Consider the following 481,903-nt stretch of genomic DNA (forward strand, 5'->3'; position numbering starts at 1 on the left):
AAATTGATTAATCAAACTTCTTTTTTGACTATTCCTGAAATGCTAAAGAATATTTTTTACCGAATGGAACGTTGGTCCATAGAGGATTCAGGTTTATCCAATCAAAATTTTCATTGATCCATAAGCTTTATTGAAAAAAAATTTTCATTATATTCTTTTTGCGACAAGTTGATCATATTATGTCGCGAAGAGAGCTCTTAAAGAATAAAACGTGTAACCTCACTTCATTTCATGTGTTTTTAATAAATTGTGTGCTTCACTTTCACACTTCTCGCTTAAAAGCTCCAATATGTTCTACCTTTTTCCTGGGTTACTGGGTTCAGTTAAAAATTCGTCAAGACCGAACGGTTGCACCTAGATCGATGAAATTCTCAGATTTATTACTAGAAGAGTTGCTCTTTCGGAATATGTATCACATTTCCATCTACGGTTACTTTTATTGAGAGATAATCGACTCGAAAGCTGACCTTCGAAAAACCCTGAAAAAGATGGGTTCAGTTAAAAATTCACATAGGTATAACGGAAAGTAGAAGGTAGAAGGCGTATACATCTTGTTCGAATAATCACTGAGTATGCTCAACCCATGGGGTATCAAATTCTTTGAAAAAAGTTTCCCCTTGAAATACTACCCCATAGTAGTATTGGTGCATGTGTATAGAAATGAAGTGGGTCCTAGGGTCCTTCCAAGTGAACCGTAAATATTATTCTGCGGTGGATGTTCAAAGGTCATGTTGAAAAACTACCAGAAGATTTTTCAAGGATCACAGGACCGAAATCCAAACATCACAACGCAGTTCACATTAATCAAGCCTTGGAATACATAGGCGGACGTAAAAGAAAAACACAGGGGTGCATCCTTGTGTTAAGCGAGAGTGAAGTATGTGGATTAGCTAATCTTTTCTTCCGACAGATTTTATTTCTAGACAGGTTCGAGGGTCCGATGTTCATAATGGGAATGACATGGATATATAAATCCCGTTTAGGTATTATCGACAGGAGTTATGATTAGGTACTTCGCTTCACTCAAATGTTTATAAACGATGTATTAAGTATTAATTTTTTATTTTTACGTATTACTAGTAAGTTATAAATTGTTATCCATACCAGTGCGGAATTTAATGTACGTTGTCTTAGAGATGTGAAAAATGAAACTAGATAGATTAGATATACATCTAATGTCTAATACGCTAAGCAATCGAATGTCTTAAACAAGAAAAATTCATGTAATTCATACTGTAGGGAACAGCTTTATACGAAACCACGGAACTTATTCAGAATAAACTAAGGTTTCCATTGAAAAAATTACATGTATCTTTTTTACATGGAATTTCCTGATACAATTTTCCATCTCATTTTCACGCATACAACTCTCAAGGAGAATATACGAGGATGTATTGATATCTAGTTAGCATAGACCAGTTCATGCATAAGAAAAATATTGCGTTACCATAGCACATTGGCGCACCAAGGGGGGGGGGGTGGTACGGGGGCACGTGCACCCCCCAAGCGTCGAAAAGATAACTGATTTTGCTATGGTAAAACCGTAAAAAACTACTTTCATCAAGTTTGCAGCTAGGCGTGCCCCCCCCATAATATTATTCTGGGTGCGCCACTGCCATAGCAACGAACAATTACTCATTCATTTTCTCAGGAGTGATATATTTATTTCTTTAATTATTTATTTATTCATTCATTCATTGATTTATTTATTTATATACGAGGATGTATTGATATCTAGTTAGCCTAGACCAGTTCATGCATAAAAGGAATTTTGACTCATTAGACCAGAGTTACGAAATAAATTCAAAGAAATAAGATGTCCACCGAAATTGTGAAAATCGAAAAAATACCTGTATTTAAAAGGGTTAAGAGGTAAGCAGATTTACGAAGATATGCTTAATACTTTTGGTGATCAATGTCCTTCGTATGCGACCGTGAAAAATAGGACTGCAAGCTTCAAAAGAGGTAAACTTTCCATTGAAGATGATGACCGATAGGGAAGGCCAGTTTCTGTGTCATTCCTTGGAAATGTCGAAGCAGTTCATGACATGATTTTATCAGACCTTCGATTTGGGCTAAAACGGATATCTGAAGCACTGAATATTTCATACGAACGCGTTCATTATATAGTGCACGTCAACTTGGACATGAGAAAAATTGCTTCAAAATGGATCCCCAAATGTTTGAATGTTGACTACAAGCGTGCAAGGATAGAAGCATCGCGTTCGATCTGTGCTCGATTTGAAAACGATGCAAACTTCTTAAACCGAATTGTTACTATGGATGCGACTTGGGTACATTTCTACCATCCAGAAACAAAGCAACAATCGATGGAATGGCGACACTTTGGTTCTCCAAGACCTAAGAAATTTCGTGTCAAAACATCTGCTGGAAAAGTTCTTGCTTCAGTTTTTTGGGATGGCCTTGGAGTAATCATGATTGATTTTTTGGATAAGGGTAGAACAATATCCGGAGATTGCTATTCGACATTACTGACCACTCTACGGGAAAAAATTTAAGAGAAAAGACGTGGAAAGCTATCCAGAGGTGTTTTGTGTTCTGCAGAACAACGCCCCTGCACACAAATCACATGTTGCCATGCAAAAAATTCGTGATTTAGGGTTTGAATTACAAGAACACCCCCTTTATTCACCAGATTTGGCTCAATCCGACTATCATCTCTTTCCTCAACTGAAAAAAAGTTTAAAAGGTCGTAAATGTTCTTCTAACGAGAGGGTAATAAAGGCTGTGGAGGTCTGGTTTGCAGAGCAAGAAGAAACATTTTTTTTTGTAAGGTCTAGAGAAGTTTCAGGTTTGCTGTGATGAATGTATCCAATTAAGAGGAGAATATGTTGAGTAATAAAATATTTTGACATTGAAATTTTGTTTGGTTCTATAGTAGGTTAAGAATTTTTCAAAATATCCTCGTATGGTCGAAATAATGAGTTATTATGAGTAATTCCTTGTGATTCTGAATACAGGACGAATTCAGGCATTCATCATTCCGAGGATAATCTTCTGCACAATTCAGATATGCACATATACTTAATCCAAAAAATTTTTCCCCTTCTAGAGAATTTTCTATGGATTACAACGACCGTTCTTTCTCATTTTACCCGCGTCGATTTGGTGGCTATTGCAAGGGTGGAAGCCACTTAAGCTTATTGGTTCCATTGTGATTTGGCATGTACTGGATGCTTGTCCATATTGAATCTGATCCCGATGCATTCGCGACTGTTTGTTCTGGATTCATGACACTTAATTTGCATGTAGAACCCGTTATTTGATTAACGATAATTCAGAATTTTCTCTTAAGCAAAGGAACAACCGCGATAATTTCACATATCAATATGGCGGTATTGATGACGAAGTATTAGTCGATAGAGATTAAATAAATCAGGAAACAGGTCTTTTCTACCATACGCAAATAATCCTTGATGATTATAGTTATTTATGTACCAAGGACGAAAAACTGTCTATTATAGTCGAGCCTGTAAGGTAGGGGAGATAATATAGACAGTTTTTTGCCGAGAAGCATATACCATTTTTGTAGAGCTCACATGTCTTTGTGAAATTCCCTCAGCTCTGGAGTTGTGTTAGTGATATCTATATTCGTACCTAATTCACTCGTAAAATCTAGCAGATTTCGTAAAGAATTAATTCGACAACAGAAAATGACAGTTATTGCCAGGGGCACTAATGTTTTCATCAAATTCTGCATTCCCAAAATTGATTCAATCGCCCTTATATGTATTGGTTACCTAATGACGAATCGCCAGATGAAAAATTTGTGTGCGGACGAAAAGTGTATGCGGACGAAAACTACTTAGCTTCAAAAATCGACTTTTCGTTCGGAAATCAGTACGTGAAATGTCATTTCTTGTTTAGGTCAACGATAAAAGCATTAAAGGCGAAATTCATATTCAAATAAGATAATATAGGTTATGTTTGATACTAGATACAGTGCAACAATATTTGTATTTCGTCTCATTCAGTTCTACCATTGAGCATTAATACACAATGGGCCTACCTACCAATAAGACAGAAAACGTCAGTTCATAAAGGATTTAGTCGAACCCCCAGTGTTGTTTACATCGTAAAATAGTAAAATGTTGAAAAGAGTACCTGTTCGTTACTACACTTACAGTAATGTCCCGTTGAACAATAGTATTGACTCGTAAAGGTGTGAGAACTTTACCTCAAGATGTTTCCCAAATGGTCAAATTCAAATGAGACACGGGGGCTGATTGTAGGTGCAATTACTTCCAGATGTGTCAGGGTAGAATTTTCGGAATGCGAATTGTCGGCAAAAACTCTGGGATTCCCACGGTTGGCAGAATAGATCCGCATTTTTTCTTGGAGAATTTCGACAAGTGAAAGCAACTCTTTTGTCGAAGGCAGAAATTTGAAAAGATGGAAGTGTATTCGGAATTCTGGACAGTCTTCAAGTGGATACAAACAAAGATATTCCAATGATGGAAGAAATGCTGCAATATATGTTATCAGGAATTATTTAATGAGTTCAATAAATTTAAACTGAGATATACCTTTAAGTTGATTCTGAAATAAATATTCATTAAAAAATATTTCGGGAAAGGCACATGCATTTTTCTCAGAAGTTTTCTGTCCCAACATCAGAAATACAAGAATTCTACAATTTAATTTCTTGCATTTTGAATGTTAAGAAAAATATAAAGAATAAGAACAATTCTTAGAGAGTTGAATTATGTACCGGCTATATCCATTTAAAAATCATAAAAAAAACCAGAAAATGACTGAAATATGCATTCTTCTTGACACTTGGTTTTTTCTCACAGCTCCCAATATCTGAACTCCAACAAGTTTTTATTTTTATTCCTTGTATTTTAGATGTTGGGAAAAAGTAATCCATAAAAATTTCAACTTCTAAGATAAGTTGCATCGGACATATACACCTTATCGTGAAATACCATATACATATTGCTCTTTCTTTGTTTAATAAGACTAATGGTATATGTTCAACACAATACTAGGCGATGGAAGGATTTTATTGTCGTGGAAATGATCAAAAGAAAGAAAAATCTCTCTTACTAATTTTTGTCACTTTCAACACTTTTCAATGTAAGATTTAAAATTTTTGTATATCTTTTAATCTTTTCTTGTTGCAGTCACCCAAAAATTGTTATCTTGATATTTTAGGTTGTTCTGATGATGTTTATAAATATATCGAAACGTCTGTCATTTCTCCAACAATCAATTCCCGCTAAATAAACTGATCGAGATGAAATTTTGATCAGGTGGAAAAAATTATTGAAGATATTTACTCTAGGTCCAGTTATGAGGCACGTTACTTCGTCCAGAATATTTTCGATTGTCTGCTCGCATACATTGAGTGGATTAAGGCTTGCATTCTGCTAGAATGAAACTTGTGATTTATTACTGTTTTATTCATTGTTTTTGAGCATTGTTGGATAAGCATGTGCTGTTGCTTGTGTACTCACAATTTTATAAGGGTAAAAACGAGAACTATTCAATCGTATGCAAATGTTGCTTGTTCGAAGAATAGAAGGGTGGTGGTAAACATATAGATATAAGTCTTTGTCTCTAAAATGCAGATTTGGATGATACGTTTTTTTTGGATTCAAATGTATTCCTCTTTTCTCTTCGAAACAGATATTTCTAATGCATAAACAGCTTCCTAGATGTTATAATATGATGTTACTCTACTACGACTGATTTCTGATGAAATATTCAATCAAGTCTTTCAAAAAGTAAGGAATATAAACATTTTTTTAGTTGTGTCGTAGAAAAATTTCATGCTTGTATTTTTTCACGATGAAGTTTATGAGATTCTGAAAAAAGCAGAGCAATGATTTTCGAAATATGGTCCATGTTTGTTCCTTTAGAAAGTTCCAGAAAAAAATATTTTGCCCTTGACTCATAATTATTTCGATTTTCCTGTACACTTTCGTTATTCGAAGTTATTCGAAAGTGATTCTGTGAATGGGCAATACGTTGACAAAATTGCCATTTGTCATCACGAAATAATTCAGAGCATGAAACGAACTTTTCATTGAATGTGGAAGATTTTAAAATTAATAACTACCAATTCTTTGGAATAATTATTGGGAGAAATTAGAAATTTTTTGTTAAAAGTTCATTATAACAAAAGGTATTGACAATATTTGACAATAGTACAGTGACCATTATGTCTGATAGTTCAATCATTATCGGAAAGGAATTTTGATATGTTGTCCAGATCGAACTACAAAAACAGAAGTGTATGAACTTTATGAAGGTATACAAATAACATAAAAACTTTGCTCCCAAAGTGTTCATTCAGTTAGAAAATGAAGCTAGGTATCACCATCAATGTAAAAAAATTTGCATGAACATGAGAAATTTTAAAATTACAAGGTACATTACTGGAACCTCCGCATTCACCATTTTGCAACCATAACATCCATTGAGTAGGAATAAGGAGGATAAGTTTTCCGGGAAAAGCTTATAAAGTATCTTGTCATATCCTTTTGTGTTTATATCACTTTTTTTTTGATACAGTACCTACTGCTAATGGTTTATCGCACAACAAATATTTCAATGAAGTCAAAAAAAATGTATTCGGTCAAATGCTTTCGTAAATTTTAGCCAAATATTCAATTATTGCATGAAGCATTGAAATTTAATAAAGAATATGAAGTGATTGTTTCATATTTCTTTACGAATGTTCCCTTTTCGAGTAGAATCTAATAAATGGAAGAAAATTCAGCGAATCAAGTTTTAACAATTATCTGAAAAAATCCAGATATACTTAGATTGCCAATGAAAACTGATGGCCTACTATATATATAGCTCGTTAGGTGTTTTACTTACTTTCCTTTTGATAAAAGAATCAAGAAATAACTATATTCTCTTGTTTCCTAGCAAATTTCAAAAGTCATTGAAACATGAGTTCTTCATCGACTTCATCCAAGAACAAAGAATTCATAATCAGTGATGCATATGCACAACATCGTCCCACCTTTAGGTGGATTCTTTGTAGTTAGTTGCATATATGCACCATCTCCATGAATTCGAGGGGTCTTATATTGTTTTCCTATTACGTATGTGGAAGTTAATTATTAGGGGCAATTTAACCCTTTGTGGGATTTCTTTGTTAGATGACGAGGAGACATGACTATGCATCAGAAGTATGCAGTAATTTAGGTCCACAAAGATGCCCATAGGTTTTTAATGAATTACTTGGATGTTTTGGGAAATTCTTAGCCTACTACAAGAGTAATAAATATTTGTAAGTAAAAATACTTCATTACTCAACATTCAGTTTTAATTGGATAAGTAAAAAAAATACCGTTGAGAACTTGCAAATCATCCTTGCAACTCTGCAATTGATCTGATCCAGCCTTTAACAGAGGTTCCATCTCATTTCTGATGAAAAAAAATGTACTACCTTCAAAAAAGTTTCGTACAGAAGTTTAATGAATCAAAATGAATATTATAGCAGGCTAAAAACATACAGTCAAGAAAACCATAGATTGAGATAGTTACTTTCAATGTAAGTAAGATAACAAAAACGGTTTCCCTATTTATTTTTTTGTATTTCATATTATATTTGTCCACTGGGAAAAAGGAAACACTCAGAATATAAAATATACCACAATGTCAGTACCATTAGTTGAATTAGTTTGAAGTAAAAATAGGATGCAGTTCATTGTTTCCTAATTTCTTTACCCTTCAAAGACCTCTGATATTCTGAAAATTTCAACAAGTTTTTCTGTGGATCAGATGGGGTGAAATTATTGTTCCTTCATTGCTGGGAAACAGCAGGTGTAGTATTAGTTTCCTAGGAATGTGCAGTTGCGAGCGTTTGTTCAATATGGCTTCTCCTGTTACCAAAAAACAATAAGTTGTTAGTGTCGGGTTGCGTTAAAGGGGGTAATGATGGGAGTAAGCACCTGATTGAATGCAAACATCCACAGGCCCGCATTATTTATATTGATTAGCTACTACAGATTCTGTATTTGGTAGCTACCTAATATAATAGCTATTTATGTAACAAGTACATAAATTAGGTCTTTATGGACGAGTCCAAAAGTTTATGGCAGAGCGAGCAAAGCCAACGAGGCCAATAACTTGGGCAAGTTGTACCGAAAAGTACTAAAATATGTGTTGCCACCACAATATTGGGCCAGGAAGTAGTTGATTCTAGCATCAAGAGTATTGCAGATCGAAAACTGTGCTTCTACTTCGAGCTAGACTTCCTCAGGCATGCATTTTTATAATAACAAAGAATGTGTTTTTAATATTCACTACCAAACTAATGTTTAGAATAGTAATTCATGATTTTATTTTTAGGTCGAAGTTCAATTCTTCTTCCTTGAATAAAGTGTTGTTTGCATCTAGTATATTTACTTGACACAATAATAGTGACAGTTGAGTCCAATAAAGTGGTGTCCAATAAAGTAGTCAATTATGGACTCTAAACGAATTCATAAATAAAGTGTTTATGATGCAGTCGAACATAAAATAATTTTTCTTTATTACTTAAGACCAATATTCACTAGAATAATTTTTTTCTTTCTTTCTCAATCGATACCCTAGATGAACTTTCGATTTAGAACCACATGGAATTGCTTAGGCACTTTTCGAGAAAAATACATGTCATATCACATGCCTATTTAGAGTGTGTACGCCTCAAAATCAAAATTTTGGGCTATAAAATGGAATATCCATTATAAATCTACTTGGTGGAGTTTATTATTATTATTATTATTCAATTGTTTTTCAACTGCGCCTCCTCCATGAATGAACCTGTTGAAATTATGAAATTTTCCTATATGCATATTGATTTTTCACGAAATATGCAACAAATGCTGAAACTGTACACTATTGTAACCAGTCCGGCCCTTGCGGTCGGACCTTTCGAGAAACAGAGCGGTCGAGAAATTCCAGAATAACCGCGAATCTACCTGAATGTTTCCGGCGCCTATATAAGCCCAGCGGAGGAGCAGGTAGGAAGTACAAGTACAGTAACAGTGCAAGCGACTAGTGCAAATAAACAAGAGTGGAAATAAATAGTAGTGTGATAGTTAGTTTGTGAGTTTTAAGTGTGTATTAAGTGTAAATAAATAATTTTAATAAGTTGGACGTTTTAATTAAGGGAAGAAAACGTTACATTGGTGTCAAGTGTGCGGTTCAACATCGCTCGAATTAAATAAATAATTTTGGATATTTGGAGTTCATGCCAGTGACCACAAGACTACAGAACGCGATGGAGACTCAAGCGGTAATGGACTTTTTGAGTAAGATGAACGAAAGAATGGAAGAAAATTCTCGAAAATTGAATGAGAAAATGGACGAGAACTCTTGTAAAATGAATGAGAAAATGGACGAGAACTCTTGTAAGTTGAATGAACAAATGGAAGAAAATTCTCGGAAATTGAATGAGAAAATGGACCAGATTAAGGAAAATTGTAATGATGTGGTGAGTCAACTTACAGATAAATTGGACAAGAAACTGGAAACCATAAATGAAAAAAATTGAAAAAGTAGACGAGAAGTTTGATATAGTGAACGAGAAATTTTACGAAGTTTATGAAAGTGTTCATGGAAAGTTTGACAAAGTTTATGAAAGAGTTGACGAAAAGTTTGACAAAGTTTATGACGACGTTAATGGAAAATTGGAGGAAATGGCAGGAATAATTGAACATCATTCCAAATTGATAGATTCCTTGAAAAGAATGTCAAACAGAACAGATATTCTGGCTTCAACACCCTACAGCACAGCGAAAGCGGAAAATGACGGCGAAGGTAGTAGAATGAAGATCAAGCCTCCAACTTTTGATGGAAAAATACCCTGGTCAACTTACCAAAAACAGTTTGAAGCTGCTGCGCTGGCAAACAATTGGAACGATAACGAAAAAGCCACGGCATTAATAATAGCTCTACGAGGAGAGGCACTCAACATTCTGCAAACGATTCCGGAGAGCCAACAAGCCTGTTACGAAGTTCTTACATCGAAACTTCAGATGAGATATGGTGATGCTCATCTACAACAAGTATACCATGCACAAATAAAGAATCGAGTTCAGAAAACAGGGGAAAATCTCCAAGAGTTTGAAGCTGATGTGGCGAGATTAGTCAGGCTGGCTTATCCATCTGCTCCAGATAGCTTCCTGGAACAGCTATCAATCCAGACATTCGTGGACGGGATAAAGGATAGCGAAATACAACAAGCCCTGAGACTAGCACGCCCTAGAACCGTAGATGATGCCTTAGCCCAGGCTTTGGAAATCGAAGCAGCGAAGCAAGCGTCGCATAGGGGAGACCTTCGTGTAAGACAAGAGCAAGAAACAGATCGATCTGTTGAGGAGATTGTCAGAGAAAAAGTCCGCAGAATATTGCTTGCTGGGAAAAAGGATGCTGTGTGCTGGAACTTCAACAAAAGGAGGCATTTCAAGCAAAATCGTCCAGAATTTGAAAGGGCTACAGCTGGGAAAATAAAAGGAGTCGCTGTGGTAGACAATGGCTCGACCAAAACCATTGAGTGTCCCCAGAATTCCAGCCATTGTTCGCGCCTGGAAGAAAAGATCGATTTAAGGCGGACCACCGTAATCGAAGACGACTGGTTACCTGAAGAAATTCAAAGAGCACAAGAGGAAGATAACGACTTGAAAATAATCCTGAGTTGGAAGAAGAGCGGTAGACGACCTACTTGGGAAGAAGTATCCAGACTGAGCCAGAATATAAAGTCGTATTGGGCACAATGGGAAACGCTGAAGATTGATGGAGGTCTTCTGAAACGTTGTTGGGAAAATGAAGATGGAACTGAGCAGAGACTTCAGTTGATTGTGCCGAAGAGCCGTGTGACAGACATTCTGACCAGACTACATAACGGAACTTCAGGAGGACATTTCGGGATAACCAAGACATTGGAAAAAGTCAGGCAGCGATTCTATTGGCCAAATTGTAAGAGGGACGTTAAAGATTGGTGTAGAAGATGCAAGGTTTGCGCTGCTGCTAACGGACCTTATGGTAGAGGAAAAGCACCAATGAAGCAATATAACGTCGGATCTCCCATGGAACGAGTAGCTATCGACATCGCTGGCCCCTTTCCCGAAACAGACCATGGAAACAAGTACATTTTGGTAGCGATGGACTATTTCACGAAATGGGTGGAAGCCTACGGTATTCCTAATCAAGAGGCAAGTACGGTAGCTGATAAATTGGTCAGAGAATTCTTCTGCAGATTTGGAATACCTCTGGAGCTGCATTGTGATCAAGGCCGAAATTTTGAGTCGAAGTTATTCCAAGAAGTATGCAGCAAATTGGGGATTCATAAAACAAGGACTACACCTCTTCATCCACAATCAGACGGCATGGTCGAACGAATGAATCGGACCATGGGAAAACATCTGGCCAAAGTAGTTTCTGATCACCAGCGGGATTGGGATGAATATTTACATCTATTCACCATGGCATACAGATCTTCGGTTCAAGAATCAACCAAGGAAACCCCATCCAGTATAATGTTCGGCCGAGAAATAAGGCTGCCTTGCGACTTAGAGTTTGGATGTAAGCCTGGAGAAGACGTAGCTGGGGAGGACTACGTTAGTAAATTAAGGAACAAGCTGGATTACATTCATGACAAGGTACGCAATCAAATGCAGCAAGCAAGTGACCGAATGAAAATGCGCTACGACATCAAGGCTATTGAAGGTGGATTCACCACTGGGGATCTGGTGTGGCTACATAATCCACAAAGGAGGAAAGGTTTTTCACCAAAGCTGCAGAGGCAGTGGGAGGGACCGTATGAAGTAATCAAGAGGATAAATGATGTAGTTTACCGGATACGGAAGCTCCCCAGAGGAAAACCAAAGGTTGTCCATTTCAACCGATTAGCCCCGTACGCGCAGGACGAAGAAGAAGTACGTCTTGTGGAAGCCCCGATGCAAGGTAGCAGCGATTACCAGAAGTTTATGGATTGTTATGGTGAGACACGCGTTGCACGGTTCAGCGTTACACAGGAAGTACATCAAGATCTCTTTACCGTGTCTGAGGAATACTCTCTCGCTCATTGCGTAGCGGAGGACCTTCGTATGAGCAAAGGAATAGCAAGAGTATTCAGAAATAAATTTGGACGTCAGGAACAACTATTGCGACAGCAGCCAAGAATCGGGAAAGTTCTGAAATTGAAGGCTGAAGGTCGGTTCATTTATTATCTAGTCACCAAGCAACATTCCTACCAGAAGCCAACCTATCAGAATCTATGGGCGGCACTGCATAGCTTGAAAGAAGACCTTCAACGCTTTGGAGTCAGGAAATTAGCTGTTCCCAAGCTCGGTTGTGGATTGGACCAGCTGAATTGGCGAGTTGTGCGAAGCATGCTGGAGGTGGTATTTCAGGGGACTGGTATACGGATCCTGGTGTGCAGTTTCAACCCAAAGCAGGCCGGAAAAACTGTGGAGTGCTACTTCCATCAGAATGGCTACTGTAGGAATGGTGATGGGTGCAAGTTTCGCCACGGTCCCCAGAGAAATTCACTAAATCTGTTCTGGGACAGAACAGGCTTAAGGAGGGGACAGTGTAACCAGTCCGGCCCTTGCGGTCGGACCTTTCGAGAAACAGAGCGGTCGAGAAATTCCAGAATAACCGCGAATCTACCTGAATGTTTCCGGCGCCTATATAAGCCCAGCGGAGGAGCAGGTAGGAAGTACAAGTACAGTAACAGTGCAAGCGACTAGTGCAAATAAACAAGAGTGGAAATAAATAGTAGTGTGATAGTTAGTTTGTGAGTTTTAAGTGTGTATTAAGTGTAAATAAATAATTTTAATAAGTTGGACGTTTTAATTAAGGGAAGAAAACGTTACACTATTCATGCATACATGGATCTGCAATAATCTTCCAACCCTAAATACGCATCATATGCATCGTAATCCAAATGTATCCTCTTTAGACCAATTATTTGGAAAGGACTCAATGAAATTTCTATCGAAGCACGTTCAGGAATCCTCAGAATCCTAGTTTATCGAACTAAATCACATTTTCAGTGATATCAAATCTCCTATGTGGACAAATACATATAACGTTTCCCGATGTTCATTCGATATCTACTCTTCAAACAACTCCTTGTTATTGTATTGATTTCCATTAGTTTTCTCCTTTATTCCAACTAGACTTACTAGACTATAGGTAGTGGGTAGTAATAGTAGTAGAGTGTAGTAAGTATATTGAAAATATCATCATTCTATATTGACAACAATTGAAAAAATTATTTTTTCTACTTATTCACGTGTTAATTGAATGATTCGATTAAAATTTATCTTCTTAATCCGCCTTTTTCAAATTGTATGTCAATTCCACAAACGAAATGAATTTATGTTATCACAAATGTTGTGGCCTTTTTGAAAATAATGTTGTATTATTAATTAATAATTATAGCGTTGACGAAAGCATATTTATCACGCTTCAGGACTTCCCATATTATATCCTTGATAAAACCAACGCTTAATTGACTGGTGTATACACCAGTCAATTAAGATCTATAGATATGTATACATATAGATCTGTTTTTGAAAAAAAAGTAAGTGCCCGAGATTCAAATTTCGTGCGTTACTTTTCAGATTTTACTCACTTTGTATGTTTATGTTGATCTAATGATTTCAAATTGCTATTCCTTCGATGTATGTGGTTCGATTCTGGGAACTGAATGAATCGTTGATCGAGCAATCAAACTATTGTGAAACCCCTAGTGTAAAATGCAAATCATAATCGATTTCAAGCGAATAACCTGGTCATCATTGGTAATTACCAACAATGACCAACTGCATTCAAGCGATTTTGGTCATTATTGGTTATAACATCGTGACGTCATGAACTAGCCCTTCAACGTCATCATTTTGGTCCACAGATAACCGGAGATAACCATACCTACTCTAGAGCTGGGTTAAATTTCTGGTTATTGAAGTGAAGTTAGAAGTTGTGAAGGGACATAACCAAGGGCAAAACCAGCAATAACCGCGGTTATTTACGGGGAATGAGATAATGTAATTTCGCTCAAATCTGTTTTTTTTCCGTACTTTTTCATCTCATTTAACACCCTAGTACCAGTTTTCAAATGTTTTAAATGTTGGAAAAGTTATTTTTTTCAGAGTCAAGCAGGGTTGAGCTATGCTTCATCCCTATCGTGAGCGATTCGTCTTGACGAAACAGAATTAGCGCCATTTCTACAGAAAAAAACGACATAAAAATCAAAGCCTCAAGATCGTAACAGCAACCAGTATAATGGAGCTCCCATTTAATTGGTTTAGTTTACTTGATTACAAGTTCGGGGGTGATTTGAACCGTAAGGGTGCATTATACTAACAATGCGTAGGACCATTAGGGGGCTCCTGCAGTGTGAATGCGTTATTCCAATTGTCAGCCTACAATCAATCCGAAAAATGGCACGTGATCGTAGCGGACGTAAAAAATAGGTTAAAAAAATTACTCCCAACCCAACAATAGTGAAAGTCACCTCACTCATTGTTTTTCGTATCGTTGTTCATTGCGTCCAGGTTTTTTCTCATGGACCTCTACTTATGAGATGACATCTTGACATCGACAGATTTGGAGGAATGAAATTTATGAAATATTTCGAAGAATGAAATTGAGGTAAATGAATTCAAGAAAATACATAATGTCGGAAGAGGAGATAGGAGATACTCACAAAATCCGAACTATGGATAGTATAAGCTATAATATGAAGGAAGAGCTTCCTTTTCCGTATACATACAGGGTGTTTTCAAAGGTGAGGCATTTTTTCGACAGAAGGTAGAACTCATCAAAATAAGTCGTTTAACCAAAAGTTATCTATATAAAATATCCAAGATATCTGAGATACAACCCCTAGTTGTTCGACAAAATGTCATTGAATTTCAATGTGGCAGGTGACTCCGGCGTCGCTACAACGAAACAAAACATAAACAAATGGCTGGGCAATGAATGGTTCAGTACCAATTTCATTGGATTAGATGTATCAGGTCACTTTTGAGAGAATCATGATTGTTGTATCGTGCAATTTAGGGTGAAAAAAAATTTAGAAAATCGGGGCATTTTCTTGAAAGCCCTTATATTAGTTATGTTGAAAAAAAGAATGTTCGAACAAGAAGATTGTGATGCCCATTGTGAAAAAATTCGTGAATAATTCAGACGAATTTTATTGGTGAGATATTGAAGTATTATTCTATTTTTCACACTTGTGTCCTAAGTATCTTCTGTCAATTGGTATCGAAATTAGCCATTTGATAAAATCGTGTAACTTACTTAAAAATAATGAGAACAATTCGGCAATCCCAAGTTTCTATTTTTATTACCAAGTGAATATCGAACGAGCCAATATCCTAAACGAAACCACATGGTCGAATTGGGAGATAAGTTTTTTCCCACTGCTTTGCGATAATTCAAACGATCTAGGGTCGTATTAGGATCTATTTCAGCAATCATTTTCAATTTTAAAAGTTTTGTATAGGTGATTTTTGGTGAAACGCTTCATTTTGACCAATTCTACCTTTTGCTGAAAAAAAAATCTCACCTTCAAATACACCCTGTATATATTTGGTGAAGAAACATCAAATATGCTATGCACCGCACCCCTTCTGAGATATGGGGTTTCACAAATGGAAACATTTCTCACGTTTTCTTCGATAAAATTTAAACTGATATTAGTCCTTTGCCTTCTCTGTTTGCTTAAGTGGTGTTTTTAGAGGTTACAATCCCACCATAACTTCTCGCCAGATATAAATATACACACTATAACCACATTCTTCGCAACCTTGAGGTTTTTGTCCGAAAATGTATTTTTGTTCTCATGTTCTGAGCCTAGCCAAAATACGTCGTGAAGGAGTAGAAACCACGCATTTTCCTACGTTTTCATGATATTTTTTTAGTCTTATTGTGGCACGCTGACAACAGTAGGCGAATGGCCTTTTTTGTTCAGAATGAAAATATATTATTATATGTCTGAAATTTCAACGAAATATTTCTTTCCATTTGAATTTTATCAACAAAAACGTGACACAACTTTTTGACACCTCCTATTTCAGAAGGGTTGTTGTATATTTGACGCACTATGTTTCTTCATGAAATATTGATATTGAATCGCCTGCTTTATTTGTGCCGTATCTTTAGTAAACACCCAGTACCTGAATTGATTTTTTTTGAGCTTTGTACCAAGATGCATTTCCAGTTAAATCGTAGTGTTTTCTTAGCTCAGTGCTTAGAACATCGTCTGACAACGTGGCATATTTAGAATCGAGATATTTTTGGGTCAAAAATTTCCAAAGGGCGATTTCAAATGGTGAAAGAAGTAGTACAGGACTGTCTTCGCATCCATGCTCATCGGAATTTAAGTTACAGTATAGTCGATTTTTAGTTTGGGTATTTTAATAACTTTCATTTCTTCAAATATTCAAATTAATTCCTCCATCTTCCAAAGCTCAAGTTTTCAAATAACATATGTGGATCAGCTAGCTAGGTTTTCCACTCTGCTTGAAATGATTTATCAACTGGCTGATATCATTGAGTATAAACACAATGCTGATACTCAATACTTAATTCGATGAGTTCCATGCACTACAATGTTTACTCAAAAATCTTGGTCATGCATCGACAGAAGTTCTTTCCCTATAGCTCCACTGGGTATAAGTGAATATTGCAAAGAAATTTTAAGGGTTATTTCTTGTCAAAAAATTGTGGGTCATACAATTGCTTTCGCTTGCTTTTTCTGTTCCATCTTTGGGAAATGCTGAGCCCAAACATGTGCTGTTCAAAAAAAAATTTAAATGAAAGATCCACACCTTTTTTTTACAACTATTCATTTACCTCCTGTTTAATAATCTAGATTATTATAATATCTAGAAAATGAATAATTAGTACATCATATGAAACAAATACTTCTCCGAATTCCTCGGACATACAAGTCTCGCATATTCCAAATGATTTTGAATGGAATAAGTGACTGAAAATTGACGAATAAAAAAGGTCTAGTCAGCAGGAATGCAGGGTGGTATTGTTCGGCTGATTGCCGCTAATAGAGGAGGTTTGGTGAAGGGTCCTCCAGTGTGCGCTTCACGTAGGAGCGCTCAGGCGGACCGTTGCGAAATTGCTATCAAATCTTTATACAAACATATCAGATGGAGTCTACGCTCTGGGCGACGAGAATGTGCCGTCGCCTTGGAAACCAGGACATCCTCCCATCGAATCATCATTATCGAGTGTTTTACTTTTTTCTCCCCTCCCCATTTTCGTCATATTTTCCCCACCACTTTCACCCCCTCGACATAAACCGTCCAGATACAAATCATGTTCCAGAAATAAAGTGTTCGAAAGAAAAGGGATATTAGGAGAAAGATACCTCCAGCAATTTTGGGCTGATAATTTTTTTGATATACATACAGGGTGGGCTTTTTAAAACGAAACAGACGAGATAACGGGCAGAATAAATTTATTTCGAAACTAGGACACGTCGATTTTTGTTTCGAGGGGGACAACATTTAAGGTCAAATTCACAACTACATCGTTTCAACCCTTAGTGTTAGAACAACAACCCCTAAATTTTCAATGAGGAAGATGGGGTAAATTTCACCTCATTTAGAAGGTCTTCTCATCCTGAGTTCAGCATATTGGTTTTTTCTTCATTTGATTCATTGATTCTTGAAATATTGACATTTGAATTTGAAACAACTATGGTATTGTCGTCAATCAAGCTGTCTGAATCAAGCGAATTTGTTCATTCATTTTCAAGATTTGATGAAACTCCATAACTGGCATACACCAGACATCAAAATAATGTTCATTTCTCTCATCAACAATGAAAAATAAAGAAATAATTTCAATTCTTTCTGCCAAAGAATAAACCATTTTCACCTTAATTGTTGAAGAAAGTAAGAACCAATAATAATTATTTCGTTGTCTAATGTTGACAATTAACGGTTACCATCGTAACCACAGAATGAATTAGTCAAATAATTGATGATTTCACATAGCGGAATGACTGGTACTGTACGAAATTCAAAATAGAATATCTCGAAAACGAATGAATTAAATGAGAAAAAAATTAATACGCTGAATTCAGCATAAAAAGGCCTTTCAAATGAGGTATCACTCACCATGGGCGTAGCCAGGGTTGAGTTTCGGGGGGGGTTTTAAATGAAATTTTTCTAATTTTGACATATAAAGTGAGACTTTTTGAAAATGATATTATGTATACCTATATCATTTCGGGGGGGGTTTGAACCCCCAAAACCCCCCCCCTGGCTACGCCCGTGTCACTCACCCTATCTTTCCTATTCAAAATTTAGGGGTTGGTGTTCTAACACTAAGGGTTGAAGCGATATAGTTGTGAATTTGTGTTTTAAAGTGGTCCCCCTCGAAACAAAAATCGATGTGTCCGAGCATTTTTTTGAAATCAATTTATTCCGCCCGTTATCTCGTCTGTTTCGTTTTAAAAAGCCCACCCTGTATACTAATATCGGCTATGACCTTGTTGAAGACACCATCTTGCAGTTTTGAACACATGCAAGGACGCAATCCCCATTTGGAATCATACACCGTACTATATATAAGTATATATATAGTGTGTGGTAATGAATCTAGACCAAATGTTTGAAATAAGGGAAATCAGTTTCTAGTAAAGAAAATTCTTTCAGACTCACGTGCTCTTATGTTTACAGCATTGTCAAAAATGCGCTGAATTCCAGTAGAGAATAGTGAAAATAGGTGTCACATCATTATCAACAAATTTATCGCTGATGAACAATAGATAGAGTTATTCATCATTTTTCTTTATAGAATATGAGTTATCTACTGTAATCTTTTCATTTCGATTTCACGATACAATTCCTCGGATCATAGGAATTGAATTATCCCACCGTGATAAAATGAGAAGTTTCACAATTATTTATAGAGACGTATTGATTGTGTGCAAGAACTGAGAATGTTCGTAAGTTAACCTTCTTTCTTATTAATTAAAACATTTCATTTCATTGAATTCGTTAACAGAGAATAAATATATAACCTGAATTTTCTCAATATTGTTTTAATATCGATATTCAATACTACACTCCTTTTATCTTAATCCTGTCATTTCCTCTTACTGCTCTTACTTATTGTCCATATTAGAAGGCTTCCTCAAGAGCTTTTAAAAGCAGAGGACACAGCATCTGAATTCTCGATTTCAGCACTAGCTTCATAGTCGAGAACCACATCTCTCATCCTCAGACAATAAATGCTTTCGTATTTGGAAATGGAACAAAAAAATTAGCCTACTTCTTTTTTGATCCATTCCAAATACATACTAGAAAAAACATATGTTTCGTCCGAATATCTATAGGGTGAGTCTTTGACCCGTACAAATATTTCAAAAGTAGATTCTTGAGGTAGAAAGAAACACTTTATTCCCATACCATTTTTTTCGATTCAGCCCTGATAAAAAGATATAGCCATTAGCCATTTTAAATTTTCTTAATGATCTGTGCCACCCCTGGAAAAAATGACCTTCAGAATAACTACCTAAATCTGTGACACTTTACATTTGTGGATCTTCAAAACAGAGTTGTATTCAAATTTCCCAGATACTTTTAAATTTTTGAACATCAAACTACTCGAAAACGAGAAAATATAAAGCAACTTATTTACAAAACGTTCAAATAGATATTCATTAGATAGCGTCCAACTTAGTTTCAATATTTTTATGGTACCTACGTAATGGTCCTAATGAGAAAGCTGGAAGACGTGGGTGATATCTTGTGTTCGAATCAAATAAATGAAAAACTATATTCCGAAATTCACTTCATTCGATAAAACCGTTTGCCTGATAAAACTAAAAATTACTTTTTTATGGTTTTTCAACAGCCAGTATCTTTTAAACCGAGCCGATTCGGAAAAAATGGTAAAGGAAGAAAGAATATCCTGTTTAAATTTGTACTAGTCAAAGACTCATCCTGTAAATGCTCTCAGCTACTCAGTTCCCTACTCTGTATGCTGATATAAGATAAAAATATAATTTATTCAAAACAGAGAAATAATAAAATTTCACCACAATATAAAAACGAAATTAGAATAATATTAAAAAAAGTGTCTTTTGACCTCAAGAGTCTAAAGTTCAAATATTTGTACCTACAATACTTAAGACACTTATTTTTTGGACGGATACAAAAATTTTGAGCATTCATGAAATTTTCATATTCATATTTTCGAAAACGCTTTCTTTCAAAAACTAAAGGAGATAACTGGATGAAATTTGTGAGTAGATATTTGATCTTTTCGCCAATTTCAGTGGGATGATTGGGAATCTAGAGACATCCAAGTGTATGGAATATTCGTGGCACTAGGAATTTTCTTCTTATGGAATACTATTTTGACAATAAACCTTATTTCTCTAAGACGAAAATGTATATCAGTGAATACGGCTTCTGGAGATATAACAACTACAAGGTAAGAAATGAATTTCGCTAAGGAATCAGTTTGAAAAATTCTTCCTTCAACCAATTAATTTTTAAACAATTCTTATAATTTGATCATTCAATTTCAAGGAATTCAATCCAGACTCCAGACCATGAAATACGTAGATGAATGTATAGATTTGAGACCTTTGTTATTAGATTCTTCAGTTGAGTGACAGGAAAAAGGTCAGGTTTATAGAACAAAAACCACTACTTAAAACAATGCCGACTAGTTTCGATTTTATTCTAAAATCATCCCCAGGGCTAGTTTTAAATGGTCTGAGTTATGTAATCAAAAAAAATACACCTCACAAAAGTTGTTTTCCATCCGTCTTCTCTCGATGTTTTGTGGGGTGTATTTGTTTCAATTTGTTGATTACATGACTCAGACTATTTGAAACTAGCCCTAAGGATGATCGAAACAAGTCGGCATTGTTTTAAGGAGTGGTTTTTGTTCTATAAACCTGAGCTTTTTTCTGCCAATCAACTGAAGAACGTAGATGATGTTTATTGAACATCTAGTATCTAATAACTACTGAAAACAGCCTTTGACATAATATTTAAATGGAACAGATAGATCTGTTTGTAATAATAAGATGTATTTTCGATATTTTCACAGAAATACTGGAACAAGTCATTTTTTATTTAAAATTGCGCATCTGCCGATATACCTTTATTCTAAATTTGAGGTTTTTTTCATACTCCCTCTCTACGACATATGAAATAAGTTGAGTTTCTTTAAATGGAAACCCTTACTTTTTGTTCCAGTATAGATGAACCTTTTGTTGCTTTAGGATAGATATATGTATGTTCATTGATGGATGAGTCTTTCAACCCTTTTTTATTATAAGGATGAAATTGTTGAACTTGTTCATTTTTCTTCAATGAAAAAATTTTCCTATTTTTTTCCCGTTAGACGAATAAAAATATTTCTGACTTTCCGAGATGACGAACTGATTGTATTGAATTATAATGGAAACCCCATATAAATTAGTGGTTTCTGATGATACAAATCCCTTTTGGCTCATTGAACTGACCGCTGAAACGGTGAAGACCCCTTTTTTAACTCCCAATAATTGTTTCAGGATAGCAACATCTCCCGTGTGGAATCAGATTTACGTTCCAAAAATTCCTAGATTACAGAAAGTGAAGAGTAGTAATCCTACTAGTATTTCTTCCATTCCACAGACTCCTTCGGATTGGTAAATATTTTTTTCCCAATTGACCTTTCATGAAAAAGAATTATTTCCAGGTTCGGCGATGGTCCAGCTCAGATGGATAATAATATATTTTTTTGAATGAAATTATAAATTTTTTCAATCTGTTGAATATGCTTCCGAACTTTCGAATTTAATAAAAAATCAAGGGAAATATTGCAAACACTGGAATATACTTCAAATAATTTATATGGCAGTTTTATACAATTTGTATAAAAGTTTATTTAAACTTCTTACATGTAATAAATACAAAACAAAGGCATAGAAACTTTGTATAAATGTTCAATATAAATAACATATGTACAATTTTATTGGTTATTTGACCAGAAATACTCATGGAAAACACAGACAAACATAAATATACAATATATTTTAATCTACAATATTCCCTAGTTGTGATTTCAGAAGTCATTATATGTTCAAAATCCATAACAAACATTATGATGAATGAAACAAAAATGAGACGTGAATTTTAAGCACTTTTTTATAGTCATAATTTGTATATTACTTGTAATATTATATTACAGAAATAATTATTTCAGGAATTTCACTATATCTACTAGTATTTTTGAAGAAATAAATTTTTACCATTATATATTCCTATTTTGGTTTAGTTATCACTTCTCACGAAATGCAAGAAACGTCATCACTCAACATGATATAAGAATCTATCGAACGTTATATTGGTAGTTATTTTGAAGGACTGATAATCGATCTCAGTAGAAAATATTATATTAAAAAATATGGCTTTTGAGCATTGCAGTGAAAAGTATAACAAACTGAATGTGACAATTGCCCCACATGCAGAAAATTTTTAGTAGAGATGTAATGTTAATGAAATTTCGAACTAAAATGCTAGTGAAAAAAAATTTCAGGTGCATGGAGAAAATTATTCAGAGAAATATTCTTAACATGGACAGGATCGTTATTATTGTGTCTCATACAAAACCTCTAGAAAATTTCATATATAAAAATATCTTTTGGCAAACAATACCAGTAAAAGCTTTATTATTTCGAGAATTTTCCTTCAAATATGGTTGAGTAGACAAACCTTCATCTAGGAATCCAGTATGAAAAATTGAAAAATGAGCATCGATCTACGATACGATTGGCTGAAAGATAATTCTAACTTTTTGTCATTTCTATTAAACACTCTGAATGCAATAAAAGAACATCCTTATGAATTTTTCACCAGAATTGAGATTCCTGAAAGGATTGACTGAAGCAACCTCGAAGAGAAAACGATTGCTTGATTGTACCTTAATCAGTGTCTTTTCAAGAAACACTTTCAGTTCCAAGAGTGCTTCCATGAGCTAAATTGGAGTCTAAGCTATTACAGTCGGAATCATTTGAGTGAGGGCTAGCATAATTCGCAGCCTCCTGCAACCTCATGAGCATATTTAACAGGGGATCTCCCTCATTATCGGTCTGAGTCGTAGGATCGGACTCTAGACCGACGTCTTTGGCTGTTATTGTCGTCAAGCCTTGGGGCGACGCACCTGGCCAAGGGTACGTGTCCAAAATGAATTGGCAAGGGTCAGACCAGGCAGCTCTTCTACCGTAGAGTTGGAGGCCTTCCCGTGCCGCCTCACGAAGGTATGGTGCCAGTGAATAATTCCATACATCGGCGAACCAGGCACGCGATGAGTCCAGTTCTAGTGGACAGCCTGTAAGGAAAAGCGTTGGTTTATTTCCTTCGGTAATGAAAGATTTATTTTGGAAATCTATTGAAAATAATCGAATATCTACTCACTCAAAAATAATCTGGGACCTATGGCAACATCGCCGGAACTATGCGTTTCCAAGAAAGCATTCAAATGTTGCCAAACTCTTGGTAACCATCCCAGTATAGCCGCCAGTTCTGGTTGATGTCCTTGCTCCAATTCTAGCGTCGCCAGTCTTCTCCTCAACACTCTTCCTAGAAGACCCCTAGCTGGTTCCATGTGGGGTGCCACCAAGACCCATCTGAACCCGTGTTGTAGCTGTAGACTTGTGGCAGAACAAGCAGACTGAGCCATCGTTCCTAACAAACATGGTAAATTTCTTGGCAGGGAACCTAAGGCATCCGCTAATGGTCCAGCTTTGTGGAGGTTATCAAGTACTACTACGCAGGGTAGGACACTATTGTCACCAGCAGCCGCCTGCTCACTTAGATGAGATATGTACTGGCGGAGCTCTTTACCTGATTTGTTGTCCACACTGAAGAAACAGAATTACATTAGTCGTTATTGAATATCAACACAAAAGAAGTTAAAATTACTACTACGAAGAATATCCGAATAAGAACAACAAATAAAAGTAATTGTAATTATAAATGCTCCTCATTCACAAGATATAAAACATAATGTTAAAAAAACAGACGAATGAAATTATACGAAAGAAGGCTAAGTACCTACTTGAAATTACAAGATTGTTAAATAATAATTCTAATAAGTGCGGTAAAATTTGATCGTAAATATCTTGAACACGGTTAAGAATTATGATTGAGTAATGCACACGTCTGAAAGCACATGGAACTTTGGGGAAAAAAAAGAATTATGAAATTGAGCAAGAATACAAATTCTGCCAAAAAATTCTATTCTTTTGGTTTTTTTTTATTTAGCATTGTTTCCTCTACATGAGCTACACTGACACGAGTTACATAATCCGATTTCCCACCTCAAAATGCCGCGGTTGTCAATAACTTACTTGAAAGTAGCAACAGCTTCTGCAGGATCTCTTCCTAGCGACTGTGCGTGGAACTCTGCTAATCTCGTTGCTAAGTGCGTTTTACCGGTACCCGGTGCCCCGCAAAGAACAAGCCGTCTGTGTTCAGCTAACAGTGAAACAAGCCGTTGGGCTACTCCTTTTGGAATGAGAGCTTCAAAAGCTAAGGCAGCTACTGGTTGTAGGACTACGTGGACTGTGTTCACTCTTCCTATTGCGTATCCGACTGGTAAAAGATCAGGTGGACCAGCGTCTGGTTTCCTTTCTGCCTCGCCGAGTTTGTAGCTGGCTATCGAATCACTTCCTGCAAAGGAAAATTTGTCATTGAAGTGGTGAGAATAACACTTGGTGAGGTCTAACTCTTGTCCATACTAATGATCTTTGATTTCAATTTTCTGGTTCATATACGGTTTTTTGTTTTCAGTGCAAGTTGTTTTTCATATTTTACAATTTATTATTATTAGTCGAATATTGATTTAGTCTTCTGTTCATGCTATATTTAGAGAGTTTTATACATTCAACGAATCAATAACCTCTCGTAAGGTTTGTATATGTGTACAGAAATCAACGAATAATAATCAGTAGCCAACGGTCTCAGCAGTCGATGTCACTATTCAAGGAAAAACACTGGATCAAGATCGTCATCGGTGTAAATATGCTAGGATGCACGATGGAACCAGATGTGCTATTCAAAACAATATTCGTGAATGTCTACGTTATGATAAAAGAACTATTGAAAACCTTGGCGATACAACAAACATAGAAAACTTGAAAGAGGTGATCTACTTATAATTCCACATTGTTAATCAGATGGAAGAATATCTTTGTTATTTACACTAATCAGTAGAGCCATATGATCTATTGTTCTATATAAAAATTCTGCTAATGAGTAGCCTGAAGGTTACTATAAAAATGTTTTATTGATGACTGATTCATATACTTCTTTAGGTTGAATCAATTCTATTGATTTATAAAAGAAAAAATCTTTTACACACACATAAGGTCTAATAAGATTGCATAAATCTGAATATCAATCTGAGAATAGGAATTTTCTAGAATATGTATTATGGACTTATTTTGCTTAGCTGGGAAGGTCCCAGATCGACACAAAAGCTTTGAGTTCGAACTCGTCAAATAATGTAGAAATAGGTAGAAATATTTTCTAGAGTCTCGACCAAAATGTTGAGAGAGTACAGTTGAAAAATGATCAAGACTTGATCAAAAATTAATAAAATTATGGATAAAAAGATGCCTCATTTCCAGCACGTACACAGTCATGAAGTATGATTCTCTCCACCTATAAATTAACAACTCACCAAGTCCCAATCCACCTCCAGGGTCTAATCTAGCAACATGCTGCTTGAACGCCCGACGTACAGCATTATCTAGCTGTGCCCATGAGGTAGAAGCTCCTATCGTTGTCTGAGCAATAGCGATTTCATTTGTAGCGTTATCACTGGTCCCGTCATAACTGTAGTGTTCTGTATAATACCTGAAAATGTGGTAAAATTGTTTTAATTATAAGACTATTCGTTGGCGAAACAATAAATTTAATTAAAATTAAAAGATCTTACCTTTCGAATGTTTGTGGTTGTCCTAGGTACACCGAAATCGATATTCTTTTTCCATCTTGCTCTACATCTGGTTGAGTTTCATCAGGAGGAATGATATCGCTTAAGGCATCTATGCTCGAGGCGCTTCTGGTGTCTATCAAATCTGATGGTAGATTTGCACTCCCAGTAACCATACGTTGAAGTCTCTCGTTGTTCTGCTTGAGGCTCAACATCTCACTCTGAAATGAGAGTTACACTTAAATAGAGTAGGAATGTGTATTGCGTATGTGCTTCATGATTATCAAAAATAATTTTTACTATGAAAGGAAATTGAGCTACAATCTATATATTTCAACAGCAGCATGATGACAGGATAGGAAGATTGATGTTGTTAACTGTATCCACTAAACTCAATTTTTTGAGTTTCTGTTGACAATTATCTGCTAGGTGGCCAATGTTTAACTCTGATTGTGCGTGAAAACTTTACTTTATCTCTTGAACGGCACCTAGAGGGAAGAAATGTTTGGACTTACGATGAACAAACGATACTGAATCGGAAGTACTCGGATGTTGCCACAAGCTACGTCACTCTAAAGCTGCATTCACAATTCACTTCGCGGGCCGAAGTGCACTTCGGCACGGAAGTTAAGCAGATGGCGTTCTCTGTTACCATTCCTAATGAAATTTAAGTCCAGTTACGAATGGTAACAGAGAACGCCATCTGCTTAACTTCCGTGCCGAAGTGCTTTTCGGCCCTTGAAGTGAATTGTGAATACAGCTTAACGCACGTTGGCATAGTTATGTCAACGTTATTATAAAATAAGGCTTGACCTTGCTACCCAATACGTCATCACCCTTTCAATCAGCTCTTAACTGAACTGCCCCTTCTTTCTATATCTTGTTGCGATAAATGATACTTTTACCCCATACATACACGAGTTTTCCTTCCAAATGATATACCAAGTGCTAAATTATTCGAATACTTTATCACGATATGGGTGGTTTTACCATGATGTCCCTTCCTTTGGGCTACGAAATATCAATAAGATAATTTAGGCAGTATTTAAACGATTTGACAGTCCGGTAATGTTTTTCTTCAGATCGCTGACGTCACACTATTGCTAAAATAAATAGACTATGACTGTATAGCAGAGAAATAAAGATACTAACTCTCATCTTCATCACAGTGTCCTTCAGACTTTCTAGCTGATGAGCTGAGCTCAGAGCTTCCAATCTGATATCAGTCAGTACTAGATCTTTTTCCCTGAGTTGTTTCTGTAGTTCAGCAACCTCTTGTCCCGGATCAGTCGGTGCAGGCGGAGGTGGACTGTTTTGTCTTTCGTTCTCTATTTCGTTCTGGCAAGGTACTTTGGTAACTTTAGCATTTCTCGAAAAAGCTTTGGTGAAGGAACTCCTCAGCTGGAAATAAATAGTTCGTCAGTGAATTGTTTAACTACCCGAACATCAAAGTTCTCGTTGTAGGTCAAATTCACACTCACCCATCCTTTTTTCTTTTTCTTGTCTTGTTTATCCAGACTGCAGGCCGATGATAAGCTTGACACACTATCCGAAGATGGTTGTCTGGCTAAACCATTCGATATCCCGCCCTGAATTGCAGAAGTTCGTAGATTTTCCATCGCGGTCCTGAGCTCTGCTAGTTCTGAATCCTATAGAAAATAAATACATAACACCTAGTGTAAAACTTACAATGATTCTCAGCTATTTTTATTTACATACTACGGTAATTTAGGAAATAAGCTCATTTTAGTCTGATTTATGGTAAAATGTTTACAAATATCAATCAAGCTACAGAATCATGTTGAAACTTTGGGCTTATTATTTATGAGGGTTACCATTTTTGTCTTTCTCTACTTTTCCTCGGTAAAGAAATGTAGCGGATTATCAAGAAATGTGAAACAATTCTAGATAATAACTTCATCAGGAAATTCAGATTCTGAACATAAATAGCAGAAGGGTGTTAAATGAGAATAGTTTAAATGAGAGGCCATTTTTTACTGACATCAATGTCAATTGTGCTTCTTGATCAACACATTTATCTACACAAAAACTGGACATTTGGCAACGGTTTCACCATTTACCACTTCCTTGATAAGAATATTAGATTTTCATCTTTTGCTAGCTTATTTGTTAGTGTGGTACGTTTTCTTCGTTTTGGTACTACTATGTGCTTTTAATATTTTTATGAAAGTATATCTAGTGCTACTAATATTTGAAAATTATCGATGAACTGAGTGATTGTTTTCACTATAATAAATTATTAAATTGAAAATAAACTGATGAGATGTAAAACAGAACACCTTTCTTCGCCTTCAATTTAAATTCAATTGATGTTGCCCTTTGTTTTTCAGTTCAATTACATCATTGTATATTAACTTGAGAACTCAATGATTATATTGAATATGTGGATGCAGTTGTTCGCTTCATATTAAATTGTTTTTAATATTTCAATAACGAAATCATTACTGAAACATTTTATAGCTAGATTGAAGTAATGGAACCAATGAAACTTTCAGGTTGTATCTATGTAACTATGTAACCTCAACATTGTATACTTAGGTTTAGAGAACATCTCAAACTCATAAAGTGGATACTCCTCTGAAGTATTCTCAAATAATTTTCACGTTGAATTGTGATATTCGAATGGGATATGATTCATAATTAGGCGAACAGATAAATAGATTAAAAATGAACGCTCCAATAGGTCCATTGTTTACCTTTTTTTCAGCCGTTGCTGTCAGATGCTGCAATCGTTGAGTCATCGATGATAAGCTCTGCTCGAAAGCAGCCACGACATGAGCCTGAAAAAAAGATACTTTTATTTTTCATCATACGAAGATGCACCTAAAAAAAAGCGTTGACTGACGTTATTATAATGCCAAATAAAAATATTGTCCTCTACATTTTCTAATAAGCCGCAACAAATGATTGTTAAATATGGAAATGAAATGTGAAAAAAAAATTTTTTTTGCATGGTATGGCTTGTTTTATTTAATATGGAGAAACTTGGTGTATACTTTGACCATGACCATACAACACTACACGGTTGTACTAATAATACAATAATACCCCTTGGGGAATGAAACATATTTTGAATCATATTTTCTCATACAAAAACTAATCCAGAAGTAAAACATAGGTTGCATGGAGTTTTAAACTGTTCAACAATGTTTTATATGTATAGGTACCGCCATGCTTTAAGAAATATGGTATGTCTTGATGTCTGTTATTCCGAATCGATTGGCATAACTAACCATCTGGAGTGTTGTAATGCATAAGGAGAAATATCTTGGCTGTCTCGATAATAATTCTATGCTATTAAATTTATTAGGGAGTAATAATGTTATGTCAAGGTCGCATATGGCTCTCAATTGGTACAATGATGTGTTACTGTTATTGAATCGCCCACACTTGTTTTTCTGACGAACCCTTGAAGGATGAGGATTCATATTTCAGAAATAACCTTTATCATGAGTAATTAAGCCGCACTATAGTCGTGATTGATTCATAAATGAAAGACACATCAGGAATATGCCAATGACAGTATTCTAAAGGAATGATACATAATAATATGATTAAAGTTACAGATTGAGATATCACTTATTTCTATTCAAATTTTTTCATCACTTGAAACTTATAGAATTATTTTCTTTTGTTTGTGTCTTTAATTGTTTAGTATGTTATATGTCCTGTTTCGAGATTCACTTAGCTAATAGATATTAGTTTCAATATCCAATAATCAATTTTATTACTACAAATGTTATGAAATGTAACTAGCAGTGTTTCCTTATGCTTATCAGAAATCAGGGTACCTTATTCCATACGAAATGATAAAATGAAACCAACTTATTCAAAAATAGTTTTTAAGTTGCAGTTGTAGATGAAACAATAAGTATAGTGTGGCAGAATTTATGAATTACGTATACTAAGCAAAGTTTTTTTGTATTTTTTTCGCATTATTTCCCATTCGGAGTATAGCAGATGGACCACTTGTGATTTTAGTTCAATTTTAATTTTTTTAGTAATATAAAAACAACAATATTTATGTCCCGTACAAGATGTCAGCCGAATCTATTTCTGGAGTATATCTCACTTGAGGTGGTTAGATGATCTAAGAAGGCGTCTGCAAATCAAATGTTAGGACCGTTGACCCTTGCTTTTATAAATTTAAACCAATTATCCACTTGAATCGTTCATGATATCTCATATTTTGGGCGATATTAAGTGTTATCTTCATGAGTGGCTTATATTTATTACTAGATATTCTTAGATTTATTGCTTTGAAGAAACAACTCCAGTTCCTGTCAAGCTGTTGGATTTATATACCCGATTAATCTAACTCATTGAACAGACTTATTCACTCATCAGTCAAAGATTTTACCCGCTTGAAAATTCGGACTAATATAGATTCACATCGCAAATTATTGCGCACATCATTGATGAACAACACAATAAACTTGACAATATCGGAGACACTGATACAATGAAAGAAGGACAGAATGAAACTTGTGAAAAGGAATCATCAAAAAGTTTTTGAGAGAAGTTTTTTCTTATTCTGGCATTTGAATCGATTGGCTTTTTGCATACCTAGAAAATTAAATACAACAATAAATTGTTCATAAAAAAATAGTTTGGTTAAAGACAATAAAAGAGTATTAATCAAAACAATTACAAATTGAGATGATAAAATGAAGAAATATTGTGATAAAGTTTGAAAGTATAATTACGAAAAATCTTTCAGTGTGCCTCGTGATTTCTAATAGAGGAATTCATAAACTTCATACAACTTTAAAAAATTCTTGAATGCGTTTTACATTCATAGGCAACATTCTAATTTAACTTATCTGTCGGATATCCCTTGAGAAAAATAACCCCTATTAATGAAATATGACTAAAGGGCAGTGTTCTTTCATTAATTTATTGATCGAGCAATTAGTTAATTCGGAAACTAACCAACACCCTCGAATAAATGGACACCGCACCTAGATTAGTCATAAAATCAACCCTCTGTTAGGGTGTACGTATTCAATCAACATAAAAATATTCACGCAAGTTATGGGTTGATAAGGGATATTTCAATAAGACTAGGAGTTGACTTTTTGCTTGACGAATAAAAATGATAATAATCAAAAATAAATTATGTCACCAAAACATAAACAAATAAAAGTGGGTTCATGAAAGATGTGGCAACATATGAGACAGATATTCTCGTCTGTCAACGATTCACTCCACAAGCTGTTCTGAATGAAAGCTCACTTTTAATTATTTTTGTTCGCCTCTGAATATAACAAGAAAAGAAGTACCTAACTGAAGGCAGTTATCAGGATAAAAATTGAAAAAAAAAATCGCACAAAGGAAATTAACTACGAACTTTCGTAGAAATTTTGTCCGTTCACCTCATTTTGCCGTTGTGTATTTTGAACATTGTTTCCTTTCGCTTTTAATGAGATACCCAATAGGCGAATGACCTCGGAAAATAGTCTCTTCAACGTTCATCCTGTATTTTTTCATAAGGTAGGTATTTCTTCATTCACTTATGTCGTGCCCGGTCCATCATCAGTTTTTTATTTGACGTGATAGTTCAGGAGGATCACCAAAAGCGAGCCTGTATAATTTGAAAACAAAAAATGATTTATATCATCTAATAGCGCCCGGGAGCTGTTGAATCCTTCCAAATTACACACTACGCTATCGGGTACCATGAATCTAATTTTTATACACACAAAAGCTCCAGGTCGAACACTGCCAGCTATCGCGATGGAAGATCAGAGAAAAACGACTCTATCATATTGAAGCAATCTAAAACGTACTGAAGATTATATTTGATGTTAGTTTTTCTTGACTTGCACCACTTCTGCAGTGACTAGTATTTATATTCGAATTTGCATATTGCTGCATTCGTATTTTTTCATCCTAGTAATTTCTTCTTAATATTCATTAAATAGAATTTGTTACTTTCTCAAAGAAGAGATAATATTTTCAAAATAACCTGTTCATTTGATGCAGAGAATTGTTTAATGATAACCGTGGTACTCCATTCACATCTCCTTCTGAGCAAGAAACTGCGAAAGAAGAAAAGAGAAAATCGAGGATGAATTAATTTGTAAGAAAATGCATTAAATCATTGATCGGATACCTATACACGTCACACTCAATTAATTGGTTAATCAAACATCATTGCTAATGAAAATATCAATGAAGTTAACAACTTATTCAGAAACTAATTGATGCTTGTTACATTTAATCACGCATATGAAATGTTTTGGAGGAGTATCTTAATAATGTAAAATGTTGAATTCAAATGAGGCTTCTCGTTTTATTCAGTTCCGATCGAATATTGAATTTTGAATTGAATGCTTAAGAGGTGTGAAACATCTGTAATATTCTGTAGAAGGAGAAGGATATTCCTCCACTGAAACTATAAATTTAAAAGTAGCCCGAAAGAAGTCATTTCAAGACTGCTTCAATGATAATTCGTGAAAACCCATGTATTATAAAGACAGACCCATAGAAAGTTCTTAAATAATATTATAATCTTGAAAATTCTTCGTTCTAAATGATGCAACATCACTGAGAGTTTGGCATTTTCATTCGATACATTTCATTAATATATTTCGAGTTTAGTTATTTCAATAATCTAAGTTATTTATTCCAATAATCTAATGGTTTCATTAAAAAAACTGAGATGAGGATTCCGATTTATAGAAAAATTGTATATTTCATCCCGATCGATAGGTAATGTTTCAAAAAAAGAACCAAAACAAACTTATACGATAAATAAAATAGATGTGATGTAATGGATGGAACTTTTGACGGAAATTTCATAGTGTAAGGTGTACCCTTAATCGATTTTTTAGAAGACAGTATATAAGGTGATACCTCATTTGAAATGCTAGCAAAACATGTTGATAAATTATGAAATTGTGGTATGGAATGAATTGAGCTTGGAAGTGTTCTGATTTCTAAATTAAGACTAGGAATTAATTATTCTCCATTTTTTTCATGAAAATTCATCAATGTGACTATATTTCTAACCGTCCAGTGAAAACAAGACAGCAAGAAATATTTGCATTGTTATGCTTTCATCTATATCTTGGACAGAACAGGATAAATGTTAAGAACATAAAGAGGGAGTTCAGAGCAGGTCACTTGAAAGGAAACCTAACTTTATATCCGGTAGAATTGTCACGAGAATGAAAGGAGAAGGTATTATAATTAATTTTTTCCTGTCTTTACATTAATCTGATATACGATGATGTGAAGAACAAGAACATTTGATGTTTCGATATTTTCTCATTCTGTTGCAATTTGCAATATTGAATATTGTAGATTATTTCTATGGGTTTCAGCGAGTTTATTTTGGAAACCGAGCAACTGCTGTCAAATCGTTGACCGAGCAATCAGAGTTTTGTGAAACCCACTGTTAAATCAATATATTAAGTTCGATGAGGAAACTTCTATTCCAGTCTCTTAATTTTTAGAATACGATATAAGTACATGTTAATATGCCACAATGATGAATGAATGACTTTGCTTATATCAGGAGTAGAAGAACTAACATATTTTTCACTCAGTTAGCGGGTAAGATATTCAAGTCTCACTACAAAATCTAGAAAAAACCCAACATATAACATCAGCCCACACGAAGTGAAATATGTAGTACATGAAAATAATAAATCCTCCAGTGTGATGAACGTCTAACGGCACTATCTTATCAGCAGACCCATTTTTACGATGTAGTCTGCTACACCGGAAAATGATACCTAGTAGTAATCAGGACTGCATTTCAAGACACACAACATGCAACATTGGATATTTTAGAAGTAGGTATGATGATTATCTCTGAAGTGATACCAGACGCCAGAACTCAAGAGCAAACAGAACTTGAATATATACATAAATGAAGAAATATTGAGTTCTTGCGGCCATAGGGATTTTTGAAATTGGGTTATCTGCATCCAAGACGGATGCATGAAATCATGAAGTGCTTTGAATGAAATATAGAAAAAAGATATTTCCCTAGTAGAAATCTCTTTTTCTTCCTTAATTGAAATATCGGCCACATTACGTTGCTTTAGATAAAAATAAATTTAATATGTTGGTAATTTTGTTGTGTACTTTATCTATCGTTTAACATAAATTTCAAGTGCCAGACCTTTTCGAGGGAAAATATGCAAATGCACATCAGAGCCTTATTTATAAAATAGAAATATTTGCGCGATAATTTGTATTGATACCATGCATAATCAAAGTATGCGTAGCATACCAAGTAGTGAATGTCTGGAGTAGTTTGTAGCCTATAAGCTCAATTTTCACTGGAAGTAATGACGATGAAGTATAAATTTCCTGTTAACTTCAATGAAAGCAATAATAAATATTCAAACAACGTTTTACAAAAAAAATCTCCAATCGCCAGATTCAATCACCATCCTAAGAGATAAATCGAATGATTAAAACGAACTGTAACGTTTATTCAACGAACTGGAAATAAAACTAATTCCGAGTCATTTAGAGGCAATAATGTTCAGTCACTCCTTACATATGTAACCCATTATTTAAATGGGTTAAATTTCAACATTACGAACAAGTGGTATCATTGTTACTCCAGCCTTGTCTTCACCAGTTAGGACCAATCGGACGGAATTGCATGATGTCATTTGTTTTATTGTAGTCAGAATCTGGGTTGGAGTGATAAATATTAATAGAGATATTAGGAATAGATGGAAAAGGTACAAAACATACAGGTTATGTGTTATCATTATTGAAATGGCTTTACGCTCTTTTTGAACCTATACGGTGTAGGTATACAATGGAAAACAGTCGATAATTACGTTTCGGAAAGTGTGCGTTCAAAAAAGGATTAAGGCTAAGGTCAGTCCACTTCAGCATCCTGAGAATGGCGTCCCACACGTCGAGAAATCTGTTTCTTTGAATTCATTAACCTTAAATATATTCACGATTCCTATTGTATCGATTTGAACGCCAAATTGAATGAATACCAATCTGATTCGAGCGTAATAATATATAAAAACAATTATCATCTGAATACCAACGTTCTTAGTTTCTTTAACTCCTGAAAAAAAATTAAAAAATCATAACTTATCGTGTTCAAGTTCATGCAACAACAAAGTTGCAACTGCGAATTGCTCGAAAAACTATGAATGGAGGCAAAAAAACATTGATTTCAGCAAGCTTATACCCTAACCAAAAGACGACAAATGACTTGTTCTACTACCGATCGGTGCATTTTTACTGAGAAAATCAGAGAAAACCGTTCCCAGTAGAAAATTCCGCAAAAATTTATAGGACAAATAATAACATATAGATACCCCCGGGTTTCATGAAGCTTCATTGAGGAATCAACGCTTGATTGACGAATAGACGTGAACACTCGGCACAGGCTTGATCGGAATTCAGAATTAATTGAACATCTCCTTTCCTACCCGCGCCTGGGGGGCGGAAACGGAATATCTAAGATGCTGAAAATCTGTAAAAGCTATAATTTTAAATATATACCCTTTTATTGGGATGCGGCTTACATTCTGAAAATCGGAAAAATGCGTTTTGGTGTGTATTATCTATATTAAACTTAATCTTTGCAGAGATAAAAAGTTAAAGTCCTTTAGGGCATAATTTTTCATGAAGCTTGATCGGGGAATCAACGCTTGATTGACGAATAGAAGTCAATTTGTTTTCAATCCATAATTCAGTCATGATCATTCAGAATATCATTGTGGCATCAAACTATGATGTTCATACGTCCATTCAATTATTCTGAATTTCTACTACTTCAATATATTGAGGAATGAGAAGGTTTCAGTGATTTCGTTTCAGAAAAAGAGTGACTGTCAAATATGGTTTCAGCCTGTGTGTGTAGGTTTTCGACAGTCGCTTTTTACAGTTGAGAGTCGAGTGACTATTCAACTACTAAAACGTACTTTCAAGAGTATGGAGCAACAATAATTGTAATTTCTTTCAGAACTCACAGTTTTTTGAAAGGAGTTACATATATTATAGATAAATATTAGATTTTAACCCCGGGTTTCATAAAGCTTGATCAGGGAATCAACGCTTGATTGACGAATAATAGATGTCAATTTGTTTTCAATCGATGATCATTCAGAATTTCATTTTCGCATCAAATTATGATGTTCATACATCCCTCCAATTATTCTCGATTGCTACTCTTTCAATATATCCAGAAATGAAAAGGTTTCAGTGATTTCATTTTAGAAATCGAGTGACTATCAAATCGTTGATCGGACAATCGAAGTTTTATGAAACCCGAAATCAGTCTTCAATTAAGTGGGAAGTAACCTGTATTGCTTTTTCGATCTATTTCGAATAACCCTTCAACATATTGAGTATAATCGGATGAAAATAACAGTGCTTCTTTACGCAGATAATGAGATAATACCCTAATTAAAACAAAATACACACTTGTATCTCCAGAGAAGGGCATGACCTGTAGCGGCTTTTCCTCGTCGCCAGCTCCCACCAAGGTATCGTAGGGTTTCCTACAGGCGATGGCAGATTGTCCCTCATAAAGGGCGATGGATTTTCTGGAACGCTCGCCAGTGACGGCGGCCTTGGAGGGTGCCTGGGGCCAACCCGTGGCCTTCTTATAGTGGCAAAACCGTCGTATACCGTTGAACACGGCATCGTACTACACATTTATCACGTCACAAACACAAAATGAGAACATTTTTTTATGTTCAAAAACACTGTAAAATGTCATTTTGGGTATGGATATTCCATCGTCTCATGGCCTGGACTTATATACAATAAGAATCGCTAAATTTTAACATATGAATGGAAAATAGACTTCCTTCAATTCTTTCTGAAAGTTCATATACATATTGTAATTTAACATTGACAATCATTGAAATAAGAGTATAATTCTATACAGATTTTCTAGATGGAATCTGTTCAAAATATCCAGCGCTTAAATATACAGGGTGTCTGTAAACAAATGCAAAGGATTTAGGGAGATGATTCCTCGATGAAAATAAGCAGGGGTAGTTCCTATAATTTTTTTTCGAAATCGACCTCCCTTCCAAGATACAGCCTGTGGAAGGCGATGACGATTTGACAGTTTACAATTTTTTTAGGGGTTCTAAAAAACACTGAGTCATAACACTATACATAATATGAAGCACTAAGGAGATGTTTCTCACACAATTTTTTTTAGATTTCATAACTTTGTTATTAGGGGTTGAAAATAACAACCTCTTATGATTTTCCTTCAAAAATTGTTTTCGTGGAATAAATTTTCCGAAAAATTCTCTCTGGAGAAAAAAGTCTCTTGCAAAATTTCGATACAGTCGATACTTTTCTCGGAATAAATAAAAACTTACAAGCAGTATACGATGGTCTATGAGGAAGAGAGTTGATGCATGTATTTTAGCGGAAGGTAGTCATTCTATGGAACACTTATACGATGAAATGGAATGAACAGTGATTCGAACTGCTTGTAAGTTTTTATTTATTCCCAGAAAAGTATCGACTATTTCGAAATTTTGCAAGAGACTTCTTTTCCCCAGAATTGAATGGGTAACCATAAGAGAATTTTATTTTTCGGAAATATTTCACGAAAACACATTTTGAAGGAAAGTCATAAGGGGTTATTATTTTCAACCCCTAATAATAAAGTTATGAGATTCTAAAAAATTGTGTGAGTAACATCTACTTAGTGCTTCATATTATGTATAGTTTTTGGAACTCTTAAAAAAAATTGACCCGTCATCGCCTTTCAAAGGCTGTATCTTGGAAGGGAGGTCTATATCGAAAAAAATTTGTAGGAACTACCTCTGCTTATTTTCATCGAGGAATCATCTCCGTAAGTCCTTTGCATTTGGTTACAGACACCCTGTATATGTTTCGTCATGCTCATACGCTCTCATTGGTTAACAGTGGAAGTAACCTCAGCTGCCATAGTCAGTTTAAAATGTCTTCTGCTGACTCCTAATCAGAGAACTAGATAATTTTTTCCTCTACGGTTTCCTGCAGAATACGTTTTGTAAGTTTGTAGGAAGTAATTTCAGAAATTTTTTTACCGATAGAAAGGTACATTCCTTCTGCGTGAGGTAGGCTATATATACGATCATAATCAATTATATTTCTCGAAATGAAATATCAATATTCGTGAAGCTATTTCTTGAAAACTGAATATAGACAATAATTAAATAAGATAATTTTATGATTTTCTAATAATATTTTCCTCATTTGAATATTCCTGAAGACATGTTACATCTGCAAGGTTTTATTTTTATGATGGGTTGCAAATAAAATAATATTGACTTAATAAAATGTAGTAGAGTTCTTTTAATATGCTCATAATGAATAAAAGTAATATGAAATTTAATTATAATCGATTGTGAATTGTTATAAATTTTTTATCAAAAGCTTGTAATGGGTATAAGATTGCTTAACACATCAACGAAAAATTTAAATTCAAATTGTTCTTGGAATCTACAAAACTTTACGTTAACTGTGAAAATTTCATATCTTCGTGATCATTCAAAAAACTTGATGAGCGTATCCGAATAAAGAACCTCATCGAAAAGTTATCTGCGCTATAGATTGGTAAGATTTATATTGATCTGTCTTAAGCTTTCATCTAGATAGTATAATAAACAAGCATTATCTAGAATTGTCAATGGATACAACTTCATTAAGCAAATGCAAGACCTGGAAAGAACAGGTCCTATTACGACAGTTCCTAATTTATCAGAACATGATAACCAGATCGATCATAATCAAGTCGTGAAATCGGAGTAGAAAAAAAGAAGAATTTCTCACGGGCGCTTTTTCACGGACCTGACACACATGATTTATCTCTACGTAATCTCAATTCCTCATCAAAGATCTACAAAGTATAGAGACGGTTCTCTTCATGTGGCGTAGTAGATGACCATCGTTTATGTCACTTCTAATAATACACCCGTTTAGTATTACCATGTTAATCTCGTAATAATTTTTATTATGGAATCACAAATGTCCAATAAGGATATACCATGATATCATAATTTAAAACCGAATATAATGGAGCCTTAACGATAATAGCGCTAATAATTGTAGGCTTTAAACCTGTTCCAAACGTAAACTCAGATTGAAAGAAAATGCATATTTCGATTTTTGTCGTTATCTGACAGTCGAAAGATTACAACAATGACATTATTTAATATGAATTAAGGAAATGCCTACGCGGACAAAACACTTTTCATGTTTCATGTTGAGAGGCAACGTGGGTTTCTTATAAAGAATATATAAAATATTGAATCCTTCCCGAAGAAGTTTCGACTATAGGATGAATCTGGTAGTGATGAAATTTTAGAATGGACGAATCAATATGAAATTCAACCATCATTGCCTTTTTTTTTGTTTAACTAGGCGAAACTCGATGAAATGTGATACAAATTTCGAGTAGGTACACCATTCTACTCTTGGTTTTGATAGACTCATTCAAAGGGCTGAGAAATGAAAAATTAAACATTTAACCCTTAATCTGGAACTTCAAGTTAATGGTAACTTAAATTTTGTTGCTGATTGATTTTAAATAGAATAATTCGGAAGAAATGGAAATTATGAATATTCTTCTCAATAATTTTGTAATATTCGACAAGGTTTACTAGACAGCCTGATATCTGTTTATTTATAATTAACAAGACCATGTGTTATTATAACATTTCCGATAAGAATTACGTATTCGAAGTCAAAAACTTGATAATACATGCTCAATTTGTCAAATAAATTCGTTGATTTCTTCTTATGTCGAACAATACTTATCAGCTTTCAATTTTATTTTCTTCCTCAAAAAAGTAACTTCTTTATGTTGGATGAATAAAAATTTTTTTCCACTTTCTCCAATTCTGCATGGTGACTAGCCGTAGTTATAAATTAAAGGTTCTGTCAGCCGAACTGGGGTTGTTTGTAGGGGAAACCAAATATCTCATTTTCACTTCGCTACACTGAGAAAAATGATATGGTTTACATTTAATAAATATTTATTTGATCCGAATTTATTTACTATAAATTTAATAAGCCAATAATAAATAAACGTGATTTTCCACAAAGAAATTAAGAAATTTCAGTTATTTATAGTTAATGAGAAATTTATTAAAGCTATAATTTATTTGGTCCAAATATTGTTTATTTGATAGAAATTAATATCGTTTTGTTATCTTAGTCTAAACCTTTATTTCCCAGAAATATATAGTTTATAAATAATCAATTTATTTTTGTTAACATCAAAAAAAATTTATTTGCCAGCTATGAAATCATTCTCGACTTGTCGACCAATAGATGGCAAGCGTCTCTATTGGTCAAGCAAAGCGTCGGTTCTAGTATTCAGTCTACTATTGAAATTTGATGCAATACAGGGAGATTTCCAGATTAATCTGAATATTATAGATCCCTGATTTTTTTTTTCTTGTGGCTTGAGAGTTTGAACAAGCTTACTAAAGCGGTTTCTACAAATAATTTCTTGTCTATGGTGTTAGAAAGAGTGAGTGGAGACAGTGGATTGAAGTGAAGTGGGTTCAGTGAGTGTTTTTAATTTTGTGGAGAACATTCTAGAGGAGGAAGGATTACCCCATTCGAAAAAGGTCAATTTTTTGAGGATTCAATAAGACGCAGGAGAAGGTTGGTTATTTTTTATGGTGCTGATGATATGTCTATGACTTATTTTGTGTATTTTTGTTATTTTTTTCAAATTGAGTGATAATGATATTATACATGCCAAGCTTTTTCGAATTTGTCATCTTAAATAATAAATTAAAAATAAATGTACATATTTTCATTGGAGAGTTTTGATTATCCTTTTATTAATGGACTGAATTCAATAGGTTCATCTCTCAAGAAACCTGATAATAACTATTAAGAAAGTTCATTTTTACTAATAACGAAGCTTATTATATATTAACGAAAAACTCAATTCATTAGTAATAAACATATTTCAATATATTAATAAATAAGAAATATTTATTTAAGGATATCCAATAAAGCATTTATTTCTGAGAAATAAAGATTCATTACGCCATATTCGAATAAAGCCCATATTACGTATTAATAAATATGCATTACAGTTAATAAATTGTTTTCTCAGTGTAAATTCCCATATGTTTGAATAGAGAAGTTGACTTCTTTCAGAAGCGTCCGACGAGGGGTTTTGTACCTATTATTTATTTGTATTATTCACAAGAATTGTGCGTTCAGTCATTAAACCGTCACAATTCTTTTCTTTACGAATTGTTTGTGGGATTAAATATTTTAGGAGTGACGTTAGATTTTATTCGTGAATTTGTTCTTCAGCCTGTTAAACACGAAATGTTTTTCAGAGAAAAAAACAGGTATATTGCGAAGTTTATTTTTCTGCTTTTCAACGAATTAATTCAGTTTGAAATTTTGAATACTTTGGAATATTTGTTTAGAAAAAATTGCATTAATTTCCTCCCTAATATTTGAGAAATTCTTCAACGAATCTCAACCCTTGCAAGCTTCAAGAAATAATTCTTCATCAATGAGAATACATTTCACAAAGCACTTCTGTGGATATGAATATTAGATTTGTATTATTCGACTGAATGATTCTGATAATTAAAACCTTTTACTGAAAAATTAGCTAAAACGGAGACAACAGATTTTGTCTACTTTACTGACATATTATTGCTTAATAATAATGGTGTAAGTTGAAAAAAATTTTGAGTGAGAGATGTTCTGAGTGAATGATTGACAAACCAAGGGGCAAAAATTGATAAAATCACGGAAAAGCAAACGTTCTAGAGAAAAATTTCCAATTATTCGAAATTTTGGAGAATTTCATACTCAAGATTAAAAAAAAATTGATGTCGAAGATATGGATATAAATTGTAATTTTTAAGATTATTTTGTATTGACAGATGTAAGCAGTTATCTCTAATTCAATTTTCGAAAAAAAAATAGTTACAGAAAGAGCTATAAATCGAAGGAAGTCTATTATTTTTTCCCATTAAAATAATTGTAGTCCTCTTTTCATTCCTATCGAAACTTACGAAGTAAACAATCACTACAAACAATTCATTCATAACCTTCTGCACGTGTTTATCCGACCTACAAACAATTTTTTTATCACCATATCACTCAAGTTCATTTTCTGTTACGTTATACGTAAAGATAAGGATATCACGTATTCCATTAGTTCGTATTCAAGATTACCGCCAAACAAATTTTGACAGATATCTGCGCACGAACGCGGACCAAACTCTATTTCGTTGTGTGGAAGTCAGTCAACTGACAATAGCGAGAACTCAATAGCGGATAGAAGCTGACAGTTGGCTGAGGAAGAACAAATGCGCATCTCTATAACATAACAGCTTATCAGTAGAAACAAGTTCTAGTAGCGCTGTTCCTTGTGGAGAAATGGAACCGAGCAAAGTAAGGATCATGGACAAGGGTTATTGGGTTGTGTAGGAGACACACTTTACAGATTTTCCGTAATGCGGAAGCTACATATACGGGTAACCTGCATCTTTCATTGTATGATGTTTATGTGGGATAAGTGGTTTTGGGTTACGAATCTGAGGTATTTGTTTACTGGAGCGGATGATGAAAAACGCGGATACTTCGTTACGGGTTCAGATATCTTGTGGGAAAACTGCGATACCTTTAGCCCAAAGAAAGAACAAACATACAGAATTATCCTTTTTCTGTTACAACTTTCAAATACATTGCTTCAAGAGCATTATGGCTCTTTCCCAGTTAACGTAAAACCATTGAAGGTCTGTGTTGTAAATTTACTTATTTATATACAGGGTGTAATTGAAGGTGAGGCTTTTTTTTTCAACAGAAGGTAGAACTGTTCCAAATGAAGCGTTTCACCAAAAATCACCTATACAAAGCTTTCAAAATGACATTTTGAATGACAAGTTTAAAAAAATTTGAAAATGATTACTGAAAAAGATTCTAATACGACCCTAGACCGTTTGTTAGTTGAATTATCGCAAAGATGTGGGAAAAAACTCATCTCCTGGTTCAACCATGTGGTTTCGTTTAGAATATTGGCTGGTTCGATATTTACCTACGTGGTAATGAAAATGGAAACTTAGGATTGCCGAATTGTTCTCATTATTTTCTAGTAACTTACACGATTTTATGAAATGGCTCATGTCATTCCAACGGACAGAAGAGACACAAGTGTAAAAAATAGAATAATGCTTCAAAATCTTACCAATAAAATTCATCTAAATTATTCACGATTTTTTTCACAATGGGCATCACCATCTTCTTGTTCGATCATTCCAACAATCGTCGGAAAAATGGGATGAAATGGGGACACATCATAGCACATTTTCAACATAACTAACATAAGCACTTTCAAGAAACTGACACGATTTTCTACATTTTTTTTTCACCCTAAATTGCACAAAACAACAATTATCATTCTCTCAAAAGTGAGGATGCATCTAATCCGATGAATTTGGTACACAACCATTCATTAGCCTTATGTTTTGTTTCGTTTTTGCGATACCGGATTCATCTTCCACACTCCCGTACTTGAAATTCAATGAAATTTTGTCGAACTTCTATCTCAGCCCCCTTAGATATTTCATATAGACAATTTTTGGTTAAACGACTTATTTTGACGAGTTCTACCTTCTGCCAAAAAAAGCCTCAGCTTTGAAAACACCCTGTATATTTTCTTTGAAAGAAAACTATGTCGGTTTTTTCAATGGTGGAAAGTTGCCATCTTTTTCAGCAAAATGATCACAATTTTTGTAGTAGATTTCAAATTTCGATTGATTGTTGAAGCGCATATCCTCTTCTTATTAATGGCATAGTTTTTGGTTGACATCCATCAAATGACAACTCTTGATATTTGAAATGAAATCCCCAATTGGAAAACCATTTACAAAAAGTGTTTTTTTTAATAAAAGGTAGAACTAGTCAAAAAAGTCCAAGAATTACCAGTGAAAAACCTGCGATATACAGGGTGAGTCTTTGACTCGTACAAATATTTCAAGAGTAGATTCTTGAGGTCAAAAGAAGCACTTTTTTCCTATACCATTTTTTCCGATTCGAACCTGATAAAAATTTATAGCCATTTTAAATTTTCATAATGAGCTGCGTCACCCCTGGAAAAACAAAATAACCTTCAGAATAACAAGCTAAATCTGTGACACTATACATCTGTGGATCTTTTAAACAGAGTTGTATTCAGCCAGAGTACCCAATTTATCAAATTTTACAGATTATTTTCAATTTTTGAAAATCAAATTACACGAAAACGGCTCATTATACGAGAAAAAATGAGGAATACTTTTTTTTTACTAAACGTTCAAATATTCATTAAATAGCGTCCCAATCAGTTTCAAGAGTTAGGTTCTTTGAATTTTTGGTATTTTTATGGTGCGTAATAGTCATATTGAGAAAACTGGAAGACGTGGGTGATATCTTGTGTTGTGAAAAAGATTCATCAAATAAATGAAAAACTATATTCCGAAATTCATTCAATTCGATAAAACCGTTTGTGAGATAGAACTAAAAATAACATTTTGTTGTGGTTTTTCAAGAGCCTGTATCATTTAAACCGAGCCGATTTGGAAAAAAATGTTTCTTTTGAGCTCAAGAACTTCTATTGAAATATTTGAAAAAGTAGAATACTCAACCTGTATACGACAAATCGTCTGTGATCTGCAGTGATTTATTTTGACGGGTTCTATCTTCTTCAAGAATAAGATTCACCTTTGGAAACACCCTGTGAATGAGATATAAAAGAAGGAATTGCAAATTGCATAAAATTACAAGGGCTAAGGGCTATTACAAATAAGCAGTAGTATAGCCTTCTCAATACATATTTTGAGTACAGAAATTTGTAAAATTTCCGAAACAAATAATAATCTTCATCGGATTTGCATAGTGGTACTGGGCCTCATGTAACTCTTTAATTTTACAACTAATCATTAGAATCTTCTACCATATAACTTCACATTTCTGCGAATTAGCCATAACAACATAAAAATTTAAAAAAACCTCTCGACGATCATCAAGGAAAAATGTCTTAAGACTTAAGTGGTATCATAAACAACAATGAAGGTTATAATGTGATCTCTTCAGTTTTTCACTTGTGCTAACTGACTTCTAAGAAAGGAACTATTTACTTCTTCAGCTTGTGTTGGATGATGTAAAGCCCGTTTCCGTTACGCTTGGCGAAGGACTCGAATAACAGGTGTGTTCCATTATTTTTTGTTCCACCTGTTGGACACTCCAACTCTCATTAAAGTCATCAGAAACAATGCACCCTTCAGTTTGAACGTTTCATTATGCAGGTCTCTGTTCGCGAAAAAGAGAACTGTTTAGTTTTTGTACGATCTTCCTGTAACGGTTTTTCGCTAGGTTGGAATCCGATTAATTTGTAAACTAACATACAGGATGTAGTGATTTTCAATACGCAGGTGGATACAGAGAATACCTAAAGACTATTATTAATTTGTGATATTCTTAGTATAACCAAAAACCTTTCATTACCAAATGAAGCAGACCTGCACATGTGGTTTTCTGGGTTCTCATGTTTACTCTAGGAATAGCCATCTGTTTCTAAGTCTAATAGGTCACACATTAAAAAATGTCTACTGAAATATAGAAGTGTGCTTTCAGACTGTCGTGAACCTTGACGAAGGTCACTTACAAACACATGTTTTACTTCTTATCTGGTTCTGGCATGGGTGTAGATAGGTAGAGGCCAGAGTGTGCACGGCCCCCTTCAGAGGCCCCCCTATCCCAGGTACTGAAATCGACAAAATTTTCGAGCAAGCAAGCAAGCATGAAACTACTTTGAGCTTCCCAACCCCTTCCCTCAAAAAATCCTAACTACGGAAATGGGTTCTGGCTGTGGTAATGCTAGATTATAATAATAATAATAATAATAAAAATAATTATTTTATTTTGATTCTGTAGTGAACTTACAATTGTATAACCTCCAAACATTACTTTTAATAGTAAATAAGAAGAAAAATTATTATTTACTTTTGAATTTGCGCCAAAGGATATTTCGAAAGTCGAATAAAATGATTTATTCATCTGCCATCCAAGTATCGATTTATTGGAGTATAAGTAAATGGTGAAAATTGACTGTTTGGTGTAGGTTCTACATCTTAAGCTACACCACCCACTTTTAACTTTTGAAGTAATTGTGTGTATTACATAATACAAAGTGTTGTGACTCTTCAGCAGTAGGCAGATTGGTTTTTGGTATTTCGAATTAATTCCTTCAAATGAGGTATCATTTGCCCCATCTTCCCTATTAAAAATTTAGGGGTTGGGAGTGTTACACTTAGGGTAGAAGCGACATAGTTGCGAATGTGATCGTAAAAGTTGTACCCTTCGAATCAACAATCGAAGTGTCCCAGTATTTTGTTAAATAAATTCAATTTGTCTGCTATCTCATTTGTTTTCGGTTTTAAAAACCCGCATATTTTTAGAAAGATTAGAGGGTTCATTTCCAAATTCCTCTGAAAACAAGATTGTTAAAAGAAGAGAAATTTACATTTTGTGGAAGAGAACATTTTATTTGTAGGTATATTTTGCTTCACCAAGTATATATTGACATTCCGGCATACGCAGTTGAAACAAATATTTCATAAAAACTTCAAATTGTTTCCTAGGATAAGGTGAAAGAAAATGCAGGTACTTGCGTTCAGTAAATGGTAGGTCATTATAATATAAGCATGTTGAATTAGCGTATCTACTTGAAGAAACTAAACCTGACTCCGATGAAAAGGCATACATGTGATAAATAAGTGCGGAAGTAATAGATAGTTAGTTTAACTCATCCCCTTGCTCTCCTTTACCATAATTTTCATCAGTAACGAGCACGATTCTATTCAAATAGACGTTTGCATTCAATCAAGATAACCTTATGAAAACTGCAGGCAGTTTAAATTGAGTCACGTCAGAAGAGAGCTCTTGACGTTCAAATGCATCAGAAGTAAGGAGGAATTCTGGTATACGTTTCTGAGAAATTATAACAGGACAACAAGAGTTGATGAATTATTGTCCTGATAGAAATGATACCAGGGTAATTTAGCACTTGATGATAAAATCTGGTCCTTCAAGTTGTTTTGACGTGGAAGCATGTGCGGAAAGATTTCGAATAACAATAACTTCGTCAAAAATAGTAACACTGAGTGCTGAGCGACACAAAGTTTTCTCACATTATTTTCACTGATAAGAAAGTAAGCAGTAATTCGTCATTTGAATTGAAATAGCATTTGAATACAATTTCAATTCGGCTTTGAAAATTGGGAATAATGGCGTAATCGGATCACATCGTTATCAAAGAATCTTTTAATATTCTCTATACTGAAACAAAAAACAGAAAAGAACTTTATTGGCAAAAATTTCGGAGAACATACAATGTTTTTAAATTCTATTTCAATTGAAATTATTTTTGCCCACTTTAGAAGAATGCACCTATATTACATTACATATAAATGAAATTGTAGAGTTACATTGATTTAGTATCTATTTATTTAAATGATGAAATTTTTATATATCATTTTAACGATGAAGGAACGTCAAGGTAAACTGCATGTAAAAAATACGTCCTCCCCACATTCAAGCTTCTCTGGATATATAATGCCATTTTCTCAGCTCAAATATTTTGGGGTCTTATAATCGAAGAATAAAACATAAAAAATTATATTCATACAGCTGTATTGATGAATCAGTGGATGTGTTGCCTCCAAGTATAAAAACCCGATGATTTCTAGACAATGAACCCCATTATGGCTCAAAATTCTAAAATTACAGAAATTTGAGACATTTGTGTGGAATGATAACGCTTTTGCTTCTAGTGTACCTGTAATATAACCACTGAACGTAATTTCTTCATAAGGAAAGAAGAAGCGCCACCATCTGATCCTTGATCTTGACACACCTCAGTAAGGTATGAATACAATCGACTTGTAAATCCGCTAGAAAAAAAATTCGCACTAAAAACCCGTCTTAGATGACCATCGACTGCGAACGCCCAACCCAAGGAGGATGTACTGCTTCTCCTGTATCCCATTTGAAAATTATACAATGAACACACTGTATAAGGCGAATAAACAGCGCTGCTCGTACTAATTGAACGGCCGATTCATTGATGAAATATTTACGTTCGGCGTATAGAGGATTATAGAGGATAACGATCGCAATTCATAGTTGGGATTCTTCTCCGGGTCGGAGAAATGCGGCTTGAGTTTTCCAGGAAACCAGCAACCCGTTCCTTGATGAGCAAATCTATCATATATAATGCAGATAAATAAAAGTGTTCGGGTGAGGTATTTATGATTTGGTTGCTGAGAAAAATAGTATATTATTCAATGAATATATTATGGCTATTATTCAAGGGGATGACGTTTAAAAAAAAAAAATTCGAGTTTGCTGAATCTAAAAAAAATCGCTGTATCAGAAATTATTAGCGAGAATAATTTAGTGAGATACTTAAAGAAGTTTTTTTAGAGCCAAGTAGCTAATACTTTTCAACTTGATTGGATCTAAGATTTTTTTGAATACTCATAGCCTATGTCATTTTGGCTTTTTCGATCTGTTCAACTTTAACTCGCTATCATTATCAACAAGCTTTGTGTTGTAATACCATTGCCAGCATATGACTAAATAATTATTCTACTTTAGTTATACCCTTCCATTTTACTTCGAATATATCTGAGAGATTTTGGTATATTTTATTTACGTCTAGTGAACACTTGAAATAGAAAAGATAAAAATGTAAAACTGCTTCTAAAATAACTTCAATCAGAAAGAATACTCGACAATTTTTTTTGGTATTTGAAAAAAGATAAATCGAGAGTGATAGAAATAATTATTCCACAATATACACTGCGCGAAAAAATTAACGCACATTATGGAAATCTCAAATTTATTCTACAACTGAAGGTGTTCTCAATGATAATTATTTTTATCAGAATTATGCATGCATATGTTATCCACTTTCAACGGTTTTCTTCAATACAGATGTTTTTTTCCCAGCAGGAATAAAAAAAAAGATATTATCAGATTTTGAATGTATTGGCTCCATTCTAAAATCAGTTGTTCTCGATCAATTCTAGTGATCAATAGTTTTTCTTTCGTTTGATTTTTTACACTCGATCGCTATGCAACGCGAAACGCGCAATTTGACCCAAGAGGAATGTGCCCAAGCGGTAGTTTTGCGAGAAGAAGGGTGGACATACACAAGAATTGCAGAAAGGTTTGGAGTTTCCCATACAAGTGTGTCCAGAATGTTGCAGCGATTCAGGGAGACAGGTATGAATGTCCGAAGACCAGGACAGGGTAGATCACGGGTAACAACTGCCATTGAAGAATGTTACTTGAGAGTTTCTTTGTTGAGACAACGGTTTGCAACCGCTCGCCTCCTTCAAATTCAGCTTGAGCAAACTCATGAGGTGCAAATTAGCACTCAGACAATAAGAAATCGCCTCAGAGAATATGATTTAAGGCCTCGTGTCACGGCAAGAGGTCCAGCTTTTACCCCAGCCCATCGAAGGGCGCGTTTGGATTTTGCGAGAGAGCATATCCATTGGGAAGAGGCCGATTGGGAAAGAGTTCTCTTCACAGATGTGTCTAGATTCTGCCTCTACCATTGTGATCGACGTTCCCTTGTATACAGACGTCCACATGAAAGATATGCTCAGTGCAATTTCCTGAATACTACTGGTTTCGGGGGAGGATCGATTATGGTATGGGGTGGAATATCTTTGACTGCTCGCACAGACCTAGTGGTCGTTGATAATGGAGCTTTGAATGCTGATAAGTATATAAGGAACATTCTTGAAGAGCATGTAGTGCCATTTGCCCCATACATTGGTGAAAATTCCATTTTTATGGACGATAATGCCAGACCCCATCGTGCGCGCATCGTTCAGGAGTACCTTGAAGAGGTTGAAGTCTCTCGAATGGAATGGCCAAGTCCAGATCTCAATCCGATTGAGCAGGTTTGGGACAACCTCAATAGAAGGCTGAGAAGTTCAGAAAATCATCCAGAGACTCTTAATGACTTAGGAATCCAACTCGGAGAAATCTGGGAAGGATTAGATCAGAACATTTTAAGATCACTCATTTTGAGTATGAACCGTCGCTGCCGAGCTGTAATTAACGCAAGGGGTGGAAATACCAAGTATTAAATCACTTATCAGCATTTCAGTATTTTGAAAATTGTTCATTTCTCTTCTTTCACATAAGATTCGGTGAAATCCTGAATTTTTCTTTCATTTAATGTGTCTTGTTTCGTTCAAAACCTTCCAGAGAGAACATAAAAAATAAGTTATAAAGTCAATGTAGAGTTAACTTTCATTAAAAATGAGATTTTCAGAATGTGCGTTAATTTTTTTGCGCAGTGTATTATGGGAAGAAACTATGAATATTATTATTGCGTCTCCCTTACAGTAAAGTGTATGTACGGTTGGTCAATTTTGTAGCTACCAGCAGTGGCGGTTCATGGAATGATTTTGGAGAGGGTGCATAATTTTATATTTGAAATCCTGTAAGGTTCTTTGTTGATATGAAATAGGTATATCTTAATAATTGTAATATAAGCTATATGTTGAAAAATCATCATAATTCTAAATGTGATACATATACAGGGTGTTTTCAAAGGTGAGGCTTTTTTTCGACAGAAGGTAGAACCCATCAAAATAAGTCGTTTAACCAAAAATTGTCTATATAAAATATCCAAGATGGCTGAGATACAACCCCTAGAAGTTCGACAAAATTTCATTGAATATCAAGTACGGGACTGTGGAAGGTGGTTCCGGCATCGCAAAAACGAAACAAAACCTAAACACATGGCTGCACAATCATACTTGTTGTATCGTGCAATTTAGGGTGAAAAAAATATAGAAAATCGAGGCAATTTCCTGAGAGTGCTTATGTTAGTTATGTTGAAAGAGTGCTATAATGTTTCCCCATTTCATCCCATTTTTACGACGATTGTGGAATTTTCGAACAAGAAGATTGTGATGCCCATTGTGAAAAAATTCGTGAATAATTTAGACGAATTTTATTTCATAAAATCGTGTGAGTTACTTTACTGAAAAACAATGAGAACAATTCGGCAATCTTAAGTTTCCATTTTTATTACCACGTAAATATCGAACGAGCCAATATTCTAAACGAAACCACATGGTCGAATCAGAAGATAAGTTTTCTCCCACTGCTTTGTGATAATTCAGCTAACAAACGGTCTAGGGTTGTATTAGGATCTATTTCAGTAATCCTTTTCAATCTTCTTTCAACTTTGTCATTTTGAAAGTTTTGTAAGGTGATTTTTGGTGAAACGCTTCATTTTGACCAGTTCTACCTTCTGTTGAAAAAAAAAAAGCCTCAGCTTCAAGGACCCTCTGTATATAAAGCAAGTCTTCTAGAAATTAATCTCGAATTCTCATCAACTTTGGTGCAACCTTTCGGACTAACTGACCTCATTGTTTTCGGAATAGCCAAGCGCTAGGCCGAATGCCCGAGCCACGACTGAGGCGAACCTTGAGGGCCGAAGCAAGGCCGTCTAAAGACGTAAGGGGGTTTAGAAGGCCGTGGCCGAAGGCTCGAGCTATGTCTGAGGCGAACCGCGAGGGCTGAAGGCCCGCGTTACGGACGAAGCGAATCAGTCCGAAAAGGTGAACCCATACCAAAAGAAGGGAATCTACGAGATTACTAGTCAAGACGAACAGCGAGGGCCGAATCCCTAAGACACTGCCAAGGCGAATTAGACCGAAAAGGTGAACCTACCTAGAAAGTGAATAGGTATATATTTGGAGAAGGGAAGAAGAATCTTTTATTTGTTTGATACATCAATTTTCTTATTCAGGAAGCTCAATCATTCCTCTAGTCTTCAACGGACTGAAACCTAGAAACAATTTTACCATAGCAAAACCGCAACTCTCAATGGGACCTAGAAGCATCGATTCCAAGGATTCTAAAGTATAATTAACGGAATCTAATTGCATTCCACACATATGTGAAAATGAGAGTAAAACAAATTATAGAGGCAGGATATGTCTGAATCACTTCTCCACCGAATCGTGTAAAGGATTCATCGCCGCATCAATAGGTAATTGGCGAAATTGTCCATTAAGAAAATTGGCTATTACTCCTAATTTTAGTAATTATGCTGGGAAACCATTCTCATTCCTTCTTTAGGAATTCCGGTTTGAATACGAGTTGATTTAACAGAACCTGATCACCAAAGGAAAGTCGTAAAATATTTCATGTTCAATAAAATCGATTTTTGATACATAATACATATGATGTTCATGAGGTCACATGATTTCCATCCAATAACTAACCGTTAGTGGAATTCATGTATTTTAGTTATTAACTCAACCCACCTGAAGAAGCTATTGCGATACCGAAACGGTGGTAAACCCATTTAGCGGACACTCATCAAAGCTTTTGTATTCACCAACCTTTATAGGATACTAAATCCCAAACTGCTATCCTTACTGATTCAAGAACGAACAAAGAAAAATTACGCAGAGGTATTCTTTCACCCGAAAATTCTCAAGAATATTTCAGGAGTTTAATGGAAGGCATTTCGTCTCAAATCTATTTTATTGAGGCATAAGGAAAATTGTGCAATATCACAAAACTGCCAAAAAGTCGATTACCGCTGACGTATTTCATACTTTCATACCCATAATATGAATGTCATGAATGAGCTGATCGGACATGCAGAAAAAGATATTATAATTATAATTGCGTTTGAACTGGAAATTATAGATAATTTCCAATTATGTAAAAATTGAAGCGCCTATAAGCCTATAACTCCTGTCTAATCAGAGAGACGTACAAATGTAATACTACATACAATTTCTTTGTGAATGAATACAATTAAACAGATTGAGGTCGAAATATGGACGTTTTGACAACGTGCTGTTTTTCATGCCATCACAGATTGCAACTTTTTCTATATATGTATGTAAATAGTTGTAAAAAAACTGAAAGATTATTTTTGCTCGTCTCCTCACTATCTCACCATCATATGTATTATGTATCAAAAATTGATTTTAGTTTAGTTCTGGCTTTCCATGGAATATCGGCCCCATCAATTCAGTATTTCAACAATAAGTCCATATATGACATATTAAAATATTAGTGATGGCGGATGCGATATCGGACTGTTCTCCGGGGAGAATATGTAGTAGTTTATCCACCTTCAGTACATACATTTCAAGGAAATACAAATAAAGAAAATTGGTGACTAAAAATTTTTAAATTTTAAAAGTGAAAAACATGATTTTCACTAACATGAGTTATTAGCTACTTCACCTGTTTCGCTATCACAGTAGCATCTTCAGGTGAGTGGAGGCAAACACAATAAATTGTGCAATTAGCAGCAATGAACTCTACTTCTAATTATCTAGAAGGTTTCCAGAACATTCAATTACCTATACAATCAGGTACAAATTGAAGGGCCTGTCGACACATAAGGAGAAGAAGACTGGGTATTTAAGCGTAATCAAATATATAGAGGGTGGAGAATAACGGTCATAGGAACATCTATACATTTATTATTCTGCCAGCGACGTTTCGGCTAATATGTAGCCTTTATCAAGCTGAAATCACACCACATCGATTTGGTTGTGTGTGAGTATAGGTTATATAAAATATGATGTTCAACAAATTAATACGTGTAATGACGGGCTAAGCCATCAAAAACATCAATAATACAGATCATCACATGCGAAAAAAGACAAATAATCTGGGTCCATCCGCTATAATTGAAAAGGGTGTTACTGAATATGTACTTACGTTTGTACTTAGCTGCGAAGTTAAGGTGTTCACTTTTTCCTGTGCGTCTATCAGTTCTTTCCTTAATTTACGGATTTCGTGGGCTTGCTTCTCCTCAGCCGAAGAATATAAACTGGACGCAGTGGAAACCAAACTTATCGAAGATCCGTGTACTGAAATGAAAATTCATAGTTCAAATTCTTATAAGCATACTTAAGGTGGAAATAAGAAATGCTTCAAATCGGGTCGACAATCAAAATAATAATATGTATACAGTGTTCCATTCAAAAAAAAATATATAACTATTAATAATCAATACTTTAAATATTTTATTCTATTAGTGAACTATGTGTTTCATTATAAATTATGAAGGAGCAATAAAACAGTTTCGAAACGTCGCTTAAAGGAATGAAAAACTGTCTTAGTCCCAACGTATTAAAATCCCACGAACAATCTGATGTTATAATAACTATCAATATCCACAATTTTGAGGGCGACCCTGTATAGTTCAATTCATCAAATATAATATACCTATCTAGATTTTTAACAGGTTTATGCGAGACATTTTTTATACCCCTGTACCTATATATTGAAATAATCAACCGTTTCGGTAATTTTACTTAGCCCTGTATACAAATGAGCTTAAGTTCGATAAGTGCGCACTTTAAGGTACGATATGACAAAAAGATGCATTAGTTTAAGCTCGTAGCCAATTTGAAGGATAGCGCAAGCTCCAAATGAGTTCAGGGCAAATATAGAACGACAACGCATGCCCCTAATGAGTTCGAGTCATTCAAAAAAACATTAATAATGTTGTACATACCATCGTCATTCTTAGGTATGCTGTGTCTTGCTGTTGAGGAATGCGTCGGCGATAATGGAAAAGTTCTGGCGTTTCCTGGTGCTGGACTTGTTGGTTGTGACCAGTGACTGATTGCACCAATTGGCAAACAATAATATGGCTCAGTCTCCGGTTCTGCATTTCTGTGTAACATCGAGGGGTATAATTTTTCAGACTTAGTGGACCTGTAACAATTAGTAATTATAATATCAAATTTACTTCTGTCAAAAAAATATTCAGAGAAATTGTCGCCAAACTATTATGTTACAACTCTTATTGTTCAAGTAATACCCAATAAAGATGTGAATTGGTCAAATCAGATTGTAGATGACATTATACACATACGTAACGGGCGTTCATGAGAATTCATCGTCAAGAAGGCTATGTATAGTAAGACCATTTTTTTAAAATTTGAGACTAAATGGACGAATTATTGTTGAAGGTTTATGCCGCTGAAAGAGCTTCATCATAAGTGAAACAAGATTTTGAAGTTTCAGAGAGCGATTGCAGCATAAAACAAGATGAAAAGAAAACTAATAACGAAAAGTTATATATAGAGCGATTGGCAAGTAATGCACAAAATTCATATACGACCTATATATCAATCGTTTTAGTTGGTGGAGGTACGAAAATCACCTAATTTCGTTTCTATGATCTATCTGTAGATAGTTTTTAGAATGGTTTTCTCTAGCGTCAGTAACTGAAAAGATGGATATATAAGTTACTGAAAACCGCCGTTTATCGGTAGGCATTGACTATAACGAAGAAAAATGCTCCAATAGGTTAATTTTCATTTCAAGTTCCGCAACTTTTCATGTACATATATATAATTGCTGCACCCTGCACGAGGATTGCTGGGTAGTTTAGATTAAGCAGCCCTAACTATTCTAACTTTAAACTCATTTTTTTTGAACCTACCCCGAGAAGAAGAGGTGTTTTCCATAATACTTCAGAAGAATGTATTACCTCAAAATACATAAAAAAGGGTTGATGAAAAACCCTGTTAACTGCCAAATCATCCTTTTTAATGAAAGTTCTATCAAGTTCTATCCTTCAAAGAGGATGTATTGCAAACTACTCAATTGAGTATTTGATTGATGGACTTAGAAATATCGGTATCAGCAAAACAAAGAACTCCTCATATTCAAAAACATGTGGAATTTTATTGTTTTGTCAACATAAAAATAAAATAATATCTGAAACATCAGATGAATTACTCAGAGTTCAATTAATCAGCATATGAGGTACACTAAGCACCCAAATAATAATTATAATTCAGTTTTTTCCAATATGAGTAATCGAATTGCATCAATTTAAGGGTAGGTACACTAGCAGCCACAGAATGAAAATTACAATTATTAAGATGAACATAAAATGTAATAGTGGAAATCGAGGTAAATCTTTCATGATATCCAATCGCTTGGTGAAATACGTGTCGTTTCACACAAAAATGGCCATAAATATGAAATACACATATTCAAAATTGAAAGATTACACTTAAAGCGGACAAAACAGTGAGCGAAGCAGATGGGCTTGCTTGAAGATCGATACAAAACAAAATCACCACCTCAAAACAACCTTCAAGTCTCATCAATATTCAAGCAAGCCTGGTCAGAATGAATGAGTGAACTAAATAATTTGTTGATCCGCTCTCAATACCTTGGAAATGTCCTTTCTCTTAGATAGCTATAGTTGAGTACAAAGATAATTATTATGATTGAGTTTTTCCTTTTATATTCAATTGAAAGGATGTGGGGACGAAAAGTTGTATTACCTTATACTATTACTCCTACTCAGCCTGGAAGGTGAATCTCGGAGAAGTCTGGTGTGGGTGAGACTGCTTCGATGACCTGGAAGGCTCGTCAAACTCTCCATGCTATCAGTTTCAGACAGGCGAGGTGCTACTGAGTAGGTATTGCTGAAAACAGGATAATTAGGATAACTTGTACAGTCTTCATATGTGCATTGTTATGTTTATCATTGTTTTATGTCGAAGTGCCGCCAGAATCAGTGAAGGATCGAGTAAACGCAGTAATCTTTTTTTGACAATGTCTAAGATGATATGGTCTCTGTAGAGTGTAAAACAGGAAAATATAGAGGGCTGAGGCGACAAATCAAACTTGATCGTCTTAGAATTGAGGCAACATAATTCTGGCTAATTCTGTGATTGTGCACTATCTTGTTGGAAAAGTTTAGGGCAGTCTGTCTCATCCAAATCCTTAGGAGGTCGTGAAATTTCTAAATACCTCAGGATTAGAAAGTAGGGTTGGGTTAGTAGGACAGGAGATTCAAATAGTCATAGTTTTTTTTCAATGGAATAATAACCATTTAAAGTAATTTATTGGCAATGAAATATAAAAATCTCAAATTTCATTCGAGTTCTGAATTTTCCAGCATTGGTTCGGAAAACTATCGGATTTCCTCGGTAATTGTATCTGGGGATAAGCTTACATGTACAAAATTGATCTTCAGAATTACATAACACTATTGTTCGGAAGTTGAAAATTGGATAATGAATTCAGGAAAAGCAATATCATTTACCTGTGTCGCAGCCAAGGTGCATAGGGACTGACATTTTCGATCGCTTGAGTGTCGGATAGTGATCCATCACTGACTTTTGGACGTCCTTGTCGCAGGATTAAACCGTAATCCTGTCCAGCTCCTTTCGGTAGACTTTGCGACCCCATCATCAGTCTCTCCCTGACAGATTGGCTTAGTTGGGTCGCAGTATTGCCAGTTAATGAATAACTTTTGAATTGCGGTGGGCTGGCTTCTGGAAATTAATCAAAAGGATTAAAACGGCACCTAAACGAGCTGCTCTGGGATATAACATAAAATGTAGCAAGCAATAAAAGTGACACTATTTTTGTTTTAGGCTCAGATAAAGTTAATCAAGGGATCTGTGGGACTATAAAACTTATATTGGAAATAATAAATCAAAGAGTGACGTTTCAAACATTTTCTCTGCGTTAGTACTGGATATCAGTGCCTATCCTTTTTCCTTACTCTCTTCAGTATCTCATTGTTTCTGTTGATTTTCAATAAAACTCCATCATTTGTGAGTTGTCTTTTTTCTTTGTCATTTACGCATTTCTAATTCAGCAAATCATCATTCAAAATTTATTCAATCATTTTCTCAATTTTTCAGGTTGACCCATGATATAAACAAAAGTACAAAGTTCCTCGGAATGAAATACGAATAGCAATGCAAAGGTGGTGAGTTCGCGAGAATTATGTCGGAACTCAGTAGGGGTAGGGTTTGAGCAAGACCGCACAGAAATACGGCGGTTCACCTCTGAGTTTCTGCTCCCCCCGGGTTTCCACACCAGCAGATTTTCGAACTAACAGTAGAGGTGGACACTGGCGAGTTAGGAAAAAGAGGAACGGCGGTTCAGAACTGAAAAAGGGATAAAAACGATTCGGAATGTTTCGAATGATGTCGGAATCTTGAATTAAAATTAAAATAATGCCAATTAAAAATCAAAACGAGAAAATTATTCCAAAATAAGGGGGCATATTTGTAAATAAATATAAAATTAATTGAAACTTATATTTAATTGGTTTATGCAAATTTAAAATTTGCATCGTTCCTGTTGATGTTTTCCAGATTTCAATAGGCGCATAATTCGAAAAAGATTTGATCACATTTTTTTGTACTTACTATGAACTTGCTGTAGATCGCTTGAACATGTTTGGGTCCCACCGGAAACCTTCACTTTTGTCCTAGGAACCGCTGAGACGGCAGCTGTTTTACCACTCTGTCCTTGTTGAAGCACTGCAATTCAAATAAGATTCAATATTACAACTGAAATCAGAATGAAGGATGGAAAAATTTGAATCAAAGGTTCATTGTCACTATGTTTACGCTTACTTTTATGCCCGAAGCCTTAGCTGTTCCACGAATTCGAATATAATTTGAATGTGAATGCGATGGAAAATCGAGTCGATATTGATATTGATTGTTCGGCCATTCGAATTACACTGTTTACGAAATAATGAGATTAATTCATGAAACTGTAATGATGAAGCATGCTTGTTCGGAATTCGTTACAATATACTAAATATCATTTCAATATGAGTGAGCGCCATTCTTTGTACGCCAGCATTTGTATATCTACAGGGTGTTTATTAAAGGGAGACAAAAATAGTGAACATACCTCAATTATGAGATATTAGGTGACAAATTGGTCCAAGAAAAGAACCGATAACTTATTGCAGATACTCGACAATAGATGTTCAGTCAAAAAATATTAATATTAATGTATCAAGAATAATTTTTTTCCTCTTTCAGATCATTTTTTCAAACGGGTTAAGAATATTGAGCGGTGGTAACCCCGAAAATATCACTATTAACATATCGGTAATTTCAACGAAATAAACAGGGTGTAAGTGAAAAATGGCGGAAAAAATCAAGTGAGTCCTTGTCAAAAAGAAGAGTGTTTCATTCATTTTTCTTGAGCAGCCCCTGCTTAGATACAGATCCCAAAGATGGTTGCTGGAAAGCAATTTTTAATTTTCTTCTGAGAAACCAGAAAACTGACTGAAATGAAAGTGAGCAAATATTCTATTGGAGGAGGGGTAGAAAAAGCCAAAAGTTTCGCAAGAAACTTTTTTCCTCAATGTTATCATTGAAAATTAGTATTTAATAGCTTGATCCCTTCTGAAGAAATAAAGTCTCTTGTAATTTCGTGCTGAATCACTGTTTTTGAGAAATGAAAACAGGTACGTAGCATGAGTTGTATAGGCTGGAATTATCTGGGAATTCAAATTTACCTAGTAGGCGAATATCATCAATTTTTTTTTATCTAGCTTCCATAGAATGGCTGCGCAATTTCATTTCTGTAATTTTTCAGGCATCACTTTTACGGGGCTTCAACTAAGCAGGGGCTGCTCAAAGAAAACAAATTGTTTTTCGACAAGGATTAATCCCTTAATTTTTTTCGCAACTAGTCATTTGAATCATTTCAAATCTCGAGAAAAATTTCTATTTCTGACACCTATATATCCCAACAGAAGTGCATATTCGACCCCCTTCAAGGAGTCAAAATGTTTTCAGAGAAAAAATCACTTGGGTATTTTTGCCACATCATTGTGAAGCCCCTGGATATTATTAATTGCCGTATTTTTTTCAGTCCTTATTTCGAGTAGTTTGATCTTTTCCAAATTATAATTGTAGAAGGCTGTATTATCTCGTTGGTAGATGCTGTTTTCATTTTTTTTTTCACTCAACTAAAAGGTTGAATGACAACTCAATGACATAAAGAATTGGTACGTGTTATACACAAAGAGACTAATCTTATATCTTATACATATGTGATCTTATATCTTACACATATGTGATATCGGGTTTGCTGTTAAGAATCGTGTATCTATAAAGGACTATAGGAGTAAGAGTAATGACTCAAGAGGCTATTGCCTTTGGTGACTGATCCCTACTTATGTCCATTCGATGTATGTTAATGATACTGCACAAATCACTTTACTGCCTTATCTGGATGGCTGTTTTCAGCAAGACAAAACGCATGTCTCAGTATTGCTTTTACAAGAACTGGGCATTAAATAGCAGTCAGGCTGTGGAGCGGATATGAATACCAACGAGCATCTACATATATTTTATCCATTTTTGATGTAAGGCTTCTATAGTGCCAAAATAATCACTCCATTTCGGTGTAAAAACTGAGCATGTAACTATGAAGTCTGTGGCTGAAGATTGCAGGAAACGTATTCGTTGAAAACTTCATAGAAGTAGAATATACACGATATAGGCACAAGGACCGAATGATCCAACATATAGAGGTCTTTGTTGATATGGAATTGCGGTACAATGATTCCATTCAGACACAAAACGGAAATTTAGTTTGATCATTGTGTGACACAGTCATGATAATATCTTATGGTATGGGATAGGGATAGACGAAATATTGTATATTATTCGACAAGCAAAAAATTTTGAACGTGGAAATGTTCGCCAAAATGTTGTACACCACAAAAAAAAATGATAAAGTAGAAACTTAAAACTCTAGAAGCTCGACAGTTGAGTCACCTGGATATTGCTTTTTGAAGCAAATTGGCACCATTGGAAACTGGGGCATCAGAGTATGCCGTGCTCTGTTCTATCAGATAGTTCTCCAGAATTGTTTGGATAACCGGTACAGAATTCAGTACAGAGATGGGCTATGACCTCTGGTAGTAAACAAATAAAAACATTCATTGAAGGTTTTGTAATTGAGATGACTGGCTCCATTTTGCTCAACGTAAACATTCCGTCTTATTTACGGAAAGAAAGGAGATCTTTAATAACCACAGCGTCTTGTATGAATGTAAGTCTCCTATACACATCCCTTCAAGTGCTAGTCGAGAAACATAAGTTTCAAGATTTCCGCTTCCTTGATGACTGTTTCCGCAACTCGGAAAGGCCGTATTCAGCAACAGCGATGTAGAAAGGTTCGAGAGCAGCCTGCGAACGTGCAATTTCAGACGACATTCCTAATGGAATGGCAGGATGAAAGAATCCCTCATTCAAGTTGATACGAAGCATCAGTCGCAGGTGATTATAAATTCCGTTCTTTCATATTTCTGCCCCGTTCTGAATCCGGGTTTGCATTAATTAAAATGGATTTCGAGGACCGAAGAAGGTATTAAATTCACGGAGTGGTATGTCGGAGCCAGAAATGTTTTCAAGATGAAAGGAGGTACCTATTGGAGTGTTGAACTTTTTCCCTTCATATGGTAATGACTCGTCGATAACGAGGGTGAACGAGCGACTTTGATTTTGCACTTAGGGTAGGTTGAGCTGCTTGACAACATGTGAAATCATTTGATATTCGGCGAACAATCACATGTTGCCTAGAAACATGTCGTTACTACTACGACGGTGAAAATCTGGATGAATAGGTATTATGGAATATGCTTTTTATATTTCCAACGAAGAAGTCGTTTTGATTCAGTGGAAATAATTCTAATTCTTTCTTTCATAGTTTCCTAAGCAATCGAAAGCAACTGAAATGTTGACATCAAGAAGCCATCGTTATCTATATGATTGCAAGTAGACTCATAGAGCAATAAGATGAAATGCAGGCTCAAGCTGATGGTTAAAGGCCCCAAAGCAGAGTGAAGCAGTTAGATCTCAACATAGACAATAGAAGATAGATAGTAGCCGCTGGTTCTACGAGAAAAAACGTCTAAAACGTGTGTAAATTAATTGCAATAAATTGTACACTCGCTTTAAGAATTACATACTGACAACGAAGCAGGCTCTGAAAATCCAGACGCAGCTTAATAATATCTCGTTGAAAAAGATCACCAATAATTTCCGTCGTTTCAATCTTAAAAATGAAATATATACACGAAAGAAACCTAGATAAGTAATCGAACTGAAGAAGGACTGAAGCAGAGCATTAAAAATTGATACAATTATCTTCTCAATTTGTTATATGGAACCATGAGCATGAAACAATAAAAAATTCAAAATATCTTCGGTCAGTACATAGACTTTGGTGTATGTGTCAGTGAACTTTTAGTTTATCTTCGCCCACCTGAAGATGCTATTGTGATAGCGAAACAAGTGTGGTGGTTTGATAACTTATTCTTGTGACACTCATTTAATCTGTTTTGAGTTTAATTATGGATTTTCATCAAGTATCGGCCACATCAATCCAATACTATATTCCCAGTGAAACCCTGAATTCCACGACTCAAAATCTTTCTGACCACGACTCAAAATCTTACTGACCACAACATATTTTTGATTTTACACAGCCGCCTGGGATGTTGATGATTCTTGAAGAGAGTGTACATATAACTGAAGTATAATTATCGTTTAATTGAGAAGGCAGCGTTCCAAGTAGCTTTAACTTATTATTTTTGCAAGCACAGATGCAACAAAAAGGCGATCAAAAGACCTTTTAGTGAAAAATCTAGGTATCTTCGTGAATCATTCCAAGGAAGAATCAAAGATCAGCATTCATGGACTACAGTGTCCTGGTATCTCGAGGATTGTTTCAAACGCAAAGATCTCTATTCATAGGGATCTTACAGGTTTACCAGAATCAACCAACAGCCTATATTAGGGTCTACGTTCACGAACTTCTAACCCAAACAATCTGCATATTTTTTAAATTTGTAGTACCTAAGATTTCAAGGTGAAATTTTGCCTACTATGCTAAACTTCTTGAGGGAATCTAGACAAATGTTATTGATCTTAGTAATTGGGGAGAAGCAACAACTGATGTGTGTGTCTGAGCACTCTGGATTTAAAGACAACAACACTCGGATGACTTAAAGCTGTGACAATTAAGAACACCTTAATTTGAAACCATTCTAACTCGATGTTGATGGATTATTCAGCACCAATTCATTCGCCAGATCTTCCAAAAGAGACAAGGCTCCTGTGACCTCTTTTCAAAAGGCCTGATAGGTGAATATAGCCTAATAAAGTCATCCTACTACCGTCTATATCAGCGGCTCAGAGTACATGTTGAACTAAGAATTGTCGATGAAGACCAGTAGAGATACTCTGCATACAAGAAAACGAATAACCTTAACACAATCTGTCCCGTACGGTAGCCACAAGGCCAGGCTTCATTCATATGGTATGTTCAAGAGGTTCTAGAGGACCTACGAAGGTGTTGGATCTTTCCTTCTCGAAAATAATGGAGAATTCAACCCAGATTGGAGCTAATTTGACAGTTCCAATAGGCCACGTTGATCGCATCGGTTGTTTGGACCATTCAGGCTTCAAATTAGTAGTCTGGGTACAAAGTGTGTAATTATTTATTTTCTGTAGGAGTCTCGAACATCTCTAAGCCACAAACCACAAGATTAATCGCAAGAATATCAGTATATAAACTGACCAAACTCACCTTGAACCTGGTTCGCATTTCCGTTCATCGGGGTACCATTAGTGGTACCGTTCTGCGAGGCTCCTCTCTTGACGTAACCGAAACTCTGCGGCACCCCCCTCACTTTGTTGCTCTTCTCCTTGGAACCATGCGGACTCCCTCGACGTTCTCTCCTTGAACTCGTCGGACTCGAAGGTGCTGGACCTGGAGGTGGCGGCGGACTTCCAACGCCCGGCGAATCCTGGTACCTTTTCCATTGTCCGTGCTTGCTCTCCTGCATCTGTACCCCATTTCGAGATCTGGAATTGTTGCGTGGTCCTGGAGCGGGAGGGGGTTCCTCTAAGCGCCCCCTTCTCGCCGATTGTTCCGTCAACACCGTGAGGCCGGATCTACACGTGCTGAAAATAGGTATTTGGTATCATTCAAATATGAAATTCAAGGAGCAAGCTGCAATGAATTAAAAAAGTATCCCTTTCAACTAATTTTTTATCAAACCCCAAATGAGTGGTATCAAAAATGAACAGAACAATGGTTTTTGACAATAACTATGAATTAACAAAAAAAATAAAAAAATATTTTGAGGAAAACGAAAGAGTTATAAGTGTTATAACTTTTCATAGTCAACATGGATTACTGAGGGGAGCGGGTTGTGAGTAACACTTTTTTTGTATGCAATCAGGGAGAACCTAAATACAGGGGAATAGTTGCGAGAAAATTTAAGAAGTGTGGTTCTTAGCCATAGGCGCCCGCAGGGGGCCTTATGTCATTTTTCAGAACAACATAGACACTTAAAAGAGAAAGTATTGGATCATTCTCCACGCCTAAAAACAACCACCTACCCCTGTTCCGGAACTTTCACCGAGTTCTTTTCATTTATATTAATCCACTTATAATTTATACCAAATTTTCTGGCCAACCACATACTGCTTCGATTTTTTCTCTCTATTATGTTTGGCCTTGGACTATTGTTGGTTGAGCATCGTATTCATCGAAATCGGTTTTTATTCCAAATTTTTCGAATTAAATGCTATAGGAATTTTGTAAGCGTAACAGAAGACTGGTCATTACTTTAGAATGAAATATTTCCAATCTGTGGTGTTACATATGGTATATGTTAATTTGTATTTATTCCGTTATTTCTAGTGGATTTTTCTTCATCTATTGGCAATTACTCGATATTTCTTATAATTATTTTGTTGATCTCGTTTCATGGAAAACCTTGTTTTGTTAGATTTATTTCGAAAAAATATTTTTTTCATCACTTCATGTTGCTGACATTCTAAAAATGAATGTTGAAATGGAAAACATAATTTTTATTTTGCTCCCCCCTGAGAAAAATTTTTCCACTGCCCATGGCCGCTGTTAGATATATAGCTCTCTAAAGATGGCATCTAAAAAGCAATTTTAAATTCTCTCTTAGAAACCAGAAAACTGGAAGAAATTAAATTCAGTAGATATTATATGGCAGGGAGTAGGTCATAACAAAAAATTATTGGTAATGTTCCTTTTAGATTAATCAATTTATTGGGAAGCAGCATTAGGACACATTTACTGTGTGGAGAGAGAAAAACCACAGTAAATGTGTCTTGATTCTGCTTTCAAATAAATTGATTAATCTAAAAGGAACATTACCAATAATTTTTTGTTATGACCTACTCCCTGCCATATAATATCTACTGAATACCTACAATTTCTTTTATATGTTTGAATTCAGTTACTAGGTACAAGTTTTAAAATACTAACATCTAATAGATATATGAATGCTTAAGTCATACTATATGTACATATATCAGTAATCTGCCTTGCTTACAAGAAAGGTCCTATCTGCAAAATGCGATGAATATAATATAACATAATCAAAAATCTACTGACCGGAAAGAGATAAAACAAAATTATATTTTGCAATCAAGTTCTGATGAGTATTTTAGAGGATAGGGCATTGATATTACATATAAAATACCCATAGGAGAAAGAATGAACCGTAAATATGACGATAATATCTATGCTAATGCAAGAAAAATTCAGATTAATATGTCAGAATTTAACCAATTATTACCAGTCAAAAAATCAATTTGAAATGTCAAAAGCTATAAAAAACCCTTGGAAAAGCTGAAGGAATAACTTCCAAAACCCATGTACTTTCAGTTTGTATCCTCTGGTCGATGACACTATGACGCATTGTTCAAGGTTAGGATCTTTTGGGGGATAATAACCCTAACAGAATTTTCGCTTGGGACTGAATGTGATTTCTTCTTTTTCCTGAATTTGATATCACCTTTTTATGGATATAGAACTGTTACATAAATATAAAACAATGAAAATAAAGCGAGGAATTGGGAGCACTAATTTATATAACAGCTCTGTCAACATTTGAACTTTGAACTCACTCTCGACAGAAACTCCTCCGGAGTGCAACGCCACAATCATCAATATCACTAAACTGCTCATCACCTGGACAGAAAAATTCACAAACGGTTTTATTCGAATGACTTTCAACGATAACAATATTTCCAGTTGTGCCCAGTGACCATGTCTGGCGGGCGTCTGCGACTTGAGATCGATTGGGGTGCGCATGTTTGCTGGGCATATCAACCCCTGTACGTTGCACCACGGTCGGATGCCGAACATGTGATCCTCCCCCATATCCTGGAGAAATAAGATAACGCAACAGGAGCGCAATCAGGAGTTACCCTTTGTAGCCTTATTGACGGAGGCGTGGATCGCTACCTGAGGCTGATTCGATTAGAAAACGGTTTGGCATTAATTTGCAGATAGAGGAAACAAGGTGACTCAATTAATTTCCTGTTAGGGAAGATCTTGTTTGGCATATTCTATTGGCATTATTCCAAGAAGCATTGATTGAATGGACCCATAGCTTGGAGCCAGAAGTGAAATAAAAAAGGAGTTGATTGATGTCTATAGATAGCAATTTCAGGACAACTCTGTTACAAAAGGGAATAAATAACAAAATTATGAATTCGATATTTGAAGTTGCATCCTATTTGCTTCTAAAAATTGTCAACTTTGATAGTTGTAGAGTTCGAAGACACACGAAGTTATTTCAAAGTAGTTGGAATCCAATTAACGCTTTTGAATTTTCCCAACTTATCTGGAAATTCAAGTTCTCTCTTAATTGAAAGGGAATTTCCAAACGGAGTTCACAGTATTCTCCAATGGTGAATTGAGACTTTTGTAGTAAGGGTAATTCAACAATGTTGTACTGGGGTTTGGTATTTGTGTTCTTGAAATAAGGTTTATTTGCCTAGGAAGCACTTCTTTCTTTATTCTCAATAATGCTGATAGATTTACTTTGGCCCAAATAAAAGGGAGTTGCAGGCTATTTTATGCTCATCTACCATCACTCATCTGCTCCACAATTCCTTCAAATGGTGTAAGATATTCTGAAGTGTATTTTGTGGCATGTTCGTGACTTTTCCGAACCTTTTCCTTCTTTCGAGGCTCACGTGATTAATGGAGGAAATGCAATTTCAGTTTGTCTTTCCTTTCACCCCGAGATAGCAATTTTGGAAAAAGGAATACACCTCTGATGTATTGAAAGTAAAGCTTATGCTTACAGAGTCCAACCAACTGATCCCAAGTTTTAAATAATAATATCTCTTTCACATATTTAAATGAAGAAAGCGCTGATGTTCAAATTGATAACCAATTTTTGCTATTGATGAACTATCGTGAAAATTTAAAGTTCCCAACTGTTTTTGTTCACAAGAAAGGACAGAATTGAGCTTGAACACAAATTCTTCATCAATTCAAGTCCAACACAACACAACACAACTTTTGAATATAGCAAATGGTAAAAAAGCAACCGAAACGAAACATTTAAACTTTAAATAACCAAAAAAAAAGAAGAGAATATCATTTTCATTATTACAACTCCAAGAACTTTTGTTACAGTCATATTGGAGGGATTGATATCCAAGAAGCTTGTGCTTGTGCTAAATATGGACAGCATCCTACAAATTTGGTTAGTTCAATCGACGAAAAGTTATCGCAAACATTTCCCTTAATCCCCATCTCTCCAAGAATTCTTAAAGACTCAAAATAAAGAATTGAAGGAAACGAAGGATATTGTTCAGAATCCTGCATAATAAACATATCCGTTATTTTCCTGCGGTTCTTCATGACAATTTAATTTAATTTAATTTATTTCGGTAAGGAGAGTATGTCAGAAATATATTATTTTGTACTTAGCTATCATGTTCTCATTTCTTCTGAATTTGTCGTAATTCAACCTAGCATCCAGATAGTTGGTAAAACTCATTGGAAATCAAAGGAAACTATTCTTGTGACTTTATTATATCATCATATGTTAATTGAGAGTTGGGACAACTTAACGTCCACTTCAAAGGACGAAGTATTCAAGTTCATACGAGTCGGTGAGCTCTAACCACTTATTTATAAACCCGCCTTTAGTCATCAACAAATCGCTCAGTCGAGGAATAAAGTCTTTATACTAGCATTTTCGAATACAGAAACATATCCAATCAAATTGGAATATGTGAATGAAATTGGACAAATTTTACTGTTGTTTTTAGTAGATAATTCCTAAGTGGATATCCACTCCTGTGAGATATGAGTGAAGATTTTTTAACTTGTGTAACATTTGAAAATACAGAAGGGAATTCCTTGCGAATTGAATATTCGCAATTTACCCCTACAAATTTCTGATTCAGATGAAATTGCATTAGCCAAATATTTTCTCAAGTAATTGCGAATATTTATAATTGGACAATGATACGATGGGTCTTCTCTCATGAAAGAGAGTTTCAAAGATGTGCAGGCAGGATTTGTGAGTTACATCCAAGAGTTTTATTTCTTCATTGTAGCTCACATTCAAAATGAACAAGAAATTACACATTTTCATATGATTGAAAAGCTTGTGCTAAGAAGTCGCACCTATAAATGCAGGTAGTCGTTTTATATAAGGAAGTTCACTCAGAAAAAACTCGTGGCTAGCTTCTTTTATCCTATAAAATTTCATAACAGAATAATTATTTTGATTTTATCTTGTTGTATCAAAATGAACTACATATTTCCCAATAATTTATTCTTCTCCGTCCGTCGATAGAAGGAAACGCTTGGCAACGTATAACCGCCCCTCTATTTAACCGACAACTGCTCAGAGGTGCAATAGGTTGAAACAGCGACTGGGTGCTTGACTTAACACGATAAAAAAATAAACAATGAGACATTTACCTCGTATCGGTCGGATGAATCATTCTGAAGCGAACGTGAAACGCGTGGCCAACTCAACAAAGAACAGCTGGCGGCATGAAATCGGAGCTTGCTCATTACACCACGGTCGAAGGATTCAATGTTCAATGTTACCCTATACTGCTGCATGGATGACCCTAACCCATAACCTAACCTTCTCTCTGATACTTTTTTTGAGATCTCATATTAGAAGACTACTGCAAAAAAATTCTTCTCATATCTGAACAGGTAGGTGAATATGAAATGTCGGAAAATCATTGTGAATTTGTGAATTGTTCCGGTTCAGCTTGGGAATACAATCTCAGTACTGTAGATTCGGGTGCCTTGGGACGATTGTTGAATTCAACTTGTCATATTTTCAAAACGGTGACCTATTTTTATCTGAAAAAGGGGTTCGAATATGCCTAATGACTCAGACTATTGATTAGGATATATGCCATGCTTCAGAATTCGGATATAAATTAAAAAAAAAAAAATTTACTTGTACCAAGTCACCCACCGATTTGGGAGGTTTGGCCATTTGGGACACAAGTTAAAATCTACTGATTTCTCAACTCTCCAATGAAATAGGTGATTGGGTCGGTGTATAGTTTTGAAAAATTAGAATTTGTGATTATACAGTTGAAATCGGTAAGGAAATTAAATAATAATCCCCTATTACAGCGAAAGTAAATATATTGGAACACAAATATAAAAAACTAAGCAACACAAGGGAACTTTGATTTCTTTCATTCTTTGGTGATTTCTTTGTGGAAATAACGTAAATAATAATATCTTGCGAAATATCGGTATATTTCCTGCTGCCAATGCGTCGCTTGTATCTATTCGGCATTGTCCCAAGTCACCCTATGCAACAACAAAATAAATGAATGAGATCCGTGTTGCAGTTTGATTTGTAAACAACCTTGTGTCATAACATATCTAATATCCCAATATCCCACGTATCCAGAAAAAAATTACACATGCACAAAGTGAAACACATGAACACTAGAAAGTAAAAGCGCTTTTTACTCTCCTGAATTCTTTAATTTTTCCTGTCAATTCAAACGCTCTGGTCACGGCAAACTCAACAGGAATTGATTGTTAAACTAACCGAACGCTACACAATCTTATAAGTTTGTCCCTTCACTTATAAATGGTAAGAAACAAAGAAATCTGCAAGGGGGGTAATTGTCCCAAGTTACAGGACTGTCCCAAGTCACCCGAATCTACCGGTATTCAAAAGTATCACTCATCATATTTCATAATCGAATCCATGTTCTTCCACAACTGAATTGATGTACAGTACAAATATTACATAATACCGGGTGTTGTGTCCATTCAGCAGCAGGTGGTATTTCTGAAACATTCTCTCCTAGCACGAAGACTTTCTTTTTGATCGTTTCCAATGATCTGATTGTTGAATAATAGACATTTTCCTCAAATTAGTCAAAAGCTTTACAAAGAATTGAATTCAAGAAGCCAAGCGATTAGTTGAGTAGGATACAGGATACTGGACATCTTCTTGAAGACAGGCTGTATCGAGATAAACATGCTGAAAAATTTTTCCATTTTTCATTTTTTTTTCAAGCATAAGTGAATTTTTGTTTTGGGTATTAACGCCGTCAAGAGAAGTTGCAACAGATGAGTGATCTCCTTCCATCAATATCACGAAAGGAGAAGCTATCCTCCCTCTGAATGAAGCAGCTCTGTTGAATAAAGCTCACTGAATCGGAATAAATTGGGATGATGCCGTGAAACACTTTCCCCAGCCACAATGTTATGTTGACTACAGCGCGGGCGATAATGGACCACTACGTAATCAACATGACTGATGAAACAGTTTACACTGCACTTCGTTATGAATGGGTCCAGGAATAAAACCCACGCTTTAATAAATATTGAAGATTTTCCTACCTCAGTATCGGATTCAGGCTGAAAATAATTCCTCACATGTGTTAATGTAACAAAGCCATAAAAATCGTGCAATCACAACAGATCTATGGATTTCTCAACAATTTATTGAATATTGGATTGCTGTGGCCGATACTGATGGAAATTCATAATGGGAAATTCTCCTCAATTCGGGTTATCACAGCACATGCAAGTTTAAACTGAATAATTATGAGTTTCATTCATGAATTTTGCAAATGCACCGAGGAAACTATTCAAAATCATTCTTCAAATATGAGGTTTTAAAATTTAAATCGCTTCGTTTCTAGTTTACGATTTGGCAACAGCGCCTACCCGAAAATAAAAAGAACAATGGCTTGTTTATGAAATAACATCTGTTGATTTGCAGCCATCATAAGGCGAGCCTCAACAGCAACCGGCCATAAAGATCCCATGAAATTTAACGACCTTCCTCGTTCGATGCAGACTTCATAGACAGCCATCTTTGTCTATCTCATCAAGATAGTGTATTTGTCGTCCTTTATTATCAACGCATATTTCAGTCGATGTTGCCAACTTGTGCAATAGAAACGAAACGCTTTGAATTTTAAATACCCATTTTCATTTTTAATAAATTAAAATTTTTTTTTGGGAAACGGATGAAATGGTTTCTTTAAAATGTGACGTTCCAAAGACATTCCATAAAAAATACATCATTTTCGTCAGGAGTATTCCCTATTGAACTTAAAAAAGATTACATATGATTTTCACAAAAAATGAGTTTTCAAACACAATAGTTTAAAAACTAATTTTTGTAAAATCATATGACCTGTTTTAAGTTCAATTTATTAAAGTTGAGTTTATATAGCAAATAAAATGAAATAAGAAAAGTCATAAATTAAACGAGAAATGATTGATGTAATGTTTGGTTGATACAAATAAGTAAACACAAATAGAAACTTATCATTCTCACCATGACCATGAGTTTCCCAACGAGTTGGATACTAACTGTGCTTAATTCCGAAATGAATCAATCATGATCATGAACAATACCACCCAAATTAACTTTAAAGTCTAGGATTACGAAACGTCAAAATATGACGGATTATTGTAGAATACGGAAGTTCTACACTGAAGGGGACATAATCAAATTGAAACCATTATAAACAATGGCTTGAATCTAGGGGAGCTGAATCTCGTATAGCAGAACAGCGCCTACCATGATCAATGAAACGAGGGTGTGCATAATGGATTAGGTATACAATTTGCCACAATCAAAATGCATTCTCGTCATCACGATTTCCATAATTCAATAAATCCAAGCCGATCCAAGCTATTTATTATGAATTTTCCTTACGATTTGAATATTGAAAGGAATATTTCAATATTCCACTAGGTTTTTACTCCTTATTACAGAAAAAAAAGGAGCTTGGTAGAAATATTATTTAGATTTTCCGTTTGAAATTGAAAAATGGATAAAATAATAAATTGAAATGAGCATTCACCTAATTTAGTATCAGAATGGAGATGTCTAATTTTAATGATTCATCTATAAAAAAAAATCGCCTTGATAATGATGCCCACATCTATCCTCCGATTACATAATAGAAAACGCTTTATTCTTCCCTCACAACCCAAACAAAAAAACCCTCTTGTTATTTCCTCTGAAAGAAGAATTACTGACGAATCCATCCAGCTATTTGAGGCGTAAGCAAAGGGATTTTCTGAAGAGCTTTCGGTATTTCATGGATGGAGGTGGATGGATGTGCTTCATAGTGAAAGAAAACTCGCTATTTCCGAGGCTTAGCCGTCAGTTATCATGGAAATCAACTTGAAGGTTCAGTTAATCGGATTAATGGATGAAATTTCCTGATTCCTGCTTTCTATTCTATATCCGTGGTATTGATTCAATGGTTTCCATTCTTGGTAAGGTTATTTTTGCTTAGATTATTCACCCATACAATTCATTACATTATTACACTCCCAAGGTTTATTCTTGAGAATTTCATAACTGCAATAAAGGATGCGTATAAACAATATTGCGTGTAATGATACTCATGAGAATGAAATTTGTGGATTATACGACTGATTATTAAGACATATGCGATCAGATTTTAATAGTTTTTTCGGGACATTAAAGAGTGTTCGCCAATCCACACTTTCCAAATGCAATAATACCTATGTATTGCTAGTTTTCAAATTTTCATAATTTCAAAGGTTAGTTTCATATCTTCCAACAATCCAATTCGGAATTCAAAGTATTAAATGTTTATTGAAAATATGACAATTTTTATCTCGGTGTTGCAGACGTGCCCATATATCTGACACTAATCAGGAGGGGCTTCCTTAATCTGACATTTCCAAGATCATAACAAGGCGTTTTGTTAAATATCTTCCTTCCTGTACCTCTAATCGTTTCTCTAGTCATTATGGAAGTTGTATATAATAAAAATCTATACAACTCTTGTCTGAAGAAATTTTACATACTCTTTACCATTTTAGAGTAAGAGGGCGATAAGGACGTGGAGCTTAGCCACATATGCGAAAGGCCAAGGTCAATGTGGAATCCCACTCTAATGTACATTCATTTCCGTATATCTCAAAAACGTTCAAACGTAGAAAAAATTGCCTCGGACAAAATTTGTAGAACATTTTATGCTCTTCAACTTTCATAATAAATGCAAAAACAATTTGATGCCTAGGAGAGGAGATAATTTAAAAAAAATTATTTTGTGACCTTTATGGCCAATTTTCATTGTTTCGGCTTGCCGAAACTGTCAGATTTTGTTTTTTCCGTTATTCTTGAATCATAAGCTTCAAAATAATGAAAAAAGCCACCGCGCTCGAGAATGTACACGTGACGTATTTTTTTTTAATTTGGCGCCCTCCCACACATTTTCGTGACACTTAAATTGTCGGATTAAGGGAATATATACTTTTCAACATATAACTAACCACATTATATCTCAATCTGACATGCTCGAGTATGTACGATGACCTTTTTTTTTACTATTCTGACAGGCTGTCCTAAACAATTCCCCTATATAGATACAGGTCTATTTTTTGGTAGAGGTACTCTACAGGGTCCAAGGTACTTCCCCTTATATTAATCTGACACTCTCGAGTAAATACCGAATTTACCTCTTGGACTCCCCAACTAGTTAGTAGTCGTAGGAATGACTGTTCAGCATTACTGGGGGCCATAGATATAACCCCAAAAAATGAACGGGTCTCTTGGGTTTAGTCTATGCTAAGGATCTAAGAGTCCTATGGTGAGTTAATACAGAGTTACTAAGAAATAATACCAAATATGTACCTAAGAAAGAGACCAATTTCATAGGCAGATGGCAAACACGGGCACAACTGCCAATTATTATATTAATTATTGTATTAATTTTCAGTAACTCTGCATATACCCTCCATAAGAGGCCTTAATTCTTAGGAGGGCTGCATGATAGCATACATATCCATATCCTATCTATCCATTGTTTCAGTTACTGAAAATAGAAAAACCATCTGATTTCGTTTCTATGATCTATCTGTAGATATATTTTGGAATGGTTTTCTTTATCTCAGTAAGCGAAACGATGGATAGATAGGTTTATTTAAAACGGCTGTTAGTGGTTTCGGAAACTATCTTGGATTTGAGGATAGATATTGTTTGAGTACCTATAACAACTTTTAAGTGTGCATTTACAATAGCCAGAGACCGATAACTACATAATTATAGATTCGCTTTCGTTTTGTGGCAATGTCCTCTCATCATTCTCGAAAATAAAAAGGAGAGACGACTATTCACACAAGAGAAATACCGTCACAACCGAGCCGCGAACAGGAGGAAAAAACGAGCAATTCTTCACACAGGAAAAACATCGCATATTGACGGATGACAGATTGCATGATGTATTGGATGTCCATAAGCGGGAATTGCACACAGCTGCAAAGCAGACAAGACAGACGCCACGTGAAATTATCTCGTCGCACCGTTTGACCTCTAGCCCGATAGCGAGTTGGTTCCTCGATCGTGGAGTGCAGCGTCCCACGCCCGCCCGTTTGAATCGGGTTACAAAAAAGGCACTGATCAACGTAATAACCACTGTTTAAGGGGCTTTTATCTTCGCGTTGGTTTTTTTTCTGTGAGGCACGGTCGTGAACACTCCTCCCACGCGATTTTGGGGGTGAGATAGCGATCGATTCAGAGTATTGTGTTGGTGCCCACGTGTACTGGGTATATCTCCAGGAGTTGACGCGATCTACACACAACTGTTTGTACTCATATATATGGAATTGCCTGGTATTCCGAAGGAACATTTTTCCATTGAAATAATTCACTCCTGTACAAGGTGGGCAAAATTCGTTGTCTACTGAGGGGATCTCAAGAACTTTAGCAGCTACCAGCTACAAGAAAACGAGGATAACATCTACTCTAGCTCTTTTTTTCTGAGTAAACTAAATCTGAAAACAGAACCGTCCTGTCATTTCTAGATTTGGAGTTATGAACAAAAATGTCATTTTCAATAATGTTGAAGCTGAAGAAGAACTATTTAATTAAATCATGTATGAATTTCTCATAAAACAGTGCCTGAAGAATGTCATAATGAATTTCGAGTACGAGTTATAACAATCTAATTATTTTTCATTATTGAAAATGACAATTTCTCAATTCTTGTTCATATCTAAAAATGATAAGCCGATTATGTTTTCAGATTTGGATTAGTCAGGAAAAAAGATATCGAGAATGTGTCATCCGTTTTCTGCTAGTTCTTAGAGTTCTCGATTCTCGAGATCCCCTCAGTAGACAACGAATTTTGCCCACCCTGTATATCCCAGATTAGCATGGACGCTCGTATATCATATATGATTATATGGGGAGTCCGGGAGAATTAAACACCTTTTTACTATGAAGCCACTTAAGTTGTATCTGTAAATGGTAGCAATTCATTTTATTGCTTGAAGATATCATTCCCAAATAGGTAACGATAGGTAATAGTAGAGGGATGATGAGATGAACATTTTGAGTAGAGCATTTCTTTTTTTAGGAACCGAAAATTGGCCCATGGGAGAGTTGTACAGGGGGCGAGAGAGACTTGACCATAAGTTTGTTAATCAGGAAAAACATTGAAAGAAAACAATTTCCAATGACTCACGATTGTCTCTGTCAAAGTTTTCATCATCAGATGTATCAGCCTATGAAATACATTTTTTCTACTTCAGTCACTCTCACTTATTTCCGGGATATTTTCTACCTTTGTATATTTTTTATATTTATTTCTATTATTCAATTTTCTTTTTTGAAGTACCTACTATTACTATTATCTAAGCTTAGTGCAGTAAACTTGGACCACTGATTATGTCTCCCGACCAAAGCATGGGTCAAGTCTCTCGCCCTTCCTTTTAGTCTATTCAACAGATGTTTTCTTGAAACTTTTACAATTATTATAAAAAAGGTTCATCGTTTGTGAAACAATATTGATCAATGAAAGCAATAAAACTAAATAACACCTATTAAACTTTTCAGACAGTGTAACAAACAAAAATTATTCAATTCCTCACTTCCTAACAACAAAATCACGTTCAACCCTCTCACTCCCAAACTGTTCTGATGGCGGCCAAACTGCATAGATGTATAATACTAACTCTGGTATAATAGGTCCATGCCAAAATGGAGCCGCCACTAGTGGTGCCTTGTTACGAGTATGTCTCAAGCTATTTACGATACCGGTAGCGCGAAATTTAAATTGAAATAATTGAGGTGGTCCAAGTCTCCTACCTGACCAAGTCCCTCGGAATCGTTCTGTACTGCTCCACAAAGGGAAATTGTGAGACTGTTTCAAAAGTTTTTTTTCTACCAAATTATCAAATATGAGGAAGTTCAATTTTTGGGAGTGACTACAACCTATTCCACGCGTTATGAACACAAGGTAGTTTTGGAGGGTAAGTAAGAAGTTACTGTTATTATGTAATATTTTTGTCATTTCGAATTACTTGCTTATTCGAATGAATTATTTCAAAATTTGTTTCATAGACTTCCAAATTGACACCGAAAAGTCTAACGTAATAACCCTCACTTACCCTGGAAAACTACCCTGTATTCGTAAGGAGTAAGTGGTTGCCTACATAAAATCAATTACTCCTAAAATTTAATTCCGCCATAGGTTTTCAATTCATCGCTTCAAATGGAGGTACCGTTAGTACCGTATATTCGGGTGACTTGGGATGATTTTGAAATCAACTTGTCATATTTCAAAAACGGTGACCTATTTTCATGTGAGAAAAAGGTTCAAATATGCTACTTAAATGATTCAGACTATTGATTAGGATATAGGTATACCATGCTTCAGAATTCGGATATAAATTTAAAAAAAATTAAATATACTTGTCCCAAGTCACCGAGCGAGTTGGGAGGCTTGGGACACAAGTTGAAATCTATTGATTTCTCAACTCTCAAATGAAATAGGTGACTTGGGACGGTGTATACTTTTGAAAAATTAGAATTTGTGATTATATAGTTGAAATTCGTTAAGGAAATTAAATGATAAATCCCTATTACAGCGAAAGTAAATATATTGCAACTCAAATGTAAAAAAACCTAATCAAAACAAGGTAACTTTGATTTCTTTCATTCTTTGGTGTTTTATTTGTGGAAATAACGTAAAAAATAATATCCTGCGAAAAATTGGCATATTTCCTGCTGCCCATGCGCCGCTTGTATCTACTCGGCATTGTCCCAAGACACACTATGAAACAACAAAATAAATGGATGAGATCCGTGTTGCCGTTTGATTTGTAAACAACCTTGTTTCATGACATATCTTATTAGATATGTGGGATATTTCCCACGTATCCAGAAAAAAATTACACATGCACAAAGTGAAACACATGTACAGGACACTAGAAAGTATAAGGGCCATAAAAAAATGCGCTTTTACTCTCCTGAATTCGTTAATTCTTCTGTCAATTCAAACGCTCTAGTCACGGCAAACTCAACAGGAATTAATTGTTAAACCTACCAAAAAGAAACTACACAATCTTATAAGTTTGTCACTTCACTCATAAATGGTATAAAACAAAGAAATCTGCAAGGGGGGTAATTGTCCCAAGTTACAGGACTGTTCCAAGTCCCCCGAATCTACCGGTACCTTCCTTATTACAGTTTGAAAAAAAAATACACAAACAGGTACTGTTCTTTGTAGAAGTAGGTACTATATCAGCTCTAGAAATTAATGAGCACATTTCTGTTGTCCTTGTACTCCTTGCAGATTTCTGTTCCAAAAAATTTAATATTGCCTTTTCCCTGGGCTCGCTTTCTTCGGAAATTCGTCCCAGATTTATGGCTCTCTCAGTCACACCGAAGAAAAAATGTGCTTATATTTCATTCCGAGCAAATCTCATTTAAGTGTCTGCCCGAATGCCTCTTTTATTACAGAACGACATGCACCTTCGAACGTGAATCCCGGGCATTATTAAACACCCCCGATGTAGTACAAGAGGAGTGTAGATAAAAGGGGCGAATCTGAATCCCTCCTAGGCACGTACCGTAGGGCTCTCATCAAATTTTACGATTATAAAACCGTCTCGGATATCTGATGAGAAAAGATGAGAACGGTATACTCGTAATGAACGAGGGGAGATAAAACTCTGGTAAATGATTACTTCATGCGTGGTCGCTGATTTCGTTCTGCAGTTGTGTGGCCGTAACAGATAATGAGAAGCACTTTCTGATAATGAACATTTAGCGGAACGCAGCTTTCCTGGCACGAGAGTTCATAGGGTCACTTGTTGATACGGAATTTTCAGGGAATGTGTTAATTCTTTGCTGTGGAACGTGAAGGGTTAGATGGGTCAACTGCGATATTATCTATACTGAATAAAACGTTTTTCGGATGCAAAATATGTGGGAAGAAGAAAAAATTAATGTGTACCTAACATGAAACATGACGTGTTCCTGAAACTTTTTTGTCTGAAGCACAAGGAATAACGAATAATGTAAATGGGGAATTATCCTCAGTTTGTGGTATTATATAGCGAATGCAAGTTTAAACTTAATGTTTCATTCATGACTTCTCCAAATAACTCATTAGAAGTGTCAGTGTGAAGTTTGAGGTCAAAAAAGTAAGCCAGAGTTACGCAATAGATTGAAAGAAAGATGTCCATCAAAATTGTGAAAATCGAAAAATTGGAGCCATCATCAAGTACCTGTATTTAAAAGGGTTAAGAGGTAAGCAGATTCACGAAGATGAGCCAGTTTCTGTGTCAGTCCCCGAAAATACCGATGCAGTTCATGGCATGATTTTATCAGACCGTCGAATTGGGCTAAAATGGATATCTGAAGTACTGAATATTTCTTACGAACGTGTTCATCATATTCATAGTTCACGTCAATTTGGACATGAGAAAAATTGCTGCAAAATGAATTGAATGTTGACCAAAAGCGTGCAAGGGTAGAAGCATTGCGTTCGATCTGTGCTCGATTTGAAAACGATGTTGACTTCTTAAACCGAATTGCCACTATGGGTGAGAACTGGGTACATTTCCACGATCCAGAAACAAAGCAATAATCGATGGAATGGCGACACTCTGGTTCTCCAAGACCTAAGAAGTGTCCAAAAATCTGCTGGAAAAGTTCTTGCTTCAGTTTTTTGGGATTGCCATGGAGTAATCATGATTGATTTTTTGGATAAGGGTAGAACAATAACCGGAGATTACTATTCGACATTACTGACCACTCTACGAGAAAAAATTAAAGAGAAATGACCCGGAAAGCTATCCAAAGGTGTTTTGTTTTTGCAGGACAACGCCCATGCACACAAATCTCATGTTGCCATGCAAAAATTCGTGATTTAGGGTTTGAGTTACTAGAACAGTCCCTTTATTCACCAGATTTGGCTCCATCCGACTATCATCTCTTTCCTCAACTGAAAAAAAGTTAAAAAGGTCGTAAATTTTCTTCCAACGAGGAGGTTATAAAAGCTGTGGAGGTCTGGTTTGCAGATCAAGAAGAAACATATATTTTGAAAGGTCTAGAGACGTTGCAGGTTCGCTGTAGTAGGCTAAGAATTTTTCAATATACCTCGTAGCTTCGTTTCTCGTGCAAAAAATGGCAACATTTTCCCTTAAGCTGACTTATCTTCATAGAAAGTGGTCTTGAGACTGAGAGGATTGTCTCCTGCATCAGATGGAACGACTGTGGTCACTTACAACTGTCAAAGAGTGAGGTTATGTCAGCTGTTGTCGTTGATTTTCAAGAGGCCAACTTTGTTCATCTAATCAATGTTACCAATCTGTTTTCCTTTATTATTCTTTATCATCATGTTTGGGGTCGAATGTAGGTGTAGTGATTGGAGATAAATAAGAAAAATATTGAGAATAGATAAGAATGTGACCAAATAAACAGCTACTGTGACAAAACCGAGGACAAAACAATGCTTATTCACAATAATATATTCATTTATAATTTTTCAAAGTAATTTCCCATACAGTTAATACATTTTTGCATCTGTTGATAGTTTCGTCAATCTTCCCAGTGTTACAGTAGAAGCATGAGCCGTAATTATAAAGAAAAATGGAGACTGTTTCTATGTGTCGGCCTCGGTTTAGGCTTTTTCCACGAATAACTTTGGTTTACTTATCACCAACCCCGTCACCAACTCATTCTTAAAGAGGCAGAGTAACCTTAGTTCCATTTTTGGCGTGAAGACGTGCCAAGTGAGAATGAACTTTAATTTTGCTAGTTTGAAAGTTGAAGAGAAATAAACTGACAAAATCTGAAAATTAAAACTATAGTAGAAACTAATTTAGTCCAGTCATATAATAATGCATCCGCCACCCATATCAGTAGGTATGAGAACCCTTATCTCTGCCATATTTATCTGCCGATACGCTGATACGTTTTGAACGACAAGAGGTTCATATCCAAGTTTATAGCCTTCCTATCTATTTCTAAAGCGTAAGCGATAATTCCTATTTTAGACGCGAAAATGTCTGTAGGAGGATTTGGAAAATTGGTAACAAACCGTTATAAGTACTTTCCAGCTTGCAGAAAAGAAAAAATTTTCAAAAAATCACAGTGATCTTGGGCTAAAGTGGGATTCAAGGTAGAAAAACAGATAAATCCTAAGACGAAAATATTGTTACATTCCTGTTACTCACCCATTCGGTATATGCGCTGGCATAGTCTGTAACCTCCTGGCGTATAACACCGATCCTCCTTCAGACATATAACCATCTGTCACCTCGCGTGGGGAATTCCTCAACACCTCACCATCCGACATGTAACCATTAGCCAATCCAATCTCGCAGTAGTCACCCATCCCTTCAGGTTGCATCATCTGATATGTAGGTCTGTGTCTTGAAGGCAGGGTGAGGGTACTGCAGTATCCACGAAACAAAGGCCTCATAGGTTCGATGCTCACCGAAGATTCTTCTTCTGCCGGTGCGGCATCTTTGGCACTGATACCATTCTGTTCGACCGGATGATTTCCCAGTTTGTTCTGGTTTTCCGATTCCTTTGGGGAGTTTTGATTCGACCGTATATTTTGTTGTTTGGTTGTTGGAGACATTGCTTGCTGATTAGGAACTTGATTTTTCTGATGATTTGGCTGGTTCTGTTGTTCTGATTTCTGTTGTTGTTGTTGTGGTGGTGGTGGCACTTGTTGCTGTTGCATTGGTCGATGATTGAGTTGTGTTTCTGATATTAACTTGGACGGTTCTTTTTTAGTGTACACTAGATTAGAATTTTCGGAACTACTCTCGCTAGACGGTTTGTAAATAATACTGCTGTTACTACTATTTGGACCTGTTGTGGAAGTGCTGTGACTGCTTTCTGATAATGGTTGGTCCCTTTCGTTCTTCATAGGTGATATCATGGCGATTACTGGTTTGTTTGTTGATGATATGTTGACCTGAAGATAAAAACACAGATAAATCTCAAATATAGAGTTGCTAACACTAACAATGCATTGTGTTCATAAAATTCACCGTGGAAGTATTGAAATGTAGACTATTGTAGAATGATTATTTATCGAGCACAATAAGTTCTGACCTGCTCAAAATGTTTAACTACATGCGTTACAAGTGTCTTGATGGTGGAAGCATTGTATGTGGGCAGGCAAATTTGAATATAGGGACTTAATATCTACTTTATTATTTTGTCAGAAATAAAAAAAATTAAACTGAAGTACTGAAAAAGTGGCAACAAGGGAATAGGTACTTTGTTACTTATTAAACAAATATTGCCTTAACTTTGTTTTCATTTTATTAACTTTGACTCGAACTTTGATGACATTATAGAAGGCATTCAGAAATTCTTCTGAATATGGACAAAACTCGAGACAAAAAGATTATGCATGCCTTGGAGTTGGTCAGAAATCGTTAGTGAGTAAATAAAAATGTTTACTCCTTACGAATAATCCAAGAAAAGAAGTAGTTTCGAGTGGTCAAGTAGGCTGACGCCCTGACACTGTTTACGACACAAATGAATAGCTGAATAACTTAACTGGGACTACGAATTAGTTCAGTCGTTTCAAAAATTGGCTCTACACTTATTAATGCCCCATGGCTTATTATGGTGTTTTCAGAGAGGTAAGACATTAGTCCATTCAGATTATATCGCTTTGATTTTAATACAAAAAGCCTGTTTTCTACACTGTTGAATATTTTAGATTATGCAATGAGCATTGGAGGGGGCTTTTTGGTTTCTGCTTCAATTAGAAGGAAACTGCAATTGAAATGCATCGAATGCTTGTGGAACTTTGTGATAAGTCATGTAGGGAACGTTTTCAAGGATTCAAGAATGGTGATTTCAGCGTTGAAGACCAGCCTTTCTCTGTACAGCCAGCAATTTTCAATTAAAAAACTCGAATGAAACTTGATTTTTGTACAAAATTTTGTCGGCTCTCTCTAGCAGTTTTTGATGAAAGGTATATACATATTTCGGGTAAAGTTTGTTGGAGTTATTTGGTGTTCAATCGAGTGTTCAATGTCATTGTTGTAATTTAAACTGCCTTCAGATGTTTCTGAACAAATCCTCACCTGTGAGCTTTCTCTCGACATCCCAGTAGTAGGTGATTTAACTACAGATTGGACACTTTTTTCCTCCCGCGTTATTTTGCTGGTACCCTTGATAGCAGCCGTGGGCTTAGGAATACTGGTACTATGCGGGATCTGTGTATTCTGCACTGGCAAATTACTATTCGCCTTATTCGACACATCCAATTTACTAGAGGACACTTTCACTTTAGGTTCCGTCAACTTGGAAGCCGAAAGGCTAGCCACCTTGTTGGCGTGCTTCTCCACCTCCGTCTTGGTCGTTTTGGAAACTACCACTTCTTTTTTGTTCGCGTTAGGGCTATTCTTCGACGACGAGGAGGCTTTCGCGGGCCTTGCAGCCTTGATTCGCGACGCATTCCGCACAGGCTTCACATCGGCACTGGGCTCCAAGCTAACACTGCTGTCACTTCTTTCACTTCTCGCAGACGACACACCACTGGAACTGCTAGTCCGTTTGCCATTGCTCACCGGTGCAGCCTTATCGTTCGATTTGAACAACTTGAGCTTATCTAGCATCGAGTTCTTCTGTTGCTGCGGATTTTGCTGATAAGGGCTCGCTATCTGGGTAGCGGGTGGTCCCCTGGGAATCATCGACAGGGCCGGACTGGTGGCCCTGGAGGACCCCGCCATGGGACGTACCTTGTCCGGCGGACATCTTCGGGAGGGCAGAGCGGAGCCGGGAAGAGGGATGCTGCTACCTCCTTTATGCGGTATCGCCGACGATCTGAAACGAAACAGGATAAATAAACACAAGGAAAACTTTCAATACCATGCATTCATCGGTTTGTTGTTTTAACGGTTGTATTTAATACGAGCTATTTAGAGAAATCTCGCTGAAGGGCGACTAGTTCGACTTTTCATCCGTCAGCGCAGTAAAATGGGCTATAAAATGAAATGCCTTATCTCCAACGGATCTCGGGAAACATTTATTACCCAGTGTTCCAGATTAGATCCAAGTTCACTCCTTAATTTTCATGCATTCACTTTATGCCCACATGCTTAATAAGAAATGGCTTAATTAGAGTCAACGGTATTCAGGAATAAATGTCAGTTGCACACGAACAGATATTCGAATTAACCGTTTTGTATTGAAATTACTGGCTGTTTATATTTCGCTTAATCAACATAATGAAATCGTGTTCAGTTCATGGACGCAACCGGAAGTTTTTTTGTGAATTTATGTGCGAGTGTATATGGGTGCTGAATTTGCAATGAGATGAATTATATTAAAATATTTGTTTTATACAACTTTATCTCTACTCAATTATCTATGTACTCTAGGAAATATAAATGCTGTATATGGGTAATTTAAAAGGTTGTACCGAAAAAGTTACACTCTATCGGTTGAATAATATTATTTTTATTCCTTTTCTCTTAAACCTAATTCAAAGCTGATTGTTTCAGAAAGCGATACTCATTTCGAAGTTTAGCACCGTGACTTGTCATACTGGTATTCTACTCGAGAATGAATCACATTTTTTTGAGCTTTTCTTAGAAGAATTTGAAGGAGAAAATATAACCCACATCGGTATATTCTATATTTTTTCGGACAGAATTTTGGCACAAAAACTTGACTCGATACAATTTTCCCCTAAAAATTATAAGCTTTTTTTTCATTTATAGGGAATAATATTTTGATGATTTTCATATTAAGTTCCAGATAAAGAACAGAGAACAAAGAATAGTCGGAGATTCTTGAGCGAAAACGAATCAATTTCCATAAAAGATGGTGAAACAACAACAATCTCAATTAAAACAAAAAAACCTATTAGTATCAAATAAATTATTGTGAAAATTGAAAAAAAAACTGTTATTCCACCAAATCTTAGCTCAAATCTAACGATTAAAGTATCCGATCATGAAACCAGTACCTCAGTCAGTGAGGTGCAGAGTGCAGACAGGTTAATCTTATGGACTTTTAGTTATTTCGAAAAATGAGAAAGAATATTAAGAACTGCAGTTTTTCACATAACCGTCTTCAGTTAGCGATAAAAGGCGCTCTGAAAGTTCCGAAAAAAATCATCCTGTATGGTATTACCATAAGCCTATCACCAATAGGAAAATCAGAAATCTACAAATCTTCTTCAAATTTGAAGAGTTCGAAAGAAGAATAGCAGTAGTTCTTTTACATTTATAATAGATTTCTCCTATACCAGAACGATTAGAAGCAATACATTGAGAAATATAAAAAGTTTCTGCACAATAATAATTCTTCCATGTGCCGATTGCACTCGATATGTACGAGTTGAAATAGGGTAGAATATTAGGGGAGGTTCTTCAAAGGGGAGTCTGTTAGTCTAACTAACAATGAGCAAACAATGTATGCGTTCGCGCTAATGCAAACATTTCGTTTAGATATCCATTTATAATATTTTGTATTCGAAAATAAATCTAAGCATTCACTATGTTCGATCATCTATGGGGACTTCATATTCAATTGCACTGAATCATTCCCAATGTGTTTTCTTTGATTTACTTTGATCAGAATAGTGAACTCTCAAAAAAGTTCATTTTAATGAACAAAAACAAAGAAATAATGTTTGGTAGGCTCCTTCTTCAAGCTTGTCCTAATGAAACAAATGGTCCTTCGACTCCCTTATGTCATGCTTATCTAAGTTGCCGAAAGCATGCCGGTCAAAATCCAAACAAAACAAACAGAAACATGTGCACGAACCTTCGTGTTTCTGGGGATGTGGGCAAGCTTGTCGCTTTGCGAACGTTGCTACCAGAATGTGTGTTCCCCATGGCGAAGTTGACGGAAAAGGAAACGACGCACCATGAGAAGAACGCGCGCCACAGAACTTTATAACACAGCCTGATTTTCGATGCCGCTTGTGTCACGTGCCCAACAGCCACCCCAACAATGTGCAAGAAAACGAGAATGCATCTGGTGTACTCATCACGTGCAACTGCCAAAGCGTGTGCTGTAAGTGAGGATCTATTCCAAAACTATCGGATTTATTGGGCAAATAGGCCAAAGTACAACCGAATTGTTATGATATAGAGACAGATCAACATGTGGCGATTCATGTATGTATAATCGTAAACCAATGGTTGATAATGCTCGGATTTGTCATATCTTGCATACTTTTCATTGAGTTGTTCAATGAATAGTATGCAAGATGTTAAATTTGAATGTATGCCGCAAAAGAGTTGTTCGGGAAGACTAGAATCACATGTCTAAGGGACCTTTCTAGGTCACACAATTGGTTGAGAAGAGTTATATCTGGTTTATTCTCTTTTCGAAGAGTTAAAGTGTGTGCTCAGCAGGAAGAACATCAAATGGGGGTGTTTTCTACCTTCTGCCAGTTCAGTAAAAGAAAGAAAGACTGCTGACAGAAGTATTGAGAATTGTAGGCCGTACCTACAGTAGTCAGCCTGATCGTGGTAGTAGTAGTACCTGAACATTTCATCGTCTTAGTGCACTGAGGCATAGCTGACTTGAGATCTCAGCTTTTCGAAGGATGTGGATAGAATCAGATGAACAAGAGTCTGCTACTTTTCTTCAATGTTCTAGTGAGTGTAGAATGTAGTAATGTTGATCATTCGTAACGGCTGAACAGCCATCCAGTCGTACTACTCTGCTTTGAATTGGCTCCAAAAGTTGAAGATAATGGTTTGAATATTTCCTCCAAAAACGAGGCCATTGTATAAAGAGTACTACAGTCTTTAAGACCCCAAAAAAGTGACGTGAGGTTAGGAGCTTATTTTTATTCATAACCAAACACTAGACCATCCAGATACTGAACTCACTCAATCATGTTTTGAGCTCCAAAAAAGCACGACCAAAAAGAAATTCAGTTGTCCCGAAATAAAATATAGGATTCAATGGCTTGAGCAAACTAATTCTTGGTACTTTCTGATATTTCTATCCAAATACTCACATAGCTAAGCGTTTTCCAATAGCTCAGACATACTGATTAAAATCCTAGCAAACGTACGTCTGGCATTTATGTTAATAACGACGGAACTTGTGCATTCTTAAATTTTAAACCTATACCGGGATTTTTTAAAAGTGAACTTTTTCCACGGAAGAACTCATCGAAATAAATCATTTCACAAAAATCGACCATAATTATAAAACATTCAAGATGGTAAAGCAATCCTCCCTCAAAGTGAAATGCGATTTCGTGAATCTATATCCCCAAGATATTCTAGTTCCTCTATCTATAAGCATTATCTTTTCTGAACCACAATATATATTATTTTCTTCTGCTTCGTAATTTCCTTCAATTGTTCATCAAAGCTAATTTCAACTGTGGAAATTATATTCATAATCAAATTGAAAGTGAATAAATTTATTCTATTCAGTTATTCACTGGGAAAAATGCCTGGTATATTATTTTCCACCGATGAAATAAACAAACAACTTGCAACGTTGATTTTCATCAGTCTGAATACAATATTAGATTTTAGATATAAGTGCGTTAAATAGATATAATTACCATAATATTTCATGAAGCTTGATAAGAATAAAGCACACGGAAGTAACGATCGGTTTCGTTAACTGACCTAACTTCAACTTCACTGGATTAAAAATAACTGATTAACATTAATATCACAACATTTCCTTAATTGACCTACAGATAGTGGAAAATTGTCATTAGTGATACGTATTGATTTCCTGCATCGGATTGAAATATGATATGATGGTCAGAGTGATAATAATAGAACTGATACAGTATTAACCTGGCTCCTTGTTGGATTGAATATTCCTTCAAATATCGAATTGATGTGACCGATTCTTGATGAAAATCCATAATTGAATTACAAACTGAATCCCATTATTTTCAAAAGGATGATACACTACACGTGTATCGCTATCAACAATAGTATTTTCAAGTGGTTGAAGGTATATTTGTTACCGTTATACTGTTAAATAACTAATCCTATTAGTACAAATCATCAATGTTTCCGATAGAACGCTGATAATCTGGAATAAATGGAAAAAATAAAATTTTCTCATAATTTATTCTACATTTTTATCTCGATGATCGTTTAAAGTTTATAGCAAACAGTCTTCAATGATTTACAACACGATTCAGCTACTGATTCGCCTGCTGACCAAATGAAATTAAAAATTTCGACCTCAATTTCACACATTTCATAGATAATCTTAACATACCCCCTTCTCTTGAACTCAGACAACGTAATCAGTTTTTTTCGCAAATATCTTTTCACAAGTTAAAAAGAGGAAAGAGCCAGAAGTTGTTTGTTTTGTGACTCAAATTGGTACAATCAAAGGGATGTTGCTTTTCGGATAGGAATTATGCCTTATGCCAGGAGGGTTACCGAGAGACAGACACTTTTTTGTGATTTTCAATTCATTCAAAGAAAAGAGAATTAATTTCTTGAAAAGTTCAAGTAAGTATTGAAATTAGGCTTGGGCTGACTTATATATCAAATTATTTGAATCACCTGATTGTGTTAGATTAAAATCATAATATAAATAAAACTTTGAATCTCTTATTCTCTTATATAAATCAATATAGCGACATACTCTTGAAGAAATAACACTATATAGCGTGTTTGCTAATGGTGGTGTGTTATATATTTTTTATATTAGTCTCCAATCATTATAGCTTTCTTGCCCCTTTGATTTCGTTGTTTCATTCCATTTGTGTAATTCTGTTGTGTTATTTAATTTTGTTTCATCCAATGTTGCGCTTTTTCTTCTGTTGTTAAGTGTTTTTGTGTTTTCTCAATGATTTTCTCGTTTTCAGCTTCACTTGTTTGATATGCTCCTAATGATGAGCTGTATCAGCTCGAAACATGTTTAGTACTAATTAAATCATCAGTATGTAAGAACTGCCCAGATATCAGGACATTCAATTGTAATCTTAAGAAATACTTGAAGCTACAATTCTTTTTCTTTAAATGTGCTGTACAACCATTTCTCTTCAAGTTACAGCGTGTTGAAAATCATCAATATTCGTTGTTTTTTTGTGTTTCACTAGTGTTAAATTGGGATTCATAATTATTCCATTCCCGAGTGTCACGTTCAGATCATGAATTTTAACCAGAATAAAAAATGAAAGTAAATAAGCCAAGGGCGTCGCCAGCCGTTGGGCTAAGGGAGCAGTGGGCAAAACAACCTTCCGTTGGGCTGATAGGACAAAACGTGAGCGCCTTGTAATTTTCGGGATTTATGAAAAATTTTTAAAAGAGCCAAACCTCAAGGGGGGCAGCTGACCATGAATGCCCTCCTGGGGACGTCCCTGGAATAAGCTGAATTATGAACCTATATGTGCTGAATTTGCACCATTTTCACATTTTCAAACGCGAAGCCATCTGGTGTGATCGCGCGTTACAGTTCCCTGCGGCCAGATGCATCACATTCGGGGCCCCCTTCTGTCATAACAGCACTCCCGCGACCCCGACCCTGAGAGCCAATTTGCATCAGAATGGACCGTTTCACGGGCGTACGGCCGCCCGTCCAACCGGCAGTTTATTGAACGAAGGTGATTGCAGCCGTTTTATCTGCAAAGTTTAGATCTGGAAATCCGAAATACGGCGAAACTTTGGGGAACGCATCCGGGCTAAACGATATTCTGTTCACAATCTGAAACCGATATATTCACGTTGTCCCATAAAGAATGCGCGATTTATTTCGGAATAATTCAAATTCGACGGCGGTTAAAAACAAAAAGAAGTGGAGTTTGCTGGTCGTGGGCGAGCAAGAGAGGTGTGAGACGTGGGAAAGTTTATGCTGAAATTATACAGTACTAGAGTCCTTCGAAAGTAATAAATATCCAACTCGATAAAGAAACTCGATTAGGAGAACCAGATAAGACATTTCTGCGTGAGAGGAAAAATTTTATGTTCCTTGTTGAAAGATGAAATGTACCCAAGTGTCCATATTACAAAAAAGCTATATGGAGCAGAAATAATCGTGTGTTCCTTCTTGCAATCCTGCCACATGCAAATATGTCACAATAAGGGCGCAAATAGAGAACAGCTATCAGACATCTCGATTAGGAGAACCAGATAAGATATTTCTGCGTAAGAGGAAAAATTTTGTGTTCCTTGTTGAAAGATAAAATGCACCCAAGTGTCCATATTACAAAACAGCTATATGGAGCAGAAATAATTGTGTGTTCCTTTCTGCAATCCTGCCATATGCATATATGTCACAATAAGGGCGCAAATAGAGAACTATGTAGCAGATATGTAGATGATACATATTGAGGTAAAAATTAACGAATTTCATCATGATGATCACACTGAGGCGGGAAAACATTATGTAAGTAAAAAGAAATGATTCTTCGATTCTATTTTCCAGTTTTTAGGTTACCGGACTCCAACGATTAAATAAATAACTTTGTAAATGAAGGATTTAATTTGTTTTTCATTAGTGATATGGTCGTCAAGTATCTTTCATTCAGCTGTTCCAAAAAAGAGTAGATAATGAATACCTAAGGCTAGGTTTAGTTTAAATTTTGGCCCTTCCTCTTCCTTGCATTCATAGTGATGTCCATTCCAAGGCCAGATAAATATTTTACGATATCGATAGTAAATATTGAATTGAAGTGGCCGATACTTGATGAAAATCCATAATTGAACTTCTGATTTGTGGATCAGAAACATTATCAGAATAATGTCAATTATTGATGGTAATTAAAGCACCAGTGTGCTTTCATTTTTTTTTGACGAAGATGTTTCTTTGAAGCACCGTCTCTGATCAGATCATCTCCAAAGACAGTTAGTACCAACACATCCCAACTTCAACCGAAACTCCTACATAGTCTAGGGCCGACTGATTTGGTATATATTTCATTTTCGAGGTTCCCCCTACACAAACGCTTCATTGTGGATATTCCGATATGTGATATCTGAAGAAAAAGGATAGCCAAGCCAGCCGTCTGCAGTTATTTTTTATTAGGTGTAAACGACGTGGGTTTTAAGCCGTTCGAGACATTTTGAACTCTTTATTGACGAAGAAATGAATTGAAATTCTAAATTTAATCGAACTCGCACTACTTCCAAAGCGATGTAGTTAGTTTTCTGAGAAGCTTAGCTCGATGGAATCGATAAGTCGTGACTCCAACAATCATTCAAATCGTTGTCGTGAGATAGATTTTTCGAAGTCTGGTTTTATCAGATGTTGTTCGAAATGTTTGACAATGAATATTAGCTACATAGGAATATTTATTGGTGCATGCTGTTTCAACTTGAAAACGCTACCCTATTTATAACTAGACCTACAAATGGGTTTTCTAGATCTTTCGTATCATTAATTTTTGTCGAAGGTAGCCCTTTAAGTTTTAATAATGATTGTAGGTTTGGCTTTCCCTTCAATTTCAGTTACTCTAAACAAAATTTGTTAAATACCTAAAAACTTTCCAACCATTTTCTTCGAACCTTTGAGTGTTCGTGTAATATAAGCATCATCTGAACTGAAATAAAATCCTAACAAACATTTAATGAATAAGGGTAATCGAATACGCCATTCATCAAAGTTACGATTTACCCGCTTGGTAATCAGAAATTTAATGTTATCGTAGTAAACATTGAATTTATGTTCCTAATAATGTTCCTAACATCCTTTGCATTTATTGTACTTGTACGTGCAGTAAACTTGATGGTTTGCTACGAACGGTATAAAAAGTGTTTAAAATTTTAGTTGACAGTGTTAACTTTTCATGATTTTATAACGACTGATGTTGTGAAATTTGTTCTTTATGACGTATAAACCATTTATTGCTTTTCTATTGATTCGTCCTACTTGAGTGAAGATTTTCTCCAAAGTAGCTTTTCATGAGCCTTTAATTAGTTTCTTTATTGTAATAGAAATCGAACGATTCATAACATTAAAATTGTGTGTCGAAATGGCAATAAGGAATATTTATTAAGTAGGTATCTGATAGATCAATAACGAAGGTTCATAACACCGTAGATTGAATTATGTACATGATTTTGATTGAAATTTCAAATTCATTTCATTTATTGGTTGGAATATCAGAAAAATGTTGCTGTTGTTCTTTCAGGTGAACAATTTTTCTGAGACCTTATTATCATAAATTATCTTTAACTTTAACGACCTTTATATTTTTCCACAGAAATAGTTTTTCAAGGCATATTTGGTCCTTTCGTCATATTTCGATTCTCAGTGTACTTATATCCCAATAGTTATAACTCAAGAAGGTCCCATCTAAGTTTAACCCCGGGATTCATAAACCTTGATCGGGGAATCAACGCTTGATTGATGCATTGACGTCAATTTGTTTTCAATCGATAGTTCAGTTATGATCATTCAGAATATCATTCTAGTATCAAAGTATAATGCTCATACGTACATTTAATTATTCTCAATTGCTACTTCTCCAATTTATTCAGAAATTTCGATTTCGTTTTAGTTTGTCAAATCGTTGATCGGACAATCAAAGTTTTATGAAATAAACCCGCTGTAAGAGTATTATTATTTGTTTAGTCTACAGCTACATAATTTAACGATCTATTGAGTTTTTCAAAGGGAACCCATATTCAAGAAACACATCACAGACCACCTGTTCGTTTAGATAAACATAATCTGTAAAAGTTTTTATCAAGTATGTCAAGGAGATTTATTATAGTGAAGTCCAAGGAAGAATTTGTGCTCTCGATCATTCTGATTTTCGACAAACATAAAATACATAAGAAAATTCAAAATATTCGAATAATTTATTAAAACATAGAGATGGGTAGGTATCCCTGAACGAATCGAAATCAATAAGGTGTTAATTTCTAATCAAACTTAATTGGATTAAAAACTTCATCCCTCCTTTTCGGCGACCTAAGTATCTTAGGGCTTCGACCAATAAATGCAGCATTGTGTCCATATTTTCTCCAAATTATCTCGAACTGTCGACAGTTGACGAAAGAAATATAAGACGAGATTGTAATTACACAGATGACAAATATGATACGGATTTCACACTTTGAGTTGTTGAAACATACAGAGCTCATATACCTTCTCTTCAGGACGCGTTGAATCCCTTCATTAAAATCTTTGTAATTACTTTGTCTCTAGAAAGAAATGATGTGTAACACACGAGTCACACTTTCTATTTCTATTTATGTCCTTGTAGAGTTTTGCCATGACAGTTTTATAACCCTGCTCAATTTACCACCTTTCTCATTGCCGTTTGTTAGTTAAAGTAGACCACACAGCTTTGGACAAAGGTTCCTCGAAATAAACTGTCGATGAAAAAGCGAAACTAATCAACTTAACATCGTAGAAACCATGTGAACTTATTATTTTTGATCAAGACTAAGACTGCCTTGATTTCATCCCAAACATTAAGGGAGTTTATACTCAGATTCCATACACAAAGGATAAAAAGTTATGCTATGTTTTCGAACTCGTTAAAATCCAAATTTTTGCTAATAAGTGGAAAACAAAGGATCCCAGGAGGTTAAGGTTCTCACAATTCATCGTATCTTGGAAAAGACAAAAGTGTGTTTTGTTCTAGGTCTTCTATAGTTTCGTTAGATCTTCTCCCTCGAAATCGAATTTGGGTCAGTGGACATCCTGTATATATTATTTCTCCTTGATAACTTGAAACTGATAAATTCGGAATTTGAAGAACAAAAATGATCTTATAAATGAAGAATATATAGAGAAATTCAATAATTCTTTATCTGAAAGTATAAAAAAACACACACCCATGTTCTCGCGACATCCATTCATTCACGAACTTCCTCCATATATCATTAGAATGATCAAATATAAAAGAAAAATGTACAGGGAATATCGAAAAAGTGGAGACCCTATTTTCAAAAAAAATCTGAATGATTACAACAGAAACATTCACAAAATGATACAACAATATAAGGAACATAACTGGATAACTGTTTGTAATAAGATCAACGATTCCAAAGGTAAAATATTTTTCCAAGAAGTTAACAAACTGTCCAGATACAAACAGTCACGCCAAATTCCCACATTAGAAGATAATGTGAAAGAATATCAGACTGATAAGGAAAAATGTGAATTATTTGCAAATCATTATCAAAATAGTTTCAAACTGAATGAAGATGCCAACTTTGATAAGAATCATTTTGACAGGGTGAATGCATGGTATGATAATCATTTTAACAAGACCGGAAACACAAATAATGAGATAATTGAAATTAATGAGGAAGATTACTATGAAATTCTTCATAAATCTAAAAACACCACACCTGGAGCAGACAACATCCCATGGTCTATTGTCAAAGTCCTGAATGAGAGCATCCACAAGAAACTGATAGAAATATAATTATATATATATAATATATATAAAATAGGTACCATAATAAACATACATAAACCAAATACAGATAGTAGAAGAGTCGAAAATTACCGACCTATCACCCTGCTTCCAGTTCTAGGGAAATTTTATGAAAAATTAATAAAGAAATTGCTGGATCTACATATGTACAGATATATACCAAATTTTCAGTTCGGATTCACGGAAAAAAACTCAACAAACCACCCACTGTCAATTCTTATATCTAATGTTCAGAATGCGACGTTAGGAAAAGATAAGTCTGCTGCGTTATGCTTGGATATCACAAAAGCTTTTGACAGTATGTGGCACAGAGGACTTTTATATAAGCTGAATGAAACTAATTGCCCATACTACCTAATTAAGCTATGTCAGCAATTTCTAGAAAACAGAAAACTAACAGTTAAAGTAAATAATGCTGTTTCTAATCACTTCAGTCCAGAGCAGGGCACGGCTCAAGGATCTCCGCTATCAACATCAATATATAAATTTTACTGTTATGATATGTCCATCAACCCATCTAGGAAACAATATGTACTACAATTTGCTGACGACACAACACTGATAGTACATGAAAAATCATTGCAAAGTTGCATACAAAGCCTGCAAGAACAAGTAAATACCGTCACACTATGGTTCCACAAATGGAGGTTGAAACCAAATCCAACTAAGTCTCAGTTTATCATCTTTGATCACATAATCAACCCAAATTCACCAACTATTAATATCAATGGACATAACATAAGACCTTCGCCGACTATAAAATATTTGGGTGTTCAAATAGACAATAGATACAATTTTAATGCCCACACAAAGATGATAAAGAAAAAGACTATCTCCAGAGCCACATATTTTGCTAAATTGACATATAAGAAGCAAGGAATCAACATCTACAATGCAGCAAAAATATATAAGACCATTTGTAGGCCATTGATTGAATATGCTCACCCAATATACGCAAACTGCAAATCCAGAGCAATAAAAAATCTGCAAGTAGCAGAGACAACAGCCCTAAGAAAGATAACACGAATGCGACACCCAAACAATGTTCTCCATAATCCACCGAATCAACTCTTAAACGAAAAGACAGGAATTGAACCAATAAATGAAAGAATCAAGAGACTCAATATGAAGTTTCATTCTAAACTGATAGAACTGCATGATATAATTATACAATACCACGATGATGGAACGAATAGGACTAAACGAAAACATCCCACACAGACTCTTCTGAAAATGTTGAATACCAACTAAATAATTATTGTATTGTATTTTATATAAAAAAAAAATGATAAATAAAACTGTAAATTTAAAAGGCTGAAGGACCCTAGGTCGATGGCCATTTGTTTAAAGACAATAAAGAACTGTTATATAAGAACAATGGTAACAGCAGATTTCCATGAATGTTCCTATATATGATTCAGATTTCGACAGTATATTTGAAGAATGTCAATTTACGTGATGCATTTGAAAGTGGGATTTGAGGCTGAATTTATATGATCAGCATATCCTCCGTATGAAAACATCCTGCAATGCCTGGAGTCGTATCCCTCACGTACATATTTTTCTGAATTATGTTCCTTTTGGGGGAAAACTTTTCCTACGCAGCGGAGGGTTTTTCCCAGAACTTTTTCATATCGATACTGACACGTCTGTTCATAACACTTTTATTGAAAGGGGAAAAGCCTGGGGGAACTTCTGGAGGTGAATACGAAGGATTGTGGAGAACGATGTGTGGAAACAACGAAGAAGTGGTTTTCCATTCCGAATATTTCGAGATCTTGGTCATTTTGTGGCAGAAAAAATTATGTGTTGATTTCCCCCACAAAAACTTGACATAAACCAAATTTATGTTGGTTTTTGTTTTCTCGTTCCCATAGAATGGGTCAGTGTTCTGATTTCTCAGTTGTCATCTTCACACTAATATATGTGAGCAGAGGCTGCTAAAAAAGACCCTCACCATTTTTTGACAAGGAATCAATCATTTTTTTCCAACTATTCATTCATACCCTGGATATAAAAATGAAGAACAAATAATGAGAGAAAAAGAAGATGGCCATTACTGTCAATAGGTCTATACTCTATGTTGTCAACTTCAATTCTTTCATCGAATTGTTAAAGAGTTAATGGAATTATAATGGAATTTCAATCTTAACATCAATGTAGCACTTCGTTGTTGAAGGAATAAGGCCAGATGCAAAATTGTGCGATTTATAAATTTCCTGATTCAGTAATTCTCGTTGAACATAACGACAATATTCATTCGTAGGATACATATTATATCTTAATGGCTCGGAAATTGCGGCAAACAGGGTGAAATCCTTTCATTTCGCATTATTGTTCACGCAAGCATTACGTGTTTCCATAGAAGGGAACTAGATTACACACTGAGTGCTTTTCATTCGGACTTTCCCCCGATGGTAATGGGGCGGCATCTGAGACGAACAAAAGAGTAGTATCGTGCTTCAATATTGAATTCAATTTGAATCCTTCCTGTTCCGAACAACTTAACTTATTCCCACGAGAGGCTTTGAGAGATTGATATTTGAATTCCACGACGGATCTTTTCGATCCTTTAATTCATTGAATCCTTCGAATAACTCGGTTTTCACCCTACTCTAGGGTGTAAGCGCCATCTTTTTAGAAGGAAGTAGTTGTAGGGATGACAAATTTCAGTGTTACATCGGTATACAGGGGGGCATACTGATCTCAAATAGATATCTAAGATTTAAACACCTCGTATTATGGGCCGCTGTCAATACAAAAAATATATACATACTTTATAGAAATGTCATTTTCTCGAATAACAATTTTTTTCCAAACTAAAACTAAGGTAGATGCGGGTAATGAGGCCTAGCTAAGGATGATTTGGAATTACTTAAAAACCATGAACTCTTGCCAACAAATTTTATTGTTAATTAAACTTAAGCAACAAATACTCTCAAATAAAAATAAAAATGATATACATACGTTAATTTGAATATTAAATGAAATTGCTTGAAAATATACAGGGTGTTTCCAAATTAGACGTGAACCTTGGAGGAGGTGTTAGTATCACTCATTTGCTGTCGTTTGTGCCATACTTATTGATAACCAAAAATCAACAGTTTTCGAGATATTTGAGTTCTTGTGTTTTTCAAAAAATTTCTCACCTTTCTCAGTTTCCGTCAATTTTTTTCTACGTTGACCAAGTTTGATTATAATTTTTGGATTTTGGATTGGAGAGTAAATTTCAGGCGAAAAGTAACAACTGAAGAAATTAGAAAGAGGCCACGTGCTTGTATAAGGAATGGTGGAGGTCATAATTTATGAATACATTTTCTAATGAAATTTTGAGTTTGATTGCAATAAAAAAATATTCGATCCATTACTTTTCTTTTTTTGCTTCCATCCCCTTTCAAATCAGAATCTTCCGAAACGAAACTATAGTGCTTGCATTCTAAAGAAAACTTTTTTAGGAAGTAAAGGAGGAATAAGGCAAGTTTTTAAAATAATTTTTTCATATATAAATTTTGGAATTTGAAAGTTGCAGGCAAATTGATATTAGAAATTGCTTTTTCTTTTCTTCATATACCAACTTTCAAATCATACTAATTCTTTTTCATCATCTAATACAGGATAGTTTTGCTTTTTTCATACGTGTCATTTCTTTTTTTGATGAAAATAATCCAAAATTATAATCAAACTTGGTCAACGTAGAAAAAATTGACGAAAAATGAAGTAAGGTGAGAAATTTTTTGAAAAACACAAGAACTCAAATATCTCGGAAACTGTTGATTTTTGGTTATCAATAAAAATGGCTCAAACGACAGCAAATGAGTGCTACTAACACCTCCTCCAAGGTTCAGGTCTAATTTGGAAACACCCTGTATATAACTACCGGAAGTTGAAATTATACCTCTAGGGTGTCTTTGACTCGTACAAATATTTGGACAGTAGATTCTTGACGTCAAAAGAAACATTTTTTTTCCGAATCGGCTCAGTTTAAGAGCTACAGGCTGTTGAAAAACCATAAAAAAATGTTATTTTCATTTCTATCTCACAAACGGTTTTATCGAATGAAATGAATTTCGAAATATAGTTTTTCATTCATTTGACGAATCTTTTTCGAACACAAGATATCACCCTCGTCTTTCAGTTTTCTCATTATGACCACTACGTACCATAAAAATACCAAAAATTCAAAGAACCCGACTCTTGAAACTAAGTTGGACGCTATCTAATGAATATTTGAACGTTTTGTAAAATTAAAGTATTCTTCATATTAATCGTGATAATAGTTTAGTGTCTGAATTATAATAATATTATGAAAATTTCTAACGGCATGCAGACAGGAATTGAATTCTTTGGTACTTTTTTCAGAATTCAATTCCTGTCTGCATGCCGTTAGAAATTTTCATAAATGTTTTTACCGATTAGGCCCTGATAAAAAGATAGGTATAGCCCTTGTTAATTTTCATAATGAGCTATGCTACCCCTGGAGAAACAAAATTCACTTCAGAATAATAAGCTAAATTTATGACGCTACACCTCTGTGAATTTTTTTAAACAGTTGTCCATTCAGGCAACATAAAATTACTCTAAAAGGGAGCATTAAACGAGAAAATATGAAGTATATTATGAAAATTTCTAACGGCATGCAGACAGGAATTGAATTCTTTGGTACTTTTTTCAGAATTCAATTCCTGTCTGCATGCCGTTAGAAATTTTCATAATATACTTCATATTTTCTCGTTTAATGCTCCCTTTTAGAGTAATTTTATGTTGCCTGAATGGACAACTGTTTAAAAAAATTCACAGAGGTGTAGCGTCATAAATTTAGCTTATTATTCTGAAGTGAATTTTGTTTCTCCAGGGGTAGCATAGCTCATTATGAAAATTAACAAGGGCTATACCTATCTTTTTATCAGGGCCTAATCGGTAAAAATGGTATAGGAAAAATTAGTTTCTTTTGACCTGAATAATGTACTTTGAAATATTTGTACGAGTCAAAGTCTCACCGCTCACCCTGTTTACAAAAAATTCTTCATACGGATTTTTTGACTTATTAATCAAACACATTAAAAGAACCACTTGTTGGGCAAATGTGCTATCGAGTAAACTATAGAACATGGTCATGAAAAGTCTAGTATTGTACTATTTTGAGAAATCCTTATAATACAAGAGTCCTGCATGAATTCAATGTTTGAAATAGAACAAGCCTAAGTGGTAAGGTGTTATATTGTGTTTGTGATGACAAGAATCGTTCATTTTGCTTTTTATGGCGAGAATCAACCCTTACTGTCAACTCTGTCAAGTCAACGCCTGACAACTCTTATCACAAAAAAACCTGAACTCCAAGATGCAATTATCGATAAGAAATTACTTAACCCTCTTCAACCATTAATTAAAAAAATTGTGACCCTCCCAGTTAAATTTGCAATGCTTTCCCCGGGACAAATTTACATTTTATTACAGGACAGGATTCTAAAGAACGATTGAACCAATTTTCATTGACTTGCGCGGAGCTCAAACCGCTTGCTCCAAGGTCTGACAAAGTGAACGGGTTTTCCTTCGCAAAAATTTGTTCCTGTTCCAACGAATTGGCCCGAAAGATCATAATTCATGCCAGATGTTGCCCGAATGTCAACGATTTTGTTTCTTTGGTGCCTAAAATTACACCCGGTTAACGGTTTCTGCTCTCCTGCATTAAATTTCGATATTATAAATTGCCGTCGTTATGATTTACTGCCTCGAGTGTGAAACGAAATAAGTTGACTCATATTGTGGATACAGGTGTAGCTCCTGCCTATGTGTTTTGTGTCGTTTCATGTGTAATGATTCATGTCACGGTTTCAAATGGAGAAAAAAATATTTGTCCTGGAATTGCCCGTGCCACAAATTCTATGATGTCTTAAGCTATTTCAGCTCTTGACTTTGAACAATATTCAATTTTCTTCTAGAATGTATCGATAGCTCGAAGAAGGCAAAAAGCCTCGTAAAAATCCAATTCGCTGTTTTTAACAGTTCAACTGTAGACTTGAACATGTCATTTGAGTATTTGAGATATGATTTATATTTCAAGGCGACTCTTGAGCAGTTGAAATATTCATTGAAGATCTCAAATACCTACATCTGGTTTAGAAAAACACCAGGTCTCAATTTTTTGGAAAAATGATAGGAAAATCTCTTTTGGGACAGAACGATGTCGTTGTATTTGTTGAAGCTACCATGAAAAAGCTACTGATCGCAATTTTGGGTCTATCAAGTCTAAATATAATGCTTCATCAATCGTGAAGAGTAAACCACGCTCATCAACAAAATTTTTTGAAAGGGAATCATCTCTTAAATTTTTTCGCAACTATTCATTCACATCCTGTATAAGTATACATTTCGAAAAAAGTTGTTGAAAGCAGATATTTACATGAATGGGCATCGAGATGTGGAATGTGATAAATACACGTCAAAAAATAAGTGAAAATAATGATCTGGAAATACTTCCACAAAAAGCGCTCATAACACAATGCAAAAATATAAAATATAGATTTATTCGTACTTTTACAACAATTTTGTTTACACACTCCCAAATGTAAGTATAGAAAGAAATAAAAAGTTTAAAAAAGGGCACAGAGTATTTCTAAGGCTTCATCAAACATTTGAAATTCTTTAATCGAGGAATAGAAATGGAATTTGGCATTAAAATTAGCGGGCTTAAAAAAATGTTGCGCATGTCCAAAAGAAGAAATATGAAATAACAAATAAATATTATCTTTCAGTAGGTAAATACTTAATGACATTATGTAAGAAAAATCCGAAAGAAGTCATTCAACAAAATCCACACACAAATAATAAAAATCTTTAATGGAATAAGAAAAAAGAATTATTTTAACAGCAATTTCGAATCGCTCTTACGACTTACTACTGAGCCATCTGATATCCTATAAAAGAGTTATAAAGCACTATAATGATAGAAGATTTCTGTCTACAATATTTTCTACTTATTGGGTTGTTTGGTATTCTATACTGATTAAGAAGCTTTACTTTTATACCCCTAATATTACTAAACAGTTAAACAAACATATTTCCTCATTTTTAACTCACGAATACTTTCACCTAAATGAAGAAAACATTTGAAAAAAAGAGTAAAAGACTTTTAGAGAAAAGTTTTTGATTGTTTCTAATTAGGTTTTTAGATTTTTTATAATCTAGACGGTTGCGAAGCAAATGCTTCAAGAATTCACACCACGAGAAAATAAACCAGGAAAATTATCATGCATTCCCTTAATTGAACAGAGTACTCCCGGATCCTGTACGTAAATGGCTGAACATATTTATTTATCCCGAGGGAACACAATTCGTAATTACGTACACCCGAAGTTTTGCGTTTAATGCCCTTGAGTTTCCAGGGACACCCTACAAACTTGGAAGATAAATGATATATACCACTTCGTAGAGACACATTCCGGATATTTGACGCTGTTTTTGTTTAAATATTCATTACAATCGACTTTTATCGAGATTTATAATTCTTCAGCTTAGTCCAAACGAGCCTACTTGATTTATTCCAATCGGTTTTGAAAAATATGTTGCTGAATGCTAAAATAGACACTGATTAGATACACCTATCTATATATGTAGCTATGATTGAATAACAGTGACAGACTTTTTCTGTCAATTCCTCATTCCTAAAACTCCTAACGTCCAGATTAATAATCAAATTTAAAGTCACTTTAAGCTTAAAGCTTCCTTTACTGTCATTTTTACGTCCAGTTTCATAATCAAATTTTAAGTCACTTTAAGCTTAAATCTTACTTTAGTGTCATTTTTAGTAGGGTTAAAGGAAGCTTTAAAATTAAAGCGACTTTAGGTTTGATTATGAAACCGGCCGTAAATGTGCAATTTCGTAATGACGTTAGTCAAAATAATAAAATGAAGTGATTCGAATTTTCTGAACCATTGCGTGAGAAAAACTGATCAGAAAAGCTACCCAATGATAAGTATAGGTAGATATTTATTTCGATCAAATAGAAGTAGGGAAACAGTGTCACTCTGTAGCTATTTAAAAGTTTTTGAAACCTTATTTACAATAAAATCAACTTAATCAACTAGAATGTTTTGGTAACACCAAGAAGTACCAATTTTTTGGAATGTATAAAAAATTGAAGACATATTCAATCAAATATTTAGTAATTCATCAAACCAATATGGAGTTATCGATATCATCATTATCATCGAGGTTTAACACTCAATGCTATACCTACTGAATATCCGGGAGGTAGGTTACGAGTTTGAAATACCCTCGTTTCGTAATGCCCGCGACTGGGAATACTGCATCGAAGAACAGCCGTGTATTACTGGTTGCCTGCATTTCAGGCGCTATTTTCATCCGTATCGTGAATGTAGAGTGATAGCAGTAAAGAAGTTTCGGTAAATTGCTCATCTCCAGGAAGCTTTCGTAGGTATCTTGAATTTTTATGGATAATGTAGGCTCAAATGTTATTTATTCGCACAACTATCCTTTTTTACTAGAGAGGTTCTTAATTTAATGATAATAAACATATCTGCTGATTCTGATGCACTATGAGCTACTTCTAATGCGTATATATGATTCATATAATATGACCAATAGGAATTAGGAGTTATATGATTATGATTCATCAAGAAATTAAGCGTTCGATTGAAAGATCTAGGTATATAAATTCGTTTATAATCGATAGTTCTGTATTTAAACGTCCAGAATATAATTGTTACCACAAATTTCCATAATCAATTGAGTGATTATAATCTATGTCCGATTTTAAATAATTCAAAATTTTTCAGCTATTTTATTTTTGACAACGAATGATCCACCATGGTTTCTGGAAGTCTGATCAAATGTTAGTTCAATAGACAGAAGGTTTAACTTGACAGCGATGTCAAATCAATTTGGGTTTCTGAAATGTTGTTTCAACTTTTCTGATCTATGATCATTTTCTTTATTTATTTTATTTTATTATTATTTTATTTATTATTTAAATCATCTCTGGAAGCTTTCACTTTTTTTTTTTTTGAATAGACTAGATTAGAGTTTTTAAGTATGGAATCCTTTTACAAAGGTTTAAAAGTGTTTTTTTTTCTGATTCAGTATAAAATGGGGCAACTTCAATAAATATTTAAATTGCAAAAAAAAATATTTCTGATGCTACACACTTCTTTTAAGATACTGGATGCCTGGTTAAGTTTTCCAGTGATGATTTTCTGTAAAGCCTGTTGAAGTGCTACGCATGAAAGAAAAGGAAGTTCTTGAAAATTATGCGAACGTAGGTATCCGGAAGCCACTCGGTAAATAAAGCAAACCAGTAATTTTCCCCGTCGGAATTCCGAATTTATGATGAAACGTATCGGTGTGAACACTCAGCTATCGCCCGCGTATCGGAAATGCAAAATAACTAGCACACCCTATAAATTATAATCCCCGAGGTTAATTTTCAGCATGATTTACTTCCCTGCGCCTAAACGTACTGAATTATAAATTAAGCCAGGGGTTAATTTTCAATTTTATGGAGTTTGTGATGAATTAGAACCTCTTCGTTTGAACGATTTCCCGGAACCATTTCGGCATCAATAACCGGTAGAATTAGGAAGGAAGGAATTACTCTCGCCCTCACAGGATTTGAAATTTCAAAACTCAACATGAGAGACTGGGTCGACTGGAACAAAGGAAATGAAATGTCAATGATTCATGGAAAATTCATGACAAAAAGATCCTAAAATAATTATAATGCAATAATAATATACAAGGTACGAATGAAAAGTTCCGAAAAATATGAGGGGTGATTCCTAGTTGAAAAATATATATATATATATATATTATCAAAATCTCATCTACCATACAATGGTGTAAGATATCCTAGTTGAAAAATACTGTGCCTTTTTTTCGACACGCGTATCTCACAGAAAAATCATCTTAGAGTAAAAAAAGGTACATATTTGGAAAAACAACTCTTCTAGCAATCAAAAAAGCTTGAGATTTCATCGAGCTCAGTTAAGTCGTTCGGTCTAGACGAATTTTTGACTAACTCCTTCTTTTTCGGAACTTTTAGAAGGTCAACTTCTCCATACTCGTATCTCCCAAAAAAATCATCGTGGAGGTATACTAGAGGCGATACATATTTTGAAACAGCAACTCATTCAGTAATTAATCCTGAAATTTTAAAGACCTCATTACAACTGTTTGGTCTTGACGAATTTTTAAGTGAACCCATATTATAGGAATTTTTTTGAAGTCAACTTCGTATTCTGAAAGAGCAACTATTTTAGTGATAAATTTGGAAACTTCATCGACCTCGATGCAAACGTTCGGTCTTGAACTTCCTTTAAGTAATCTCATCTTTTTCGGAATTTTTCGGAGATCAACCTTCGACCGGCGTATCTGTTAGAAAAATCATTGTAAAGCTGGAATTCATACATATTCTGACAGAATAACTCTTCTTGTGAGAACTCTCGTAATTTCATTTACCTCAGTGCAGCTTCCTAGAGATGGCCCACGAAGAACAATTTTCAAATTTTTTTCTCAGAAATCAGAAAACTAACAAGAACCAATAGGGAATCCTCCTCAATTTGGGTTATCATTGCATATGGAAGTTTAAACTGAATAATTATGAGTTTCATTCATGAATTTTTCAAATGCACCGCATAAACTATTCAAAATCATTCATCAAATATGAGGTTTTAAATTTAAATCGCTTGGTTTCAAGTTTACGATTTGGCAACAGCCAACAGCGCCTACTAGAAAATGAAAAGAACAATGTCCGATCAGCTTATTTATAAAAAAACAATTGTTGATTTACAGGCGCGTACTTACTGGCGAGCCTCAACGGCCATAAAAATCCCATAAAATTTTCCGATCTTCATCGTTCATCGCAGACTTCATAGACAGCCATCTTTGTCTATCTCATCAAGATAATATATTTGTTGTCCTTTATTATCAAGGCATATTTCAGTCGATGTTGCCAACTTGTGCAATTGAAATGAAACGGTTTAAATTTCAAATACCCATTTTTATTTTTCATTTTAAGTGCCTAAAATAATTTTTTTTGGGAAAGGGTTAAAATGGTTATTTCGAAATGTGACGTTTCAAAGATATTTCATAAAAAATACAGCATTTTCGTCAGAAAGAATATTCCCTATCGAGTAAACATTCTATGGGAGCGAGAAGGTAATGAAAAAAATGTATGGTGGTGTTCACCCATAATTGCTAGAGGTATAAATGAAGGCATTTATGTAAGTATTAATTTTTCAATATTGGAGTGATCTTAAAGATAAATTCGAAAATATTAAGTCAATTGAGAAAAATCATTAAGTTCAGAATCTTTGTGGCTATGAATTATGGTTTTACTAATACAAGGAGCAAACTTTGACAATAAGCAATAGGCATCCGAATTAAAATACGTATTACACAATTACCTGTATCTGAGAGGAATAGTGGTTATAGAACGGTAGTTTTCAACTCATAAGTAGAAATATTCTGAATTATGGAAGACACAATTTTCATACATCCAGAATATAGTTCACAATCTTTTGAAAATCGCTTTAAATATTTTAACGATTATAAGTCCTTGAACTCTAGAATTTAATTCAAGATCAAATAATTCAATTAATCCTGGAGAAATGTAATTGATAATTGTGATGATAGTTTAATGTCTGAAATATAATTGATAATTCAAACGAGAAAAGTGGCATAAGGTGATTAAACATTTTCGACTTTTAGTCCAAGTACTTATATGAAGAAAAGGTTTCGGAAAATGTTAACCCAATATCCTGAAAAAGGCGCATCAGGAAGAATTGAATATTCGGAATGGAATCGATTAGAATTTCCTTAATCCTCCGGTATCGAATGCCGCATTCACCACCCCCACGATTTCGTTTCGCATTCTCGATTCCATTTTCGCCAGAGGAAACTTATTACAATGAATTCGTTCACTCGATTATATAATTCCGGAAAATTTAACTGATACACTCGAACGGAATGAATTGTTATCGATTTCCTCGGGAAATACCACGAAATGGTCAACGGACAGTTGAATAGTGCGAATTGCAGACATTTTCCTTCAGTTAAATGAACTGATGTTTATGTTTTGGCATTAGTGAGGATATTTGGAACGATATAAGACATTATGGAAACTAGTGTAGAAGACATCATATTATTGAATTGATATGGACGATAATGAATGATAGAAACTGAATTACCTGATTCCACTATAATATTAGTAGTTCCTCTTCACTCACCTGTAGATGCTACTGTATTGATGATGTTTTATTGATTGAATAACTCTTTCTAGTCAAAATCGGGTAATTCAGTTTCTACAAAGGCGAGTCTTTGATTCGTAAAAGTATTTCAACAGTAGATTCTTGAGCTCAAAAGAAACACTTTTTTCCTATACCATTTTTTCCGATTCTGCCCTGATAAAAAGATATAGCGATTTTGAGTTTTCATAATGAGCTGTGCCACCCCTGGAAAAATAAAATTACCTTCAGAACAACTAGCTAAATCTGTGACACTACACATCTGTGGATCTTTTAAACACAGTTGTATTCAGCCAAAGTACCCAATTTTTTTAACTTCCCATATAGTTTTTAATTTTTGAACATCAAATTACTCGAAAACGGCACATTATACGAGAAAATATGAAGAATACTTTTATTTTACAGAACGTTCAAATATTCATTAGATAGAGTCCAACCTAGTTTCAAGAATTGGGTTCTTTGAAGTTTTGGTATTTTTATGGTCATAATGAGAAAACTGGAAGACGTGGGTGATTTCTCGTGTTCGAAAAAGATTAATCAAATAAATGAAAAACTATATTCCGAAATTCATTTCATTCGATGAAACCGTTTGTGAGATAAAATTAAAAATAACATTTTTTTTTGGTTTTTCAACAGCCTGTATCTTTTAAACCGAGCCGATTCGGAAAAATAGTGAGGGAAAAAGTGTTTCTTTTGACCTCAAGAATCTACTGTTAAAATATTTGTACGAGTCTTAAAGACTCGTATAGTAGGTAGGTAGAGTCATTCGGGGTAACTGAGCGCAGAGGGTAAGTGTGCGCAGTGCGTATATATCTCGACTATGCAATGTATGAAAGAGGGGTTCATTTGGGTGAAGCAAGGGTGCAGAATCCAGAAATTAGTTTATCATAGGAGTGCGCCGTGCGACGTTTCCTCAACTTTTTATTTGCAATCAATCAAATTCCCTAATTTTCTTGTTAATTTTTAGCATCTCTGCAAATTCTGCCAAGTCCAAGTTCCGAGTTCGACAGTGTTAAACAATATTTTATTCGATCATGGGCATATTGATCTAAATATATAATAAAAAATTTTAGGTTCTCTTAGCTGCTCCACTCTATAAGAACGTCAATTCAAATTTTGGCTTACTGGGGAAAGTGTGCGAGGGTAAGTGTGCGCATAGATTCATTATATGGGCATTAGTTCAGTGAGGAATAAATTATGACATTGCTGATTTGCTTGGTTCAGACTCGATCAATATTGTCCTATTTGTTCGGAAAAATATGAAGACCCACCAACAAGGGAATGTATCAAGTGTTGTGTTCACCAGGAATTGTGGCACGAACAATAATGCACTGCTTGTAAAAAGGCGCTTCTGTATTGACAATAAACAGCATTTCTCTAGTATTGTAACATTTTGATAACATTATTTTGTAATTTGTTTTGATTGTGTGGTTCACTAAGCACTGCGTTCTCTTACCCCGTGAGGGTGCGCACACTTACCCGCAATACGGGGCATGTGAACGCACTCTGACTTTCACTATTAAATTTTTTTTGCGGAAAAAAAACGTTTTTGTTTGTTTGCTTTTTGATGTTTTTTTATAGATTAGAAAATTCTCTATCTTATGAATATGTTTTAATTTTCCTAGCTTCAACATTTGAAACAGGGTATGGCTTGAAAGGCAAAAGTGGGCACAGTTGCCCCGAATGACTCTATAGTAGATTTGTCTTCCTAGTTTTGATATCAATTTGTCTCTTATTTTGAAGTATATTGGCATATATCAATATCACCCCATATATGATCAGATGAGATGAGTTCATTACCTGTTCGGAGTCATCTCTGTAAGCTGTTGTTGTTGAACCTGCTGCGCCCTTTGCTTAGCAGCCTGCTTATGTCGCGAGAGGGCAAAAAACAAGGCCAAAATGGCCTTCAACTTCCCATCCCTCAGTTCTTGTGCAGACACCGATTCCACTCCGGACACATGCTGGGCCTTCAGCAGATTCAGACATAGGTTGATATTTTCTAGCTGAAAAAAAAATTTACTGTGAGCACATTGAAGAAAAGAGCTTAAAGCGCATTGGGTTGGCTAGACAATGTGATATACATTTCGTAGATGTAGACAGAAAGATGAAAACTTGGCACTATCTGTTAATCATATGTTGTTTCATTTTCAAAAATTTATTGCTTTTTTATAATAACTTTCCATTCCTATGTTCGATAGTTTTTCAGATAGCTCGTTAAAAGTACTATTATATTGATGGCTCAATTTCTTAATTATGCTCTTAGATGTTGAAAACCTTTGAAGAGGACAATTCTTACTATGTCAACAAAATCGATTAGGTATTTCTTTTTTGCAGCTTCAAGAAGAAGAAGAGTTATGTAAACCACGAGTTGATGAATCAATCAAACTGACATGACGAATAGAATATCACATTTTCATGTTCAAATCATCAAACATTTCAGTATTCACCAATCATCATTCATTCATAACTGACCCCTAAGATGATATTCGACTGGAATCCAAGTTGAAATATACCAGGAAAAATGGCGAATTACGAGAGGAATGCTAGTATGGTTATGAGTACGTTCCCCATATTTTATTATGTGGGGTTACTACCAAGACCCTTGTGCAAATTAGTGCTATTCCTGATCTTTGTTAAGAAAGTTATAAGGGATATGAAGAGAACTGAGCATATAACAACTCCACAGTTTTTATTATCTGTCTCAGTCGGCGGGATTTACGAGGCTATGATGGTGAGTTCATTCTCTTTTCCTCTCAATCCATAATGAAAAATTTTTAGTGGAAGTCAAATTCACCATATTTTCAACATAGAATATGTACAATGCAATATAGAGTGATCTACATGCTTTCTTATATTAAAACTTTCTTTTTCTCCACATCTACTATTCGAATTATTCATAATAGAATTAAAACTCTTATTGCTCTTTCTTAACTTTCATGTTCGCCCACTTTTTCTTAGAAACCAGGGGATTATCATTTTTTCTGAATTGGATAAACTGCATGATTTACATTCATATTCATGAACCACCACGTGTATTTCGTTATCATAATACTTCGCTTGTGAATTAAGGATTTTCTTCAAGTATAGGCCACATATTGAATTCAACTGCTGATGAAACATCGAAAAGAAAAACGCCTCTTCATACGTATATATAATATAACATGTCTTCAAAAAATTCTTTGTCAAGTAGGCTATGAAATTTTGACACTATTCTTATCTTCTGCTGTACCATTCTCCAGGTGTAAAGTTCTGGTTGTTGTTTTAATAAAATTATATAGAAAGCTAGTAGAAATATTCTATTGATAAATTTTTCACCAACTTCAGTATTTACTATGTGGCTGTAGATGATCAATCTTTCCAAAATCAGAGGCGAAATGTAATACCTATTTTGTTATGAAACTTCAACAGCAAAATGTTAAAAAGAAGAAATGATCATGACTTCTATAGCTGAATCGAATTCTTATGAATGGTCCAATAATCCAATCCATCCAATCTTACAAGATAATACCAGAGCCAGAGCACACACAGCTGCAGATATCTTAGACCCAAAAAAAAAAAAATGTTTTCCAGGATCGAATTATTCTAATCCGTGAATTTCCCACAGACTTATTACATTTAATTTGTCTATGGACATGGAATTTCCTCCAAGATCGTGCATGTGGTAGTACACCATATAATTTTTTTCCTACAGCCTCATTTTCTGATTGGACCAACTGAACGATAGAATCATTGAAAAATTCATCAAATTATCGATGATCTTTTTATTTTAAATGGGTAACGTTTTTGAATCTGTCAGAATAAGTTGTGAGAAGTGTTTGAAGCAAAGAAGTGGATCAACACCACATATCAAGTTGACTAGGAAATATCGACATTAATGTTTTACGGACAACAGTTTTGTACAATAATTTCGGGCCACTTGTATAAAAAGGAGATACGCATTTTCTCGACAACATGAAAAAAAAAGAATTCAGTGTATGAATGATGTAGCACAGAATGGAACTGACATCAATCAAACTGAGTCAAACTTTTGAACCAAACACTAAATTCTTAGTGAAATCGAGCATGAAACATCAGTTTCACCATACAGTTGAAAAATGACCAAAACTAAGAAACATATCACTCTCGATTACAAATTATGTACCCTTATGAAGCTGTACTAAGTGCATTTCCTATATTATACTACATTGGAGTATTACCGAAAGCATGCTGTCGATTCATACTCTTTCTGATTATGGTTAGAAAAGTCTTTCGTGATGTTCAACGGTGTCAGATGTGTAGCAGACAATTATTGTTGGCTTCATCAATGGGCGGTATCACTGAAGCCCTTCTAGTGAGTATTACCGGTTACTCGCTATTTAATTGAAAAACTGAAAATATCTTTATCATCCACAACCTATCCATTATTACTGAAGGTTTAGCTTAAATTTTAGAGCCACGTCTAAATATCTAAGTTAAAGCAAAAATTAATCACATGTAGACAGTGGCGGTGCCTGTGATTTTGGACTGGGAGCAATAATTTTATTATGGAAATAAAGCGTAAACTGGCATCTGATGATGCTACTGTGATAGCGAAACACGTGTCGTGGTTTAAAAACTCATTTTGTGAAAATTGAATAATCTGTTTTCAGTTCAATTATGGATTTTCATCAAGAATCGGCTACATCAATTCAATATTTGAGAGTAGTAGTTGGGCAGCCGAAGAGGGCAGGCAATTCGGGATTTACTCGAGCGTGTCAGATTAATATAAGGGGACATACCTCGGACCCTGTAGAGTACCTCTACCAAAATTTAGACCTGTATATAGAGGGAATTGTCTAGGACAGCCTGTCAGAATATTAAAAAAAAAACAAAAAAACGATCATTGTACATACTCGAGCGTGTCAGATTGAGATATATGTGATTAATAACCTGTTGAAAAGTATATATTCTCTTAATCTGACAATTTAAGTGTGTCGAAAATGTGTAGGAGGGCGCCAAAGTTGCAAAAAAAAACGTCACATGCACATTCTCTTGCGCGGTGGCGTTTTTTCTTATTTTGAAGCAATTGATTCAAGAATGACGGAAAAAATATAATCCAACAGTTTTAGCGAGCCGAAACAATAAAAATTGGCCATAAAGGTCACAAAAATCGGTAACGGTTTGTTTTTTACATTTTCAAAAGAACGCTGTAACCTTGCATCACGTTCAAATTGTCAGTCTTTTGAAAAGTTGCTTCTGTTGGGTCCAATTAACATATCCTAAAAAAATCTTACACGCTGGAATTTTTTTTTACCATTTCCAACTCTTCCGTACGGCATTATCAGAGACACGTAGGGCATATACAGTATCTTAATCTGACACGTGCGGGTATGTACACCTGACTGTTTTTTTTACATGTTCGAGACCCTGCACAAGCTTTCCCCACCGCTGAAAGTGCATACATCATAGAAAATTTTTTTCTCTCTCTACCATCTAATCTTCAAAATCCACTAGGTCTCCACGACGCTTGAGTAAATCCCGATTTAGCATCGTAGGCTCCCCAACTATAGGTATCATTTTTAAATTTCAAAACTCGAAGCCTATTCGAATAGCTCATCTAGTAACATAATTGATTACTTCGAAATTTAATGTTGTCTGAATTATTTTTCATTAAGAATTCATTTATTCTCTAATTATCACTTATCGTACACGGAAGCTGAAAACAATAGCCGATACGAAAAAAATCAGATATCTCGTATTAAGATCTACAAACATATAACAAACATCGACTGGAGTCAAGCACGAAGCAACACGATATCACTTCCATTAGGCATTTTTCCTTGTATAGTATGGAGTCGTAATTTTCAATGCGATGTCGTGAGGAAAACTTATTAAGAACCGTGTTTTTATGTTTATTCGGAAACAATTATGTCTCGTGAAGCATTAAGCATAAGTAAGTCGACGAGTAATTTCTCTCTTTTGGAATATTCATTATAGAATAACTTTCAGAAAGTTCTTGCGGAATATGCTAATAATGTATTAGGTAATATTTCCAAATTTTTCCAAAAGGTAATGGAGAAATTGTGGACTTAAAGTGTCGAATAGTTATCACCACCATATTCTTTATAAGTGGATATGGATCGATACAAAAATGAAATTATGAACCATGAGTTCGGGCCGTTTGATATTTTTTTTGTTTCTACATATTATCATCATAAACAGAGAAATTTCCCATCATCTGACTATCATCAAATAAACACTACACTTTTAAGAGGTGTATATACTACGGGACTTTCTAGCCACCAGTATAAGACGTAAAGGAGGAGAGACCCCCAGAATGTAGGGTGTTGTCAGAACACTTGAACGATAAGTAGAAGTTACGAATATTACAATAGTTTCCACTTTCGTCGAGAAGATGGCAGCACTTTACGAACGTCTTTTGTCAATTTCACCAGGATACGAATTGTAATCAATGGCGAGACTTTTCGAAGAATTTTTTCATGTGGAAATTCATAGAAGAGATAATTTCACCTCGGAAAGTTAATAACATAAATGACTATTTGTTTTTCAAAGAAAAATTTTTTTAATTTTTTTTCCGTTTGACGAATACAAAATTTTCTGACTTGGGGTGACGAACTGATTGAATTGAGTTATAATGAAAACCTCATATAAATTAGTGATTTCTGACGTAAGATATTCATTTTCTCTTTTTGAACTGACCACTAAAACGTTGTAGACCCCTCTTAAGACAACAATATTTTTTGATCACTTAGTGTTGATTATTTTTATGGTTACATCACTATCCTCTTGAGATAATGTTACACATACATCAATAGGGTTTGGATCAATTGTACCTTGATATTTTCAAAAATGAACTGACTGTATCATTTTTTTTTTCAGTTTCCCATACTGTGGTTCATGGAATATTTGCCAGATCAAGCAAGATATATATTAGCCGGATGTCTCTTTATGAAACTGATTGGAGACGTTTGGGCATACCAGAAGAAGCAAAGACGTCGTTGAATATTTATATCAAATGATATACAGGAAATGAACTGTGTCATATTCAGGGGATACATATGCATATTGTTTCACATAAAATAAAAGACATATATTCACTCAGTTTGTAATATTCCAATGAAATTGGATACACTCAATAATGAAATCCATATTTCGATCATCATGATACAATATCACGTTCCTACAGGTTTTGATCACTTGGCACTCTCTTCCTTTCTTAGCTGCCTTTGGCCCTGCATTCTCCAACCAGTGCTACCATTCTCACCATTCCGAAAATTTGGATGAATCTCAGTGTCCGAGATGACTTCAAGTTGATGGTGGGTATTCCTTCACCTCTTTCAATTTAAGGACCCAAGCATCCTTTACATCAGTTTCCCATAACATTGCATTCTATAAATGGGTGTTTTTGAGTTTTTTCCACCTCCACATAGTATAAAAAGGAAGTAAATAAGCGTCTCGAGAGAAAACTTCGAATATTGTTCAGAATAGTTAATTAAAATAGTTTTTCAGGGTTGTTTTAATTTCTTTCGATAACTAGTTAATTTGCGTCGATAATTTAAGTATTATTATTATTCATTAAAAATATTTCAACGAACTCTGATAACTACCCTGAGTAGTTCAATTAATCTTCCAATAATTATTCTGATTTGGAATTTTTACAGGACAAGTTGAAAAGAAATGATTGGTGTATAGAAGAATTTGGTTTCACACAAAAATAAAAGATAATTCTGATGTATTCATTATTATAACATAATGAAATGAGTGAAAACTCAAGAATTTTTGCTAGCTGAATATAACCGAATGATAAATTCTGGTCGAAGTGTGTTATTTTATTCAGGAGTTGGTTTGAGGGGCGGAATCATGAAAATAAAATTTGGTTCATTTGAATAATTCGCTGCATTAAATCAAATGCAATTGAATGAGGAAACTTTCGACAGAACTCGTGAAAATACTCGGGCAGAAGACTGCTCTAATCTTTTAATTTATTTACATTGCGCTTGAAAGTTCCTGGAGGAAAAACTTGACGATTATATTCTGACTGTTGGAAGGGCGACATTCATTTTCTTACCGAAATGGGCTTTCCTTATTTCATCTCTTTTTTGATAGCGTAAGTTGGTGAATTTTTCTGGCCAGGTTAAGCTATTGAATTATATTAATTGAAATATAAACGAAATTAATTCAAATACATTATTCTGCTAATACTCAGAATATTATAGAAAGACCGTCGAGGAAGAGGAGATGCTGACCATGGTTTGGGTCTCATTCGACCTCGTCAGGGTAACACATTTCTCACCACGACGAAAATGGAACGAATTCATACCTATATAAATAATATTGGTGAATTATAAATGTATTGCTGAGATATTTCGAATAATATCTGTTCAATTCAACATTACATTTCATTATGAGTTCAGCATGATTAGACCAAGTTTTTTCTGATTTTTTATGCACAAGGAACTGGGATCCAGTGTTAAATGTGATTCAATTACAAATATATCTCAAGGATAGTTGCCCCATTAAGTTAGTTTATATTTCAATGTTTATGGTCACCGAAGCATACCTAATTCTGTTTAACAAAGTTTATACAAATTTATCTCGGACATTTTCATTTCGCATTCAATGAATTGCATTGAGCCAGATAAAATCTGATATGGGCTGAAATAGGATAGCACGATAAAGAAATGTGACCTGAAAGTTGGTATGTAATTCAAACGTATATATATTAAAACAAAGCGCTTGAATATTATAATCAGCAGAGCCTGAGAATCGAGTAATTAAACTCTCAAAAATCCTGTACCTTTATGCAATTTCTTATCAATTTAGTTGGTTATTTCCAATTCTGGACCTTTGGAGTCGAGCACCACAAATAAAATTGTTATTTATAAACCAAGGAGCGGGCATTTTCCCGGAGATCAGTTGTGCTGATTCGATAAAATTTACTGTGAAATAGAGGTGTTGGCTATACTGATTCGTGCAAAATTTGAGCAGCATCTTGAGAATATAAGTATGTTTTTCTAGTTACTACAATGTAATTTTGACCATTAACCTGCCATGAAAGTCTTAAGTCTGCATTTGTTTTCCTTCGGAAGTTTGAGTGTTTACGGCAAGAAGAAGACACAAAATTGAACTTCACCATAAATTCTTCAGTAATACTTCCCACCAAATCGTTTGAAATCATTTTGGACTTGAAACTCGTAAAAACAGTACTTCCTTTCTAGAAACGAACGAGCAAAAATTGAAAACATCAATATTTTATACATCCGGTATCCAGTACCTATTATAGAATTTGGCACATTTTTTGAAATTCCATAGCTATGAAATCGTGTGAGTTTTACTCGAACATCGATTGGTATAGAAGGTACTACTACAACCCACTATTAATATGACTCATAACTTTGGGGACACCCTCTTGATACCAAATAATTTGATTATCTAATCGAAATACTATTAGCGCCGGAAATTGTAGATATTTTCGGGGCAGAGCAGAGATGGCGTAGCTTGATTCTGAACAATCCTCTTTTATCGTACTTTTGTCACAAATTTTGTGACCCATACCTATTTTCCGAGTTTCGAAAGTGAAGTTGGGACTTGAAGCTGACAGTTTTCAAGAAAGTTACCATGTACAGGGTAGGCAAATTTCGATGTTGTAGCACTACAGTTTTTAAACCAGAGGAGATACACAAAATCTGATACTCCATTCTCGTTCTCTTTTTCTGAGAAACTAACAATTGTAGTAGTCATTTTTGGCCATTTTCTTTTGTTTTCGAGTTATAAGCAAAAATTGGAAACTTTTTACGTAGAATCCAGTGGCGTGCTCGCCTTTTTAGCAGGATTTTTAATTACGAAGCTATTACGCAAAGTTATGTTTTTTTAAATGGGAACACTAGTTTTCTGTGCAATTTTTTGAAAGCTTAGTTTTTACTGATTTCAAAAATATATAATATCATATGGTTTGTATCAATATAAATGATAGAAAATGGTCAAAAACCTTTTTTCTCAATATTTCTATGGTTTCAACTTTTGATGAGCACAGAAACATATAGCATCGTATGATTACCACTGTCTCCTTCTATAAGTCTTTTAATTATTATGAAAATTTATTAAATATATCTTTATCCAAAATTTGTGAAAATTGGTGAAAAGCATAGAAAGAATGACATTGCCGGAAGGAGACTGCTTCTGTTATAGAAAACTCAATTTTTCTGTGCTCGTCAAAATTTGAAACCATAGAAAAATTGAGAAAAAAGGTTTTTGACCATTTTCTATTATTTATATTGATACAAACCATATGATGTTATATATTTTTGAAAGATTAATTTTTACTGATTTCACACAAAACTGGTGTTCCCTTTCAAAAAAGCATAACTTTGGGTAATAGCTTCGTAATTAAAAATCCTGCTAAAAAGGCGAGCACGCCACTGGATTCTACGTAAAAAAGTGCCTGTATAATGTTTCAATTTCAGAGCTCTATCATCAGTATTAGCGGAGATATAAATTTATTTCGATATCGCCATTTTTCCAATTTTTGCTTATAACTCGAAAACAAAAGAAAGTGGCCAAAAATCACTAATACTATTGTAAGTTTCTCAGAAAAAGAGAACGAGAATGGGGTATCAGATTTTGTCTATCTCCTCTGGTTTAAAAGCTGTAGTGCTAAAACATCTAAATTTGCCCACCCTGTACACATTCATGAATAGATACTTCTCCGTCTCCATACAATAATGAAACAATTCATGTTCATCCAATTCCATTTATACTTCTCGAGAATCTTTTTTCGAAACTCTTTATAGTTGATCTAACATGGCTGATGGTGATTCTAACTACAATTTGGAAAAAAAAATTGGAAAAACCACAGGAAACTTTGGCATAACTGAGCATTCAATAGTTTCAATCAATTAAAAATAGTCAAAGAATCAATTATTTGTGAGTATTCCAGGAAATATGAAAAAGCAAAGATTAAATTCAACTGCTTCTTCACTTAAAATGATATTCGTTGAGAATTTAGTATCAGTAAATTTGGGAAACATTTCCTTCGAAATACCATCGATTCTATCTCAACGCTCGTAGCAAAAACGACTATTTTAGCTGACACAGACGTCAGAAAGTGTTGGAAATTGGGGGTCCTGCATGTGATGTCAGAATTCAATATTTATATGTATAAGGAAGTATTGAATAAGTTTCTAGAATTTTACGTTTTCGACCCTTTGATTTCTTACTATTTATAATTATTTCATCACCTCAGCTTGATGAGATGAAATATTTTGTTAAAGATGATGTTCGCCTTGAATAATAAAAGCAGCCAGCCAAATGAAATTGAAATTTCCGTTGACGAGGTGCTTTTCGAAAAATGTTGATAATTCCTGTTCAATATGAATACCTATTGGGTATTCTGTTCACAGTGTTCACTCAGAAATGTATAATCATGATTCTTGAATGTAGATTGTAGAGCGCTATAATATTTGTATGTTTGTATGACACAGGTTAAGTGTAAGAATAGCCTTAGGCTAAACTTCGTCTGTGTTATATTGAAAATGTGAATAAAAGACGCTTATTATTATTATTATTATTTGTGCTCTACAGCAAAAATACTTGAGCTGGACGTAATTTGTAGTTATTGCAAATAACCAACTGAATTAATGACATGAGACCATAATTTTACTGGGGTGAAATTTCGATCTTTATTTGTATTCTGCGGCAACAGTCTATCATCAGTTCCAAGATACACCCTGTGTATGTTCACATTCGATAGCGAGTAGCGAGTATAATTCACCCAAATCCAACATAATCGAGATCGAAGCTCCCTGCTAGCCCGAATAGCATCCTGCTGATTTAGGACGTTTATTCTGCACCGTTATCCAGCCGTTATTCCTCTACAGCAGTCCTGACGTTCTTGCCTACTAAAGATCCTTCTAATTGAAGTTTATGGTCGAAGACCACGCGACCATACAATATAAAGTGTCTCCTTCGAGGACTTGACACAGGAAACATAGTGCTCAAATAGTAAATAATGTGGTCGTGACCGTTAATATTCGATATTATGGGAGCTCGTTCCATATGATTTAAATCCGTTTAGGAAAATGCAAATATTGTAAGGCGGTTATTGGGTTGACGAAACTGCGATGAATATGACTTGAGTTTATGACGATCGACATTGAATGGTGCCATGAGATAATATTAATTTTCACTTTTATACCCCACTAAAGATGATAAGTTCATATTCAATCTGTTCAATATACAGGATGTTCACTGAAGATGTGGAAAAATTTACTTTTTTGCTACTATTTATAGGTCTGCATACAATGATATATTGAAAAATTCTTAGCCTACCATAGAACCCAACAAAATTTCAATGTCAAAATATTTTATTACTCAACATATTCTCCTCTTAATTGGATACATTTATTACAGCGAACCTACAACGTCTCTAGACCTTTAAAAAAATGTTTCTTCCCAACAGCTTTTATGACCTCATCAACGGAAGAAAATTTACGACCTTTTAAACTTTTTTTCTTTTGAGGAAAGAGATGATAGTTGGATGGAGCCAAATCTGGTGAATAAGGGGGTTGTTCTAGTAATTCAAACCCTAAATCACGAATTTTTATGCATGGTAACATGAGATTTGTATGCAGGTACGTTGTCCTGCAAAAACAAAACAACTTTAGATAGCTTTCCGCATCTTTTCGCTTTAATTTTTTCCTGTAGAGTGGTTAGTAATGTCGAATAGTAATCTCCGGTTATTGTTCTACCCTAATCCAAAAAATCAATCATGATTACTCCATGGCAATCCTAAAAACTGGAACAAGAACATTTCCAGCAGATTTTTGGACACGAAAATCCTCATGTCTTGGAGAACCAGAGTGTCGCCATTGCATCGATTGTTGCTTTGTTTCTTCATCGTAGAAATATATAGTCTCATCCATAGTAACAATTCGGTTTAAGAAGTCTACATCGTTTTCAAATCAAGCACAGATCGATCGCGATGCTTCTACCCTTGCACGCTTTTGGTCAAACATTTGGGGATCCATTTGCAGCAATTTTTCTCAGGTCCAAATTGACGTGCACTGTATGATGAACGCATTCGTATGAAATATTCAGTGCTTCAGATATCCCTTTCAGCCCAATTCGACCGTCTGATAAAATCGTGTCATGAACTGCATCGATATTTTCGGGGACTGACACAGAAACTGGCCTTTCCGATCGGACATCATCTTCAATGGAAAATTTATCTCTTTTGAAGCTTGCAGTCAAATTTTTCACGGTCGCATACGAAGGACATTGATCACCAAGAGTATTAAGCATATCTTTTAAATACAGGTGATGAGGGCTCGATACTACCAAGTTTTCGATTTTCACAATTTCTGTGGACATCTTCTTTCTTTTTATTTATTGCGTACCTAACTCTGGTTTACTTTTTTGACCTCAAACTTCACACTGACACTTCTAATGAGTTATTGTTCGTTGCTAAGGCAACACAATATTTTTTTTATGCATGGAACTGGTCTAGGCTAACTAGATATCAATACATCTCGTATATGATTCGTGAATGTCATGAAAAATGTTATATGACCAACGCTTGCAGAAATCCCATATTTGACACCCAATATTTCAGATGTTAGGCATATTTGACCCTGTTCCTCAATTCCCTATAAATGTTGTCAGTTGGACTTTAGACTTCTCCAGTAAACACTCTGTATGCATGAGTATTATTTTATTACAGTAAGCCTACGAACAGTTAATATCATTCTTTTTTCCATTGATGTAAACACACGCAAGATTCTATAAATCTCTCATGCTAATGTTGGGATTTGTGGATAGTTAAGATTTTTTACTAGGAAAATCGAGTCATGTGTGATTTACATCCAAAAAACCCTCAAGGGATCACACATCATTTTACCAAAAATAAAAATTTCTCTTTGAACTCATAAGAATTGTTCGTGAAAAAATACATAAGTCATTATTTTCTGTAATGTTCAAAAATGAAAAATATCAATGAAATTCAAAAAATTGAGAACTTTCTCTTTTTAAGAGATCCACAGATTCAGCTAGTTATTCTGAAGGTTACATTATTCATCCAGGGGTGGCACAGCTCATTATGAAAATTTAAAATCTTTTTATCAGGACCGAATCGGAAAAAAATGGTATAGAAAAAAGTGCTTTTTTGACCTCAAGAATCTGCTGTTAAAAAATTTTTACGAGTCAAAGACTCAGCCTGTATATATTGAGTGAGTATTCGGGAAAATTATCTTTACTATGTCAAAGTTATTTATTGGCGTACAAAATAATAATTGAACTGTTAAGTTCAGAGATTCTCCTCTTCAATTTTTTATGCAGATTAACGCACAGCACACGAGAAGAATATGTTCAGATATTTTCATCTGGAATCTGGAAGAGAGCTGCTTTTATAAATATAAATATTTTTCAAGGATTTACCAAAATCGCCGAGTTCTTCAACCAGGAAGGGGATGAAACGGCTGAAATAAGTTCGATATTCCATTTGAAACCAATTTCTCCACTCATTATGCGTACGAAACACTAGATATAGCGTGATTCTACTCAGTTTATTCAGTTATTTTATTGCCTGAGATGATCTTTTGCCAGACTGCCTGGCTTATTTGAATATCTCCAAGTTTATCGTATCTCGATTGAACTCCAACAACGTTTGTGCTCGAGTTTCAAATGCATACTTGAAATTTTATACTTGACATTCGAACACGAATGTTCTGCTCAACATGTGCCTCTCCTGCTGAAGGATCAATATTGCCTCAGATCAACGGAGCTCATTCAACGTAAATAAAAGTAACTCTGATACTGATTTTCATCAGTTAGAAAGGGAAATTTGATGGATTTTATAAGATGGTTAAATTATCCATCTTTAAATTGCACAAGCTTTTGTAGACAATTTTGATGAGAGTGTTTATTGTATATTAGTCGATGATTCCTTATCAGTTCAAAATCAAATTGTCTTATACAGGGTGCGGCCGTGGTGGGGGTAGGTATATAGGTGCGAAAGGACTCTTTGTGTTCCTTAGGGAACCTCAACCGTCATAGTCAAGTTCTGAAAAATGCCCTGAAAGATCTAAGAACAAGCAGGTGGAACAAAAGGCTTCAAGAACTGAATACAATTGATTATTCTGCATGGAGAATGCAAAAAAGCCTACGAGGAGAAAAAAACGAAAATTCCACCCCTATACACGGAGGGGAATGGCGTAGGTATACCAATACTGATAAGGTAGATGCATTGGCGGACTCGATCGAGAATAAATTACAGGATAGACGACGATAATGAAGATTTGGAAGAACTGGTTGAAGAAAATGATGAAGAAATGGATGAATTACCAGCGACTGCTGAAATAGGCAAGCCAACATCGCCAAATGAAATCAGGGAAATAATTAGAAGTTTGAAGAAGAGGAAAGCTCCCGGAAGCGATAAAATAACGAATGTTATGTTAAAGAAATTATCTAGAAAAGGTACAGCTGCTGTGAACAAATATCGCGAATGGAATTATGAGGACAGAACACTACCAGGAAAAATGGAAAACAGTGGAAGTCATAGTGTTTAATAAACCACTCAAACAGAAGAAGTTTTCACAAAACCACAGACCGATAAGTCTACTGTCGGCGTTAGAAAAGTAGTAGAAAGAATTATAGCCACGAGGCTAAATGAGGAAACCGAAAATCTGAAACTAATACCACCAGAACAGTTCGGATTCAGAAGAGAGCATTCAACAGAGCAAAAAATATTAAGGCTCACAGAATACATTACAGAGGGATTCCAAAATAAACAAGCTACAGGTCTTGTTTCACTAGACGTCGCCAGAGCATTCGAGTATGGCATGAAGGATTAATATATAAGATGAGATTTGCTGGATATTCGATCAGAATATGCAAGTTGATCAGGAATTATCTCAAAAATAGAAGATTTTACGTGAAAGTGGAAGGAGAATGCCCCACAACAAGAGATATAGAGGCTGGAGTACCTCAAGGGTCAGTACTTGGGCCACTTCTGTACAACATATACATTTACGATATTCCGAAGAATCCAAGAACCATGCTAAAAATATATGCTGACGACACAGGCATAGCAACTCGACACCGCAACCCAGAAGTTCTACAAGAAACGATTGACGAAACAAATGAATCATGCGAGCTCAATGGACAAAAGAGCCAAGCAATATTACTACAGAAGAGAAAACTGCAACCCACAACGAATCTAGAAGTTGACGGCGATTGGAAAAATGAAGCTAAATATTTAGGAATAACGCTTGACAAAGGACTTACTTGGAAAAGTCATATCAAACAAGCAATCGACAAAACGAAAGCAGCGATGAATTGACTCTACCCTCTGATAGGAAGAAGAAGCCACATGTCAAATGAGACAGAATTGAAGATTATTAAAGCCGTTGCTAGGCCTCAACTGACTCATGGATCAGTCGCCTGGGGTTTCGCGGCAAAGAGCTTTATCAAAAGAATTCAGGCCACTGAAAACAAGCTGCTACGATGTGCAATAGATGCAACTTGGTTTGTCAGGAATAGACAGATTTATAGGGACCTAAAACGGGAAACCATAACGGAATTCATAATTAGAAAAGCAGAGAAATTATTCGAAACAGCAAAAAACCATCCGAATCCAGAACTCAGGAGACTAGTGGACTACGACCCAGAGGAAGACAAAAGGAGATCAATTAAAAAGAGATTAAAATAAGAAAAGAAACTTATTGAAAAATCCAATAAAGTGTTATCCAATAGAGGATAAACACATAAATCCCAGCACGATAGTGTGCGAGAAGAAAACCGACTAAGAGATGAACAGTTTATAGGCAAATGCCCGGAACCAATATTCAAGACGTTGAGGGTTTTTAGTGAGTCTGGAAGTCTCGAAGTCTCGAGCGCAGGAGAGTCAGAATCCCCACACTTGTTACCCCTCAGGAGAGGGTGGTTCGTCTTACTTGCAGATTTTTCCCCTGCTACACCAAAAAAAAGTGTTCCTTAGAGTCTGTCGTTTTTAGTCGGCACCTAGATTTGGAAATGCATACGGGCTTAGGCGTTTGGATGTATTAGTATATATAAGTCTATAAAATGTTAGATCAAAGTATTGTTGAATTTAGCTTCCGAAATACTAGAACATACTGTTTCTCAAATCAACGTACTCTACCACATACCGTTTATATACCATATTCGTGTAATGTAGGGGAGACTAGGGAGCATTGATACATGGGGAGGCTTGATACAGGCTTATATCCGCGATCTGTAGCCGTTTTCAAAAGTATTATACTAGTGAACACTATTCTTTGGCAGAGGGCATTGCGTGACGTTAATCTGTAAGGCTAACAGTAGTTTGTTTGTGAAATATTCAACGAAGAGTGTTTCGAGGTGAGAAATTGTAAGTTTTTACTCAAGTTACCTAAGGGTTTTATGATCATGCATTAATTCTTCGGCATAAACAAACATTTCACCGGGAAATATGCATAAAACTACTCAATTTACAGTTTTATTCGCTTTTCAAAATATATGAGTATAAGATGAAAACATAAATCACGTTAAAAATTGCTTTCAGGGAGGTTTGAGACATTTGTCGTGGGGAGGCCTGATACATGTATCATCTTCAAAAAATATTCCGTAGCTAGTTGGATAGGCCTACATGAAGGCGTCTCCACCATCCAACATATCAAAGGGATTTTTAAAAACCGTACAATCCCCATGTATTTAACGAGGCCGACTTTTCTTGTGTGGAAGTGACTAACTGACAATTTCCTGATTTTTCTACACCTATGGGACCAAAGCAAGCCAGTATCATTGCTGACCTACCTATTGAGCTGAATAATCCTCTCGATTACTCTCCCAGTACATCGTATCAATCCTCCCATATGTGGGGAGGCTTGAGACAGTTTGCATGTTTTTGTGTTCAACGTTCTGTACAGAATAAGATGTTTATGTTTTGCGACTTCTATATTTATTTTGTTGAACGATTAATTGAAGAATTATATAATATAAGAAAAGTCCTGCTTCTTCATATAATTCAGTTTCCAGAATAAAAATTCCAAAAAACGTATCAACCCTCCCCAGTCTCCCCTACAATAAAAATGTATCTATGTTTCTACTTAGTAGTAAGGGTGACAGAAACTACTTTGTAAGGAGTTACTTTTTACAGTAAAAATGAAATGAGGAAAATGCCTCATTGTGAGGAATACTTACATAGGTGTTTGTTTCGGTGTTATTGGAGCCTTACTCTCCCTCATTCGGCCATATGGATACCATTTGTTCCCCAATGATTGACTCTTGTTTTCCGCAATTTCGAACCGAACCAAATAAAAAAAAAAAGTTTGAACCGACCGACCGAAAGCCCCACACTTTAACCCACGTAATGACCCTTTCCGGCGATCGCTTTCCTCTCGTTATTTATTGCGATGTTTGAAATCAACAAACATTTCATACGTACATTGTAAACCGTCAGTTTTGCAGTCCCAACGGTCCCAGGCTCGTTCGGTCTGTCGGATGTTCATTAACCGAAACAGTTTGGAAAACTGCTCGTAAATCCCCGTCTGTCTAATATGAAATCGATCCTTTTTTGGTCAAAATAAAGGCAGAATCACGGCCCGGTTGTTTCGGCTCTTATGCAATTTCGATTGCGTCGCATGTCCGACCATTTGCATACAATAATAATGAAATATGCGACAGTTTGGTGAAATGAACCCACTTCGACGAGATTACGGAGACAGCTAACCTTTTGCCGAGCCGATTTCACGGGAATTACCGCTTCGAATGTGGCGAATTCGGATTTGTTGATGCAGCAGTGCGACTCCATTCTCTTTTTCGCGTTCTGGTGTTGATTTCGAGTCCGGCGAATTCCACGAAAATGTTGTAAATGAGAATAACGATTCTAATGCCTGAAGTTCATCTTATACCAAGGCCTTTTTCATCTACAGCAATCGTCCTACTTTTGAAACACGTTTATAATTTTACAATAACAACTCTAACATCTCTAGGAAATGTCTTACAAGCAGAAATAGCTGGAGTAATTCGATGTAAATCGATGATAATGATTAAAATTACACCTGAGTGTTATAGCAACAAACTTTTTTTTTGGGTAGCAGGGGGAAAATCTGCAGTCAGACGAACCACCCTCTCCTGAGGGGAAACAAGTGTGGGGATTCTCACTCTCCCGAGCTCGAGACCCACTAAAAACCCTCAACTGCTTCTTGAATATTGGTTCCGGGCATTTGAATATAAACCGTTCATCTCTTAGTTGGTTTTCTTCTTGCACACTATCGTGCTGGGATTGATGTGTTTATCCTCTATTGGATAACACTTCATTGGAGTTTTCAATAAGTTTCTGTTCTTATTTCAATCTCCTTTCAATTGATCTCTTGGTCTCCTTCGGTAAATTCGCATTCTCCTTTTGTCTTCCTCTGGGTCGTAGTCCACTAGTCTCCTGAGTTCTTGATTCGGATGGTTTTTCGCTGTTTCGAATAATTTCTCTTCTTTTCTGTTCATGAATTCCGTTATAGTTTCCCATTTTAGGTCCCTTTAAATCTGTCTATTCCTGACAAACCAAGGTGCATCTATTGCACATCGTAGAAGCTTGTTTTCAGTGGCCTGAATTCTTTTGATATGGCTCTTTGCCGCGAAACCCCAGGAAACTGATCCATAAGTCAGTTAAGGCCTAGCAACGGCTTTAACAATCTTCAATTTTATCTCTTTCGACATGTGGCTTCTTCTTCGTATCAGAGGGTACAGTCTATTAATCAATTCATCGCTGCTTTCGTTTTGTCGATGGCTTGTTTGATATGACTTTTCCAAGTAAGTCCTTTGTCAAGCGTTATTCCTAAATATTTGGTTTCATTTTTACAATAGATTTCTTGGCCGTCAACTTCTAGATTCGTTGTGGGCTGCAGTCTTCTCTTCTGTAGTAATATTGCTTGGCTCTTTTTTCCATTGAGCTTGATTTTCCACTTTATGCACCAGCCATTTGTTTCTCAATCGTTTCTTGTAGAACTCGTTCCATTACTTCTGGGTTGTGATGTCGAATTGCTATGCCTGTATCGGAAAAAACACACCCGCACTTTATTTTATGAAATAGGTATATTAGACGTGAAACAGAAATTTGCATGAAATAAAGGAACCGAAACAAGGCATTATGAGAAAGTCATCGAGAATGAAGATTTACGTCTCTAAGTCTTCGAAGAACTGTTTCAATCGAAACCAAAACACCAGACACCGCTGTTGCATGATTCTACAAGTACTCAAAAGCTCTACGGGTAGACACAGAGAGAGAAACCGATCTTGTGCAGCAGTGGTAGATCTTGAGCGTCCACTTCTCGCTCTTTCGGCCACCAGTTTCTCGATATCGATGGACGAGCCGGGAACCTACCAACTTGAAAATTATTCGCAACATCTCCCTGATTACTCCTGGATCATACCAAAAAAGTCTGATCGATTTGAGGCACCCCGTTCTGTGATCGCTTCCAAGATCACGTCAAACGTCAACGTCAAAACTGACGTTAGCTTATAAATCACGAACTGACATTGTTGAGCAAGTTCCATAGACATAGAGACATGGATTGAGCAATGTCAGCATGAAATTGTCTTTTTTATAGAAATAGAGAAATGATCGTCGGCCATTTACCTGTCTCTTTTTTGTTCATATAGAGGTTAGTGTTGACCAATCAAAATTCTAGAAAAAGACAACTGCATGCCCGACGTGCGTTTCTCTCTGTCACTTTTTTTGACCGTATTTCATGCATAGATAGAAAGGGAAGGCACAGTCCATGTCTTTATGTATATGGCAAGTTCATCAAATTTTCTCTGATCATCGATAGGAAATGATTTAATTTTGTGAAATGTCACTCGATTTTTCGTAGACGTCAAAATTTTCTTCCGTTTTGGGACACTTCTGGACGGGGTAAAAATACGATCTCGGCCTCTACGGAAAGCTTGACTCTTCCTTTAGATTTCTATATTCCGCTTGCTGAGAAACAAGCAAACCACTTACCCCATTATTAGGATTGAATTAATTTTTTTCGAACAGAAATTATGCTACACTTGCCAATGCCTAGATACTTTTTATTTTAGTTTCAATCACATACCTCTGGAACCTTTTCGAAGAAGTTCTGTTTCCTTATAAAGATACACCGAAGGAACAATGGAGTTGAATGAACTTGATACAGATTCAGTTCTTTCAACTTCCAAGACTTTTGTTCCATGAAACTTTCGGAATGAATTTGTAAGTGGACTTGGGACATCCATTTTGTTCAAGGAATAAGGAGCTGCTACTTCTCAGATGAAATCTATCTTCTCTGGAGTTTTGAATTGAATAATTAATGGTCTTTTTGCGAATTGATTCGTAGTTATTCTGTATTCTGTGCTTTTGTCAGGATTTGACGTGCATAATTCAAGGATTAGTGATGGAGTTACTCAGTATAAGTGAATCGGAAGAATTGGTTTCGATCCTAACTCATTATATCGTGCAAAGATGAGAATATAACGATTTTTTTCAAATTTAATCCTCAAGGCTGTGTGTACAATGAACCAGACATAAACTGATTTACAGCGTGAGTAATCAAACTAATTTTTTTTCCGGCTCCAGATAAAAATAGTCATTTGATACGCACCAAATCTGCGGTTTCGACAATGAATAATGGAAAATGAACATATCCGACGGACTCCCTAATTGCCATTCTAGGAATTTTTATATGCGAATATCGAGGAGGCAAAATAGTGACATCAACATCATCAGCTCCGGCCTTGGAGTCGGAATTGACCGTTGAATAATCACAGTACTCAATGTTCTCCATTATAATTTTCGCTGCACGTGACCCTGTGATTGATTCGAAATGAATTGGGGAATTGTTCTATCCGAAACGTGCTATGGATCAGATTTAAATAATTGAGATGGAATTTCTGACAGTGATGTAGGTCGGACTAATAGATTTATCATTGAAGAGTGATCGATCAGGTAAAAAAACAACAAACAACAAATTTAAGAATCGATAATAAATTATTCATTCGCTAATTTTCAAAATCATGTTTTACTTTGAACTCTTCCGTCTTGAAATATCAGAAATTTCAGAGAAGAACGAAGATATGTTAGGTTAGTGTAAACTGTAAAACTATCAATACCAACAAAGAAAATGGAACTGAAATTTTTCCATCGGCCTATACAGGTTGGGCAAATTTCGTTGTCTACTGTGGGGATCTCGAGAACTATAAGAGCTAGAAGAAAACGGATGAGACATTTCTCAGCTCTTTTTCAGAGAAACAAAGAATGGTGAAAACCATAGCCTCCTACGATTCTTCGTTTGTGAGTTATTAGCAAAAAATGAGATTTTGACGATTTCTGAAAGTTCTCATAACTTTTTTGTCTTTGAAGTTACATATCTGAACTTGAACCTTCCTTAGGCACTTTTATACGTAGAATCTACTGATAAAATATTTCACAATGAAAGTTAAGTTAATGATTCGAACTGAGAAAATATTTTGAGCTTGACATTGGATTCTACGTAAAAAAGTTCCTGTAGAAGGTTCAAGTTTTAGAGCAGTTACTTCAAAGACAAAAAACTTATGAGAACTTTTCGGAATCTTCAAAATCACATTTTCTGCTAATAACTCAAAAACGAAAAATCGTAGAAGGCTACGGATTTCACCATTCTTTGTTTCTCTGAAAAATGGCTCGGAAATGTGTCATCCGTTTCCTTCTAGCTCTAAATTATAAGAGCTCGACAATTATGTCGTGATCCCTTCAGTAGACAACGAATTTTGCACACCCTGTTGACCCTGTACATATCAGTGATGACATCAAGCTTGTGGTGATCTTTCTGGGACTCGTCTAAGCTTCCATCAGAGAAATCACTGAAAATATACTTATATATAAAAAAAAATTATTGTCATTATTGACAATGATCGTCGTCAAGTGACAAGTCGTTGTTTCTTATTGAAAACAATTATTATGATAGCGGATATTTTAGAAATCTATATAAATCCAATAAATTTGCAACAAAGATGCGTTTTGGACTGTAAATTTGAACAGGGTAGGGATGAAGTAGGTATGCAACCAAATAAAAAAATTTCAAACAGAAGAGCGATATTAAGTAGGTACAAAGCATCATAACTGAGCTGATGGCATATTTATTGTAATTATTCTACGGGTGAAACGAAATTCTTCCTGAAAATTTCAATTTAAATCGGCACCTTGTATATTTCCACACAGTGCAGTGTGAATAATTTGAAAAACGAGAAATGAACCCTTTCACAATTCCCTTCAGAACTTTTATCATGGTTTATTGCCAAATTGTAGAAGTTTGAGGTGATTCCTTTAAATAAATTGCTACATTTTGTCTTTGATAACTTCATTCTTTGCAGTCCGAGATATGCCAGTTTTTGACCAATTCCCAGTTGCATTGAAACAGAATAAAGTTCAGGCAACTGTTCAACGTGATATGGAATTTCTTCCATTATGCAAATCATTTGAAAAATTTCAAACTTCCTCGTGATTTTCAACATTTTCATTTCTGTCAATATGCTTGGCAACAGTTATACTAGATAGTATTTTTTTATTTCTTACTACATTGTATTCATACAGAAAATCATCTTTTAATTCACATTTTTATTCTCATTAGTATGAAGTGGATGAACTTTTCTATTCTTTAACTGTGAAGTAATTTTTATATTTCTTTCAAATTATTTCTATTAAACATAGCATGTATACATATACAAATTCGAACTAACAAGTTCTTTCAAACTCTGCAGAAGTACATAGGGTGTTAAATTAAAGAAGTTCATTACAACCTTGAATACATTGCACGAATTGTTATAGGGTTTTTTTGGGTTACCTAACTTGAAAGTCGTTCAGTATATATGATGCACAGGAGTGTAAAAAAAAGAATGATAGAAATATCGAAACATCTTTGTGTCAAAAGGTAGGCTTCATAATGCGAAAGAAATTTTTCGAGTTCATTTTGATTGACAGAAATAATTTGATCTTGATCCCAGCGGCAGAATGTACAGGGTGGGGAAAATTCGTTGTCAGTAAAGAGGATCTCAAGAACTATTGCAGCTAGAAGAAAACGGATGACACATTTCCGAGCTTATTTTCGGAGAAACGAAGAATGGTGAAAACCGCAGCATCCTACGATACTTCGTTTTTGAGTTTGACAATTTCGTAAAGTTCTCATAACTTTTTTGTCTTTGAAGTTACAAATCTGAAACTTGAACCTTCTACAGGCACTTTTTTACATAGAATTCACTGATGAGCTCAAAATATTTTTCATTATGAATCATTAGGCGAACTTTCATTTTTTTAAATGCAAACTTTTATTGAAAAATCTTTTGTCAGTAGATTCTACGTATGAAAGTGCCTAAGAAGGTTCAAGTTTCAGATCTGTGACTTCAAAGACCAAAAAGTTATGAGAACTTTTCGGAATCGTCAAAATCAATCAATTTTTGTTCATAACTAGCAATCTAAAAATGATAGGCCAATTCTGTTTTCAGATTTGGATTAGTCATGAAAAAAGAGCTAGAGTATGTGTCATCCGTTTTCTTCTAGCTGCTATAGTTCTCGAGATCCCCTCAGTAGACAATGAATTTTGCCCAGCCTGTACATATTTTTATGTTGTCGGTGGAAATATCAGCTCTCATCAGAAATATGGCCAATAGTGCTTGCGAAGAATACGATCTTGATGAACAAATTTCATTAATTCCTTATGCCTTCATATTCGCAAGCATACCGCAAGTTTAATCTGATTTAATAAGAACTACCAAGCTGATACAGGAGATACAGGCGTATACAACGACGAAGTTAGCCTGAAACTGTGTAATTTTTATGTGTTCATTACGGATAACTGGAAAAAATTGCATTTATATAATGTTTCACCGGCAATTTTGCAATTTCCAAGAATGAGATATAATCATAATAATGGTATATGAGGTGAGTTTATCATAACCTTCATTTGTTCTCTGGTTGGGAATTAATTTCTCGAACCTAGTAATCACGAACAATTATCTGATACAGAGGAGCAGCATTTAAGAGGTGTCTTGACCATAAAAAAATTCTTAATACTTGTTTATGTCACAGAAATTGTTTCTATCGGTAGCTGTTTTTCAGAGGAAATAAGTAGGTGGCGACAATAAAATGATATATCTGGGGCATTTTTCACAAAGAAATTATATCACATCAATTAATCTTTCCTTGATGAAGAAATATAAGAACGTGGCAAATCCATATTAATAAATAGTCGACTGAAATACATATATGTCTTCAATAAAGTTATAAAATTTTTCATTTCAATACCCCAGAGATTTTGACAAGAATTTATATGAGCAACATTCACCGCAAAAATATGTGTTCTCTCAAAGACCATGAGCGATGGTCGTGACACCAAATATGTAATACTATATATTCAAAAGGACAAAAAGCAACAAAAAAAAACTGATTTTAAGAGTAGAATAACAGACTTTTCACTATTGCATATCACTTCATCATTCATACAGGAAATAAAATGAAATCAATTTTTTCAACTGATTGTTTGTATGTGGGTCTTTCGAATTTTTTTCTCTAGCAGGGCCTGCTTAGATAGAAAAAGCCCTAAAGATGACACCTGAGTACAAATTTCTAGTTTTTTTCTTAGAAACCAGAAGACTGACAGAAATTAAATCGATCAGACATTCTAGTGGAAGAAGGCAGTCAACAAAATTTTGGTATTGTTTTCTAGTAATGTCAGTATGATATCGGTCTACTAGGTTAATTTATGTTCGAGGAGAATGGGGAATTCTCCTCAATTTGGGTTATCACTGCATATGCAAGTTTAATCTGAATAATTATGAGTTTCATTCATGATTTTTTCGAATGCACCACGGAAACTATTCGAAATCATTCTTCAAATATGGGGTTTAAATCGCTTGGTTTCAAGTTTACGATTTGGCAACAGCGACTACTAGAAAATAAAAAAAACAATGCCCAATCAGATTGTTTATAAAATAACAGATGTTGATTTAAAGGCGCGTACTTACTGGCGAGCCTCAACTGCAACCGGCCATAAAAATCCCATAAAATTTTACGACCTTCCTCGTTCGTCGCAGACTTCATAGACAGCCATCTCTGTCTATCTTATCAAGATAATGTATTTGTTGTCCTTTATTATCAAGGCATACTTCAGTCGATGTTGCCAACTTGTGCAATTGAAATGAAACGCTTTAAATTTTAAATACCCATTTTTATTTTTCATTAAGTGCTTAAAATAATGTTTTTGTGGGAAACGGTTAAAGTGGTTATTTCAAAATGTGACATTTCAAAGATATTTCATAAAAAATACTTCATTTTCGTCAGAAGGAGTATTCCCTATTTCAGTCTACACGACTCATGCTATAAGTACCATATTTTTTCTCAAGAACCATTACTTTCAGCTAGAAATTTCAAGAAAGCTTATCTCCGGAATGAATTAAGATATCAAAAATTAATTTGATTAATTTTTCAATGGAATATATGAATAGAAAAAAAAATAAATGTTAGGATTGCTTCTTTCACCCTTTTCAAATATAGGAAGGAGAACATAAGCCAAGCAAGATTGATTGCTTTCAGGCCCGGATCTACGATTTTTTCTGACCGGGGCAAGTATTCATGATGGCGCCCCCCCCTACCCCTTCTAAGGTTAGTAGGAAAAATATAATTGCATATTCGTCATCGCTTTCAACCCGAGTTATTTTTTTCACTAGTTCGAGGTCGTATAGATTATGCAATTAGATTTTTCCTAAGATGAGTACTTTGGAAAAAAAATCACTCTTATTTTTTTCCCATTGTTCCATCAAAAAATATTTTTTCTCATTATTCCTTTGAAAGTTATTCTTTTCCCAAAATACTTCCAAAAATTGCATATTGGTAATCTACGACCTCGAATTAGTAAAAAAAATGACTCGGGTTGCAATCGTTCGAAAAATAAAAAGTTTGTATTTACAAGAATGTCGTTTGCAGCCCGCCCTCGTCTATCGTTTTTACCCGCGCTTCATGAACGAAATTATTCCGAAAAAAAATTTATTTTTTTAGCTACATATATCGACCCGGATCATTTCACATATTAATTCAAGGTCGTAGATCACGAATATGTAATTATATTTTTGGAGGATCAGTATTTTGAGGAATAAATCACTTTTAGTGTAAAATTTCGGAAATATTGGTCAACTTTGAGGAGCTGTAGCAGCTAGAAAAAAGGCACTAGTCATATGCTGTTTTTTTGGTGATGAATTGGTTCTTTGCAAATATAAAAAACCACACTTCATTCATCTATCACGAACAGTTCAGATTTTATGAATTTTTCCGCGAAGGTCCAAAATTTCCGATTTTCCATCAACCATAACTTGAAAAATGATTTTTTTTTAAATATCTGTTGGCATATTCGTGTTCTACGCCCTCGAATTAGTGTACAGAATGAATTCGGTTTTGGTCGGAGACCAAAAATATTCTTCAAAAAATCGCCCACTCTGTATATATTTCATTTTGTGAAAACATTTTAAAACACTCAATTTCGTGAAACTTTTGTATAAAACATTTTTTTGTACCTCTCTTAGTAACAAAGTTAAAGGGGGGCTCAAATTATGGTGAAAAACTCGGTACATCTATGGAAAATTTGAAAAAATTTCAATCTTACCGATTTCCACCAAAATTGGTGTTTTTACTAAGGCATAGATTACGAATATGCAAACAGAATTATGCTGAAAGGATTAGTTTTTAAGTTATGGTCTATAGAAAATCGGAAATTTTGGCCCTTAGTTCCAGATGAGTCGGCAGGCAAAGAAATTACTGCTTGCGACGCAGTGTGAACATATCAGATCTTTCAACCTATTTTATGGATGGGCAAGAGTGAAAAAAATATCGATATATATTGTATCGATATTTCTCAATAGTATCGATATATATTGAGGAAAAAATATCGATATTTCGATATATCGGTAGATTCACGAAACTTGTGATTACACGTGAGTTTTATCAAAGTATTCGGAATGAACTGAATGAAGTACGTACGTGGTTGTACAACCACATGCAATTCAACTACATTCAACTAACTGCCAACTTGTAATTGACTAAAATCGAAATCGCTGATTCACTGTAATCCCGAGTAAGCAGAAAGCATGAAAAGGTCCAATTTTAGATTGTGTATGGGTACACACTCATATTTTTTCGTTTGACCAGATTGGCCTTTAGATTCATAGTGAAACTCAATTACACAACTCGCCGCCATTATACACACAATACACATCAGATCAACGTCCTCCACACAAAAATATCGAATTTGATACTCTGGAAAAATATCGATAGTCGATAGTATCGGAATTTAAAATATCGACGATATTTATCGATAATTTTCTGAAAAAATATCGATATTTCGATATATCGATATTTTCCGCCCATCCCTAACCTATTTCACCCAAGTGTGACGGTCATTCGTAGATGACTGAATAATATGCAGTTAATTGATCCCTCATTGATTTTAAAGATTTTAGGCTTAGTGATGGTTTATCATGTTTCCATTCTACACTTTCCATTTTAGCACTAGGAAATTAATTTTTTCCGAGAAAATCAAAAGTAAAAAAATTTTAACCTCTGGTTGATTTTGGCGCCCCCTTGAGCTGGCGCCCGAGGCAAGAGCCCCGCTTGCCCCCCCCTAGATCCGGGCCTGATTGCTTTCTTGTTTTCCTAGAATGTCTACACAATTTCATTTCTGTTATTTTCCCTGTTTCCAAGAAAATATTAAGAATTGCTTTTCAGGTTCTGCTGACAATAACAATATGATATGAAAGACCCACACTAATTTTGACAAAGAATCATCTCTTTAATTATTCCGTCACTATTCATTTACACCTGTGTATATTTGGATTAGCCAGTGATCTTCTAATGCAAAGCTATACAATCAAATAACTAAATACTGTTCAATACCCTTTCTCATCAACGCATATTCTTCAACTTAATTATCATTGGTAATACTGTGTACCTACTAATAAAATGATATTGTCAGCTCAATAAATAATAAGCGAATGAGGACAACACGAATAATGTGCATTGTGCACCGTTATGACTCATCAAACATTAACTTCCACCTAAGACGATCACCGGAAAAAATCAACCTGCCTTAGAACGCCAACGGCTTCAATGCCTTTTCGTTCACAAATTAAACATAGTCAGTGTGGGAAACTGCGGAATATTCTTGTAGTGGTTGACATAAGTTGGTACTTAAATTGGTTCTCCAGAGGAAGAAGCTGCGGGCAATATATTCGAATAGATTATCTGTGTCGATAAATTGTGAGTTACCGTACTAATGGATTTAAACGACAGGGAAATGAGTCTGATAAACCAATAGCTACTACAAATTTTTATATTTTTTTTTCCAACCTATGGGATTTTCTTTTTTCGCCGTACTGTGCTTGTTGATTGAAAAATGTCACTGAATAATTGGAACTCACATATTTTTATGATGATTTAGTGCTTGCTTCTGTGTGGAATTACATTCTTTTTTACAACTTTTTTTAGAAGAAATATGAAACGATAACAAGATTCGATCAAGTTGAAAGTTTCAATAATTGCTGTTCATACCAAGTGGAGAGGCGTATGTTTACGTATTATACACTCACAAAATATGGTCCTCATAAGATTTGAGTTATTAATTGAAATAATTACATGAAACTCATTTCTTGTAGGTGAATGACATTTTTCTTTTTCATATGTGCGCAGTATTTATCTGGTGCAGTATCAATTGTGGGCCAATCCTCACAATACAAGTGTTGAACTGCGTTCAGAAGCCATCCAATATGTACAGGGTGGGCAAAATTGGTGATACCTGAATTACAACTTTTTCAACCCAACGAGATAAAGGAAAATGCATGGCACATAACGGCCTTCTTTTTTCGAGAAACTAATAATGCCATCAACTGCATTACTCTATCTTCTTTTGTTTTCGAGTTATTGGTCAAAATTAAAATTTCAACTTTGGTCATTATCTCCGTTTCTGTTTAAGCTACGATGTTGAAATGGAAACATTATACAGACACTTTTTTGATAGCAATCCAGTGTCGCACTATGATTTTTTCCAACAGGTATTTTTTCTTATGAAAACAGTAGTTTAAAATGACTTAGAAAGATTGAGGGTGATGTATAATATATTTCTGTAACGGTAAAAAAATGGCTATTCTTTCCAAGTCATTTTAAACTACTGTTTTCATAAGAAAAAACACAACTTTATAGCTCAGAAAATAAACCTGTAGGAAAAAATCATAGTACGCCATTGAATTGCTTTCAAAAATGTGTCAGTATTGTGTCGTCATTTCAACATCCTAGCACAAACAGAAACAGTGATGATGACCAAAGTTAAATCATCCAAATTTGAATTTTGGCCTATAAGTCAAAAACAGAAGAAGATAGAGGAATGCAATTGATGCCATTATTAGTTTCTCGAAAAAAGACGACATGAATGGTATATTTATTTTTCTCTGCCTAGTTGGGTTAAGAAGTTGTAGTTCAGATATTATCACCAATTTTGCCAACCCTGTACAATTAGTGTGTTAGAAGGCTTAACTCAACTTGAAGTTCTAGTAGTTAGAAGAACGTGGAATCGCTATGAATCGCTATAGCACTAGTGGAAGTCCTGCATATACTCATGAGGGTGAAAGAGCAAGAGCTTCAACAGTCGCACAAAATCGGCAAATACAGTGAAGTGCATCCTTTCATTCCGATAGGACTGTTTTTGGTCCAGCATGCTATGAAATAGGTTGCATACCTTCAATTCAAGGGCAAGAAGATCCACCAGGCAGAAATGAAAATTTCATGGCAAACATTTCAGGCAAGAAGTGAGTTAATTGCGAGCACTGAAGATGGTGAGGTGACATTACCCATATTGTGATGATTTTTATGAGTGCATACTATTTTTTTGTTTTTATAAAAAGTTTTCATTTTGTAATTTGCAGCCACTATAGGATATGACCTGAGCAGAGTAGAACTAAAACTCAAACTACTTAACTGCCTAAAACTTAAACTTGCAGTAGTACTCAGTACTCTGGCACAAGTTGTTATAGTTTCAAATATGCCAATGCTGCTTGCAACTTCTATATTGCTCATTAAATTTTTATTATTATTCTTGTCTTCGGTATAATTCCCAATAGCACTCAACATTTCTGCAACAATTTGCGGTAACTCAGATAGTGATAACCAGTCGGTTGAAGTAGGAGTGTTTCAGCGAGCACAACCATATAATTTATTTGTTGTTTTTAACCCATCTATGGAACGAAACAGATCGCCTGGGGCTTTGAGTCATTCAAGATAACTCTATTCGGAATGAAACCGACCGTGGGATTTCGAAGAGAATTGTTTCAAATGTGTATATTTAATCCTCTACAATGACTTGAAATTACTCATATATGCACATACGTTGCAGCATCTATTTCCTTTGAGTTTTGGGTGTGACAGCAAACAATGATGAATTCGATATCAACAACCATTCAATATCCGGTTGCTACCACAATGGGATTTTTTTCGTTCAAAATAAAGCAGCAGTTATGTTGTGGATACTGTATGAAAGAGAAGTATTCATCAATGAAGCAAAATTTACCAGCGATTTCCAACACAAAGCTGCTTTAAATGGAGCGATTTACTACCTCAAAATATTCGGTTGGAAAACTTAGACGTTGTCACACTGTTAGGTGAGAGAACAATGAGCAGGTAATTCATAGGGATTCTTGCTATTTGGCTCTAAAATAATATTTTGAAGGTTCATTCGAAAGAACAGTGGTATTTGGCTGAAAAATAGTTTTTAGATTTAATCATTTTCTGAGATACGTTTGAACAAAACTGTCTTTATTTTAAACTTGTTATGAGTTTTCTTTCCCAAGATCTGATATGATAAAATTGTTCGTAAAAAATGGTTCAGAAATAATGCACTCTTTTAGTTGTTAGGCAACATTGCTTTGAGAAAAGTACATCTGAGAAATACGGCAGGACCACAAAGACAATCTCAAGAACGACACCAAGAACACTTCTGTTATGATGGGTGGAAAATCATGAATAACATATTCTGATGGTTGAGTAGTGTTATTTCAGTGTGAAATCAACTAGTCACATCTATTGAATATTCTGTAGGGGGCGTAGGTGTCAACCCCCGTGAAAAATTAATGGTGTTACATCAGTGTGCTCTCAGATTTGATGTATACAGATGAGTTCATCATTAGCATCCATTTATTCCTTGAATTCACTGCCCACCACAAAACAACGAACGGATGTAGACAAATAAATAAAGCATGTAGTTTTTACACACCGTAAAATTAGTTAATTAGCCTATAAAAGTTGGAAACCAAAAATAGAACTAAGACAAGTCAATGACATGTGCACTGATTCCACATTTCCAAAGTATTTAAGCCTTGTCAGTAATGTAAGAAACACACAAATATTGAAATATAACTTTTCAAGCAGTGAGGATGAAAAAAATCACACGATGGAATGTAACCAATCAATTCGCAAATTATCAGAAAATTCATGTGACACAAATATCGAGAATAAAAGTGAAATTGAAGACAGTTGAATAAGAACACCCAGTGACTATTGAGTTTTTGGTTTTTCGGCTACTATTAGAGCCAACTCTCTACAAGTCGGCAAGTGTTTCGGCTTTTTCAAGTTTCGTGTAATAGTTGGGGAGCCGACGATGCTAAATCGGGTTTTACTCGAGCATCGTGGAGACCTAGTGGATTTTGAAGATTAGATGGTTGAAAGAAAAAAAGTTCTATGATTTATGCACTTTAAGCGGTGGGGAAAGCTTCTGCAGGGTCTCAAAGATGTAAAAAAAAATAGTCAAGTGTACATACCCGCACGTGTCAGATTAAGACACTGTATTTTTCCTACGTGTCTCTGATAATAAATTCATGATAATTTGACATTTGTCGTGGTGCTGGTAAAATTTTTCGAGCGTGCCAGATTTTTAGATATGTTAATTGGACCCCAAAGAAGCTACTTTTCAATGGAATGACGATTTCGGACGTGACGCAAGGTCACAGCGGTCATTTGAAAATGTAAGAAAAATCGTTACTTGTACAAACTCGAGAGCGTTAGATTTTCATACAGATGGTTAATCTCGGTGTTGCAGACGTGTTGACCCATTAATCTGGCAATAATTGGGGGGGATTTTCTTTATCTGACAGTTTGAAGATGATATCAAGGCATTTTTTCAAGATATTTCCCTTCCTGTACCTCTGATCGTTTCTGTATTGACTATGAAAGTTGTAGATAATAAAATTCTATGCAAGTTTTGTCTGAAGCAATTTTTTTAACCCCCAACCGTTTTTGGGCTAGAAGGTGATAATGGCGAGGAGCTTAGCCACACATGCGAAAGGCCAAGGTCAATGTAGAAACACATTAATCGTCATATATCTCAGAAACGTTCAAAGGTAGAAAATATTGCTTCTGACAAAATTTGTAGAAAAAGTTATGCTCTACAACTTTTATAATGAATGCCAAAACAATTTGAAGCCCAGGAGAGGGGATAATTCAAAAAAAACTGATTTTTGTGGCCAATTTTTATTGTTTCGGCTTGCTGAAACTGCCAGATTATACTTTTTCCTTCATTCCTGAATCATTAGCTTCAAATTGAAAAAAGCTACCGCGCTCGAGAATGTACATGTGACGTTTTTTTTTTGCTAGTTTGGCGCCCTCCCACACATTTTCGTCACGCTTAAATTGTCAGATTAGGAGAATGTATATTTTTCAACATGTAATTAACCACATATATCTTAATCTGACACATATATCACAATTCTGACAGGCTGTCCTAGACAATTTCCACATACAGGTCTAATTTTTTGTAGAGGTACTCTACAGGGTCCAAGGTATCCCCCCTTATATTAATGTGACACGCTCGAGTAAATCCCGAATTTTCATCTTGGGCTCCCCAACTATACGTAATTCAGTTTGCTCAGTGCAGATTCTGTGGGGAAGTGAATAAATTTTCACTCGCAACGAGAATGCACAAATGACACAACTCGAAAGGTGGAGGAAATCGACAAACTGCAAACAACCGAACGCTATCTGAGCAGTAATGAAACCCTTGAAAATAATTTCCGGGTAACTGAGGATTAATCTTTCATCCGCTAATTAAAAAACGAACTTACTGGATCGACAGAGGGGTTCTGTCGCTCAACTGTACTTGACGAAACACTGACCCATTAAGCCCGATGTTCATGTTGTTGATATGGCTTTTTCCTCCTCATAGCGTGAGACTACGAATATAGGTAAGCCGTTTACCATTTATGGATTGGCTGAACAAGTCGGTCAAATTTACGAGCCATTCAATACTTGGACACTTTGTGAACAGTTTTATTGAAATAGATATGCTAGTGGAATTATACAACGGCAAGGTGAGAATCATGATGGCGTGAAATTTATGGAATTTTCCGCCGAGAATTGTTGTTCAGGTGATGAAAAACGTTTTGTCGAATTAGTCGAAACGTTGAGATGAAATGAAGGCAATTAATTTTTTCCGTTCCAGCGGCGTGAAGAAATCCAGACCAGAGATAATAAATGTTGGTGTGAAATTGTTTATAATAGTTACTATTCGCTTCTATACCCAGATGAATAAGTTTCTTCCTAGTGAAACTTTATTCGTGGAAACTATGATGTTTTCGGCAATGAAAATTGATGATAGAGTATGTAACAAAACAACAAAATTAGTGATGATTGTTTCATGGTAATTACACTTGAAAACTTTCATTTTATTATTTCGCCATTTCTAGTAAAAATTACCCAGCTCCGTTCGGAAAAATTGCAATAGTAACGTTTCACTTTAATTCTAGCATACTTGAATGCCAAAAAAATATTACATAACACAATAACAATCCAGTTATTCATACTGAGAATAACAATATCATTTTATACCTAATTATTGTTTTGTAGAAGTCTTACTACGCGATCCTCTCTTTAGAAAATTTGACGAAACCTTCAAGTAATTATATGTAGACTTTTCTGAATAGGATTTTTCCATTTTTCAATGCATTCGCTGATTCCATTATTAATATGAGAAATTTCCATGGACATTTCACGAATATGTTAAATTTGAGGAATTTACATCTAATAGAAGCATGCATCAAATATCCTGACAATGGCACTTTTCAATGACGCATTACGTGTGGCATTGTCATATGAAGAACAGGAAGTGCACTTTGAAACAAATAGAAATTAACAGTTATATAGATTAGGCTGCATTTTGTATTCTAAAAAGAACATCTTCATTTACTTTTCCATTAAACACAGTTTTCAAATGTGAAGCTTTTTTTTCGACAGAAGATAGAACCCATCAAAATAAGTCGTTTAACCAAAAATTGTCTATATAAAATATCCAAGATGGCTGAGATACAACCCCTAGAGGTTCGACAAAATTTCATTGAATTGCAAGTACGGGACTGTGGAAGGTGACTCCGGCATCGCAAAAACGAAACAAAACATAAACATATGGCTGGACAATGAATGGTTCAGTACCAAGTTCATCGGATTAGATGCATCAGGTCACTTTTGGGAGAATCATAATTGTTGCATCGTGCAATTTAGGTGCTATGATGTTTTCCCATTTCATCCCATTTTTACGACTATTGTTGGAATGTTCGAACAAGAAGATTGTGATGCCCATTGTGAAAAAATTTGTGAATAATTTAGAGGAATTCTAGTGGTGAGATTTTGAAGTAGTATTCTATTTATTACACTTGTGTCCTAAGTCTCTTCTGTCAGTTGGTATCGAAATGAGCCATTTCATAAAATCGTGTTACTAAAAATAATGAGAACAATTCGGCAATCCTAAGTTTTCATTTTCATTACCACGTGAATATCGAACGAGCTAATATCCTAAACGAAACCACATGGTCGAATCAGAGGAAAAAGTTTTTTCCCATTGCGATAATTCAGCTAACAAACGGTCTAAGGTCGTATTAGGATCTATTTCAGTAATCATTTTCAATTTTTTTTTTCAAATTTGTCATTTTGAAAGTTTTGTATAGGTGATTTTTGGTGAAACGCATCCTTTTGACCTTCTGTTGAAAAATAAAGCCTCACCTTCAAATACACCCTGTATATTAAAATAATACAAAATAAGTGTATAATGCGGTATTTGAAATAAAATCATGTCTTAGCCTCTCCACCCCATCGCACAAAACACTTTTCAGATCAGCTGTGAGCAAACTAAGTGAGGATGAAAAAAAAAGATCAATTCCCGATCTGGGATTATATGAGAAGATTAAGAACACAACCTTACTTTTCGCCTTTTCTTTTCTCCATGATCAGAAATGATTGAATCAATAAAAAGGCGAAACTGGGAGAAACCTCATTCAAACATCAATACTTCTCCTGATTAATTGAAATTAAAAGCTTCGAATGAAAACAGAGTTTATCAAACAATCTGTTCCTTTATTTATTTCCTGAACTCATTTTATCACGACAAAATTCAGTAGCTAGTCTAAGATTTATAGAAACCACTTGAAAACATTGAGTAGTCTGAATAAAAACGTTGAGGCTACAAATTTAACGATCTACCGGTAGATTTGGGTGACTTGGGACAGTCAGTTTGTTTCTTACTATTTATGAGTGAAGGGACAGACTTATAAGATTGTGTAGCGCATCCTAGGTTGGTTTAACAAATAATTCCTGTTGAGTTTGCCGAGACCAGAGCGTTTGAATTGACAGGAAAAATTTACGAATTCAGGAGAGTAAAAGCGCGTTTTTTTATGGCCCTTATACTTTCTAGTGTCCTGTACATGTGTTTCACTATGTGCATGTGTAATTTTTTTCTGGATACGTGGGATATTAGGATATTAGATATGTCATGAAACAAGATTGTTTACAAATCAAACGGCAACACGGATCTCATTCATTTATTTTGTTGTTTCATAGGGTGACTTGGGAAAATGCCGAATAGATACAAGCGGCGCATTGGTAGCAGGAAATATGCCGATTTTTCGCAAGATATTATGTATTATTTACGTTATTTCCACAAAGAAATCAAGGTTCCCTTGTTTTGTTCAATTTTTTTACTTGAGTTGCAATATATTGAGTGGCAATATATTTACTTTCGCTGTAATAGGGGTTTATCATTCTTTACCAAATTTCAACTATATAATCACGAAGTATAATTTTTTTAAACTATACACTGTCCCAAGTCACCTATTTTATTTGAGAGTTCAGAAATCAATTTAACTTCTGTCCCAAGCCTCCCAAATCTGTGGGTGACTTCGGACAAGTATATTTAATTTTTTTCAAAATTTATATCCGAATTCTGACCCATGATATATATTCTAATCGATAGTCCTGAGTCATACAGCAAATTCAAACTTCTCTTTTAGATCAGTGTTTTCAAAATATGACACAATCGTCCCAAGTCACCCAAATCTACTTCGAATTGTTTATTCGAGTCACAATTGAAAAAAAGCCTACTCTTCTAACCAAAAATTTGATGAGTGAAATTTGGAATTTTCAACTTTACCTATCCTTGAAACGACAAATTGATTCGGCCCTGAACTGGACTAACACTCTTTATGTGCAGCATCTATACAATTACAATTCTATTACGTCTCTAGCCGACACTGTCTTTTTTTAACCCAACAAGTCTTCAATTCAGTTATTACTTCATTTGTCCAATCTTACAATCTTTTCCGATGGAAGTATCAAAGGCTAGACACCTTCTTCTGTAGAATACAAGAAAATTTTCGAACGGCCGGTTTCATAATCAAATCTAAAGTACCTTTAATTATAAAGCTTCCTTTAACCCTACTAAAAATGACGGTAAAGGAAGCTTTAAGCCTAAAGTGACTTTAAATTTGATTATGAAACTGGACGTAAGACGGCTAGCGACAGCTTTCAAAGGAGCTTTCATATAACGAGTTTTCAAAATGATCACCAGCACACCTTTCAATTCTGTGAATTCATTTGGGTCGAATCTATAGTCAAAATATTGAAAAAATAGACTTGCTGGGGCTATTGTTTCATCGTCGAACAATTCAAATGAAATGACAAAGATCTCTGTAAGCTTTCAATTTCCATATAATTCAGTAATGTTAACATCATTACTACTCGTATATCATAACAAGTATTCACTATTAGGTAACCGTGATCCAGAGTTTATTCTGGAGGCTGGAGGCCAAGATATAACATTAGTGTAATAATGTTCACGCGAACTTAAATTATATAGCACCAGAATGGAATTCCTTCATTACATTATAACGAGTTTTGTTTTCGTACAAAACATCCTTCAAACTCAGTAACTGAAATTTTCGACATCATATGAAAAAAAATTTACAGTAAATCATGAATCCCATATTTTTTCAGAATGCTTTTATAGTATAGTACCAAAGCATTTGAAGAAGAGGGAAAAATGGTAAATAGTTTATTTTAAGAGTGTAGTCATTACACTTTTTCATTTTCCAACTGTTACTGTGTTCAGTAATATTTTTTGATAGCCAACATCAAGATTATCGCATATTCCCTAAGATAATTTTGGCTATGGAAAATAAGAAAATATAATTTAAATTGTCAGGTAATTTCAGGGGGAAATTTCAAAGAAACTACATTTGTTGAAAATGAGTCAAGCTATCGAAAATTGTTTTTCATCTATAGAGAGCTGTAATTAAGTAGGGGTTGCTCAAAAAAGTTGAATGAAAGACCAACACTATTTTGGAACATGTAATAACTACTCAAATTTGTGTGCATTTATGTAATATTTTTTTTTAGTAGAATATTCAGGGTTAGCCACCATAAATGCAGTATCGTCAAAAAATTATACTGCTTTTGTTGTGCGAATGCGAATAATGTACCTGGCAATCATCCATCAATGTATTGTATGAGAGAATTGTGCTGGCCATTAGAAAAATCAATCTGGAACAATATCCAGCGAAGATATTAATTCAGGTTTCACCTACCGCTGATCACGTCGTAATCTGGAAATATATCAGGAAATGAAATCACGTAATGGATAAGGAAGTCTTCGCATTAGCAATGGAAATAACGTCGTCGGTCTTTTCAAGTTTAGAAAGAACATAGAGAGAAGTTATAACCGGGAACTTGGGGATATAACTTATTCACTCCTCGTTATTTATTCATAACGTTTTACGTCTTTCAGAGTGGCTATACGGTGTTTTTGGTCGCTCCCGTTCCAAATGCAAAAAGAATAAAAAGTATTGTTGGGTAGGATGTTATCGAAGATCGTAACGCACCGTCTTATTTCGAAGGATGAAATAAATTTCCTCTGAATCACAGACAATTTTGCGTTCGTAAGTCGGTTCGATTGCAAACTTTAGGAAAAACATATTGAACAGGATCGAGAATTGATCATTTTTTTTGCATCCTCACTTAGTTTGCTCACAGCTGATCTGAAAAGTGTTTTGTGCGATGCGGTGGAGAGACTAAGGCATGATTTTATTTCAAATACCGCATTATACACTTATTTTGTATTATTTCAATATACAGGGTGTATTTGAAGGTGAGGCTTTATTTTTCAACAGAAGGTCAAAAGGAAGCGTTTCACCAAAAATCACCTTGATGACAAAGTCATCAAGTGGAACTTTGATTTCTTTGTGGAAAAAACGTAAATAATACATAATATCCTGCGAAAAATCGGCATATTTCCTTCTACCAATGCGCCGCTTGTATCTATTCGGCATTTTCCCAAGTCACCCTATGAAACAACAAAATAAATGAATGAGATCCGTGTTGCCGTTTGATTTGTAAACAATCTTGTTTCATGACAATCTAATATCCTAATATCCCACGTATCCAGAAAAAAATTACACATGCACATAGTGAAACACATGTACAGGACACTAGAAACTATAAGGGCCATAAAAAAACGCGCTTTTACTCTCCTGAATTCGTAAATTTTTCCCGTCAATTCAAACGCTGTGGTCTAGGCAAACTCAACAGGAATTATTTGTTAAACTAACCGAGGATGCGCTACACAATCTTATAAGTCTGTCCCTCCACTCATAAATGATAAGTAACAAACTGACTGTCCTAAGTCACCCAAATCTACCGGTAGATCGTTGAATTTGTAGCCTCAACGTTTTTATTCAGACTACTCAATGTTTTCCAGTGGTTTCTATAAATCTTAGACTAGCTACTGAATTTTGTCGTGATAAAGTGAGTTCAGGAAATAAATAAAGGGACAAATTGTTTGATAGACTCTGTTTTCATTCGAAGCTTTTAATTTCAATTAATCAGGAGAAGTATTGATGTTTGAATGAGGTTTCTCCCAGTTTCGCCTATTTATTGATTCAATCATTTCTGATCATGGAGAAAAGAAAAGGCGAAAAGTAAGGTTCTGTTCTTAATCTTTTCATATCATCATTGCCACCAAACCAGCTTTTCTGAGACTGAAGTATTTGCTTCTTAAAAATCGAAGATTGCTTATTGAATTACACAGATAACAGGAACCCTCATCTGCTTCCGTTTCTTCACCAAGTGTCCCACCACCCCATCTCAACATACCTCCTAATCAAGATCCAAATATCCAGAACTGCACAATCGAACCAACAAATAGAGCATAACAGTATTTCGATGTGAAACGATCGAATAGTTCGGCCGATCACGATTTCGACAGGAACTTAGCGGAACGCGCGCCTTATCAGCGGTCCTCGAGTCCGTCGAGGTAGCCCACCAGGTCGCAGACTGACCAAGAGCACGCGGCGAATACGCTGTTGAGATGGTCGTGCCCTGGTGCACGTGTTGCTGTCATCTCGTGCCGGTTCCACGAAGGATATGGGTATCGGGGTCCCCACCAAGTCGAGATATGAGTGATAAAGCGTGGGTACGCATAACAATTGTTCTTGTAGGTGCACGTCGCCGTGAGCTTCTTGCAGATGATTCGGCACAATTAGATCGTGGAGGACGCATTTTCCGGAAAAAGCCAACATGAGTAATCTGGCTTCCCGAGAAACACTATCCTAGAGGGTTCGAAGAACGCAGGATTCGATGTATACTAAGTGATATATATGAAAAAACAGAACACCCAGTATCAATGAATTTATTAGAAAAAAGTTTGCAGAGATATTTTTCGAATAGAGGTGTAGTTAATGCCTTCTAGCTTAGAGGGGTGAAATCGACAACCCTTTTTGACATTCTACAATAACTTTTCACAGGCCACAGGCTTCAAATATCAACAAAAATTATGCATTGAAAAAATAATTTTTATTGTTTTTACCGTACGAATGATAGTATTTCCGTAAGGATAAATATATCCTAGGCTTTGTTTTGAACAACCAAAAGCCAAAAGCCGCCATTATCTTCAGAATAGTATTAAAGATTTAGTTTGTTGTGTAGTTCATTTGGCACAAATTATGCCAAAAAATTTTCCAATGAGGAATAGGCTGATGTGATGTTCAAAAACAGACCAAAGGATCTAATTTATTCTTTTACGAGGGCAGTTAAAAGGCAATGAAGTTTCCAGAAAAAAATGGTAATTTCAGTACCTACATATTTTTCGATGAGTCTGAATGAAAAGTTATGGTGGAAGATAAAAATGGTTGCCGATTTCATCCCTATGCGGCTATGGAAAATCAGTGAAAAATTAGTTCAAGGCGCATCTCTAACTGAAAATACCATTGCAAAATTTAATTTGTTTATCTCTGTCCCTCTGATAAATTGAATAAATCCATAGGATCTTCTCGTCTTATTTTGAGGTACTGAACCTAAATCCGAATATATTCCCAATAAACCTGGGACACCCTGTACATTTGTTCAAGTCAGGATAATAAACAATAGGTTTATAAACATATCTATTATAGAGTCATTCGGGGTAACTGAGCGCAGTGGGTAAATGTGCGCAGTGCGTATATCTCGACTATGCAATGTATGAAAGAGGGGTTCATTTGGGTAAAGCAAGGGCGCAGAATCGCCATATTAGTTTTTCATAGGAGTGCACCGTGCCACGTTTCTTTAACTTTTTATTTGCAATCAATCAAATTCACTAGTTTTCTTGTTAATTTTTAGCATCTCTGCACATTCTGCCAGGTCCAAGTTCCGAGTCCCTCAGTGTTAAACAATATTTTATTTCTATCATGGGCATATTAACCTAAATATATAATAAAAAATTTTAGGTTCTCTTAGCTGCTCAACCCTATAAGAACGTCAATTATTCAAATTTTGGCTTACTGGGGAAAGTGTGCGCGGGTAAGTGTGCGCATAGATTCATTATATGGACATTAGTTCAGTGAGGAATAAATTATGACATTGTTTATTTTCTTGGTTAAGACTCGATCAATATTGTCCTATTTGTTCAGAAAAATATGAAGAGCCACCAACAGGGGAATGTATCAAGTGTTGTGTTCACCAAGAATTGTGGCACGAACAATAATGCACTGCTTGTAAAAAAGGGCTTCTGTATTGACAATAAACAGCATTTCTCTAATATTGTAACTTTTTGATGACATTATTTTGTAATTTGTTTTGATTGTGTGGTTCACTAAGCACTGCGTTCACTTACCCCGTGAGGGTGCGCACACTTACCCGCAATACGGGGCATGTGAACGCACTCCGACTTTCTCTATTAAATTCTTTTTTGCGGAAAGAAAACGTTTTCGTTTGTTTGCTTTCTGATGTTTTCTTATAGATTAGAAAATTCTCTATCTTATGAATATGTTTTAATTTTCCTAGCTTCAAATTTGAAACAGGGTATGGCTTGAAAGGCAAAAGTGCGCACAGTTGCCCCGAATGACTCTACTCCATTCAGTTGGCCGTGCAATAATTTTTCTAACTAACTTAGAACAGAGTAAGGTTGGCATCCTTGAAATGTCGTTAATGTCCAAACGACGTTGCCACAACCCTAAGATTATAGAGTTGGGAAGATTGGAAAAGAAGTGACTAAATGTGCATGAGCGTCATCTGGTGGTTCAAATGTGTCACTAGGAATGATTAGTGAGATTTCAGATCGCCATTTTGATTCTCGCACCGTTTTTTGTGTATTTTCTTGGTTAAAATCTCAAAACGTGGTTCGAAAATTATTGCATGGTGAAGAACTGTGAATCAAATGAAAAGGATTTTCGTATATCAAGTTTTTTACTTCACTAAAGAAAATGAAAATATAAATATTAAAACTCGTACCATTCATTGATTTTCATTTTGAATACTCCCAAGTGGATAGAATTTTCAGGGTGTAAAGACAATGACTTGAACAAACACTACACCATGTGCAATAAACATTTCACTGCAAATCAGTTGAGAACTACTTGGACCTCTACGTAAGTTGTTATATGCAGGATGCATCCCTTGCATGAAGGGCTTATTTAGGTAAAATTATGATCTTTATAGTCTATTCAATGATTCTCAATTGTTACTTCTAAAATATATACAGAAATGAAAAATTTTTACTAATTTCGTTTTGGTAATCGAATAACTGTCAAATCGTTGATCGAGCGTCAAAGTTTTGTGAAACCTGCTCTGAGTCTTTTGTTCATTCATTAATGAATTTGTATATTGTGTTATAAAGAAACCATATCATAAAAAAAAATCATAAAAAAAAAATAAAGATAAAGAAACTCTACAGGTTCTGCATACTTCTGTCGGGTTCCTTTTTTAAATTGTGAATCTCAAAAGTCTGTAACTAATATGTGAAGAACTGAAATGTGTATGCTATGATGATATTATATAATACATATATTGAAATTTGGTTCATATTAATTTCTGATATAAATAGTAAAGATTCAACTAATTTAATCATTTCGAAACAATGAATTGCACCGAAATAACACCTTTGACGTATAACAGATAACAGATGACAGATGACCACAAGCTTTTGTTTCCTATATTCAAACTCCTATTCGTTGTCCATAATCTTCAATTCCTATCATAGCTCTTTATGAATTTCAAATGAAAAATATAGCAAACACAACAGCGTATTTCATTGATATCAATTGATTCTAAATTCCAAACAATGTTCAGATGAAAAATAACACCCTGATCACAAAACAAAACCCTACTTTGGTTTGTCGCTCAGGATGATTTATTTATGGTCTCGATATTTTCTAGATCGAACATATTCGATGTAAGTAAATTAAAATTATGTTTCATATGAATCTGAACGACTTATATTTTAGCTACATGTTTCTACAACCAGGAAGATAGTGAGTGAAGGGAATAACAAGGAATTCCGTTCTATTGGGAAATTTAATTTAATTTTCAAAATTCAAAAATCTATTGATTTTATAAAAACAAAGCATGATATTGCAGACAGAATTATTTTCCTGCTAAAATTTTTACAATATAAACGTTCAGATAATACAGATTTGTGTTCCTAGATCAAACAAATGTAAAGTCTTCAACTATTAGTCCAAAAAGATAACCAACTAACTATTCCCGAGCATCTGCATGTTATTTGTCAACAATTTAATTTTCTTTGACACCAAAAATAAATATACTTGAACAAAGATCTCTTGTACTTTCCATGTATATAGAACAACTAGATAATAAAAAAAAAACAAATATTCCTGAGACTTGAATTTTTCCATGCTCTATGTCTATGGTTTAATCAGGTGAGTAGAGTCAAGATTCCCGATGACTTACCCATTTTTAAACTCTCTGTGACCATTTGCAGGAATTCCATTGATGGGACACCAATTTATTAACCCAATTCCTCATTGATACACCCGACTATACCAAATCCAGTTTCTATATTGGGCCGTTATAATTGAGTATCGGGATAATTAAATATATTACTGAAAAGAGATCATCTGACGAACAAAAAAAAATCGATCAGATGGGTCCTCAGTAAACGTTAATAATCAGGTAGCTAACAAAACAGCGGTATCTTCGGTATACACACAAAACGTTATTCGGTAACAGGTTCCCAGCTAACTTGCCTCACCTAAGGCGATGGCATAACATTTCGTTATCCATTATTGTACTAAGAGGTGTAGAGAATTTATTGTGTAATTTTTTCATCCTGCCTGCTATTAAGCTCTAATTCGTTCCAGAATGAGTTACAGTTCTGATGGCACAAAAAACCTTTCAAAGAACGTTAGAATTTTACAACACCGTCATCAAAACTTCGATATTTAACTTTTTCTTAGTATTCAGAAAATGAATGGCATTAAAGAAAACCAATGGAATACAGCTATACAGTTCACCAATCAAAAATATAAATACGAGCCAAATCCATACCTATATATTGAAACTTACTTGTTTTTTGACAATTTATGAACAGGGATTTTACAGTTTTTTTCAGCTGAAACTTAACCAAATTTCGAATTTGTTTGTTTGGTAAACCTTCATATGAGAACCTGTACTAAAATTATAAACCCAGACAAAGATGTTCAGGATTCATCTGCAAAATAGATAAATGGCTTGATATATTTGAAAGGAATCGAAAAATTCTTTCAGTGTTGCCATTATTTCCAAAATTGCAACTCGAAAAAAACAGTTTATGCATTGAAAAAAAGATACCTCTAGTAAAATCAAGTTGACAGATTTGACAGATATTCCTATTCTCCCTTCGAATAAGCAATTGAAATATCTTCCAAAAGCATTAATCACGAACGTTAATGCCAAGAGAATTTCACGAAATTATATTTTGCATCTGACCCGATAAAGCCACATTAAGGAGAGTAATTGACTAATTGACACTTATGAAGTCATTTCCGAGATTAGATACACCAAATGCCAGTCTCATTGCGATATTAATTCGAATATTTCGCTACATTAATTCATCAAATTGAGAAGCTATGCAGATAAGTGAAATATCAGACTAATATTAAGGAGAATATGGTCGACAGATATAACTCATTTGGTTCGCGAAAACAATTATTGCCAATTTGTCAGCAGAGGACTTCATAGTGCATAGTAGGATGGAATATTTGTTTTTATTCATTCTGTGGATAGCTACTGAATTCGAAAAAAATATACAAGTCGACAATGATTTCCCTCAACTGAAATTTCAAGAGATTTCACTGAAGACTCTTTTCGAATTTCTAAATGAGAATATTCATGGTGAGATAAGTCAGTTCATAAGTCTATTTATTACAGATCAATTTTTCTCAGGCCTACTAGCCGGTGGGTTCCGGGGGACATAAATTTAAATCCTTACATGGCACCGAACACCCACGTTTAGTTTTGTCGGTTTCGATGTAGCTTCGTTAATCTGGTTTTAAACAGTCCTTATTTAAATATTCTCAGATGTTCCCATGTCTTTGATATACGTGGAAGTTATGGCATTGACGGGAAATGTAATATGTTGATTAAGGGTGGTCCTTTCGTATCGGAGAATGCTGTTCTCAGGGGATTAGTCACTTTTTTGTCGGTCGGTATAAACGTAAACAAGGAAATGATAGAAGAATTAAGACATCAATATTTTACTATTTAATTCAAATGTCAAAATATCCCTAGCAATGAATTCTATACAAAGTGAGTAGAAGGTAAAGCAGAAAATTCATCTTCACTATGTACCTACTATTGTGTAGATAAAAATGCTGTCAAATTTTACTTCATATTACAAAACATTCCATGTAAAATTGAGTAGTTTATCATGAACTTATGGTGCAGTCGAGTTTTTCAAATAGCAAATTTTTGTGACAGAATCACCTGAAATGAAATCACAATTGAAGAAATAAATGTAATTGATACCTTTTTTCATCTTCACTTTGAAATCAACAATGAACTTAAGTCGTTGATATTAGAATTCGACTTCCTTCCGTTCAACCATTCATTCCTATGATAAAACAGTTGTGGTAAAAACCTCATCAATGACAAACACAAAAAGTTAGGGTTGCAATTTTAAAACTAACCCTCCACCCCTTGTAGAAGTTACCTACTCGGCAAAATCCACAATTCTACATGAAAAGTAGAGTAATTCGAAAAAAAACTGATCTTGTTCAATCATTTTCTGTAAATATCGAAAATACGAATTTTGTGCCTTATTTTGTAATAAATTTGTATAAATTAGCAAGAGATGACATAAAAGTGATCATCTTTTCATGCGTTTCTGCAGTTTTTCAAATGTGTTTTATTCTGTTCAGTATACCTGAACCTTGAAGCGAAATTAATCGTTCATACTGATACCTTTGTGGGTGCGAAATTAACAATGAACGAGTTTTTTTTATGAATCTGGTATTCTTGTCGTATTTAGGTACTTACCATTTGAGCTGGTGTTTTTGGCTTCCTATTGATGTCGGGGATTTTTTGGCACACTGTAAAAAAAATATATTTTTTTAAAAATACTTAACTCCTCCTTAGGGTGGCTATTCTCAGCCACCTCTACGATAATTTGAACAGGGAACATATGCTGAATGCATCATTGCAAATCTTAATAGGTCCTTATCAAAGACATATTGTAACATTCTAGTTTTTCATTATACAGTCTGTCTAAATAGCTTATCGTCGAAACGATTGGGAATCTTCATCATGTTTTGCAAAGTCAAAAAAATTAACGTCAATCGTCAACTTCGCTAAGGATATTACATTTACCTATCACACTCTCGGCAACCCCTACGAAAAGGAATTGCCTCCCCTACGCATTTTGAATTGAATTTCTTACAGTAATGTAATTTGATGTCTGTATACTTGTCATTCAGAGTGAATAAGGAGAAATTCAATGCGTAGGATCAACGAGACACACAATGAAGTCCATCACTGTAAACAACTGATTTAATTTCATATTTCTTCATCCCGCTTTCATGAGTTAGAGGTGGGTATCTCTTCGTAGATTCAGATACAACTGCTGATATTAAATCAACAAATGTTACGATCTAAACCGAACTAATACACTACCATCACTCAAAGTATCAACAGAAATCCCATCTCATCGAGAAAAAGTAAATGATGACCATGGTTTCGGTTTCATTTGACCTCGTCAAAGCAACACAACTCATACCTCGACGAAATTGAATTAAAATGGCCTCTTTATTCTTTATTCGATGTCAGTAGCGGATATGATGTAAGAATCAGTGAACTCAATAAAGTTATTGAGTTCAGTTAAATGGGCCTTTTTGAAGGAAAAGTTTTTTGACTTTATAAAAGGAGGTAAAAATTTCCAATTGTTTGGAAGCTAAGCGATTTTGAGAGCCTCTATATAGTGAAAAAACAGAAATATTTCTTGACAAATGTCTGAGATAGGAATATGTTAAGCCTTAAAATGATGTGTCACTCACCATATGTTCCTTATTCGAATTATCGTGGAGCTACTACTTCTAAGGGATTGAACCCACAAGATAGCGAAAAACAATCAAATATGTCTCCCTCAATTCTGATATTGACATGTCACATTTTCCGTTTTCTAGTCATTGGACAATTGGTCATAAATCCATTCTCTAAATTCTAAATATCCTTTCTTCGAGTATGTGCTCTCAGAACAAAATAAACTACTGCTAGATTCCCTCTAGGCGTGGATAAAATGGAAAACTAAATACTGAAAACATCTAGATATTGAAATAACGATAATCAAGATATTGAATCTGAGTGGATGCGACTCTGTTATCTACGTAGTGACTATTCGTGGGAGTACTTCCAAGTGGCGACTCCAATTTTCATGTAATTTGAATATTTATTTCATGTTCCATTTGCATTGTAATAACCACAATGTGTATTCCTACACAGGTCCCGGAATATTATGAAAGTCTTCTCTGTTGGCGCCGTTGAACCAGCCATACCCGATGTTAGGGGTGTAGCAAAAAGAATCACAATACAGCGAAAGAATATTATTACTTATGTATCTTTGTTGAGTCACTGGGATAGAACATTGGTGTATGGGTAGGTTTAGGTATAAATTATGGTGCAACGCTCATAAGTGAAATTTCAGTTCAAGTTTTTGGATTTCTATTGTCGCAAAAAATCACTGATGAAGACTTAAACGCATTCAACAAATTTTGAAACAATAAATTGTTATATCCGATATTGAATTTGAACAAGTTCAAACTAGCAGCAGATTGTATTCTTCAAGCTTACTTCGCTGAATTTGTTGTTCATTTTCCTGAAGATGAAGATTCAAGTTATATCACGATTTATTAACCTCAACTTGAATATGGAAAAATTATCATTCTCAGCCTAGCTGTTGTGAGGAAATATTTAGAAGCTTCATGTGACAAGCTACAATAGGTGAATATTTTACAACATCAATGATTTTTCAAGCTGTGTGGGTTGAAAGAAACTCATATCGAATTATCGAAACTACTTACTGACTGACTCGATGACTTCAGCAAGAAGTACTCCGTCACTACAATCAGAAGCTAATGAATTAACTCGCTTCTTACTTCTCGCCTTCTCCAGATAATGATTGGCCCAATCAGTGTATATCTGAAAACAGAAGAAAAAAGTTTTTGAGTATATTAATTATGAATAGGGAGGTTTTTTCTTTAATAGAGGGGATGATATTCATTTCATACTTGAGAAAACTTCAAACTTTCGTTACCAAAAAAAAGTTGAAGATGAAACCTGTCGAAAATAGATTTCGACCGAGGAAATTTTAGAGAAAACATTTTTCTAGAAAAGTGCTCCCACAAGCCCATTCTTTTAATTACGTAAATTTTCATGAACAATTATGGAGTTTGCTATACACCATATAGTTGGAGCTTTGAGCTATAGTTGCTTTTTACGTCGGGTAGGCAGCTAACCTTGCCTGACAACCTTCCTCCTTTCTCATCCTGGACTTAGGACCAGGCAATGGACCAAATAATACACCGCGTCAAGAATTCTGGAGTGGGATACAGACTCAGCACAGGAGCTATAAAAATTATCTGCTACGCCGATGACGCAGCGATTGTGGCTGAAGACGAAGATGACCTGCAGAGACTGCTATATTCATTCTTTTTAGAAGCATGCAAATACAACATGCAAATATCAACAACAAAAACAAAGTCATTAGTCATAAGCAAAGAACCCAAAAGATGCAAACTTGTCGTCGCAGACCAACCAATAGAACAGGTGATGACATTTAGCTATCTCGGCGTACAGATATCTTCGAACCAAGATAGAACATACGAAGTTCGTGAGCAGGCAAGTAAAGCATGTAGAATGGCAGGTGCACTCCGCGACGTCATATTCAACAACAAATATATGAGTAAACAGTCAAAAACCAGGATCTACAAAACTTGTGTCCGACCTATCATGGCATACGCCATAGAAACCAGAGCAGACAACAAAAGAACTAAGTCCATCCTCAGAACAACTGAAATGAAGATACTAAGAACCATATCTGGATATACACTGAGGGACAGGAAGAGGAACACAGCCATTTTGGAAGAATGCCAAGTCCAAGACATTGTCAAATGGGGAAGAGCGCGACGACGTTACTGGAACAACCATGTCAGCAGAATGAACGCGGAGAGAATAGCTAAGATCGCCCGAGACGGAATCCCAAATACCAGAAGACCCATAGGCAGACCTCCCAAACGTTGGAAAGACTCCTGGGTGTCTACATCCATAGAGGATTAGAGTGGAATTTACAAGCCTCAGGCTTAACATAAGAAGAAGAAGAAGAAGAAGAAGCTATACACCATCTTCAAGGAATAAAGGTTAGTTGAGTTTTTTAAAACGCAACCCAAACTTTTTGTGCTAGAAATGGATCGACTTTTTGCTGAGGATGATCAAGTCATAGATGGAGGCATTGCATAAAGACTACTGTTGTCTTTATACAATGATGATGAGGGTTTGTTTATTCACCATTTTTTATTATAAGAATCAAACATGGTTTTTGAATTCAAACTTTTACTTTTTTACGTATTTTGAGGTGAATGATATAATTTCAAGAGTGATTGATGTTTTTAAAAGTGTTATATCGAAAACATATCTTTTTCATCATGTTGCTATTGATTTAATAAGAATTTCTCAACAAATAGCATTTGTTATAAAATAAGTCTTTTTTTGTTAAAAAAAAAATTAGGGATGCAGGATAGTTGTCACCAAAACTGATAACAATTTATTGTAGAAATGTCTTCTGCTAAAAAGAAATCAGGGAACATGGGCTTCACTCAAGAATACTCAAGATGGGAGAATGCAAGATAGTTGTCATCAAAACTGATTACAATGAATTGTAGAAATGTTCATATGGATTTGAACTACCATACTTTGTTATACCTAAGCTTCTTCGTTTACATGATCGCTATTATTCCTCTATTCTTTCAGAAAATTTGTAGAATACTATGGAAAAGAATTCAAGATCATCCAATTCTCAAATAACCAATAATTGACACTGCAGTAATAAGCTAATTTGAAACTGAAATTTTTCAGAAAATAAGTTCGACAAATGAAAGAAACAGAGAAAACGTTCAACAAAATTTTAATTATAATCTAATATTAATATATTGAATTATAATTTGATAATAATCTCAAATTAGTTGAATGAAGGGGAAAAGCCGATATAAATAGGAGAGAAGTTCAATAAGAATTTTCCAATGCATATAACCTAATAATATGACATATTTTGCTGGACCACACCGGTTTTCGTTTGACAGTTTTTCTACTCTGTTTCTCTGGAACTTCGAGAATAATTTTTTTCCTGTTCGCTCTCAAGTGATACTTATTGTCGTTCAAGTAGGCGATTTCGCTGAGTGCTTCTTTCATTTTTGCCCATTCACAAGGTTTTTCTTCATTCAATAATTCGTAAATAGCCATTTTCTCCAGAGGCTGTAATTTCAGTAGACTTCTTATTCGGTCTTGAAGCTGTGTGGCTGATTCTTCAATCATGATTTCTTCTTTATGGATGTTTAACTGCTGAGATGCAACACAAGATACTCTTTCGTGTACCTCTCCAGTTGCTTGACATTCGTTAATGGGGCTTTCCATATTATAGTTACTTTTCAATGTATATGAATCAATTATATTAGGTAATTTACTGGATAATACAGGCTTTCGTTTGATGGTCTTTGCAGTTTCTTTCACTGGGATTTTGAAATTCACTTTCTTCCAGCTCGGTCTCAAGTAATACTTATTGTCACTCAAGTAGGCGACTTCGCTGAGCGCTTTTTTCATTTCTGTCCATTCGCACGGTTCTTCTTCATTCAATAATTCGTATATCGCCATTCTTTCTAGAGGTTGTATTTCCAGTAGGCTTATTATTCGATCTTGAATCGAATTGGCCGATCCTTCACTGATGATTTCTTGGATGTTAAACTGTTGAGACCCAACACATACTAGTTTATCGTCTACTTCTTCTGTTGTGTGAATAGGCTCTTCCAAATTATAGTTCTTTTCCAATCCACATGAATCAGTTATATCGTGTACTTTTCTTATTGTTTGACATTCGTGAATAGGGTTTTCTGAATTATGGTTATTCTCTAATGTATATGAATCAATTATATTAGGTATTCTACTGGATAATACAGGCTTTCGTTTGATGGTCTTTGCAGTTTGTTTCACTGGGATTTTGAAATTCACTTTCTTCCAGCTCGGTCTCAAGTAATACTTATTGTCACTCAAGTAGGCGACTTCGCTGAGCGCTTTTTTCATTTCTGTCCATTCGCACGGTTCTTCTTCATTCAATAATTCGTATATCGCCATTCTTTCTAGAGGTTGTATTTCCAGTAGGCTTATTATTCGATCTTGAATCGAATTGGCCGATCCTTCACCGATGATTTCTTGGATGTTAAACTGTTGAGACTCAACACATACGAGTTTATCATCTACTTCTTCTGTTGTGTGAATAGGCTCTTCCAAATTATAGTTCTTCTCCAATGCACATGAATCAGTTATATCGTGTACTCTTCTTATTGTTTGATATTCGCGAACAGGGTTTTTCACATTATAGTTATTCTCCAATGAATATGAATCAATGATATCGTGTACCCTTCCTATTATTTGACATTCGTGAATAGGGTTTTCTGAATTATAGTTATTCTCCAATGCATAGGAATCAATAATATCGTGTATTTTTTTTGTTTTCTGATATTGGTGAATAGAGTTTTCCATATTATAGGTCAAGCTAGATTCATCATAGAAAGTTGGAATATAGTTCAGGTGTGAAACTTCTTCTGACCAATTCATGGTGTGTTCATGGGTATGGAAATTGTCCAGTATTCTTCCTTTTAGGTAATATTGGTTTCCTTTTAAGGACGCTACCTCATTGAGTGTGTTTTCCAAATCTTCTTGATTAAACCCGTCGAATATCAAATTGCTCAGAATTTCCCATTTTTCCATAGGTCCATGTGAAAGGTAACGTATTATGTTTTTTTCCAAAAATTTATTCGTATGAGATCTGTGTTGTTCTTCGGAATTGCACGAATTTCCTTCGGCTGTTCTGCGTTCTGCGAGTTCAAAGTTTGTATTCTCCTGATAATGCCCTGCATTATTCGCTAAATCATTAATTACATTCACCAAGTAACGGAATGTTGGATCACTGAACTCAGACCTACGAAATTTTTCATTTTCTAGAAACACGTCTCCATGCTGATCATTCATACCGTGGAAAATATGCTGGTTGGTGCACTGAAATTCTGACTCCTCGACAGTCCTGCTACAATCAATACTGCTCGGATCATATTGAAAAGATTTTGATGTTGAACCCTGATCACTACGAATTGTATGGGAATCAGAAGAATATGAACTATAATAATTATATTCTGATATTCCACGGATATTTTCGCTTGGATCATTATCAAGATGCGAGTTGCTATTGAGAGAATATATCCCTCTGTTATTTTTTTTATTTGTAGTATTGTACATAATATATTCATTGAATCTTGATCTTTTGTAAACTGAAATATCGTATGTTCGACATAATTTCTCTTCGAGAATACGGGTATGGAAAATGTAAATAAACAAGTCATTGGACAGTTCACCTTATCAATTAAAATTTAACCTTAACTCATTCATCATGTTATCGTTTCTTTTCTTCTTTTTCGTTATCCTTATTTTCTTTACATTGTGAAAATTTTTATTCGGGATAATATACAATGCAAAATTCATTTAATGATGGCAAATTTGTGAAGTCAAGTTTATATCTTTGGAATTGTTAGAGATATCGATCGATATTTCGAAACAGCAATCCAAAAGCATGTATGTATCATCTTTTACTAAGTATGTATTATTGTTTTAAATAAATGCAGGGTTGGCATAGGTATGGAATAAAATTAATATTTCTACATCAATAACTCGAAATGAAAAAGCTGAAAGCCGTCAATTGTTTTCGAGTTGCGTTTGCGTCCTAACCCAAATAAAACCGAGGTTTCGTGTTTCCATTTGAATAATCATCAAAAACATAGAAAATTGGGTGTAGTTTTCGGTAATTCTTTCTTGGAACATACTTCAACCAGAAATATCTAGGAGTTAAGCTGATTCCTCGCTAAGTTTCAAAGCCCATTTGGAAAATTTGCGTCTGAAGTTGAAAACTAGGAATAATATCCTTCATAAACTAGCTGGTACTTCATGGGGTGCTGATGCAGCTACTCTTCGAACGGCAGCCCTAGCTTTGGTTTTGGACCTTTGGCAGTCTGAATGGAATAGGTGCACTATTTTCAACAAAAAATTAGTTACTGATCCCTCGAATAGAGTTCCTGGTTTTGATCTTCCCAGGAAAGTAGGTATGGTATATTCTGAATAGTATAAGAACAGGTCACGGACGTTGCAATAGTATGCTTTTCAGGTGGTATTCAGTTGAAAGCCCTAGTTGTGAATGCGGGGAACCAGAAGAAACCATAAATCATCTGGTTAATCATTGTCCGATTTATAAATTTCAGGATGGTTTTAGAGCTATACAAGCAGTTTCCGAATCTTCTTTGAATTGGGTTGTCAATTTTAGGTCAATCTAACATATTGCATCTAATTTTATCATTTTACCTTTTTCTGTTTTTGTTTTCTCTCAATTTCAGATGAAAGTTTCTGGTATCTTGGAGAAAACTTTCTGGATTTTCCTTTTTGTTGGAGAAAGAATCAATTTTTGCTGTGCGAGATGCCCTTCAATATGGAATATTTCAGCTTATTTCGTGAACAATTACAATCTACTACACTCACGGGGAGAAAGAGTTTTTTTACTGAGGTTTTTCCCTAAGCTCGTGCATCATACCCCAATTTGTATGGCACCCCGTTCACGCTAACCTATGCTAAAACTGCATCTCATACACATACTATAATTATTGTTTGCTGTTAAAGATTGTAATGCTCTATATCAAAAGAATATATATAATAAGCCTTATTTTCTAGCAATAAAATTGAGTGTTTTTCTTCAATCCGAGCTTCAACCCCTTGGCAATCTTAGTTGCTTGGAACTTTTGTACTTTTATATTGATGACAAGTGAGTTTTTTGTGATATTATATTTGAAATGTTTTTCATTAAATATCTTGATATCCCACAATACTACAGATGATGCTTATATATGAGACCAAATATACAGAAAAGATATTGTAAAAAGGAAATATGTGAGTACAATATTGTTAATCATATTATGTAAATTATTGTTTTGATATTGTACGGAGTATGAAAACATACTCATTGTATCACAATATAGTACAATTTTCTTGTGGAATTATCTCGTCTATCCGTTCTTCTTAGTGAAGTTTCCATATTCTACTTTTCCGAAATGAGAGAAATCAAAATTAGTTCTCATTAAAAGTAAACGTCTTTACTTTCACCATTTACACGTGTCCCAAATCGGAGAACAAAACGTTTTCATTAAACTTGCATTAATTCGCCAGAATGGATTATTCGCATTAAATAGGACGAGATGTGGCAAGATTTCTCATTTCGTGGCTGAGCTAAGCCATTTAGTGACTAGCGCACCCCGAAATATGCAATGTAGATAGGGGAAGATTCTCATTATACGGCTCTCGGCCTGAACTTTAGTGGAAATATCTTGGTGAAGTGTGGGACTGTTTCCTTTGTGAAATGACTATGCATGACTATACTACGAAACCATACGAAGTTCATATGGGATTAGAGTGTCCTACATCGTAGATTTTCATCAATCATTAATGCACTCCCACGATAAGGTGTCCTAGACTGTATTATACTATCCAATCTTTCGAAATAATGAATTAGATTGTAATGAACAGTCCTAATATCTGAGGAATCCATAATAGGTGAACAACAGATCAATGCTCATATGATATATTAATTCAAATCACCAAGTTTCTCTCTCCAGGTCATCTTCAGTTGTATAATCATTTACTTAGTAATAGAAGCTGGAAGCAAACAAAAACATCCATACATACAACAACAAACATAAAGAAGGAAGATAAACATACAGATAAAAAAGTACATATAAATGAGTGAAAACATAAAAATACAAAAAATATACTATGAGATATTAGGCCTTATTGAGATATTATTATTGAAACAAAATGATAAGAGTAAAGGTTAACATATAAATTCAAAATTGGAATATGAAATGGAACTGAGAACGTTCTTAAAGAAGATAATAAAATGAGACAAATTACAATAACATGAACAGAAAAAGGCAAAATGTCACCAATAATGAATTGGATTGAGAAGAACAGTCCTAATATCTGAGGAATCCATGATATGTGAACAACTCATAACAGATCAATGTTCATATGATATATTAATTCAAATCAGCAAGTTTCGATCTCTCCAGGTCATCTTCAGTTGTATAATAATTTACTTAGCAATAGAAGCTGGAAGCAAACAAAAACATCCATACATACAACAACAAACATAAAGAAGGAAGATAAATATACAGATAAAAAAAGTACAAATAACATTGAATGAGTGAAAACATAAAAATATAAAAAATATACTATGAGATATTAGGCCTTATTGAGATATTATTATTAAAACAAAATGATAAGAGCAAAGGTTAACATATAAACTCAAAATTAAAATATAAAATGGAACTGAGAACGTTCTTAAAGAAGATAATAAAATAAGACAAATTAAAATAAGATGAACAGAAAAAGGAAAATGTCAGCAAGTGTATGATACAATGTTCTGGAATATCGAGGTTTTGCCAGATCACTATCAATACTAGTATAATTTTTGACACCATTATGGTATAGATGGTAAAGCTTACAACCTTTCAGATAGTTGAATGTTCAAACCAATTTCACGCAGAGTGTATAATAATATAACTTTGTTCAGCGAATCTGTTGCGGAATGTGTTGTAGTAACAAGTCTACATTCCTTCCTTTTGAAAGGCATTCCTGATAGAAAAAAGGCCACCTTCTCGTATGCCTCGGATTAGAACGATTTAGTTTCTATCAGGCGTGAAAATTAAACAAGAAGAACTTCACCCAACTTCATAATTATAACCTCGAGGAACGAGAGAGCTATTAAATCTAATTGGACAGTGGATCCTATTGAGTTCGCGTTCGCTGTTGAATTTCAAAGTCAGTCCCATCCCCGATGAACCGAACAGGGCATCTGAACTGAATTGGTTAATCAAATCAGATGCCGAAGTATTTGTGGGCACAATTCAATTAGGGCGTTATTGTGTAGGGCTATGCAGACAGGTGATAATGAACCGACCTGTAATACACTCATATTTACGCGCACGAGATGAGGTTCAGGGGAGATTTGTCCGAGCGAGACATTCCAGTGAGTCTGGAATTCTCCAATACAAGAAAAAAGTTGTACAGAACACTAGTGATCTAGAATTTTCAGTATCACACATCCCAAATTGCAGGGATTCAAAGTATACAAAAAAATTAAATGAAAAAAGAAAACATTAGTAAAAACCAAACAGAACAAATGAAACTAACTATCGAGCTGTTGCATTATTTTCTTTGTTTGATGAAATACAAGTTGAGAATTCCTTTCTTCTCTCGGTTCTTCTCTTCAAAATAAAAAAAAGAGATAATAATTTCACGTAATGATCGATAAGAATAGACCATACTTAGCTAAACTCACCCTTAAAAAAAACCTGTATACAGGATAAGTCTCTGACTTATTCATACAGGGTGAGTCTTACACGTACAAATATTTTAACAGTAGATTCTTGAGGTAAAAAAAAAACACTTTTTTCCCTTATCTCATCATTCTTTCCGAATCGGTTCTGTTTAGAAGATACAGGCGGTTGAAAATCCATAAAAAAACGTTATTTTTAGTTCTATCTCACAAACGGTTTTATCGAATAAAATGAATTTCGGAATATAGTTTTTCATTTATTTGATAAATCTTTTTCGAACACAAGATATCATCCACGTCTTCCAGTTTTCCCATTATGACCATTACGTACCATAAAAATAGAAAAAATTCAAAGAACCCTATTCTTGGAACTATGTTGGACGCTATGTCATGAATATTTGAACGTTTTCTAAAATGAAAGTATCTGTGAAATTTGAAAAATTTTGTACTTTGGCTGAATACAACTATGCTTGAAAGATCCACAGATGTGTAGTGTCACAGATTTAGCTAATTATTCTAAAGGTAATTTTGTTTTTCTAGGGGTGGCACAGCTCACTATGAAAATTCAAAATGGCTATATCTTTTTATCAGGGTCCAATCGGAAAAAATGGTATAGAATAAAAGTTTTTCTTTTGACCTTAAAAATCTACTGTCAAAATAAACTGCTCCACATGAGTTAGGGATATCGACTTAAATTGCAAAAAATATAGTTAAAATAAGATTTTTGTGATGAAAATTCATATTAAAATGATTTCAAGTTGCAAATTAATTTAAGCTTGTAGGTCTGTTATTAAGAAAAATCGAGTAAAATAACGAAATTTTATTCCCAGAGAATTCAAGCATTTTATCTATACATTTTATCTATCAATACAATGTATGGCCTCCACGGGAATCAATAACAGCTTGACATCTTCTTTGTATACTACACACGAGGTTGTTGAACATTTGTTGAGGAATTTGGTTCCATAAACATGGCAGAAGCTCTCTCAGATCATTTAAAGATTCTGGGGTAGGTTGACGATCTAATCTTCTTTGGAGCATATCCCATCCATGTTCTATGCAATTCAAATCTGGTGAGTGCGAAGTTATTGGTAAATGTGGAATACCAAGCTCCTCGCGCACATTCTCAACTATGGCTGCACGGTGCGGTATAGCGTTATCGTCTAGAAATTGAAAAGTTTCACCAATAGCAGCGTGAAAATTTGGCACAACATTGTCAATGACATGCTCCCTATAGTGTAAGGCGGTCATATTCCCAGGACAAATGTATAGATCTGTGCGCCCGTTGAAACATATCCCGGCCCATACCATCACACTACCCCCTCGGAATGGATGGACTTCTTGGACATAGCGACGATTACGGGGTATGCGTGGGATTGTCCATACTCTTATTCTTCGAGAATCTGAAAATCGTCCATATCTGGATTCATCCACTACATTACGCCATTTATCGTTGATCGTTTCAATTGATATGTTGCCTTGCCCATTTCAGTATTTGATGCTTATGGTCACGTGTTAATGGAACTCCTCTTAATGGATGTCTAGAACCTAGATTCACCTCTCTCAAACGTCGTCCGATGGTTTCGATGGAAACTTGGACCCCATCTGCATTTTGAAGTGTATTCCGTAGCATTCTACACGTAGATGTAGGGTTTCTTCTCGCCGAAACGGTGATGAAACGATCCTGAGCAGGTGTTGTTTTTCGTCGCCCACCAAGCCTTGGTCTTTCCAACACGGAATCTGTCTCCCTGAACCTATTCCAAAATCGAGATATCACACTTTGGCTGACTTGGAGCCTTTCCGCCACAACAACCTGAGTTAGGCCACCCTGTAGCATTCCGATAGCTCTATTAGCCTAGGCGTTTGTTAATTTACGTCTTGGCACTTTATTTCAAAATAATAATAATAACATTCATGAAGCATATTGAAAGAACCAAACCTCAGAAAAAAGCCGACCAGATTGACGAAATGTCTCATACTGATTTTTATTGGATCGATTCAAGTTGTTATTGGGTTTTAAATGATTTTACACCGATTTTCTCGAAGATTACATACTTTTAAAAACGATTGAATAAGATATCCCTAACTCTTGTGGAGCAGATTATTTGTACGAGTCAAAGAATCACTCAGTATATTTTAACCGTGTATTCTTGAGGTAAAAAAGCACCTTACGATTTCTTTCGATTCGGCCCAGATAAAAATATATAGATATTGTTTTCATGATGATCTATGCCACCCTTGCAGAACAAAACTTCCCTCAGAATAACAAGCTATATCTATGAACTACATTTCTGTGGATCTTTTAAACAGAGTTGCATTCATCAATATAGTACCCAATTTTTTCAAATTTCACAGATATTTTCCATTTTCAACTATCAAATTACTTGAAACGGCGTATTATAAAAGAACATATGATAATTACTCTTATTTCCCAAAATGGAATCAATAAACTATTGACCATTCACAAGAAAAAATTGAGGCTAATAAAATGAGGAGGAGAAATACGTCATTTCTTTGTATTCATGGAAAAAGATGAGATCCAAGCGAAAACTCATCTCATAAAATCAAAATCATGCTACTTTAAATTCACGTCTACCCGGAACTCGAGAATAAGTGGAATGGGGTAAGCAGACCTTAACGTCAGTTGATCGAATTTTGATGAGCGCTATATCGATCGAGATGCGAAGAAAAACAGACCTGCATCCTCCATTTAGGGTGAGGTATTCCCATTATTCGATGACAAGCTGATAAAATTCTAAAATTGGAGTTGTGTTGTTGGCTGCTTGTCATGGGGCTTCCAGTTTCGTTACTTCGTCAACAACCGACGACAGGGGTATGTAGGGATGGGCAAAACAAGAGCGATACTTTTGGATCCTCGATGTGTCGATTTTCATGTTCAATAAAATATGTACAATAGTATGTGGTGGAATTCAAAAGATCAATGCTAACTCATCTAAAAGTCAAACTGGCGAGTAATTTTTCATCTTATCAGAATTTTGAACATTCATTCTTTCGAACCCAAATGTGAGCATTGAGTTACTTTATCACTCAATATTATTACGTCCTCGTCGACTTTCATTTCTGAAGACATTCGTTGTTATGATACAAATTAATCATCTTTGCTCAAACTTTTTCATCCAGTTGATGAACTGGATGAAAAAGATATGACGAGCGAGTATTCATGATGATGAATACTCGCTCGTCATATCTTGTCAACAATATCAGTTATACGAGTATATTTATAATATTAACTGAACAGCGTAGAACTTATGGTAATGGTTATAGATTATAAATTTAAAATTGAAAAATTCCAACTGTTCTCTAAATTTTGCTTGAGTATCTACTAAAATAACCAATAAAATTTATCTGCGAGTTTTTCCTGTGAGTAGAAAATAGTTTTTGAGACTTTGGATAAACGGCAATTCAATCTTTTGAAGAACGATCAAAATAATGAATATAATTAGGCTATTTTTATTCATTTATGAATCTGAATGGATATGGTTGGTTTCACTGATTCATTTTGGAAAATTTGGAATATCGATGTCTAACATCAATCTCATATCCCTAGTAAGCAGTCAGGGATGTAGCAGGGGGATGATATATGAACCGACAACGAACAGCCACCGTTATAATTCACCATGATTTATCTCATCTTCATATACGTGGTGTGAATTTTGACACTGTGGTTGGTTCAGGGGGCTTTGAGTTTTTATTATTTGTTGGAATATAAAACCATAATATTTTCAAACAGACTTTTATTCATTGTTCAAATAATCTCGCTCGGTTAGGAGAAGGGTAAGAACAAATCATTGCCCTTTGAAAGAATATATTCCTCACCTATTTTACACACTAATGAGTGTGATAAATCATATTCGTAGTGAAAGGGGCAATGTGGAATAATTTCTCTAGAGAATATCATTCATATCCGACACGTTTCAAAGGTATTCAGTAGTGATGTTGTTAATTTTTTGTCCAAAAAAGTGGACGGACCATGATGACCATGAACTGAATGAGGATGATCCCACTATTGTGAAGTGGTCAGTGAAATGATTAACGGTAATCCAAAATACATGTGTGATATCTGTTTTTCGGGTGTTACTTTAACGGCATTGAAAACCGGCATAACTATCGGAATTGGTCAGATGAAAATACAAGATTATTTTGTGAGCCCTCGTGAAAGTATTGGAGAATTTAGAAGACCATAAAGCGATCATTTTCCAACAAGATGGCGCACCACCTCATTTCGTTCAACCGGTGCGTCAATTCTCTTGAGCAGCCACCCAGATCACCTGATCTGACTCCATTGAATTTTTTTCTATAGGGTCACCTGAAATCAAGGCTGCGTGTTAGCGCCTTTACTGTTCAATATTTTCGTCATAGCTGTCTCGATAATTGCTGACATGAGTATGCCTGTAAGAGGTGTTGGAATAAGATTCAGATTTCATGGACTTCTATTTAACCTGAAGCGCCTCAGAGCAAAAACCCGTACAAAGTTCATTACGGAACTTCAATATGCAGACGACTGCGCACTTATCGCTAGCAGCTCAGAGGATCTACAGATAATGTTGGACATCTATATACGAAGCTTAGGGTACGTTCATACCGAAGATGCATGGATGAGCGCGGTGGAGGTCGCGATCGCGGTCGAGGTTTACATCGATGTCTGGCAGTTCCTTTCAGTCAAAGCTCACAAACGAACTGAAAAATAAATACGTTACCCTGGTGAATTTCACGTGATTTGAAGAGCGCCAATAAGCGTGCAAGGTACCTCGCGGCAACAGCTCGATCGCTTATAAAATCAAACTATTTTGTTCTGCGATTGACATCGCTGTAAACCGCGATGATAAGCGGCGAGGGTGAACGGGTGAAACATCCTTGGTATGTACGGTCTCATTAGAATATGAAGGTTTGTTTTGACATCGATGTAAAAATCGCGACCGCGACCTCCACCGCGCTCATCCAGGCATCTTCGGTATGAACGTACCCTAAGACTCAATATCGACAAAACCAAAGTCCTGGTAAGTCCGCCAGAATGCATTCAAACAGATATCAGCCTGGAGAACGAAACTCTCGAACAGGTCGAGCAGTTCAAATACTTGGGAAGCTTCATAAATACTTGGGCTAACCTAGACACGGAAATACACAACCGAATCAATTCGGCATCACGGGCATTCTAGAAGCTAAAGGACAGAGTGTTTCAACATCACGAAATCAATCTGAAGACCAAGACAGCTCTTTACAAAGCAGTGGTCCTCCAAACGCTTCTTTACGGATGCTTAAGCTGGACATCCTACATATTAATCAGTTTGAACAAACGCAACAACGTCATCCAGGACAAATAATGCACATCAGATGGTTCCACAAAATTTTGAATGCAGAAGTCTTGCAACGCGCGAGTTGTACAACAATTGAGACTCAAGTAACGAGGGCCCGACTCAGATGGAGCGGCCACATCCTGAGGATTACAGTGACTCTATACAATATATCTCTATGCATATATCTTGTGTAGAGTCACTGTACTGAGGATGCAAGACACAAGACTCCTCAAAATAGCTCTGTATGGTGAATTCACAGAGGGAGCCAGGAAACCAGGAGGCCAGTATAAGGTTTAAGGATATATTTATTTATTTATTATTTATTTATTTATTTATTCATTTAAAGAGTACAATGTTCTACAGGTCAAACCCAACTACATAACAAGGTAAACAAGAAAAAAAAAACTCATTCAAATATACAAAATAAGACAAGTAAGACAAAGTCAGACAAAAAAGTATGACTTGATATCTGAGATGCTACAATAAAAAATATCCAAGTCAGGACATATATACTGCATCAATCCCTAAAATCAGTTAATGCCAATCATAACTGGGAACAACTAGCGTTAGGCAAGTCACAGTGGACTAGTGGAGGTCTTTGGTCCACATTTGTAATGGAGACTCGAGAAGAATACAGTGGCGGCCAGATCTGGTTGGTGACTATCCATGCCCGGAGTGTGGAAGGATCTGTAGGTCACGGTTGGGTCTCTTCAGTCACAGGAGGGCACACAGTCGCAATTAGCACTAAGAAATTACAGATTTGAGCGCACCGATAGTTTTGTTTTTGAGTTTTTCTGTAGATTTATTCTCGGTAACGGATACAGCAATGAATGAATGAGTGGTAGATCTCAGATCTCAGAGTAACGCTTAGGTAGGCTTTCCTCTGACATTTTGTCATAATGGTGCTGTCACAATTTATGATAACTTTACTTAGCACCTCTCATCACTAAGAGAAATATGTAGATATTTTCAAAAAATCAAGAAATATTTTTCATGACACTTTTTATTGCAACACGAAAATCTTCTCCGATTCTCGATATAAACAACCCACTCACAACTAAATATCTAGTTGAATTGGTTGCAATTCCCAGTGACTTTAGAATTTTTTTTTCATCTTCAAGGCCTCGACTATACGGTCAATATAATGCGATAAGACGATCCTGGATCATCCCGAAAAGCGGCACAATTCCCAGCAGAAGGCCGTTCCAGGAGTAGGTTCCCCTCCGTCCCCATTCAGTGCTATTCCTGACTCAAATACGACAAGTCTACGTGAGCTGCATTATTTACACCACCTTTATCACCGTCTCAGCCCAAAATCTATACTACGGCGAGGGGTTTCCCGAAAGAAAACGCGAAAAAGGCACATCGAATCGACCGGTCCTGCAGCGAAAACATTAGCCATCAGTCTTATCCGTCGAGGGATAATGCCGATGTTAAGTTCGTGTTAAATTCCAATTCAGAAAGAGGTTTATTGTGGAAGAGGGCGGAATACCCGATGTGGCAGATGGTTTATGGAATGGTGTCGCCTGCAGCTACGCCACTGTTGGTATTGCGGAAATTTCGGGTAGAAATGAATCTATAAATTTCTGAGTTTCGGTTGTATTTTAGGCTGTTCTGCTTCCCAGTTCGGATTGGGGTAGTGGAGCCATTGCCATTGACTCAGGAACCCCTACAAATCCAGTAACCCGCTTCAATCAAATGGGCTAGCAACATTGTTCTATAGCCCAACTTTGAACAGGTTATTTGCTTAAAATTAAAATTTAATCGATTCAAACAGACCAATCTCGTTATCATAACATATTCACCAAGCTAAAAGTTTCATGGAACATGAACAAGTGAATCAATAAATACATTTGCGTTTGGTAATAGTAAAAAAAGGTCTCCAATTTCTGAAGCTTTTTTTTCTCATTTCTGACCTGACACCCAGGTGAAGAGATTTGATGCTCATGCTCCGGTTATTCGTCTTTCGTTGGATATTTTTCGCGGCCATCCAGATGAAGGGTTCACTCACAGATAGCGATTTCCCAACCCTCTAAGCTGATTTTCCCCTATCACCTCTAATATTTTAAATTGCAGTTGTCATAATACAAAAATTAAATAGAATTGGTACCTACTCCTCAAATCATGTAAGCTGTGGAATCAGCAAAATCTACCTAACAATTTCATGATTCTCTGGATGCTTCTGAATCGTAAATTTCGCACAATTTACAGTGAATCTGATGGATTGTTCCAATGATGTGCATCTCTGTAAGGTCCTAGGATCCGAATCCTCCATTACAGAGTGGGTCTTTGAGTCGTACAAATATTTTAACAGTAGATTCTTAACGTCAAGATAAACACTTTTTTCCTCTACAATTTTTTCCGAATCGGCTTAAAAGGCTTAAATCGGTTTAAAAGATACAGGCTGTTGAAAAACCATAAGAAAAATTATTTTTAGTTCTATCTGACAAACGGTTCCACAGAAGGAAATGAATTTCTGAATATAGTTTTTCATTTATTTGATTAATCTTTTTCGAACACAGGATATCACCCACATCTTCCAGTTTTCTCATTATGACCATTACCATACCATAAAAATACCAAAAATTCGAAGAACGCAACTCTTGAAATTGAGTTGGACGATATCTAATGGATATTTGAACGTTTTGTAAAATAAAAGTATTCTTCATATTTTCTCTCATAATGCCCGTTTTCGAGTAATTTGATGTTCGAAAGTTGAAAAATATCTGTGAAATTTAAAAAAATGCGTACATTGGCTGAAAACTCTGTTTGAAAGATCCACAAATGTGTAGTGTCACAGATCAAGCTAGTTATTCTGAAGGTAATGTTCTTTTCAAGGGGTGGCACAGCTCATTATGGAAACTTAAGAGGGCTATATCATTTAATCAGGGCCGAATCGGAAAAAATTGTATATTCGAAACTTAGTCTCACCTGAAGGGGGAAATAGAATAATTTTTCGATATTCGAAAAAAATTCCTGCCGAGTCCTCAAAGAGCAACTCTTCTAGTAACAAATCTCGAAATTTCATCGAAGGTCAACTTTCGACACGCGTATCTGTCAGAAAAATGATCGTAGATCCAAATGTTATACATATTCTAAAAGAGCCACTCTTTTAGTAATAAATCTCGAAATTTTATCGACCTCGGTGCAACCGTTCGTTCTTGACGAATCTTTTTTAACTTCTTCGGTTTAAAAGAAAATTGTGGAGTTGGACCATCCAGATTGATTCAATTTCTGCTTGTTTGCGCAACTTGAATATGAATCAATACAATTATTTATTAATCAAATTGATTTACACGATATTGAGTAATAGAGATTAATTCAATAATCCTCATGTTGGTAGCTAAATTGATATTGACGGTAATAGGGTTAGTGGTTGTCATTCACGGAATCAATCTCGTGATTGTTGCAGCTTCAGATATGTTCTATAGGAAATATTGATTGTAATCATTTGATCACTTGACGTTAACAACGATCCGATTTTACAGACAGTGATTCACTGAAACATATGAATTTGGATTTCTTTTTGTTCTTGTGTTATCATAAGCCTCAAATCAAGCTGGGACAGAAATAATGCTATTGCTGTGTTTGCAATGTGTCGCCAAAGCCCTCTGAGCAACTTTAGGGCGTTATTCCAATAATAGTAATACGATCGACTGAGTATCATATCTTCTCTTCTTGCTGTTGGCAAATGATTTGCCTGTGTCCTTGTCCTGTTTACTTTTTACTATTTTTGCTGACGTTTTCTGTTGTTATTTCTGCCGGCAGCATTGAAGAACTTCAAAGGGCCTGTGAGTGCATTTTTGGGAATTTGTGAACTGAAAAACCTTCTTTTAAAGAAAGGTTTTTAATCAAGAATATTTGGGTGATTCGTTAGTGGCTTAGTATACTTAGACTTAGTTAGTGCTACTTGGCTGTATACCTACTTGCGGAAGGTTTATGCAAAATTTGACTGCCATCTGGCGGACAGTTTGTAATACACAGAACCTTTTAAAAAATGTCGTTTCTTTAATTTCTAGTGAAACAATCTCCTGAGATTGTAACTGAGTTTCAATTCTATTAGATACCTAGGTATTTTCTGAAATACTAAAAAAAAAAAAACAGATGCCGATTAGAAGAGTGATGACGTATTGGGTGGCAAGGTCAAGCTCAATTGACTTGGTCCGTTAGCAGAGTCGTAGCATAGAGAATGGATAAATTTATGAAGAAGACGATTTGAAATAACTTTAAATAAAAATTAAAGTAACAATTTTTGTGCCGAAACGTTGCTAATCTAATGAACCAGTTGTTCGTGTCAGTAAATAAATATTTTATTATTTAAATTTATTGCATTGCACCACCTAGTTTTATGACAACTACTTCAATGCTTCCTAGAGTAAGGCAATACCCAAGTAGACCCCAGTACTTCTCCCATCTCATATTGCGTCAGCTTTCTATATCTTCTTGTGTTCAACTCAATGGTTTGGGATGTCTTTTTGCTCAAAAATTTCGAAAGTAACGCGCGTATGTGGAGGAAATGATAACGATCTCATTCCTAGTCCTAGTCCATAACAAGTCAAATGCACACAGGCGATTTAGTTGTTTTATTATATGAATAGTCATTTATTTATCTGATGGTATGTTACATTCGGTTGAATGGTACTGTGGGGAACTATACAATCATCTATTCAAATCTATGTTCTGCTGTCAATTGAACGCACGGAAAATAAAGCCTTTCCTCGGAGACTGGACTATAATAATGTGTCCAAATAAATATTTCCACAACAAATTATTTCGATCCCCTGTTATTATATGTCGGAGAGGGTTTGTTTATGGGTTGTAGTAGTGAATTTTGCGCCAGCTTTCGAGGGGATGAAATTCAACCCCCTATATTGAGCTGGTTAGTTTCCGAGTCATTACCCTAGATATAGTGGAAAATTGTGGCAATATTCTCACGCTTCGCTGCAGGCGTACGGCTTCTATTTCTCTTTTCATGGACATTTTCGACGATGGATAATATTCAGGTGAAAATGCGTTTTGTCGGAACTGATTGCAGCGAGTGAATTTTCCCAATAAAATATACAGGGTGTTCCAGGATCAATGGGAATAAGGTTCAGTACCTCAGAATAAGAAGAAAAGTTCCCATGGAGTCATGCACGGAAACTATCCGTTATAGAGTAACGTTGCTTCAAATATGACGACTTGATTAGTGGAGTTTTTCAAATAGAGATGCACCTACTCAATTTTTAAACGATTACCCATAGCAATGAAACTTCTAGTTGCCAAAATTGAGAATAAGCAGAAATTAGGTCGGTATCGTGGCAATATATTTATTGTTCAATTGTTACAACTTGCTACAGTTCCGAAGAATAGTTCTCCTCTTCTTCAGGCTAAAAAACAAAGAACATACAGACTTCATCGAGTAACAAGGCAACCTACCAATATGTACCTACTGAAATTGAGAAAAATAACATCGGTAGTATAACGAGAACTGATTTAACAGTTCAAAACCCTTAAAAAAAATTAACAGGTTCGCGAAGAAGCATATGGACATGACTCTGCTCTAACCTAAAAAACGGTGTAGAATTCTTATGTCTCATGGACGACCATAAAAAATCTTATTATCAACATGTGCTGAAAACAAGAAAAATGTCATTGATAATGTGATGAAACAGATTTACAACTTAAAACTATAAAAACTTACAGTTCGTGGACGAGCATATGGATGTGATCCTACTTAACCTAAAAAACGGCGTAGAGATCTTGTGGCCTGGACGGCCACAAAAATGCCACAAACAACAGTCGCAGGATGAAAAAAGAGAAACATACATTAGACAACACTATGTTCATCAACCACTATATTCCCCTCGATGTCTGTATCTTCTTTGTTTTTTAGCCTGAAGAAGAGGAGAACTATTCCTCGAAACTGTAGCAAGTTGTAACAATTGAACAATAAATATATTGCCACGATACCGACTTAATTTCTGCTTAATTACCCATAGCTACAGAGGGGTGAAATCAGCAATCCTCTTTCATTTTCCACCATAACTTTTCAATCAGTGTCATAAAAAATAGTCGCTGTAGCGAGTTAGATAAGTATTCACTTCAAATTGAATTAATTCTAATGGACTAATTGCTTTAGTTTTGGTAATTTATATCATCTACTCGACTTTTTCATCTGGAATATTATTCAGGTCTTTGATAATATTTCCGAATAATGTCAGCTGCATATTTTGCATACTAGGTTTTCAACATCAATTTTTCATCCTTATCGGTTTCATGCCCAACTTCATTATTCAAATGAAGTGAGTTATTAATATTTCATTACAGCCGTTTACATCGCGATCTATGTTTACTTTTCAATTAATTCGTCGTTACATTGCGCTGAATCGGAGTCCGACGGGTCTATTGTTACGAAAGTGCATGTCTGGCCTGTAAAGAATTGAAACATAAACAAGAAAGGCGCCAGCAGGTTCTTACACATTCAATAATTCCCATTGTGAAAGAACGACCTAATTCTATGGAGCACCCGCACCCCTTTCTCTTATGTTTATTCCTGGAGTGAAACGAAAATATTGATTACCATGATGGTGATCAATTCCTTATGTCCAATCGTCTTTCCCCACCTTGTTCAGTATTGGAACTAATGATAAAATGAAATACAAGCAAATTATCACATGAATACTTCTACTCAAATGAATCATTGGGGAATACTGTCCCTTGAACTTGATTCAAACCACTTGGCAAAACTCCCTAATCCAAAGCCAACAACATATACGGATTTATTTTCTGTACTTTTTTAATTCTACTCAATTCTACCTCATTACGTGAAATTTCTTTCATTCGTACTTGATTACTGGAAAAAGTAAGCGAAATATTTTCTCATTGTTTTGAACATTCTATACCTACCATAAATTCTCTAATAATAATTATGATATGATTTTTAACAAAATTAGCAAAAACTTGATGATCATCTTGTAAAACCCACGAAGGAATCCTCTCGGGAATCCATATTATCTTAAATATATTTCACTTTGTAAAATTTTTCTGCAACTTATAAGTGGAAATATGCTAATAGCTGGCCATACTTTGGCATAACTTAACATAACATGGAACTGTTTTAATTTCCTTTTTTAGCCTCCGAAAATGAACTGAAATTTGGTCCTTCACTTTGTGGAACTCTGTTCCTATTGCATTACAGTTTTATCTGATCTCTATCCCTAGAAAATTTGGATATGTATACTGCCCCTTCCTCATGCTCTGCATAAAAATTCATGGTTATTAATCATCTGCAATTTTGAAATGCACTATGTGGAACGAAAAATGATCCCCATCTAGACTCTAACATATACACTGCCTATAATTCTCTAGTAGTGCTCACAGCAGGGACGTGAGTTATGCACACGAACGATCTGCTGAATTTTAATCAAGATAAAAGCTTGTTATATATATTTATGATAGCCTATATCGAGAAATTTGCTTACGGTGTGCAGAAGCTCATTTGCGAGATTGTCTTGCACGTTGCCAACTACCTGGAGAAAATTTGTTAATTTTCTAGTAGGTATTTGATAGCTTGATATATATTTTCCAACAACGATGATTTTGAAATTGAATGAAATATAAAATATTCTCGAAAATACCTTATGCTCGAAATCGCTTGGGGGTACCACAACCCTTAGAAAGAGCCTATTGACAAATCGGCTTTTATTTCCTTTTCTTAACCAAGAAAACTACTGATCAATCATCAGCTCATTTGGACAAACAACTGGATAACATTCGATATATCATTACCTACTTTTTCTTCAGAAAGAGCTTCAAAGAATTCAATTTTTATAAGTAGGTATTACCTATTACCTATACAAAAAATATGCCGAGAAAAGGGATATTGACTTATTTAAAACAACCTTTTCGAATCCACAGGAAGGAAGAAGCAAAAGCGCATTTCAGAGACTTCTACTACCTAATACCATGTGACATGTGAAGGCAATAAGCTACCTTTATCGAAAGTTATATAGCAAAAACCGATTATCTTTAGGTTAGGTTGTAGCGTCCCTAATGAGCGACTTCGTATATGTAAGTCATTAGATAAAGGACAAAGGGCAATATTTCTTTCCCAGAAATATTGCTCGACAATGCTTATTCATATTTTATAATCTCTATACCTCATATAAAATGATGTGAAGTCCTGTGTGCGAGTGTACCAAAGATATTACACATGTGTAACCTTAACGATTAAGTGTAATACTCCATTCCCTTTCATTTTAGCACTCGGTTGGCCATGAAATAATTTTCTCAGGTTTTTCTAATTAGAACGAAGTAAGGTTGGCACTCATGAAATGTCGTTAATTTTATAAAGCCGTTGCCACAACTAATATCAATTAATATTACAAAAATGCCGAAAGTGATTGAAAAAGAGAGAAGCCTGTCAGGAAGTGCTATTCAGAACTCAGGTCCGCTCATTCAAATAGTAGGTAACCCTGATATTCATTATCTACAATATATCAGACGGTAGCGAACATATTCGATGTAAGTGAATTTATATGATGTTTCATATGAATCAAAACTACTTATATTTTAGCTGAATGTTTCCACAATCAGAAATATTTTGAATGAAGAGGATGACAAGAATTTCCTTCAATTGGGAGACCCGAAAAAGTGATGGCATTTGAGAATTTCATTTTAGGGTGAACGAATGCGAAAAGTTACTACAGGATTTTCGACTAATATCATCGTAGAATAAGTTCCAGAAAATTGATTTTCCTATTTTTCATTTTGACTTGTCCTATACATTGTAAATGTCTTAAGGGATCAATAAATATATAATTATTATAATTATATCAAAGAATTGAAAATAAACAGTCATAAATACGAAAAAGTTAGCCAGGTAATTGTTAATTCATGTGAAATTTTTGTTTAAAGGTGAAGTTTGCCTTGAAACTTCCTTTAATTCTTTTGACTTCCATTGATGCAAGATGATTTTTGTTGTGACATTTTCGTACTATACAGAGTGGAATGTGTCAAATTTCTATGGCCAACTGAGTGCTAAAATAAATGTGAATGGAGTATAAATGTGTGAATTGATCAATATCTCCCTATCCAAATATAGCAGTATTCTATCTTTGTCAACCATTAATGTACAACGTGATAAATGTCCATAGACGTGAATACTGATGTGATGATAGATCTCACGTGCACATAAATATTATAGACAAATTGCAGCACAACCAGGAGATAGTGGAAACATAATTTATAAGCTATTGCTGAATTATGGGTACGGAAATCACCCAATAACCGCACCAGTGCTGGAAAATACATTGCCGAAAATACGAAATTACCTACTTGGGAGCCCACCGTATATTAAACTCGACAAAATGCAAAGTAATCAATCAATATTATGCACCCCTCGGTGACTGTGGGCTTTGGGGCGAAAAATAAATAAACGGAAGTGTTACTTCGACTTTCCAAGCAGTGGGTTCCATACGAACTCGTTCATTTTTCTTTGAGCATTACTGTACTGTGTAAACTAGGGGAGTTCTTATTAATTTTCAGTCCAAGATAAAGAAAATCCCCCAGGATGAAAAGCAAGGAAAGCCCAGAATATACTCGTTATTCTGGAAAGTTTCAATGCTTCCCTTTCCTCTCCATCTGATATTTTTTCTCATTTTGAATTTTTTTTTTCGGTTATTTCAGTGTGAAAAATCTGATGAATACTGTGAACATGTTACTTTTTATACTATTTTTATTTCTCATGATTATTTCATAAGACACGAAGGCTCGTTGTGTTATTATGTAAGTATAGTTATAGGACTTTTGAGTATAAATAAATAAATGAACTTTATTAATCCTACAAGGCATCAGAGAAAATGTGTAGGACAAAAATGAAGAAAAGAAAAATAAAATAAACATCGTATTTAGCAAACTGAATATCGAAATAATAGGCAAATACAGCAGAGAGGTATATTTCTCGGCATTATGGTAGGAACCCTAGATCAACAATGTTTTTACCTCATATTTGAATTTTTTGACATTCATCGATCTGAGATTATTTGTCCAAAAGGTCTTGAAGCTTGATTCCGATAAAACTGGGTGTTGACACGTACTTAACAACATCTTTACATAGGCATAAGTTGTTGCCATGCCTTGTTTCATAATTGTGATAATCAAAATATATTTTTTTAAAGATGCCTATTCTGATGAATGAAAAAGAGGCAGTTTTAAATAAAAATACAAGGAAATATGAAATAATGGACGACAGGAATCAAGAGGTCTCAGACCGACTATGAGTCTTAAAATCTTTTTTGGGAATCCATTCTATTGGCGACAATGTTTGTATTAGGTACCTACTATCGCTGACGTCAAGTTAATGCTAAAATAAATACTCTTATAGGTATAACACCAACAAAAACTTTATAGATTCAATGCAAATAAACTGCTCCACATGAGTTAGGGATATTGACTTAAATTGCAAAAAAATATGGTTAAAATAAGATTTTTGTGATGAAAATTCATATCAATATGTTGTTGCAAATTAATTTTAGCCTGTCGGTCTGCAGCGTATACAGGGTGGTTAAGAAAAATCGAGTGAAATAACGAAATTTTATTCCCAGAGAATTCAAGCATTTCAAGACTATCAATACAATGTAGCCAATACAATAACAGCTTGACATCTTCTTTGCAAACTACACACGAGGTTGTGGAACATTTCTTGAAGAATTAGGTTCCGTAAACGGGGCAGAAGCTCTCTCACATCATTTAAGGATTCTGGAGTGGGTTGATGATTATCTAATCTTCTTTGCAGCATATCCTCCACTCTTATTGTAGTGTAATAATAATAATAATAATAATAATAATAATATCCCATGCATGTTCTATGCAATTCAAATCTGGTGAGTGCGAAGGTATTGGTAAATGTGAAATACCAAGCTCCTCGCGCGCTTCCTCAACTATGGCTGCACGGTGCGGTCTAGCGTTATCGTCTAGAAATTGAAAAGTTTCACCAATAGCAGCGTGAAAATTTTTCACAACATTGTCAATGACATGCTCCCTATAGTGTAAGGCGGTCATATTCCCAGGACAAATGTGTAGATCTGTGCGCCCGTTGAAACATATTCCGGCCCATACCATAGCACTACCCCCTCGGAATGGATGGACTTCTTGGACATAGCGACGATTAGATACGGGTTATGCGTGGGATTGTCCTTACCCTTATTTTTCGAGAATCTGAAAATCGTCCATATCTGGATTCATCAGTGAAAAGGACACTACGCCATTGATCGTACCAAATGATATGTTGCCTTGCCCATTTCAGTCATTGACGCTTATCACGTGTTAATGGAACTCCTTTTAATAGACGTCTAGAACCTAGATTCACCTCTCTCAAACGTCGTCTGATGGTTTCGATGGAAACTTGGACCCCATCTGCATTTTGAAGAGTATTCCGTAGCATTCTACACGTAGATGTAGAGTTTCTTCTCGCCGAAACTGTCATGAACCGATCCTGAGCAGGTGCTGTTTTTCGTCGCCCACCAAGCCTTGGTCTTTACAACAAGGAACCTATCTCCCTGAACCTATTCCAAAGTCGAGATATCACACTTTGGCTGGCTTGGAGCCTTTCCGCTACAACAACCTGAGTTAGGCCAACCTGTAGCATTCCGATAGCCGTATTAGCCTCAGCGTTTGTTAATTTACGTCTTGGCATTTTCAGAAAACTCGTTTCAAATCGAAGCCGTTGATAAACTGACTTCATTTCAAAATAAGAACATTCATGAAGCATATGCAAAGAACCAAACTTCAGAAAAAAGGCGACCAGATTGACGATGTCTCATACTGATTTTTATTGGATCGATTCAAGTTTTTATTGAGTTTTAAATGATTTTACAGCAATTTTCTCGAAGATTACATACTTTTAAAAACGATTGAATGCGATATCCCTAACTCTTGTGGAGCAGTTCAATTTCATTCAGTTAAACTATAATATCCTACTTCCTCAATAAAAAAAGAACAATCTCGAAAGTCAAATTATGATACAACACAGACATGCAAAATAATGCAGACGTTAGCTCTTCACCAACAAATGTAAACTTGGAGCTACATTATGACATAATGCATCACGAAACGGATCCAGATGTCCGAGTTGGAGTGAATCTTCTGATCTATTCTGGGATCAATTAGTTACTCAATTGTATCTGGGCTAAGGCAACAGGAACATTTAGTAAAATGGCAATTCAGAAAGATTTTTCATGCTCCATTTGAATATTCTTTCGGGTGTTACTTTTTGTGTAATAAGTTTCAACTGTGGAGTTTTATGGATTGGGATTTGAGCTCTTTCATTCATTCATCGAATTCAATGAGCCAAGATTCATTATTTATGGGATTTTTTGAGTCTGCTGAGTGATGTTTCATTAAATGGTCTTACCTGGACAATTGACTTCGTTTGCTTCGTGATATCGTCGGTTGAACCATGGGTCGATCTCGGCCCTCTGATACATCCGGGAAACATCGCGTCACTGTTTTTTCACTAATCGAATGTCGTTTGCTCATTGGCACAGTAGCACCCTAACCCATTGCGAAATCCTGGTTTTAGTCGTAGAGCCAGTTTCACCAAGGATAAACTAAATCAGTGAGAATTAGGGTAGTAGTCGGAAAATATTTATATTTGGGAAACTTTGAATCTGAAAATTATTGTCTGGATTTGGTTCACGGAAATATTTCCGAATGGGTAGAAGTATCTGAATTTTTTTTTTCTGATTTCACTATAACCCTTTGTTAATAAATTCTTCTTCGATGTTTATGGCCCTTATATTATATTTATGTTATGAGTGTGAGTTGATTTCAATTTAAATGTTTCTTAATCAAGCTCGTTGACCAATTTGAAGAAACACTATCGTGAAGTAAGAAGGTTTTTTATTTTTTAGGGATGAAATAGTTATAATTGGAATTGAAAGTTTGGATTTTGAGGTCAATGACATACACTTTGGGAGGAAAGGATGCTTTTGAAGTGTTATCGAAAATATACTTTTTTCTTAGGATAGTGAATGATTTGGATTGAAATTGCAATTACCGAAGCAATCAGATATACAGGGTGTGTAAAAAAATGCGAAGGATTTAGGGAGATGATTCCTGGATGAAAATAAGCAGGGGTAGTACCTATAAATTTTTTTCGGAACCGACCCCCCTTCCAAGATATAGCCTTTAGAAGGCGATGACGATTTGAGAGTTTTTAATTTTTTTTACGGGTTCTAGAAAACACTGCATCATAAAACTATATATAATATGATGCACTTAATAGATGTTACTCACAAAATTTTTTTAGATGTCAGAACATAATTATTAGGGGTTGAAAATAACAACCCCTTATGATTTTCCATCAAAAATTGTTTTTCTGGGATAGATTTTCGAAAAATAAAATTCTCTTATGGTTTTCCATTTAATTATGGAGAAAAAAAGTCTCTTTCGATACAGTCAATACTTTTCTAGGAATAAATAAAAACTTACAAGCAGTATACGAAGGTCTATGAGGTAGAGAGTTGATGCATGTATTTTATGGGGTGGTAGTTATTCAATGAAACACTCATAGGATTGAATGGGATGAATAGTGATCAGAACTGCTCGTAAGTTTTTATTTATTCCGAGAAAAGTATCGACTGTATCGAAATTTTGCAAGATACTTTTTTTCTCCAGAATTGAATGGGAAACCATAAGAGTATTTTATTTTTCGAAAATCTATCCCACGAAAACAATTTTTGAAGGAAAATCATAAAGGGTTGTTCGTTGTTATTTTCAACCCCTAATGATAAAGTTATGAGATCTAAAACAATTGTATAAGTTACATCTACTTAGTGCTTCGTGCTTCATGTTATGTATGTATAGTATAATGACTCAGTGTTTTTCAGAAACAGTAAAAAAAATTAAAAACTGTCAACTCGTCATCGCCTTCCAAAGGCTGTATCTTGGAAGGGTGGTCGATTTTGAAAAAATTTTATAGGAACTACGCCTGTTTATTTCTATCGATGAATCATCTCCCTAGGTCCTTCGAATTGACACCCTGAATGAATGACCTGTAATTGATACATTCTTTCGTTAATTAACACCCTACAAAAAAGGCATGTATTCGATATAAAAAAAAGAAATCACTCCTGAAGTGTATGTCATTGACCTCAAATCACACATAAAGATGAACATTTGAATTCATGAAGTTTAGCAATTTCATACCTCTACTGTCCTGTACAAAATAAGAAAAGGTAGATAAAAACCACATCAATAACCAAAGAATACATGCGTTTTGTGCGTTACTTGTGAGTCAACCTGTACATAAATTCCTTGAAAACCTTCAAGACGTTTTTCATTCATATGCATATATACCTACTACATTTTAACCATCCCTTATTTATGAAGCGTCCAGTGCTCAAATTTTTGACTAGGAAATGTGGGGTGGAAAAAACAACTGTATTTCCAACAAACCGAAATAGACGAGTTCGAGTTGAGGGAGAAGAAGGTAAAAACAAACTGAGAAAATCCAATCAACATGCCAACTTCATTCGGCGCTTTGAAAGGTTAAAGTGAAATTATATTATTCAACTTTCTTCCTCCCATGCAATACAAAGTCGGCAATGTGTTCACCCTTCAGTCATTGACGTGGGAATTTCATTCCAGAGATGCGGAAAAGGCACTCTCGTTTCGCAAATAAACTGGAAGAGGAAAATGGACACCCTATTTGAATGGGTGATCAACGGGAATGAATGTGAAAGATAAGGATGCGTTCTGAAATTTCCTAATTCTTAACTCTCGGCTTAACTGTAGCCTTATATGCATATATAAAATGTAGTGTATCTAGTTCTGGGGGATGTTTTGAAAACTTTTAAACCTTCACCAAATGAGGGTTCAACATACATTTTTTTAACTGCCAAAAGATTTTTTGTACACAGCGTTTCCCAGGCATTACTTCAGTAGATGATGATATTTCAGCTGGGTAGATGGTAATAAGGTATGGCGTTGGATGGGACTGAAATGTTCAGTGCGAAAAAAAGATTAATGCATTATCGACTAAAGGTTGACAAATTCCATTAGTAAACTACAGATAAACTTCTTCACAGGGAAATACAAATTATAAAAATTTCTGAAATTTTCTATTTCTAAGTTTCATAATACTAAATAAGTATCGGTTAACTTAATGAGCAAAAGATTGAGTAATTCATAGGGAAGTTCACATTTTAACGATAAAGTTTGAAAGTGAAGTCCATATTCCCCTCTTAATGGCCATAAAGTGACCCTCCTAAATCGTAGTCTCCCTAGACCATCAGAAATTCCGTTTATAGGGCCAAAGTAAATTTTCCCTCAGTTGCCGTTACTGTAGAGAACTATAATGAGTATTGAGATAATATACAACGCATTTGATCCAAACTAAATCTGAAACAGCAGAACAGTTGAAAAATTCCTGAATGTTTGACATGAAAGTTCGAGACACAGCGCTTAGCTGCCAGTCATCAATAAGACGAAACAAATGCGAAATGGAGGAGGTGGTGGATGGACCAATAAACGGACCCAAATTCAATGGGGATCACGGAGATAATTAAAAACTTGAGAGGCTCTTGGCGGAGAGAAAATATACTCAAAAATGCCACAAAAAGGACTACAGATCCGAACATCAACCCAGTAGGAGAAAAATTGCTGAAGTCATATTGTTTGATAGAGTTGGAAAAGAATAATTTCCCACAAGACTACAGACCGATGAGTCTACCGTCGGCTCTTGGAAAAGTAGACTAACAGACCAAATAATAGGATACATGACTGCAACAAAACAAGCAACGCAACGTGCCTTGTATTATAAGACTTTGCCAGAGCATTTTACAGGGTATCGGAAAGTACTGATATTCACAATTTTCTTTTTGCTAGAAAATAGTAATAACAGTTAGTCTACGGCTTACTGCATAAAACTATGTCAATGCTTCATTAACGCAGTCCACAAGAATTGGGCATTCACGAACTTCTTCACGCTGACAATGCATATATTAACATAAGTAAGAAATCTGAATTATACGTGGAGAGAAGCCATAGTTCCAAACTTCATTAAGACCGCAAGATGGAACATTGTTCATTTCATCACGAACACGTTCCTTATTCATTAACAATTCCAGGACTTCATTCAGTCCTACACGAATGCCTTCAAAAATTGAATGGCAGAAAGAAAAAAGAAAAAATAGTGGAACATAATTCGAACAAAGCGTAATAATGGTATGTCGGAACCTGATGAAATGTGACAGGCTGGATAAACAAAGGCATAAATATATGTGGAAAGGCGAAGAGTAGCTCATTTGGTTGCACTGAATACTCACGCTTATTTATTCATAATGTGTAAAAGTGTTGACTTTTTTGTCAATATTTCTACTTGGATTCTTTCCTAGAAATGAGGACAAAACATCGCTCTCGTTCTTTCAGCGTTTAAACAATTCGTTCTTGCTATAGCAGTGTGTACAGAGTGGGCAAATTTCGATGTTTTAGCACTACAATTTTTGAACCAGAGGAGATACACAAAATCTGATACCCCATTCTCGTTCTCTTTTTCTGAGAAACTAACAATAGTAGTATTCATTTTTGGCCACTTTCTTTTGTTTTTGAGTTATAAGGAAAAATTGGAAAAATGGGTATATCGAAATAAATTTATATCTCCGCTAATACTGATGATAGAGCTCTGAAATTGAAACATTATACAGGCACTTTTTTACGTAGAATCCAGTGGCGTGCTCGCCTTTTCAGCAGGATTTTTAATTACGAAGCTATGACCCAAAGTTATGTTTTTTTAAATGGTAACACTAGTTTTCTGTGCAATTTTTTGAAAGCTTAATTTTTACTGATTTCAAAAATATATAACATCATATGGTTCGTATCAATATAAATAATAGAAAATGGTCAAAAACCTTTTTTCTCAATATTTCTATGGTTTCAACTTTTGATGAGCATAGAAAAATATAGCATAGTATGATTACCACTGTCTCCTTCTATATGTGTCCTTTCATTATTATGAAAATTTATGAAATATATCTTGATTCAAATTTTGTGAAAATTGGTAAAAAGCATAGAAAGAATAACATTGCCGGAAGGAGACTGCTTTTGTTATAAGAAACTCTATTTTTCTGTGCTCGTCAAAAGTTGAAACCATAGAAATATTGGGAATAAGTGTTTTTGACCATTTTATATTATTTATATTGATATAAACCATATGATGTTATATATTTTTGAAATCAGTAAAAATTGAGCTTTCAAAACATTTCACAGAAATCTAATGTTCCCATTTAAAAAAACATAACTTTGGGTCATAGCTTCGTAATTAAAAATCCTGCTAAAAAGGCGGGCACGCCACTAGATTCTACGTAAGAAAGTGCCTGTATAATGTTTCAATTTCAGAGCTCTATCATCAGTATTAGCGGAGATATAAATTTATTTCGATATCGATTTTTCCAATTTTTGCTTATAACTCCAAAACAAAAGAAAGTGGCCAAAAATCACTACTACTATTGTAAGTTTCTTAGAAAAAGAGAACGAGAATGGGGTATCAGATTTTGTCTATCTCCTCTAGTTTGAAAGCTGTAGTGCTAAAACATCGAAATTTGCCCATCCTGTACAACATACATTACAACTTGACTGATACAGGATTATTAACTAGCGATGTTTTAGGACCCAATTCAAGGGATATTAGATACTGAATATCTCAGAAATTCTTTGATTCGATGTTTATTCAGAAACTGGGAATAATATTTCTCAAAATTCAGTGGGTTCGTCTTGTGTTACTGATGCCAACACTCTTCGCATGGCAGCTTTCACCTGAATAATTGTTGTTCTGTCAACGCTTGAGTTGTGCGTGCCGAAAGTTGATCTTAAAAAAATTCAGAAGAACGCCCCATCGAAAGAGAGTAGATGGTTTCGGTCTCATTTCACCCCGTCAGAGCAACACAACTCTCACTTCGATGGGAGTGTGATTTTTATACCGAATATTGTGAGAAGGAAAAAATTCCGTTTTTTAATGAAAAAATATCCTTCAATAGAAAAATAGCTAATTGATCATTTATACCGAGAGACAGAGTTTCTTTACTGAGATTTTATCTACGTTGGTCAGTTCGTATATTACAAACATTTCCTTGGATTCCTCTGTAATGTCCCCCCCTAAATCCGTTAGTATTTTTCTGTCAATCGAATTCTACCTTTTTTCCAAAGAAATTTTGAAGACTGAAATTTTGGCTGAATACTGCCAAGTAGGTAGAGAGACCTCATAAAAAATATGAAAAAGAGGTGAACAGTGTAGGCAAATTAGATACCACATTGAAGAAGTTTCTTTCTTGAGCAGAATTATATAGCTGTCCCATGTAGATAACATAATATTGGCGACAAGACTTTAAACGCATCGAATTAATGGTTTGTTGAGACTTAAATGTTTTTGATATTTCTTCACACTGATCTTTTTCGAGATTTATTTTTGTGTCAACCCTCGACTCCTCGACAAAATAAAGCTTAGATAAAATAATTCCGAAAAAGATAAGTACACTTAAAAATTCTCGTAAAAATTCCTCTAGACCGAACAGTTGCACTGAGGTCGAAGAAAATTCGAAATTTATTACTGAAAGAGCTGCTCTTTCACTTTTAGCTCTGCGATGATTTTTCTGTAGCATAAGCATGTCGAATTAATGGTTTGTTGGGACTATAATGGTTTTGATATTTTTTCATACTGGTATTTCCCAAGATGAGTCTATTTTCGTATCAACCCTTGACACAATAAGGGTCAATTAGTTTGAAGCCATGGCCTGCAGATTACAATTCTGTATTTCTATGAGTCGTCTAATGTACGTTTAATTATTGATCCTCATGTACCCACGCTCTTTAAAAAAAGAGTCGAATTTATTGCAGCAGTTTTTTTTTGGAATCCTAGGGATAATCTGAATGCACAATCTCCATTAAAGAAAGACAAACTGTTCCAATTTCATTTCCGGCCTTAATTGACTGCGATTAATTATTTGGGAGCAGTTTATTCCAAACTTTCAGCCCTTACCTTCTCAGCAAGATAGATCGCCGCCTGCATAACGGGAATTTGTAAGAGCATCCCGATGGAATTTGAACCTTTTCTCTTTCACAAAGAATACGCTCGTGAACCTTTCAGCAAACTCTTCCTAAGCCCCAGTCATGGAATCAATTGAACGGTTAATCAATATCGCTGACAGAAAACCAATTAATTAAGTTCTCGACAAATTGCGGAAAGCACTCATTTGCGCTCGTAATCCTGGCGTCGCCATTGTTGAAAAATGGTCGCTGTTTCTTGATTAATCGACTCTCAATATTTGGATCCAACGTTGTCATAAAGTGCTGTAGACTTGTCGAGAAGTAAAAATTATGCGTTCCATGGCTAAAAATGGCCATGCTCCATTCTCGGTTTGGAATATTCAGCGCTACACTGTACTGATGAGGGACAATGATCCCAGTTGCGTTTCGATGTTTTGATTTCTCTGGGATTTCCTAAGTCCGTTCATGACTAGCTCGCATTATTGGAACAACAATTCTACAAAATTGTTGTTTCCAGTTTGATAAGCCCTACGCGTAGTTTTTTTTTGGGAGACAATTATTATCATTTCTTGATCGCTGAAATGAAGAGATTGTTTGTGGAGCTTCAACGAAAATTAGGATTTTTTCTCGAACTCTTTACATTCCGATTTTGGGAAAAACATTTTTAGCAGCTGTCAAAGGAAGCCTGACTAACCAAGTAGGCGCGTGTCAAAGAAACAATTGTTATTGTTCAATGAAGTCTTCATCATTTATAGAGAAAAAAGAGTAACATATAAAAAGCAATATAGTCTGAATTTGTTTTTCCAAGTCAATTTTTTTATTTGAAGGTGTTGAAGCACCATTTCTAATCCAGAATATTGTAGAAGTTTATATTTCCACCCTTTAATATTTCGGAACCATAGAAAATGTGAATGAGACTTTTAGAAAAAGTAACATATAGAGGAAATTTAATAAAAACTTCAAAAGGTAGTTAGCTGGCATGGAAATAGAAATTATATAGAGAACCCTGTCGATTTTAGTTGATGCACCATTTCCTCCAAGTAAAAAGAGAATATATTTGTGAGAACCCAAGACATGACATGACAACTGTTAGCCCCGTTGATGCGAAACATTCTAGAGTATATATGGCTTATCTCATCTCCTAGAGAATTTTCCGAAGAATGCCTACTTATTGCTGGTTTACTCTGAGACTAACATGCAAAAGCAAGTGCAAAAGTTTTTGAGAATATAAGATATTTAAATGGTCCTTGAATAATCCGAAACCAAAACTGTTGTGGGATATGTTAATTGTTAGTCGAGTTGTCAGTTGACCATCTGACATAATTACTAAAATGCACGATAAATGTAGGTTCAAACGGATTTGAATAATAGAAGATGATTGGATAATTCAAAATATATCAAAACAAATTGCTTCTAAAAACTGACATATCCTTTGATGTGAATAAAGAACCAACTGAGAAAATACTAAGTGATTAATTCGATTAGATATGGACGATCAGCTTTGAAGGACTTCGATCCACTAATAGCATAAGGAGATAGAAGCCTAGCGCTCACTTCAATTTTAGATCCAGCTGCTCGAATGTTTCGAAACGGAATAAGCAGAAAGCAAATCATACGGAAATTCCAGTGGGAGTCTTCCAAGAAAGTGTAATTGATACAAAAAACGTGCAGCAATCGGCGAGTCTTGGATGGAAACAGAAAGCACATGGTAATTTTTATAGCCACTTTTGCATTAAGCACAGCTTCTATACTCTACTCGACGGACGTGTTCTCGGAATGGGCATAGAGTGGTTCAGACTTGCAGAATAATGCCGAAAGCAAAACATTTACGAGTATATATACACTGAGATAAAAATCGCATCCAATTGGTGGAATTTTCCTCGGAATTTTCTGAACAAACTTGAAGGCACATATAGGTAACTACTAATAGAAAGGATTGAAATATCTTTTATATGAATTGGTTTGTAATGGCCTTGAGATTAATAATGCTCTGTTTTCATCCTTATTCAGCAGTATAAGGTCAGGTCTATTTTGAGTTATTTTCTGATCTGTGAGCAACGGTAGAGCTTGTGATGATGATTTTCCAATACAAAATCTGGATGGTAAGTTTATTCACCGTGTCCCTCGGTGATGTATTAGATGGTTTCATCTGTCCCACAGCCACAACGAGAGCTATCATTCGCCAGTGAGGTAACTTTGGCAACATTCTTCATATAGTTCCTTGTAGGAACCACTTGATCCTGGGTGGCAAGCATTGATGATGACTCGGATGATGATAAAACCCTCTGTCTAAGAAAACAACTTTCCGGAAGTGAAAGAATAGTTGTGTAATCATAGATGTCTCTGCATTTTGCTTTCTGCTAAGTCTTCGAAGATTATAAAATGGTGTTGTTGCAGATTAAATGCAGTTGAACTATCACTTATCAGCATCACAAACTACTCGATGAAATTCTAATGAAACGTCTTTCTTCGGAAAATATTCTCCAAGCCCTTCAATTTCTTTAAACATACAAAAAATCAGGAATTTTTCAACCCACAAGATGTCATGGCAGCTCTGTTCGTTTTATTGTGCTTTAAGGGGGATGTAAATGATGTTTCTTCAGCATTCTTCCTGTTTTTCTCTGTAGGACTACTAAATCGGTGGTGGTCAAAGAGATGATACCGAATGAGTAGCTCAGCGTAGGTATTAATAGCTTTGACAAGACAGTGAACTCCTCTGTCAATTCTCTCTTCATCTGGCTTTGATAGATAGATATATACTTCTACATATTTCCTTTCTCTAATGCTTCGGTTTCTGCACCTCTTTTGAGTCTTCTATTTTGCCGCCCATTATATTGGGAAGACGACCTTTTTCAGTTCAAACCTCATTTTGATATCCTATGATTAATATTATATTCAATCCCTTGATTATTAACTTGAACTGGTTGTTCTTATTATTCATTATAATTGGGACTTTCTCGTCACTCTAAATTTACCTTCATTTTTGAAACTCAAACTTCTCCTTAGGGTGGGTCTACCCATGTCACCGGTATTATACCTTTTTATAGATTCTTCAAACCAAATGTGTACAATCCACAACTGATGAATTTCATATGGATTCTGACAAAATAACAAACATTTATCGAATGATTATTTATGTTTGTCGATGTTTCCCACATCATCAAACCCGCAGATCCCTAAATCAAGCGCATATGTTCGAATTTTTTCTATTGCACGATCATAATTTACCCGCTTGCACCCCCGAGTTCATCGATTCGGATTATTTTCACGATATCACATGACTTTTGGTGGGTGAATTATGAGAAACGCCAGTCTTGTCGAAGGGTCCTCGACTTGTATAACGAGGAACTCGACAGGTATGAATTTTATGGAAATAATTCACGTGAGCATTCGCCACTCTTTTGGAGTGTCCCATTTATAAAAACTTCTTCCCCCTGGTTCCAGATGTTGAGGGCGTTTGGAAGAATAAGGAGGCAGTTTTGCTCCTCCTTGCTGTGAATACTTGCGCCATCGGGATAGAAACTCTGAACATATCTTGGTGTGACGCTGTTAGAACATTATGTTTCTTTAGGTTAGATTGCCTCTCTAATAGTGAAGATTTTATTTTGATTCATAGTACAATAATTATTTTAGCGATGTTTTCATTTCATTATTGGGATTACAGATTGAATGAACAGATCTTTCGAAGTATTATTGGCTACAAGATCTACCCCTTCTACACAAGATCGGTTTCTGGTTGGGTTTCTGACTGTGTTTACACGTAGAGCCTTTGAGTACCTACTTATCGAATTATGCAACAACGGCTTTTTAACGCTTCTTTGATTCCGATTGAAAGAGTTCATCGAAGTCTTCAAGATGATAATCTACATCAGGGGTGCTCAAACTGTCGATCGCGTGAGATTTTTGAGTCGATCTCGTAGAAAATAAGCCGATTCTGATCTACAGGGTGAATCTTTGACTTGTACGAATATTTTAACGGTAACGTTGAGGTCAAAAGAAACACTTTTTTCCCTTACCATTTTTTCCGAATCGGCTCGGTTCAAAAGATACAGGATGATGAAGAACTATAAAAAAATGTTACTTTTCTCTCGTATAATGCGCCGTTTTAGAGTAATTTGATGTTCAAAAATTAAAAAGTATCTGTGAAATTTGAAAATTGGGTACTTTGGCTGAAGACAACTCTTAAAAGATCCACAGATGTGTAGAGTCACAGATTGAGCTAGTTATTCTGATAAATAATTTCCTACATTACATATACTTGCAGTTTCCCAAAGTAAATCGATAAGAGTCTCATAATATTGAAGAAGATCGCACGCGATTCAAGTCTAAACACCCCTGGTCTGATCTACATTCTTGACGACTTTTGAGAAGGTTTTCACGTGAATTGAAGCGGTAAATGGAGGTCTGTATTGTTCACAGATGAGTTGAGATATGGACGGTTTTGGGTTGGTTGTCGTGTTCGGGTATGGACCCATCCTCTGTTGTCCAGAAATCGTAGAGCAGTTCAGGAGTTCATTCGTTCAGAGGTGGTGCAGTTACTGTTTGGTAGGGCATTTTTTCTTCAAGGGACTTAAATAATTGTTGGTGCTTGATGGTACCATGAATGCCCACACAGCAAGTCCGACAATATTATTATTTAGCTTCATGCTGCAGTTGGGTCAAATTTCTAATTTTCGGACCCATCATCTCGCCCATCATGAGAGAATTTTCGATGAAGCTCTGGGAATTTATGGTATACCGGATTTCTTCCTACTCCTCGATGGCCAGAATGCCAGGCCCCAATCCCATTGAACACGCTTCGGATCAGCAGAGCTTTGGATTCTCATCAACCACCTCCACATACGCTTCAACAACTCAGACTTTTACCCAAGTTTTTACCGCAACTTTGGAGAGAACTTGATCAAGGGTACTTTAAAAATCTGATCGAAAGTACGCAAAAGGCGTTGTCCGCCTGTACTTGATTTAAGAGGGCTCCACACTCTTTACTGATCTTTATTTTTAAAATTTTTTGAGTGGACTTATTTTTTCACAACAAATACTAAAAATAAAGCTTCAACTGGAAGTGTGAAACTTATATAGAAAGAGGCAAGAGAATGAGTTAGATAGGTGAATTAACATTTAGATTCCTCATATCTGAAAAATTGGTGGAAATTATGGAATCTTTTGAATCAGTCTCAAAATTCCTGAGCTACTGAGCTTCCTTAACTATTGTGAAGCAGTATCGAGAAATACCTTGAAATCTCTGTACCCAACCCAACCCATTATCAGAATAATAACACCTAAACTCCGAACCAAATAAAATAATTGCAGATGAACGTGAAATCCCCAAGACACTCCATGAATCATTCGTACTCGTGAAATACTATTTCTAGAATGACCCAACTTGTTTATTTTCGAAGACGCAACTCCTAGTTAGTGAACCAGATCCACTTAAAACCATTGGCATTCCGCTTTCATAACACGACGATAATTTTCAGTTTCATTTTTCCCAAGCAAATCCAACAAATTACCATTTATCAGGGTAATCCTCCCCAACATTTCATAATCGTCATTTAAGAACCAAAACGTCACGGCGTTAATCCCTGAAGACGGCACCTTTGTCGCGAAACTTGCGCGCACACGTGAACACCGCGAAACACGGGCAGCCGTCACAACAAACTTTTTCGAAAGTCACCGATCACTCCCGAGCCTTTCGGTCTTTCCGATCCCCCGACGCTTCCGGCTGAGGCGTCTGGAATGCATCGTTCAGAAGACGGCGGACGGGACGTTACTATTCCGGCGGTTCCACGGCACGGCGCCAAGCACGCGCACGCACGCGCAGCCCCGACACTTGTGACAGCAGCGTCGCGGCGATCTTGTGTGTGATTGCTCCTTCCGCCTCACCTGGAGATAATGGGGCACGACTTCCCCTTGCATCGAGGAATTTTGATCATTTCCAACTGCGGTTAGTTTATACTTCGAACATGCATTTTCTACATGACGTGGGGAAAGAAGTTGGGCCTTGGTTGGACTAAAATAGATATGTGGAATTCTGTGAAGATTACTGTTAATTGATCAATATTCGGAAATTAGTTTCCTTAGAATCTCTTTCGGTTGTATTCGAAGGAAGAAAAGCTATCTACATATTTTTTCCTTCAACGACGACTGAATCTGAATCTGAAATATTCCTATGTTTAAAATACGAGAATGTATTATATCTAGTTAGCCTGACCATTTCCATGCATAAAAAAATATTGCATTACCATAGCAACGAAAAATAACTCATTAAGTGACAGTGTGAAGTTTGAGTTCAAAAAAGTAAACCAGAGTTACGCAATAAATTGAAAGAAAGAAGATGTCCACCGAAATTGTGAAAATCGAAGCCATCGTTAAGTATTTAAAAGGGTTAAGAGGTAAGCAGATTCACGAAGATAGATCCTTGGTGATCAATGTCCTTCGTATGCGACCGTGAAAAATTGGACTGCAAGCTTCAAAAGAGGTAAATTTTCCATTGAAGATGATGACCGATCGGAAAGACCAGTTTTTGTGTCAGTCCCCGAAAATATCGATGCAGTTGATGACATGATTTTATCAGACCGTCGAATTGGGCTTAAACGGATATCAGAAGCACTGAATATTTCATACGAACGCTTTCTTCATATAGTTCACGTCAATTTGGATATGAGAAAAATTGCTGCAAAATAGATCCCCAAATGTTTGAATGTTGACCAAAAGCGTGCAAGGGTAGAAGCATCGCGTTCGATCTGTGCTCGATTTGAAAACGATGCGTAGACTTCTTAAACCGAATTGTTACTATGGATGAGACTTGGGTACATTTCCACGATCCAGAAACAAAGCAACAATCGATTAAATGGCGACACTCTGGTTCTCCAAGACCTAAGAAGTGTCCAAAAATCTGCTGGAAAAGTTCTTGCTTCAGTTTTTTGGTATTGCCATGGAGTAATCATGATTGATTTTTTGGATAAGGGTAAAACAATATCCGGAGATTACTATCCGACATTACTGACCACTCTAAGGGAAGAAATCAAAGAGAAAAGACGCGGAAAGCTGTGTGCAGCGCCCCTGCACACAAATCTCATGTTGCCATGCAAAAAATTCGTGGTTTTGGGTTTGAATTACTGGAATACCCCCCTCATTCACCAGATTTGATGGCTCCATCCGACTATCATCTCTTTACTCAATTAAATAAAGTTTAACAGGTCGTATTTTTTCCAACGAGGAGGTAATAAAATCTGTGGAGGTCTGGTTTGCAGAGCAAGAAGAAAAATTTGTTGAAAGGTCTAGAAACGTTGCAGATTCGATGTAATAAATGTATCCAATTGAGAGGAGAATACGTTGAGTAATAAAATATTTTGACATTGAAATTTTGTTTGGTTCTATAACTACAGCTAAGAATTTTTTAATATGTCCTCGTAGTTCAGCAACTCACCATGTATACTGCTCCACAAAAGTGGAGAAAGTTCAGGAATTCTGAGACCGTTTCAAAAATTTCCTTTTTTATCACTAATTCTTCAAATATGAGGAATCTGAATGTTTATTAACTTATTTAACTAATCCTTTTTCCCATTTCTCCATATATCTATGGGAGATGATTCCCCATATAAGCTGCTGGTGCCTTATATTGGTCTTTACTGAGCCCACAGAAAGGCTCAAGTCCAGCAGGTGTTGACCTTGATGTTTTTTTTGCAAGTTCATTGGCTTTTTCAATTCCTTCAATACCACAATATCCTGGTAACCATACTCATACCATTCCATAGTCATTTTATTGCCTCTGGCCAGTTGCTTTATGGTAATACGGCACTCCCATGTCAGCAGAGATATCTGGCAGTGTGATTCCAGGGACCTCAGCCTGGAGCGATGGAAGAGCCGGGAAACTGCGCTTTCACTAACTTGAAGAAATTCTCAACATCTCATTACCTCCATCATACCAGTAGCCTCGATCATACCAAGAGCCTTCATCCGCACTATATTTATGTCTAGGCATTATTGTAAACCAAATTATGAATCGAAGTTGATTGTGAAAACGTTAAACTATAACTGATCCAAAAGTCTCAGAAACGCAGACGATAAGAACTTGCCTGAATCTGAAAATTTGATCAAACAGGGAGCAAAAAAACATTCAGATATAAGAAAGTAAACATTTGTTTTTTCAAGAAATGTCATGAGTGAATATTTGGTGCACAAGAATCTGCAACTTCTCTGAATTTCTCATATTTTTTATTATAATAAAAGATCATCCACAACCAACATGATAAAAGGTTTTGATGGGGCGTATAACAACAATACAACTACTAACTACTACCTTTGAGTATTCATTAATATTCAAGGCTACTACTTTTTGTTTCCTAAGAATATTTACTGATACCAGATAATTAGTAAATTTCCTTATGATCGTGGTGGTGATGAATGATGAAGAGCAGAAATTTTAACTCCTTTATGCTTTAACACGTCTTTGGATGTTCCGAAACTAGTTTCTAAACGAAACGCCCAAAGGACTGATTTATTGCCAGTTGAGTTCCACTCCTTAATTCAATTTACGGTACAATTTTTCTGTCACTGAACCAAAACAAGGGAGATTTACTTCGAAACAACATTTGTCAACAAAACATCCGGCGTCTGAATTTTGAGGGCTATTTTAAGAACACAAACTTGTCGATCCCCCAGCCCATTCCTAGTATGATTTAAATTACAGATCTCTTCAAGCATCACCTTCGGATCTATAAATACAATATTTCTAGCTACAGATAATGTTGCATTTCATATTAAGAATACCCTGACCGACAGGTAGAGCAAACAAAACGATAGTTATGGTTAGCTCGTCAAGGAATGATAAATATAGTTTATCTGAGTCAACAAAAATTCTGGAAATATAGCAGGAAATACGTGTATATAAACTAAATAGAATACAGTTAGATCATTTCGATGGTGCATCATTTGAATTCAGTAGGGAAAATAATTCAAGATATTTTGTAAATATAATTTCTTCGACCAAATTTTGGACCGCAATTATAAGTAGTGCTTTATTAGAATAGAATATTTTTTATTTCACAAATCATCGACATACATTCACGTATTATGAAGCAAAGGAGAGGAAAACAAGTCAAAATAAGAACAAAATGAACATAACAACTAAAAAGAATAATATATATTCATTATACATTTCATCTTCGCTGCATCATATAACCTGAGAAATACAAGAACAATATACATTCATTCTACAACTGACTACGATCATTTCGAAATTCGAGTATTGAATATTTATGTTTCCCAATTGACGATAATTGTAAAATTTGTTTTATGTCCAAAACCGTTCTATAAGTAACCCCCAACCAAAGAAGTCTTTTTACCATTTTTTTCATTGATTATATTTTTCATAGCTTTCTCTTGATAGAAGAGGTTCTTGATGTATCCTCTATGAATGAACTGTTAAAACCTAAACAAAAGACTACTACTGAGATAACCTCGCTTCGCTCTATGGAGGGTAGAGACCATACCCTCCATAGAAGAGAAATACGGTCATTACGAAAAATAATGCTTTTCCCCAATGGTTGCAAAAATAACTATTAAAACATCCTCGATAGTGTTGAACGAAAATGTCAACTATGGATATACCTTGTGTGAATTTATGCAGCTCTAAATAACAAATGACAATAATCAGGTCACGAAACTTGACCAAAACTTCTGTCAAAACAAATAACAAGACGAACGATACTATGTGTATGTTCTGTTTCACTCATTCATCTTTGATTCAGTTATTTATAATTATAACAGAGGTTTATATAGAAAAGATAGTTGATTTATTATTATGTTATCATTTATGCAGACGAAATTAACAATTAACTTGACTTACCTATGTTCATGATAAATCAATTATCTTTACTATTCATTCATCATTTTCATTCATTCTGTTATCCGATCTTCGATTAATAAGATGTGAACTGAACAGAATAAGAGGGTTGGTTTCGTTTCATACAATAGGTTTATTATTGAAAATACCCAAGGAGCCCATCTCTACCTTCGCATTTCACGGAAACGACACGACACAAAAATCTATATAAAAACTATAGGAAGTCTGATGGAGAACGTCATCTTGACGGGTTTCCGAAAGCCATCGCGAATGCCTTCCTGATAGGAACACCACGGAACATGTTTCTAACAAGGTAATTAATGTCTTCCTGCGGAATAACGTTACTTGGGCTGCTTTCATTTAAGCCACCGGAGCTATTAGGGAGGTGTGAATTGACTTATTATACTTTAGCTTATGTTTTTTTCATATTTAGCAAGGGGATTTGACATTCAAACGTCAAGTACTTAAATGAACTTCCAAATCTGGGAACAGACATATACTCTAACATAATCGTTTCTGCAGTTGAAATAGGACAATAAGACAAAAACATTTAAAGTGAAAATTTGTCTGCAACTCTTGAAAACTATGCAATTAGGCGCTAATTGTGTTGAATATTAAATTAAGCTACGTTTAATTGAGAACAAAAATAGTTTTTACACAATTTTGCTAAAGTGGTTCTATACCCACATGTTCTTTAAAAGTATCCTGTGAAAAATTGCTCCCAGAAAGATAAATCGAAATTTTTCCAAATAATCTGTAAATTTACTACTTTCAGAGCCCCTGCAACTATAGAAGTGTTTATTTTTGCAAGATTATGTATGAAACCAATTTAATGTAGATCATTTCATGAAAAAACATGCGCTAAACCTCATAGTTTCGCAGTGTTAAAGTGCATACTTGCTCCCTTATATACCTTCTGGGCTGGTTTGAATTCGATGCAGTGTTGATGATTGAAACGTTCTAATCTGTAGATATCACCACCTGCATAAATGACTAGGTAATTGGAGATTTCCATGGAACGTGATGCTACGCTGCTAGAAGGGCTTCCTAGATTCTAATTACTCGACAGTAATCTAAAAATCGGTACTCACTTTGAATTTATACACATAAGAAGGGAATCTTATAGACTATGCAGGGTGATTTCTGATCAAGCACTACGTGAGGAGTCAGAAAGAGGCACTCAAACCCATCTTATGCTTGCTGTGTTTCCTTAAAAACACAGATTTTGAAGATATTTTGCAAGCTTTTTGACTTTGAGAGACTCAAGGGAATCTAAAAGCTACAATCAAGAAGAAACAGGACCGTACTTGATCATTGATTCTTTACGTCAGGGTGAAACGTCCCAGTTTCGTGAAGATAATAATAAAAATGCTGAAGAAATCAAAATCGCAGGAATTTTCTGTATGGAATAGAGCCATCTGAAACTCGAAATATCTCGATTTTGACATTAGAAATCGAACAAATCTCTATAATATTCTCGAAATAATAGACTGATTTCAATGAAATTCAAAACTGTCATCATGAATAAGGTGTTAGAAAATAATTTCGAGGTAGGGGAGCATTTGTGAGCCCATCATGAATAGTTTTACTGCGGAAAAACCACTTGAATTTTTTTTTCTAGAAATTCGACTTGTTTTTAGAACATTTCTTTCTCTATTTAAATTTATAGTTTTCTCGAAAAGTGCAAAATATTTGTCGCATAACATACTCAGACAAATTTTTTTTAAAGTGTATTGTACAGGAAAAACTACAGGAATCTGGACATCGTATCTAGAAAACCAATATTTCTCAGCGTTATTTTTATTTCAGGACTCACGAGGGGACAACCCCAGTTCCCTGCCTGTAAGGAAAAACTTACCCCAAAATATAGTTGCATAAGAACGCCCACCGGATAAAGGCGTTGCAGCTGTCAGTAATTATCACCTATCCTATTTACGTTTTCTGGGTATATTCCATGTTTCTTCGTCAAGCCACAAAACATTTAATGAACATATAGATCTCAAGAGGGTTTCTTCAGGCATCCTGAAAAACTTATTGACGAACTGAGTTTAACAGGACAAAATTACCAATGGACATTTCAAGTAAAATAAAATGTAAAATGCGTACCTACATACGAACAAGAAAGGAAAATTATTGTCAAAAGATGATTTACAATAATTCAGAAAAAAAATAACGAAATATTATGTATAACTATGAATGAAGAGATATTATAATAAAAAATTAGCCTTACACTTTTTATGAGTATAAGTTAAAAATAGTCCGAATTTCACTTTATTTTTTTTTCTGGTTTCTAAGAAAAAAATTAAAAATTGATTTCCAGGTGCCATCTTTAGGGAGCTGTATTCAAGCAGGGGCTGTTAAAAAAATTAATATGAAAGGCCAACAATATTTGACAAGAAACCACTCTTCAAATTTATTCGCAACTATATTAATTAACAACCTGTTTGTTTTTGAGCTTTTCGAAATTTCGAATTTTCTAATTTTGAATTATGCAAATAGTAGATATTCATAAAATATTACTATGAATTATTACAATGCTCTTTGATTTTATGGATAATCCTAGCTGAGACGTAGAAATGATTGAAGATCAAATAATTTGAACATATGAAACCGCATATCAAATATCTATTGAAAAGAAATGAATGATGTCTATAGGGCAGCCATTTCATCATGGTACAAGCAATATTGAGTCTTTTATAAGCAATAACTTTTATGACCGCTGAAGAAGGCGCCTACCCAATTAGAGTTATATGTTATATGGGCACCTATTTCCATTAAATTACTTTGTATATAATCCCTTGGAATAGAGAAAAAATTAGAGGATATTGGACTTATGATTTCAGCAAATTACTGGGCAAAATCTGTTTCGCATTTGAGGAAAAATAATTCAGAATACATTCACCATGTGACGATTCAGTAGATAAACATTTGAGTACGAATTTATTTCAATCGAAATTGAGCTAAGTGTTACACTACACATCTGTGGATTTTTGCATTCGGTCGAAGTACCCAATTTTTCGAATTTCACAGATATTTTTTATTCCTGAACATCAAATTAATCGAAAACGCTGGATTATACGAGAAAATATGAAAAATAATTTTATTTTACAAAGCTTTCAAATATTCATGACATAGCGTCCAATTTAGTTTCAAGAGTTGGATTCTTTGAATTTTTGGTATTTTTATGGTACGTAATGGTCATAATGAGAAAACTGGAATACGTTGGCGATATCTTGTGTTAGAAACAGATTCATCAAATAAATGAAAAACTACATTCCGAAATTCATTTCATTCGATAAAACAGTCTGAGACTAAACATAAAATTTTTTTATGGTTTTTCATTAGTCTGTGTCTCTATGTCTGTATATTTTAAACCGAGCCGATTCGGAAAAAATGGTGAAAGAAAAAAGTGTTTTTTTCTTCACCTCAAGAATCTACTCTTAAAATATTTGTACTTTTTCTACTAGTCAAAAACTCACCCTCTATAGGGCTACCTTTTTGGGTGTTGGAAGTTCTTAAGACACTTTTCACTGAAACCACCAAACATCAACCGCGTGTCTGAATTCACCTAGTATTTTTTTACCGTTGAAAAGCCCATTCAATTGGATAACATTCTTGTCTTGTGCAATTTTTCCTTGAAATGCAAAATTTTTGAGAAAAATCTAAAGTTGTGAAAGCAGTTCGAGATTCATTTGGAATTGTACTTGTGGCTGAAGTTCACAATAATGAAATGGATTAATTTTTTGACAGTTCATTATAATGATTTTCATTTGAATAGGATTTCTAACGGTTTAAAAATTTTCAAGAAATTCAAATACGCGGTTATTGTTTAGTGGTTCCAAAGACATTGTGACCCAGTAAAAGGGGTACATCGCCAAATGCACTATGGGATTTCGCAGATCAGAAAACTTGCTCATATCAAATTCAGTGTTGTTGTAAAATTCCAGGAAACCTAGCTGGAAGTATCAACACGTACTCGTTTAACAATGAAACATTTCCATATTGATGAGATGATGCAGGAAGACCCTGTCAAATAAGAACGTCAAAAATGTCGACGTGATGAATTCACTCAGCCACCCTATCGGAAGATAATGACAAGAAATGTTGACAAACCTATTCCGAACACATACTGGGAAAATGAACTTATCTGCCTTCGTTTTTCCGAACCCCTGCGATATTATGGGGTGTGAAGAAGAGGGTTGCCCCACCCGGGAAATTCAGCCCGTAATTACTTGTAAATTGACTTCATAAGCAATGACACTCGAGTAAGAATCATAGGAGCACTGCTCTAAGATTGCCTCCACTTTGAAGGGGTGCAAAAATTCGAACGCAATCTTGACGGGGCTTCATGGCCGTAAGCACTACATTCATGTCAGGGGTTTGTGTTAACTTGGCTAAGGACATACGATAAGAAAGTCATGACAGCATTCTGCAGCAAATTGCTGTTTTACGAGGACTGTAACTTGAAGAAAACGAGGTTCGATCAAGGTTGGGAATTTCATCAGCTTCCGCAAGAAGAATTTTCAAATTGCTAGGCAATTCTTGATTCTGAGCCTACCTCACCTATATGCAACAATTTTGGCACGTGCTTGAATACAATTAAAACCACCTGACATAGATTTTGCCTTCACTAAATTGACTAAGTCGAAACTGTGTCCAGGATATAATTTTCAAAAGGATCGAATATACAATCAACCCTCTTTTGGTGTCTGGAGGCAGTTATGAAGTAAAACATTTTTGGCGGACGTATTTTAATAGAGACAACAAACCAAATTATGATCAGTTGAGCATTCACCGATTTTCCACTTTGGTCATTCAAACATTCCCATTAGAAAGCAATAATTAAACATAAATAAAAAAAATTTCCGTCTTTGTCTTTGCGTTTCTTGTTTTATTTGAATTTGCAGCTATAATTAGTAGAAAGTATCACTTCTGCTGAACATATATTGAGAAAAAAAAATTTTTTTGGGCAATTCGAATCGAAATGATTATATGATTAAGTTTTATGGTATACTGACTGAGTTGATATCCTCATCATCAATCATTATTCACGAAATAATCCAGAGAAAATATTGGATAAGATTCATTTGCTTTTAATAAAACAGACTATAAAATTGAAAAAAAATCTTTCGAATTATGTCAGCTTCTTTTCATGTCCAATTAACATTTCCTGTATAGTGTTAGTTGCGTGTGAAACGAAATGGTATCAAGGTACAAATTCTAATTCGTGCATGAAATATGTGGGGTTAGTTTAAACAAGTGACAGACGTCCTGATGATAATAAGGATCCGATTAAACGAATGCCTGTTTGATTAATTACATTTTTCGTAGCTGAATGAAAATGCCTCAAAATGTAATGTGATATTACAATGGAAAATGGAAAAATCCAAAATGATTTCATTTTTAATTGATTTTGTTTCAGAGATTGGGAGTGAAAACCCTAAAAAGTTTATGAAGAGATGATGAATATAGTTCAATCATACAATAAATTTTCAGCAACAATGTTACCAGCATCGAAAACTGCATGAATGATTTAAACGGAGAATTCGTTATTTAGGAATAATTGTTAGCGAAAAAGGGCATGAAATAGACATGTGGAAATTCATAAAGATGTAGTTTAGTTTACTACAAAATGTTCCACATGATGAGACGACACTGCTTCTAGATCTAGAGTTTAGACATGATTTTCCTAAATAATGAAAGATAATGCTAACTATTGACAGTATTGACTAACTTTATATTTATGTAATCGAAATTCCATGAAAATTCACCGATACTATTGATTGTATTATTTTCAGACTTATAACTTATAAGAATTTAATATCTAAGAATATTGCTCATGTTTTCAAGAGATTGCAAACTTTTTCAGGCATAACTTCGAGTTCAAGGACCAAGGTTAATTTCTAAGTAATCCTTATTTAATTATTTTAAATATTCTTTTTCCTCCATACAGGATCTTGCCCAGGAAACAGGAGTAGAAGGGATTTTTGAAAATTCAATTAGTAGATTATATTTAGTAGAATAAAATTTACAATAACTGTTCGGTCTAAGAAAGAGAGACCTTTCAATGGCTTGGTTGATTTTAATAGGTTTCAGCGAATTCATCATCAAGCATGCATTCTCTTCTTATTCTTATATTCAAACCTAATCTAGGACTTGATAGACTTTAATATGCAACGTGCATTCAATAAAATTCGTCGTCAAGTGGGCTATGTAGTTCTGACAGCATCAGACACAGAATATCAACGTCATAAATTCCGAAGCCTACTTGATATCACATTTTTTGTTATGTTTCATTATAATATAAGCAGGATATTTTTTATAATTCTTTCATGTTCGAGTGAACCATAATTGGTTATTAATTGTGTTCCTGATTTTTGTTATTTCTCGAGTTTATTTTATAATAAAATATTAAACATTCAAATAATCTCATTATCCTCCTTTCAGTTTCAGGTCATCGAATTATTGTATTGTAGAAACTCTGACATAATTCTTCACTGCTCCCACAAACCAAATTAAGCCCACAGTGATTTTATCCGACCAAGTTTCCATAACTAATTTGCGAGATGTCCTGGACGCTTCCTTTCCTTAAAATATTCATCCGCTCCATCAAAGCCCCCCTAATTTGGAGGTGACACGGCATTCACAATTCGGGACAGATAAAGATGGCTTTCTTGACGAGGGTGAATCATCAACACGGAAACCTCAACAAGCCACTTCAGATCCCATAACAAAATTGGTATTTTCGCCCTTCTCCGAGCCCTGGATCACTGTCGGCTCCAATTCCTCCTTTCTTAAATGGCCCACGAGAGCTCTATTGTAATCACCTATTCCGTGGTGTATTGCAGAAGGTTGCGGGGTTTGTTAAACCATGATTTATTGCTTTTTAATTCGATTCCCGGTTGATTCGACAGGGATCAGTAAATAGAATGGACTGATTCTGGGGAGGTTCAAAGGACTTCGCTGTAGATTTCAATATTGGGTAGATTGGGTAACCGTCAAATAACTGACTATTACTATGAACCAAAAACCTGCACCGTTAACGTATTGAAAAATACTGTGTGGTTTGACAAAATGAAAAATCTCGAATGAACCTGTTCACCGGAATAAACTAATATCATTTTATGATGCTCAAAGCTAGCAGCAAAATGAAACATTACTGCTTCGACAAAAAATACAATATGGCTTTCGCAAATATCGGTCAAGAAGTCACCTACTCAGCTAAGTGGCGTTTGATAAAATTTCAAAATACACTGATTATTTACGTATTGTTGAAGGCATAAGTTATGTGTATACTCCATTCACTTTTATTTTAGCACTCGGTGGGCTATGGAAATTTGACACATTCCACTCTGTATAGTATAGTACGAAAATGTGGGTTTATGATGCTTGTCGAAACATTTTTGGGTTAGTTGTATGGAAAATACAAGAGATTAGTATAATATCATAATATGCACTAGCTTGAGGAAAGTTAATGTTCGTTATATTTTTTGGCTAAAGTTTGAATACGTTACATCAGTTATAGATTTCAAAAATATTAACCCGAAGATGAAATGCATATGATGCAGTGGTTGGGAATGGGCATCTCCCGAAGGAATTAACACATAATTACAAGAATGTTAAATTCCTCAACAAAAATCATCTTGCATCAATATAAGTAAAAGAAATTAAAGAAAGTCAAGATGAACTTCACCTTTGAACAAAAATTTCACATGAATAAACAATTAACAGGACAACTGGCACGTATTTGTGGCTGTTCATCTTAATACATACATTTATATAATAATAATTATTATTGGAAGGATTCTCGGAAGACATCAAAATGAAGTTTGGACTAGAAAAATGTGGACTGCTGAACATAACGAGAGGGAAAATAGAAGATGGTACGTTCAAACTCAAAGAAGGTGCAGAAATTGAAGCATTAGAGGAAGGACTAACGGAAGAGTTCACCCGAAGATTGAGAAGGATAATGAGAACTGACCTTAACAGCAAGAATCTGATAAAAGCTATCAATACCTACGCTTACTCGGCGCTGAGCTACTCATTCAGTATCATCTCTTGGACCATCACCGATTTAGCAGCCTTACAGAGAAAAATAAAGACGATGCTGACTAAACACAATAAACATCACCCCAAAAGCTCAATAGAACGGACCGAGCTGCCACGACATCTTGGGGGTAGAGGAATTGTTGATTTGTCCAACCGTATGACCTAGGAAATTGAGGGACTTCGAAAATATTTTCTGAGCAAGGCTACTTCATCAGAACTCCATCAAGTAGTTTGTGTTGCTGATACTTCTACACCGTTAAAGCTACAGGAGGACCACTTGGAAACCGTCGAACACTCTGCAGAAAGTAAAATGCAGAAACTGATTGGCAAACCTTTGCATGGGAGGCACCAGAACGAGGTCAACCATGATTACGTCGACATATCTGCTTCGAATTACTGGTTGACTTCCGGAAGGTTGTTTCCTGAGACAGAGGGCTTCATGCTCGCCATCCAGGATCAGGTGATTCCAACAAGGAACTACATGAAATATATCGCCAAGGATGCCTCAGTGGCGGATGATAGCTGTCGTTATGGCTGTGCGACACATGAAACTGTCCAGCACATCACCGGGGGATGTCAGAAGTTCGCGGGCGCGGAGTACAAAAATAGACATGATGCTGTTGCCAAGATTCTTCACCAAGAATTGGCACTTAAACACCAACTTCTAAGTTCAAAAAAGGTTCCTTATTACAATTACCATCCGGATGCTGTATTGGAAAATGAACATCACATGCTATACTGGGATCGCACGGTTCTCACAGACCGGAAAATAACCCACAATAGACCAGACCTCATATTGCTCAATAAGGATGAGGACAGAGCACTATTAATCGATGTGGCGATTCCAAATAATAACAATCTTCTAGATAGGCACACTGAAAAAATTTCAAAGTACAGAGATCTCGAGGAGCAAACCAGGAGACAGTGGAAGCTGAAAGATGTCAAGACCATCCCTATTGTCATATCATCTACAGGCCTGATACCGAAGAAACTACTAGAGAACTTGAGGAAACTTCAGCTGGACGAAAATATCTATAGAGTCAGAGTCATGCAGAGGGCGGTGCTGCTGGGAACGGCGAGAATTGTACGCAAGTATTTGAGGAACACCGTCTGCTCCGACAGGAAGTGCGGGTGGAGCAGGAATCCTACCTACAGCAGGGAGCCGAGGAGCGACCCGAACCCGACCACCACCACGAGCCCGAAAACCTGGAAAGGGCTCCAACAGAGCTTAATCCTTTTGATATCTGAGATATCTGGGATATGTGAATTTTCCTCTGGAGAGGAGTGTGAAAGCCGCAAGGCTAAAGTCATTAGGTATTTATTGGTACCTTGAGACATTTACAATGTATAGGACAAGTCAAATGAAAAATAGAAAAATCAATTTTCGGGAACTTATTCTACGATGACATTCATCGAAAATCCTGTAGTAAACTTTTCTCATTAATTCACTCATACATAAAATTCTCAAATTGCACAACTTTTTTTGCTTTCAAAAAGCAACTGAATTAGCAATGGAAAATATGTAGTTGCATTGAAATCAAAGGAAACACGATAAAATTGTTTGCGTGCAAAAAAACTGCTATGAATTTTTCTCCCATGAGGGGTAACCGCTCTTGTTCCCAAATTACATCTCTTTGAACCCGAATAATCAAGTCTATTTCCATGCAAATTCTACGGTAGGAGGGGTTCAGCACAGATCTCGAATACAGATATGTCAAAGCTATCCCCATATTATCTCTTCATTCATTAAAATTCGTTCGGTGCATTCTGACTAACAGCCATACAACTGTGCATGTTTCGCGTCAGGGTAGGGATGGATCATAGCAACGGAATTTGATTAATTTTGGAAAACTGTAATGGAATTCCGCCACTCGGAGGACTTCATTAGTTTATTCATCCAACAATTCCAGATATTTATTTGTATTATTATAAAATTATTGCTAACGTGTGCTGCATCAATATCTCTACACAAGCATCAATGTTTGGACAACACAATAATATTCAGATTATGCTTTTACTGTTATGATATAAAAATATTATTGTTCCCTGAACTGAATGTTCTTTAATTTAGGCGCCCCACGTGTTACAATGCATGAGCCATTCAGTTCTGTACAAACCGTACATTTTCCACACACACAGCCTTGTCTCAGAAAGACATTTCACTATGCTCAGGGAAAAAAGAAAATCCCACATAATTAGTAAAGATGTTATTAGTTATCACATTTCCATGTACGGTTAGTTCTATTGAAAGAAAAATTACTCTTACGGTGACTATCGAAAAATTTCCAAAAAGATGAAATCATTTAAATGATCGTCAAGACCTAACGGCTGCATCGAGCTCCATAAAATCTTCAGATTTTTAACTAGACGAGTTGCTCTTTCAAAACATGTATCATATTTCCATCTACGGTTAGTTTTATCGAGAGAAAAACTACTCTAACCGTGACTATCGAAAAATTTTCTGAAAGATGGAATTAAATGATCTTCAAGACCGAACGGCTGCATCGAGCTCCATAAAATCTTCAGAATTTCAACTAGAGAAGTTGCTCTTTCAGAATAAGTATCACATTTCCATCTACGGTCAGTTTCTTTGAAAAAAAAATTTATCTAACGGCGACTATCGACAATTTTCCAAAAAGATGGAATCAATTAAATGATCGTCAAGACCGAACGGCTGCATCGAGCTCCATAAAATCTTCAGATTTTTAATAAGAGAAGTTGCTCTTTCAGAATATGTAAAACATTTTCATCTACGGTTATTTTTTTTGAGAGAAAAACTACTCTAACGGTGACTATCGAAAAATTTCCAAAAAGGTGGAATCAATTAAATGATCGTCAAGACCGAACGGCTGCATTGAGCTCCATAAAATCTTCAGATTTTTAACTAAAGAAGTTGCTCTTTCAGAATATGTATCACATTTCCATCTACGGTTAGTTTTATCGAGAGAAAAACTACTCTAACCGTGACTATCGAAAAATTTCCAGAAAGATGAAATCGATTAAATGATCGTCAAGATCGAACGGCTGAATCGAGCTCCATAAAATCTTCAGATTTTTAACTAGAGAAGTTGCTCTTTCAGAATATGTATCACATTTCCATCTACGTTCAGTTTTATTGAAAGAAAAATTTCTCTAACGTGACTATCGATAAATTTCCAAAAAGATGGAATCAATTAAATGATCGTCAAGACCGAACGGCTGCATCGAGCTAAATAAAATCTTCAGATTTTCAACTAGAGAAGTTGCTCTTTCAGAATATGTACTTACACAGCTAAAATAATAACAATTCCTTCCTCCCAATCTGTCATAATATGAACATCGTCGACATCACCATGGCAAAACGTCATATCCCAATAGGTTTCCTGACATATTATTTCTCAACCCTTCGGGGACATTGCAATAGATGAGGGCGACTTCAATTACCTCATGGTTCACCGGTCAATCTGATTTCTCTCAAGGCGCGCGTCCGCAAGAGGGGTGCTGGTTGTTCTTTTCCTCAGCATTGTCGCCCCCTACGTGGTTCCCCATTCAACCTATATCGTATTAACATCCCTCTTCTACCGTCCTTTTCGGAGAACAAATATTGACTTTCGTATCACAATCAGCCAGGGATATTTCAGTTTTCTTCGCAGGTTCGAATTGTGTTTATTATGCCTGGTGGGTTTAGATTGAAATGTTTGGATTGCCGTTGCATTCAGCTTTTTCCACACAATTTTTTATTTCATATAGATCCCATACGTCCTTGAGGAAAGAGAAAGACTTTCAATTGAGAAATCTTTCCCAGTGAGAATTACATCTTTCAAAATTGAATAAAATACGAAATCTTCGAGATAAAAGCAATTTTTTCTTATTCTTATCGGCAATTATTTTTCGAATTTAAGCAACACATTATTCAAATAACAGGATCGAATTCAATGAAACACATTTTCGATTTCTTTGTGCAATAAATCAGGTGGTATTTTATTGATGCATGTTTCATGTTTGATTTTATTGCTTCTTCAGCTCGAGGTTTGTTGGCATATACTAGACTTCAAATATCGATATTTATCAACATTTGTATGAGATTTCGAGTTTGGCTAAATCATCATATTATTATAATTACATGTATAGTCTCCAGTTTCATGCAATCCCTTTCATTTTGTATCATTCTATACCATATAACACACCTGGAAGGTGTGTCTTTGACTTATACTTTAGAATAAAAATCTTTTTTCATCAACAACAATTTTCCTAAGTCTTATTCAGCTCAGTTAATTTCTGCACTCTTTTCATTCAAAATGAAAGTAGTTTCATGAGGGAACTCGATAAACCCCCACACATAACTTTTTAGATCCTAGATTTCCCTGCCAAATTTATCTCTCCTACTTATTTTATACTGGAGCATTACCTTTATTCACCTGAAGAAGTTAAGATATAGATATTGATATTGATAGCGAAGCCATGTATAGTGGTCAAAAAATCATCGTTACTGGAAATCATGTAATTAATTTCATTGGTTCAAACAACATTAAGGATTGGTGTGCACGACATTAGCACACCAATCCTGAGATGGAACAAAAACAATAGCTTTAATCACGTATCTTGTTATTTGTTTGGTTCACAACACCATCACACTGATGATCAATGGACATGAATTCTCGCTCATAAAAAAGAATCCTACAAGTAAAAACAAAAAATGAACGCAAAATTAATGGAATAATGGGCAGTGAAAATGACGAATCTTGCTTTTTTTACGTGTTTCGACGATTCGTAGAAATTGTACACTGCTCAATCAGAATGATAATTTCTCACTCGTATGATCTACACGCCATAACCATGAAGAAGGAATATCATTGCTAGTTGAAATAAACTTAACTGTTCCTTTCTCTCCCTATAACAAACAAGTGTAAATTTATAGGGTTCTGTTCGAACTACTTATATTATATATACTTGCTCTATCTCAAATGAGAGTCAATAATTTCCTTTATCTCCAAATATCCCTACGTCCAAAATTTTTTCTGGTTGTTCCATGTCGCATATGGTCCAATTACTCCTCGTTATTCGAAAAGATAAAGTTAAAAGGTTTCCATTATCTTTAATGAAGAAGAGAAATGGATAATTATGTTGATATTTTCGAAATTTGGGTAATTAAAGGCGATCATTAAAAATTCTGGAACGAACTGGTACATGCAAATTAATTTTATTCCAGCACCTAAAGGAAATGCCGTACCTACTTGTATCGAAAGAAATTTAATTTTTTTTTTATTTGGTCACCCCGACAGCATATCTCTAATGGCTTTGAGTATTCAACTCAATACTCAATGCTACTAATGTTAGTGGAAATCAAATTGCTCTTGAGTGTTTCTTCTGAATATTGATCGAATGTTTTGAGATGACATATGGTCATGTGGAATAATTCATCTTCAGTTTGGTATAGCTTCATAACGTTATACAGATAGAAAACCTCAAAAATTTGTTAATGTAAATACAGGGTGTATTTGACCGTGAAGCTTTTTTCTTCAACAGAAGTTAGAACTGGTCAAAATGAAGCGTTTCACCAAAAATCACCTATATAAAACTTTCAAAATGACAAAGTTAAAAAAAAATTGAAAATGATTAATGAAATAGATCCTCATACCACCCTAGATCGTTTGTTAGCTTTTCCACTCAAAGCCGTGGGAAAAAAACTTATCTCCTGATTCGACCATGTGGTTTCGTTTAGGATATTGGATATTTTATATAGACAATTTTTTGGTTAAACGACTTATTTTGATGAGTTCTACCTTCTGTCCAAAAAAAGCCTCTCCTCTGTAAACACCCTTTATACGTATACCTAATCATAGGTATCGAAATACTTGGCCAAATATGAACAGAAAAGAATTTGGAGAGTAGCTATAACTGTATAAAATTTGACTACAATTGCATGCCCCCCACATGTTTTAAAGTAAATCTGACATATTTGTCAAAAGCAACTTATCAAAAATCACGCTTTTGTATTGAAAGTATCGAAATGAATTCCTCAAAATGCATCTAAATCTATGCTGCAGCATTGATTTGGTTCTTATGGATCCAACAACTTAAATAGAGCTAGGAACTAGAGGTAGATTAGGGACTGACTGTGCCAGACAAAAATGGGCAGATTTCGGACAATGGCAAAAAATTTGATCCAATCTTTTTTTAATTTAATACTAATATATTTGTTGTCGAGACTTTTGTGTTTATAATGATAATTACAAAAATAAAAAAACAAATGGAGGAAAATTAAAATTCTACCCCAGACGTTCTAAGTTGCTCTACTCGAAATACCTAAGTTTCTGTTAACTATACCAGGTCATTTGGAAGACAATCGTCCAGCTCATAAAATTCTATTTATGATAAGGAATTTTGTGGACATATAGGCAATGAAAAAAATTGTTCAAAAGGAATAGGTAGTTGTCTGCTTTTATTTTTCTTGCTTTCTTTCACTTTGTTAATTTTGTTAAGTCTTTGTTAAAAGCTCCAATCGGTTAACAAATGTTTATATGAATGATGGGAACATTGTAATAGAATAAGCCAGTTCAAGACTGTTGGTTGCTTTTCTTCTACATATTAAAGCCAAAATCTCAGCTTTTATTTCGCCACTTTGACGAAACAGCGTTAATATCATGAGATCGAATAAAAATATATCAGAGAACCGGGGCAATGTACGTACGTACTATTCGACGCATACCATCTCTATTCGATCTGAAGTTACGAAATAGAGCCGATTCACTAAAAGCTTCAGGATAAGATACCAATAATTACATAAAATGAGTAAAATGACATATAATCTTTCGATTCTTTTTATAGCCGTTTAACCTTCGGAAATAATTGCAAAAATTTTGTATATATATAACGCTCATGCTTCTAACAATCGAGACTTGTGATCCCTTCTGCAGAAATGAAGTATTTTTTGCTACTTGTAGTTTTCATTTCGATCTACTGCATCCAGGAAGGCAAGAATATCATTTATTACATCATGAATATATATTTTTCATTGGGTTAAATGGCTGTAGAGGTTGTAGTTTTATATTTTTTTTCCTAATTCTTTAGTTACAGAGGTATGCCACAAATGAAGTCTTGTGATCAGAACTACTCAAATTTTTCGAAAAATTCGTAATGTGCGAAATTGAATGTTACTCATTCCAAATATTCTGAAGTCAATAATGGCCCTTATATGAGAAAGATTTTTTTTTACTTAACCACGATGGTCAAAAGATTATTTTCTCAGATTTCAATATTGCTGTATAGTGTAGGTACAGCTATATCTCTAAATTACGGGTCTCTGACTATGGTTTCGATCAAAAAATTTGATAGATCAGTGAATAATGGCTGTGAACAATTGACGAATTGTACAATCTTAAGGGGAAGTAATAACTTAAGAATCTCCATCCAAAAACGGCATTCACTAGTTCTTAATTTTTAGTTTTTAATTTTTAACGCAAAGCATTGATTTTTTTTAATTGAAGTTGAAGGACATCTAGATGTCACACCGTCACTTTTTTCCATTTTAGTTGATTTTTTATCATAAAAAAAATTGAACTTCAGTTTCTCATCATCATTTTTCGACGGTTTTTCAACATATTTCGATAAAAATAGCGTCGGGGCACATTTTATTAAATTTTTTACATGTATTCTAGGAATTACACAAGACTCTAATGAATGAAATTTATATCTAATATTTTTTCAGGTTACACGGATGATGATGACGATGATGATGATGAGCTGACATGTTTCAAATGTAAATCACCCAGTTATTATGAATGCAGGGTTGCGGACGATGCAGGCCCGACATGTTTTGGAAAATACTGCATGGCTTACATATACCCGGAAAAAATCAAGGGTTTCGCTGGAGGACAAGGGAAGAAAGACTGGTATATCAGAGGTTGCACTGATGATAAAGATTTTTGTAAAGGGGAATCACATAAGGCTTGTACTCTTTGCACCGAACATGAATGCAATGTAAAGACACTCCCTGAACACTCTTGAAAGGGGAACTTATAATGGCAGAAATAAATAAATGATGGAACTTAAATAAATTCATACCAATTCATTTCATGTCTTGACATTTACAATTAAGTTGAATTACGGCAACTTCTGAATGAAGAACAAATTTTTTTTTCTGGTATGGAAAATAATTTTCAAATTGTGGTTACCCTCCAGGTGCTGAACTCACCGAGTGCTGCTTAGATTCCACACAAAAAATCCAATATTTAAAAAAATAGAAAGCTGGTTGAAAATAGTTTTTGGAGTCAAAATTTGAAGGTGTTCATGCAAAATGCGAGCTCCATCTGGCGGTTAGTTTATAAGATGCAGAATTATTGTTCTGATAATAGTTATAAGAAAATTGCATAGGTGTTCACATAATCACTACACTGATATTCTGAGAAGCCTTCTACTTTAAAAATTCAATATTCAAAACTGAATTGAATCGAATTGATTCAACTCAGTGTTTAGTTGAAAGGCATTAAGAGAAATGAATACTCAATCACCTCAACTTTCCATGGGTTGTTTCAAAGTTTTGGGTGACTCCTTCTTCAGGTTACCAAATTCGAAAAAACTGGTTCTTTGATTTTGGTATTTTATGGTACGTAATGGTCATAATGGGAAAAGTGGAAGACGTGGTAATATCTTGTTTTCGAAAAAGATTCATCAAATGAATGAAAAACTATATTCCGAAATTCATTTCGTCCGATAAAACCGTTTGTGAGGTAAAAATAAAAATAACATTTTTTTATGGTTTTTCGATAGCCTGGCCTCAAGAATCAACTGTTGAAATATTTGTACGAGTCAAAGACCCTGTATAAGCAGCGACGAGTCAGTTCAGTACCTGGATGATTGGCCGCCCTACTTAATAATTTGAGCAAGAGCAGAAATGATACCATACTAAAATGGTTTTTATCTCATTCTCTCTGGGCGCTTATTTATTGAGAATTATCTAAAATAATGAATTTATGTTCAGAAACTAGATGTATGGAGTGCGCAAGTTACTTCCCGCCATATTTGACAGTGATTCTATTAGTTATATTAGTATGGTATGAGTAAACTATTATTCTTATTATCATTAACTGTATTCGAATTAAAACACAGAGAGAAAGTGATGAACTATTCAGGGTAGGTACTAATTAACTACAGTAATAAGAAGAGAAATTAGTTCTCTAAAGTCAGTGAGCGATCCAACACCTAGTAACGCAAAAAGATAGAACCTGGATATGGCTTGGGACCCTTAAAATTTCAATTCCTACGCTGAAGAGAAATGGCCTCACAAGTGTTTTTATCACAAATCGTAAAGTTCTCCTCGAAATTTAGTAGCAGCTACTTCTACATTTGATGAATTTGTTGTAAAGCTTGTCATAAACTAAAACTTAATAGAATCAGTGGACCGTTGAGTTTTTTCGATCTCCTAGTAGTTTTGAAATAATCCTTTGAATTCTCAAACTCTCAATATGGCTCCAATAATAAAAAAAAACATTATTCAACATCATATTCGAATTTTGATTGAAATACTGTTGCAAATTCTGTTTAAAGGTAAGCGTCCACAAATCCGCATCGTACGCAACGCACGGATCGCAATAAAAGGATCAAGCGATGCATCCTGGCAGTAAGATACTTGTCAGTGGACGCACTTATATGACTTCTTATTATAGTATAGAGCATTCCAATATACTTCCGATGCGATCCGTGCGTTGCGTACGATGCGGAACTGTGGACGCTTATCTTAAATGAGAATCGCCTCAACGAACGTAGAAAATGAAGCAGAAGATACCTACTGAAAAGCTATTGTTCTTTCGTTTGTTGCACTCTGCACTGATATCATGAATTGGTGACCTAGTATTTGCCAAATGTACCAGTTTTTTTTGAAGATTTGAAGCACGAAAAAACAAAAACAAAACTGATCAGTATGAACAACTATGGAGTATTAATTAGATACGAGAGCCACTGGAGGAAAAAAATTAAAACATCCTTAAAAATCCGAAGAGTCATCAAGAATGATAACACAATAATACACTTTTACACAATTTCTTGAGAAAACTCAACATATAGGTAGCTATACCACAAATAAAGTGAACAACAACACAAAATCAGAGACTGGTATATATTTCGATCATAAGTTTATGTTTTTTTTATTAATGTGTTGTTTCTGTCCTCTTCATAAACTTTTTAGGGTTTTCACTCCCAATCTCTGAAACAAAATCAATTAAAAATGAAATCAACGATTTGAGTTCATTGTCAGGCAACAATTTTTAGTTAATTTGCTCCTGACAAATTAGTGCAAGAATTTACGCAGGAGCAAATCGTTGATTTCATTTTTAATTGATTTTGTTTCAGAGATTGGGAGTGAAAACCCTGAAAAGTTTATGAAGAGATGCAGAATCCTCCCAGAATTAATTTCAATCGATATCTTGTTTCTGTCCGTTTCATAATTCATAAAATTACCTTCTTGATTTTATCAGGTGCCACTTTGCTTTTTCAATTTTTGGCAGATTTGATGTTCAATTTGAAAACACATTAGTTGTTTATGGAGAACGGATCATGATCTATCTGACTAAAATATTTTCATTGTTGAGACGTTGTCTCTTATACGAAAAAATACTGCAAATGGGACACTATATTTATCATAACTTTTTTCACTTCTTTATCCTCGTATAGTCACCTTATTCTTGTGTTCAGGAAGATTGCCTAAAAAATACTCATTATTGCTTTGGCCGTAGTTATCACTATATGAAATAACGTCTAATGTTCCATTTAATTTGATTTTTATCGGTTGTTTTTTCGAATTGGTGAATTTTAGGTAGGTACATATAAAAACATATACATATAAATACATAGAATTCCTATTTTGAGAAACCAATCCAATATTTAGCCAAAATAAAGTACTTATTGACTTTCACGACTTTGATTGGTCTTTACGCTTCAAACGAAGGTAAGGTTTCAGACTTTTACATGATTTCAAGAAATTATTAAAATTGTTAGTTACTCGTTATTTGGAAAATTGAAAACCTCATCCATATAGGTTATAACCACTTATGATTAGTACCGATCTTCTTCTTCTGATGAAGCTTCTAATGAAGCCAGGCAAATACAAATCTTATTTTCACTGCAGGTGCAATTATGAAATGTGTGAAATGTACAAAAATTATGGCGATCGCCAAAATGGTGAAGCTTCAGGCACATGTGAAGGGAAATACTGCGAGTTTTCTTTCGAGAATGGTGGTTTTTCAATGAATTTATGTAGTTTTGATTCAATACTACTGTTATGTATTTATGTTCACCCTATTTTTCCTCTACTATAACATGATAAGCTTATTGCGGATTCAATATTCAATGAATGCAATTAATGCATAAAAAATTGAATATTCCGAAAAACATAGTGTAGAGTTATTTGAATATTTTATAATAGTGTTTCTGCATTTCTGAATGGTAACGAGGCAACAGTTTTTTCTTTCAAAACACGCCACAAACAAAAGTAATAAATTTTTGATGTAAATGGCTCAGCAGACGTTCTGTTTATTGAAGAGTCAATGTCACTTATGGTAAAATAAGACTGCTCCTGTGATAATCACAAGTAGGTATAGGATGATTTTGCAATTCAGTTGAAATTGGAAGGGTGATTACGTAGAAGGTGGCTAAGTTAAGTTCAATTGACAGAACTGGGTACGTTAGCAGTGGCGTATCGATAAATAGTAGTAATAGGTTAAGTTAAAAAGGAGATAATTTGAAATATCTTCAGTTTTGTGACAAAACGTTGTTATTATTTAAATTACACTGCCTGGTTATATGATAGCTCTTATATGACGTGGCGTGTGGAGATACCAAAGGGAGTGGAGTATTTTCGAACGCCTATTGAACCTTCTTTCTATATTTCTTGGTATTAATATCCTCATTTTACTAAACGGGGTAAAGAGTGCAACTGCTTGACGTCATTTTGAGTTTGTCAGAAAACAATATTCAAAGCCTGGTCTGATCTGAGCCTTGTGAAATAGTAGAATCAAATCTGATCTGCCGAGAAATGTTTCCTAGCCATAAGCAGATACCCGAGCTTATTTTTAGCGCACATCATAGTGTTGGCAAAATTTTCCACTCAAAAGACATTGAAGAGTTGGCAGTTACGCCAAGGAGATGCATAAACTCCGTTAGCTGAAGCACCCCTGACCCTCCATCACCAAGTCAGAATTCACGAATTGGGTGAAATGAATTTCTCGAGATTCCTTTGTCCCCAATCGTCTATCCTTATTCTTAGCATCCAAAGGGGGTGCTCAAAGATGTATCACTGGTGAATGATGCCATCAGCATCTTTCGTGCAGTTGAAGATGTGGACAGTGGTTCTCGGCTGAACTGGTTAGATCATATATAGAGATTTGGAAGAAGTTGGGTAACAAAACTAAGCCTTGCATTGCAGCACACCAGCATTCAGATTGAACCCAACCGAAATGATACCTTCCACGATCTCATAAATGCTCTTGTTTGTAAGAAAGCTCTTCCTTCACTCTCTAGTCCCACAGAAAAGGTTATTCAAAAGAATATTACAGCAACTTCGCATTAGAAAATACATTATCAAATACGATGAGAACGAATTTTCCTCGAAATTCGTTTTGAAAAACTTCTCTTAGAATAAGATAACAAAAGCAACAAATAAAATAGTGCAGAAAAATTTCAAGACTTCCGTAAAGAAAAGACCTTAATATGCAAACATTAGTATAAATATTCAGCGATTTTTAGCACTTTTTGAATTGATATTGTCCCTACATACAGTAGGGAAGTTGGTTTTATCAACCAAGTTAGTCTGAGTAACTGAACGAAAAAAAGTTACCTCAAATATACGTATATTAGTATAAAATTGTTATGAAACTGTTCACCATAGCCGAATCTGTTCCATTTCATTTTTTTACTACATTCAATTGAATACCTAAATACTTCCGATAGAGAGAGATTTTTTTTCTACTTATTCATTACTTACGATCGCTTCAGTTCAGCTAAAAATAGGAAAAGCTTATAAGTAGCAATTTTCATGTAATTGTTTTAGATTACTTTTAATGCATGTACCAATTCATTTTATCCTTATCGTTTTTCCTTCGTCAGTTGTTAATTTTTCAGGTTGGTATATATACCTATATAGCAATGGATGCTCCAGCACTTTCTACATACTTCTTGTGTGCCCATAATTCCTTCACCTAAAATGAAGTTTTTTACCCTTGTAGTTTTGATTGCCCTCTACTGTGTCAACGAAGGTGAAAATCATGTATTCATTTCATTATATAATAGGAGAATTTTAGTGTAGGTTAGGTACTTGCTGGGTAAGAAGAGGAATCAGGTCGATGAATATATGTATTTGATTCAAAACTAGTGCTGGGGGAAGGAATTTTTTCGTTTGTACCTTTTACTAAATTCAAAATCAGTTTCAATTCTGAATGGGGAAAATCATAGACATTTTCGGTATAAGTTTTGCATCAGAAAATTTTCAATAGTAGACAAAGATCTCTGAAACTCAGTGACTGAACTGTACTTCACATATTTCAACGGTGTTTTCAATTGTTAACCTATGATTTTATCACGATTTGTTGTATAGAAACAGTTTTTCATACAATTTTCATTTCTATCCATCAATTTCGTTTATGCTATTATATGGACTATTGAATAATCGGATATATTCGATGTTCGCTCGAATATTCGATGGCCAATGTACCTAATGTACTCTAGAATCTAATTTTCGAGCGACCATGGGGAGAAAGCTTGGGTGGTTGTACGCCAGGTGTCGCATCGATTTATTTATATTCTATGTTCTTTTTCAATTTTCAATATCAATGCCCTCTGCTTTATTTGTGATCATCGTTGGTTGAGTTATTCGATACTGATGAGTTTTAATAAAAGCGAAACCGCTTCTCTCTTCCGATGGTAGAACGTTCACTATGGTTAACTTCTGATTTACATTTCTAGTAGTCGGATTTCTATATTCATAGCTACTCTGATCTACCATTCAGACAAATACGTACACATCGAAGGTAGATCTCCTTATCCGCCTGTTATTGAATCGGCGCTTGCAAAATGGAACTATCAGACATTTTAATAATACAAAACCTTTTTTTTTCATTTCATTTAGGTGAAGCGGCGAAGAAGTATGTATGTATGAAATGCAAATCGAGCTCATCGAGTAGCGATTGCCAAAAAGGCACGGCAACGGACACTTGTGAAGGAAAAATCTGCTATGCGTACGTATACCTAGAAAATATTAGTACTTTCTTAGGAGGAACCAATAAGAAACGCTGGTGGATAAGAGGATGCACAGAAGACAAGGAGTTCTGTGATACTGGCTCACACGTTGGTTGTACCATTTGCAAAGGAAAGGATAAATGCAATAGTAAACCACTTACTAAATATATGAGTAAAAATTAGGCTGAAATAAACGAAGATATGGCTGATAATTTCTTAATAAATCAATGCGTTATCATGAAATGATCTTTTATTATTCGAATATCTTATGAGGTAATTCCCGAAAAAAAAAATTATCAAGATAATTTCTTGTTAACAAACACCATCTCCTGCGGACCTTAGAGGCACATGTTTTACGTCCCTCAGATTTATTAAAAAAAATAAAAAAAAATTATCAAGAAATCCGTTTAGAAGTACGTTGATATAGAGAATCCGTAAAAAATTTGTTTGGGTACAAAGCTTTGTTGCGGAAACGTTGTGGGCTAGGTCAGCTTGATTCTTGAAACCTACCGTAAAACCCAAAAAAGTGGTGGCATTTGAGAATTTTATTTTAGGGTGAACGAATGCGAAAAGTTACGATCTACAGGGTTTTCGATTAATGTCATCGTAGAATAAGTTCCAGAAAATTAATTTTCTATTTTTCATTTGACTTGTCTTATACATTGTAAATGTTTTAAACGATCAATAGATATAACTATTATTATTATATCGAAGTATTAAAAATAAACAGCCAGTGGTCCTATTAATTGTTAATTCATGTGAAATTTTTGTTTAAAGGTGAAGTTCCCCTTGCCTTGAAATTTTCTTTGATTCTTTTGACTTCCATTGATGCAAGATGATTTTTGTTGAAGAATTAAACATACTTGTAATTATACCTTATTCTTTTCGACAGATACCTATTCCTAACCACTGCATCATATATATGCGTTTCATCTTCGGGTTGATTTTTTTGAAAACTGATGTATCATATTCAACCTTTAGCCAAAGAAGATAACCAACATTAACTCTCCTCAAGCTACCTACTGCAAATTATGTGTTAATAATTCAATTTTTTTCTATAGCAAAAATGAATATATTTAAAACTGATTTCTTGTATTTTCCATGCAAATAACTAGATTCAGTATGCCTTTAATCAGTTTGTAAAAACGTCAATTATGTTCGTCACATATTTTCGACTTCATATTTTCCGAAGTGATTGGACATTGTGATGATACGTAATTACTGAGACTTTTACGTTGAACGGACAACATAGCGCTAATTTAAAGCCCAAAAATGTTTTGACAAGCGTCATAACCCCATATTTTCGTACTATACAGATAAGAGTGTAATGTGTCAAATTTCCATGGCCAATCGAATGCTTGAATAAAAGTGAATGGATTATATATTATATATATATTCGTCTGCTTTTTCTCCCCTTCTGTTTGAGCAAATACAAGTGGTGGCGTGTAGAATTTTATGCAATAAAGTCTGTACCTTCCTTTGTCCTCATATATTCTCAAAGGAAAACTAGATAATCCAATGTTCCATCATATTCCAAAATGATCAGAGTAGACCGTGTTACGGTTTGTGTTTTTCTGTTGGCGAATATTTCGTGAATACAGAGTCATTCGAAAAGTGTAAACTTTTCAGTTGTTTTTAATGAATGTTTTGATTGAGTTTTTGTTGATAATTAATAAATTAATTCGGCACTAGTTAAGCAGCAACACCAAAAATTATAGAGTTAACTCTATTACCTTTGGGCAACACCTTCCATTCAAAAACAAGGCATATGCCACATCCTTACAATTTAAGAGTTACCTAACTCTTCTGAACTTGTGAGGAGATAAATTCCTTATGGTAGTCTAATTTCATGCACTCTAAATAAACAAACTCGTGTGAATCCCAATATCCACGCAAATTTTCGGTAGTGGTTAATAAGGAAGGTTACGAATTGCTTAATGAAAAGTTGATGATGTCTTTGGGAATGAAAAGTATCACCAATGTATGTGTTTACAGAATACACTTTTGTAATAAGCGTGAGAAGCCATACCGACCGAGACCTTCAACAGATATAAAACTCCAGTCCATTGTGGTTTCTTATAAGAAATCATCTCATCTCATTTTTTTCCGCCCATTTAATTCTGGAGTTCCTAGCGAAATATTGGAAATTGAGGCTTATCCCATCTGTCCTAGGTCAACATGGTTCTTAATATTGATATTCAGATGGAAAAGAAATATTTTGCATAAAAAGTGTCTGTGGAATGTAAGTTTTGATATCAGTTAAACTTCATGAAATAGAGGAACCAATTCAATGGTTTTCAGTTGTAACTTGAAAACAAAAGATGATAGAGGTATGCTGTTTTGCCCATTGCCCATTTTTTTCTTGAATAGAGGACCGAAAGGGGCCATTCATTTGTTCCTAGCTCTCACGGTTACGCATAGCTGCTATTCAATTCCATCGAATTTTGTCCAACATTAGTTTTAGTTTCAGAGAAATAGGGTGATCTACGAACAAATTCTCAAAGTATAAGGTATAGATTTTATGATTGGCTGAAAACTGAACATTTCAAAATATTTTTTATAATTACAAATATTAAATATATCTCTTAATAATTTCACACCTCCGATTATTTCATATCGGTGTCCTTAATGAGGAAAATACATATTGCTTTGGGACTAATTATGCATATTATTATATGAAATGAAGATTATTCCCCAACTTGTCAGCTTCTTTTGAAATTCATATCTTTTCAGGTGTATATAAATTGAATAGGCAGTTGAACGAGCATCCAATGTAACATCAGCATCAGACATGAAGTACTTCTTTACTCTTACAATTTTGGTCAGTCTTTACTGTATCGCAGAAGGTGAGGATATCATCATTCGAACTGATAATAAATGTTCATTTATCAACGTAAAACAACCCAAATTTTAAAGCGCTGATAGAAAAACAAATATAGTCAAAATCTTATTTGTTTATACTATAATTCAATTTTTATGGCGCTGTTTACTTTCTTAAAGGATTTTGAATGTATCTGAATCCATATTATCAATGATACAATATAAATAAAAATAATGTTCTTTTTATTTAGGTGCTAATAAGACATGTATGGCATGCAAATCGAGCTCATCGAGTAGCGATTGCCAAAAAGGAACAGCTACAGACACTTGTCAAGGAAAATATTGCTATGCATACGTATACCTGGAAAAATACAAAACTTTCTTAGGATCAACTAACACGAAACGCTTTTGGATCAGAGGTTGCACAGCAGACAGGGAGTTCTGTGATACGGGCTCACACATTGGTTGTGTCCTTTGCAAAGGGAAGGATAAATGCAATAGCAAACCACTTACTAAATATGCAACTAACACTTAGGCTCAGGAAAACGAAGATATGGCTGATGATTTTTCAATAAATTAATGCGTTATCATGAAATGGTCTTTTATTTGACTCTCAGTTTTGCCAAAAAAAAATTTCATTTTCGAAACAACCTCAGTTGATTTATAAAAATTTCATTTATCACTTTCCTTTATGCAGGGTGTTTCCTAATTGAATGTCAATATTTATGGGGGTGATTTTTGGGCCCATTTTAAGAAAAAAACTTCATATGAACATATGTCCTAAACGTCTTACCTTTTGAGATATAGAACAGAAAAATTTGCCATATTAACGAAAATATGGAAACTCATATTTTTAGCATTTTCGTGTCTCTGAAACCAATATCGTTATGGAAAATCCTCATTGAATTTGGGATCCTCTATCTCCACTAAGCCTTTGTTACATCACCAGTCACCCAGTATTTAATTTTTTCGACTATATAGAAGTTTATTAAACAAAGTATGAGTGGCTATGTTTTCGTGGACAAATAAATTTCCGTGAAATAGAGAATTCTACTATGAATATATTAAATATATTGATTGCCACTTCTCTTCCATGCAGTTTTCAACCGAGTGATCAACATCTCAACGTTTTAATTACTCCATATCAATGTCCTTAATGAGAGAAATACACTTGGCTTTTGGACTAATTAATGCATACCTATTATTGTATGAAATAAAGATTATCCTCCAATTTATTTTGTCTTTATCTTGGCTTCCTTGGAAAATTGGAATAGAGTACTTTTTTACTCTTGCAATTTTGATCAGTCTTTACCAATACAATTGAGTAATAAACCCCAATGATGATACGAAATATTCAATTAAATTCAGAATTGATTATGTTCGTTTCTTAACGAAATTGCCAAATTCAATTGTGCTGATGGAATAATAAATTGAGTCAAAATTTTATTTTACTGTTATGAAATTTTTACGAAGCCGTTTATTTTCTTGATATTTTCATATCATCAATGATTTCTAGAATTGAGTACTTTATGCTTATGATGGTTTTACTTAGAAATCATATCTTGAAAACCTTTGGAGATATATGTATGATTTTGACTGTTCACTTATCGCTAGCAGCTCGGAGGATTTACAGATAATGTTGGACACCTATAAACATATATACGAAGCTTTAGGTCTTAGACTCAATATCGACAAAACCAAAATCCTGGTTAGTCCGCCAGAAAGCCTTCCAACAGATATCAGCCTGGAGAATGAAACTCTAGAACAGATCGAGCAGTTCAAATACTTGGGAAGCTTCATAAATACTAGGGCTAACCTTGACACGGAAATACAAAACCGTATCAATTCGGCATCACGGGCATTCTGGAAGCTAAAGGATAGAGTTTTTCAAAATCACGACCTCAGTCTGAAGACCAAGACAGCTGTTTACAAGGCAGTGGTCCTCCCAACGCTTCTTTACGGAAGCGAAAGCTGGACGCCCTACAGGCGACATATTAAACAGCTTGAACAAACGCAACAACGTCATTTAAGACAGATAATGCACATCAGATGGTTCCACAAAGTTTCGAATGCAGAAGTCTTGCAGCGCGCTTGTACAACAGTTGAGACTCAAGTAGCGAGGGCCCGACTCAGATGGAGCGGCCACATTCTGAGGATGCAGGACACAAGACTCCCCAAAATAGCTCTATATGGCGAATTCACTGAGAGAGCCCGGAAACCAGGAGGCCAGTACAAGCGGTTTAAGGGTACACTACATCAATCCCTAAAATCAGTTAATGCCAATCATAACTGGGAACAACTAGCATTAGACAGGTCACAGTGGAGGTCTTTGGTACACAGTTATAATGGGGACTCGAGAAGGATACAGCGGCGGCCGGATCTGGTTGGTGACTATCCATGCCTGGAGTGTGGTAGGATATGTAGGTCACGGTTGGGACTCTACAGTCACTGAAGAGCACACAGTCGCAATTAGCCATGTTCGCACCTTTTTTTTCCTTTCTTTTTCTTTTCTTCTTGTTTTTTTCCCTTTTTTCGTCTTTTTGTAGATTCATTCCCGGCAACGGGATACAGCAATGAAATGAAATGATTTCGAATATTTTCAAAGAGTTCTTAAGTCTTTTGCAGTTTTTCGGGTTATTCTTATTACGAAAGATACTGCGATTTTAAGGTACACGATGATTAAGTGTTAATTTCTCAGTTAATTTCTTCAAAGGGCATGCTCTTGACGTTTTTTTAATTCTTGGATACTCTAGAGGGTAGTCTTATTTTTCATGGAAATATTTTGGACCTAAAAAGAATAGTTTTTTAATTCATTTCGGGCCTAAAGAACGTTTGTAACAGCCGAAAATTCTCTGGTGAATTCTCTACAAAATTTTGGCAAGAATATATAAATGATACTATGCCGAAGAAAACACATAATATTTGCCAACATCAAATAAATCTGCTGAATAAATCAAGGATATACTGATAACTGATATTCTACACAACACAGGTTGAAAGACCGAACAAGCCGATTGAAAGAATGAAATGAAAATGTTTTCATACACAAAAACCTTTACTTTTAGTAAGAGATTACAAGTTTCAATTGTTCAAAATGAATCAAGCTATCAAAAATCAATTTTTCAATTGCAAAATATAAATAAGAAGGAAGGGCCAATTTTAGGGGTGGCTTTCTCAACCCCTTGCAATTATAAGAACAAAACTTTTTTATTGTTTCTTGGTTTCCATAGAATGTCCGCATCTTAAAAAAAACTTGTCCTTCAGGTGCCACCTTTAAGAAGCTGTATTCAAGTAGGGGCTGTACAAAAAATGTTTGAAAGACCCGCACTCTTTTTCGACGACAATGAATTACCCCTATATCCTTTTCGTAATTATTCACTTAAACCCTGAAGATTATTATAAAAATGTTTGAAATAGTTCACCACTTTTCTCCCGAATTTCGAATGTAATTTCCTTATGTTCAGTCCGTAGGATTATTTTCTTTTTCCAAATAAAGAAAAATAGCTTGGTGGTATGAAGGATAAAATTGTTTTGGAGACTCAACGGCTCTTACTTAAGAAGCGTTATTCAATTCATGGAAAAATTCAGTTTAATTTAATATCAAAATATCCTTCCTAGAGAGGGAGATTTATTAATTTTTCTATTTTATTATTTGTTACTCAACTTACTTCTGCTTCAGTGATGCTAAACATATACTAAAAGCCTATAATTAGTAATTTTCATATAATTGTTTGAAATTACATTAAATGCATGTACCATTTCATTTTATCCTTATCATATTTCTTTCGTCAGTTGTTAATTTTTCAGATAGGTCTATATATATGCATAAGCAATGGATGCTTACATACAGTGCTTCTTAGGTACTCATAACTCCTTCATTGAAAATGAGGTATTTTCTGGCGCTTGTAGCACTTGTTGCTCTTTATTGTGTCATCGAAGGTAAGAATCACGAGAATTCGTATCTATATGTTATATTGTATCTTAGGAGCTTTTCAGTGTAGGTATTTGCTGGGTGCAGAGAGGCATTAGATCGGTGAATAGATTTGATTTAAAACGAGAACTGGTAGAAGGAATTTTTTGTTTGTAATTTTCAGTAAAAGTGAAATTTTATTTCAAGATAATTTTTGTCAAATTGAGAGTTTTTCATCAAAAATTTTTCAATGTTTCGAAGAAATGTTGAAATTTTTCATATGTAGAGGCTATTCAATAATAGGTCGAATATAGGGTGGCCAATGTGCATCTTCTGATTCATAACTTGTGTTCCTTTTTTTTCATTCCATTTAGGTGAAGCGGCGAAGAAGTATGTATGTATGAAATGCAAATCGAGCTCATCAAGTAGCGATTGCCAAAAAGGCACGGCAACGGACACTTGTGAAGGAAAAATCTGCTATGCGTACGTATACCTGGAAAATATTAGTACTTTCTTAGGAGGAACCAATAAGAAACGCTGGTGGATAAGAGGATGCACAGAAGACAAGGAGTTCTGTGATACTGGCTCACACGTTGGTTGTACCATTTGCAAAGGAAAGGATAAATGCAATAGTAAACCACTCACTAAATATATGAGCAAAAATTAGGCTGAAATAAACGAAGATATGGCTGATAATCTCTCAATAAATTAATGCGTTATCATTATATGGTCTTTCATTATTCGAAGACTATGTTGTTAATATCTGATTAGATAATGTCCGATTTTGTTTCGATTGCCCTGATCCGAAATATTTTGTCGGACTCAATACTGCCTACTCGTATACCTTCGTGTTGAGATAAAAAAATTTCGTTAAGACCCTTCACAAACTCCGATGATTCATATAGGCATGAGTTCATTACCGAAGAATAATTCTAAAATTCGTTTAATAGAAAACCTCCCTGATTATCCTATAGCCCTAATATAAAAAAATATTAAAATATAAGGAAGGTGCCCATTATCAGTGGTACCCATAGAGAAAGGTCTCTGGTGGTACTATTGAGTATTAAACCTTTGAGTATTCAATGAATACTCAAGGATTAAACTCAATGTTTGATACTTCAATGTAACAGAGCTCCAGAGCTGTGACTATCACCATTGAGTGTTTTAAATGAAATGAAGTGCTTCAAGCATAAAGCCCTGGCAAAAAGTGCTGCGGAGTATCGAGGCTCCGATTTTTCAGAGGCTCGAGATTACTAAGGACTTTATGAAAGTAATTCTATTTTCCGAACACCTTTTTCAAAAACTGTTCAAAATGGGTTTTTCTGACATAAAAGCTGCGCTCAATCGAAAAAAACATACCTCGTATATTTAGGACGATTTATTATTAGAAAAGAAACAGAAAATAAACTGATTGAGACACAATAAAAGAACCGACGAAGTAGGTAGTACTATTATATCGTATTGGGTACGAAATATCTTCGTACATTTTCGCTGAACTAATATTGGTGTCATTCAATAGTATTTGGTCTACTCTATCGTGGTGTGACGTTTGATTCAATAGTTTTAGTACACCCTGTATATCGTGAATGACATTGATTCAATTGAAGTACAAATGTATCAAAGATGCATTTGTACAAAATGTACGGGAAGTCAGGGAGAGTTGAACCCCTTTTCACACTGAAGTCACTTAAGTTGTATCTGTAAATGGAAGTAACTCATTCTTTTGCGTGAAGATATCATGTTCGAAGAGGTAACGATAGATAATACATACATTCATTCATTCATTGCTGTATCCCGTTACCGGGAATAAATCTACAAAAAGAAGATTAAAAAATCCGAACAGACTTGTAATTTCTTAGGGCTAGTTGCGACTGTGTGCCCCCCTGTGACTAAAGAGACCCAACCGTGACCTGAAGATCCTTCCACACTCAGGGCATGGATAGTCACCAACCAGGAAACTTGGACCACTGATTATATTTCCCAAACATAGCATGGGTCAAGTCTCCTGCACTCCCTTTAAGTCTATTCAACAGATGTTTTCTTGAAACTTTTACAAGAATTATTAAAAAGGCTCATCGGTTGTAAAACAATATTAATCAATGAAAGCAATAAAACTAAATAACACCACGCACCTATTAAGCTTTTCAAACAGTGTAACAAACAAAAATTATTCGATTTCTTACTTCCTAACAACAAAATCACGTTCAACCCTCTCACTCCCGAACTGTTCTGATGGCGGCTAAAATGGAGCCGCCACTAGTTGTGTATATCGCAAGCTATTTACGATACCGGTAGCGCGAAATTTGAATTGAAATATTTGAGGTGGTTCAAGTCTCCTACCTGAGCAAGTCTCCCGGACTCCCCCTACATTGGGCAATATTATTTATATTGTATTTCTATACAATAATCGTTCCACTTTACAAGCACTTATTCAATAACAAATGGTTAACTGGAAATCGACGTGGAATAACGTAAAATGTAGATCAAAGGACCCATATACCTTGTGCACACGCTATAACCCGGAGGATTCACAAGAGCTACCGAAATTCAAAGACACTCGAATAATAAACACCATATACTGGCCTATACATATGACTGAATATTTTTTTGATGCCCCAAAACTGCACCCAATAGTTTCATGAAGCATATTTTTGTATTTTTGTGATTCATGCGTTAACACGTCTGCAACACCAAGATTAAGGCTCAGTTGCTCTAGATTAATTTTGACATTTCGGTCCAATTCTGTCAGGTTAATCTAGGATCAACTTTAATCTCGGTTCAGGTACGACGCGTACCTATACAGGGTTGCAACGCAGTTTTTGTAGCTCAGCGTGTACAATTTCAACATTGGTCGGCATGGAACTGCTCCAAGCACAAAAATCCTATGGAATTAGGTTCGATCATTGCGAGCAACAGGAAACATAGCTGCTAAAACCCTCCGGGGCATTAACGAACAGTGAGAACACTGGAAAATTCTGGGACAGTTCGGCCAGCTGTACTCCATAAATAGTAGGTAGGTACTAAGCAGCAAAGATCTGAGACAACTTCATGAAGTATCTTTGCATTCTGAAAACAGCTACTCAGCGTGAAGTGCAGCAAATTGAAGAAAGAAGGTGAAAGTTAAATATGAGGTAATATTAGATATGAACAACCTAATTTGATAATAAAAGATCTTCTCATTATAACGCATACATTTATTGGGAAATCATCAGCCATATCTTCGTTTATCTCAACCTAAGTATTAGTTTGCATATTTAGTAAGTGGTTTGCTATTGCATTTATCCTTTCCTTTGCAAAGGGTACAACCAATGTGTGAGCCCGTATCACAGAATTCCCTGTCGTCTGTGCATCCTCTAATCCACCATCGTTTCTGATTGGTTGTTCCTAAGAAAGTACTAATATTTTCCAGGTATACATACGCATAGCAGATTTTTCCTTCACATGTGCCAGTAGCTGTTCCTTTTTGGCAATCGCTGCTTGATGAGCTCGATTTGCACGCCATGCATGTCCTTTTGGCACCTAAATAAGAAGAACATTATTTATATTGTATTTCTATACATTAATCGTTCCACTTTACATAGCACTCATTCATGCAGATGGTTTTAATGCCTGAAAACTGCACCCTATAATTTCTTGGAGTGTACAATTTGGAAGTCAGTTTGTTTCTTACTTTGTTAGTCTGTTTGTTTGTATATTTGTTCCTTTGTCAGTTTGCTTGTTTGCATGTAGTTTGTTTGTTTTTGTATGTTTGATGTTTGTCTTTCTATATCACTGGAACCAGATGTATGATTTTGATGGAAATTCCACAATAGTTTAGAGAATTTATCAGAGTTGGTTTTAGTATAAAATTCATTAAGAGATATAATAAAATGATCAAGTACAATTTTGTAGAGCTCATAAAGTTAGAAAGTCCGCGAAAGGCATACATCTAACTTTAGAGGATAACACAAGATAACCAATTTTAACATTTTCAATTCAATCCAAAATAATTGGCAAGAAATGAATATGTAAATAAATGCCACCCACATCTGTGGTATTTATTTCTGATGAAAAATGCTTTCACAGCATAGTTTTCCAAAGCATATTTCGCGAGATGTGACAACTTGAAGAAGTACGAATTTAGACAAGACAAGAAATCTACGTGATGGCTACATTGGTCGAAATAGAAATGAATAGTATATATAAAAAATTCAACATTTACAACTCGGAATCAGGATATATTCTGGTTCTATTTAACAGTTTGGGATAAACAATTGAGTATATGATGATATCCTCACCTTCTGCGATACAGTAAAGACTGATCAAAATTGTAAGAGTAAAGAAGTACTTCATGTCTCTTGGTTGAGTTACGTTTGATGCTCGTTCAACTGTCCATTCAATATATACCTTAAAAGATATAAATTTTGAAGAATGCTACGATAAAGACAAAATTAATAGGAGAATAATCTTTATTTCGTATAATAATATGCATAGTTAGTACCATGTATTTTTCGCATTAAGAACTCTGATATGGGGTAATTTTAAACGCAGAGAAACGTTGAAAACTGCATGTGAAAGAGGTGAGAAAAAATTAGAAGATATATTTTACATTAGTAATAATGAATGAAATTTTCTATCCCATTGAATTTAATTATTCAACATCAAAGGAAATAGTCCCTAATCTTGGTATTCGGAAAAAGTGATAGTACAAGGGGATGGAGTACCTCGAACTGACTGAAGATTGGGGGTTTGAATGGATAATTAAATATGAAAAAATGCGTTGAATTTGATTATGAAACTGGCCGTTAATAACGAAGGTAACATCCATATATTTAATTATTTAATTAGTTCAGACAAATACCTTAGAGAATTTTAAATATACTTTTTGCCCCTTCCCCAGCATCACTACTGAAACCAACACTGCACTGAGCTCGAAGAAATTTCAAAATTTATTATAAGAAGAGTTGCTCTTTTATATGAGTCACATTTAGATTTGCAATGATTTTTTGCGAGATACGCGGGTCGAACTTTGTCACTAGAAAAATTTCCGTTTTAGATAATGTTTCACATTCGCATCTGCGATGATTTTTCTGGAATAGACTGGTTTCCAAAGTTACCGAAAAAGATGGGGTTCGTTAAACATTCGTCAAGACCGAACGGTTGCACCGAGGTCGATGAAATTTCGAGATTTTTCTCTAGAGGAGATGCTATTTTAGAATATGTATCACATTTAGACCTCCGATGAATTTTCTGCGAGATACGCGTGCTGAAAGATGACCTTCGAAAAATTCCGTAAAAGATGGGGTAACCCAAAAATTCGTCAGTCAAGACCAAACGGTTCAAGTAGGATATATGAAGAGTCCAGATTCATTACTAGAAGAGTTCCTTTTCTAGAATATGTAACACATTGAACTCTACGTTCATATTTCTACTCCTATTTACACATACTATTTTGTAATCGAAATCACTAGGAAGTTTCGTCGAAAATATACCATTTTATTTCATCATCAGAAGTAATTCAAGTATAATTTGAAGTAATACGTAAAATGTGATTACTTAAGCGAGAGTTATACCTCTGTTTCGATTTTGATGGCAATCAGAAATAAATGCTTAAATTATAACCAAAAAACAACTTTGATCTTTTTTACAGCAATTGGCCTCTTTTCCATTAACATAAAAATTTCTTTATCCTCTCCTCATCTCAAATCAAATCAAATTATGTCTGAAACAAAAAACCAGAGCAAAAAACGAGAAATAAAAAGTAAATAATACAGCCGTCATTAAACTGATTCGAAGATTTGATGATAACTAAGGAAAATTTCATTAGTGATAGGTACCTAACTGGTTTTCCAATTGCAACATCATCTCTGCGTCGAAGATTCTCTATTGATTTTGGTGAAGGATCACTCTCGTCGTCAGAAATCCCTTCAATATTGAAATTAATAGTATTCCGAATCTTGTTGTTGACCGGGAGGGTCTTTCGATCAGGTTCGGTCTTCCAAGTGATGATTCTTCTGTTCTCCAATTGTTCGAGGAACGCTACAGGACCCTTATGTTGGGGAATCATCTCCCACAGATATATCAGTGGTTATTCAGTAGAAAATAGAAACGAGAAAGAAATTCAACAAATTTCTGACAGTTCATTGACAAGGAGTATTAAAAAAATTATAGTAGATACCATAACGACCCCATTATATGAAATTACTGTAAAATGGTCCACTCTATTTTATCTTTATTGTTTTTTCTTCGATTCTTGAAAATTCTCATTTAGTATATATATATATATATATATATATATATATATATAATCTATTGATTGTTCATATATCTATTCAGGTCGTCACCGAAAATGAAGTATCTATTGACGCTTACAGTTCTTATTACTCTTTATTGTACCAATGAAGGTAAGATAATGGGTTACGATTATTTACGTAGATATCCATTAATTTCTTTCATATTGGATATATTTCATCTCGTATTTCATTCATTAATTTTTTTCTTCTGCCAGTCGTTTTATTAAATGAAACTTCTAAAAAACTTACATTCCATTTTTTTTCAAATAAACTCTGTATGGAAACAATAATAATATCAGCAAATCGAAGTTCAAAAATATGAAATTGAAAAATATCTAATAAAAATTATTTCATCATCGGTGTAAAAGTAAGTATTGCGTTATGTTTTTGTGCGATATAAAAACAGACTGAACCGCAATTACAGCTTGTGTCCTTCACCAAAGTATTGATTGTTTTTTATTTATTTGATGTCGATCTCGGAAATCGTTTACCAAACAAAATTTTTCAAATTCATTCTTGTAGAAAATATCACTCCTCACATTTTAGTTTGGGATCAGTATAGTAGTTCTTGAATGAAATAATTAAAAACTTCAGTGTTTTCTCTATAATTTTCATGGAAGTTTGAAAATGGCGAGTGCAGAAAACCCTTGTTGAACAAATTATCCATAAAGAACATGAAAAAATATTTTTGTTTGAAATATCATGTGATAATCTAAGGCATATACATAACTTTTTTTGGGTTTCGTGTTTCTACATTCTCGAATAAATTGTGCAGACTTGAATTTTACAAAAACAAATTTGTCCAATGACAATGAGAAAACCGTAGAAACATCTGTTGTAGTTCCTCCATGATATCATAACTAATATATTAATTTACAACATCTCTAAAAAAATGAATGAATGAAAAACTATATTAATTATTATTCGCTTCAGCTGATGCTAAAATGAAATGTATGGCTTGTAAATCAAGCTCCTCAAGTAGCGATTGTCAGAGTGGAAAAGCTACTGGAACATGTGAAGGAAAATACTGCTATCAATACATTTATATAGAAGTCATCAAGAAGTTTATAGGCTATGAGGAGAAACCCTGGTGGATCAGAGGTTGCACAAGTGATGTGGAATACTGTGATGAAGGCTCCCATACAGATTGTATGATTTGCAATACGAAAAATATGTGCAATACTAAAAAGCTTCGTAAATCTATCACAAAGCCGGGATATTAGTGAATTTTCTCAATAAACTAAGTGTTTTATTGAATCAATAAAAGTCATTTTTCTTTTTCCTGGTAACGTAAACTCTGAAGGAAAAAATAATTTTGAAATTTCACGGAAGAAAAGAAATTGATTTCGATAAATACTTCGATTCGTAATTTTCGATGTAAAAAAACAAAATAACTGAACATTATCAGACTAAACGTGATATAATGAACAGCCCAGTAGAATAAGCATTAAATTATGAAAAAATTGAAACCACAGTAGAAAGTAAATCAAGTTCGAAGTCGGAATTTAGCAAAAAAATTTTTGAAAATATTAGATGTTCTTCCTTGGAATCTCTTGATTTATTCAATTTTATAAGAAGGTTTTCTTAGAAAAATAAATGTTCCTATATCTATAACGTATGTTCGTATGTATAAACCTTTGAGGATGTTTTTTAGCTAAAAATATACAAAGAATAGATTGTTTAGTGGTTCTATATAGCTCGTTTATAATGGCATCATAAGTATGTAATGGGTAATCACTTTGTTTCGTATTTGTTGCCATGCCATTTGTTATCAATTATTGATAATATCGTATTTCCTATTATACAGGGTGTTTTCAAAGGTTAGGCTTTTTTTTGACAGAAGGTAGAACTCATCAAAATAAGTCGTTCAACCAAAAATTGTCTATATAAAATATCCAAGATGGCGGAGATACAACCCCTAGAGGGTCGACGAAATTTCATTGAATTTCAAGTACGGGATGTAGAAGGTGACTCCGGCATCGCAAAAACGGAACACAACATAAACATATGGCTGGACAATGAATGGTTCAGTACCAAGTTCATCGGATTAGATGCATCAGGTCACTTTTGAGAGAATCATAACTGTTGTATCGTGCAATTTAGGGCGAAAAAAAATGTAGAAAATCAAGGCAGTTTCCTGAGTGCTTGTGTTAGTTATGCTGAAAAAGTGCTATTATGTTTCCCCATTTCATCCCATTTTTACGACGATTGTTGGAATATTCGAACAAGAAGATTGTGATGCCCATTGTGAAAAAATTCGTGAATAATTTTGACGAATTTTATTGGTGCGTTTTTGAAGTATTATTCTATTTTTCACACTTGTGTCCTAAGTCTCTTCTCTCAGTTGGTATCGAAATGAGCCTTTTCATAAAATCGTGTTACTAAAAATAATGAGAACAACTCGGCAATCCTAAGTTTCCATTTTCATTACCACGTAAATATCGAACGATTAAATATCCTAAACGAAACCACATGATCGAATCAGGAGATAAGTTTTTCCCACTACTTTGCTACAATTCAGCAAACAGGGTCGTATTAGGATCTATTTCAGTAATCATTTTAGATTTTTTTTCAACTTTATCATTTTGAAAGTTTTGTATAGGTCATTTTTGGTGATTCGCTTCATTTTGACCAGTTATACCTTCTGTTGAAAAAAGTGCCTCAGCTTGAAATACACCCTGTATACAGAATCTGCATTCTCCGGAGGAAGAATCATCAATCAATTGGTGATCTCATACAGCTGAAACCTTCTGTAGAGGAAAACACTTACCTTTGAAAACTCCCTCATTCCAAATGAATCTACGACTAAAAAACTGCGTTGAAAAAATAGGGTGTTCCATTAAAAAAACAGATTTTGATCTGTTACGAGTATCACATGAAAAATAAAATAACTGAGAAAAAAGTTTTGGAATGTTACGAATATCCAGAACATAAACCAAGATATAGCGATATATTTGAAAGAGTCAACTTTCAGAAACGTCCACTAACTTGAGAAGAATCAATATATCTATGATCTGCTTTTTGATATCTAATTATTTCGAAAAATCCTTTAAGTCTTATATTTCCCGAGATGCTCTCAGTGGGACACCCTGTACATTATGGCTATAAGCTCCAATGTAGCGATTGCAATGAAATAAATAAACCACTAAACCAGAATTTCTTCAAGGCATAAGTTGTACTGGAATTGCAAAGATTCTTACCTGTAGCTGTTGGTATGCGTGCAAGCCCACATCCGCTCCTATCTTTTCGCTCCTGTCGCCCTTCCAATATTCCTTATCCTTATCAGCGTATCCCAGGAAACCGCACACAGAGGATGGAGAGAGAGGAGAGGCGATACCTGAGTCGGAATCAGAAACTCCGATTTTCTGAGGGTCATCTTTGGAGTGGAGAAAAAAGTGTAACATTAAGATTGGCATCAGTGAAAATGCATAATGTTGTAGATAAAATACAGGCAATTCAGGTTTATCTACCTGTTTGGCCAATTTTCATCAGAAGAAAAGCACATAATCTAGATTTGATTTATGTTCGATTTTCGAAATTTTTTCTAGAATCCCACAGAAAATTTAACATTTGCGGATTTTGTTTTTGTGGGAGATGTTGCGAGGCATCATCAGAGCATGATCGTAGTGAATTTCCTGTTAGATCCTATTGGATAAAGATGGAGTTTATCCATGAAACGTCAGCCAGAAACTGTCAGATGAAATCTTACAATTGAAGAGAAAGTGCTATGTTCACATAATCCAATTTCGGATAAAATTGAGATGTTTTATATCATACACCACCTTTACACGCCACTGCTTTCGGTCATTGTCATTACAGAATGATTTCATGAAGCGGCCATATTTCCATAGCGACGCATGATACGCAGAAAGTGGTAAAGACATCCCGAGGCGTTGACCTAACAATCTAACTAGCATAAAAAAATCTGTTACGCCTATTCCCAAATTCTTTGCCAAAATCTGGAAATTTTTTGACTTTGGTCTAAAGCCCGTTTGTAACAGCCGAGAATTCTCTACCAAATTTTGGTGAGAAAACGGCAGAGATTATTTTGTATGCAACTGAACAGAGAATTCTACCGAAAGTGCGTATGTAACGGTACATAATTCACGACGCATGAATTCTCGAGTAAATTTTCTAGAGATTCTCGGCTGTTGCAAACGGGCTTTACACTCTGACAAAAAAGTATCCGGAAATTCTCATTTAAGTTGCCTGCGTTGAGAATTTTTAAGTATTTGAAGTTTCTGTATATTGGTAGGACTCTCCGTAATTACTATGGCAAACATGAGCGCGGTCTGTCAACTATAGTTTGTTTACGACAGCTATTGAAACCAGTCGACCTCAGTGGTAGTCTGCGAATTTTACAATGGAAAAAATATTGAACAAAAAGTTTGTCTCAAATTTTGTGTTTCGAACGAAATTTCGTGTGCTTACTCGTTGCAAATGCTAGAAAAGGCTTATGGACACTCTGTTTTATCGAAAACCCAAGTGTACGAATGGTACAAAGTCTTCAAAAGCGGTCAGAAGATCGTCGAAGATTTGCCTCGTTCAGAACGACCGTCGACCTCTTCAACCAACGATAACGTCGAAAAAATCAAGAAAATTGTGTCAAACGGTCAATAAAAACTTCTATTTAACTGTTTGAGACGTTTGCCTGAAAATGTTCGCCGTAAACGGCCGGATTTTGAATGACGATAACCCACCATTTCATCGAGACACGATTATTAACGATTTTAAGACCAAACACTCGATAAATACCATCGACCAGCCACCTTATTCGCCTGATCTAGCTCCGTGTGACTTTTTTCTTTTCTTCAGACTGAAATTACCGCTCCCGGGAACCAGATTTGACTCCATAGACTCCATAAAAGAAAATTCGCAGAAGGAGCTGAAGGCCAGCCCTGAAAGCGCCTATAAAAAATGTTTCCATGATTGGAAAAAACTTTGGCACATGTGTATCGCTTCAAATAGAGCATAATTTGAAGGAGATTCAATAAAAATTTAAGAAGTTTAATATTTGTGCGTTTTATTTAAAATTTCCGTATACTTTTTTGTCAGATTTGTACATTCACAAACCAAGAAAATATTTGAAAAATTCCTTATGCCAGTGGCATACAGACGAAGGATAATGTTTTATATCTCGGCGTGAAAATCCAATATCACCAAAGTAAAGTCGAAGTTGTAGTTAAACTTGGGGAATTTTTCAGCTGTCTCACTTCATTTGAAGTTTATATTGCGGTTCTAAGTATTATCTATTAAAGTCTAAGAATAAACCCCAAAAAACTGGAAACATAAGGGTTGCCTAGTTTTACCTCTACCCAAAACAGGGGTTGCCGGTTTCAAACAGCCACGTAAACGTTGTAAATATACCCTCATCAGTTATTAAATAGAAATAAATATCAAATGAAAGGTTATTTAATTCTGAATGCAACCTCATTGGGTTGCCTTTAAAAACGTTGGTTAAATCCATGGTTGCCTAGATTTTACTAAAAGGTTTGTTGCGAGCGCAGAGAATTATATTAGAGGGGCCATGCGACGAAAAAAGATGTAGAGAGCCATGTTAATTTTTCAATTTTTCAGGAAAAGGCATTCTTTTTTGAGTCAAAAAATATTTTTCAATATTTGAAACCAAAGCTAGAAAAAATAGTACCGAGCGAGTTTCGAAACCAAACGATACGTAACAGAACAGATTATTTTGATTCTTTTCCAGTTTCGACTATAGATAAAAGTTACTATACTTCATTCAACTTTATTTTAGCAGTCGGTTGGCCATGAAAATTTGACACATTTCACTCTGTATAGTACGAAAATGTGGGGTTATGAAGCTTGTCAAAACATTTTTGGGTTTTAAATCAACGCTATGTTGCCCGTACTACGTAAAAGTTTCTGTTATTACGTATTTTATCACAATGTCGAATCTCTTCGGAAAATATGTGACGAACATAATTGAAGTTTATACAAACTGATTGAAGGCATACCAAATCCAGTTATTTGCATGGAAAATACAAGAGATCAGTATAATATCATAATATGCACTAGCTTGAGGAGAGTTGATGTTCGTTATCTTCTTTGGCTTACATCATTTGTAGATTTCAAAAATATTAACCCGAAGATGAAATGCATATGTTGCAGTGGTTGGCAATGGGTATCTCCCGAAGGAATTTACAGATAATTACAAGAATGTTAAATTTTTCAACAAAAAACATCTTGCATCAAAAAAGGAGTTGAAGGAAGTTTCAAGTTAAGATGCAACTTCACTGTTGAACAAAAATTTCACATGAATAAACAAGTAACAGGGCAACTTGCGCCGCTTGCGCGTATTTGTGGCTATTCATCTTAATACATTGATGTAATTATAATAATTAGGTATTTATTAGTACCTTAAGACATTTACATTGTATAGGACAAGTCAAATGAAAAACAAAAAAATCCATTTTAGGGAACTTATTCTCCGATGACATTTATCGAAAATCCTGTAGTAAACTTTTCGCATTAATTCACTCAAACATAAAATTCCCAAATGCCACCACTTTTTTGGGTCTCCCAATAGAAGGAAATTCTTTGTCATACTCTTCATTCACAATCTTTCTGATTGTGGAAATTTTCAGCTGAAATATAAGTCGTTTAGATTCAGATGAAACATTATATAAATTCTCTTACATTGAATATGTTCGCTATCGTCTGACGTATTGTGGATTTTAGAATATCAGGGTATAACTATTTGAATGAGCGGACCTGAATTCTAAATAGCACTTCCTGAAACCCTGTCTCTTTTTTCAATCACTTTCGGCATTTTCGAATTTTCGTAATAAAAATTGATATTAGTTGTGGCAACGGCGTTATGACATTAACGACATTTCATGAGTGCCAACCTAACTTCGTTCTAGTTACAAAAACTTGAGAAAATTATTTCATGGCCAACCGACTGCTAAAATAAATTTGAATGAAGTATAGTGCTTCAAAGTTTCTAGATTCGTCACTCTATTCAGCGAATAAAATTTATCGTAATGTATAAATATCATGGTTCCATCAATTCGAAACCTAAACTTTCGACATCTGGAATGCACGCAAAAACTAAAGCTGACATGAGAAGGTCTGAATCGGTTATAGTTCAATCCTCAATTCCGTTCGTCGGATAACTTTGATCCGCATAAAATCTCCGCCAAACGTACCATAGCCAAAAGTTCCGGATCGTCTGCCAAATCCATCCACATCCAGGAAAGTTGCGTTTTCCATTTCAACTTCGACCCCTTCCTGATACGGATGGCCCTGCCATTCATCCTCGTTCCACCTTTCCGCCCCTTGGGTATATCTGAAAAGAAAGTTTGAAAAATATTACAGTTTCAATTGGTGGTGACGATGGTGTTTCTGTGTAATAAAATAAAAATTTCTCTATGATAATAGTAGTTCTTGGAATACGCGGGATAAGAATATTTCATATTGAGAATATCTAAACCCTCATATCCTTATGAGTGTGTCCTTATTGTGAAAACTAAGGAGCTAGAAGAAAAAGTTGAATACAAAACTTGTCTGTAATCGATTGAACCTTTATTTTTTATAACCCACCTTAATACTGGGTACTCCGTTTTTTCCCCGTTGGTATCAACTTTCTTATTTTTAATGGAACACTCTGTATATTATCATATTTCTGCATTCCTTGTTAAATTTTAAGGTAACTTTAGTATGACAACCATGGTCCTATATAGCAGCGATTCTGAGATATTCGACTTTGTCCTAAAACTTTGACAGCTGTAGGTGCTCACTAAAATAGCTGATATTAGTTTTCTAATGAATATATCGAAACCAAATTTTGCCCAGCTCTTGTCAACATATTGGATCATACGTTACATCTCTATTTTTAGCAATCTGATATACAGGGTCTTCAAAAATTAAGTTTAAAATTCAAATAGAAGTTCAATCAAAACCTAATTTTTTCAAATGACAACCTATATTTTTTTGTTCATCATGTAGGGCAGGTTAAAATGGGCAAAAAATGTATTCAAACTTCTACTGTAAATTGAATATTTTCAGAAATATGGACGAAAAAGTGCATTCTCTCCAGAACCAACGATAATTATTAATTAGTGTTGCTGCAATATAGTTGGCTTCGATTTTTTTGATAAATTCAATTAACTAGATTGACTAATGAGAGACAAAAAGACTCTTTTACTCAGTATTCGCTCCCAATAAATTTAAATTATTTCAATTTTAAAGGAAGACTCAACTAACAGATACATTTTTCTCAAAATAATCAAGTAGTTGTTTCACAACACAAAAGTAAACTGAAAAATACACAATTAGATAAGTGCTAGTTTCCTTAGTTACCATATTCTATCAGCTTAATTCATTAATTATCGTTGGTCTTACGGGAAAATGCACTTTTTCGTCCATATTTCTGAAACTATTCAATTTACAGAAAAAGTTTAATTACATAAATATAGGTTGCTATTTGAAAAAATTAAGTTTTTTTTCGACTTTAATTTTTAAAGACCCTGTATATCAGATTTCCAAAAATAGAGATGTAACGGATGATAAGAGCTGGGCAAAATTTGGTTTTGATACATTCATAAGAAAACTAGTATCAGATATTTCAGTGAGCACCTACAGCTGTAAAAATTTTAGGGAAAAGTCGAATATCTCAGAATCGCTGCTATATAGGACCATGGTTGTCAAACGAAAGTCACCTTAAAATTTGACAAGGAACTCAAAAATGCAATAATATACAGGGTGCTCCATTTAAAATAAGAAAGTTGATACCAACAGGGAAAAAACGGAACACCCTGTATTGAGGTGGATTATAAAAAATAAAAGTACAATCGATTACAGACAAGTTTTGTATTCAACTTTTACTTCTAGCTCCTTTAGTTTCCACAATAAGGTATAGGGACACTTTAACTCGGACACCCTGTACAATATTCTACAAAGTGTTAAGCTTCATAACTTAATAATTGGTTGAGCTACTTTTATACGATAAGGTTCCATTATCGTCATACATATTCAATATTCATGAGTACAGCTTCACCATTTTCTTATATATTTTTTCAAGAAAAATATGTTTGAAAAGCTGTTAGCGTACTTATCGAAAAGAATTCAAATTTTATGTTTGAAATTCAGTGTTTTCAAGCATAAAAAAACCACCTTAACAGAACATGCGGAACGCCATAAAAAAACCTCTACTCTCTTGCAGACATTCGGACGAAAATAAAATAATATTGACAATTTCTGCAAGTTCTGCTCGGATAATAGCATCTTGTTGTCGTGACCCAGGGAGAATCAACTTACAAATTCACGAGTAACATTTCGAAATCTCCCAACTATAGTCTTTAAACCTCCGAACAATTTTCGGTTGAATAACCACCCCACAGATATTTCTATATGCTTGTTCAGTTTACCTTAAAACTTGCTGATATCTGCTAGAATCTCCTTCTTGAAGAGATAAACGTGGATTGCCTCCTTGAGTGGAATTATTGTGAGGGGTCTTCGAGTGAGGAATGAAGGTTGGCAACTTTGAACGCTTGTTGTCTGAAAAAGATTTAAAACATATCAGGCTGAATTCCACTGAAAATTTCATCAGATATTGAGAAAGAATGCTGGAAAACTTGTCCCCCCTACATAAGAGTTTCGTCATGGTTTCTGTAGGAAATATTGAATTCAATTTCCCAATATTCATTCAATTTAAATTAGATTTAAATTTCATTGAAGAAGTAGGGTAGTTAGTCAAAAAATCCTAGTGACCACATTTCTGAAAAGCTAATAATCCAAGCAGTAACAAAATTTGGGCTGAATACTGGAAATATATCATATCTACGCTTCCCTGTGGCATTGATGATTATTTTGCAAGGTGTTCATTTAAATTTTCCATGAAATACTGGGTTGGGCAAAAATGTGGAATAAAATTAATATTTCTTCAACCAATAATTCAAAATATAACCATCAGCTCAATTTACGTTTAGCCACAGTTTACGTCAAAGATTATAGAGTAGTTCTCTATAATCTTTGGTTGACGTGTTATTGTACAAATTGGCGAATTCACTGGTACCAATTCTCAGTAATAAACGAAACAAATTTGGAAGGTTTTTCGATGTGCAGAAAAAGGAAGAAGGAACAATAAGAGAACATACTTCATTATTTAACGACATAATGGAAAAAATGGTAAGCAAATCGTTGCCAAATTTGACGCTACTGGTTCAGTCGGAAACAAAAAGGAGGGTGCATGAAAGAGACGAAGCGAGGGACGTGGGTGTCTTAGGTCATGTAGCAATAGCTGCGACCTTTTGTGATAAGGAATTGTCCGATGTATCTTATGTTTCACGAACAACAATCATGAGAATCCTTAAATAACATAAATTCCATCCTTATCTACGATTGGTTCAGGAACTGAATGAGGATGATCCCGATCGCTGACTCTAGTTCTGTGAAGTAGTCAGTGAAATGATTAACGGTAATCAAAACTATATGTTCTATATCTTTTTGTCGGACGAGTGTTCATTTTATTTATTATTTCGTGAGTTAGGCATATCTCAGCTTCCCTAAAAATTAAATGTTTGGGCGGGTATTTATGGAAATCACCTAATTCTTGCTTTGCGAGTAGTTGTTCTTCCAGGAAAATTAGCGTAGATCTAAATGTGATACATATTCTGAAAGAGCAACTCTTCTTGTCATAAATCTGAGAACTTTATCCAATTCGGCGCAACCGTTCGGTCTTAAGGAATTTTTAACTGACCCCATCTTTTTGGGAATTTTTCGAAGGTCAACTTTATACCCTTTTATACCAGACTGGGCAAATTTATTTAGATCTATTGGAGAACGCTGTTTATCCAGCCCTCGTGCAAGTATTGCAGAAGACCATCATACGATCATTTTCCAACAAGATGCCGCACCACCTATTTTTCGTTCAACCGATTGTCTGATGAATATTTTCCTTTCAAATTCCTTTCAAATTACATCAGAAATCTTGAGTTATAGTACGTGAACGTTATCAGCCAAACTAATTTTACTCCATGGAAGTGAATGGTGCCCATTTCCAGCATTCTAGCATTCAATAAACTAATCACAACAGTAAGTACTCTTCTACCTTTACACTATTTTACCTATTACCTATCATTTCTTTATCGAAAGAAATTTTGAAGCAAAATTTCAGGATCAGAGAGTTCTCAATAAGATCTTCAACATGAGGTATCGCAACACCCCTTATCCCTATTCAAAATCAAGGAGTTGTGCTGACCCCGTTAGAGGGTGGCTATTACGATGATGCAAAGAGCGGAAAAGTTGTTCCCGCTCGAATCAGACATTGACGGGTCTGAGCAATTTTCCACATTTTCATTCAAGAGCCGGAAAAACGAGGTACCTAATCCGATAACATGTCTTCTGAAATTTTCCACTGATATAAGATCTGAAGAATCTCGAAGCATTTGAATCAAAACTGTGGACGGACAGCTTAGCTTAGCACATAATAATAATAATAATAATAAAAGAGCCGAGGAGCGACCCGGACCCGACCACCACCATGAGCCCGAAAACCTGGAAATGGCTCCAACAGAGCTTAATCCTTTTGATATCTGAGATATCTGGGATAAGTGAATTTTCCTCTGGAGAGGAGTATGAAAGCAGCAAGGCTAAAGTCATAACACAATTCTACACCGTTAAAGCTACAACAGGACCATTTGGAAACAGTCGAATAGTGCAGAAATTAAAATGCAGAAACTGATTGTCAAACCTTCGCATGGAAGGCACCAGAACGAGGTCAACCATGATTACGTCGACATATCTGCGTCGAACTACTGGTTGACTTCTGGAAGGTTGTCAGAGACAGAGGGCCTCATGCTCGCCATCCAGGATCCGGTGATTCCGACAAGGAACTACATGAAATATATCGCCAAGGATGCCTCAGTGGCGAACGATAGCTGTTGTTATGGCTGTGCAATACATGAGACTATGCAGCACATCACCGTAGGATGTCAGAAATTCGCGGGCACGGAATACGAAAATAGACATGCTGATGTTGCCAAGATTCTTCACCAAGATTTGGCACTACAACACCAACTTCTTAGTTCAAAAAAAGTTCCTTATTACAATTACTATCCGGATGCTGTATTGGAAAATTAACATCACAAGCTCTACTGGGATCGCACGGTTCTCACAGACCGGAAAATAACCCACAATAGACCAGACCTCCTATTGCTCAATAAGGATGAGGACACAGCACTATTCATCGACGTGGCAATTCCAGATAATAACAATCTTCTAGATAGGCACACTGAAAAAAATTCAAAATACAGAGATCTCGAGGAACAAACCAGAAGACAGTGGAAGCTGAAAGATATCAAGACCATCCCTATTGTCATTTCATCTACAGGCCTGATACCGAAGAAACTACTAGAGAACTTGAGGAAACTTCAGTTGGACGAAAATATTTATAAAGTTATGCAAAAGGCGCTACTGCTGGGAACGGCGAGAACTGTACGCAAGTACATGGGGAATGCAGATGAACACCGTCTGCTCCGACAGGAAGTGCGGGTGGACCAGGAATCCAACCGACGGCAGGGAGACGAGGAGCGATCCGAACCCGACCACCACCACGAGCCCGAAAACCTGGAAAGGGCACCAGCAGAGCTTAATCCTTTTGATATCTGAGATATCTGGGATAAGTGAATTTTCTTCTCTAGAGGAGTGTGAAAGCCGCGAGGCTGAAGTCATATTAATAATATGTTTATTGATCCTCTAAGACATATAACATACATATGTAGGACAGTTCATAATCGAGAGTATCGAATACCTTGACAAAATATAAGCGTATTGTGAATTTTCCCTCATCAAACGACCAAGTCGAGATCAAGTCTCAAGTTGATACAGAAACTGATATCAAATTATGTTACATTAATTGAAATATTATAATTCATTACTCACTTTTGAATTTTCCTCTTCCTTCTCCCATCCTGACTGAGGCGTGATAAATCTCTTTCTCAGCTTTCGAATCTACAGGGAATTTATCTAAGGTGTCATTCGCCTCCAGAAGACTATCTCCGGAAATTGGCCTCCTTTTCACGGTCCCGGTGAGCGTGGAGGGGGAATCCCAGTCCAAAGATTTTTCCTCTTCGTTCGACGACTGACGTTTCAAATGCGGCATTGTTCATTTTTCACTGTATCCATTCGATAGCATAAGCTCGAACGATAAGACGAAAAACACATTTCGATCAGGAGGTTTGCACATTTTTTCGCCCCATTTTATTATAGATTTCGACACCGAAGTAATTCATGGTTGTGAAAGTCGACTGCGGATCGTTTCGATATCTCGTGATGGACTCTAAGCATTATAAATTTGATTTCATTTATTTGGTTAAGAATATACAGGGTGTTTTCAAAGGTGATGCTCTTTTTTGACAGAAGGTAGAACTCATCCAAAAGAGTCGTTTAACCAAGAATTGTCTATATAAAATATCTAAGATGGCTGAGATACAACCCCTAGAAGTTCGACAAAATTTCATTGAATTCCAAGTACGGACTGTGGAAGGTGACTCCGTTATCGCAAAAACGGAACAAAACATAAACAATGAATGGTTCAGTACCAAGTTCATCGGATTAGATGCATCAGGTCACTTTTGAGAGTATCATAATTGTTGTGTCGTGCAATTTAGGGTGAAAAGAAAATGTAGAAAATCGAGGCAGTTTCTTGAAAGTGCTCATGTTAGTTATGTTGAAAAAGAGCTCCCCATTTCATCCCATTTTTACGACGAATGTTGGAATGTTCGAACAAGAAGATTGTGATGCACATTGTGAAAAAATTCGTGAATAATTTAGACGAATTTTATTGGTGATATTTTGATGTATTATGCTATTTTGCACACTTGTGTCCTAATTCTCTTCTGTCCATTGGTATCGAAATGAGCCATTTCGTAAAATCATGTAAGTTACTGAAAAATAATGCGAGAACAATTCGGCAATCCTAAGTTTCCACTTTCATTACCACGTAAATATCGAACGAGCCAATATCCTTAACGAAACCACATGGTCGAATCAGGAAATAAGTTTTTTCCACTGCTTTGCTATAATTCAGATAACAAACGGTCTAGGGTCGTATTAGTATCTATTTCAGTAATCATTTTCAATTTTTCCTTCAAATTTGTCATTTTGAAAGTTTTGTATAGGGGATTTTTGGTGAAACGCATTTTGACCAGTTTAACCTTCTGTTGAAAAAAACCTCACCTTCAAACACACCCTGTGTAACTAAAAATAATATCAAGCAATTTATGAAACAGAGACTTAATGCCTTTCCTTCTTTCGAAGATCTGTTATATATCATGAAAGTGCTGAGAGGACATGCAGAAAAAATATTATTGCCTGTATGAACTGGCAGTTATATATTATTGCCAGTTCAAACAGACAAATATACATAATTGCCAGTTATATAAAAAATTTGCCAGTTCAAATGACAATTATCCATGATTTCCATGTAAACTGGCAATTAAATAAGTACTTATTTTACGTATGTCTGTTAGAACACGCAGTAATGCATAATTTTCAGTTCAAACTGGCAATTATAGAAAAAAATTTCCAGTTCAAATGACAATCGTACATGATTTCTATGTAAACTGGCAATTACTTATTTTATGTATATGTATATATAATTTTCAGTTTGAACTTGCAATTATGCATAGTTGTCAGTTCAAACTGATCATTAAGTATAATTTCCAGTTAAATCTGGCAATTACATATATGTAATTGTCAGTTCAAACTGTCAGTACCTAATAATAAGCATAATTGCCATAACTAGTTCAAACTGAAAATTATGTATAATTACTGGTCAAAATTGGCAATTATAATATTTTACTGCATATCCGATCAGCACTTTCCAATACTCTGATTTATAAAGATTAAATTTTCTATGAAACTACATATTGCTCAATAAAAACAACGACTGTTTAACACAATACTACAAAATAGATCACACCCAAATTTGCTATTAAAAACGTGTTATTAATGGAGAATTGTGTCCTTTCATCGTTTTGTGTACTTTTACTTGAAATGTTTTATTCTTTTGTCACACAATTCCTACAAATGCCATTATTTGTGTGGTTGGTGCTTACTTTACAATAAATCAAGTTGAAAGGAGCCGACTAAAGGTTTGCTAGACTTTTTACATGATTTTCACGTTTGCCCATTTGTTGCCATGCGTTGAATTTTTTTATTCATGTTAATTTCATAGCCTCTAGTGGCCAAATACATTAAAGTTTTGTGTTGGCGGACCCACATGAATTCATCTTTTTAATCTATGGCAATTTTCAAATATACAACTATTTAAAATTTACTTTTTTAAAGGTTTTCATATAAAAATTGATTCTTTGTAGCATCAAACTGCTACTGGTTTTTTGATTAAGCAGTAAAAAAGTTGGGTCAACCAGGTAATTCTGAAAAACTCAACGAAAAAAGGTATCTTCAACCAAAGTGGTCTTAAAAAATAATATCTTGGCAAACGAAATTTTCGCCTTAAAATTTATCTGTCTACCCATGAAAAAATTATCACAAATACTCATATTAATACGAGTTCATGCTTGAACTGAGTGTCTAAAAAACTCTAGACAATATCGGTTTAAATATTTCGAAAAGTTTCGCTAGGTTTACGCAACTACATAAACTTCTTTTTATAATTGCCTTCAATAATTAGTTTTAAAAAAATGTGAATAAATATATAATTATTTTTCAGTTCTTTTTTTGGGAAAATCTATCGAAACGATCCAACCAAATCAGAATTTCGTGAAACTGAATTATGTATATCCACAGATTGGCCGTCATCCAATTACACCTCAACCGATCGCACATCCCTCAGCACTGCTTATTAACAACACTAATCACCAAAAAGCCGGAAAATCGGATCAGTCAACACAAAAACGCCGACAATGGGCAGCCCGCATTGTAATATCGGGTTGCATTTACAGTCTTCAACAATCCACGGCCAACTGAGGGGGTGGCATAGACATGGGAGGGTTGCATTGCTTTGCACTGTCGCCCGATTGTAACCAATCTCACGCTTCAAGTTATTACCTTAATCAAACACCGACAGGGTGGATGGACCCAGGGACGAACTAGAATGAATTGAAATGGAACTTCGATCTGATACATATTTACGAAGGTTTATCACCTCACACTTCACACATCATCCCCCATTGAAGCTGCATTCTCGGTGCCTGCAAATTCTAGTCAACCACATCCTACATTCAGCTCATTGCATATGCAAATTCATTTTCAGTCTTCTTCAGGACCACTGAACTATTCTAGTCGTCATGTTTCCATGTTTGTTCTCAAATTAGTCAACAACAATCTAGAGTGCATATCTCAAATCCCCAATATAAATTTTAAAGCACGTTAGGAGATTTACGCACAGTTGCAAGAATGTCAATTTCAATTTAATGATCCTTTACAATTTTAAACGTCCATTAATATGCACTGTTCAATGTTCTATCTTATTTTGCTGACGAGGGGCCAATCAACTTCGAATTTATGCCGACATGGAAAGAAATGGCTTCTTAGGAAAAACTGCAATTGAATTTTAAAATTCATTTGGATTTGGAAAGTTTACATTTGAAATTAAAATCGAGGAAGAATATACTTCACAAATTAGCTGGTATTTCATGTGGTTTTCATCACACTTGGTACGGTAGCTTTGGCCTCAGTTTTTCTGCTTCTGAGTACTGTTGCTCTGTTTGGTTCAACAGTGCTCACGTCAATAAAATCGATACCGTACTCAATGATTCTATGAAGATTGTTACTGGAATTATCATATCTACACCTCTTACAATGGTTACTCGTTCTTTCAAACATCGTACTACCTCATGTTCGCCGACAGGTGACAGTCTCGAAGTCTTGGAATAAATTCCATTCCTTCCCAAATTAATTCCTAATTTAATCATATACACCAGATTCTAGAAGTACCAGATTGAAATCTCGTGAGCCTTTATGAACTAATGATTTTCTATATTCATATAAGAGTCACAAAAAATTTTGGCAATCAGAATGGAATTCTTGTAATCTCCTTAATAAAGGTTTGATTATTGATCCTTCAAAAAAGGCCCTGGATTTGATCTTCCTAGAAAAATTTGATGTACGCTAAGCCGACTGGCCATGGTAAGTGTAATAGCTTGCTCTTAAGATGGAATGCTGTTGATAGTCCGAGATGTCAGTCTGGCGCAGAAGTAGAGACTATAGACCACATAGGCACATAGGGTGTGTTCATAAACTTACTCCGAGAGTAGAGTATGAGTATGGTCATGCTCAGAGAGCATACTCTGAGGAACTAAAAGTACGTTTGTGAACGCTTCGGGTAATCAGAGCTTACTCAGAGCTTGCTCTGAGTAAGTTTGTGAACGCAACCTTAGTAAAGATTTGCAGAAAATATAAATTTCAGGGTGGTTTCGAAGGAACCACGAACCACGAAGGAATTCGTTATCCGATTCTTTTTTGAGATGGTTACAAATTTCAAAATTATTTAATGCGAAATATAAAATTCAATAGCTCTCCTGTATTTTCATTCTTTTTTGTTTTCAGATTATTCTCACTTCGTCAACCATCATGGTAGAAAGAATAGGTTTTTGGATTTGTCCTATGAAGAAGATGTCCTTCAATATAACAATTTCAGCTTATTCTTTGCACAAATTCATCATCATTACACTTATACGGGCAGACAGAGAGTTTTTTCCGAGGATTTTATCTCTGTTTTTATATATCATACGAAGATATGTATCTATGGCACCTCGTTGATAATAGAGTGAGAAGACGAAAAAATTTTCAAAAGCTCGACGAGTTTGATAGGGTGCGAATAATGGGCTTAATTAAGGCTGGTAACTTATTGGAGCATTAAAAGAACTTGTGAGGTTGTTGATAGCTGTTGGAAATTTTCTCGTCTTCTCACTCTATAGGCATGATAACACAAAAACTTGCTCGAAAAACTTATCGTTTCTTATCCTGGCTTAAACAGATATATTCGTATAGATAGTCTCAAATGAATTTTTTCATATATTCCATAATCATTACCTACTTCTCTACTGTCGATATATTGAGACTTCTATCTTTCAGTCAAAAGAAAACAATCTAGAAATCTTGTTCCATTGAAGCATGACCAAATTGTCGAGTCTGTCTTTCACAACTAGAGGGGCCTCTTACAAGATCGATTTTACAACGAAAGATCTCCACTGAATGATTGTAGCTCCAGGCAGAATGCCTCAAGGCGCTGTTACGGCCCTGTCGCTTCCCTCCTCGTCGCATCGCAGAATCAAGCTGGCTGTTCCGTTCGGAGAATCCCCCGTAATTCCCTTCGCTATTTGGCGGATGACTCATCGGTCCAGTAAGGGAATCCAATTGGAATCCCCCGTAAGGACAACTTGTATTTAATTCTTCGCATTTGGCACGTGCTACTCACTCACTCTGTTGCATCCTGGCTCCCGGATTGTGGGTAGTCATCGGTTTATTGCACCACGATGGCTGATTCATAAAAATGCATATGGTGCAATTTATATTGTAAATGATGTTGGGGGTGATGTTATCGTTTTCTTAATTTTCCGGTGGCTCCAAAGCAATGCACCCTTGAATATCGTCCGAAATATGTTGACGTACCTATGTGAGATGGGGAGAAATAATGACTAAAATTATTCGAAATATTTTCAATCCCTTGTTCACCTAATCGGAAATTTTGAAGAGAATTCACGTCTTCTCAATTATTCGAATCATTTCAACATTCACTTTGGAATTAAAAAAATATCAGGTCATCCCAGAATAAATAAATGATCCTGAAACACCTCATAGAAAAGCTATTGGTTTCATTGAAAAAGAATGATCCGAAATATGTTGAAACATACCCTATGTGAGATGGGGAGAAATAATGACTTATTCGAAATTATTCGAAAAATCTTTAATCCTCAATTCTCAATTAATCGTTTTCAACTTTCACTTTGCAATAAAAAAATGGTTATCCCAGAATAAATAGATGATCCTGAAGCACCTCATAAAAAAGCAATTGGTTTCGTTGAAAAAAAGTCTATTTCCTGTAGAAATGTTTTTTTGTCTTATTTTGACTTTCTGAACCTATGTATATCCAAATTTATTTCCATAAATACTGGATAGAATCCCTGCATAGAAGGCGGAAATTAGACTGCAATGACTGCATTCATAAGGGTTTCTACATATCTGTTCGTATATTCCATGAAAGATATTTGATTTCTTTGTGGTACACAGAAATGCAACTGTCGATATATTGAGACTTCTATCTTTCAGTCATAGGGAAGAAGCAAGAAATCTTGTTCCATTGAAGCATGACCAAATTCAAGCCAAGTCTGTCTTTCACAACAAGAGGGGCCTCTTACAAGATCGATTTTACAACTAAAGGCGGAAATTCGACTGCATTCTTGAGGGTTTCTACATATCTGTTCGTATATTCCATGAAAAATCGTTGATTCATTTGTGGTACACAGAGATGCAACGTGGTGAAGTAGAAATCATTAATTTGAACAAAAAGGCATTACCAGAGGGAATAGTTTTTTGTTTGTTTTTTTTTTTCAGAGCGTCTAATAGCTCCTCTATGAGGTTTCATCTATTCTGGGATATCCTTTATATACAGGGTGGGCCATCCATAACTTTCCACCCCGAATTTTGAGCTTTGGGATGGAATAACGAAAAAACGCTCAGACAGGTCAAATTTTGTTGAAAGGGGAACAAGTAAGGGTGTTCAAATGAGTTTGATATCACTACCCCTCTAGCCGCAACCCCTAACAGCTCTCATTTTTGAATAGGGAAAAGGGGTCGAGCAGCACCTTGTTAGAAAAGCAATTCAATTTTCTACATGAGTGTTTTTTGTTTGATCGCTTTATTAAAATAATGTAAATTTATACTGTGTAATTTTCTATCGAAAAACGTTGCATAAACTCTGTCGTAGGTACCTATATAATATTTCATTGTAAGAAAACATGAAGATAACTTGATATCACATTTTGTATATGGAGAAATTATAGTACCCACCTTTCCTCCAAACTCAAAAATGTATGGAGCTGAATAATCTCTAGGTAAACTTGTTGAAGTAAATCTATACCTAATCGAGATTTGCAAAGAAATGTTTTAAACTCATTCTTTCCTATCGGAATGAAAGCCTATAGATTATGTAGAATACTCTCAAATGCTCTTACAAGAGAAACATACAGAGTTTTTACACATTCTTGAAATTTTTAGTGATCCAATAATAATTCCATAAACATCAATTATTATAATCCAAAATACTGCATCGCTCGAATCGAAAGAGAGGGAAAATATCTCTCGTCTCGAAGTCTGGTCTTCCTAGTGCACTGAACCAAGATAATCATCTTAGTGTTGCACAAATCCTGCGGGATTCAACATCAGACCAACTTTAAATTTACAAGCAACATTTCGAGAGTTCTCGACTATAAATTTCAAATGTCCGGACAATGTACTGCTGAACAACCACCCCACAGACATTTCCATGTATAAGAATACTTGTTTAGTTTGACTTAGGACTTGCTGATATATGCCAGAAACCTTCGTAAGAGATTGGTTCGCAATATCTCCAAGAATAAAAAGTTTTTGGGAATGAAGATTGTCAACTTTTAAAGCTTATTTCCTGATGAAAAAATTGAACACCGATTAGGTCAAATTCTTGTTAGAATCTAACAGGAGTCTATAGAATGAGGAAAGCCTAACATTATCAACTGAACAAAAATATTATAGCACTCCCATCTCTGTATTAAAAACAACAATGCACTGCTTATATAATTGCTAATTAGAAGAACTTAATAATGCAGATATTCCAACGTAATTAATCTGAGACGACAAGAAAAAAGTCCTAGAGGAATTATGTTTCCGTTAGAATTCTCCTTCTCAAATTAGGTGCAGATATCCATTTAACACGCAATTAAATATCAAGAGGGATTCAGCTTGCTTCTTTCCCTCTCCAGTTGGCAGTATTACAATTTTCCCTTGTGATTTTGGGATCATTCACTCTGTCAATTTAGAAAGGTAGCATATTCAATATCTCGGCCATGCAAAATCAGAAAAAATGTAAAAAGAAGTAAACTTTGGGTCATAGAGGGACATTTTATACGTTTGGTTCCAATCAATTTGCATCAACACTATCAACCCTGTAAGCCTGATAACAGCAACCCCTAAAGTCTTAAATGGGAAGAGGGTTGAGTGACACTTGTTGTCGTTCTCAAAAATGCCATACACTCGACCTTTTTTATTAGTACATTCACTACTTTCAAGAGAGTGGAATAGTAGATAACGATAGCAAGAGTTGCTATAAAATATGAAAATAATGAAAAATTATTCACTATAAAAGATTTTGAAAAAGTACTTAAACAACAATTTCAAACTCTGCCATTACGTTTTTGAAAACTTCAACTTGAATTTTTCGGCATGCTGTGCGTATTCTTCTCTAAATTCTTCTACATCACGGGTGTTTTATACACAACCGGAACCGACTTTAATTGTTTCCAGAGGAAAAAATATAATATAATTAAAATTCAGTGTCTTTTTTATATGTTCATGATTTTATACAATTTCTAATGAATATTGGTGTCATTTCCAAGAAATCGAATCATATGAATTAACTGAGAGGAGTCACCATTGCCATTACAAAGTTCTCATCTCCCTTTTTCATCCTTGCTGACATGCAATAAATCTTTTCTCAGCTTTCGAATCGGTAGGGAATTTATCTGAGGTGTTATCTCCAGAAGGAACTCCGGAAATTGGCCTACTTTTCACCTTCCTGATTAGTTTGGAGGGGTAAGTCGAATTCAAAGACGGTCGATTCAAATGAAACATCGTTAAATAGGTATAATAAGTTGGTAATTATTGTATCCCATATTTTAGTTTATTTAACTTTTGTATCTACACTCTCATGCTTGTTGAGTTGAGAGCGAAGGAACTTCTATCGAAATTTATGGTTTGATTAATAGTTCTACTGTAAAATACAGTTCATAGCGAATAAATGAAATAAATTAAATTTTTCAAATGCGCACACATCTATAAATATTTTTAATCTGAACATTGCAAGACATTAATTGAAAAATATTTCCACAATATATAGCTATAGGAACGAACTGAATATCATCAGTTCCAGAACACAAATCACTCATTTTAATATATATCGCCAGCGGAACCCCCTTTATTACTATAGCCATATTCGGCTTGAAATTAGCTGCGAATGAATATTGTAACAGCATTTTAATCAGTGGAAGCCCTTTGTTGCTCCAAGCTATTTCAGCCTCTGTTTCGCTAGCTAGAATAACAATCATTTCGGTAACATTAATTATATAGGTACACACATTTTTCAGGTTAGTGTATCATTATACGGGATGAATGATATTCATTAATTATGTTTATCTACAATCAAAAATTGTATATTGCGCACTCAAGTAGCGGTGTTATGTGTAATGACTGTATGACTGTAATGTTAGATGAAACTTATGCTACGTAGTATAATATGTAGCATAGTAAGTTGTATTGCTATTAGAGGTGTAGGAACTTTTTGAATCATTCTTATGAAAAATGTTACACTAAAGTGCCTATTTATCTTACACATGCTCGCAGATGTTTTCTGAGTACAGAACACAACTTCAGGAGTTTATGCTGCCTCTAAAATATATATGTTACGGCTAAAGATAGGTGTGCACATAAACTCAAGATTAGCCGGCTAAACTTAGGTTTAGCTTCGGCTATTTGCTAATGTTAGTTTCTTCTATCTTTAGTCGGCTAACTTAAGTGTAACCACATCCCATCGGCTAAAAATGTAGAAGCTAATTGAAGAGAAGAAAATTATTGTGGCAAGGCTTGAGTTGCGCCAATTTTAGGCAATTAAAAAAATGTGAAAATATAGTAATATAATCAAACTATTAATGCAATGGCATTCTTTGTATGAATTTTACATATTTTTAATAGCAGAAAAGCATTCTGTTAAGCAGTTGAGAAATTGAGAAAGAAGATATATTTGTTTCTACTGTGTCTCAACGTAATCTTATTAGCGAATCTAAAAATCTAAACGCCTCATGACAAAATTCGAGATGAACGTTGTATTTTGAGTGTGGGGGAAAACTAGGGTTAATGGTTAGGTTTCTTTCATTTTGTTATTATTCATAATTTACAAGGGATTTGAATGAGCAAAAGGAGAGAATGATGAAGACTTCTTCATCAAAATATAAAAATAAGTAGCAGTACCCAATCTTCTTTGTAGCTAACAGGACTATTTGGCTAATTGGCTGATAAACTGACGCACTTGAATCCTCCACGATGTTTCATTAAGGGTGGCGACAGGCCGTATTTCGGAATCCGTCTGTTCAATGAAATTTTCAACAAAATCAGCTAGAAAAAGTGTTTTAACTGTTTTCATATTCATGTTTTTTTTTGTTCTTTTTTGCAAAACTATTGGTTGGAGAGAAAATTTTTCCATAAACCCAATTATTGAATGGTAGGCAAAATATACTTCTGTTCACCGAAAAAATTCTCTATGTCTAATATCTTAATTTCATTTCCTTGTGAGGTCATATTCTGGTTTTTCACAGGACAATTGACTATCCATGTTCCTATTGCCCTGTGGAAAACTGTATATCTAACTAACTAACTGTATGGAAACTGATTTAAATAAATTTAGGCTCGATTTGAAGACCATTAATCTACTTAACAGATGAAAATAACTCATTGAATGTTAAATTGCAAATCCATGGGCGTTATGTAACAAAAACTCATTACAATAGCATTCGATGCTATTTTGCATATTTCAATTATAAAAGACACACCACCTCTCCGCGTGTCCATCGAATACATTTTTAGCCGTTTTAGATTAGATTCCCTGACGCAAATGAATATTTTATCGAACTTTAGCCGGTCCTCGAATATAAACCTAAGTCTAGCCGGCTAATCTTAAGTTTATGCTCACACCTATCTTTAGCCGTAACATATATACTAGATACCTACTCTTTGTGTTATTGAGGAATCGAAAGGCATAAAAGTTTCAACGCTGATGTATGCCAAAAATGATAATTTGGATAAAAAGGTGGTTGTTTCGATTTTCTTGTAGAAGAGTAAATACTGGTTTTAGTAGTTTTTCGAGTGAAAAGATAAAAAGCGTTGTAGTGGTTGTTGAACTGGCAGTGCACTACAAAATTTTCAAAGATTTTTCATTATTTGACGAGAAGTAATTTTGATGCGGAGCAAGATATATGTGAGAAATATTTCATAAGCTTTTCAGAAGGGATATACACTAAAATCCAGGCCCGGATCTAGGGGGGGCAAGCGGGGCGCTTGCCCCGGGCGTCAGCTTAAGGGGGCGCCAAAATCAGCCACAGGTTGAAATTTTTTTTTTAGTTTCTCGGAAAAAATTAATTTCCTAGAGCTAAAATTGAAACTGTAGAATGGAAACATGATAAACCATCACTATGCCAAACATCTTCAAAATCAATGAGGGATCAATTGACTGTATATGTATTATTCAGTTATCTAGGAATGACCGGGCCACTTGGGTGAAATAGCTTAAAAGATGGGATATGTCTACAATGTGTCGCAAACATAGAGCCAGTATTTTCTTTGCCTGGGGAATTACCGACTCATCCCCATTTCAACTGGAACTAAGGGCCAAAATTTCCGATTTTTCATGGACCATAATTTAAAAACTAATCCTTTCAGCAAAATTCTGTTCGCATATTCATAATCTACGCCCTCAATTTAGTAAATACAACAATATTGGTGGAAATCGTAGAGATCGAAAATTTTTCAAATTTTCCATACTGTATGGATTTTTTGAGAAATATTTTTGGTCTCCGACCGATCAAAACCAAATTCGTACTGTACACTAATACGAGGGCGTAGAACACGAATATGCAAACAGATATTTTTTTAAAATTAAGTTTTCAAGTTATGGTCGATGGAAAATCGGAAATTTTTGACCTTCGCGAAAAAAATTATAAAATCTAAACTGGTAGCGGTAGATGAATGAACTCTGGTTTTTTCTATTCGCAAAGAACCAATCTATCACAAAAAAATCAGCATATGACTAGTGCTTTTTTCTGGCTGCTACACCTCCTCAAAGTTGACCAATTTCTTCGAAATTTTGCACTTAAAGTGATTTATTTCTCAAAATACCGATCCTACAAAAAATCAAATTGCATATTCGTGATCTACGACCTCGAATTAATACCTAAGTAAAATGACCCGAGTCGATATATGTCGCTGAAAAAATTAATTTTCGTTCGGAATAATTTCGTTCGTAAAGCGCGGGTAAAAACGATAGGTGAGCGAGGGTTGCAAACGACATTCTTGTAAAAACAAACTTTTTTATTTTTCGAACGATTTCAACCCGAGTCATTTTTTCTACTGATTCGTGGTCGAAGATTACGAATAAGCAATTAGATTTTCCCTAAGATGAGTACTTTGGGAAAAAAAATAACTTTTAATGGAACAACGGGAAAAAATAAGAGTTATTTTTTTCCTAAAGTACTCATTTTAGGAAAAATCTAATTGCATATTCGTAATCAACGACCTCGAATTAGTGAAAATAATATCTCGGGTTGAAATCGCGATAACGAATATGCAATTATATTTCCTGAGAAACTTAGAGGGGGGGGCGCCATCATGAATTTTTGCCCCGGTCAGAAAAAATCGTAGATCCGGGCCTGCTAAAATCTAAATAGTTCTTCGTAGTTATTATTCACCAGAAATATTGAAGAAATCGTGCAGTTGCAGTAAAATTGCAGTGAAACATTTTCAATCTATGCTGAATATTTCAAAAATGTTCCAAGAATATTCAGTTCTGATAAGGTACCCGTCAGGTATATAGCCCTCCTCAATCTACACTAAGAATGTGATGACATCCTACTAAAAACTCTAAGATTGTAGGGTATATGAAATTAATGCTACATTGAACAGATGTAACATAAACAGGGGAAACAGAAATCCAATTACAGAAAATATCGGCCTCCTTGTCGTTGAAATTCAGTCAGCATTTAACAGCACAATTTTCTCTCTTTGTACCAAGACTGTCGAGCCTAAAGGCAGATCGGTGCATGTAATTAAATGAGATCCGCCTGGAGGAAACTGCAGAGCAGAGAAGCTCAGAAAGTGAGCCGACCTTTGGGGTTTATCTCCTGAGTTATGAGTACGCCTCCTCTATATCCTACGCTTTCATGGAAATACGGCTTAATGCTTTTACGGGAGGAAGAGTAAAATAATATGTCATTTCGATATTAGGTAGGTTCAGATTGTACAGGGTGGGCAAAATTGGTGATACTTGAATTACAACTTTTTCAACCCAACGAGATAGAGGAAAATGCATGGCACATTACGGTAGTCTTTTTTCGAGAAACTGATAATGCCATCAACTGCATTACTCTATCTTCTTTTGTTTTCGAGTTATAGGTCAAAATTAAAATTTCGACTTTGGTCATTATCCCCGTTTCTGTTGGAGCTACGATGTTGAAATGAAAACATTATAGAGACACTTTTTTGATAGAATTTCAGTGGCGTACAATGTTTTCAACAGGTATATTTGCTGAGCTATAACATAAAGATGTATTTTTTTATGAAAACAGTAGATTAAAATTACTTAGGGCGATGTATGATATATTTCTGAAACGGTAAAAAAAATGGCTATTCTTTTAAGTCAGTTTAAGCTACTGATGTTTTCATAAGAAAAAACACAACTTTATGTTATAGCTCAGCAAATATACCTGTAGGAGAAAATCATAGTACGCCATTGGATTGCTATCAAAAAAGTGTCTCTATAATGTCTTCATTTCAACATCCTAGCACAAACAGAAACGGGGATAATGACCAAAGTTGAAATCGCCCAAATTTAAATTTTGGCTTATAACTCAAAAACAAAAGAAGATAGAGGCATGCAGTTGATGGCATTATTAGTTTCTCAAAAAAAGACGACATGAATCGTACATTCATTTTCCTCTATCTCGTTGGGTTAAAAAGTTGTAGTTTCAAGTATCACCAAAATTTTGCCCACCCTGTACACAGAGGATATGGTTTTTTTCTCTGAGAGGCATTGTACAAAATGTTCAATTCAATTCGTTAAGCCATTGGGTTTACCGTTTATCTACATTTGAAATAATGATTTCTTTTCTGAAAATATTTCACTCATCCAGTCAATTCAGAAAAAATATGTTTTTTGAGTTGATTTAGATTTAGATTTCAAATATACCTTGGTGAAAAAAGCGACAGACTATCGTGGATATTGCATGACACAAGGTGTTAAGCTTACAAAACCTATCAAGTCTGAAAAAAAATTTTTTTTAGTATTCTTTTCCCTTTGTTTCCAATGATTTTCCTCTAATAAAAACGGTTATAACGTACTGGGTTGAAATATGCCGACTGTTTTTTTTTTGTTATAACATGAAAAGAACGAAAAAGAGGGGATGTCCCGACATACAGTCTGCAATATCGTAGCAGGCGGCGCGGCGGCTACAAACATCTGAAACTCGAAACACGTGCGATTGACGCACGCGCATCCGTCACGTTAAATCTAATGGCAAATCCATACTGAGAAGTCCTCTGAGGATTCTTTGAATTTCGCGGAATCCAGCTATCGTTGTCGGCATCTGCTTCACTGAGTAACCAACCACTTGCACTTTTGCATTTGAATAGCCTGTGTAATTGAGGAGCTGAAGTGGTTTTTCAGATAATACCGGAGTTTCCGGGAAAGAGGAAACATATCTGTGTTGAATTGATAAATATTCTGTCGCATTTCATTGTAAGGGAGTGATTCAAAATCACAAGAGTCATTTTTATGAATACCGGATGAAAAAATCGATTTATCATAAACTAATATACAGGGTGTGGCGTAATGAATGGATAATATGTTACCTGCGGGTAGAGGACTTTATGGCGGTTCAGAATAAGTTTTATGTTCAGTAAAAGTCTCTCGGTTTTCGAAATATTCGATATTTTCGAAAATTCAAAACAATTATACCCTTTTTGGCAGCAAGACTCCATATGAAAGAATTTTCTCAATCTGTCTTTTGGATAATCTTCCTGGATAGATGCACTATCGAATGTTATTCATGGGGGCACATGCATAGTTTTTTTCTTAAACAAAGATCTATCTCAAATAGGTATTTTGTTGTGCATATTTTTTTCCAAGTTCAACCTTACGTGGTGATGAGAAAAATATAGTTACCTGACCTGGTATAAGTCACTGTATTTATAGCATTTAATATAAAACAAATTTCTATTGAAATGAATCAAGGCCTAGTTCAATCTGAACCTTGTTTTTAAAATTTTCAGCAACTGAAAAAATTAGATATGCAAGCAGAATAAAACCATATAATTCATTCATTATAGAAGCTATAGAGCTCATAGTTGCCAATAAAACGTTATTTTAAAACTGTTATTTTATCTCATTTTCTTTCATTATACTAGGTATGAAATCAATAAATAAACTTTAGCTCTTTTGTAATAAATAAAGAAATCTAAAAATGAATTCCTATCACAAATGATTCAAGCTTTTTCTTTATTGCAAAAGTGCTCAAATTCACTTCAATACTTTGCAATGCCTTTTTGCCTCGTAGTTCTCGAGCGTCAGCCACTCTTTATAGGGGAAATAGCAAACCTACCCTTGTGGATTCTAGTCGAAGACAAGATTCTCTGATATTAAGGGTGTTGGCGATAACTATTGAAGGTCAAAATCTGAGTTAACAAATTTATTCAGTATCTCAAACCAGGCAACACCATTGACAATCTCACAATCCTAAATTTAAATGAAAGCACTAGAGGGAAACAGCTGTTTTATATTTCCCAGCCTATGTGTACAACAACCTAGGCCAGGGTTTCTTAACCAGTGGTCCATGGACCCCTAAGGGGTCCATTTAACAAAAGTCGGGGGTCCATGACCATTCTGTCTCAACATTAAGTTTGAAACTGATGTATATTAACTACAATCGTAAATAATAAAATCTGGCAAAATCCAAATCTCGTTCTTTTTAGTTTTTCAGTAAGGGTCCGTGAGCTCTGCGAAATATTGAAAGGGGTCCATAGCTAGAAAAAGGTTAAGAAACCCTGACCTAGGCTGTTATACACATCAGTTAAACGATCCCTTGGAAAATATCTAAGGAAAGCAGTCTGAGAAATGGTTATTGTGTGAATAGTGAAGAGGGTAAAATAAACTAGGTCGGGGCGATGTTAGTTAACCGTTCCCTTTTGTCTTTCCAGGGGCTCTCGCACCACCAGTCAGAGAACTTACGATGCCGTGAGATCTCTGACAAAAGAGGTGAGAATCAAATTTAACAATACAGGGGGCGTCCTACCAATAAAACCTCAGCACTGATTACTATTAAGTCTAATGAAGTTCTTCGGAATCGTTTTCAGACTTTCGCACCAATGAAAATAACGGCCCTCGTCAATAGAGGCGATGGGTACACTAGGTATCACTTGTTAAGGCTATCCGCATCAACTCTGGCAAGAAAACTCAAAATGCTGAAGCAGCTCAACACTAAGTTAGTAATCAATTCTCTGGTCAGGGGAAGATCTTTTATATCCCACCTGAGGGGACAGGAAAATAAATATCTCCTTAGTGCTGAAAATGTTTTAATTCGCGCTGGTGATATTTCTTTGCTCTTGATTATCGGCTCTAAAGAACAAAAACTAGGTTATATCCAAGTTCATGTTTATACACAGTGCTGCATTGTTTTTTGAAATAATTTAGAGAAAGGATGAAAACGGTCTGAAATTTTTACGGTTTTCTACACCTTCACAACGTGAGAAAGATGATTATTTCCAAAATGAAAACATTTTTTGAACAAAAATATAACTCCATTACGACTTTTTTGAGAATGTTCCGAGAGGAATTGGTGTTCAATAAAGGTTAGAATAATAAAACTAGAAGCATTTATTTACAATTCAATATTGAAAATTGAATATAGTACATATAAAATATAAAAATAAAACACGTAAAATGAACAGTGATGTCCTTAAGCATAAATAAATAATCATTAAACTAATATCATTACATAATAAATACAAATACGAAATTATCAATATTCGATAAAAATTCATCACAAACGTTCATTCAACATTGCAATAACTTGCCACCGAGGCAATTAAAAAAAAATTCACTTTTGTATTATATAATAAAAAAAATATAACTCCAAACAACTTTGAATGATTGGTTGAAATTGTAAATATTTTTGGAATTAACCTAAAAAAAACTTTGGTTCTAAATATGATATGCAATGTTATCATTCTTACTATTCACTTCATGAAAAGCTAATGAAAACGAAAATGTTTTAAAATGGTACCAAATCAATGTAGCAAATTCAGTTTCTTTGAGACTTAATGTTAGGATGTTATTAGTGAATACATTTTTCATAAACTATATCAGTCTTTATTGGAAACGAGATTTTTATTAATATTACAAAAAAATTTCCTGAGGGTAAACTGAATTCCTACAAAATTGAAAATCTACAACCCTTTTTTGATTTATATCGTTATAAAGATTTATTCAATTTTTCCACCTAATTCGAATTGATATTTCTTTGTATGAAGGTATCAAACTCTTGAAGAACTTTTGAACATAAGATTCTGGAGTTTCAAATATTGTTGATAATCAGTATGAAAAAAATGAAATAACCAAAAAGACTTTCAGCCACAAACAAAAAATGAATCACTTCCTAATCAGCCAACTGGCTCAATTCAAGACTTAACTTCTCTTGTACGTAAAAGTTGTTCTTTCTGTATTATTTGAGGAATTCATTAAACATTTAACTTTGAGCTAATTGAAAAAATATATAGGATGGAATATATTTCGTATTAAATAACAAAGTATTTGACAATATTGCTTTATGTGACGTGAATTGAGTACAACTATCCAATGTTACAAACCACTTTCCAGTTCTTCACCTCGGTATTTTTTTAAAAAATAACACAGATTCGAAAATATTATTCGGCATAAAGGGATCCTACAAAAAATATTTCGAAATCAGTAAAACTAAATACCAACAAAAAATGAACCTCGAAGAAATTGTAGAAAGCGTCATAACGTGTTTCACTGTACCATATACTAACTTAGACAGGTTGAAAAAAAAATCGTGATGAGTCAGTCTAGGTCATTCAGAGTGAACATACAAATCTGTTTTTAAAGTCAGTATTCAATTCTGGATGAACTGAATAGAATTGGTCACAATATTTGGTTCCCATATTTAAAAAAAAAATATTTTTTGAAAATTGAATGAAGATGTACATTGTTTAGTATACATATATATATAATATATGTATATATAAAACTGGACATTGACAGGAATTTGAAACATTCATAATGTAGTTAGATAAAGTCGTCAAATTTTAGTTGAGATCAAAAATCCCACTCAGTCAAATTTTGAAATTTTTCAAAACGGAAAAACTAGAGCAATTGGTTCTTCTTCATCATTAACATAAATTGAAATGAAAACAGCATGTATAAATGAATGAGCAAATAAGCATATCATTTCATATTAATTTTTATCACACTATCTTGAAATAGTTTTCCTTGTACTTCAAGATTCTAAAATAAAATTTGGGCGATTGTATTTTGAAAAAGAGAAAAGCTACAATAAACCTCAAATTCTTACAAAATGAAGCATAATGAAGGCAAACGTAAATTCGATATATTCTTAATTTTCAATAACTATCTTCAATTAAACCTCAAAATTGAATTGAAAATACATCTTTATGAGATTCTGAAAAATAATTGGTTGAATATTTTAAGGGCTAACGGTTATGTCTTGTATAAAGGAATAATTTTTAAACATATTTACCATATTCCTACAAAGCATACTTTAATGCTGGGGTGCTTCAAAATATGTACTACATAATTCACATAGTGAAATTGCACAAGAATAGAAATAAATTCATATTGATTTCAAAATGATTTCACATTGTAAATCTTTTGATATCCCATTGCTGGCTTCCACTTAACGAGTGGAAAATAAATGCAACAGAATCAATTATTGATGAAAGTGATGACCTTAGTATGAAAAATGAACATAATACTTTTATACTTAATATGCTTCTTGTACATATGTACACATCTGCAGATAAATGTTAGGATGATACCTGTGCAAGTTGAAGCCATGGATGATCAAGCACGTCTTCTGCTGAAAATCTTATTTCAGGAGCTAGTTGTAGCATATTTTGAATGAGCTCCTTGGCCAATCCTGAGACTTCTCCCCAGTACTCATCGGGAAAATCATACTGACCTGAGAGTATGCAATCAAATAGTTTTTCTTGATCATTGTCTTGACTAACAAATGGTGGATAGCCGCACAGCAAAATATACAAAATAACGCCTGCTGCCCAAACATCGATCTATAAACAATTGAATTTTTAAATATTAGCTTTGCACTTTGGATTCAATTCCATTTATGTACATTTCATCCTTACCTTCAATCCATAACCTGATTCTGCTAAAATTTCAGGAGCTACATAGGTTGGTGTTCCACAAACTGTATAAAGTGGTTTTGTTACTTCACACGCTAGGCCAAAATCAGCTAATTTTAATGTTCTTATTCTGTTATTTTCAAACTCGACCTAGTGAAAAAATCAATCAGATGCTGTCTAGTACATCAATGAATTGCAATAAAGATGAATCTCCCAATACTCACCAATAAATTTTCTGGTTTGACATCCCGATGAACAATATTCAAGTTATGCAAATATGCTAAGGCCAAAACTAGATGGTTAATCAAGAGGGCAGCTTGCTCTTCTGAAAACTTTTGAGCTAGAGCAATAGCATCAAAAAGATCTCCTCCTAAAAATAAACACTAATTTGAGACAAACGTTTTGAATCAATAAAAAAATAACACACCTTGGACATATTCGCAAACTAAGAACAACAAGTTCTTAGTATCTTGATCACTTATTAATGACATAATATTTGGATGACTTATCTTTCTTAGGATTTTGACTTCATTTTCGATCATATCCTCCTGCAGAAAAAAATTCAAATCATTATCCATTTGAGCATCCCAGACTCATAAACCAATGAGTTTTTTTGCAGATTTTTCTAAATCTCTCGCATAACCTTAACCGTCTTAGCAATAAGGGAAAATATAGCTATATCAGTATCTTGAATCTGTAGGAATCGGATCCTATAGGAGCATGATCCCATGGTTTGGCGGATAGAATTGGAAGCAATTCCTCTGAAACTTTTGGGTAGATTGGGTTGATTCGTTTTTTGGCCCGGTTCGGGCCTTTAGCCCTAACAGTTTGCCTTCCGACCAAGCTCGGGCCTGCGGCCTTCGACCGGGGTTGAGCCACAGCCGTCTATAGTCTTTTAGAAGGCGATAGTGCCACCTTTTTGGTAGATTCCCGTTTTGGGTAGATCCACCTTTAGGGGTTTATTCGTTTTTCGGCCCTGCTCGGGCCTACGGCCCCCTTATTTCACCCGTACCAAAAATAAATCCATGATCTGTGATTTTTTACTATTTCAGTATACAGATTGCGAAAAATTTTATTGAAAGTAATAAACTGAATCAGTTCCGACTACGCTTTGTTCTTAAAGTGGGGACTGCAAATTCGTGACCGGTAAGCGCACTTCACTTAAAAATAAGAGGAGCAAATCAAAAATGAAATGGTCCAGTTGAATATTGAATAATTCATCACCCGTTATAAAAGTGTGCTTGCATTGGGCGATTGCATTCTTACAATACCCTTTTTCTGGGTAGATCCATCTTCAGAGGTTTATTCGTTTTTTGGCCCTGCTCGGACCTACGACCCTGACAGTTCGCCCTCCGAATAGACTCGGGCCTACGGCCCTCGCTGTTCGCCCTTTGACCTGGTTCAGGCTTGCGGCGTTTGTGGTTCGCCCTTCGACCATGCTCAGGCCTTTTTTTGATCCAGCTCGGGCCTGAAGCCTTTCGACCGGAGTGGGCTTACAGCTCTCAAGGTACACTTCGACAGGGCTCGGGCCTACGGCCCTCTCAATTTAGCCATACCAGAAATAAATCCATGACACTATGACATCTTAATATTTCAATATATAATTTGACTAACTTTTGCGTAGAATCACCATTAGGGGTTAAATTACTTTTTTTTCGGCCCTGCTCGCGATTCGCCCTTTGACTGGGTTCGGGCCTACGGCCCTTGCGTCCATGCTCAGACTTTTTTTTGACCCAGTTCGGGCCTACGGCCCCTCGACCGGAGTTGACCTACAGGCCTCGAGGTATGGAATTGCGCTTGCTTTGTACAGTTCACAACTGTTGTGAACCACTCTACGAACAAACCCAATACATAAATTGAAATTGAAAATATTTCTACCTTTTTGGTAGATTCACCTTTTGGGTAGATCCACCATTAGGGGTTAATTAGTTTCTTAATTAGTTTTTTGGTTTTTCCGATGAGTTCCAGGAAAGAGCTATAGTTAACTGCGAAGGAAATTTCTTCGAGATCGCTGTACCCCGCTCGCTCTTTTTTGCGATTTTGTCGAAATGGAAAGCGCGTTTCTTCGTCTACGCGAGCTCGGTTCCTCAAAGTTCGATGGACACGCCTACGTCGCCTCAAAAAGCATTTCGTGACACATTTCCTTCTTACCAAAAATGACACTATGCACTATGATCAAATATTTCAATATATAATATATCATTTGATTTGATTATTTTACTATATACGAAATTAGTATATACCGATAATTATTTTGAAATACTTTTATCCTGCTTGGAACGACAGAAAGGGAGTCGAAAGAAAACTCGTTTATCAAACTTGAAACATGCAAGGGTGTAAAAAGTAATGGAATTGAAAACATTCATTTACCTTTCCTTTGCATTTGGACTTGTCTATAATTTTCAAAGCATATTCCTTATTGTCACTGTTATCTTTGCATAATCGTACTACAGCAAAATTACCTATAATAAAGAAAATTCATGCCCAATTCAACAAAGCTACATCAGGGAATCAACACTTGGTTGATGGATCAACATCAATTTGTTTTCAATCGATAATTCAGTGATGAGCATTCCGTATATAAGTCCATTCAATGATAATCGATTGTTGATGTTCAAATTTGAACAGTATATATCCAGGAATAAAAATGTTTAATTGATTTCATTCTGGAAATCAATTGACTATCAAATTGTTGATCGGGCAACCATAGTTTTGTGAACCCCGCTGTTCGATAAATAAAGAATATTTAATGATATTACCATCTCCGATAGATCTGCCAACAGTATACTTCTTCTTCAATTGGGCAGGTAGGCAAGAGTTTATATTTTCATTCAATTTTTCTAAAATACTTTCTTCAGAAACATAAGTACGATTCAATGACTTTTTTGGCATTTTTGGTTTGGGACCATTTCTGAAATGAAAAGCAATTTGAAGTAGCTGCAAGTATAGCTATTGAGTTTCGGAAAAGTATGGTTTCTACATATTAATTTTTCACACAAATTTTTTATAACAAATTGTTAGTGAGACTAGCATTTCACAAGCATTTAATGGAATATTGAGGAGTGATAGTAATAAGGCATAAAAGTTTAAACAATTGGCTTCAATACTGACAAGTGGTTGAACTCTTTCTCCAGGAGTAAAGAAAAAGTAAGTATGTATAAAATAAAATATAGAAATAACTAAGTTAAAACATACCCATTTTTGAGACCAGGCGTTTTCTTGTACTGTTGTATTGCTTTACTCTCTTCAAAATCGAGTTCAAAATGTTCTTGACTACATCGCTCATTCCCACAAACAAAAAATACATCTTCTTCAGAGAAAAACTGTGATAGATCTGTAACAGTCTGACCTGCTAGGGTGAATACTTTTCGTACTGCTCCTGAATCCAAGTTAGCAACTTCCGTTAATGCACCAAGTACTTGATCCATACTTGATGAATTCCGTTTATTCAACAATAAACGTAAGACCTGCGAAAAAATATTGAATTAATATTTTATGGATGACATGTACAAAAATCACAAGAGCAACTTTGTCACTGTTAAATGTTATTTCGAGATAACATTTTGTATGAAGTCAATGCAATCAAAGTCAGTGCAAACAAATCAATTTTTTCTTCGAATTTCCTGATTCAACCGAAATGTTAATTTTCTTCTCTAATGGTAACCCTAGACTTATCAATACAAGGAGAAAATGTTTTTAAACTCACCTTTCTAGGTTTGATTCCATTTCGAATAAGTGTAACTATTCGAGGACGTATACAATTTGGAGGAACAACTTTTGGTAAAGAAGTATTACTCGGTTGTTTGTTACCAGTTTTCCTTTTATTAGAACGTAATGTATCCGTTTTGGAGTATTCAGCCTTTTTAAAAATTTCTCCTTTACCAGCACATATATACTCTTTCCCATCTTCGAATTCATCTATGCTAGTTATCTGGAATAGATATATTAAATCGACTGCTATAAATATGCTTCTTATTTATGAATGCAAAAGAATAGACTTGCACAATTTATTTTACTCTCTTCATCTCACCTTTTTACCATCCATGGAGTAAATATGTCGCACCCCACTAGGTAATGTAACATTTTTAGTGAGTAAATTAGTCAATTCAGTCGTCAAACTATCAAAAGACCTGTAACGATCACTATTCACTGGTACTACAACACCAGGAAAGAATTTGTTTCCGTTATGATAAAATCTAATTCTTTTAGCTTTCTGAGTTTTTGAAGCAGATAATGATGTTTTCGAGCTTCTAGAAACTGATAATTCCTCTATTCCATTTTCAATTTTTTCTACAATTTCGAATTCTGAAGCAGTACTGTTGCAGCTGTTAGATGAGAAGCTTCGTGACCCATCTAAATTGTTTCTAGACATGATTTTGAGAATACTAGAAGATTTATCATTCATTTAAAATTCATTATTTATATAACTCCAGTTTACGACCGACAAGTTAGAAATTGGAAGGCTTCGCTGATCAACACAGCAACCGTTTGCTTGTTAGGTATCGCTTATCTCTGTCATTAATAAAAATTCTACTAACAAAACAATATTGCAGTTATATCTGAAAAGATGAACCTCAATTATGGTAAACTGAAATTGCTACTGCTTCCATTGATCACATATAATAAATAATTGCAAAAGTAACTGTTTCCAGTTTTTATGATAGGGAATTAACCTCTTTTCGGCAAGTAGGAGGGACCGAGGAACGGGTAGAAACGTCAAAAATAAAATGTCGTGATGATTCATTTTTCAAGTGAAGCCCCGTTCACATGAAATGAATGATGGAAATGTCAAAATGAACGTAGACGACAGGTGACAGCTTACGTAGACGTAAGTGATCTGTGGTTCTGCGTAATTTCATAGAATTGGAGAACGGGCTACTCTGTTATCTGTGGACACTACTGTAAGAGTAAGATAATTATTTTACTCTTTGATTAATTCTCTCTGTGACATAACGTCATAACCAGAGACTCTATGCTCTCTATGGTCATAACCTAATATTGTCATAACCTCACCTAGGTTTTCAGGTTTTACTGTTTTCAATTTTCACATTCTTCAATCTGTGGAGATTTTAATTGTTGCTGTATCTATACCGATTTTGAGACGAAATGGTCCGTAAATTGAAATATCATGAAAAGAAGCTTCTGAAGAAGGTTGATTTCATCGATTGGTCAGTAGATAACAATTTACACGAAGTCAAGATATTAAAGAGATATCATATCCAGAAACGGGAAGACTATACGACGTGAGTGTATTAAATGAAAATATTGAATAGAATATTTTAAATAGTTTCCATGAATGTTCTAACCGAGTCATTGTGTTTTCAGGTATAACAAGTTGGCTAGAAACATTCGGGACTTGGCAAGGAAGATCAAGGAAATGGATCCAAAAAGTCCATTGCGTACAGAATGGAGCGCCAGCTTAATTGAAAAATTGTACGTTTATTATACATGAATTTCATATTTTCACTTTAAATTTTTCGTTTTGTCCAACAGATATGTTATGGGACTCATTCCAACCAGATGGGATTTAAGCTTGGCAGATAAAGTTACAGCATCTTGTTTTTGTCGGAGAAGGTTACCAGTTGTGATGGTGAGAAGTAAGTCCAGTTTAATCAATTTATAGTGTTTTTCACAAATTCTTCTTTTTTATGCTGTTATTTATGAAACTGAACCAAACATTTGTGAGCCAGATTTCAGCCCCTTGCAGAGCAAAACCTGTGTTTTTATTTCATTCGAAAAATTACTTTATAGGTAAAATGGCAGAGTCAATAAAGGGGGCAGTAAAATTGATTGAACAGGGACATGTTAGAATAGGACCAGAACTAGTAAAAGATCCAGCTCTCTTAGTTACGAGAACACTAGAGGACTTCATTACTTGGGTTGATGAATCGAAGATCAAAAAGCATATTGAGGAGTACAATGGATTGGTAAATTTCAAGAGTTTTTATATTTATCAATTGAATCTGCTAAAATCTGTACAAATTCTCTAATAACTTAATTTTTCAGAGAGATGACTTCGTTTTGTGAATTCCCTGATATTGGAGATATCTGCAAGTATACAACAAGTATAATTCATCAGAGAAGAAATACTTATATTGAGGCTGTAAATATATGTACATTAGTTAGGTTTACTCTTTTTATAACAATAAATGAATTCTGATGAAGATAATTGTTTTGCTCTGTTATTATTACATATAGATAGTTCTGAATCAACCCTTTATTATTATTAATTCCATAATTTGTTTACATCTAATAATCACTGCATATTGACGATTCTACGCCAAAACAACATAAAGGCCGTTAGGTAAATTTTACAGGAGACAAAAAAACAATTTTCTCTGAAATGCTGCTAGCATTTAAATGGACATTTTTGCCAGTTATTTCTTTTTATTTTGAGAAATTAATGAAAATTTTTCACACTTTTTATTTGTCCGTTATGTTGCCAGTTGATCAATTAAGATTTTGAAGATGAAAACAAACAGAATATTGCAAAGATATTGAATATCCGAAAAAAAGGTGTATTCTTCTACTTATATTTCTAATATTTCACTAGGTGAACCTGCCGTGCTCTCCTTATGAGAGTTCACATGGAACTGGGTACTGGCGGTTTATACTGTTTATGCAAAAAACATCTAAATATCTATTCACTAAATTTTTTGCTGCTTATACTCTTTTCACCAGAGTACATGCGCTTGAAATTCTCTTTCAAGTGATACCAATATCCAATACGAATTTATGTCGTTTTGGCGTGAATCCGTCGAATTATATGCTCAGTAGTTTGTGTGTAAAAGATTTTCATCATAACCATCCTGAGCCTAAAACACTTCATATCTCACATTTATTTTATGGCAAAAACAAAAGGGGCAAGATTTTTCTATATTCTTTTATAAAGAATAAGATTCTGCAAAAAATCTACAAGACCTTTAAATCTATCTCCAATAAGGTCAGATTAAGATTAAATTTCTGCATTCGATAAGGCCCCTGAAGACTAAGAAACTTTCACATGAAACATATTTTGATACAGACTCCAGACTCTTCCTAAGGAATTGCTTCTGTGGATCTTTTAAAGTGAGTCATATCCTGTATAACTGAATAATCTAAAGAGGTGATTCAGAAAAGAACTCGAATATTTGTCTGCATTCCAAGAGAGGAACTCGATTGAAATTATAAGAGCTCAATAAAATAAAAATAAAAAATTTGATGCTCTTTCTTTTTGAGGAAAACTGGAAAAATAGTAAAGATAATGAATGGTGAGCTTGTAATTGACTTTACGCACCTTTTAAGTGGTGCTGATATGTGAATCCCAAGATAAAGCGGTGATTTGCCATCTATATACATTCCGCTTTACCCCCGAGTCTTCCTAACCGGATACCGGGGGGCTCATTACCATATTCGCAGAAAAGATTATAATCTCTGATTCTTGACTTATGTTGGTGGAGGTGGAGATCAGTTCGAATTGTGGATGCATTGCAAATGTGTATCACCCATTGAATCTTATTTATTCAATGGTATCACCATATTTCGGATTGTTGGTGGAGTTATCTTTTTGGTTACCGGTTTTGAACTCTCGACAAAATGGATCTACTACCCCCTGAAGAGATTATATGGAGGTATTTGTATGATAAAATTAAGAGATCGAAAGGCAAAACATCCACGACAAGGTAAGTTTTTTGAACAACTCATATCGGAAAAATTTGTCGATAGGTTTAAATGGATTATTTATATCCAAAATAAATAGTAAAACTGATTATTCTGATAATTTAATGTTTTAAATGTGGGATAAAATTTTTGTTAAAATAGCCTATAAGTGAATGTCTCTTATCATATTAACGCCAATAATGGAACTACTGGAATCGAGTATAAAGAAAAATTATAACCCTCCTGAAGCTTTCGTGTTGAAACATGTCTGATTTTCACCTCTACTTTAGGGTAAAAATTAAGCAGCATTTATTTTATGCCCAACCCTGTAGATAACTATGGCGTTGGTAGTCCAGATAAGATAAAGTGACCACCAATAAACAATGTATAATACTCTAGCTACCTGCACACCTCCACGCCCGACAGATTACATAAAATTAAGCGGATATCTTCTTTTCACTTAACCGAAACAATACTGCCATGTAACGGAAATGCCCCCTCTAGTACGTTTTCGATATCAACAAAGCGAACTAGACGGAGGATTCACAGAAAAACAGTGCTTTTTTCGGTTTTGACCTTCTAAGACCTCCAGAATCTGAGTTCGTAAAGTGAATCCCCTTTTTCAAGATGCATCAAACCGAAAATAAAATCGGACATGCGGGAATAAACCGCAACACGACTCCGGACGTCTCCCTTCTTATCAAAAGGATAAATTTGCGACAAACTTACAAAGCGGAAGATTGTGACAAGTGCAATTTTCGGAGATCGTACGCTTTTCGGAGAAAAACGCGGCCTTCGTTTCAGGCAACACGGAAAAGGGCTAAAGTTGCCAGAAAGAATTTCGAAGAGTGCATCGAGCGGTGTGGAATTGTGGAAATCGATAACAAGACCAATAGGTATCTATTTGGTTCAATTTTTTTTCTGACATTCTTCTTTTTATAGTCTAGAAAATAGGGGTAGAATAAACCCATATTTCAAATTAACGATACTTTTCCTATCACCTACCGTATCAAAAATTGGAATAAAGGTTTTTTTTCATGGAACCGATCAACACTTTGCAGCTGGATTTTTCGATATCTTTGTGTAGTTTAGTCTGACGTAAAAATGGATTAGAATACGGTAGCAATAACATATAACTTTGATCACGAACATTTTACAATCACTTTCAATAGTGTGTCTCAAATCTTCTACACTGTTCACCTCTTTCAAGAGTTTTTTCAAATGATCCCCAAATAATATTGGTTGATTCTTGGCTTTTTCTAGAATTTGCAACTCGCTTTTTGCCTTTCGAAATGTCTTTGGAAAATTATAGGAACTACCCCTGCTTATTTTCATCGAGGAATCATCTCCCCCTTATTCCTTCGCTTTTGTTTACAGACACTCTGTATACATACGCGATTCTTGGTCCTTGTTTTTGAAGAATATTTTTACTCTACTTAGTCTACTTATAAAATTATGCTAGTCCCTTCTAGGCGCTTCTAATAAAAAATATGTCCAACACATAATACGTTCATATCCAAAAATAGCCCATTAGAATTCAAAGCCTAACAAAGTTCCCGGAATTCGATCCATACACACAAACCCCCTCAACCTTATCGCGATCGTTAATTCTTTAGCTACGGCCACATCAGTTTTCCACTCACAACAAAACAGAAAAAAACAATTTCACGAAATTGAATACAGTTTGTTCAAGAAGGATGCTGTGTAGTATGATGAGATATTTGATCGAAAAAATTACAAAGCAGTTCAGCAATCTCCGAAAATTAATGTAATTTTCCATTCCTCCAAGCATTTGTTTGTATTATATCGTTTTCTCTGATCTTGAGGCCGAAATCTTTGGAGTGTGTCGAAGACAGGAAGGCATCTCTGAAATCAGACATGTGGAAAGAACTAATTATGAATAAATACTGGTGGTATCGGTATTGCCCAATTCATGGATTATTGTTATTGCAGCGAGGACAAACGGGACAAAAATTACAAGAAAATGAAAAGGAAGAAAATAAGGGACATGTTCATTGCCTCGCTGTCCCATCAACAGAAAGTGTTTCCTTGGTTAGTCAAGTGGAAAAACAAAAAAGTTCATCCGGCAAGGAGGTGAGTGTTAACATGTAGTGAATTTTTTGAAATATAGAGGAGATTTGAATATTTTTATTATTGTATGAGAACATTATGTTTTATTTGGAGATGCCTGCCTGTTATTTCATTTATTACTTAATGTTCGAATCAGTTGATGTTTAAAAGATCTCGTTAACGACGAGGTAAAAGAGTTCGTTGTTTGGTAGCAGATTAAATTAAAACGTTGCACTTCGAAGGGACACGTAAAATATGAAGATTATGAGAAATGCCCTAAACACAGTCGTTTTGATGAGTGTATACCTATATACAGAGGGTGAGTCTTCGACTCGTACAAATATTTTAACAGTAGATTATTGACGTCAAGAGATATTCTTTTTCCCTTACCATTTTTTCCGAATCAGCTCGGTTTATAAGATACAGGCTGGGGAAAAATCATAAAAAAATGGTATTTTACTTCTATCTTAAGAACGGTTTTATAGAATGAAATGATTATCGGAATATACTTTTTCATTTATTTGATTAATCTTTTTCGAACGCAAAATATCACCCATACGATTTCCAGCTTTCTCATTAGGACCATTTATGTACCATAAAAATTTCCAAAGTTCAAAGAATCCAACTCGTGAAAATAAGTTGAACGCTATCTAATGAATATTTGAACATTTTGCAAAATAATAGTATTCTTCATGTTTTCTCGTATATTGCCCCGCTTTCGAGTAATTTGATCTTAAAGAAATATAAAATATAAATAAAAGATATTCAGAAAATTGGGTACAATGGCTGAATGCAACCCTGCTTAAAAGATCCTCAGATGTGTAGTGTCATAGATTGCTATTTTGTTGTTCTGCTTATTATTCTGAAGGGAATTTTTTTTATCCAGGGGTGGTATAGTTCATTATGAAAACTTAAAATGGCTATTGCTTTTTATCAGGGCCGAATCGAAAAAAATGGTATACGAAAAAAGTGTTTCTTTTGACTTCAAGAATCTAGTGTTAAAATATTTGTATGAGTCAAAGACTCTCGCTGCATAATATACGCGTTTTTGGATATTTTTCAACGCTAGATATGAATAATTCGTATTTTAGTTCATCGTTGCAATGGAGGATGGCTGCATGGTACTCAACTTGGATGGAAAAACCGTTGTTGTTTACGTTTTTTCCAGAAATACACCTGTCCAAGCATTTTTTGGAAATAATTGTACACGGAAATTTTACTACACAGTCTTCACTCACACTGTATAAGAAAAAAGTCACTTCTGACGTTAATGTAATTCTCTTTGCTCTTTGAATACATTCGGCGTGAGTCATCAAAGTAGCGCGTTCCGTGCGAGCGATTTTCCCGGTTCAAAATCGGCGGAAATGATGCCTAGGGCTTTATACACAGCTGAAGAGTTACCATTGTTAGGGCCGTTCGAAACATCGTGAATGAATTGATGTAATTGCTCAATTCTTGGTGAATACCACTTTCCATCAGATTATATGAAGTACATTTTGTATTTTTTGTGAATTCACATACTACCTATGGATCATTCATTATCTAGATATACTTATTCATTAGTCACATCACTGGAAAGAATTCTGTTACATGGCTTCTACCTTCTTTGTGGTTAAGAACGGAAATTGTTCTGGATCACTTTCGGTTTATATCACATCTAATATACAATTTTTTATTAATCAATTCTGCATCTCAACTAAATTATTTAAATATTTATTGTCTGTCCGCAAATGTGTCTGTTTCAGGCTTATACTTACTGTTTTTTGAACTCGAACTTTTTTATAACTGTGGTGTATTTGTTTGGAACTAGCCAACTTCAGATCTTTCGAAAAATTCCGGAATTTTTACTACCTTACTACCTTACATCTTCCTTCAGTTCCTGTCATCTACCTGCCTCTCAGTCGGTCTGAAACCCTGGTACAATATTTTGGGAGTTCCAAAGATCAAATAAATTTTCCTCACTTACCTTTTAACTCATAGCGTTATGTAATACTAAAAAGACTATCACTGTAGGAAAAATTCCTTATTATTTCAGAGAGTATTATTATCCTCTCATCCCATTATTATAATGTATAAAATAATATAAATATGTATGATTGCTTCATCTCGAATATCGCTAAAGTTTGCGAAGAAACACGAAGGTATTTTGTAGAAAACTTCATAACTTCACGAAAAACTATTTTATTATCGTAAGAAATAAAGAAGCGATGAGAAAAATTTTGGTGATTTCTATGACTGAATTTGATATTCGGTATGGATATGTAAATCGAAACACCCTTTAAGAATACTAATAAAGAATGAGGATTGTCATTTAAGAAATGATCGATGACGTCATTTATCTTTTTTGGGACACGCTCTATATTTTCTCACATCTGGAAGAGCGCAATTTGATATACTAATCAATCTGTCGGAGCATATTAAAGAAAAACTGTTTTTGGTTAACTCGATTCATTAAGCTAAGTTGAAAACGTTTTGTTTTATGGTTATGGATATTACGAATTTGACATCTTTCTCATATTTGCTTGTATTGAGGCCTTGTTTGTCTATGCTTTGCGAGTATGGACCGGAAATCTTGATAAAACGGGGATACGGGGAACTCCCTATCTTGACTCAACTGCAGCGATTAGCGATCGAGGTCGTATGAAATTTCATAGAGGCATAAGATAAGATGTGCAGATATGAGAATTTTTTATCAATAGGAACGACGAAATTTAATGTGATTAGGTATAAGTTTTTTTTTTGGTCGAGCCCTTGATCATAACGTTTGGTGAAATCAAAAATTTCTCATGAAGAAATTGGGAAATAAGTAAACATAAAACTATAGGGGCCATATTTTTTGGATTTTATTAACTGTTGTAGTTGGATGAAGGTGAAAATTAACTGCGTGCTATAAGTAGGGTTTTTACTCTTGTTGTGATCAAAATACTTCAGGAGGAACCAACATAAAGCGTTTTGAATAACAACTCACTTGTAATTATTTATAGAATTTTTCGTTTCATGAAGACTATTGCACCAACTTATTAGTTCATGAATGATAAGTTAAAAGCTAGCTGACCCTGCTGACCTGATTTTCAAATACTCCAATTTGTTCTTTTTTGTGTTCATCATTTTAACTGTACTCTCAAGTACATGGAGAGGTGCTTTCATTTGTCAAATTCAATAGGTATTGTTCACTAAAGCTCGGCTGAGAATTCCTAATGATTAAGATATATACGTGTTGTCTTCAATTCGAAGTGAAATTCATACTTCATACAAATAGTTCTTTTCTTGATTATCACTATTAAAAAACGGTTAATCGAAGTGATTTCGGAACTCGAAATATTTATTTTTAAAATATATATCGATTAATTATTATCTTCCATCGTGGTTAAATCTATACTGAATAGAACAAAAAAAGGAAATAATATCTACAAAAGGTTGTATCCCATAAGAGAACGAATTTTCGATCCATAGGTAATCTTGAGATTACTTCTCAAGATTACTACTCAAGATTACTTCTCAAGATTAGGGTAATCCTTAAAATATTTCCCAGTAGTAGATTTCAGCAGAATTTGTTGGATATTTTGGAAAAGCTATTAATAGCTCAACATTGATATCACTATAATAATGAAATGGCAGGATAACATCTTAGCAAAGATAAGACCAGGTGAAATTCTGTTGAACTTACTCATCTCCAGTTGAACAATCATTTTATGATCTCTTGTCATGGTATAGTATAAAATAGAGCTAATTAAACTACATATTTTGCGATACCACAATATACACTTCCACATAACCTTTGTGTTTCTTCCAGAGAAGTGTTTGTGAATACATAAGTATACATATATGAGAAATATTATTTTATTTTTTGAAAGAACTTTCAATAACAGAAACAAAGTGTTGCTATGAAAATTCTCTCGAGGTGAGTATCTCAGTAGCTTGTAGTTTTTTCCATTGGTTTCTGAATATGAATTATTGAAGATGCGATAAAAAATACGAAGAATCCATTAGATTGGTCGTTAAGTAGAGTAATATCAATTCTCGTTCATCTTGTTTTTGATTTGATTTGAATTCCGTTATCAAGTGATGTTTAGTTCATTAGTCCTTTGTCATATTTTCAAATGGCAAATATAAAATAAGAATGCTTCCATAATACCTATATTCAATGTCCATCTTTGAAATGATCCCAGAAATATAATCACATGCAAGGAAGAATTACTCATATCTATCTTTATTGGGCTTTTCACCAGAAGTTATTTCTTCTTTCTTTGGGTGAAGTGGGAAACACCTTCTAACATTCTGAATATAATCCATATAAACCGTGTGAACTAGTGGTGTGGCCATCAATCAATTCAGTGACAAGGATAAAATATTGATATATCTCGTGAAAACTATATGTCGAGCAGCATTCACCAAGTACCTTATATCGTTTTCATTCACAAAGTGCTTAGTAGAATTCTAGAATATGTGGAAAATTGTGACTTCAAAATATTAGATATAAGTTCAACTGATAATCAAAAGGTAACCGAATTATTTTTGAAGATCGGCATAAGATAACGACCTTGCTAAAACTATAATTATTCCATTATTTGCTTGCAGATTTTAGTTTACAGATTGATTCAAAAGTTAGTTAGTAAAAAGTAAGTAATGCGTCCTTTTTTTAAACCTCCAAAATAAATATTGAATGAGGAAATCCATTCTGAATAATTATCAGAAACTGCCAAGATTTAGCTAAAATTTAACATTAAAAACAATGTAGGTATGTTATAATTCAATAGGGATTAAGAATGGAGTGCCAATCAGCAAATCTCAGCTAATGCCAACGTTTTACAAGTATATTTTTGCTTCTTTAGGACAAAGCTAAACTATGCTTTCTACGATGTGTTCAAAAATTGCTCAAAAACACCTCATAGCTCATGTTGGCTTGGCTCTGAAGAAGATGAAATATATTTGCGAAACGTTGGCATTAGCTGAGATTTGCTGATTCTCACCTTCCTAATTCTCATTAACTTATACCAACCGTACAGTAAGTTGAGAGGAAGAGACTTTTTGAGTTTTGATATTAAGAACAATCATCCGTTTTTTTCCATAACTGGACTTTAATTCTGTTTCAACGACTACCAAATATCTGACGTAAAGGATTCTGAAACTAGGACACTGCGGGGCGTATACACGAATAGATGAGCAGGACATCGAAGCTTCAGTTCTAGTTCGGAAAGTTTGCTGTCAATGTGCAGGACTTAACCGATTATGAAACAGTGGTTACATTAGATTTTCGTGAAGTGAGAGAATTTCACTCATTTATGCTTTGAATAGAAATTTCATAATTTTCGATTTTTAATTTAAATAAAGGGTGTGAGTCTTTGACTTGTACAAATATTTTAACAATAGATTCTTGAGGTCAAAAGACACTCTTTTTTTCTAAACCGTTTTTTCCGATTTGGCCCTGATAAAAAGATATAGCCATTTATAGTTTTCATAATGAGCTGCGCCATCCCTGGAAAACAAAATTACCCTCAGAATAACTATAGCTAAATCTATGACATTACACATCTGTGGATCATTTAAACAGAGTTGCATTCAGCCAAAGTACCCAATTTTACGAATGTCACAGTTATGACACAGTTATGAATATCAAATTATTCAAATTATGGGAGAAAATATGAAGAATACTTTCATTTCACAAAACGTTCAAATATTCATTAGATAGTGTCCAACTTGGTTTCAAAACTTGGGTTCTTTGAAGTTTTGGTAATTTTATGGTACTTAATGGTCATAATGAGAAAACTGGAAGACGTGGGTGATATATTGTGTTCGAAAAAGCTCCATAAAATAAATGAAAAACTATATCCCGAAATTCATTTCAGTCGATAAAACCGTTTGTGAGATAGAACTAAAAATAAATATTTTTTATGGTTTTTCAACAGCTTGTATCTTTTAAACCGAGCAAATTCGGAAAAAAAGGTAAAGGAAGAAAGTGTTTCTTTTGACCTCAAGAATCTACTGTTAAAATATATTTACGAGTCAAAGACTCAACCCTGTATATTTCCTAGATCAAATTTATGAAAATTATCAAGTAAACCAACAAACTTCTGTTAGATATCTCATTGAATAGTATATTCTTTTTTTAGATCTGGGAGCCTGAAAATTTTATACTGAATATTCATTGAAAAGTTCTACAAGTGCCTAAGTACCTACTTAGTAGTCATTCTGAAGCTTGTAGCTTTTCGAGTAAAGGCTTTAATTTCTGACAAGGATCTACCTAAAAACTTTGTCAATTATTCGATAATATTCCCAGATAAAATATAACTTTACTCATTTTTCAGAGGATAAAAACGAGTCTCAAGAAATCATTTATCATTTATCCGATACTTTTTTCAACTGGGATTAATGCTGATCCAATTTATGGAAGAACAAATCTGAAAAGAACATTTGCGGTGGTATATAGATACACTTTTCAAGAATACTCCTAAAAGTTAGGATTGCCGTTAAAAAAATTATATCGATGACAGCATTTTGGACCCTCTCTATAACATATTCTTACATCAGAAAGATCGCAATTTAAAATCGATCAACCCGAGCGAAAAAACTGCCTTTGATTTACTGAATACATTCCAGGTTGAACTGGCATTGTATGATAATAATAATGGCTATTTTAATAATTGAAAAACCTAGTTATGGATGAACGCAGAGTGATCATGGCAAAATTTAACTGGTTTAGAATATGTTATATGGACTAGAATTATTAACGGATGGTCAAACAGCGAAATTATTATTTTTATTATAATTTCGATTCCGAAGACCTTGAGGTAGTATATAATATATAACTGCAAGACCTGATGAGTTGATTCAGGAAAAGATAACCTCGAATATTTGTCTGCATTCCCAGAGAAGAACTCGATTGGAATAAACTCACAAGAGCTCGATAAAAACGACAAATTTGAAGCTAGTTCTTCGTGAAGAATCCTCAAAATAGTGAAGATTTGATGCGAAAGACGCACTTAACAAATAGTGAGCTTATAAATAGATTTATTCGGAACAGGTTCCCTATTGCGTGATACTGATAATATGTAAATCCCAAGAAAGCGGTGTTTTCCCATCTACACCTTCCTCTCGGGTCTTCCTAACCGGCTCATATGGATAATATTCGCGGTTTATGTCGTTATCATTTGTTGGTGAAGATCAGTTCGAACTGTGGATGCACTCCAAATGCATCACCATATTTTGGAGTGTTGGTGAAGTTATCTTTTTGGATAGTGCTTTTGAATCTACAAAATGGATCTACCCCCTGAAGAGATTATATGGAGGCAGTTGTACGAAAAAATTAAGAGATCGAAAGGCAAAACATCCACGAAAAAGTGAGTTTTTTTGATCAGGTGAAATCAGGAAAACATCTCAATATTTTAGAATCAATTTGTGTCAATTAAAATAGTGAAACTGATTTTAGGTACTAATAATTCAAAATTCATCATCGAATCAACATTTATTGAGACGGGTATCTATTTTACGATACCATGCACCTTTGTCTATGCCATGCACTGTGAATTCCCTACTCCCTTTATAAATAAGTTTATCAGTTCCTTTAGTGAAATCTAGTATGAAAAAAATATAGCACTCATAGAGCTTTCAGTTTGAATATTGATGAATAAAAACTCTTGAAATTCTTGAGCAGAAATTGTTAAAATATATATACTCCTTAATACTTACAAGCGCATGAGACTAGCTCAAATAGTTTTCAAGTAATATAATTCATAATTTTGTGTGACGTTAAGTATATCACACTCTTTTTGCTCTTGGGCCTTTTCTGGAAAGTAACGTTAAAAAAATTAGGCAGAATAACACCAGTTATAACATCTTTTTCGAATTTTTTTCATCTCTAATAAACTCTTCATTTTGAATTTCTTCAACCGTTGGCGGTCACATTGTTATTAAGTATCATTCATAGATAGAAACAGGCAAATAAGTGTTTCATTGTTTCAAGTTCTGCAGGGTTTATCGAAAGTTGACTTGAAAGTTATTATATTTCATATTAATTAATTTTCAGTTCTCTAAAACTGGATAAAAAGTAGAGATGGTTCTTGAGATGATTATTGAAATAGCCATCCATTATCCATTTATTATATTTAATTATTATAAATTTTCAAGAATATATGAATTTATTTTCAGACATAAAATTCAAATCTGATTTTTTTTTCATTAATTTCGATACCCTGCTGTATCGAGGACAAATCTGAATACAAAGTTAATCTATGTGATTCTGAATATTTTCGGCTATTTTTATACTATATCTCCTTTGTTTTCTCAAATTTCAGTGCCTATTAACTTTCGCATAAACCGATAGTCACTGGTATTCGTGTCCTGACTTTTTAAATAATCAACTATGTAGTGGCAAAGAGGACAGGGGAAATAAAAATCCTTAATGAGATGCCGACGTTTCGACCTTTACTTCTGGTCTTTTTCAAGGATATTCATATGGATTATCCCTCATAATATTCTGAGGTGGACATAAAACTGTGTCGTCAATTCTTTTAAAAACTCAATATAAAGGTCCATTTGTCAATAGATAAAATAAAGTAAAAATAAAATAGAGAAAATCTTTCATATGTACAGGGTGGGCAAATTTCGATGTTTTAGCACTACAGCTTTTAAACCAGAGGAGATAGACAAAATCTGATACCCCATTCTCGTTCTCTTTTTCTGAGGATCTTACAATAGTAGTAGTCATTTTTGGACACTTTCTTTTGTTTTCGAGTTATAAGCAAAAATTGGAAAAATGGCGATATCGAAATAAATTTATATCTCCGCTAATACTGATGATAGAGCTCTGAAATTGAAGCATTATACAGGCACTTTTTTACGTAGAATCCAGTGGCGTGCTCGCCTTTTTAGCAGGATTTTTAATTACGGAGCTATGACCCAAAGTTATGTTTTTTTAAATGGGAACAATAGTTTTATGTGCAATTTTTTGAAAGCCTAATTTTTAATGATTCCAAAAATATATAACAGCATATGGTTTGTATCAATATAAATAATAGAAAATGGTCAAAAACATTTTTTCCCAATATTTCTATGGTTTCAACTTTAGACGACCACAGAAAAATAGAGTTTCCTATAACAAAAGCAGTCTCCTTCCGGCAATGTCATTCTTTCTATGCTTTTTCCCAATTTCCACAAAATTTGAATCCAGATATATTTAATAAATTTTCATAATAAAGAAAGGACTTATAGAAGGAGACACTGGTAATCATACGATGCTTCATTTTTCTATGCTCATCAAAAATTGAAACCATAGAAATATTGAGAAAAAGGTTTTTGACCATTTTATATTATTTATAATGATACAAACCCTATGATGTTATATATTTTTGAAATCAGTAAAAATTAAGCTTTCAAAAAACTGCACAGAAACCTAGTGTTCCCATTTAAAAAAACATAACTTTGTGTCATAGCTTCGTAATTAAAAATCCTGCTAAAAAGGCGAGCACGCCACTGAATTCTACGTAAAAAAGTGCCTGTGTAATGTTTCAATTTCAGAGCTCTATCATCAGTATTGGCGGAGATATAAATTTATTTCGATATCGCCATTTTTCCAATTTTTGCTTATAACTCGAAAACAAAAGAAAGTGGCCAAAAATGACTACTACTATTGTTAGTTTCTCAGAAAAAGGGAACGAGAATGGGGTATCAGATTTTGTGTATCTCCTCTGGTTTAAAAACTGTAGTGCTAAAACATCGAAATTTGCCCACCCTGTACATATGTCAGATAATACGGAATCTGGTTCAGTTGTTTGTTGTAGGAAATGAAAGATTTTCTCTATTTTATTTTTACTTTATTTTATCTATTGACAAATGGACCTTTATATTGAGTTTTTAAAAGAATTGACGACACAGTTTTATGTCCACCTCAGAATATTATGAGGGATAATCCATATGAATAGCCTTGAAAAAGACCAGAAATAAAGGTCGAAACGTCGGCATCTCATTAAAGATTTTTATTTCCCCTGTCCTCTTTGCCACTACATAGTTGATTATTTATAAGCCGATAGTGTTGAAAATGATGACCCAAATTTTAATGTCAAGTTTCTCTAGCAATACCTATCAATACCTAGGATGGTACTATGAACACAATTATTTTATCAACAAAGAATAAAATAAAAATGAACAATAGTGTATATAGGTATAAAAAAGAAATGCTTTTAAGAAAATGATTAGAACAAACTTTCACATATTGTACAACATTATCGAAACCTCTATCACAATCTATATGGGATATAAAATATAAACTATTAAATTTTCCTCGTTTTCCTTGGGATTTCATATTCCTAGAAATGCCAAAGGAATGAAATTCATGTAGACAGCTAAGTAGAAATTGCTTTTAATGATACAGTAATCTCAATTGATTATTGTTTATTCTTCTTATGGCCTTCATAATAAACTTTTGTATTAGTTTCAATTATTCTGAGAACAATTGATTCTGAGATTCATTGATTATAAAAATGAACTTCTTTGTAGCTTTATAAACACCCTAATTGCTCAACAGACTATTGTAGGTGTGTACTTGAAAAACGTTCGAAATCAGAATATTGTATTGAAAGTATTTTCTTGATTGACTGGCAACTTCAAAGTCGAAAGAATTGACTAGTTGATGAGGAAATTCAGATGACAAGGCTTCTGAGTTTTTTCGTGCGTGAATGAGAAAAACATCTCGAGAAAACTAATTTACCTTCGAATATTTGATGATTTGATTGATTCTTTTAATAAGAGACCAAAAAATCTTACTTCAAGATTGCACTGAGATTGTAAGAGAAGAGATTATGCTCTTAAAAATTGCTTATTAAATTTTGTATCATAGGTACGGTTTGCTTGATAAGTATCAGTGACATCAACCTTTATGGTAATTTTTCAGTTTCAAAATGGATTTTTCTTCTGATAGGTATATATGTCACTTGAAAACCAAGTAGAAATTTTGATATGGATCGCTTTCTAAAGAAGAAAGAAGCTTATGCTAGTGAAATTGTTTGTTCTTCCATTTCCAGTTACATTATTCATTCAAATTCAATCGCGAATTTATATTTATTAATTCACAATAATGTCAAAAGAAGTTGGGCAAGTATATGAATGGAAGAAAGTAGGTAAGAGTAATTAGATTTTACTTCTTTACAATGTAAAAAACTGTTAAAGATTTTCACGTCTTCATTCCAAACACTCTGCATGTAATTACACAACATTTATGATATTATTGATCACAGCGAGGGTATTTTCATTTGAACAGAGTAGAAATACGACTAATCTTTTCTTAATCACTCTCATTTTTTCAAATTCTTATCGTGAATTTGACATTACTTGTGGATGAATATTACTCAAAGTTCGGTGTATTCGCTTCATCAAATATTAGCTTTACAAACGCAATATAAGCATGATAGCAATTATCATCATTATCATGATTAGTTCTACGAGAATATAATCTGCATATAAGTATAAATTTATCATTGTTTGCATACATAGGTTTATATGTGCCATCATTATTGTAGGTACAGTGATTTTTAGCATTATGAATCTAATGGGAAGAGTATCTATTATGCGTTTTCTCTGTATTGTTATGTCACTCATTTTGTGAAATATGTAATACATATCTCCTATCTCCCATAAACAGCGATATGTATATAACTGTGGAAAATTTCAACAAAATAGGAAAGGAAAACGCTAACGAAAATCCTGCTTTATTATGGAAGATCACCTAATGCAAATATGTTTTCATTTATATTATATTTACTCTATATTGAATATGCAGTCATTCCAGTTACACACTATGACATTTTCAATGGTATTGTCTGTAAGAGCATGCACGCCTTCTTACACGGTGGTACAACTCGATTTTCCGACTTTAAAATGAAAATGTGGAAAAGTGCTCGGACCCGTCAATTTCTGATTCCACTTTTTTTCAACCCCTTGATTTTGAATAGGGATGGGGGGTGTTGCGATAACTTATTTTGAAGATACCTACCTTAGTCTATGGTGAATTTTTAAGAACGTTACAAGTGTGTCAAAGCTATTATAGTAGTAGTATTGAAATAGTGTATTCCGTAGAAGAAAGAGGGTAGAAATGATAAAATTATTTTTTAGAAATAACGACTCTGCGCGAGAAACAGCGGCTTTATTCAACGAATGACATTATGGAAAAAATGTATCCGCTGCTTACCTTATACTGACGGTTCAGTAGGAAACAAAAAGAGGGTGTATGAAGAGACGAAAAAAGGGACGTGGCTCCCTTAGGTTATGTAGCAATGGGTCTTACCTTTAGTACTAGGAAATTGTCCGATTTTTCTAGTGTTTCACGTACCTAACAATCATGAGAATCCTTAAACAACATAAATCCATCCTTATAAGATACGATTGGATCAGGAACTGAATGAGAATGATTCCGATCGCCGACTCCAGTTCTGTGAAATGGTCAGTGAAATGATTAACGGTAATCAAAACTACATGTTCGATATCTGTTTGTCGGACGAGTGTTCATTTAACCTCAACGGCATTGTAAATCGGCATAACTGTCGGTATTGGTCAGATGAAAATCCAAGATTATTTCTTGAGGGGCATGGTGGATATTCAGCTTGCCCAAAAAATAAAATCTTTGGGCGGGTATTTTAGGAAATTCACCTAATCAGCGCACCACCTCATTTTGTTCAACAATAAGGATGGATTCAGATGCATACCACCCGCTGATATGAATATCAACAAGTGTTACGATCTTAATTGAACTAGCCAATTTGCCATCGTCAAGGCCCCAAATGGAGTAGGTACGCCCCATCGAAGAAAAGCAGATGCTGACCATTACTCAGTAGCGCTTGCCAGTATTGAATAAGGGTCCATCAATTCCAAACGTTCTCCATCGGAGAAAAGAGCTATGTTGCTCTGATGAGGTCAAATGAGACCGAAACCATGGTCAGCATCTGCTTTTCTTCGATGGGGCGTACTCCATTTGGGGCCTTGACGATGGCAAATTGGCTAGTTCAATTCAGATCGTAACACTTGTTGATATTCATATCAGCGGGTGGTATGCATCTGAATTTATCCTTATTATTGTATTCATTGCCTCACCGTTTAGGCGTGATCCTTCTTATTATCATTTTGTTCAACGTTGCGTCAAGATGAAAATTTTCCTCACGCCTAGATTGGAGGAAGGGGACATATAGAGTGGCCACCCAGATCACCTCATCTGGCTCTACTGGACTATTTTCTATGGGGTCACCTGAAATCCAAGATTTACGCTTCCCAGCCTGAGTCACTGGATGATTTGCGAACTCGGATCTCGGATCATTAATGAATATCGTCAAATTACACCAGAAATCAGTAATGTACGATAACTTTTCAGGCAAACTTATAAATACTGCATGGAAGTGAATGGTGCCCATTTCCAGCATTCAATAAACTAATCACAAAACTTAGTAGGTACTCTTCCACTATTTTACCTGTCATTTCGTTATCGATGGAAATTTTGAAGCGAAATCTTCAACATGAGGTACCACAACACCCTCATCCCTATTAAAAACCAAGGGATTGTGCTCACCCCCGTTAGGGAGTTGCAGTTACGGGAGTGCAAAGAGCAGAAAAGTTGTTCCCAGTCGAATCAGAAATTGACGGGTCTGAGCGATTTTCCACATTTTCATTTCAAAGCCGGAAAATCGAGATTTTAAGTTTTCCTTGGACCACACTGTATAATCGATTTTTGTCATGTATGTAGAAAGTAAGTTCTAAATCCGTTCTCACAAAAGCACTGTTTATTATGTTGCGAGTGACAATGCAAATCACAATGATTAAGCCTTCGTTAACCCTGCCTTATCCGTTGATGCAAACGAGCATTAAGAATTTGTTTTTCCTTTGCGGAAATTCAACCGTTGCAAGGTTGAACACCTAGCGCATATTAGTGAATAAAATTGCGGTGCGGCTACACACTAACCTAAGCGAAATGATCTAAACTTGACCACGATATGAAGCGAAATCAAAACATCTTTCACCTTGGACGGAACATGAACTCGGCAACGAAATGTTTTACTATTCGCAATAACATTATACGAAACTTTTAATAAGCAACGGTTTGAGAGTGATTACTTCATGTTCTCATTATAGCACAACTTGGACAACAATAGTCTTCTTGAATCAGATGATTATTATCATTCATACTTGTTTGAAGTATCTAACATAATCATAATGTGTAGAAATAAGTCTATCGAACCATTTATACTTACCTATATCGACAAGATGAGTGAAATGCGAAAGAAGCTGTAGTATTGTGGGTTTACCGGTTGGGTAGGTGGTGTTACTTTATATCCGATTTCAGTTCACAAGGTCGAAGTGTGTGTCATAGTTGTGAAAAAGCCCTCATCTCATAGACAAGAGAGGTTGTGACTCCTCATCCGTGTATTTACCCGTAAGTAGGAAAATCTAATTCATAGTGCAAATAAGTTCAGTGTTTGGTAATCGTTCGTGTGATCCGCCAGAGCCTGAGACAATCTCTATTTTCGTTCGGTTTTAAATTTAGACCATCAGTTCACCACCCATTCTGAAAGATGGATATGGAGACAGAGGACCTCATGTGGAAACAAATCTACAACAAGTTGATGGAAACGAAAAAGTCTGAGGAGGAGAAAACGGAACATGAAATCAGGTATGCGACAAATTCGGTGAAAAACCATACATTTATTCGCTCAGTTCAAACCGTTGGGTATAAGAATAAACGTCCACACCAAACAACCTATATATTTCTGTGAAATTTCATTAGTACCCGTGTATTTTTCAGTCTTCAGACTAAAGAACCTTCGAAATTGGATATAAATTTTTAGTGAATAGGTATGCTATGAATGATCATCAACACACAGACTGTTTAGTACATGTTCATTGCCTTATCCGTTCGTCTAGCCATATAAGACATTCTAGAAGTTTTTTACTGAATATATTGAATTCTAGAAGACATAGAGAGGTTCTACCAAAAACAAACCGAAAAATTCAATTGAATGAATTTTTTGTAAAAATTATAATTGAAAAACCCTATCAATAAAAAGGTAGGAATGAAAGGATCAAAAAAGCCGTTGAACGTGCATCAGTCAATATCAATCAAACATGCGTCATTTCTATTTTTACAATGCATTTTCTTCGATCTAAGTCACAATAGCACAAATAGGGGGCCCTTCACACCATCATTTTTTATTCTTAAAATATATTTTGTGCTTGTATATAATCTGATCAGAATATTATCTAGGAAACTAACTAATTAAGGTAGTATAACGTATAACCTAAGGAATCAAAACATTTATAAACTGAGTCAACAATCAAAATAAGTGATGATATACAGCATGTTCAATTCAAAAAACAACCTGTATATTTCAATTTATCACAGATATGTAGATTTTTAACAGCCGTGTACAGCTTTTATACACTTAAGGTATTTTTTTAAAGCCTGTATTTTTTTGAAATAATAATAGACCGTTCTGGTAATCTTTTTTTTACAAGCGTGCGCGTTCAACCCTTTTCCGTACTCATTGCAAGCCGCAAAGATTCACTTTTCCAACCGGTGCGGGAAAAACCCCTGCTATTTCTGAATAGATAACTTCTTCGGTTGAGAATGAGAGAATCCCTGAAAACGGCTGGCGAATGCTCGCCGAAACGTTGAATGAAAGTGTAGGAAGTACCCTAAAATTATTTTTTTCAACAAGCGTGCGCGTTCAACCCTTACCTTCCCATGCAGACGCATTTCAAGTCGCAAAAAGTCAATTTTTCGCACTCAAATATTATAGAGTAAATTGAATTCTGCCACAATATTAAAATTCAAGGAGCGTTTAGAGCGTTTTATATATTTATCATTCTTCAACTGACTGTTTGAATTTAGGTCTAAGTCTAGATGAAATAACTACCTCGCAATATCCGAATATAAGACTTATACCAAAATATTCAAGAAAAATTTCGATTTATATCAATTCAGTAGAACTGGAATAAATCATATACATATTTCAACCAAGCTAATTACGATGAGAAAGAAGTTTTCTATTCAATAATTTGTAACAACTCTTTGATTGAATTTACATCATACAGATATACTTCCTCCCTAAATTATGCGAAATAAAATTTTCAGTGGTTATATAATTACAAAGAATAACCTCCTTCGGTAATAAATTAGAGACCGAAGATGTTTAAAATCAAAGAACTTGGATTTTTTGTAATTATTTTTGAATTGAATCATTTGAAATATCCAATATCTAGAACATCCAAAATTGTAATTGTCCTCTGCTCACATAACAGATTACATCATACAGATATACTTCCTCCCTAAATTATGCGAAATAAAATTTTCAGTGGTTAATTACAAAGAATAACCTCCTTCGGTAATAAATTAGAGACCGAAGATGTTTAAAATCAAAGAACTTGGATTTTTTGTAATTATTTTTGAATTGAATCATTTGAAATATCCAATATCTAGAACATCCAAAATTGTAATTGTCCTCTGCTCACATAACAGAGTAGTTCCTCTGCTGAACTAATAATCGATTTGGCAACATTGCTGGCCTTAGAGCTAAGGCGCAAACTCAATGAAGACACCGAACAAATCGATTTCTTCGATGGTCGGAGTTCATAACCTTACATTTTTGCAAGGTCATGATAAATGACATCTGACATCTTATTTATTCAATTATTATTGTGTCAAATTGATGAAATGGATTAATAGGGAATTTTATTGATCATAATGACCAGCCATTCATGTTATTGATACTCAGTCAGTTCCATCGTGCTCGGCAATCATTGTATTGAAGAAAAAATGCTTCCCAGGGTTCTGAAAACATACAATCGTTGTTCAATCAATAATAGGAACATCATGGATATTATGTATCCAATTAGAAATTTATCACAGTTACCTCTAATAAAACAGCGAGCGTATATTGATGGAGAGTGGGTTTGTGCCGCAGACGAAAGAATATTCACTGTATCGAATCCAGCTAATGGTGAAATTATTTCTAAAGTTCCAGATATGGACGAGAGGGATGTTGAATTAGCTATCAAAGCAGCTTCATCCGCTTTTGTAGAATGGAAAAATACAACTGCTTATGAACGTTCCAGAGTGATGAAAAAATGGTATGATCTCATGGTAAAACATAAGGAAACAATAGCTCAAATTATAACTCTAGAATGTGGTAAACCTTTTGCTGAATCAAAAGCGGAAGTAAATTATGGAAATTCTTACATTGAGTATTATGCTGAAGAAGCAAGACGAATAAATGGTGAAATTCTTCAAAGCACTTATCCAACGAAAAAGTATTTTGTTGAAAAACAACCTATCGGAGTTGTTGGATTGATAAGTGCTTATAATTTCCCATTAGCTATGATTACAAGAAAATTAGCTGCAGCTTTAGCTGCAGGTTGTACTTGTGTTGTCAAACCTGCGACTGATACACCCTTAACAGCTCTTGCAATGGCAGAACTGGGGCATGAGGCTGGAATTCCAAAAGGTGTAGTGAATGTTATCACAAGTTCTCATGCTTCAAATCCACCTGTAGTTGATTTTATGTGTAAAAGCCCAGATATAAGGGGAATATCTTTTACTGGCTCAGTTCAGGTTGGTAAAATTATTAATGAAAAATGTGCTCCCTATGTGAAACGGGTTAGCTTAGAACTTGGAGGAAATGCACCCTTTATTGTGTTTAATTCAGCTGATGTAGATGTTGCTGTGCAAGCTGCAATTGCCTCAAAATTCAGAAATTCTGGCCAAACCTGTGTAGCACCTAATAGATTTTTGGTACAGGATGGAATTTATGATTGTTTTGTGGATAACCTCATTGTTGAGATGAGAAAATTGAAAATGGGTGATGGTTCTCAGGGTGATGTTAAAATTGGCCCAATGATAAATGCAGCACAGTTAGAAAAAGTCCGTCAGCTGGTAGATGATGCCATTTCCAAAGGAGCTAATTGCATTCTTGGCGGAAAGAGGGCGCCACTTGTGGGAGATTTATATTATGAACCTACAGTTTTGACTGATGTGCGGGAAACTATGAAGCTTTACATGGAAGAAATTTTTGGACCTGTTGTTAGCATTGTGAAATTCAGAACAGAAGAAGAAAGTTTATTCATTGCTAATCAACCCGATGTTGGACTTGCTGGATATATTTTTTCCAGCGATATTAGTCAAATTTTCAGAGTAAGCAAGAATTTGGAAGTCGGAATGGTTGGTGTCAATGAAGGGATCATATCTGCTGCTGAAGTTCCATTTGGGGGAGTCAAAAAGTCTGGTATTGGGCGAGAAGGTGGCCATAATGGTATAGAAGATTATATCGATTATAAATATGTTTGCATAGGAAATTTAAGATTTTAATAAATCAGCAAAGAGCTTGTTATTTTTGAAGTAAGCAGTATTACCTAATGAAGCTATCTCTAACAACATCTTCTGCTTCATAATTTTTTGTTTTTTAGGTAGTCTTGAAATTGTATTGAGTATTTTGGAAAATTTAATATTTATTAACCGATTTGAATGATGAAAAATGTCATGAATTTTCGATTGATCTAGTCAAAATCATTATCCACATAGTGAAATGACAAAATTATTACAGTGGACATGATTAGCAATTGACTCATCTGAAATTATAACATATATTTACATCATATGTATGTACATATATACTATATCAATACATTTTTGCCATAACATCGTGAGCCTCAATTACTTGCCAGTGCCTTACGATATTTTGGCAAAAATGTGTCGAGATAATGTATTGGTCTTCCATGGTCTGAAGTATCAAAAATAATGTCTTCCATTTATGTGATATGTGTGGTACAACTACAATAAACCAAAGACCCCTCGTCTATATTTGAATTCTGAAACTAGTATATTTGATAGCGGATTCGACCGTGCTTAGTGACTCCATTGTAATATGTGATGTTTATGATTAAATACACCAATCATATATGATAGTTTGTTGTTTTTCTCATTTCACCTTTGATGAATGCTGATCATTTATTGTAAGCTCAGGAACAGAGAAAGGTTATTTACTGAAATTACGTTTTTTGAATTTAGATTAATCCTAAAATTTGTTGCTTCTAACGGTTGTTGCAAAGATTTTTCATAATTCTTCACGAAGCGCAACTTCCCCACCCCCTCAAGGAAGCCACTCGATCTATTCAAGTTTTTTTAAATGGAATAAAGGGTTTCGATTCTTGCTTATTTCCCGAAATTTCGATTTGAGAATTTTTTTTTTTTGTAGCACTCCGATACAAATAAAAAGTCAGTTTTTAGCAAAGATATTACACATTATGTGTAATATCTTTAGTTTTTAGCGACCCTATACGTAACCACTTCGTGTCATGCGCATTGAAAAATGTAACCTTGAAAAAAATGCGATGTCGCCAGGTGCATACTAAATGCCAATGTTTCAGGTAATAGCTGAACTTCAAAGAATTTCCCTTTTTGTGAAATCATGTGCATAAATTTATTATGTGACTGAAGGCGATAAGACGAGTTCAACACCGTATTGGTTTTGTTTGACAAAATCTAACTTGTAAGGGGTATGGTGAATGAAAATATAAAATAAACATTGATGTTGTGGACGATACTTGATGAAAATTCATAATTTGTTATCTCAATCGTCACATAACTCTCGGATAATTACTTAAATATTTACAGTCTAACCATCTGGCGAGATTTCCTGTAGGTACTAGCATAGATTACAAAGATATTTTCGAATCTAAAATCCTTTAGTACCTATATGAAGACTTCCAAAACTTGCGGGGTACGTGCCTTCATCTTGTTTATAACAAACATGAGCATAATTTCTACAGAAAGATGATTCAGAGTGAGAAAACAAAAACATATAGGTATCATAGTTGAGGTATTCACCAAACAAAAAGAAAAAGTTTAAGAGATAAAGAATATAAATCTAAAAAAAAGGTATAGGTAATAGAAGTATTATTTTCGTGTTATTCTGATACTTATTCATGAATAAATTAGTTTCAAGTTACTCAAACCCAATTTGAGTTTGTTTTCATTTCACTGATGATTTATCGTTTTAGTCAGTTAATTTGTATATATTTGTTTTTATTGCAAATAATAAATACTTTATTTTCCATTTTCGATGAGGTTTATATTCATATATACCTATATATTTTTATTGTGTAAGTTCAGGAGTATAGAAGCAGGTGCCCTAATTTATTCTGTCTCCGGGTCTATGTTTTGAAGTTACGCCAATATCGAAAAAAATTTCTTTATAGAAAGTCTCGCTTTTTTGAAGTATATTTACTGACGCCAGCTCTCGGGGTCACCAAAAGATGAAGAGATCTGTTGTCAAAAAACATGATACCGTTCAAGAACTTAACTCAATATAGAACTCGATGCGATTGATTTTTTATCTGATAACTCTGCTGTACCTAATAGTTTACATATTTGCTTCCAATCATCATGCGCTTCATTTTAAAATGGAGCAGCTTATGTGGGGTTTTTCACACGTGTTCGAACTGGAAATACGCGGTCAAAGTTTGAAATGATGTAACTTCATTTTTGTGGATTGCTCTGTTTGAGTGAGCTGACTCAGCTAGCACTAGCATGAACATAAAAAATGGAAAATAATTAATAGTCAATAGGATGATGGGATAACGAAATAACTCAGTTTGACCGATAATATTATCTTATTTGCATTACTAATAATTATATGTGATTCGATGACCAGGGAAAGAAATTCCTTTGTACCCTTATCAAGAAAAAATTTATCACTTCCAGTGAGGCGGGACTATATTGCACATTTATCAGGTGAATGTAAATATCCTGTATAGGTCGCTTTAATTTCGGAAATTTCATTTTAATTATCAAATGCAGTCAATATTTTTTTCCAATATGTATCAATTTTCATTCAACTTATATCAAATTTAACTTAGAAAAATGCCTATCATAGTAGTACTAATAGTTGTTTGTTATATTCAACCCAGGATTCAAGAAATCGACGGTGGATTCTTCGAAAAGTTTGGCTCCTTATTCAGAGAAAACGCTGAATTGGCAATATCCCGAGAAGAAGAAGAGAAGGAAGATGTAGCTAATGCAGCTGCTCTAGCAACTTCTGCTGAGGAAAGTGATGTTCTTCCTGCAGACACTGAAATAGAAGCCGATAGAATATCTTCCTCGTCAGATTCGGAATCTAATGAGACTAGCGATAAGACTGAAATTATATCTACAGCCCTTAATGTGAGTATTGACCTATGTTTTTGAAGAATTATTTCAATGATCTGCATTGAACATTTCAGTAAATGTCCTACATATTAGTTTTTTCATATGAAATGCCAAACATAGAGAATATAGTAAATGGTTTGTCTTGAAAGTTACATTCCGTAATCATATTGATAGAAATTATGATAGTCCTAATATGTTCACAATAAAAATGTGAAAAAATAATCAAATTGAAAAGTTCTTTCAAATGGTGGTAATTTGGGGAATTGTGAGAGAATAATGCTGGGTGTGCTAATATTGTATCAAAACTAGTCTACAAAAATTTATTGGAAAGTTTTAGGAAGCATTGACCACTGCGTTTTCTCAAACATGCAAAAAAGTAGATGATGTGTAGGTAATGGTACCTACTATATTGAAATATCTTATTGAATTGTCATGTGAAATTACGATGCAATCTCATGTAGTTTTTTGAAGTGAGTAGGTACCTTAAACTCCATAAGAAGTGTTTTGAATCCGTTATTGCGTTTTGAGTCCGGTGTTATCGTTAAGTTAGAAATGCTCTATAAATGAGGGTAAAATTAGAATTCTAATTGAAAACCTAGCGTTCACACGATAACATTTCGAGTGGATGAAATTATAGGGATTGCGAATTCAATATCTGCTGAAAGCTGATTGACGTAATGATCACCTAAGTTCTAATTATATCTTGAACGAATGATTGATACACGTTTGAATCAGTTGAGTCATAATATCTAAGCGTAATGTCCAGCACTTTGATTCCATTGGCATTCCTTAAATGCCTGTGCGGTGTGGGGGTTGTCAAATTTGCATTTCCATATGATTTTTTAATGAACAGGTAACTTCCAGGTTAATAATCTATAAAAGTCTGATGGCATGAGTGGAAATGTAAATTTTTGAAATTAATTTGCTTCCACAAAGTTTGATACCACATTGTACGAAGAATTATCTCTGAAAACACTTGTTTGAGTCATAAGTCTGAATTTCCTTATAGTTGGGGAATGCAGGCCCGGATCTACGATTTTTTCTGACCGGGGCAAAAATTCATGATGGCGCCCCCCCCCCCCTTCTAAGGTTCGTAGGAAAAATCTAATTGCATATTCGTCATCGCTTTCAACCCGAGTTATTTTTTTCACTAGTTCGAGGTCGTATAGATTATGCAATTCGATTTTTCCTAAGATGAGTACTTTGGGAAAAAAATCACTCTTATTTTTTTCCCATTGTTCCATCAGAAGATATTTTTTCTCATTATTCCTTTAAAAGTTATTCTTTTCCCAAAATACTCCCAAAAATTGCATATTCGTAATCTACGACCTCGAATTAGTAAAAAAAATGACTCGGGTTGCCATCGTTCGAAAAATAAAAAAGTTTGTATTTACAAGAATGTCGTTTGCAACCCGCCCTCGTCTATCGTTTTTACCCGCGCTTCATGAACGAAATTATTCCGAACAAAAATTTATTTTTTTAGCTATATATGTCGACCCGGATCATTTTACATATTAATTCAAGGTCGAAGATCACGAATATGCAATTAGATTTTTGGAGGATCTGTATTTTGAGAAATAAATCACTTTTAGTGCAAAATTTCGGAAATATTGGTCAACTTTGAGGAGCTGTAGCAGCTAGAAAAAAGGCATTAGTCATATGCTGTTTTTTTGGTGCTGAATTGGTTCTTTGCAAATATAAAAATCCACACTTCATTCATCTATCACGAACAGTTCAGATTTTATGAATTTTTCCGCGAAGGTCCAAAATTTCCGATTTTCCATCGACCATAACTTGAAAAATGATTTTTTTTTTTAATATCTGTTTGCATATTCGTGTTCTACGCCCTCGAATTAGTGTACAGAATGAAGTCGGTTTTGATCGGAGACCAAAAATATTTTTCAAAAAATCGCCAACTCTGTATATATTTCATTTTGTGACAAAATTTTAAAACACTCAATTTCGTGAAACTTTTGTATAAGACATTTTTTTGTACCTCTCTTAGTAACAAAGTTAAAGGGGGGCTCATATTATGGTGAAAAACTCGGTACATCTATGGAAAATTTGAAAAAATTTCAATCTTACCGATTTCCACCAAAATTGGTGTTTTTACTAAGGCATAGATTACGAATATGCAACCAGAATTATGCTGAAAGGATTAGTTTTCAAGTTATTGTCTATAGAAAATCGGAAATTTTGGCCCTTACTTCCAGATGAGAAGGCGATGAGTCGGCAGGCAAAGAAATTACTGCTTGCGACGCAGTGTGAACATATCAGATCTTTCAACCTATTTCACCCAAGTGTGGCGGTCATTCGTAGATGACTGAATAATATGCAGTTAATTGATCCCTCATTGATTTTAGGCATAGTGATGATATATCATGTTTCCATTCTACACTTTCCATTTTAGAACTAGGAAATTAATTTTTTCCGAGAAAATCAAAAGTAAAAAAATTTTAACCTCTGGTTGATTTTGGCGCCCCCTTGAGCTGGCGCCCGGGGCAAGCGCCCCGCTTGCCCCCCCCTAGATCCGGGCCTGGGGGAATGGGGAGCCGAAGAGGAAAATTAGAGATTTACTCGAGCGTGTCAGATTCAAAGATAATATCTTTGGTCAGATTAATATAAGGGGACATACCTTGGACCCTGTAGAGTACCTCTACCCTCTACCCAAAATTAGACCTTTATATAGGCGGAATTGTCTAGGACAGCCGGTCAGAATAGTAGAAAAAAACGATCATTGTACATTCTCGAGCGTGTCAGATTAAGATATACGTGGTTAATTACATGTTGAAAAGTATATATTCTCTTAATCTGACAATTTAAGCGTGTCGAAAATTTGTGGGAGGGCACCAATGTTGCAAAAAAAAAAGTCACGTGTACATTCTCGAGCGCGGTGGCTTTTTTTCTTATTTTGAAGCTAATGATTTAGGAATAAAGGAAAAAATATAATCTGACAGTTTTAGCAAGCCGAAACAATGAAAATTGGCCATAAAGATCACAAAAATAAGTTTTTTTGAATTATCTCCTCTCGTGGGCTTCAAATCTTTTTCGCATTCCTCATAAAAGTTGTAGAGCATAACATTTTCTACAAATTTTGTCCTAATCTATTTTTTCTACGTTCAAACGTTTTTGAGATATGTGGCGATTAATGCGAGGAGGTTAGTGATACATGCTGAAGCGACAATTCACTCGTTGGAAAATAATACATTCCAAGGTTCAGTCAGAGACAACACTAAAATTTTCGTGACTAATTTCGAAATTGTCATCATAGAAATACCTAACTCGAGAACAGTTAAGAGTATGTATGTAAAATTGCTTCAGCCAAAAGTTGTGTAGAATTTTATTATCTACAACTTTCAATCAATACAAAAACGATTAGAGGTACAGGAAGGGGAATATTCGAAAAAAAGCATTTTCATCACCTTCCAAGCGTCAGATTGAGAAACCCCCCCTGATTAGTGTCAGATTAATGGGTCAACACGTCTACAACATCGAGATTAACCATCTGTATGAAAATCTCACGCTCGAGGATGTACAAGTAACGATTTTTTTTTATATTTTCAAAGAACTGCTGTGACCTTCCGTCACGCCCAAATTGTCAGTTCCTTGAAAAGTAGCTTCGTTTAGGTCCAATTAACATATCCTCCAAAAATCTGACACATTCGAGAATTTTTTTTTTACCATTTTCAACACTTCCGTATGGCCAGTCCCACCGCGCAAACTGTCAGATAAGCATGAATTATTTATCAGAGACACGTAGGGCATATACAGTATCTTAATCTGACACGCCCGAGTATGTACACCTGACGATTTTTTTTTACATCTTTGAGACCCTGCAGACGCTTTCCCCCACCGCTGAAAGTGCATACATCATACAACCTTTTTTTCTTGCCACCATTTAATCTTCAAAATCCACTAGGTCTCCACGATTCTCGAGTAAATCCCGATTCAGCATCGTCGGCTCCCCAACTATTCCTTACTGTAATAAATCTTCTTATTCTTCAACTGAAAAGTTGATTTATTTCTCGCTTTTTCAAATAATTCCCACCAAATTCACCCTGCTCTATTGCTAAATTACAAGGTTTTCTCAAATCTGCAAAATATATTTGATATCTCATTAAAATTGAAAGTTAATGGTAGTGGTATCAAAAAATATGTCTTCCTCTTCGTTTTAAACATGTACCAACTTGGTTCCACGCTTAATCCCAATCCTGTATGGCTATGAAGGCTACGAGGACAGGTACTGCGATGACCGTGGTTACTATAGCAATGTGTATCAATTGGCTACGAAGATTAAGATCATAAAGGCACTAGTGCAAGGGGTCAGGCTACGAAGGGTACTACTACAAAGGGTATTGATTTGAAGGCTGTGGTTACGAATATTATAGCTACGAAGGCTATGCCTACGAATGATAAGGCTTCGAAGGTTATGGCTACGAAGGATAAAGCTACGAAGAGTTAGATTACAATTGCTATGACTTCGAATATTATAAGGACTACAGCTACGAGAGGTACTTCTTGGCAAGCAACAGGGACCACGAAAGAGAGAAAGGGAATCCCGGAAACTTCTCTATTTAAACCTTTTTTCGATATTAATTTTGAGTTGTTACAACAACTACAACAACAACTTACAGGTTTCATTAATTGTAATTCATTCGAATTTGAAGGATTATTGGTTTATATTCCATATATTCTGAATAAATTGCTGAGACAACCCTGTTCCAGGTACACACAAGTCTGATAGGTTAAGAACATATCGATTTCTCACGTTATTTCGCAGCACAGTTAACGTCAATGAATTGGTCTTTGGTTGAGTGAAAAGATGACCTGAATATCGGCAATCTATATTCACCGCCTTAATCGAATTTTTGTGAAATTCCCTGACGAAAACAGAATGCTGCAAAATATCCGTCTGATACGAAGCTTTACAGGAATAGATTTGGCACCGGTTGTATCAGTTCCGTTCGAACGATCTACCCTGTTGGTGTTTGACCGTTCGCCCGTATGAGATTATTACAAATAAAATTTTTTTCGTGTCCCGTCCGATTTGAAAAAAATTTGGTTATGCATCCGAGTCTGCCTCATTGTGATCGTGAAAGAAAATGTTGAAGACCTTCCTCTCTCAGCTCGATATCCATAAGACGAATAGCAACAAAACTATCGGTAATAATAATAATAACAATGAACTCCCACGTGTGGTACCAAGGCGGAGAAAATCCTTGCCTAGGAATAATTTTAGGGGTGTCAAAAAGGAAGAAATGGAAAGACAAACAAGTATATACTTGGCCTCTATGACAGTGAGTTTCTGAATTTTTTAATTATTACTTGGTAATGAGTAGTGATTTACTGAAACTCTATTTACTTGGTTGTGAATATTCAGAATGAGGATAAAAAAACAAATATTGTCAGCCAGAAAGCTTTAAAAATATTTATATTACTTTCAGTTTCGAATAAGCTATTTCAATTTAGAAAGTGAGAGTGAATCAAATATCAATTTATAACAAAATTCCATGCAGTTGGAAACTGGGTGATTGAGTGCCAAAATTCATTGAGTTATTTATTTATCATACACTTGCTATAACTATCGAGTGAGAATGGTGAAAGATTTAATACTTTTGATTCAGTTCATTAACTATAGGGACTTCTTTTACAATAACTGCTATCGATATATCCCAAATAATTTTGAATATAGAAAATTTATTGAATTTTGTTTGTGTTTTCATCATCAGGAACCAATGAATGAATTGAAATAATAGCACCAATCACCTCTTTGTTTTGGATAAGGTATCAAATGAAAATAGTATATTTTTGGATGCTTTTTCAAGTGAGATAAAGCTGAAATCAGAAAAGTAAAAGATTTCGTTTCGATATTATTTGATTCTATGCACAAAAAGTCTCCCAAATGCAACCACCCCTCATACAAATATTCGCATAACAAAATCGAATATGTAAAACGAATAATTATTATTATTGGCTTCAAATTAATTTAGTCTTTTATTTCAAAACTTTATTGTTTTTGTTGCCTTCCGCGCAATTCCTAAGAAAATTGTTGAATGGTACCACATCCAAAGATCTTAATGGAAAATATTACCTGAACTTTTATATTTTTGCAAGAAATTTCGTACTGAATGAAGTAGCTATTGCATCACTAGCATCATGCTGAAACTACATGTTTTCAGTTCATATAGTTCAGTTTACCTGTGTCAATTAGTAGGTATCTCATGTTATAGAAATCCCTTTTCATATATACAGGGTTAGAACTATTTATATATAGAGGCTAAGTATAGGAATATATCGAAAACTGTTGAAAATAAGGGGTGGCTTAAATTACGAAAAAGTAGTACTCCAGTATAATCGCTATATAGAATTATGTTTACACACCGAATTTCGTGTAATTATGTCCAAAAACAAATGAGTTATGAAGAAAAAATGATAATCTTGATTTTCAGTTTTTTCGAGATATCTCAGTAACCATCAGAGATATTTTGGAACTGTTGGAACTACCCTGTATTTCTAACGGTTTTCGATGTCCCTGTAGTCCCCCTCTAAATAGTTCTAACCCTGTACATTGCACCCCAGCAGTATTTTCATAGAAGTTCCTCCTGAATATAATCATTCAGTACTAACCACCTTAGACTCGATTACAAAAACTTGATTCTGCTATTCCTCAAAACCGCATTCCAAAAATTAATGATGATCCAAATTAGTCGTCAATCTATATATTATTTTAAAAAATTCGGCTATCCAACTCCTGAACTACCACCAAAATATTCTCTTTTTCACCTTCTACCTTGAAATGTTGTGAAATGAGCAATCCTCCAAGGTGAACGCATATCTGAGTCCCATAAAATTTTCGAAAAACTCTTTCGCAGAACTCTGACATTCGATTGACTTATTCATTCTACAATTTGATCTCATGGTTGTATTGTGAGCTATTTTTATAAATGTCATGTATTTATTATTATCCTTCTTATGAATGTCGAAAGACACTTGCTAAGTGAGCAAAAAATATTTTTACTTTCGACGAATATAATTGCAGAATTTTTCGATAATTATCGACCAAATTTGCATGTTTACAATATTGATTTTCTTCGTTTTTGAATAGTCTGAGCAACGAAACATGAATAGTCTTTCAGGTTACTCTTGGAAGGAAGCAGTTTAATGTCATCTATCTTACTTTGAACTGAACCATGGGTCATATAGAGATCTTTATATTTTTAGACCTTCAAGGAACTGCTAACGTGTAACCTATAGCCACCTAATTATTTCTTTCGCAGGTTGATTAATTGATTTTTTTTCTGTTTGCCTGCCAAAATTCTATTTGCATTTTTTTTACGTATCATAGGCGAATAGATTTTTCAATTGAACTCTAATGTTGGGCTGAAATTACATAATGTGATTTTGAGTATTTTTCAGTGGATGAATGAAAAATACTTTCTATACTTTGGAAGTATAAAACCATTTATTATCAACATCGTTATAAAGAATCGATCTCCAAAGTCTCCTTTTTGCTATCATGTGGTCTTTATAGAAGTGGTCTCTGGGACCTTTACCTCTTTCAATTTATCAATTTTGGCCATCTTGAAATAACTCTTGATGACATCTCATTTCAATAATTCCTTTTATTTTCTACAGGATTTTCTTTTATGAATCTCATTTTTCTCCGAATCTGAGTATTAACTCTGCAGTCCCCAGGCATGATATAGAAAATAGACTTGCATGACAAGGACAATACCTTATATTATGTTCTTTAATTCTGAAACAACGTATATACCATATATGTACCTACTCTTCATGAAAAACTTTGAAAACTTACTTGAGCTCATTTGGTTACAGATCGACGAACTATATTCCGAAATACTATACGAGATTATCCACAATATTGGCTGCGATCTGAGCTGCGACATCGGACAAACTGCCCTCCTCTCTTATGTTCAAGATGCCTTTCATGTTTCCAACGAGTATCATCAGAATATGTTCAATGCCGCCGAACAAAAAGAAGCACCCAAAATACTGCTGAATGTTGAAGTTATAGAAGCCAAAGATTTGGCCCCTAAGGATTCAAATGGACTGAGTGATCCTTTTGTTACTTTGTACCTGACCTCCAATCCTGCCCATAAGTATAATACGTCGATGAAGGAAGGGACATTGTGTCCTTTATGGGAGGAACACTTCGCTCTGTAAGTTCAACTGATTGCAAACTTTTTATCTCAAATTTTACATTTTTTTCCGCCTTCAATTATATTAAGATTACAATATTATTGAGGAGAGAATTATTTATGCGTCTTTTAGAAACCAATAAAGATTTTCGCAATAATTATAACATTTTTTCAATGCACCTTGGAAGTAACCAGTGGTGACTCTCCAGTGGAGACAAAGAAGGCTACGGTTTGAGCCTTCACATGAAAACCTGTATTTTTATTTCTAAAGATTTTTTAAATCAAATGCAAAATAAACTTTTCTCAATAGAATGAAGACTACGTGTAAGTGGTCTACGCAAGAGGTTTCTGTTTCGAAATTTCCTTCATATTGATTTATATTTGTCATTTCCAGACCGTGGACCGATAATGCACTTGATGATACCTTGTGCCTAGAAGTGTGGGACTTTGATCCAGCTGAATCGGTGAAAGAAAAATTCGGCAAAATATTTGACGTGAAAGGGGTAAAAGGCGTAAGGAAATTGATGAAAGAAATTGCAGTTACCGCTGCACATGGTCAGCATGAAAACGAACTGATTGGAAAGGCCAGGGTACCATTAAACGTAAGTACCTGAACATTACCATGACATGTAATATACTTCTAGCGCGAAAAATCCCATGTTACAGACCATTCCAGCTGCAGGAATGACAATGTGGTACAGTTTAGATAAGAAGAATAAAGATACCAAGCAAGGAATCATCAAAGTAAGAATATCTTTCAGTTCGAAAAAAAACACGCTGGTAGCGCAACAAGAACACCGTCATTTGCTTCGTATACTTTTGCTGCACGAGTTAGAAACTTCGAAGGTATTATCAAGTACTATTATAATCTGCAAGGTATCGAACATTTTTATTTTGAATTCCAGGTGGCACCTCACTGGTGGTGTGGTTCATTCAGTCAGCAAGGTGAAGCAATAATAACCCAACACATTATACAGTCCGGTCTTACCCAAACAGAAGCTGCCATTTGTCAATGGGCTGTTTATATAAAGATTCACCAAAATCATGCTTTGAGTTTCGTCTTGTACTCTAACCTATTGGATAAATTGTTGAAACCACTGCAAAGCCATAACGCACTAAGCGATGAAGATATCAAGTTGTTTTGGAATTCAACCAGGAAGTTACTACCCTATTGCTTCAGTGTCATCAGAAAAATTAAGAGAAAACAGGCCGACAAGAATTTGGTGAAGAGCGTAAACGAAGTATTGACCATATTATCCAAAATTATGATGTTGGAGATACCAAGTGACTTCAATCTGTTTCCCAGTACGTTGTATCCGTGGATTCCAGATATTGAGGAAACGAATGAGTTGACGCTCAAGGAGGTTCTGCTAACAGCGATCAAAGTGAGCGCCTCAAATTGGTACGACTACGTTGTGGATAATAATAAAAATTCTGAGTCTACCGATACAGCAAAACTTCAGTTGATCAACAAGGTCTTCAATTTGGTCAGATGCGATTTACAAAAAGCAATCGAATTCTTCGATAAGTCATTTTACGAGTAAGTATGAATTGATCCCTGTCAGCATGCTTTCTGATACTTCTCAATACACTCACATGATCTTCAGGCTCTTTTCTAAATCCACATTTTGAACTTGAGCAAGTGTTTCAGTACCTTCGTTGCCAAGGTTTCAAATATTTGAACACGTTTTGAGATTTTTTTTAACGAGCGTCAGATATAAACCTCTGTCAGTTAACATCTATGAACTGGCATTGTCAGGGTGGTATGGCCGTAAACTAATATATAGTATAATTCTATCACAGAAAAGTTGGAGTGGCGTATGCTAAAGAACTGTATATATTATATCAGCAAAAAGTCAGCGAGCTGACCGAAGATGAAGTGATGAATATTTGCAAAAGCCTGAAAAAACTGAATTTCACTGGGAATTCACTGAACGAGGAATCCCATAAGGAAGCTTTGGAGCAAGGAACGAAATTATTTGAGCTTTACCTGGGCATTCAACGCTTTGTCGTTTTTGGACAAGGCATATGTCCTGTTGACTGTGATAGTTTTTATATAAACAATTTTTATAAATGGTTCCATGGTGGAGTGGCTCAATGGCTGGAGATTGCTGTTTATAAAGCATTACAAAGAATAGAGAAAGCAGTTGAGTTGGATAAATTAGTACCAGTGGATGCTACTGTGAAATATAGTTCTTCGGCTGTGGATACACTCTCGATCTTCTACCAGGTAAGTGTCATTATTGTTTAAGGTGTTTCTCTAAACAAATAAAAATTTAGGGGACGTAATCCTAGGAGAAATATTAACCGTTGACCTATTTGTTTCAAACCTCACTATCCTTCGTTTTATGTTATTTTTTTATTGACTTATTGCAGATCGATAACTTATAAAAATATTAAGTTTCAACACACAAAATATTGGGGTAGTTACCCCAATTACTCTTCCAAGTTCTGATCTAAGATAATTTATTTTTCGGTTTTAGGTGAAGGTATTCTGGCAACAACTCAACTGGCCAGATGTGGAGGGTTGCTATACTTTTATCGCCAAAATGATCGATGTAAGAAAAATCCTAGGGCAAACTTATAAGCAGGATACGAATGGACTTTTTCATTTCAGGATATCTGTCGATGTGGAGTCTTCTACGCACAGAGGATGTCCAAAAGGGTTGATGGTATGGGAGAAATACAAAATGTTTATGAAAATCGATTCGAGGTGACGAACGAATGGTGTTTGTCTATCAACAATATTGAGTACGTATCGCAGGCTCTCAAACCGTTCACTACGGAACTAGGCATGGAGGAGGTCATCAAGAAATTGTCGGATTTGAAGAGTCCTCTTGAGGCTCAGCGATGCCAGCAAACTTTAGACAATGTTATCGATAATGCGGTCGATACTGTGAAGAATGAAATATTTGATCTACTGGAGACTCTTATCTTGAAGGTAATAAATCTAGGTGGTAATTGAATTTTTCTTTTTATAAGAAATACCTATTCAAACAATCGTACAATCTTCAATCATCCTGAAAAATAAAAACAGCTAACATGACTAACATGAATTGGTCGAATAATAAATACTTTTTCCAGATGGCTCCGGCGATGAAGAGGTTATTGATAGAAGGTGCAGAACTTTTCAATCAAGACAGTAACAGCGTCGATAGATTGATGTTGTACGTTGATAACAATCTGAGCACTCTACATCGGGAACTGAATGAAGAAAATTTCGATAGAACGATCTATATGGTTTGGGAGCAATTGGGAAAAATATTGCAGGAAATAATTCAGGCAAGCTTTGAGGTGAGTCCTTTGAACGAAAAATAATTTGTTCTTCTGATCACAAAGAGAGTTAATCTGGATTACACATTGAGTATGAATAATAAACGAGTCTACATTGATTTTCGAGAATACTTCAGTGTTAATTATGCATATCACACCAAACCATTTCCAAGACCAGAGCTTCCATGTGGGCATGCAAAAGGCATGCGTCTTTGGAAAGATCTGGGTGCTGAAACCTGACATGGTACTATAGATGGTGGCGGTTCCAGTAGTTATAATTATAGTTTGATAAGACATGTCACTGCGACCTTAAGGACTATTTGTGCCTCCATCAGAGCTGTTCTCACAACTAGTTATAAATTTTATCGAGCTCATGCAGTGCAACGTGCAACCGTTCGAACATCTGAAGCAACTGGGTAGAAGCGATTAAAAGTGATATTTTCATGGGTAACAAGGCATTGTGACATCGTGAGAAATAAAAAAGAGTTATGAACTTGCAAAAAGTGCTCCATAGATCCAACCCGTTGGGCCTGAACTCGCTTCTGGTCTTAGAAAAGATCACACAGCATTCCATTAGCAGTATTTTCAGAAAAATATGGTCTCATTACACCACATAACCATTATGAACACCAGTGGCTTTTTCATCATTGCTAAATACTACAATTCAGTCAATGAACGTTGCCACAAGGTTCAAAATGTGCCTCAAATTTGATCCAGAATAGCTACGTTGCATTTGAAGAGACTTGTTGTTTATTCGAGACCTACAACTCTTTCAATGCTTTATCATACTTTGTTTTCAGAACCGAAGACCTCCTTCATTCTTCGCAAATTTGCACAAAACTTTGAATCTGATGTTGGGCTCTTTCAAAACATCCGATGATTGTGCACGATGCGATGGTCTGATTCAAGCTGAACAGTTATTGAAAGTGTATGGATTGGAAACAAATGATCTCATTCACCAGGTGAACTTAGACTTGCATGAGGAATATAAGAGTAATACTGAGTCTACTTATGGTGTGCTGACGGTTAGAGCGAAGTTCCAGGAAAATGTTTTGTACATAGAGATACTGAATGCCAAAATATTGGTAGCCATGGATTCCAACGGTATGTTAAGTTTCATTTTGAATAGCGACTTATACGTATATGTTCTCTTATTTGAAATAACTTGATTGAATTTTTAGGTTTATGTGATGCATTTGTTCGTGTTCACCTAATGCCAGAGGACAAATTTAGAAATCAGGAGCAACCAAAGACTAAAACCCATAACAAAACCCTAGTGCCTTTATTTGACGAAGTTTTCGAGGTGTATGTAATCTAAAAGAGATTTTTGACGAACGAATCTCTATAAGATGAATGTTTCAGTAAATTATCTGATGAACAAAGATTGATGCACAACGGCTTGCTTCTATTCAGTGTTAAAGACAAGGACTTGCTAGGTTACAACAATAAACACATAGGAGAAGCATTTATTCATTTCAGAGATATAATCGATACGGAAGAACCACTTTCATCACTTCCACAGATTCATCTTCAACTATCCAGGCCTGTTAATTCAGGTGAGTAAAGGTTAACTCTTATTTGTATGAAAAAATCTTCTGAAGCTTTACCATAAAATGCACTTGGGTGAATTCATCACACTGATCTATCAGATTAGTCAGTAACTCGCTTGCTGACATTATATTTTGATACTTTTCATTTCATTCCGAGATTAGGTAAACGAAGGTTTCAAGTTTAATGATGATTGCATTCATTTTCAGACGCACTTACGATAAAAGCCTTAGAACACAGACAAGGAGAAAAGTTAGCTAAAGAATTTTTGAAGAAATTCAGGCAAAGAATAGGAAGCAATAACCCAAAGGCGAATAATCAATGAAACCAAGACTGCTATCGAATGTACATAATAAAAATAAATAGATAGACATTAACTTGTCCAAGAATTTTGTTAACATATATTGTTGTGCATATTTATTATAAAAAGCTTTACTAAAACATCTTGTTTACTCTTTGTCCTGATCTGACCACTCAAAAATATTTCTAGCACCTGCTACGAACTCTATTGGAGTTCTTCGAGATCATTATTAGTCGAACAACTCCGTTCGGAATATTTAGCGCTACATTGTAAGGACGAGGGACAACGATTCCGAAACCGATCTACAGTTGCTATTGGATGTTTCGACTTCTCTGGGTTTTCCTACGCTCGTTCATGACTAAGTCACATAATTGGATAGACAATTCTTCGGAATTGTTGTTTCCAGTTTGAGATTTCCGACATGTCCGGTATGCACTTGGAGTACTGTGTGTATCCCTCGAAGTTCACAGCCAAACTGTGACTATTCTTCAGTTCTTCATTCAAAACACAAGATAATCCTTGAAAATGGCTTATGAGTACTTGCTGAATAATTGAAAAGAAACGAAAGAAACAATGGAAGTAGTCCAGTACATACACCCTGAGCTACACTTAGCTCTTCGACTCCAAGTACTGAACCATTTTTGTCGCTGGTAAATCGAAAAACCAAAATATTCGGCCATAAACATATGTGCGTTTTCCAGGAAATCCAATAAAATTGAAATGAATCATATCGATATTCTGATAAATTTATTTTTGCACAAAAATGTTCGAAAACGTTACATTCATGTTTTCATTTTCAAAACCTCAACATCGATACACTGTGATGATTATTTACCGACATGAATTGATTCGAATATTAAAAATACAATGAATCTATTTTTTTTTACATCAACAAATGTCCGAATCGAAACTGTAAACTCTGTATCAAAATTCAATCTAATAACAAAATTTACAATAACAGGTATGTGAAGTGTTAGTCAGTCTTCAGCTCTCTTGGTGTCCACTCTACCTTGAGGTAGATTTTAACTCGAAAAAAAAATTATACCCAGAAACATTCTGAATCCATTTAACCTTTACGGTAGAATAATTTCTGGGTATATATAGTGGTGTATTTATTGTTTTGCTGAGTATTGTGATTTATTTTGGAATGTGAACTGGATAATTCTGAATTATAACAAAGGTGAATAGCTAGATGAGACAACACCAAGATGTTACATATTTGATGGTGCGGGTATACATACATACTTAGCTCACATCAATTGATTCATTTTGTCATGATAATATTAATAAGAATAATAATATTTGAACAATAACATAATTTAATTTCAGGATATTTATTTATAGATATATCTATGAACATGAAGCATTAATCACAAGCCACTGGCGTTGGTAGAATTATTGAGGAAATTAAATAATAGTCCGGGGAGTTTTAAAAACTTGCTTTGGTTCCGCAACTTCACGTTTCTTCGTCATGTTTTATTCGTTTGTGTTTTTGTTTACGCTTTTGTTTGTTCGAAGTCACCACGCAACTACACCCACTTCGCACTCGTATATAGTCTAATGTCCACCTCACTTCTTCTGGCCCTTTGGCGGGAAAGGTGGGAAAATTTTTATTCGAGATTTTTTGGTGATGGTGATGTCTACCTGTGTCTTTCACCAAGGCGTAAGTATAACTATACTTCTGTACACACCGCGAATGTTCGTGGATTTTTTTGTCCATGAATCGGCAGGGTTTGTTCTTGATGTCCTTGTGACAGGACAGCTCGTAGAACCTCTGCCTGTGGTCGCCATCCCTATAGAGTTCTACGTATTGGTCATCTTGGTTTTTGCCTCCTTCCGGTTCTATCATTTCTAACACTGACGGACAGCAGTCGACTGTTGTGCGGTTTCTGGTTTCTTGTCGTATCAACTGCTGGTTTTCTCGGGGGGTAAGCAGTTTTCCTGGGCTGATGAGTGGTATATTCTGCTTGTACAAGGAGTCAAACCTGAAATGATAGAATTAATATTAGATATGACACGATACCATCGTATATTATTATAATGAGTTTTTTAAATGAGAAGTAGAGGCTGGAAGAGTAATGATACTGTATTCTTTATTTATCATTTCAATTAGACTAATGAAAACTCTAAACCTCAAATAACCCCGAAATTTGTCTCCGACTAGCGTTTACCTAGGTGTGTTTGCTATTTTCTCCCATTACAAGAATAAACGGCGTTAGAAAATAAAACCATGTGGCGACGAGGAAGGGACTGTTTTTGGTGAGGGTACCCAGGAGGTTACAACGACAAAATGGGATTGGTCGGCGACAAAAGAGAGTTGATGATGACCTCATATAACATCTGAAATGTTCGCATACATGGCATAGAAAGCTTCATGAATTCATATTATTTCATCTGCTGATGCCTCATTGTCGCGATATTTATAGCCATCAAAAAAAGTTTGCTTATCAGATTTTTGGTCGAACAGTCCGATTAAATTACTCATCAGTTATTTTATCAGAATGAAGAATTACTTACCAGTCCTCGTCGTTGTTCAAATTGTTGTGTCTACTTCTGATTGACCTCCCAACACGTCTTCCGTTGCGAGATTCAGCTGTATGATTATCGTAATGTATCTGACACTGAACCGGGTGCAATACAAAGGCCAAGCCAAGTACCTGAAGAAGTAAAATTGCATAAATTTAATCTCTAACTTATATTTATCCCTGTAATATATTTTGAATTTTGAGAGTATTTATCTACAATACTCATGATCTAAATATAACAAAAATTCAAAACAGGGAAAAAAATTGAGTGCATATTCCTCAATCTTATCAATTCTTATCAATGCCTAGATGGATTGACACTTATGGGCTCAGTAGCAAGAACGTCCAATAAGATTTAATGCCGCATTAAAATTTAAAACTGTAATTTTTGAAGGGGATAATGATGGATTAAAATTCTAATGGAGCATTCAATTTTAACGGACATTCGTGCAAGTGACTTCAAGATACAAAAATCTATCTTACGTATAAAATTTTGAACTTTTTGAGATTCTGAGCCAAAAGTTAATAATAAATGTTAGAACATGTTTCACGATTTATTAGTATTGATAGTTGTCGATTTCACAAACGTATTAGGTCAACAATAGAAAAAAACCCTTGAGTTCCAATTCTTTCATTATTTCGAATGTATGGAACAAGGACATTTGACAGTCTGAATGGAATACGTGCACTATTTTCTATTTTCAACCAAGAATTAGTGATCAATCGAATAGTTCCTGATGGTTTTGATGAAAATATGGTGTATTCAGAATCGTATAAGAACAGAGGTCACGGACAATAGCATGCTTTTCCGATGGAATTCAGTGGAGAGCCCTAGTTGTGAATGCCAGAAGAACCCATAAATCATCTGGTTCCATTTATGAATTTCGGGATGGTTTTAGGGCCATGTAGTTTCCGAATCTTTTTTGGATTGGGTTGTGAATTTTAGGTCAGTCTAGAGAACTTAATTTCATTTTATCATAATATTTCTGTTTTCGTTTTTTTTCTATTTCAGAAAATTTTTTCTGGTAACTTGGAGAAGACTCCCTGAAAATTTGTTCTTTGTGTAAAGGATCCATTTTCGCAGTGCAAGATGCCCTTCAATATAAAATATTTCAGCTTAATTTGTGAACAGTTTCATTTCTCTCAATCCACTACACTCATGGGGAGAAAGGGGTTTTTTTACTGGGGTTTTTCCCTTAGTTCTTTTATCATACGCAAAATTACGTTACGCTATAACCTCTGCTGAAACTATGTATATCTCATACACATGCTATAATTATTCTTTGATGTTAAAAATTATGATTTGCTCTCTCAATGATGAAAAAAAAATTGAAATAAAAATCTCATCAATGGTTTACTTCAACTTCACAATCGTCCAAGGACATAATTTTCTAGAATACAACTTTTACCGAGTCCCAACCACACTTCCTAACTCATTAATGGTCTTACGTTTTATCTATTTGCCTCAACGGGACTGTACGTCCACTAAATTTCAGAATGAAACGGCAACTCAATGGTGCAATGGACGTGAAACACTCGTTAAATGATTTTATGGTCGATTAAAGAACGGATCTGTCCGCCATTATTCGAAGATTGAGATGTTAAATAATATCTTGTTGTGGTTTTTCACGGAGGAAGAACGCTGATAAATCGCTGTGAGTCCACTGCTTAATAATCGAGGCGTTTTATAGTTACCATAACTTTCTATGAGAAGTTATCATTACATGAATTTAGCGTAGGCGTTCGTAGAGAAACCCTTCAGCTTGAAAGGATGCAAATATTTTTTGGTTTATTTTCAATTATAGTCACTGTATCGACTACAGTACACTAAACTTCATACTGCATCTTCGCCACTTTTTGACGAGGTTAAAGCAGTTTGTAATAATGGTACCTAAATATTGCCGCATAGCAAAAAAAATTACGGCTATCGGGTGGGCCTGTTATGTAAAAAAACCCAAATTAGTGTACCTTTTCCACCCTTTTAATCGCCTATACAAGACATTAGAATATAGGTGGTCAGTACTCAATCTGTGAATGAATGTTATCAGTCCATCTTGACATCATTATAACACTGTTAACTTGGTGAGACTTGTGGTTCTGGTGCCTAGTTTACACAGTGTTGAGGTATCCTAAATTTTTTCTCAGGAATGCCAGGTCCACCATTCTCATGGACTATCGGCGATTAAATCTGACGGCATCTGTTTCATCATGTTACAAAAAGATTCGATGTATTTCGTTGTTGAGAAACAGAATCTTGTTTTCTGTTTGTAATTATTCACATCACGAATTCTGAAAATGCTCCCGCCTCTCGAAGCACCAAAATGAACCATTGAATTTTTAGTACCCCCCTTTATTTTTGAAATATTCAACCCAAGAAAATGAATTGATTAGAAACAAACAGAATGGGGAATTCTCCTCAATTTGTGTTATCACTGCATATGGAAGTTTAAACTGAATAATTATGAGTTTCATTCGTGAGTTTTTCAAATTCACCACGGAAAAACTATTCAAAATCAATCTGCAAATATGGGGTTTTAAAATTTAAATCGCTTTGTTTCAAGATTACGATTTGGCAACAGTGCCTACTAGAAAATAAAAAGAACAGGTTGTTTCTAAAATAACAGCTGTTTATTTACAGCCATCATAAAGCACCTACTTATTGACGAGCCTCAACAGCAACCGGCCATAAAAATCCCATAAAATTTTACGATTTTCCTCGTTCGTCGCAGACTTCATAGACGGCCATCTTTGTATCTCATCAAGATAATGTATTTTTTGTCCTTTATTATCAACGCATATTTCAATCGACGATGCCAGCTTGTGCAATTGTCACAAGACGCTTTAAATTTTAAATACCCATTTTTATTTTTCATTTTTAGGTACTTAAAATAATTTTTTTTGGGAAACGGTTGAAATGGTGATTTCAAAATCTGACGTTTCAAAGATATTTCATAAAAAATACATCATTTTTGTCAGAAGGAGTATTCCCTATTACACTGCGAAAATTTTCAATGAAAAGAAATTCGAAAAAACTTTAGTGTGAGAGATTCAGTAGATACTAACCTGTATGATGGAAGATTTAGTATCTTTTTACGTTAATAATTCCTAGATACGTCGGAATGGCTTTGAAACCCTTTCACATCTTTGCATATACAATAAAACAAAATCAGTAATCCATCAATCAAAGGAAAAAAAAATGTATCCCCATTTGAATGCCCATTTTGGACCAACAATTATCAAAGGCTGACGTCGAGTCCGCAAATAAATTAAAAAAAAAATGGGAAGGCATGAAATACGGCGCTAAAAGATGGCAATCGGGCAGATTAACGCCTTATTTAAGGCCTGTCTCTGATTCTAACATATTAATCTGTTGCAACACATCCCCGATAATTAAGTTGAGTAGTTTATCTCGTGACACTATCAGCTATTTATAATAAAGTCAATGGGGCCGCTCCTCTTTGTACTTGCCTCTTATTTTTCTTCTGTTACGATGTTTTACACTCCTTAATTGCTGTAGGAGTCTAGAAGGCATTTCACCGAAAGAGAACCGTTCCTCTGTACTTATTACAGGCGGAACACTACACTTGTAATCGAGTTGATCACGATCTTCAGGGACCAGATTCGAATACTCATATTATGAGGCTTGAAGAATTATGTCCTAATATTCCAAAAAACGTTTGCGGTATCGAAAAGGAAACAAGGTTTTACGAGGATATATTGAAAAAAAAATCCTCTTTAATTTTTTCCCGTAGAGTGGTTAGTAATGTCGAATAGTAATCTCCGGTTACTGTTCTACCCTTATCCAAAAAATCAATCATGATTACTCCATGGCAATCCCAAAAAACTGAAGCAAGAACTTTTCCAGCAGATTTTTGGGCACGAAACTTCTTAGGTCTTGGAGAACCAGAGTGTCGCCATTCTATCGATTGTTGCTTTGTTTCTGTATCGTAGAAATGTACCCAAGTCTCATCCATAGTAACAATTCGGTTTAAGAAGTCTACATCGTTTTCGAATAGAGCACAGATCGAACGCGATGCTTCTACCCTTGCACGCTTTTGGTGAACATTCAAACATTAGGGGATCCATTTTGCAGCAATTTTTCTCATGTCCAAATTGACGTGAACTCTATGATGAACGCGTTCGTATGAAATATTCAGTGCTTCAGATATCTGTTTTAGCCCAATTCGACGGTCTGATAAAATCATGTCATGAACTGCATCGATATTTGAAACAGAAACTGGCTTTCTCGATCGGTCATCATCTTCAATGGAAAATTTACCTCTTTTGAAGCTTGCTGTCCAATTTTTCACGGTCGCATACGAAGAGCATTGATCACCAAGGGTATCAAGCATATCTGCTTACCTCTTACCTTTTAAATACAGGTACTTGATGATGGCTCTATAATCCAATTTTTCGATTTTCACAATTTCGGTGGACATCTTCTTTCTTTTAATTTATTGCGTAACTCTGGTTTACTTTTTTGACCTCAAACTTCACACTGACACTTACAATGAGTTATTGTTCGTTGCTATGATAACGCAAAAAAATTTTATGCATGGAACTGGTCTAGGCTAACTAGATATCAATTCATAACCATGGAAATTGTTTTTCTCAAAGGTAACAATTTTTTCGCTTGCATGATTTTCTTTTTATCTTTCATGACGTAGTAATTCACAATCATCTACGGTATTTTCAAATTCATTCAATCCGAATATAGTGAAACAAACGCTTTCAATTTGCCATTTTATCTGCCAATTAACACCGTTTCTCTTTGCTCTTCTAAATTAAATCATGTGACATAAAGTTATATAACAATTTCGCTAATTTTAAGCTTTCACTGATTTCCATAAAAAATAAATCAAACAGGATGAAGAATTGCGAACGATTTGTGTCTAGGTTGACAACGTGAATTGATTCATATATACACTGGATTTTGTAAAAGTTAGACCAGTTGTCAACTAATTTGTTTCAACGGCGTGTGATATTTCTGATTCGTTTTCACCATATTTGGTCCAATTTTGCGACGTTAACGAATGCCCTAGAAATGTTAATATCAATTTTGTTTTCGAGCTACATAGAAATCTTGTTTTTTTTTATAGATACCTATATACATATATTCTCCATTCACTTAACTCACAAAAACTTGAGGAGTTCATAAAATAAATCACAGAATAATTAACTGGGAACATATACGGGATACAGTGAATATTTGGGATTTGATTTAGTCCTATTAAACTTTTCGTTTTGAGTCGGTGTAAAATAGCTATTGGAAGCCACCAGTCATCGTTCTGCCCTCAAGTATAATTCGAGCTTTCGGTTTTGTGGCATTTAATTTCGGAGCATAATATGCGTTCAATCAAAGTTTGAGAACCGGTCTGTATCTGATTGAATCTTGCATTATTTATTGGTTAAGTTTATCACTGCAGTTATCTCGGACAGTTAATTGTCTTCTTGGCGCTTGAGGTGTTAGGTTTTTATATCTTTCGAGTATTTAACAATAGGTACATCGGTATTATACACTGCTCAACAATTTCCACGACTCTCACGTATAAATTACTCTTTATGTGTGGCTTTTCTTGAGTTATCTGGAACATTTGTTGTGTACAAGGTGTGCAAAATTTTTTGTCTACTGAGGGGATCTCGGGAACTATAGCAGCTAGAAGAGAACGGATGATTTATTTTCTTATCTAATTCAAATCTAAAAACAGAGTCGGCCTATCGTTATTAGATTTCGAGTTATAAACAAAAATTGAGATTTTGACGATTCCGAAAAGTTCTCATATCTTTTTTGTCCTTGAAGTTACAGATCTGAAACTTGAACCTTCTTAGGGACTTTCCTACGTAGAATCTACTGACAAAAGATTTTTTGCCAATTCAAAAATAAAAAATTCAATAAGAGTTTGCATTTAAAAAAATGAAAGTTCACTTAATGATTCGAAATGGACAAATATTTTGGGCTCATTAGTGGATTCTACTCGAAATGTGCCTGTAGAAGGTTTAAGTTTCAGGTTTGTAACTTCAAATGACAACTTTACGAAATTGTAAATCTGAAAAACGAAGTATCGTAGGAGGCTGTGGTTTTCGCCATTCTTTGTTTCTCCGAAAATGAGCTCGGAAATGTGTCATCCGTTTTCTTCTAGCTGCTATAGTTCTCGAGATACTCTCAGTAGACAACGAATTTTGCCCACCCTGTACTTTTGGGAGAATTGGGATACTTTAAGTTACTTTATCGGATTCTTGCTTCAAGAAAACATTTTTTGCAATAGGCTGCAGATGTTGGAATGAAAAACAATGTGGTATTTGTTTCTAAACTTGTTTTTTCCTCGTTTGAAGGCATTTTGTCATATGAATTGACAATAATTGAAGAAATGAAGGCAATATCGATTAATCATGCCAAGAAGACAATGTTTTCAACTCGTTTGATCTTCTTACATTTTTCTGTCGTATTTATTCGTAAAAAACAAAAAGTCTTTTTGATGAATGATCGAAGTACCACTAAATGTGTAAGTATCTACCTATTTATATTTCATTATTTTAATTCACATTGTTTCAGACTTTTTAATCCGAAAGATTATATTAAAGATCAATATGAAAACCGTTTTCCGAATGAATATAAAATTTCTACTTCGAGCAGTGACCCTCATGCTCATTTTCTTTTCATAACTTCAACACTTTGTAGCTTTGGAGTTGATCGTTTTAGAACATATAAGTTGATTTGATGAACTTTTCTTATTAGTATCTCTGACTTCTAGATGCAGGAAAATCCGTCAAAATTTAACACTCCATTAAAATATTAATTCTTCATTTTTCTTTTTGAAAATGACAGTTTTAAATTTTGATGGGGCATAAAATCATAATGGAATTTCCTGCAACTGGCCCTTAAACAGTCAAACTCTAAGGATCATCATGCTATTTTGAAACATCCGGTATATTCCGAAATTCAATATCGAACTGAGTTTTTCTCTATTCGATACAAAGGCATAAAATTTGCTGAAGTCTGAAGACATTGCTGTTAGTCCGATGATATGAATTTGAGTTTCCCGCATATATCGCTTAAAAATGTTTTCCTATGGAGTAATGACAAATTTTTCACTTACCGCTATGAAGGCTCGAAGGCGATGTTGTACTATTTGCATAGTAGAGAGCACGAACGTTGAGTAAGATCGAGGTTAAGGGCTTTATCAACCCTCTCACCTCGGTCGCTTCTTGTTTCGACTACCCTCTAGAGTGGCCTAGTCGTTGATGGCAAGAAATCATCCTGAGACTTCAGTTGTTGGAACTTTCTGAGCACTAACTTTCGAGCCCTGCAAATAATTGGAAAAACCGTGAAACAAAATCAATTTCAACACACAGAACAGCGACTAAAATTGTCATTCACCGACGTGAGACTCTAGTTTAAAAAGACAAATGAAATTTTTTTTAAATAATCATCAAGAAAAATACCAGCTCATCAATGGAGGAGAGAAGCTTGGACTAACGTACGGAGTACAATCAGAAACTAATTAAATTTGCTGGGAAATGGGTTGATATAGTGGAAAATCTCGTTGTTTATAAAACACCACCTACACCTGACTTTTCCGATTGGCTGACGTTCAAATGCAGGCGGATTCTTATCTAATTGATCTCCCTCAAAGCAAAACGTCTTTTTGAATGGGATTGCTTCCGATACGATTGACAAGATTCTCAATGCAGATTCTACTGGAACTGAATTATTACGATCTCAGATGAGGCAGTTCCTTTCAGAATAAGAGGAAAATTTCAAATGACAACGAGGATTTTCTTGCAATAGCTTCTGACTTAATTTTGAAAAATAGTTTATAATCGATAATGTAACAAGTGACCTTTGGAGTTACCTCTTATCGACGGTAAAATAAGAGCCGATAAAAAGGTGTGAATGTCTGTAATTCCAATTTGTACCTGGATGTAAACAACTCTATATATCGCTTAATATACCGCTGAAGCCATTTCATCTTGTATTTATGCTCGGTTAAGTGATTACCAAAAAGGAAATTTTCAATAGTCATACCTACACTTGCAAGAACCTACATACATTCAATTCCGTGTTTATCTTCGGGGCAAAGTATAATGAACGTTGTCGCTTTGAAGGAGAAATGCATTGATTGAAATTGAGGAATATTTTAACCTAAACACAGAAGAAGAGAAATGTTTTTTTCGTAATTTGTATGTCTATCTGTTTGGTTAGCTCTGTAGATCGCACAGCATATAATGAGTCATCATCGCTTGTAGTTTCTTAGTAGGGTCCTTTCGTCATTGTCTTTAGTAGAGAATAACTAATATTAATCGCTTGTAATTTCAAACTGAGAAGGTTTTCGAAGGTTTGGGGATCTTATTGATATTAATTGACTTCATCTGAGATAGAAGAGAAGAATTTTTGAGGTGTAAAGAGAGCAATAACTATGGTTAATGTTATATGTGGATTTATACTGGGTGGGCTTTTCAAAACGAAACAGACGAGAAAACTGGCGGAATAAATTTATTTCGGAAAAACGCTCAGACTCGTCGATTTTTGTTTCGAGGGGGACAACTTTTAATGTCAAATTCACAACTATATCGCTTCAACCCTTAGTGTTAGAACATCAACCCTTAAATTTTGAATAGGAAAGATAGGGTGAGTGATACCTCATTTGAAAGGTCTTTTTATCCTGAATTCAGCGTATTAATTATTTTCTCATTCAATGCATTTGTTTTCGAGATATTCAATTTTGAATTTCGTACAGTACCAGTCATTCCACTAACCATGCTATGTGAAATCATCAATTATTTGACTAATTCATTCTGTGGTAACCATTAATTGTCAACATTAGACAACGAAATAATTATTATTGGTAATTACTTTCTTCAACAATTAAGGTGGTTGTCTCGTCTGTTTCGTTTTAAGAAGCCAGGCCTGTAGTTTTTAATGACATTTGTTGACAGTTGGCAATAATACATACACCATCAAAAGAGCACTGGGAATCCTTATATGTTTTGAGAGATTAGAAAATAAGTATCTACCAATAAATTGTGCCTCTTCAAAGGTTTGTTTCTTTTCACCGCAGTTTATATTTTTGAGTTCGTTTTACATAAAAAGTCCAAAATTTTTATTTCACTATCTACAGGGTGTCCCAAAACTAGCGAATCAAACGTCACACCACGATAGAGTAGATCAAATACTATCGAATGACACCAACATTAGTTGAGCGAAAATGTACCGTTTCTGAACAAACCTAACCTAAAATTGCCGATTCTCGAACAATTTTTACAATCACAAGGCCAATTTGTGATTAAGGATAGCGTTTTTCTCCCATATTATTACCCCCAATAGAGGGGGTTTATTCTGAGTAATAAAAATCATGTAGAAAAAACAATTGTTTTAATTTACATTTAGTTATATTATCGATTAAATACTTAAAATAATTTCAATTAGGGGAGATAAAACAATAATCTTGGTTCAATATAATTTAAAATCGATATCCTTTTTCACAAACTGGCCCTGTGATTAAGAAAAATAGTTCGAAAATCGGCAACTTTAGGTATTTTAATATAATTCTGATTATTTTGGAAACGGTACATTTTCATTGAACTAATTTTGGTGTCATTCGATAATATTTGGTCTACTCTATCGTGGTGTGACGTTTGATTCACTAGTTTTGGGTTACCCTGTATATATTATAGGTATTTCTTGATTGAATTTCCGTTAAAGTGACTAGCAGTAATTCATATTTGCCACTGCCTTATAATATCTGGATTCTTCAAAGGACCCATATTTCAAAAGAAGTTAACGTATCCCTATTTTCGAACCACCCTGTATAAAAATAATAATCAAATAATTTCGGTAAGGGGAGTTTATTCGGGTTAAAGGTTAAATAGAATCTCATCAGAGAACTCACATTGGTTGATTTGAAATTTATCGAATCGAAATTTTTTTCTTTGTTTTTCCTGTTAAGGAATACCAAATAAAAAAGTTACAATAGATAAAAGTTGACCAATTTCCCACAGTACAAAGGCGTTTGGTCACTTCTAAAAATTGTTGAAAATTATGAGTTATGATTATGTTGCATTTTTCATCTTCGAAACCCCTGTATCTCTAGTCAAAAAAATTTTTTTGTGGTCATCGACGTTTGACAAAATGTACAACATACAAAAAATTGAGGAAAATCAATCAAGTGGAAATATATTTTTTTATAGATTTTTTTCTGGAAATTGAATAGAATGACAGCAACTATTCGCAGAAAAATAGACAGAGAGTTAATGAAAGTTTCCACTATTCAACTATTTAATTGGAGTTTAAAATGATTCAAAAAGAGATAAAACATGAATTTTATTTTTTTCTTATGTTGAAAATAGGACATAAAGCTCTCAATACCATTATAAACATATGGAGACAATGATACTGAAAATTTTCAAGAGATATCTGGATTAAAACTTCGATGTTCTTTCCATATTTATTGTAAAAGGAATAATACATAACTTCTTGACTAAATGAATTCGAAAGGAATAATCAGTGGGTAAGTGCTTGAAGTGTAGAACGGACCGTAAACTTTTACTCGTTTATAAGATTAGATTTATTCGGAAATGGTGTCTCATCTGGAAAAGATTGTCAACGCTTCTAGGATTTATTAGTGGTTCACGATGCCCCTATATGGGGATCTTTTGATTAAATGTTTCAGAACATTTGGAAGGTTTCCTATTCGTCGACTTAAAATTCTTCCCATATGACCTCGTAATACAAATTTTCACTCACAAATCATCACGACATAATAAGGAATGTTCCATTTGAGATGGCATTCCATTCTTGTAATTCCGTCGTTAAGAATGTATAAGGAATGGATGTCCTGAAACAGATTGATTCATGGAATTAATATTCATTGAGGAACGAGCAGCTATTACTCATAATAATCCCATCATCAAAACACATACATAATATGGCCACAAGCAGCAAGTTCGTACCATTGCAACTGACATAGAAGTTATAAATTCCAAGAAGCAAGTTTTATAATCTTCTAATCGGATTCAGTAAAGCACTTCTGGTTGCCGATTCTTTTCATGGTGCCGTGAAAGCGCAAATATAAATTCGTATATCTGGTATTTCATAACCTCAATTTGCATCTGTCTCGATATCTAGACACCTCTGTCTAGAGTGGAGGCGTGAATCACCCCATAATCCAAATGGACACCAAATTTTCATAGAGGCATAAAAAGTTGAATTTTGATTCAGGATCAATAAAATAGAATCATGTCGAATTTTAATACGATACTAAAATCAAGAATAACTTGGACAGAGGCAGTTCTGCCTGAGATCTTGCGTTTAAGATTTCTTCTGCTCTACCATGAGAGTGTCAGTAAGTTTTATGGATAGAATAAGAAGTCTTCCATTTTTTCTCTAACTCAATCGATATCTTCTATTTGACATCTGCTTTTTATGCCGAATTTCATGAAAATACATAATGAACATTCCATTATAACAATGATGAGGTTACTGCTCATAATATTGATCAGGGTCGGCAGAATATCGTTTGCCGTACCTACTTGGAGTTTTCTAACGAACGATCCACGATCCATAGACCAATTGAACAGTGTTAATTCAATCTATGATAACGACCTGAATGCTAAGATGTTCCTCTTTCCTTGCTTAATATGTTTTCAATCGATTGTGAGTTGATTGTTTTTTTTATTTGAAGAAGGATTCTGAAAGAGCGTTTATTATAGGAATTATTTCTATTGACGTCAACAAGAATCGACGAACTAAGTCAGAAAATTCATTGCTTTTTATTGAAAATGTAAACATAAACTTATCATTTCGGACAAATTTAAGGTGCCTCAGAAACGCACTACGTGAGTATTATATTTAGAATGTTGGAGAAGAAATGAGGCTCAACTTCAGGATTTATATTATCAATTGATATATGTATAATAAATCGATCAAACAAATTATATAGATTAATTTAATGATACATTCATTCAGTCCAATTATGACGCCAAGATAGTTAACGATACTACATTCAAAATAAGTTTGCTCGTTTTCGTTATTAGAATTTAGTAAAATATTCTGAAATGACCGACCTAATCGGAATGATGCAGAATGACTAAGATACACCAAATCTCAACTTCCAAGATGCCAAAGTAGATAACAGTTAACACTTTGAAGTTTATAAACTGAAAATTACTAGTCATTAAAATGTGAAAGAAGCGGTGAAATTATCAATGAACTCAACTTTAAACAGTATAATAAGGAAAGGAGTACTTATTATAGGTATAGAACAAAACTGTTCTCTCGTTGAAAGATTGTTGAGAACGAAGACGTAATCGTTATAATAGTGCATGAAATTGATGATTGAAACCCTTACCGATTGTAGTTAGTTGTATCAGTGATTTCTATCGCCTCTGGTTATTGAGAAAATGATCTGGATGTTCGAAAACTTTTCGTTATATGCAGTTTAACAGTTTGAAAGAAAGAATTTCTAATGTGGTCGGGTCGCTCAGTTCTTTTGATATTCTACCGCCTCTTCAAAATGTTGATGACAAGAGATAACAGGGGCCGAGATAAATTGATATTCACTTATTCTGAGCTTGAACCTTAAGAATATTTCTGTGTAATTCTCAAGGAACTTGTCGATATATGTATAGGGTGAGTGTTTGACCACAAGTATTTTAACAGTAAATTCTTGAGGTAAAAAGAAACACTTTTTTCTTTTATCATTTTTTCGAGTCGGCTCTGTTTAAAAAATACAGGCTGTTGAAAAACCATAAAGAATATTATTCTTAGTTCTATCTTACAAACGGTTCTATCAAATGAAATGAATTTCGGAATATAGTTTTTCATTTACTTGATTAATCTTTTTCGAACAATAGATATCACCCAAGTCTTATGTACCATAAAAATACCAACAATTCAAAAAACCTACATAACTCTTGAAACTACCTACTTGATGAATATTTGAACGTTTGAAAAATAAAAGTATTCTTCATATATTCTGGTAAGTATAATGCATGTAATTTGATGTTCAAAAATAAAAAATATCTGTGAAATTCGAAATGCTACTCTTTTTAAAAGATCCACAGGTAGTGTACGGTAGATTCGGGTGACTTGGGACAGTCCTGTAACTTGGGACAATTACCCCCCTTGCAGATATCTTTGTTTTTTACCATTTATGAGTGAAGGGTCAAACTTATAAGATTGTGTAGGTTCTTTTCGGTTAGTTTAACAATTAATTCCTGTTGAGTTTGGTGTGACCATAACGTTGAATTGACAGAAAAAATTAAAGAATTCAGGAGAGTAAAAGCGCGTTTTTTATGGCCCTCATACTTTCTAGTGTCCTGTACATGTGTTTCACTTTGTGCATATGTAATTTTTTTTCTGGATACGTGGGACATTAGATATGTCATGAAACAAGGTTGTTTACCAATCAAACGGCAACACGGATCCCATTCATTTATTTTGTTGTTTCATAAGGTGACTTGGGACTATGCCGAATAGATACAAGCGGCGCATTGGCAGCAGGAAATATGCCGATTTTTCGCAGGATATTATTATTTACGTTATCCCCACAAAGAAATCACCAAAGAATGAAAGAAATCAAAGTTCCCTTGTTTTGTTTAGTTTTTTTACATTTGAGTTGCGATATATTTACTTTCGCTGTAATAAAGGTTTATCATTTAATTTCCTTACCGAATTTCAATTATATAATTACAAATTCTAATTTTTCAAAACTATACAGCGTCGCAAGTAACCTATTTCATTTGAGAGTTGAGAAATCAATTAATTTGAACTCGTGTCCCAAGCCACCCAAATCGGTGGGTGACTTGACTTGGGACAAGTATATTTAATTTTTTTCCAAATTTATATCCGAATTCTGAAGCATGGTATATATTCTAATCAATAGTCTGAGTCATTAAGCATATTCGATCCTCTCTTTCAGATAAAAATAGGTCACCGTTTTGAAAATATGACAAGTTGAATTCATCAATCGTCCCAAGTCACCCGAATCTACGGTACCCTAACCAGTCATACTCATCAAAGATCACTTCAAATTAACGCTCTTGTTAAATTGGCAGAGTTCTTTCATCACAGTATTGCTAGTGCTCTTGAAAAATATCAGGTATCCAGACCATTATAGCATTCTCACCATGAAGTTATGTCTGAAGAGAGACATTTTTCATTCTAACGACTCGAAAGAATGCAAAACACTCGATTCAAACTCATAGGAGGTAGCGGTTATTCAGCCTTTTCAAATAGCGCTGAAAAAATATGTGTCAACAGTTGCTTTTTTCAATCCGGCTCTCCTCCATACAGTTGAAAGCTTAGACATGTTAACAAACTAGACGTCATAAACAAGGCGAGCTTGTTCGCTACTAGTGAAGTTGGAAGATACAAGTTACGTTGATCACAAATCATTGGACATCTTTTTTGTTTCAGCGTTAAGGAGTAAATAATACTACCGTTATTTTAATCATTCAGTGGACAATCTGTTGATTTGCTCTGTAGGAAACTACACAGACAACTGACGTCATTCGGTCTTCAGTTTGCCTTTCTTGCTGAATATAGGTTCGCAGGTGGAGATGATAGGCGAACAATTGATTCTCCTCTTAATTATTTTTTTGTTGATTGGATTAATGATGCAAAAGTGACGTGATATGAATTTACTGGAAAAATATTTTTGTCTGGGAATAATGCTCCAGCCTCCGGCCTCCGGCAAGCTTGGATGAATTTTTTTCTTCAGTTCCATTGATTTTATATTTATAGTACACCATGGCACTTCAGAAGAAATCATTTTTACTTCAATAATGTGAAATTGGGATTCATTTATTGGGATTGAAATTTAGACTTGAAATTGGGGATAAAACCAAAAGAAAAAGAAAATATACATTATTATTAAATTACGGAGAGTTGATAGATTATATTTTTTACACTTTCCAGGAAAAAATCCTGAATTTTTTGAAAGGATTGATAGATAAGTAATGTAAATCTACAACGGTAAAATTTGACCATTATCTGGTTAGGCACAATGAATAAGGTGGGTATACGAGGATATATTTGAAAATTCTTAGCCTACTATAGAAACGAGTATAGAACCAAAAAAAATTTCAATGTCAAAATATTTTATTACTCAACATATTCTCCTCTTAATTGGATACATTTATTACAGCCAACCTGCAACGTCTTTAGACCTTTCAAAAAAAATGTTTCTTCTTGCTCTGCAAACCAGAACTCCACAGCTTTTATTACCTCCTCGTTAAAAGAAAATTTACGACCTTTTAAACTTTTCTTCAGTTGTACGCTTTTGGTCAACATTCAACCGTTTGGGGATCCATTTTGCAGCAAATTTTCTCATGTCCAAATTGACGTGAACTATTTATGATGAACGTGTTCGTATGAAATATTCAGTGCTTCAAATATCCGTTTTAGCCCAATTCGACGGTCTGATAAAATCATGTCATGAACTGCATCGATATTTTCGGGGACTGACACAGAAACTGGCCTTCCTGACCGGTCATCATATTCTTTTGAAGCTTGCAGTCCAATTTTTCACGGTCGGATACGAAGGACATTTTCATTGGAAAACATTGGAAGGACATTGATCATCCAGGGTATTAAGCATATCTTCGTAAATCTGCTTATCTCTTAACCCTTTTAAATACAGGTACTTGATGATGGCTCGTTATTGTTCGTTGCTATGGTAACGCAATATTTTTTTTATACATGGAACTGGTCTAGGCTAACTAGATATCAATACATCCTCGTACACATAAATCTTAGACGTATAATTATCCATTCAAAGTTGTTCACCTCAAAAAATGAAAAATTACTGCACATCTACATCTCTATTTCATTAAGAAAATGATAATAAGTACTGACTAAAGCTACAACTTTTCGCTCACGCAAAGTATTGTTATATTCGAATACCATGAATAAATTATTATTGCAGGAGTATGGAAAAATGTTCAATAGATTGGTATCATCCTCTCCAGCCCCCATGGTGGCAAAGAAAGCCATCTTTATATGGGCTTGGTCGAGGCAACTCCTAACCGTCTTAGGAAGAACCTGATGTCTTCATTCAGAAATATATTGAGTTGTTATCATGTGTAATATCAGTAATATGTGAAAAAACCAAGGAGCACTCAATAATTTATTATTCTGAAGTATGCCCATTTGCATTTGCAAGTGGAATAGAGAACATTTCTGTGTATTATCATGATAATTGTACATAAGGAACATAATATGAAAAATATAAAAATAAAAATACTATTTTGCACAAGAAAATAGACATAGAAAACGTTTTTAGAAATTTAATATCACATTTCGAAAAAGATTTCAAAATGAGAAATTGAAATATGTATATATATTTTAAATTTGCATTTTGAAACTTTTAGGTACTATAATAAAAATATTTTTTCCAAGGTCCTAGGAAAGAACACCTAATAAAACATAATAGATGTAAATCCTACAATAATTGCAAAAGTGTAGGCCTCACCTTTGAAATTCTATCAGATATAGTTCAGAACCCTTGTTAAAAAGCAGTACAGATCCCATCGTGATGTTACAATCATTTATGGAGGTCCTGTATATGTAGATGTGAAGAGAAGTTCAAATTTTTCTTATTTCGATTTGAAGACATAAATCTAAAGTATTGATATAGATCATTCTCATTCTACCGAATCAATACTTATTTCAGATCAAAATTTGAATCTCCAGTTGAGTTCCAAATAGTACCTACCTATCTATTATTTTCCTAATACCGATAATCCAATATGATCAATTGTTTCCATTAGTTTGTGTTGAACTTCTGGGTATTCAACATTTATATCTACTATATATACTTTTTTCGAGTTTTCAACTTAAAAGATAACTTCTTCGGTTGAGAACAAGAGAATCCCTGAAGACGGCTGGCGAATGCTCGCCGAAACGTTGAATAGCATAATCCAAAGTGTAGGAAAGAGCCTAAAATGAATTTTTCACCATAATTTCTTTCATTATTCGCGATAATAATACTTATTTATTTCAACTTAAAGAGAAGAAACACCTTTAAAATCATAAAACCAATAGTTCTTCATTGAAGATTGAAAACCTACAAAAATTTCTGCTGATTTCACATGGTTCCGTTGATACTCGGTTAGAAGAGGGATAAAAAAAAGTTTAATTAGTATATCAGTTTCAGTAAAAATTCAACTGGTGTTGTAAATGATGTAATAAAAAGTATATAGGTAAGTATAAGAATTCAGAGGTAATTTTCTCCAAATGTATGATTAACCACCCACATTTATCAGTTTTTCAATTTATAGAATATAGGCAGATTAAAGATCTTCATCACGTATTTAATTATTGAATATGGAAAATATGAGTTTCTACCGCGAACAAAATCAGAAATATGAATGGCATTATTATGCAAATTAAGCGGGACATTTAAATTCATTTACCACCTCTCTGCAAAGTTGCAAACCTCATCCATCCAAGATGGCTTGGTTGATTTACAAGTGATATTTCATTATCTGTTGGGGGAAGAGAGGACTGTCCAACATATCCGAGCTTCTCACCCGTGTGGATCACTACTAAGAGAGGCGTGTTCTGCTAGTTAACATCCAGCGACAATTTACATACATAATGAACAACATTATCTATGAATAATGTAGTCATGCTAATAAATTTGTCTATAATCGTAACTTTGCGCTCGACTCAGTTCTTTCCTGGAATAGGTCGGGATTGGATGATTTGAGTTAATAACGTCAGAATTAACAGGCGCTCTTCAACCTGCGTCAAGATCAAAGGAAATTCTTTCTACATAATGTTCATGTCTGGGCTTCTGCGGTCAATTTTCTCCTGGCATGTCCGCTCTTTCACATCCAGACAATCAGCGAAGGGGAATATTTTAATATGTTTATCTTATTTTGTCTATGTAGATCCACTGGGCTGGTTCTTTATTGCGAAATACCGATTTGTTGCTGTGAATTTACGAATAACAGTTAATGTAAAACGGTTCACCAGATAAACTGGTAATCAGTTTACGCTTCAGTTCTCACCTACCACTTCGAAGTGACTGTCTTGGTGTATTATCTTGCTACAATGTGATATATAGAATTATAAACTTATTTACATATATTATCGCGTTAAACATTAGAAGGAACCTCTCTCTTTCTTGGTTATAGAGGCTGTCTTAGACAACCCTGTTGTCCGAACGAAATAGAAGAGCCAAGGAGCTTTCAATTTCAACGAATATTCGAATTTTAGTATGATGAGTACTGCAACATCATTATACCCTTCTTCTTGAATAGACTGTTGAATTTCTTTTAGAATTCAAAGATTTTATTCATTGGCAGAAAGAATTGAAATAATTTCTCCATGGAAATATTACACTGACTTAGTTTTACCAATAACATTTGCTAGTTGTATTAATGCTTACATTGCTAAAACCATACTCAGCTCTTTTGTAATTATATATTATAATGAAATAAGCTAATATTCAATAGAATTTGAGGTAGGTATAAATGAAAGTACACACACTAGTTTTCCTAATGACATTGGCTAGATCTTTGGTGAAACTATACTACATTCACTATTATTTTAGCACTCGGTTGGCCATGAAATAATGTTCTCAAGAAATGTTGTTAATGTTATGATGCCGTTGCCACAACTGATATCAATTAATATTACAAGTGCTTGAAAAAGAGTGAAGACAGGAGGTCCTTTAGTTTGCATAAAAAGTGTAGCACTTTTCTACACTCGATTCGATTTACAACGGTGTAGAGGAAATGTAGTTTATCTACACATAGTCAAAAGGAGATGTAGATAAACTACACCTCCTCTACACTGGTGTAAATTCAATCAGCGAATGAATACTAAAATCGAGTGTCGAAAGGTGATACACTTTTTATGCAAACGAAAGGACCTAGGGTTTCAGGTTTCAGGAAGTGCTATTTAGAATTCAGGTCTGCTTATTCAAATAGTAAGTAACCCTGATATTCTAATATCTACAATATATCAGAAGGTAGCGAACATATTCAATGTGAGTGAATTTATATAATGATTCATCTGAATCTAAACGACTTATGTTTTAGCTGATTCCACAATCAGAAAGATTGGGAATGAAGAGGATGACAAAGGATTTCCTTCCATTGGGAGACCCAAAGAGTGGTGGCATTTGAGAATTTTGGGTGAACGAATGAGAAAAGAAAAAAGTTACTACAGTATTTTCGATGAATATAATGGTAGAATAATTTTTCATTTGACTTGTCCTATACATTGTAAATGTCTTAAGGGATCAATAAATATAAAATTATTATATCAAAGTATTAAAAATAAACAGCCATAAATATGAGCCAGTTGTCCTGTTAATTTTTATTTCATTTAAATTTTTTGTTAAAAGGTGAAGTTCCTCTTGCTTTGAAAACTTCCTTTAATTATTTTGATTTCCATTGATGCAAGATGATTTTTGTTGGAGAATTTAACATTCTTGTAATTATCAGTTAATTCCTTCGAGAGATACCCATTCCCAACCACTGCATCATAGGCGTTTTATCTCTGGGTCGATTTTTTTTAAATTTACAACTCATGCAACTGATCTTTGTATTTTCCATGCAAATAACTAGATTTGGTATGCCTTCAATTAGTATGTACAGACGTCAATTATGTTCGTCATATTTTCCGACATTGTGACAAAGTACCTAATTAGTGAGACTTTTAAGTAGAACGGACAACATAGCGCTGATTCAAAACCCAAAAATGTTTTGACAAGCTTCATAACCCCACATTTTCGTACTATACAGTGGAATGTGTCAAATTTCCGTGGCCAACTGAGTGCTAAAATAAAAGTGAATGGAGTATAGATTTAGATTTTTTGATATTATGGTAGTTCAGAATATCAACTTAGTCCGCATTTGTTTTATCGATGGAATTCGATAATATTCAATGGAACTTAGTTGTAAATAAGAGAGTAATGAAGCAATGAAGGATGCAACCAAATACCTGACTTTCTATCAAACTACCACACCCAATCAGAATTTTATCAAGCATCTCGAATTTGTTATGAAAATATCATTGCAAATAAATATTTTGAAGTGAGAAAGAAAAACTAATTGAAAGAAACGCTTCCACTCACCATGAATAACATACGTAATGGCTACCAGTTGTTATATTTCTGCTTATTGAAGTAGCTTATTTCACGGTAGGAGAACGACTTTTCCGATCACTTCAGAAAATCACCGGATTCACATAAAAATCCGAATTCATCTCACCAACGCGATCGGCATTTCCACTTGTGTGGCCATAAAGAATTCTTTTCGCAGCACACGCTCCTTCAAGCTGTCAAACTTTTTTTGCTCTGCGGCCTCTCTGAGCCTTAATAATCAGATGCAAATTTCCAATGAAGATATAACAACTTGGGCGAAATTAACGTCAGGCATTTAAACATTTAAAATAAAGTTGTCGGCTTTGGCAAGCGGAATGGGAAGGACTACCAAAGTTACCACTTCTTAGGTGGGTATGCCGATATCAGCATGCCTGCCAGATATTGCCGATAATACTCGTACTTGCTTGGCCTTCTATTTCTGAAAGTGCATGCACATCTTGAGGTGTAAAGTTTCCGTATGTAGAAAGGCAAAGGGATTTTTCGGAGGGTAGAAATAAACTTTAGAAAATGGTTCTAATTCGATAATTGCATCCAATATTTCGAAATAAAAATCATTATTATGCCAAATATCTGATTGATGTGGCCGGTACTTGATGAAAATCCATAACCTGACTGAAGAAACTGAATCAAATGATTTTTACTATGAATAATTTTTTACCAACGAACTTAGTATTACCTTCATCATCTGATGAAGCTATTGTGATAGCGAAACACTTAAAGTAGTGAGAAATTTTTTTTATAAGTGGAAAATAAAAATAATGTCATTTATTTTCATCAGTTACATCACCATATCCTGTAGCACAGGCTATATGAAGTATGGTTATCGAAAAAAGGAATGTGCGATAACTTTTTCAGAATTCTGGAAACACATTGTTACTTTTCATTACCTACTCTTGGTAACAAATATAGGCTCCACGAAAAATTCCTGAAAGGTACAAGAGATTTTGAATTTGTTTTTGCCGAATAGAGTGTAATTTTTCTTATCATACACAGTAGGTAGGTATGTATATCTGTTTGTTTCTATAACTTTTTTATTACATTAGCATTCATTTTGCTTCATATTCTCAATCTTATTTCTATATTATTATTCAACTAGCATAGTATTATATGCACTCGGATGACGTTTATCAAATGAGACGCCAACTTCTGACATTTCCATATTGCTACATACAGGGTGAGTCTTTGACTCGTACAAATATTTGAACAGTAGATATTCTGGTAAAAAGAAACACTCTTCTCCCATACCATTTTTTCCGATTCGGTTCTGATAGAAAGATATAGCCATTTTAAGTTTTCATAATATGCAATACCGCCTCTGAAAAAACAAATTTCCCTTCAGAATAACAAGCTAATTCTATGACACCACACATGTGTGGATCTTTTCAACAGAGTTGCATTCAGCCGAAGTACCCAATTTTTCAAATTTCACTTATATTTATGTATAAATTTTTCATTTTTGAAAATCAAATTAGTCCAAAATAGGAAAAATACTTTTATTTTGCAAAACGTTCAAACATTCATTAGGTAGCGTCCAACTCAGATCCAAGAGTTTTATTCTTTAAATTTTTGGTATTTTTATGGTACGTAATGGTCATAATGGAACTGGAAGACGTGAGTGATATTTTGTGTTCGTAAAAGATTGATCAAATAAATGAAAAACTATATTCCTAAATTTATTTCATTCGATAAAACCGTTTTTAAGGTAGAACTAAAAAATATATTTTTTTTATGGTTTTTCAACAGCCTGTATCTTTTAAACCGAGCCGATTCGGAATAAATGTTGAAGGAAAAAAGTGTTTCTTTTGACCTCAAGAATCTACTGTTAAAATATTTGTACAAGTCAAAGACTTACTCTGTATAGCATCCCAATATCTTTGTTTGCATCCTCTGACTATAGTTTTGACCATAAAGTTTGATAGACAGGTGAATAATGGCTCATAAATCACAAGTGAGTAATGAAGGTTTGATAGTCAATCTGAGAATAAGGGCTCATTGATCACAAGAGGTTTATAATTGTCATAATGAATAGGAAACGCATCGATAGTGGATTAAAACTAGTACTGACAGAATGTCAGTACTAGTTTATGATGTAGTTTATCATTCAATAACGATAAAGTTTTTAGTTATTTTGATTCAGCCATATCTTGATACTTTTCTCCGACTTTCAAATGAAGAAACATTTGAACAAAGATAAGTTGAACCGAGAGTTGAACAAAGACACAATTTTTGTGGGCTCGTCTCTGATCTTGAATGATTTAGCGACGACTTTGATTCAGTATCAAATTAGGTGCAAAGTGTCATATTTATGGGGAGTTTTATTTCATGAATTCATTATTCAAAAGCTGTAAGTCATCGAATATGTGAAAGTTAACAAGATCTATAAATCCCTACGACATTTTCTTAGTCATTTAACATTTTTTAGAACTCTCGCAATACAAGCCAAGTGTGTTGACCACGAAATTCTCAAAGAATTTCAATTTTATTACTGAGGAACATATGGCCGTTAATTAAAGATTATTTATTAATCCGAGGTGAAACTGGGTCGGGCTAAGAATTAGTATCAAGATTCAACACAGGTTGCGTACTTCTCGATAAATATCAGATCTGTCCTCTCCCAGTCGGTTCTTCCTAATTTGTTATAATGGGATGTAAAGTTCCACCAAGTGTACAGGCAGGCCGACCTGGCCGAAAGGTGTAAATGTATATTTTGGACAAGGTAACTGTTCCACTCACAGCTGGACACGAAATGTGTTGTCTAGACCAACTTCCTACATACCCTTATAAACAATTTGACGACTCTATATGATCTTTTGTTGGATATTCAATAAATGTCATATCTATATTTCAACGGTTCTATGAAGGTGTGTTTTGATATTTTTATCTATTATTTATTCCGACTTGAATATACATATTAAATTCCATTATTAGTTTCCTAGGTTTGGTGACTAGTTTATGAATGAAGAATTGATTTATTGAGACATTATCTCCTATAATCGATAATTCCGAATTCAAGTTGCTTTCAGGAAGATCTTTCGTATAGAATTGCGTAGAAAAGAAATAAGAATATTTTGCACAACTAGAAGTTGAATTTTTTTAATTTCAATCGATAAACAGATTACTTGGATGTTGGGTTCATAGCCATGTGATGGATGGAAGGTTAGGCCAAATTTGTATAAAAAATTTCTTAAGATTGTCCTATTCTTGATATTTGCCTGTCAGATGTCAAAATGGGGAGAACTGTGGAAATTCAAATAATGCTTATTTTGGGAAAAATTAATGGAAATTTGAATATGCCTATTTCAACGCTTTTTACTATCTACATTTTTGAACAGATAAAAGTGAAGAATTAGAGAGATCGATTGATAAACTCTCCAAATTTCAAGAAAATTCTATCCTACAGTATTTAAAAATCTCTTTATCGTTGTTTTTCGCAATATTCACCTGATTTGTCAATTATTTACTCGTGTTCTCCCTATTTTGATATTGATTTAAAGGGTAAATTCTCGGTTCTTTGTTATTATTGCATCAATCATTAATTTCTCATCAGAGATAGATCAAATAAATTGTTTGGGTCGAATTTATAGTTATTTATACACCAAGAGAGTTAAATCAATTTTTATTCGTCAGAAGAAAGTTTAACCCACCTGTACCTTTTATGGTTTTTGTGGATAATAAAATTCCATACAACTTTTTTCTGAAGCAATTTTTCACACTCTTAACCGTTTTCGAGCTAGAGGGTGATGAGAGCGAGGTTCTTAGCCATACATGCGAAAGGGAAAGGTCAATCTAGAATCCCATTCTAATATAGGTACATTAGTCGCCACATATATTAAAAACGTTTGAACTTAAAATATTGCTTTCAACAAAATTCGTAGAAAATCTTATGCTCTACAACTTTTGTAATGAACGCAAAAATTATTTCAAGCCCAGGAGAGGAAATAATTCAAAAAAACTTATTTCTGTGAACTTTTTGGATAATATTTATTGTTTCGGCTTGCTGAAACTGTCAGATCATATTTTTTTCGTTAGACTGGAATCATTAGATTCAAAATATGGAAAAGAAGCCACCACTATGGAGAATGTACCCGTGACTTTTTTCCTGCAAGATTGGGGCTCTAACATACATTTTCGTCAAGCCTAAATTGTCAGATTTCTGTCACTATTTTGACAGGCTGTCCTAGACAATTCTCCCTATATGGAGCTCTAGTTTTTGGTAGAGGTACTCTATAGGGTCCCTTATATGAATCTGACACGCTCGAGTAAATCCCGAATTTCACTCTTAGGCTCCCCAACTATAGATATTGCTTCCATTTCTTCAATTGTTAAGCAGGTTAAGCAACAAATTCCACATGATTTTTAATGTCACCAACTACAGCCTATTACAATCAATCGATTTCAGATTGCAAGAGGTTGATAATTTAAAAAAGAATATGATAAAACCAACACAAATTATCCCAGTTTGTCTTAAATGAACAAATATATAACAGATGCTACAAATAACTTAAAAAGAGCCAATAATAAAGAGAAATTCATACGTGATCCTTATCAATTGTTGAGCAGTGTAGTTGATGGATTGGAAAAAGACAAATTCGGACATCCATATCTTTAATATTTCTACTGATCATATTGGCAACCATTCGGGATTGCACTCCATTATATTATGTATTTCTCAACGGAGGGCTAAGTATGTTCGATATTTCCCAGTGTAATAAAGTTCAACAATAATTCGAGCTCTCTTATCGTCGACGAGTAGCAGCTGACATCGCCAAAAAAGCCATAAATGAATGCCTTGTTCCTAATCACACCAAAGTGCGAATTCAACGGGGTGGTCCTAGGTCAATATACCAGAATGGCGTCACCAAAACCTTACGTGTTTTTCACACGAAATCTGCTGATAATTTGTATCGATTTGTTTTGGCTAGACCATCATTCATCCGGCCCGTTGGGAATGTCCCAATGATTGATTGCCGTTATCTGGAACCTGCTATGCCGATTTGGTTATTTGTGGTCGAGCAAATATGCTTTGAACTGATGCAGGAAGTAACCAACAATGGTAAGGAAAAAATATGATAAGAATAAGATCCTGATGATGATGTACAAAAAAGGTTAAGAATTTTAGTCAAATCTTCAAATGTTTCGGTTTCAACTTTCCAAACTGAGTTAAAAAAAGCATATTGTAAATGAGTATGGATTTTTTAGGTAGTATTTGAAATCGAAAACGAGAAAATAGTTATTTTCCTATCAAGTGCGGAAAGTGATACTTGCCCGCACGAAACTGCCGTTGCCCGAACGATGCGAAGCAGAGTTCGGGTAAGCAGTTGAGTGCGGGCAAGACACTTTCCGCAAGAGTTAGGAACAATATTTTTTCTACAAGCGCTTGAAATATATAATTGTATCCATTTCACGAAACATATCATATCTCATTTGATTAACTCATATATAATGACAGACGTAATTCTGCATGTCGTTACTATGGGTTTCTCATTGTTGACGTTCTGTGCATAGAAACATGATAGAATTTAATTTACTCTATAATATTTGCGTGTGGGAAAAACCCCTGCTAATCCATTCCCGCACGCAAATGCGTGCGGGAAAGAAATAGCAGGCGTTTTTCCCGCACTCTTTGGGAAAGTGACTCTTTGCAACTTGGAATGCGTGCGGGAAAAAGGTTGAACGCGCACGCTTGTAGAAAAAAGTATTTTTTCTCCATAATCCTCTCATTTCTCCAATTATTATAACATTTCAAAACAAAGTAACTCTAAGAGTATATTAGTGGAATTTTATTATGATTGGTCTAATGATTGCCTTGTATTTATTTATTTCAATATTGAAATTCTCTCATTGTATGGTAATAAAGGTATTCATTTCCAAGTTTATTATGCTGCATTGCAAGTCATAAATAACATTCTACAAAGAACATATAAAATTTTATGTCGAATGGGGTTTCTTGAGCGCCATACAAAAACCTTGATATGGATTACAGCAAAATAAGAGAATTTGGAAGTTGTAAAATGTTATTTGAAGAATTGCTCTCAATATTCCACATCGTTATCGAGTACTGATACATGGGAAGTATGCCAAGGATTTGAAATCCTTGTGATGGATTTATAGCTAATTATCTATCAGAAATATAGGGTAATTTCTGACCAATAACCCATCGTACAGGGGGTAATAAAAAACCATATGAAAAGTCAAAAAGTGGCACTCGAATATTTCTCTTCTGCCTACTAGTTTCTGAGATAGGTCCTGAAAAATGAAAATAATTACAATTATGTACTTTTGAAAGCAGTTTCGTTATACTAATGCTTACCTTATCATTTCAACTTTAAAATAGTTAACTTTGAAATCCGAATGATAAAGAGAAATGGAAATAAATAAATATAAGAGTAGAATTATGTATAAAATTGAAAGAATGAAAGTTTTCTGCTTTGTGCTTTTATTTTCATTAATAAATACAAAACTTCAAAAGGCCTGACTCATTATTTCAATTAGCTGTTAACTTGGTTCTTCAGATGCTGCCATATTTTCTGCTCATTTCATTTAGACTAAGTGGATTAGTTTTTGATTTCAATATTGTGGATACACAGATACTTGTATTTATACATAATTGAGTAAAATAAACTTCAGAGGAATGTTGATTGTATATGATCCATTCAATTCAAGGATATTCCTTGTGAAAACTGTTTCTCTGGAAAAGTATTATAGTTTTTTGTATCCATAAAATTTCGAAAATCGTGTTTTAATTCGAGAAAACATTTGGCACCTACAACTTGTAGATTTAATACCAGCTAAATTAAATCGCCAATTATTAGCCAGTGGCGCCAATGGATGAACGTGCAAACTTTTCAAGTTGATCATAAAATCAACGAACGTAATCAATCAATTATCAAGGTGTATCATATATTTCATTTTATAGATAGAATGAAGGTGAACCTGCTATTGAAATTGAAAAAATAATTATTTTTCTCGACTAGGAGTGAGATCATACAAATTATAGATACCCAAGAGACAATTGTAATCTGGTACAGTTTGCAAATTAACGGTAACCTAGAGTGTTAAAATAATTATTAGGTATCCATAGTTATGGTGTGGTACTCAATGAGTTAACCGATTCTTATGCGAGAAACACTTTTCTGGTGAAGAAAATTCAGGTTTCCAAATTACACCTATGTATATTTTGTTTTTAATTGAAACACCTACTTCTATTTTGTAGCATCCAACACCCAAGGACCAACAAACAGAAGTAAAAATAAGATTAGCAAAAAAGAATAATTCTTTGTATGAATACAACAAATAGGTCAGTCGGGGTATTTGAAATTCATATCTCATCTCGTAGATCTACCCAATGAGGGTGGGTGGTAATTTCTTTTTACAACGTCGTAAAATTCATTGGATATTTGCCTCGCTTTTTTTCCTACGGTTTTCAACAGAACTAATCGATTGAGTAGGACTTGAAGTATTGTTGAAAACAGAGTAGTTAAACCACCCCATAAACTCCATAAAAGTCGTTGGGACTGTTGTCTCGTAAGAAAATTGAATATGTGCGAAACCACAATTCAGCCGCGGTTGAATAAGGTGTGGTAGAAAGAATAGGCGAAGAACTCATTTGGTGTTTAAAAATACTTAACGAACTTTGGTACAATCAAGGCAGTAGAGTGGAGGTGCAATTGTTAGAGTCTAGTTGAAGGCGATGCATGTTTTATTGACTGATTCCCAGTAATTTTTGGAAACATAAAGTATGACTTATAAAGAATAAAAGTTTGATGAATTTTTTTTCATTGAAGATATTCTATAATAAAAAAGGTACTTTCAACCCAATTCAATAAATTGGAGATCAATCTGGATTATCACTGGTTTCTTGAGAAACTTGAATAATTCATCGGACTGTCTAAATAGCTCACTAACTTCATCTTTATTATCACATGATAGAAATTGTTCTCGGTTTCAGAACAGCCTACAGTGTGGAAACCGATATTAGCCCCTATAGCTTCAACAGAATTACCAATAGATTTGTACTTTATAATCAGAGTTTCAAAATTTACGACCGATATCAAATAACTCGTATCTTGGGAATGTATGATGCTTCCTTTTTATACAGGTTGTACCTGAATGACACCGAAAAAATAAAAGGGGTGATTCTTTGAGGAAAATTAAAGTGGGTATTTGGTGAAAATTTTTTTGAAGAACCTCCCCCCTGAAAAGTTTCACCCCTCCGAAGATTAAAAAAAAATTGTTTTTTTTTTAATTTTCCCTGTATATTGAACTGAAGACACGAAACTTGGTGATTATCATATGTCAATGAAATTACTCATGTTGGAATTTCTTCAACCCTGAAGTAGGCTCAGAAAGGGTTGAAATAGTAAACTTTTAGGGTGATATTTTTTCTCACAACTTTTTTTTGGGTGAAAAGCCAATTAGTATACTTACTTTTTTATTCCTACAAGTTTTTCGACTTTTTTATAGATAACTCAGATAACTGCGATGAAATCTGATTCATATGCGTATAATGGTACCATCGTAAAATCCAAGAGTGTCTCAAATTTCCATTAGAGTTACAATGCACTTTAATATCCTATACCCTGAAATTAAATTGCAATTCGATATTACGATTCATACGGGGCAATAAATTAAATAGTAATGGCGAACAACATTGAGAATCCGACATTCTTCAAGGAAGTAAATCATGATCCTATCTCTAAGTTTGAAGAACTAAAGGTATGCTCACAAAATTTCGAACTGATACCGCATAATATGTAAGTTTTATGGAATGTACAACATTTTCATCTCAACGACCGAAACATACGAGGATGTACTGATATCTAGTTAGCTTAGATCAGTTCCATGCATAAAAAAATATTGCGTTACCATAGCAACGAACAATAATTCATTAGAAGTGTCAGTGTGAAGTTTGAGGTAAAAAAAACCCAGAGTAACGCAACAAATTAAAAGAAAGAAGATGTCCACCGAAATTGTGAAAATCGAAAAATTGGAGTATCGAGCCATCATCAAGTTCCTGTATTTAAAAGGGTTAAGAGATGAGCAGATTTACGAAGATATGCTTAATACCCTTGGTGATCAATGTCCTTTGTATGCGACCGTGAAAAATTGGACTGCAAGCTTCAAAAGAGGTAAATTTTTAGTAGAAGATTTACCTCTTCAATGGAAGATGATGACTGATCGGAAAGGCCAGTTTCTGTGTCAGTCCCCGAAAATATCGATGCAGTTCATGACATGATTTTATCAGACAGTCGAATTGGGCTGAAACGGATATCTGAAGCACTGAATATTTCATACGAACGCGTACATCATATACTTCACGTCAATTTGGAGATGAGAAAAATTGCTGCAAATTGGATCCCAAATGTTTGAATGTTGACCAAAAGCGTGCAAGGGTAGCATCGCGTTCGATCTGTGCTCGATTTAAAAACGATGTAGACTTCTTAAACCGAATTGTTAATATGGATGTGACTTGGGTACATTTCTACGATCCAGAAATAAAGCAACAATCGATGTAATGGCGACACTCTGGTTGTCCAAGACCCAGTGGCGGATTTACATATTTGCCGCCTGTAGGCTATTCAAATTTTGCCGCCCTTACCATAATTATTTAGTTTAAGTTCAGCATAAATGCTGAATTAAAGTTCAGCAACTATAAAAACAAGTAGCAAAGAGAAAACAAACATCAAATATAATATATACATGGTGCATTGGATTAGTTGCGAAAAATTAAATTCTTTGTCAAAAAATGGGGTGGATCTTCAATGTAACATTTTTACAGCTCTCTAAAGGTGGCACTCGAAAAGCAGTTCTTGATTTTTTTCTTGAGAATCGAAAAACTGACAAGAATGAAATTAAGCAGATATTTTATGCGGGGAAGATTTCGATTCTGTTCCTCTATGATTGAAAGTGCTAGCTATTGAAAGACACCTCTAAACATTGTTCCGCAAGAAACTTTTTTCCATATTTCACAATGAAAAAATTGATTTTGGATAGCTTGATCCATCCTTAACAAATAGGGTCTTTTGTAGTATCTTGCGAATATTCACGGTTTTTCAGAAAAAAAGGGACACCTTAAACAAAGTGCATATCGAACATTTCTGCGTTTGCGAACACAATCATTTTAATGAGTATGTGACAAAATTCTCAAGATGATAGCCAAATCAACAAATAATTGTAACTGAATCAAAGTTAATCAAAACTAGTCGTACCAAAATTACATCCGCTTACTAGATAAATTCTAGTTCAGAAATGATTCCAGCCTCTACGACTGACGCTATCATCATGATTATTTTTTTATACCGTGAATTTTAGCAAGAAATCACAAGAGACCTTATTTTTGAGAATAGATTTAGTTATCCAAAATTAATTTTTCATTGTAAAATATGAATATCGAAAAAGTTTCTTGCTAAACAAAGATCAGGGATGGCTTTTTCTACCCCTTTCTATCACAGACAAAGAGAACCTAACATTTTTTGTAATGCCTTCACGACCGTACAAAATGTCTGCTTGATTTAATACGTATCAGTTTATTGATTTTCAATAAAAAAATATGAAAACTGTTTTTCGGACGCCATCTTTAGGGGGCTGTAACAAAGCAGGGGTACAAAAAAGGAAAGACCTTCCCTATTTTTTTAAAGCCCCCTAAATTTTCTGTAAATGTTCATATTATTATATGTAGGTATTATATGGCCACAAACTAACTGACGCTGACAATAAAATAGGAAGGTGAGTCATAAAAGTCTCACCTCGGGTTTCATAAAGGGAATCAACCAATACGTCAATTTGTTTTTATTTTCAAGTTATAATTCAGTCAAGATCGTTTAGAATATCATTCTCGCATCAAATTATGACGTTTATAGGTCCATTAAATTATTCTCAATTGCTACTTGTTCAATATATTCAAAAACGAAAAGGTTTCAGTGATTTCGTTTTAGAAATCAAGTGATTGTCAAATCGTTGATCGCAAAATCAAAGTTCTATGAAACCCGCTGTTAAAATATCTTTTTGCTATGTCGTCATATGAAATTTTGTTCATTAGTTCTGACTCAATACACAAAAAAACTAAAGCGTTCAGCTTTTCTTGCCCTAATGTGGTTCGTAGGTACCTAACTTTTCATCTTTTTCAAGCAAAAAAAGCTTCTCTAACCCGAAACATTTGTCGCTGGTGTATACATAGAGCCATAGGTACGAACTGCTATATCGAAGTTTGGACAAACATTTCTTGAATTGTGTTTTCCGAGAAACCGAAGAAACACATCCCAACGATTCAGAATCACCAAAAATTTTTCACCCTCACGGAGTTTCAGTAAAGAGTCCAATGCGGCCGAAATAAGAGGGAAACAGGAAAATAATAATAATAATTATTATTATTAATAACCATGCAGGGCAAAATAATGATGCACTACTTGTTCAGTTTATTTATATTTCGGGAAAATCAGATGTAGATAGGTATTAAAATAGCTTTGAAATACAAGTATTTCAGTTTCTATAATGGGTTCACAAAAAATTGTCCCCAAATTTGCCGCCTCCTAAAATCTGCCGCCCTAGGCTTCAGCCTACTCAGCCTCTATGGTAAATCCGCCACTGCCAAGACCTAAGAAGTTTCGTGTCCAAAAATCTGCTGGAAAAGTTCTTGCTCCGGTTTTTTGGGATTGCCATGGAGTAATCATGATTGATTTTTTTGATAAGGGTAGAACAATAACCGGAGATTACAATTCGACATTACTGACCACTCTAAGGGAAAAAATTAAAGAAAAAAGAAGCGGAAAGCTATCCAAAGGTGCTTTGTTGTTGCAGGACAACGCCACTGTACACAAAACTCATGTTGCCATGCAAAAAAATTCGTGATTTAGGGTTTGAATTACTAGAACACCCCCCTTATTCACCAGATTTGGCACCATCCGGCTATCATCTCTTTCCTCAACTGAAAAAAAGTTTATAAGGTCGTAAATTTTCTTTCAACGAGGAGGTAATAAAAGCTGTGGAGGTCTGGTTAGCAGAGCAAGAAAAAACATTTTTTTTGAAAGGTCTAGAGACGTTGAACGTTCATTGTAATAAATGTATCCAATTAAGAGGAAAATATGTTGAGTAATAAAATATTTTGATATTGAAATTTTGTTCGGTTCTATAGTAGGCTAAGAATTTTTCAATATATCCTCGTATAATTTCTGTATAAAGTAATAGAATGAACACATTCAATACAATTTTTAATGAAACATATCAATATTTACCTAAAAGTTTGGAGAAATTTTTATCTACCCAAATTTCTTGTTGTTAATTAACCAACTGCGTGACCAAAGCCATTTTGCTTCTGCATCAGGAACCAAATATTTCATTCCTGTCCATAAAATTTTATTCAATAACTTTCCTGAACGAGGAATGGTTATGTTAGATTTTCGTTAGTAGGATGACCTTTCATCCAGGGTCGCCGTAATTCATAAAGAATTTATAGATACCAACTGGGTACTAGGATACGGTGATGATTATCGAAACCGCAACTGAATTAATTAGCTATCATTGCATCGAAAACGATTCGAAATATCACCGAATAGAGGAACGCGATGACCAGTTTCTCGAATTGAGGAGATTAACATGCTGAGCCCGCTTGGTGTAAATAACATAAAATTTCAAAATATTAAATATAACCATTCGGTGGAATCGTGAGACGGTCGTCTTCCCACGACCGGGACGTTGTCAGGCAGTTCAGGGAGAATTGGGGGATAAATTAAGCTACTTTGCAGATGAAATATACTGCAGGCGTTTGTTGACAGCCCCGAATATATATGGCTTCTTTCTGGAAACACGTGTCATATTTACTAATCTGACGAGCGTTAAAAAACTAGGTTACCTACTGTAAATTTGAGCGTAATCTTAAGATGGGTCGCATTTGACCTATTCGACGTCTCAACCTGGCTAATAGTATAGTATAGGTACCTATATATTTATTTCGTTTCTACAATTAATTCACACATCAACTCAAATATGCCAAATAAGATAGAAAGATGTCAGAAAACAAAAAGTTATTTCATAAGCAATATCTTCCTTTGCAAAAGACTGCAAATTCCTCAAAATTGTAAGGTGCACATTGAAGTATACGTATACTCTATTCACTTTTATTTTAGCACTCGGTTGGCCATGGACACAAATTTGACACATTCCACTTTGTACAGTAAGAAAATGTGGGGTTATGACGCTTGTTAAAACATTATTGGGTTTTAAATCAGCGCTAGGTTGTCCATTCTATACGTAAAAGTCTCAGTAATTACATATTTTATCACAATGTCGAATCAATTCGGAAAATATGAAGTTGAAAATATGTGACGAACATAATTGACGTTTATACATACTGTTGCATACATACCAAATCTAGTTATATTCATGGAAAATACAAGAGATCAGTTTTTAAATATATTTATTTTTGCTATAGAAGAAAATTGAATTATTGACACATAATATGCAGTAGCTTTAGGACAGTTAATGTTGGTTATATTCATTGGAAAAAGGTTGAATATGTTACATCAGTTGTAGATTTCAAAAAAATCAATCTGAAGGTGAAATGCGTATGATCCATATATTGCAGTGGTTGGGAATGGGCATCTCCCGAAGGAATTGACAGATAATTACAAGAATGTTAAATTCTTCAACAAAAATCATCTTGCATCAATAGAATTCAAAGGAATTGAAGGAAGTTTCAAGGCAAGAGGAATTTTACCTTTAAACAAGAATTTCCCATGAATTAACAATTAACTGTCTCGTATTTATGGCTGTTTTTCTATAATACTTCGATATAATTATATATTTATTGATCCCTTAAGGCATTTACAATGTATTGGAAAAGTCAGATGAAAAATAGAAAAATTAATTTTTTGGAACTTATTCTACGATGACATTCATCGAAAATCCTGTAGTAACTTTTCGCACTCGTTCACCCTAAAATAAAATTTTCAAATGCTACCACTTTTTTTGGTCTCCCAATAGAAGGAAATTCTTTGCCAATCTCTTCATTCACAATCTTTCTTCTGATTTAAAACCCAAAAATTTTTTGACAAGCGTCATAACCCCACATTTTCTTACTATACAGAATGAAATATGTGTGTTATTTTCCATGGCCAACCGAGTGCTAAATTAAAAGTGAATGCATGGAGTATAATTGATTTTTATAATTCTGTATCCCAGAAACTATTCGCCAGATGACGTTCCAATTCATCAGGAAGTACAGGAACCTTAAAAACGTTATTTTGAGGCCTAGTACTTATTCTCCACCTACCACTAGGAAGTAGGCAGCGAAATATGAAGCAGCGTTAAGGAAGTTGTACAACTGGATGGATGACCACTCTAGTTCAATGATTTCGTTTGAAATTCCAAGTATTAATTTGAATTTGTTCAAAGAACTTTTATTGAATTCATTCTGTGATCAATAATTGTGATCAGACTTTTTTCCACGAAGAATATGAATTATTATGTGCTGTGAAATATGATTTCAATATTTATCCACAAATCACAACATGAGCTCATTACACGTTCATTTTTCACACTAAGTGCATTGGCTTGAAGGGATCACTGCCAAGTTTGCATATGGGTGGAAAAATTATAACGCCATTACTCTTATGGATATATAAATCATTTCGCTCCTGGCACTCGCAATAAATAAAATTTATGCGCAAATTATTATACGCCAAACATTTCTCGTTCTTGGTTCTTGCTTCAATTTTTGCCACAAGTATAGTGTAATATGAGGAATATTGTCAATAATAGAAAAATCATGATATGAAATATTGTTCCAAAGAAATGTTCACAGTTTAATGATTGTCCCTCCAATTTTACATTTTAGTGTTACCAACATTCGAACGTTTGGAGAAATTTTCGATAAACTGGAGTAATGAGACTTGTCAAGCCATTTCTGGGTTTTGAATCAGCGCTATGTTTTCCATTCTAGATAAAGGTCTAAGTATGTAATTACGTATTCCTCACAATGTGAATTTACTTCGGAAAATGAATCAATTTCGAAATATATGACCAACATAATTAACGTTTATACCGATTGAAGGGATTTTATATCTAGTTATTCACATGAAAAGTATGTGTGTTCAAGTATAATTATTTTTGTTATGAAAGAAAAATAAATTATTGATATTCAGATGCTTGAGAAGATTTAATGTTGGTTATTCTGTTGGACTAAAAGTTGAACACGTTTTGACATCAGTGTTGAGTTTATCTAGGATTACAAAACTGATATTCCCAAAGAAACATTTTTATTGTAAAAATTTTTCGAGAGATTGTAATTTTGGATGCAACGATATGCTTTTTTCCACATATATGCCGTCTGATGAACAGCAGTTCTTGATTTTTCTTTGCTTTTTGTCAAGCACTTTCGGGCTTTTTTCAGAGCAAAAAAAACGGTATTGGTAAATGGTGGTGACAACGTCGTTTTGTTTTTTCAAGTGTGTCAACCTCACACCGTACTTGTTACAAAAACTTAAAATAAATCATTTCATGGCCAACTGACTGATTCATAAAAGTGAATGGACATATATATCCAAATGCCGAGCTAGAATTCTCATTGAAGATTTCAGAAACGTTCCAAACAACTTTGTTTATCCGTTCTGAATTTCCTGCTACTCTGCATAAGTGATCGTTTTTGCAAAAGTGGATCCAATTTCATACAATTATGAAATTAACACCTTGGCTTACCTATAGCGCGCAATCAAGGCTCATCTTTATGCATTGCCGGCTATAGAGTGTATGTAAATTGGCCATAATTTCACGGCTTCTTTTAGTGGGCAATAAATCAAATTAAATGAAAGGCTTCATCCCGTGAGAGTGAGGAACGTTCCTCATCCGAAGTCAAGTTGATCAGTTCATCGGAATGATTTTCGTTAGCTTTTGGATGTGTTACATCAGTCATTATAGGGTGTTTTAATCGTTAGGGGAAATATAAGAGGATATATTGAAAAATTCTTAGCCTACTATAGAACCAAACAAAATTTCAATGTCAAAATATTTTAATTCGCAACATATTCTCCTCTTAATTGGATACGTTTATTACAGCGAACCTGCAACGTTTCTAGAACTCTCAACAAAAAAAGTTTCTTCTTGCTCTGCAAACCAGATCTCCCTAAACCTTTTTTTTTAGTTGAAGAAAGAGCTGATAGTCGGATGGAGCCAAATTTGGTGAATAAAGGGGTGTTCTAGTAATTCAAACCCTAAATCACGAATTTTTTGCATGGCAACATGAGATTTTTGTGCAGGGGCGTTGTCCTGCTAAAACAAAACACCTTTGGATAGCTTTCCGCGTCTTTTCTCTTTAATTTTTTTCCTTAGAGTGGTCAGTAATGTCGAATAGTAATCTCCGGTTATTGTTCTACCCTTATCAAAAAAATCAATCATGATTACTCCATGGCAATCCCAAAAAACCGGAGCAAGAACTTTTCCAGCAGATTTCTGGACACGAAACTTCTTAGGACTTGGACAACCAGAGTGTCGCCATTACATCGATTGTTGCTTTATTTCTGGATCGTAGAAATGTACCCAAGTCACATCCATATTAACAATTCGGTTTAAGAAGTCTACATCGTTTTCAAATCGAGCATAGATCGAACGCGATGCTTCTAACCTTGCACGCTTTTGGTCAACATTCAAACATTTGGGGATTCATTTTGCAGCAATTTTCCTCAGATCCAAATGGACGTGAACCATATGTTGAACGCTTTCGTATGAAATATTTAGTGCTTCAGATATCCGTTACAGCCATAGACCTAATAAAATATGGACAGGCCCTGAGAGAGAGAGGTCACGAGTAGTACGTTAGAAAGAGATGGACATATGGTAGAAAATGTCAAAATCATATGTTTATTGTTTACTGTTCAGCTACTGTGTTTTCAATCGATATTTCATTCTCGTCACAAACAATTTAGCAGAAATCTAGGTTTTTAGAATCGACTGCTACATGCTAATAAAGCGAAAGTGATTTATTTTTGGAAATAATAGACCAATAAAGGAGTTTCTTTGTTATTTCATGTATGTACATATAGGACATGATTTACAAAGATTTACAAGGAATATACCTAGTCTACTTTCTATATTTCATAAGGCCACAGCAAGAATTTGTAGAGGTGACTTGAATTTCGAGATAGTAGATATATTATTGAATATTATAAGGAATGTTGTTCTAAACGAAGTAGGTACATATGTACCATCACATTCTATTTCAAGGCATGTCCGAAGAAAATACTTAACTCTAATCTGGATTCAATATTAGGAAGAGAAAAGATGTAAATCATTCAGTAAGCCCTGTGACATCGGCAAACTAAAAACTCAATATTTTCTGTTGATCAGTGTCACAGAAATCTAACACTGGAAAGCCACACGATAAAGAAACAGGAGCAGTAAAATACTACTGCCAGGAGTGCCAGAGAAGAGCAACTAAACCACCTGATGGAGAACCTTTCAAAATAATTGAAAAAAAAATTGTGAATGATTAATCATCATATAAATATTTCCCCGGCAGTAAATTTCATATTATTTGTGAAAGTATCAATAAACATACTCAAAAGTATTGCCCTTTTCTCTATACCACACATATTCTTGCTCAAGGAAGGTGAAATGTTTAAAAAATTCACTTTAACGATTAATTTTTCTCTGTGCAGCCAGAACGCAAAGCAGGGGTCCTTTTATCTTCCCAAATCACGAGTAATTTCAGTGTATATAAAATCAGACTCTGGCGAATGAGATAATAGTGTTGTTTTACACAACTCTCAAGTTTTTTACATTAATTAAAATCAAAAAAAAAATTTTCAGGTAGTATTTCTTTTATACGGAATCTATTATTTTATCAACACTTCGAAGTTTCAAGTACGAGAAAAATATAGTTGATTTGATAACATTTTCGAAGTTGATTTCAGTCAGAGGCAACCTCTGTTGTTGTCTTCTCTTTCAGTACAAAAATTGCTTCAAATTAATAGAAAGTCTATAAATCTACCGACAACCACCCAAAAATGCAACATGGAGGTTCAGCGGGCTGGTAGAATTCCCGAGTTTACTCGATAACTTGGTTGAAGCGGCAACGTTGATTTATTCTCTACCAGCTACCAGCTTGACGTTTACTACCAGGGACTACTGTTATCTCTCTTTTCTACCACCCCCCTCTCTCTCCTTGGTATTCCTCGATGCGGTGAACGGGAAAACCACGTGAAGGCCTGTCCATGTATTATTAGGTCTATGGTTACAGCCCAATTCGACGGTCTGATAAAGGGCCTGTTCCGATATTGCTGTTTTTACTGGCCAGCAATCGAATAACAATAGAACTCGAACGACTGGGCCAATAGACATCGTCTCTGAAATACTGACAGTACTGTTCAGGAATATCGGAACAGGCGGAAAATCATGTCATGAACTGCATCGATATTTTCGGGGACTGACACAGAAACTGGCCTTCCCGATCGGTTATCATATTCAATGGAAAATCTTTTGAAGCTTGCAGTCCAATTTTTCACATTGATCACCAAGGGTACTAAGCCTATCTTCGTGAATCTGCTTAACTCTTAACCCTTTTAAATAAGTACAGGTACTTGATGATGGCCCGATACTCCAATTTTTCGTTTTTCCCAATTTCGGTGGACATCTTCTTTTTTTTATTTTATTGCTTAACTCTGGTTTACTTTTTTGACCTAAAACTTGACACTGACACTTCTAATCAGTTATTGTTCGTTGCTATGGTAACGCAATATTTTTTTTATTCATGGAATTAGTCTAGGCTTACTAGATGTCAATACATCCTCGTAAGTTAGTCCTAACTTTTAACTAAATGAATAATCTCTTGAATGTCAATATCTTTGGAGAATACTAAAGGCAACTGAGGTTCTCTCACATTTATAAATTTGGTGAATTTACACACCACGTTGCGTTTCTGTAGAGGGCTGTAATAAATAATAGAAAAAAAATACAACTCTGAATTTCATCGCTAAATGTGATGAATATTTTATTTTCTGAAAGTTCTAGCATTCGTGGTGGATAGCCTGAGTGGTCAACAATTAAGAAATATGCAAAAACGGAAATTTTTCGCTACCTTAAGTTCATTTCATATTTTATAAAAGAAGAAGACATTAAAAAAAAATTAACTTCAATCAGTTACTCATAGACTAAGGATAGTGCTTCCCAATACTGGAGTCCAATTCAATATAATCCAATATCGGCAAAGAAACATCGAAGTTATAGCTAGAAATGTAAGAAACGGATGAGGTATTCACATATTTTCATAAAATGGCGATATTTTCTTAGAAACGCAATGAAGTTATTCGAAAAGTGTCAAAGATGTCCCGACATATTGACCTAATAATCCAACCAGCACCACAAGAACTTTATAAGGTCCTCTACTATTCCCAAATTCTTCGCCAAAAACCGAAAATTTTTGTCATTCATACCCTGTAAAATAAGAAGAAAATACCCTTCAACAAGGCTCTGCAGCTGTAACATTGTAGTTCTGTAGGTAATTTTTTGCTGATATATTTCGCTATATTTGGTTGGAACTAAATAATCAAGGTTGTATAAAGAATAGTTCGTCAGAAGCTGTTCATATTCCTATAAAAATTTCAATTTCCAAGGAATATTCACAAAGGAAGACCGGTTACACATCAATGTTTGTGTAGATAGTGTGATTTATTAAATATTCACGTAGGTCTGATGGATACTGGCTTCTCGTTCATAATTCAATTTATTAAATGTCACCTACAGATGCAATTATTCCTCTTGAATATATTTCACAAGATATCGATGAATCCGGTGTGTTTATTTTACGATAAAATTATGCTACGGCCAATAACGAAGTGAAAATTAACATATATCTCTTTCACTGTGTCCCCACTTACATAATTGCAGTATGGGAAACCCGCTCCTTATGTACATAATACCGCATTTCGTCCAAATTAGGAACTGAGGCAACAAGTCAAAGAGAAGCGAAGGTGATAATTTTATTACCGTATAATTTATTTTCTTTTCGAATCTATCGGGATTAGAACACGAAAAGCAAATTTGTCTTTTCCGATAAAGATTCCTTTCGATATTGAAACGATGGGAATATACGTATAATTTGAATGCTACCAAAGTGAATGTGTTGGAGTCAACTTTCATAGGAAAGACTGTGGGGTAATTTTTACTTTTAACCCATCAAAATGTATGCTGATCATGGTCGGCAAACTTATACATTCTCTGCAGGCTTAATGGTTAACAGTAACTACTATTCGCAAGTGGATAGAAAACCCTGGGACAAACCCTATTAAAAACATAAATATACTCTCTGAAAACCAAGAATCCTCGCAAGAATCAATTATAAGAATTCTACCTCGAAGGATTTATTAATTAGAACATTATCCAAAGCCAGCAGTCCCAGGTTTGAAATAGATTTTCAGTACTTACCCTTCAAGTGGAGTAACAATATTTAATTGAAAAAATGTAAACTTAAACTGAAATTGTGAAAAAAAATTGGGACAGTCAAAGAATTTCTCAAACAGTTCCGTTTGTAATGTGTCAAATATTGCTGCAAAAACCTTCAAATTAAGAAAGTCATTTTCCTTATTATTCAACTCAAATTTCACCCCAAATTTTCGATATTCTTCAACCCTAAATGTCATATTGATCGTGTTGATGTGGATATGGGAATTTTAGTACTGAATCAATATTGTGATGTATTCATTCTTAATTAGAACACATGAAATCGAACAAATTCCCTACATCTATCGAGATTGGATTAGAGTTTACTGAATTATTAGCAGAAGTCTGCATTTATGGAATGATAATAACATGCCCATACTGTCTACCAAAGGACAGGCATTTTCTGAATTGTGAGAGAATGATTTCTTCTTGGTGGTCTAAGGGTGCCTATCGCAGTAAATACTTATCAGGGAGCTAATTATCGTGAGAATTCCTTATAAAGAATGCGAGACCGCTCCCTTGTCCGTGCATCACAAGTTTCGTCAACTTGAGAGACAGAAAACCCTTCAGGATATGAGAAAGTAAATAAATTCGACAAAATAATTTGGTCCTTACCCTTTGCGAGGAACTAGCCGTTACTTGTATCAGCTACATTAGGGGCCATCAACTGTAAACAAAAAATACACAGAATGAAAATTCGCAAATAACTAATGAAACTAAATTACAGATCATCAGGATTGAAAAGTTGTGATTTGAAGAAAAGGCTGCTATGATAGGTACTTCGAATTGGTTTTTTGTTTCGCTCAGCTTTGAAATCATTATTAACTTGAACTAAAACAATGAATTCCAAAAAATCATGCAGTGAAAGAGCCTATTTTTGTGACAGTGGAGATTTTTTAGTGTTTTATCCCCAATTTTCAACTATATATTGTGGAATGATGCGCATCAGTAGTGAAACCTTGTGTACATATTTTCTCCAGAAGATTATTATCTTCTGATGAATTACCCAATTGGCTGTAGAAGAATTATTACTTTCTTATGGCTAGTATATCATAAGTGATTAAATGAATTCCTCCTTAGATTAAATTGGATTTTTCAGCTATAGATAAAAAGGCATCTGCTTTTACAATGTTCAGAAGGAATAATAGGACTGACTCGATGTTTTCCGAAAGGTTCCTCTTTTAATTGTGTCTAAGAGATTTACTAACCACAGGGATAAGAACGATTCCTTTACAAATTATCAATATGAATTGAAGTCCAACAAAATCGATGAACTGATGAATATCCTCGATTGCATTGAGAGCATCTTGTATAAGATCGATTCGAAGAAATATGTCGTGATCTCCTTGAAAATGCAAAGGCTTTCAGTTTGACTGACCCACTTATTATCTCTAGTAACATCCTCAATATGGAAGTAAGAGGTGTGTGCATGAAGCTTGCTCCTATACCTTATAAATATATCAGTTTGCAAAAATTTTCCCAAACTCCTCGAGACTTAGGCTCACATCGGAAGGGCGTATTTTTAAGCACTTCATTAATGACTCGTTTCTAGTTAGAATATTTCCTTAAATTCATATCAAGATGCGAGTGACATACCTATTGCAGACTTGGATAGAATAATTCTTGCTGGTTTGGCAAATTGCACGATAACAAATGGTAAAAAAAGTTACAGTATGTATATCCGCACTTTTGGAATTTAAAATAGGTTTGCGGCAAATGTCTAACGCTTATCGGATATGTGTTCGATCAATTTTCAACATCCCAGTCCCCATCCAGTGGGGAAAAGTGTGAACTTTCCTTAAGAAGCGACGTGGCCACTCCATTCATCCAATTTTAATTCCATTGAATATGTGTTGAGAATCATATGAGGAGGAGGCTAGCAACTTTACTGCTCCACAGAATCCCGCACATTTAATAAACAAAATTCAAGTTTTCTGAAACAAAAGGAATTTGTTGATGCTTAAACATGTCCTTAGCCGCAGGACAGCAGAATACTTTATCAGTTTTTTGCCAGATTTTATTTTAATAAAAATTCATGCAAATATTACCATTTCATTGTCACACGAAATAACAAAAATTAAGTTGAAGCGATTATTGTGGTTGTTACACACCTACTAGTACTTAGTATATTTTAATCAAGCGATATTCTAATTGTCCCTACATTCATTACCATTTTCCATATTAACAATCTTTAAACAATCGTTCATAATAGGATAAATGAATAACTTATCTTATCTATGTTTTGTTGATAGGTAAACTCAATTTTTTCGATTAATGTTCTTTTTCAGAATCAACATACATTGGTGTAGTTGGATTTATGTTGTAGGTTTCATATTCTGATTTTTCTTCAGTTTAGTTAACATTATGAGGTAAATCTATAAGTTATTACGCTAACAGCGCTCCTTAAATGGAAGTAATTTTAGTTGTTATTAATTTGGGTGAATAAATAATGAAGGCAAAAGTTAGAATTACTAGTTCAATGTTGAAATTAACATGTCGATTGAAGCTTTTTTACCGCATTTTTTTCAAACCAGCATATTGATTTAAGGCAAGTAGACTAGAAAAATTATAACTGCCGCTATATGTTCATTGCTTAATATTTTATATATTCGAGAATAATTATGGCAGCTCTCATGGAAAATAATGTTAATCATGTTCGAGTAGAACCGCAGTTTTACTTGAATTATTCTAATTTTCACGTTATTAGTGTCAACTGAGGGAAAACTTCGTATTTATGGAGTGGGATGCTTTGATCATAGCGACATTTTTCATCTCAAGTGTTATTCATGAATCTGTTTAGCGATTTGCATATAAATTTTTCAACGAAAGTAAATATAGCTTGCAATGATATGCGTGTCAATCAATACCTACTGCGTCAATCAAACAGAAATCTAGTCTTCGAAACATATTGTGAAATTGTAATCACCTTCAATCTTGTAAAAATTCCAATGGTATAATTTGACATGATTGAATTTTTCAGATTCTCTAGAAAATAACATAGGTAGGTAGGTAAATGTCTTTATTGCCAATGCAATTGGCCATCGACCAGCGGTCCTTCAGCCTGTATTTTACAATTTTTGGTAGATTTAATTAAATTTAATATTAACAATTTTCAAGGATATCCATAATATTGTGATGGGTTTGTAAAATTGAATTGAAGAAGCAACCTCTCCAAATATTCAATATTTCACGAGCACTGAAATAGTCAGCTTCTTCAAATACACTGCTCAATAATTGATAGGGATCATTGACCTTTCATCAATGTATTTCAAGAATATTAAAGATGTTTATTTGGATTCGATACCAGTGTACAAGAAATGTTCTGTTGATATTCCTGTTTTTTTTTCCAGCAAATAATATAATTGAAAAAAATATATTTACAAATATGAAAAATTCTATGTTTGAATACTGAACATAAAAAAATTAATGAAGAGAAAACAAAAGATATATTCCAGATAATTTAATAAAAGCGACAAAAGCCACGTATAAAGAGAAATTTGTACGTAATCCTCATCAATTGTTGGGCAGTGTAAGATATCTATATAGATATATAGTATGTAGGAACTCTTTCTCTATCCTCATAACTGATTTCACAAAAGCTGACTACATAATTTTCTTTCGAGATAAATTATACCAATATTTACTGTTGGTGCGAGCAAGTGAAACTTAATCCTCATCTTCTCAAATTCACCAGCTACTTCAGAAGTACCTACTTGAACCTTTAGAATAAATATTTGCGATATGAAATCGGAGAAATCCTTGGTCGAAAAGCATACTAAAATTCCCTGAACTCAATAACAGGCAGAGCAAAAATTTGGTTTGTTCTACCTGTAAGCGAAAATATTCCATTGACGTTTACACAACCTTTTTTGATGATTGAATGTGATTTGATTTACATTAATTCACATCTTGGCAAATGTTAGGTACATATATAATTTTCGAATTACACAAGTGAGGTTAGAATTAAATGAAGCTTTCCTATCAGATGGAAACTTTAAGTGCTTTCTGGTACAGTAAATTCAGTCCAATTTCATTTTATTAATATCCTTAAGTGAATTCATATTGAACTTTGGATGTTATATCAACAAGAACATTTCATATAATTTAAAATATTATGGTGTGAATAAGATCCTGTACTCCTTATTTTATTCATATCCCAATAAAATAGTTATTAATCCACTTTCACAGCTATAAGTGGAAAAGTCATAAAACTTGACTTGAAATAATATTCCACGCGTAAAGTGGGTATACTCCCCTAAAGACTTCAAGGACTTAGACAAAAAGGTTTTTTCTCGGGTTTTTTGTAGTTGATTTCAAAAAATAGTTGGGCTATATATTTCAGACTTAGAGTTAACAAAATGAACTTATCAAAAATTCGAATTATTTTAACGAGTTGAAATTTTCGAGGTTGATTGAGAATGCTGATCTCATTCTTGATCAGCATGAAAGATTCATTCTATCTTTCACTAGAAGGCTTCCAAAATAATTCATTCGAATGTCATTTTACCATAATTGGCTAGAGGCTAGACGTTATGACTAAAGGAGTGGCTAGCGCCGGCGTTTATTCTGTGGAATGTCAACAATACACCGCTAATTTACAAGTAAATAACGCTTTTTGTTGTGATCATTACATATCCTGTAACACATAGATAAATCTAGTTAATTCTTAAAATATTTCAATAAGTAATCCTGTTGTTGATATATACAGTGTGAGTCTTCGACTGGTACATATAAATCAACAGTAGATTCTTCAGGTCAAGTGAAACACTTTTTTCTTTTACCATTATCTCCGATTTGGCCTAGATAAAAAGATATAGCCTTACGAAGGAAGACTAATTATAGCAGTTACTCTTTTAGAATAATATGTATCACATTCAAATTTGCGATGAGTTTTCTAGGATATAATAAACGCGTGTCGAAAGTTGTCTATCGAAAACTCCCGAAAAAGTTGGGGGTAGTTAAAAATTCGTCAAAACCGAAGGGTTACGCCGAGCTCCATGAAATTTCGAAATTTATTACTACATAAGTTGCTCTCTAAGTACTTGGGAGTAATATTTTTTCGAATGTACAAGTCAAAGACTCACCCTGTATAATCAAGGTTGCCCTTACTGCTGGATAGTGTTGTACCTACAAACAGTTCCTGTGTGCAGGAGTCCATAGATTATTGAATTAGTAATTTTGTAGGTAACTCGAAATATAAAATTTTCAAGGATTATTAACTTTTGATATATTTCTTGGGAAGGTCTTCACAATATTGGATTGCTTTAAGAATGAAGCGGCCAAATGCAAACAAATAGTAGTTGCGTGATGCAAAATACTTGAAATATGATCTTGAACTTTCGCATCCGAATGTAAAATACGCATGATATGCAAATGCAAAATAAGTAATGCGTCTGGACAACTGATGGACGATTATTGCAATACTCAGAAACGATGGAATATATATACTTACTAGGAATTGCAAATCCTGTCTTGAACGAAATTTATATGGAAGGAAGAAATGTCAATAAATAGAATTTTTACTGAGCTTTATAGCCCTGCAATCCGAAAAGAATATTTCGCCATGAAACAGGTGTCGTGTTCAATACCTCATTAAAATCGGAATTGCAGTTACGATTTCATCATGAGCGTAAGCTAGACGTCTGTTCGAAATGGACAATCGTGCATGTTTATGAACTTTCTGCCTGAAAATAATTTCGTTTCAGTATCGAACAGCTGTTCCTATGAAATACGTAACTTCTGAAGAAGGATTAATATTTTCTCATTATACTAATCATACAGGGTGATTCATTAGGAAATGCGTATACGACACCGAGGTGCTTCTAAGTACCCTTTATTTTATTTGTCTACCATTCTTTGTAACTAGGATACAGATTTATTCTTTCAATTCATTATAATTTATGAACCACCCTATACATTTTTGTGATATTTGATTCTTATGTTGTTTGCGTCAGGAGTTCTATCTATTGGCATAATAAAAAGTCTCGTTCCAGGTCCGGCTATAAGAAAATTAAGGAGAAGGTTGCGAGTTGAAACAACACGCTTTATATCAATATTTTGAAATTTTACTCACAAATTTGGAAAGAGTAGAAAAAACAAGTGGGATAAAATGTTTCCGCATATCTACCACTTTTTCACTTGTTAGCCTAAGTCAAATTAAGTGGAAATAAGAGACATAATGGACATTGTTTTCGTCTGAGTTTTGACCTGGGAGGGATTGAACAGGATCTCGTTTCATACTAGATGGCGCTCGAGTACTACTCGATAATACTCGGAAGCGCCTACCAGTACTTAATTAGGCTCCATCAATCCCAAGCATTTTTCTATCGGAGAAGGAGCTGAGTTGCTCTGACGAGGTCAAATGAGACTAAAACCATGGTCTGCATCTGCTCTTCTTCAGTGGAACGTTCTCAATTCAGTTATCCTGTCGATGGCAAATTGACTAGTCACTAGTTACGCTGGTTGATATTTATATCGGCGGGTGGTATGCATCTGAATTAGTTATTTTAGTTTCTATTAATGATAATTTGTCCCAATAGCGGTCATTTCCTCTCGTATTTCAATGAAATAAAGATCTAGTAATCGAGAGAATAGGAAGGATTGATGATTTCATGGAATTAATCTGGGAAAGAACTATTTGGGGAAGGTAATTTATTTGTTTTCAACTATCTGCCACCTCATTATCGAAAATAATTTAAATTTGACTCCGGTTAAAAACTGAAATACTTGTATGCGCAAAAATCAAATACAATAAGTTCATTTTTTCTGCTCTTTCCGAATTTCTAAATGAAATTTTAAAATATTGATATACAGGGTATTGTTTCGATTTAAGACCTACTAATTAATTTTTTTGGGGCCGGGCCTAAAAAAAAAAATTTTTAATATTTTATCGAGTCGACTGGAGACGAAGAATGTATAGGCGCAACATTATAAAAATGTGTAGGGTGGTTCATTAGTTACGATTTATTGAAAAAATGAGAAAAGTCACTAAATTACTGTATCCTTGTCATAGAGAAAGATAAAATATAGGTTATTTAAATGCACCTTGGTGTCCCCTACCTATCCTTACTCTATGAGCATTAAACACCCTGTATAAAATGAATACCTCTAGTAAGGAGGTGAAATATTTAATTTTTTTCATTTATTTTACATTCTCTAGAATAATATATTAGTGGGTGAAACACAAAAAAGGTATTATTTAATCGAAATTTTTTGTAGTGCCTTATTTGATGTATATTAATAATAAAAAGTCAGTTAATTGAGAAAATGAAAAAAGTAAATGAGGACCGAACAGGAGAAATTAAAAAATATGCATAACACTATGAAAGCATTTGTCAAGGAATGAGACAAGAAAGACAAGGTCTGTTTAATCTGGAATTCCAGGCATACAGGAATCAAAGGAAATGAAGAAGCCAATAAATTTGCCAAGAAAGAAATACAGTCTTCTTTCTTTGGTCCAGAATCTTTCTGTGGTATAGGAAAATGAAGCTACAAGAAAGAGTTTAAGGTGAAAGAAAGAGGAAGAAAAATGCTCTGGAGGAACTTTCCGAGACTGAAACACTCCAAAAACTTCCTTTGGAACTTTAATACTGCGATATATAAGTAGTACATATAGCTTACTGAATTCCTTACAGGTGATTGTCTCAGAAAGCTCCTAATGAAAATTAGTCTAGCAGAAACTGACGAATGCAGATTTGCCTGCAGATATGGAAGATCTGGAACTGGACGGTGAGCTGCAGACAACAAAGTGGCGAAAACAGCTCTGATAGGGGTCGCAATATATTTCAAGGTCGTAGTGCAACACAACCTCCTTTAAAATCTAGAATTTAGAATGAAAGCATTCAGAGAAGAAATTACCTATTAAATTTTCGAACTCACATATTCCAAAAATATTCACCTAATCTACTTTATTACATAGCAAACTGATATGTTATGTCAAATATTATTATTGACTTGACAACTTGTCTTTCGAAAATTGATTGATGAAGATCATCAACGAGTTCCTTGTAGTAAATGATTTCTCCCCCAGCTAACACAGTATTATTTATGACTGCACTGAGTTCATTCATTATGAACTAACTATAATATTGTCTTAAAATTGCTGGAGGTGTCAGTTCAATTAAGATAAAACCTGTGAGACGTTCTGGGTTTTCAGTACTCACAGAATGAATATAGAATACCACACAACGTGAAAGTTGATTTCATTCTGCATTTATGGCATATCGCTACCTAAGCATATGATTCTATAAAAGGTTCAGGTAATAAATAATTACGGTTGAATATTTGTGATCAATATTGATTTATTCGATATAAATTACTTTTCTCCATTTCTGAACGAGAATAAATTATTATATGGGTTATTTTTATTATGGATTGAAGGAAAAGTACACTATTGTTACTTGTTACGAGGTTTGGAAGAAAATTGAGATTCAACAAGAAGAAATGATTTTTTCGAACTCCTTATTCAACTAACTGTTACAAAAATATCTTCTTCAAGATAAAAGGCATTAATCTTTATGGAAAAAACCTCACAAACGCGTATGTGAACACAAATAATTCCTGAATAAATTTTAACCAATGAGCGTGTTCAGCATTCTTCCTTAACATCCGAGGGGCTCCATTCTTCCCAAGTCCAAATGAAAGCAGGACAACTTCTCGTGTTGCGAGAATTGAAAAGGATTGACTCGAAGTGATTTGCCTCTGTGTAGCGTATTGAGCTAACCATCAACGCATTCCAATCGGACAATTATTTCCCATTATTAATATTCGGTAATAAAGAAGAGCTTGAAAGCTGAACGGTATGCTAGACGTGAATCAAGAAAGCAATTCTCCTAAAGACATCCACTCGAATGACAATGTAGACATTTTGAAGTACCCAAGAACTATCACTTGACAAGTCAATGGATTCAATATGTTGTGGGAACTTTGAAAATGTTGGTTTAACAGGCTCGATGATTATCGATTGGCGCCATTGTGGAGGAGGTGCAAGGCACGCGTCTTAAACTAGATAGATTTGCTCTCGACTCATTTCTATTATCATCAAAAAGAAAACAATAAAAAATTAAGTAAGACATCGAGGTTTTATGGATTATTTCATATTCAGTCGCGAAAAATTTTAAGGGGTGATTCCTTGTCAAAAAATTGTTCAATTCTTCTATATAATTTTTTTTAACAGCCCCTGATTAGCTACAGACCTCCGAAAGATAACACCTTAAAAGCAATTTTTACTTTTTTTCTTAGAAATCAGAAAACTGACAGAAATAAAATTGAACAGACATTTTATGGGATAGGGAAAGCAATAAAAAAAAATTGGTTTTTGCTCCCCTATAATTGCAAAGGGAAGTAAAAGCTACAGAAAAATCGATACAGGTGCTTCAGACTGAACAACTCTCTTTTTAGTCATACGCAGAAGAAAGGATAAGAATTGAGACGATTGTTATATAATTTTTGATTTTATATGTATCGTCTGAGAGAACTTTGCTGAATGAGAATTTTAATAAGACTGTACATGAACTGGTACATAATCAATCAATTATGGATTTTACTTTATTGTACCGGTAGATTCGGGTGACTTGGGACAGTTCTGTAACTTGGGACAATTACCCCACTTGCAGATTTCTTTGTTTCTTACCATTTATAAGTGAAGAGACAAACTTATAAGATTGTGTAGCATCTTTTCGGTTAGTTTAACAATTAATTCTGGTTGAGTTTGCTTTGACCAGAGCGTTTGAATTGACAGAAAAAATTAACGAATTCGGGAGAGTAAAAGCGCGTTTTTTATGGCCCTTATACTTTCTAAGGTCTTGTACATGTGTTTCACTTTATGCATGTGTAATTTTTTTTTCTGGATACCTGGGATATAGATATGTTATGAAACAAGGTTGTTTACAAATCAAACGGCAACACGGATCTCATTAATTTATTTTGTTGTTTCATAGGGTGACTTGGGACAATGCCGAATAGATACAAGCGGCGCATTGGCAGCAGGAAATATAACGATTTTTCGCAGGATATTATTATTTACGTTATTTCCACAAAGAAATCACCAAATAATGAAAGCAAAAAAAGTTCCCTTGTTTTGTCTAGTTGTTTTACAATTGAGTTGCAATATTTTTACTTTCGCTGTAATAGGGGTTTATCATTTAATTTTCTTGCCGAATTTCAGCTAATTTCATCACAAATTCTAATTTTTCAAAATCATACACCGTCCCAAGTCACCCATTTCATTTGAGAGTTGAGAAATCAATAGATTTTAACTTGTGTCCCAAACCTCCCAAATTATGGGTGACTTGGGACAAATATATTTTATTTTTTTCGAAATTTCAATCGGAATTCTGAAGCATGGTATATATCCTTATAGTCTGAGTCTTTAAGCATATTCTAACTTCTTTTTCAGATAAAAATAGGTCACAGTTTTGGAAATATGACAAGTTAAATTCAACAATCATACCAAATCACCCGAATCTACTGTACTTAATTGATAAATGATACAATAAATTTATATTTCTTAAGTTTGTTACGAACGAACAATGGTGGAGTAAATCCTCGAGTAAATCAAGGACTCTGGATTTCCTCTCAACAGATATGACTTTTTCACAAAACTTATTACACGAGAGAGAATATACAAAGTTATCTTCATTCGAGTTATTTTATTAAACTTCATCGAAAAGCAATAAAGTTTTGTAGAAAAATTCATCGAATTATCTCGATTAGTTGAATGTGAAGATTTCATTATTAAAGTGATAATGAACACCCATTAGAGAGTTATATGCTCGTGTGGTGTAAATTACCATAAAGCTTTTCTTACGTTTCCGAAACAAATGCCTTGTCATCTAGTGCAATTTACGTCGGTGAAGTAACAGATGGACCAACCGAACAGTATCGAATAATGCGTTTTATCTCCTCTCCATCTTTCCTTAGCTTAGCTTTGTTTAAGATATGTTTTCTATGTTCTTTAATACCCTACCTGATAAACATCTTATAGTCGCCCATGCCGAATAAAGGGATCGGGTTTCTTCTTTAATGAGGTGTTGTTTGGAATCGCTTGAACATATTAAATGACCCAGACAAAAACCAGACATTCCAGGTGGTGCTAATGATATAGCTTCTGAGGTGCAAATTGTTGTACCTATTATTATATTAGAATTCCCGCCAATACCATGTGAAATATCTGTAGGTGCGACTAAATATGCATTCTTGTAACTGAGGAATGAGTTCTGATTGAAATCTTGTTGACATGGCTGTTGAAAGAACAATAAATTATTGAATCATATTTTTTTCTCTGCCACTACTGATGATGGAATTTTGGAATACGACAAAATTTGAAGGATACCTGACTAAAATTCTACTCTTTTTGATTTTAAAATTACATTTTTATCGTATAGGATCTGGCAGCTGAAAAAATCAGTTTCTAAGAGGGTTTTTTCGTGGAATTTTCAGTCTTCACCCATTCAACATATAATGTAGTTACTTGTTCATTTATGGCTTTATATTTTTAGCTCCCAAATATCCTTATAGTGCAAATGCTAATCTGAAAATACCTTGAGTACTGAATGCCGCAAATTTCTGGTACCTGGTCCTACCGTCTCTTAATTGCAAGCCAATTGTATAAACCTGTCATTTAAGCATGTCTGCTGTATTTTTCAAAGGGGTGATCTTCTGAGTTAGTTCAAGTTGTGAAAATGAGGAATTCTTATTGGTTGAGTGCTAAAAAAATTTGGTCTTATGCACACAATGTTTAAAGTAAGCTGAGCATAAACATGTTCTTTTGCGCATATCTCAAAATTTGTGTAGTGAAGATTCTTCTTGTACTATTATTTTTACGATGTGAAACGAAGTTATAGTTTTGCACTCGATGCTTAAGTGATGTGGATAGATGAAGGATATTCGGCTAAAAATGGACTTAAGATCAGGCGGTTGAACTAATGTAAGTTTCTTCTATCCATAGCCGGATAAACTTAAGTGTACCCAGAAATCCTCGGCTGAAAATGTAGAAGCTAATGGAAAAAGAAGCAAAAGTATTGGTAAGGCTTCAAGGGCGGCAAATTTTCGGCAATTAAGAAAAAAGGTATAAAAAATATAGCGATTCTAATACCTAAAAAAAAAACTATGAAAGCAATGCTTTTTTAGTAAGAACTTTAATAGCAGAGAAAAACATTCTGATAAGCAGTTAAGAATACAAGGACAAAATGTGCTAAATTAAACTTTTTTCTTCATATAAGGGCTGCCCGGAAATTCTATCAGATTTCTAAGCAACAAGCAGCAAAAAGTCCTACAAGGTAGAAAGCTCGGCATTCCTGGGATAACCCGGATAACCGGCCATATGATTGGCTGAAATTATGGGTAATTGCGTGAAAACGGATCTGTTAAGCACCCATAATCCCCCAAGTGGGAACAAATTAATAATAAGTCACTTCACAATGCACGATATATCAAATATGTTTCGAATAAACCTGAAGCACAGGTGCTACCGGAAATCTTGAAGCTTTCTCTACAAGATTTCATACACTCTAATCCACAGAAGTATGCTTGGCATTTTTAAAGCAGCATATGAGTGTCGTCGACTCTATGCAAGAGAACATGCAGCAGTTATCAGATAGGCTCATAGTAACAAATTATTTTCCACATACTTAAGAAGTTAAGTAATTAAAATAACACGTATTGAGTAGGAGAAGAAATAACCGCGGGTAACGCTTTGTTATTGGAATGAACACGCACCGTCAACTCCGAACCAGTCGAACATATATATTCCGGAGGTTTGCGAAATATGCCACACAGGGCGATTGAATAATGACATTCAGCGTACCTTGTTAAACCATAATTCCTACTCATGCGGTAGAAATTAATAGTTTGGCGATGGGGAACATTGCAATCGTGATCTCTTCATAGTAAGGGGGTTTAACGAGTTTAACTTATGCATTGGACATTTATGTTATGATGAAATTAATCTTCCGGTTAGCTATGCAAATGATCAACAACAAAAAACTTAACAATTCTCAAAATCAACCTCTTTGAGGGCTACTCCTACTTTTAGAGCCAAAAATGGATAGACCTTTTGCTACTGACGATTTTGTCATTGGTCGGGTCCTCATCAACTATTTTTTATTCTAGGCATGGATAGGTTTGATTCATTAAATTCCAATTTTTACCTTTTTATGTATTTTGAAGTCAATATACACCTCAGGACTGGCCGATGTTCTTGAAGTGAATATATGCATTTTTTGAATGATATTTATTGAATCATTTGAAATAAAAATCGAAATAACAATAATAAATGAACATTTTATTGATACGTTCTTTCTCGATGAAATAAAAAGTCAAAAAATGAGACCTGATATTTTATTGTTTGAATTTCAAAGAATGATATTGCTCCGAGGAAATGAGAACTCAAAAAATGTTAGTAATCGACCTCACAATATGAGAAAATACCAATTCAGTTGAATCGTTTCATACCTATAATAAAGAAAGAATTGATAAAAACATCCCATCAATGATAGCAACAAAAACGTATATCCATCTTCGAAAAATAAAGTTAGGGTTGCTATTTGAAAAATACCTCATACATTATACATGAAAAGTTGCTTAATTTAAAATAAAAATTGGTCTCTTCCAGTATTTTTCTATAAATCAGTATTTTGTGCCATACCGAGCCTTTTACTCAGTTTGGGAACATCAATAGAATAGTATTGAATTCTTGAGTAAATACTCAATACTTTCTTGTATTGAAAAGTATACAGCCAAATATATTGATATTATGCATCGCAAAAAGCTCTATAATATAACCTTCTTTACCTACTTATATGATATTATCATTGAATAACAAAATATACTATAAAATAATATTTCGATGCCGTGAGTCGCACTGAAAGTCAAAAATGTTCTTCCGTTTCTCATGGTCAAATTCCTCAAGACAGCATTATCATAATTTGCAAGCAAAAGGGACATCTGTCAATTTTAAAAACGGGGTTTTGGGTCCTCACTGCGTCCCAAATGATGCCAGGATTAACAATTGAAAAGAAAGCACATCTTTATATTTTTTCTTTGAAGTGAACACTCGGGTTTAAATATCTGCATATTTTTGAAAAAAAAGGTTTAACGAAACTTTATGATTGACTGCAGCTTATTATGTGTGTTGTGAAGAATGTTATCATCAAAAACAAATACTCAAAATCTTTGAGTTTTTTTTTAATGATAGGATATATTGCAGTAAAATTAAAATACAATTTCAATTTTCGATAAAAAAATATTATCCAGTCTGCATGAATCAACTGAAGATTTCTATGCAAAAACAATAATTTTTTCAATTGGTTTTCCAAGGAAAAATTTGAGAATACAGGCTGTCCCTGAAGAAACTGTACATACTCTTATCCTCGCTTTATTCAGAGATAGAGTATAGGACTATTTATGTGAATAAATTAAATTTTTCGAACTTTGTCCAATTTCAAAAATTCATAAAAAAGAATTGTAGATGTGACAACTTTGAGTGGTTCCACGTATTGACGCTTGATTTAGGTTCTTTCTAAAAATTGAAAGAGTTGTTTGAAATTCAAAATAATAATTCTACCCTAAACACTTTGAATGAGGATTGATAAGTCCGGCCCTAGAATATTAAAATAATTGATATTTCCCTTACTCGATTTCAGCATGTGTCACTCCCAAGTTCCTCCCTCCCCCCATTACGAAAATCACCCTATAGCTTTCCGGGAAAAGTCAGAAATTTATTTTTTATAGTTAATTCTCACTTGGCTAGTCCTACTCGAGGTCCTACTCTATCTATGATCAGAGTATATACTCCCGGAACACCCTGTATAATTAACAAAATATAATTCAAAAAATGTTAAAAAAAATCCAAATATAATGTCACCTCTAGTGGAGTGTTTTAATCCTTCACCATAATCCAAAAAAAGATGTTGAAATCCGTAAGGGCACCATAAAACAAATCACCACTAACCACGAGCTTCCAATGATAATCAAAGGAGGTACCAAAAAAAAGTGTCAAATCCGATAAGAATAACAACCGGTATATGTAAGGTAGTGGACACTGGTCCCTCCGCTCTGAGTACTCGTGCTATGGACGGCACTTCGGTAACAACTGACTGCAAACTGTTGAGGGATATGTATCCTTTTTACCTAAAGGTTTCTGTCCTACCGGAACCGATTTGAGACTTTTTAGTTGACAAGATAGCACGTTCATATTGACCGTTTCTAATAAGGAATCTGTGGTACTGGGTCTAACGACGGGTTATAATTTTTGTTAACTGAAAGGAGAGGATAGATGAATCTATACTACATTCACTTTTATTTTAGCACTCCCCATGAAATAATTTTCTCAAATTTTTGTAACTAGAACGGAGTAAGGTTGGCACTCATTAAATGTCGTTAATGTCATAACGCCGTTGCCACAACTAATATCAACTAATATTACAAAAATGTCGAAAGTGCTTGAAAAGAATAGAAGACAAAGTTTCAGGAAGTGCTATTTAGAATTCAGGTCCACTCATTCAAATAGTACCTAGGTTACCCTGATATTCTAATATCTTATATATTAGACGTTAGCCAACATATTCAATACAAGCGAATTTATACAATGTTTCATCTGAATCTAAACGACTCATATTTTAGCTAAATATTTCCACAATCAGAAAGATTGTGAATGTAGAGTATGACAAAGAATTTCCTTCTATTGGGAGACCAAAAAAAGTCGTGGCATTTAAGAATTTTATTTTAGGATGAACGAATGCGAAAAGCTGCTACAGGATTTTCGATTAATGTCATCGTAGAATAAGTTCCAGCAAATTAATTTTTCTGTTTTTCATTTGACTAGTCCTATACATTGTAAATGTCTTAAGGCATCAATAAATATATAATTATTATTATTATATCAAAGTATTAAAAATAAACAGCCATAAATACGAGACAGTTGTCCTGTTAATTGTTAATTCATGTAAAATTTTCGCTTAAAGGTGAAGTTCTTCTTGCCTTGAAACTTCCTTCAATTATTTCGACTTCCATTGATGCAAGATGATTTTTGTTGACGAATTTAACATTCTTGTAATTATTCGTTAATTCCTTCGAGAGATACCCATACCCTACCAATGCATCAGATGCATTTCATCTTCGGGTCAATTTTTTTTAAATTCTACAACTGATGTAACGTCTTCAGCCTTTAGCCAAAGAAGATAGCCAACATTAACTGTCCTTCTTCCATAGCAAAAATAAATATATTTAAAAACTGATATCCTGTATTTTCCACGCAAATAAATAGATTTGGTATGCCTTCAATCAGTTTGTATTAACGTCAATTTTGTTCCTCGCATATTTTCGACTACATATTTTCGATATTGTGATAAATTACATAATTACTGACACTTTTACGTAGAATGGACAACATAGCACTGATTTAAAACCCAAAAATGTTTTGATAAGCGTCATAACCTCACATTTTCGTACTATTCAGAGTGGAATGTGTCAAATTTCCATGGCCAACCGAGTCTCAGAAACTATTCTGCAGATTGCGTTCTGAGAATACTACAAAATTCTTTACCTACCCTTCATGATTAATTTATTCTTCGCAGATAAGATAAAGTGTAAATAATTCAGACTTTTAGTGACTTGTCAGGGTCTGCGTCTGCTGATCATCATGGGGTTGAAAAATGACGCGTGAACGCCGTCAAAGGGTTCCTTCTAAAAATGTCACAAAACAAAATTTAACCACCTAGAATTTAAGTGGTTTGTGTTTCAAAAATTAAGATTCTTTTTGGCAATTGGTCAAGGTTTAACTTTCCAGTAATTGAGATGAATTTATGGAGGGCACTCCAGAAGTTCCCTTATCGGTTCGTTTTTGTGTGCGAAGTTCGTAAAATTGTTTTCAGTGTGAGGCTGTAAATAGTCTGCACCTTACCATTTCAATTGTTATAGGTATTCGGCCCTCAGGTTTTATAGATGGTACTACTTTCTCCAAGATGATATGGTGGACCATAAATAAAAAAAATCTGCATCATAATTTCAATGTCTAACTTGAATTTGATTTTAGCATAGATAGAGTAAAACCTTTTTCACTATACTTGAAAATATTAGATATTAGATAATATTTATCTGGCCATTTTCAATCTGGACTATTTTCGGACAATTACTTCTAATTTTATTTTCATTCTATTGCCACTCGAAATATTCAAATCTCTGTTATTTCATTACCAAGAATAAATAGGAAATAAAATTTTTTATGTACTATGTTTTTTTATAGATGAAAGATTCCTAAATATCTGATTATCAACATTATTTACTGATTTTTCAGTGACATAGTGGAAAAAATTAATATTTTTATTAGAGGTATACTATCACAACATGTTTAATAACATATAGGTGACAAAAATTCAATTCATAGTAACGTCCACGCTTTTTATAAAAAAAGAACAAATAATTTCACTATAAAAATTTAGTGGGAATAATGTCGGTTTATAGTAACTGAAAAAACGGAATAGTCATTTTTTGGAGATATACTTATGTAATCAAAATATATGCATAACGATATCTATACTTTATATGGTATATCATTCTATACTTAAGCTAAGTGGGTTCTATTAGATATCTTCAACATTCTGCTAAAGTTTCGATGATATCTAAGAGATTTCAATGACCGATCAAGACACTACCTACCTATTTAAGATTTCGAAATATTTACCGTCTACGTAATAGTATGTCATAATTTTTTTCTCATTTTAAATTTCATGTATGTAATTGTAATTTTCAAGGGGCTGTCGAAGGACGGTTGTTCTAAGGATGAATCCATAAAAATATTTCTTCATTTCAAATACTTAGATTGAAACTCCAACAAATAAAATGACGTGAGGATTATGCCTTTTAATCAGGTTTCTTAAGATTTTCCTTCAAGGTATATGTTTATAAATAACGAGTAACGAGTATAAGTTGTTTTATATTATTTTCTGAATGTTTGTAAGTGAAGAAAAGAAGATTAAAATGCCTCTTCAAATAGCACTGGAATTGATGCCTTTTTTTATTTGAAAAAAATTCAAAATGAATAAAGGCGACGCGACCCGATGAAACGTGATGCGTGTTGAGTCGAATCAAATGTATTGTTTTCTATAGACCAGAATCATACTATGAACACCCAACGCGACGCCACGCGCGTACAATTTACGCGTCAGCTCGCGTCGCGTGTTAATAATGTGTTTCCACCTTAAATTTTAACAATTTTGTTTGTCCCTGATGAGACTTAACAATTCCTGAACGAATTTCCATAATTTACTCAAAAACTTCTTAGAATCTTTACGTCATTCTAGTTAGCCAGTTTAGCTAACCTCTGAATACTGAATATAGGTAACTCCCAAGTATTACCGAGTGTATTACTTATAAATAGAACTGTAATTTTTTCATTGTTCTTGGTCTTCAGAGTTTTAATCTTACGATTTCACATTTCGAGATATGACATTTTCAGATAATTCCAAGTGTCGATTTTACGATTCAGGAAAATGAGGAAAAAATTTACTCAAATAAATAATTGAATGAAATAATCTTATAATTGCAGAAATTTATAAAAAATTCAACAAAATAAGAATTCAAGAACATAACACTAAATGAACATTCAGTAGGTATTCTGAAATGTCCCAAAAGCCTCATGATGAATATTGAAAAGAGGCTCAATAAAAAGTATTGAAAACGTTATCGGGTATCGATTGGGTTTAACAAATGTTCGTAGAGTACCTATTCTTTTTTTGATGGGTAGTTATGGTTCTTTATTTTATTTTTCCCATACTCTCTGAGTCTTGCATGAAGAACTCTATTTTTGCGTGGATTACATTTTGCAAAATATTGACTTTTCATTTTTTTGGCAATAATTCAATTATTCAATGATGTTTGAGTACCTAACTAGGAAAAAAGAGTTCGAACCCCTATTTACCTCAAAATTCACAACAATTTAATGGTAAACTGCGACCAAATATTATAAGAATAATTCAAATTATAAAAGTGATGTTGTCTGAACTCCTTCTTGAATATTGTCATTAGAGGAAACAGAACAGGAAAAAAAAATCAGATATCTTTTTTGGTTGCTAAATGGTGAAGGTGCTGGTGATAATAAAAAAATTTTAATCTAAGGAATTTTAAGTTTTTTTCGTTTTCTGACATGTTTTCAAATATCAAACTTTCATGCTGAATTTTTTTTCTCTATCGTGCAGGAAATATTCGAATAATAGATCAATTTTTCTACAAGTTCTGGTGCGGTTGAATCAAAAAAAGTTGTAACTGTATATCAAAGGTCATTAGAATCTGTTGAGCAGATATCGATAAAAACAACCTGTCGAACCTCCCAAGTCATAATGATTCCTATTTCCAAAGGAATATTCAAGTAGTGGTCGTTACAAATAATTTGTTGAATCGTTTCAGTTTTTACAAGAATATATCTCAGAAAAACGATATCCTCTAAAGTCTAAAGAAACAGAGCAGCAGCAATGTTCGCAGTAAGAAATATATCACGGAATGAAGTTATGAATCGATGTAGGATTTCATAATTTTAATTAAAGCACGGATACATGATTTCAGGATATTGATGCTGTTAATCTGGTTTTTCCGCTGATTTCTTATCTCTCTTCCGTAAACATGTTATTTGGCATCAATTAATGAAGTCTCCACTCGCCAACTAACAACTCAATTTCATGCTTGGATAGGAAATAATTACTAGCGTCCTTTAATGAACATTTTCATCAGGAAATTTGTGGGATTTAAAAACCATGAACACAAACATATATAAAAACAGATTAACGAGTCTATTTTATTTGAATAAAGCTAAAATTAAAACAATGTAATCCTTTTCGAGGACAGTGAAGCCAAAATATTAACAATGTAACGGAATTACAAATATTTTATTTTGGATTTTTGAGTGTCTGGGTATGGAGAATTTAATCTTCTTCTTTTTCGTTTTTCTGTATTATCTATTTATATATTCATTATTATTTTTAATTTTATAAAGTTGAATTTTGCCTTTTTGTAGATGTACAATGTTCTGAAATATTCAATTAAATAAATACAATCGTGTTTCAGAAACAGGGTGACAATTCTTTTTTGTGCTTGATTCGAAGCTCTACTTTTGGAAATAATGTACTAAAAGACACAAAATCTGAACTACAAATTACCATTAAGTTTCACCTTCAGTATAGCAAATAATTTCGAACTACATATACACAAAATACATTGATTAGGAAAAGCCGTAAGGGGCAAAAAATTGGGTCACAAATTCAAGTGACAACATCCGAATTACAGGTAGCCTTCACGGCAAATCTTCGACAGGTATTGAATCGAAAAAAATCAACAGTTATTGTGACTCGTGACTAGTACACCCAAAACATGCTTTGACCAAGTTCTTGGAATTGCAATCATAGATTTCGGTAACGCCTTTGCCGCATTTGTTCTCGGATCAACTGTGACCAAATTTGGGGTTTCTTTCCACAATAAACCGATCCTATTCAATGGCCGCACTTGGACCCCCCTGTAAATAACCAAGAGAAAATAGGAGTTTGACAGGCATTTTTCGCTTGTTTCATGTGGACAACCAGATTTGAAATAAATCGATATTCAAGGAAAAACGAACTATTCTGATAATGAACAACTTGATTTATAATAGTTGTGATTCTTGTGCTGTTTTGCCTCTCAACCTCTTGTGACAGGAATTAATTCATTTTATAATTTTTCCATTGTAAATTGGGAAATATTATTCAAACAAGTGAGCAAGGTTCATCTACTCAGATGAATGACAATTAACAATGATTTTGTCGTTATTACACACACAAAAAAACAGAAGGATGTAAAATATTTATAGGCACCTGATTTTTTTGAGCTTTATCAGTGTATAAATATCAGGCAGGTAAATTTTCACCTGAAATAATTATTATAATGATAAAAATTCAATCTAGTGTGTGGATATTGGGTTAGCAATCGATTCTCAATGAATTAATAGAACTTTGACAGATGAAATAACCTCACTCTTGATCAAACTGCGGAGAAACAAGAATTGTTACCCAAAGAAATATTAATTATATAATATAACGAATGGATTCCAAATTGTTGGCAAAGTTATCTAGGTTTCAACATATCAGTACACAATAGATGCAAGGGGTGAATTTTAGTAAACAAATAGAGTGGGTCTTTCAAATAAATTTCTTTTGTTTAGCGCCTGCTCAGACACAGCACCCTGAAAATGGCACCTGAGAAACAATTGCTAAATTTCCTACTCATAATTCAGAAAACTGTAATGAAATTAATCAAACATTCTGATATTTCTGATCAGTTTTCTAATTTTCAAGAAAAGAATGGAAAATGGCTTTTCATGTGTCCTCTTCAGGGGGCTGTATCTAGGCTGCTGAAAATATTTATATGAAATATCCATAAGGACAAAACGACCAAAATTTTTTCGAAACTATATTCATTTACATCCTTTATAGCTTTCACAAAACTTTTCAAATTTCTGTTATAATTTGGATAATGTCGAATATGCATGCAATTACTCAATGGGATTTTTACTAGAGTGATGAATAAGCTTGAAATTATAGTTTCATCAGTTTTTTATGAATAATCAATTAGCTGTCGGATAAATTGATGGAAAGTGACGCTTTCGAAAATTAAAGGAAGAACAGTAGAAAAAAGAAAACCTATACTGAAGCGGGAAAAAAAATTCAAATATTCCAAGATGTTTCTACCCATTCCAACGGGTTAAAATAGAGAGCAATAGTCATCGTAGTAATCTCTACGCTGAAATATCTTTTCAAATTTTCGTTACCAAGATAAAAAGGGATAGATTTTCATAAACCCCTAAAGGAATAGACTTTTAGTCAGTTATAGGAAGATAAAGAAACCGCTGTTTATCGAAATAATATTTCAGGAATTCCCAGGAAATATTTCCAATTTAGTTTTGACGATTTTTTTTCCCGAAACCCATTGATAATGTTGTTGCCGAATCCATAAAGATTATGACGTCAATATGTATTGAAAGTATTCGGACGCTTTGACAGTTGATGCGAATAAATGACATCGGACTCTTATGCCATATCACTTCGGAGATAACAACATCCTGAAACATGAACATCCCCTCAAGTTATATTGACGTAGGTAGATAGATAATAAATATAAAGAACCTCACTGAAGGTTTCAGAATTATTCAGATATATTTTTTATGCGCACAATGTGCCCATTCGTCTATCTCAGAATGTAATTGAACTTAGATCCTAGATAACGAAATTATAAAATTAAAAAAAAAAAGTTTTCAATGTCAGCTTATATGGTATAAAATATTTCTTTGCCCCCTCTGTATAATGGTTCTTTTTTTTTCTGAGTTATTCACAAGTTTTCCACATAATGAACAAGGTAATCACCCAAAACATACTATCCGTCTGTACCCCCATTCGGATTGTGTTCAACAATAAATGGCAAATCCCTGAGGTCAACATTTCCTTGTTCAGGACCGTGAGCATTCTTTGCCACTCATGCCGCACGACTTGCAGAACCCCGGAAGATATAATTCATCCTTGGGAATCCGTTCCTGACATGTTTACCTAAATCTTTCAAAACTGACTTCTTCTATCGGCAACAAACACAAGAGCAATAAATTCAATTAGAACACTGAGACAAATTGGTGTTTATTTATTTGCTCCCACTGTATGTGACTAACAGCAGGTATTCACGATGAAACTGAACGAATACATTAATATCGATGGGAAAATGATGACGTTCGGAATATTTTTCCACGTTTGTGAGCTTTTATCGAAGGTGTGCCTCACTCTTCAGTGATTCTTCGACGAATTTGTTTGTTCGAGAATTATTTTTCTTGGAAACATTTTAATGTTTAGTGAGTAGAATAAATTGCACTTATATCTTTATGGAATTTTTGTATTCCAATATCTGAAGCTTATATTGTTTGTAGGAATTTCTTCAGAAGTCAGAAGAATTTTTTAGAAGCAAATTTTTCAAACAATGTTGCCTAACAAATAACATGGAAACATATTATTTGTTAATGGTTAAATGATTAATTGAAGCGTTAAAGAAATCACTACAGAACGTAATAAATTAGAAACTGTTGAATATATTCGTCAGTAAAACAAGACAAAGATAATAAAGCAAAATCTCATTGTCCCAATGTCGAACCACTCAACTGGGTGTGTTTATTCGGTGCCCATCAAATATATCACTGGTGTACAAAAATTAAGACAATGTCTTTTATATTCAAATAGAATATTTGTGATGAAGAGAATACACAAAAGAGTTATAACCGCCGCATTATGTTATGAATGAGTCGGTGGTACCGAAGGTAATCAGTAGAACCCTATCAAAACGACCATCTATTACCTCCCACGCACTAGTCATTATCTTAAATCATTAAGTTGAGGCTGCAATGGTTAAATAAAGAAATCAAAAATCCCTGGCAAAATACGAAGACACTTATTGCTTCAGGTTTGCATTCGTGTAGGTCCATTGAATTTTATTTTCCTCTTGGATTTCACTGCAAAGCCATAACAATAGTCTTAAACCTACGAAACTACTCTTGCTAACAATCCGATAATGCACACTACCTACAATGTGAAACGAAATATATGAAAAACAATATCGGCATCAGCTACTTTCTCTGATATAATAAGAAATTCATTTGCCTCCGCAGGCTACTAACGCCATAAATTCACTAATTTCGAATACCTACATTGTAACATAATTATATTTTTCTATAAAATAAAAAGACACCTTTTATTGATTGGTTGAAAAATTGGGATGGCATGACAAGTTCAGAAATGCAATTATCTGAAGACACTCTCGATTTATATTTCAGCAATAAATTTCCAGAAAGCTGATTGCAGATATGACTTTTTGTCTTTATAACTAGCATCGACAAAAATATGCTTTTCTCTGTTTGATTATGTTTTGAGAATGCACTGTTTCAATTTGAAAGTCAAAGGAGATCCTCTTGGAAGTTATTGGAATAAAAATGTGGCTCATCAATAGGATAATTTCTCGAAAAATGGTCAAGTCTATCACTTAAATTTATATATTATTCAATCTATATTTCTCTCATTCAAAAAATATCTACCTCTGAGAAGAAAATTTTTCTGTTTGTGTAGAGGTGGGTAACTCCGAAAACTAAAGGTGAGAACAAGGCTAAATCATGTGAAATTCTGTAGAACCACAAGCTCAACATATAGTACAAATGCTAGTAACCACAGATACTGATCTTGAGACCACCAAAGGTGTCTGCATGGGTCACACAAAATACAAGATAAATATACTCGATAGCATTTAGGTATCAGTCGTGCAATCTTTTGCAGATTCTTGTTTCCCTAGAGATCGACTTCTGATTTAGTGTTTCGTATTTTTTTCGTCATCAATCATTTTATGCGACCTTAGAAAGTGACTTTCCTTGATTCTCGTCATATTCTTCTGAAGAATACAGTTGTAATTCCTCACTATTTGTTATCGATATATCGACTGAGAGAGAATGATGAAATATTGTCGGAATTTCATACTTTATAAAAATGATTTATTTCATTTCACCTAGTAGCCACTATTCATAGTAACATAATCAAGTTTTATTGTGCTGCTCAATTGGTTGTATTGTTATAATGCTTGTTCCTCCTATCGTTCAACATTCCTTTCTTACTGCTTTCTTAGAAGTTGAACCATTTATTAAATTTCATTAATAATCATTAAATTTTCATATCGATACCTTGAATAGAAACAAAGTTATGGACCGTGTACAGAGTGAGGGGAATATTTGAATAGCTAGAGCAAAACCGATGACACATTTGCTAGTTCTTTTTCAGAGAAAAAAGAATGGTGATAACTGTAGCCTCCTACGATCCTTCGTTTTTGAGTTATTAGCAAAAAAATGAGATATTGGCGATTTCGAAAAGTTCTCATAACTTATTCGTCTTTGAAATAACAGATCTGAAACTTGAAACTTCCACAGCCCCTTTTGACATGGAATCTTATAACAAGCTCAAACATTTTCCTCCTGTTGTGGATTCCGAATTATTAGGCAAACTTTGGTTTATTTAAATGCAAACTTTTATTGAATTTGTTATTTTTGAATTGGAAAAAAAACGTTTGTCAGTAGAATCTACGTATATAAGTGTTTGTGCAGAAGGTTCAAATTTCAGATCCGTAACTTAAAAGACAAAAAAGTTATGAGAACTTTTCGAAATCTTCAAAATCTCATTTTTCGCTAATAACTCAAAAACGAAGGATCGTAGGAGGCTACGGTTTTCAGCACTTTTTTTGTTTCTCTGAAGAAGAGCTCGGAAACGTCATCAGTTTTGATCTAGCTCTTCCAGTTTTCGAGAATCCCTCACTGTACAATACTTTTTGCACACCCCTGAATCATCCTGTATGTTTGAGGCTTACAAACCATGTAATTAAAGTCGTTTTCTACCGGAAGATCAATTAAATATCGTCAATTGGAAAAGATAAACTCTAATTAAGAATGGAAGTTCATTGATATTCAGATGTTAACTAATTTTGTATGAAAATATTTTAACCAAACCGAATGTCACGAACTGGAACATTCGCAGTACTTTATGCACCTCTAAGACTGGGTTTGCGCAAATGACTTGCATATTGCAGTAATGTAATCAGCATAAACAACAGTGTGTCAAAAATTCATGAATATAACATGTTCGGGGCATAAATAATCTACATAACAAAGTGAATTATAGAAGACATATCTCATTGCTTTATTTTCATTTCTTAAACGGCTCCCTGCTGCTTGACTGATGCACATAAGAGATCATCGTGAACTTAATGTCTACATTTTATATTAGGTTATTACCAGTTCACTTCAATTGGAATTACCTACATAGCCAATGTGAATTAAAATAGTAATATATTTGCGGGAACTTTCAAAACAGCAAAATGGTTTCAACACCGAGAAGGAATAAATACGAAGCTATTTGTTCTCTCCACCCACGTCTATAGTTTTATATGTTTCCGTTGCATATTCCTATGCATGCTTTCATCTAGAACATAATGTTTTCTCCTGTTTACAATTATGACATATTTTCATGACTATAACCTGCACAATCGCGAATGAAATTACTGTAAACATTTCTGCTTACGTAGAATGCATTGCCTTTGATATTTCTTTCTACCTGCTCTTACGAAAGTTCAATTATATTGAACAGAGGCATTGAAGGAATTTCTTCTCAAGAAATTGGTTTACCCAACTTGTTGTCCCATATTAACCAACGTAAGATGACCAGGGTCGACAAAAAACTCACAGATCTGGTTAAATAATGAATTGGATTTCTTCAATCTGTTGCTAGACACCCTAATTTCAAATTTTCAATTTTTCCGACGCAAAAATCAGTATTAATTCTATACCGTCAGGTAACGTTGCTGAAATGTTTATGTGACACTTTTTAAAATGACGAAAGTAAGTTTTTCAGTTTGCGGATGCTGTCTACATGTTCCCCTCCTTAATACATTGCAGATTTTTTTCCTATCAAAGTTTTGTACCTACTATTTCTGTACAATCAAGAAGTTTTGTACTCTGAGATTAGGGGGCTGTAAGAGACTTTTAAATTGGGGTGCTGTAAAGATCATTTTTAAATAATGAGATTTCGATTCCTGAAATTATTGGCTGAAACTCAGACAAGGGTAAAAATATTTTAGCCTTTCGAAGTTTATTTGCATCGATTGACGCTCAATCAAAATACGAAGATGTATTGATATCTAGTAAGCCTAGAACAGTTCCATGCATACAAAAAATAGAATTAAGAAAGAAGATGTCCACCGAAATTGTGGAAATCGAAAAATTAGAGTATCGAGCCATCATCAAGTACCTGTATTTAAAAGGGTTAAAAGGTAAGCAGATTTACGAAGATATGCTTACTACCCTTGGTGATCAATGTAGTCCGTATGCGACCGTGAAAAATTTGACTGAAAGCTTCAAAAGAAGTGAATTTTCCATTGAAGATGATAACCGATCGGGAAGGCCAGTTTCTGAAATCCATTCTGGCCCATTCATTCCCAGAAAATATCGTTCATGACAGTTTTTATCAGATATCTGAAGCACTGAATATTTCATACGAACGCGTTTATCATATAGTACATGTCAATTTGGACCTGGGAAAAATTGCTGCAAAATAGTTCCCCAAATGTTTGAATGTTGACCAAGAGCGTATAAGGGTAGAAACATCGCGTTCGACCTCTGCTCGATTTGCTCGATTCTGCTCGAAACGTAGACACCTCAAACCGAATTGTTACTATGGATGAGACTTGGGTACATTTCTACGATCCAGAAACAAAGCAACAATCGATGGAATGGAGACACTCTGGTTCTTCAAGACCTAAGAAGTTTCGTGTCCAAAAATCTGCTGAAAAAGTTCTTGCTTCAGTTTTTTGGGATTGCCATGGAGTAATCATGATTGATTTTTTGGATAACGATCACTATTCGTATTCGTATTCGTATTACTGACCACTCTACGAGAAAAAAATTAAAGATAAAAGACGCGGAAAGCTATCCAAAGGTGTTTTGTTTTTGCAGGATAACGCCCCTGCACACAAATCTCATGTTGATGCAAAAAACTGATTTAGGGTTTGAATTACTAGAACACCCCCCTTATTCACCAGACTGGGCTACATCTCTTTCCTCAACCAAAAAAAGGTTAAAAGGTCGTAAATTTTCTTCCAACAAGGAAGTAATAAAAGCTGTGGAGGTCTGGTTTGCAGAGCAAGAAGAAACATTTTTTTCAAAAGGTCTAGAGACGTTGCAGGTTCGCTGTAATAAATGTATCCAATTAGGAGGAGAATATCTTGTGTAATAAAATATTTCGACATTGAAATTTTTTTTGGTTTAGTAGGCTAAGAATTTTTCAATATATCCTCGTATAGCAAATTAAGAAGGGATAACGCACCGTCAACCTAATTCGAAGGATTCATGGATGACCAGAACGATAAAAAGACGAAAGAAGGCAATTTTTATAAAATTAAAAAGTGAAAAAAATAAACAAACATAAAATTCATCTTAATTGTCATTTTAATTGAAAATACAATGATCTATCACCTGATACGTACTATGGTTATGGTACTTATGAGTTATGGCCAATTAATTATGATTAATTGGCCACAACTATAAAAATAATTTCCCCCGAGTTACCATGACAAATTGAATTTGTAACACAAGTAACAAACCAATTTCGAAATTTTTTATCAGTACCGATAATCTGGATTTTTCAGAATTGACTCTCTGATTTTCAAATCGCAAAATTTGAGTTCTTCAGTCCTACTTGTAAGAAAATTCTGCATACCGTTTTATAAATTTTAAAGTCTTTATTAGTCTGAAGCTTTTTTAATGATTTCAAATGAAAGGGAAGAAATGAAAAAATGTCGGTTGAACTGACTTATAAATCTAGACACGACAGAAATTTCATCGACTGTGTGGTCGGAGAACCTGCCTAACATTTCAGGTGTAACGAATTAACCTAATAATGATATATCCACATGACTCCGACAATAAATTTAGATTATTTACGAGATATCCTCCATCGTGAGATTAGGAAGATTGAATATAAATAAGCGAGAAACATTTGAAAATTTTTCGAAGACATACCAATGTCTTAACAAATCTTTATTTGAATTAATGAAACATTAACCTACAATACGAGTGATCGTATCATGCTTCTCCGCATGGGATTCATATTGGAATTAATCAATTTCATCACTTAATTTTCTTGTTTTTAATTGAAATGGGTATAAATAAATTGAAGTCTTTCCACAGGTATTGATAATAACTATAAGTCAACATATAGGTAGGTACTTGAGCTCTAAAAATTAGGACATTTTTTTTTTCTTCTTCTTCTTTTAGTTTGTCCTCCGCTGCTTAGGCCATTCGCAGACAAATTTCCAATTCAACCGAATGGAACTGATACTAAGCAGATCATGGCAATTCCAATACTCATTTGAATTTTTTTTGAAAATATTGAATTTTGTTCGACGACTGTAATGTTTTTTTTTACCTTTCTATTATTATTATTATTATTATTATTATTATTATATTATGCTTCTGTGTTAGAGACTAAGCACAATTTTTCATATAGCATTTTCTCCAAACAATTTTTATTATTATTTCCTTTGCTGCAGATATTGAACATAACAATTTCAAGAAAAAAAGCTAGGATTGTTTTAAAAAATATTATGTACCTAATGCCATGTTTCAAAAACAGTCATATTATTTTTGGTTGATAATAAAAGTTTTGTGTTGATGGTATTCGGTTTTTTCTAAAACTGATTAAATTCTTGCCCCACTGAAAATTTTATGAAGACTCATCTTCAAATTGAAAAAATTCTCTATGTAATTCGAAAAATGTATAAAGACCCTGAATTATACTAATGAAGATGAAGAAATTGTTGTTTAGAATTAGCAACTGCATTTTTCTGTATGATCATCCATTAATAGTTGCTAATGATGTGATCTTTTTTTAATAATAATGCTATGGTTGTCAGATGAGCAGACTCTTTTATTCGCCTAAAGTGAGATTTCTTGCGTCTTTCGTGGAATTCGTTTCGGGTATTCCACGGTTCACTTAAAAATTCGATTCAGTACATGCCGTTTTATTTCTTCCCATCATCAATCTTTCCCTTAACTGCCTTCTGTCGCAATCACTCCTCTGTGAAAATTTCAGAACCGAAAATGACCTGTTTCCAAAGTGACTTTGTTCACTTTGTCCCATACGTCCCTGAAGTGGATACATAATTGTCTTCCAAAAACCTTATATGCATTATTTCCAGACGATGAATTCTAGACAGACGAATTGATTGTTTTTTCAGGCGCCAAATGTTCTTTTTGAATAGGAGTTGAAACAATGAGGATGACACTGTGGAAAGATATTTGAAATCGAGGAAATGTTACCCTTTTTCAACCCTAGTTCGATTTTTGCAAGTGAGTATGTACGAATTATGAGTAAAAATGACCTTTACATTTTATCAACTAAAAGTATTTTTCGATTACCATACTGTGTTTTGGCAAAATGAACTTCGTGAGTTCTTTCATGAATTATTATAGCTAACAATATTAACGATTAACGAAGGTAAAAACTATTGATGACTTTAGGCACTGCGCCCAAAGTTTCTTAGTCAGGATATTCAATTGCTTTTATAGTATTTCTCCGAAGAAAATATGTAGTATTTTAAATCAAGAAATACATTCAGAAAAATGTTCAATCAAGCATGACACATCGATTTAAGATCATTAAAGATACTTGGGAGTTAGATATTGTAACCTAGCTAGGATCAGGATAATATAGTATGATATGCCAGTAAGATAGAAGTATGGGATATAATGCATTCAATTTCTCTAGTTGTGCAAGAGTGTGAATTACAAGGATGGTTTTTTTGCTGTTTTCGAGTTGTGCTTCTAACTATCCCTGAAATTCACACTCTTGCACAACTAAAGAAATATGTAGTATGCATTATATCTCATAAATCTTGTTGTCTCACATTGTTGTAAGTCTTTTTTCTTCCCATGTTGTTGCTTTCTTGATCGATTACCGATGTAATTTTTTAGTAGCCCTGAAGAAGGAAATGACTATCTCCGAAAGCTTGGCCGAAACACTAAAAATACAGTAATCTAGTGCTCCTTTTGACTGCCAACCCTACTACTACCCCTTGGATAATGGAGAAAAGTCTATTACCTGTCTCTTTTCTGTGAATATACGCGTGAGAGTGAACCGATCAAAATTCTAAAAAAGACAACTATTGGGTTGTCCCACATTCACATTTTTCTATACTCCATTCACTTTTATTTAAGCAGTCGGTTGCCCATGAAAATTTGACACATTTCACTCTGTATACTACGAAAATGTGACGCTTGTCAAAACATTTTTGGGTTTTAAATCAACGCTATGTTGCCTGTTCTACGTAAAAGTTTCTGTTATTCCTTATTTTATCACAATGTCGAATCTCTTCGGAAAATATGTGACGAACATAATTGAAGTTTATACAAACTGATTGAAGGCTTACCAAATCCATTTATTTGCATGGAAAATACGAGAGGTCAGTATAATATCATAATATGCACTAGCTTGAGGAGAGTTAATGTTCATTATCTTCTTTGGCTAAAGTTTGAATACAATACATCAGTTGTAGATTTCAAAAATATTAACCCGAAGATGAAATGCATATGATGAAGTGGTTGGGAATGTGTATCTCCCGAATTAATTAACAGATAATTACAAGAATGTTAAATTCTTCAACAAAAACTATCTTGCATCAATATAAGTAAAAGGAAATAAAGGAAGTTTCAATCAAGATGAACTTCACCTCTGAACAAAAATTTCACATGAATAAACAATTAGCAGGACAATTGGTACGTATTTGTGGCTGTTCATCTCAATGCATTCATTCATTGATATAATAATAATAATTAGGTATTTATTGGTACCTTAAGATATTTACAATGTATAGGACAAGTCAAATGAAAAATAGAAAAATCAATTTTCGGGTAGCAAACTTTTCGTATTAATTCACTCAAATATAAAATTCTCAAATGCTACCACTTTTTTGGGCCTCCCAATAGAAGGAAATTCTTTGTCATCCTCTTCATTCACAATCTTTCTGATTGTGGAAATAATCAGCTGAAATATGAGTCGTTTAGATTCAGATGAAACATTATATAAATTCTCTTACATTGAATATGTTCGCTACCGTCTGACGTATTGTGGATTTTAGAATATCAGGGTATAACTATTTGAATGAGCGGACCTGAAGCCCAGTCTCTTTTTTCAATCACTTTTGGCTTTGGCATTATCGTAATATAGGGAACTCTAATGATTTGTCAAAATCATCTAAGCGTTCGTTGCCGTGGGGCACAAAAGCTTTTCCCTCCATTGATTCGCATGCTGTTTTCGTCGAGTATTGTGTTTTGTGCATGTTTTTGGAAAAAATGTTCTTCCCGACGTTAGATTAGAGTGGTAAGACTATAAATTTCTCAGAAATGCCTCTTTATAGTGATAATAAAAAGCTTTGTGTGCCCCACGGTAACGAACAATCAGCTGATTTTGACAAATCGTTAGAGTACCCTATTAATTGATATAAGTTGTGGCAACGGCGTTATGACATTAACGACATTTCATGAGTGCCAACCTTCTAGTTACAAAAACTTGAGAAAATTATTTCCGACTGCTAAAATAAATGTGAATGCAGCATACAATATTTACTGTACATTTGATTAGTCCATAATGATGTCTCCATGTCTTTGGTTGTATCGATAATTTAGTGGCAAATCCAAAACTGTAACAATAGGAAGGTTGTCATTTAAAAAATCAGAAATTATTTTTGAATTTTATTTTCGGCATACTATTAATCGATGAAAAGATAAAAACAAGTCAATAGCTGAGATAAAAAACAAAGTTATGGAGTATGTACGCACGCCTGGATAACCCTGCACAAAGAGTAGGTGACAAATTCCAACGAATCAGCTACTGACATCCTTCTCTTGTCGAATTTGCAAGTGTCGTTTATTTCTCCATCGCCTTCCAACAGGTCGAACTCGCTGAGGTCTAATAATGACTTAATGAGACAGGTGAAACCTAACATCAAGTCGAACCTGTCGATCGACTAATAACAAGAAGCATTGTGATCAGGTCATTTCTCTGGATGGCCCTACATGAAGCCTCTATTTACACATGCCGACGTCACGGCGTAGCATTCAAAACATAGCTCCTGTTAAAACGGACACTTAACATTCTTCCGAAGACACTTCATGATAGTGTGAGCGGTTACAGGTCTGGAACACTTTTGTGGCGGTTAATTGCTATGTATTAGTAGTTTTTTCAAAATGTGGGGATATGGCTCATTCTGCTAACTATCTACAAATGTTAAAAATATTCATTACATTCTATCAACACCAGTGTACCAGTGAGAATTATTTAATAATTGATCTCTCTCTTTGTCGCTTGCGTGGTGACAGCAACCCCTAAAATCTTAACGAGGACGAGACGACAAAAATACATATACCTAACCTATTTTCAAATTAAGATCTTACTCAAGTTCAACTTGAGTTTTTCGGCATGCTGTGCGTATTTCAAATTGTTTCTTCACACTTATTTAAATCGCTTTGATGAAACCATCATACTCCTACAGTACTTCGGAGATCATAGAAATTATTTGCTTTTTTTATTTATCCTTCTTATTGGTGAATAGGCGAGAAAAGAATCCGCTTTTAAGCCTGACAATATTCCAGTTTATAGCCATGTATGAATTGAAGGTATAAATATCCAGCCTTCAGATTCCGTCATCGAGATCGTGGTATATACAATCAATGTAATGAAAGTCAAGAAAAGAAAGGCGTCAAGTCTGGTGTATTCAGAAAAGCCTTCGAAAGAAAGTTCTTATAATCCTTCATCAATTCAACCGAACGACAGGGAATTTATTGAAGGGCATGCCTTTGACGTCTGAAAGATATTTCCGATTCTCTAAAGACATGAAAATACTCCATTGTGACACTGATGTAGGAAGATGTTTTACGACCATTAAATCATTAATTTTAGTTTAGTCGCTCCATTGACGCTCATCGAATCCCAAGAATGTGACGTTGAATTAAATGACCAGAAAGAGTGTGATAAACTTTCCTTCTACTCAAGTGCTCTATCTATCTGAATTAATTCTATATGACGCTGATTTTCCTATACAGGCAGATCTATCTACCAGATTCATCTTCAATCGGTTCGGCCACCCCTAGCAGGACTATAGTGATTTGACTTGTGTATGATAACGAAATGTCTATCAATTCACCCATCCTTAAAACGACTACAGATATATTTTCCATCTTTTACTTGTGTATGATGAGATTTTAACATATTCAAGGTTCTCTTTAAGTCAAATGTATCTGTTTCACATTACCGTAGAGAGGTGACATAAACATCAGAAATTTAACTCGATGAAATATGAAATATATATTTCAATACTTCCACATTTATTGATGCTCATAGGTGATGGATTTCCAACTACCAATTACTCTAGTTGAACCTTGAAATTGTTCACGATTTGTGGATAGAATAAAAAATTTATATATAAAAAACTGAAAATTCATTCAATAACTAACAGAAACAAGTTGTAAATTTTCAGCAATATCAGATCCTCATTCTCACTCGAATTCAGACTCTATTTGATTTGGAACCTTTTTCACTGTTCGGATAATACTATTCCATGCACAAGGCATATCCTGAAAATACTTCATTTATCCTAACGAAATTAAATAGATGAGAATAAAAGTTTTCATTGATGTTATTATTTTTGTAGCTTTGTGCATATTTTTTACACACTGTTTTAAATTTTTTTACATATTTTGTACCAATTATTATAAATCGAGTTGACTTATTTTGAGTATTGAAGAAGCATTAATTCCTCTTCAATATTTTCATCAAATAATGAAATAGCAAGGTATGTATATCTTATCATAATTGTTTTATATATTTCTCTCATTCCATTGGGGGAATTGGTTACTGTTGGATTGTGAGAAACCATAACGTTCTCGCTATAAACTTTGCATGCACAGTTAAAATGTGGATATGTTTTATCAAAAAAGTTATTGCCTATTAACCACCTACTAACGCCAGCTAATAAATATCTGTCATAATCACTACTACTACCTGTTAATTATGTATGTTTCTTACAATTCACAATGCAGGTGACAATAAAGATAATTGCAAAAGGATCATAAATTTTACTACCAATTAATAAACAAACGTGCGCTATCACTTATCCAATGGCGAAATAATTTCGAAGGTAATTATTCCCTTTACTATTATAGTTCAGGAATTATGTTCGACATAAGTACGACAAGGCATTCACAGGGAGAATAAACAATATTTTTTCCACCAAACATTTCTACCAATATCATTTGATTTCAATGGTAATGGATATTATTGGCATTGTTGCGTAAAACTATAGCAACAGGTCATTGTGAGTTATTTCTTATTGATTCGGTAGAATACTTGGGATTTATACGAGGATGTATTGATATCTAGTTAGCCTAGACCAGTTTCATGCATAAAAGAAATATTGCGTTACCATTAACAACGAACAATAACTCATTAGAAGGGTCAGTGTGAAGTTTGAGGTCAAAAAAGTAAACCAGATTTACGCAATAAATTAAAAGAAAGAAGATGTCCACCGAGATTGTGAAAATCGAAAAATTTTAATATAGAGCCATCATCAAGTACCTACCTGTATTCAAAAGGGTTAAGAGGTAAGCAGATTTACGAAGATATGCTTAAAATACCCTTGGTGATCAATGTCCTCCGTATGCGACCGTGAAAAATTGGACTGCAAGCTTCAAAAGAGGTAAATTTTCTATTGAAGATGATGACCGATTGGGAAGGCCAGTTTCTCTGTCAGCCCCCGAAAATATCGATGCAGTTCATGACATGATTTTATCAGACCGTCCAATTGGGCTAAAACGGATATCTGAATATTTCATACGAACGCGTTCATCATATAATTCACGGCAATTGGGACATGAGAAAAATTGCTGCAAAATGGATCCCCAAATGTTTGAATGTTGTCCAAAAGCGTGCAGAGGTAGAAGAAGTTCTATCAGTGCTCGATTTGAAAACGATGTAGACTTCTTAAACCGAATTGTTACTATGGAAGAGACTTGGTTACATTTCTAAGATACAGAAACAAAGCAACAATCTATGGAATGGCGACACTCTGGTTCTCCAAGACCTACGAAGTTTCGTGTCCAAAAATCTGCTGGAAAAGTTCTTGCTTCAGTTTTTTGGGATTTCCATGGAGGAATCATGATTGATTTTTTGGATAAGGCTAGAACATTAACCAGAGATTACTATTCGACATTACTGACAACTCTACAGGAAAAAATTAAAGAGAAAAGACGCGGAAAGCTATCCAAAGGGGTTTTGTTTTTGCAGGACAACGCCCCTGCTCACAAATCTCATGTTGCCATGCAAAAAATTCGTGATTTAGGGTTTGAATTACTAGAACACCCCCCTCATTCACCAGATTTGGCTCCATCCGATTATCATCTCTTTCATCACCTAAAAAAATGTCGTAAATTTTCTTCCAACGAGGATTTAATGAGAGCAGTGGGGGTCTTGTTTGCGAAGCAAGAAGAAACAATTTTTTTGAAAGGTCTAGAGACGTTGCAGGTTCGCTGTAATAAATGTATCCAATTAAGAGGAGAATATGTTGAGGAATAAAATATTTTGACATTGAAATTTTGTTTGGTTCTATAGTGGTTTTTCAATATATCCTCGAACCTACAGATAATTCAGTTTCATTCCAGAATCATTACTTTTCGGAAAATGATTTGTTTCATTTTCTATATACCCACCCAAGTTTATTCTTCGAAACACGTCACGTACCATAGCATTGTTCTTGATGTTTATGAAAGCACTTGTTCCCCAAAATTTTTTAAAACAGTGCTTTGTGCTTAGTAAATTTAATGGATCATGCCTTGTCAAAAAGAAATCATTTTTTAAGCAGGCTGTGCTTAGAAACCGCCCCCTAAAGAAAGCACCTGAAAAGCAATTTTCAATTTTGTTTTCTTAAAAACCAGACAACTGACAAATGAAATGTTAAGCGTGTTGTATGACACGAAAATGTCTGAGTTCTTTTTCCCAAAATGAAATATATTCCTCGTATGTAATTGAACATTTTGTTCTGTAAATTAACTGTTACTGTATCACTGTAAGTGTAACTGGTTTCCATTCAAAAGGACATGGCTAATTTTTATAAACAATGCGTAGTTAGTGTCGGAACATTTCAGCAATTTATCTGGATTAACTGAGTTTTGCGAGAACAGCCAATAAAATGTATAAAAAAGAGTGAAAGTATAATAAGGAGAAATTCATCATAATAAGCAATAAACCACTACACGCCTCCAAGATCCTGACGAATTCTCACTCCATATAATAGCCGCCAAATCAGAGTGAAGCCGAATAAGAATAAACGCGTCTACTTTAAACGGCAGTCGTACATAAATTTCCGTTCTAGACATATGAATTGATTCATTCGACTAATTCCATCACATATTTCATACAATTTATATCTATTCTGCCTCCCGGATGCAATTTCACATGACCGTTGCCGTCCGATTTACAGGACTGGAGCATGATTTGTGGTAAGACGCCTCTGAATATGAGATTGCATGTATATGAATGTACAGGAACTGCATACGAGTAATATTAATAGCTTCATCTTTTTAGCGGGTGCGAAATTATGACAGAAATATGAAACTTCCGAAAAGTTGAGGTTGGCGTCAATGTTGTTTTGAATCTTTGAATCTACTCGGAACTACTATAACGACAATATATTGTACGAAAAACTTGGCAACTACGAAGTACAGCGTTCTGCCCCAGTATCATGTCATATCCAAGACTTGGAGATGATAAAAACATCGATATAAGAATGTGGGATAAATATGACAACACCTCTTGAAGAAAAAAGACATTGGCATAAATTGAAGATGGCGCAAACGTCAATTCTATCATTCGTCAAAAGTCGAAAATCCTTTTTTGGCAGCGCAAAGACTAATGTTGCAAACGAATCCAATATACATACAGTGTCGTCCAGAGATTCTGAACGAGATAGCATCCAGTCAACACAATTGTTATTTCAATAATACCCAGACTCTTAAACATTTAACCAAACTATACAAAGTTAAGACGAACAAATGCTGACATTGGAGGTGCCACAGAGCAGCATGAAGGATTCTAGATTTCAAAGTGAACTGCGACCATCAGATCTATTTTGCCCCTAATCAGAGCTGTTTTCACTGCTATGTCATCTGCAGCTCGTCGTCCAGTTTCCAATGAACACCAGAATCTGGGAGATTACCTATTCGTTCCTGCAATTCTCTCGTCCAAAGCAATTCTTGCGTTGGCTAACAATGGCATGGTATTCTGTCACTCGGTGATCTGGAGTTTCATGCTCTTCCCCACAAAATCTGCATTCAGTCTGTTTCTGCTGGACCCATTCTTGTCAGATGCTGCCTGAGGCAACAATGCTCTGGGAAGAATCCAGTAAGGAGGTGTAGCATATTCTTGCTAAGATCCAGATACTTCTCAGATCTCGCAATGTTATAATTCCCAAGGAACTTTTTGGAGTGTTCAGGCCTCTGAAGATTCTCAAAATGATTCTCTCTTCCGTTTTTTTCTTCTCCTAAAACTTTCTTGTTGGTTTATTTTCCTACATCACTGAAACCTTACTACTATGAAATCTATCTCATTGATTGGAGATGTCGTAGAATGAAATTCTGAACTCAAGTATCTTGGAATAACCCTAAACAGTAAGCTTATGCGGAATGAGCATGTTAAAAATAATGCTTGTAGTCCGATAAGAGCTTTGATAGCTCTAGTAATCTATAAGGTGAGACTTGGAGATTGTAACCTATGGAGCCGTAGTCTGGTTTGCTGAAGCAGAGCAGAAGAGCACGAGAAAAATACTCGACAAGGTAAAAATCCTTGCCTATGCGTGCATCACTGCACTGTCCAACTAGAGCACGAGGTTATCACAGATCTCACTCTTCTACATCTACTATCTACTGATAGATAAGGTAGCCTACTAGGCCATCCTCAGAATATCTAGAGAAGGTATAGGTAATGAGAGAAATAAAAGACAGAGAGCCTTCTCTGAACAAGTACATCTCATCAGCTTCCTAGTGATGTTATGTTCAAAAAAGAAAGCATTGAGAAGAACAACTTCTTCCAGAATTTTGAAACAACAAGATGCAAGAAATCTTTGGATCTGAGTAAGGATATGTTTTACTGGCTACAGAATGCCTCGCTATTGCAAGCATGCTCAAGGAATGTCTTGGACGAGAAAAGTATAGGTGAATGAGGAGCCCTCTCAGATACTAGGGTTCATTGGAACTCTGGAGCTGGTGGGCGAGATGTAGATGGCGCTGTTGAGAGAACAGTTCTGATGAAGGGCACAATAAGCCTTAAGGTCGCAGTGAAATGTAACCCCCTCACTAGTGAGCCACTCCCTGTCGTGGTTTTCGAACCATCTATCTATACCATAGTATTTCGTTTGAAGATTTACCTAAGGTGATTTCCCTTTCCCAAACTTCTTCTCTTCTTAGCCTCGTAGTGAATACTCTCTAGGTTCTTGTTTCCTTTCTCATCACGTCACTGACAAGATTAGTCGATGGGGTGTATTTAGTCAGAGAGGCCCAGTCTCTCTGATTCCTAATTCTACCATCACACATATCTTTCCTGGATATTCTTATGATGCCTTCATGGGCTATTCTTCCTTGTACCTACATCTTCTATCTCAATAAAATATGGATGAAAACAAAACCTCTGAATAATATCATTTAAGGTGCGACATCATAGAAATGACCAAGAAGACATAGAAAATGAAAACAAAACGTTTACGCTTTAAAAATCTCTGTATTGACTGTATTTCTCAAAAATTTAAATAGATGAAGAACTCGACTGGAAAAAACACATCAAAAATTCAAGAGAAGGACTAGGATGGATATAACTTTTATTTTTTCGTTCATTTTCAATAATCACTGCATTGTATATTTCGTTATTGGTCAATTATGTAATCTCTGATTTGCAATTGGTGTTTTTGATATGAAGGAGTGGGAAAGAATGAGTGTAATCAACAGTAATATATCAAGCAAAGCTCTTTGAAGTATGTAACCTTAAGTATATAAGCAATATTTTATTACGAAAAATTTAATGGAGATAAAACCATCTTTTCATCGAAAAATAACATGCAATTAGATTTCGACACACACGTGCATTGAAATCACTAATTCCCAAAGCACGTAATACCATTATAAATGATTTATCTCGATAAATATCGATTAACATTTTTTCCAATGTTTCATGAATGATTCAAATAAAGGTTTCATGTTTACTCCATCGTGAATATTTCCTATTCCACGGCAACTGATGGGTTTACTGTTGAATCCTTCTTCGATACTCTAAAATAATTCCATGTATACCAGGATTTATGTGAACGTGATTCAACAGTCGTTCTTGTAATGCTGAAGGTTCAAATCGAAGCATTAGTAAATGTCTTCGCACTGAACAATTATTTATAAGTTCCAATTAATATTGAACGTGCGACATTCAAACTCATTGATGTCGAAGTATGTAACATTCCTGTTGAAGTTTATTGGTTCGTAGGTAAAGCAATGTAAGGGAGTGCAACGATGCATGATCCCATAATGAGGAAATCCTTGGTGTTTGAGAAATTGTCCCTTGTATTCATAAGATCGATAGAACTCTTGTTACATCTTGAAATAAACGAAGATTTACAGTAGTTGATACTTCGACAGATATGGAAAGATTGCTTGTATAAATGACATAAAGTATGACTGTACTTATCTGTTTTCACGGACTGAAATGCGAATTGGCCAAGAAAAATTACAGAATTATTTTTTTATTTAGAAAATTTAGGAATGAGGGAGCCTTCATGAAAAATTAAAATATTAAGTGGGTTCGTTTTTGAAAAATTCTTTGACTTCATTCATCAATAAAGAGTTTGGAAGAAAATTTTCAACTATTTGTTGGTTTTGGCTGTTTCTGGTACTTCTGGACTAGATAGGTAAAAACGTTGAAAAGAGTCCTGTGCTCGATTTTCGTGAGAGGCCCATTAGTGTAAACCGTTTCACGATGTCTTCATTTGTCTTGAAGGTATAACCAAATTTTGATTATTTTCGAGAATAGAAAAGTTATGGCACATTTTCTAAATCGACAAAATATCAAAATTAGATTATATCTTCAAAACAAATGAAGATAACGTGAAGCGGTTTCCACTAATCAACTACTCACAAAAATCTACCCCAGGACTTCGTTTTCAACCTATCTATAGTGTAGATGTATCAGAAATAGCCAAAATCAAGAAATTTAGAATACTCGTACTTTGAACATGTTGAAAAAATTGAGAAAGTTTTATCCAAGATTTTTACGACTTTTGTTATTTTACGACTTTTGTTATTGATCTATACGACGCAGTTACTCATGGAGAACACTCAGCTTGGCCGTCAAGGCTCGATTAAAGATAGCATGGCGAAACGAATGTTTTTCATTGTCTACTCTCAATTATTATTAATTTGATGAAAGGGTCCTAATTAATTAGCCTGTCTACAATCACTTGAGCGTTAAACAAACCATGTCGGCGATCCATTCATTCTATTCTCATCGATTTCATGAGTAAAATTGTCTGGTATTAATCAGACATCAACACTTGATAGTCGAGTTGATTTATCACTGGGAATAGAACGGCTCCTACTGTGATACAATAAGTTGGACGCGATGGCTCTTTTATTTATTATTGACAGGGGAAGATTGACGTGATCCTTTATGGTTATTTCTGCGTTTCTTTCGAATCTGAGAGTTGACGGGACATTCAGTATTGGCATGTCACAATTGAACATCTCAATCCCAAGATTTAAGAGTAATAATATAATTTTCTCCTGCAGATATTGAATAGTCAATTATTTACAAGTAGAGATATATGTCTCAAATAATGTCGAATCGAAGGTTTGGGTAATAACCCAAACTCGAAATATCAAAATGTTGGGACTCCGGCTTCTGTACTTGAACAAGCAAATTCAAGTCGACAGAATTTTAATTTTATTACGCGATACATACTGCACATTCTCGTGGCGATGTTTGATTCTATTACTTACTGGGAACAGTCAGCTTTTGATATACATATTATTCTTTAATTAATAGTTTCAACTTGTCTTCAGCAAATTTAAGTTTGCCCGACACAGTTTTCATCCTTCGAGTGATCAGATCGGTCACAGTTACACATAAGGGAGTGTTATCAGTTAATTCATTAAAAATCTAATTCCTTGTCTTGCTTCCTAATTAGATTTTGGAGGATGAATTTGGTATGAGGATATAGGAACTATATTATTTTAAAAAGATGAAAATTGGTGCTTTCCAATTAATACTAATAAATTTCTTGCTTCTGTGACAATTTATTACATTTGAGTTCTTGAATTAACGCTTAGTTGATGTCAATGTTTTGTGGAATTAATGGACTTCTGGAATATTTTTTAATTTGATGATTTTAACGGTAGACTGGTAATGGAAGAAAATACTGCACAGAACAAACCAATCATATATATACTCACCTCTGAGTCAAATGTTAGATATATTTACAGAGAATAGAAGACCCATCTGAAATACAGGAATACAAAATGAAAAAGGGGAAAAATTACGAATTGATTGATGTATTGACATTGGAAATTAATGAGATTTTTTCATAAAATTGCTGATTAGAACTTGTGTATCGCAGGAAGCATGCAACCGAGTTATAGATATTCCGAACAGTATCCAGCAGACATAAAATTAGTACCTACTACCTACATATACTCAAGCTACGCCTTCATATCGACATATTGTTTTTTTGCGAATTTCAGTTTTTTCAGAAGAGTGGTTAAAAATAGTAATTTTCACGAGTTTCTGGTGAAAACTAAATGATTACTCTGACATCCATTTTTGTGTTATACTTTTGCAAAAATGTGAGAAGTTCACATTGAAACACTAGGCACAGCAATATTTTGAGCAAAACATCAATTACATACTTTGATTTATATAGAACAATGAATTAAAATGAATATGTACGTATTCCTTCCAAACTGAACAAAATGTACAAATCTTTGGTGAAATTGTTCATTTCACAATGAGACCATTTTAGAGAACCTAACTTTCAGTTTTATTTTCGATGTAGGTATAATACCGCAGATAATATCCATTTGATTTCGACAAAAATAAGCTGAGGATAAAAGTTCTCCATAGTAACTTATTCACGAACATATTTTAATGCATAGCACTTTCTAGGTATCTCTCCATTAACAGTATTTTCTCGAAGACAGCAAAATAAGCGAGAAATGTCAGCAACTTGTCTGGTTCATGTTTGAATGACATGGATACGTTTTTATTCAGACCGCATTTGTAATTGGTACTTAACCTAAAAGGAAAAGGATATGTACCGTCATAGTCTCGTGAATATCTCAGTTCGTGAGGGAGTTGAAAAAATAAGTGACTGAAGGATGATAAAGTAACATCCAAGTTGAGTTTCTATAATAGAAGATTTTTAAACGTTTCAGTAAACCGTCACTAAAATATGATAAATATTAGTGGCAGTATTACTCGGATATAAAGCCAACAAACTATGCTTAATCTGAAAATGATTCATCCCACCAAAAACTATTCTTACAAATAATAAATACATGTTGTTTAACTCAAGTTACCAAGAAAGGAAATGGGAAACATTCGAGAAAAAAAAAGAACGTTTTGCAGTCGTCAACAGGATAGTTCCTAAAATATGTTCCAAAACCGCATGTAGGATATCAGAGAAAGCAATAAATAAATAAAATCCGCCTTTATCTTCCAGTAAAAAAGTGGCAGCCCTAGTGTTTGTTGCGGTAAGTTGATTAAAATCGAAAATAGCTAGCATAGAGTTCCAAATCAGCCGTTCACTAATCATTTAAAATCTAAAGAAAAATCTTATTCATTTGGAATTTGACTTGAATTAAGTGAATAGTTGAATATTTAAAATAGTATGAATATTTCAATTAATTCGTAGTAAAGAACGGTTAGAAGATTTAAGGAATAGTATTCACAATGAACAATTTTTTATTGCAACAGAAAAATTTACACATTTACTGCAAAAAACAATCATTGGCTCTGATTACTCCTGAAGAATATATTTATTTTTATCCTTATTCTCATAAAACTGAAATAACATTGAGTTTTTGACATTTGAATTGGGAATTGGCATTTTCAGCGAAAATTTCCATTGTCCATAAAGTTTAAAAGAAATAATGAAGATTCTGGATCAGAAGAACCATTTCGAAAATTAGTGAATTGAATCCTCCGTTGTATATTTTACTTTTATATTTGCATACATGAAGATTCAAAAAATCAACTCATAATAGTGGAGCTTCTCTTCCCAAAATTCATATTATTATTTTAGATACCTCAGCTTTCATCTCACCAGAGAACATTAATAATTGTAACTTTAATAATATATGTGAATGTATTTTGGATCATTCAACTGATATTTTATTTTATTCATTGCTTAGAAAGTCAAGAATGAAATCGCTGTATTTCATTCCCTATAAAAAAAAATACTAGCAATTCTAAGGTTACGCATTTTTATATCAGAAAGCACCGATTTTTTGAATCTGCCAGAATAATCTGGTTCTTAAGTTATTCTACATCAATACAACCTAGTTATCCTGAATACACCGGTGAAAATACTATAATATCTTCATTTATAACGATATAGTCGGAAAATTCGATGAAATATTGATAAAAAATAACGAAATGAAAAAACCGCACGATGGTGGAAGATACTAGGAATAGATTCATATTGATTACGAATTCAATATCATAATGTGAGCGATAAATTTTCTACTTGCTTGTTTTTCAGAATATGATAAGATAATTGATGTATTGGTGAGGAACTTAATGGAAATCATGCATTTTTTTGTATCCCAGTTGATTTTCTGTATCCTGGTAGTGAATGGATTGAAGACAACAGAGGCCTTGAGTTCATTAGGTGCGTGAATATTCACAAATTCTATTGCTAAATGGATAGCGCATATGATCTGTTAATCAGGCAAAATATGAACAATACAGGTTGATTTTGCACAAAGAATTTAAAAGAATATAAAAAATCCCTTACCGAAATTTGACTTGAAATTTGGTAATTATTGCCATTTAATCAATTGGAATCAATTGGAATGCAACATTTTACAGCTTCCTAAGTTAAAGACAACCTTACATTAAAAAAAAAACAAATTGAATGCAGTTTTTAGTTTAAATTTGATGTTGCACTCTTTTAACAGTTTCAAATCAGAATAAAATTGATTTTTCAGTGTATGGTCATTGAACTTTTTTACATTTCACTTTTTCAACAAAATGAGTCGAATGAGGCGAAGAAAAAAAATTCTAATTTATTTTTGTTGTGAAAGCAATTTTTTTTTTGATTTTACCTACTTACTGAAGAGTTTTGATGATGTTCAAAATCGAAATGAAGCAATTATGCGTCCTTTCGACATTATTGAAGGTGCTCAAAAAAAAAAAATTTCGTCGTTAAGTAGGGGAGACCGGGGTTGGTTGTGACGGGGGCTGGTTGTGACAGAGGCTTTTGCGCTCGATTAATAGATATCAGTCGCGTCGCGATTATTCCAATAGAGCCAGCTATAGCTATTACGTATTGCGCCTGACGGTGGCTTTGATCGCTAACGTACCGCGTGTGTTTGGATGATTTATGTATTTTCGAGGTGCCTTAGGAGATAAAAGTGACTTCAAATATTGTTGTGTGAAGTGACTAATGTAACAGCTGAAACAAGTATTGTAGCGTTAAAATACTAATTCAGGTATGCTCTTTCTCACATATATAAAATTATTTGGCCATTCATTGAAATAAAGTTCGAAATAAGAGAACGAAGCAGAAATGTGCTTTGGGGTTGGTTGTGACATTCCAAAAACACAGCCCAATAGTAAAACCAACCACATTGAGGCCCCAAGGACCCCCAAAAATTCACCATCTAAGACATATTCCCTTTCCTTTGCAGACTTAGAACTTGAAAATTCACCAGGACCTTCTGGCATCACAACATATTTTTCTCCAGAATATTTGAGACCAACACCAAAGGCTGGAAAACATCTAGCTAAAAGAAAAGGGCGAAAACCTGGTAGATCAGCCATATGGACAGATACTCCAAATAAGAAGGAATTAGAAGAAAAACAAAAGATGAAAGATTTGAAACTTTCTGTTTAATTTGTCACGAACCACGAACCTTTTTCCATCTCTCGACCTAAAGAAAAATGGCTGCAGTGCACCAGTTGCTCTAGATGGGCTCATGAAGAATGCCCGGATAAAAGTCCATATTTTGTATGCATTCACTGCAATTCCGATGACGATATGTAGGGACGTCACAACCAACACCATAAGCGTCACAACCAGCCCCATGTCGGGGGAGGTTGTGACATTTAGAGTTTTTTTTTTTAATTCTCAGTAGCCATGTTTGTACTGCTTTCAATTAGTTCGTTTCTATTTTTTTTTACAGATATATGTTTAAACTAAATAAATATGCGTTTGAGAGCCTTGAGTTTTATTATCGAGATGTACAAATAATTATACTTTAAAATTGGCACAACCAACCCCGGTCTCCCCTAGGCTATAGAATTTCAAAGGCTAACATTAAGCTTTTACTATAATATTTTGAGGTTATCTCCCAAATTCAATGAAAATTTCATGTAAGATTTTCAGATCTCGTGCAAAATTGTGCTAGAAGCTTATATAGCCTTCGTCAAGTAGACTTCGGAATTTTTTAGGTGGTGCTTAGCTCTTAGCATTTTTAGACGCAGAACATCAACCTTGAAAATTCCAAAGCCTACTTGCCGACGTATTCTTATACCGCAAGTTATACCCATTTTCATCATTTTAGATGAGTCACAATTCAATTGGTGAACCTATTATTGTGGACATCATACTGTGACTGATAATTGAATTTTTATATCGATCATTAAGTATGATAGAGGAATCAACATATTCATTTTCTCATAGTAAAGCATGTTATTAATCTACATATCACTTTACCAAACATCTAGGAGAAATGAATGAAACGATAAATCTGAAATTTAATCTTACAATTTTCAGGGAAGCAGTTACAACCAACAACTAATGCTGCTAAGTCTTCTTCTAAAAACCCCTTTGCACCTAACTCTGAGATATTTAAGATTCCAGGTACATATTTATAAAAAAAAATTCGGATATTCAAAAAGTTCTGGGTCGATATGTACCTATGTAAGATACTCATTCTGATTTTTCTGAAAATCTATATGTACCAACTTCTTGTTGGTAGTATACCTTTTCCGAGTGAGACTATTTTGAGCATGAAAGAGACTTGGAAAATATAATTTTTCGGAAGCCAAGTGATAAAATATGAAATTATTCAGGATTCTGTTTTGAAACTTTTTCAGAATAAAGAAAATTCCATTTCGCACTTCTATACTCATAAAAAGTAACAGTGTCTACGAAATTAGTAAAAGTTAATATTCATTATACATATCGACCAAACTGGTCATTGAAAATATCGTAGAATTATGACCATCTGCATCCATTTTCATCTTTCTCTTCCTTTCAGCTTCGAAGACGGTTAACTTGGACTTCAGAGCTTCAAATGAAACAAAGATAAGTTCAGAATTACTGAAAGTATTGCAGGACTTGTTGAGTAACAAGGCACTGAAACAAGAAAAGGTGATCCTGAATATCAAACCACCGAAAAGTTCTAATTCTTCATTCGTGAAAAATTTCACTACACTTTTGAGGAGAGAAACGTTGGATGTTGTTCCTCACGCAATTGTTGGTGCTCAATCGACCATTTTCAAGAAGAAAAATGGAGAAATTAACAATCTTCGTTTAACTCTCTACGTTGTACGTCAAGAAAAGCCCCTTAAGCAGCTTCAAAAACCACAAATGAGCAGATCCACGAAAAAATCTGCAAAAACAAAAATTGAAGAAGCCAATATCAATATAACGCAATCGGAAAATATCACAGCGACCATTCAATCTGTTTTGCAACAACTGAATGAAAATTCAACGGAGACTGGAATTCACGAAACTGATATTTTTCTGCATTTAATTTCTTCAACAAACTTCTCTACTAGTCAAATCAACGCAATAAAGCGATCCTTAAAGCAAGTTTTATTGCAGCGTTATCCAAACTCCACGACTTCCATTAAAACTAAGTTACTTTATGGAAGAAAAACTCATGTCTCCAAGCTTGAATTCGAAATAGATGTAAAACCGAATTCACCATTGAAGTTGCAGAAGAAAACTACCGTACCTCTTATTAAAACACTCAATATGACAGTGATATTATTTTCTTGCAATTCAACAAAACCCAAAGAGGGCAGTATTTTAGTAGAAGGTACGAATTCAATTGACAACACAACGAAAACAATTGATTATTATATGAGGATGCTATCTGAGAATATCAAGGGAAAATGTGTCAATAGATCATCTATTATCCTGGATTTGTTTTCTTCTAAAAATATTTCTGTAGAGGAACAAAACACTCTAAAACTATCACTTCAGGATATCACGCATCAAGTTTTTCCAAATTCGATTATTTCTCTGCAAACTGCATTGGGAGGTGATAAGCAACGAAACATTTCCACAATAGTAATCAAAATCAGTGTAGCACCAAAGTATGAAGAGAAAAGTTTAAAACAGTCTTTGGAACCCAAACTCAACAGCCAGTCGGTGCAAAATACACTTGAGACGTTGATGGATGACCTTCAGAATCTTGCTCCATTCTCTAAAGTTCTTAAAAGCACTCAAGACATCATTGCCAAGGATCTCAATCTTTTGGAGAAAGCTTTGAAATCTCAAGGCAAAAATACTCGAAAAGAAACATTTCCTATAGATTTGACCAAAGATGGTTCGAGCTTCAATGATGAATTTGATAAAATACTACCAGACGTCCTTGCGAAACTAAAGAGTAGCATGGAGCCAATTACCTTAGCTTTCGAAATAACTATTCCAAATCATTCTTCGAAAACCACCACTGATTCAGACTTGTGCTCTATTCTGAAATTAGTGGCAAGCAGAATACCTGAAAAGACTCAATTTGGTGATGTTGATATAGAAGTGACCCTTCTACCAAATTCTAAAAAATTACTACCATACAATGTCAAAAACAAAATATTACAAGCTTCAATATTAACCCCTCCGTATCAACTGAAAAACGACACAATTAAAATCCTGGATCTAACGAAAAATGGAATGAATATAACGAATGCAATCAATGAAACTTTAGCAGATCTTCTAGAGAAGCTACCTCCTCAAAATGTTTCGAAAAATGAATTTAATCTCAATTTTATGATTCCGCATAATGAAACCGATATATCTGTAGAATATATTCTAGATATCATCAGAAGAGATATAAAAATTCTTTCTCCTTACTCTCAAATTTTAATCCAAGCTCAAAAAACTATCGCCGAAGATCTACACCTATTGAAACTTGATATTGCATTGAGACCTCCTCAAGATGACTCAACTTCCTCAAAGAAAAACATAGAAATAATCCCAGTAGATTTATCCAAATTGGGTGCAAACATTCCTGATGACCTAAATAAACTTTTGAAGCCTTTGTGGTCGAACATGAACCAAAATAGACCTATGACCTTCGACTTGAAACTGAGACCAGCGAATGACATTGAACGTAGCCGCTTGGGAAATGAAATATGTTCAATTGTGAATTTCATCACCAAATCAGTCCCTCAAGGTGTTTCTCTGAAAGAAATTTCCTTAGGGACCACTGTTTTACCAGATGAAGAACCCAACGAAGAGGAAAACTCAGAAATGGAGGAGTCAGAGGAGTCAGACGCTGCTAATTCAGATGAAGAGAACTGGCCATACAAAATATTGAATTTAACCACCGTGGACAGCAACGTATCGAATGTGGTACTCTCGAAGTTGAGCAAGTTTGTTGAAGGTTCTGGAAATAATAACAGCCTGATACCAATTTCTAATTTCAGTTTCATCCTCCAAGTGCCAGAAAATGAAACACTGTACGGAATTGAAGATTCACTGAATGACCTCAGAGATGAGCTTTCAGTACTTGCTCCATATGCTGATATTATCATCACAACGCAGAGAAATTTGGAAGATGAAATCCTTCAATTAAAATTGAGCATTGAACTTCAGCATAAAAGGCCTAGAAAAATATTCAGAATTGATCTCTCGAAATTTGGAGATTTCATACCAGAGGAAGTAGATGAAGTTGTTTTCGATATAAGACAAAGCCAACATCCTTTCGGTTTCACTTTGGAGATGAATATACCGAAAGATGTTGACCTAGAAGCAGCGAGTTCAGAAATTTGTTCAGTCGACAATATCGTTATTAACAATATTCCAAAACAATCAATTTTAAAAGGGACTACTTTGAGAGTTAGTATTTCTCCAAGAGATACAGAAGCTGGTATATTAAACGAATCCGCTGAAAGTGAACCAGATTTAATCCAATCGAGTGAAGAGCTGACGAACAAAGAGAGACCAGAACATCCATTCATAGAAAATGAAACACCAAAAATACCAGATTCACAACAAATGAATAAATACACACCAAGAAGAGGGTTGAGTACATCATCACAGGTTCAAAAAGAGGAGCCATTTGAAACAAATGGAATTACAAAAGATTTTGAAACTCCCCAACTCACCAATAAGAAATTCGGAAGAAATGTTCATGGGCCACCTTATTTCAATAATCTACAGCCTAAAACATTAGCTACGCTAACAAAAACAAATACAGAAAGTCTTGAAATATCCTCTGATATTGAACCAGAAACGATCATCCAGAAAATGGAATCATATAAGCCAACACATACTAGAAGCTTACGAAATAAGAAATTCGGAAGAAGTGTTCATGGGCCACCTTATTCGAATAATCTACAGCCTGAAACATTAGCTAATCCAACAAAAACAAATACAGAAAGTCTTGAAATATCCTCTGATATTGAGCCAGAAACGATGATGCAGAAAATGAAAGCATATAAGCCAACACAAACTAGAAGCTTAGGAAATTATCACGAAAACGAAAATGAGCGTTTCAGGGAACACGAGGAAAACGATGAAAGAAATGAGGAAAAACCACCAATCCACAAGCAACCAAACACATATTCGCTTAAAAAAGTAAAATCACCAATGAGAAGAAAACTGAAGGCAATGAATAGTGATATACATTATATATCTCCCTCTGATAGATCATCGTTGAAAAACAAAGAAACTGATCAGATCCAACAAAAAAATGAACCATTAAGGGATACTCAGCCAACAGATAAAATAGTGAATTTTTTGATAGGCGAAAATTCACAAACAACACCAAAAATGAATATGGAATCTGAGTCAACTTCAAGGGTACAAGAACGTTTATGGAGTCGAGGACCTGAAAATTCGAATGATAAAGATGTTTACCCTTCAAAAAACCACAACACCCTAACGCAAACCTCGCAAGAAATCAACAGTAGTAATGAGTACCCAGAGTACTCTGATGAACTTGAACCTGAAAATCTATTATATTCACATAAACCAAGAAGTGATGAGATAAAAACTAAAAAGGTTTATGGCAAAGGCTCAGAAGAAAGAACAAATGTTGATGAAACTAAGAATGCAAACAAGGATAATTTTCTGAGTGGAACGAAAAAAGTTACAATTCCCATAAAATCATATAATAATGATCAAGAGGGGGTATTACATTATATTGAAAACCTAAACTTATCAAATTCAACCGACTTTGATGAAACTGTCACCAATGTGGCATTCTCTATTATTAAAATGTTACCTAGAGTTGATAACGAAACTTTAGAGTTGTTGCTTAAAATAATTCCTCCACGGAACATTACAATCAATTCTCTCACAGAAACTACAAATTCTATCATTTCCTCGTTAGTTTCTGCCCTTCCAAATAATATAATCAACGTTCAAACCAAAGTTGGTAAAGACGACAGTGTTATTACTTATACTGAAATTAAAATAACAGTTAGTACAAATAATACTTTGGGAAGACAAATAGAGGAGAAAGAACAATTGCAAAACGAAATAAAAGATGAATCTCGAATCATTCAAAACCTTTCTCTCTTATTAGATACATTACAGAAAAATGTGAACCAAGAGTTGAATGCAATGAATCATGATTCCAACAGATCAGCAGGGAAACAAGTTCTGGGGGAATCCCTTTACTCCCTCGTTTCTAATATTTTATCTGCTATCCGGCAGAATCCGAATAATAGAAGTTTCAATTTAAATTATTCATTACCACAACTAACAGGAGATAATCTCAATTTTGGGGAACAGCTCAGAGTGTTATTAAGAAATATGTTGTTGAGTGCTCTGCCCTTTGAGGATGTAAATATTCAAGTCTTTCCTATAAAAAACAATAAATCTACATTACAAATTCAGGTATCCCTTGAGCCAAGGACCAATTTCACAACGTCTCCTATCGACTTGGATAATCTCAATATTCTGGATGTAGAGACAGTTTTATCGAAAGTTATCTCTAAATTTGTTTCTATAACAGAAAAATCTAACGCAGATACTAAAACGATCAATATAGACTTCTTATTCAAAACAACACATATAAGTTCTACGAATTTGGATAATATAGGATCAGTAATTGAAGATGTTCTTGATGCTTTAAACCTGAAGGGTGAATTGATATCAGAAGATATTAAATTAGGACTGACCAAAGATAGAGATATAGTTATCCATATACCTTTCAAAATATCCGAATTGAAGGACGAGGTAGAATCTTCGAACGAAACTTCAGGAAAAAAACAGCAGGAGGCAAAAACTCCCAGACCATTGGAGATGATTTCAGATCTTATTTTAGGAGTATAACTTAGAATTAAAACTTGAATCATATTTAATTGAAAAAAACTCGTGATTTTTCTCAAAAATAAAAAATAAAACGATTTGTTATGGTGTCAATAAATTATTCTAGTTGAAATTCTTAATTTTATTATACTGAACTCCCCCCTATTCGTTTATACATGACAATTCACAGGGTGTCTAATGAAAAATGACTCGAAATAAAATACTGAAAAAAATTTCAACATAATATAACAAATAAATCATCGGGATTTTTGGAAAAAAAGACGAAAAGCGAAGGTTTTTTTGGAATTTTTTTTTTTACAGCAACCTATATTTTCACAAACATGAAGCACTCTAATCGCGAAGATAGAGACATGAATTGGATTTTTAAAAACTCAACAACTCGTTTTATTGCTTATATTATAGTTTCCACTTTGTCTGATTAGAGGTTAGTAGAAGCCCACAACATTTAATCTATTGTTACTGCTGGCAAATTCGCGTATTATGCGCTGTAATAAATCAACAAGACCAGCAATTAACAGGATGGGTCCATAATAATTATGAGGTTAAGTAGTGATTACAAGATAACCTAGTGTTTAAAATGATTTACGCCGATTTGTGATTAATGTTAGAAATTAATTTCCTCTTGAACTCGCTTCTATCATCATATTACTGGAAAATTCAATATAATTATCCTATTTATCCACGTGATAACCAGATACGTCTAATTCGCCATGTTCCGTTTCTTGAATTAGATGTTAAATCATCGGCGAAAACGATCCCTCTTGGTTTGTTTATGTTTGTTTTCATTTGGTACCTTTCATAAGAATCAATCATTACGATGATTTGTATGACAATCAAGTAGTGAAGCACTAAGGCCCAATTTCATCAGGGATATAACAAGAGACAACAGACAACAATTGAGGAGAGAATAATGCGGGTATGGAAACTTAAAAGAATCTCAAGAAGTGATATCCTTAGAATGAACAAAAAACTGCAGCATAGTGTACAGAAAAAATTGAATCGATCAAGGCACGGTTTATTATAGGCAGATGTCAAGAACCAAAGAATAAGCAAGTTAAGTTAGGTTAGGCTCATAGGGCAATTCCGTTCAGCTAACTTTGACAGGGCCGCTCATAGATAAACGCTGGTGCCGCTGAGGGACACACGAGTCTTGGTTAGGTTCATGTTATTGTAATTTCGAGTTGTTGTTATAAATGCTTGTCAATTAATTGAGAAAATGTCCTTCAGTGAATATAATTCGTCCTTCAGTGGTGATATCAAAGTGGGATATGATTGAAAACTGACTATTATTGACGATATTCACAATTTGAAGTTTTGTGATCATAAATGTCATAGATGGTTAGTTTCCCCCTCAAATAACGTCAAGCCGAAATGACTAAAGGTGACGTGACGTGGAACCACGTAATGATGCGCATGATTCGAAAGTCGAACATACGATTTTGCGCGGTAGCATACAAATTGTTCTGACGTGACGTGGGTATGCACGTGCCAAATCAAGTCAGAACAATTCGGTACTTCGAATAAATTTTTTGACTATGTGAATATTGTGAATGAGTAACTGCCAAATATTTTTTAATCTGAAGTCATAGACACAGAAACATGTACTGTGTTTTCCCTTTCTATCTATGCATGAAAAACGGTAAAAAAGGTGACAGAGGGAAACTGAACATCGGGCATGCTAGTGTCTTTTTCTAGAATTTTGATTGGTCTGCACTCGTCTCTATGTGAACACAAAAGAGACAGGTAATGGCCCGACGATCATTTTTCTCCTTTTATAAAAAAGCCAATTTCATGCTGGCATTGCTCAGTCCATGTCTCTATGTCTATGTCTGTAGTATACCTTATTTCGGTGCTTTCACATGAATTTATTTGACGGATAACAATTTTATAAAGACACGGTATACTCCTTTTAACTAATTAATGTAAGATCAGACACCTAATTGTAGAATTCTTCCTTTTTATTTAATAATTCCAACTAGAAAGCAATATTTCGTTAAAACCACACATCAGAAATCTAAAAAAATTCAACCAATAATGACTGACATTCAATCTGTGTTCATATTTGAGGAATAAACTCTTATTCCTAACACAGATTTATTCGGCCAATAGGGATTATTTATTCGATGAATAACACTATCTGATAGTGAAAAGACAGAATAAGACTTATTTGTCGAATTGATTTAGTTCTTCGCAGGTGAAAGTACCGGGTCTTAGTTAGATTGAGTGAGGCTAGGTTAGGCTAGGTTTATAGGCAGGTGTCAAAAACCAAATAATAAGCAGGTTAGGTTTGGTTTATAGGCAGACGTACGGAACCAAATATCAAGTAGGTTTGGCTAGATAAAGTAAGGTTAGATTAGCTAAGGTTTATAGGCAGGTGTCCAGAACCATATAATAAGCAGGTTAGGTTTGGTTTATAGGCAGACGTACAGAACCAAATATCAAGTAGCTTTGGTTATATTAAGTAAGGTTAGATTAGCTAAGGTTTATAGGCAGCTGTCAAGAACCATATAATAAGCAGGTTAGGTTTGGTTTATAGGCAGACGTAGGAACCAAATAACAAGAACGTTTGGCTAGATCAAGTTAGGTTAGGTCAGCTTAGGTTTATAGGCAGATTTCCTCAACCAAATAACAAGCAGGTAAGGTTCAGTTCATATCCGAACTCAGATGAGTAGTAGCTTTTATCATATCTGAGTCTTATTATTGTCGAACATGCTCCTTTGCTTCAAACCTCGAAGGAAAAATTCCCATATCATGATATATTTGTCTAGAAGCCATATAGAAATACTATCATTATTCATAATGGAATTTCATATTAGTACTTCCTCCACTACTCAACAGCAGTTTTTCCGTTAGCTTTGCAGTAAAAACTAATTGAAGATGGCCACAACGTCTCGTTATCCTTTTCATTCATATTCCCATTGTAATAGCCGCGACATGCACAATTGTACATTAGTATGTACTGATTGTTGACAACTCCTTAATAAGGTGATGATGTTTATTTACTGTTTTTTACGTCTCCCTTTTTCAGCACGGGTGGCGCCTGAAAATACTTTTCATATTCCGATTCGATTCGCATAATCACACCTATTGTTGGTGGTATTTTTAGCGTCTGAAGAGTTATCTATAGATCCAGGATGTGGTATTTGCAATTGAAAATAATTGGCTCTGTTGACTGGAGCATTGACATTGGCCTTCTTGTGCTGTGTAGACAGGAATAAAGTCTGGAGTGTTGATCGATATTTCATCGATGTACATTAAGCTTTCATTGCTTCGAGTGTGTTCATTGCTCGTGAAGTCCGTTCAAGATCACGCTGATAGATATGATCGCTTTTATTGGGATCCGATATTTGCATTATTTATCGAAAACTGTCCGTGTCAGATTGAACCGCGATGAGCGACAGAAAAATAAACTGATGGAAAATGAATGATGGACTTTTAAGGACGCCCAAAAGGAGTCAATATACTGCTCCACAAAAATAAAAGAAGTTTCAAAAGTTGCCGATGCCATCAAATTATCATTTATGATATATCAAATATTTACTCTATTATATCTGAATGATTTGTTGCTCCTCGTTTGATGAGTGTTTCAGTTTCAAGCCATTTCTTGTCGTTTGCGTTTCTGAGAATCAGAGAGATGCTCCGAATTTCTTTCAAGTTAATGAAACGGTGGTTTCTTGTCCATCAATATCGAGAAATTGGAAACGTGACGTGGACGACCAAGATCTACCACTCCTGCACAAGATCGGTTTCTTACTGTTATTGTTCGAATACAAGAATGAATGAAATGAATTCTATTTATTAATCAGAAATATTAAATAAACTTCATTGAATAATCGGAATTCAGTATTTTTTTTCAATGGAAGAAGTGGAAAAAGTAACTAAGAGGCAGGAGTGGCTCAAAAGGGAAAATCTTCGAATTGTGTCTTTCCCTATACCTAACATATTTTTGAAGGAAAAATATTCTGTAGATTCTTCTTCAATGATTATTACTTTTACGTGCATTTCACAAGAAGATAAAATCTCACTGTTCTCATCAGAAGACCCCTTCATAAAAGATATCGTGGAATTGAAATGAGGTGCTGATGTCTTGTCCAACCGGACTGCATGTAGTAGGTACATATCACGGCATAAGGCACCAGACACTCATTACGAAACTAGACAACGTACAAGGAATATTATTATTCTATATGTAGATGCTTTTAATTTTATCGGTTTCAATCATAATAATGCTCATTTAGTATTCGCAGTGAAAATGACAATCATGTTAAATAGGCGAATAAGGAAGTGACATTGTGTGTGTAAGAACGATAGGGGGAAGGGAGCTAGGGTTCTACCGGATCTATTTGTTATATTTCTTCATTACCACCATTTTATTGTAAAATCTATTTCAGTTCCAGGTTTCTTGGGAATTTCAGATAGTTTCCGGGATCTAGAGTTCAACCTCAAGCAAAAATAATAATAGATAATTTAACTTGAAATGAAATCACCTTCGAAATGATTTTTCAATAACAGTCATATCTGATTTAGGTATGTCAATTTTTCATGTTCTACTTTCATAGTTGTTGTCACGCCATTTTAAATATGAGTTTCAGAACTCATTGCTTATGGTCCCTCCATGAATTTTATCTCACCAGAAGCATTCTTTATCCCCTTCTTTACATTGTAATTAATTATGCTTTCACTTGTCCTGACCTCCCAAGAAGTTAACCCCGGGTTTCATAAAGCTTGATCGGAGAATCAACGCTTGATTGACGAACAGATGTAAGTTTGTTTTCAATCGAAACTTCAGTCATGTCCATTCAGAATATCATTCTCGCATCAGATTATTATGTTCATACGTCCATTCAATTCTCAAGTGCTACTTCTTCAATATACATATTCAGAAATGGAAAGGTTTCAGTGATTACGTTTAGGAAATCTAGTGACTGTCAAATCGTTGATCGGACAATCAAAGTTTTATGAAACCCTCTGTGAGTCTATGAGTTTTATAGTCTCAACTAACTAAATTTCGCTTCTTGAGCGTCAGATAATTTTATGAAGGAAAAGTAAATAAATAAAGAAATGATACATTTCGAAGAAAGAACAAAATGAACACATGATAAAGCCAATAGCTGGTTCAGTCAGTAGGTACTGATAGCAAGACTCGCGATCACTATGCACTAAGCAAATTGATTTGATTTCTCAATCATTAAAAACTAAGCACATTTTCAGAAACTGTTGAAATCTGACAAAATGTCATAAGAGCTTTTTTGCACATTCACGAATTCATATCCTGAGCGGTCATCCATTCAGATGCGAAACGAGCTCGGCACTGCTTGACTGCCTAAAAAAAATCACAAATACTAACAGCTGTACTATTCTTACGACTAATGAAGGCGAAATTTTATGTTTTTTGAGGACGAAACTGTGACACCTCTAACTCGAAATCGACTAATAAATTCCGCGAGCGATTAGATCTCCGAAGTGAGCAGTTCTGAAATTTGTGTAGATGCACCGAGCGTTAACGGAATACATATTCATGAAACTCCTCATTATCACGTTGATTCTCTGGTTTTTAAATCTAATGAAGTGATCTTGGCATTCCTGAAACAAGTAGATATTCTACGTTCAACCTAGCAGCTCAAGGCAGTCTATATCCAACACTTGATTGCATCGTTATTTCGACATAAAATATTATTTTCCGCTTTCCTGTAAACATATATTTACATGCGTATCATGATCTACCCATCAATAATGGGAACAATGTTCTGACTGGTATATGTTAGGAATTATTTTGCTGGAATGAGGAAAACTGCATTGAGTCCAATAATTTACCTCCTTTTCTTCTAGTTCGTGAGGTTCTCTTGAACCATTGCATTATCGGCATAACAAATTGTAGGTACTAGGTTTTCCCAGCAAGAAGGTTCATTTTAATGCATAGAAAATGCATTTTTTCTCCTGAAAAATCATTTAATCTTCGTTTTATTCAATAGAGGTAATTAAAACAATATCCTAATTGTGACCATGGTCACCTTTGATTCGAAAAGCTGTCAAAAATTGAGAAAAACCGTTTTAATCATTCTGCAAAATGCAGATATTGAAATTGTCAATTTTTCGCATAAGGTTGATGATATGTTATTTATTGATTAGTTTTTAGGAATAGAATCTTATTGAATTGAAAATATCAGTGTTCATAAGGAAGTGTTTGAAGAAACCTCGATTTTCGACTTGTTTTTGTGAATTGCCTGTGAATTAGAGCCGTCAAAATCAGAGCGAAAAAAGTACAACATGGCTTCATTAACAGTTCCTCAAATCCTGAAAATATCATCCTTCTAATGTTAAAGGACAACTAGCTATGGCTTGATGATCATCCCGAATAGAGAATGAGCTCAAATAACCCTGAAAAGTTTCGGAATATTACTGAGTTATTTAATCAAAGTCACACCAAATTCATTCCCGGCAACGGGATACAGCAATGAATGAATTGATACTACCTCAAAAAATATCAGTAAGTTTTCTTGCCATTCTAGAAAATACACTGAAAATAAATTTGAAAAATATATATCCCTAATAGTTCTCCGTTTAATTTTGGGTGAGGTTAAAAAGGAAGACCCTGTATATACTAGGTACACATGACAATTAAATGTTAGGTTTACAAAAAGCTATGATGTAGAGTCTGCGTTCAGAACTATTGTATAAACCTGTGATTTTTTTCTTCTACCAAGAAAATCATTCACAAGAGGGTATACTATATTCAAGTGGATAGACACAAGTTGATGTTGTTGATGTCAAGAGCTCATGACATCACTTTGAGAGGTTCAATTTATATCGTAACTCACAAATTGAATATATCTGTCCATAATATGATTTCAGGCCTTTTATTCTGATCTTTATGGCATTATATTAAACAAACAATTATCCAATAACTTCACAATAATTATAATTATGCCCACCAATCACACAGCGCTTATTCTACTTATGGATTAATCTCAGGATAATTGCGCTTATAAATTACTCAGAACGAACAGCATGTTAACGATAAAGAAATGGAATAATTGCCTTAATCTGATAAAATGATTGCAATTATAAAGTAGATAAGGCTAAATGTGTTGAATTTATAATTTCGGCAAATATGTTGACGGTAAGAAAAGGAACGAAGCCGATTAATTCATATATTTAATAGTCTGAGTTCCTACTGAATGACAGGCGAAGCCTAAAAACAAGAATTCGAGTCAACATTTCTCTTGTAATATATTGAGTGACATAGAAAACAAAACACCTAGTATTATTGAATTTATCACAAAGAATTTCTGGGAAAACATTTGTTTGATTCTCGATGAAATCAGTTTTTGATCAAATCTACACAGTGGCTTTTGTGTTATCGTCTTTTATCATAAAAAAGCGAGCGATAATTGAGTCTTTAGTCGAAACTCGCATTTGATACAATTAGTATATAACATATGAAAAGTAAATTTATTATTGCAGATTTGAATTCTCTACTGCCTCAGTCAAATATTTTTTTTCTATGGCCTCAGTCGTCAGTTTGATCCAACTGACAGAAGCATAGAGAAAGAAGGTCCTTCCCTAGTCTATGGACAGAAGTGGGGTTAGCACCGAGCACATACAGGGGTGGGTAGTAGAGTTTCACCTCATCGATAGCGAAAAGTAGTGTTTTTGGCCAGGGTATTTATGAAATTCATTTTATTATGATTTTGTAAGGCAAATCGGCCAGAAAAGGTGGAAATCCTGCGAATTCCATATCTACTGAGTTTAGTATACAAGTAATTCTTTAAAACTCGAAATAAATAATTTTAGGGTTAAAGAATAGCTTCATTTATTCAATGATGTCTACGTATATTTAGATCATTATTTTCCTTTGTACTACCACATTACCCTTAAGAAGATGTCACATTTCGATTCACTCAATTATCGACAGATGAACGATGAAGGAAACTTATGTGACAGCTGGACTACCGAAAAAGAAGGGACATCTGAAAAAGTCTGTTATTGTGATGAACCGGATTGAGGGCTATCACCAAAATCTCCAGAAATCGAAATCAATCTCCTGAAAACTAGACATTTATGGGATATAAAAATTCCAACATTCAATTCAAATCAATGCAATCACATTCGAGAGCGTCGAAATAAAGAGAATGTGGTCAATCTAATCGAGGCTTCACTTGTCTGGTCTCGGTCGGACTGGTCAGTTTAAAATTCATCCTACCAGCATTTTTAATTCGGCAGTATCAGAATGAGTCTCTGTTATCTCCTGAAGAATAATCAGAGCTTGATAGTAATAATAAACTACGCCTGTTAGACCACCCATCGACCTAATGAAATCATTAACAGTTTCATAAGAAAAATTTCAGATTTGATTATAATTGTCCGTCTGTGAGTGGACGTTTACTTTTCATTTTGTTATTGAATTGATGAGGCGATACTTGATGAGCATCCATATCAAAAATGAATTATATTTATGATTTTCATAAAGATGAGTTTATTACAACTAAGTACGCCCTTTTCACTATCATGAAATTCTCTTAATGCTACCTTCAACCTCAAACTCACACAGTTTTGTGTGGTTATCATGGGACAAAAAAAAAACAATCTTTGGTTTCAAACGGTGATTATAAAACGATTTTAAAATAGCGTTTGTAAGCAACGAATAGGACAATGTACGAAGGTTAAGAAATTAGTATTGAATAAAAAGAAAATTGAAAGATTTAAATACATAGTTCACTCAAAAATATGTGTTCAATATGTACCAGTTAAAAAGTGTAAAAAAGAAACACAAATAACGTATAAAATTGAAGTGATTTCAGAGTACCGATATCTGGGAAGACAGGTTGAGGTGGAACTAAAACACTGAAATCTTCACAAATACTATTTATTATTCGATAAACAATGTGGGCAGCAGAATTCGAAAGATTTGAAGCGATATAATTGATAATCTACTTATGCTATTATGTCGTTAAGTGAAATTTTTCGATAGTCACCGTTCGAGAAGTTTTTCTCTCAATAAACATAACCGTAGATGGAAATGTGATACATATTCTGAAAGAGCAACTCTTTTAGTAATAAATCCGAGAATTTCATCCATCCGAAAATTTTATGGATCTCGATGCAGCCGTTCAGTCTTGACGATTATTTAAGTGATTCCATCTTTTTGGAAATTTTTCGATAGTCACAGTTCGAGAAGATTTTCTCTCAATAAACATAACCGTAGATGGAAATGTGATACATATTCTGAAAGAGCAACTCTTCTAGTTATAAATCTGAAAATTTTATTGAGCTCGATGCAGCCGTTCGATCTTGACGATTATTTAAGTGATTTAATCTTTTTGGAAATTTTTAGATAGTCACCGTTCGAGATGTTTTTCTGTCAATAAAAATAACCGTATGTCAAACATCGTACCACCTCATATTCGCCGACAGGTGGCAGTCTCGAAGTCTTGGAATAAATTCCATTCCTACCCAAATTCATTTCCAATTTTATCATATTTACCAGATTCTAGAAGTGCCAGATTAAAATCTCGTAAGCCTTTATGGACTAATGATTTTCTGTATTCAACTAATAACCATAAAGAATTTTGGCAATCAGAATGGAATTCATGTAATCTCTTTAATAAAGATTTGATTACTGATCCTTCAAAAAAAGTTCCTGGCTTTGATCTTCCAAGAAAAATTTGGTGTACACTAAATCTACTGAGGACTGGCCATGGACGGTGTAATAGCATGCTCTTTAGGTGGAATGCTGTTGATAGTCCAAGATGTGAGTGTGGTGCAGAAGAAGAAACTATAGACCACTTGGTAAAGAGTTGTCGAATATATCGTTTTCAGGGTGGTTTCGAAGGTATTCATTCGGTTACCGATTCTTTTTTGAGTTGGGTTACTAATTTCAAAATTATTTAATGAGTAATATAAAATTCAATACACCCCTCTCGTTTTTTTTCTTTCTTTTTTGTTTTCAGATTATTCTTCGTCAACCATCATAGTAGAAAGAATGGGAAGAAGTTTTTGGATTTTGTCATATGAAGAAGATGTCCTTCAATTTCAATTATTTTCAGCTTATTCTTTACACAAATACATCATCATTACACTTATACGGGCAAACAGAGAGTTTTTTCTGAGGTTTTTATCTCTGTTTTTTTTTCATGTAGGTATCATACGAAAATATGTATGGTACCCCGTTGACATTTTTCCTCTGCTTACACTGAGATCTGGAACGAGAAACAGGTTTTTAGGATCTGTCTCTTGTTCCATTTCTTTACACCCGCTTCATTGTTATTTTCAGATTGTAAAAGTTTGTAACACTCTTTTTCAAAAGAATATATATATATACCGTATATGGAAATGTGATACATACTCTTCTAGATATTATCTGAAAATTTTATTGAGCTCCATGCAACCCAAAGAAAAATCTTTAGGGTTGAGAAATAGGTAAATTATAGTACTCAGGAAGTACAAATATATATTTTTGAATACACAGAATTTTTCTAAACTTATGGAGGGAATCTAAATTTTTCACCACTTTCTTGTATGACTCACTCTTACATCACCTGGGACTATCGTTTTTTTTTTCCCTTCAATTGTCCAGGGATGGAATTATAACAGGATAGTTTTCAGTTGATCTGCTCCACAAGATTGAATTTCAGTTTTTGTTGGATTAAATATTTAATATTTTCAAATAATTCAGTGAACTGTTTACTTTTTCATTCTCATTTTACCTCATTCTCAATGGAATATTTCACGGTTCTGATACTTATTCAACAAAACCCTAAGAAGTGGTTTAATTTGGAAGTAAACTATACCGTGCATCAATTAAGCTGATTTCATATAAAGCATGTAACAACGTTTAAAAAAAATTTACCGTGAATATCTCAGGTTCCGATTCAACTCATTCTTCATTGTTTTGAAGCATTAAATACACAATTATGTCAACATAGTGACATAGTTCATAGTTTGAAATGTAGATGAGTTTCACGTGAACTACTTATAAAAGAGATTATATCACTGAATAACAAACTCAACAGGTCCAAAGTTCTTTTGACTCACTTCAAAAGAATCTGTAGATTCAACTCATATTAACATCAAAACATGAAAGCAAAAGTATTTAACACGTCATAATCTGAACTACAAAGGATGCCGATGAATGCTTGCGAAATGAATCAAGAGGTATTCCTTGTCAGAGGTAATGTTTTTTGCTTTGACCAGCCTTTATTTAGATGCACCTGAAGATCAATTTTTAATGTTTTTCTATAAGTTAAGGGATTAAGGAAGGACAAGGAGTTACCGGCTAGCATGAACCGTGCCCAAGGCATATTCGTCGATAAACATAAGGACATTAGTTCCAGCTCCAAGGAAAGGAACTAAAGGTGCTCATTCCTCAGTCGCAACAATAGACATTATGCGGCATTATTTTAGGCGTGTGAGGAAGTGAAAATTTAACGCTTGAGCTAAATAGATAATTGAACTATTAGAATAAACGGACACTCGTGAAATGTGTATTTACACAAATTTTCACACCTTGTTATTTTGAATGAGTGTTAACATTCCGATCGTAAATATGGGTATCAGATGAAGACTTCGGAGTGTTTCTTTCAGTTCTGATTTACTTTGTCTTTGTAGTCTTGTGGATATTATTTGATTTGGATAATATACACAACTGTTTCATGATATAACCCAAACTGGTGAATCTGTGACTTCATAACATTTGGATTTATCAGTTTTGCCTCTGTTTTCGCACAAAACTTTGATGTGACCAAAAAAAAAAAGGGGGAGAGAAATAGTACCTAGAAGTTCTTGGAATTGAACACCAAGAGGATGTTAACAGTGTGGGACTGAGCCGGTGTATCCTCGTAGCATCCAAAATCTGGCCTCCCAGAAAAACACTTCTTCGTCAACAAACAACAAAGAATGGTAATGGTAACATCAAAAGTGCCTACAATAATCTTCAATTTCAGCTGGAATACATGCCCTCTCATGGATACGGATAAACCGTATATATGCTATGAGCATATATTCACTCATTTCTCATTTTCATGACTCATTTTCCTCCCTCAATGGAATAGGTACCCTAATCTATCTTCAAGTTGGAAACCAGTTAAGGAGTTCAAACACAACTCGGTATCTAACTGATTTCCAAATTTGAAAGAAATTTAAATCGTTTGCGATCCCAACTGAGACAAGAAAGGCTGAAAGCTTTCATGCATTTGAGTGTGGAAGCTGATTTGTTTAGTGATTCAGATCAGCCCTGGCGTCACGTCTACATTGCCCAAAAATGAACCATTAATTTACTTATTTATGCATTTTACTTATCAGAAAACCTTTACAAACAGCATCTGTCTGGTAATTACATGTGAAGTTAAAGTAAAGAGAAGAAAATTAAGAAACAAAGAAAGAAAACATAAATTTAGATTGACAATATTATTTCTTAATTATACTCAATTGTATTCTCTCTTTATTTTATATCATTTTTTATAATTACTGTGATCTAAATTACAATTAGTTTCTTCTAATAACTCATAGTTGCTGAAGAAAATACTGCCAGACAATGCATGGCTAAAAGCTCTGAGAAAATTACAGTTTGTTCTTTGATAGTAATGTAAACTAAGAACTGAGAGAGTGCAGCTATTCACTCAAATCTAAAAAGACGTTTTCGATGAGCCTTCAAAAACATCCGTCATTCCTAAACTGTATATTATTAACCTCAAGATGCATAAAAAATTTGAAAATTAGAATTCAGTGAGTTTAACCGTTTCATCCCTGAATGAAGAAGGGTTGGGAAAAACCACATCAATGACCAAATCCTCAGCAACAAAAAATCTATCCATTTCTGTAGCGAAAAGTAAGGGTTCAGGTTTGTCATTTGAAAAACTCAAAGTCAAAGTACCCTCATGCAAATCCTAGTCTCTACTAGTTTGTCATATACCCTCTGGTATATGACAAACTTCTCAATAAGTGTAAAGTTTCGTCATTCAAAATGAAAAGTGACCTGTTCGAGCATTTTGATACAAGATGGTAAATAGAGAGGATATACATTTTTTGCTTTTCACTCTGTACCTACAATTCGACGTAGACAACTGATCTTAATGGTATCACTTTGTAAGTAATCCACCGGTGGGTTTATAAATAAATATTTGAATATTTATCCTCATGTTGAAAAATGGTAGAGCCGAAATAATCAGGCGGTGTGACCCTAATTCGTCCATAACTCAAACTTTTCGGTTAATCGTCTGAAATAAAAAGTTATAGCTGATATCAAGAGATGAATGCATAATTCGATGTTACCACATTTCTGTTTAAAATTCCCGTTTCTAGCCGGAACTACAGACATAAATTATCATTAGTGATGGCAAAAAGGCAATAACTCGTAGATAAGAGAAGAATCATTGAAACAAAGGTGTTATCGGAATAATTCATTACGATTTTATGGTGCTACTTATTACCTTTCGTGACCAGAAGAAATAGGAATGGTGAAATCGGTAGAAGATATGGAATTTTATGTTGATATTCATTAACATTCCTTTTCGGTCCAATATTCTTCTCGGATCGTGAAGATTCTGCCATTAGAGGTGCCGTGACATTATTTATGTAAAGTACAGGGTGAATCGTGTTGAATGAGACCAATTATATCTGATAAAAAACCAATATCAAACATCGGATTTTCAGAATTCGAAAATTGCCTTTGCCCTATTAAAACAAAATGAGAAAAACACTGAAGTGTGGTCAGAAACTTTTTCGAACTTGTTTGATGTTTAGCCACTACACAGAGTGAGTAAAAAATTCATATCTTTGATACCTCCTATTTCGTAATATGCTTGGACAAGTCAAACTTTTCATGTTGAATTGAGGAGTTTTCTTGCACTCACTACGAGGAGTGGGGGGAAGATTTTTTCCAAATGGACACTCTAATTCTTTGTGCCAGAAGTGGTTAGACCTCTTGTTGCTGAGGATTTCTGAAAAAATGTTTCTTGTACTAGAAAATATACTGTCAGAGTGTCAGGTAGTAGTTTTTTGTTTCACGAGAATTTTGTAATGATTCGTATGTTTTGTAAAGAGTTATGTTCCGAATTAATGAATGTTTCGTGAATTTTTCAAACATTTCAATGATATTCTATACAAGTACGCAGTTTCGAGTTGGCTAAATTATAATTTTAGAACGTGAAGGTGTTCGAAACATTCTTCTTCGATTGAACCATTTCATCATAATTCATATTCTGTGCAGCGCTCGCAAAGATGCCCTGGAGTACTTTAATTACTGTCATCGATAAACAAGGTCATTAACATTTATGCGCCATCAATCAGACAAAAAAGTTCTTGCTGAGATGAATTTCCTATTCAACTAATTGATTACATTAATATTGAGTCACGTATGAAGTTTACCGCAGATTGAAATAAGTGGTAGGAAAAAGTATTGGATGGTCGATATCTGTGTTTCACACTGGAATTATTAAAGCGTGTACTTATTTTTTGGAAAAAAATCAGTTCGCGGTTCACTTCAGTCAATGATGCAGAAAATTTCTTCAGAAGATGAATGATGATGTTGTACGAAGGATGATTTTAGACAACGAATGCTCAGACCAGAGCTTGAGAGGAGCACTTTTATAAGGCTGTGTGTAGAAGGGCATCTACAGGGTGAGTCTTTGACCCGTACAAATATTTCAACAGTAGATTCTTGAGGACAGAAGAAACACTTTTTTTAACCATTTTTTCTGAATCGGCTCGGTTTAAAAGATACAGGATGTTAAAAAACCATCAAAAATGTTATTTTTAGTTTTATTTTACAAACGGTTTTATCGAATGAATTGAATAACAGAATATAGTTTTTCATTTGATGAATCTTTTTCTAACACAAGATACCACCCACGTCTTCCAGTCTTCTCATTATGACCATTAGGTACCATAAAAATACCGAAAACTCAAAGAATCCAAAACTTTAAACTAAGTTGAACGCTATATATCTAATGAATATTCGAACGTGTTGTAAAATAAAAGTAATTTCTCGTATAATGAGCCGTTTTCGAGTAATTTGATGTTCAAAAATTTAAAATATCTGTGAAATTCGAAGATTTGGGTATTTTGGCTTAATACAAATCTTTTTGAAGGATCCACAGATATATAGTGTCATAGATTAAGCTAGTTATTCTGAAGGTTATTTTGTTTTTCCAGGGGTGGCACTGAAAAACAGTGTTCCTCTTGAACTCAAGAGTATACTGTTAAATCAAGGCTGCGTGTTAGCTCCTGTATGCCTGTAAGAGGTGTCGGAATAAGATTCAGATTCGATGGAGGCCTATTTAACCTGAAGCGCCTCAGAGCAAAAACCCGTTCAAAGTTTATCACGGAACTTCCATATGCAGACGACTGCGCACTTATCGCTAGCAGCCCAGTGGATCTACAGGGGATGCTGGACACCTATAAACATATATACGAAGCTTTAGGCCTTAGACTCAATATCGACAAAACCAAAATCCTAGTAAGTCCGCCAGAAAGCCTTCAAACACACATCAGCCTGGAGAATGAAACCCTAGAACAGGTCGAGCAGTTCGAATACTTGGGAAGCTTCATAAATACTAGGGCTATCCTAGACACGGAAATACACAACCGTATCAATTCGGCATCACGGGCATTCTGGAAGCTAAAGGTCAGAGTGTTTCAAAATCACGACCTCAATCTGAAGACCAAGACAGCTGTTTACAAAGCAGTGGTCCTCCCAACGCTTTTTTACGGAAGCGAAAGCTGAACGACCTACAGACGACATATTAAACAGCTTGAACAAACGCAACAACGTCATCTAAGGAAGGTGACGTTTCGAATGCAGAAGTCTTGCAACGCGCGAGTTGTACAACAATTGAGACTCAAGTAACGAGGGCCCGACTCAGATGGAGCGGCCACATTCTGAGGATACAAGACACAAGACTCCCCAAAAAAGCTCTGCATGGCGAATTGGCAGAGGGAGCCCGGAAATCAGGAGGCCAGTATAAGCGGTTTGAGGATACACTACATCAATCCCTAAAATCAGTTAATGCCAATCATAACTGGGAACAGGCAGGTCACAGTGGAGGTCTATGGTGCACAGTTATGATGGAGACTCGAGAAGAATACAGCGGCGGCCCGATCTGGCTGGTGACTATCCATGCCCGGAGTGTGGAAGGATCTGTAGGTCACGGTTGGGTCTCTTCAGTCACAGGAGCAAGTCAGAGTTGCAATTAGCCCTAAGAAATTATAAGTCTGTTCTTTTTTTATGTCTTTTTGTAGATTTATACCCGTTAACGAGATACAGCAATGAATACTGTTGAAATATTTGTACGATTCAAAGGCTCACTCTGTGTAGTCTCTATACTCTTTTACGAAAATTTTATTCAGTTCATGCTCATATACCTGGTGCAAACAAAAAAATTCTTGTGGATGATCTGATGTAGATTTCATAAGTAATCATCACTTTACAAGGACTGGCCAGAATGGAGGATTTGAAACCCTGATTTTTTAATTATTTCCATCTGCAAAAAGTTATTTAAGAGCCTATCATTTTGAAATATATCTTTTTTGACCAGACACCACACTCAAATAGGATCAGACTGAAAGACACGCTGCTAAATGAGAAAAATCATTTAACACATTCTCGTTAGAGATAAAAAGGATCATCGCACTTTCCATATGAATAAATCTGTTTCTCGCTAACCCAGACATCCTCAATAAATCACGGCGGAATAAAAGAATCCCATTCGTACCAATTAATTCTTATTTTCAAAAAAGCTATTTTGACTTCCTATCGAACTCACATCTGCATCCTAAATTACGCGAACAAGCTAGAGACGGCTGCTTAGGTGGCGTCCATTAATATTTTCGGGAGGATCCAATTATTTATCACCTCGTGAAGTTTCGCCGACGCCGCGGGCAGATTTATACTAGATTCAAGACACAGAAATCGCGTCCCGGGGAGGTTGATAATTCAATTAAAATATAAAAATAAAACTAACAGACGAATAAATCGAAACGGGTTCTTGATGTTAAAAACACGTTGTAGATTACAAAATTTATTACAAAATCGGTTATTTTTGTTGTAGACGATCCCGGTAAAACGGACATAGTGAAGGTTCATGGTGAGACTTTTTGCTGATGTAAACTAAGACTGAACGAGATGAATTCGCTATCACAAAAACGCCTATATCTTTTGAACCACTGGACCGATTTCCAAAATAAAGCCTATTTTAGAATCTTCTTTATTATGGAAACTGTATTCACAAAAAAAAAACTAAATTTAGTTTTCACAGAATTCATTGATTTTCTCTGGAATTCTTTCCATCATACTTTTTATAGTGCTCTGAGTCACTTTCTGGGATGCTGCCTTCCAATTTTGTTTGTTCGAATTCCTCTGATGTTTTGGTTAATTTTTTAGTCTTTTTTTATTTTCTTTTTACGAGAGCCCAATATCTTTCAATTGGCCTGAGTTCTGGGCAATTTGCTGGATTGGCCTCTTTTGGGACAAAAACCACCTGATCAGCTTCGTACCATTCCTTGGTGGCCTTGCTGTAGTGGCAAGAAGCTAAATCTGGCCAGATGATTGCTGACACATCGTGTGCACGTAAAAATGGTAAAAGTCGCTTCTTCAAGCATTCCTCGATGTATATCTTTGAGTCAACAGAGCCTTGGCCAACGAAAAATTTGCTCCCTTTCCCACAAGTGACAATTACTTGCCAAACCAGGAATTTTTTGGGAAACTTAGCTTGTTTCTTCATGCGAAATTGTTCGTCAACATTCCCACGAGAGTCTGCAGTGAAAAAATCCTGACCAGGAAGCTGCGAGAAATCGTCCAAGAGGTAGGTTTCGTCGTCCATCACGCAACAGGGAACATTTTGTAAGGATTTTTTTTTAAATTTCGTTGCTCTTGATTTTGTTTCTTGGGTGTTGGGACTAGGGGGTTTTGCGACTAGGGGGTTGCGACTAGGTGGTTGAAAATAAACAATTCATTTTATAGCCAGAAAATGCTGGTAATTGAAAATCACTCGACGAGTTTAAGCGTTTTAATATTGAGTTATTGAGAAATGTTAATTTTATTCCAGACTTATGCCCAACCCTCTATATGGGGTAAGTCTTTGATGTGTACAAATATTTTGTCAGTAGATTCTTGAGGTCAGAAGAAACAAATTTTTCTGAATCGGGTGGGTTTAAAAGATACCTACACGCTGTTGAAAAACCATAAAAAATGCTACTTTTAGTTCTCTCACAAACGGTTTTGTCGAATGATTGATATGAATTTCGGAATATAGTTTTTCATTTATTTGATAAATCTTTTTCGAACACATGATATCACCTACTATTTTCAGATTTCTGAACCATAACGTACCATAAAAATACCAAAAATTCAAAGAACCCAACTCTTGAAACTAAGTTGGATGCTATCTTATGAATATTTGAACGTTTTTTTAAATAAAAGTAGGCTTCATATTTTATCGTATAATGCGCCATTTTCGAGTACCTAATTTGATGCAATGCGAAAATTGGGTACTTTGACCGAATGCAACTCTTTTTAATAGATCCACAGACGTGTAGTGTCACAGATTTAGCTAGTTATTCTGAAACCCCCATTAAGCTAGCAGAACCACGTTCGAATTTTGGATTTTTTTTTTGCGGCTTAATTAAGGCTAATTTTAGGCTAATTTTGACCCCAATAAAAAAATTTTTGGCCCCCAATTTCTGAAGAGATTGGCGATTCTGCTAGTTTAACGTTAAGCTAGCAGAACCCACAAGCTAATAGAACAGCTAATAGCAGAAATCTGATAATATTATAATTTTCGGCTCATTTTATTCTCTCAGTTGAACCTACTGCGGATTTCCCTGAGTGAGTTTTTTTTTTTGAAAAAAAAGGTTCTGCTAGCTTGACGATAAAGCTTCTGGCTCATTTTATTCTCTCAGTTGAACCTACTGCGGATTTCCCTGAGTGAGTTTTTTTTTTTTTGAAAAAAAAAGTTCTGCTAGCTTTACCGTCAAGCTAGCAGAACCAAACCGCTAATACAATATTTATCCAGAATCTGATCATACCATACTTTCAGGCAAATTTTAGGCAAATTTATTACCCTAGTGAGAATTTTTTTGCTCTCCAATTATTGGAGAAATTGGGGGTTCCGTTAACCCAACCCATCGCTAGCCGGACAAAACCGATAATCGATTGTTTCTCCAGAATCTGATTACATCATATTTTCAGGATAACCTAAATTTAATTCAGTACCCAAGTAAAAAATTTTTTGTCCTCCAATTGTAGGAGCAGAACCTTTTTTTTTAAAAAAACTCATTCAGAGAAATCCGCAGCAGGTTCAAATAAGAGCCTAAAATTATGAAATTGACAGATTTCTGCTGAATATTCTACTGGGTTCTGCTAGCTTAACGTTAAGCTAGCAGAACCGCCAATTTCTCCAAAAATTGGGGAGCAAAAAATTTTTAATTGGTGTAAAAAATTAGCCTAAAATTATGGCCGCAAAAAAATTCAAAATTCGAAGGTGGTTCTGCTAGCTTAATGGGGGATATTCTGGAGGTTATTTTGTTTTTCCAGGAGTGGAACAGCTCATTATAAAAATTTAAAATGGCTTTATCTTTTCATCAGGCCAAATCGGAAAAAGGTGTTTCTCTTTACCTCAAGAATCTACTGTTAAAATATTTGTACGAGTCAAATACTCGTATATTTTCAAGATGCAACTGTGGTAGTGAAACACGGGGGTCAAAATCATGTAATTCAGTTATCGGCTATATCAGTTCAATATCCATTAAAGTAGTTTGTGAGAGGCGGATCATTTCAATTAAGTTGTGGAGAGCAAAGTTCGTTTTGAATAAAATTTATATTTCCTCTAGTACCCGCCGCCAGAACACTTTCTCTCCATTCAAATCCATAATACCAAGATTCATAGAGTAGTGAAACGTGATCGAAAATATATTTTAGCGGTTTCATTCATAAGTTTCAACATGCCACCGATAGAATGAATAATATATGAATTGAGTGGAAATCCTTCGTTTTGAAGATCCGAAACTGGTTCTAAAAGCGGGAACCGGCATGGTCTGAGAGGCTAGATGCATCATTTCCTAAATTAGGATTAGGTAAAACAGTCGGTTTGTCATCGTTCTGCCTCAATTTGTATTCAGCGATAAGGTTCTTGAATTCGATGTTAATTTTTGGCCATCATCATCATTTTCGATAATAGGGAGGTATTAAAAAATATCATTTTTGAAGCTACAGCTTAAGGAATTGCTGCTGTTGCTGAAGGTGATAATTTCAAGTTGAATACCTTAACTGGCATTGACTCTCATATTTTTGAAAAAAAAAATAGAACGCTCACACCTATTCCCAAAATTAACTTCATTTCTACAATTATTATTTACTTTAGTTAGAACAAAGAGAGTCTCTAGGATACAAGTGTCGTCTCCCAGCGAGCACAAACATCCCTGGGATGTTTTGGGATGTTTCGAAAATGTTGGCATGAGGATGTTTCTTTGAAACGTAATATGCACTTCCCAAAGAGGTCTCCAAAGGCTATTGGAAATCTTTATTTGTTCTGTTCTGTGCCATCTGTGGCATTTCTTCGTCTACCTACTGAGAGGTACTGTCGTGTTCAAAATAATGTAAGCGTGTGGATATCTTCTCTTGGCGTCGCATAGTTTGCCTTGGGAGGTTTATTCCAAATAAACAATATACAATTCACCTATTTCATTTTGCCGCCATTTTCACTTTCTTCGTAGTTTGGACTGTGGACTGTTCGGAGTTGAAAGTTGATTGGTGATTTGTATAATATTAACTACTTCTGTGTTGGTTTTGATTGTGAATTTAGGATTGATCTCTTCATAGTAACCAAATACAATTAATAAGTAAGTATTACATGAATTGAATGTATGGTAATAATGTCCAGAAACATACATATAACCTCAAAAGAATCCACGCTGCGTGGTTAATATTATTTGTGTATTTGGGACTAGGTATAAGAGATCATTGTATTTTGGTTGGAATAATCGAATGGTATATGGAAGGTTATTATAATTATTCAAGAAATAACTTTATAAAGTTTAAAGCCATATCATCGAGGATTTCAACATATTTCGATAATGTATCTCTGCCGTTGATAATTCCCAGAATATTTTGTAAGATTACTCTTCCGACGATGATAATAATCATTCATCACTTGTGAATCAAAAAATAATTCAAATTGTCCCAGAAAAGTTCTTGTTTTTGAAAACTCCTTTAAATTGTTCCATCTTTAAATACCAGTACAAATAATTAAATAAATAAAATCGTTTCGCAAATCAACCTGGTCAGGAGCTATATACAACTCAAATCTTCCAGATCCTTTCATGCAGCTATTTTCTCTGTTATTTTAATTGGAAAAAATCATCTTAACCTTCATATATTTTGTGAATTAATTGTTTGAATTGTTTTTATTTTGTAGATGTGATCCATAAAAAATTCCAAATCACTAGGAAAGTATTCGAACTCTATGCCAAAGATTGGTTTAGGCATATTAGGCAGAGGAGGAGGGACGATAAAATGAAGGGAAAATAAATTTTTCATAAATTTTTTTCCCTTTCGGTACATCTAAAATTATAATCAGTTTGTTTTCTATTATTTCTGTTTTTTTTTTATGTGAAATGTGATTTCTTTTCCTTTTGTACCTGTTGAAGTATCATTAAAATATTTTTATTCTTATATAGTATTCTGTATTTCATTTAAAAACTTTGTAGTTCATTTAAAATAGAATGTGGTAACCTCAAACATTCAAATGAAAGAAAAAAGGCCTCACAACAGAATTTCATATAAAGTCTTACAAACAGCGATTTCGTGTGCGCAAAGCACTTTAGAAATGTTCTATTGTGTACATGAAAAGGCTATCAAAAAAACTTCTGAGTAGTTCTTTTTGTGACATCCCAGGGACATCCATATAATAGCCGCCTGCGGCGGACATTGGCTGTTCTATAAAAGTTCTATTCATGTATAAACAGAACATCGCAGTGGATGTTCAATGTCTCGAAATCTCTTACTTTTAACATCTCTGAGATGTTTTTGTGCTCGCTGGGCTCCCTATGGACTGCCGAATATCGATGAATTTTTTATCTATTTGGATATCTTGTAACTCTCTGTATCATGTAAACGCAGAATTTCTGGACAAAGGCTTACAGGACCTTTCCAACTCCAAATTACTCAGGGATTAATACGAGGATATATTGAAAAATTCTTAGCCAAACAAAATTTCAATGTCAAAATATTTTATTACTCAACATGACATTCTCCTCTTAATTGGATACATATATTACAGCGAACCTGCAACGTCTCTAGACCTTTCAACAAAAAAATGTTTCTTCTTGCTCTTCAAACCACACCTCCACAGCTTTTATTGCAGCAGATTTTTGGACTCGAAACTTCTTAGGTCTTGGAGAACCAGAGTGTCGCAATTCCATCAATTATTGCTTTGTTTCTGGATCGTAGAAATGTACCCAAGTCTCATCCATAGTAACAATTCGGTTTAAGAAGTCTACATCGTTTTCAAATCGAGCACAGATAGAACGCGATGCTTCTACCCTTGCACGCTTTTGGTCAACATTCAAACATTTGGGGACCCATTTTGCAGCAATTTTTCTTATGTCCAAATTGACGTGAACTATATGATGAACGCGTTCGTATGAAATATTCAGTGCTTCAGATATTCGTTTTAGCCGAATTCGACGGTCTGAGAAAATCATGTCATGAACTGCTTCGATATTTTCGGGGACTGACACAGAAACTGGCCTTCCCAATCGGTCATCATCTTCAATGGAAAATATACCTCTTTTGAAGCTTGCAGTCCAATTTTTCACGGTCGCATACGAAGGACAATGATCACCAAGGGTATTAAGCATATCTTCGTAAATTTGCTTACCACATAACCCTATTAAATACAGGTACTTGATGATGGCTCGATACTCCAATTTTTCGATTTTCACAATTTCGGTGGACATCTTCTTTCTTTTAATTTATTTCGTAACTCTGGTTTACTTTTTTGACCTCAAACTTCACACTGACACTTCTAATGAGTTATTGTTCGCTGCTATGGTAACGCAATGTTTTTTTATGCATGGAACTGGTCAGGCTAACTAGATATCAATACATCCTCTTATATCCTGAATGTTTATGAAACACCCTGTGGAGAAAACTACAGTGTATATATAAATTTTATCCTCGAGATCTCTCAAAAGCTATAGGTACTGCCCTCACAACACCTAAGGCGAAAGTAGAATCAATCAGAATTAAATTTTTCAATCTGGATCACAGCTAATCCCCTATTGACGAATAAGGTATAATTCCGGTTTTCCAACATGGCCCCATTTCCACTTGAATGCTCGATAGGTTCAGCAGACAGTAGGCGCAACTTGACATCGCCAGTCTGTATCGAAGTTGTAGAATTATTCGTTTACCATCAAACAAATTCGAACCATGTGTAAACTGATACGCATGCAGAGATGTTACGATATCCGGGTGGAAATAAACCTAGAGGAACATGTAGCCTCTGTAGGTGGTTAGGACACTTGACAAGACCTGAATATGTTGAATGCGACCATTGAATTTGATGAGCTTATAAACTAATAGGTTTGTCGTTTCAAGAATTTGATGCTCAAGGGTTTCGTGCTAAATTGATTTCTATTGTAGTTTGTAGTCCTTCTATTGTTTCACAAAAATGGGAGTGTTTAATATTCCAGATTTTACAAAAATCGAATGATCAGAATTTGTATCGAAACCTCCAGCTGAAATAATAATCACAATCATCATGTTTCAGAAAATAATTCTTTTCAGAAAATTTTTACCGTAGATTCGGGTGACTTGGGACGATTGTTGAATTCAACTTGTTATATTTTCAAAACAGTGAACTATTTTTATCTGAAAAAGAGGTTCGAATATGCTTAATGACTCAGACTATTGATTAGGGTATATACCATGCTTCAGAATTCGGATTGAAATTTTGAAAAAAATAAAATATACTTGTCCCAAGTCACCCACCGATTTGGGAGGCTTGGGACACAAGTTAAAATCTATTGATATCCCAACACTAGAATGAGAGAGGTGACTTGGGACGGTGTATAGTTTTGAAAAATTTGAATTTGTGATTATATAGTTGAAATTCGGTAAGGAAACTAAATAATAAACCCCTATTACAGCAAAAGTCAATATATTGCAACTCAAATGTAAAAAAATCTAAACAAAACAAGGGAACTTTCATTCTTTGGTGATTTCTTTGTGGAAATAACGTAAATAATAATATGTTACGAAAAATCGGCATATTTCCTGCTGCCAATGCGCCGCTTGTATCCATAAAGTAAGTCAAGATGGGTCTGTTCTGTGCTTGTATCTATATTCGGCGTCCCAAGTCATCCTATGAAACAACAAAATAAATGAATGAGATCCGTATTGCCGTTTGATTTTAAACAATCTTGTTTCATGACATATCTAATATCCCAATATCCCACGTATCCAGAAAAAAAATTACACATGCACAAAGTGAAACACATGTACCTACAGGACACTAGAAAGTATAAGGGCCATAAAAAACCGCGCTTTTACTCTCCTGAATTCGTAAATTTGTCCTGTCAATTCAAACGCTCGGGTCACGGTAAACTCAACAGGAATTAATTGTTAAACTAACCGAAAAGGCGCTACACAATCCTATAGGTTTGTTTCAGATATCGATTGAAATTTATTCTGGGAGGATTCTGCATCTCTTCATAAACTTTTTAGGGTTTTGACTCCCAATCTCTGAAACAAAATCAATTAAAAATGAAATCAACGATTTGCTCCTGCGTAAATTCTTGCACTAATTTGTCAGGAGCAAATTAACTAGAAAAAATTGTTGCCTGACAATGAACTGCAAATAAATAACGTTGAAATTATAATTCTAAGTTGTAACGTTTCGGAGTCTATATCAGACTCCTTCATCAGACGAAAAATCTATTTTTGAAAATCTTCTGAATTGTGGCTTTTGTTTGACATTAATTGTCAACACACAGAAACAGAGACTGCATAGAAACGTTGATTCATTTAATTTTGAAATTACCGGATGACAGTTCCTTCTTTAGTAAATTGATCCAAATATGATCTATTCCTACCGAACAATTTGCCAAATTATTATCTTGATCTAATAGAATACACGTAGACTCTTTAATTTTTCGTTTAAAATGGTCTGGTTCCGTCATTAAAATTTTAGTGTTGTCCCAATCCATCATGTGGTCTCCCGTATTAGTACAAATGTGATCTGCGATTTGTGATCGATTAATTTCTCTATTTTTAATATTATTTTTATGTTCGCGTTTTCTTATTTCTAGAGGTCTGGACGTTTCACCTGTATAAGTTTTACCACAAATACAGGGTATGTTGTAAATACAATTTTTTGATTTTTGTTTTTCGTTCAAAGACTATAGGTTTGTCCATTCACTCATAAATGGTAAGAAACAAAGAATGCTGCAAGGGGGTAATTGTCCCAAGTTACAGGACTGTCCCGAGTCACCCGAATCTACCGTACGATTTGATGGCAAAATATACTTTGAACATCAAGTTGAGCATGACTGCTAGGTTCATCATATTATAGTTCAGATAGATTTCTATACCATAAATCATTAAAGCATTTCCAACAAAAAAATTAACTCCAATTCAAATAAGTTGGCTAACTTGGAAATCCAGCTAGGATGCCAAGGTTTATCGTATAAATTCTTGAACAAAAAGGCAACTATGTGTCTAACTTATTTCAACTGTATTTTTAAAGGCATGATTGAAAATTTACGTTTTGCATAAATACAACTTTTTACAGGGATAAGCTGATAAAACTCGACACACCATGGACATAATATCACTTCTACCAATCGAGTGGAATCACCATAACATTTTACGAGGACTCCCTGAAACGGTTATTGACGTTGTTGGGACTTGATTAAGTACATTTTTGTAATTATCGCTGAAGCAAATCCGATTAAATTACTCACATGTTCTTCTTGAATTGTACCGGTTCTCGAGATTCTACAAAGTGTAGAAGAACATTATTGAATTGAGTTCTTTCTGAAAATGCTGATTAAAAAGAGCTGATGATGAGGCCAGATATTCCAACAACTAGAGAAATATCATCGAGTATGAATACATGCACTGTTAACAAAATTATCTTCTCCCACAAAACCAAAAAAAAATTCCATTTTTAAAATTAATCAATTTTCTCATTATTATAAGAAAAAATAGTTTTGATGATAAATTCCCTATACTACCAGAGCACTGTGAATATCAAAACTTTATGATTTATAGATCAAGTAAAGTATTGAGCGACATACCTTCATTTATACAGGGTGTTTGTACACGAATGCGAAGGACTTAGGGAAATGATTCCACGATGAAAATAAGCAGAGGTAGTTCATATTAAGTTTTTTCGAAATCAACCACTTTTCCAAGATACAGCCTTTGGAAGGCGATGGCGAGTTGACTGTTTTTAATTTTTTTACTGGTTCTAAGAAACACTGAGTCATAAAACTGAACATTATATGAAGCGCTAAGTAGATGTTACTCACACAATTCTTTTAGATCTCACAACTATATTATTAGGGGTTGAAAATAACAACCCCTTATGATTTTCCTTCAAAAATTGTTTTCATGGGATAGATTTTCGGAAAATAAAATTCTCTCATGGTTTCCTATTCAATTTTGAAGAAAAAAGTCTCTTGCAAAATTTCGAAACTGTCGATACTTTTCTCGGAATAAATAAAAACTTACAAGCAGTTCTGATCACTGTTCATTCCCTTTCATAAGTGTTCCATAGAATGACTACCTCCCTCTAAAATACATGTTGTTATTTTCAACCCCTAATAATAAAGTGATGAGATCTAAAAAAACTGTGTGAGTAACATATTCTTAGTGCTTCATATTATGTATAGTTTTATGACTGAGTGTTTTTTAGAAGCAGTAAAAAAATCAAAAACTGTCAAATGGTCATCGCCTTCCAAAGGCTCTATCTTAGAAGGGAGGTCGATTTCGAAAAAAAATTATAGGAACTACCCCTGCTGTATGTATTTGTATATGAAACTATTTTAGTAAAATTTACTTTTACTTCCTTTTTCAATTTGTCTACTTTGTAGGTTAACAATTTTCCTCGAGTTTTTCATAATGATTTATGAGTTCACATAATTTTAATCCAGAAGTTTCCCATGTCCAAAACATATAAAATTTCTTCCTGCTGTTGAGTTTACTCAGGACCGCAAAGTTTTTCATAAAATACGGTTTCAATAGAATTTTCGTTTTGAAGTCTGATTTTAAACTCCTTCTTTTTGCAGAATGGTGAATGCGCAAGGCTTCTCCAGGAAATAAATTTATCACTCCTAATATTTATTCAGTTTGGTGGGAATATGAACAGGCTGATAAAAAAAGTAATAATCATTATGTTACAAAAAACAAACAAATGAGGTAATTTGTAACTTGAATTGAAATAAATTTGTTCAGGAATACCTATACATAGGTAACATAATACAAATGTATTAGTGAAATTAATGTTCGAATGCGATAAAGAAGAATTTCATGTTTATGGAAATATCAATAAAAAGTTGCAGGTATTGTTAAAATTGACACCTAAAATTCCAAAGCATCCAACTTTCCCAATAAAATAGTCATTTCAATGCGGCTTTTTCAATGATAATGTTCAGAGTCTGAGTGAGAATTTATGGTGAAAAATAAACAAGGTTATCGAATTCACATTTTTGTAGCTATGAGGGATGAGGAAGAATTTAATTCTAGGTGCAACTGTGTTTAAAAAATACCACTGCAAAATTTCATTTGTTGTCGTCTTTTCGTCTCATTTTGAGATGCTGAACCTATATCCAAATTTATTCCCATCAAACCTGGGACACCCTGTATATTTCAGAGTAATTTACTGCTTACCTCGTATAAGCTATATTTATAAGGTTTTTCTATTATTCGCGGTCACCACTTTCCTTGGTTATTTTCCAGCTTATTAACAAAGACTCTCTCTGCACATTCATGGTCTTGTATGTAAATTAATCTGTATGATTTTAAAAGCCCAGGAGTTATAAAAAGCCGACAACAAGTTGATTTGTTCTGTATAAACAGTTGTAATGAGTGCTGGCACCTGAATATATGAGGAATCGGTTCATTTCATTAAGTAGGAAACAATGTTGCAAATCATTTAGTCTGGATATTTGTGGCGGACTTTTTCTCTCTGACTGTCTGCGAGTATGTATCTGTGTCACATGCATATTTATTTGAATGTCTAATGAACATTGGAAAACTCTAATAATCTGTTGCCCTTTTATCTCCAGTGGAATATTTTTGTAGAGAAGCAAAACATTTCTTCCTTCTCGGAGAAATTCCTACAAGTGTCCACAAGGGTAACTTTTCATCGAATATCTTTTCTTCTACGGAATATATTTAACAATCTATTAAGTTTGCTTCTAAGTAGCGTAGAATTTTGAGTATTTCCACAGTTAATTTGAAATATATATTCATTTATCATGTGGTTTTAGAACAAATGAATTTATTTCCCACTTTTTTTCTAGCTCTACATAAGTTGATTATTTTGAAAAGATTTTCTTGATGTCAATAAGTATTTATATTACGTTTAAGTACCAAGCTCGGTAGCAAGTATCTACCATGATGATATCATGGATGCTACACCAGTTTACAGGTTACAGTTTACCTATGTTTCTCAAAATATAGCAACATGAAAAGAAGTATAATAGTATATGTCCCTTTATATGATATTCAAAATAAATACCCAAAAGTCATTGAAAATATGTCATTTATATAAAAACACGGAATTGATCATTTCGATATGAAGAAAACACTGCGTGAAAACAGTTTCAGTTTAAATTTTTTCAGTATTTTTCCAAAATTTAATAGTAATTAATTTATGTTGTCATTACAGAATAAATTCAAAATGTCTTAATTCTTATAAAGGAAAAAACAATTTATGATTATTATGCTCTCTTTGTTATAATCTTTTATATGCTAAGACACTTCTCTTTTATTTTTTAAGGGTTGAAGTTTTCGTATGAGGATTATATGATCCAGAACTTCACACAAAACAGGATGTTCATACATGTAGATAATGATTTTTTTCGAATTAATTTGTTTACTAATTTCGGTGCGAAATTTTTACTTTATTTTTTGTTGTTTTTTTTTTCCAGAAGCTTCGTAAGATTTCCTCAGTCTCTTCAAAAATTTGATAATAAAAATATGTTCAGAAATATGCATTTTTAAAGATAAATGGATGTAAATCTAGGGTAGGAAGGTATTGTCTTTCAAATATGCAAAATATCGTTAATTCCTAGTAGGAATTGCTTACTTTCACTCTCATTTTTAATAAACTATACAGGGTTAGAGCTATTTAGGGGAGGACTACAGGATATCGAAAATCGTTAGAAATACAGGGTAGCTTAAATTACAAAAAAGTTGCGTTATTTAAGGATGAGTGGGTTGGTGTAAACAGTTCCGAAATATTTCTGATAGTTCCTGAGATATCTTGAAAAAACTGATAATCAAGATTATCTTCTTTTCTTTATAACTCATTTATTTTTGGAGATAACTACACGAAATTCGGTTTGTAGTCATAATCCTAGCGATTATACTGGTGTATACTTTTTTGTAATTTAAGCTACCCTTTATTTTTAACGGTTTTTTATATTCCTATAGTACTCTAAATAGTTCTAACCCTGTATATCCATCGTTTGAGTGACTGACAATAGAGAGAACCATTCTAAAACCTATCTATAGATCAGATGGTAATTAGAATGATGAACACAAAAGCGGCCTTGAGCCATTTCCTTGAATATCCCTGTTTAAACCCAATTTTCAGATGTCTACTCGTCTAGGAGGAAACTCATAAAAACTTCCTTAATCACCTGGACAACAAAGCGTGAAGTCGAAGTGACGAATGTGAAATCGGCATTGCATGATCTTTATCAACTCTGTTGGGCACAGTTCCAATGGAATTCCAACCCATCTATTCGGTAATAGAAACAATAATACACCTGTGCACGACTGGAAGCTAATTGCGCTACCTCATGAGAGACAGAGCTTCCTCATGAATCCAATGTTATCTGATTGAATGAATCAATGTATATAGGATGCTTCTGCATTGTTAACAAGAATAAAGTAGTACCTATGGGTATGTTAGATGAAACCACCGTCATTGTGCAGTTCTTGTTTGTAGATTCTAATTGTATTGTATATGTTAGATATTTTTATATTTTAGAATAGTTTTTTTCTGTGATTTCCTTCTGAATAAGAAGATTAATGTAACTCACTTTGGTTATAAATGCTTTATTTGTTTCTCCTCATTGTTTGAATTATCTTCTTGCTCTTCCTTATAATTCTTAAGTTGTTTTTTTGGGTATCTTCATCATTTTTATCAGTTTGGAAAGTGCAAATTGGTAGTTTTCATGCAGGTTAGAGAAAAAACAGAGTTAATGAAGAATTTTCATGCAAATGTGGAAATATGTACATAAAGTTGCTTTTGTTACCAACCCTGCTAATGGAGTGGACATGATGGTCATATGATATCAGAAAAATGTAAATTACAATAAGAAGAAGTAATTATTTCTTACCAAAATCCGAGATGTTTCTGGAAGAAATCAGTCGATTTAAATTTCACTCAGAATCAGTTGAAATTTCAGGTTTTGCGAAAATTTGTTCGATTATTTCAAATCCATTTTATTTTTCTAGATGATGACATGAAAATCAAGAAAACAAACTTGCAGATATTATATTCATGAAGCTAGTTTTTCGCAAATCGTCTCAATCAAAAAATCGACTACTGATTGATTCTTTGAATTGACACGCCTTTGAAAATCTTAAAATTGATGATCTTATCAATAGGGAGCAACTTACAATTATTATATGTTAACTTACACCATTTAGATCAGTTGAAAGCAGGTATAACGAGAATCCTCATGCGGTAGATGTGCAAAGCTCAAATTTGGTTTCGAAAATAGATTTCCCCCTTCAGATTTATCCTGAGAATAAAATGATACTTAATTTCATAAGATATTATTGATATCAGTCTATTACTTGTTACGACCACCGGACACCATTATGTGAGAAGATTCATGAAATATTCAAGTTGCCTCTTCAGTATTCGTCAGATGTTTGTGAATATTAATTAACCTGTTGATCAAAAGTAGCGAAAACTGGATATAAATGACGTCTGGAAATGTGAACATAGATAAATCGTTCCCATTAGGTGGCATTAGTTAATAGGGACAGCATCACATTCAAAATTTCTCCTTGCCTATCCGAAAATTTCCACTTCCTTCCTTGTTTTAGGTCTTGCAATATTCGTCTATCTTCTATGAATATCATTAGTTTAGGTACGATTTTTAGAAATCTGACGGTCATATTTATAGTACCTGCACCCAATAAAACCTATAATTGCAAACAACTTATGAGTTGAAGAAAGGTCATATTCCAATCTCTTCTTCACAAATAGATAGATGTAGAATTTAAGGGCGACCTTATAGACTTTTGATATTGAATAGAATAGTGAGAGCTGAACATCAGTACCTATTTTTAATCCTCATCAGAACTGTCCTTATGGAGGTAGTGCATTCCCTATACTCTTTTAGGATTAAAAATGTTTCATAACCTTACGCGGAAGTAGCATTTATGACCAATGCCTTGATAAAAAAACAGACAGGACAAGTTCTAATGAAATGACCTTTCATAGGTATACCGTGATGAGATATTCAAACGTTTACTATTCGTCTAAATTCATGCATTAGTAATGGAGTAAGAGTTTTTTATTTGGGATTCGTAGAATTGTATGTGCCAGGATAGAAGAATGTTAGCTATAAACTATAAAACTGCTTCGAAGTGTGTTTCTTTCCGCGAAAGATGATTGAAGACCATTTCGAGATATTCTAAATATTTTTTATAGGTCCAATTAAGCGCCAATCTGCAGCCGATGAAAGTATGTGGAAGATCTAGTGTTCAATTAGGTTCAGTGATGATTGATTTATCCACCATAAATAATGTCCATTTTGCGTTTTCAACCTTGCAGTGTCCGAGGAACTAAGCAGATTAACTAATGAAGTTATGACTCATAGGACATATAGAAAGATTTATTGAAGAATGGGAGATCGAATTTATGACTGAAATATTTTTCGACCTCTTCAGTGGGAAATTTTTCAAAAACGAACCATTGGATGGAATAATGGTTTCAACATCATCTTAGACGAAACGCTCACCGTCACAATTGTTCACTGTATATCGCTTCGAATTTCATAGAAAAAACTTGTTTTTTACTGTGTTGAATATGTGAGTTTTGACAAGGTGATTCATTGGTAAATGAAAATAAGTAAAGTAGTGAAAAATATTTGAAAACGTCCAAGTGAAACATTTAACTACTCCCGCTATAATCTCCAGACCAAAGATTATAGAGTAGAAAGATAGGAAACGAAGCGACTACAGTGATGTGAGCGCCATCTGTGTTTCGAAAGTGTTTTCAAAGCCCTACGTCTGGTAAAAATATTAATTCGATGGACATTTTCAGAACATATGAAATTTTGTAAGATGTCAGATGGCCATTTTGATCAAAGAGGTTTTGAATGTTTTGATTATCGTACCGCCTTTTGTTTATCAAGCTCGTTCTAGTAGCTGATTATTGAAATTTTTGTCCAATTTCTTGGTGAAAACCTCAGTGGATAAAATTTTCAGAGCATAAAGGCCTGTAAACACTACTGACTACACTATGTGCAAAGTCGAGAAGAACATAATTTTTTTGCAAGTCGATTCATCCACCTAAATTTTTGTATGCAGGAAACATCCTTTGCATGAAGGGCCTATTTAGGGGAAATTATGACCTTTTATACGCCCATTCAAAGATTCTTAATTTCTACGCCTTGAATTCAGTAATGCAATAGTTATTTTCCTATCAAGTGCGGAAAGTGATACTTGCCCGCACGAAACTGCCGTTGCCCGAACGATGCGAAGCAGAGTTCGGGTAAGCAGTTGAGTGCGGGCAAGACACTTTCCGCAAGAGTTAGGAACAATATTTTTTCTACAAGCGCTTGAAATATATAAATATATCAATTGCACGATACAGATCATATCTCATTTGATTAATTCATATAAAATGACAGACGTAATTCTGCATGTCGTTACCATGGGTTACTCATCGTTGACGTTCGGTGCATAGAGACATGATAGAATTTAATTTATTCTATAAGATTTGCGTGCGGGAAAACCCCCTGCTAATCCATTCCCGCACGCAAATGCGTGTGGGAAAGAAATAGCAGGCGTTTTTCCCGCACGTTTTGGAAAAGTGACTCTTTGCAACTTGAAATGCGTGCGGGAAAAAGGTTGAACGCGCACGCTTGTAGAAAAAGATTTTACCGATTTTGTTTTGAGCATCGAGTGACTGTCAAATTGTTGTTTGGAAAGTCAAAGTTTTATGAAACCTGCTGTGAGTATTTTGTTCATTCATTAATCAATTTATATATTGTGTCATTAAGAGACCATATCATAAAGAAATTATAAAGAAACTATACTGACGGGCTAACATACAGGTCATATATTATACCTCTGTAAGGTTTTTTTCATTGCGGTTCCGAAAATTCTGTAAATAATATGTTGAATAACTGAAATGTGTATGCTATGATGGTATATTGAATATTGGTTTATATTGATTTCTGATAGAAATTGTGCAAATTCCACTAAGTTTTTAGTATCGAAAGAACGTATTGCGCAGAAATAACATCTTTGACGTATAACAGATCCCAAGAGTTGTCCTGGTCAAAGCACTATTCGTTGTCAATAATCTCAAATTTTTAAATGTTTATAAATTGCAAATAAAAATATAGCACATCCAACACAGTATTACATTGATATCGATTTATTTCAAACAATGTTTAGATGAAAACTAACATCCTAGTCACAAAACAAAACCATACTTTTGTTTTGTCGCTCAGGATGTTTGTTTTCTGGTCTCAACAAAGTCAATATTGAAATCCAATACAAGGAATAGAATTCGAATTTCGCGCCCCTCAATTATTAAACAGAAAACTGTTATTAAACAGTTTGTATGTATTGACAATACGTTTTCCGCGCCATCTCATTGTCAAATGTATTTTCACTGGCCAAAATATAGTCGGTTTTTAGTACTAGAGATATGAGGGCGTTTCCTATCTTTCTACTCTAGACATTGAGAGTCTTCTGATTGAGACGACTCAAAGCAACAAAACGAGAAAATATGTGATATATTGAGATGCTCATTTTGAAACCAAGAGCAGCTAAATAAGAGGCCAAGTTAACCTGTACCTTCAAATAATGACATTTCGCTATTTATAGTACCCATGTGTAGCTTTAAAAGTACCCATAAAAACATAAATGTAAATACTTTTATGGAAAGTACTCAAAACAAATAAAAGTAGTTTCAGAAAATTATATTTCACTATAAAAAATCACCACTGAAATCCTTGCTCAATTGTTGAACAGAATTATAAATCTGTTCGATAACTGGGGGATGGCGTCAGCCATAATTTCGATGAAAGTCTCCCAAGAACCCTCTGACTATCAATTACAAGAGCTTAAAGCCCCGTTGGAGCTTTACATATATACCGGAACAGATACGGATACATAATCTGTCAGTGCGACTCATTAGTCATCCGTTGTTTACTGAAAGAAGGTGCTGAATGACATAAATGAAGTCGCAGCTAGGAAAACATCTGTAGGAACCTTTGAAGATATATCTTTTTTCACCGATAGCGCCGATTATGGGGTGTTCCCGATTGCACTGAGTGATTTACCAGATTCCGTCAATTTTTCGAGCCTGCTTAGGGATTAAGTCATATTTTCGAAGTACCTAATCTCCAAATGGCTGTCTAATAGGTTCGGTGAAGTTGTGGCTCATACAAGATGGGCCTGTTCCGATATTGCTGTTAGTACTGGCCCGCAATCGAATAACAATAGAACTCGAACGACTGGGCCAATAGGCATCGTTTCTGAAATACTGACAGTACTATTCAGGAATATCGGAACAGACGGATTGACTGGCAAATGTAATTTTCAATATATGTATAGTATTTTTCACGGGCTATCCAAATATTCTATCGGAAAAACTATCAAAAATGGACATTAAAAGTTATTGAAAAAAAAAAGGTTTTCCATAAAAAATAATTTCAGAAAACACTGGTTTCCAAAATTCGATGCTATAGTGACTTTATTTTATCTTTGCAATTGGAAAATGGAAAGTTGTTAGAGATAAACGTTTCCCAAAAAAAACTATTTTTTCAAATTTTAATGATGTACATTTTGTACATATTATGTTACCTCTTGATTTTCGTAAAATTTGTAATTATACTTTTAGCACAGTAGATACAACCGAAGTGTCCTCAATGATTTCATTTACATTATTCAAGTTATTCTTTGCTATTCATTTCGTACAACTCGTGTTATACCCACATAACTTCCACTTTTTGTAGGATATAAAAAGCTTATAATAAAGGCTACAGAATGATGATAAAAACCTTGTAACAAATGATCGAAACGTGAAATAATGCAAATATCAGCAAAAACTTTCTTAATTTCTTGCGAAATATCTTCTGCGGCATCCGAATTTTATTTCGGCTTTACACAAATGACCTATCGATTTCGATGGATAACAACCGAATCAATTAAGGAAATTGGTCTGACTGTTCAATATTCAAATCGCTGGTAGGTAAAGACATTTGTCTTAAGGACTGTGAACCATTAGTTAGTAACAGCTTATAAATTATCTGATTGAATATAAATGTTACCAATTATTTTTCCGTGGAATTAAATGCCTCGAAAAATTTCCATAAATTCTCCAGTACACCTAAATGCGAAAAGGGATAATTTTTTGTACCTCAATGCAGGCAATGCAAAGTATTTTATACATACCGAACGAATATACAGGCTGTTTTCAAAGTTGGGGATTTTTTTAGCAGAAGTCATCAAAATAAGTCATTTCATCACAAATTGTCTATACAACATATTCAAGATGGCTGCGCTACAACCCCTGGAAGTAAGATTTAGAACTAATATTCTTTTTTCTGTTTTCACACTAAGTATTTTTCCCATTGCTTTGCGGTAATTCAGATAACAAATGATCTAGGGTCGTATTAGGATCTGTTTCAGTGATCATTTTTAATTAATTTTTTTCAACGTTGTCTTTTTGAAAGTTTTGGTAAGGTGATTTTTGATGAAACGCTTTATTTTAACCAGTTCTACCTTCAGCTAAAAAACAGCCTCAACTTTGAATATACCCTGTACAAGTTTCATTTATAGTGTATTGAATTCGGTTGATGTTAAAAGTTTCCTTATTTTTTCTATCTATTTCATGCACTTAAATTTCTTCTAGTGATTTTTTTGATTAACGAATAAATGAAAGCTTTCCTATTTGAAAGCAACGCATCGTATCCATATGAGTGTTTTCATTCATTAATACGAGGTGAAACATGATCTACCTGTAAATGATCAGCTGCCGTATAAGAACTTATCATGATATCTAATTATCTGCTGACAGTGCGGAGACATTGGCGGAATCGACACATTTTTACTGTTAATTAATTCGCATTTGCATTTTAATAATCTCGTTTTTAAAACAAATCGTTTATTTTTCTGGTTGGTCAACTCGATAATAAGGATGGATCGCTCATATAACCGAAGGAAAACGTCTATGAAATTCTGTAATACTTTGGAAGCGTCATCAATCAGAAGAATTATCAAGGCCCCATACTGTGTTTCCACACATCAAGGTAACATATTCCAAGCAGAATGACTGTTTGCCAAAAAATCAACACAAAATACAAAGTGACTAGTAAAGGTTTTTTTTTATTTTATAATAATTTCAACCAATTCTCCTGTTCTCAAGCATATTCTTCTACATCACCTATATTTCTAAGACGGAAAAATATGTTCAAGTCCTATCCTAAGAAGTATTTGAACCTGAGTTGAGGCCATACTTTATTCAAAATGTGTCAAAGAAAAAGAAGATAAGCCAAGGCATCCGACATGGAAAAAATAATCTCCTTATATTGGTCACAGAAAGATCATATGCAACTCGATAAATCTAAGAGCCAATAGAAATCCTGTACAACTCACTGCAAATATTCATACATATTTATGCTATTGACATAACTCCATCCTCGTAATGTCTGCCTAGTACATAAATCAATACAATTTCTAACGAGTTTTCTGTACTTGCAACAACTAGGATCGAAACAGAACACAAGCAGCATACCCTTGAATTGAATTTCATCAGGTAGCAATCATGCCAATCTTTCATGAATTTGTGACACATTCTTGAAGGTAGAATGTAGCATTCTCAAAATTTCTCCATAAAGTATTGGTCATGACTCCTTATGTAGTAGGTTACTTGTGTGTGTAGTCTGCGAAGCAACAGCTCATGAGGATTGATGATGTGTTGTCCGATGTCTACTCGGTTGTCTCATTGGCAGTCATACTACCAGTCAACCGAGTAGTCAACTTAGGATGGAGTCGCCAAAACCATACCAGTCTGTGAAATGTGAATCGTCCTTTTTCTTTATTTGAAAGTGGGCAAATGCTAAACCTAAGTTCTCTTTTAATATTTTGTTAATTTTCATAGTTCATTCATAAACTGACAATCAGCAGTTTAAGTTTTACATTCTTACATGTCTAAAATGTCTACTGTACCATATATCTAAACGTGTATACTATGTTGTAAGGATATCTAAATTGGTAAGTATATTTTTCAATATTAATATTTTGGGGCTGTTAAAATTGAGTGAAGTGAAGAAATAATACCATTTATTAAAATAATAAAATTGGTTGTATGATTGGAAGGCCAACATCTCGGTTTGTTTAATTTCTAATTTATTCTTATTCCGACAGACCTTCACAAATCGTACCACTCTGGTGTCTTACAGTACTACATACCTACATATGTCATGAATTTATTGTTTGTATTGTAAATTTTCATTCGTTATATTTATAATTTCTTTCACCGTTTTTACTATGATTATAATTGTTGCTATATAATTAAAGCTTCAAAATAGTATCATGAGTGCAGAATACTCTATCGCCTTTCAAAATAGAAACAGTTAACCAAACAGTATTTCAACAAAAGTTGCTTATCAAAAGCTAATAAGGGTTGTTGCAAGCTGAATTCGTCATTATTAACCAACAAAAACTCAAAATGGTGAAAAACCTGCAAATTTCTTGATTTTTTTCGGTTGCCAAATTTCCCTGATTCTAATAAAGAAGAAGTATTCTGCTAGTGCCCCTCTAGATGTTTTCAATTATTTAAATCTATTTTTGTCTTCAGTAAATACTTATTATCAGGAAAAACAATTTAAACGGAAATAATTAAAATCTCTTGGTTATTTTTTCATCACTATTTTATGAAAATCAGTTGACATTGATTAGCTTCTTACATTTATTTCCAATTTTATACTAGATCATAGATATTGCATCATTGCATATTTTATTATAAGAATTGCCTACTTCTTTTTTATACTTCACTTGTTTGTATTATTAATTGAAAAGGTAAATTCAATCTAATAAAATATTATATACGATATTTTACAAAATCGAATTTTTTCTTATTTGGCATCTCACCAATTGGATGACTAGACGTCGTTCAAAAATGTTCTTATCAATAATTCTCCATGGGTGTCTCAGGCTCTAAGAACCACCGCACCTTGATAAAAATAGATATCAGAACAGCACCTAGGACGATAATCAATGTAGAATTCTTTCTTGACTCTATCGAGTTTATTTCAAGTGATGCAGAACAATCTTAGAGCAAGCTTTCAGATAGAATATTTTTCCATACCAGGAAATAAATCGACTTTATGGTATCGATAAAGAATGTCCATAAATCCTCATGTATCACAGCTGGTTTCGATTCCGCAACTGCCATTTCATTGGCGAAATCATCGAGGTGTGAATCTAAGCGGACAATAATCCTTTGCTTCTCGGTGTATACAGCTAATGTCTAATATTGGATTTTCTGGATCATTGATTCTGAAGAATCTTATAAGCTTCTACGGCGTTTTTAATTTTTGTTTTAGGTGCAAATTTTTTTTTTCTGTCGAATGTTAAATGTTGAGTGACCTTTACTTTAAAAAATGCCTAGGTACAGTAAGTCAGACAAAAATTAATTTTCTCATAGTCATAAACAGTTATAAGGCTTGAATGATATAAAATAAAGAAAACACTGATATCTATTGAAATTCAATCTGCATGTTCTGAAATTCAGAGACTGGGAGTGAAAATCCTAGTGAAGACAATATTCTGAACATACAACATATCTAAGTCGGAGTACATATTGAGAAAAAGAAACAATTTACAAAATAATGGTTTGAGCGAAACATTCCAAATTTCGAATAGGTATTTACAATTTACGATAGATTCTTCCATGCAGGATGACTTAAATTACAAGAAAATGCTCTTGACGAAATTAATCTTCAGGATTCGATATCGTCAATAATTCGTAAAATGAAAATAAATTGTCAACATAAGAAGCGAATGGTTATGGAACTGAGCCAGCACAGTCTAGCACGTTTCATATCTGAAATAATTCGTTGTTTAATCTTCACCGATTGTTGTGTTATCACACCATTGGCTTTGATTTATAGCGAACAGGTTCAATTGAACGTTAAGCGGTATTTTGATAAGGAAATTCTTCAAATATCAAAGAGACCCGTCGAAATGGCTTTTTCCGAAATGATCTTGTCTGAATAACTTTTTTCTGTCGGAAATTCCTCTATTATAATCACTAACTGCAAAAATTAGTAACCGAAGCAACTATTGAAATTCTAAATCCTACTAAACACAAAAAAGAAGAAGAATTATTAGTGAAAAACTATTGATTTCTATTGATGAATGGTAAATTCATAATGCCATTATAAATAAGTTCCAATGAGCTGTAGATTTAACGGCAAACTGTTTCAAAGGGTTGAAGTTCAAATAAATCAATAATTTGAACTTTATCATTTAAAAGTTATAAAATATGCCACGATGGGAATATGAAATTCTACTTTAAATTCTAGGTATAAGCGAATAAGAACACGAGATGTACTTATAAGATCTGAAATAAATTTGACAGCTAATCAACGTCGATCGATCTGCATAAAACATTGAAAAAATAAAAAATATCTACATTATATAAATTTAAAATTCTTCCTCTTATTTTCGTTTTCCGAATTAGTGTTGACTTTGACTGGGCCAAATGAAATTCTATAATTGGTAATGATTCATTTTCCTTGTTTTCCCCGTGTTATACCAGGTATAAATGAAAAATTTCAAAAAACTTTAAGGGATGATTCCTTGTCGAAAAACAGTGAGGGTTTTTCATGTAATTCTTTTTTGAGTAGCCCCTGCTTAGATACTGCTTCTTAAAGATGGCACCTGAAAAGCAATTTTGATTTTGTTTTTAAAAACTGACTGAAATGAAATTGAGCAGACATTCTATGTGAGTTATGGGAGCAGGAAGGCAAATTTTTGATGTTGTTTCCCTATTCATAGTATATCTGCCTTTGAAAAATTAATTTTTGATGGCTTGATTTATTACGAAAAATTAAAAAAAAAAAGTTCTGTCAAATGATCTGGTTTCTTGAAAAAAATTTAAAAATTCTTTTCAGGTGCCAACTTTCGGAGGCTGTATATAAGCAGAGGCTGCTTAAGAAATTCACATGAAAGACCCATGTTATTTTTTGACAAAGAATCACTCACCCCTAAAATTTTTTCGCAACTTTTCATTTACACCCTGTATAGAGAAAGTGAGCATGTCCAAACGGAAAATAATGCTCGAAAATGAGAATGAGGAAAATGAGAGTGAATATATACTATTTTTTCTTGCTTCAAATTCTTCGCGAAAATTTCTGCTCAAATAAAAAAACGCCATAATCATTTATGACGCCAGATTGCGCTGAAACAGAACACAATTCCTGATGTCTTTTATATCAATATCTCAATTCTTTCAAACTTCACTACTAATAATAATCTGGTAATCTCACTGTTAATGTTACACTTACATACTTTGAATCGCTATATCAGGTTTATCTTTTTTCAGGTCAAATTCTATTTTACAAATAGAATTTTACCACAAAGTTGTAAATGGAAAAAAATAATGAAGAATTCAGATATGTATTCCGTTTATTCGTGCAGTACTTTAAGAGCTTGGTTGATCACTTAGACAACTTAGACAACTTTCTTTTGTCTAAGGTTGATCATCTATCGAGTCGGCAATAAAGAGACCTGAGATATAGGCAATAACCCTCTAGCTAGATCATGCTGATAGTAAATGTCCTACAGGAAGTGGCCTACTGATTGTACTTATTGCCGTTTTTCCGAAATTGTAATTTCATCCATTTTGAGTGGACTATATTTCAAATAATCTTAATAATCTTGTCAAAAGTCATAGACCCTCGTCACATAAACTACTTTCTGGGTTTGAGCTTATAGCTAAAGGCTAATTCTTGAATTCCATCAAAAACTATTCCATTCACAATTAATAACTGGTTCGAAAAGTCATAAAAACAAATGAAGCACTAGTCACATTTTCATTCTGAACATATGAACTCAATAAAAACAAAAAAAATAGGAAGAAGAGGCTAACCAAAAATCTGTGAAATTTTGTTGTTTGAAGCTTCTGCAACAAAAGCTGTTTCAATAAACAAACGTTAAAATGATTATTTTTGCAACATCTTTCAGGAATGACAAAATATTGAAAAAACTTTAAATTCCATTTATTCATGCGTTCCTATTGATTGGATATCCTATGCGTAATATTTGTTCGAATTTTTACTCGATTCCAAGGAAGTTGGACTCAAAAAGATCTACTGATCGTCCTTAATGCGTAGTCGCATCTTAATCTGGGTTACTAGAGCGAGTTTTTTTGCTTGTGCGAAAAAGACTGAGGGTTGAGCTTAAATAATTGACATTTTCATTCCCTAATTCTTAGTCTAAGAAAAACAGTTAATTAGGCGAAACAAACAGCGGGGCGTCACTTTTTTGCGCCAATGCCCAAGTACCCCATCTTGACTCTGAACGAAGTGTGGGCGATGAACTTTTTCTCATAAAATCGGCCCGATCCAGAAGACCGTTCACGAAAATAAGAAAACGTAAACAGCCAAAGATCCAATTAAGATATTTACAATCAATGCCTGACTCAATAAATAACGCTGTTTAGCTTACCGGTAGGGTGGAAGTTCCTCCTGAGGTGTATACAAATCTTCGGAAGACGAACTACAGATGCAATCGCGCTGGTAACTTTTCTAAACACTTATATATTTAGGTCGCACTACTTCATCACACCAATATCCACTTCAAATGATTTAATGCACCTGAATAAATCCGTGAAGCACTCTGAAAATCCTGAAATTCCTCGTCGAAAGTTCGGCGTCGAGTTTATGTTACTGCGGGTGTTCTGGGGTTACTCCGCCGGGGTTTTCGCGGATGAACTGTCACTTCCCTTCACGCTTACATTGGCACAGATAACACGAACTGACTTAAGTCGCGGTTATTGAATTAAATCGACACTCGCGAACTGAAGACAACAGGCTCGCATCCTAGCAAGTACGGGGCCTAGGAGCTCCTTACGTAGCGAGACGGTGTGGGCAACTGGCGGTTCTATAAAATGCAACACTTGGTAGCACCACACTCTGTAAGCTCAAGTTGTGCCAGTCTTACGGCAAGCTCAACGAGCCACCCACGTGTGTCTTTTCGATTTTCATACTCGAAAATGATCGAAATTATCAGATTATCGATGTTTTTGAACCCGCTCCGGTACTTGTGTCCAATCCGGGGCAGAAGGGACGTGACCGGAGTGATAATAACGCGGAATTCGCCGTGGAGTCCGGTCTACTCCGGAGGAACGCTGGATGCTCTGTTTTGGTCTCGAATAAGTTTTTTGATCGGTATTCAGCGTTCGTATTGAGGTTTTCACTTTTCAATGCAATCGGAAAAGTGATTTACACCGATTGAGCCTTGATATGATAAGTAGGATGATGAATAATGAAATAAGTGTACTGTCACGAAAAACATCAATAACGAAATATTCATTTTCGGAATTTCTATCTTGGGTATTCAACTATCGTAGTAGAAATCTTCCTTTTATAATGACCATAACCTGGGCATTTCATCACAAAATAACCTGAAGACAATATACAGGGTGTCTGTAAAGAAATGCTAAGGACTTAGGGAGAAGATTCCTCGATGAAAATAAGCAGGGGTAGTTCCTATAAATTTTTTTCGAAATCGACCTCCTTTTCAAGATATAGCCTTTGGAAGGCGATGACGTGTTGAGAGTTTTCAATTTTTTTACGGGTTCTAAAAATTACTGAGTCATAAAACATAATATGAAGCACTAAGTAGATGTTACTCACACAATTTTTTCAGATCTCACAACTTTATTATAAGGAGTTGAAAATAACAACCCCTTATGATTTTCCTTCAAAAATTGTTTTCGTGGGATAGATTTTCGAAAAATGAAATTCCCTCATGGTTTCCCGATCAATTTTGGAGAAAAAAAGGCTTCTGCAAAATTTCGAAATAGTCGATACTTTTCTCGGAATAAATAAAAACTTACAAGCAGTTTTGATCACTGTTCATTCCATTTCATCGCATAAGTGTTTCATAGAATGATCACCTCCCGCTAAAATACATGCATCAACTCTCTGCCTCATAGACCTTCGTATACTGCTTGTAACTTTTTATTTATTCTGAGAAAAGTATCGACTGTATCGAAATTTTGCAAGAGCCTTTTTTCCTTCAGAATTGAAAGGAAAACCATAAGAGAATTTTATTTTTCGAAAATCTATCCCACGAAATCAATTTTCGAAGGAAAACCATAAGGGGTTGTTATTTTCAACTGTTAATAACAAAGTTTTGAGATCTAAGAAAATTGTGTAACATCTCCTTTGTGCTTCATATTATGTATAGATGTATAACTCAGTGTTTTCCAGAACCCGTAAAAAAAATTAAGAATTGTCAATTCGTCATCGCCTTCCAAAGGCTGTATCTTAAAAGGGAGGTCGATTTCGAAAAAAATTTATAGGAACTATCCCTGCTTATTTTCATCAAGGAATCATCTCCCTAAGTCCTTCGCATTTGTTTACAGACACCCTGTATACTTCTCCACAGAAGTTAAGGAAGTTTAAAAATTTTGTGACCGTCTCAGAAGTACACCAAATGTTCATTTATGAGAAATCAAATATTTACCCTCTTATATCTTAATGGTTTTTCTGTTCTTCCTTCGATAACTTTTTCAGTTTCAGGCAAGCTCTAAAAATTTTTGGATCTATTTTTTAACATTGTTACAATCAACCTTGTTTCAAAATCTGTAGATTCGTTTTGCAATAAAGCCTCGACGTAGACGGATGAAGCCAATTGGGCTTTCAAGTTAGTGAAAGCGTAGGTTCCATGCTCATCCACCTTACACTAATATCGAAAAACGTGACCAGAAGAACCAAAAAGTGGACGCACACCTCCACAACATCGGTCCCTGACTATGTCTCCCCTACCCTTAGAGAGCCTTTGAGTACCTAGTGGTCGAATCAAGCAACAAGCAACAAGCTTCTGGTGTTTTGGTTTCGACTGAAACATCTACATTCTCGACGATTTTTCAAGAGGATTCCACTAAGTCAAAATCATATGCGACTTTGATTGCTATGGGCCAATGAGCAAGTGAATTGGAACGATCAATGTAGGTCTATATTGTTCACAGATCAGTCGAGGTATGGACGGTACAACCAGACAAAGGTGCTACTGTTCGTAGAGGCATTTGTTTCAATGGACGTACAGAATTATTGGTGCTTGTTGTTACCATGAATGCGTAGATTTACGTAGAGAAAATCATTGACAGTATCATTCCTTTCTTTCATGCTGCTATTGGGCCAAATTTCTCATTTTTGACCATAAATCGCCATCCCATCATGAATGGTCGATGAAGCTCTGGAAATTCATGGTATTCGCATTTGGCATTACCTTCTCGGTCGCCAAACCTCAATCCTATTGAACCACAGATTACAGAGTAGAATTGAGTTGCTTTTAAAACGTTTGGTTCGGCTACAAGAGCTTTGGATTCTCATCAACCACCTCCACATACACTTCAAGATCTCATACGAGGTATACCACAACACTGAAGAGAAATTAATCTAATAATTTGATCGAAAGTATGCAAAAGCTTTGTCACGCTGTGGTTGATGTTCGAGAATGTCATACTCTTCACTAGACTTTTGAACTCATTTTGCACTACAGCTACTGAAAATAAATTTCCAACTAGAACTGTGGAGCTTGGAAGAAATGGACAAAATAATGAGTTTGATAACTGGGAAAACATTTAGATTTCTCATAATTAAAGAATTAAATTAATAAAATTAATTAATTGAACTCTTGAAACAGCCTCAAACTATCTGAACTTCCTCAACTTTTGTGAGGTAGTATAATTAGTCATATTTTGTCCTCATATCATCTTTACTTACGTTGAATGCTAACATTGACCAAAACAAAATTCACATCCCCAGCCAGCGTGATGTTGACAATGTGAATTTTTTCTGAAAAGTCAACCATTATCCTCTACTTGCTGACAGTATGCTATTATCGGAAGTAAATGTTACATGTCGTGTTCACATAGTTCTTTTTTCCACTGCTACTATAAATCATCCATTCATCGTCGTTTCAGGATAAATTTAAGGTTTAAGTCGCTTTTATATTGCCTAAATTCAAACTGTTGTGCATTACTTTTAATAATCACTAGGATATAATTTTCTTCCACCTGAGAATTGGAGATTAACAAATAAAGAAAATGCATTCATATTTCCAGTATCAACCAATGCAGAAAATTAGACTCGTCTGTTGAAGATCTTCACATATTTCTTAATAGAAAACTCTTCCAGGGGCGTATGATCGATAACACTGAATGAAACATTTTAAAATATTCGAAAACGTCGAGTCTATTCACGTAATCCTAATTGTATTCAAATTCAATGAGTATGATTTTGTAGTTCAACTCATCTCAGGTATACCAAACCAAACCTATCCTTTTTATCATGAACACAGACAGAATTCCAGAAAACCCAGAAAAATCTTTTCAATGGAAATCAATGCTCAAATGATGGAATGTTCAAGGTCGAATTTCCGTTCTTGTTTTATTATAGTGATTGCTTTTAATTAATTATGCACCGTTGATACCCATCGTTTAAGAAAAGTCATGTTTTGTCGAGAAGTTGATTTACGTTGATAGCCAGAATTCGAAGAAGATTTTATGGGATAAAATTCCACAGCAATATTGGTTCAGTAAAAAAAGGAATTTCTTTTCCAGGAAGCATTATACTATTGGGAACCAGCCAAATTAAAAGCAGATTCAAGGCAGAGTTATTATAAACAAAAAACAAATTGGATATGCGTTTTTAAGACAGCCAATAAAAGCATAACGACCCATTGAGGTATATTAAATACACAAAACTGTGGATTCCGATGCGCTTTTTCAACCAAATGGAAAACATTGCATAATGTCTTGTATCATTATCTAATCTTAGATTCTATTCGATAAAAATAGTAATAGGAAGAAAAAATTGCATATTAGAATTCTTATTTGCTGGTTTCTCTCAGAATGCGTGAATAGTCACACAGAAGTGAATAAACGAACAGGTATCATGATCTCATTATCCCATAAAATAAATCTATATTATGGAGTTGAAACATGACTTTCAAAATGGACACACCGAAATAAATGAACATGTTTTAATTATTCTATTCCATTTTTACTGGTTAAATTGAGAGTTATGGCGAATAAATACCACCAATTGGCTATTAAAGTAAATACTCCATCGATGTAGGTGAGACCCTATTATTGAGATAAAATTTTCGTTTAATGGTCCATCAATAAAACTGCAATAACAGTTCATAATCATTTATATACCGGGTTGTGTTGTCAGGATATCTGCAAAGAAACGTTGCATGCATGAAATTCAGCGAGAAATAATTCACAATCTATTTTAAATGCCATCAGATTTTCTGAAGTTTTCCTGTTGTTTTTGTTATTCAGAAAATCGGATGAAAAACATCAGCACTAGTCATTGTTTTACTGATTGATTTTGTGCTAACATCAAAAATGCCATTGATATGTTATTTAAAAACTGTTGATCATTTATTCTGTTATATTATGGAAGTGCACTTTTTTAGGTGACCTATTTTTTTCGAAATGAATAACGCTACCAACATTTTTGTTGTTATAATATAAATAAATAAAAAAGTTTCTTTCAAAAAAAATTATAGGGTTGGCTTTTTCTAACCCTTACAATTATAGGGGAACACCGCCAAAAAATTTTTGATTACTTTCTCGCTTCCATACAACGTTTGCCCATTTTATGTCTGTCAGTTTTCTGGTTTCTAAGAAAAGAAAATTACCTATCAGGTACCATAGTAGGAAGCTGTATCTAAGCATCTGCTCAAAAAACATTTATATAAGAAAGACCCACACTATTTTTTAACGAGAAATTAGTTCGCAACTATTCATTTACCCCCTGTATACAGGGTGAGCCTTTGACTCGTACAAATATCTTAGCACTAGATTCTCTTGAGGTCAGAAGAAATACTTTTTCAGATATCGATTGAAATTCATTCTGGGGGGATTTTGCATTTCCTGAAACGTTTTAGGGTTTTCACTCCCAATCTCTGGAACAGAAATCAATTAAAAAATTGAATTTACGCAGGAGCAAATCGTTTATTTCAATTTTTTAATTGATTTTTGTTCCAGAGATTGGAAGTGAAAACCCTAAAAAGTTTCAGGAAATACGATGTTCCTTTATAAACTTGAAACAGATTATACGATTCTCACAAAATGAGCTATTAAACCACGACACGTGTTTCGCTATCACAATAGAATCTTCAGGTGGGTTCACCCACACAAGATCATGATATCACCCACGTCTTCCAGTTTTCTCATTATGATTATTACTTACCTATATGAAAATACCAAAAATTTTAAAAACCCTGTGAAATTCGAAAAATTGGGTGATTGGACCAAGTGGAACAATTTTTGAAAGATCCACAGATGTCTAGTGTCAAAGATTAGATAGGATAGGCTAGTTATTCTGAATGTAATTTTATTTTTCCAGGGGTGGTACATTATGAAAACTTAAAATGACTATATATCTTTTTATCAGGGCCGAATCGGAAAAAATGTTATGGGAAAAAAGTGTTCCTTTTGACCTCAAGAATCTACTGTTGAAATATTTGCATGAGTCAAAGACTCGCCCTGTATATTATTAATGGTCATGGATGCTGGCCTTACGTAAGTTGAATATAAATTTACAAATCTTACTTATAATATGAAATCCAATAAGATGGGTAGGTATATAAAACCCTCGATAAAACCTTTGCAGCAATATTATATTCCCTGAAAACACCACTTCAAAAATCATATCATTATTATTATATTCGCAAATTTGCAAACTCAACAATGATATTACAAATTTGTCATTCATTTTCGTTTGATTTTTGCACGCATCAATGTGAGCACACAGTACTCATCTGAATATCCTCAAAAAATATGAAAAATATGAAGAATTTGGGTAAATAATGAAATTTAAAAGAATCTTACACATATGAAAGATATTCCAAGAGCACTAGGCTAGGATTCGTCAATTATAAATAAAAATACTACTGCTGTTTTTTGCAAAACTTTTTATCTTCTCAATTGTCATTGCGTAAGTGACGAAACATATCTCCTTGTAATTTTGTATTCAAACCATAACAAATTTTAAAAAAAATTCACAAACTTTTCAAAAGTCCCATTGAAATAAAACTTCACAAAACTGGAAAATTGAGAATAATTTCTGATTTGTCGGGGTGAAGATCCACATCTCCTATTGATACCTAATAATGAAAATTATAGTTTAGTCATGAGCTGCAACATCTTTGGAAAATGTTGAAAAATGTCCTTCTTCGCCATTCTCAACTCCAACAAAGCCAACGTCAAAAATAAATATTTAGTTTCGATAATATTTCAGTAACCGTGAAATTCGACAGTAGTATTTACTGGACCGGGCAATCTGATAAAATCGCATCCTCGCTGGAAGCCAGTTTGCAGAAATTCCGAGTCAATTCGGGCCGCAACGTATAATCGATGGTAATTTTAGGGTGACTGATTCGAATTTGCAACCGAAGAGGAGGTTCCGCTTATTATACTTTATCCCTTTTTTTATCCAATATCGTTGTTACCTCTTTCTCGAATTAACACTTTTCAGATACAAGATAAGCCTGAAATGCGACGGATTTATTGCTGAATCGATTAAAGATCATTGTATTCCGAATTCCAATGTGAATGATTCAGGTGAATCGGCTCTGGGTCAGATGAATTTTACATTTTGATATGTGAGAAGGAAAGAAGGAACGGAATGAATGGATTAAAGATTGAATGGAGGACTTGACAAGAAACATTGACAGTTTGTTGTCTCAAACGTGGAACGGAGGTCATTTCGAGGAGAAGAAATTCGAAAAATATATCAATCAAAAAAAAAGCCAACAAAAGAGCGGTTCCGTTGAAAACTATGGCCAACTTGTAGAGAAGACATTCTACGCAATTTAAGTATTACATGTGCATATAGTTGGGGAGCCCAAGAGGGAAATTCGGGATTTACTCGAGCTTGTCAGATTAATATAAGGGGACATACCTTGGACCCTGTAGTGTACCTCTACCAAAAAATAAATCTTTTTATAGGGGGAATTGTCTAGGACAGCCTGTCAGAATAGTAAAAAAAACGATCATTGTACATACTCGAGCATGTCAGATTGAGATATATGGGGTGATTTACATGTTGAAAAGTACATATTCTCTTGATCTGACAATTTAAGCGTGACGAAAATGTGTGGAAGGGCGCCAAACTCGCAAAAAAATGTCACGTGTGTACATTCTGGAGCGCGGTGGCTTTTTTCCTTATTTCGAAGCTAATGATTCAGGAATAACGGAAAAAATATAATCTGACAGTTTCAGCAAGCTGAAACAATAAAAATTGTCCATAATGTCACAAAAATTAGTTTTTGCCTGAATTATCTCCACTTCTGAGCTTCACATTGTTTTCGCATTCATTATAAAAGTTGTAGAACATAACATTTTCTACAAATCTTGTTCGAAGCAATTTTTTCTTCGTTTGAACGTTTTTGAGATATATGGATATGAATCTACATTAGACTCAGTTTCTACATTGACCTTGTCCTTTCGCATATGTGGCTATGCTCCTCGCCCTTATCGCCCTCTGATTCGAAAACATTTGAGAGTATGTAAAATTGCTGCAAACAAAAGTCATATAGAATTTTATTATCTACATTTTTTAAAATGAATACAGAAACGATTAGAGGTACCGGAAGGGAGATATTTTTAAAAAATGCCTTGTTATCATCTTCTAACTGTCAGATTAAGAAAACCCCCCTGATTAGTGTCAGATTAATGGGTCAACACGTCTGCAACACCGAGATTAACCATCTGTATGAAAATCTGACACGCTGGAGTATAGATATATCTACAAGTAACGATTTTTTTTTCAGTTTCAAAGGTAGGCTGTGACCTTGTGCATTGTCCGAATTGTCAGTCCCTTGAGAAGTAGCTTCCTTTTGGTCTTATTAACATATCCTCTGAAAATCTGACTCGCTCGAAAAAAAAATTTCTCACCATTTTCAACTCTTCCGCACGGCCAACCCCACCACACATACTGTAAGATTAACATGAATTTATTATCAGAGACCCGTAGGGCTCAAGTATATAGAGTCGTTCGGAAAGTCATTCGGTTTTTTTTTAGCGTAAATGAAACACGATTTTTTTAGAGTGTATTAATATTTTATTAAATTATGTATTCTCCATTTTGGCCCAATACCTTTTGCCATTTTTTGGGCAAGAGATTGATTCCAAGCTCATAAAACTTCTAATCTCTGCTGGCAAAAAACTGGTCCAGGTGATATGTGACGTCATGATTTGAAGTGAAGGTCTTTCCTTCCAAAAAATTTTACAGAGACCGAAACAAGTAATAGTCTGAAGGTGCCAAATATGGAGAATATGGTGGATGTGGTAGTACATCCCATTCAAGATTTAAAAGCTTGTATGCGGTCTCGCATTATCGTGGTGGAACACTACACCTTTTCTATTGATTAATTCTGGTCTTTTCTGTTTGAGGGAATCATTCAGTTTGTCCAGTTGACCACAGTACACTTCATAATCAATGGTGGTATTGTCCGGTAGAAACTCAAATAAAAAGATCCCCTTGAAATCCCGCCAAACAGATAGCATAACGAAAACACTGAACCACCAATATGTACCACCTGCAACCACAACCTTACCGTGAAACACATCCTAATAGATTGCCCCAGATTCGAAGAAGAGAGAAGAGCTGCAGCAATGGGGGACAACCTAAACGATATTCTGAACGTAGATCCTATTAGCGCAAGGCGATTGTTTCATTATTTGAATGCAATTAACGTTGTAAATGATATTTGAAATTTTTTTTTAACCAGTCAATTTTTTAATACGTAGTAGGAGATGCAAATGACCTAGAAGTCGAAGCATCTCAAATGCTTAGCATTGTTTTTTTCTGTAAATAAAAAATAAAAAAAAAAAAGATAGCATAACCTTTTTTTGGTGACATCGGCCTTTAAAGTGGTTTGGGCTAATTCTTCTTTTTTACTCCATGATCTTCGGAAATGACTTTCCGAAAAACCCAATACAATATCAGTCTGGCACGCTCGTGTATGTACACCTGGCAATTTTTTTTTACATCTTTGAAAACCTGCAGACGCTTTCCAACATAAAGATCCTCCAAACAGTAGAAACCATCTCCCTGAGAGCTATAACAAAAATGGGGCACCCTAGATACCCTCTTCATAATCCTTTCAACAGAACTATATGATTTTATTAAACCACGGCACGTGTTTCGCTATCACAGTAACATCTTCAGGTAGACTGAAGGTAAACTGAAAGTGGTTTAATTTACTCATATTAGTGAAAATCAGAATATTTCTGTTTCAATATCAATTGTGGATTTCCATCAAGTATAGGGCATATCAATTCAATACGAAAAAACAGGTAATTCACCCATTAACCTCCGAATGGTGGTGCTCCCCAGGAAATTCGCTCAGCAAATCCATAAAAGAGAAATTTTATGAGGATTTTGTGTGAACAGAGAACAGAAAGGATGCTAAGCAGAAAACTTTCACTTTATACCAAATGGAAAAAATACAGAAATTGTGATATAGCTTTTTCCATCATCTTAACTTATCGATTTTCAACTTGTTGCAGATACTAGGCACTATTAAGTGGTTATCAAGATACTATTATTTAATAATACTGGAGGACTTCGGTCTATGGTTAATTTTTTTTATTTTTGACCAAATGACTCAGAAGGAGATAAGCAATACCCATGCTCCATTCCAATTTAGTATAGTTTCTCCATTCATCATGAAATCAACTTTTGAAAAATTGATGAGGATTGTGATCTTCTTTTGTAATGACGAAGATAAGAAAGTTATTGATTAATTTCTCAGAATAATCGGGAGAAACTGGGATAAGTAGTATACAACCAATGAGCATAACTAATCGGAACAATACAATAATCGATAGTCAATCAATCAAGGAAAGAATGAATATCACATCCATTCCCGGTGAATTCTTCGTTAATATACCACCCATAAAAAATCCTTGGTCGATTTTATTCCTGTCCTTGTCTGCAATTTCAATCACGCGAAGAATTGAGTTTAATTCTCGTTTTTACGATAATGACGTTCTGAAGAGGACTCACAATGAACAATTGGGACATAAATCAAATTCTCAGTAAGGCTTTATGTTCCGTATAGGTTTCCTCGCGAAAGTTCTGTATAGATGTTTTCAAGTGAATCATCAATAACATACGAAGCAGTATATTCTATTTCGGACATGACTGAAGTTTCATGGAAATCGTTTTTTGTGCCTCCAGATTAATTCAATCAATTTGATGTTTCTTCATCATTATTAGTCATTGTGTGGTAGTTATGTTCAATCAAAACTGACCAACAAAAACAGGATATTAAAACGCTGCATGAAATTCAGTTTTAAGTGTCGACTGAAAAATTGATATGCTTTAGAGGTTAACTATCCAAGAGTCTCCGAAGAAAATTCAGAATAATCATTGAATATAAATAAAGATGATAATTATTAAGCTACCACTTTCCGTTAGTTTTTATATTTGCAACCAACAACGATAGCTGCCAGCTGCCATAAAGTATATCTAAGTACGTTGTCCATTAAATCACCTTAATTTGGAAATTCACAATTGAAATATCATTTAAAACTTGCGTTGAAGATGTGTTAACTATTTTCATTTTTATGGAGCAATTAGGTTATAGATTTGCTCTATTGAAATTTCAGTTTCCAAACCTGCTGTCCTGAAAAACGCCATAAAATTCATTAATTTGTCATAAGACAATGTTGGATACAGAAAAGGATGTTTTTTTTCAGGCGATAAGAGATAAACTGTAGCTGACGCTAATCTCTCTTATTTCTGATTAGATTTTTGTTACTCCAATAGATTTTCGTTGTTAGATGTTAGATTTTCAATCAGGTATTTAAGACAGGCTTAATATTTACTCATAATTATTTCAGTTGCTATGGTATCAATATTCTTTTAGTATATTTGAACAACTTTTCAAAAGACATCTATCCATTTTAGTACAGACTGAATAAAAACCTTCGTATTTTCTTCTACAGTTTAAAAAATAGTGAACTTTTTTCATATGATCAGATAAAAATTATAGTAACTGTTTCAAGAACCTCTTCCAAAGTATCAAATAATTGAAGCAGATCCATTCATTATTAATAGATTCCTATTCTCCCATTCACAAAATAACGCTACATCTCGTAACCACGAGGCAAATATATGCAAATATTTCCTGGTTAAAGTGTGGTTTACTGGATTCATGTTATATTTAAATGAATGAAAATTCTCTTCAGAAAGCTAGAATTGCCCAACGTTTATAAATGAACGTTACCAGAGTGTCAGTTGTTATACAGTAACGGTATTCTTTGGAATTAATTCTTGGCTTGTTCAATTCAGATTTTTTGCTAGTTACCGTTTCATTGCTAATTATTGTATTCATTCTTCGAATCTTTTAAAGATTAGATAATTGAATGGTAGAACTGATATGTTCCTTTCATAGGGAGAGCAACTTTTTATCCCATTTTTTTAGCCAAACTTTCTACAATAATGACAAAATAGAAGGTTTTTAAGGACATAATGAAAGGAATCAAACTCCCCAGGGGTTCAATTTGGGGCACAGCTGTTATCGGAGTGTTTTCCATAAATTTCTCTAGAAATACATCCTTAAATATATCAATGTTAAATCTGGAAACCCTGTGCACTTCGAATCAGAGAAGTATATGAGAATCAATTCCCGTAGATCCAACAGACAAAAAAGTTCAGGACGTGCCATTTAAAACAATGCAGTTATTGACATTTCTCAAAGGTCATTTTCAAAAAATTTCAGTATCTTTCGGACCAACTATAGAGTGACTTCAGAAGACCTGAAAACATTTTCTTCAAACGGTTTTCAAGATATGATGTGATATTAAAAACATCATAACCATGAAATTTGTCAAAAAAGTTGCCTACGTCAAAAGGCGCAGAATTTTGGCAGTAATTGATGTAATATGAATTCAGAATATCATGTAGATTCAGAACACGATATAAAACTTGGGTATTCTCATTTGAAAAAGCAGCACCACTTTCAGACCACCCTACAGAGTCAAGAACAATTTTAGCTTATGCTCTAAGTAGTGTCGATTTATTTGAATCATTCTCTTAGCCCAAAATTTCTACCTAAGAGTTACCGAACCATCGAGCACTGTTGCTGTGTCAAATGATACCTATAGATACCTTGGAAAATAACTCCAAACTAAGATTGAAACAGAAAACATAAAAAGAGAGTAATATTAGTGTCTTTTCTATTTTTCTTCATTCTTGCAAAGTCGTCTACAACTTTATTGCCATTATAAGCCTATATTTCGATTGACTAACATTGCAAAAATCTCCACTAGTATAGAGGAGAGCTCTATTTCTGTTCCTGATCTATATAAAATTAAAACAATAGTGTCAAAATAAAAATCAACCAATTTTCATAATACTGAGATGAAAAACTTTTGAATCAATTTCTTCTATTGTAGGTACTTAGTTTAATTCTTCGATATTATACCAGGTGGCCCACTCTAGTCGCGGCGCTCATTTTAAGGGTGTAAATGAAGATATTTTGAAAATCTTTTCTTGTGGTATGTGAAGGATGTCCCAAAGCACAATTAAAGTTATTGTCATTGTGTTCGAAAACAAAGGTATAGACCAAAGTTACACTTTTTTAAATGAAACACCCTATATTTGACCTCAAAAATGGAATGGCAAGCTCAAATTATGATGAGTTTCTTCAGATTACTTTATAGCTCAGAAACACCCTTTACGAGATAATGGCGAAAAATCGAGGATATGGAGTTTTTTTAAATGGCAATTAATGAAGAAACTATTTACGCGATACAGACAGAATTTTTTCAAGTAGACAAGTTGGCTACTCTTGCATATAAAAAAAATTTCAACTCGGTAATATACAGAGTGATAATAATTAATTCTCAAATATCAACTACAAATAATCGTCGAAAACTTTCTCATTTCAAATGGCACACGCGGTATTTCTATATCTCGTTGAACGTAAAAATTAATTTCGAAACTATATACATAAAATTTTTCTACATCTAAACCTGATAGTTTCTGAGCAATTTTAGATTTTTGATTCAAAATAGTGAACCATTTTCGCCATTATCTCGTAAATGGTCCTTCTAAGGTATAAAGTGATCTGAAGAGAATCATCATAATTTGAGCTTGCCATTCCATTTTTGAGGTCAAATACAGATTGTTACATTTAAAAAAGTGTAACTTTGGTCTATATCTTGACACTGTATATATGACAATAATTTTAAATTGTGCTTTTGAACACCCTACACACACCATAAAAAAAGATTTTCAAACTATCTTTATTTACTCCCACAAAATGAGCGCCGCGTCTGGGGTGGGCCACCTGGTATACCTGATGGGAAAATATTCATTACACATTTCTAATTATCAAAAACTATTATCTAGATATAGTTGAGAACAAATCATTTAATCGCCTGATATTGTTTTGTATGTAGTATCTTTGAGAAAACAGTCCTCCACATCCTAAGTAACCGCATCCATTTAATTCACATTTCAAACTCTAATGAGTACTAATGACCCATTAACGTTGAGATCTCGCGCGGTAAAACTTTTTCCCATTCAAATCCATTCAACCGAGAAGTGCCCAATATTCCAAACTGTGTCTATTTCCACTATGTATATTTATCGATAACACACTTCCACTCTCATTCTCTTATGCCAAGTTTTCATTAATTTCGTCGCCAAGTGCAATAATTTAGTATAAAATCCGGTTCTAATTCTGAATCGGTAAGAACCTCATTGACGCTTTTCATCGCTACGCTAAAACGGAGTTATATTACAGCTGGGATGAAGGAAGTCACTTTGGATGTTTTCACTTGATGGACAAATATTTTCACGATGTTCTAATGGGGTCGGCTTCATTAAAAAAAAGGTTCATTTACACATCATCTGATTCTTTTCAAGTATAAGTGGTATACATCCATTAATTAGAACTTCATCCAATAAATTGGATAGAGGGTCACATCACTGCGTTTCAAAATTTTCAATAATATTGGAATGTTATGCAATAGATTATAGAATTGTTTTTCCCTTGCTAATTTACTTGGGAATGTTTCAAATACGGGGTGACCCATGACCCATGACCCTAGAGTGTGTACCTACAGGGTCCATAACTTTGTTTTTCCCCACATAATCCTCGCCAATTGAGATTTAAAAAAAAGTAGAGTGTCAAAGTACTTATATGAAACTATTCCTTTACATCAATAATAATTCATTTCACGTCTCAGTATTATGTTAGATGACAGTTTTAAATGATGATTGTCTGTTACCAGACAATATCATTGTTCATTTTGTGAGACACATATTTCAGAGTAGACTGGCTTCTCATGTTAACAAAAAAACCTGTCACAATTTTAATGATGAAAATGCTATTCTAACATTTAGGTCAATATGTTATAAGACCCCCAATTTTTCTTATTACTTGGACAAACAGAACACAGTTTTTTTTATTCTTAACATTTCTAATTCTCCCCATCAATCATTGTTCTTCTTCAAATGTACATTCACAAAGACGAAATCGTTGAAAAAGTGTATGTGTATCTGAATAGTAGATCATGCTAGTAAGTCCGCAGATCTATCTTTTTTGGTAGATTTACCTTTTAGGTAGGTTCACCTACCTACCACACCGTGTTAATAGCAAATGCCATATTATAAGGAAATGCATTTTTTTAAATCGATAAATACTTATCGCTAAAAAACAAATGATGAGAGATGGGAAATTTATTTACAAAGTTATACAGGCTTCAGACTGCTTTGAACGTGTGAATATGCCATATCATATTCCACGCTCAATAAGTTTTCATTTCATTTATTATTCTAAAATTCTACCAATTATAATTTATATTCATCGGCGTTATATAAAAGATGCCCTGATTTGAATATTATTCGAAATCCAACATCACAATTGATCTTATTGTATCCGTACACGAACAATAGCTAGGTAACATTGTAAAAAAATTTTCTTCTCTATAGTTTTGTTTTTTACTAATCTTTACTGAATATCGAAGATATTTTTTGTAAGAAATGGCATTTTTAATCACCACACTAACTATTTATTTAGTAATAGTTATCCAACCTATTTTTGGATTTGTCCTATTTCTACCAGATAGAAATAAATAAAAATACTTAGTAGATTACCACACTGCACGAAATGCCGTAAGATTGAAACAAAGATACTTACATTAGAAAATTAAAGAATGTGTACATCTATCTTATAAAACATTTCTCAAGAAAGCTATGTAGAGTTGAATTTGGACAAAGTGTTCAAACTTCAAACGATATACATAGTCACATTGTGATATTTTTTGCATTATATATTTCTCGAGAAATTTTTTTTAATGTTGTACTTTTATGGGTATTTTTCGGGACATTTTTGCAATCTTACTATTCTAAGAATGATTTGAATGTTATAGCACCATAATTGAATAAATACATCGAATAATTAATACCGGTAGATTCGGGTGACTTGGGACAGTCCTGTAACTTTGGACAATTACCCCTCTTGCAGATTTCCATTTATGAGTGAAGGGACAAACTTATAAGATTGTGTATTTGTGTAGCGTCGTTTCGGTTAGTTTAACAATTTATTTCTGTTGAGTTTGCCGTGACCAGAGCGTTTGAATTGACAGGAAAAATTAACGAATTCAGGAGAGTAAAAGCGCGTTTTTTTATGGCCCTTATACTTTCTAGTGGCCTGTACATGTGGTTCACTTTGTGCATGTGTAATTTTTTTTCTGGATACGAGGGATATTGGGATATTATATATGTCATGAACAAAGGTCGTTTACAAATCAAACATCAACACGGATCTCATTCATTTATTTTGTTGTTTCATAGGGTGACTTGAATAGATACAAGCGGCGCATTGGCAGCAGGAAATATGCCGATTTTTCGCAGGATATTATTATTTACGTTATTAAAGAAATCACCAAAGAATGAAAGAAATAAAAGTTTTCTTGTTTTGTTTAATTGTTTTACATTAGAGTTGCAATATATTTACTTTCGCTGTAATAGGGGTTTATCATTTGATTTCCTCACCGTATTTCAACTATATAATCACAAATTCTAATTTTTCAAAACTATACACCGTCCCAAGTCACCTATTTCATTTGAGAGTTGAGAAATCAATAGATTTCAACTTGTATCCCAAGCCTCCTGAATCGGTGGCTGACTTGGGACAAGTATATTTTATTTTCTTCAAAATTTATATTCGAATTCTGAAGCATGGTATATATCCTAATCAATAGTCTGAGTCATTTAGCATATTCGAACCCCTTTTTCAGATAAAAATAGGTCACCGCTTTGAAAATATGACAAGTTGACTTCAACAATCGTCCCAAGTGACCCGAATCTACGGTACATCGAATAATAAACTGGATAAATGCTTTTCTCTTTTTTCCTGAGGATATATTAATCATTGCAATTGGCTGTCTATGCATGCACAATCATTTTCAGGTGTCGAACGAAGTCAATTCGATAAGATAACCCAAAATTGTTTGTTTTGCCTTGCCCAATATCCAGACTGCGCTTCTGGTGCTCGAAGGCACCATTCAATTTAAGAGTTCAACGTCCGCCACTAATTGTCAACCGGGAACTTGATGCATCAGATTTATTATAAACATTACCATTTACAAATCTTTCAAGAATTTTTACGATGGTCCCACATTTTGATATTCGTTTGCGGCATACCGCTTATATACCATCTAATAGGTGATGACTATCTTACCTTCTATCTGCGGCTAGTCTGATCGAGATAAATGATACTTCATACAAATTGAATACTCCTGTATGAATACCCATTTGTCCACTGAAGAAGCCTTCGGTATTCGAGAAAAAATCCTTCGCACTATTGAGGAATTTTCGAATAGTGTCATATAGGAGAAATCAAAAGTATTCGGAAGTTAATGAAGATAATTTTCTACATTTTTGTCCTACTGACCTCCAAAACTAACTGAGTTTCCACTGCCTCGACTGAAGATTAGTTTATATAGCAAATAGAATAAAGCAACGAAGGGAATTAAACAAAATAAATAAAACTCTCGATCAACTCTACCTGAAAACGTTTCTATACAAGAAGTGAGTTAAAATAAGAATTAGAACCTAAGATGACCAATGTCCATCTAAGTATTTATTTCAATTTGTTCGTGAACTGATAATTTTGTAAACGCATAATTTGTGACAATGGCATATCTTCTGCTCCTAACCATTTAAAGACGAAAATAATAAAATAAAAAGTTATGAATATAAGAAATCGTATTTATGAGAACCATATCTTCTTTGTTCAGAATATTACAATGGATAAAAAGATTTCTTCCTTTTTTTTCAATGAACCCCAAATCTTGAACTGTCCCATGCATGATGATTTCAGTGAATTATTTTGAAATTTTAGTTCCAACTCGTCTTCCTGGACCCCACAGATGGTATTCCTGTTGTTATTAACTCTGAAGTGCAGAACAAATCCTGTAATGCTCGAATAGACAAATATGTGAAATATGTCTATTAAAAACACCAGAACCTTCTACTCGTCAACTCAGAATTCAAATAGTAAACAACTGTAAAAGGTTTGTTTATTTTTAATTTTTATGTGACCAACTTGTTGAGAGGTGTCTAGGTGGATATCTGTCCACTATCGAAACGACTTGAGTAAATAGGGATCGAAAAGTTCACACGCATGATACACGTAGGTAATCTGGCCAGTTTGGCGTCAAATCAACAAAAAAAGCTCTTTGTTTACTACGAGGAATTTTGCTACTTTTCCACCCATTGATTTATATTCACTGCATTAAATATTCTTTGTCATTTTATGTCACATTCAAATGAGGTTGGTTGGTAAGATTGTTAGAATTTTATATTATAATCACAAGGGCTAAACCAGATATGGGGTCATGGGGAGGTTCCATGAAGCCCCATTTTGCAGACTTCAATCTTCAATGGTTTTCAAAATGAAACGGTATAGAACTAATTTCTGGCCATTCTTTTCATTTCGAATTCTGATTTCCCAAATTTTCTCATATTCTCTGAATTATCAATCAATGCACAACTCGAAGATATAAATTTAAATTTTCATTTCAAGCAATTTCATTCAAAATACCTTAAGAAAATTTGAAATCGAAATTCGGAAAGTATAGCCATATTGGTTCAATGAAATATTTCAAAGAATATATCGATATGGTTCAATAAATAGGTAACTAAAGACTTGATGTCAAATGTGATGAAATGGATAAAACTTCAATATATCAAATTATATTTTTATTGAACCATAAATAAACGACTCCGAATGGTATAATAATTTCATTCAGTCATGATAGGTTTGATATACAGATCAAAATATGAATTTTTTTCTACGTTGTTTCTTTAGAAATGCAGAAAAAATTCAAAAAATGAAGTAGAGTATAATGAATAAAAATATTTTGACTGTCAAATTTTGTTTGCTTTCATCTTCTATGGTAAACTCAAAATTCCTCAATAGATCCTTGTAGTGTACAATCAAAGATTATAGAGTTCTACTACTCTATAATCTGTGTCTATAATCTTTGGTGTACAATGTGTACATAATAAGTACCATCCATGGCTTGTTGAACGCCTTGAGGTTTTGAACATCAATAAAGTTTCATGTATAATGGGTTGTCGGAAACGTAGATAACAGGGGAAATGTTCGATCGCGACGAAACTATTATTGTCACAAAGATTAGATGAAAGATCCAAAGATTGAAGATGACTATTCTTAAGCTCAAAATTAGGAATAGAAGCAAATAGAATGTAGCAAATAAAAGATTTCAGCATGGGGCCAACAAAAAAAACTTCTAATGGCTGAATGAACAGATTTTATTGGTGAAGAAAATTATAATGAGGTTTTGCAAAAATGCTATTGATCAATTACATCTTTGTGAGAATCGACCTTGTTCTACAATGGGAAATACACCAAATTTTGATTTTTGATAGAAGTAATTCTTGTGTAAAGTTATGCCTCATCAGAGTCACAAGTTTGAAAATTAATCTTTCATTTTATACTTATATAATTTTTTCTATAACTAATAGCTATTTCATTTGTTAAAAAACATTAGATTAATATGTAGAAAAATTTTCGAATTTTCCTGACTACTTCTAAATGAAGAAAAAATAGGAATATTTGCCTCTTCAACGATGACTAATAACTATAACGAACATAACTTACACCTGACAGAATTGTGTTCAATACGAAAAAAGAAAAAATTGTCATAGTCAATGGATATTTTCTAACAAACATTCCCTTCTATTTGCAAGCGCAAGTTTCCGAAATGTTGAAACTTCTGGTTAACAAAAAAATTACACATAAAACGTAAGGTAATGAGGGAACAGTTTGAAACAGATACAAGAAATTCAACGGTTAATATTACTCAGAGGGTTAGGTCCGTTAAATTTCTTCTATATGTTTAAAAAAAAATTATGCATTTTAGTTGTAAATCCTATCCTACATTGTATATTTTTTTCCGACGAAAAACTAGCTTTCCCGAATCTTCATGCCATGGATTATTTTTATATACCTACGTGATCATAGGACTTGCTTCCCCTGCAACACCGAAATAAGAAGATATTCTATTAAAGGAATCTTCAGGTGAGTTACCTCACGTGTAGAATGAAATTTATAGTTTCGGCAGGAGGCATTATTACTTTTGGATTTCCAGAATATAAAAAGGAGTACAAGGGCTAGAATCAATCAGATGTAGTGGTGCACATTGTGTAGAATTGTAACGAAAATGTTGTCTGCATTGGTTGAAAATTGATATCTTTCAAACGATTAGATCATATATAATGAGGTGAATAGATTTTATAGCCATATATAGTATAGTCTCAGTACTCTCTTCCAAATTTCTTCATATTTATTTGTTCCCTCTGGATTCTCCTACACTTTTTCGAATTTTATAGTCAGGACACCATAGAAAGTTATTAAAATGTGACGTACAAAATTCATACCTTCAGTTTTTACTATTTCGTATAGAAAAATGCTTGTACAGGTCAATTTGAATTTCAAATAACGCAATTTTTATACAATTCTGGAGTTCCATCAATTACTAAATTATTTTCGGCAACAATGAAACGTCTATATATTTCTGGTAGGTACTCAAATTAAGGTTCACAGTGAACTGTAACCCCTTCTCACTATAACTAAAAGGGTCACAATTGAGAGTCATTAGGGAAAAACTCCTGAATGGTACATAATTTGAAATTAAAATCGAACTGTTCGAACATTTTGCTACAAAATAATGAATAAAAAAGATGTGAATTTTGTGCTTTACTTTTAACTTATTCTGTACAGAGTAATATATTTCCTCCAATGGGGTCGAAACTTGATAAAAATTCATATTTAAACTATCAAAAAAACGCACTAGAAAGACTCAACCTACACTTTTTGCTACTACATGAGCTTAAGTAGCTTTTACATATCTAAAAATAACATATAAAAAAGATAGAAGGTATAAGTAAAGTTTAAGTTTGCAGTACAATACTATAATAATAATGAAATAATATAAAAACAATATAATATACAGTATAAGTATAGGACAATTTTTTAACATTTTTACAATGATAGGTAATAACTTCTATAATTAGAAGTAAGGTAATGTGGTGGTGCAAATGAGAAAAGGGGATTTGAATATAATACCTACTCTTGAAAACGAAATGTTGAGAAAATATACACTATACATAAACAACAATATATCATGAAGCTTTCAAAACTGCAAAGTCATTGCATTATAGATAAATTTCAGCTCAGTAATTTCCGAATTCAATCCTTCTATATACTCAATAATACTATGTACAATATTGAGATTAAGTTATTAAACATAAATCAAATCATAGTATCTTCTAATTCTAAGATTTGTTTCAATCAAATAGTCTCGAATATTTAATACCGCAAAAGATAATTCTTGCGCCCAATTCAGATCAAAAATACTGAATGTTGTGGTTTTGATGATGTAACTCCTAACACCAACCGAAATTGTTGTCCAGACGTAACTCATTTTACTCAATTAATTGTTTTAATTCTGGCCCACACAATGGGAGTTTTTCTTTGTTAGATTCCGAATTTTAAATTCCGTTTGGCAAGTATCAGTCGTGTTGCGATTAACTAATTTCGTCATTTTATACATCTACAAAACTTTATGGAATGACTTACTTGATCCAAATTTTCACTTTGAACGTGATGGTGTACCAAATAGGTGAGTTTATTTTGATTCATTTCCTCACCTTTAGAATATTAAAGGTGAAAGGTTCGCAGATAGAACCTTTTGCATTGAACGAATCACCAAAATCCAAAGTGCCAAATTTTTTTTGAAAAACCATTCGAGACTTGGCCGTAGACAATTAGGGGCTAGGTTAGGCACGTCAGAATTCTCAGTGCTCCCCATCCCAAGCTCTGAAATCGACAAAATTTTTGACCAAACAAGCATTAAACTACATTGAGCTTCCCAATATTTGATTAAATGAGCGAGAATCCATTGATCTTCAAATTTTTGGCCCTCTCGGTTCAAATGACCACGAGCCGCCAGTGTCAATATCAATAACGACGACATACACATCAGAAACCCTCAATGGTTTACAGAAACACCACGCTTCCATGTTCAGTTTTCTGCAGAAGATATTTTTCAACAGAATAAAAATGATATCATCAATTATGCTATGCAAATTACTTCAACATATTACTCAGTTCTAAAAATACATTTGATATAGTTATCTTGTAGGTTTGATGAAAATCTTCGTTTTGGATTTTGCAAGAATCTGTGAATTTTTTGGTGCAACTCAGTATGATTAATATGTACCTATTTCAAGGAATATAAACAACATTAAAAACACACGCCCTTGTTGTTGCTATTATCAAAGATTCAAGACATTTTTTTCTGGTTCCCTTTGATCTTTATGATTAGGCAGTGCACATCCAGTAGCGTACCGTAGGGGGGGGCGGTGGGGCGGTCCGCCCCAGGCCCCGCACCAGCATAGGCCCCCAAATGATGGGCAAAAAAAAACCAAACATATTTTAAAAAAAAATTTAAATAACTTATCAGGCCCCATGACGGCAAAGACCATTTTGACGAATTAATCCAACAATTTTCAGAAGTCAAGTCTCGCAAAAAAACATTTTAATATGTTCTTTGTTTTTACTATTCATTGAAATTTGTATGTCTTGTTTTCACTCGTTACTGTACAACATATAACTATGTAATTTCAGAGTAAAATATATTATGTAATTTTAAAATTAAAAATCATTATAAACATACCTATTTATGTCTGTTGTCTGCTACCTTCATTGTGCTTGATAGTAATTTATATTTGTTATCGAAACTGTTTGAGTGACAGTGAAAAGACTTATTAGTGTTACTATGTGGGGTGTTCATCACGATGCATTAAAACTAACCTTCAAAAAATTTTGAGGAAAAGTTTCATCTTTAAATATATTCTATAGGGCCCCCTCATCAAAAGCCGCCCCAGGCCCCGAACTATGTCGGTACGCCACTGTGCACATCAACTAATCAACGCTTTTTATGCACTTCATGTTTATTCTATCGAATGATAAGTACCCTCATGCAATGCATGAAATATTGACACTATATTTTATCATCGCCAATAAAAACTATTATTGCACTAAGCAATCTGACTGGTACCTTCTTATGATTCACTCTAATATCCGCTTGACATATTAACTCATATGCAAAATGTAATAGACAATGAAAAAATGCTTAAAATTCAATTTACATCCCAGAGCATGATTCGTTTTAATGTAGCTGATTTCCTTTTGAAACTCAGACAGGAGCTGCTGTCATCCAAAGAGTAAATAGCATTCATAGCAGAATGAGAAGAGACCTGAGATAAAAACGCAAACAGCATAGGTACTACATATTCTGAAACTTAAGCCACAACTGTTTATTCTCCTCTCAACTTTTGCAAAACCCACAAATTTCTCTAATTAAATTACTGTCAAGATTATAAGGCAGAAATTTGAGGCTCTTCCATTATTTTACTCCAGTCATTTTTTATTAGAATGAGTTGTTTCACGAATTTTCTCTGTTCAATATGAAATTTATCGAGAAAACGTTGAAAAAATGAATAATAAAACAAAATAAAGTACTCCGAAAATATTGAATTTTTCGAGAAAATATTTAGTGACATTCCGATAAATTGTATTCTGTTTCATTGCTCATTTTTCTTCATTCAATTGATTAAAATCAAATTTATTTGTGACTGATTTATTCTATTTGATTACAGTTTACTGAATGAATGGGATACTTTTTCCTTATTTCTTTCGACGAAAATTTATCGAAAAATATAAAGATATATGTAGTTTGTTTTTATCTGCGTGGACAGTGAACATTAACCGTTAGTTGAGTTCTGAACAGACTGACTAGTAATGTAAGGACATGACATTTTTTTAAATGCCTCAAAATATCTTTTTCCCTACAGAACCTTTTTATATAAAGCAGCTCTGACAAAGTGGAGTAAAATCTGACTTCGCAAGTGTGTCAGGAGTCTGGTACATTATAATTGGTAATTCACATCAACGTGAAATTGCTGTGTGAAAACCTTATGTTGATTTCCCAAAGAAAAGTGACAAAAAACATTGAAGGCCATTTAATTAATAAATTGAAGATGTTGTTAGAGGCACGATATAGAATGGCTATAACAATGGATGAGTTAAATAGTTGCAATATCTCTGGGAATAAAAATTTACTTCGAATTCAAAAAAACACACGCAAGAATTTAAATTTTAGGTGAATGATTCACTCATATCCAGAGTGCACCGAAAATCTCTAAAATTTTATTATCCGGGTATCATCTTTAGCTATCGAATAATTTCTACATCATTATTACACTTTATTTGATCTCTAAAACTATCTCGAATTATTTTATAAATGGAAAAGACAAAACTCCTTTAAATTTACTTTGCATGAAAAAATTACAATTTAAATTACACCAAAATGAGTAGACCCAGTGGCGGTTTCAGAGGGGGGTTTATCGGGTAATTACCCACTCTAAAAAATTTTTGTTTTTGCTCATATTTTTATAGTGTTCTATTGTATTTGTGCAATAAAAAAACTTTTCAAATTTTTTCTCTTTTGGAATAACCCCCCTAAGCCAATTGGCTGGAAACGCCTATGGGTGGACCGGAAAATAAATGAAACATCTGTATTCACAAAGTGTTTATGAATTGTTCATTTCTTCCTTTAAGAACATTGTTATGAGGATATTTTTCTTATTGCGAATCTTCATCTGTTAAAATGAAGACTATTTTCTATTCGTATGGAATCTACGTAAGTACATTGTATGGCTGACGTGGTGAAAATTTGTATGAGTCTTCGGACAATGTCCATGGTCTTGTCAATAAATAATGGTAATTTGTGCATAAAAATCGAAAACCGTTTTCATTGAAATGCGAAATCAATTTCGGCATTGAGTAATCTGAATAAATTTATGCAGTAATAGACAAAACAATTGTTCTAAATAGAGGAAATGACGCAATTCTTCGGCAATGATCTTGAAATCATTAAATCAAATTTTTCTCTAGAACAAAACTGCTGAAACAATTAAGACTTTAATTTCAATAATCAATATTTCGTTACATAGAGCAATCCAAAAGAATTAATCACAGTAATTAGTATTATATACATGTTCTCTGAAATTTTATAATATTATTCTTCAGAAACTGAATTTGAACTGATTTATTTAACCACACTAGAGCGTTTAAACCCCATTGAATAATGAAATGCAGCAGAACTAACACCGAGCGTGAAAAAAATTTTCCTCAGAATACGAATAACTAAAAAGATGTTAAGAATATGATTTTCAATTCTAAAATTAAATTTGGGTATGCTGACACCAATATTCTCTACACATCCAGCACATCCTCCAACATATTTTCTTATTTTCGATTTCAGGACAAGGTGAATACTATTCCAGTTTCGCAACGAGAATTCTCATTGGATTTAATGACCAGTAAATTTGGCGGACAATGCAATAAATATAATAACAGAATTAAAACGTTTGAGAGAATCAAGTAGATCATGTAACTGGTATAAAATGAGAGCGGAATAATAACAATATGATAATTTTATTCAATTCCTGAATAATGATGTTACTACTATGATATAACAGGCAATTTTGAAGTTTCAAATGAATGCTACTTTTATGTTAATACTCGTATTTATCTTTCGGATAGATATCCATGTTCAGGTTGAAAATAATGTACAACATTATTAGTTCAAAATCAGATATTTCATAATAATCAATAAATGGAGATGAAATAGTTCAAACTTCAGAATTAATTGGCAAAAAGTTCATTCTCCGGGAATTACCAGATTTCGCTTATATTTATATTTCCTATCATATCGAGAATTTTTTTTTTTGGTGAAAAAGTCCTCTTGATGCTCGTCCACCCTATAATGGAACTGGTAGTACTACTCCAAAAAAAGCTATAAAATTCATATCCTGAACTCTGAATTGTGAGTTATGATACAATATATCACGGTAAATCAATAATTTATACGAACAAGAAATCTTGAGATCAAGGTTACATTCATAATGATACTCATCAGGCAAATCTTCGATATCGATTTCAACCTTCAACTCTGCTTGTTTCTTAGTTTTTTAAATGAAACTCACACGTAAGGCGAAAGTTATTTGAGGAATGTGTACACCCATCATAAATTTTATTGCCTGTACCGCTTTTGATTCACATCATCTTTGAGGAAAAAATTTGAGCTCCATGATCCAATGCAAAATTCATTTCTGTTACTTTACATACTTACTATATTGTATTAAATATCGAATTATTCAATAGAGAAATGGAAGTTTTAGAAAAATGTTTGTTATACCCAAAGTATTCTTTTAGCAGCCCCTGCAGTTTTCTGATTTCCAAGAAAAAATGTACCATTTTTCGGAAGCTGTATCTAACAGGGACTGATCAAAAAATATATGATAATACCGTGTGTACTGATTTCCATTGAGATAGTAGATAAAGTACCTAGGTATCTTTCATATAGAAACTGAAATATTTTTTCAGGGTACCTAATTACACCCAGATGTGTCACACTATGTTGAGGGCAGCAAATTGTACCAATGCATCTTTCACTGGAATGTCAGGAAGTTAAGAAGAAATATAGAGAGTAAATTTTACGGAATTTGTTTGGGAATTTTTTTCTGGTGATGTATATTTTCTTGGTGTTTTTGAAACCTTTTTTTGCATGTTTTTGTTTGGATGGGTGGGTATAGTGTGTGAATTTATAGTCATGGGCAAATTTTTTCATGGAAATTCCATTATTATGTGGACAATTCACTCAATAGTGGATACTATGAATAAATTCGTACGATTCCTTGACTACGATATATATTTGGGATTGATATTGGTATTTGATAGACAGAATCAGATGAAAACATTATACTGTCATAAAAAAATTTCATTATTTTTCACGGTGTGTATGTTATATCCATCCGCTAATTTCAAAACAAACACACACATTGATTATGCTAATTCGAAGATGAGTAAAAGAAAGCTCTTTCACAACTATATTTTCAATTAATTATCACTTCTCACCAGAATAAGCTAAATTAACGGAACGTGTCTAGCAAAGCTGAATCTCAATCCAAATAAACATTCTACCAACTGAATTAGCAAACTTTTGAAAAATAAAAAAAAGGAAGAAAGTTTTTTGGTCATCATTTTGTACCAATCAGATTTCTCAATTTATAATCATTTTCGTATTGATTCACATTGTCAGATCTTACTTTGATACGTTAAATTCTTTGTGGTTTCAGTTGAAACTAAATAATCGAAAAAAACGATTATAATTATAATGCTGATTAGGACCTATGAATTTCCTTCAAATTTCCAAAGACTTACCTACCAGAGAATATGTGCCGTCTGGAAATACACAGAGTGAGTAAAAAGTGACGCACAAATTTCTTTTTGTTCGGTATTCATTGTTCTGTAGAATAACGCCGGAAAAATTCCACTTTTATTTCGAAAAACACAAACTTTTCTTATATAATGGACAAGTTTGCCATGCCCCCCTACAAGGGGTGGGAAGGAGGTGATTCCTGAAGTGACCTCACAATACAGAAAACAGTAAAAATTTCAATTTACTGAATTAAACCATGGTTTATAAAAAACCCATCAGTGACCAAATCATTCTGGAAAACAAAAGGTCTAATTTCTTTCATGAAATTTCGTATTGCGATTAAAAAAAAATTAAGCACCCTCCATCCCTCGTACTTCGTAGAGTGTGCTTGGCAGATCCTTGGCAAAAATTTCGTCAGTTAAAATAAAAATTAACAGGTTCGAGTATTTTTTTACGGGAGGTAAACAACGAAGATATTAATTTCTGTGCGTTTCTTTTGCTCACTTTCTTTAATATTCGTCTTTAGCTTCCAGTATACCCAATTTATCTTCAAAAAATAGATCCTTCGTGGGTTATCACGAAAACCTGTTGATTTGATTATCAAATAATTGAATTGTATGGTCAACTATTCGACAGAAAGTGAAGGTAATTGAATTTCACTAAAATAGTTGCAATTTCAACATCACCTCTGAGGAATCGTTACAGTTTCTCTCGTTACCTACATTTTCTCCCATTCGTTAATTTCTCATTCACTTCCTCAGAGTAAGTTGAAGATTCCAATATCAGAATGGAACAAGGCGCGTATCTCTTCACATTGTACATTAACTATTCATACAGAATATAAGATTCACCCATAAGATAGCTTTTTATATAATGGGACCTATTATTATTTTTTCTTAAGTATGGGAAGAGGAGAATTTGGAGTTACTGAATAATGTTCCATTGAATTCATAAAAACTATTCCAAAATGGATTCTTACACATACATCTTTCTCTCGTCGACTTACATAAAAGAACCCTTTCATTCTTGAGATAATATCATGTTTTGAAACTTTTTGCAGCACTTCAGAAACACTCTGTAATATGAAATTTTCTCCATGCTCTAATGGGTTTAACAAACCGAAAATGTAGAAACAAAATATTCAATAGTTATTTGAGATAATACGAGCGATTCTTCCAATTTTTCATTTTAAAGCAGAAAAATCGAGGTGTTAAATTTCCGTTGGACCACCCTGTATAAGCAGCATAAACTACTCGAGTTACATATCGATTTCGAGCAATGGAATAATGCGGTAGTCTTTCCAAATGAGTTTCTTGCTTATTGTTTTTAATTTTGGGTTTATCAATACAATGATAAAAATATGGCTAACTGATATACCTACTTAGGTACCTCAAAAAATTATCGATAACCAATTTCATATTTTATACTTTTTCCTGTTGGTATGAGAATTATGGGTCATTTGATTATTTACAAAATATTTCAGTTCCTTTGAAAAATATCGAGCTGAAGGTCTAAATTCTTTTGAAAGATTCATAATGGTAAGATTCAACTGATTAAAGAAGTATGAGAACTAAACAATGGCAATTATTAAAAAGAAATATCAAATCTGGTAGCTTTTATTGATTAAACAGGGTAACCAGTGTTCAAAATATGAGTAGAGAAAAGTAATGGAGTGGTTGTCATAAAAACAAGTCAATAAGTCAAAATATAAAATAAATATACACTGAAAAATGAACAGAGGTCCATTCAAGAAATGATTTCTGAAATTCTGAAAATATTGAAAACATTTTTTTTATAATTTCGAAATATTCAATTCTAACACTATTATATACTAAAAAAGTTCTATAATGATATTCAGAAGTGTAAGGATGAGGTTGATGCACGGAAATGTAAAATAATATTTTCACCGTGGTCGAGGAGAGAATTTTTTTTCGAAAATACTTATGATAAGGAAAAACTCCACAAAACCGATGTGGTATCTAATAAACATATTTACAGCATATCGAGCTATGGACTAGCTATCGGCGCATTTAACTACTCGATAGTTCCGAATTACCTCCGATAAAAATGAAAATAATTCCAGCAAAATATACCCAATTGGAGGCACCGTATTTTTTATTGTGCTTTACAATAAAAACTACATTCTATAGCGATGAAAAATTGTTTCAAACCCACAATATGATCTCGAGACGTGAAGATTATTGCAATAAATCTCAGTTTTGTAACCGGTCCTGGATAATTGTTTCGTGTTACGTCAGTATACAGAACGATGAATTTTCACATTATCGTTTCGTTTTGGAAATCTAACCTTTTTTATATTGAAATAGCGAATTTGTATAGCATCGAGTATTATAATTCAGACGATTTTTCAGTTTTTCGAATCAAAACATCTGTATCGATTAAAGGATACATTGGGAATTTTTTTGGAACTTTTTGCGGGTTTTCTCCCCAAACATCTAAAACACACAGAATGAAAATTAGATATAATTGTTGTTGTCAGAAAATGCTCCTGCATTAGCAGTTATACACTTTTCGTTAGCAATTTTTTTTAGACATAGGTGTGAATGACACATGAGTTCAATATATTAAATAGATCATATCGCTTATAAATTTTCACATTTTTCCTGTACAATGATTTGTTTTTTAATCGGATTATCAATAATAAATTGTGAAGTGAATGGCCTAGTCTTTCCGCTGTTCCTATTTTTCCGCTGAGGCCATAACCTTTATATCTATGGGAAACCGAAAACCGACATAATAAACCACACTCTCACCAACAAAAATCGCTCTGTTTTCGAAACATTCAAGCAAAAAAACGTTCTCCATTTTTGAATATCTTCCGTACGAGAAATTTACATACAAAATATTATATCAACATAAAAATCCATTTGAGGATGTGCAATTTAACTTTCTGCCAACTTTGCAATGTCTCTACCAAATGAAATAAACTCTTCATTCCATTTTTGGTGCGTATTCATTAAAGATACAGCGAAATATTTTCGAATGGCATGTCGTCACTCCATTCAACTTAGAGATGAGAATTGCAACCCCTAAAATTTTCAATTGATAAGGTCACTTTCTTACTTACAACTGCTATTAACTTCGAAATTCATAAGAGATAAACAATGACAAAATCAATCATTTTTGATAACATTTTTCGCCATGAACCAAACACTTGTCGAATTCAATTTGGAAAAAAATTACATTTCCAGTATGCATCCCGTGAACATCCTGTAAAGATGCTTTCATACATTGAAATTTTGTCAGGAAATACTTCATCTTAGATTGGTCTATACCTATCTCCACAATAGAGGTCTCTGATGAGAGTACTCATACAGAATCTTCGCTACACTCCAATCATAAATGCCTCATGTTTCAATAAAAATTGTCGACTCTTTCGATTACTCTTAGATGCCTAATATGCATTTTGTTCATCACTGCTACATTCAAATAAGTTTTTATTCTGAATGCTGCCAACTCAAGTAACGTGTGAATTACAAGGATGCAGCCAAAATGAAGTCAGTTAAATCATATAATAATATCAGGTTCTGACAGTGTTATAGCTGTTATCCACAAATATACACAACCTTTGAAATATACCTATAGTCTGTGACATCAAAAGTACTTATTAATTCATTCAACCTTTCGGCTTGTGTTACTGGAGATTCTTTCAAAGAAACACTCGCATTGCGGTTGCTCTATGTATAAATGTATTAGTACAATGATGTCAAGTTGAATATCTTCAACAAAGTTACGAAAGTCACTAAATCACAACGGCCACAAATGGTACTTTTCGGATCAGGGTACTGAACTCATATCGGAAAGATTTATTTCAAAGAATTTCATTTTCTGTCAGAAAATAATCATCTTTGAAAACACCCTTGTACTTATAAATTATTTGTTTTCATGACTACGCTGTTGCCTCCTTCTAAAGGAAATACCTATATCATAAGTAGGGTTATTCGTCAAATCTCCTATCAACACTTCTCGATTCGTAACAGAAGTACGTTTTCATATCTCTTCGTCTTCTTTATGTATAGTAGCTCGTATCGGGTAACTGGGAGAGAAACGAACAATTTTCTCAGATATAATTGAACGTAGTACGTGAATTGAGTGTGAATAATAGCTCTTCGAATGTTTACTACGGACACTAGATGTTTTTGTTCCAATTTCTATGCATACCAACATCGATAAAGGACTATCTTGAACTACTAAGAAGAAATCATGATTTATCGTTCAAATAATTCAGTCGCACTCAGTGAAATGAGTAAATATACATAGATAAACATAAACACACAAATGAGGAAAAAGTGAGAGTGCTTAAGAGGAGCTATCAGTTATCCAATTTATCACGTATCCTTTTCAATCCCTTCTTGAAAATTTTCCAAGAATAAAACTTCAAACTTCAAACAATCCGACTTCTTTAACTGATAAATAAAAAATAAAAGGAATAATTATTTATAGAATTAATTCAATTAACATAGCACAATCATGCCAGAAAATCTCTCTTACAAAACACACTTCTGACTTAAGGCCAACCGAATATTTTATTTAGATTAGTTCTGTTGCTCTAACCTTACCAATGAATAATGCTACATTTATCCTAAATGGAATCCTTGATTCCTTCGAAAATTCTTTAGATTCGGGTATCTTTTCAAATTTCGAAAAACCACTGATATACCTCGATTTACATTTACATATTACTACTGAATCCATCAAATTCACCAGCTTGAACTTTAAATGCACATCCATTATAATTATTTTCAACATATGATATTCAATGTGTTTCTTAATCCATGCAAAAAAAATTTCAGAGGCAGTTCTTCCGTGGAAATTCATTAATTGAATTTCATTCTGCAACAGTTTTTGATTTTCGGAAATATCATCAGAAAGGGGCCAAAAAACCCTTATAAAATTTTCCACATGAACTTTTCGATGCTTCAATACAAATTCTGAACATTTCTTTCTCTCTTCAAAACTTTTAACGCTGGCCTCAATTACCGATCGAGTAAATGATGAAGCTGAAGTTAAACTGGAAAAATCGAAATATTTTTGCTGAATTATATGATTTCTTTTCACCGTATTCTCAGAAATCATTTCTGAGCCTCAGTATATAGTTTGTAATCAAAATAATTGCTCTTGAAAAAATGTAATTTGATCGATAACGGAATCGAACAATATGGATGGTTCACTCGTTAACTGGATTAATAGACAAAAATTTCTTTGGTTCTTGGAATATCTTCAGCCATTATTTCGTGCTATGAAAAGATGAATAATTCAGAAGAGAAGTGGATTCTTGCGAATCGAATAACTGTTCGAAGAATTTCCTACTAAATTTATATACTTACTTACAGTGGAAAGGCTTAAGGAACCCTTCATTCAACACGCCATAAATTTATTAATGTAATATAACCGAATGTCATTGTTCTCGAACAGACTTCTGAGTCTGAAGTTGAAGAAATGTTTCTGAACACAATTTTTTATAGATCCAAACCTTTTGAATTAGGTATCTACTACGAATAGGTGCAGTAGAGTGATCGAAAGTGTATATCTCGAGGATCAATTCTGATATAGCACAGACGTAGCATATTTTAGAAACTGTAAAAAAGAACTATTTGTTCATTGAAGTAGAACATTCGACAAAGCTTACCTTTCCATTATTTCAAATTTATGGGCACTCCTTCAGATCTATTATCTAATCTAGAGAATGTTGCATTAAAATGTCTGAAATTCAACGTCGTCCGTCAAGTATAAAGAATTATTATTCTAAATAATTCAGATTATATCAATTGCTGAATTAATGCTTAAATCACCTGTAGGTACTAATATTTAAGCTAAGAACGACCCTTCATTCTTCGGTAGGTATTTATTATGCTGATGGAGAAAAATTTTTACTTTTCATTCAGAATGTAGAAATTTGTTATGCACCCCTCAACGAGGGGTGACGAACAGTTGACCTTTTTTGAGTGGCAGCCAGGAATAGATACATATGTATTTTGATGCTGAGGATGATTTGGTCATATACTGGGTGTTTTATAAACCCTTATCTCATTACGGGGATGATCTGGTTTAACTTATTGCTTTCGAATTTTTACTTTCTTTATGTGTTTTGAATTCAAGAATATACACTTAAGGAGTAATTGATGCATTTTTCGTGGGGTGTTAATCAATTCATTATCAGGCATGAAATTCACAATTGGTTACAAAAATGAAAAAACTTATAATTGATACATTTTTCGTCCTTGACTACCCCACAAAAAATGCAGGTTTCAATAACACTCCAAAACAATCAATCAGTCCTAACGTGTACAAATTCAAATTCAATAAATCTAACCATTTTATCCCTATAATAAACAATGACCACACCATCCTGAGCAGCAAAGTCTCTATCCATTTCTGTTAGGGTTATCCTTAAGAAAAGTCAACTTTGTGTCTTACATTTTACTCATTCTGTATAAATCTATCACATCAATTCAATACCTAGCACTCCCAATCATCTGAATAAGAAACGTTTTGATTTTCATTTTTGCTGCTGATAATTTCAACAACAGAACGATTGAGCAGGTATATGGAGAAATTATATGAAAGAGAAATAAAACAAAAATAAATGGTATTAAGATGAAAGAGAAATAAAACAAAAATTAATGTTATTAAGGATATAATTTAGGAAAAAATCATTTCCATTGAATCAGTATAATTTCATGTAGGTAAAAAATAGATTTTATTTATCATTTTCATTTTCATATCGAAATCTCTACTAGGCATTTTTGAGCAGCTCATAATTCCAAAAAATGAACAAAATTTCCAGTTATATTCCAGTTTAAAATAAACATACAGGTCCAATCAACATAGGAGTACTAAAAGTGTATCGAGGTTATAATAAAACCATCAAGTCATCCCAATATCTAATACTATAAACAAAATTTAAAACAATGAACCTTCCGAAACACAACCCCTAGAAGGTATTGACGGATAGCGCTTTTTAAATTCTTACGTGTTCTGAAAAACACTGCTTAATATAATTCTACATATCGCTAAGCCTTACCTAGATG

The 481,903-nt window shown here is 34.4% G+C and overlaps 14 protein-coding genes and 2 long non-coding RNA genes across 30 annotated transcripts; 12 read left to right on the top strand and 4 right to left on the bottom strand.

Moving 5' to 3' along the window:
- Positions 1-18,800: 18,800 nt before the first annotated feature.
- On the top strand, positions 18,801-22,271 carry LOC123315851. Its single transcript, XM_044901737.1, has 4 exons — positions 18,801-18,958; positions 20,294-20,451; positions 21,545-21,661; positions 21,712-22,271. The coding sequence occupies exons 1-4, from the start codon at positions 18,953-18,955 to the stop codon at positions 21,755-21,757; spliced, it is 327 nt and encodes a 108-aa protein (XP_044757672.1). The 5' UTR covers positions 18,801-18,952; the 3' UTR covers positions 21,758-22,271.
- Positions 21,848-246,344, bottom strand: LOC123315842 (protein sickie). 5 transcript variants are annotated; one of them, XM_044901723.1, is made up of 23 exons: positions 246,146-246,344; positions 242,632-242,761; positions 240,412-240,551; positions 236,443-236,618; positions 155,187-155,304; positions 153,151-153,203; positions 107,865-108,067; positions 82,534-83,275; positions 80,653-81,404; positions 63,421-63,797; positions 58,221-58,334; positions 57,101-57,332; positions 56,334-56,477; positions 54,542-54,744; positions 53,740-53,891; positions 28,671-28,754; positions 27,435-27,602; positions 27,106-27,354; positions 25,957-26,174; positions 25,699-25,874; positions 24,365-24,686; positions 23,430-23,875; positions 21,848-23,343 (listed from the first exon to the last, which is right to left on the bottom strand). In XM_044901723.1, the coding sequence occupies exons 1-23, from the start codon at positions 246,171-246,173 to the stop codon at positions 22,952-22,954; spliced, it is 5,619 nt and encodes a 1,872-aa protein (XP_044757658.1). In that variant the 5' UTR covers positions 246,174-246,344; the 3' UTR covers positions 21,848-22,951. The 5 variants fall into 5 exon arrangements, with proteins under 5 accessions (XP_044757658.1, XP_044757659.1, XP_044757661.1 ...); XM_044901724.1 differs by lacking the exons at positions 236,443-236,618; positions 240,412-240,551; positions 242,632-242,761; positions 246,146-246,344 and adding an exon at positions 181,511-181,695; XM_044901726.1 differs by lacking the exons at positions 153,151-153,203; positions 155,187-155,304; positions 236,443-236,618; ... (1 more) ...; positions 242,632-242,761; positions 246,146-246,344 and adding an exon at positions 146,518-146,746.
- LOC123315850 lies at positions 108,485-113,144 on the top strand. 2 transcript variants are annotated; one of them, XM_044901735.1, is made up of 2 exons: positions 108,485-108,795; positions 112,923-113,144. In XM_044901735.1, exons 1-2 carry the CDS (start codon positions 108,586-108,588, stop codon positions 113,043-113,045), a joined length of 333 nt encoding a protein of 110 aa, XP_044757670.1. In that variant the 5' UTR covers positions 108,485-108,585; the 3' UTR covers positions 113,046-113,144. The 2 variants fall into 2 exon arrangements, with proteins under 2 accessions (XP_044757670.1, XP_044757671.1); XM_044901736.1 differs by lacking the exon at positions 108,485-108,795 and adding an exon at positions 110,037-110,394.
- On the top strand, positions 212,851-214,085 carry LOC123315844. The gene is made up of 2 exons (XM_044901729.1): positions 212,851-212,988; positions 213,723-214,085. The coding sequence occupies exons 1-2, from the start codon at positions 212,934-212,936 to the stop codon at positions 214,019-214,021; spliced, it is 354 nt and encodes a 117-aa protein (XP_044757664.1). The 5' UTR covers positions 212,851-212,933; the 3' UTR covers positions 214,022-214,085.
- LOC123315848 lies at positions 219,180-220,483 on the top strand. The gene is made up of 2 exons (XM_044901732.1): positions 219,180-219,261; positions 220,131-220,483. The coding sequence occupies exons 1-2, from the start codon at positions 219,210-219,212 to the stop codon at positions 220,421-220,423; spliced, it is 345 nt and encodes a 114-aa protein (XP_044757667.1). The 5' UTR covers positions 219,180-219,209; the 3' UTR covers positions 220,424-220,483.
- Positions 222,968-223,648, top strand: LOC123315849. The gene is made up of 2 exons (XM_044901733.1): positions 222,968-223,086; positions 223,312-223,648. The coding sequence occupies exons 1-2, from the start codon at positions 223,032-223,034 to the stop codon at positions 223,593-223,595; spliced, it is 339 nt and encodes a 112-aa protein (XP_044757668.1). The 5' UTR covers positions 222,968-223,031; the 3' UTR covers positions 223,596-223,648.
- LOC123315845 lies at positions 226,905-227,695 on the top strand. Its single transcript, XM_044901730.1, has 2 exons — positions 226,905-226,999; positions 227,345-227,695. The coding sequence occupies exons 1-2, from the start codon at positions 226,945-226,947 to the stop codon at positions 227,635-227,637; spliced, it is 348 nt and encodes a 115-aa protein (XP_044757665.1). The 5' UTR covers positions 226,905-226,944; the 3' UTR covers positions 227,638-227,695.
- LOC123315843 lies at positions 230,147-231,345 on the bottom strand. The gene is made up of 2 exons (XM_044901728.1): positions 231,248-231,345; positions 230,147-230,489 (listed from the first exon to the last, which is right to left on the bottom strand). Exons 1-2 carry the CDS (start codon positions 231,300-231,302, stop codon positions 230,212-230,214), a joined length of 333 nt encoding a protein of 110 aa, XP_044757663.1. The 5' UTR covers positions 231,303-231,345; the 3' UTR covers positions 230,147-230,211.
- Positions 233,256-234,503, top strand: LOC123315847. Its single transcript, XM_044901731.1, has 2 exons — positions 233,256-233,353; positions 234,176-234,503. The coding sequence occupies exons 1-2, from the start codon at positions 233,299-233,301 to the stop codon at positions 234,463-234,465; spliced, it is 345 nt and encodes a 114-aa protein (XP_044757666.1). The 5' UTR covers positions 233,256-233,298; the 3' UTR covers positions 234,466-234,503.
- A 16,755-nt stretch (positions 246,345-263,099) lies between the features above and the next one.
- Positions 263,100-270,406, bottom strand: LOC123315181 (serine/threonine-protein kinase GL21140). The gene is made up of 10 exons (XM_044900778.1): positions 269,670-270,406; positions 269,346-269,570; positions 268,835-269,106; positions 268,399-268,550; positions 268,010-268,101; positions 266,067-266,187; positions 265,864-266,009; positions 265,643-265,789; positions 265,316-265,567; positions 263,100-264,183 (listed from the first exon to the last, which is right to left on the bottom strand). Exons 1-10 carry the CDS (start codon positions 270,042-270,044, stop codon positions 264,121-264,123), a joined length of 1,845 nt encoding a protein of 614 aa, XP_044756713.1. The 5' UTR covers positions 270,045-270,406; the 3' UTR covers positions 263,100-264,120.
- Positions 270,407-270,639: 233 nt separating this feature from the next.
- On the top strand, positions 270,640-271,803 carry LOC123315182 (U3 small nucleolar ribonucleoprotein protein IMP3). Its single transcript, XM_044900779.1, has 5 exons — positions 270,640-270,882; positions 270,965-271,072; positions 271,133-271,236; positions 271,391-271,566; positions 271,646-271,803. Exons 1-5 carry the CDS (start codon positions 270,746-270,748, stop codon positions 271,664-271,666), a joined length of 546 nt encoding a protein of 181 aa, XP_044756714.1. The 5' UTR covers positions 270,640-270,745; the 3' UTR covers positions 271,667-271,803.
- A 2,082-nt stretch (positions 271,804-273,885) lies between these two features.
- Positions 273,886-309,940, top strand: LOC123314686 (protein unc-13 homolog 4B). Of its 7 annotated transcripts, none has more exons than XM_044899983.1 (15): positions 273,886-274,173; positions 275,231-275,371; positions 296,282-296,534; positions 304,356-304,699; positions 305,073-305,280; positions 305,345-305,524; positions 305,584-306,218; positions 306,482-306,908; positions 307,162-307,236; positions 307,296-307,619; positions 307,763-307,972; positions 308,752-309,055; positions 309,133-309,256; positions 309,314-309,507; positions 309,709-309,940. In XM_044899983.1, the coding sequence occupies exons 1-15, from the start codon at positions 273,905-273,907 to the stop codon at positions 309,822-309,824; spliced, it is 3,804 nt and encodes a 1,267-aa protein (XP_044755918.1). In that variant the 5' UTR covers positions 273,886-273,904; the 3' UTR covers positions 309,825-309,940. The 7 variants fall into 7 exon arrangements, with proteins under 7 accessions (XP_044755918.1, XP_044755919.1, XP_044755924.1 ...); XM_044899984.1 differs by lacking the exon at positions 273,886-274,173 and adding an exon at positions 274,972-275,045; XM_044899986.1 differs by lacking the exons at positions 273,886-274,173; positions 275,231-275,371 and adding exons at positions 289,312-289,754; positions 289,866-289,991.
- On the top strand, positions 291,967-294,277 carry LOC123314687 (glutarate-semialdehyde dehydrogenase). The gene has a single exon (XM_044899991.1). It carries the CDS (start codon positions 292,134-292,136, stop codon positions 293,679-293,681), a length of 1,548 nt encoding a protein of 515 aa, XP_044755926.1. The 5' UTR covers positions 291,967-292,133; the 3' UTR covers positions 293,682-294,277.
- A 590-nt stretch (positions 309,941-310,530) lies between the features above and the next one.
- On the bottom strand, positions 310,531-447,882 carry LOC123315062. 3 transcript variants are annotated; one of them, XM_044900617.1, is made up of 5 exons: positions 447,428-447,882; positions 353,485-353,536; positions 319,423-319,629; positions 312,318-312,457; positions 310,531-311,785 (listed from the first exon to the last, which is right to left on the bottom strand). In XM_044900617.1, exons 3-5 carry the CDS (start codon positions 319,459-319,461, stop codon positions 311,257-311,259), a joined length of 708 nt encoding a protein of 235 aa, XP_044756552.1. In that variant the 5' UTR covers positions 319,462-319,629; positions 353,485-353,536; positions 447,428-447,882; the 3' UTR covers positions 310,531-311,256. The 3 variants fall into 3 exon arrangements, with proteins under 3 accessions (XP_044756552.1, XP_044756553.1, XP_044756554.1); XM_044900618.1 differs by lacking the exon at positions 353,485-353,536; XM_044900619.1 differs by lacking the exons at positions 353,485-353,536; positions 447,428-447,882 and adding an exon at positions 324,673-324,729.
- On the top strand, positions 349,234-349,999 carry LOC123315063. 2 transcript variants are annotated; one of them, XR_006537903.1, is made up of 2 exons: positions 349,234-349,576; positions 349,657-349,999. It is a non-coding gene; the product is annotated as an uncharacterized LOC123315063 (long non-coding RNA). The 2 variants fall into 2 exon arrangements; XR_006537902.1 differs by having other exon boundaries at positions 349,234-349,556.
- On the top strand, positions 396,168-397,385 carry LOC123315064. The gene is made up of 2 exons (XR_006537904.1): positions 396,168-396,274; positions 397,285-397,385. It is a non-coding gene; the product is annotated as an uncharacterized LOC123315064 (long non-coding RNA).
- Positions 447,883-481,903: the final 34,021 nt, after the last annotated feature.

The sequence above is a fragment of the Coccinella septempunctata genome, chromosome 6 (assembly GCF_907165205.1).
Source record: "Coccinella septempunctata chromosome 6, icCocSept1.1, whole genome shotgun sequence".
NCBI classification, from domain to species: Eukaryota; Metazoa; Arthropoda; class Insecta; order Coleoptera; family Coccinellidae; genus Coccinella; species Coccinella septempunctata.

Bases quoted from the DNA above. Each gene is read 5' to 3' on its own strand.
- LOC123315850 (XM_044901735.1), top strand. From the start codon at position 108,586: ATGGCGAATTACGAGAGGAATGCTAGTATGGTTATGAGTACGTTCCCC. The intron at 108,796-112,922 runs GTGAGTTCATTC...TTTTTTTTTCAG, and splicing joins GGATTTACGAGGCTATGATG to TTTCCCATACTGTGGTTCAT.
- LOC123314686 (XM_044899983.1), top strand. From the start codon at position 273,905: ATGCATCAAACCGAAAATAAAATCGGACATGCGGGAATAAACCGCAAC. The intron at 296,535-304,355 runs GTGAGTATTGAC...ATTTGGTTACAG, and splicing joins TTATATCTACAGCCCTTAAT to ATCGACGAACTATATTCCGA. The intron at 305,281-305,344 runs GTAAGTACCTGA...CCCATGTTACAG, and splicing joins AGGCCAGGGTACCATTAAAC to ACCATTCCAGCTGCAGGAAT.
- LOC123315845 (XM_044901730.1), top strand. From the start codon at position 226,945: ATGAGGTATTTTCTGGCGCTTGTAGCACTTGTTGCTCTTTATTGTGTC. The intron at 227,000-227,344 runs GTAAGAATCACG...CATTCCATTTAG, and splicing joins TCTTTATTGTGTCATCGAAG to GTGAAGCGGCGAAGAAGTAT.
- LOC123315844 (XM_044901729.1), top strand. From the start codon at position 212,934: ATGAAGTATTTTTTGCTACTTGTAGTTTTCATTTCGATCTACTGCATC. The intron at 212,989-213,722 runs GCAAGAATATCA...ATATTTTTTCAG, and splicing joins GATCTACTGCATCCAGGAAG to GTTACACGGATGATGATGAC.
- LOC123315062 (XM_044900618.1), bottom strand. From the start codon at position 319,461: ATGCAAATAGTACAACATCGCCTTCGAGCCTTCATAGCG. The intron at 312,458-319,422 runs GTAAGTGAAAAA...TTACTTCTTCAG, and splicing joins GCCTTCGAGCCTTCATAGCG to GTACTTGGCTTGGCCTTTGT. The intron at 311,786-312,317 runs GTAAGTAATTCT...CTATCATTTCAG, and splicing joins TTGAACAACGACGAGGACTG to GTTTGACTCCTTGTACAAGC.
- LOC123315842 (XM_044901723.1), bottom strand. From the start codon at position 246,173: ATGGGAGAAGGAAGAGGAAAATTCAAAA. The intron at 56,478-57,100 runs GTAAATGATATT...TCCTGTTTTCAG, and splicing joins GCACCTTGGCTGCGACACAG to CAATACCTACTCAGTAGCAC. The intron at 54,745-56,333 runs GTAATACAACTT...TAATTGTTACAG, and splicing joins AGTAGGAGTAATAGTATAAG to GTCCACTAAGTCTGAAAAAT.
- LOC123315843 (XM_044901728.1), bottom strand. From the start codon at position 231,302: ATGAAGTACTTCTTTACTCTTACAATTTTGATCAGTCTTTACTGTATC. The intron at 230,490-231,247 runs GTGAGGATATCA...CTTCTTATTTAG, and splicing joins TCTTTACTGTATCGCAGAAG to GTGCCAAAAGGACATGCATG.
- LOC123315182 (XM_044900779.1), top strand. From the start codon at position 270,746: ATGGTCCGTAAATTGAAATATCATGAAAAGAAGCTTCTGAAGAAGGTT. The intron at 271,073-271,132 runs GTACGTTTATTA...TTTGTCCAACAG, and splicing joins GCCAGCTTAATTGAAAAATT to ATATGTTATGGGACTCATTC. The intron at 271,237-271,390 runs GTAAGTCCAGTT...ATTACTTTATAG, and splicing joins ACCAGTTGTGATGGTGAGAA to GTAAAATGGCAGAGTCAATA.
- LOC123315181 (XM_044900778.1), bottom strand. From the start codon at position 270,044: ATGAATGATAAATCTTCTAGTATTCTCAAAATCATGTCTAGAAACAAT. The intron at 268,102-268,398 runs GTAATATCATTA...TCTTTATTATAG, and splicing joins TGGCAGATCTATCGGAGATG to GTAATTTTGCTGTAGTACGA. The intron at 266,010-266,066 runs GTGTGTTATTTT...GTTTATTTTTAG, and splicing joins AGTTTGCGAATATGTCCAAG to GAGGAGATCTTTTTGATGCT.
- LOC123315847 (XM_044901731.1), top strand. From the start codon at position 233,299: ATGAAGTATCTATTGACGCTTACAGTTCTTATTACTCTTTATTGTACC. The intron at 233,354-234,175 runs GTAAGATAATGG...TATTCGCTTCAG, and splicing joins TCTTTATTGTACCAATGAAG to CTGATGCTAAAATGAAATGT.
- LOC123315849 (XM_044901733.1), top strand. From the start codon at position 223,032: ATGAAGTACTTCTTTACTCTTACAATTTTGGTCAGTCTTTACTGTATC. The intron at 223,087-223,311 runs GTGAGGATATCA...CTTTTTATTTAG, and splicing joins TCTTTACTGTATCGCAGAAG to GTGCTAATAAGACATGTATG.
- LOC123314687 (XM_044899991.1), top strand. From the start codon at position 292,134: ATGCTTCCCAGGGTTCTGAAAACATACAATCGTTGTTCAATCAATAAT.
- LOC123315848 (XM_044901732.1), top strand. From the start codon at position 219,210: ATGAAGTTTTTTACCCTTGTAGTTTTGATTGCCCTCTACTGTGTCAAC. The intron at 219,262-220,130 runs GTGAAAATCATG...CATTTCATTTAG, and splicing joins CCTCTACTGTGTCAACGAAG to GTGAAGCGGCGAAGAAGTAT.
- LOC123315851 (XM_044901737.1), top strand. The intron at 20,452-21,544 runs GTAAGAAATGAA...TAATTGTTTCAG, and splicing joins GGAGATATAACAACTACAAG to GATAGCAACATCTCCCGTGT. The intron at 21,662-21,711 runs GTAAATATTTTT...AATTATTTCCAG, and splicing joins CCACAGACTCCTTCGGATTG to GTTCGGCGATGGTCCAGCTC.